General features: G+C 37.5%; 55 protein-coding genes and 1 long non-coding RNA gene across 97 annotated transcripts; 27 read left to right on the forward strand and 29 right to left on the reverse strand.

Annotated features, from left to right (window-relative positions):
* The first annotated feature begins 437 nt into the window (after positions 1-437).
* Positions 438-2,963, forward strand: LOC124640910 (aurora kinase B). Its single transcript, XM_047178869.1, has 6 exons — positions 438-621; positions 709-900; positions 1,007-1,163; positions 1,591-1,727; positions 2,141-2,372; positions 2,783-2,963. Exons 1-6 carry the CDS (start codon positions 554-556, stop codon positions 2,870-2,872), a joined length of 876 nt encoding a protein of 291 aa, XP_047034825.1. The 5' UTR covers positions 438-553; the 3' UTR covers positions 2,873-2,963.
* Positions 2,952-4,760, reverse strand: LOC124640911 (putative hydroxypyruvate isomerase). The gene is made up of 4 exons (XM_047178870.1): positions 4,489-4,760; positions 4,111-4,395; positions 3,755-3,885; positions 2,952-3,343 (listed from the first exon to the last, which is right to left on the reverse strand). The coding sequence occupies exons 1-4, from the start codon at positions 4,676-4,678 to the stop codon at positions 3,167-3,169; spliced, it is 783 nt and encodes a 260-aa protein (XP_047034826.1). The 5' UTR covers positions 4,679-4,760; the 3' UTR covers positions 2,952-3,166.
* A 3,248-nt stretch (positions 4,761-8,008) lies between these two features.
* On the reverse strand, positions 8,009-30,833 carry LOC124640792 (ecdysone 20-monooxygenase). 2 transcript variants are annotated; one of them, XM_047178717.1, is made up of 9 exons: positions 30,778-30,833; positions 15,785-15,998; positions 14,717-14,915; positions 12,761-12,951; positions 11,239-11,434; positions 10,011-10,173; positions 9,394-9,627; positions 8,639-8,836; positions 8,009-8,263 (listed from the first exon to the last, which is right to left on the reverse strand). In XM_047178717.1, the coding sequence occupies exons 2-9, from the start codon at positions 15,810-15,812 to the stop codon at positions 8,159-8,161; spliced, it is 1,314 nt and encodes a 437-aa protein (XP_047034673.1). In that variant the 5' UTR covers positions 15,813-15,998; positions 30,778-30,833; the 3' UTR covers positions 8,009-8,158. The 2 variants fall into 2 exon arrangements, with proteins under 2 accessions (XP_047034673.1, XP_047034672.1); XM_047178716.1 differs by lacking the exon at positions 30,778-30,833 and adding an exon at positions 29,735-29,972.
* A 1,273-nt stretch (positions 30,834-32,106) lies between these two features.
* On the forward strand, positions 32,107-33,817 carry LOC124640718 (pseudouridine-5'-phosphatase-like). Its single transcript, XM_047178620.1, has 4 exons — positions 32,107-32,296; positions 32,369-32,587; positions 32,943-33,175; positions 33,333-33,817. The coding sequence occupies exons 1-4, from the start codon at positions 32,242-32,244 to the stop codon at positions 33,510-33,512; spliced, it is 687 nt and encodes a 228-aa protein (XP_047034576.1). The 5' UTR covers positions 32,107-32,241; the 3' UTR covers positions 33,513-33,817.
* On the reverse strand, positions 33,806-42,365 carry LOC124640717 (pseudouridine-5'-phosphatase-like). 4 transcript variants are annotated; one of them, XM_047178617.1, is made up of 5 exons: positions 42,202-42,365; positions 39,832-40,050; positions 39,454-39,686; positions 38,894-39,195; positions 33,806-33,974 (listed from the first exon to the last, which is right to left on the reverse strand). In XM_047178617.1, the coding sequence occupies exons 1-4, from the start codon at positions 42,254-42,256 to the stop codon at positions 39,016-39,018; spliced, it is 687 nt and encodes a 228-aa protein (XP_047034573.1). In that variant the 5' UTR covers positions 42,257-42,365; the 3' UTR covers positions 33,806-33,974; positions 38,894-39,015. The 4 variants fall into 4 exon arrangements, with proteins under 4 accessions (XP_047034573.1, XP_047034574.1, XP_047034575.1 ...); XM_047178618.1 differs by lacking the exon at positions 42,202-42,365 and adding an exon at positions 40,133-40,999; XM_047178619.1 differs by lacking the exon at positions 42,202-42,365 and adding an exon at positions 40,133-40,999 and having other exon boundaries at positions 33,806-36,217; positions 37,776-39,195.
* Positions 42,366-43,005: 640 nt separating this feature from the next.
* Positions 43,006-53,327, forward strand: LOC124640708 (myosin-6). Its single transcript, XM_047178598.1, has 19 exons — positions 43,006-43,348; positions 43,461-43,569; positions 43,743-43,979; positions 44,122-44,195; positions 44,688-44,832; positions 45,096-45,253; positions 45,524-45,573; positions 45,708-45,774; positions 45,850-46,068; positions 46,342-46,477; positions 46,630-46,735; positions 47,034-47,256; positions 47,696-47,875; positions 48,317-48,581; positions 48,819-48,929; positions 49,040-49,245; positions 50,559-51,134; positions 51,389-51,562; positions 52,441-53,327. The coding sequence occupies exons 1-19, from the start codon at positions 43,229-43,231 to the stop codon at positions 52,522-52,524; spliced, it is 3,240 nt and encodes a 1,079-aa protein (XP_047034554.1). The 5' UTR covers positions 43,006-43,228; the 3' UTR covers positions 52,525-53,327.
* Positions 53,316-55,014, reverse strand: LOC124640709 (aminomethyltransferase, mitochondrial). The gene has a single exon (XM_047178600.1). The coding sequence runs from the start codon at positions 54,574-54,576 to the stop codon at positions 53,338-53,340; it is 1,239 nt and encodes a 412-aa protein (XP_047034556.1). The 5' UTR covers positions 54,577-55,014; the 3' UTR covers positions 53,316-53,337.
* Positions 55,015-55,157: 143 nt separating this feature from the next.
* LOC124640710 (protein Abitram) lies at positions 55,158-56,667 on the reverse strand. 3 transcript variants are annotated; one of them, XM_047178603.1, is made up of 2 exons: positions 56,494-56,667; positions 55,158-55,942 (listed from the first exon to the last, which is right to left on the reverse strand). In XM_047178603.1, the coding sequence occupies exon 2, from the start codon at positions 55,725-55,727 to the stop codon at positions 55,173-55,175; it is 555 nt and encodes a 184-aa protein (XP_047034559.1). In that variant the 5' UTR covers positions 55,728-55,942; positions 56,494-56,667; the 3' UTR covers positions 55,158-55,172. The 3 variants fall into 3 exon arrangements, with proteins under 3 accessions (XP_047034559.1, XP_047034557.1, XP_047034558.1); XM_047178601.1 differs by lacking the exon at positions 56,494-56,667 and adding an exon at positions 56,200-56,457; XM_047178602.1 differs by lacking the exon at positions 56,494-56,667 and adding an exon at positions 56,196-56,436.
* A 532-nt stretch (positions 56,668-57,199) lies between these two features.
* On the reverse strand, positions 57,200-66,441 carry LOC124640741 (sarcalumenin). 7 transcript variants are annotated; one of them, XM_047178644.1, is made up of 11 exons: positions 66,286-66,441; positions 65,853-66,007; positions 63,061-63,147; positions 61,224-61,511; positions 60,243-60,943; positions 59,715-60,036; positions 59,469-59,641; positions 59,165-59,356; positions 58,396-58,659; positions 58,042-58,205; positions 57,200-57,936 (listed from the first exon to the last, which is right to left on the reverse strand). In XM_047178644.1, exons 2-11 carry the CDS (start codon positions 65,932-65,934, stop codon positions 57,726-57,728), a joined length of 2,484 nt encoding a protein of 827 aa, XP_047034600.1. In that variant the 5' UTR covers positions 65,935-66,007; positions 66,286-66,441; the 3' UTR covers positions 57,200-57,725. The 7 variants fall into 7 exon arrangements, with proteins under 7 accessions (XP_047034600.1, XP_047034602.1, XP_047034606.1 ...); XM_047178646.1 differs by having other exon boundaries at positions 65,853-66,031; positions 66,286-66,410; XM_047178650.1 differs by having other exon boundaries at positions 65,853-66,026; positions 66,286-66,405.
* Positions 66,442-70,924: 4,483 nt separating this feature from the next.
* LOC124640589 (DNA-directed RNA polymerases I, II, and III subunit RPABC2) lies at positions 70,925-71,975 on the reverse strand. Its single transcript, XM_047178416.1, has 2 exons — positions 71,589-71,975; positions 70,925-71,424 (listed from the first exon to the last, which is right to left on the reverse strand). The coding sequence occupies exons 1-2, from the start codon at positions 71,794-71,796 to the stop codon at positions 71,237-71,239; spliced, it is 396 nt and encodes a 131-aa protein (XP_047034372.1). The 5' UTR covers positions 71,797-71,975; the 3' UTR covers positions 70,925-71,236.
* Positions 71,976-72,257: 282 nt separating this feature from the next.
* On the forward strand, positions 72,258-74,312 carry LOC124640590 (40S ribosomal protein S27). The gene is made up of 3 exons (XM_047178418.1): positions 72,258-72,417; positions 72,761-72,980; positions 74,110-74,312. Exons 1-3 carry the CDS (start codon positions 72,412-72,414, stop codon positions 74,136-74,138), a joined length of 255 nt encoding a protein of 84 aa, XP_047034374.1. The 5' UTR covers positions 72,258-72,411; the 3' UTR covers positions 74,139-74,312.
* LOC124640588 (riboflavin kinase) lies at positions 74,304-82,311 on the reverse strand. The gene is made up of 3 exons (XM_047178415.1): positions 81,909-82,311; positions 81,249-81,400; positions 74,304-74,975 (listed from the first exon to the last, which is right to left on the reverse strand). Exons 1-3 carry the CDS (start codon positions 82,045-82,047, stop codon positions 74,763-74,765), a joined length of 504 nt encoding a protein of 167 aa, XP_047034371.1. The 5' UTR covers positions 82,048-82,311; the 3' UTR covers positions 74,304-74,762.
* Positions 82,312-94,623: 12,312 nt separating this feature from the next.
* On the forward strand, positions 94,624-108,706 carry LOC124640585. Of its 7 annotated transcripts, none has more exons than XM_047178408.1 (13): positions 94,624-95,317; positions 96,575-98,031; positions 98,100-98,225; positions 99,492-99,673; positions 100,474-100,619; positions 101,605-101,696; positions 104,522-104,614; positions 105,426-105,487; positions 105,752-105,814; positions 106,022-106,115; positions 107,052-107,263; positions 107,604-107,735; positions 108,301-108,706. In XM_047178408.1, exons 1-12 carry the CDS (start codon positions 95,191-95,193, stop codon positions 107,725-107,727), a joined length of 2,778 nt encoding a protein of 925 aa, XP_047034364.1. In that variant the 5' UTR covers positions 94,624-95,190; the 3' UTR covers positions 107,728-107,735; positions 108,301-108,706. The 7 variants fall into 7 exon arrangements, with proteins under 7 accessions (XP_047034364.1, XP_047034363.1, XP_047034365.1 ...); XM_047178407.1 differs by having other exon boundaries at positions 94,625-95,317; positions 99,489-99,673; XM_047178409.1 differs by having other exon boundaries at positions 94,626-95,317; positions 99,489-99,673; positions 107,067-107,263.
* LOC124640587 lies at positions 107,879-109,977 on the reverse strand. The gene is made up of 4 exons (XM_047178414.1): positions 109,548-109,977; positions 109,253-109,401; positions 108,727-108,838; positions 107,879-108,391 (listed from the first exon to the last, which is right to left on the reverse strand). The coding sequence occupies exons 1-4, from the start codon at positions 109,817-109,819 to the stop codon at positions 108,244-108,246; spliced, it is 681 nt and encodes a 226-aa protein (XP_047034370.1). The 5' UTR covers positions 109,820-109,977; the 3' UTR covers positions 107,879-108,243.
* Positions 109,978-113,385: 3,408 nt separating this feature from the next.
* On the reverse strand, positions 113,386-116,450 carry LOC124640552. The gene is made up of 8 exons (XM_047178346.1): positions 116,152-116,450; positions 115,949-116,021; positions 115,622-115,857; positions 115,098-115,336; positions 114,888-115,011; positions 114,592-114,733; positions 114,206-114,343; positions 113,386-113,589 (listed from the first exon to the last, which is right to left on the reverse strand). Exons 1-8 carry the CDS (start codon positions 116,331-116,333, stop codon positions 113,434-113,436), a joined length of 1,290 nt encoding a protein of 429 aa, XP_047034302.1. The 5' UTR covers positions 116,334-116,450; the 3' UTR covers positions 113,386-113,433.
* Positions 116,451-116,929: 479 nt separating this feature from the next.
* LOC124640551 (actin-binding protein) lies at positions 116,930-127,550 on the forward strand. 2 transcript variants are annotated; one of them, XM_047178343.1, is made up of 4 exons: positions 116,930-117,224; positions 118,128-119,020; positions 121,143-121,385; positions 126,243-127,550. In XM_047178343.1, the coding sequence occupies exons 1-4, from the start codon at positions 117,209-117,211 to the stop codon at positions 126,558-126,560; spliced, it is 1,470 nt and encodes a 489-aa protein (XP_047034299.1). In that variant the 5' UTR covers positions 116,930-117,208; the 3' UTR covers positions 126,561-127,550. The 2 variants fall into 2 exon arrangements, with proteins under 2 accessions (XP_047034299.1, XP_047034300.1); XM_047178344.1 differs by lacking the exon at positions 116,930-117,224 and adding an exon at positions 117,379-117,678.
* A 222-nt stretch (positions 127,551-127,772) lies between these two features.
* Positions 127,773-136,009, reverse strand: LOC124640553 (cysteine-rich hydrophobic domain-containing protein 2). Its single transcript, XM_047178347.1, has 3 exons — positions 135,761-136,009; positions 132,481-132,691; positions 127,773-129,579 (listed from the first exon to the last, which is right to left on the reverse strand). The coding sequence occupies exons 1-3, from the start codon at positions 135,877-135,879 to the stop codon at positions 129,412-129,414; spliced, it is 498 nt and encodes a 165-aa protein (XP_047034303.1). The 5' UTR covers positions 135,880-136,009; the 3' UTR covers positions 127,773-129,411.
* A 2,420-nt stretch (positions 136,010-138,429) lies between these two features.
* LOC124640766 (larval cuticle protein A2B-like) lies at positions 138,430-140,066 on the forward strand. Its single transcript, XM_047178688.1, has 3 exons — positions 138,430-138,526; positions 138,918-139,167; positions 139,389-140,066. The coding sequence occupies exons 1-3, from the start codon at positions 138,521-138,523 to the stop codon at positions 139,586-139,588; spliced, it is 456 nt and encodes a 151-aa protein (XP_047034644.1). The 5' UTR covers positions 138,430-138,520; the 3' UTR covers positions 139,589-140,066.
* A 7,520-nt stretch (positions 140,067-147,586) lies between these two features.
* Positions 147,587-149,725, forward strand: LOC124640790 (larval cuticle protein A2B-like). The gene is made up of 2 exons (XM_047178715.1): positions 147,587-147,752; positions 147,952-149,725. Exons 1-2 carry the CDS (start codon positions 147,744-147,746, stop codon positions 148,456-148,458), a joined length of 516 nt encoding a protein of 171 aa, XP_047034671.1. The 5' UTR covers positions 147,587-147,743; the 3' UTR covers positions 148,459-149,725.
* Positions 149,726-154,547: 4,822 nt separating this feature from the next.
* Positions 154,548-155,629, reverse strand: LOC124640995 (cytochrome c oxidase subunit 5B, mitochondrial-like). The gene is made up of 2 exons (XM_047178999.1): positions 155,467-155,629; positions 154,548-154,723 (listed from the first exon to the last, which is right to left on the reverse strand). The coding sequence occupies exons 1-2, from the start codon at positions 155,627-155,629 to the stop codon at positions 154,548-154,550; spliced, it is 339 nt and encodes a 112-aa protein (XP_047034955.1).
* Positions 155,630-156,961: 1,332 nt separating this feature from the next.
* On the forward strand, positions 156,962-157,810 carry LOC124640646 (larval cuticle protein A2B-like). The gene is made up of 2 exons (XM_047178507.1): positions 156,962-157,008; positions 157,202-157,810. Exons 1-2 carry the CDS (start codon positions 156,997-156,999, stop codon positions 157,751-157,753), a joined length of 564 nt encoding a protein of 187 aa, XP_047034463.1. The 5' UTR covers positions 156,962-156,996; the 3' UTR covers positions 157,754-157,810.
* A 10,653-nt stretch (positions 157,811-168,463) lies between these two features.
* On the reverse strand, positions 168,464-169,263 carry LOC124640642 (larval cuticle protein A3A-like). Its single transcript, XM_047178503.1, has 2 exons — positions 169,231-169,263; positions 168,464-169,092 (listed from the first exon to the last, which is right to left on the reverse strand). The coding sequence occupies exons 1-2, from the start codon at positions 169,240-169,242 to the stop codon at positions 168,481-168,483; spliced, it is 624 nt and encodes a 207-aa protein (XP_047034459.1). The 5' UTR covers positions 169,243-169,263; the 3' UTR covers positions 168,464-168,480.
* A 1,462-nt stretch (positions 169,264-170,725) lies between these two features.
* LOC124640645 (larval cuticle protein A2B-like) lies at positions 170,726-171,645 on the forward strand. Its single transcript, XM_047178506.1, has 2 exons — positions 170,726-170,760; positions 171,076-171,645. Exons 1-2 carry the CDS (start codon positions 170,749-170,751, stop codon positions 171,637-171,639), a joined length of 576 nt encoding a protein of 191 aa, XP_047034462.1. The 5' UTR covers positions 170,726-170,748; the 3' UTR covers positions 171,640-171,645.
* A 703-nt stretch (positions 171,646-172,348) lies between these two features.
* Positions 172,349-173,675, forward strand: LOC124640644 (larval cuticle protein A2B-like). The gene is made up of 2 exons (XM_047178505.1): positions 172,349-172,396; positions 173,037-173,675. Exons 1-2 carry the CDS (start codon positions 172,385-172,387, stop codon positions 173,613-173,615), a joined length of 591 nt encoding a protein of 196 aa, XP_047034461.1. The 5' UTR covers positions 172,349-172,384; the 3' UTR covers positions 173,616-173,675.
* Positions 173,676-174,035: 360 nt separating this feature from the next.
* Positions 174,036-175,920, forward strand: LOC124640638 (outer dynein arm-docking complex subunit 4-like). The gene has a single exon (XM_047178499.1). It carries the CDS (start codon positions 174,036-174,038, stop codon positions 175,818-175,820), a length of 1,785 nt encoding a protein of 594 aa, XP_047034455.1. The 3' UTR covers positions 175,821-175,920.
* A 241-nt stretch (positions 175,921-176,161) lies between these two features.
* LOC124641043 (cuticle protein 19.8-like) lies at positions 176,162-180,269 on the reverse strand. Its single transcript, XM_047179051.1, has 4 exons — positions 180,228-180,269; positions 178,087-178,502; positions 176,827-176,878; positions 176,162-176,737 (listed from the first exon to the last, which is right to left on the reverse strand). The coding sequence occupies exons 1-4, from the start codon at positions 180,237-180,239 to the stop codon at positions 176,162-176,164; spliced, it is 1,056 nt and encodes a 351-aa protein (XP_047035007.1). The 5' UTR covers positions 180,240-180,269.
* A 2,458-nt stretch (positions 180,270-182,727) lies between these two features.
* LOC124640640 (cuticle protein 19.8-like) lies at positions 182,728-183,876 on the reverse strand. Its single transcript, XM_047178501.1, has 2 exons — positions 183,824-183,876; positions 182,728-183,598 (listed from the first exon to the last, which is right to left on the reverse strand). Exons 1-2 carry the CDS (start codon positions 183,833-183,835, stop codon positions 182,822-182,824), a joined length of 789 nt encoding a protein of 262 aa, XP_047034457.1. The 5' UTR covers positions 183,836-183,876; the 3' UTR covers positions 182,728-182,821.
* Positions 183,877-186,412: 2,536 nt separating this feature from the next.
* Positions 186,413-187,745, reverse strand: LOC124640639 (cuticle protein 18.6-like). The gene is made up of 2 exons (XM_047178500.1): positions 187,691-187,745; positions 186,413-187,498 (listed from the first exon to the last, which is right to left on the reverse strand). Exons 1-2 carry the CDS (start codon positions 187,700-187,702, stop codon positions 186,530-186,532), a joined length of 981 nt encoding a protein of 326 aa, XP_047034456.1. The 5' UTR covers positions 187,703-187,745; the 3' UTR covers positions 186,413-186,529.
* Positions 187,746-203,748: 16,003 nt separating this feature from the next.
* Positions 203,749-204,602, forward strand: LOC124640641 (larval cuticle protein A3A-like). The gene is made up of 2 exons (XM_047178502.1): positions 203,749-203,779; positions 203,912-204,602. The coding sequence occupies exons 1-2, from the start codon at positions 203,768-203,770 to the stop codon at positions 204,530-204,532; spliced, it is 633 nt and encodes a 210-aa protein (XP_047034458.1). The 5' UTR covers positions 203,749-203,767; the 3' UTR covers positions 204,533-204,602.
* A 1,784-nt stretch (positions 204,603-206,386) lies between these two features.
* Positions 206,387-216,129, forward strand: LOC124640793 (protein male-specific lethal-3). 2 transcript variants are annotated; one of them, XM_047178718.1, is made up of 13 exons: positions 206,387-206,778; positions 207,547-207,725; positions 207,857-207,981; positions 209,833-209,980; positions 210,642-210,830; positions 211,187-211,312; positions 211,656-211,825; positions 212,327-212,480; positions 212,804-212,905; positions 213,348-213,453; positions 213,753-213,840; positions 213,920-214,004; positions 214,244-216,129. In XM_047178718.1, exons 1-13 carry the CDS (start codon positions 206,677-206,679, stop codon positions 214,314-214,316), a joined length of 1,647 nt encoding a protein of 548 aa, XP_047034674.1. In that variant the 5' UTR covers positions 206,387-206,676; the 3' UTR covers positions 214,317-216,129. The 2 variants fall into 2 exon arrangements, with proteins under 2 accessions (XP_047034674.1, XP_047034675.1); XM_047178719.1 differs by having other exon boundaries at positions 209,848-209,980.
* On the reverse strand, positions 216,122-222,533 carry LOC124640796 (histone acetyltransferase type B catalytic subunit). 2 transcript variants are annotated; one of them, XM_047178724.1, is made up of 9 exons: positions 222,185-222,533; positions 221,798-221,967; positions 221,320-221,491; positions 220,573-220,732; positions 218,977-219,142; positions 218,220-218,368; positions 217,740-217,908; positions 217,156-217,372; positions 216,122-216,730 (listed from the first exon to the last, which is right to left on the reverse strand). In XM_047178724.1, exons 1-8 carry the CDS (start codon positions 222,243-222,245, stop codon positions 217,205-217,207), a joined length of 1,215 nt encoding a protein of 404 aa, XP_047034680.1. In that variant the 5' UTR covers positions 222,246-222,533; the 3' UTR covers positions 216,122-216,730; positions 217,156-217,204. The 2 variants fall into 2 exon arrangements, with proteins under 2 accessions (XP_047034680.1, XP_047034678.1); XM_047178722.1 differs by having other exon boundaries at positions 216,122-217,372.
* A 406-nt stretch (positions 222,534-222,939) lies between these two features.
* Positions 222,940-231,064, forward strand: LOC124640797 (E3 ubiquitin-protein ligase Kcmf1). Of its 3 annotated transcripts, none has more exons than XM_047178725.1 (9): positions 222,940-223,190; positions 223,376-223,543; positions 224,931-225,067; positions 225,666-225,785; positions 226,611-226,726; positions 227,369-227,543; positions 228,501-228,672; positions 229,119-229,324; positions 229,921-231,064. In XM_047178725.1, exons 1-9 carry the CDS (start codon positions 223,175-223,177, stop codon positions 229,972-229,974), a joined length of 1,164 nt encoding a protein of 387 aa, XP_047034681.1. In that variant the 5' UTR covers positions 222,940-223,174; the 3' UTR covers positions 229,975-231,064. The 3 variants fall into 3 exon arrangements, with proteins under 3 accessions (XP_047034681.1, XP_047034682.1, XP_047034683.1); XM_047178726.1 differs by having other exon boundaries at positions 222,960-223,190; positions 226,632-226,726; positions 228,486-228,672; XM_047178727.1 differs by having other exon boundaries at positions 222,960-223,190; positions 226,632-226,726.
* Positions 231,065-231,077: 13 nt separating this feature from the next.
* LOC124640798 (S-adenosylmethionine sensor upstream of mTORC1) lies at positions 231,078-232,602 on the forward strand. Its single transcript, XM_047178728.1, has one exon. The coding sequence runs from the start codon at positions 231,557-231,559 to the stop codon at positions 232,574-232,576; it is 1,020 nt and encodes a 339-aa protein (XP_047034684.1). The 5' UTR covers positions 231,078-231,556; the 3' UTR covers positions 232,577-232,602.
* LOC124640800 (SAP domain-containing ribonucleoprotein) lies at positions 232,601-233,844 on the reverse strand. Its single transcript, XM_047178730.1, has one exon. The coding sequence runs from the start codon at positions 233,719-233,721 to the stop codon at positions 232,909-232,911; it is 813 nt and encodes a 270-aa protein (XP_047034686.1). The 5' UTR covers positions 233,722-233,844; the 3' UTR covers positions 232,601-232,908.
* A 145-nt stretch (positions 233,845-233,989) lies between these two features.
* LOC124640795 lies at positions 233,990-239,075 on the forward strand. Of its 2 annotated transcripts, XM_047178720.1 has the most exons (5): positions 233,990-234,224; positions 234,300-234,485; positions 234,615-235,391; positions 238,493-238,724; positions 238,802-239,075. In XM_047178720.1, exons 1-5 carry the CDS (start codon positions 234,105-234,107, stop codon positions 238,900-238,902), a joined length of 1,416 nt encoding a protein of 471 aa, XP_047034676.1. In that variant the 5' UTR covers positions 233,990-234,104; the 3' UTR covers positions 238,903-239,075. The 2 variants fall into 2 exon arrangements, with proteins under 2 accessions (XP_047034676.1, XP_047034677.1); XM_047178721.1 differs by lacking the exon at positions 234,300-234,485 and having other exon boundaries at positions 238,802-239,041.
* On the reverse strand, positions 239,030-240,904 carry LOC124640799 (abasic site processing protein HMCES). Its single transcript, XM_047178729.1, has 5 exons — positions 240,648-240,904; positions 240,331-240,568; positions 239,855-240,058; positions 239,402-239,614; positions 239,030-239,325 (listed from the first exon to the last, which is right to left on the reverse strand). The coding sequence occupies exons 1-5, from the start codon at positions 240,665-240,667 to the stop codon at positions 239,062-239,064; spliced, it is 939 nt and encodes a 312-aa protein (XP_047034685.1). The 5' UTR covers positions 240,668-240,904; the 3' UTR covers positions 239,030-239,061.
* Positions 240,905-242,872: 1,968 nt separating this feature from the next.
* Positions 242,873-252,833, forward strand: LOC124640570. Its single transcript, XM_047178385.1, has 10 exons — positions 242,873-243,017; positions 244,443-244,712; positions 244,947-245,204; positions 246,657-246,831; positions 247,175-247,329; positions 247,690-247,821; positions 248,239-248,412; positions 248,745-248,855; positions 249,074-249,274; positions 251,942-252,833. Exons 1-10 carry the CDS (start codon positions 242,957-242,959, stop codon positions 252,154-252,156), a joined length of 1,752 nt encoding a protein of 583 aa, XP_047034341.1. The 5' UTR covers positions 242,873-242,956; the 3' UTR covers positions 252,157-252,833.
* Positions 252,834-261,592: 8,759 nt separating this feature from the next.
* LOC124640676 (trypsin, alkaline B-like) lies at positions 261,593-275,100 on the forward strand. Of its 2 annotated transcripts, XM_047178558.1 has the most exons (7): positions 262,108-262,206; positions 267,537-267,794; positions 268,143-268,271; positions 272,135-272,306; positions 272,991-273,249; positions 273,895-274,053; positions 274,918-275,100. In XM_047178558.1, exons 1-7 carry the CDS (start codon positions 262,128-262,130, stop codon positions 275,065-275,067), a joined length of 1,206 nt encoding a protein of 401 aa, XP_047034514.1. In that variant the 5' UTR covers positions 262,108-262,127; the 3' UTR covers positions 275,068-275,100. The 2 variants fall into 2 exon arrangements, with proteins under 2 accessions (XP_047034513.1, XP_047034514.1); XM_047178557.1 differs by lacking the exons at positions 267,537-267,794; positions 268,143-268,271 and adding an exon at positions 261,593-261,773 and having other exon boundaries at positions 262,075-262,206.
* Positions 275,101-275,677: 577 nt separating this feature from the next.
* Positions 275,678-277,438, forward strand: LOC124641011. Its single transcript, XM_047179018.1, has 2 exons — positions 275,678-276,456; positions 276,568-277,438. Exons 1-2 carry the CDS (start codon positions 276,106-276,108, stop codon positions 277,342-277,344), a joined length of 1,128 nt encoding a protein of 375 aa, XP_047034974.1. The 5' UTR covers positions 275,678-276,105; the 3' UTR covers positions 277,345-277,438.
* Positions 277,439-279,100: 1,662 nt separating this feature from the next.
* LOC124640758 lies at positions 279,101-281,798 on the forward strand. The gene is made up of 3 exons (XM_047178674.1): positions 279,101-279,254; positions 280,627-281,064; positions 281,440-281,798. The coding sequence occupies exons 1-3, from the start codon at positions 279,101-279,103 to the stop codon at positions 281,739-281,741; spliced, it is 894 nt and encodes a 297-aa protein (XP_047034630.1). The 3' UTR covers positions 281,742-281,798.
* Positions 281,799-282,814: 1,016 nt separating this feature from the next.
* LOC124640612 (another transcription unit protein) lies at positions 282,815-290,313 on the reverse strand. The gene is made up of 13 exons (XM_047178461.1): positions 290,226-290,313; positions 288,916-289,000; positions 288,594-288,633; positions 288,273-288,366; positions 287,554-288,162; positions 287,365-287,468; positions 286,969-287,154; positions 286,537-286,706; positions 285,843-286,060; positions 285,327-285,489; positions 284,700-284,915; positions 284,072-284,240; positions 282,815-283,569 (listed from the first exon to the last, which is right to left on the reverse strand). Exons 3-13 carry the CDS (start codon positions 288,622-288,624, stop codon positions 283,376-283,378), a joined length of 2,154 nt encoding a protein of 717 aa, XP_047034417.1. The 5' UTR covers positions 288,625-288,633; positions 288,916-289,000; positions 290,226-290,313; the 3' UTR covers positions 282,815-283,375.
* Positions 290,314-290,494: 181 nt separating this feature from the next.
* Positions 290,495-414,799, forward strand: LOC124640611 (tight junction protein ZO-1). Of its 9 annotated transcripts, none has more exons than XM_047178452.1 (28): positions 290,495-290,812; positions 325,336-325,387; positions 350,684-350,831; positions 391,641-391,816; positions 392,112-392,299; positions 392,496-392,765; positions 393,519-393,689; positions 393,971-394,037; positions 394,234-394,384; positions 394,830-394,980; positions 395,374-395,517; positions 395,859-396,031; positions 396,382-396,553; positions 396,899-397,115; positions 397,364-397,544; positions 399,384-399,608; positions 399,941-400,112; positions 400,536-400,642; positions 401,051-401,206; positions 402,444-402,568; positions 402,850-402,981; positions 404,042-404,170; positions 407,310-407,445; positions 407,731-407,874; positions 408,234-408,336; positions 408,719-408,794; positions 409,624-412,322; positions 413,409-414,799. In XM_047178452.1, the coding sequence occupies exons 1-28, from the start codon at positions 290,521-290,523 to the stop codon at positions 413,630-413,632; spliced, it is 6,981 nt and encodes a 2,326-aa protein (XP_047034408.1). In that variant the 5' UTR covers positions 290,495-290,520; the 3' UTR covers positions 413,633-414,799. The 9 variants fall into 9 exon arrangements, with proteins under 9 accessions (XP_047034408.1, XP_047034409.1, XP_047034410.1 ...); XM_047178453.1 differs by having other exon boundaries at positions 402,447-402,568; XM_047178454.1 differs by having other exon boundaries at positions 400,542-400,642.
* On the reverse strand, positions 302,478-307,210 carry LOC124640614. Its single transcript, XM_047178462.1, has 3 exons — positions 307,022-307,210; positions 305,148-306,189; positions 302,478-302,559 (listed from the first exon to the last, which is right to left on the reverse strand). The coding sequence occupies exons 1-2, from the start codon at positions 307,155-307,157 to the stop codon at positions 305,156-305,158; spliced, it is 1,170 nt and encodes a 389-aa protein (XP_047034418.1). The 5' UTR covers positions 307,158-307,210; the 3' UTR covers positions 302,478-302,559; positions 305,148-305,155.
* Positions 351,058-357,826, reverse strand: LOC124640617 (thioredoxin domain-containing protein 12-like). 5 transcript variants are annotated; one of them, XR_006985569.1, is made up of 4 exons: positions 357,541-357,824; positions 355,624-355,718; positions 353,344-353,639; positions 351,293-351,418 (listed from the first exon to the last, which is right to left on the reverse strand). XR_006985569.1 is itself a non-coding variant. In XM_047178466.1 (2 exons), the coding sequence occupies exons 1-2, from the start codon at positions 352,322-352,324 to the stop codon at positions 351,262-351,264; spliced, it is 489 nt and encodes a 162-aa protein (XP_047034422.1). In that variant the 5' UTR covers positions 352,325-352,409; the 3' UTR covers positions 351,058-351,261. The 5 variants fall into 5 exon arrangements, 1 of the variants encoding a protein (XP_047034422.1); XR_006985571.1 differs by lacking the exon at positions 355,624-355,718 and having other exon boundaries at positions 357,541-357,826; XR_006985568.1 differs by lacking the exon at positions 357,541-357,824 and having other exon boundaries at positions 355,624-355,941.
* On the reverse strand, positions 365,505-367,496 carry LOC124640618. Its single transcript, XR_006985572.1, has 3 exons — positions 367,273-367,496; positions 365,993-366,059; positions 365,505-365,608 (listed from the first exon to the last, which is right to left on the reverse strand). It is a non-coding gene; the product is annotated as an uncharacterized LOC124640618 (long non-coding RNA).
* LOC124640616 (protein angel homolog 2-like) lies at positions 373,789-377,084 on the reverse strand. Its single transcript, XM_047178464.1, has one exon. The coding sequence runs from the start codon at positions 376,574-376,576 to the stop codon at positions 375,482-375,484; it is 1,095 nt and encodes a 364-aa protein (XP_047034420.1). The 5' UTR covers positions 376,577-377,084; the 3' UTR covers positions 373,789-375,481.
* Positions 378,211-379,610, forward strand: LOC124640615 (PIN2/TERF1-interacting telomerase inhibitor 1-like). Its single transcript, XM_047178463.1, has 2 exons — positions 378,211-378,573; positions 378,794-379,610. Exons 1-2 carry the CDS (start codon positions 378,294-378,296, stop codon positions 379,606-379,608), a joined length of 1,095 nt encoding a protein of 364 aa, XP_047034419.1. The 5' UTR covers positions 378,211-378,293; the 3' UTR covers positions 379,609-379,610.
* A 2,652-nt stretch (positions 414,800-417,451) lies between the features above and the next one.
* LOC124640987 (spidroin-2-like) lies at positions 417,452-436,472 on the forward strand. 2 transcript variants are annotated; one of them, XM_047178990.1, is made up of 3 exons: positions 417,452-417,472; positions 428,342-428,402; positions 434,669-436,472. In XM_047178990.1, the coding sequence occupies exons 2-3, from the start codon at positions 428,378-428,380 to the stop codon at positions 435,988-435,990; spliced, it is 1,347 nt and encodes a 448-aa protein (XP_047034946.1). In that variant the 5' UTR covers positions 417,452-417,472; positions 428,342-428,377; the 3' UTR covers positions 435,991-436,472. The 2 variants fall into 2 exon arrangements, with proteins under 2 accessions (XP_047034946.1, XP_047034945.1); XM_047178989.1 differs by lacking the exon at positions 417,452-417,472 and adding an exon at positions 423,447-423,498.
* Positions 436,473-438,603: 2,131 nt separating this feature from the next.
* LOC124641067 lies at positions 438,604-440,306 on the reverse strand. The gene is made up of 2 exons (XM_047179073.1): positions 439,977-440,306; positions 438,604-439,847 (listed from the first exon to the last, which is right to left on the reverse strand). Exons 1-2 carry the CDS (start codon positions 440,149-440,151, stop codon positions 438,604-438,606), a joined length of 1,419 nt encoding a protein of 472 aa, XP_047035029.1. The 5' UTR covers positions 440,152-440,306.
* Positions 440,307-441,599: 1,293 nt separating this feature from the next.
* Positions 441,600-444,184, reverse strand: LOC124640854. The gene is made up of 2 exons (XM_047178788.1): positions 443,940-444,184; positions 441,600-443,306 (listed from the first exon to the last, which is right to left on the reverse strand). Exons 1-2 carry the CDS (start codon positions 444,151-444,153, stop codon positions 442,024-442,026), a joined length of 1,497 nt encoding a protein of 498 aa, XP_047034744.1. The 5' UTR covers positions 444,154-444,184; the 3' UTR covers positions 441,600-442,023.
* A 261-nt stretch (positions 444,185-444,445) lies between these two features.
* On the forward strand, positions 444,446-466,045 carry LOC124641008 (FHIP family protein GJ17503). 3 transcript variants are annotated; one of them, XM_047179013.1, is made up of 17 exons: positions 444,446-444,713; positions 450,371-450,544; positions 450,969-451,153; positions 454,711-454,780; positions 455,375-455,459; positions 456,561-456,669; positions 456,977-457,137; positions 457,599-457,735; positions 458,329-458,415; positions 460,202-460,390; positions 460,831-461,040; positions 461,406-461,546; positions 461,823-462,330; positions 463,046-463,224; positions 463,855-463,996; positions 464,242-464,358; positions 464,832-466,045. In XM_047179013.1, the coding sequence occupies exons 2-17, from the start codon at positions 450,398-450,400 to the stop codon at positions 465,074-465,076; spliced, it is 2,712 nt and encodes a 903-aa protein (XP_047034969.1). In that variant the 5' UTR covers positions 444,446-444,713; positions 450,371-450,397; the 3' UTR covers positions 465,077-466,045. The 3 variants fall into 3 exon arrangements, with proteins under 3 accessions (XP_047034969.1, XP_047034970.1, XP_047034971.1); XM_047179014.1 differs by having other exon boundaries at positions 460,223-460,390; XM_047179015.1 differs by lacking the exons at positions 450,371-450,544; positions 450,969-451,153.
* A 2,325-nt stretch (positions 466,046-468,370) lies between these two features.
* Positions 468,371-478,941, forward strand: LOC124641010 (septin-interacting protein 1). 2 transcript variants are annotated; one of them, XM_047179016.1, is made up of 12 exons: positions 468,371-468,650; positions 468,951-469,094; positions 469,407-469,606; positions 469,995-470,114; positions 470,395-470,564; positions 470,974-471,157; positions 471,582-471,785; positions 472,150-472,367; positions 475,310-475,803; positions 476,270-476,488; positions 477,940-478,103; positions 478,512-478,941. In XM_047179016.1, the coding sequence occupies exons 1-12, from the start codon at positions 468,545-468,547 to the stop codon at positions 478,908-478,910; spliced, it is 2,622 nt and encodes an 873-aa protein (XP_047034972.1). In that variant the 5' UTR covers positions 468,371-468,544; the 3' UTR covers positions 478,911-478,941. The 2 variants fall into 2 exon arrangements, with proteins under 2 accessions (XP_047034972.1, XP_047034973.1); XM_047179017.1 differs by having other exon boundaries at positions 475,310-475,506.
* An 11,946-nt stretch (positions 478,942-490,887) lies between these two features.
* Positions 490,888-493,307, reverse strand: LOC124640753 (mitochondrial pyruvate carrier 2-like). The gene is made up of 3 exons (XM_047178666.1): positions 492,080-493,307; positions 491,964-492,004; positions 490,888-491,777 (listed from the first exon to the last, which is right to left on the reverse strand). Exons 1-3 carry the CDS (start codon positions 492,165-492,167, stop codon positions 491,526-491,528), a joined length of 381 nt encoding a protein of 126 aa, XP_047034622.1. The 5' UTR covers positions 492,168-493,307; the 3' UTR covers positions 490,888-491,525.
* Positions 493,308-493,442: 135 nt separating this feature from the next.
* LOC124640754 (mitochondrial pyruvate carrier 2-like) lies at positions 493,443-496,559 on the reverse strand. Its single transcript, XM_047178667.1, has 3 exons — positions 496,302-496,559; positions 496,186-496,226; positions 493,443-495,231 (listed from the first exon to the last, which is right to left on the reverse strand). Exons 1-3 carry the CDS (start codon positions 496,384-496,386, stop codon positions 494,989-494,991), a joined length of 369 nt encoding a protein of 122 aa, XP_047034623.1. The 5' UTR covers positions 496,387-496,559; the 3' UTR covers positions 493,443-494,988.
* Positions 496,560-496,911: 352 nt separating this feature from the next.
* On the forward strand, positions 496,912-499,869 carry LOC124640824. The gene has a single exon (XM_047178761.1). It carries the CDS (start codon positions 497,073-497,075, stop codon positions 498,753-498,755), a length of 1,683 nt encoding a protein of 560 aa, XP_047034717.1. The 5' UTR covers positions 496,912-497,072; the 3' UTR covers positions 498,756-499,869.
* A 101-nt stretch (positions 499,870-499,970) lies between these two features.
* Positions 499,971-502,250, reverse strand: LOC124640825. Its single transcript, XM_047178762.1, has 5 exons — positions 502,079-502,250; positions 501,484-501,552; positions 501,054-501,152; positions 500,555-500,653; positions 499,971-500,185 (listed from the first exon to the last, which is right to left on the reverse strand). Exons 1-5 carry the CDS (start codon positions 502,158-502,160, stop codon positions 500,088-500,090), a joined length of 447 nt encoding a protein of 148 aa, XP_047034718.1. The 5' UTR covers positions 502,161-502,250; the 3' UTR covers positions 499,971-500,087.
* Between the last annotated feature and the right edge of the window lie 2,667 nt (positions 502,251-504,917).

The raw sequence follows: 504,917 nt of genomic DNA on the forward strand, positions 1-504,917 counted from the left end.
ATTGTTATAGTTTATTCTATTGTTTTTTTCTTAAAAATAAAGGAGAAGCGCCCTTCAAGAATTATTTTTAAGTTTTATAAAATAAGAATAGAAAAAAATAATATTGTGCGACAATGCTCCACAAACAGAAACACTTGATGCGGCATACGTCGCCGTCGGGAAAGAAGACTTATTTGAATTTCCCGCAAAATATATCGTAAACCTATGTCGTCGCAAACGTAAAGCAAAAAGATACCGAAAAAAACTTGAAGAATTTACCGATGCAAGTTTTTTATGGGTAAAATTTTAATTCTTTTTTTTTCTTTGCAGAATCCATACTCGGCTAATAACATTTCACCGAACCGAGCCGAGCAAACAAAAATATTTTTTACGTTTTGTAACCTGAAGTTCGAAAGCTAGCAACATTTTGTTACACTGACTGTCTATCTCGTCACTCGTCTGTCAAAAATTTTAAAATCTAACGGCTGGCGAAAGGACGTTGTGTGTGGTGTTGTTTATATTGCTCTTTGCTTGTTTAATTAATTGAGAGCTGCAGATAACTTGAAAGTTTATTATGACAATGAAGAGCGATGTGCTAGATCTCGAAACCAAAATCATAAACCACGATGCATATGGAACTTCGTAAGTAAATCTTGCCGAACAAAAAGTTCAAGATGTTTGAATTTTGAAAGCCATATAAATGCTATGCTATTTTTGAACATATTTCAGGTATAAATGGTCTCCTAGAGACTTCGAACTCGGTTCACCGCTTGGTCAAGGCAAATTCGGGAATGTTAACGTAGCCAGAGAGAAGAAAACTGGTTACTTAGTTGCCATCAAAACATTATTTAAATCTCAAATAGTGAGGTCGAAATGTGAGCGTCAAGTGCTGCGAGAGATTGAAATTCAATCGCATTTGAAGTAAGTAACGAACTTTTTTTACTTTATGGCTGTTAAAAGTTACAATTTGTATGTAGAAGTTACATTAGTTCCTGTATACTTATACTTCCCTATTTGTTGTTGACAGACATCGAAACATACTGCGTCTATTGACGTGGTTCCACGACGAGCGTCGTATTTACTTGGTGATAGAGTTCGCAGCGGGTGGAGAGTTGTATAAGCATCTCACTAACTCGCCCAAAGGCCGCTTTCCTGAAGCCAGAGCTGCTCGATACATTTACCAGGTAATTAATGTGTAGTGTTCTGTGATTCGATGGGATTTAATCGTAATATTCAAAGTAGATTTATTTATTTAGTGCAATGTGGAAGACTCACAACTATATAAAAAGAAAGAATTCATGGACTACAGAGAGCCAAAAAGAAGTTCGGTCTGTGGGTTGTCTTAGGGTTCTCACAATACGATACAATAAGATTTAATGGATCTCTAACTGTTCCTGTGGTTTCACCTTCATCCCTGGGTCACGCATCACTTCTTCCCAAACCCTGATAAAATATAGCTGAGCCTGATATATATGTTACTCGGGTATCGTCATCGGAGACTTTTCAGTACAAATAAAATAACAAAAAAAAATTGCTTCTTTATACATGGTTAAGATAAACATACAGAATAGATTATGTGTTATGAATGTATCTGTAAACTGTTTATTCCAGGTAGCCGATGCTGTAGAGTACTGTCATCAACACCATGTGATCCACAGGGATATCAAACCAGAGAACATTCTGGTAGCATTTAGTGGAGACCTCAAACTTGCTGACTTTGGCTGGTCTGTGCATGCACCATCAGAAAGGTAAGACTGCCTTTGTCACTTCCAATTATTCTTAGTATTTTTCTGTGTGCAGTAAGTAGCAAATGTACTGGATGATGCCCCAAATAACCCATTTAGTTTCTTTGTGGTTAGCCTATGCATTTACTGTAACCTTTTAAGCTGTTCAGAATGATAACTTTTATCTAAGTTTTGGTTAAAACGTTTCTTGAACTCAACGGTTTGACCTTGCAAAGTGGGTTCACTTGTGTTCCATGACAACAACTGTCTGTACCCTGATAAAATATAACTTATGTTAGTTGGGAATAATGTAAGAAATGATTTTTCAAATCAGCTCAGTAGTTTTGGAGCCTTCCGGGTACAAACAAACAGCAAAATGACTGAATTAAGTATAGATAACTGTGTCCTAAGTTTAATCTTGGTTTTATTCTTTCCAGGCGTAAGACAATGTGCGGTACATTAGACTACTTGCCTCCTGAAATGATCAAGCGCGAGGTCTACGATGTGTCTGTTGACCACTGGTGTATAGGAGTGCTATTGTACGAGTTCCTAGTGGGCAAGCCACCGTTCGAGAGTGAGGGACAGGATAAAACTTATGCCAGAATCCTTGCTTTGGACATGGTGTATCCTAGCTACGTACCTGAAGGAGCTAAAGACCTTATTTCAAGTGTAAGTATATTAATTTGCTTTGAACTTTTATTGTAGAACACATTGGTTTCTGAAGATGAATGTTTTCAGTCTTCTGAATAAATGAATGTGTTCTGTATAATGGATTTATATGTAGCTTGATGGGCAAATCGTTTTTTGAGTTTTTAATTCAATCTGATTACGGGACATTCTTACCAGAAAATCTGCTGAAAACATGGATTTTCTACCAGCACTATGTTAGCCAATTGCCTCCAACTAATTTTAAAATCAAAATCAAAAGTCATTAATTCAAAGTAGGCCGAAAAACAGCACTTTTTGAACGTCAAATTTACAAAAGACAGCTCCCAAAACGCCCGCCCTTCACCACTGAACACAATATCTAAATGAATGATAATGAATTCTGGGTATACATTTGTTCATATTTGTTGCAGCTTTTACGGCAGTCAAGCAAAGAGAGGCTATCACTTGATGGTGTGAAAAAGCATTACTGGGTACAACAGTTCCAGACAAACGGTGCATAGCATTCACATAGACGTTGTTAAGTTAGTATTAATTATAATTATTATTAATTCATTATTATCTTAATCGTAGCAATAAATGTTTTTATGCCAACAACTTTTTATTATTATAAACATACATAATTTAATTTTTTTTAATCAGTTCTAAGTATAAATAGCTTTTACTATCACAAATTCGTTTAGTATATTTATTACATATCTCTTTATTATAAATCTTCATCTTCTGAGCCTTTTCCCAACTATGTTGGGGTTGGCTTTATTATAAATATTATCTTTTAAACTTTTAATATATGTATTTTAAAGACTGTATCCATAATTCTTGATCCACACGAGTCCGTCCTTGGAACTCTTCAACGGTTTGTACTCAAGGCCAATCCAATCATTGTAGCCGTTGTCATTCAACTGGTTAAGCACATACTCATAGTTTATCTCTCCTGGAGTGTCCGGTTCATTGCGGTTTGGTACTTGAGCGATCTGTGAACAAAATACAGTATTCATATTTGTACACAGTACACATTGATATTATAAAGCAAATATTATTTATAATATACCACTTAGAAAAGAGGCTAAAACTAGTTTTAACTAAATATCTGTAGATACTGTAATATCTTTTTCATAATTAACTACTAGGTTCTTTCAGATTTATTCAAATTACACTATAAAACATGGCCATGGAAATGCAGTATTTTAAAACATCTTTGTTTCTAATCACTGCATTATTGGCTCAATAACCTTCACAATGTTTTATGCCCAGTCTTCACGATGAAATTATCAAATTTAAGAGCTTCATGAATATAAAGAATACCTATTACATCATTTTAGAGTCTAAAGGCTTATATTGTTTGCTAAGATTTTCCTCATATAATTGCTGAAGTAAAACTTTACCTGTACATGACCAACATAAGGCATGAAGTTGGTAATGCTATGGGATATATCACCACATATTTGTTGTAGATGGAATATGTCCAACATCAACTTCAGGTTAGGGCTGTTGATGCGTTTGATTATGTCTAACGCTGGAACATAAACACATTGCATTGAATACAAAATTTTAACAGATCAAACATATTCTTCGCATACAAGTTATGCAATAATGGCAAGGAATAAATTCTTACAAAGAAAGAATTTAGAAAAAACAATCCTAGGATTAATTTTGCTGTTTTTTGGCCCACATCGGAAACTCCAGTTGTGAAGGGTATAACGGACATTATCTTCTAATATCATCTATTCTAATAAAATACCTTTTTTGAAGTCACTCAAGAAGTAGTTAGGAACAGAATATTGATTAATAGGTTCAATAACACCAAGAAGGTTTTCATTCTTCAGAACGTTGGCTGCATATTTCAAATTGTTCTCATAAGTTTCCCAGTTTTGTGATGTGGCGTTTTGGAGCTTTCCAGCCATGATGTGGATTTTCTTAGCATTCAAGGCTTTTGCATAATTTACTGTGGTGTTGAAATTGTCTTTGAATTCATTTTCTTTTCCTGGCACTGCTGTTACCCCTAATTCTCCCTTAGTTACATCTCCTGTAAACCCAAAAATAATCCTTTGAACATTGACTTATCAACAAAGAATTAAATTGTATTTAACTTTGTAAAATAGAAACATTATTTACATACCTGTCTTCAAATTTATCAGCACTTGTTTAACGCCGGCTTTTTCCTTAGCGTCTTTCACTTGTTCTACCGTAAAACCGAAAGGGAATCCGGATTCAACCGCTTTAAATCCTGCCTCCTTTGCTAAAGTATATCTTTCAAGGATCGAAGACGCTTCAGTAAACATAAACGATAAGTTAGCACAGAACTTCATGTTTGAAAACAAATGAACTTAGAGGTTAGATGTTGCCTGTCAGAATGCTATCGTTGTTGTGTGCGTTCCGTTTTTGTTTTGTTTAAGTGGCTGCGAATTCATTATCAATGTTTGATAACCTATCTCACCACATGTTGGTGCGAAACCTCAGTTTTGTTATCTCTTGGTTACGTAATAGATTGTGTCTTAACAAAATGGTTAACTTCAGTATATTTTTCGGAAACCACAAAACTAAGATAGGTAGGGTCATTTTTTTTTTGTGGCCGTGTATCTATGGGTACATAATGTCCAAAATGGTATAAACTTTGTTTAAATCTGAAATAATTTTAGGTTTAAACCCTGTTCTACGTTATTCGTTATTTTGAATGGTCCAAAACACTATACGGGAATTTAATTTGGCGACAGCCCATTATAAGGCAATAGAATAAAATTAAGTGCTCTTCAAAGCTCCCTTATGACGGTCACAAAAGTTGCATTACTGTTAAAACATGCTGAAAAGGTGGAAATTAGGTATTGTTCATACAAAATACATATATCTACTGTGTCTATATAATCGCCTATTCAAAAATAAACCAGGATGGTCTCACGAAGCGCTCGGAAAGTCGTGTTATTATAAGGCAAAAGCAGGCACACAAATAAAACACATACATTTTAGTTTCTGTTCTATTTATTGGAATATTAGGTTCAGTTTATTATTTCAAAATAATTTAATTGATAACAATATCCTCGTCTATGTATGTTTACTATATATTGATAAACAAATAATCCATTTAAAAGCTAACAAGGATACAACGATCGATGTCTTAGCTATACAACTATAGTTCTTTCGAAATATCATGACCTCCCTGACAAGACTATTTTATCCCTCCAACGCATGCAAACTTACAAACTCTCAATATTGTTTTAAGAAATTCATTTTTAGTTTTATTTCTATTTATTTTCGTTAAAAGCAGTACACCTAGCATGCAAACAGTGTAACTGTCGGGCAGATCATCACATTGCGAAGGAACTGTAACGTCAACATAATAATTTTACATTATAAAATAATCATAGGAAATGGCCACTTCTAATTTATTTATTTTTCATCATAAATGTCGAAGCTGGTATTACCAAAAACTTATTTTAAAATGGAATGATTGTAACGCTAAACTTAAATGTTTACTCTTACCTAGAATTAAAAAAATTGCATTAAAATCCTGACAAATGCATGTGCTGGCAATACACAGTCTTATAACAAGAGGTATTTGCGGTTATAACATTTTATATAAATATGTTTTTGATATTAACACAGCCATATTTTTATAATATTGTGTAGCTATAAACTAGATCAGTATTCTATGTATATTACGTTCCTATATAATAATTTGTGAACAGTTCTTTCAACAATTAGAAAGAAGTGTGCAGTTTGAGCAGATATTGCCAATACCCTGTAACGCACTCCCACTGAGCTGTCATGGCAACCGAGTCGTTTGGAAGGAAATGGAAGGTAATCTGGACCAGCCCAATACACTTAAATAACATTTACACGTACGGTACATTGCCCCATTTATCTATTACGATAAACGAACCATTTTCAGTTGACAAATCGCCGATTTGACCAATTACACGACTGCTTGTGGTTTGGTTATCATCATAGTTAAATGGTGCAACGGACCCTTAAAACAAGCATATAATAAGTTTTCAATAATGTTAACTGAGCAAGTGGAAGACATTGCGAACACTCGCTTAAAATTAAGGCATCGTTCACACCAAACGTATTGTCCGCCGCTGACTGTGAGCGCGCGTTACGCAGTTTATTGCTTTTCCATATATATTGAAATTGTCGTTCACACCGAACCGACTATACGCTGTTACGTCGTCTGTTGTAGCTGACTCTCAGTAGCCGATTATTTTACTACGCGACTATGCACGGCGGACGCGGATTGGCTACGCGGACGCAGTTGCCGAATAGCGCCGCTCCGCCGCGTACGCACCGCCGCTCCGCCGCGTCTGCACCGCCGCGCAGTGATGTCAGATTGGGGGGATTCCCACTAGTTTTATCGTATGGGAACCACGAGTGATCTCAGAGATCGTTTATAAAATACTACGAGCAACTTCAAATACTGAGCTCTTTTATGTGTAGAATAGTCGGCCGCTCAGCGTACGCATCTAGTGTGAACCTACACGAGCGTATTCTTTTGTTCACACATGTAGCGCATCGTACGCTATAGCCTATTGTCGGCTTGGTGAGTACGCGTACTGCAGATTGAATCGACGTTCACACTGAGGCCGACTGTGAGTATACTCACAGTCAGCGGCGGACAATACGTTTGGTGTGAACAATCCCTAAATAGCAAGATATAAGACGGACTTTATTACAGTCATTTAAAAATAAACAGCTAATATTAAAGTAAATGACGCTCTCTTTAGTCATAATAAAGCTTTAATTATACACTCGTTGTGTCGTAATATACTCCCTTGTACGGAGAATAAACCATTACTAATATTATAAATGCGAAAGTATCGAACAAAAAGTAAAAGTAAGTATATTATTATGTTTTGTACAAAAATATTCAGAATCATTAAAAATCCCAAAATATCAGATCAGCTGATCATGATCTTTTTAAAAGCATTTTCCCAGGCAAGGGACTTTAAAGCGTTTTATACCACCTGATGGTTAGACGTTAACTAACATGCCCATGTATATATGTCTTAAATACATATATTTATTCTCCATCAAAGGGCGTATATTACAAATATACTTGTATAATCGAATTAAAACAACTTTGTAAGAAGCAGAAGTACAATAAACACGTAACGTATAACGCGGAGTCCTGCGTGAGCGACGATGCGACGCGACGTTCAAACGCAATGAACGCAATCAACAACAAAAGTTAGGTACATAACTTTCATCTATACACCGTGACTTTTTAGTCGTCTTACAAAGGTGGTCCACTCAATCTATCCGACATAAAATACCACTAGACACGATTATTAATTTTATAGCCTTACTAATTAAGATAATGGGTGCAAAGAAAAATACTGACAAAAAAATGTTTACGTATTAAACGGTAGAAAGTAGGTACCTTCCCAACGCACCGCGCTCCATTGATACAAGATTCGGGCAGCGCTCACAACAGGGAGTTCTTATAATCTACGTCATGCATCATAATAATTAATTAATTTTTATTTTTAAATTATTCAAATCTCATAAATATTTTTTTTATATATGAACGTTTACTAGTCATTGGATACATGAAGTGGGCTACCGTTGTAAGACGACTAAAAAGTCACGGTGTATATAAACGAAAAAATTGCCAAATCTGAGAAAACCGTTTAAGGAAGACAATCAACTCAACGCCCTGATACCGGCAAATTAAAGTCTGCAGAGAAACACGACATTAACGCATATATGTTTTGAAGGGACTTTTGGACAAAATTGTACAGTTCTAGAAGTAATATAAAGATCACTTGGGATATTTGTCGCGTGTAGCATCGCGACTACCATTCGACTAGTCGCAGAGACACAGGTGACTTTGGTGCCAGCAGGAAGTCGAACTGAATGTCCAACTCACCGTCAAACTCCACGCGCCATTTTTGCATTATCTGTAAATGTGGAAAGATATGATGATTTGGATGTTGACAAAATCATAGAATAATTATGGGAAGATGAAGGAGAATGTTTGGTTTTTGGTTAATCCATATTTAAACAGCAAAAACCAAACATTTAAGTATGGTTAATCCATATTTAAACAGCTTATGATACGTATACTGGATAGAAGGAAAACTAAAACTTGGTTGAACATAATCGCAAAAGCGGGACTTTCAAGTCAAACAACACAATGGCATCAAAAAAAGAAGATGTATTTTGTATTTGCAAGTGCCACTTAAGCGTTAACTTGAGTGAACCACTGAAGTGTATTGGCGTAGTGGCGTGAGATGTTGGGTTTCGCAGTGAGACAATAAAGAAGGTTGACTTACCTTGGCAAGAAGCAAATGCAGTTCAAGATCAACGAATCGTTTCCCGGGACACATGCGGCGGCCTCTGCCGAAGGGAGCCACAAGAGCAGGCGCGTGAGGAGCCGCGTGCGAGAGCCAGCGCTCGGGGACGAACTCCCGCGCGCGGTAGAAGTTCTCCTCGCGACGGCAGGCCGCCCCTGTGTGGGCTAGCACGAACGTCTGGAAACAATATAATATGCTCTGTCATGAATGGGTGCTTATGTATCGCATTGGCAATTTTAAAGGATTAAATAAATAATGCTTTATTGATGCAAATCCTTACAAAATGCGTAATATCTAGCAGGTATACAATTTAATGAAGGCACACAAATGTTGAGACCCTGGCCCCTAAACTAGGAATGCCTGTGACTTCGGAACCAAAATTGATTCAACTATGTACTTTTCTTCTTCCTGGGCGAGGAATGGTGTCTAAAAAAGCTAGACATCACGATTAGGTTAGGTTAGCTCTGATCAGATAATAGCTCAAAGATAGGTGTCAAAATCTTTGTGGAAAGGCTAAAAATTAGCCTTTCCTGTTCAGCTTTTATTTGATTACCGTTTTCTGACCTCTGTAACCTATATAAAATGTCAAGCTTTTCCAGAATTACAGATTTACGTCAAAATCACAACAGCAGCTGTTGCAGTTTAACTTGATTTTCAAGAAGACCTATTTTTTGATATGACAATGCAATTTCCTCTTTTATTAATCATCGGATAACATAGAGAATTCGACTTACGCCAGCCGGCAATTTATGTCCCCCAACAGTCATCGGGGTATCCAGGACCCTGGCCAAGAAAGGTGCTGTTGGCAGCAGCCGGAAGGCCTCGTATATCGCGGCGCGGACTGAGGGGGCGGCTGCAAGGTCCTCGGCAGTCAGGGTGCTGCAGGACGGCAGCTCCGAGCGGATGACCCGCTGCCAGTCCGGACGACCGCTCAACAAGTATAGCAGGAAAACTAGGCTGTTCGCTAGCTGTTGACAAGTTGAGTTGGAACTGTATATTGGGAAGAATAAGATTATGATGATTTTGAAGAGATGAAGTATTTCGTTTCCAAAAAGAGACTGTTTCTACTGAGAAAAGCTTGAACTTGATATTAATATTGTCGGTATGTCATCTTAACCATAACATAATGGAACTGATTGATTCTAGCCTCAATATACTGTGTAGTATACAAGAGTGTTTGAGCGGTGGTTTCTCAAGTACCTATGTATACTCTGCATTTAGGTATAGCAAGAGGATAACTGCAATAACTACCTGTAGTTCTACTGTTCAAGCCATTCGATAAAACATACAAAAACGTTTAACTAATTCATCAGTAGGTTTGCTAGCTTTAGCACAAAAAAAGTATAGGTACCGTCTCAATGCCAGCTGTGATGAAGTCAATGACTGCAGCCTTCTTGTCCCTCATGTCAACGGCAGGGTTTTCCAATATCCTGAGAAAGATCTCTCTCATGGCGTCATCATTGGCAGTGCCCTGTTTCTTTGTCTTGGCTTCCTCCATCAGCTCCGATACTATCCTGCCAACAATTTGGTTTTATTATTGCTTGACCGCATGTAACGTGGTTAAGTCAAAGCCGCGGGGATCGATCGATCATAAAGTTAAGCATCGCTAGGCGCGGTCAGACCGTGGATGGATCTTGTCATTATAAGTTCTTCCGTGTTTCGGAAGGCATGTTAAATTGGCCCCGACTGTTATATGAACATTTTTGGCCGTCGTTACGAGTAGTCAGAAGCCAGAAAGTCCGAAAACCAGACTATGTCCGGATTGCCCGGATTAAGGAGGTTGAGGACGTCAGACATACGCTCTAACTCACGGATACTCAGCTGCATCCGGTTAGATGATGAAGTAGAAGTTTCTCGATGTATTTGGGACAATATATTCATAACACCGCCTCATAATGATTCAAAATTGATTTCTACTTGTAACGGCCTTGTCTTGTCAGGATATATCAAAGTGCAACCTGCACCTATTAAATGAATGGAACTAGTAAAATGCTCCGAACCAGTTTTGGAAGTAACAAATGGATTGATTAGATGAAGTTCTAACAAAAAATTGCAAGTGTCAAGGTTGGTCTTATTTAAACGTGTACCCTTTGTAAAAACCATAAAAAGTTAGGTACCTAACCTTCATCTATATATTGACGAAAAAATTGGCCAATTCTAAGAAAATCGCTTAAGGAAGACTAGCTTTTTTCTTCAATGTTTGATTATCTCGTTATAGAGCGGTCGAGTTCAAGACCTGCCACTCATTATCCGAACTTATGCGTCATCTACAGCTTATTCAAAGGGATGATTGATCTTCGGAACAGTTTGAGAGCCTATTTGTGTATCCATAATGATGTTCATAAAACATATCCACTAAGGATAGCTATTCAATTTGAACTTGAACGATCGGTAAACAATAAGCTCTTTATATTGTACCTACACAGCGTTCAATGTCACAATGTAGTCTTACTGTATCATATAAAAAACCCTGTCTACATGTTGTGATTGATAGCCTATCAATCACTGAGTCAATAACGTAAGTCGTAACTCCTATATTTACGCATTGCTTCATTATTAAGATAGGGGAACTAACTCACGTATGAATGGTTTCCTCGCTCTTCACGAATGTCCTGTAGAGAGTGGTGGGGGCGAACTTCCATAGGGGAGCTCCGTAGTAGGAGTCCCTCTGGGCCCTGAAGTGGGCCTTCACGGCGGCCGCGAGGGTTGCCGCACGACCCGACATCCATCGCTCTAAGAAGCCCAGTCTTGAACCAAGCATCAACCCGCAGACAGCTGAAATAAAGAAATAAAGTCTTTTTATATAATGACATCAGCACTCCAGAATAAGAGGATTACCAGGTCCAACAATTTTCCTGTTTAAATTCTTTGGTATAGGTATCATTTGTCACCGAATTAGTTTTGAAAGCGAATGCATTTTCCTGTGTTTTGGTCACAATATTAAAATGTTGCATCATTGGTGATGCAACTTGTTTTGTGGGAAAACAACAACAAACTTTTTTCAATCTACCAAGAGTACACCTACCTACTCGCATAATTAATGATTATGTCATTGCAACAAATATAAACTTGACATAATTTGTCTGCACCATATCCTCACTAAACCCTGGAAACGCCATATCAAGCAAGAATGTAAGCACAAAGAACATTTGGAGATTGACGACATAGCTTCCGGCCATTAGCTGATAACATTGAACGCGGCGCAGAATACTTCTATGTAATCTGGTGTGGTGTACAATTTCATAATGCATTTCTGATGTTGATTGTTGCATTCCTTGAGCGACGCTCGCACGCGAGTACGTTGCCCGTCTAACGCTATTTCTTCCACATATGACCCACATTCTTATCTCGAGGAACGTCATTTTCTCGTCACTATTATCGCAGCTCTCTGAATCTATTTAAGACCCACTGACTTTAGCATTTGAACTCCACACGACAGCTCACTGCACAATGTAATTATGTTAGGAGCATACATTTGATAAGCGCTATGCAGAGTACAAGGCTAGTCAGAATAGATATTATTTACGTCGGAGATATTAGTGAAACGGTTTTTTATTTGTATGCTATTATCATCTTCAACGCATTAAAACGGCTATAAAGAAAAGGTCAATAATGTCAATCTGTTCAGCGTTTAAAACCTAGCATACACTTCGACACGTTTTGCCGTATTATCTAAATGCATCTCATTTTCCTCAAAACTTACGTGTCTTGACCTAGTGCTAGTTAACATTACTTCTTTATCTCTCTACTTGCGCAACTTTTATCTTAAATTCCTATCCTAACGCACTTGTGACTCATGCTTGCGCCATGTCTACTGGTCTACACATTAGACGAAAATGGTCTAATTATCTAGTATCAGTAGCAATTGGGAATGAATCATTTCTCAAATCGCCTTTAAATTGCATCATTTATCAAACAATCGATCGTCGACAGCACCAAATCATCTATAACCTATTGAAAGTGATTTTTATCGTCTACGTTATCGATATCATTTGACTTCAGTCAGCTGATTCGAGACATCTAAAAAAACTGCAATCTTAGGAGTGCAGATTTGTTATTGACGACTCTGGTGCCTTTAGTAAAAACCGCAACTTTACTTACATTCCAAGCCCATCCTGTTAGTAAGTTGATCAAAGCCGGCAACAGTGCCATCGCTACGGCGACAAGATTCCAGAAGTTCGAGGAAGTCGTCACAAATATTGTTCAGCTCCGGTAGGAAGCCTTGCATCGTGTTGGGACTTGTCAGCTCCGCGGTCAGGTGACGACGAAGATGGTGCCATTTTTCGCCTTGTCTGAAAAAATATCAGGACAAAACTACATTTTTGCATCCCCAATTTTTAAACTGCGGGATTCATTTAATTTTTTCAAGTAATTAAATCTCAGTAGAGCACCTAGATGATATTATTAAGAAGAGATCATTTCTTTAGAGAGAGATTATTTAGAGTAGGAATCACTATCTATTCCTACAATATCGTGCTTCAAAGACAAAAGCTCTAATGCTTTAAGAACGAAGCTCTTTGAAAAATTGACCTACCATCAAAATTCTGAGTCATACCTTCCGTCCGCACATCGATATCAATCTCACACGCCTATTACAAACCTCACGAAAACTCGTAAAGTTGCAACCTTGACCGTGCAACGCCTTTTGACTATCATTACCATTTTAGTTACGTTTAACCTAGCCAGATCTTTAACAGTAGGTTTTATATCGTAATACTTCCAGCCTTGAAAAGTCTACCTGCCGAATAAACGTGATCGTTTTATATAGTCGCTATTTAGGCAGTAATAGTTAGGCACACTTGCTTGGTTATTTCCTTTTCATCAAAACAGTAACCTTTAGACGTTACCTCTAACGGCCAGTTTCTTCATCAAAAGTTAAAGTTAAAGTAATGTCTAAAGTAAAAGTAACGGTCAAATACGTTTTTTCAAGGCTAAAGTGACAGCAAAACTAATAGAAAAATTGAATTTGACCGTTACTTTTACTTTAGACATTACTTTGACTTTTACTTTGGCTTTAACTTTTGATGAAGAAACTGGCTGTAAATAAGAGTACCTATACCATGACATTGATTCGATCAAAGGCATTAACTTTGATGCTGATGGTTGATAGGAACATCTTATAATATTTCAACTGAATAGTTATTATATTATTATGCACCATTAACGTTCTAGCATCTGTGTCATAAGATGTAGATCCAATCATTGAAATCTATAAGTTCCTTCGATTGAAAAGGAACATCAAATTAGATTGTAATCGAACTGATGAGGCATGGTTGAACACCATGATGAAACTGTCGGCATTATCGACAAATGTTTTCAAACTTACAGGAAATGACAACATTGCAATGTCATTAAAAAATAGTGCCAATGTAACTGCGCATTTATATTTGAAGTCTACGTGACTTGAAGTATAAAGTCTTGCCAAATCACGAGCACTGAACACAATGGACCTGTTAAGTCCCAATACTCGAGGTCAAACCACCCGCTGCTCGCAAAAACCCAATGAATACTTACTTAAAGATAACCTAGTCTATCTGGGTATCTATGTCAATTACTCTAGTCTTGAAATATGAGATGATTGGCGTTATCTATAGTCAGGCTGTCTACTTATAAGTTCTCAGCTATCTAAATAAGGTAATGGATAACCTTGTAAGTGAGGTAGGCGCAGTAGGTACAGACAAGCCCAACATAGAACACGTGGTCGTCAAAGTAATTATTTAATAACTTGCCGAAAACTAATACAATTAACTCATAGTCACGTTCATGCTCTATAATCACATTAATATTAATGGTTCGCTTTTGTATAGACATCAGTGTTTCCCAGGTGAGGGTGACGTAAGGCTGTCGATCTGTATCATAACAAATGAACACATGTTTTGTATTAAGCCGAATGCCAAGGCTATGTATACTAATTCGGACTGCAAGGACTTTATGCGCTTCATCCCTTTGACATAGAAAAGCTACACATTGAAAGACTGACGTAAAAAAGTTCTATGGCACTTCCAAAAAAGGAGAAGTCCATTGAATTTTTTTACACAAGCATGTATTCTTACTTACTCATTTACAAGTCCAGTAGAGGCGTATCTGTCGGGCCTGCTCCTACGGTACACTTGCACGATCTCGGTGGGCGGACGGTAGGGCCTCTTGGCCGGGGCCCGCAACACCGCCTCCAGGGCTGCTCTCTCCGCGATGGACACCACAGAAGCACCTCCCGGAGTGGTCTCCACGAAAACCGGCCCGTAACGCCTGAACATGTCTGTGTGCAAATCTCTCATTGTGACCGTACACTAGCTTTTACAACTATAGTTAACATAACTATAATGAGTTGGGGTTCCTGTATCAATATACAGGTCCTGGACCCATCTTCAAAATTAGGATATTTATTATGAACGTGTGTTTGATTGCCAAAGGATAGTCTGACACGAGCCTTGATAATTTGCTTGTGGCAGATTACCCTTTAGCCCTTGTAAGGTATGAATTCAGTAATGTCCTATCAACCCGTTGTAGTGGGCACGATATAGTTTGAAAATTACCTCATACTGATAAATTGTTTTAGGTTTATGTGTAACCCACTTCTTATTTGTGTCAAATAACATGTTATCAAAATAGCACAAACTGCAAACTATATTGAAGACTTCAGAAACTAGATCGAGTTATTTATAGCTGACATCTGAATTAATTATATATCTCGAAACCTACATGATTGTTCGATGATGTTGATTAAACTTCGTCTAGACAATTCTGTGTCCCACAACAATGATACACAATGACAGTCGCTATGCACCCAGTTAATACAATACTTTGTTGTCGTCTGATCGAACCCAGATTTGTAAGTATGTATTCCGTAGGAGATATGATAGACTTGAAAGAAACATCCTTGATATTTAGGAGCTTGGAAATTTCGAGTCTGTTATTACTTCGAATCGATACAGATCTTCTAAAATTGAAAGAAATAATTGAAAACTCTTTAAAGAACGGGGATTCAAAATCGAATAATTGCAAAGTTTTGCTGTTTGCAGATAATGGTGGTAGTGCGCAAAGGCTACACGCGCGTACCTTTATTTTAACAACTCTACACAGTTGTCGCCGATGAACACTAACCAAACATGATTCAGAAAAACTCACCTTCATAAGCTTCATGCAGCTTATTCATCTTGTATCGACCCCAGAAGAGCCAACGGGTGCCCAAAAACGGTAGTGCCTGCGGGCCGGGCAGGCGTGTAGCCTGTTTGCCATCAGCCGCGCGCGCAGCTAACGCCGTCGCCGCCACCACCACCAGGATCACAGCCAGCACCAACGTCGGCACGTACGACCAGTCCACCAGGGGCGGCGGCGTGCTCTACAAGGGAAATATCAATATTTGAATTATGTAAGGTTCAAAATGATTCTTGGCCTACGAACGTAAAGGGTTGGAAATATCCTATAACTGTCAAGTAATCTGTGTCATAGCGGTAATCCTGAAATTGCTGTTACGCATAATTTGAGATGCTAACATCAAATTACCTATCCCTATCTAATTACTCTAACGGTGAGATAAGGCCAAGATTATTCTGTGTTCATGACACACGAAACGTTATGAAACAATAACAAAATCAAGTTTATTGACCGAATAAGTGTGTATGTCGATTCCTTTAAATGTTATTGCAAATATCAGATCCTCAAATCTTTGTTCAAGTTTTGGCTTTAACACTTTCGATGCCCAGCACCCGGGATTCGAGTCGAACCATAGTTCATTCCTTATGCCCGCAACCCGAATACCGAGTCGTCGCTATGTGTAGCTATAGATGCATGTGCTCATGCCCAGGACCCGAATAGCGAGTCCATAGCTAAGTAAGCTGTAAGGGTTGTCAAAAGTAAATAAATGAAATCAATTGAAAAAACATCGCTTTAGTTTATAACGGATTAGAAAACGTAAATTGGTATTATTCCATCCAGTTATTGCTTCATTCCAGTATTGTATTAATTTGGTACATGCGTACTTAGGTTAGATCTTGTTTGATGTTAGTAATAATGCGCTCACGCGCGCCATCTATTGATGTATGTCCAAATCAAGAGACGTTAAATTCGCAAAGATAATCCTTGCCTAATATAAATGGGAAATAAATTTATTATTAGGTCAAAGTAATATAAAAATACTAGTGTTTACAGCTAAATCACATATCATTTACAAAATATGAGAAGAATTACGGATTTCAAAGGTTTTTGAAAGTATCTCATTTGGGGATCTCTTTGAAAATATTAATAACATAAACGGAAGTAATACGATAAACGGAAGTAATAAATAAACTTCGTATATGTTTGTATAATTATAATTGATTAACTGAATACACGAACGGTAGGTATATGTTTATTTGTACCGGGATTAAATTATTCAGTAGACTACAAGTTGGAAATTAAGCTACGGAATAAACAGGAGATCAACTGAAGGTACTTTTTCTGACTAGTGTTAAGTTCTCGATAACTCTGATTGGTCAACAAGATCGGGCCTGGCAATCTTCGACTCGAAGATTGTCAAAATATTGTCATTAGAATAGATTAAAAGTTAAAACAAAAGTGCATCTATCGCCTTTTGTGCAATAACGAGATTTATGGTTCTTTATCTCTGGCCCGTAAAATGACAAACAAAGCGCGTCGGCATGTTTTTTGAGATTACGAGTATTTAAACTAAAAACTAGATACTTATTTTCTTTGTTATCCTATGCAGGTGTTAAAACAAAGCACGTCGGCGTTGTATTGATTAAAAAAAAAGCTTACAGAAACATGTAGATAAATCATATTAAGTAAATCTGTTCTAACATAATGTACGTTAAAATTAAAAAAATAGTCTCTTTAACAACATAATAAATTAAATAACAAGACGGGATTTATTTTCTTTATTCTGATCAAAAATGCACAATAATTATATTCTAGTAAATTATTTTGGGTAGCCCTACGCTCGGTGGGCGGGGCTTAAGTGAACCCGGACGCCGGGTTTTCGGGCATAAGGGTCCCGTTCCGATACAATTGCGCTGTTGGACTCGAATACCGGGTTGTTATGTAATTATGCAAAATATTTTTGGGCATGTGGATAGGAATTGCATAGGTGAGCTGGGCAGTGAAAGTGTTAAGATTTGTTTGGTTTGGTCAATGACCCCGCGTGAGGCTCGGCTGCGCGGCGCGTGCGTCGGGTGTGCGGTATCGACGCCGTCGATGGCACAACGTTGACGCGGCGCTCTTGACATTGGCTTTGCGTAACTGTCTCTCGTTACGTAACATAACGCTGCGCTGGACACGGACGCGGCGTCAACGGCCGACCAACTACTACCTAACTGCACTCAGTGACAGCTTAATATGTGAGAAATTATCTCCAGGTATCGAGCGGTGGTACAAGTTTTTATTGCCATTTTAACGGATCCCGCATTTCACAAGAATACTTCGCAGTAGGTACTGGAATTTAACGGGATTACAACTTTCGCAAACGTGTTGCCAACCGTCAGTTACATACAACTGTACCTAATGTTGCATACCAATGCAACAGATTACATCCGTTAATTTGTTTGCCTAATGGTATCGAAATCGAATTCAATATGAAGGTGTTCAGTGTTGTCCTTAACGTGGAGGCCGCAGTGCGTCAAGTAGCGGACGTGCATCAAATCCACCGGCAGCGAAAATGCAGGCTATAGAGTTGTTAATTATAGATTTACACTCATCCATATTTTTGCCCTCATAAAAATTCTATGTCAAACAAAACCTAATAAACAACTCTTTTAATATTTTTCCTTTCACTACAAAGTAATATTTATTACAGTTCTTTCTTACATATGAAGTGCATGCTTGGCTGCTGCATGTTACTGCATAACTACTGAGCCCGCTATAGCACACACACAAACATCTATAGCATAACTCGTCCAGTTTATGCTCTTGTTGAAAATCGCTCTTATCCTTTGTAGGTATTAACTGCAGTAATAGGGTTGTTTCCAATTTTCGGAAATCTATTTAGATAGCTTCTAAATAATTTTAAGATCACCCTCTCTTTCATTTTTCGTCTCAAATCTTTTTATTTTTTATGTATTACATGTTTTTCTATTTGTCTTAAAATATTGCTCAGAAAACGCTAGATCACGTGACTGTGACGTCAACGTTCTCTGTTCATTCCTTTACATTTTAAAGCACATCTAACGAGAAAAAACTAACATACCAACTAATGGATTTCTTTATTTTAATAATGTATTTTTATAAAATAGCTACAAAAAGTATAATATTTTATACATATAGATTATTTTTATACATTTGCACAAAAATAAAATACCTCAAATGTTTTGTGTTGTGTACGCGGAAAAATGAAATGGTGCAAAGAAACGTAAAGTTTGTGTTTATTTATATTGAGGTTATGTTTGTGTCCGCGTTCGAAAAGATTTGATGCTTTTTCAAAAAACTTAAACTAAATGAATGTCTACAAGGTTTGTGTTGTGCGAGACTGTGGAAATACGACCATTAGTGCTCTAAATAAACTGTTCATCCACGTACCGCTGAATAAAAATCTTGGTTATTGGCAAAGAATTGAGCGACCATAAAAGAGTCTACTCTTGGCAGATTGTAACTATCAGCTTTCATAAATCCTTTCTCCATAATTCTTTAGCAGTTGTATCACTTAAATGCAATTAACACACAGAACTTCACAGAAGCAAATAATCAAAACATTAATTCTGAGGTTATTTCGATATATCTGTCACTGTTTTATTCGGGTTATTTCGATATTTCATTTCATTTCATTTCATTTCATTTCATTTCATTTCATTTCTGTCAAATACTTGTCATTGTCAAATATAGAAAGGATGACGTCATCGGTCTCTTCTCGTCGTTTTTAATGGCGTGACGTCACAGGCTCAAAATTAAAATTTCATAAATTAATTAAAAAATATATGGTCATTTATAAATAATATAATATAGCTTATCGTGTTTCTAGTTTTGTGAACTTTCGGTGCATTTATTTAATTTTAACTAAATGAATACTAGGAAACAACCCTATTAATGAAGGTTTGTAAGTTCATGGTTGACTAAGATAAATCGAGATACATATTTACTAATTTGTGAGGGACGAGACTCAATTAACGAGATAACTAGGATGTTGTTGACAGTTTCTCAACGAAAGCTTGATACTTGAACTTGATTTAACCTATGTAGGTATCTTATAGGTTGATTAAGTATACACAATTACTGCAGCACCCTCGTTAATATTTGGCTTATAGGCCAAATAGAAAATATCTGCACCTTATATCGGTCCCTAAAATTCAAATGGGAACAATTGGCCTTTTAATGAATAACGATTAGCCACCTTTCTATTGAAAAAATGAGTGTTATAAATAGAATCTATACATAATCATGTAGATTCTTAATCGATACCAGAAAAAAATCACAAGCCTTGATAATATGAAATCGTAATTGAATGTCGGCTTCGTCGATGTAGGGATGTTTTTCATAGCGAGAGCCGCTGGTTAATTATATCCTGCGTTGTACATATAACGTTAAGCCTGCGTGGCCCACTTACAAGAAAATTTCATACCAGCAAGTTTGTATCACTTCGCCAGTTTTTCGTACGAGCTTCAGACTCTTGTAAACAGAGTTTGCAAGTTTATCCCACCTGATCAATGAGCTTTGAGGACCTCTTAATTCGATCTACATCGTAGAAACTAATCCAAACTATTTTAATGGTTAGGTTAGCTGAATATTTATACATTAATTTAATAGACTAGAGATTAATTTAGTAAAGGACTTTTACCCAAAAACTTTATGTCTAGACCTGGACTTCCAGACAAGTTTCACACAAAGGGTAACAAATTCTTTGTGCCCCTACTAACTCACAATCCCAGACATCACTTAAATGTCCCGTGTTACTTTGAAATTGAGTGGTCAACTTATTGGAAGACCACTTTCATAGTTATGAGCAAAACCTACTCAGCTTTACGTCACTTTCTCTAAAAATGCACTCTCTTAAATGCAATACGAGTCATTAAAATAATGAGCAACAAACAGACAACCCCAGACGGTACTGTTCTTAATCACATCACCTAGTGATTTTTAATCGATTTACTGGAGCATACACTAAATAGCATTTGAATTACAAATAAGTTGTTGATGTGAATAATACGTATCAGTTCGCTCAGGTGCGAAGTGTTGTGGAATGAACTTAATGCAAGTTGAAGGACAGTTCAGTTTCAACAAAGAATCCCCAGAGCACCTATTGGTTACGCGCGCGAGGACAACAAGATAAGATAAAGCGGTTAGTAATCAAACAAATAAACAGTCTAACCCCTGTATCTTTATCTCTGTATCATCTCTGAGTGCTCCACATTTAAAGTGATCTCTCAAGGGCGTCTGGCCAGTCTGAACCGGTGACAATCAATCCGTAGAGAATTTAATGTGCAATAAACTAATATAAAAAGTCATAATTATAGGGTACGATTGTACCGGTGGTAATGTAAATGTGTTCGCACGGTGATTGTCTGTATCAGGTATTGACTAAACAATTACCTACATGTTCATTGAATGCACTGGTACAAAGTCATCATTGAGTTTCAACACCGTCATACTTTCAATGCAATTTGATGTGATTACCTGCAAACTTGACTTGGCTTATGTGTGATTTCGTTACTCCTATGCATAAGTTCAGTTACACAAAGATATACAAACTTAAAGGAATCAAAGTTGAGTGGTGTAAAGATTTGAGACTTCATAAAAATGTATTAAGGAGCATAAAATAATTGCCAATGCAACATACGATTTCTCGTAAATTCTATCCTGAACTACATCTGATATGATAACAAAACGCCGATCAAAATGATGATATTTTGAAAAGTTGTTTTACGTCGTATAATTATCAAACTTTTGTCTCAACTAAGCTCTACGTAGAGTAAGGAAGAATAGGCTTAAATGGCTTTAGAGGAGGATTGAAATTGGAGCAAAAAACATACTGCGCCGACCCCAAATAACTTGGAAACAGGGCAGGAAGAAGGAGTGTCTTAGAGGAGGATTAGGCTGTGAGATAGTACTTCATGAATATCATACCGTACCATAGAGATTATCTCTGTTAACAAAATCGACAAATACCTAAATGAGTAAACATTAAAAAAAAAATTTGCCAAAATTCGTAATAATTTTTGCCCAACCCATTTTGCAAATGATAAGCACACGCCCTAAGATTTCGAATAGGTAAACTGCCTATGGCTGGAAAACCATTTGCCTATAAATTGCTACTTAAGTTAATGGAGTGAAAAGAATATACTCGGAACATTTGAGTACGATTAGCAATAGCTAGTTAAAAATATAAAAAAAAACGGGCGAATTTATATGGAGATTTAAAAATAATGGTATTTCTCGTTTCAACAAAGTTTACCAATCCAATTACAAACTTAAAAAAAATTTGTGCATGTTTTTTTTCTAACTACGTCAACATCCAAAATTATTTTTTAGCAGAGGTTATCTAAAAAAGACCGAATTGATAAAGTATCTAAATAGTCATGTTATCTTTACTATACTTAGTAACGACTCTGTTTTCAACGGAGATGTTACCTGGGTCAAAAACCTCGTAAAATTCATCGCACTCGATTTTCTCTGACTTCAATGTCATTTGTGCTATATCGTGAATGTATTTACCAAATAAAGTTCGGGGAAGTCAAATAATTATGTATTGCTCAAAAAACAGCTTATTTGGAAATGTCTGGAATTTTTATATTATCAATATGTTTCATGTCCCTGAAGTTAAATAATAAAAAGTAACGCTCATATCTATAGACTCCATGAGCATAGATACACAAGTCTTTCGACTATACTAGCTTACTAAAGTAAGTTTTAAAAACCAGATAGTAAAATCTTCCTGCTTTTAGTAATATCGTAATCAATGATTCCAATAAAAATACAATAACTTGATCATCAATGTATCGAAGTGTAATGCTTACCTGTCATATTTTTATCACGGCTTGCATTTTTTCAATATCTATTGAAACGTAGACAAATATGCTCGTACGCGCAAACACTTGACATTGGATAAGACACTATTTCTAGATATCCTCGCTATTTACGTACTTAGTGACGAAATCGATATAAAGTAGGTACTTAAATATAACACTATTAACAAATAGAATCACCTATGTATGCCGAACTTCACATAATTCTATGATAAGTCTATCTAATTAAAAACCTCATTGTAAATATTTAGACAAACCAAGTGGAAGTCAAAAGGTTATCTTGTATTGTTTTTAAGAAAGACAAAAGATGAATGGTTTCTGCGTCTTAATTTGGAGGAGCACGTTATTTACAAAATCATAATAATCGTATGACTTTGAACCTCTAATATAAGTATGAATGAATGACATAAGAAATTCCTAGAATACATTAAGAAGAGGTACATGATGATTAAAACTGGATTATCTAAAACAATACCTGACCATAACTAACGAAGTACCTAATGTGTGTCTAAAGCTCCCGACAATATTGGAAAATGTGATGTAAGCACGCACAAGAAGAAAGTGTTTTCAGGATATAAGCGTTTGTGAATTCTGATGACGCACTTCGAGAGATGAACGTATGTTTCTAGAAACCCCCATGATCGATGTGACATAAACAAACAAACTCTTATCTCTAAGTTTTTTCAAAATAAACTGTAATACTTAGGCAGCTTATCTACCCTAAATAAGTATTAATATTATCAGGCCACGTCCTTTACTTGAGATACCAAAATGCATTCACTGTTTGTAAGCAGCAGGAAGTTAGGGACTCGGTGCTGGCACAAATATGGGAAATTAAAAAAAAAAACAAACAAACATTCGAATTGAGAACCTCCTCCTGGGAAGTCGGTAAAAAAACAAAAACAAATATGAAAAAGATCTGAAATCGTCATAATCGCAATTTTTTAACACCCGACAATACCTACCACTGGACATGCCTTAAATATAGTAACGGAAATCATAAAGAAAAAAAACAATAATTAATCATCATCTCCATGATTAATATTAATAATCATATAAATAAAATTCACGCACACATTTAAATTAGACTTCATTGAGAAGTAACCGCCGTAAGGTCAATGAATTAAGGATAGATACACTTGCTCGCTAACGATAATATTGTGAGAGTAAATAAAAAAAAATCTTATGTAAACAGAGTAGGCATAACACGAGTAAATAATGTAGATTTGCTTATACATATTATAAAACATCTGAAACCAACTCATGTGCTAAATTATTTTACTTATTTTAGTTTTGGTGCCAGTGCGAATGCGTTTAGTAAACTTACGGAATCAAATCAAATTACGCGTGCGAACTGCGAAAACTCAAAACAATTTTCAGTTGCTCATTTGTTTCAGCGTAGCATTTCCTCAACTGTTCATCCATTGTTCATTCTTTGTAATATTTGAGTATTGACGTCACCGTATCTGCGTATACTTGAGAGTTGCACATAATTTACATAACTCTATGACGGCGCGTCTCGTCACTCTGTCAGCTGCATGATGCATCGTCGTCTTCCGCGTATATTGAGGCCGGTTCATGAGGTTCATCGTCGCTTTAATTGATTGCACTCCATCGCTCCTCACTGCTTGTTATTGCGACCCTAAGTTGCATCTGCATCTTTAAATGTTTCTCACTTATCGACAAGAGTACTTTGGACCTAACTGACGGTTAGTGTGAAGCGCCGATTGAAATAAAACTCCGTATGACAGTTAAGTTTTCAGACTGTTAGTGTTATCTCAGCCATTTTTCTAGAAGATCGAGAGTAAGAGTGATAAGTTACTGATATGCTAAGTAGTTACGTAGTGTGTTGAAACTGACATCTGCGGCGAATCAAATACCTACAACATTAAATAAAAATCAATCCATACTTAGCTAGGTTTATCATAGCTTTATTCATAAGCATACTCAATTTGCCAAAACCAGATCTGTTTATTCATAGATCGTCTGTCTGGCGAAGCTTGTCGTATTTTCTCCTCATTATACATGGACGAGTTACTTAAAATCGTCTTATTTTTAATTTTAAAGATCAAAGTGTCAATTAGCCAGTTTGAAATTGATAAGCAAATATGTAATGATTTTGTTTTCGTGATGAAAAGAAGAGAGAACTCCGCTCAGAATAAAGAAGATGGATCAAAATTGCCCCACATCCTATAACAATGTGACGTATCTCAAAAAAAAGATAAAAATGTTAAAAAAATTATGGCATACTCTCTAATTTATTTTTTTCACACCTTCATACGAAAAAACTGCTTTAAAAATTGTTCAGGCGCTGTTATGAAAACGTCGTTCGTAGGACTATTAATGGACCATTTTATTAAATATGTTTTTTGTTTGATAGGGTATACCACACAGGTGGTCCCATAATCATCAGGTCAGGATCTGATGATGGAAACCCTGAGAAACCCAGGGCAACTTTTAAAAGTTGTAGGCATGCACAGGATAAAAACTTGACTATGAGGTGTATGTCTGGTAAAACTATGCAACAATGAAGGTTTGGAGCTGACCTAATGATGGAGACGAAAAAAGGTCGAGGGAACTCAACAACTGAATATGTAAACTACCTTGTGTTAGGGCTTATATTATTTGTATTGAATAGACCTTTGCAACAGTGAAGGTTTGGAGCTGACCTAATGATGGAGACCAGAGAAGGTCGAGGGAACTCGACAACTGAATATGTAAACTACTTCGTATTTGGTCTTTTATTATTCGTATTGATGAGAACTTTCTACAAATCCGGATAGTGACAACTATGCTTGTCACAGAAAAGCCAAAAAAAAAACTTTTTACAATAAATAAAACCGACTCCCAAAAACACTTAAAATCAAGATAAAACTATTCTTAGGTGCATCGGCCTAGAAGTCGCTGGGGACTTAGACACTGACTTCTAGGCCGATGCACCTAAGAATAGTATTTTTTTCGTTTTAGTAGAAGGTTCTCATCAATTCGAATAATATAAGCCCAAACACGAGGTAGTTTACCTACATATTCAGTTGTTGAGTTCCCTCGATCTTTTTTCGTCTCCATCATCAGGTCAGTTCCAAACCTTCATTGTTGCATAGTGTTACCAGACATACACCTCATAGTCAAGTTTTTATCCTGCGCATGCCTACAACTTTTAAAAGTTGCCCTGGGTTTCTCAGGGTTTCCATCATCAGATCCTGACCTGATGATTATGGGACCACCTGTGTGGTATACCCTATCAAACAAAAAAAATATTTAATAAGATGGTCCATAAATAGTCCTACGAACGATGTTTTCATAACAGCGCCTGAACAATTTTTAAAGCAGTATTTTCGTATGAAGGTGTGAAAAAAATAAATTAGAGAGTATGCCATATTTTTTTTTACATTTTTATCTTTTTTTTGAGATATGTCACATTGTTATAGGACGTGGGGCAATTTTGTATGGATTGTGATCCGTCTTCTTTATAAATGATTATGTTATTATCGCATGTATGGTGAATCTGGGAGCACTGAAAACTGCAGACTTTCGCAGACTGCCATTTATATGGAAACTTGTATACGGCTAGTTAGGTGTCGAGACAACTTTGTAGAGCTCAAAGCTTTCTTCTCCTACAGACGACATCTATTCTTCGCGGGTCGATACACAGCGGTTACGATATGACCTTTCACCAGATACGACTCTTCTTGCATGTTTATTTGATACATAGGTACCTACTTATTACTTCGTTGTTATTTTATTCCACCTTCTTTTAATCATGACCAAACATTTAGAACCCTCTGATACTGTCGTCAAAGTCACTGCCATTAATTAACATTTTAAGAGTCGATTCAAGGACCCAACGAGAGTCATCGAACGCTTTGAGTATTATTGGGTATTTGCATTCATAGAACAAAAATACATCTTGCCTGAGGCGTCTGCAGGTCAATTCTTTTGCCGATAATACATTTGTCATTGAAATGTGGATATAGAGCAGTTGATATGACATTCATTGATCTGTTTAATGAGATATCAAGACGGCTGTGCGGTTGAAAAGTTTTCAGATCAAAATATAATTGGAGATTGTAGGTAGACTGGTATAGACAGTGCTTCCCTGCAGATTGGCGCGGGCGTCCGAGGGCGGCGCGCGATTCGTTTTGCTCCCCGAAGGCCGACCAGTCCCGGCCGTCTCGCCGCATCGGATATGTGTCACTATAACACTATACATACGTCTGCTTCCCTTCGGGTGACTTCCACACTCGCACTTCATATTAAAACAGACTCCTGTGACCTTAAGCTCACCTATCATATTTCGGGAATATGGTGCAAAAGTCTTGAGATAGATCCGCATTGCCGTCAATGCACGTTATAAGTGTAAACTCATGCTACGATGGCTAATTTGGTGATATGCTCTGCTGGTTGCTCTATCCAGCAAAATGCATGAAGCAAAAAATGCTTTGCATTAGTTACGCAGTTATAACAATAGTAGTATTACGTAATCTTATTATTGTACACGTTGCTACTATTAAAAGCTGTATCTTCTATAAGGTCAAAAGAACAACGAAACTATTTTGGTGTATGTACTAAATACGTAATTAACGGTCAAAAATAAAGACGTTTCATATAAGGTAAAGAGATAAATAGGTGTAGGTTCAATGAGAACTGGATACAATTTTCTAATATCCATGGTTGGTACCTACAATCACTTGATTTTAAACCAACAAGAGTTCAACACAAACAGGAACTCTATAAGTTTCTCAGAACTCAATCAAAGCTGACGAACTAGCTTTTTGTTATTTCTATAGAACGAGAATATCAATGGATGGAGAATATTTTATTACCATTCCATCATACGACTATGAGACAGTTCAGTTTTTTTGGGATCCCAATAACACATAGGTTTTGTAAAGAAGCTTTAACATGACGTTAAAACACATTCGCTTATTTTTTGTATCAAGAATTTACAAAAAAAGGTTCTACTCTAATCAACAAGAAAAACAATAACATTAAAACATCGACATTAAATTGAATAATAAAAACCGTGTCCTTGTATGAGGTTCAAGGCGAACAGTGGGCCGGTGGTGAGCGTCATCGGCGATACAAAATTTTGTACAGGCGTCCGATGGTTTACGACCCGACTCGGCAATCCATTATCATACTAATAGGGTAGTTTTAGCCAACTAACCAGTTGTGGAAGGCCATCGATACCGCAAAAGTGAAGTAATAAAAAAAACAAAATCTCAAAGTGCGATCATATGTAGGTGGTTTTATCGGTGATCGAAAAGAAGCTATGGATTTATTACGGCCATGTTAATTAGCAAGCTTGTTTAATTACTTGAATTGATCTTTGTTTTAGTGGTCTTCTTTTTAATTTGGGTTCGTAAAAGCAGTCCTTTCCAAACGCAAAAAAAAGGAAATAAAAGAAAGTAAAGATTTTGCAGCATCCCCACTAACGACGTGAAATTTTTCGTTTAGAATTCGCAATCATAGAATAATTTTCAGGCAACGCAAATGACTTACGTGTCTAATATAATAAATTGATGATGTCTATCATCGACTCTCGTAATTTATGGCGGGGTAATAACGATGATGAACATCCGGCTCCCGGCTCTAGCTTAACATGTGTCTAAGCGAGCTGTCACACGTGATATGGACCACCAAACTATCACCCCGCCTTCGTAAAACAAAACTTCTTTCACTAAACTCCATGTTCAAATCGAAGAAACAAATGAAGAATAAATTTATCAACAAATACAATAAGGTAAGTACACACAATCGCTGTTTTCTAAACCAATCTTGTGCGACGAACTTATATCGTTCGAAACATCGTTTGCAATTATTCTTAATTAGTACCGGGTAAAAAATTAACCTTGAATCAGAGGCAGAGGAGTAAGCGACCGATTGAATATTAATTTTACAGCGATGAGTGAACAAATGCTGAATATTCAACGTTTCGGTCAGGCAGTCTCACGCACTGCTGCTGCAGCTGGCGAGAACGCTTGTTTGGCAATAGGAAGCGACAGCCGCACTACAATCATATTTCTATGCCCCTGGACCAAAACCAGGTATAGGGACTTTACTGGCCTTTCAAAAAGTCCAAATTACTTGAATGGTAATGAAAAGTAAAGTGAAATAAAACTACGACGGCCAAAAAACTCAAATTCAATTGGTGCATCGTAAAATCTCAGTTCATTAAGAAATATCTCCCGCATGTAGTTGCTTCTTATTAATGAAGTAAAATGTGGGCTAACTCTAAATATAGGTCGCTATTTGCATTTTAATGATAGTTTCTGTAAAGGTCAGAATCAGAACCTATCATCCAATTAAGTTCCAGCACACGAAGGAAGTAGTGAACTTTAAGAAAGTATTTCAACCGTAACTATAGTTATGGATGAATTACCCAGTTTGCTTAATTGTTCGCAGTAGGTCCTATAAACTATGTGAATCAAGCATTGTTACTTATTATCTAGGTAGGTATAACTCAGGCTACATTTAAAATGCTTACCCAAGCAAAGATTCTATAAATTAATTGCGCCTCATAAACCAAACAGCACCCGTTTAGCGAGCACTTTGGTTCACTTATTCTTTTCACAATGTATAGGGCAAATTTTACATGCAACAATTTAAACATTTTTTCGCGTCATTCGTCTGAAGAAAAAACATCTATTAAAAATTAACTTCCAACATAACTTCTCCAAAACACGCAAGCTAGGCGTAGCGCTTCATAATTCGCAAGAAAAATGTCTGAATAATGTATATTTTCTACTTGCAGCCGTAACTTCTTACACTTTATGCCTCGGCTGGATCTTTGTGTCCGGGATAACGCAGACAAAACTAGACACATAAATAAAATAAATAACATTATTTATAACTTAAATAAGAACTCGTCCATATTATGATAGTGTTATGATAGGGTAAGCATAATACAATCGAGTCTGGATTATGCACTCGTGTTACCTATTTCAGACGCAGTCTATGAATTAAGTGCAAAAAAATAATTACCTACGTGCTTGCTCGCTTGGTTCGTACGCTTTATTAAAAATTAAAAAAGATTAAACCATAACGACCATAAATAAAATAGGGATACCGTGAGTAAAGATAATTTAAATTTTTATAAAATTATATTTTCAATGAGAGGTAATAAACTTACCCAAAAGCTTTCTACGTAGTGAGAAAAAAGGAAAACTCCCGGAAGAGACATCGTAGCCAGCTTAACTTCACAAGTAGACTGACAGAGGGAACACGCCGCGCTTTTTATTTATACACTTTTTGTTTACTAACATCACATAGGAATTCCTTTATCTGTGTCGATAGGTAGCTCATACACGAGGTCGCTCACGGGAGTCGCCCGGGCAGCCCGCGAGCCTCGTCACTAACGACTGAGAATCCGCCAACACGTTGCGCCCCTATATACCTACTTACTTCTTGTTTTGCCTGAATGCTTTATTTCACGCTCTATATCCACGAATTAATAATTATGGATTGTGGATATCGAACAGCAAGCGTTCATTGCATACGAATAGTGCACACGTGACTAACAATCATCTCGTTCGACTTTCTTACCGGGCGGTCATACATACTTTAATTGTATTGACCTAATAAACTTATCTATAGGGAAGGGCACGGTTGTGAAAAAGCAAGGAAATTAGTTCAAGGCCTAGTGTATTACTTCACGAGGAGAGACCATAACCGCGCATAACGTTTATCACCATTCTTCACGCGAAGATCAGGCAAAACTATTACGCTAATGTCATGTGCTATTGTATGCATATATATGAGTTCTACTATCTTCGTTAACAGTCCATTAAATAGTACTTATGTGATTACTGATTAATTACCTGTACTAATATTTACTAAAATAATTTCACATTCTTGATAAAATTAAGGGTTAACGCACCAAAGTTTCTGTACAAGGTCGTTAGTAATTTCTAGATGAAAATATCAACTCAGTCTAAAACGGATATTATGAACATAATTTTTGTTATTCATTATGATAAAAGCAGTTTGTTTTGTAGATAAAAATCGTAAAGATTTGAATAGGTAAATAATGCAGGTGTTTCGGGTTTGATACAATAATATTTTAAGGAATGAAATAAACTTAGGTTAAGGCCAAACAAAAAAAACGCGGTCAGAATTGGTCCTTGGCAAATGGTCTAAGGTCACCTTCGTCCCAGCTCCCGACAAAATGCGTACCTAAGTTAAAGCGTCCGTCGCCGCCCGAGTAAAGTCGTACCTGCGAGCTACATCCAACCCGAATTAACCCTTCTTCTTTTTTATGTGGACTGTCACTTAATAAGCTTTCGACTTTAATACTTTTCACGTTTCTTATGTAGATTACAATTTTAAATGTTTTAAAATGCAGAGACGTTTTTTCATCCAAGCTTCTGTAGCCCATATCAAATTGCGATTAGCGAGTATTTAATTATAAGATTTACATGGTCCATATTCATAAATTTTCTTAGTACTAAGTAGGTAAAGTTAGGATTTCCTGTAGATAAGAGACGTGTAACGCAATAATAAAACCAAAATAGTAAGTATTCATATGCTAAGCTAATCATGCTCTGCCTGAATTTCCATTTGAATTGCCCAGGGCAAAATTGTAGTTTAACGCATTGTAGTAATATTTACTACTTGACCCCTAGTACCCATAGGCAAGGACGAGTGCCACATTGTTGTAATTCGCTTAGTTTTCTCGATGCTTGTCTCGATTTTCGGATAGGTAGGAATAAGTAGAAACTCATCATCTAGGTACCTAGCTTTTTTACAACTATATTGGGGGTCAGCTTTCAGTTTACCGGCAGCATCTGAGTACCAGAGTTTTACATGGAGCGACTGCCTACCTAACTCCTCAACACAGTTACCCGGTGAACAGGAACTACTTGATTTGGTTTTTATTTATGAAATTAAATAAATAATCTGAGACTTATGTCTTTAAATTATTACGCAAATAGAGGTTTTCGTATCTTAGGCTAACCCAACGTGGATTAACTGATAGATACACTACATATATGTTTATGTGTAAAACTATAAAAAGTTGTTTTTACATACCTACTAAGAGTTAGATCGCCGCGGCATTTCGACTTTCCAGATTTCAGGATTTCAAGATCTCTGGGGGATGCCTCAGATCAGAAAATGCGCTTGGTATGGCGTATTGGTCCAGTGATTAGGGGAAAATATGAAATTTTATATAAAACTTATATGTTTTCATTATTGCTCAATCTTTGCATTTCGTCAGCTAAATATCTAATGAATAACTTAAGTTTGTAAGTTTTGTAACTTCAATCAAACCAAAAACTACGATATTCTTAATTCAAAAATTGCGCCTCTTACAGTACGTTTCGTTACGCAAAGTTTTGTCAACAGCACTTAGTAAATACGATAAGATATGTAATGTATAAATAAATGCAATATAATCTTAATCAAGCCTAATGCGTAGGATAGCTGTACATATTTAACTAAAAATATTTCTAATAACCACTACTGCGGTGAACTGAAATATCAACTGAAACTAAATTTATGTCAAAGTCAATAAGTCAATGTCAAAATTCATAAAACTACTGTAGCGAGTAGCGATCGACGAATGCTGAAAATTAAAAATAAGTGGAAAGGATAAGACTAAATTTTTCTTATACACATATTTTTGAGAAATATTTTATAATGCAATTCAAAAATGTTACTCACGTATTGTTCGATTTGGACGGATTACTGCTCGGTTAGTGCAAGTTTTTTTTATTTAATTCACGAGATTTAAAATGAAATAATTTCTGTTATGTATTTATTCCAGATTCAGAAATCTTATATACAAAGGCCTTTACTGCTGTATGCGCTAAATATGGCAAGAACTTCACCTGGGAAATCAAAGCCAGCCTCCTGGGATTCCAAGGTCACGAATGTGCTGAAAAAATTATAAAGTCATTGGATTTACCTATCACCAAGGAGGAATTTATGAAGGAGAGTTTCGAATATTATGAGGTACTGTTCCCTAAAGTGCAGCTTATGCCAGGTAAAATTAAATTTGGTTTAATCAAAATGTTAATGAACTGCATGATAAGTGTGTTTTCAATATTTCGTAATTAATTACTCATATTGGGAATTTTCATGATCATTCTGAAAGCGTTACAAATGTAAATTCTTCAAACAACCCAAGCACCTGCTAAGTAGTGTAGGTAATAAATCTAACAACACTATTTCAAATTCACAGAAGGTAGAAAATGCTGAAACACAACTAACATTCACTGCTTGCTACAAAATTACCAAATTCTCTCATATTATCCCTAAACTGGTATTTCATAATAATATTGATGTTCTATAAAACAATCACCACTTCAAAAATTACAATTATGAAATTAACATTTCAGGCGCACAAAAGTTAGTTGAGCACTTGCACAAGAAAGGAGTACCCATTGCTCTAGCTACCAGCTCCAGTAAGGACAGTGTGGACATGAAGATGCAGAACCACAAAGAATTCTTAGAACTATTCCACCACCTCACCATGGGATCAACTGACCCAGAAGTCACTAAGGGAAAGCCTGATCCTGCCATATTCCTTGTCTGTGCTTCTCGCTTTCCTGACAAGCCAAAACCAGAAGATGTAAGTAGATAAGTACCTTTAATTTGTGAAGTATATTGAATTTAAGTATATTTATGGCCATTAATTTAGGGCACTCCTCTAAGGCAAAAAAACAATAATTTAGTTAAAAATCTGTAAACATGTGAACCATGGATGCTTACTGTCACTTTATTTCCAGTGCCTTGTCTTCGAAGATGCAGTGAATGGAATTAAAGCAGCAAATGCAGCCAACATGCAAGTTGTGGCCGTGCCTGATCCTCGCATAGATGCTGATCAACTGCAAACCGCTACATTAGTCCTTAAATCCCTTGAGGATTTTAAACCTGAGTTGTTTGGTCTTCCAGCTTATGATAATTAGAAAATCATTGTTATTAAGTATTTGTTGGTGCTTGTATTTATAAAACTGTCAATTGTCTATCATCACATGATCTGTACTTATGTTAAATCCACTACTTAAGTAGTACCTATATTATATTATTTTTTTGGTGTTAAACAAATGTAGTTTGAGAAACATTTAATGTTTTTCAAGTAATTATGTAATATAAGATTAACAATGTAAATATAAAGGCAGTATTACACCATATTACAGTACCTGAGTGTGTTAACCATTGACCTCTTATATCTAGTCATATTTAAATAAAAATACAAAACTTCACAGCACCATTATGACGTTTTATTCCAATATAGTTTTACAATATCCACATTATATACATAATTAACTAAATATACACAATATCATTTTCACAGCAAGGCATAACAGCAATTTTCCACAATATTTTTGAGAACCTATTTGAAGTATCAACACAGTTGCACAATATATCGCACCCTTAGAATGAAAGTGACCGAATCCAAAAAATGCAATTTGTGGGAAATGAGCAAAATCGTCATCAAAAAATTATATTACTTAATACATCTTAATATATCTCTTCCGTTTTTAATGGCTTACTATTGATTTTTACCAGATTTGTGGATTAGCCTTTTGAGATCACAATGACAATGCAAATTTATGTTTATAGTATTTTTTTATATATATTTTAACATAAAATATAAAGTAGTTTCAAATTAAGTCACTTTATTTCAAAATTATGTTTTCCATTCTATGTTTTTTTAAGAATTAAGTCTGTTTATGACACATATTGGTAATAATTCCGTAGACACAATAAATAATAAGACACTGTCATACTGAAAGTTATTTGGACATAGGGTATTAAATTAAAATGCAATATTATAAAAATCTGAGTGTATTTATTTATTTCAGTCTTAATATCATTTATTCAAGTAACTGATTCGTTATCAGTAATTGAGTGAATATAATATGTGAATAAAATAACAGAATGTATCCAAATGAGCAGGCAATGTCTATTAACCTCCTGCTTCTATTGTGGAGCCTTGTGTTGGCTATAAGTAGAACAGAGGATCAAATTCCTACTTAAGTCTGCACAAAATAACAAATCACTTCTGCAATGAAACCTTTAGTGGCAGAAAAGTGATAAATATATCTTTTAAACAGTTCCGTTAAAAAGTCTACAATTAGCGTCTTTATGCAGTTCTAACGCGTACATCAGCGGCAATAGAAACTTTTTATTAGCTTTAACCTTTAACATAATTGTTTGAACTCTCTTTTAAAGATGTAGGCTGCAAATGGGTTGTAGAATGATCTCTTGTAAAACCCAGAGTGACATTTGGTTCAGTTTCTGCTGCCTTTAGTGATATTTACAGCTATGAGCAGCTACGGAAGCAATAATAGAACTTAAAGATACTTTCGGAACCCCTAAAGCACTACTGTACAGCTAACAGTTGCCAAATAGGCTGCTATTTCCACTAGTGTGCTAGTTGAGATGGTTCTACTAGTTGGTTAGACCACTGCGTAGTGACAGACGCGGCGTGGAACACTGTTAGAGACGCTAGTGTGCTCTATGACGTGTCTTGGTCGGACCATGTACCTCTAATTATAAAGTGTGATCTTAAGTTATTAAGGCCAAAAGTTGCACTTCCTAAATGTAACAAAGTAACTTGGGGTGACAGAGCTTTGCAGCAGACTGAGTTATATAGCAATTATTGTAATGATCTCTTGAAAAATGTAAACTTTCCCTTAGAATTTACTGAATGTAGTAAAACTAGATGTAGAATTAAGGAACATTTTCCATAGTTTTGACTGCAGTAATGGTATAAATAAGTATAACTCTGTAACTTATTGTAAATGGTGTGCATACCTGTAAGTGACATATTCACACAGTAAATACTTACGTAAGAAATTTTGTAACTATACTTGTTTTTGTGTATATGTTGTTGGTTTGCCTTAATAAATAAAATAAAAATAAATAAAACATGAAACTATTTTAGACAATATTTATGCGGAAATTGTGCGTATACTCTATGAAGGTGCAATCGCAAGTAACTGTAAGAACGGATTACAGCGCAAAGAGAGTTACATAACGGGCTGGAATAAGCATGTGAAGGACGCACACAGACAGGCTCGGATTTTCAAACCTGGACGTTGTTTGGTAGACCGAAAAATAGTGATTTATATGAAAAAATGCTGGAAAGTAGAAAGGTTTTTAAAAGTAAATTGAAATGGTGCCAAAATAATAAGGACCAAATAAAAATGGACATCATTGCAAGTCATCATGACGCAAAGAATTTTGGTAGTTTTTGGAAAGCCACGAACAGGTTGAATCAAAGGTCGGGTCTGCCTGTGAGTATTGATGGCCTTAGTGATCCTGGTGATATCGCCAACCTATTTAGTAGAACCTTTAGGGTTGGGTCTCCCCTGGGTACGTCGTCTGGTGGGCTTGAGGTGGTGGGGGGGTCTGAAGACATGCCTATTAGGTTTACGGCCAGGGAGGTAGCTACTGTCATACGCAACTTAAAGAGAGGTAAGTCGCTGGGTCATGACAGCCTAAGTATAGAGCATTTGCTGCATGCTGGTAAGCACTTACCGCGAGTGCTAGCAATGTTTTTTAGCTTGTGCCTGAGTCACTCGTATCTTCCAGCGGATTTACTTAAAACTATTGTTGTGCCTATTGTTAAGAATAAAACTGGAGATGCGAGTGAAAAGAGCAACTAGGGGAGATGTTCCCAAAACGGGTAAGCTAACGAAAGATGTTAAATAAAATAACCAAGAACATTACATGCGACTTGTATTTGTACTCATAAGGTTGTTTATATAATAAACTTTGGAAAACATAAGACAGTCTTAGTAATCTTCTTCAATATTCTGAAAAAAATCAAAAAAACTAAACCCCTTCGAAATACCCGCTTTGCCCTAGTGGGGGTCCTAAAACGGGTAACGCCTTTGGGCAAAGCAGGTAATGAATGAATATATGTGATAAATGAATTTAAAAACATTTAAAAAAATATCTTAGCCTCCTATTATCCAGGAAATCTTTATTGTTATAGTTCGGCCATTCAGAGAATGCGTTCCTGACACGTCGCGATTGAACTGACGACGTAATAACATTCATTGATTATTGATATAATAATGTTGTTTTAATGCTCCTCAATTGTTAAAACGGTAAACAACCAGCAAAAATATTTTTATCGTAACTGCAACGCCATTGCAAAGTTACGTCGTCAGTTCAATCGCGACGTGTCAGGAACGCATTCTCTGAATGGCCGAACTATAATTAGTCTCCTTAAATATGTTAAACAGTTCTCTTATTTTGATCAGTCTAGATTACTCTTTTACGTCATTAAATGTTACATTTGAAATTATAATGCTACCAACAGATAATTTTGTTAAAAATCAAAGAAAAAATATTTAAATTTCTTTATCACGCTGTTCCTGTTCTTCTTCAGCTCTCTGTGGCTTTCTTTGTCTTCGATTAACTTTCTGTGGGATCAATTGAGGAAGTGCCCCTTATTTTATTGGTGTTACATGATGATCCTCAGGTTGAAGAAGGATTGTAGTTTGTGATGGAGTCTTGCATGGTGTTATAAAATCCTTAAGAATTTGTGTTTCTGCCGTTATAGTCTTGCATGGTTTTGGAAGTTCTTCAATATACTGGCCTACTGGTGTTGGAGTATGAGGTGGACTTATAGCTTCGTCAAGAGGTTGCGGTCCAGTTTCATAACTTCCACATCCCACGAAGCATTTAAAGTTTTTCTTTTATATTTATTCACCCAATTAAAAAAACAAATTAGGTATTTTTTACATTTGAGTCAGATAAATAATGTTACTGGTCAGCTTAATACATATCATAAATTATTCCAGGGCAAATCGGAGAGTCACCCGTTATGCCCCTACCCGTTTTGCCCAAAAGCACGTTTTAAATTTCAACTACCTTAACCATAAAATAGTAAACAAGGAGACCACTAATTATTCACAATTAATAAGCATATAACATGCAAAATGATAATACAAAACTACGAAAACCATATCTTACACCATATTTGAGTAGTTAGCACTAGCATAATTCGATTTTTTTTAATAAGTTCAGCAGAAAACTTTTTTTACGTCTTACCTCGAACACGCTCGCTCCAGGTGCGCGAGCCGACTGACCGTGATCGGCAGGGGGGTAGTGTGCCACTCTACACTCACAGGTTCACACTAAGATCTATAATATTCGAATGGCAAGGCCTACCCGTTTTAGGAGGGGTACCCGTTTTAGGAACATCTCCCCTACAGGCCTATATCCCTGGCTACCATCATTGCAAAGGTGTTGGACAGTCTGATTGACCAGCAGCTGGATAAGTACTTTAATACTTAACGATGCCCAGTTTGGTTTTAAGCCAATCTTATCCACGGAAACAGCTTATACTATGCCTCAAACAGACTGTTCAATACTATACAAGTAGGAAAACACCTGTATATGCATGTTTTCTGGACCTCTCCAAGGCTTTCGACCTCGTATCTTACGACTGCCTATGGAGAAAATTGTGGTGAAAATGGAGAAAATATCAAGAACTTCCCAAGCGATATCATTAGGATGCTAAAGTATTGGTATAAAAACCAATACAATTATGTTAAGTGGGCGGGTGTCCTGTCGGATGCATACGGGTTGGAATGCGGTAAAACGGTGTAGGAAAAAAGCCACATCAGGTTAATAAAATCTTATCATAACGTGTTGGAAAAGTTTAAGGTGAGCATCGATCAATAAATTGTAGAAATTCACAGATCTGAATACACTGATGTGTGGCTCTGTGTACCTAAATATCTTAACATACCACACAACTTTAATATTGTAGGGGCATATTCCAAAAAAGTTACAACTTAAACTTTTTAATTTTAGTAATAAACAGGTTCAATATTAAGAATAACAAAAATAATGAATATGCCTTTAGTCATAGACAGACCTATTATTATAAGTGTCGTTTGTCTTTTATAATTATTTTTTACTAAATAGACCTAATCCTTAAAAGGTCACTGAATACTACCTACATATTTTGTTTTATAAAGACGTATTAATCAAAATGTCACTTTATGGCAAAAAATATTGTGTAACTTACCGTGGCAGTATTCGCAATAAACGGACACTTTTTGAGATTCGCCGATGTTTTACATGTTCACTCGCAAGCGCATCTGACGTAATACTAGTTCTGGCTCTTTCACACAATATGCGTAAACGAATAGCGGAACCAGTGAAAGAGACCGAAATAAGCGTAGTCTCTGTTATAGTTAGAAATAGGTCTCTTTTTATTCACAGGGTTATAGATTATGCTTTTTAAGGTCAGTTTATTGTAAAAACGAGTATTACAGGAATTTTGAATTAAGTCACTTTCATTCTAAGGGTGCGATATGTACTATTCGCGCTATCCACAAAAACAATGCATGGCAGTTTATTTTAAAAACTCTTAATAAATTATTCAAAATAAATAAAAACACAAAATTTAGATAATCAATTTACCTACAAATATTAACTCTAATTCTTATAAGGTGGTAATCCAAAGAGCTCTGGTTTGAAGTCGGCAACCGAGTCGAGAATGAGCGTGGCTTCCGTCGCTCGCGCACGGTCGAGCCGCGGATCTGGTACCATCACCACTTGCATACCCGCCGCGCGCGCAGCCTTCACGCCGTTGATGGAATCCTCGAATACTAGGCACTGAAAATTGTAGTAGATAATTTGTTTTTTTTTTTTTTGCAGAACTTATTCGAAAGGTGCAGACAATTTTCATCCTTATGACAATAGTGTACATATTGAAATGCTTTACCAATTGTGTTCTATTAAAATAAATAGATCGAAATAATAATAAATACAGGTAGGTACTAATATTTTACTATTAGGCACTTTCTCGAATGATAGCTCTGTATCTACAGGTACTAATAAACGCATAATTTGGATAAATAAACGCATCCATACCTTCTCAGGCGCAGGTTTATCAGGAAACTTGTTGGCTGCTACGAAAAATATATCAGGGTAAGGTTTGCCTTTCTTCACATCAGGGTCAGAAGTCCCCCAAGTCTTGCAAGGAAAGAGATCGAATAACTTCTGATGGTTGACAGTCTTCAAATCATAGGACTCCTTACTGCTGCTTGTCGCCAGTCCTATGCCGACGTTGTGATCGTGAAGATGGCGTATTAGTTTTTCCACTCCTGTAAAATATAGTTCTCTATTAGTATTTGGTACCCCATATATGTCTGGGTAGAGACAAGAAGCTAAAATCAATGGTGATTTTCGTAAATTTGTAAGTAACGTCTTTTCAATTTTGTCATGGTAAGGGTAGAAGTTGAAACTTACCAGGCATAATCTGGCACTGAGGAAATAATTCATCGAAAATCGCTCTCGTCTCCGACAAAAACTCATCAACAGTGAGTGGTAAGCCAAGGTCATTGATGATAGTCCCCGCAAACTCTTTGCTCTGCTGACCCATTATTTTACTTTTTAATTCAAATGTAAACTCCTTGCCGAAACGTGAAGCCACTTTTTGGAATCCCACTGTATACAGGTCTTCTGTATCTGAAAGATATTATGAAATTAAAACAATATCATTATTAAATATTAAGAATATGAAGTTGTTAAATAATATTGGAAAACTTACTTAATAACAACCCATCCATATCAAATAAAACATGTGTCACTGGTTTAAACATTTTTATTTCTGTTCAATAACTGCTTTATTTAGAAGAAATTAATATCTACACTTCATAGCTTCCTAGCATGTGCCGCCTGGGAGATGTTGTTATTTCAATTTATATCTTATCTTTGCCTGTTCAGGCCTTTATATAACTAATGCGTAAGTAGGTACATAATTAAAACAGTCACTGTTCTGTATAACTTCCGATATTCTCTGATAATGCCCAGTTATAAACTGTGTATTAAGAAGATAGTCTTGGGTATGTAGGTAGGTATGTTTTTTAATTTCATTTCCAATTTACAGGCTATAATTGTTTAGACTTTGGATTGCAGCGTGCAAATTTTCCACTTTACAGGTGATATTGATGCTCAAATGGTATGACGCGAAATGTGTATGTTGGCTGTAGTTCAATTTCATGTGATCGGATTTTGCACACCTAGGTACATCGTAAGAGTTGCATTACTAATTACTAAGAAGGTCGCGAGACGACGCCCGGCTACTATAAAACATCGATTGTAATTAACATGACTGATGTTCTGTGAAATATATGAATTAATACATATACTGCAAAAAATACACTAACCAGAAAATAAGGTCAGATCAGGCAAAGCCACACCAATAATAAAAGCTATGATAAAATTAAAGTATTTAATATCCTTCTGATTCTTAAAGTATTACAATTTTTATTTTGTACTTGAATGTCATAACTTGCTTCTTTTCTCATTTCATTTTAAGATACTTTGTACCTTGTAATTTGATAATTACATAATAAATGCACCGTTGTTGAGGATTCCCATTTATGAGGTAGACAAATCAAAGAACTGAATAAAGCTTCCTAATCATCAAATGGTGGTAGCCCAAACAGCTCTGGTTTGAAGTCAAGTAAAGAGTTGATCACAAGAGTAGCATCAGTTGTCAAATGCTTTGGTACTCTGGGATCTGGTACCATTACAACCTGCATGCCAGCAGCCCTGGCTGCCTTCACTCCATTCACTGCATCTTCTAAGACTAAACACTAAAAACAATACAGACTTTATCAGTGAAAATTATAGGCCTAAGACAACCCACTGACCATAGGCTTTTTTCTTTTTATACAGATTAACTAGCTTCTACCTTATTTAATGAAACATTTCATACTATAAATTTGATTTAAAGATCTTTTACCTGTTCTGGCTTTGGTTTGTCTGGGAATCTGTTTGCAGACACCAAAAATATATCTGGGTGAGGCTTCCCATTCTTTACTTCAGGATCGGATGAGCCAAATGTCTTGTATGGGAACAGAGAGAATAACTCAGTGTGATGCTTGTTCACTTTCAAATCATAACTATCTTTACTTGAACTGGTTGCTAGTCCAATCGGAACATTATTTTTGCTCAAATGTTCTATCAGACGCTTTGCACCTACAAAAAGATTTTATGGTAAGATGTTACTGTTCAGAAATATATGTAAATACTTCGAAATTAATAATAACTTTACCTGGCATAAGTTGTGTGTCAGGAAATAGTATTTCGAATTGCTTTTTACTTTCCTCTATGAATGTTTCAGTGCTCATTGGTAACTCAAGTTCAGATATTACCATTTTGGCAGTTTCATGTGTTTGAAGCCCCATCAGTTTAAGTTTCAAATCGTAAGTGTAATTTTTGCCAAACTGTGACACAATATTTTGAAATGCCACCGTGTACAAATCTTCTGTATCTAAAAGTAAAGAAAAAAATATTGGTCTACCTCACAAACAACTACTGAGACCACTAAACAGTATTTTAATTACTAGAATATGTATAATGTAAGTACAGGAAAACTACATATAAATACGCGCGTCCATTGCTGTAATTTGTATCATCATAGTATTTAAGTATTAAAAACTACAACTTAATGTTATGTTTAGAAGTCGTGTTTTATTTTACGTTATTTACAATCAGCCTTTAGACTGGTTAAATGAAATTAACCAACAGGGTTTAAAGACCAACCGGTCAAGCCGAAGATATGGCGATAATAAAACAATTATAACTGCAAAAAATTGCATAAAAACTTACTCAATATTAAACCATCCATATCGAAAAGCACGTGGGTTACAGGAAGAAATGCCATTTTAGATAGAAATTTTATAGATTGTATGCACTCAAAATATTTTGTCACAATATTGTTACTTTTTTATTATTTTATAACCTTAAAAATGAAGTCCAAATAAATATCGAGTGACAGTTAGTTGACTGACACTGACAGTGACAATAGGATTCACATGACGTGACAGAGAGCGGCCTCAAACAGCCGGGATGGCTTGCTGCCGCTTGCTGCATATATTGATACCATTCAAGTTCGATTTCTGAAATAGTTCACAGGTCAGTTTCAGAACCTACATATTTTTTAACAGTGAAATTTTTTCAAGGCATAAAACTTGTCAATCATAAGATAAAATACATGATACTTTTAGCATGAAAAAAACAACAAAGATTGCATGTCTCTGACTGGCTACTGGCAACATTTTATAGAACTGTCAAGTGAAGATGTTGCCAAGTAATCATTGACCATCAAAATTGGTAGAAAAGCATTGTAATGTTGAGTTTGCTCCTCACATTGTTATTCATAGACTCCGTGTTTTGAAGGCCTTACACTTGACATATTACAAATTGTATGACTCTAGTCAACCTGTTTTAAGTAATCAAAATATATTACCAACTGGCCTACTGAATTATTACAGAGATCTTTTTGGATAATATAATCTCTGTAAGGCAATAAACTACTTTTTATTTCATTTTAGTTTGAAAAAATAGGTTTAAATAAGAAATTAATAGTAACATGATAAATAAAGCTAATGAAAGTGGTAAGATAGTAGAAATATTTTTTAGATTTCTACCGTACGCATTGTTAGTTGGTCACATTGATGAACGATTTTCAAAAACTTGTTTTGGTTATTATAATTTACAAAAAATCTACGTAATGTACATGTTATAGAGGGATTATACTGTTACGATTGTTTGTTATTAAGCAATAAGCTGTAGTCTTATGTATTTTTGTGGAAATTTCGCACTGACCCCTACAGAGGGACAATAACTATCCGATATGGATGGTCCCGGAATGAGTTTGTTTCAAGGCGCCGCGAGTATCCACATAAACAACAGTGCTCAAGATAGACTTGAAGAACAGGAAGAACTCGAAGACCAGAAACGTAGAAATGAGGAGGTAAATAAAGCTAAACGATATCAGCTTTTGTTTATACATTCTTATACAATGAAAGTTTCTTTGACAAAAACATTACATTCACCTTTTTACATAAACATGTTTATGTTTTTAGCTGAAGCACAAATTAGCGAATGCGTTTGACGATTTGTTGGATGACGATGAAGCCAGCTCTGTAAATAGCAGTGGCAACTATACTTTAGATCCAGCTCAGAGCAATGGAGGTATGTACCATATTTATTAAATTACTTTTACCAACTTTACTGTCCTATACTGAAACAGGTCTTAATTTTACTTATACTGATTTGCTTTGTAACTTTTAATTCATCATGTAAATATATTTTTTACCATAACTGACCATCAAACGTTATTGTAAACAAAAAAACTTACTCCACAGTACAGCAACCAAGGACAGGTTTGCCCCCAACATATGTGGAGTCTCTCAACCACTTGAAGGAGAACCAACATGGCTCGGAAACCCCTAAGATGTACTGTGAAACCCCTAAGATGTACTGTGAAACCCCTAAGAACCACATGGGACACATGAGATTGCAGGAAGAGGCCTTGAAAGCACAATTTAGTCCTTATGGCGCTGGTGATGGGCAGAATCATTATTTCCAACAAGAATTCAGAGGTATAACAATATTATTAGAACAATAGTTTAACTTATTTTAAATATACAACAACATAATTGCAAAAATAATGCATAAATATTTAAAGTAATTATGTAGATTATGGCTGTTTCTCATATTTATAAATGAACATTGTTTTTCCAGGTCACATGAATGGCATCAACAATGTTGATAGACAAGAGTTTAAGAACAGTGAGCAACTCAAAGTAATGTATGATGTAAGTAACAGTTTATTAAGATTACAATGTCAGAAAGTTTTCCCTTCATAACATTTGTATAGATAGCATCAATTTGTCAAACATATTCATGATAAGTCCTTAATCTATTATTGAAATTGGACGTCCACCGGCAAGGTGGACAGACAACCTTATAAAGGTTGCCAGAAGACGCTGGCTGCAGGTCGCCTCCAACAGGTATCTGTGGAGATCTGAGGGGGAGGCCTATGTTCACCACACATCCTATGGATGAGATGATGAATTGGTGTTCAACCATTTTAATCTATAAGTACTTGAGTACTAATATAATGCCCATTACTTTGTTGAGCTCCAAAACTTCTGAACCAATTATAAAAATTCTTTCATTAGCACTGTTGGAAAATTAGACTACACTCAACTAACATAGATTATATTTTTTCCCAGTACTTTAAGCAGCCAGTATGTGGGGAAATTGCGATTTATGTTCTAAAAAAAAACATTATATTTTGCTTTCAGCTCCGTGTGAAAGAATGTCAGCAGCTGGCTGGTCAGATGCAGGAGTTGGATACAGAAATAGATAGCTTGAGAGCTCGACTTGCTGCCGCTATCAATGACAGGGACAAAGTGGAACTGTCATTGCAGGAGGCTCATCACTTGCTTGGTAACACAACATTTTAAAATGCCTCTATAATATTTTAGTTAAAATTTGCCCAAATATTTTGATTTATCAATGAAATCTCACTAAAATCAACCCTACTAAACTTAAATGAATTTATATTTATTGATATTTTGCATGTGTCAATCTTACATCTCCGCAGCACCACTCATAGGTAGAGAATACTCAAGGCCTAACCATTATACATTCTGTGCAAGAAAGATTATTTAATCTTTTTACTTATAAAATGTTTAAATTATTATTAACAGCATCTAGCAAGCACAAGCTGATTGAGTTAGAGCAGCAAGTGAAAACTCTGACAGAGAAGCTCATAGAAAGTGACCAGGAGAAAGAGCAGCTGAAATTAGAACTACGCTCGGCTAATATCAGTCTGCAAGATGTACAACAACGCTTACATACTCTACAGGTAAATTATAGTAGTCAAATAGCTTTGCTTGCATGAAGTTGGCTACTAGTGAGTGCAAACTGACAAAATGTATGAATAAACCGTTGTTTCATGTACCAGAGGCAACAAAAGGCTGATATAAGAACTGCAATGCTTTTTGACTAGAGTTGTACTTTTTTTTCATACATTTTAAGTGTCTTGTGGTCACTAGTAGCTAACTTCGAGTAGCAGTTATTTGATGAGAATTGTATTAATTTAATGGTTATTTATAAATACGTTTATTGCTTGCAGGTTGCGCACACACATGACACTGATGCCTTATTTAGAGAACAACAAGACAGGTATGTGTAGATCAACTTTATCTCAATAGATTATCTAAATAATATATCAAAACTAGGATTAGAAATCTACAAGAAATAAGCACGAGCAATAAGTACTCTATTGTATTTAAATGAATCATTTTTTATTCTTTCAGACACAGAGAAGAAATGGAACGCCTACAAAATGATTTGACCAAAGCCAAAAGTAGACTAGACGAAAAAGTAAGTCATTCTCTATTCAAACTTCTCATTCATATTTTTTTTAATGCCACTATATTCCATTTTCAAAATCTCCAGGACAATGAAGTAAAGACTTTAGAACGAAAATGCATGGAAAAGGACAGAGAAAAAGAGGATATATTGATAGAAAAAGGCGCGACTATCAACAGACTGGCCAGTGAGTTGGAGGCGGCACAAAGCAGGCTCGTTAATGGCGAGACTACCCGACTGAAGGAAAAGGTATCACAATTGACGACAGAAAGGAATGCAGCTAGAGAACAAGTGAAGGAAATGGGGGTGAGTTGTTGTTGTGGAATATTCAACTTTATTTTATGCGTGTTTAGGTTTATTTTCGTAGTTAAGGAGGTCGTGATTATTTTCTGTTTTAGGTGTAAACAGTTGAGTTTTATTTCAATTGTAAAATTGGCCATGTTTTTTATACCAGATTTTAACCAGCTTGAAAAAAAGGATATTGTATTTTTTTATTTTTCTTTTATTTATTTTAGCAATATTTATACTATTTTGTCCTAATAAATGGTATACCTATATAACTCTTCTTTCTTATTACAGTCTAAGCTGGAATTGACTGCCCATGAGCTAGTCCTGTACAGGAACAAGTTAGCCGGCACTCAGAAAGAGTATGAACATTGGAGAACTACACTGCATCAGATCCTCATGGAGTCTTTACCTGAAAATACATATATTGGTAAGTTCTACAGTCTTCACATAGCGGCCGTAACTAAATTCGCACCACGTTACTTATTAAGTTTCGCGGGACCTATGCTGTATTAATATTCTAACTTTATGTTAAAGTCACTTTTTAAGAATAAATTTCTTTGTATTCTAAAATTTTTGCAGGTGAACCACCTTCTCCAGGAAAATTGTCAACACTAAAAGAAGTCTTGAGTCGATATAAAATACAGATGCAGAAACTGTCTACATTACAGGAAGAGATTAGTAAAAGGTAACAAAGATCTTTGAAATGTGATAGATTCTATAATTGTAAAAATCTAAATCACTTCACACATAAAGTTATTGTCTTCCAAGAATATACAAACGGATTTTAATGTGATTTTGCTGAGTATCAGACTCACTAAAACCCACCATGTTCCTTCATAAGCCCTTTATATACCGGAGCCGCGTAAACTTTCAAACAATCCCGCAGCCCCGGCGGGATTGGGTGTATTTGTAGAAGATAGATAAGCCACTTAACCACAATCATGGTGTGTATTTCTTGTAAACAATAGTTTTATAATTTTCAGGGACAAGAAAATCGAACAACACCGCAAACAAGAGCTAGATCTTCGAGCTAAGCTTGAAGAGCAGAAAGGTCTAGAAATGCAGCTAAACTCTCGGATGGCAGTGTTGCAGAATAAACTGGAACTGTTAGGCAGTAACTCCGATAGTGAACTGTTGGACAGCTATAAGCAGCAGAATGAAAATCTGCAAGCCGAGATTGAGGAAGTTAGGAGCGAATTGAAGAGTGTGAGTAGTGGAATTGTTAATCAATTCAATCGGGCACCTTCAGCCTAAATGAGTGCGTCAATGTATGGCTAATCTGTTGGCATTATTGTTATGAAACAAAAGGTTGATTATTCAACCGACGTTTCGGTTTTGTTTTCGGTCGGACTCTATTATGAATATGAATAATTAATGTTTTGTGAAAACATACTCGTAAACAACCGGCGTTGTTAGTGCGTAGGTATATGCTTTAATGTTTGCTGCCGTTTTAACCGTCTTAACAAAAGATGCGTTTTTCAACCTTTTTTATTTGTCGAATTCTATTTTTTATTGTTACTATTTTATAATAATAACAGTATAGTTTGTTTTTTTATTGAGCTGCCAAGAAAGGCTAAATGTAATTTTATTTTACTGTATCGAAACAAGCCATTAAATTGACATAATTAATTTTACTATCCCACAGTTGGACCTCAAACACACGCAACTAGAGCTAGATTACGATAAACTAAAGTCCGAGAAAGGTAGCCGCGCGTCCATAGTGCAGGAGGCCAACGCCGACCTGCTGCGGGAACTCGAGCGGTACAGCGGACAGCTCAAGGATACGCTCAAGGAGAACGGGGAGTTGAAGACTTTGTATTTGCAGGTATGTGGGACGTTTTATAGTTATTATATTAAGCTGAATTACTTTATCATATATTACATCATATTATGTTGAATACTGTCTCAATGGTCATAATTTGGTTTCGAAACTCATATATGTAGAAACAACAAAACTCATGGCGGACCTATTTTTGTATGATTTGATTAGTTTTCAACTATAATTGATTCAAATAATCTTATAATTAATTCAAAGATCTTAATATTATAAACGTCATATTATGTCGTGCTTTAACGCCAAAACAAACTACAGAGAACATATTTATAGTCTTGAGCCTGAGATAGGACATAGGCTGCTTTCACCCGAGTGCGGGAAGTAATTCCGTCAGCATGCGGGTGAAACCGTAGGAAACAGCAAGTTTCAAATACATAATACTTATGGAAATGTTAAGAACTGTTATTTTATCCTCATGCATTATAATTTCAGGCATGCAGCTCTCGCGACACAGTTTCAAGAGAACTAAAAGACATGCAATCCAAAATACAAAAAGAAAAAGAACTATACAAATCTCAAGAAAAGGACTATGTAGAGAGAATGGAGAAACAAAAACAGCAGATAGAGAAATTAACGTTAGACCTTAGCAATACTAAAGAGGAGTTGGAAAGAGCTAATAAGAGAATATCGGAGTTGCAGCGAGAGTTCACTGATAAACAGAGGGAGTTTACTGAGAAACTCGATAAGTACTTACAAGGTAAGACTTTGATTACATATTTATAATCATTTTAATTTATCTGTACCATGATAACTTGAAACACAGTTTTAAATAAACCTAGTGCAGGTGTTCCATACATTACATTTAGCAAAAGAACTTTCTCAAATAATTATGTACATACTTGATTTTGACTTAACATTTTTTATATTATATATTAACCGATCCAACTGTAAAAACTATCTTTTTGACTTATTAAAGATCCTGTTTTTTTGCCAGATGAAAAGACTGCCATGCGCAAAGAGAGGGAGCCGTGTCTACAATGTGAGAAGCATGTTAAACATATCAAGTACTTAGATGATCAACTTAGCAAATGTACCATTAGATTAGGTGAGTTCAATTTACGTTTATGAGTTTTGTGACAAACGTAAGCGTTTTTATTGCTATAAAAATGAAGTCGGATTATTATGTCTAATATCATCAACTGCTCACATTTGCAGCTTCACAAGAAAGCAACGAGACTCTAATGAAGGAACTGAAAGGCAAGGCGGAGTTCTTCCAGCAGTACATCATAGACCGGTTCAACAAGCTGCAGGAACAGCGCAGCGTCGCCACCAACACCGAGGAGTTCCCTCCGACCTCCCCCGACCAGCACTCCAGCATAGAGCAGCTGGTGCAGGACTGTGACGATGCTGTGGCTGCCAAGGTTTGTTACACTTGCGTCTCTGCAGTCAGCCAACACCGAGGAGTTCCCTCCGACCTCCCCCGACCAGCACTCCAGCATAGAGCAGCTGGTGCAGGACTGTGACGATGCTGTGGCTGCCAAGGTTTGTTACACTTGCGTCTCTGCAGTCAGCCAACACCGAGGAGTTCCCTCCGACCTCCCCCGACCAGCACTCCAGCATAGAGCAGCTGGTGCAGGACTGTGACGATGCTGTGGCTGCCAAGGTTTGTTACACTTGCGTCTCTGCAGTCAGCCAACACCGAGGAGTTCCCTCCGACCTCCCCCGACCAGCACTCCAGCATAGAGCAGCTGGTGCAGGACTGTGACGATGCTGTGGCTGCCAAGGTTTGTTACACTTGCGTCTCTGCAGTCAGCCAACACCGAGGAGTTCCCTCCGACCTCCCCCGACCAGCACTCCAGCATAGAGCAGCTGGTGCAGGACTGTGACGATGCTGTGGCTGCCAAGGTTTGTTACACTTGCGTCTCTGCAGTCAGCCAACACCGAGGAGTTCCCTCCGACCTCCCCCGACCAGCACTCCAGCATAGAGCAGCTGGTGCAGGACTGTGACGATGCTGTGGCTGCCAAGGTTTGTTACACTTGCGTCTCTGCAGTCAGCCAACACCGAGGAGTTCCCTCCGACCTCCCCCGACCAGCACTCCATTATTGTAAGAGTAGATCATTATGGGTAATTTAAAAGTGTATAGAATTTTATATTAGCTATCGAGGTGTAGTAGACATTTGGTACAATTATATGGTGTGCTATTTTGAGCTTCTATGTCATTATAAACATAGAAGCTCAAAATAGCACACCATATAATTGTACCAAATGTCTACTGTTATGTAAAAAAAGTCGTGGTGGCCTAGTGGGTAAAGGACCAACCTCTCAAGTATGAGGGCGCGGGTTCGATCCCAGGTCAGGCAAGTACCAATGCAACTTTTCTAAGTTTGTATGTACTTTCTAAGTATTCTTAGACACCGTTGGCTGTGTTTCGGATGGCACGTTAAACTGTAGGTCCCGGCTGTCATTGAACATCCTTGACAGTCGTTACGGGTAGTCAGAAGCCAGTAAGTCTGACACCAGTCTAACCAAGGGGTATCGGGTTGCCCGGGTAACTGGGTTGAGGAGGTCAGATAGGCAGTCGCTTCTTGTAAAGCACTGGTACTCAGCTGAATCCGGTTAGATTGGAAGCCGACCCCAACATGATTGGGAAAAGGCTCGGAGGATGGGTGTTTATAATGACATATAAAAAACTTCCAAACGTGAATTGGCTTGAATATACATTAATGTTTACAGACGGCTCTCATGATGAAAGAAAAAGCGATTCGAGACCAAATCGCCGAAAAATTCACTTTGGAAATGAAAACAGTTGAAATGAACTGCGCGAGACGCATCAAGGAGATTGAGAACGAACACATAGAAACTGTCACTAAGATCAAAGAACTTCTGGAAAGGAAAGCTAAAGAAGTTAACGCTTTAAAAGAGTTTATATTAGCTGAGAGGGCAAAAGTCACGCAGATACTCGAATCTAAGGAGAATGAAATATCAGAGTTAATTAAGGAACATAATGAGTTGCAAGTTGAATGTCAGAAGGCAAAAGATAGTATTATTGACTGGAAACAGAAGGCCGAAAGGTATAAAGAAAGGGCTTCAAGACTTGGGTCTTTGGAAGACGTTTTGAAGCACGAAAGGGAAGATTGGAAGCAAAGAAGTAGTTCGTCGACTAAAGAATGTATGGCAATGAAAGCGAAGGCGTCAGAATTACAAGCGAAACTAGCTCAGTTAGAACAAAAGTATGAGAAGTTGCAAGCTGAACAGAAGATCATTCAAGACAAGTATAAGAATGCTAAGAAAACTATATTTACTTATAAGGTGAGTTTTTGAGAACTTAAAATGTTAGCTTAAAACAAAAAATTAAGTAAAAGTGTCAGTGTTTCCGACGAAAAATGGACAATACATTTAACTAGCGTGTCATCAGAGTTTCGTAAAAAAAATCAAAATCACACTTTATCGAGCATACCTATACATATCTTAAACTTTGGTTTTAATTTTTTTTTAATAAAAATAAGTAGGTAAAATTAATTTCTTTTATATCACCATTCCTTTAAATCCATTATATGTCACAGGATTACGTAACGAAAAAAGACGCTCACGTGAACAACGAAATGAACCGCATACAGGACGAGTACCGCAAGATATTCCTGAAGCTGCAGAACCAGCTGAACTACCACATCAACTGCCGCCTGCAGGAGGAGAGGAAGGGCAAGCAAGCGCAGGCGCATGGCTCGCAACAAACTGACGTAAGTACTTCTCGATGGTTCTTACGTCATTTTACAAACGCTTGATTAGAATATTATAAAAATACATAACTTTTGGATCTTTAGTTCCTGAATAAACGCACGTTCAAGCAAACAAACTCTTTTTAATGTAAAATCTTTTTCACGCGCGTCCCGGGGGAACTTTTTCCCGTACCAAGACGAAATATAGCCTATAATTTATATAATTTTTCGAATCAATTCAGCAGTTTCGGAGCCTTCAAAGTACAAAAAAAAACACAAAAAACATTTACTCTTTGTTATATTACGATAGATTTTTGTAACATTAACAGCTTAAAAAAAATATATGTTTAAAAAATCGTGTTTGCTCAATTTACTGGATTTAAGGCGACGAATTGGTAAACAATAATTCCATAACCGGCACGCGCATCTAAGGGGCCAAGAGGGGTCGGAGCGTCTGAGCGGGGCGAGGATTACAATAATACGCGCGCTAGCTTTTAACTAAAAGTCGTAAGCGACAAAATGATTTTGTAATTTTATTATTTTGAAATGATAATTTGATAAAAATTCCTTCCACAATTTTAAAGAGTGTGTATATACTCAACTACTAAAAAAGTTATGAGGCTTAAATCGGTCCCGTTTGCTCATAATATGTGAATCTCTTTTTAAAAAGAGGTATGTTTGATATATTATTCTCTGTTATAAAAGTTACCTAATCATGTTTTGAAGTCTAACAAAATAAGGTTTATATCATGAACTTTCAGGTAACCAAGTTGATCCGTTTTGTATTTACTGAGAAAAATTGAGATCCTTGGCGCCAAAGTTTCCAATTCGTCCTCTTAAAAGCTATATCATTTCTCCATCAAAAAAAAAATAAATAAGTTATTGTTTACTATTTTCAGTATACAGACAGAATAAACAAGCTGAACGATGATTTCACGCGGCTCACGCAGTCGAACTTCATGGACGGCCCCGACTTCAAGTGACATCCAGTGAAACGCACATTACAAGTTGTTGTCACTAAACACCAGCGTTTAGTCTTCAAGTAGAACATTTGCCCCAGTTTGTACTTAAAGTAGTATTTATGTAAACAAAAGTATTATATTATTGTTAACGAGTAACGGCTGTTCTCTATATTCAATCTTTTGTTCCTACTAGGAATAGGAATTTGACATCTTGTATGTGGCTAATGTCTACGTCCTTTCTCTTGTAAGTAACTAACAGAAGATAGAATATTGGCAATGGCTGTTAATAGAAGGGTAATGCAAGGCATATCTCTCGAGGAAAACTGATGTAACGTCAAGACTGCGTTTTACTATGACAATCGCTCAAGCCCCAACTAGAATAATTTCATAGAATATTATTTTTTCAATGTGAATTTAATTAGATAACTATCATTCCATTAACCATTTAGTGAATTGTTCCTGTGATAGTTAAGTACATTGTAGTTTAATGTAATGTAAAACAGTATTATATAATTACACAATAAAGTGCAAAATATATCTCACATTCCTCATGACGTGTCCAGTTTGACTATACTGATTATGTGAACACTACAGGTAAGTAGGTGTACATACATCTTAATGGCCTTTATCATAAAAAGACTTGTTATAATGAATTTAATGTTAATTTTCAATTATTATTGTGTTAAATAGTATTACGAATCTGAATTGTTTTCGTTATAGCTCTTGGAAGTAGTTGGAGTAACGGAATTTTATTTTTAATGCTATGGAAGATTATATCTGTTATGTAAAAAGTTTTGTAAATAAAAGTATCATTTCGTAAATTAGAATTTTTTATTATTTTTTAATGTAGTATTTTGAGGGAACGAAGGGCATTTTAGCGACCACGCAGGGTACGTCTTTGCCTCTGATGTTTACTAACAGTTCGGTGCCGGCTTTTTTGAGCGCTTCGCTGATGTACCCCATGGCTACATTGCCGCCGAGTGAAGGCGCCGGGCAGCCACTGGTCACGGAGCCCACGGTCTCTGACGTCTTGGCGTCCTTCAGGACTGCCCCCTTCCTCGCCGGCGGACCGCTGTCCATTCGAATACCCACTCTCCTCTTAGACACGCCTTCCTTAATGTGCCGCAGTATTATCGATGATCCCGGGAAGTTGCTATCGGTGCGTCTGCGCTTGGCTATCAACCACGTAAGATTGGCTTCAACGGGAGTCACACTTTCGTCGATATCATTGCCGTAGAGGCACAGTCCGGCTTCTAGTCGAAGAGAATCTCTCGCACCTAGACCCGCGAGCTTGGTATCACTGGATTGTAGCAGGGCCTCTGTCACGTGCTCTGCTTTATCCGCGGGTATAGAAATCTCGACACCATCTTCCCCCGTGTACCCGCATCTTGTCACGCGACAGTCTACACCGGCCACTTTGCCCAGTCTGGAGGTCATGAAAACTAAATCCTTTAGAGGTATATCGGTTAAGTCCTGCAAGACCGACGCTGCTTTAGGCCCTTGCAACGCAATCAGAGCTCTCTCGCTGGTGTCCCAGAATTCAACATTCACATCGTTACCTTGCTTTTTAAATATCTCGGATGTTTCTTTCATATGCTGCTTATCCACTTCCAATCGTCCGGCATTCGAGACTATGTACAGAGTCTCTGCATTTACTTTGGTAACGATCAAATCGTCTATAATTCCACCTTTGTCGTTCAAAAACACGGTGAGGGAACTAGAGCCATCCTGCATTCCTTTCAAGTCGACTGGACATATCGACTCGAACCAAGACAGACAGTCTTTACCTCGCACGTTCGTTTGCAACATGTGGGAGACATCGAATATCGAAGCACTTCTTCTTGTAAACAAGTGTGATTCAGACAGACTCAAGTCTGAATATTGTACTGGGAGGAGAAATCCGGCGAAGTCGACCACTTTACCTCCATATTTTGTGTGTAAGTCGTATAATGGCGTTTTCCTTGCTTTGGACTCGTCACTATACAAACGCGCGGACTCCGCTCCGTGGAGTATTGGTTTAGGAACTATAACTCTAGGAACGAGGAGAACACGGCTTAGTGCTTTTGAACACATTTTCACAGGTCAAACTCTTACTAATATATGATTACAACATCTGAGTGAACAATATCTGTAGTGGTTGGCATACCAAGAGGTCATTGGTCAATCGGTAACTGCTGATAAGTAATTACGTTATATTCTATCGGTAGAGGGGGTATTGTTTACTGATGTGTTTAATGCTCTCGAAAAATAAATAGTTATTACTGATAATAGATTTTGTTATTTGTTTCAATATACTTTTGCCATTACGACATTTTTCTTTCTTGTCTGATCAGCCTCCTATTATTCATAAAAATGAAACTGATAGATAAAAATTGCTTGATATTAAAGGGAAATTCAAATATAAAGTGTTTTTTTTGCTATTTTACCAAAGTAAATATTACCTCAAAGTAATTTTTGATGTCTTTGATAACCCTGAAAGTTCTTACAAATGTAACCTGATAAACTTTTTATATCAAAATATATAAGATTTCACTAAACAATATGTATGCCTAGCATGTTGACTTAAGGCAAATCCTCTGGGGGAGGCACTTGTCCAACAGTGGACGTTTTGTAGGCTGAGACAACATGGATTTCATAAAATAAAACAATATCAGTACATTAAAAAGGTTCTATTCTAAATCTTTCGTTTCACAACGATTCAATACTTCTAAATACTCATCATGAGTCAATAGTTCACTTTTAGTGGCTTCAGATATAGCTATACTTGACAGAATAATAGCAATGTAACCATCAGCATCCGGATACTGCTTCAGAAGCTCCGGTTGATTCACCAGCTCTTCATTTACTTCAATTAGTGTACCCTTCATGCCACAGGGCACGTCAAAACTTGTGCCATCTTTATACTCTATCTTGCAAACTACAGACTTGGGGTTCAGAAGCTGACCTCCTTTCTTGCTCTTGCCTTTGACAGCGTTTCTCAGCCTGTCCACCTTTCCTACAGTAAAATTAAGTTTGTACTCTTGATCCTTACTGAAAAAGAAATGACTTGGAGCCAGGCTCAATAGAGCAATCCTGTTTGAATGGAACATTATCATAATATCATTGTTCTTTATCCCATCAATATCTGTAATATATCTTTTACTAAAATATCTATCAGTGAATGACTTCAAGTTGTTTAAATCTGGTATTGAATCTAATATTTTAAACTCAGTTGGTGTCTCCATTGTATTGTATTGTTAATAAATGCTCTTAGATGCAATTTCTCTATATTTTAATGGGCAGCTTTTTCTTGAGCTAATATTCTGGCTCGAATCTCAGCGTGACGTCTGCGAGAATCATCCAAGTTAGCTTTTTGTCTTGCAAGGCGCTCAGCTTTCAAACATTTCCTCATATCCCGATCATAGTCATTGCAATATCCCATGAACTTTCTAAATGGATGCTGGAACAAAATGCATACGTACAAACATGTTAGACGTGTATAAAACTATACATTGTCTGGTGACAGCGTGTTTACATGGTAATTAAAAAAGTTTTAACATTCCTAACCTTCAAATTAGGTTATTATCTTGATAAGATATAAATATCCGAAACTTATATAACAATGTACATATAACAAGACATTTTTTAGGATATATTTGTTGTTTAAACTTTAACTAGTTGATTTGTTATGCAATTAATTTTTAACTTCTTACCTACCTCGGTGTGACAGTCCATCAACTTTCGTATGAAAACATTACATTCGGCAGTGTGTAAATGGGGTGCTAAGTCTGTGTGCATAACTATGTATTTATTAAGTTATGGTGTTTTTAAATATTTATATTAGTCCAACCGTAGTTGGTATGTATTAATAAAGGAATTAAAACAGCTCAACGAAAATCTGCAGCAGATTTGTTCGCGCTTTGACGTCTATTTCAGTGTCAGTCAGTGAAGTCGTTGTCAATGTCATGTCACTAGCTGTTTACAAAGTACAAAGGGTAGGAAGATATTTACCAAGAAAAAATTGCGCCGATCCCCTTAGTGGCTTGGTTCAAGAAAGTCAAACTGGACTAATTGTTTTTAAAATCTCTCGGGACATTTGGATAATAATCTGACTGACTTCTTTTCTCCTTTTATTCCATTTTTATTGTTTATTTTTTTTATGATTTTTTTATTGTTGATGACAAGTACGTTTCGTTATACGATCTCAAAATTATATGACGTTCATAAGATTTGACGCTCCGTTCCTTCCAGTAACGTACTTACCAAGAACAGCGCCATGAAGGCATCGGCTAGGAAAATAATGAAAAGAAAATCCCTTATTCTCGGCAATAATGTGGAGCCGCCATATCAGTAGAAACTTGAGTATCGAGAGGACTTTTGGATTTTGTAGATTTGTATAAAAAGTATACACAAGTACCCCGTCAGCCAGCAATGGATAGTGTCCGAAGACGACCCACAGACCCACTGACCAAAGTGTCGACTTTTAAAAAATTTAAAAGGAATTGTTAAACTGGTTCTTTTTTTTTTATTAGATACATAAACAACGAACCATTTGTTTCCGTTTTCAATTTATCTATAAAGACGATCAGGTATTCTGTATAAAAAAATATTCTCAAGAGAAAAACCAAACAGCCAATTAATAGTCGCAGTACTTAACATGTTTTCAGGAATTTCAGGTAGATGATGAATTCTGAACAGGATTCAAATAAAACACTGATGATTTTTATTTAGTTTTTACTTAAATACATAGTCACATTGTGTCTCATTAATAACTAACAAAGAAATAATAACGGCAAACACCGCTCAAGTACGGGATTTAATTAGAACTAGTAGTAGGAATACCTACATTGACATACCTTAGAATAGATACAAGAGTAACTAACAACTTCAATAATGACTAGTAATATATTGCATTTTTGAGACATGTATAAAAAACACCTTGATAATTAGGATTGGAAGTTGTCTTGCGTTGTCTATCATCACCACTAATAAACGCACGAAGAAAATCACAATAAATCATACGATACGACATCATTCATCTCAAAAACAGGAACAAGCGAGTATAAAGCAAAATAAATTACAGATAAATAAAGAAATGCGATGTAACGAAAAATAACTAGTGATTTGATGCCCGATTAGATGAAGAAATGCAAAATGTGCCCAAAATAAATGTCCAATCCAATTGGCTAAAATTAAAAAGCGGGTGTGTAGTGTGGTGCGGGGTTCGTTCGTTCGCGGAGGCATCAACTCTTGGGCATGCCCTGCGGCGTAGCGGTCTCCACCATCTTCTTGTACTTGCCGACAAGCTCGGGCAGGTCGTAAGCGATGGCCACGTCCAGCCGCGTGATGGGGCAGCCTCGGAAGTACGTGCACGTCGCCGATAGCTGCTGGAACTCGAACAGGGGATTCAACCGGAAGAAATCCCGGTACGTCTCGGGGTCGGGCAGGTCGTACCTGTGTACAGGAAAATATTTTATGAAGATTTTTCAAAATTAACTTCTTGTTGCTAAATAAATGATAGCGTATGCATTGCCTCGGATAAATAAACTAATATGTTACCTGGAAATATTGGTGAGTGTGCTAAGACCCTCATAGATGTGGTAGTTCTGAGGGTTTTCAATGATGGCATCGGCAATGATCTTCCTGTTGCCGAATATTGTCTTGTGGTTGTAATACGTGGTCAGGTAGCAGTCAACCATCTTAGCGTGGTTCCTCACGCGAACCTGTTGCAAATAAAAACATTATTAAATGGAATATTTCTAGTACATGATGATGTGCCACAAAATTCAATTTATGGAAACATTTAATTTATCTCCTATTACTATAAACTTTGCCGATATTTATTGCGTGAAATCTATTTCTTTCTTTTGTTAACAGCCACATGCATCAAATAACAAAAGACAGTTTACTCACAGCGAATCTCCTAGCGCTTGCGATCTTATTCTCAATGCGCTTATCGATGGCTTGCCGCAAGTCCCTCAGGAGTTCTCTCTCCTGGGCTTGCAGTAGACGCACTGGCGCTCCGGCCTCATACGGCATGGACCACAGTGACACCGTGTACATGACGGGTGGCTGCGCGGAGCTCATCAGCGGCGAGATGTTCCAGATCAGCGCGCTTTGCACGCGCATCAGTTCCTCCGGCTTCACTGTGTCGGCCTTGTTCAGCACGATGCGTGTCTAAACGGACAATGGGTAAGTTACAATCAAGGAATTTCTAGGATTGTTTCCACGTTATTTAAATCGGGACTTGGGGAACAATCAAAATCTTTCGTGGCTCCTACTTTATGAAGGGAAGAATGTCAGACTGAAAGTCCACATTAGTGGGTAACTAAGTTTTTGTTACTATGTGTTCTTAATAATTATTCCACCATCCCTATTTAGACTTGTATAATTAGATCTTACCAAATGAATGCTCCTATTTATAAATCCTACGTGGTCGCATATCGATAATTCGTTGCATTGTCGATTAAAATATACCTGGCAGTGAATTCTACTCGATCATGAGTTGATGACAGATATACTATTCACGCATACTTAATACTATGGGACGAATGCTGGCATGCAAACGTATTTCCTCTTAATTATAACGGGTCTGCAATATTCATCTTTCATACTTTAAAAAATATATCGTGTTCTTCGTTTTAATGTGAATTTGAGAAGGGCTTTACATAACGGAACTTACCTGAGACTCCCTGCCTTTGAGTTGGTCGAGTATAGCTTCAGTCTCGGGACCCACGTCCAGTTTGGAAGGATCATAGACCAGGAAGATGATGTCGGCGCGGTCGATGAACCACTGGCAGGCGTCGTTGAAGGGGAATACACGGGACACTTGCTTCCTTACTTCCAGTATTCCAGGAATCTCCACGATATTAACCTGGGAACAGACATTGATATTTCATACTAAGAAAATTGGAACAATCTGCTTCCTATATAATTCGTCGTGTTTGATTTATTGCAGTCTCCATCATCAATATTATAAAACAAACCTTTTCTAATATTTTGCTGGGATATCTCAAGCCCCTCAGACGCTCTTCCAGACCTTGACCGAATTTCTGAAGACCGGAGAAAGTCCAATCAGCTGCCAGCTGAGTGCCGTCCAGCACTTGTGGTTCTTTGCCGTGCATTAGAATGTTGAAATATGCAGGTGATGGTTCCGCCCCTAAAGATAACAATATGACGTTATAGAATTAGCCCTCTTTATACATAAACTGGTAATATTAAAGGTGTCTTACCAGTTCTAAGAGACCATTCAGTAAACTCCAGCCCCGTTAAGTAGTTCAGGATGCTAGATTTTCCACCGCTCCACGGACCCATGAAGAGTACCAAAGGCTTCGAGAATATCTCAGGATCGCCAAAATGCCTGTTACTCAGATCCCTGTACTTGTAAAGACCTTCTAATGGTTTAATGGAGTTCTCGTATAACCTCTTCAAATCTCTGAGCACGATGTCGGCAGATTTTTCAACAGTTAACTCATCTTCGCTCGCTTCTTCATCTAGCCTTAAAATTTTGGTAATATGGTCACGAGATCTCAAGTTTTCAGGAATATCAATAGTCTGTAATGAAAATTGTAAGCATTAGTTTTATCTAATTTCTTATTAGATTATACAATGACTATTTAAAATTACAAGTTTTACTCAGGCGACTATAGTAGGAACATGAAAGTTACATAATTATGTATTGCCATATCTAGGGATAGAAGTTAAGCATTTCTAACATGTCTATGGGTATAATTCTAAAATCTACAGTACGTTATACTTACAATTAATAAATCTTCTTCAGGCGCTCCTTCCTCCTCCGAACCTTCATCTCCAGCAGCTTCAGCCTCTTCCCCGGCTTCAGAGGCCTCCTCGGACTTGTCTCCATCTTCCTCCTCCTTGCTATCTGCTGCAGACTCCTCCTCTTCTTGCGACTTGTCTTCTACCCCTCCTTCAGCTTCTGCAGACTCGTCTTTCTCTTGCGACTCATCTTTCTCTTCTACTGACTCCTTATCATCGGCTGCTTCCTCAGTATCCTCTCCAGAATCGGCTTTCTCTTCACCAGACTCGTCTTTAGCTTCTCCTGAATCATCTTTGTCTTCAGTAGTTGTGTCTTGGTCTTCGTTCGATTCATCTTTGTCTTCTGCTAAAGCATCTTGCTCGCCAGATTCGTCGGCAGCTTTCTCTTCGCCAGATTCGTCATCTTTAGCTTCTTTCGAGTCTTGCTCATCGTCTGCGTCTTCTTGAGATTCGTCAGCCTTTTCTTGAGATCCATCGTCTTCTTCTTGTGTCTTACCGTCATCGTCTTTATTTTCGTCAGATGCGTCTGCAGCTTCAGCAGACTTGTCGTCGTCATCTGCTTCTTGACTAGTTGCTTCGGTTTCTTTGCTATCCTCTTCCTTCACTTCCTGGCTGTCTTCTTCGGATCCTTCTTGGGATTTTTCGTTACTGTCACCCTTGGTCTCGTCTTCAGCTTCTTCACTTTCTAAAATTATGAAGACGTATAATTAATATTAAGAGATTTTATACAAACTTGGACACAAACTGGAAAATTGTACCAAAACAATATTGTAACACTAAGTTTGTGGATGCGTTTTAATAATTATTATTAAAGTCACAAAGTACTTCTTTGTTAAATATTCGTATAATATGACAACAATGTGGAAGAGGTTAAAACAGCATTCATAAACAAGCAGCTAGCTAATACATCTTTATTTAGGAATCGCATTCCAGAGCAGATTTATGCTAAATATAGTGATGCCCACCTTGGTTCGTTGTTTCTTCTTCAGCAGATGCTTCGCCACTGTCTGCATCACCAGCCTGTTGTTCCTTGCTGTCCCCATCGTCTGCAGCCTCTCCCGAGTCAGTGTCATCAGCTTGTAACTCCTCGACGGACGCTTGTGACACGTAAGGCTCGTCAGCTATTTCTACTGACGGCGCATCGTCTTCCGCGCTATCTGCCGCTTCTCCGCCATTTTCTGCTGAATTGTCTTCTTTAGTGTCATCTCCGTCGGCGACACTTACTTCATCACTGTCGTTTTTTTCGGCAGAGTCTGTAATTATAGTTTGTTTTGTTATAAATTAATCCTGATGTGCTTTCTATTTGTGTTTTATTTGTGCATTTTTATGCATATGTTCGACCTAGGTAAAACAGGTGGAGTCCACCTGGTGGACTATGTACCGATCAGTGTATAAAAAACAATTCAGAAAATTTATGATATTTTTTCTACGCTCATTGTTATCGTTCTTTCAATAATGGGATGTTCTTCACTATTGAAAGTTTCTTAAAATATAATTTTGCTGAACGTTAAATGTTGACTTGCCAAAGTCCATTTAAAAGTCTATTTATGATACATCCTGCTCAGTAGATTTCATCGTGGATATTTCATTTACTTGTTACTCACGTTGTTTGAGTTGTGGGTGATCGCAAGAGTACCAAGCGGATATAATATCGACTATCCAACTACACTAACCCAGTTTCAAAATATATTGCTTACATTTATCAGTTATTGTGTTCTTGGAATTTATTGATATATTCCACAGAAACTTTGTTACTAAGGCTTACGTAATGATTCATCAGTTTGGTTCGTCCTTGACTGTCTGTCCAGTCGTTTCAAAGTCGCGATTTCAGTTCGTCCCATCCCTGGTTTGACGCTCTCAAGTGAAATTCTACGTTGCGTGGTTTATAAATAATTGTTTAATTTTAGATGGCCCAGCCTCAATACGTTTTAGAGGACAATGACTATAAAACAGCATGTTAATAATTCTTACACATGCCCCGAATATAATAATTTTGTAACATATCCTAGACGTGTTGCGCAAAGCTTCGTGTAGCTTTATTGCCTACAACAATGATGTGGATGGTTTGGCTGCTTTCCTCTTTTCAAAAGGGCAGCAACAACATATTATATTTTGCGTGCCATGTGTGTGGTGATTGTAGTGTTCTATGGTTTAATATAATGATCCATGGCGAGAGATCTAATCATCTTCGGATCTTAAAAAATCAGTCTTGGAATTATTCTTTTGATATATCTAACTATGTGTTCCTCTATTGCATAACTTTTCTTTCTGCAAGCCGTCATTCACACATTCACACTAGTCTTTAAGCACAGATGAATGAAAATAATTAGGTACAATGGAAAAAATATATACGGTGACCTAGAGTCGGTAATATCGATGACGCGCGAACGTTACTGCAATTAAAATAGATCCGACATCTCAACACCAGCAAACTCGTGTCAATCCGACAGTATTCCTGGTTCCGTTGAGGTCACGTTAAATAAAGTTTACTACACGTTCATCACGCAAATAGTAGCTGAAAAAATGCGAATAAGCAAATTTGGACGCGATATGCTTGATTTTCAGAAGATCATCGAACAAGAGGATTTGATTATCAGAAAAAATGTTGGGCATGGTCAAATATTTTTACTTACAAAGGAGTACTAAATTAGGTACTTAGATTTTTTTTGAAATCCTTCATTTTATTAAATATCGGTAGGTTTTAGCGCCAAACATTCCTGTATATTTTACCTACATAGTCCACTCATTAGTTGGTTGAATAAGTGTTTGTTAATAAACGACAAGCAGTTTAAATGCTTTTACCTGGTTCCACATCTCCTGACTCCAGCTCCTTGAGAGCTTTTTCGATGTATGGCCGGCATTGTGACTCAGATGGTACTTCGTCGTCGGCTGGAAAAATAAGCATTAAATTACATACATAAAATCCACCGGTAACAGCATCTACTATCAACTACTTATGTAGGGTATGATGACAGTTGGAAGAACAAAAAGAGCTCTATCGAAATTTTACAAGAAATATAATAATGTGTTTGAAACTCTTCTCTGAAACGGGATGTGTCTATTTTATTGTTTCGAGTACAAATAAACCTTTAATAAAAATTCTAACAGCGGTCTAAATTCGAATTAAAATAAATAACGTGCCTCACAAAATTCGTTTGTGACTTCAGTCTTCAGTCAATTTTTATGTTACCTACTTTTTCAGAGATTGTTGGCTGAATATTAATTTCCCTAGCCAATCGTACGGAGATAAATTGATTCACCAACAAAATAAAGACTATATTAGAAAAGGATCGAATGAGTCAGCCTTGCGTTTATCCACGTTGCGTCTGGAATGCATGGCAGCATTATTAAAGCGTGTTTTGTTAAACTCAATCTTTACCTCTACAAATTTCGGAAGACAGAAAATGAGTCAGTCATACCTACCTGTCATTTTCAACCATGATTGCTACATACAATAGGCTAGTTTCCTAAAAAATAATAATTAGTCCGTCTTGTAGATTGTCCAAAATTAAGCGATACGTATTTTTTCTTTTTTAAATTGGATCAGAACTTGTTAAGATATAGCGTGATAAAGTTGAGTGTGACGTCACAAGTTGCTACAATTTTCAGGACACTGTGACGTAAAAGGCCCCCACTCCTAATTTTTGAAGTGTATTATCTTTGTCATTTTATGTTTAATTAAAAAAAGAAAAAATACGTATCCAATATTTTTTGATTATCTAAAAAGCGGACTAAATATTATTTCATTATTTCGACCCTGGACACTACCCTATTGGAGACCATAGTTGCATTTCATATCGAGAGACATAGCCCAGTAGATGAGCTCGTTGAAATGGCAATAAGCCGGCCATGTCTCACCAAGGATGGCTGATAGAAGCTCCATCGCAGAATAGGACGGTTACCAACGAAGTGGTCAGATAAAGATTCAGCGTTGGAGGTCTTTTAGCCAAGAATTATAATGATGATGAGACCAGACTCATACCTCAGACAAAAGGGAATCTTAGTCATTTATAACATATTTATTTTAGTATAAAAACTGGAAGTCTGCAAACTAAACAAACCGTGGAGTATCGTGTTTCCAATTAGGTTTGAAGCCAATGAAAAATAAATCTCTCTATGTAAATACTTTTACGTTTACTATAACTAACGCCTAATTTAAACATAGTTGAGAAAGGGCATGGCATGAGGTAAAGTATACCTAATTAACATCATATTGTTATTATCATCTTTGAGATTTTGCTCATGAGGTGCTCCATTTTAAACAGTTTATGAACTTCATAGGTTTTTCATCAAAAGAACCATCATTAAATCAAAATTTATTGTGCTCGCTTGCGTCATCACCAGCTGTAGATACGTCAAATATGAATCATCTTCATTTCTCATCTTTGCTATACTTCTGTCTATCAAGGGTATTACCTACAGTTCATTAATAATTATTCAATCCATTAGCCACCTTCTTATCGTTTCATTATAATTTCTGCTTGTTTATTTTGTGCAGGCCACGTTATTGCAATAAGTCAATGTTACATGGTTTTAGTACCTACAGTCTCTTTAACATTGGAGTGGTTTGAAAGCGACACAAAAATAATAACAGCACTTATCTTTTTCTCATTCATTAAAATGTAATTTCAAGCGGAAAGTAAAATTATAGTTGAAAGATATGTTTGAGTCTTCTTGAATTTTCACATTAGTATTTTCACCGAGCGGTTTATTGCCGGCCTTGGTGTGTCGCTCTTCAAAGTAGAGCTGTTTGTGTTTTATGTTGCCTGCTATGCTAGCTGACATTGACTTACATGTGGCTGCCTGCAGCGAGTGAACATACAAGCCTACTGAAAAATGTATAGCAAATACTTTCTACTGTATCCGCAAAGGTGTTTTTGGGAGGGACGTTTGAGATCTGATAGGTTTAATTGCAACAGTTTGGGGACGTGAAAGGCAGATTTTTGATTTTTTCCTCAGTTCACTGGTACCTGGGTACTAAATAATCATGTGAACAGTATTTCAGAAAAATGTGCCCGATACAAATTGAAGAACAGGTTAATTTAAATTTGACGGTCACCTAAAGAGTTACGCTACTCTAGGCGGTCTAGTTGGACGTAAACCAAATACTGATTTACTGTCTTATCTGCATTAAGAAACATTTAGTTCTTAACTTTGGGTATTATGTACGGTTACGAGAATCGAGAGGGTACCATGCAATTATGACGTGACCTAGATCCATGTCATACTTTTATAATGTCGTCACGATCCTATCGTTTTTCACAAGATGGCGACGCACAACGACAAATCCCTGTATTTCTATTTACGTATCTAGCTTTGCGATGTAACGAAGCGGCTGGCGGCGCTCTACCTTCACTCAAATCAGCCCGATAAACACAGCAGAGAATAGACAAATCCTGTTTATAACTCGGTCACTAGATCATTTTGTCATACAAAACTTCACCTAAGGTTATCGCCAAAAATAGAGCACATACGTGAGCTTTTTACATAATTTCAGCGCAAGTTACGCCGAAAATAGCAACGATGTAGTGACGCAGAGTTCGAGCGAAGATGTGCCGGCTCCCACTCTGCGAGCGGCGGCGGCCTGGACTCACCTCGCACCACCGCGGCACAAGCCGACACTGCCAACAACATGCACAGCATTATCCTCCATAGCGTGAATCCTTTGCTCCACATGTTGTTCAAGTTAAGCCCGCTGTGCTGGGCTATCAGTCATTTGCACACACACTCGCGCACCTGGTCGGCCAATCTAAGGACGTTGTACACATCTACACTGAATGAGCGAATCCACTTAATTCGTCGGCTAACACGACTCGCATTCCCACAGGAATGCAACTCGGGTTGAGACCGTTACCATTAAACCGCGGTTAATAATGACCGAATCGAAAGACGAGTAGCCAAATAAATAAAGTAGAAAGACATAAATTGTTAAACGACAACTCTATTATTAACCGCGTTTCAATGGCTAAAATATTGGCTGCAGCGGCAAGCGGTACGCGACACTGCACGTAAAGACGACGGACGTACTCTATTTCCGGAGACAGCACAGCATCGCTGGTCGGAGGGGTACTGGCGAGAGCGCGAGGCTCTCCCCGCGCCGGAGCTTTCAGCGACATTCAGCGCGGTGCGCGTGCCAAGCGCAGCCCACGACACGCGGCGGCGCCCGCGCTTCCAGCCTCAACTACCTGGACGCCTCAATAAAGCTTATTTTGTTTATAATCCACGTGTTCCAACTGTATATTATTGTAACCTGCAGCTGGTCTAATACTCAACATCTTGTCCATCATAACGACATTAAGAGAAACAAACGATTAAAAATAAGACTCATCACGTTATAAGAGACTATGCAAATAATTTCGAAAACCATTTTTGAATGGGAGAAATAGCTAATAGTCATCATCAACCCAACACAGTTCCAAAGTCCAATCTGAATATTTGGGAACTAACCAAACGCTTTTCCACAAGATTTTCAAGAGATACGTTATTCAATTATTTCAGGAGGCAATAGTTTTCCGCATCACTGCGCCGATGACGTCTGCCGACGTTAATTGTCATTTAATTTTGTCTTAGATTAGATAATATACAAAAGGAACGGGCCAAATGGCTTTGAATAACGTAATAAGACAAGCGAGATGTTGGTTGCGTTCACATAGCATTAATACTTGTCGACGTACAAAATCTGTTGGCTCGTGGTGAAGCCCTGCTCGTGGTGAGATCCACCGTTATAATATATCAGCATGTCGCTTGCGAAATTACTGCACTTGGTGCAGTGACATCCTCAAAGCCATTGCCTACGCAAATATAGTTTTCATTCGCGGCTATTTGTAGATAGTCCTTGTGCCGCAGGTGTCATAACAACACTTACCTACTGGTATATATTTTCGAGGAAAGACTCATATTTTACCTGGAAGGCAAACTGTTAACTCATAAATTATGAAAATCATTTCATTATTATACCTATACTATTCTGTAAATTCTAGACATAACGTCGGAAACTCGGAAACGTCTGACAAACCATCTCTAGGGGTATTATGGACACTTTAACTAAGTAAAACTAAACATACCTATCTCAAACTAAATCATATATTATGAACCCTTGTGATTTATTTTATGGTTTACCGATTTAATTACCTTTCAGTTATATAGTATTTAATGGCATTATCAAGAGCCAAACGCCGCCAAACTATTATCGGTATAATTACACAAGTTGACAGGTTTTCTTTGAACATGTACCCAAGAATATAAATGCCAACCACCTCATAAAATCGAAACAATATTCAACAATCGTGCGGCTGTTACTATAACCACGAGCTCCTCTTTTTCTTCTTTTTGCCCGGTTCCCAAGTTTATTTTGGGTCCGCAAAGAAAGTCTTCCGCTTCCATTCCTTCCTGTCACTTGTCATACTCACACTTACTCCCTTCTTATTGCTGTCATCTTTCAGGCAGCCCATCCATCATCTCTTAAGTCTTCCTATAATCTATATTCATACTCAGAGCTCATGCTACATACCTGCTTCCTTAGATCCATTCATATAATTATCATAACTAAGGTTCCCAATAGTACCTCAAGGAGTACCTCAAGGAACAGTCCTAGGTACCATTTTTTTATTTTTATATAGACTGAACGTTTCAAAACCCCCAAATCTGAATAGGTATTGGCAGCCCCGGATCTAGGGGGGGCCAAGCCGGGGCCCATGCCCCGGGCGGCAAATACAGGGGGCGGCAAAATCAGATGGCTGCCTGATTTTAAATCCTACATCACAGAATACCATAAAGTTACCTACCTACAGGGCCGTCTTAACCTATGGTGCAGGGTGTGTTGTATGTCTCAGGGGCGCCCCACCACCAGGAAATTTCGAAAAAATTACACCCGTTTGATAAGGAAGTTCCATTGTATCATGATACTGATAAGCAAAGTTTCTAAAAAAGTCACCTTCGCTTTATTTAATTGATCATTTTGATTATTTTTCACTTTTAACATCCTCCAAATAAGTGAAAAAATTCTCGCTCGCTAAATGACAATGTATGTGCTATTTTTCTGATTGTTTTATTATTTTTATTGACACACCGAATCAACGAACACAAATGGCACTCGCTCTTATCACGGTTTCTTTTTATTTGAAAATAATTCCCAGTTAAATTTGTGAGTCTTTAAACAAATAATTTAAAAAAGTTCGTGGCTTTACAGTGTACTTAGTCAAAAATATTATTTATGGCGTCCTCAAAAACAAAAAAGTTTGCGCTTCTGACTGCTTGTTACTTTACAGCGCTTTTTAAAATATATTAACTCTTTGTGTCCCAAAATTAAAAAAAATTGCGCGCTTCTTTCGCTCGCGCAAAGGAGATGGCCAAATTTTCATAGAAAAAAAACCCAGAATCGACAGCAATGAAATGGTTACCAATAGGTTCTTTATGATAGACCTTTGATGGTGCCAAAAAATCCAGACTGAAATCCATGGGGTATAGGAGCTATTTCATATTATCGCAAAAATAGGTTATGTTGAATATATGTTGATTTTAAAGATTATTAACATCAAGGGACATAAAAAAGCAAAGTAAACTAACATTATACAAGCCACTAGTAACAACCCCATAGTTTCAGAGTTGGCCTGGTGATTAAAAGGTCTTGTATTTAACCACTCCAGATACGATTAAGCACCGACCTTACCTACTTGGAGAGGTTTCGCAGTTACATGCAACCTTCACAACTGGCTATGAAATGTTTTTGGAGAAATTGTCTTTGAAAATCGCGCCATGTGACATTGTCAAATATAACAAATGACTTAGCAATGTAAAACGGTCCAATCACGAGTCTGCATTCAACTTCTAACGAACATCAAACAGTAAAAGTAAACTTTTTTGTGAACTAAAATCTTGATCGAAAAAACGTTATAAAAAGAGAACCCCATGGTTTTTAGATGTTTTGAAATACTTTTTAAAATCCACAAATTATACTGAATCCAATCATACATATGAAGTTCCTGTCGACTCTGGGTTTTTTTTTGGCCATCTCCTTTTTACAATAATTGCATTATTCTGTCTCGACTTTCATAACTTAAACCTGGCCAACAGTTTGATCCTACAATGATTTGGACACTTTTTTTAAAGTCATTTACCTACCAAAAAAGTGACTTTCGTTGGTGAAAATAAACATAAGTAGGTAGGTAGGCGGGGCGGAATTTTTCAGTTTTTGCCCCGCTTAAAAAAAATTGAAGATCCGGGGCTGGGTATTGGTATTGCTAGAGCCCTATCTTGGAGAGCAGGTTAAACCTGTCGGCCCTGCAATTTCTCTTACTACATTTTATGTAGTCTGTGACCAGATTGCGAATTAATTTCTATTCAATTTTGACATTATTAAATTAGTAAGGCGGCCAACTTTATAGTAAGTCATTGCGGGACACCCACCCCTATCCGCAATAAGAATTAGGATTTGTTGGAATTGTTAATGGTGTACTTAAATTAGAAACAAACAACACCACTACCGAATTAACATTTATTTTTAAAATCATATTTTTCACATGAGTGACATTTTTTTAATAGGTCTGGGTTTTGGTTCAGAATGTCCAAAAAGTTTTCACAGCTGCCCATATTGAATTTTATAATTAGCATTGCACGTAATGTTTCTACTTTTAGTGAAGACTTTTCGGATGTCCATAAGCTGTTCATTAAGGAAAATTCACGCACACATGCATACAATTTTTGCCTCATTGTCTATGTTGTGATTGTAGGGCGACACTCCATCTAGACATTTATATAATCAAAGACTATTGCATACACTAGCGCTCTTTGAACTTGAGCCTTTTTTGTCTCTGTCTCTCTTGCACTTGGCGCGCGAAACAAAACAATGAAAACTCCGGGAAACTCACGTAAACGCATGCGGCATGAACACACGGACGCACGCGCGCAGCCGTACACACACACACACACACATGCTTGATGATACACTGCCTGCGGTAGCAACGGCGCCGCACCGCATCTCGTCATTCGTATTTTGATGTGGAACACCTTTATGCGAGCAAAGCGATGGGAAACGAGGAATGCGGGACATGCGGGACGCCTTAGACGATTTGCGGGACTATTTTATTAAATATTGCAATGCGGGATTGCAACTGTCATTACGGGACGGTCCCGCAGAATGCGGGACGGTTGGCCGCCTTATTAAATTATATAGGGATAATTATAGAATCCTCCAAATTTTACTTTTAATGTATTTATCTATGGGCCATTCGTAATAAAGTTTAAATAAATAAATATTCCTTCATTCTCATAGCCCGGTGGGACAGCAATCTGACACGACCGGAGTGATGGTGCAGGCATAACGTGCTCTCCGATGCACGGGTGTATCAATCGCCAACTTCCAAGCTCCTGGTTGCTTTGTGAAAAATTCTATCCACAAAGCGATTTCGGCCCGACCCGGAATTCGAACCTGCGAACTCGTGCACAGTAGCCGCGCTATGCGGCAGCTAGCCCAACGAGGCAGTCAATATGTACAGATGTAAGTAGGTACAGTTTTCATGGAACATACACAAACTTTGGCCTCATGGAATTCTTTGCAGAGACCCTTTTTAGGTTTCAGAGGGTGACAGAATGAGGGTTTTATAGGCCACATGTACACTAAGTCTCGAGAATTCAGTTGTGGAATATAATTAATAAAAAAAGACCACAATACAAAATTTAAAATCTTAATTTATTACTTACAACTATTATATTACCTAAGAATTAAAAGAATCAGGGAAATACATTTATTTCTTTTACGAACATGGGGCAGGGTTTACTGGAGTGTATGTATTGATATGTTGTCTTATGAAACTAGGTATTGATTGTCTATAATAAAGGACAATTTTGTAATTAACACAGATATAAAAATGTTTTACAGAAATCAAGGTGTTTAACATGAATACAAAACAGCATGTTCCTTAGTATTGGCTTTGAATTTCCAACATTTTAAGAAATTTACAAGAGCTATGTCCTACTGGTCTTAATGATCTATTATGATAAGTTCGTCTATACTCCAGTCTTCATAGGAATGATCCGGAAGGTACCGTCTTATGATGATTGGAATCTTGCCATGCTTCAGTTCTTTCATTGCTATTTGTAGAGGATCTGTCTCGCCTTCCAGCTCCACCATTACTGGGGCACACATCGCGATTTGTAATGCTCTTGTACCTGGAAAAATAACATTCAAGTCATGTAAACAATAAATAATATAGTGAACTCAGTATATTATCATTTCAGTATCTATAATTTGAAATACTTATATTCTTCTTTAATTTGGTGGTAATAAGCGAAATACAGTATTCGAATTTCAAATCATCAAACCATAACCTTACCTAAAACTCTAGCTCGTTCATATTTAGTCATGTACCGCGTAGTGATGCGTTTAGATTTCTCGACGCCCCCTCCAGCTTGACCTGGCGCCAGGCATTGGACGTAACCTTCTTCCTCCTGCTCCTCAGTTTCCTCAATGTTGTCATCTTCCTCAGCGATGTCGTCGTAGTCTGCTCCCGCGTCCTCTGCCTCATATTCCTCGTCAGCCATAGTATTTAGATCTTATTAACAGTCGAAGTAAGATTAAAATAGCAGTTTCTTGAATTAAAAGGTGTTTGTTTTCTGTATTTTAGAAAACAAACTAAATTTTTTGAGGTTAGCTTTATAACCACAGAGCACTTGTCGAATTAAGAACATGACATTGACAATAAATAAGGATTGACGTAGTTTCGTCAAGTTTCGTGCAGTCTGCGCGTTTCGCAGCAGTTCTATTTTTGTTAGTTATGTTTAGTAATTAATGTAAAATGATAGTTAATATGGTTTTTATATTATATTGGTAAAATAATTAAAGATTATTATAATTAGTGTTATGTTATAGATAGACCATTTGATATACTTCACTGTTAAAAGCTACAGGTACTCGGGTGACAGGCTATATTTATGTAAACCGCGAGAAACAAGCAGTGTCAACTAAATTAGGCAGTTTTTATTCAACATGTTCTATTTTAATAATATTCTTTTGGATAACGGTTGGTAAACCGTAATTGGTTCTAGATTTTTATGAACGCACCCATATTCTTTTGTCCATTGCTCTATGGTTAGTTCTCCTTGTCGTTGGGTTATTGGCAGCCTTTCCTTTTCCGGTTCTGCATCAAAGCTGTAACCATGCCGGTGTGTATTTTTATTTATCTGACTAAAATATCCAACTGTGTTCAATAAAATCACAAGTTTTCTGTGTTCGTTATTGTTTGGCGATAATTCTGATAGTTTGTAACAGTGCCTCCTAACATCGCAATGGAAACTCGTTATCGTCGAAACAAGCGGATACACATGGCAGTGCCTGACATGTCAGATGAATAACTAACAAAAAACTTACGGATTTATCTTACTGTTTTAAAGTCTCGTGTGGATTGTATAAATCTCTTTATCCCAAGTGTTTTAAGCTCCCAATTTTCCAAAATAAAAGTACTGCGAAGTGATAAAATAACCTAAATGTGCGTTTTCGGTTTTTCAGCTCGCAATTGATTTATTGCATCCTTCTCCCGCGTCGGAGAAAAGGAAACACAAGTTGAAGAGGCTGGTGCCACATCCGAACTCATACTTCATGGATGTCAAGTGCCCTGGCTGCTACAAAATCACAACTGTTTTCAGTCACGCGCAAAGGGTGGTCGTATGCGCAGGTTGCTCAACGATCCTTTGCCAGCCCACCGGTGGTCGCGCTAGATTAACGGAGGGTGAGTTTTTAACCTACAAGTCTATATCTAAACTAGCCAAAAACAAATGCTTCATCAGACCTGACATACAGGTTAATGATAGCACAGCAGAGATTGCAATTTGTGGAACTTTCTATTATAATTTCACCACATTAATACATACACTCATAAGTCATCATAAACTCATGATAAACAAACTAATGTTATTGATATGACCGAAAACCTTTATTGCTATATTGCAATCATACTAAGATTACTTCAATAAGGGATAATCATCATTGCATACTGTCGAGGAATCAATATTAATAACTATTTCAGGAATAGAAACTAGTTTTGTGTACAGTTATCCACATGGAATCAGTGATTCATATCAAAACATAGTGTAACACTTCACTGAAAATGTGAAATTACTATCTAATATACTTGAAACCAAATACATCTTAAGCCAGGTTGACGGTTCATGAATAAAATTGTTATCATTAACTGAATATGCATCTCTAACAACATCTAGAGTTATTCGGGTTACTCTAACAACATTATTTCAAAATCTATGTGTACATTGTGCAAGACTGCAACTTGTATTTGAATTGCATTTATTGTGCAATCATAATAATTTACCCTTTGTGTGCAATTAGATTATTGCCCTTCATAATTATATACCACTGATATTCCAATTCTATTGTTGTTCCGATAAGTGTTATTGAACTGTCGATATTTTTATCTTCACAAACAATGTAAGCAGATCATGTTTCTTATTGTAAACACATGTTTTATTCAATGTATTCATATTGTATTATTTTCAGTCGCTTCTTGTAAAGCACTGGTACTCAGCTGAATCCGGTTAGACTGGAAGCCGACCCCAACATGATTGGGAAAAAGGCTCGGAGGATGATGATGATGTTTTATTCAATAGATTTCAGATTAGATAAATATTATAGTGAAACTGAAATCTTGGAGTAACAACACTGCATTTTGTATATTTGATGCCGAAAATTGCATTAATTCAATTTAGCGAGCAGATTGCAAATTTGGTTTGCAGAATATTAAGATTTACCAGTAATGGAATATTTGCAGATCAATAAACAAATATTCTAGCTATAACTGGTGAAAATAAGTTTTATTGATGCTAACATGTTTTTGTTTGTTACAGGATGTTCGTTTAGGAGAAAACAACATTAACTATTCCTGGAGAGAAGCCCTATTAATTTAAGATTCTTTTATTTCCATTGTGAGACGGAGAGATATTTTACAAAATTTGTTAAAATGGATCCAGATAAGCTCTACCAATAAAAGGCTTTTTCAAAGGGAATGTTGTGGTTTGATTCTTTTAAATAAATTTAACAATACTGTAAATAATGTTTATTTTCTTAGAACTAACTGCATTGCACACTCCTTCCAAAAATATCACATAGTTAAGGAATATCCCCCATATATTACTTGAATATTTTAATGATTATTATCAATTGGTAAAATTCTGTAAATGTATAATTTTAGCTGGTGTAAGCTAGCATACAATATAATTATAAGCTAGCTCTAAATATGTTAAACTTTACATCTATTCTACCAAAAAAATATATCAAACTATTTGAGCTACATACTTCTAACTAAATCAACAAGGGATTTTTCTAAATTAAATACATAATTGTATAACTGACCATAAGGAAAATTCACTAAGGCAAGATTTTTCTGTAAAAATAACAATCTTATTATTCACAAAAAATAAATAACATGTCAATACTATAATAAATTCATAACAGTGTAGAATATAAAAAATGGTCTATAAAATGGCTAAAAAGCTGTAAATCATACACTTTTTGTAAAATATTGATGTGCCTTCACCAATTGTGCTTCAGGCAGCTCCAAATGTTCATCAGCATTTTTAATATCTTGCTTGATTGCTTCTATAAGCTCGTCTAAAGAGTTGAAATTCTTTTCTCCTCTCAAATATCCGACTAAGCTCACTTTCAAATGTGATCCATAGAAGTCTTCATCAAACTTGTGCATGACGTGGGTTTCCTGTAACAAATAGAAGTCACTTATAAAATTTTCAAAACCAATAGACCAATTATAGGTACATTCAGTACAGTACAGTATTCATAGGAGATACATTAATATTAAAATAGGTAAAAGAAACGGAAACTCATATCCCCGTGACGCATATCAAAAGGGCATGAAACCCAAATCTTTAATGAGGTGTTCAGTCTCAAACGATAGTGTAACCTCGTGGTACTTCCTGGCCGCGCCACGGTCGCGGTTAGTAAACGACGGAGATATGAGGGAACAAACATCCGAATTTAGAACCTCCTCCTTTTTGGAAAGTGGGCTAAAAATGGTGCAAAAGTCATTCATTACCTACGTGACGACCAAACAAAACAGGTACCAATTTTCTGAAATTGTTGTAGGTACTATTAAAACATGTAAGTCAAACTGAAGCATGGTCCTTTCCTTTATCATGTGGAGGGGATTCATGACCCCCAAGGGGCCTTTGAATCCGCCTTTGGTGTACCACCTTTTTTTCAATTAAGTATTCATATCCTAATTTAACCTGGTACTTATCTATATCTACCTACATGTAGGTAGGTACACATACGTATTTATTTCAACAAAATTGCTACACAATCTAACATAGGTAATTGGCACATGTTAGGTAGGTACCTACCAAGTCAATATTTACATACAGTTTTGATAACGATTAATGTAGAAGTAGATAGACAATGGCATGCACTGAGTGACCTAGCTAGTAACTACTGCTGATTATTTGTGGAGATCCACTTAAATATTATGTGCTTATTCCTACAATAATATGTGTTAAGTTAGTGCAAGAAGAATCATTAAATAATTAGCTTATCACTATCAATACATATTTGAACAAAATATAATCGATAAATCAATGAGAATATCTGAAAACTCGATTTGTTGTACAGTCAGCATCAAAACTAGCTGAACAAACCAAGATTTTCAAAGGTGTCTAACTAAAACTTAACTTAAGTTTGTCCAGCTACTTTTGATGCTGACTGTACCATAATTACTAAATACTTAGGCAAAATAAAATTTAAAGATATCATCCTAGCACTGCATCCTATCCTATATAGGACCTCTAAATTCTACTAAGATTAAACATGTCCATCAGGATTGAGGAGCCACTTTTTGTATCTTAATGAAATTTTGTACTTATTTAGTAGTAAGTTAAAAAGTATTGTAGGCTCAATCTTGGAATTTGTAGTATAATAGTTCAAAAGTTATATGAACACAAAGGTGGCTCCTCAATCTAAATATTTGAACTGAGGAGCCACGTTGGAACACAGAAAGTATACGATGTACATTCTTGAAAATTTTGTATGATTTAGTAGTAATTGAGCGCAATGAGTACTAAAAATTTAATTCCAGTACCTTTAATATTTAAGAAGATACAATACTTTTAATGTGGCACCTTAACCCATACAATGAAAGTGTGAATTCCCATGAATCGTAAGTGGCAAATTCAAATTACACCCCATAAACATTTAGTAGTAAGTGTGTCTGAATTTGTAATACATAAACAAAGTAGTAAAACTGAGTGAATTTTGTTAAAGAACGTATTTTAAGTGGCTCCTCAATCCTGACGTTTCTGAAATGAGAAAATGCTTGAGTTACCTGAAATCGGAATGAAATAAAAAAAATTAAGACACTAACATTTAGTATAAATTTCTACTAAATATACATGCACAAATGAAAATTGTATGTATTCAATATCTGATAAAAAATCATCTTTTCCATATTCCTTAGGACGTCGCCATCAAGGGTGACCATGTAATATGAATAACATCAGGATAAATAGTTCTCAGCTTTGCCGCCGTGCTCTCGCTGTGGCCGCATATTGGGCTGACATATGTAGTGTAGTCTCAATATATGACATGTCATCGACACGAAAGAAGAAGAATCTTTGCCGCAAATTTTTTTATTATATTCTTTATTATTTTTTATCTCTAATAATTTGTCGTTCTGAGTTCCTCTGTATGATCTTATTTTCATTTAGTACAGCTGACAATTTTACTAAATGTGCATGATTTTTCTAAAATGTTTTGATGTAGCAAAAATGTTCATCAATCAGTTATTAAAACTGCAGTATCAGTTTCCTGAACATCACTTGGAAAACTTGCTATTCAAAACACTGACAAAGTTTCTACTAGGAATTAGTCCAGAACAAGGTTTTAACGACTTACTTAGCAATTCTCCAAAATTAAAATTAAGAATGGATACGCATGCTTGGCAAAGCCTTTTGATGCTAGTAATATATTCCAGTCATCAAAACCTTTTCAAACACATAAAGTCCTTAAAACCAAGATTTAACATAGGTGCCCGCTTTTTTGCAAAAGAGTGTATTTTAAGTACCCTCAGTGGCAGTTGTGGAAACTCTTTACCAATATAAATAAAATACGGCCTAACACCGTTAAATATGGCTGCTATAAACCGTTAAGGAGTTCCCTAAACGCACTTTGTCTTTATTGTCAGGTCTGATATGGTACTCATAACATATTTCGGTGTAAAGATCTCGTCAATACGAAGCCAATGAGCCCAAACACTTGGCAGTTGCTAAATACCGATACGGAGTTCCGTTGATTTTCTGTCGCCTCCGTCATCAGGTAAGATCCAAACCTTCATAATCATATCACGAATAACCTGTTAGCTATGGGACAAAACTGCGAGTAGAAAGAAAAAAAAATCATATCAGTCCAGGCGTCTTCGAGGTAGCGAGTAACAAAGAAAATAACAAGTGGCTTGAGAACCCGCTCCTTTTTTTAAAGTCGGTTACAACAACGCAGCAAATATCTGTTTCATATGTAATGCTGTCATTATTTTAAAAAATGGCAGTATGGTCGTAACACTTTAGCCTGCTACACCGCTCCAGCAATGTTGAATGACAAAGCAAGTTTATTAAATACTTTATTAAGTAAGGTTATTAAATACTTTTGTATTTAATAATATTTTGTCATTCAAGAGGCGGAATAGCCATAAATGTGTATGCCAACAGAGGTTTAATAAAAAAATAGCGGCAAAGCTGAGAACTACCTATTTATCCTGATTTTTATTCATATTACATGGTCACCCTTGATGGCGACGTCCTAAGGAATATGGAAAAGATGATTTTTTATCAGATATTGAATACATACAATTTTCATTTGTGCATGTATATTTAGTAGAAATTTATACTAAATGTTAGTGTCTTTATTTTTTTTATTTCATTCCGATTTCAGGTAACTCAAGCATTTTCTCATTTCAGAAACGTCAGGATTGAGGAGCCACTTAAAATACGTTTTTTTACAAAATTCACTCAGTTTTACTACTTTGTTTATGTATTACAAATTCAGACACACTTACTACTAAATGTTTATGGGGTGTAATTTGAATTTGCCACTTACGATTCATGGGAATTCACACTTTCATTGTATGGGTTAAGGTGCCACATTAAAAGTATTGTATCTTCTTAAATATTAAAGGTACTGGAATTAAATTTTTAGTACTCATTGCGCTCAATTACTACTAAATCATACAAAATTTTCAAGAATGTACATCGTATACTTTCTGTGTTCCAACGTGGCTCCTCAGTTCAAATATTTAGATTGAGGAGCCACCTTTGTGTTCATATAACTTTTGAACTATTATACTACAAATTCCAAGATTGAGCCTACAATACTTTTTAACTTACTACTAAATAAGTACAAAATTTCATTAAGATACAAAAAGTGGCTCCTCAATCCTGATGGACATGATTAAACAGCGTTCAAATAAACTCATTCTACAGCCAAAGGCACATTTTATAGCTTGATTTCCGTTATTTAGCTATCTAATTGTGTCAAGATGAGCATGTTAAGCACCTACCTACAATAACTACCGTTTGATTTCATGTGTGAGTTAAAGCAACCAGTTGTAGGTATCTGTGTGTGTGTGAAATAGCAATAAAATTATACGTTTATGATTATTATCTTATGAAATTATACCTACTTTTACATCTGATCACTGATTTTGTGTTCCAAATGACCTGATAAAAAATACGCGACTTTCAAGACATTCTTTGATCAGTGTTATCTGTGTACATTTAAGACATAATTAGTAACTTTGAAATACGTAATCAGTGATTTTTATAACGCGCTGACATGAAAACATCGCTTCTTTTGTTTTACCTAGGTCAAGGTAACGATTAGGCATATCAAAACTGGAAAGGAGAATCACTCGCGGCGTTCCACAGGTAGGGACACGAAAAAAGTATCGATGCCTTGTGGTATCGAGTACATTCCAGTTCGATACCGATACTTTTGTACTCGATACTTTGCATTCGATACTTTTACTCAATAAGTACTTTTTCCCAGGTATCGTATCGAATGAAGAATTTAATTTAACAGCGCTTTCTAGCTCACTACTACTTATCGGTACAGGTTTCACCACTTTCAGTAGATCCCTTAAAACAATAGGAAGATATGAAAGTAGTATTCCCAAAATTATGTATATAAATTGACACGAGAATATATATCAATCCCTGCGACGTCAGTACCTTCAGAACGATTATTTTCTAAAGCAGGAAGTACCATCACAAAAAATCGAAACCGCTTATCTCCAAAAAGGCTCAACAAACTTCTATTTTTAAGTGACTTTACGGAGGAGGAATGGGATCTTTAATCTACTACGCGGGTGAAACTGTGGGACACTGCTAGTTTTTAGTATACCTCAAATAACTTAATATTGTTTCCTTTTGCTACATTTTCGATTTGTTTCATTCATTCCATTTTTCTATTATTCTATTAAATATGTGTGCCAATACCATTTGTTTTTTATGTCCTGCTGAACTGAAGTAAAACTGACATTATTTACTAACTGATATTGACCTAGAAAATGTTGATCTAAAAAAGTACTCGATACCTTGAAGTATCGATACTTTTGTTTCGATACTTTAATGAGTACGATACTTTGTTATCGATTCTACTCATGAGTACGATATCGATACTTTTGTTTCGATACCGTGTCCCTATCCACAGGAGTTCTGGACCAGTTACCTACCTACTACTGATTTTACTAGCAAATTGAAATTCTGGTTATCGCCATATTAGGGAATCTCTCAAGATCCTCTCTCAACAAGAGTCTTGCGGTGTTCCACAGGGCTGTACTCTGGGTCCAGTTCTTTATAATATACGAGTTATTTATTACTCTTGAGTTGCTTTAGATTTTTGTAGCCATACATGGCCGGAAAATTGCTTTCGGCGAATGATCTGCTGGCGTGCCTGCAGCAGAAGCTGACGTGATAGACGAGGTATCAGCTGTCCAGATCTGAGCTGGCAACTTAAGCACGGACAACGTTGCTGCTTCCAAGCTGCTCCTGTACCGGTTTCTAAACAACAGCGTAGTGTACATGATTAGACAAACTAGCTAGACAAATACAAGTTTACGAGGCATCATGACGCTGCAAAATTAGACCTATCCTGATGACATGGCCAAATTTGTGGCGACTCAAGGAATGACGTCATCTGGTGATGGTAACTGGGTCATCAACGTAAACACGAAGTGCCTTAATGGATCGAGTACATGTTTCACATCAGCGGTTTTGCCTACACTAGAACACAAAGGAGGAAGTGATTGTGGATTATGTGCTTCAAAAGGTTAAATTTATTAAGAGAGTGTAATTCCTGAAGCCTCTCCATAACATTAAAAATAAATGAAGATAAAGAAGCAAGCACTACTATGCAAAAATTATGAACCTGATCTTTAAACAGCTTTTATGAATTTAATCATCAGACATCTACATCTTATCTATAAAAGCATAATGTGATAAAATATAATGTTTGTCTCAGACAACAGCTTAATTTATTATGCACATATGTAATTAATTCTATAAAAAAATTAAAGCTGAATAAATAATGCATGATGATCAGTTAAATATGTTATATTGAAGAGATAAGAAAAAGAGCAGTATTGATTGGTTCCCATTGTGACTATCAATGATAAATACCATTTATATCAAGGACCCAATCTGCGTGAGATGCATAATTAAAATAAAATTATTGTTACTGAAACCTGTAACTGATGTCCTGAACCTTGATGTTTTTTACTGGTTTCACCTGCATCCTGTGGGAACTTCTTGGATATAATATAGCCTATGTTACACTGGAAGAGTGAAACTTCCCAACAGTGAAAGAAGTTTTCAAATCCATTCAGAAGTTTTTGAGTTTATCCATTACAAACAAACAAAACTATTTTTTCCCCTCTTTATAAAATTAGTACACATATACATACATAGGTAGATGAAACTTGAATGCTTACCACAGACATCTGCTTGTTTTGGTAGAATGGGCACCAGCCAATGTTTGCCACCATCTTGTATATTTGGCTCTGGTTTATCTGTGCCCATCCGTAGTACACTCCAGGTACAAGATCTTTGGGTAAAGACTGCACTACCTCTAGTGGGTAGTTTGCTGTGGAATAGTTCATATTGTTAGTCTTATATCTATAAAAATTAAACAGATGTTTGTCATGTGTTTTAGGAAATGCTGTATAGAGAACAACATTAAAACTTTTTGGATTAAGACTACATTAAAGTGTTTAAGCATTTTTTTATGGGGACAGTTTGTTAGCCTCAGTGTTCTTAGAATTTATGTGAAATAACTTGATGTGTAAATGTAATGTCCAACTTGCAAAATGAACAATTTAATTTAGGTGTAGTAGGAAATGGTTTAACTTAACACTATTTTCCAAAACAATCCAATAATATTTTAAGTCCTAATTATTCTTCATTTAACTTTAGAATAAAATGAAAAAAACATTGTTTGCAGTATAATTGAAGACTTAAATAAGTATTTTAATTACACTAGTAAATGTTTTACATTATTATCAAAATTATCTAAGCCCACTACAACTACTATCTACTTCAAGGCAACACTTGAGTTGTGAAACTATGAAACCTTGGAACCTATTTAAAATTACCTGTAGGGCATCCCAGGTCCTTAGAGCCTCTGCCAAAACCTTTTACAACCTCTCCTTCAAGGAATAATGGTAAGTGCTTCTGTGCCATAGCTTTTTGCGTTATACTTCTAAATATTCTTCTTTCAATAAAGTTTACCATGCAGTAATACAAGTTAAAAACCTTGGGATTAAATAAATAATGATAAAACTGTTCCAAAGTATTTGCAAAGGTAGTCAAGTAACTTCTATCAGACACTGAACAAATGAAGCACTTTAGACCGACTGTTAAGTAAGTTATCTAGTTAAAATCTTGAGTTTTATCTACTTCAAAGTCTGATCAAGATTGAAACGATGTCGATAAATTAATTTGATTTTATTGACAAATTTTGACAATGATGGATATCTTTCATAAACTGACGTGTTTGTCTAGTCTAGAGTTGTCACAATTTAGTCATTTTCCCCAGTGTCAAGAACATAGTCGATTTTGGTGACATTGCTCTTTTTTTGTTTGCTTATTATTTGTACCCTATATTTCAGGCAGATGAGACTCGATTTATTGTCATCATCGGCATTTTATTCATAAATAGTTTTTGGAAGACATTTATTAAACTAAGCATATTGGATTTTTATATTTATTTTCCATTAATGCTATGTTTTTAAGAAACGTATACGAGTACAGCTTAGATAGAGTATGGACACTGATACTATACATCTATAGAACACAGCATTTATAAATATACATGGCATAATATCGACTAAAAAAATTAAAATTTAGTCGATTCAAAAAAAGGAAAAAGTTCAGAATATTTGTCAAAAACTCGTAGTTGTCACTGGTAAAATAATCGTCTCTATCTGTCTCTATTGATACCAGGGGCTGGTCACTGCCGTACTTGACTAGATTTCGGTAAAAAATTTAGAAAAGCGCCATCTGCAATCCTCTTCCTAAAGTATTTAATATCTTCAAGTGATAATAGATGGCTCTTTAATCAAAAATTAACTTCCATAAAATATCACTAAAATTATTGAAATCTAAAAATTATTTTATATATTAGTATTACGTAGGAAATCTATCAATTATTTTTATTAAATCTGTACACTATTTTATATACATAAATTATTTTTCTATAATTATTTTTTTGGTTGGCAATAAACCGTGCCAACTGCCAATGCTGAAGTTAGAATTTGAATTTTAATGGCGAGTACAGTACATACAATTTGTGTGTTAAGTTTTCGTCCATTTAAGTGTTTTCTGCTGTTGACTTGCGTTGATTTGAGTTTTACTCATCCGCTGTGTTTTCGGTGAATTAGTGAGTGAGTTGAGCTGTGCTCCTCTGTTTCATTGTTTCACATAACTTGCGAAAAGACGCCATTAGTGTTTAGTATTATTTGCGATAAAGACGCCTTTTTTGTGATATTTGTGAAATAGACACTGTTATTGTGTTATTAGCGATTAGAGACGCTTGTTTGAGTGCATATAATCATGCCGAGGCGGTGCGAATTGGGATGTTCACACAACCCGGGTAAGTGCTTTCTTTATCAAGTTCATAGTACCTAGGGCCCGATTCTGTTAATAGTATCATTAAGTTATTAATATCAAAATTGAATAGAAATTAAATCGCAATATCAGTTTTAACCATTTCGGGCATTCTGCTACTAATATTTATAAGACCAATCGTATTCCAACGACATTCGATTGGTTGCTATTGGTCTGCCGTTTTGGTTTATAGGTACATATTACCATATTATTCTTAGTCTATATTGCCATATTGCCTCAAAGTCGTGGTGGCCTAGTGGGTAAAGAGCCAACCTCACAAGTATGAGGGCGTGGGTTCGATTCCAGGTCAGGCAAGTACCCATGCAACTTTTCTAAGTTTGTATGTACTTTCTAAGTATATCTTAGAAACCAATGACTGTGTTTCGGATGGCACGTTAAACTGTAGGTCCCGGCTATCATTTAACATCCTTGGCAGTCGTTACGGGTAGTCAGAAGCCAGTAAGTCTGACACCAGTCTAACCAAGGGGTATCGGGTTGCCCGGGTAGCTGGGTTGAGGAGGTCAGATAGGCAGTCGCTCCTTGTACAGCACTGGTACTCAGCTGAATCCGGGAATTATTCCCAATAGTCCCCTCTAGCGCTGTCCTCCGGGGTGACAGCCGGGAATTGTCTTCCCAGTTATCACCGGGGTGACAATTTGTGCCGACTGTTCCCTTTGAAAACTGACTAGAGGGGACAAATGGGAAGTCTATTTCTCAGTTGTCACCGGGGGGGTGACATTTGCTACGGTTCCTTCTTCCTTCCTAAGAAAAAAAAATGTAATTACCATAGATTTCAGGTTTTTTATTTATTATGTTACATAGAATCACATAAAAAAATATATATATTATTATTTTAACTAACACAATGTCAACAGGCTTACAAAAATCGATTTTTTTATAGTAGTTAATACTACTATAAAAAACAAAAACAACATTATGTTTCCTATAATAGGCACAATCACAGATAACTTTAATTAATACTAATCACAGATAATCACTAATGGTTAAGTTAAAAGTGCTTATTAGTCGCATGCTTATTTGTAACACAGTTTGTAATCTTGTTAAATTAAATAAAATTAAGAAAACGATTGGTGTTAATAGAAATTAATAATATGTGATGTACCTATTAAAGGAAACACAATGTTGTTTGTTATAAGAAATAAAAACCTGAAATCTATGATAATTACATTTTTTTTTCTTTGGAAGATTCTATGTAGCATAATAAATAAAAAACCTGAAATCTATGGTAATTACATTTTTTTTTCTTTGGAAGGAAGAAGGAACCGTAGCAAATGTCACCCCCCCGGTGACAACTGAGAAATAGACTTCCCATTTGTCCCCTCTAGTCAGTTTTCAAAGGGAACAGTCGGCACAAATTGTCACCCCGGTGATAACTGGGAAGACAATTCCCGGCTATCACCCCGGAGGACAGCGCTAGAGGGGACTATTACTACATAGTATAAAACAAAGTCGCTTTTTCTGTCATGTGTCATGTTGTATGTCCCTATGAACGCTCAAATCTTTAAAACTACGCAACGGATTTTGATGCGGTTTTTTTTAATAGATAGAGTAACTCATGAGAAGGTTTTTATGTATAATAACATCTATTAAATAATGGAGAAATACTGTTACCCGTGCGAAGCCGGGGCGGGTCGCTAGTTGGGAATAATTCGAATCCGGTTAGACTGGAAGCCGACCCCAACATAGTTGGGAAAAGGCTCGGAGGATGATGATATTGCCATATTGCAATCGTAAATCGTTTGCAGACAATATGATTCATTATTGAATCACAGAAAAGGATAAACACGTTTATTTAAAAGAAAAAATAGTGGAATGCCACATACGCTTCAATCGTAATTGAGTCGTGATTGGATCTCAGTCGGATGTGAATCGCATGTCGCTAAAGTAAAATTAGCAGGGGCAGGATTCTGCGCAATTTTTTCTTTGAAATAAACGTTTTTATCCTTTTCTGTCATTCAATAATGAATCATTTTGTCTGCAAATGATTTACGATTGCAATATGGCAATATAGACTAAGAATATTATGGTAATATAGACCAAAATGGCAGACCAATCGCAAACCAATCGAATGTCGTTGGAATACGATTGGTCTTATATTAGTAACAGAATGCCCGATATGGTTAAAAAAGCTGTTGCGATGCAATTTCTATTCAATTTTGACATTATTAACTTAACAGAATCGGGCCCCAGAATCGTGCTCCTGAAAGCTCCTAGTCATCCGGATAAACTTGTCATCACGGGAGATACCAACTCAGTCAATTATAAGGTTGGGCGTTTAGAGAAACACAGTTCCTTACGAGTAACCATTTATTACTGAATCCCATATGAAATGATACATGATTTAATAAGATAGACATACATAGATAGACACGCGCACACATACATAGGTAATAGGTATTCATTCATACATACACTATACAATATCAGCATACAAACTTCATATTTTTGTAATTTATTTTTCAGGTGTGACACAACATCAATTTCCACACCCAGAAAAGAATCCTGAGTTATTCAAAGCCTGGGTTAATATAGTTGGTGGAAAACTGGAGACTGCAGATGATATCAAATTTTACAGAAAGCGAGTCATCTGTGACATACATTTTGCAGACAAGTTTAAGAATCGCAACAACCGTTTAAATAACATAGCTGTTCCTACTCTCCATCTTCAGGGTAAGATTTAGATCTTTATTCTTGAACTAGATCGCAATGCCACCTACTGAGTTAAAATTGCCATTAAGAAAACAAAATTCTTAATTATTCACAATTAAACTGAACTGAAATCTTTTAGGCCACCTGTTTGCAGTATATTAATATTTAATTGGATATAAAATGCAGTTCATTCACCCCTTAACCAACTCGGTGAAGGTTGTTGTTTAGTGGGATCTTAGACTTGTTTTTACTATTTCCAGGTGCTCCATCACAAGATGCTCATATGCCTCCTGCAACTCCACATATACCAACTGAACTTCCTATGCCTGAACATAATATATGGAATCTGCCTTCTACATCAAAGCAAATAGTCACTGGTACGTAAATGCTTGGCTACCTACATTCTCAAATTATGTTTAACTAGCTGCCATAATTAAATACTGCATTTTTTTTATAATAATAATCCCCCCCCCCATGGGGCCACCTTGACGTGATGGGGGAAGGCATGAACGCTTAAAGAAGTCAGTAAGAACTAGACGACCCTGTGCCAATTGGTAAACATGAGGTACCATCAGAAAATATAGTCATAACACCTCGGCTAACCCTTTCCAACTAACGGTCCCAACTTCCCAACTAACCTTCCCTTTCCCTTTACCTTCTCTTCAGTGTCTGATAAAATATATATCTTATTACTTTAAAATATGTACTCTGCAGTCACCTTCTCTCTTTCACCTCTTAACTTTTCTTTTTCTTAAGTTTTAAAACATTGCTCCTAATATAATTTAATGCGACTACGAAATAGAGTAATAATACCCCAGGCGGGTACCGGAGCTAATCGCGATGGAGAATCCCGCCCCCTTTGTATTCTGGGTGGGGGCGACGCTTTTTAAATTTCATTTTTTTCATAGATACCTTTAAGGCCACCTGTTTGCAGTATAGTAATATTTAATTGGATATAAAATACTGTTCATTCACCCCTTAACCAACTCGGTGAAGGTTGTTGTTTAGTGGGATCTTAGACTTGTTTTTACTATTTCCAGGTGCTCCATCACAAGATGCTCATATGCCTCCTGCAACTCCACATATACCAACTGAACTTCCTATGCCTGAACATAATATATGGGATCTGCCTTCTACATCAAAGCAAATAATCACTGGTATGTAAACGCTTGGCTACCTACATTCTCAAATTATGTTTAACTAGCTACCATAATTAATTACTGCATTAAGTAATATGTAACTGTTGTGTAGTCATTACAAACACACTTCAACTTGATTTATTGTAATGACAATTTAGGTTAATAATCCTCATGTAACTCACACTAGTAATTTTGATGTTTACAATGACAATGGTGAATTATTATTATTTTATTTTCAGCTGCACCTCCCAATGCGTGTGTTATAGCAGCAGAACATAATTATTGCAGTAAACATGGTATACAACAAAGACGGAAACTTAAAGGAGACAAAAGTAAGTGCCAATGTAGTTTATACCATAAGATATCCAAAAAAAATGTTTATACATAGGCTACTTTTTATCTGGGTGTGGAAAGTAGTAAAGTAAAAGTTTTTTTTTTTTTGCAGAAAAACTGAAATCAACTTCATCGCTGGAGAATGAATTAAAGATTTCAAGATTCCAAATGAAGAATTTAAAAACCGAAATTATTCGGTTACGTAAACGGAGTAGTAGTTTGAAAGAAAGATTAGCCAGCGTTGATAAAATTAGCAATACAAATTGTTTAAAAAAAATAACGAGAAATATGACAACTGCAGCAAAAATATTCACAAACATGCAGTACACCCAAACTCACAAGAGAGCTCGTGGGCGGAGGTTTACTTTAAAGGAAAAAGTTTTGTCTCTCTCCATGTACAAAAAGAGTCCCAAGAGTTATACTCTTTTATATAAATACTTTACATTGCCCTCTATAAAATCATTAAAAAGGCTTCTTGCGAAAATTGAAATAGAGTCGGGGCTAAATAAGTTTTTATTCATAAAAATGAGAAAGACTGTGAAGGAATTAAGTCCAGAAGATCGCCTCTGCTGTCTTATTTTTGACGAGATGTCAATATCGCCGCAGATCCATTACGACGGATCTAAGGATAAATTAAAGGGATTCGCTTGGCGTAGTAAAAAAATTGCTGACCATGTTTTAGTTTACATGGTCAAAGGATTAAAGAAAAAATTTAAACAGCCTGTTGCATACTTTTTTACAAATTCTGTTAACAAAGCAGAATTAAAAGCCTTGACTATAAAAGTCATTAAATATGTTCAGGGTACAGGGCTTAATATTTTGTGCACAGTGTGCGACCAAAGCACAGTAAATGTCAGTGTAGTGAATGAAATTATTGAAGATAGTAGAATAAAATTCATAAAAGAAAATAAGGAATGGAGACATGATGTAATGGAAGTAGGGAAATCTAAAATTATCCCATTATTTGATGTCCCTCATTTATTGAAAGGGGTAAGAAACAATTTACTTACGAAGGACTTAAAATATTTCGACTTCGAAGAAAAGGTTGAAAAGACGATAAAATGGGAATATTACCAGAAAATTTATGAAGCGGACAAATTACATGGTGAATTAAAAATATGTCAGAAACTAACTGATGAACATATTTATGTGGAGAAAATAAAAAAAATGAAGGTCAAACACGCAACCCAAATTTTTAGCCGCAGTGTTGCTACAGCTGCAGAACATTTATCTGCTAGGGGCGATTTATCTAATGAGTGCCGCCAAGTAATTACATTTACCAAAATGATGGACAATTTATTTGATTCCTTAAATTCAAGCTCATTTAATATGATACATGGAAAAATGTATAAATGTGGTGTTAGAAACAATTCTCCTCATCATGAATTATGGGAAAATGCCAAAAAGGTATTAAAATCAATAAAATTTATTAAAGTTAAAAAAGAAAAGGAAAATAAAATAAGATTAATTGAAACGAGTTCGGTACCTTCAATAAAAAATTTTATACGTACTATTGAGGGCATGCAACAGTTGTGGAAAATATTATCCCAAAAATATTTATTTGATACAATGATGACCAGAAACTTTAACCAGGACCCACTGGAAAATTTTTTTGGGAACATTAGAAGTTTTGGGGTGAGGAATACGGCACCCAACACAATTAGCTTTGAAGGTGCCTATAAATCACTTCTTTTAAATAATTATAACTCACCCCATTCACTTAACGCTAACTGTGAAAATGATGACAATGATTGTCTTCAGACATTGAGTTTCTTTTTGGAAGACAAACTTTTAGAAAACACTTCTAATGTTCCCAGTAATGAGGTTCTACCATTTCAGCAAGAAGAAAATGACGAAATTGAGGTGCCTTTTATAAATTTAAATTCTGAGCCTGCTGATGCTGGTCAGGCCAATTATGTATGTGGGTGGGTGCTGGCTAAATGTTTTAAAAAAGTTGCTAAATCATGCAGGCACTGCAAAACTGAACTAACTGGCGACAGTCAATTAAAATCAAATAGTTATATAAGGGCAAAAGAATATACAAAAGGAAAACATTGTCTGTTGTATCCCAATATAGTGGCGGAAAAAGTTTTTAAAGACATACAAAATATTGTAGTAGAAAGGAGATTGCCACGGGGCAGGTCCCTTTTGTGGTATCGTGTGCCTGAATGGAATAATAACCTAAAAATATTGTTTATTTTTTTGTTTCCAAATTATTTTTTATACAATTTCTTTCACCCTGGGAATAAAGTTAAAATTAATTAATAGTTAAACATTACGTCGACATCCGTTTGATTGGTAAACAAAAAAAAGTTGCCAGATATCAAATAACTATTGAAAATTACGTATTTTAATCAATAGAGTAATCGATATCAAAACAAAACAGTTATTAAAAATAAAAAAATACAATTATTTTTAATTATTATTCTAACTATATTCATGATAAGTCTATATTGTTGAACAGATAAGATAAGATAGATAAGATAAGAGCGATTTTAAATTAAAATAAAAGCCTTACGTAATTTAAAAACTTAAATCGATTTATTAATGATTAAATATAATTGCTCTGGCAACATTTACTTGCGCATGTCACATCACTTTGACGTTCGTTCGTTGTGTGTTCGTGATTGCTTTGTATAATACGTTGAGTTTTGAATTCCGTATTTACTTAGTTATTATTTACGATACGTGCCTTTCTGCTACCACCGAGTTGAGCTAATAAGTTCCTCGCGTACTTACTTTATGTTTTGTGAGATAATTGACTCCTCTTTGTGAGATATTGACTCTAAGTGCTTGACTCTTGTTTGTGCTGTTCTTTGTGAGATAAAGTGCTATTCTTGGAGAACAATTTGACTCTTAGTGAAATCCTTGTGTGATATTGAACTCCCGAACTGTTTTTGTCAGAACTATGTCTACCCCAGCCAGAAGTCGGGCACACCGCCTGTCTTACCGACGCTGTATTAACTGTTCCCTTTTACTAGCGTCTAATTTACGCCGGTATACAGTTGAGGAGTTGAACGAGCAAATGACAGTTCTTCTACGAACTTGGACAACGCCTACACCTGTAAGTTATCGTGTGCATAAACAATAATAATTATTGTGGACAATATAAATATAGTGGTTAAATGCATTATGCAAACTCAAAATAACATTTGATTAGAGTAAACTTAGCACTGTAAACTTAGTTCTTTATGAGAGTTTATGTATTTACAAGTTTAAGCAGTTATAAATATAGAATAGTATAGAATATAATCTTTTCCAGGTAACGTCAGATGATATCCTATGTATTGAATGTTATTTGCTGTTGCAAGAAAGGATATTGTCAAATATAACTGGATCCCACGAGGATATATCACCTGCATATGGTCACTTAAATGTTTGTTATGGATGTGGTATCTCTGTTGCAAGTCGGAGAACCCACAGAGTTGAGTTAGACTGTCCACAACGTAGCATGATTTTAAGATGGACTTTAGCACATCTGGTGAGTATTATTTAATAACATTCTGTATCATCACGCCTATAATCCCCAATCACAAGCGTGACGACGATTAGGCAGAGGTGTACCTAACAGTACACAATACATTTTGTCAGTTATGTTCTAAGTAATAACGGTGAGACCATGCAATCAACCAGGCACAAACCCAGTATTCCAGGCTCTTCTGGTTACTACTCATGAAATCTTAATGGAAATACCCAGAAACCCAATCCTGGAACTGAACCTGAGATCTCATACCCTGCAATTGTGTTTAACATTTTCTAAATAATGTTTCAGAAAAAATGCTGCATAGTTTATTTCTAATTGATGCTATTTTTATTCATATGCTTGCACAATAACAATATAGGGTTTGGTACCTATTCTGATATTCACTAATACCAACTATTTCATTTTAGGTTCCACATTTACAAAAAGTGTGCATTCCTTGCTGGTTAGCAGCAACTCGGGAGACGAGACGTTTGGAGGTTCAAGATTCAAACAGACCTGCAAGGGTCATGGATGCAGCTCTATCTTCATTAGAAGACCCCGAGATACCTGAACCACCTCCAATGCCAGCTCCAACATCTCAACCACAACAAGCATTACGAGTTCAATCTAAGATTAACTCACAAAAGTATAAACGAGTTGCTGCAGCTTCTCGTCACTGTATGTTTGTAGGCTGTGATAATGATGAACGTCTTTTAGTACCTATGACTATAAAGGAACTGTTGTTATTGCAGTACAATATATATATACCTTTAAATGCTAGAATCTGTCATCACCATTTATATAGCAATCAGTGGGATGAACTGACTACCAACCTAAATGACTTTACTAGCTTTCAAGTTGATGATATATTTTCCATACTGGAAAGAGCTTCTCAAAGAAGTTTAGATTTTAATAATATTGCAGCAATGGATGCACATTTACGCCATTATTGGCTGGGACTTACAGAGATGCAGTTTAATGAAATATTAAATAGCCTTCCTACTTTACATAATAAGGTTAGAAATCCTAGCCTTGCATTAAGCACATTTCTTGTTAAACTTAGGACAGGGGACAGCAACCAAAGACTGGCAACTCTTTTTCAATTGCCACGATCTACATTAGAAAAAAAAATGAACATTGTTAGGGAATGTTTAAAAGAACATTTTGTACCAATGCATTTGGGAGTTAATCACACTAATATACAAAATGTGGCCTCACGTAACAGGACTATTCCTGAAGGTCTATTCGGAGACAGTAGCATGGCTCCAGATTCTAAACCTGCTATTGTCATATGTGATGGTACATATGTTTATGTACAGAGTAGTAGTAACTACAAATATCAGAAACAGACATATAGTCTACACAAATATAATAATTTGGTTAAACCCTTTTTAATCACATGTTGTGATGGATATATTTTAGAGTGCATTGGACCATATGAAGCAACAAAAAATGACTCGACAATCATGAGTGATCTATTTCGTAATGAAAGTGGTCCAATGCGCTCATTTTTTAGACAGGGGGATGTCTTTATATTGGATAGGGGATTTAGAGACGTGATCCCTGAACTCCAAAGCTATAATTATAAAACATACATGCCTGAGTCATTATTGGAAGGTGAATTTCAATTGACCACTGACCAAGCAAACAAGTCTAGGTGTGTGACTATGTGTAGATGGGTAGTTGAAATTGTAAATGGTCGCATCAAAAGAGACTACAAACTGTTTCGACAAGAATATTTTAACAGAGCATCAACACACCTTATGGATGATTTTAAAATTGTTTGTGCCCTTTTGAATAAATTCCACCCAACAATTGAAGATAGACCTGACGCTGCAGAGTATGTGCAAATTGCTCAGGCGAGATTAAACAGTAGTAATTATTTGGGGGAATTTATTCGAAGGGATAACATCAATAGGAGACGTACGGTTTTCCAAAACATAGACAGCAATGCTCCCCATTTAGATCATTTTCCAAGATTAACTTTAGATGATTTAAGAAGATTTGCATTGGGATCTTACCAATTAAAACAGGCTAGATCCTATTATGGGGAGCACATAAGAAGTAATGGTACTTATAATGTTGAAGTAAGCAATGATGTCTTGGAAGAGGATTTGCCCTTAATATTGGGTCAAAATAATTATTTAATTAGGACTAGAATTAAGTCCCGCCATGTGAGCCATAAAACATATTACTCTTATTTGTTGATAAGTAGAGATGAAGATCGGGCAAATTCTTTAGAAAGTATCATTGCTTACTATTGTAACTGTCTAGTGGGTAACCGTACGGTAGGGTGTTGTGCTCATACTATGACAGTATTGTGGTATTTAAGCTGGGGCCGCTTCAACAATGTGAGTGCTCCAGCTCAATCTTTGGACGAAATATTTTATGAAGAATAAATAGTTTATTCATGTTTTGTTTTTTTTTTTATTTCCCTTGCTATTACTAAAATAATAATAACTATCAATAACGGTAATTATGAGTCTATACTAATATTATAAAGAGGAAAGATTTGATTAGGTAGGCTATAATTTATCCGGGTATGGAAAGGTGTTCCCGGGGACGCGGGTGTAACCGCGGGAAACACATAATAACAATTCCATTACTTTATGCATAAATAGAGACATAATTCCATGGTACTGCTATTTACAGTACATATTTCTATGCTCATAGTGATCTATAGTCCATGTCAATTTCTAATTATAACCTATATTCTTAAAACAGAAAAATAATGATATCTCTTGAACCAGGGTGAATAAATGAAAAAAGGTTTCTGATTATGAAAATGCAATGTTTTTCCTATTAGTTAAAATAAAAATCTTCAGGGCACAAACATTTTTCACTGGGACCCAACTTCCCTTACAAAACGGGCAATCTCCTTTTGAAAAAGAATGTGCCAAAAACTAAATTAAAAGAAAAGATAAAAATGTTTTTAGACATATTTGTGGATTATCCTTTCACCTGCGATATCCACAAGATAGAATTAAGAAATGTTTTTGAAAACATTACAATAAATATTTTGGTATATAGTTGGTGCCGCTCAATTAATCGAATTTTATCAGGTAAAATCCAATATCGTGATGAGGATGATGAAACTAAACTTTCAGCACAAATTTATTACAATAAACATAAACATAAGTAAATATGATTTTTATTTAATTCCAGGTCGCCTACTAAGTACTTTCTAAATGTTCCTACATAACGTTGTTCTGTTGAGTTGTAGTAATCTGTGTTGTATTTCCATATTTCAATAAATAACTATTTTCTACATTCTGTGGCTATATTTTGTAAGTACGTACGTATGAACAAATTCCCCTAGAATATCTATAGACGGTTATTCGTCATCTCGACACACTAAACTCACCACGAATGTGTCGAGTTGGTGAAACTCAAAATTTGTACATTTATCATGTCGTCAACTCGCCACGTCAAGATTTTAATTCGTGTCCAGTTAGTGAAACTTAGATTTTATCACTTTTATGTTTTCGCCAAGTTTGGGAATCAACTTTTCGCGTTTCAAACGTTTGCAAAATGGACGTTCAGTGGCCGATGATGTTTGTGACACAATGTATCCAGTTGGCGAAAACATAAAAGTGATAAAATCTAAGTTTCACTAACTGGACACGAATGAAAATCTTGAGTGGCGAGTTGACGACATGATAAATGTACAAATTTCGAGTTTCACCAACTCGACACTTTAATGGTGAGTTTAGTCTGTCGAGATGACGAATAACCTGTAGACAATACTGATGTATACATGTGTGTGAAATGGGATGTACGCACACATAAACAATTTGTTTCGGCAGACGATACCAGATGGCGCTTCAAAAATCGTTTGAAGGTTGCAGAAAAAAATCGAAGTGGGTTCTCTATTCCCAATCTATTTACTATACTCTATGATTGATACCTATACAGACAATATTCAAGACAAGTTTTATTTCTGTTTTTATACTAGATTTTATTCGCAGCATTCATGTAGCTGAAACGCTTATATTCTTGTGCTTATTATACATAATTTAAAAAATACATCAACATGGTTAAAATAAAGTGAACATGACTTCCTTCATGTCGGATGTTGAGTGTTGACAATAGCCAGAGTTACGAAGTTACCTTGTACGTTTAATCTCAGTTTGAACATTATGGCACAGTGTTGTTGATAATAAAATGACCGAGAAGGGTTTCGAAGGCGATCAAGTGTCGCCGTCTTGGGATATCGCTGGTCCATCATCTCTGGCAGCCATCCTGGATACTGTGTTTACATCTGCAACTTCTGACAACCATCAGAGAAATGGTAAATACTTATGTATAGCAGTCTGCTTGAGCTCCACGTAGTTTATCTCCCTGCTAGTCCTGTTTAAATAAGGAATAATATCAGTAATGGGTATTTCCTTGAGTCATGCAGTACTGTAATATATAAATAAATACAGTATGTTCTTTTGTGCAATATTGATATGAAAATGTGAAACGTAGGATTACTTTTGATTATGGATACAAGTTTATTCCTAACTTTAATTTAAATAAAATGCATATATGTTGATGAAATGCATACATTCTAAAAATAGAACAAACTCATACTTATAATTTATTAGTAATCAAGAACTGAATTGTTCACTTATTTTATGGAACAAATCCGTCAGAATTTTGATATTCTTTCTTTCTACAGAATATGCATAAAATACTTTTTTCCCAAAAAAAATAAATAATATTTAGTTACAAAGAGACTCACAAACATTTTGGAAATGGTCCTTGCTAAGTTTGTAAGCCATATCAAGTAGTTAGTTATTTTGCCTGTTATTTATACTGCTCATAGAGGCAAAACTAGCTGTTTTAAAGTTTCACCCATGTCCTAAGGAAACTACCTTACTGGAATAAAATATAGTCTACATATGTTACTCGCAAATACCCTAGTTTCCCGACAGAGAAATAATTTTTCAAATAGGTCCACTCATTTCAGAGCCACAGAGGGTACAAAACAAACAAAAGAATGTTTCCTCTCTACTATATTAGTTTAAAGCATATATCACTGTTGGTTAGAGATTAAACTGGCTAAGTCCGGTTATATTTAATTTTTCCATAGAAGATAATAATCCAAACATAATATTCATGTTACAAAAAACTGCTTTTATCGTTCCCCTTCCTTATCCCTATTTTTATTAAGGGTCATCACAGCTTGCTTTCTTCTTCAATGCCTTCCTGACAAATTCAAGTCAACAAAATTTCTGTTCTACTTACACACTCTTTTTTATTAAAGCCTCTACACAAGTGTGTATCAACTCGAGTTGATATTTTTAGCTAAATGGGAACCTAACTATGCAATTAATTGACAATAATGCCTGGTGGCATTAATTCCACCAATGTAACCATTTTTATAAATACTAAACTAGAATGAGGATTTTTTTACACACAGCGCATACCCACAAGACCCAAACTTATTTATTCTTTATTGCACACTTAACAATAAATATATAAAGAATAAAGACAGTTTATGTACAACGGTGAGCATAACCCAGAATTGACTTAAGACAGTTTATATTGTTATCTATTTCAGAACAAATGGAGTGTGATGCTCTGTTTGCAGAAAGCGATGATGAAGTAGAAGTGCTACCCACAACAACTGAACCAGCTGCCGTTGTCCCCACGGCAACCGAAACAACTACCACTGAACAAACACCAAAACCTGTGTCATCAAATTATGTTAACTCAACAACACCCAACCAACCGTATGAAGTGAACCTGTCATCTTCACACCCATCTGACTCACACACTCCAGTCCCTGAAGAGTATCAACCCTTACCAGACAGCTCTAGTTCACTGGATTACTCTTTTGCCACCAACAACCCTGACAGTACTGACGGCAATGGCCAGAGGAGACTCCCAGACATAAACATCCGTTATCAGCCTAAACCACAATCACTAAACCAACACGGATATTTCTATCCAAACTATGCACATTATCCTAGCTTACAGCCACCCAGAGAATATGGGCCGCCTTTTAATAATGTTATTGTTCTTAATGACAACAGAAACTTCCCGATACCTCATCCATTGCCCTATGCAATGTCTAACGGCATGCAAATGTCTGACAATCATCCAGAATATGAATATTTACACCCCCGGTCAAATGTTTACAACCAAGGCCCCACTGCAGCAGATAATGCTAATCAGCGAGACCTAGAACGGCCCAGTCGCAAACTCAACATTTCTCCTCGTAGGCGACATTCAAAAGAGAATGAGGTTCCAAACCTAATAGAGGTCAGTTCAGAAGAAGAAGATAATGTTGCCTCGCCCAGAAAAAAGCAATGTGACAGTGGTGCCGGGTATCAGCCTACAAATGGGAATGGGAGCGGTACAAGTAATGGAACAAGTGGGCCGCCTGCGGTTGAAGTCAAAGAAGAGCCAGGCAGTCAACCTTCTAGACCTGGTGTATCATATGTTAATAATCTACATTTGCCAACTGTAGACAACCGTACAACAACAGTGCAAGTTAATACCGCGACTGTAAAAAAGCAAATAAAAAAAGAAAAGCGTGAAAATGAAGTTGAGTGTGAATGCGGTCCGAGCTTGGAAGAGTCAACGGAGCCCTGCCCTGCTGAAACGACAGCAGAGGGCTACAGACCATGTCAGAGCCAACAAACCCGATGTCACGGGAACAGGACCATTGACCAGTCTACTAGTAACTCAGGCACTTGTGGCGAGCCTCCAAGTTGTAGGGTAAATGTGAAACGAGAGCCTTGCTATATAAAACAAGAATATTCCCCTAATCAGGACGAAAATTTGTCATTGGTAAGCACTATTAAAACAGAAACAGTAGAACCTTGTCAAGTAAAAATAGAGCCTGGTACAACTGCAAGTGTTAATGAAAATGTTGAAGTAAAAACTGAGCCTGACAATGCAAGAAGATGTTGTAAAGTAGATGGTGCTGGCGATCGCAGACCTAAGGAGAGTTCTCCTCAGCCGGGGACTAGTTCGGGGAGGCAGGCAACTGATAACAGAACCAATACTCAGGTTTGTGATTCTGAAGATCTATTTTTCTTGCTGGAACGTGATTGTTATATGTGTGCTCTGTGATACAGGACTCGCGAGGGAATGACTCAGTGCCGCCTGGTAACGTGTTGGCGGCACCGGACTTGCAACTGGACTGGGTGTCCGACACCAGCTCAGATGATGGCGTGATGCTCGTAGGAGACGACAACAACTCAGTAAGTATTGCGGAAATGACGACATTTTCAGAAAATAAACTGGGACACTTGAAGACTTGGGACTTGACACAGTGATATTTTTCCACGATGTCCTTAATTTAGCCCTGAACTTAGTAGTACATTAAAAAGAATTAGCTGGAAATTCCATAAGTGTTCCAAAGATAGTGTGAATGCAGTGCCGGAAGCAAGTCCATAGCGGATTTTCGTTTCTTTCTAAGCACAGATTGGTTGGTTGTGGACGCAGTTTCGACCACGTCCCGTGGGAATTCTTCCCTCTTTATACGTATGCTAGTTGCCCACCCTTGCTGCGTTTCGGTAATAGAGTTATATTATAGCTTATTTTCTTGTATGTCTCTACCAGACCTCGGGACTATAAAGTCCCGGATTTTTGGGAGGCGAACGTGGGGCCGAAGCCAACACGCTGAAGCCCTTTTGAGACAACTTTAATGAAATGGTGACACAAAACCGACGATTATCCCTGTATACACTATAGAAATGTACCCAAGGACAATCCCCGGTTCTGTGCTAAACTATTGCTAACTATGGGTGAAAACTACTTGGGCTATTGTGATGGGATGCTAGTGGACTAGGAATGGGGAAACTACGGGAACTATGGCACCTGCCGGTAACAATGTAATAAATACACGTAAAAATGGCAGGTGGAGACTCGCCACCTCACTTACTGGGCCCCCGGGAATCAGTCGCTAAATCGCAACAAGGGGGCAACAGGTACATGAGCGGCTGAAGGGTGAGGATACCTCGGCGGACTTTAAACGCAGATCACGCGCTCCCTGTGGGTCCAGCATCACCGGCCCACTCGCCACTTACCACGAGGCACCTACCCTCCGAGCGGGCTGCTAACCCTACTCTAGCGACTCCACTCTGACCGGCCGGTGAAGGCAAGCCAAGAGGCGGGAGACCTATCCCCCGTCATGCTTCACTCCGGCAAGCCGGAGATGGGGGACAGTATACTCTCCCTGGAGCACTCGGATATATAGCCCCGCGGGGTCGCTACTCCCCGTCATCCGCCTCAGATGCCCTGCGGGGCTTATAGCTTATATTATTAGTGTTTCACTACTATATTATGCATGTATTGTACACATAAAACTTCCTCTTCAAACACTCTATCTGATAAAAAACATGAAAATCGGTTGCGTAGTTTTGAAAATTTCAGCTTATAAAGGGACGGAGGGACAAGGATATAGGGACAGAGAAAGCTTTTTTGTTGTATACTATGTAGTGATGTATTGTAATAATTGTCAGCAGCAGGAGGTGATTGACCTGACGGGGTCTCCGGGGCGGGTGCCGGGATGCCCGCAGCCGGGCGACCCCCAGGGCAACGTGTGGACCGGGTCAAGGACCATGCTGGGCATGCCGCGCAGATGCAGCTACCCGCCACATCTCGCCCACAGCGACATACCGCCGCACGCGCATATTATGCGAACCAGGTTATTGACCTTTCGATCATTTTAACTTAGGAATACACACACATTCGTCTCATCTCCCGAGCCTTTTTCCCAACTATGTTGAGGTTGGTCCGAATGCGGCTCAGTACCAGTGTTTAACAAGGACCGACTGCCAATCTTACCTCTTCAACCCAGTTACCCAGGCAACCCAGTTACCCGGGCAACCCAATACCCCTTGGTTAGATTGGTGGCAGACTTACTGACTTCTGACTACCCCCCAAGATAATACTTAGAAAGTACATACTAACTTAGATAAGTTGTATTGGTACTTGTCTAATGCTTGAGATATTGGTTTTTTCCCCACTAATGTCTGTTTTTTTAATCTCGTAGACTAAATTGACACTTTCAAATGTGAAATTTACAAATAATGTTGCCAGCTTTTTTGTATAGTGCTGTACTTACGATACCGGTTTGTTGAATCGTAACTTTCTATATATAATAGACGAATTTAATTTTCATTCAAAGTTTTAAATTTAAAATTCACGTAGGGCACACGGCTGCACGACGTGCTACAAACTGCCAGGGACATCTGACCACGCAATACCATGCGTAATCATCAAGGATAAGCACATTATTTTAGGACAAGTTATTGTAAAAAAACGATACTTTATTTTATTACCGCTAAGTTTCGGTTGTGCCACATCACTATTTTTTAAGAATTGCAAATAACGGACAACACTCGTAATGTCAGTTTAGTCTACGAGATTATAAAACAGACTATAGGCCACCACGACTTTTATATACACACATTGTGACATAATATGTTATTGTGCATCGTGTAGAGTCCGCGTGGGCCCGTGCACGGGCTGCCGGCGCTGCTGCTGCGGGCACGCGGGCTGCGCGTGCTGCGGCGTGGCGCCCCAGCAGCCGCACCCGCCGCCGCATGCGCACCCGCCGCACCACCACCACCACGCGCCGCCCGCGCACAGTCTGTATCTTCTTTCTCTTAGATTCACTTGTAACTATGTATGTTTGACTGCCTCGTTGGTCTAGTGGTCGCAAGCGCGGCTGCTGTGCTCGACGTCTCGGGTTCGATTCCCGGGTCGGGCCGAAATCGCTTTGTGGGTTTTCTTAAACTTTCCCATCGAGTTATGAGAGTGAAGGAATAGGAAGCTGTGTCTGCGCAAATGCTCGTGCACTATAATATGTCCTGCGCAGCTGGCGGATCTCCTTATATGAGAACAGCCGCCGTGGCCGAATCGGCCGTGGACGCCATTATACAACAAACCCAAGATACACGTCAACGTCTCAAAAACGTCCCCACCAAATGAGCGCAACATTCAGAATTGTGCGCTCAGTTGCTTTGTCCTAGCCGACCACTTCGGTCGTAAAAGTTTATTGCTTTATCTACAGTGTTTTATTACAAAATAACAAGTTCACGTAAAGTTGAACTTGAAATAACGTATGCTTGTACCTTATAGAAAGAGACAGAATTAGTGTTCGGGGACACATTCGAGCGTTACTTTTATTCGAGACTGTGCATCTTGGGTTTTTGTATGTCAATGATTTACACGCTTATATTAACTTCACTTGTAACTATGTAAGAAAATCTTGGAATCTTAATTTGACCCACTTCCCGGTCTCCCGATTAGGTTGAAATTTTGCACACGCTCTGTGTTCTGATGACAATACATGACTAGCTAAGAAACGTCATTACAAATCCAATATGGCGGCCTCCCCAAAATGGCGAACTAGCTGTTTGATATCCACCCCCGTGATATGGGGGGGTACCTACTCTGATTTAAATAGTATTTATTTTAAAGTTTTATTACATATTTTTTTATATTTCCTTTATTTTTTTAAGTTTCATTTGCAAAAAATGTACCTACAGTGATTTATGTAATTGACTTTTGAAGTCGTGTAAATCAAACAAACAAATATAAAATAAAAGTATGAAATCGTGCATTTCTCAGTGGGTGAACGTCAGCGGCGAGACGTCATGTCGGCGGTAGCTCCGCCCTATCTAGTGCACGAGCGACTCTGGCAACGGCAACACCACATGATGGTAAGTGCACAATTGTAAATATGGCAACATATTCATTTGCTATGAACCGTTTTCCCGCGATGTCACTTATACACTCACACTTCGCGCCCGTACCGGGATAAAATGTACGAAGTTACTCCGGAAGCGTGTAGTTTTGCAACAGTGAAAGAATTTTTCCAAACAAAAGAAATGTTTCCTCTTTATTTTACTACCTAGTATAGATAGCTTGTCAATTTAGTTAGTGACACTCCCATGAATCACGCGGGATGGCGGGTACATTACGACTCTTGAATTCAAACAATGATATCGAGGCGCATGGTAATAACGCACCACTACCAGTCCTGTCCTACCTACGTTCACCGCTATCCATGTATCATGAGAGTGTCCCTTACGAATTAGAGAAACTACACTTGAGAGCAATAAAATCGCACACCCTAGATTTTGACCAAAAACAGTGGATATTCTTAAAACTCTTTGGTTTAAGTAAATGAAAGGTATTTTTAATAAAAATACACACTTTGTTTAAAATGTCATGTAAAAAGAAATTCATTTTCCTGGAAGTTACGCGCAAAAACATCAAAACAACAAAATTCCTCGAATTAACTCGTTTCAGGTAGGCACTACTTGCGCCCCTTCTCGCAGGTATAAAAGTGTCAGTTAAAGGTTTTTTTAAATCATTTGTGCACTGAGTTCTAACGTGATAACCCCTCTTGTGAATACATACGGAAAACTTTGAAAAACATGGACACGACACCTGCAGAGGCTGCTCAAGTTATAGCCTTGTTGGAAACTGGGCAAAATCAAAGTCAAGTCGCTCGACAGTTGAATTTAAGTCGATATTCAGTTCGACGTGTATACCAGAGGTTTCGAGAAACTGGAGGCTATATTCGGCGACCAGGATCAGGCCGCCATCGTACTACATCAGACCGTGATGACCGCTTTCTAGTGACAAGATCTTTGCGAAATCGACAGCTGAACGCGGTTGAGCTAGGACAGCAGCTTCGAGAAGTACGCAATGTCAGCATAAGTCGGTGGACAGTCAGAAGACGATTGTCTGAAGCGGGGTTGACTGCACATCGACCCGCAAATGGTCCGAAATTGACCACAGCCCACCGACAAGCCCGGCTTCAATTTGCCCGAGAACATTTAAATTGGACGTTCGATCAGTGGAGGGCAGTTATGTTTTCCGATGAGTGTAGAATGACTTTACACGGCCACGATGGACGCTCAAGAGTCTATAGAAGGTCATCAGAGCGATTTTCACAATGCTGCATTAGCGAACGTGTCGCTTATGGCGGTGGATCGTGTATGTTTTGGGGTGGCATAATGCTCGATTCCAAAACCGACATTGTCTTCATTACTGGGGCCAATACTGGCCCTAGATCGAGAGGATTAACAGCCCAGCGATACGTGGAAGAAGTCCTCGAACATCATGTTAGGCCGATTTCGTGGCTTATGGGGGAAGAATTCCTACTTATGCATGATAATGCCAGGCCACATGTTGCTAGGACAGTTCGCGATTACTTGGAAGACGTCAGTATTAACGTGATGGAGTGGCCAGCTCGTAGTCCTGATCTCAATCCTATCGAGCATGTATGGGATAAGCTGAAAAGGCGTGTTCGAGCAAGAAGTCCAGCTCCCACACATCTCCAAGCGCTGCAATCAGCCATTGAAGAAGAGTGGAACGGTATACCACAAGAGTTCATAATTAAGTTAATACGGTCGATGAAAAACCGTCTAAGAGCCGTAATTAGAGCTAGAGGGGGTAACACTCCATATTAATAAAGATTTTATTGAAAATGTATTGATTTGTTTCAATTCAATGTCTTGTCCGCTAAATGCAATAATCACAACTTTACATGCAAGTTTCATTTTATCTCCTGAAAGATCCTTCTGAGCATCTTACATGCACTTCAGTGGTATCGTTGGAAAGGTAATGAAATAATCTTTAAGTGTCCATTGCAATTTAATAATTTTTTAGCAATTATAATAAGAAAATCCAGCTTTTTTTGTTAAAATCCGGAGTGTGCGATTTTATTGCTCCCGAGTGTATATTGTTACTAACATTATGGATCTTTTAGTTGTCCGATTAAATAAAAAATAAATAGCCTGTACTATTTTCTTGGTATGAATTTTTAGCCTTGGAATATGCCGTGGATAGTAAAGTTATACCTATAGGCAGATGAAGCATAGCTTAGTTTTTTTTCTTTTCGAAATAGTAGTAGTACTTGAATCTTTTTGCCTGGCTTTAGTGTTTTAAAATTTTTGTTGCTATTTGTAGTTTGTTTTTTCTTTATAAGAACACTACTTACATACAATAGACACGTGGTGGCGGGATCTTATATCGGCTTAGAAGAAAGAAAATAAAATAAAAGGGCAGACCACAAAACCATGGCTAACATACACAACTCATGGTTTGTCATGTATATCTCAAACTACTACTACACTTAAAACTTACAACAATATCTTCGTCATATTTAATAACGTCGGATAAAACAGCAATAAAGGCAAATGAAACTCAAAAAAAAATAACCATGTCACTTAACTAATAGTCTATCTACCACTTGCAGTGGTAATTGGGTTATTTTTTTTAACTTTTGCGTTCGGTCTTGACTATCGTCACGGGTAGCCAGAAGCCAGTAAGTCTGACATTAGTCTTGGTAGTCCAAGGATTATTGGGTTGCCCAGGTAACTGGGATGAGGAGGTCATATATTTTTTCCACAAAATATTTCCAGCCAGTTATCATACCTGTCCCTTAAAAACTATCACGTTAAACCTCAACATGAATGAAGATATTCGTATGAAGGAATAAGGCAGTACAATGGGTATGGTGTTGTATTTGCAGGAGCTGCAACGGCGCACCATGATGGGCGAAAGCTTTCCGCCCAGCTTCGTGCAGTACCCGCCCGCGCCGCCCCCGCCCACCACTGTGCTCGCTGTATACACTATACTTATTATACCGACACTTGCTAACACTATTATTATACCAACACTCACTAACACTATATTAAGTAGAGTCATTTAGTATACTAACCTCCCCACTCAGAGACATTTAATGGTTACTTAAGCTATTCCTTAGTGAAGGATTTGTATGACATTCCGTCACTAAGGAGTGACTTAAGTAATCATTAAATGTCTCTGAGTGGGCAGGTAACACTTTATGTAGAAGCATTTTAGTATAACAACTTTTGCTAACACTTTATTTAGATTCATTTAATGTACCAACCAACACTTGCTGACACTTGTAGAATACTTTATTATACTAAAACTTAATGTAGAATCATTTATTATGGTAACACTTTATGTAGTAACATTTAGTATACCAACACTTGGTAACACTAAGTAGAATACATACTTCATTATACGAACACTTGCTAACACTTTATTTATAATTTATTATATTTTATTATATCCTAATACTTGTAAAATATTACTGTATTAACACTTGGTCACACTATGGAGATTACTTTTTTATACCATCACTTACTAACACTTTATTTAGGAACTTTAAGTTTTGTTGCATTTTTTTTTATTATTGCATTTGCATGTGAATTGTGGGTTCGACTCCCAACAAATTCTTGGTAGATGTTATTTATTTGGTTCGTTCCGACAGCCAAGAGAGAGGTCCAGTTATATGACTATTTCTTTAACACACTGATATCTTAGAAACCAATTTATCATGTTTATCTAAAATCGCTCAATTTTTAACTAACATAACGAAAGATGATAATTTGTCATTGGTATTTCAGTTCCCTGATGAATTGGAACAACGTGACATCGCAGCACCACCCCCGCCGCCGCCTATGATGCTGTGAGTAATTCTGTCCACGAATAATATTAATTGTTACACTTGCATTTTATATCAACATCTAATATATTTACCATTTATGTATTTATCATACTTTACTGGCCTAATTGATATTTTGGTGGCGAGCATTTCATTACAATCCACGGTCTATATTGACTAACAACAAACATTAGTAACTTCGGTTTTGTGGCAAAATATCGATAGACTCGTACTGTCTAATTTGCTTTGAGGAATACGCGAAGCGAGAACACATGTATTCGCTTCTAGGCGGCGTCGAGCGGCGGGCCGGGTGATGGCGGCCCTTCGCGGCCCGAGTTCCGTCGCAACGAGGTATCAGCATTTATTCTACAAGCGATGCGTATTTACAAGTTCATTCAGCGCAATCTTACGTTCTACTTTATTCAACTATCTTCTCTGCGATTCTACAAGCATTTTTTTATATAACATTTCGTCAATATCTGCAACTTAAAAAAATAAAAATTCTTCGTTTTCAAGCCCTGTATGGTTGTCTCACAAAATGTAATGTTTTTTTTCCAGTGACAGGCAACATATACACCACCATATGCATCACTACATGCAGATGCACCCGTCGCCGCCGCATCTCCACATATCTATACAGCCGTCCTTCATGGTAAAATATTTTTATTTTATTTCACTTCATTTTATGCCGCATTAATTTTTCTCACATGGGCATGAATTGCAAGCACCTTTTTCCTTGAATTGCAAGGTCTTTTATGTACCAAGGGCCGCGGTAACACTTTCGAACAATCCCATAGCGCAATTCTGACAGGAGCGTTTCATGTGGTATATTCCCAAGCGCCTTGATTTTGTTGTTTGTCAATGTGTCAAACTCGAAGATTAACCTATTGTATGTCGGAGCGCAGATATACGCGAGACACAATTGATTTTCTATTGTTCTATTAGCGACATACAAGTAGATAATTCCCATAATGGTAGGAATTTTATATTGATGATATGCTGTTATCCCTCATCAGGGACATAGGTCTCGCAGAGGGTTTTGCCGCTCCTTTCGATAATGATCAGCAAGTTCGATGTGCTTCAAGCCCAGACCAGTAGAGCCAGCCTACTTCTGAACTCCGCGATTTTATAATAAAAGTAAATGAATTTTTGTTCATTGCCCATTGGTAGTAGGATAAAGAAAAATGTGTGGAGCAATTTGAGCCAATTCGCAATGTATGTATCTTTGCCGTGTATCACATTGGGAACAACTTTTTGAGGACTTTTTACGTTGCAGCCCTAATGGAGCGATTAACTTGTCTTGCCTAACAACGACAGTGACCTTTAGGCTGGTTTTCCACCAGAGATGTGCGAGGTAAATGTGACATGTGTCGTAAGAGGATTTGACCGGAGTGCACATTTCTCGTTTATTTTGTACGTAAAAAACTCGCTCCGCTAAGCCAGAGCTATGCCGAGCGAGGCTAGTTAAACGAAGTGATTCTATTGGCTCTTGAAAAACACATACCTCGCAACGCATTCTCGCACATCACTGGTGGAAAACCAGCCTTACTCGGTGGTTTTATGAAGTGTTTCGATGTTTGGTATGAAGCAATATGCGTTGAAGCAGGGCACGGGCGCCATGGCGGCGGCCATGGTGTACGCGGCGGAGACGGAGGCGGGGCGCGGCTGGCGGGGGCGGGGGGCGTCCCGCGCCGTCATCGAGAGCAACACCTACCGCCACGCCTACCGCCCCGCGCCGCTGCACCAGGACGAGAAGTGCACTATATGCCTCTCGCTATTCGAGGTCGATTCTGACTGCAGGTATGTTACATCCCCGATTTACACCTGATGGATTCTACAACAGGAGCGGTAACTGAGGTATTATCCATCATTTCGGACCTTGAACGAAATAGTCCTTATCCCACAGATTTTTTGTAGTAGAAAATAGGACACACTGATAGCAATAGTGCAACGCACTAGTTCCACAATAAGCCTGTCAGAAAATTCTAGTCACATATATAGACACAATATCGCTCCGAAATCTATCCTACAAAAATTGGCGGGAAGTCCGAAAACGGGCAGAAAGATATCTCAATAGAAAGATATCTCAATACTGGATGTATAAAGGTTCGTTTTTAATCGTAGCTTTCGGATATTTCAGGCGGTTACCATGCATGCATCTATTCCACATGGAGTGTGTCGACCAGTGGCTGAGCACCAACAAGCACTGTCCCATCTGTCGTGTCGACATCGAAACGCATCTCAACAAGGATGCTACTTTTTAAACATTCAAGTAAGTGACTTAATATTACCCCAACAGCCTTGGACACGAATGGGGATTAATTTATACTCTCTTATGAATCCTTTGATGAAAGATTCAGTTTAGCAACAAACTGATGCGGGTTTTATAATAGTGACAGTAAAGAAAACAATTAATATTGTTTAAAAGTTTCTTATTGTCTAGGGCACTAACTAGATTATATATACAGGTAATTTTGATAGCAGATTCACTATGATGTGTTTCCCTCTTTAACAAATTTTTAATGAAGTTCCTATGGAATTTGAAAAGCAAATCATACTCGTAAAAATTTCGTATATAACATTTATCCAATTAGCAAGTTTGCATGAACACAAACAAGAAAGTAATCACTAGCTTGAATAAAAATTAATGTAAATCATAATAAATGGAATATTTATATACAAGCCACTAAGTACTACTTGATCTATGCTAGAATTAGTTACATCTATGAAAGTCTATAGGTTTGTGAGCTTAAGTGAGTTGTAACGAGTGACAAACAATGTCAGGTCTGCAATGTCTTCTTCTCGTTCTTGATTTCATGTTTGAGTTTGTCCTGCAGCTCCTGGGGCGCGCTGAGGATGGCCTGCTGCTGCAGCTCGAGGCTCTCTTGCTGCAACTCATGTGTCAGCTGCTTCTGTGCGTTGCACGTCCTGCAACACACACACACTACTGCCACTATATGTATATACACACAATATCAATTAACTATAAGAATATTTTTGTTTATAAAATTTTGTTACTTTATATCATTATTACAATGTTAGAAGTCAAAGAAGTGACTATTGTTGTTTTACATATTAATGCGCATATTTAATATTGAATGTGTATTAAATTTAATTTAAACAAAGCAATCTGTTAATTTTGAGCACTCCTAACTAAAAAAATATTATGTAAAAAATGAAAACATTGTAAAATATTTCTCATAAAAACATAACATGCTTTAATAAACTCATTTTTTTGTATAATTTTTTGTTTATTTATTTACCTGCATGCATGATCAATTCTCTCACATATTGCATCTGATGCGGCTATGTTTCCTGATAAGTATGAAATTTCTGCTGCAACTGTTGCTAACTTTTCTGCATAATCCATATAACCTAAAAAGCAATTGATTAGTATATTGGTAGATTAATCAACACCTTGACAAGCAGGAAGGGAAGCTTCACAAGACAAAACTACTGTCAAACTTACAAGATTGATGATAATATCTAAGCTTTACTAAAAGAGTATATCATGGCAGCTAATACTGGTATTTCTTAATTTTATGAACAGCATTTTAAATAAGTTGTAAAATCTATTGTCAAGCTTTAAGCATTCAGAATAAAGAAATAAATATGCGTTCAGTGATAAAATGTTTTGCTGTACTGTTGTGAGTTGTCATTGAGGCCCTTTCTGGAAAAAACCAGTGGGTATCAGATAGCCCTAGCCACATAAAATTCAGGTGCATCTAATAAGACTAGCCTACCCCAACATAGTTGGGAAGTCTAGGCAAATGGCCAATGGTTACTTACTAAACAAAGTGTGAAGGTTGTGTCGTAAGTCACACAGTGATCCCCTCACAGCAACCAGCTGGTCCCAGTGATGTGGAGGAGTGCCATCCTCGCCCCACTCCAGGGCTTGTTTCACCAGGCAGATCTCCCTAGTCAGTGCATCTCGTAGCCTATAATTAGTTACATTAACTTTCTAAGTGGTGAATGAAGCACGGAAATTCTCTATCTTGTTGTTAAAGGAGGGTGAAGAGAAGAAAATTTTAATTTCTAGGTTTCTTTGAGTGAGTCTGTTCAAATAACGCGTAAGCTTGCTTACCTTTCACTGGTATCTTGGATAGCAACTAACGTAACAGTCAAAAGTTGAGTTGCTGCGTTTACATTAATGGTAGTAGCTTGTCGAATTAAAAAGTCATGTTCCAGACTACCTGCATCCCACAGTACATCAAACTCTTTCTGTTTTTCGTCACAATAAGCCGTGGTTAACAGCCCCATAGTAACTGGAGCATAATTTCGAATTTTTGTGACAATGGTCTTACGCTGAGTTCGGAAGGCAGTCCTGAGAAAGGTCGAAAGCCCGTATCTAAACATTATGTTAGTGGGATGATCAAAGATAGTCTGGTACGAATTTTATAATATATTTTTACACCATTGTTCTTTTTTATAGGAGAAAAATTTGACAGCCGCCGAAAGAAATATTTGAGGTTATGTTTGTTCTGTTTTGATTTCTTTCACACTTCATTTTTTTGTTTTTGAATTTTGTCATCCTGTCAATGTCATGCCTAAACATAGATATAGAAAAGTAGATAGATTGGTTATCGAATGAATAGAGGCCACTGCAACCCATCGGGCTTCTGCAACCACCTTGATTTTGATCATAAAATCATTTTTCCGAATGTGAAAAGGCTCTAAAGCGCCGTACTCACTGGCTAGTAAAATCTTTCTGTAATTTCTCAAATTAAAGAAAACACCGATCATTTGCCCTGTGAGTAATTCTCATATAACTTCGTAATAGGCCAAATAATATATCATCATAGTCATCATCTTCTTGCCCTGTTCCCAAGTCTTTTTCTTCCATTCCTCTCTGTCAGACGTCATACTTAAATCCACTCCCTTCTGCTTCATGTCCTCTTTCAGGCAATCAATCCATCTTTTCCTCGGTCTACCTCTGCCTCTCCATCCTTCCACATTCACACTTAGCACACTCTTTGTAGCATGATTATAAAGCTGAAGAGTTTGTTTGTTTGTTTGAACGCACTAATCTCAGGAATCCGATTTGAACAATTATTTCAGTGTTAGATAGCCCATTTATCTAGAAAATCGAGTACTGCGCGCACGATGTGCACAGCCTAGGAGCACTGTTCGGAAGTTACAATATCCTCGTGTGACATCGGCTTTATTTTACCCAGGTACGGGAAGTCATTCCCTCGGAAAGCGAGTAAAACCAGGTTAAACGGGTAAAAGCGAAATACTACGCACTGATAAATTACGAAATCTCAGAAACTATAAACTCATACAAACTTGAAGGGAGGTAGGTTCTTTATAGAGGGAAGACATGCATTAAGGAAGGATTTTACCAAAATCTATTATTTATGGGGTTGAACGGGGGTTGATAGAAGTCCTGGGGCCCGATTCTCCTAAGTTAATAATGTCAAAATCGAATAGAAATCGAATCGCAATATGATCGTAATAGCAGTTTTAACCATATCGGGCATTCTGCTACTAATAAAAGACCAATCGTCTTCGATTGACATTTGATTGGTGTGCGATTGGTCTGCTATTTTGGTGATTTTGGTCTATACGGTAGTTTGCTGTACAATCATTTTGCAATCGTAAATCATTTGCAGACAAAATTATTCATTATTGAACGACAGAAAAGGATAAAAACGTTTATTTCAAAGAAAAAATAGCGGAATGCCACATACGCTTCAATTGTAATCGAGTCGGGATTGGATATCAGTCGAATCGAGTCGAACGTGAATCGTATGACGCTTAAGTAAAATTAGGAGAATCGGGTCCCTGTTTTAGAATTAAAATTTTAGAATATACATACATAGGGTAGTTTTGGACGTTGTAACGACGTTAATTCAAAACTACCGTTTGAACTTAAAATTAATAAGTCAAGTTAAGGACGAACATCTAAATAAGCAAAAGCGGCAAAAGGGTAATGTTTGGACCACTGGTATCTGTCTACAGCCTGGCCAGCGGGTGACACCCTCATGGTCCACGTGGGTAGCGGGGGCACGGAGGAGAAAAGACTAGCGGAGATGCCCTAACGAAAAATCTCCTAACAAAGCAGCGCGCCAAAATTCGGGTGAGCGGGGGACGAGGAACGTTACTAGCTCCACCCGTGCTCCACCCTTATACGCCTTTTATGGGAAGCCACCCATTTTTTGTAAATCCATCTAGCGTGGAATAGGATGATTAAAATCTAACCCTAAACTAACATCGACCACTAGTGACATACTCAAAAGTAAAGTAAATACTCAAAATTAATCATCATCATCATCATCATTCATTAAAATCTAACCCTAAACTAACATCGACCACTAGTGCCATACTCAAAAGTAAAGTAAATACTCAAAATTAATAATTCTTTTAAAATAGTAATTCAATTAGAAAGTTTAAAGAAGTATTCATTTGAAATGAACGAAGAAAAAGAGAGAGATAAAAAAGTTAGAAAATTAATTGTTATATAAGTATTATTTTGTGCAGAGAACTTGCCCCACAACAATTTATTTACTCCTCCAGAAATGAAATAGGTATCTAGGAACCATTAAACGGAGACTCGATGAAAAATCATTTTTATTCACCACGGGTCTAAAATACCCCCATGGTGTAATTTAAGTATCAACTTATGGCATTGTGTTAGTTCGTCTACTAGCCACTATGGCATCACAAGCACGAAAATTCGTTCTATTTGTTCTAGAACCGTGCTGCGATGACTGTTGTTATTTTCGATGTTGCCACATTACGAAATTCACCAAGAAAAATGGGAATTAAAATTATAGGGACAGTGTTTATCAAATTAGAGTTTTCACAACTGTATCATAACGGCGCATCCACTAAATAAGTAGCAGACTTTATGTGAGTCGGATGTTGCTCTGAGTAAAGGTACATTCAAAAAGTATGTACGGCAAGAGAGATATACCTATGTAAAACATTGCTGATCTATTCTAATATTATAAAGAGGAAAACTTTGTTTGTTTGTTTGGTTGTAATGGATAAACTCAAAAACTACGGGACCGATTTTATATATTCTTTCACCATTAGAAAGCTATATTATCTGCAAGTAACATAGGCTATATTTTATCCCGGTGCGGGCAGTAGCTCCCACGGTACGCGGGTGAAACCGCGGGAAAACGGCTAGTGATGAATATAAATAAATATACACAGTTAGAGTTATGATTAATTTTAAGATAATTGCAGCTTTTTTAAATAAGACCTTTTTTAAGAATGGGTGATTGCATTTTCGATGTCTGGTAGCACTTAATTTTGTAACGGGTCTCTCTGTCTTGATGAACACAATTTTACTTCAAATATACGTAAGTCGACTACTTACCGAAAGATGGTGTTTTTATAATATTCAATTTTCATGATAATATATCATATGTTTTGGTTTGTAAATAATCTATAAAAAAACTTGTAGGATGCAAGGAAAAATGAAGCTGCTTTTTAAGGCAAAAATTGGTACCAATAATATACATTGATACAAGATTGATACGAAAAACAAATTCACTTAGAGGTTCTAGAAATGCAGCTATTCGACGACAGATGTCTCTAGCAAAAAATATGTTTTAAAGCTAAAATATTACTTACACGTGAAATGTTATCCTATGGTATGTTTGAGTTTGGATCCTGAGCAATTTCTACAATTAATGATAGCGCATTTCATCGTTTTAATCGAGTAACAAATAAAATCTGTTGAAATTGTGGTAAAAATACAACCATGACAAGATGTCAGTTTGATGTAAAGGACGGTATATGGGCGGTGTCCAGCCACGCCTGCCGTGACGTAGTCGTGACGTATTTGACCTACCTGAAGGCGCGTGACCTACCTGCGTTAGGGCATCTCCGCTAGTCTTTTCTCCTTCGTGAGCGGGGGTAATTACAGATGGACTGGCATTTTATATGTAAGTATAATAAAAGATTTACAATTACAGTATAATAATAATATATTAATTTAATTATGTATGTACTGCTTATCAGGAAAATACATGAGAGTAATCTTTTTGTCTTTCTGTGGGAATAATAAGATTGAAGTTCAATGTACCGACTCCCCTATCGACTGCTGTCACCAATTGGTGCGCGTCAAATTCTAAACTATATACAGGTGATGTTCTTCTTTGCGTAAAATACATCTGGAAAGAATAACAAATAATATAATTGATTAATACCTCAGAATTGGTCAGTAGCCAGCAAGTCTGACACCAGTCTAACCAAGGGGTATTGGGTTGCCCGGGCAACTGAGTTGAGGAGGTCAGATAGGCAGTCGCTTCTTGTAAAGCACTGGTACTCAGCTGAATCCGGTTAGACTGGAAGCCGACCCCAACATGATTGGGAAAAGGCTCGGAGGATGATGATGATGATAATTGATTAATACCTAAACCCACGGAGTAAGGAAGGAAAAGCGGAGATGCCATAATGCAAGTAGGTCAGGCTCGTTTTCTAGGTCAAATACGTACGTCGGGCATAACCAAACGATCAGTTACGAGTGAACGAACGAAGCGGTTGGATTCCTCGAGACATCTGTCAACGATTTTTGGTATTATAAAAAATGCGAGTTCCACAGAGGCGTACAAGAGCGGAGACAGTAACGTTCCTCGTCCCCCGCACACCCGCATTTTGGCGCGCTACTTTTTAGTAGATTTTCCGTTTGGCATCTCCACTAGTCATTTTGTTCTCCATGTCTAAACTAATTTTATTATTCAGCTTAGTATATCATACATGCTATTTTAAGGTGGGTAAATGACCAACCTGAACATGATTATTTTGATTGCGTGAATCAAATAACACGCAACGTGAATATTCCGCCGATCCCACTACAATAGCATTATGACCATCAGATTTCACACAATAAAGTGTTGATTGAAAAGGATCTCTTGTACTGTAGATCTGAAAATAAAATATTGTGTATTAGTGGAGTGCATCTCTTTTTACACCCACTATCTATAAACATATAGAAACTTAACACAATAAATATGAGAAAGTGCCCTCTGCCCAGTCTTATTAGAATCTAATAACACTATCTAATAAATAGGTAAGTAGTGCAAACCTGTGTTAAGAGCTCTAGATTTTTCTAGTTTTTTAATATTAATAATTAAAAGAAGTTTTTAATAAAATACATATAAAATAGACTATACCATTTCTTTCGTCCTTATATCAATCATTTCCAGCAAGCCTGAGTGAGTGACATATACTATAGTGTTTTCATCATGCCACTGTATGTCACGCACTGCTTGTTTGAGGTTATTTGTAGCATCTGCCGTTACCAGGAATCTGGGGCTGGAATAATACATACTTTTATTTTAAAACTAATAACTAAACTTCTATAATGTTAATATAATCTTCTATAATAAACTATAAATAAACTTTTTTTACACTACAAATGTGATTTTGTATCAAATTTTAAAAATATGTCAACAAAATGTATCCTTACCTACTGACATCAAGTACTAGGGGCTTACTATTTCCATTGAGACCTATCGCTAGTTTATCTGCCCCATTATTTAGAGCCATGCATTTTGTGCCAGCATTTTTATACACAGATATATTTAGTACATCTGAAATTAAATAATTCTGATTTAATTAACATGTGAATTAGCCAGGCTTTGAAATAAGGTGGTATATGTAAAATAGAAAGACATACTCAAATCACTGCCTTTATGAATGAATGTTTTGTTTTCACTATTGTCTTTTCTTAAACTGCAGAATTGTATACTAGCACACTGAGTGGATCCTGTTATAAGCATCAATTGATTTCTCCCGTCTATTAGCTCAACTGCAGAGACTTCCACATTGCCATTATCGTGACAGTCTTGTATGTGGTACTGTAGCCATGGCCTCCTTCTTATATTGTTTACTTTGTATATTGCTGTACAGCCATCTCTGAAATATGAGATGTATTTTTCATTAAGCTCATAAAATAGTAATGAAATAGTAATAAAATAGTAAAGTAATGGTATCTCATTACTAATTTAATTGAATGTATGCTGATATTATACAAAAGGGCCAACCTATGTATTTGAAAGGAATTAATGTAGGCAAATATTTATAATGGAATGACTTTTTGTCTGTATCCTAAAGGCTCTGATAAGACATAATTAATTTTAAAAATAAATTAAACAATATGGGGATGTAAGTGGAATTGTGGGTATATGGTGTTATACAAACCTGTTACCGCAAACCATAAAATTATTCCGCAATACAAATCGAGAAATGTCATTGGTTCTCACATCACTCCTCTTTATCTTGGGCACCTCTAATTTCCATAGATCCTCTTTATAATTCAGTGTTCCGTATTTATTTGTTGCGTATGAATAAAGTTCCGACCCCATTGATACCACTAAAACTTCTGAGTTGGGAAATATTAACCATGGCATGTAGTTGGTGTAGTGGTGAACTATCATCTGTGGAAAGAAATATTTAATTGTATAGTAAGATTTGTATACAACATTGAACTTATTTACATCAGTCTAGGATAAACATATTTGTCTTTACCTTAGTTTTGTAAAAGCCTTTGCACCAGTTATGGGAAGTTCTGCATCGATTATACCATAATTCTTGTGCTGAACTGAAATATATTAAATACTTAAATATATTAAATATTTATTTATTTACATGTATGTGTCTAACATAGTAGTATCTACTGTTGGCATTATTATCAAGAATGTACTTATAAGAGTTATGAATCCCTAGATTACCTGCGGTTTAAGATCATCAATTTGTTTCGGAAATGGGGTCTCCAAATTGTATTATCATGTTTGATCAGATTATGGAACGTCTTACAAGTCAACAATACATTGCGAAGATCTGATAATGTTAACTTCTTAAATATATTAACTAAAACATCGATGGGCAACAACAATATATTATCAGTCGACATTGTACTTGTATCTGTTTACAGACTGTTATTGTTTATTTATTTATAGAGTCATTTTTCCAGATCAGCTGGGACACCAGACCTCAAAACAGACCCCAATTGCAGCATACATGACCACTACATGACATTGACATTGACACAAGTGACTACTGACTAAAATGTCAAAAACTATACACGAAACACAAACAGACAAAAAATAGTGCCACTTGTTTTTTTTCGAAATTCTACTGCTTACAAAATACATTAAGACTACTAATACAATCAGAATGTACATAATCGAAGCAGAGAATATATTATCGTGGTAGTGAGGTCTAAGGTAGTGTGAGTACTGAGGAGGAAACGGGATCTATATTTAATCAGTCAGGCCAGAAGACGGAGGCTGGAAATCGCTTGCGCTATCTTCAATCAGTTTTGGCTTTCTAAGTTTAATGGTGGTTAATTTAGTGCTTAGTGGTGCAAGAAGGTCCATTGTGCAATTTCCATCTTCTACACCTATTTTAAAAATCCCCGTCTATGCCTGAAAGTGACAGCAGGATAGAAATATATCTTAATTTCGAGTGTGAAAGAGATGGAACATGCTAACATGAATGGCAGAATGAATAGGCAAAGGCAATAGAGTAACGTTAAATTAACAACAATTTCCTTTCGAAGGGTCAAGAAAATAATTAAAACCAAACGTAGCAAAATTAAATGTGATATTGTAATTTGTTTACAGTTTGTGTTTATTTTTGATTAGTTCGTTAAGGGAAAATTGATTACGTTAACGCGCAATCTGATGGATTCGTGGCTTTCAAATTGATTTGTTATTGTCTCAACTAAAACGATGTCAAACTAAACCATTGTTCTATGCCTGCACTGCAGAAGTGGCCGTGGCCGTTATGGATTTATTTAAGGGTACGTATTAGCCGTTATTTGAGCACTAGTAGCTTTATGAGTAGAGTACCTAAGTAGTTGAGCACAGGAGTGACTTGTCTGTAACAATCCTTTGACGCGATTACGTCGAACTCTATCAAGGCCGTCCTGCGCCGTACCTGGCACGCGATACTGAGTTCAGAGTTAGAATCACTGCGGAGTGGTGTGCATTAGTGTTCAGTCAGTGGGTGGATCCCAATATCATAATATTTTTATCGCGAGTTGACTAGTGGCTGATTGCGAGGCACTTTATCAAACAATTGCTTACAGACCGCCACAGACAGTTGTAGCCAGTTTGTTTCGATCTTTGTCATCACTAGCCGCATTTATGTTCGAAATTGCGATTTACGGATTAAGCTAATGTAGCAACCAAAGCCTTGGTGAATACTATGGTGTTATTATTTGTGTTATAAGTGTTTCTAATAAGAATTTAAAAGTAAGTTTTGTGGGTGATTTTTTGCATAACTTATTTACCATTTTATGTGTTAGTGAATTGTTAAGCTCTATGAGTCATTTCTTGCTAGAATCTGCAAACAAGTTATATGGGGTTTTTTGCCTTAATGTGTTTTAATAACTGGTGTTTCAGTGCAATTTAAGATTTCTCAACTTGTTTAGAAACATCACCAGTAGGATTAAAATCTGTTGAAATAGAGTTTATACTGAGGGGGAGTTGATATAAACAGGTCTCAATAATTTTAATAAATTACAATTTTAATAATGTTAAAATAATAAAGCACCATTGCTAGTCAAGGCTAAATAATTATGAATTATTCACAGATTAGTTATAATATTATTTAAGTCTCTTGTGACTCCAACAAATTGTGTTCCATGTATTTTCATCAGAGAATTAGTCTGGGTGTCTATAACATTATTGTTTGTTGACAGACATGAAAGGCCCAACTCGGCCAGCTCCAGGCGTCCCTGGCATGGCAAACAGATACTCCCCTGTTACAAACTGGGACAACGACCCCTTTGGTGCAGATGTTTTTGAGCCATCACCACATTTCACACAGAAAAAGAAACCGCCACCTCGTCCACCACCACCAAAGGTTGCCAAACAACCGGATGTTCCTGCTAAACCTTCACATTTTATAAGGAAGCCAACAGTTCTCTCTTCCCTATTATCTCGTAAATCTAAAGTAGTAGTGAATCAAAATATTTATACTGCCCAACCAAGTGCAACAGATACAAACAGTGAAGTGGACACTCATAAAATGTTCCCAAAATGTGAGCCAAAGAATGTGCAAACGGGTGCTTTGATAGATCTGTCGTCACCTCCCAGTTCACCCACGTTCACCACCAGGTCCAGCAGTGATGGTCTCAGTGTGGACAGCTTTGGTTCTGATGCCACTACGTCTACCAACCACCATAACGCTCATAATGGAGGCAATGCCTCTCAAGCTGAGAGTGGTTTTGAGGATGATTTTGATCTATTTCTGAACACGAGGAAACCGGTGCATAAAGAGGATACAATGGATGATTTTACTGCTGTGGATCCATTTTCTCCGCAGCCAGCAGTCACCAAACCTCCTCTGAAGAAGAAGCCTACATTGGTAAAGGATAATATTTATGAGGTTGCAAGTAACTTTACGAGTCACGTATCGGCTCCGATCCTGAAGGGGCCAACCATAATAAGGGCGAAGCCAGCCAGGCCGAAGCCGCCGGATAACTCGGCCTTGCTGAAGACTACGTTTGGAAACAGTTTCCCAGTGACCACGATGACTGTGAATACCACCACGCCTATACAGAAAGTCTCTAATGGATTTGGCGACAGTTTCGTAAGTACCTTACGTCTCCTTGATTTCTCTTTTCCGTAAATAGTAATGAATTCGGTAAATTTTTTGTATTGTTATTTAACGCTATTGGGATTGGAGATTTAGCATAGTCTTAGTATATTGTTACGCCAGTATTATTATTAAATCAAAGTATAATTTTGAAGGTTGTCTGCCTATGAATCGCTGGTCCAATCACAAATTCAAAATGGATGGATTCCTTACTAATATTTGCAGCTAAAAGCTACAGGACAAGGTTTTATGTAATTATGCAAAATGAATGAGCACACTTCTGCTCTAACTCCTGACGAATCATTTACTGATATGATACTGCACAATCATAATCTACTGTTAGTCATTGTTAATCACTTAAATACCGGAAGAATTTGATATAAATTTAAGCATGAATGCTTAGCTTTTGGTAGTTCAAAGTCTAAAATTCCCAAAAATACGTTAGAACAAAGAAATATTAGGCAGGTATCAGGTCGCGGCACTCAAGATCTCAATGAGCGCTAAGCATGCATGCTATTTGTGATCATGACCGTACCATTAATTAAGGTGCTTTAAAATTTGTGCACGATAATTATCAAAACGTCCGTGAGCCGTTGTTTTAATTGTGAGTTTTCATTAAAACGATATAAAAACAAATTATGTTGTAATTTACGTATCTAATCATATCTATTGGTATCGGTGGTGTACATGGCATTCATAATGTCATTAACTTCTTTCCGGTGACTAATGTGTATCACCTTAGAATGCCCGCCCACGTCCGATAAATCTATGACCGATTTATTGTAGGAGAAAAATAGAGCACTGATAGCAATAGTGGTAGTCAGAACGTCCTCCAAAAATCGGTCCGATTATTATCTGTCCTACAAAAACGAATCCGAATGTATAGGTTGGGCTGTAAGAATAAACAATTGGAATTTGTACCAGCAAATAATATTTATCTGGTTTATAGAATCTGTATGCGATTCTTTACAATATCTACAATACCTACATGCTCCTTAGATAACCAAAACATACATGTTTTATCAATAGATGTATTTATTAAACGACATCCTGATTCTATAAGGTATGCTCTTTGATGATTCACACTTTCGATGACTGTGGAAATTTCGTCGCTTTTGAATGCCTTATTTTCGCATTAAAATAATCAATAAAAAACATGGCACTTAAACATCTCACGTTCTGTTATCACCTATAGATTTGACTAAGGAAAAAGATAATGTCTATTATAGAAAATAGAATTTGTGAATTCTATTTTGGTATCGTTGTGTGAAACAAGATTTAACGCTATCTTAATTTGTAGTACTAGTTTCCGCCTATGGTTTCTACCGCTTTCCGTTAGAATTATGTATTTCCCATTCTAGAATAAAATACAATCTTTGTCATTCACAGATGACGTTGCTTTCTATTGGTAAAATAATTTTCAGACTCAGTTTCCAGATCCAGAGATTATCCCCTAAAAAGTCACGAACTCGCAAAAATTGCCTCTTATAATATTTCTTTAAGATGTTATATGTAGACGAAGAATTATTATATTATTCTTAAACAACTTATAGAAACTGTTGATATCATACATCTTTTACCATTTATCTTGATAGAAGTAGCATGAGATAATGTTTTATCTAGAATATTGCAGCACATACACTATTACGCAATGATGATTATATGAAACGCGTCAGAAGTTGTTATTATGATTACTAAACAAACGTTTTACTTAAGATCTATAAAAACATTTAGTAAATCACCTATTAGCAGGTTTAAAAACAAGCGCATTGAATACACGAGGCGTTCTATCTCGCTAATATTTGTGAATCACGCGGGTTTTAACCAAGACTAAACATTTTGGTTGCTTAGGTACAGTTTTCCGGCAGATTTTTTGTCTACCTCAGTATTTAATTAACTTATTACTCTGAAGAACATACATTGCCTTCTTAAAATATTACTGAGTTATATTTGCCAGTTTATAATGGCGATAACCTTCAACAACTTTAAATATTGCTCCATATACAGAAGCGTTAAAATTCATGTTAAAATCACATCCGAGGCAAATATGCTACATATAATTTTGACACACAACGCTTTTATGACTTGACCGAGCTATTTTTGCGATTTGGTGCAGGAAACGAAGTCGCTCGGGTGGGACGATGAAGAATGTTCTCCAGAGAGAGAACCCTCGCCGCCTATGCCGACCATCCCCCCGCCTCCGCCCCCAGCTGACGCTGACGAAGACCTGACTTCGTGGCCAGCTGACATTCCTGACTTCGCGCCTGATCAACTTGCCAACAGTGATGAAGATGAGGAGCCTTACGCCATTGCTCTTTTCGACTACTTCACTGATCATCCAGACGATTTATGCTTTTCGGTAAGTCTGTTCAAGATGATTTACATAAATATTTATTACGTCGGATTTACTGAGTTGTTAGTTCTTACATTATTATCATAGGATTGTATGCAAACGGCTTTAGATATCGCTGACTTAGATATCTAGAAGACTCGCGAAAGCAATTTGCTAAATATTAGGTGATTTTACTTTGTTTACATCCCGTGGCATGACGCCAAAACACCTGAGTATTTTTAGAAATTGTTTTGTTGCTGTAAGTATCGCGTCGTTTGGTTTAAAATTCTGTATTTACGAAACAAGTTTAAGGTCGATCTATCAATATTTGTGTTTATACGGGAAATTGTTAACAATTAGTAATGTCCAGGCGACTCAAGAATGTTTTACCGGTGAAAAATAACTGTTGCAAGTAAATACGTCATTTGTTTTAACTATGTTCTCTGTAAAACTACTTATCATTCACGTCAGATCTGCAAGCTAAACTCAAACAATGTTTGCCGATATGGACAGCTGATAGAACTTATTGCAACCAATAACCATTACACATATAAATATTTAGAAATAATTCCTAAATATTTTCTAGTTTTCTGGATGGATTCTTTGAAACACGGCATTCTGTTTTAGAAAACTATTAAAATAATTTTATTATACCTAATTACTTGTTAACAAACAGCTAATAATTTAGCTATCCTTTTGTCCACTTGTTTACCCAATTAGAAGAGATAAATCAATAAGTTACCGATTTGCATTACAATTACAACGACAGCTAAAATGACAAACATTCTAGAAAAAGATGCTCTCTACTAATTTAATGATCACGTACACGTGTGCAATCGTTGCGAAAACGTGAAATTTACACAATTTCATACTGTTTCTTTTTTTAATATTAAATCTAAACAAACTGGAACGATATGTGCGCAGTACGAAGTATCAAACGAAACGTTAACACTGCTATTTTGCTGAGCTGGGGATCAGAGTTCCGGTACTAATTTAAGATAAAACTGTACAGTCCCACTATAAGATCATATCAAACGTATGTCCAGTTTGTAAGGAAATCGCAACCAATGTACCTTTGTGCCTGATATGGAAAAACTACGTGACATTAATCTCCATTTGTATGTCTTTGTTCCTCGACTAGATTATAAACTCTTTGACTAGATAACGACGATAAAGTAGTCTGTTGCGTAGATCTTAAGGGTTACTTATAAATGTAGAAGACAAGTAATTAAAGTGATATCTTGGCGAGACACGTTAAGGTGGGATTTCACCGGCAAGCTGAACTATGCGGCACCGTGACGTATCACAGTTGAGAAGCCCAGTACGAGATCAGCATAAGATTTTTGCAAACTAATGTGCTCCACGTCTTTTTGTTGGAATCCCACCTTAAAGTTCGCTGTGCACTACTTTCGAATTCATACAAGTTGCGTATACATAGTATGAACTGTAGGAGTGGTTTACTGCTAGAAAAATCGTTAGGCAACCGTGGAGGGCGTCAATGTGGCCTTTATTATATTTTCCAGAAATGAAAGAATAGTTATTCCGTTAAAGTTACGTTAGTATAGGTAATTGTGTAAGTGATATAGCAATAGCTATGGTTTTATCATGCAGTTGCTTCACGTATTTGAATGTGGAATGGGTTAATGTCCATGTAAACATAGTTCTGTGCCGTTTATTTCTGTTTGGGCGTTGTAATGTTGCAAACATGATGCTCTAGCTATCTTTTGAGCTATTCGAAAATTTGTTATTCTATTTCCATAACCCAGAAACTGATTTTGATTCCATCACGATGAGTTGACGTGACGTAGTTTATTGCGTCGAAGAATCAATGAATGAAGGTTTGCTATGTGAATAATAAATAGTTGAACACAAAAGCCTGTGTAACAGATATGTGTCGCTTAAGATAACCATTTGCTTTGTAGCCGATGTTTAGAATTCAAAGGCGGGAGTCTATAGATGTTACGAGTGCGCACAATGCTAGCCAATTGTTCAAATTTGCGGCGATAATATTTATTGGTTGTTTTTCCGCATTAGCATGTGCATTGCCTTTCCACATTGGAACACATGTACCTAGTGACGTCAGCCGACGCACAATGAACCGCGGTATCCGTTACGTGAAAAACGTGGTTGGTCGCCGGACCGCGTAACTCGCTTTCCGGGAATTCGTTGTTTGGGGCGTATAGCGTGTCTGTTTTAAACAATTATTGTTTATTATTATATTTTGAAATCACATGCGTGTTGGCAATTTTATTGATAAAATGTTTTGCATTGAGCGCCGCATTATCACTTTGACAGGAACTCGTTATCATCGCAACTTCCCTGTAATATCGAGATCGTGTCATAATTACGGTTTTATTAACATCATTATTTTAATGGAATCTCGACACAACACATATTTTAACATCACTCGATTCGGTTGTACAAAGAATGTTTACTATTGTTAACAGATTTGTCATCACGTGTATTCAATAAATTCGCCAGACGATTCAGCAGATAGACTACCTACGTCAGTACCGCGCGAAGCCACATGCCGTATGGAAAAATCCAATTAAACCAATTTAGTATATTAAACTGTACCGTAACCGACAAACGTGTATTTAGCAAAACATCCACTCGGCAACAACGTGGACGTAGAATTAAGCAATGTAGGTTAATGTCAGTCTCATAGAAATCGAGATATACGATTTTAGGCTGTTATTTAACGGCTGAACAAGATGACATCCTAGTGATATATGCTAATGTTTATAACATTATTTACTAACGAAACCGCCTGTTTTGCCTGTCTTTCATATTAAGTATTGCTATCGTCTTGAAACATGGAGCACCCAATATAGTTCGGTAGAGAGAACGGTCATGGTGTAATCTTACCATAATTGCCACGCAGTCAACGGATGGGTGGTTGCAATGTATTGTTAGAAGCGACTCTCAAAGGGTACAGAAGTTTCTTTTTTATTTATCCAGAAAAGTAAACAACAAGACTCGTTACAAATATTTATTTGATTTAGCCTTATTGAAACATATCACAAAATTAAAGTCTGGGGTTTTTTTAGGAAAGACCGTATGATAAGTGCTTGCGGTAGTGGTATTATGGGATGACTTATGAAGGCTCAAAGGTCAACCGACATTACTACTATTAATATACTTAGTTACTGATGTATTATATCAATATATTGTGAACGCTACCATTATTCTCAGCTCCTCTCCTTTTAACCTTTATTGAAAGATCCGGTTCGATGAACATCTATAAAAAGTAACTTAACTGAATAAGTATTGGATTTCCAGATAGGTATTTTAAAATTTCGCATGTTTACAAATAAAATCGACGGCAATAAAAAAACTTCGCATTTCCGAGACATTAATAAGATAACACGAGGACACAAATTATCTCTTTTTGTTATGATTATACTTCGGAACGTCGCAAAAACTGTAACGGTCGTGGGATTAAAGACTTAACAAGCTTTGTTTGTGTACCTAATATTCTGTGATAAGATATAAATTAGATAATTAATGTGTATCCTCTTACATACTATATAGGTGTGACTAACACACTTCAAACATTTAGGAACTATGTAGCAAAACTCGAGATAAGATACTTTAGATAACGGTTCCATTAATAACTCGTTTGTTTATTAAAACAAGAATAAGATTGGTTCGAAGACATTCTGCGCGCAAAAAACAACAAAAAATATTTGTTGTTTTTTAGTATTTGACGTAAATAATGCATATGGGTTTAAGTAAATCCCTAGATTCCTTATTGTTTTCAATCCTAACTTATCGTTCGGCCATCGTCACGAAGCGTCGCTCAGGGGCCCGATTCTCCTAATTTTACTTAAGCAACATACGATTCACGTTCGACTCGATTCGACTGATATCCAATCCCGACTCGATTACGATTGAAACGTATGTGGCATTCCGCTATTTTTTCTTTGAAATAAACGTTTTTATCCTTTTCTGTCATTCAATAATGAATCATTTTGTCTGCAAATGATTTACGATTGCAAAATGATTGTACAGCAAACTACCGTATTGACCAAAATCACCAAAATAGCAGACCAATCGCACACCAATCAAATGTCAATCGAATACGATTGGTCTTAGCAGAATGCCTGATATGGTTAAAACTGCTATTGCGATCGTATTGCGATTCGATTTCTATTCGATTTTGACATTATTAACTTAGGAGAATCGGGCCCCTGATTATACAGGGAAAGTTAATTAAATCAATACCTACCGATGTCTTTAACCTGCACAATGCAGTTCTCAAGTGATTGTACCAATGACAAACACGCAACGTTTCGTAATTATGATGATTAGCGAATCAGAACGGGTCACGAGTTCAGTTATTATAAATCTTGAAACAATCCGCACGAAGCTAGAACTAAATAATTAATGAGGAATAATGATGACAGAGGTTACTACGCTCCGCTACTCTAGAAGGTCGGATCCTTAATGTACTATCGCGTGTCTACCATCTTATTGGGTCACTAATTGCGCCAGTACGCACGATCAATTGGATTTCATCCTTTGATACCGATTGAGCATACCTTGGACAAGACAGTCGTTAATTATGTAAAATATATAACTGCGTTGCCACCAATATCAGCGTCCACTTAAGTGCGCTCAGTTCACATAGTTTTTATTATTTTCTGTTGTTTGTTTGCTTCTTGTGAACAACTTGTTGACGTCATAGGTTGTGACGCGTGTTGGCAATGTCTGTTTTCCAACGCACGCACTTGGAGGTCTTTAAAGTCAAAGCAAGAAGAATAAAGGACAATTATTTCAATATCGTGTGAAAAATCGACGCTATAATGTCTATTCAGAAATGAGGCTACAATAGATAACTGCGCAGTTCAATGTCTCAATGACTGTAATTGTTATTTCCAGGCCAACTCGAAGATAAAGCTGATTCGGCGAGTGGACCAAGAATGGCTGTGTGGCAGTTTGAGGAATGGCGCCCAGGGTCTGTTTCCTTCCAACTACGTGGAGATCAAGATACCGCTGCCGAACGAGAGCGCGCCGCCGCCGCCGCTGATCGCCGTCGCCACGGCGCTGTACGACTTCGAAGCCGTGCAGCCCGGAGACCTGAGCTTCCTCACCGGCGACACCATACAGGTCAGGTACAAGATCAACGACGAGTGGTACTTCGGCGAATGCAACGGCCTCAAAGGACAATTCCCCATTAACTATGTTCAAATGAGTTAAACAAGGAGTTCAATTGCGGCCCGTGTCGCTCCTCGTGCGGCTGAGATAAATTGCGAGTAACATGTGATACTGATACATCAAGACTGACGTCTACCATATTGTCGTGATGTCACTATTTTATACACGGTATTTACATATATGGCAAGACTACAGTCGATTTTTGATGGATTTGTTTTCCCTTGGTGCAATACTATTATTATGTAAAGGGTAACAACATCCGTCAGAGTTGTCGCCAATGAAATTAAAATAAACTTCCAAATACATCCGAGAATGAAGTGTGAGCCATGGATTTGTACAATTATAATGATTTATTTGCGTTTTCGCACTAATGTTGCCATAATAACGTAAGTGCCCGCTTTTGCTGTATTACCATTTCGGGCTTTTATGAAATTAATATATTGAGTAGTAACGTTCCCACGACTGAATGTAAATAATAAGAGCTTGTAAAATAACGTCCCTAAATTAGACAATGTAGATATTATTTGTAATGGTTGTGTAGTCTCTTTTCGATCTGATTATTTGTTTTAATTGATTTGATTATGATTCGTTGTTTTATTGTAAATCAAGATATCAGCAATGGTACCCGCAGTGCGAGCTAAAGTGCAATCAACTTATATTGCCAGAGATTGAACTAACACTAGTCGTGTAAACTTGATATTGCAATTCATCGTTGTTCTTGATATTATGCTGATGCAACGTAAAACAAACCCGTTTTGTTTATGAATGTATCTATTAGTTTATATTTAAAATTAAAAACATCGTAAAACCTAGTATTAAAAACTTATGTAGCCCACGGGCGTGAAATTACAGTATATACTTGTCTAGGAGATTCTTTTAGGTGTCAGTTTTGTACATTTTTTATTGTTTCTGTTTGTGTCATAATTTTAAGTGTATTATTTGAAGGGACCATAATGTTAAGTGCCTTGAGTATTTACTTATGTGTATATGATGAAGTAATTTATAACAAAATAAATCTAATAATTCCAATTATGTTTTTCGTTTCATTAAAAACTTACCTTGCTACCGTTAAATAGTCTGTGGATAGGATTAATTCTTTTCATATCGCGGGACCTCTTTTTCAAAGACAATATTGACTGACTGGCTGAGCCGAATAGTAGCGAAAGGCAAGTTTCCGAGATATGCCACATTTTGTAAGGCTTCAACTCTCTATAAAATCAGAAAATAGTATTGGGCTGTAAAAAAAGACGTATGTATTCATCACATTTAGTGAAGTTTATTATTATTTGAACAAAAATAATCTATAAGTTCTTAAAATATTTACAATTCCTTAAATTACAACTTACTGTCAACATACCCTGTTCGCTTTTCAACCGTTGCGTTCAACCACTATTAAATAACTAAAACGTGTGGTGGCAAGAGAACATTCCCAGCGATCTACGTTTCAATTTAAATCTTATAATTAGGGATAAGTGTAGCGATGATAAGTCATGTCGGCCCTGCGCGATACTCTCATTCACAACATGTTGAAAAGAGAAAAGAGGGCGGAATTCTCCTAACGTTACATAACTTTATATAAGCTAATCTTCTAATAACACAGTCCCAAACATTACCCTAGCATATAGTTTAGACTCGGCTCCACGATATTAACTGTCGCTACTGCTTCGTTCTATCTCCTACTGAACTAATGTGGACATTCAGGTACATAACACACATAAAGCAATATAAAGATACGCTTTAAAAAAATGATATAAACGAATATAATGAACGGAATACGAATGAACAATTGCGATGATTAGAATGAATTGAGGGAATAATGGCCACTGACCTATATCAATAAAGTTTGTTCAATAAATGTGAATAAAAATAGCGCTGACAAGAGCGCCACTTGGTATTGTTAAATGAATGTAACTATTCTCTTAAATTTACTCTGAATATATAGCTGTTATTCATGTGTCATGTATTATATAGTACACAAAGTGACACAGTAAAGTAAGTAGATATTAACATGTAGTCCTTTGGATGTGGGATGAATTTTGTGTATGCAGACACAATTTGAAATGTTTTTAGATTTAGTTTACTGAAATAGGTCAGCGTAAAAAAGAAACTAAAAAAACGTAATAAAATACACATGTTTTTGAGCATAAACCAATTTCCAATGACAGACTCCAGAGCGACAAATGCCAGCAAGAAACACTACACCAACTGATACTAAACAGTAATCTACGTTTATTTAGATAATTGTAAGTATAAAAGTGCTTCATAACATAAACATTCAGATATAAAGTATCTGAAGTAATGTCCTAGACGAAGTTTGTAGTAAGTTCATATAAAGATACAATTGTGTAAATTCGAGTATTGATGCAGTACAATTGCACATTGAACTAAACAGTTTCCATACATATCGCTAGCACTAGCACTTAGCCAATCATCTAAAATACTAGTTACAGTACTTATTATATCAGAAGTTCGATAACAATATTTTGCAGCTTTCAAAAGCTTCAAAAAATATATACACATTGCGATAACATTTGCAGTCTAAGCTTGCGATATAATGCAACACCTATACACATAAAGCATTTAATATTAGCACTTATTTGTCCGTGTTTATGTACCGTTTGCTTATATTTACAATAAACAGCACTATGTGAGGAACGACACCGCTATATGCCTCCCGCTGTTAAACTAACAAGTCGTGCGTACGCGACAGTAACAATGCCGCCATCTTGTGATTTCCGCGAAATTTTGACAATTTCTATTTGTTTTTTTACTGTTATGGATTGATTGGCTTGGCCTTGCAAATTGCTTGTTATTTGTAAATGACGTTGTTATTTATGATTTGTTTGTGTTATATTTACAGTTAAGTTAGTCTATGGCGCTCAAGTTGGAGAGCTTAGTCGGGCCTGTATATGGGTATTTTGGGGATGAATTCTATGAGAAGTACGTATTCCATCATGGAGGAGGAGTCGCAGTGCTGCTTCGTGAGTCGCCAGCGAAGCCCCAGCTTGTTGTACAGTCGACTGTTTTCCCATTCCAGCAATTTGTTCAGAGAGTGCTGCGTCTGAAATTAGAGAACATACAAAATTAAGATCTATGATGAATATTATGATACTGAAAAGTTTGCTTGAAAACTCAGGGATTACTGGACCGACTTAAAAATTATTTGACTGTAGATAGCCCAATTTATCGAGGAAGGATACAGGGTACATATGTATTTTACTCGCGAGACGCGGGTATCTAGTAATCTAGATATGTATAATTTAGCTTAGTGTTGACAAATTGTTAGAATCAACACTCCATCAAATTGATATAAAAGGTAGACTGGGAAAAAACGCCTAAGGCGTTAAGTCCGCCATTGTACAGAATTGAGCATAAAGTATTAAATAAATAAATAAATATAAAGCGTGGCTGATCGACAACATTATAGGCGTGAAAAACAACCTTATATAATACGCTACATTCTATAAGTTAATAAATAATATTATTCGAATATCGTGAAGGATTGAGCAGTCTCGTATATTATGTATGCTTTGACCAAGATGATATCAGTTCAAACATACATTATTTACTTACTTCGGAAATATGGCAAGAAAACTCACTTTGTACTAAATGTTCCCTCGTGGTTTCAATGTCACAGGAGAACTACTTACCCTACCCAGATAAAAAGTAGCCTAATGTCTCTCAGGCTCTAGACTATCAGTGTACTTAATCTCATTTAAAGCGGTTCAGTAGTTTTGGTGTGCAAGCTGGACAGGCAGTTACTTTCGCATATTTAATGTTATTAAAGATTTTCACAAGAAGAGAAGTAACTCTATTTGCAAAGCAGTATTCTTTTGTATGACATGAGTAAATGTGATCGTACAGAATACATACAATTAAAGATTTGTTTAATAGGTACAAAATACCTACGTATTTAATATAATTATCCTGTTTACGAGCAGGTATATATTTAATATAGGTGTAGGTACACGGAGATAATCTAATTATAAGTATGATCAGTAAACAATTGCAAATAATTAATATAAACAATTATAGATAGTTCAACTCAGATTTGCGCGCGGCCCTATGTGTGCGTCGGCTTGTAAATATACAACTTTCGTTCGTGTGACAGTGACGTGTTCTTATCGCTTTTTCTTATGGGTACAGTCGTTTACAAAAATGTCTAGTTCTTCACGGAGAAAATGTTTAAGGAGTCAGGTAGCGTTTCAAAAAATGAAACAACATTCAAAGCTTTTTATTATTACATTTTACAGTTTTTCATTATTTTCTCATACGTTTTTTCAAATTGACATTGACAGTACCTAAGAAATAAATGAGGTGAAATATCTAACATGAATTAAATACTTCTTACATATTTTCTAGCTCTGGGTACGAGGACAATAAATAAAAGTGTGGACTAAAAATGCAAAATTCATCATTTGATTTTTCAAGGAGCGATTCAGAATCATTATAAATAAATAAACATTAAATTACGTAATAACTGTTTTCTTTAAACAGCCGTAACCCCTAAATAACTGTATTTGTACCCGACTGTACCTCTTGTCACGCACACAAAGTCACTGTATATGTACAAGGGTTACCCACACATAAGGCCGCGCGCAAGACTGAGTTGAACTTACTATATTATATTATAGAATCGATACAAATTATTATAGGAAACAATGTTATATTATACCATTTAAAAAACCTTGTTCCCTTTTGTCTGTGTTAAAAAGAATAAAATATAAGTTGAATAACAAATATTATGTGTGCATATCTTGGATAGATAGGTCTATGTGCCCAAGTTTTAGTCTAGACTGTGTAAAGCGGTACTATAGAACCAAGTTCAACCAAGGTAGAAATCAAAATCTAGGCTCCGTCTAAAATCGTACATCTCGCATTTTTGGTTGAAATGGCAGTTCAATCCAAAAATGAGTTAGCCTTTTGACTGAATTGATTGATTGAATGGCCATTTTAGCCAGTTGGCTAAGATATAGACGAGCCATACAATAACTATTAGCCATAAAAAGGGTCTGGTTAAGTGTCAGGAGGCGGAGTGTTGTTAAATTTTAGTAAATGATTTTGGTATTTGGTCTGACAACCAATCTTACTAAGGGAATTTCCCCGGTATTGGGTTGTGGAGGTCAGATAGGCAGTCGCTCCGTAAAGCACTAGTTCTTAGCTGCATCCGATTAGACTGGAAGTGGACTTCACCACAGTTGGGAAAAGGCTAGGCAGATGATGTTTATAATTATAGTATTAATTTTACAGACGATTTCTACTATATCAAGATTGTAAGTGGTCAGTAAAATGTGTTCATAAATCAATAAGCCGCAGCTTGGATATGACACTGCGATAGTTAATTGTACGTTCGAAGTTGAAGGTTAAGGCGACACGACGTGAGGCTGTGTGCGTGCATGTTTATTTATCGGTGTGTATGTGTGTGTTTGTACGAATCATTAGAAATAGTTTACAGTTCTATTCTATGGCTATGTCATAGACGCTCAGATTAGGTCATAGTGTGAGAAAATTTTGAGGACAGAGGCATTATAATTTGGCTCGTATTTTTTAAACAATGGACGCTAGATAGCATTTGGATTATAGAACCACCGAGCCAGCTATGCCGTTGCCTAAAATAAGAGCTGGAATCTGGCAGCCATTTGGAGCAATCAATACCTAATCAGATTTGTGAAATTGAAACCTTGCGAAGTTATAAAGCAACGCGAAAGCAACTAATTCTGTCTGGCTTTCACGCCAGTTTTGTTTGTTCATAAATATGAACAAAATCTTAGTCTCAAAACTATTTAGTTGTAAAGAAAGGACATAGGCCAGTTTTTATTCGACTGCTAGAAATAGTCTCTTCGGGCCGCGAGAACAACCGCATGGCAACAGCTAATTAGCCATAGTTCACAAAAAGAATTCTTTTCACCTCTGCTTCAAGGAGTTTATGTCTTTGTTTAAGCTACCAAAACGTCCAACATACCCGTTTACTTAGACATATAACTGGCCAGAGAGAGCATCCTAAAGTGCAGCAGCAGCACACGCAGCCGCAGAACAGCCACTTGACGTTCACTGGCAAGGTCTTCTTCAGCACGCTGTTGATGCGAGCCACGGTTGCTTGGTACTCTTCAGGGGCCACCCGGGATTGCAGGCCTGATGGGAACTCCCCGTTGAAACGGTTGCTCAAACCGAAACTGAAATGAATTGATGAGTAGTTAAGTTAATTATCTTCTCTTATAAATAAAAATAAATTGCTGTTTGTTAGTCTGGCTAAAACTAGAGAATGGCTGGACCGATTTAGTTAATTTTGGTTTTAAAATGTTTGTACAGGTCCGGAAGGTTTAAACGATACGAAGTTCGCGGGATCAGCTAGTAAATTATAGATTTTGACCGGTTGCGGGAAATTATTCTCTTGGGATGTGGATGTAACTGTGTGGTGCACCTAGCATATATAGGAATTAAGATTTGTAATCTAGAATGGCAAGGTTTTTTAGATTTGAATTTTAAAGCTGCACGAAAATTTAAATTACTAACAAAGGTAGGTAATTTTCCCTATCATATTTTAACTGTTGTTCAGGATTCCCGGTAAATGTTGTCTCGTTTGTAACTAGATGGCGTTGCCACGTTCGAACTGTAATTTTATTATTGATAGAAAGCAGTTTATACTACTTTGACTTTAGTACCTCAAGATAACATAATTAATTAAATGGCTGTTAAAAAATGTAATGAAATAATGGATTGTGCACAATCACTCACAATCTTAATTGCTTATTGTTTTAATTAACAACCAAATAGTTTTAGTGTCAACAATAGTATCTATTGTAAAATTCACAAAATAATAAAAACAAACTATTATTTGTTCGATTGAATCTTACTCAGTGAGTCATGAAATATCTTTATGATATGTGTTGATACTGGCCATATTAGATTAAATGCACTGATAATTCAGCTGCAATAAATGAGTGACCAGCACTGACAATGTACCTATCAATTTTATAAATTAGTATCTTTAAATTGGAGCCTTCTAATATACTTTAATATTCTGTGAATATTTCAAATGTGTACCTTTATCAATATTAATAATGTCATGTTTGTTGTATGGGAGCCCCCATACAACAAACATAACATTACAGTACATTATTTTTGAAAATTTCAACATTTTTACTATCATGGTTCATGAGGTACAGCTTGATGACACACAGACCACAAAGGCTTAGTAATAGAGTCCCATTTTACTTACCGGGTATGGAACCCTAAAGAGAGTTTTGACAAGTTAAAGTAGCATGTTGCCTTGTATGATAATGATAGTTTTACCATTATTAACAAATAAGGGTATTTATACATTTGTGTATGTGAACACAACTTTACAAACAGATAAGTGACAATAACAAATAGTATTAATTGCAAAGACGTAAAACATTTATACACAAGTCATAATAATTATTAATTAATATAAATACAATACCTACTATATTGTGTGCTGTATATACTAGGTATGATTATACATAGTTGTCTTATAAAAAACGATTGCTAAACCACAAGCCACAAAGTAATGTTTCTTTTAGTTTTTAATTCATATTTAGTTTGTAGGTTTTTTATTGTCTTTTAACAAGGCTGTTATGTACTCAATCTTTATTATCTTTTGGCATTTTCTCACTTGGTAGTAATTAAATGATAATTTAAATAACTTATCTTTCATTGATTGTTGTGGTGGCCTAGTGGGTAAAGGACCAACCTCTCAAGTATGAGGGCGCGGGTTCGATCCCAGGTCAGGCAAGTACCAATGCAACTTTTCTAAGTTTGTATGTACTTTCTATGTATATCTTAGATACCATTGGCTGTGTTTCGGATGGCACGTTAAACTGTAGGTCCCGGCTGTCATTGAACATCCTTGGCAGTCATTACGGGTAGTCAGAAGCCAGTAAGTCTGACACCAGTCTAACCAAGGGGTATCGGGTTGCCCGGGTAACTGGGTTGAGGAGGTCAGATAGGCAGTCGCTTCTTGTAAAGCACTGGTTAATTCCGGTTAGACTGGAAGCCGACCCCAACATGATTGGGAAAAAGCTCAGAGGATGATGATGATCTTTCATTGAAAGATATTTTGACCATTATGATTCTACACTAGATAGTCCATATCCATATCTGACTCTTAGGGTCCATTTGACTCAATTGGACCCTAGGAGGTCATATAAACAGGTAAAATTAGTATGTATTAAAAACAATTCCTAAAAACAAAGTTTTATTTTTAACTCGTATTTGAAATAAAATGTCTTTAAAGCGACGCAGATGAGGAAAATTGTGTAACAACCTACATGAATAAATTTATACAGTGTTATGATAAGGTATTCTGAATGCATATTAAGCAAACACATAAATAATGGATGTTTCATCTCATATACATTTAAAATTAACACAAGGAACAGTACTCCTTTGTTATCTTTGTAAGTCTACAGTGTGAACATGCCTTTAGGCTAACAAAAACAATCACAAACAATGTTGACTGAGAACTTCTTGTACTGGTTTTCTTTATCTGTGTACATAAAGCTCTTTGTCCTGGCTGAGTAACTGACTCATCTGTGCCCATGTCTTGTGCTCAAAGAATATGAAACATAATTTGAATTATTTCTTACATAATATCCACTCTTCCAAGTTAAGCTGTTTATTTCTAAGTTTAAAGCCTTGTTTTATCAACTATTGTATATCCCGTTAAATGTGTATTACAATGTTGAATTTCAATGTATCAGGATGATTGGCAATAAAGAGAAATTACACCACTAGACAAGACATTTTTTACTGCAAAAAACTGGGTCATGGTTTTTTTCCAGTCTTATAATTTGTGTTTAATTACCTTGTTTGTACTTCATATAACTACTGTAGTTATTTATGAGTTTTCCCTTCACAAATACTATCATATAATGTAAGACATTCGAAATGCAAATGTTTCAAAAAGCTCAATCAAAACAAAATATGTTTTCTTACAAAAAAATACATTACAATGGAATTGAATCAGTAACACAATAGTAAACAAGATTATAAATAATGTAACAAGTAAATTAAACGTATAACACCATGAAATTTGGCGCTTGGTCAATATTATGCATAAAGAAATAGTCCTTCAATGCCACAGGTCGAGTGACAAAGAGTCGAGAATAACTTTCCAGCCCGCGGCCCACAGACCTGGCAGCCCCTAGATATTGAGTCACGGAGGAAGCACGGAGCCAACAGCTGATGTTATTAAACAGATATCTCAAGTAAAAGCTTACACTGTCATGTTCCCAGCCCCTCGAACCACGATCGGATCAGGCACAAGCGTCACATGTGTCTCCTCTATATTCTCCTCGAGTTCCGTCTCGTCAGGGTATATTGCATCAAAATCTGCCATTGTACTTAACACTAACTAAAAAATCAAGTCCGTATATTATAAACACATAACAAAGCACAGTGTTTGATGGATTTTACACATTCATGAAAAAAGGAATACAGAAAGTCAAAAGTGACGTTTCCTTTCATAAACAGAAATGCCAAATGTTGCCATAAATATTTTACTTGAAAGTATACCTGCGCTCGCTGCTGTTCATACAAAAATCTTGTGCTTGTTATTGTATCCGTATTATCTTTTAAACACATAACAAATTATGGCTTTTGTCACCTATTTTTATGATTGTTTTGGGAGATGTAAAATATATCTTCTACTACTAAGTGCGTAGTTATAGTACAATGGGGCTAGATGGCGCTGAGTACTTGTTTGTTGGAGCGCGATCGTGGTAATGGAGTTTATTCATGAAGACCAAAACTCTCCGTTCTGTGGTTTGGAATAAGAAAGGAACCCTTTGGTAGGAAGAGGTTCCAGAGGCGGATCTTCTGTGGGCATGCCAGCAATCCTAATTTACTTGTGACGTTCTTCTTTCTAGGTACTCCACTAAGTACACCCTCTTACGAGCTCTCCCTATACACTCCTTAGGAGAATATAGGAGAGTAAATAGGGAGAGTACCTCCATATATAGAGGCAGTAAATAGATAAGCACTGTTTATAAATTCCCTTATTTAATTCTCCTGTAGGTAGGTATACCACTCCCTTAAGTTCTCCCTTCCTTATGTACTTACTATGTGGTCCCTTCTACTTGGAACCACCTAGAACTTCCTTATTTATTTTTTTCTGCACTCTCTCGTCTAAAGTAACGTAAAGAACCTTTTTACCACCTACAACCTTTTTACCACATTTTTATAAGCTGCCTTTCAGCTAGCTCGATTATAGTCTTTTATGATTAAGTTAACCCTAAGATTTTTAATATTAAGTCCTTTTTAAATATCATTAACTGAGCCAGTTGTACCTATTAATTTGTGATCATGTTGTTATATAAATTTTATTTTTTATTTCATCGGATGCTGGAAGTACCTAATTCTCTCGACACGCAGGTGAAACCGCTGAAAACAGCAACCTATAACAATACTTTTCAATTTGCTAAAACTTATCTAATTCTGTTACATTTTGAAAAGTTGCTTAGTTAAGTTGGGTATTTTTCTACCTATTCCTATTTTTTCGATCACCTAAAGTTTGGTATCCATGCTATCCTTAAATACCAATTTTATGAATATCAAAATTATTTCATAAAAGGTGAAGGTGTAGGCAGTAGACAATAAACTAGAATATTTTAGTCCAACATATTGCAATCAGAACGAGTTCATAATGAAGGTTTTAGTTTAGGCACACATCGATTGTCCGTACAAGGCACGACCATTATGAATTATCTCACGACTCGGTTGTGTGACCACTATCACACATGTATGCACTTTGATAACGTGCAGCTGTGACCCAAAAACTGACATCTCGTTGCACCGCCTCCTTACACTCCGAACTTACGAAACCACGACAAAAGGAGAAGGCATCTCTCGTTAATCAAATCCAATTATTACGATTTGTAAGTGAAGGACTCCGAATATTTTGGGGTGTAATTAAAATGGATAGGCATTTTAACAAGTATTCCAATTATACCTTTTCGTGGTTTTGATCAAGAGGAATCTGAAGCCCACCCAACTCGACATACCCTTTATTAATTGCATTGAATTTATTTCTGAGATAACGTCGGCCTTCAGGATTCTTATTTGTAAATGCCCAAACATTTAGTACTTAACATGTGCATCGAAGAATATCCAGCGTGCATGTTCTGCCAGTTCTTTAGGTACCGCAACTGGCCTCATGGGCCTAAACCGAATGTATTGCTTCTACAAGCAATTTTTCACCTCAGTAGCCAGTACATTTAGAAAACACCGTGGATTCCATTATTGTTAACTATACAACATGTAGCTTAATTAACGCACATCCTGAAATTGGTTTGTTCAGAATCGTTTACTGAATCGATTTATATCATTTATAATATAGGTAATTTTTTATCCCAAAAATAATTAAAACTACGGACATTATTGTCATATTAACCCTGTACAGTCAAAACAAATTCAAATAGACCGTAACTCAAAGTAATAAGACTTCGTGTATTGTCGACTTTTTCCGTAGTTTCGTTATGTTGTGTCGAGTCGAGCGGCGCGCGGCGCGATATTTGCGTGCGTAGTAGTATGACCAAAAAGTTCGCCAAGAATTGTTTTTCTTGACTGCCTTAACCTGTAGTCTGTCACTGTACTTATTAAATAAATAAATAAATTGGTATAACTAATTTAGTAAATAACAATGCATATACATGTTAAATTAAAAATTCAGTGTATGTATTATGATTAGGGTGTTTGAGGGTGTGCGTTAATTACGTTAGGTACATGTTGTATGTATTGAAAATAGATATAAAATTGGATCTTCTAAATAGTTTCAGGCATCCGAGACACTTTATTAGTTTCAAATAATAGATATTAATTCAACCGGTATGGTAAAGGGTATAGGGCCGGCCGTGACAGATCAAACGTTTTTCTGGGCGGGTGCATGAAGCAGTGCAACTGCACATGCGTATAAAAGCGACGCGTGCGCACCCCTCAGCGTCACAGCGAGTCAGAGCGCCCACCGAAGGTACTCACGCAACATGAAGGTATGGTATACCCATTCTGTGTTTCTATTTAACAAAGAAAATAACAAATTTCTTTCAAAATTATTTCTTTTCTAAAGAAAGGAATTACGCCGACCCTACATAATGGAAAAAGGCTAGGCAAATGATCATTAAGTCACAAGAATTGTCAATGTGGAAGAGCTCTTATACAGGTATAGAAAGTCATAGAAAGTTAACTAATAACAATCCTGAAAATACATACCTGAAAATTCCTGTACGAAGTCGAAATCGCACAAAAATAACCACTATTCGTTTTGTAAAATAATGAAAGTTGAAAGTCCAAAGAGACACGAGAATTAGTAGGACTGGCCAATAATAATATAACTATTTGTCAACCCCAACAAAAAAATAAAAAGATGTGTATTTTGTCCAGGTCATAATCGTAGCAGCTATCCTGGCGGTGTGCAGAGGAGCGGCTGGAGGGTTGCTGCCGGTGGCAGCGCCCTACGGTTACGGCCGGCCCCTAGGCCTCCCCGCGCCGCTCGCAGTCGCTCGCCCTGCGTACGCGAGTCCCTATGCCGCGCCACTTGTAGGCCATGCCGTGGCTAAAGTGGCCCCTGTGGAAGATTACGATCCCAACCCACAATACTCCTACGCTTATGACATTCAGGATGCTCTTACCGGTGAGTAGGATAGGAAAATATGGCTTTTTGAGTTTTTTCACCTTCAAGTTTTAAACGTTTTTTATGTTTTTTGGCCATGCATAAATGTTTTCCCAAATCTAAGCATTCTAACATTAGCTATCATCAGTAAAAGTGTCACAGTCAGTTACGCCATTTTAATGTTCACCCGTAACAACAAGCATGATTATATTCAGAAAAATGACTGTATGTTCTTGTTTCAGGTGACTCAAAGAACCAGCAGGAATCCCGTTCAGGCGACGTAGTCCAGGGCTCATACTCTCTAGTGGAGCCTGACGGCACCCGACGTACCGTGGAGTACACTGCTGACCCCCACAACGGGTTCAACGCTGTAGTGCACAAGGAGCCCCTCGGAGCCCCCGTTGTGAAGGCGGTGGCAGCCCCCCACGCATACTACCACTAGTCCCAGATAAAATATTTCTTGGTTAGACGGATCCAGGTTTAGTTAAGAGAAACATCAGATACCAGTTAGGTATGAAAGTACAATATCTCCGACTATTTCAAGGATGATTTTATAAGACCCCTATTAAGGGTAATACCAAAATTTGAGGTAAATCAGTTTTTCAGCCGTTTCAAAGGCTTCTCACTGCTGCATTGGAGTTATCCTGCAATTAACACCTGCTACGAGTATTGGAGAGTTTATAATAAAATGTTTTGTTCATTGTGACATACCTGGCCATGTATCAGTTGATAAACATCTGAATCAATCACGTATGGCAGCAGGATCTATTGCAAGTATTACGACTAACCTAGATCCGTCTAAACGAGCTCGAGACCGTCCAAGTGACCTGAACCGTATTACGTTAATGTTGTAATTAAGCTTATTGTAAAGTATTGTTAATTGAAGTGTTAAAGCTGAGGTAATAAATAAGAGGAATCAATCACTTGTTTTACTCTATGGTCTGATGAGGATGAAATAAGGCTTTATGCGACAAATGTGGCCACATTATGATTCTTTATGGCCAGTGCTTATTGTAAGTGAACCAGTTATGTGCGTAAAATAATGGCATACGTGAATGTGTGTCAGCCGCGCCCGGCTATTATGTGCGCGGGCGCAGCTCTGTAGTACAGTGCGACGACATGCGACACTTAGCTGTTTCCCAATCTAGACCGGGGCCTAGCAAAAATTAGTTGTGACCTGCTCTATTTAGACTGGTTCTAATAAATGTCAAACTTAAAACAGGTTCCCGCCTTAGTATCAATTATCAAGGTTCGCACTTACTTGCGACCTTTCTTTTATTACGATTCGCAAGTATTATAAATATAATTGCACATATAAAAAGGAACCTCTCGTATTTATAAAGTAGGTGTGCTCAAGAAATCTAGCGCAATGTCAGATCCAGTTAAGTAATTTGGTTCATTACGGATGCCTGCACTTAGATATACAAGCATAGATAAATTAATTGGTTATATGTAACATACAATTAAGTTAATTAAGAAGACTAATTTAATTTAATTTTTGTGATGTTTGTGGCACCGGATGATGGTGTGCATCATGACCGTTTCTGAATTATCTGAGGTTAAATTTATTTTATAGGGAGGACCTTTACTTTGAGACCGAAAGACATTATTTACTCCCTTTGTGGTTTATTTATAAATAGGTAATCATTTTCAAAAACAACTCGTATACAAAACACAAATTTTGTGATAGCAATTTGTTGAAGTGTTTACATCATTACATTTAATATATAGAAACTAATTATAATCTATAAATAAATAAATAAAAAATCATAATAATTAAAAGGCAACAAAACTTCGCGGGCGGGTGGATCAAAAGGATTCGGGCAGGTGACTTTCCAAGCCTTTGTAGCCTCAGTCAGGCATGGTACTTCGCAATTGGTTACAAAATTAACTTAAAAATGCTATAAAAATATAATAAAAAATTATAAGTATTATTAAAAAAAAGAATATTCGTGGTCTTTTCATAACCTGCGGCCGCCGCCGCCTCCAACGCTGCCGCCGCTGTCAACGCCGTCGCCACTGCTGTTGTCGCGGCGCCCGTGTCTGCGTCTCAAGAGGAGGAAGACGTGATGGAGTGCTAGTCTGGCTCCATTGCGCTTCCTCCAGGCGAACATCAACCACTGCGCCCGTGCCCAGGATCTGCTGCTCCAAAGCATGGCGCAGTGGTCGATCAACATCGCCGTGGTCGCTGAGCCGTACTTTGTCCTTCCCAGGGATGACTGGGTTAAGGACCTTAGCGGCTCAGTGACCATCATATCGTCGGCCGCCGCTGGTACTCCTTCCCTCGAAGGGGTGAAGAGTGGAAGGGGTTGCGTCGCAGCACGGTTCGGGGAGATAGTCGTCGTGGGGGTGTACTTCTCCCCGAGCCGAACTCTCGCCGAGTTCCACAACTCCCTCCTGGAGTTGTCCGTCGTCGTCGGAAGTTATTCCCTCCCTGTGCTAGTGTTAGGGGACTTCAACGCCAAGAATTTGGCCTGGGGTTCCCGACGCACAGATGCACGGGGTAGGATGGTGGAGGACTGGGCGCTGGAGGCAGGCCTGGTCGTCCTCAATCGGGGTTCTGTCCCCACGTGTGTACGGATGCGGGGCGAGTCAGTGGTGGATATCTCGTTCGCCAGCCCCGCTCTGCTACCGCGTGTCTTTGACTGGCGCGTGGAGGAGGGGGTGGAGACCTACTCCGATCACCGGTACATCCGGTTTGACGTCTCCGCCCAGAACCCTAGCGCGCCGGTCCTGCAGACCCCGAGTGGTCCACGTTGGGCGCTGAGGCACCTTGACCGGGAGCTTCTCCTGGAAGCCTCAGTCGTGCAGGCCTGGGTGTCATCACCGGACAGGCCCGCCGACATCAACGACGAGGCGGAGTGGTTCCGGGAGACCATGTCCGAGATTTGTGACGTGGCCATGCCCCGAGTCCCGCCAGGACGCGCCCGACGCCAGGTGTACTGGTGGTCTCGCGAGATCGCCGCCCTTCGAGAGGCGTGCGTCGCTGCGAGGCACCTGTACACCAGACACCGCAGGCTGCGCATCCGCCCTCCGGATGCAGAAGCCAGGGAAGCAGAGCTGTACGAGGGTTACAGAGCTGCGAAGACCGCCCTCCAATTGGCCATCGTCCAGGCCAAGGAGGTGGCCAATGCGGAGCTGCTGGGGTCTCTGGACAGGGACCCGTGGGGGCGCCCGTACAAAATGGTGCGGGGCAAGCTCCGCCCATGGGCCCCCCCGCTGACCCAGAGTCTTCGGCCTCAGCTGGTGGAGGAGGTGGTGAGCGCTCTGTTCCCTTCGCGCGGGGAACACTCTCCCCCGCCCATGTCTCTGCAACCCGCGGTGTCAAGTACGGACCACACTTCCGACGACGACGATGTCCCCGAGGTGACTGGGGTGGACCTGAGAGTGGCGGTGGCTAGGCTGAAAGCCAAAAACACCGCCCCAGGGCCTGATGGCCTGCCTGGCAAGGCCTGGGTCCTGGCCCTTGAGGCTCTCGGGCCTCGACTTAGGGGGCTTCTCAGCGCATGTTTGGAGAGGGGCCAGTTCCCACTTCGTTGGAAGACAGGGAAACTGGTCCTCATACGGAAGCCGGGGCGCCCTGCGGACTCTCCGTCCGCATACCGGCCTATCGTGTTGCTCGACGAGGTGGGCAAGCTCTTTGAGCGAGTTGTCGCACACCGCCTCGTCGCGCACCTTGGGGGGATAGGGCCGGACCTTGCGGACCACCAGTTCGGTTTCCGCAAGGGGCGCTCAACGGTGGACGCCATCATGCGCGTGAGAGCTCTCACGACGGGGGATGCTGTGTCCCGGGGGGGGGTCGTCTTGGCGGTGTCTCTTGACATCGCCAACGCCTTCAACACCCTTCCCTGGAGTTGCATCAGGGAGGCACTCCGGTATCACCGGGTGCCGACCTACCTTCGTCGCGTGGTCGAGGCCTATCTGTCGGATAGGTCCATCATTTACCCTGGTCACAACGGGGAATGGAACCGGCGAGAGATGTCATGCGGTGTTCCGCAGGGGTCGGTACTGGGGCCGCTCTTGTGGAACATCGGCTACGACTGGGTGCTGCGCGCCGACCTCCCTAGCGGCGTCAGCGTGGTCTGCTACGCTGACGACACGCTGGTTCTGGCACAAGGGAGGTCGCACCAGGAGGCGGCCGACATAATGACGCGCGGGGTTGCGATAGTCATCGAGAGGATCCAGCTGCTGGGACTGGAGGTGGCCTTGCACAAATCCGAGGCCATGTGCTTTCATGGGCTTCGGAACGCGCCACCTTCAGGCTCCCAAGTCACGGTGGGGGGGGCTACCATCGGCGTCGAGAGGGCGATGAAGTACCTGGGACTCGTCCTCGACGGCCGGTGGAGCTTCGTCGAGCACTTCCGACGTTTGGGCCCCAAACTGGAGAAGGCAGGTGCTGCATTCAAGCGGCTCCTGCCCAACCTGGGAGGCCCAAACGCCCCCTGCCGTAAACTCTACGCGGGGGTCATGCGGTCCATGGCCCTTTACGGGGCCCCGGTATGGGCACGTTCGGCACGGCCGCGGGCTGTGCACTACCTGAACGTGCCCCAAAGGGTGATAGCCATTAGGCTAATCCGGGGGTACCGCACGATCTCCCGCGAAGCAGCTGGCCTACTCGCTGGACTGCCACCGTGGGATCTGGAGGCGAGGGTCTTCTTGCGCCTGTACGACTGGCGCGAGGAGGCTCAGCGCCGGGGAGAAACCCCGTTGCCGCGGCAAGTTGTCGCGCAGCGGGCGGAGTTCCGGCGCGATCTCATGGTGGCCTGGAGGGAGCGACTATCGCAACCCAGTGCAGGGCACGCCACCATCGTGGCGGTAAGTCCCCTCTTTGAGGAGTGGCTCGGGAGGAGTCACGGCGCCCTCACGTACCGCATGACGCAGGTCCTCACCGGACACGGTTGTTTCGGGAGGTACCTGCACCGCATCGGTCGTGAGGAGGCGCCCGGGTGTCACCATTGTGCGGACAGCCCCGAGGACACGGTGGACCACACAGTCCAGGTGTGCCCCGCATGGGAGGGGCACCGCCGGGTCCTCGTCGAGGCTTTGGGCGGCGGCGACCTCTCGCGTCCGGCCCTGGTTCAGGCCATGGTCCGGGGCGAGAGGGAATGGGATGCCGTCGCCTCCTTCTGCGAAGCGGTCATGCTCGAGAAGGAGGAGGCGGAACGCCAGAGAGTGCGCACCTCTCATCCCGGCCGCCGCGCTGGACCAGGTAGACACCATGGGCGCCGGGTGTCGCGAGATGACTCCCGGCCACCGTAGGCGTGGGTCTGTGGGCGGTGAGTTCGGGTGGCTCATCGTCCCTCTGTCTTCCTAGACGACAGACCCGTGTCGACGGCGCGCGTTGTTCCACGCGCTCCTCAAAGAGACGTCAGCAACCCCAGCGGGGCCCAGCAGGGCCAAGGCCTGCCGGGGCTGCGGGTTGTTCGAAAGAGATACCGCGGCCCTGGTACATAAAAGGCCTATGACGGAACACGACGATTTTAGTCAGTAAAAGTCTGACACTCCCTCACCGCTGCTAACCCACAGCGGGAGGGGTCATTTGATGATTTTACGTCGATAAAAAAAAAAAAAAAAAAAAATGGTCTTTTCATAAAGTAACTTCCACGTGAATGCCCTTGTTTCAATGCGTTACCGCGTTGTGCAATTTCCTCGCTCGCAGACACCACGTGCAACACAGTATATAGTTTTAATATTAATATTGTAAAAAATAAGTAATACTTTATATTAATAGTTAACATCATCTAAGCATACTTGCTTAAATGCAAGTTTAGATAAAACCCGCGCAGTTTATAAGTCCCCCTCCAACGATTGTTACTAATATTTACCTACCCGTCTGTATTACTGTGATGATAAAATAATATTAGTACAAAACGATAGTATAAAACCGAACTATTAGTGCAAACCGATTTTAATTACTTCAGACTCGGTATCTCGGGATCTAAGTTATGATTGCAATCAGTTTATTTTATAAACTATTTAGGTCCAGCCCTAGGTAACTAGGCAGGTATCCAGCCGGATAGATGATCATAGCGTAGCTACGATACCACTACATATTACCTAAATCATGAGAGCCAAGGGATAGAATCAGACCACAGACATACGCTGATGTACGGTTTAAACGCGTACCTGGTTTTAACCAAAGTCGACTAACCGTTTGACCATGATTACAGATAAAAATTAAATTAAAATGACAATATAAACTCATGCCCGGAACTGCAGTTTCAATGCCTTAGTCCTGTCGTGAATAAGTATGCACGAAGTAGAATATCTATCTATATTATAACTACTAATAATATTTTACGTTAGTCTTTATTTTTGTTACGCCTTGTCTTTAGTTTGGTATAGCTCCTGAACTGCTACATCAATTTAGATAAAACTTGGTATGCTTGGGACTTGGGACTGCTGGCTCATTAGGGGCATTTACCTCTGCAAATGCGGACCACATTACTTCAGTAATTTTCAGCAGTGCGAGCGGAATCGGAGAAAAAAGCTTTGTAATAAAGTTAAATTTAATAACGTATTAACTGAATTGCGTCATATTACCCTTGCCTTGTGAGGAATACGAATAAAACCTAAAAAAATTGTACGGTTTAATGTTTGAGTTAGCACATTAAATCTAGCATGACATGAAATCAAATAGGTAAGTTGGTTGCGAAAACAAATGAAGTATGTATTGTTTGTGGTATAAGACTGGCCGTGTCTAGTCTACCACTTCCCGCTGGTTACAAACTATATTATAATAAATACTATAGATCAGATCTATCAATATTATATTTATATAAACAGTTGACAAAGCTAAACCTAGTGAAAGTAAGGTCTCACGGTGAGTTGGTATTCGTAGATATTTAGATAGCTACCAACAGGTTACCTAGGACCGTGAGAGTATTTGTTTAAGTTAGCGTAAATCCGTAACATATGCATTATAAACTAATAACACTGAAGTAGATAATGTGCCTATTAGGCTGTGTTCAAACCAAACTGACTGTCAGCCGCCCAATGTTATATTATTATCGAACGTTATAATTATCGGCACGGATAATGAGCTCTCGGCGGAAGAGTGGGGATCGCTTTGCGCACTGTACACTTATGGCAATAAACCAATAAGTCACATCTGCGCAGGTGAAGGTTAGGGCTCAATATCCTTGCCGATGATTATACACAGTTTATTGAAATTCCATACTTATTCAATTTTTCGTTCACATCTAAACGACGATGCGTAATGTGCATAGACGCTGATATTCGGCGGCTGACAGTCAGGTTGAACGCAGTCTTAACATGTTATAATCATGCATCATTATGAATTATCCCTTACATCATAAAGTAGGGTGGAGCGTTTTTAGCGGCCACACACCGATATGAGTTGAAAATTAAATCGCGGACGCTTTGATAAATACCTTTATTTTTAGTTTAGAATAGATAAATTGATAACTTTTTAAAGATCATTTATTAAATTTTAATAAGGCACGATTGTAGATAAATAAACTAACCATTCCTGCCTACATAGGTATGTGGGCTCCGTTCGGTGATACCTAGGTATATGCAAAGGTTGTTGAAAAAGTTTACGTTCCGGCTTAATCCTCTATTATTTCACAATAACAAAGTAATTGATACTGCGATTCAAAATCACGTCAAAGTTCAAATACATTTATTTCAATGATTCAATAACTATTTATTATGTTTCTCCGCTATAGCAGTAAGTACCATTATTGCTGTCTATCAAATATAGTGATTATTATAATGATAAATGAATTGAGAACTAAAATCAATTCCACTGTTCTATTCAAAGCATTTGTAATAGACTTGCATCTGTCCGTGACCTCAAACGAACCGATATATTTTATCTATGTTAATATGTATCATTATGATATTGCATATAGTATGGCATATTGGCATAATGGTACCATTGCGAGAGAAATTGGATATTAATTCAATCGTTCGTGTTATCAAGATCATGGCCAAACGTATGTATATGCAAAAAGTTCGTAAAAGCAAAAAGTTAGTCCATTTTAATTTATGTGGATAGTGTTGCTTAATAAACCAATAATGCCCAGCTGACAGCGATGCGGATGAATATTTTGATACTTAGTTTCCCTATAATAAGATCATTTTATAAACCAATTAAGTGAGACTTAGTAGAGATTAGATTTAAATGCAGTATTTTACGCTGCGTTCTTATAACCGTATTCAAAGAAATAATATCATGTTTTAACGCACAATCGAAGTTATTTATTAAGCATTAAGTTTCGTATTACAAGCCTGCTACATTAATTAGAGTGGGTTTACATAAACAAGTCAAATACTGCATAAGGCATGGTTGGTTTCATTAGACTGCGGGATAGAATTATGATATCAGTAGGGAATCAATGAGCAGTGAAACTTTCATCGGGCTACTGTGGACTTAATGATCGGAGTACACAACGTAACAATTAGTTAATAAAGCTCTAATTACAAGTGGATGTTAGTGGAGAGCGAGTGGCGGCCCGACTCGCGCCCTGCTGCATAAGGAACATTCGAGTGAATGCACGCCGCTCTATAAATACGAGCTGCACTCGCGCGCCTCTACTATTTACTCTAAACCCATTGTTGAAGTCTGCACTATGCTAAGGGTAATTTCTTTTATTGATTTCAATTAAATCTGTGCTCAATTTGTGATCTTCACTTAAAGTTGTACAGACTTAGGTGTGATCTCGTTTAGTTGCAACTTGTTTATTTGTAACGAGAATTAGACCTTGTGGGCTTTCAGGACTTTCGAAAGATATTTCGAAATTGTAGTGGATTACTGTAACGTCTGTTCTCATTTTCCAGGTAGCGTTGGTTCTGTGTGTCTTCCCGGCTGTGTTCGGTATCATAGTGAGGGATCCCCCGCCGTCGCCGAACGACTACAAGTATTCCTACAATGTTCAGGACCCGACTACTGGGGACAGTAAGAGCCAGCACGAGGTGAGGCAAGGCGATGTCGTCACTGGAGCTTACACGGTGCTGGGGCCCGACGGGACCAAGAGGACGGTGGAGTACACAGCCGACGCGAAGCACGGGTACAAGGCAGTGCTGCGGGAGGACCGACCCGCGCCCATAGTGCCGCAGCCGCCTATTCCGTACCACCACTACTACCCTGTAAACCCTGTTCAGCATCATACACCTAGTCCCCGAACATACACAGTTCGCGCGCAAGTGTTACACAGTGCTCCTCCGAACGACTACGCAGAGGAACAAGAACAGCCAACGTTATACTTCACCCGCTCCAACGAGGTTGAGCCCAGACTGGACTTTGATGGTCACTACTTTCTACCGGCTACAACAAGCAAGTATTAGACTAGACTGATAAATTATGTGATTCTTATCCTGAACTTGTGATATTAGGTAAGATAATTGTTTAAAATGGGGTCTGTAAAATATGCTGTGAATAAGGTACCTAATTAGAGATATTAAGATTGATGTACATTAAGTGTAAACTCGTACCAAGTGATTGTTTTGTGCAACTGTTCGGTCCGAAAGGTAAATAAAAAACATGAGCGGCCGCTTGAGATTAATAGAAATAAAAGGTAAAGCAAGGCTGAATGCGTACTTAGACCGATATTTTTTTTCTTAAACCGGCGGCGGTGTAGCGTAAACAGTGCGTTTTATTTAACCTTAATCCTTCCTTCCAAACGTATGGGAATTCAATGACTCATTAAACACTGTTACATATTATAAGTGGACTATTAAACAGTATAGTTCCGGGGTAAATCAGTTCACCGGATCAGCTGGTTCAAGGCCAGGCGAGGGAAGTGGGTCGGCCGGCGAGAGGCGCGGCCTTACACGCTCGGGCCTTAAAACCAGCGATTATTTGAGCGAAGCGTAGCGACAGCGCGATTTTAACGCAACCGTATCTAATGAGACGCGTGCCTGATGTGTTCCGAACACTTTAACATAATGGCCGTTAAAGACAGACTTGTTCTTTTATTTTGCTATCCCCCACTAACATTTGGAGGTTGTGCAATCTGATGTGTTGACCGTGGCAATTTGACAAAGGCTGGCCATGTGAACATGACTTATTGTTTTTCATCATTGATGTGATGTGATTACTATCAACATATTAAAGAAATCATAACAAAATTGATAGTGCCAATGAGCTAGTTAATTTTATTAATTTGCCACGATAAGTCCTATGCATGTTTATTGTGACGTTTTTTTCCGAGATGTAATGTATCAAATGGATGAATAAAGAGGGTGAGACAGACTAAAGAAAAACTGAATAGACCATCTGAAAGAGGAATCATGAATTCTGTAAAGGGTGTTTATATGTGTATGAGGACTGACATAGAGGGATGGAAGTAGAAAACTTATTGCGCCGAACCTCAAATAAATTCAAGAAAATCATAATTGACAACAAGCTAATCATTGACTAATGCATAAATCCTCGTCACACATTTGCTATTGTCACAGACTATTGTAAATTCAAAAGAAAACTTCTGATTCTATCTATAGGTAATTAGGTACTAATATTATAAGACAGGTAAATCAGTCTACGTGAGTGTATGACGTTGTACCTAAGTGGTAATTTCTAGAATCTAGAAATAAAGAAAATAGATCTGCTGAACTTATGGTCTTTCTATTTTATTGTCCGATTTTATCGTATACCCTTAATTTTTACTAGCTTTTGCCAGCGGTTTCACTCGCATCCCGTGGGAACTACTTCCCGTACCGGGATAAAAAGTATAGTAGTAAAAGTATGTAGAGTAAGCCTATAGCCTTCCTCGATAAACGGGCTATCTAACACTGAAAGAAATTTCCAAATCGGACCAGTAGTTCCTGATATTAGCGCGTTCAAACAAACAAACAAACAAACTCTTCAGCTTTATAATATTAGTATAGATGAATACACGTGCCCTAGAGATTTATGCACTTAAAAATATAAAAGTACTAGCGACCCGCTCCGGCTTCGCACGAGATAACAGTATTTATTTATTTTACAACCTTAAAAGAAATTGGCAGTCTGACCATGTACCCTAACGTCGAGTCCTAACATCGTCGATCCCACAGTGCTTAAAGACAAAAGTCTTCAATCAGTGCGTCCTACCTGTCATGACTTACGGAGCCGAAACGTGGACACTGACGGTACGGCTGGTCCACAAGTTCAAAGTCGCTCAGCGGGCTATGGAAAGAGCTATGCTCGGCGTTTCTCTGAGGGATCGCATCAGAAATGAGGTAATCCGTCAGAGAACCAAGGTCGTCGACATAGCCTACCGAATCAGCAAGCTGAAGTGGCAGTGGGCTGGCCATATTAGCCGAAGAACCGATAACCGTTGGGGTAAACGAGTTCTAGAGTGGAGACCACGCCTCGGCAAACGTAGTGTAGGACGTCCTCAGGCACGGTGGAGTGATGACTTGCGCAAGACGGCTGGCAGGAGCTGGATGCGAGAAGCCGAAAAAAGATCTCAGTGGCGTGTACTTGGAGAGGCCTATGTCCAGCAGTGGACTGCGATAGGCTGATGATGACCATGTACCCATGTGCGTAAGCGCGGGAACTAATTTGTATTGTTCAAAAACTAGTTCTATTAGAGAAATTAAATAATCATTACGCTTATACTTTGTTGACGATAAAGGACAATGCTATTCTTTGTATGGAAGTTGGGCTCAAGAGTTGCCCACAGTAACTGCATAGTGTATTATGTTCCATAGGCTTATAATAGGTCCCAGACCGAAATATTTCGAAATCTATCCCAGGAGTGCTGAGAAAAACTGGTTTGACTCTTATTCAATACTACGAAAAATATGCTTACGAACTCTTAACTATTCCACTTTTATTACCTTAATTGAAATGCATTATAATATTAATCGACAAATACGAGGTATTGAACGAGATTTTTTTTTACCGACTTCAAAGAGTTTCTCAGTTCGTTTGTATTCTTTTTACGTAAGTACGTGCATAACTCCGTCGTTTACCAACCGATTTAAACAATCATTTTATTGTTTAAAAGGATTTACTTTCCAAAATAGTTCCAGGGTCCAGGGTCTGGTGATAGAAACCTTAAAACATTATGGAACTCTCGGAAATTGTAAGCACATATCGAATAAAAACTTGTCAATCGGGTATATGTCTCCGACACCACAAAACTGTGGAGGTTAAGACCTGACCTGACGATGGAGACGACAGTGAGACGAGGGAACTCCTCAACGGTATCTATTTACTACCTCGTGTTTGAGCTTATTTTATTCGTCTTGATAAGATTTTTCCATTGCCATTAAGGATATTAATTGCATGACGCTACTCGAACTTAGGACTGATTGTGGTAGATAGAGACTGAAAAGCAAGAGAAACAACAATTACCTTTAAACGTCTATTTCTGTTTTTTTTTTTTTTTTTTTTTATCCTGTTAACAGTGAAACCACTATCTATCTGATATATATATCTCTATCTATCAAGAAAAGAGGTTGTTAGGTTTGTGGCTGCTTAAAATGGCTTGCTAACAATGGCTGGCTAACATTAGAACTGGTTTTTCTCGGGACCTCTGGGACCGATTTCAAAAATATTTGGATTCCGTCTTAAGAGTGAAGTAAAAAACCTATTTTAATCATTCCCACTACTGGGCAAATGGCTTGGGCTTCATAAACTGACTGTTCAAGTTGGACATTAGAACCGGGTTTTCTCGGGACCTCTGGGACCGATTTCAAAAATATTTGGATTCCGTCTTAAGAGTGAAGTAAAGAACCTATTCTAACCATTCCCACTACTGGGCAAATGGCTTGGGCTTTATAAAGTGACTGTTCAAGTTTAACATTTGAACCAGTTTTTCTCGGGACTTCTGGGACCGATTTCCAAAATATTTGGATTTCGTGATAACAGTGAAGTAAAGAACCTATTCTAACCATTCCCACTACTGGGCAAATGGCTTGGGCTTTATAAAGTGACTGTTCAAGTTTAACATTTGAACCGGTTTTTCTCGGGACCTCTGGGACCGATTTCAAAAATATTTGGATTCCGTCTTAAGAGTGAAGTAAAGAACCTATTCTAACCATTCCCACTACTGGGCAAATGGCTTGGACTTTATAAAGTGACTGATCAAGTTTAACATTTGAACCGGTTTTTCTCGGGACCTCTGGGACCGATTTCCAAAATATTTGGATTTCGTGACAACAGTGAAGTAAAGAACCTATTCTAACCATTCCCACTACTGGGCAAATGGCTTGGGCTTTATAAAGTGACTGTTCAAGTTTAACATTTGAACCGGTTTTTCTCGGGACCTCTGGGACCGATTTCAAAAATATTTGGATTCCGTCTTAAGAGTGAAGTAAAGAACCTATTCTAACCATTCCCACTACTGGGCAAATGGCTTGAACTTTATAAAGTGACTGATCAAGTTTAACATTTGAACCGGTTTTTCTCGGGACTTCTGGGACCGATTTCCAAAATATTTGGATTTCGTGACAACAGTGAAGTAAAGAACCTATTCTAACCATTCCCACTACTGGGCAAATGGCTTGGGCTTTATAAAGTGACTGTTCAAGTTTAACATTTGAACCGGTTTTTCTCGGGACCTCTGGGACCGATTTCCAAAATATTTGGATTTCGTGTTAACAGTGCAGCAAAGAACCTATTTCGACCACTTTCACTACTGGGCAAATGGCTCAGGCTTTGTTAAGTGACTATCTATGGAGAATATTTGAACCGGTTTTTCTCGGGACCTCTGGGACCGACTTCAAAAATATTTGGATTTCGTGTTCAGAGTGCACTATGGAACCTATTTTAACAATTTCCACTACTGGGCAAATGGCTTGGGCTTCATAAACTGACTGTTCAAGTTGGACATTAGAACCGGGTTTTCTCGGGACCTCTGGGACCGATTTCAAAAATATTTGGATTCCGTCTTAAGAGTGAAGTAAAGAACCTATTCTAACCATTCCCACTACTGGGCAAATGGCTTGGGCGTTATAAAGTGACTGTTCAAGTTTAACATTTGAACCGGTTTTTCTCGGGACCTCTGGGACCGATTTCAAAAATATTTGGATTCCGTCTTAAGAGTGAAGTAAAGAACCTATTCTAACCATTCCCACTACTGGGCAAATGGCTTGGACTTTATAAAGTGACTGATCAAGTTTAACATTTGAACCGGTTTTTCTCGGGACCTCTGGGACCGATTTCAAAAATATTTGGATTTCGTGTTAACAGTGCAGTAAAGAACGAATTTCCACCACTTTCACTACTGGGCAAATGGCTCAGGCTTTGTTAAGTGACTATCTATGGAGACCATTTGAACCGGTTTTTCTCGGGACCTCTGGGACCGATTTCAAAAATATTTGGATTTTGTGTTCAGAGTGCACTATGGAACCAGCTGAAACTACTCCCACTGCTGGGCAAACTTTGAGCCCACACCCTGGCATTGTCCTTTAAATTAAGTTGTATAAAAGTAGGTAGAGACTATAACATTTTATGGAGCATTTCTGTGTAATGTAACGTTTACGAAAGGTACAATACAGACAAAAGCTCAGTTTCCAAAGCATGTGTAGTTCGTAAAGGGAAGATACACTAGAACATATCATAGAGCGGCTCGTTGTTCTGTTACAAGTAAATGTTGTAGTCCATACTCACCTTTATAGTGCTTATTATTAACTTGCTATGTGTAGGAGGTCTTATTGCAAATGCGAGTTTCAAGGTCTTTAACAAAGACAAGACAAACAATGTTATCGTCACATCTGTAAAACCTACGTCGTGTGCCATGTGTTTCTTTGCGGACAGACTTTCGTTAACTGTTTGAAGATCATGGGCATATGAAAACTTTGTATGTGTGTAGGTTCTAGATTACAAGAAAATAAATTTGGCACTACGAATAAAAAACTTTTACTCACAAAGATAAATTTTTATGTTTCCATATAACAAAAGTACACTCTGATGTTAAAGAGCACGGTTCGAGCCCAGGTGCAGTCATATGCTGCATGCTATCAGTACCGGAAATGTGTTTAAAGAAAGTGCTGGTTGCACAGATTTTAGAACAGAAAGCTCTTTTTATGGTCATGATCCAGAAAATCCTACGATACAGCAACAATACAGATACTTCAACACGAATACTAGTACTATTCCATCATGTCACCATGATGAACAAAAACAAATTTTAACACTAAATAAAAAAGATCTAAAGTGGCGCAACAGGGCATAGCTCGAACCAGTACCCGCAGCCGCATCGCTTGGGACAGCCGAGGTGCAACCACATGTACTCCACGTGGTTGTCGTGAGGACTACAACTGCATCCCATGAACGGTATCAGTCCTTCAAATGAGTTTAGCGAAATAATGACTACACATATCTTAAAAAGAAACACAAAAGAAAGCTTTTCAAATGGTCATGATCCAGAAAACCCTACAATACTACAGTTACTCGGACTAAGGAATATCAGAAACAAACTTTAATTCTACAAGAATAAGGTCTAAAGTGGCGCGACAGGGCATAGCTCGAACCAGTACCCGCAGCCGCATCGCTTGGGACAGCCGAGATGTAACCACATGTACTCCACGTGGTTGTCGTGAGGGCTGCAGCTGCATCCCATGAGGCGGCGGTTGTACGCGCTGGGGATTAGGTTCGGACGCTCCCTTGTGCCTGGACCTAGATGAATAGACAAAGATTTGACTCATGAAGAACGTCTCAAACACTCGATATTAATGAGAGATGTTTGTAATTGAGTAAATTTTATGCACAGTGCTGGGCATCGGATTTTAATGAGGACTGAAGACTCTACTGTGTCAAAAAAACTCTACTGTGTAAAAAAAAAAAAAAAATTACCAAAACTTCGTGGAAGAAGCTATGTTACTGTCGCGAAACTAGGCAAACATTGTTATCAGTTATAGGGTATAACATATTCAGTGATTAGGTATAAGTTATACCTAATCACAGTTTCGCATTTGGTATGAGAACCTCCTCCTTTTTTTTGAAGTCGGTTGTAAATGGATCACTAAATGATCGTCTGTAACCTCAACTCAACAAAAACTTATCCCGAAATGATGAAATCCCGTCATTCAAACTTTGTCAGCATTAAAGTCGTGGTGGCCTAGTGGGTAAAGAACCCACCTCTCGAGTATAAGGGTGTGGGTTCGATTCCAGTTCAGGCAAGTATCAATGCAACTTTTCTAAGTTTGTATGTACTTTCTAAGTATATCTTGGACACCAATGGCTGATAAAAAGGTGAAGGAGAATATTTTGAGGAAACCTGGACAACATAGTCTGAAATCACCAACCCGCATTAAGAAAGCGTGGTGATTAATGCGCAATCCTTCTCCGTGTGGGAGGAGGCCTGTGCCCAGCAGTGGGACGATAAAAAGGCTGTAACAGTAACAGCATTAAAATGTCACCTTTCTTAATAGCCATGATGCGGAAAGGATCGCAGTCTCCCGCCAGATGTGCGAGCAGTTCTCTCTTCTCCAGGCCGGTGACGTGGTCCAGTGGATCATGCATGCCCGCGTACATACGCGACCCGGCTGAACGAAGGTGTTTCATCCATCTCGACCACCACATTGCGACTCTGTAGAATTGGACTGTATTATAAAGTCACGTTTAAAAGCTATATTATCACTACATAGTATAAAAAAGTCACTTTTTCTGTCTCTAAATCCCTATGTCCCCTTGTACGCTTAAATCTTCAATACTACGCAACCAATTTTCATGCAGTTTTTTATCAGGTAGAGTGTTTCAAGAGGAAGGTTTATGTGTATAATGACATCCATTAAATAGTGGGGAAATACTGTTAAGTATCCCGTGCGAAACTGGGTCGCTAGTTATGATTATAAAGTTGGAGTTCGTTTTTGTTTGAATACAATAAGCTCAGGAACTGCTGGTCTGATTTGAAATATATTGTTAGATAGCATATGGGACGGGGAAGGCTATGAGTTACTTCTCATCTAGGCACGCGAAGTATTTCTAGCTCATTAGTTCATTAATAAGAAAACACAGTGGAAGAGCGACTTTTCGGAAAATTTATAATTACTCACAATGAAAATAGCTTGAGGCTTGAGAAAACCTTTTATTGTCTCTCAGAGGTACGGATTCACGAAATGATTAGAATGACTGGTGATATGGACATTGGACAAGCAAGACAATAAAATATAAATATCATGACAGTAAACTAAGAGCAATTAGTACCGTGAATTGTAAGACGACGGATGTGAATCTTACCAGTTAGATTTAATAGTTTTGCGTGAAGCTCTTATAAATAAAAACACGGACAAACACAGTATTCCTTCGATGCCAAAATCAGCCCCGTTTCCTGAGTGTCAATAATATGACAACGTCACAATTTCTAATTGAATGAGATTTGAAATAAGAACTCATTTAGGTATATGGGTTAAACTTTTAAATTCAAACCTTCATGTTAAGTTCCCATTGTATTTTCCAGTATTTTCCCTGATTGCATTTTATCTTCTAATTCATGAATAAAATGTAGCTTCAATTTAAGATTTATTTAATTGTAAACCATGCGTACACATACAGAACTTTTGACATATGAAGACACGAACACTAAAATTGCAGTCACATGACCCAGTTCGCTAAAACCAAAATAAGTTACATCAACAAATACGCGTTGTAACAAGGACGCGCCCAAAAAGTCGACCAGCATTACAATGCAAGTGATCTTTGTGCCACAGATCAATCATAGCCCACTTGCTCTTATTAACATATTATACGACTCAATTCGGTAGACATTTGCTTCGTAAGATTATAATTGAATTATGAAACCTCTGACAGCGACCGGTTTATATCTTACCAAGCCAGTGTCGCATGTAATGCAATGCTGAGACAGCTCTGATATAAAAACTCGAAGAGATACAATTACAGCACATTCAACTTGAGTTCTCCTCATAGTGAAGTCACTCACATCTCTTAAAATGGCTTTCAAGGTAGGAAGGGAGTCATGCTATATTAGTTAAATTAAAAGTGACATGAATTTAAAATCATTACGGGTTGAGTTTGAGAGGTTTGCAGAAAATTTGCGAAGTAAAATTAGTGGGAGTCTAAATTGGTGCAATCGTTTTAGCTACCGAGTCATTTTCTAGTCAGTTAGCTAATAATAATCTTTTATTTTCTTTCCAGCTGGTAGTCCTGGTCTGCGCTTTCGCCGCCGCTAACGCGGGCATCATTGCCCCTGCGGCCTACACGGCTCACCCCGCTCCCGTCGCCTACGCTGCTGCCCCCGCGGCGCACGTAGTGCACGCTGCCCCCGTGGCATACGCCGCCCCCGTCGCCAAGGTGGTGGAGGAGTACAACGCGCACCCCCAGTACAGCTTCGCGTACGACGTGCAGGACGGTCTCACCGGCGACTCCAAGAGCCAGCACGAGAGCCGCGACGGTGACGTCGTGCAGGGCTCCTACTCCGTGGTCGACCCCGACGGCACCAAGCGCACCGTGGACTACACCGCTGACCCGCACAACGGTTTCAACGCCGTCGTGCGCAAGGAGGCTATCGGACACGTCGCTAAGGTCGTCGCCCCTGTTGCCAAGGTGGCCGCCCCCGTTGCGTACCACGCCGCCCCCGTAGTGCACGCTGCCCCCGTCGCATACCACGCTGCCCCGGTGGTGCACGCTGCCGCCCCCGTCTACCACCCTGCCCCCGTTGCCTACTCCGCCCCTGTCTACCACCACTGAAAGTGAAACCTAGTCATCATAGTCATGCCTTAAACTGAAGATTATTTATTTATTACATAAGACTTGTGTTCATGAACAAATAAAAGTAATGTGAATATTAAGTACTTAAGTTTTACTTATTACCTATTTAATTCATGATTAAGTTGTGTTTGATGGTACATCAGTAAAAGTAAATCATTATAATTGGCTCATTAGTAGCCAAGGAACATTTCAGTTTGTAAAGTGTGTCACAAAAGTAACACTTTGCCTGTAAGTGTTGGAAAGGTTTTAATTTATTTAACTATTTAACAAAAACAAGTACGACAGCTTTGATTTAGGAGCATAGTTCAGTTTTTTTTTAATACAATGTTTAGTTACAAAATCTGTGGGCCTACACAATACACATACACAAGTATTAAAGTTAGCTTAGCTTGTATAAACGTTAACCACGCAACAATAGTCACTATTTAACCGAAACGGATTTAAGCTGATTTGACATAATACAAGTAGGAAGGATACATAACACTAAACACCAGCAGTTATTATCAGTTTTATAAAACACTGTCTATGTTTACTATGTGTTTCTGATTATCTACAATTCTCCGGACACATTGTATTAATCAAAAGATTGATTCAATAAGATTGTACATCAGTCTGCACCTCGACAAAAGTCTACTGAGCCTTCACCACGAGTTGACTCACTGGCACGCTAAATTTTTTTTGTTGTTTTTAACCAACTTCCCAAAAAGGATCTGTATTTTTTTTAATTTTTGTTTTCGCATGTCTCCTCTGTTTATTAACAGGTTTGTACAACTCTTTTATTTGAGAGGGTCTTCCCAAGTGTTCCCATTGTCATCAGGTCCAAGATTGGATGGATGGGAACCCTGAGAAATTAAAGACAACTCTTGAACATTGTACGCATAAGGTTAAAACTTGATACTCAGATGTATGTCTGATAACACTATAAAACTGAAGGTTTAGAGCTAACTTATAATGGAAAGTTGAGGGAATTCCGCAACAGGGTGTTTTACCAACCTCGTTTTCGAGCTTATACATACATATATAATTCGTATCGACGAGAATTTTCCAGTAATGCTGATCGTGAAAACTATGTATTGTCACTGAACTTAAAAAAAAACTTTTTACAAGAAAGTTCGTTTTCTTTTTTTGTAAAAAGTTATCGATGAAAAAGTTTTTTGGAAGAAAAATAGACAATAGTTGGAGCACTTTGCAATGAAAAATAAATTTTTTTCGTCATCGTCATATGTTCTATCTTATCATGTGATTTTTTATGATATCAATAGATACAATCTACCTTCAAAAGTAGACAGAATTACTAATGACGACGACGGTAGAATTAAGTGACTTATTCAAGGAAATGTATAAAATAAGAATAAAAGGTTTCATAACCTTTCCGATTTTTATTATTATTTATACTATACTCATTTTACAAAATCTATAAATTTCTCATTACCTATACAAAATCCAATACATCCACTTGAGTTTTTACCGAGTTAGCATCATGACTCATTGTTACAAACTTTTATATTCAAAATTAATCAAAATCCTGCCAGATTAAGATTAAGTCATCATCATCATCAGCCTATAGCAGTCCACTGCTGGACATAGGCCTCTCCAAGTGCACGCCACTGAGATCGATTTTCGGCTGCTCGCATCCAGCTCCTGCCAGCCGTCTTGCGCAAATCATCACTCCACCGTGCCTGAGGACGTCCTACACTACGTTTGCCGAGGCGTGGTCTCCACTCTAGAACTCGTTTACCCCAACGGTTATCGGTTCTTCGGCTAATATGGCCAGCCCACTGCCACTTCAGCTTGCTGATTCGGTGGGCTATGTCGATGACTTTGGTTCTCTGACGGATTACCTCATTTCTGATGCGATCCCTCAGAGAAATGCCAAGCATAGCTCTTTCCATAGCCCGCTGAGCGACTTTAAACTTGTGGACCAGCCGTACCGTCAGTGTCCACGTTTCGGCTCCGTAAGTCATGACAGGTAGGACGCACTGATTGAAGACTTTTGTCTTTAGGCCAAGGGCGGATCCAGCTTCGGCGCCAGGGGGGGGTCACACAGTCGTGGTCAAGTCACAAAAAGTATTATATTGTAGCGTATGTTTCTTTTAATATTAAAAGTAGTAGTATAAACACAATAAGCGCGATCGTAGCGAGTTCGAAATTTTTACGAATGTTAAGAAAAGTGTTTTCATGTAGAAAATGGCCTGAGCAGAGTGAGCGCAATTTCTCGTATTAATACCACACAGCCGTGCCAAAAAAAAAAGCGCGCGCGACGCGACCGCGAAAATTTTTGTTCAGGTCGAGGACTAAGGTTAAAAAAGTGTTTTTATGTAGAAAATGGTCCGAGCTAAGCGAACGCGATTTCTTGGACATAATCACAGATGGGAAATTGAAAAAAGCGCGAGCGAAGCGAGCGCGAAAATTTTTATTCAGTTCGAGGACTAAAAGTAGATAAAAACACTTTCTTGCTGTATAACAAATATACAGCACAAATACAAGAAAGCGCGATCATAGCAAGCGCGAGAATTTTTTCAGGTTGAAGACTAAACGTTTGAAAAGTATTGTGTAGGTACGCAGAAAATGTGCGTACGTTTTTTATTGCAGCAACAGTAAAACATTTTCTGTGAAAACTTCAATTGTCTTACTTACTGGTAAGGATTCATGAGATCAGGGCCGTCTCTAGCTCATGTAGCGCCTGGGTGCAATCATCACCCAAGCGCCACCTATGTATCTATTGAAACACGTTGAGTAGTACATACTGATCGAAGTACTTTACAAGGAATATAAATAAGAACTAAAAACAGGACAACGTTATTGTAAAAATTAGCGCGCAAATTTTTAAATTTTGGGACACAAAAAGTTCATAAGTTTTAAAAAGCGCTGTAAAGTAACAAGCAGTCGGAAGCGCAAACTGTTTTGTTTTTGAGGACTCCATTAATATATTTTTTTGCTATATTTGACTTATGAAGTTATCAAGGCAAGGTATATACAAGCTGTTGATTTGCATCCGTGCCATATTCAAGGATGTAATTATGCTAAGGATTCTCAACCCAAATAAAAAAAAAAATTGGTACGTTTTTTTTTATTTTTTTTTTCGGAATTCCGTCAATGTCATCTAGCCGTATTTAAACTTGGCGCGTGTGTTACTGGCCTTAAAACCGTGCTGCGCCCTCACACAAAGCATACGCAGCGATTATTCATAAAATTGGATTACTTCTGAAATATTACGACATTACAATGACAAAAAAAGCAGTGCATATTAGATATTTCCCGCCTACTGCAATTCCAATCGATTATATACGTATTTTATGTCCTCCTCCTGACGTATGGCACAAATGCAAATCAACACCTTGTATAATATTGCGCGAGCGAAGCGAGCGCGAAATTTTTTGAGCCTACGACACAAAAGCACGTGATCAAGTACATTGTAAAGCAACAAGTAGCCGCGAGCGCAGCGAGCGCGAACTTTTTAAAATTATTTGTTTGAAGACTCACAAATCAGACTGGGAATTACGTAAAAATAAAAAGGAACCATGATTACAGCGAGTGCCAATTGCGTTCGTTGATTCAGTGCGTCAATAAAAATAATAAACAATCCGAAATACAGCACAGACATAGTCATTTACTCGCGAGCGTAGCGATATAGAATTTTTTCACTTAGTTTGAGGATGTTAAAGTTAAAAATAATCAATCCAACAAAGCGAAGGCGACTTTTTTGTCAGTATCATGATACAATGTGGAACTTCCTTATCGAACGGGTGTAATTTCTTCATAATTTCCAGATATCGAGGCGCCCAGGTTATTCGCACACCCTGCACCATAGGTTAAGACGGCCCTGCATGAGATACAGCATGTAATGTAGACGACCCGGACAGCGCATTCTTAGTAACAGGGTCCCGTTTCCTCCTTTTGGGTACGGATAAATAGTAAATAAAGAATAGAGAGCGAGCTTTGCGAGCACGAATTCTTCAGCAAAACTAGTCAACCTGTAACTATGTAGGTATCTACCTATTCACTCGGAATAAAAATTATCTTATAAGTACTTATAACAAAAATATAAAACATCGTGTTTAACCATTTCAATTATTGGTCCTCTTAGGTCTTGAACCTGGCCCAGGGGGGGGTCATGACCTTGTGACCTACCCCCTGGATCCGCCGTTGCTTTAGGCACTGTGGGATCGACGATGTTAGGACTCGACGTAGCTTCCCAAATGCAGCCCAACCCAACTGAATTCTCCTATTCACCTCGTCCTCAAAGTTGTTTGTACTGTGACGTAGTAGTCAATCATTAGTTCATTAGAATATAAACTGTATCTCTGGAGAGGAGGAGGTATTAATAAACGGTACGTGTAACCATTAACATCTTGTTTGATTTGTCTAAGTCCCGTCCTTACATGGCGACCCTGCCATTTAAGGTTCGGTGTCGAATTCCGGACTCAGTAGATCGCGTAGTGAAACAATGGGACAAATAATTAGATTGCGTTACTGTACGGACAAAGTGAATTTGGTGCATAAAACTAACAATGGGAAAATCGCAGAGTAAAGAAGAAATTGTAATCGCGCAAAACGCAGCTGGAGGCGTAAATGCAGCTGATGTGGCCCAACTGCATCAAAATCAATCGATAACTAACTTAATACTGGGGGTGATATTGATTATCCTCATTTTTGGAGTTCTATACGGAGGATACAAACTATATAAACGATGCCACGTACGCTGGATGCGAGCGGAAATAGCCAGGAATGCCTTTAGGCGTTCTGGCCCAAGGCGGGAGTCAAGGAACTCAAGGAGCAAGGAGTCCGGTGCCCAAAACGTCTAGTCGTAAGGGGAAGCACGGCTGGACAAAGGCAGACATCGAGTAGAGAATCTTCATGTGTGAAAAAAAATATATAGTGAAAATGTGTATGTGAATGTGAAAAGTGTTACAAATTGGTTACGGCGTTTACATGGACAGAGGTATTTTAGCTAAGATGTTCTTTTATTATGTTATCTTGCTAATATAATTATTGTACTTAATATAGGAGGGTTAAATGTCTGATTTAATAGAAATACATAAAACAATCAAAAATATTAAGAGTAACTTGGTAAAATTAAGTAAAACAAAAAGAACAAATGAATTGTTAGAGCGAAAACATTTAGAGGCGAATGAGTTATATGATAAATATATTATATGTCGCGGAGAATTAGATATAAATGTGTCTAAAGGCTATGTTAAACAGGAAGAGTTAAAGTACATTTTGGTTATTTGTGATGAAATAGAGTCATACTATCAAAAAATTCTGAGTTTTTGTTCAGAGAATAAACAGAGTTTAAGTACCATAGAAACAATGACTGAGTTTGACATGAAAACTGCAACTTCTCTTCTACCTGTAATGACAGGAGAGGAAGAATGTACCAAAAAATTAATAGATGCTATTGAATTTTATAGCCAAAACATTAAAAAGGAGCATGAAGCATTACTAATATCTTTCGTGCTTAAAACTCGCATATCTCGACATGCCAAATTACGTTTGGCATCTAACTATAATTCTTCCGCAGATCTTATAAAGGATATGAAAAATAATAAATAATCTACTGACCAAGCAGTCTGCCACGGCGCTTCAGTTGGAGCTATTGCAGTCTAGACAAGGATCCCAGAGCATTGAAGAATTTGGTAAGAAACTAGAAGATCTATTTGTTGAATTGACTATATCTCAAGCTGATGGAAACGAAAACGCATATAAAATGTTTAGACCTGTAAATGAAAAACTAGCTATTCAGCGGTTTACGGACGGCTTGAGAAATGGTCGATTAAGTACAATTTTAGCGGCTAGAGATTACACAGAACTTAAAGATGTCATACGCGCGGCTAAGGATGAAGAACGGGCACATCAAGGTCCCAGTACGTCGTCGGAGACAGTCTTTACCACTCAACATCGAGGTAAGCATAATCAATATTATCGAGGACAAGGCCGAGGTCGTACTTTTATTCCAAATCGTACTTTTAGATCCAACCTCGGAGGTGGCCCAAGGAATCAAGTACCATTGAGGACTTTCTATCGAGGTCGCGGAAGAGGTTTCGGTAACAATTCGCGAGGACGTGGACGTACTCACGGCCAGACGACGAATCCGGGAGACAATAATCGCAATAACAGGCATAATACTTATTTACTAGATCAATCTAGAAACGATGTTCAAGACGCAATCAAAATTTAGATTTAGAGTTTTTTCGATCCTAACTTTATTTTAACATGTAACTACAATAACTTCGTAGAATTGACAATATTCGATACCAAATATAGAATGCTAGTTGACACGGGGGCCTCTTTGTCAGTGGTGAAATATGAGGCAATAGGAGACTGGAACATTCCAATACACCCGGAGTGCATAACCATTAATGGTATAGGTGGTAAATCGATAACAGATGGTTATGTTTACTTACCATTTTCTATATGTGGAAAAGAATTTAAACATAAGTTTTATGTTCTGAAGAATCTGCCTTGTGTGCAGGATGGCATAATTGGTCAGGAATTTTTACAGAAGTATAACTGTGTTCTAAATTATGAACATAATACGTTGACAATAAATGAGTGTAATAGTTCAGTTACAATCGGTTTAGAATTAGGGAGATTAGGTAAAAACTCATTTATTACAGTACCACCAAGGTGTGAGCAATTTTTCCAGATTTATTGTTTTGAGAATGAGGCTTGCGTTGTATTTCCGAGAGAATTATGCGAGGGCGTATTTATCGCTGGAAGTATCTGTCAACCTAAAGAGGGAAAGATATTAGTACAAATATTAAATACACGTGAAACAGAAGTTCAACTTAATTATTTTAAGCCTGACTTTGATTATCTATCTAATTATAATATTTGCTCATTCGAAAAGCAAGATTTAAGTGGAGAAAGGGTTAGGAAATTATTATCGTTGATAAAATTACAGCACTTAAACAAAGAAGAATCCATAAGTATACAAAATATTTGTGCAAAATTTGCTGACGTATTCTACTTACCGGGAGATAAATTAGGCACTTGTAATCTTTACGAACAGAAAATTCAGTTAAAACCCAATTCGGATCCAGTTTACACTAAACAATACCGGTTACCATTTTCGCAACGGAATTAAATTGAAAATCAGATCCAAAAAATGCTTTCTAATAATATTATAGAGCCTGCGAGTAGTGAGTGGTCTAGTCCAATACTACTTGTACCTAAAAAATTAGAGGATAACAAGAAAAGTTGGCGTTTAGTTGTTGATTTCCGGAAATTAAATGATCGTATACTTGATGACAAGTTTCCCCTCCCTAACATCACTGATATATTAGATTCACTTTCTGGTGCAATATATTTTTCACAGTTAGATCTAACACAAGCATATTATCAAGCAAAATTAAATTCGGACAGTAGAAAGTATACGGCATTCACTACACCCCCGGCCAGTATCAGATGACCCGTATGCCGATGGGGTTAAAGACAAGTCCCAGCTCTTTCTCACGTTTAATGACGGTAGCAATGTCAGGATTAAATTATGACAAGTGTTTTATTTATTTAGATAATCTAATTTGTTTTGGGAGAAATTTAGATATGCATAATAAAAACCTATTAGACATTTTGGCTAGACTAAGGAAAGTAAATTTAAAATTAAATCCGGACAAATGCGATTTTCTTAGAAAAGAAATATTATATTTAGGTCACGTCGTATCAGCGGATGGTATTAAACCAGATCCGGAAAAGATTAAAGTTTTAAATAATTATCCAGTTCCTAAGAATGCTGATGAACTAAAACGGTTCGTGGCATTTTCTAATTACTATAGGAAATTTATTCCAAATTTTGCCGAAATTTGCATACCATTGAATAACCTGTGTCGTAAAAACGTAGCTTATAATTGGGATGAAAACTGCCAAAAATCATTTTTAAGTTTAAAAAATTGTCTAGTAAAACCTCCGGTGTTGCAATATCCCTTATTTGATGACAGTAATACTTTTATTCTACAAACCGATGCGTCAGGATACGCTATAGGTTCGGTTTTGTGTAATGCTGATCGTAGGCCAATTGCTTACGCCAGCAGAAGCTTAAATAAAGCTGAACGCAGGTATCCTACAATTGAAAAAGAATTGTTAGCGATAGTTTGGTCCGTAAAATACTTTAGACCCTATCTCTATGGGAGACGATTTATTATAGAAACGGATCATAGGCCCTTGGTATTTTTATATAATTTGACAGATCCTTCCAGTCGATTATTAAAGTTTCGGTTGTTACTGGAAGAGTACGACTATAAAGTAGTTTACGTCAAAGGGCGTGATAATGTAGCTGCAGATGCATTGTCACGCATAGAATTGACTTCTGAGGAATTACGATCTATGAATGAACACATTATAGCTGTACTTACAAGAGCAAAGAGACGGGAGCTTGAGAAAAATTCTTGTAATCATACTTCGGTAGCTAACATTCCTAAAAACGATTGGACTGATCACCCAAGAGTTGTAGAAATGTTAAAACTACCTAAGGATTACACGGAATTAATATTTGTGAATGAGAAAGAATGGATGGAAGTTAAAAAATATGTGACTTTAGAAAAAAGTGATTATGCATATTCGTCGTCAGATCGCACTGTATACGTAAAACTATTTACTCAATCACAGCGTACACGAGCGGTCTCTGTGAGAGAAATGGAATTATTTTGTGCAGATCTAAAAATAGACACTTTATATATAATTAAAAATGAACATAACATAAGAATTATTAAAGAGCTAGCTCAATATATAAATAAATTGCCTAAGTGGTCCGGACCCCGCTTATGCGTAGTAAAAGGAGTTCAAAAGGTAATTGACGACGACACAAAGAAAGTAATACTAAACGATTATCATATTCTTCCCACTAGTGGACACGCAGGGATAAGACGCATGTTAAACAATATTCGGAAAAAATACTTTTGGAACGGATTAGAGCGTGATGTTACTAATTTTGTAATGAAATGTAATAAATGCCAACGGTATAAATATTTAAATACAATAAAAGAGCCTATGGTTATAACGGATTGTGGAAATTCAGCTTTCGATAAAATATATATAGATCTAGTAGGTCCCTTACCCCGAGACAACAACTACAATTACATTTTCACGCTTCAGTGTGACTTAACCAAATATGTCGAGGCGTATCCGATAGAAAGCAAGGATGCGCGCACGGTGGCCACAACGCTGGTAAATAATTTTATACTCAGGTATGGCATTCCCCGAGAGATAGTAAGCGACAGAGGAACCGAGTTTGTTAACACCATAATGAAAGAGGTATGTACAATTTTACATATAAGTCATTTACAATCCACAGCCTATCATCATCAAACTTTAGGTTCCCTAGAAAACAGCCATAAACATTTAACTTCTTATTTGAGAATGCAAGTTAACAGTCAAACACAGACATGGAGTTCATGGATACCCTACTGGTGTTTCTCATATAACACTACGGTACATTCGAGTACAAAATTTACGCCATATGAACTTGTGTTTGGAAAGCAATGTAATATACCTTCCAACCTTACTACCTCACTGGACCCAATTTATAATTTTGATAATTATGCTGTTGAATTAAAATATCGTTTACAAAAGTCACAAATGGATGCTAAAAACAATCTTATCAGTTCTAAAATTGTCAGGAAAAGTAAATACGATAGCGGTATGAATCCTATAACATATAAAACTGGGGACCAAATATTAGTTAAAAATGAGAGTTTTAATAAGCTGGACCCATTGTATTTAGGTCCATTTCAAGTAGTCAAGGAAATCTCTCCAAATGTTGTTGTGTTAGTTAAAGGGAAAGAAAAAATTATTCATAAAAATAGAACTAGGCTTTATCATGAATGAAATTATATTTTATTGTAACACTTTTGTTTATGATTGTATGGTATCAAATGAAGTTTATCTTATGATGAAATTGTTTATTGTTTAGTTTTAGAGTGTATTGAATATGATATTAGATACTAGTTATATTATAATCATATGATAAGAACTTATTAATTGTAAACCACAAAAAAAAAAAAAAAAAAAAATGTATCCTTGTTTAATCTCTATACTTATTACTATTATACTTATTATACTTAATCATTTTTGTGCTAATTACTTAAGTTTAAAAAAAAAAAAAAAAAAAAGTTTTCATATTTTTCTTTTTTTTTCTTTTTGATAGGGCGTGTGACGTAGTAGTCAATCATTAGTTCATTAGAATATAAACTGTATCTCTGGAGAGGAGGAGGTATTAATAAACGGTACGTGTAACCATTAACATCTTGTTTGATTTGTCTAAGTCCCGTCCTTACAGTACCTAACTGCAATGTCTGCCCGAGGTATACATATTTCCGAACAACTTCGAGAACGGCGCCGTGTATCGCAATCGGTTCCGTAAGATTAAGTAGATGTACAAAAAAACTAAAGGCTTGATATGTAAGCTGGGTGCTCAGCTAAGTTTGCTTCGCTGCGACAATAGGTTCTGGAAATGATTTTTCTGTTATTTCCGTCCTATTGTTTTCATAAATCGTTTGGGCGGTACCAATAGTTTCCATTCGACGACCACCCGACTTATTAAATATCATCGGCCATTCAGTAATTTTACTAAACCGATATACCATTTAATTAAAAAGGATTATCAACCAACAATCCAAAAAATTATAATGTAAACACAGAAATTGTATCAATAAATAGTATTTTATTTGACTCGTACTAAATTACATTATGTACATATTTCCAACCAATTAATGGTGGTAGATGGGAGCAGAGTAGGCGAGGGGAGAGCTGTGCACCACGGGGGCGGCGATCTTGGCGATGGGGGCGGCGTATGCGACGGGGGCAGAGTGGTAAGTTACGGGGGCAGCGATCTTAGCGACGGGGGCAGCGTACGCTACAGGGGCGACGACCTTGGCAACAGGGGCGACGACCTTGGCAACAGGGGCGACAACCTTAGCGACGTGTCCGAGAGCCTCCTTGCGCACGACGGCGTTGAAACCGTTGTGCGGGTCAGCGGTGTAGTCCACGGTGCGCTTGGTGCCGTCGGGGTCGACCACGGAGTAGGAGCCCTGCACGACGTCACCGTCGCGGCTCTCGTGCTGGCTCTTGGAGTCGCCAGTGAGACCGTCCTGCACGTCGTACGCGAAGCTGTACTGGGGGTGCGCGTCGTACTCTTCGACGGCGAGCTTGGCGACGGGGGTGACCACCTTGGCGGCGTATGCGAGGGGGGCGGAGTGCACCACTGGGGCGGGAGCGTACGCCTGGTGGGCGACGTAGCTGGGGGCGGCGGCGTACGCCACGGGCGCGGCCGGGTACACTCCTGCGCTGGCGGCAGCCACCAGGCATGCGAATACTACAAACTGTGGGGAGATAAAATCATATTATTTACACTGCAGGATAAAACATTTTTTTTTTCTAAATGGAATGAGCTATGTTTTTTTTTTCGTAAACTCGAACTGTACTGTTGAATGATTTTAACTGATTTAGTCTTATCCTACCTTGAATGCCATTGTAGGAGAAGTGTATCAATGTAGTCCTATTGAACGAATGATATCGAATCGGAAGCATACGCGTGTTATATACAAGCGAGGCAGCCCCGCGGCGAAAGTAGCTGAGAATACAACTAGTAGTACAAGTAGTAGTCTTGAACTACAAGGCCTACAAGTCAAATATTTGCATAGAGAAAATAAACAGGGACGTTATCGATGCCTTACTAACACGATAGCACAATAGACTTTTAATCATAATAGGCCATTACGAAAGTGATACAATAATAAATTGTACGGTGTCAAATATTTACGATTATTCTATAAAAAATGCTTCAACTTAGTAGAAATTGGCTATTATGATAGTAATGCGATGATAGATTAAATACCGTATCAATGAATTTCTATAAAAATGCTTCTAAAATAAATTATTAAATATCAGGCGTTACTTTGCAGAAATCCATCGTATTAAATGTTAGAACATGCTTTATTTGATTTAGTAAAAATCTGATGCAATGATAAAATGGCACCGTAAAATGCTTATTACCGTCGTAGCACTATCGTAATATTAACGTAGCGGTGACTCGTAGCGCTCGCGTAGCAGTGCTACGGATGAGGAAGTTTCTTGGGAATAAAGTAAATTCAAAGCTTACCAATCACTAAATGTCCTTCATACTTGGTTATTGAAAGTTAATTAAGCTAATTATCATGTAGTACATTGTACCTTGTGTTTGTATCGACATAAAACTAGTCTGTTCCCTAAATCAGGCTAATAGCACTACAATATTGGTTACAAAGCCCATAATAAAAAAACTTCACCACCATGCACATAATATACTACAATATGAATAAAAGCAGTTATTTATTTATCGCGGATTCACATTGAAGAAGCAACAGTGCTTACATAACTGTCAGCCGGCCGTCCGCGTGGAACTAAATGCTGTCCTTGAACTTGCGATGATGAGCTATTCATAAAGCAGGCGTTTGTTTGTAAGCTTTATCTCTTTAGGCGATCTCTTTATGTGAAGACATCTTATTATACGAGTATTTGGGATGAGCATAGAGGTAAGCAGATTTGTGGGCGAAATAAAATGTTAATAAGTAACACAGCAATTATATATATTTTTTTATCGATAAAAATGTTACGGTAGTCGACAATATAAAAAGTGTATAGTTAGTTCATTATTTTCAATTTCTCTAGTTTTAATAATTGAATATGAAATAATAGCGTCAAACGAATATAAGAACATATGTTTATCTAAGCGCTGGTCATGTCCTAATTTCAATTTAATAAATTATAACAATAGATCAACCAACACGCAAGTTTGCAATGTAAACAACTTTATTAAATGTCAGAGACAAAAACAAGGTATAATGCGTTAATTGATCGAAGCAAAGTCATCGACCGGTACAATGAGTGCCAATGCTGTGATAATGCCGCGGGCGATATTATAATCATATAAAACAGCAGTGCATAATCCTAATTCATATCATACGTTCTTTAGAACTCGATTGATACACTTCACTAAAATGGCATTCAAGGTAAATTGAACCGACAATTGGGGTGTTATACATTTCATTGAGAATAGTAAATTTAGAAGAAATTCTAACTTGCTCCCGCAAAAGTTTTTGCTTGTTTTTGGGTCATTACCCCGCAGCAATAAATCTATTCGTGAAAGGGTTGTAGCAATGTTTCAGATGTTTACAACCCCTTCAATTAAAATTAAGATGTTTTTTGGCTTTACGTTTATTATCATATGACTTGCCGAACTAATGAAGAAATAGGTTAATTACCACAATACTTCCGAAAGGGGGTTATTTTAAATAAGTATTTTAATCGTAATTTTGTATTTCCAGTTTGTTCTGTTCGCGTGTTTGGTGGCGGCAGCGAGCGCTGGTTTGCTCCCAGCAGCGCACGTGACGTACTCAGCGCCCGCGCACGTAGTGCACGCTGCCCCCGTGGCATACGCCGCCCCCGTCGCCAAGGTGGTGGAGGAGTACAACGCGCACCCCCAGTACAGCTTCGCGTACGACGTGCAGGACGGTCTCACCGGCGACTCCAAGAGCCAGCACGAGAGCCGCGACGGTGACGTCGTGCAGGGCTCCTACTCCGTGGTCGACCCCGACGGCACCAAGCGCACCGTGGACTACACCGCTGACCCGCACAACGGTTTCAACGCCGTCGTGCGCAAGGAGGCTCTCGGACACGTCGCTAAGGTCGTCGCCCCTGTTGCCAAGGTCGTCGCCCCTGTAGCATACGCCGCCCCTGTCGCCAAGATTGCCGCCCCTGTCGCCTACCACTCTGCCCCCGTCGCATACGCCGCCCCCATCGCCAAGATCGCTGCCCCCGTGACCTACCACTCCGCCCCCGTCGTGCACAGCGCTCCCCTCGCCTACTCCGCTCCCATCTACCACCATTAATTGATTTATTAGTAGTATCCTATGATGACTGAAAATAAACAACTAAATTATTGAACTTATCAAATTCTTTCTTTTTACCTTTGATCACATCCTTAACCCTTTCCCAACTGTTTTCAATTCAGCCTCCAATTGATAACCCTGGACTTCTTGCGAAATAGTTATTTACAGTGATTGTCTATTTGCCCACTACAACCCATTACAAGTACTGGGTAAATTATAATGGTAAGTCAACCAGTTGTCAAAACTTTTAGTTTCTAATCTCTTATGATAATTAGGTAACTATCAAAGATGTACAAATAAAAATGACTCGTGGCATAACGAGCTTTCCGAGCAATAAAGGAACTAGATATAATGCAGATTTTCACCCATCCATGCCTGGACTACTTTATCATTGATCGGCTAATACTTCTTAGGGTCTTTTACTTTCCCAGGAACTTCCGTATATGTTCTGTTGTTCTTTTATGCTCTTCTATCCTAATAAGCACACAAAAAACATAAGTATGTAATCATATTTTTTAATTTCATAATAGTTGGACAAAAGTCAAGAACGCGTTCAAATTTTCCGCCATTGACAAATTGTAGCTCATTTCCAATTGCGCGCACATCCCTATTGAAGCGCACACACAATACTAAACGCGAACTTGAGACTGTGTCACAACCCGCGCCCGCTATATATACCTCGCCAGAGACAACGGGAGCATAGTCGAACATCACTTCGATCTACAACTCCTTCTCATCCACTAAAATGGCCTTTAAGGTAATGTCTTTTCAAAGTATCTAAACTAAACTTTCGTATACGTATCAATAAAAAGTTATTATAAATTTGATTCATAAGTTTTTTAATAGCGATAACTTCTAATTATTCTTCAATTTAAGTTAAATTCATAAATGAAATCTCTCATAATATTTGCCCTAAATATGTGCCCTAAAGTTTATATTATTTAACTATTTATGACAACTATATTTTAAGCTGCAAATGACTCCTGAGTGTATAACAATACATCTGAATTAAACTATTTACTGTCATTATTTTTATTTTCTGATAGTCTTTCGTGAATACCATGTTGATACTTGCATACATTAAAATTACCATCTAATTTTCCTACCATCTGAGTCATCTAATTCTTCCTAGTAACTAATTAATTGATTTTAAATACAAACTACAAATTCTTGTGTAGTGTCTCACTGTTCGAAGCTCATTGACATGCGGGAGGCGACACCTCGCGTGTCCTTGACGAGCAAGTATCCTCAGCTTGTTAGTAATTTCTCCGCGTGTGCGTTTGCGCAACTGCACTAGTCTCGCCCTCGTAAAACCGTGTCACTGTTTCAAGTACAACTAAGTAATGTACGGCGCTAAATGAGACCGGTGACTTAAGAAAATAACCGATTTGTTCCAGTTTGTCATCCTCGCCTGCTTCGTGGCTGTGGCGCGAGCTGGACTGGCTCCAGCAGCTGTCGCCGCCCCTGTGGTAGCGGCCGCACCCGTAGCCGCCAGGCTGGAGGAGTTCGACCCTGTCCCACAGTACAACTTCGGATACAATGTAGCCGACTCCCTCACTGGTGACTACAAGAGTCAGACGGAACAGCGTAACGGCGACCTCGTTCAAGGACAGTACTCCCTGGTGGACTCCGATGGCACGCGGCGTGTGGTGGACTACACTGCCGACTCAGTGAACGGCTTCAACGCTGTGGTGCGCAAGGAGCCGCTGGTGGCCGCCGCGCCCGCCGTTGTCGCCGAGCCCGCCGTGGTGCCCGCCCGTCTTGCCGCCGCTCCCGTGGCCGCTGCCCCAATCGCCGCCGCGCCGGTCGTGGCTGCCAGATACGCAGCTGCCCCTGTAGCCTACACTGCTGCGTACGCCCCCGCGGCTAGGCTGGCATACCCCGCGCCGGTGGCCGCCGCCTACACGTCATCTTTCGCGCGGTACGCAGCGGCTCCCTTCGCCTACCCTGCTGCTGCACCCATCGTAGCCGTTTAAACATCTGCTACCCGTTTCCTAATGACTGACAACTATGGCTAATACAATTTTTAAATGATATATACAGTCTTGTTAATTTCACCACGACCTATTAGAAAAGTTACTCGCATATTTATAACAAGGGGTTATCCTAGACATTTCTGATGCAAGATTGGTTTGGTTACAAAAATATTCATGTACCTGTTTTTTGGACTCCTGTCGCATTCGCATTAGTTTGATTTGGTTTATTTATTTAAAACACAGTTACTGAATGAATATAATAATCTCGTAGTTTAGAACCTGCTTTGTGCAAAAAGCATGCGCAGAAAGTATAGAGATTTTATTTACTGTCAAAACTGGACAACCGTCTGATTCATAAAACTTTAGATTTAAAGATTTTTTTTTTATTTGTAAAGGTTTATTTATTTATATTGCACTAAAATGGAGGAGAAACAACTTTATGGCGCGCTCACGGTGTACCGTGAAAGGGGAGCGTACTTACGGCGACTGGAACAGTTCGAGAAGGCGAAAGCGTCGTATGATGAAGCGTTCAAGAGTAACGCGGAGGATGTGCGCACGCTAACGGGGCGCAGCCAGGTGTGCGCGGACGCCGTGCGGCCCGTGCAGGCGTACGCCGACGCCGAGCTGGCGCTCAAGCTGTCGCCCGGCAACATGAACGCGCGCAACATGCAGGCGCGCGCTATGTACACCATGTCCGACTTCGAGCGCTCCGTCGTCATGAACTTCCGCGGCCTGCGTCTGCGCCGACAACCACCCTACTTCATGGAAGGTATCAACCAAGGACTCGAAACTATCCAGGATTGTGTCGGTGTCAATGCTGGCAATGTAATGTTGGACTTCCTACCGCTCATTAAGCAGCTCGAAACGGGCCCACCTGATGAGGATGAGCCTCAAAAGGTGTTACATGTAAACCGAATTCCCAAGCAAGAACGTAAGCGCAAAATGACACAAATGGAGGCCAGAAAGCATTGCACTTTAGCTCGTGTACTTGCAATGAAGTACCTGGGACCTATGGCGTACGATAAATTTTTCCTTCAAGAACTCATGGAAGATCCTAGAATTATGTCTGCAAATTCAAGTGGTAGCATAGAACTGAAAGAAATTGTGAAAGAGGCTTTACGATCTCTCAGTGAAAGACAAGAGATGTTACGTGCTCAAAGGCCATACTACACTATTAAATTAGCTGAAAAGGCAGAATCTAAACACCAGACTAAATATAGGGAGGCTGTTCTGATTCAAGAACGAGAAACTGGGGCAAAGACCGCAGAGCGCTTATTGAAACAGATTGAGAAGAGCATGCGCGAGCATCGTATAATGGATTTGATATCTCAGGCCGAGCGCATGCAGATGTTCCTCGATGTGAAAACTCCCAGAACATTGCCAGACAAAGAGATTTATACCGATCGCTTGTACAGAGCGGTTGGAGAAGGATATCTGTCGCAGCATAGACTATCCTATACACTCAGTGAACGTGGTAACCGCCGCAGAATAGCATTCCTTATGGGCTTGTCAGTCGGCCGTCCCACGTCGTTTGATTCTGTCATGGCAAATTATCCATACAAATTCATTGACATTAAGCATGCCACAGAGAAAGTAATGCTGACTCTTGATATGTGTGAAAATGCTACAATGAAATGTTGGTTAATGTACGAATTAGCTCGGTTGCTTTCCACGCAGAAAAACTTCGCACTAGCTAAGTTTTATGCGAAGAGATGTCAGAGAGAGGCTCAAGAGTTGGGAAATATCACGTGGTGGCTAAACGGATGTTTTGTTCTAATGAGCGGTGACATGCAACAAGGCAACGCAAACGAAGTGCGTATAGAAGTGGAAGAAGCTTACGAATGGTCGAAGAAATTACAGGATCCAGAAAGAGTGCAGGCCTTCCTAGCTAAGTGCGCAGAAATGGCGACTGAGGCGGTTACTGGTGACGATCGTAAGGCGATAACGGTGCGCGAGCGGCAGATCATGTCAGTGATGGATCCTGAGACTCGCGTGGAGACGCAGGTGCTGTTCAAGCGCATCTCGACGGTGCCGGTCGGGCGGCAGTTCTCCGTGCTGCCGCGCAAGTCCGACGCCGTGGGCGACACGCGCTCCGAGCGGAAGAAGCGGCGCCAGCGCGGCCTGTCCGTCATCCCGGGGCCTGAGCAAGTGTTACCAGCCGCGCCCAAGTCTGATGTCCTCGGATACCAAGTATTTGATATTTAATGTTTATATTTTGAACAATCTATTCATTGGAGGCATTTTTTCATTTATATTCAAATTATCTTATTTTTTTTAATAATAATTACCAGTGTACATACCTTTGTACAATCGTTTTATTTCAAAGTACCTATTTAGAGTGATTCTTCACTATCCTCCTTATTACAATTTTATTTGGAATCGGTGCACTTCTATCTGCAGTCATCTCTCCCACTTAGAATGAGTAGTAACAATAAATCTGGACGAAATATTATTGCCTAACAAAAGGTAGAAAGAAGAAACAGAAAGTTTTATAATAAATATTAAATTTATTTACAAATAAGATTATCCTTAAATAATCAGTTTAATTAATGGTGGTAAATGGGGGAGGAGTAGGCCACTGGGGCGGCGTGCACCACGGGAGCGGAATGGTATGTCACGGGGGCGGCGATCTTGGCGACGGGGGCGGCGTATGCCACGGGAGCGGAGTGGTATGCTACGGGGGCGACCACTTTAGCGACGGGGGCGACGACCTTAGCGACGTGACCGAGGGGCTCCTTGTGCACTACAGCGTTGAATCCATTGTGGGGGTCAGCAGTGTACTCGACAGTGCGCTTGGTGCCGTCAGGGTCGACCACGGAGTAGGAGCCGTGTACGACATCACCATCACGGGTTTCGTGCTGGCTCTTGGAGTCTCCGGTGTGTCCGTCCTGCACGTCGTAGGAGAAGCTGTACTGGGGGTTGGTGTCGTAGGCCTCAACTTTAGCGACGGGGGCGGCGTAGGCTACGGGGGCGGCGATCTTGGCGACGGGGGCAGCGGCGTAGTACGCAGGAGCCGCTTGGACGGCGTGGCTGGTGTACGCCAGAGGCGCGGAGTAGGAGACTTGAGCGGCCGGCAGGAGTCCAGCGCTCGCCATAGCCAGCAGGCAAGATAGAGCGACAAACTGTAACACAAATTAAAATATAAGATTAATATTATTTAAAACAAAAGTTAAATCATTTTTTGCAAAATTTAAATGAGTCACTAAAGTACCTTGAATGCCATTTTGGTAGTAGTAATGTTCGACGGAAGGATAGAACTGCCGCTTACAGTGCACGCTCTCGTTTTATATTCAGCGTGCGTCCACTCGTGCTCGATTTATGTGACGTCACGAACCCGATCCGGTAACCGAACTTCGTACATGTATGACAGTTTATTGAAACTTTCGCTTTTAATTGAGGTGCTTAACCAAGGCAAGGACGCGATCTTCAACGGAATGTGAGCGCCCGCGTCCTGCGCCCGCGCACTGAACCGATGCATGTAGGTACAGATATAACTATAGGTACTGTTCAATATCGTGTAGTATAAAGGCCGGTCAGATTCCAGGTAGTCGAGTATTCGTGAATTTTGGGCAGAAATCGACACTGATCTTTCACATGATTTAGCTGCTGTAAATTGGCGTGGTAGTTGAAGGTTCAACACATTATTTACTAGCTTCTGCCCGCGGCTTCGCCCACATGGTGTGTTGATAAAAATTGCCTATGTGTTATCCAGGGTTTTCAATTTCAGCCATATCGGTCTAGCCGTTTTTGCGTGAAAGAATAATAAACATACATCCATACATTCAAATCAACTTTTACATTTATAGTACACTATATACGTTATAGTTCACTATATAGTAGGATATTAGTAAGGTACTTAGTCTAGTTCCCTTCAACTTACACAACAAATACTTACTCGTAGCTTAGTTTCCTTCAAATTAAGTAGGCATGTATTTTGAATTCGAGATATTCAATTCTAGCCTTAGGCCGTTTTCGAGGTGGTTTTTGAAAGTGTATCTAATTGTAGCACTTGTTAGAGTCCAGTTATATTGCACTAGTTTCGAGATTACATAAGACACATGAAGTTCAATCCTTTTGATTAACGTTATACATATTTACACAATAGCTTTGTTGATAGACTCTCTATTTCCATAACCTCTATTTTTCACAAGCTCTCTCTACAAGTCATGTTAAATTCCTATCTCCTGTAAGCTTGAATCTTCAAAACTTTAAAGGTAATCAACAAAAAAAATAAAAGCTGCCTTTAGCATTTAAAGAAATTAATATAATTTGTTCCTCATCGTATATTCCAAGTTCATTGTCCATTATATATAGGAATGGTATTTATATACCTAATCGTGATGAATTATTTGGTTTACTTAATAAAGAAACAACAAATAAAATTATAAAAAGCGTTTATTTACATAAATAACAATAGTATAAAAAGATCCTAATAGTAAACATATCAACAACAAAATTGTAATAATTCATCTAGAAGTAGTAGGGGTTTGGTAGCCTGGGGGCGAAGATGGGGGCCGGGGCGGGGGCGAAGACCGGAGCCGGGGCTCTCGCTAGGATGGGAGCTGGTGCTACGACGGGGGCCGGAGCTACAACTCTCGCGGGGGCTGCGACTACGAGCGGCTCGCGGCGTACAACCGCGTTAAAGCCGTTTAGGGGGTCAGCTGTGTAGTCGACGATTCTCCTGGTGCCGTCGGGGTCAACGACTGAGTAGGAGCCGGTGACGAGGTCCCCGTTCCTGTGCTCCTGGTGGCCCTTGTAGTCTCCGGTGAGGGAGTCCTGGACGTCGTACCCGTAGGAGTATTGGGGGAGGGGGTCTACGCGTGCCACGGCGACGGGAGCCACGACGCTCGCGCAAGCCACGCCTACCATGCAGATGAATACTACAATCTGGAATAGATGAAGTAGGGTTAAAGTTGAAGTCAAAGTCACTTATTATTTGCAAATATGGATTCAAAGACAGGTATAAACTAGATTATTAAAGTTTAACATTGTTAAACTTTGGTTAAGTTAACCGTTTTAAAATCGTTCTAACATTTATTGAGTTGTTTGTTACAATATCCTGTTCTTACATCTACAAAAACTGTTTCTATAACCATACTACATACCACTACCAAATCAATTTCACCTAGACGACGTCCACAGAATAAAATATGACGTATTAATATCGCAATAAGTGTTACACAATAATTTAATAAGATTGAGTAACGATAGTTGTCGCATTGTTTACAAGTGCGGCGTCCACTAGCCTTGCAACATGCTTTAAACCCTTTCTTCGTAACTAGACGCGATGGGAATCACAAAACGATAAATGTATGCACCGCAAACTTCGCTTGAATTTTAACGAAATGTTAATTGACTGGCTGGCTGCGATTTTACGATTTTGCGCAGCCGTTTTGTGCAGTAAATTACATTGTTTGCTCTATATTCTTTATATTTATATATTTGACCTATTTACGAGACCTATTTAATAAATAGACTTGGATCTTTAAGCTCGGTTTTACGTTTTTGATGTCATATATTATGATATCGCTACGAATTGCTACGCCAATAAAATGCGCCCTTTGCGCGCGTTGAAGTCTTTTCAATTACGATATAATATTAACAATAGTTTCCTACTACATGAACTCTAAAATTACTGAGAAAAAATTACCGGTGCCTCTTTCGTGTATATGATTGATTAAACTCTTCTCTCTTTGTTAGAACTATAGTAAATCCAATAAGCGGGTTTCACGAGGTCCCAAGGGATAACTGCTTATTGTTAACATCATTTGTGCATTTCACAATCAATAACGATGTCTATCAAATCACAAGCTTTCATGCTTCAAATTAACATACAATGAACTATTGAGTTGGAACTTAAGGTCGCACTACGAACGTATATATTAGTCATCAATTATTATAAAACTTCAATGAAAATGCTCAATAAAAGGTTCTTGAAACAACGATATTTTTATATTTATCCTTGACCATGAAATAATTGGACACGAAGTTGAACCTTTTTATTGGTTAAATAAATATGTATTAAGTAGTGAACTAATTCATTGTTAAGTACATACATTTTAAACCACCCGATTCTGTCAAATTTTACCAATCGAACATTAACCTTCCACTATTGTGATAAGGTTGAAAATCTATTGAAGAAATTTGACAGGTTGAGGTAGGTTGTCTATGCAGGGACGAATCGAAAGCGCCAGAAAGAAGGTAGTGTCGCAAAGTGTCCCGATATGGATCGCGTTGGTCAATATGCGTGTGCGCACCGAAACTGCACGACTCATTGGTATAGACGCTTGTCTGATTATCTTAGAATTAGATGAGAACTTTGAATGACCGACGCTGTTTATTTTATTACTTCGAGTGCTATGTTTAATTATAGTTTTGAGGCTAGTGGCAGTTGTGTTTCGAAGTTAAATAAGAACATATCAGTATCTAGCAAAGAATAATGACATTAATTTGAACCTGATTGTAAATCACAGTAAATTAAAAGGGCGGGCACCGTTTAAAATGATTCGATAGTAAACCAATTAGAACACTCAACTAAAACTGGATCAAAAGTAAAATTAAGCATTTTTTTTTTTCAAAATCGATTAATTACTAAAATTTTCAAAAACTCACCTTGGAGTCCATGTCTGTTTGCTTAGGATGGGATGGTCACAGTCCTCGAGGTGGAATGTGCCATCCACAGCCGCCCCCGCGTTATATATCGAGCACTTCGCAACTCGGGACGTGAGGTCCATACAAGCCGCTACGTTGAAGAAAGTTATCGAACGCAATGACTCTTGCGATACATGTTACGTTTCACGAACTTGCTTTCGTTGTTTTCGGTGTTGGTTTTCCGGGTTTGATTGGTTGGAAATTTTTGATGGAAATTGGAAGGATTTGTGGTCACCCTAATGCTCCTTGGAACGCTACGTTTACACAATACATCAGTTCTAAGCTGGATCGGATATTAACTTGCAGGATGCTGATGCTTGCGGATCAATGGACGTCTATACTCATACACATAAATGACATTGTGACTAAACAGTATCCTTAAAAAACGTATCCGACTTCCAAATTGATGTCTCCGAATGAACATATTACACGACACAGGTAAATTGCCACCCTGTTTGTAGAATGCCATACACTTTTGTCGCATACTTTTATAATTTTTGTCAAATTGGTTTTGCGATGTAACAATGACTTTTACCAACACAATGATAATTAAGGAGAAATTATGTACTATCTACTTATCCCATATGTTGATTGTATCATCTTGAACAATCCTTATTAGTATAATTATAACGACAGTAACTCTGTTTGTCTAGAGATAGTCTAGAGATTGTAGGGGCCCGATTCTCCTAAGTCAATAATGTCAAAATTGAATAGAAATTGAATCGCAATAGCAGTTTTAACCATAACGGGCATTCTGCTACTAATATAAGACCAATCGTATTCCAAGACATTCGATTGGTTTGCGATTGGTCTGCTATTTTGGTGATTTTGTTCTATACGGTAGTTTGCTCTACAATCATATTGCAATCGTAAATCATTTGCAGACAAAATGATTCATTATTGAATGACAGAAAAGGATAAAAACGTTTATTTCAAAGAAAAAATTGCGGAATGCCACATAGTCTTCAATCGTAATCGAGACGGAGTTGAATCTTAGTCGGATGTGAATCGCATGTCGCGTAAGTTAAATAGCGGAATCGTTCCTCAGGTCTATTGATTCCAGCAGGATGTATTCAATCTTCTTATTTAGAAGGTCCTCTGCATTTTTATGTGTAATTTTTATTTTACTTATTATGAGACCCAGGTACAAGACAGACTAAAAGTTTTATTGGATCCACAACGGGCAAACTCTCAGCCTGCAGTGTTTTTTTTTTCTAAATAGGCTGAAGTATTGTGAGTTGTAAGTTTTTTATAGGTAGTTGAATAAGTTACTGTTTACAGCAGTTAACATATAAGCCTCTCTTTACACACAAAGACGTGTAAATGTTATATATCACATAGTACATACAGATAGCGTATCACACAGTATATAAATCACAGCAAATAGCAAACACTGTTTAGCTGCTATTTATATTAGGCGCACACCATCGTATGCCATCGTCGATACCAAACTATTGACGTTATTGATAACGTTTGTCAAAACTTTACTGATTACAACAAAGGGAAAACCGAATGTGATACGGCGTCCTCAGCATAACATTATGAATTTGAATGTTATGCTTTTACATTATAGTCATAACTATTGTAACTTGCTAGCTCCTGCCAGTGGTTCCACTCGCTTCCTGAGGGAACTACTTCCCGCATATGGATTAAAAGTAGCCTTTAACCTTCCTGGATAAATGGACAAAACTTGGAAAGATTTCTAACTGGTTCAATGGTTCTCAATATTATTGCGTTAAAGCTAATAAATAAACATAGATATGGCTATTATAATAATGCACATATACTAACATTTTTCATACATTTAATTTTAAAATGCTACAAGGCTTTTCGACAAGAGTATGCCAAAGTAATACTCAAAGGTATGTATATTTTAGGTTTTCAGGGGTGTAACTACACTGGAAACCTTGACCTATTTAAAATATTTTTTGTTCTAATATTAAGAAATCGTTAGCTTATAAAAAATACTGTCTCATCATAGCGTAATATTAAATATCCCGTAGAAAGAACGCCCCTTGTAGCGGAAACAGTCGACAAACTGCATTATGTGTGTAAATACACACAAATGCAACGCAAATATAACTTCGTTGCAAATTACCAAATCTAAACCCCATCCTGCATATAGGTTTTTTACGTTAGCCAGGTCCGTTACATAGACCAGTCGCATAAGCAGTAATTAAGTAGATCAATGAGTTAAATATATTTCTCTGTCTACGCTTTACCTTAAATTCTATTCCTATAAAGAAAATGCTTCCCGCTTAATTTTACACAGAGTTCTTCTTTGTAAATTTTATTTCTCGCGTATCACCTAGTATATGCACGTGGAATAACTGGATAACTGCATTGCCTATGTTGCCTCAGCTTAATATTGTAATAATATATTTTTTTTGTATTACACAAGTAGGTACATAATTTAAATAAAGTTTTAAAATCTCAAACATTTATTTCCATTTTGTAAAAAGTAAACAAAAATAGCTAAATCTAGTAGTATGTACAAGTCAAGTCTTTGTGGTTTGCTAGTGTCATTATTTTACAATAGGGCAGGGAGTGGCGATCTACCAGGCGGCGGTGTACGCGGCTGCGGGGTACGCAGAGTACGCGGCCCTGTACGCAGCCGCGACGGGGGCAGCTGCCACTGGGGCGGCGGCGTAGCGAGCTGCTACGACTGGGGCGGCTACGGGAGCGGTCGCGTACCGAGCGTATACTGGCGCAGGAGCGGCCACTGCGGCGGCCACAGGTGCGGCGGCGTAGCGGGCGTATACTGGGGCGGGAGCGGCGACTGCGGCGGCGACGGGAGCTGCCGCGTAGCGAGCGTAGACTGGTGCAGGAGCGGCGACTGCGGCAGCTACTGGAGCGGCGGCGTAGCGGGCGTATACCGGAGCAGGCGCGGCGACAGCAGCGGCGACAGGGGCAGCCGCGTATCTGGCAGCCACGACCGGAGCGGCGGCGACTGGGGCGGCCAGGCGCGCGGGCACCACGGCTGGTTCGGCGACGACGGCGGGCGCGGCGGCCACCAGCGGCTCCTTGCGCACCACCGCGTTGAAACCGTTCACTGAGTCAGCAGTGTAGTCCACCACACGCCGCGTGCCGTCGGAGTCCACCAGGGAGTACTGTCCTTGAACGAGGTCGCCGTTGCGCTGCTCCGTCTGACTCTTGTAGTCGCCGGTGAGGGAGTCGGCTACATTGTATCCGAAGTTGTACTGTGGGACAGGGTCGAACTCCTCCAGCCTGGCGGCGACGGGGGCTGTGGCGTACGCTACGGGAGCAGCCGCGATAGCCGCGGGGGCTACGCTGCCGTGAGCGAGAGCCAGGAGGCAGGAAAGGACTACCAACTGAAACAAAAGATAGCTTAATGTTAAATTGTTGGACATACAATAGGTGTCCCAGTAGACGGGTTATAGATTTCGGTTAGTTAACTGTTTTTCACGAAGACACTCATTAAATTGCACATTCCCACAAAATATATAAAACTGCATTTTATCACTTTTCAGGGAATAATCGCACTATTTCACAATCACTGTTATATTGCACTTCACAGATCCAACTGCGGTCCGTACCTTGAATGCCATGTCTGCTGTTTGTAGTTGAGATGTGTTCAGGGATGCTTAGAGCTGTGAACTGTACCCTTAGTTTGACACTAACGGCATTTATAGTAGTTGGTGGAGCGCTTGCCTCATCCTGGTGGCATCTCCAAATTTAAATATGTTCAAGTACGCACGTACGAGCCGGCCGCGAGCCGTGTGCGCAGCGACAGCGACGACGGTGGAACAATGCCATCCTAGTGTCGTAGAAAATTGCAAAACCAAATTACTTTTCTATGTGATTTTTCATGTTCCACGTGTAACATTTTTAGTCAACATCACGAATTAACTTATACTGAAAACAATATTATGATTTTAGCAACAACTTATTAATTCATTCCAGTTATTATTAGTATATAGGTATTATAGCACGAGACACAGTTAATTAAAAACTAAGAAATAAGTGGCTTGCTCTTGCTCGTTCTAAGGTTAAGATTAATTATTTTTGCTTATTGCGTCTTTCCCCATCCCTATAGGCACATAATCTAATGCTAAAGACTGAAAACTCCTAAAATGACAATCAGATCTCCGGAAACGAAGATAAAAAAATATGAAGTGAAAAAAATATTTCTTTGGCTCTACTAGAAGACATGATTTATTTCTGAACTACAATTCGAAAAAAAAAACGATTATTGCAAGCCACAGTTATGTATATGTATGTACATACATGTAATAAAAATATTGTCATCATCATCATCCTCCGAGCCTTTTCCCAATCATGTTGGGGTCGGCTTCCAGTCTAACCGGATTCAGCTGAGTACCAGTGCTTTACAAGAAGCGACTGCCTATCTGACCTCCTCAACCCGTTACCCGGGCAACCCGATGCCCCTTGGTTAGATTGGTGTCAGACTTACTGGCTTCTGACTACCCGTAACGACTGCCAAAGATGTTCAATGACAGCCGGGACCTACAGTTTAACGTGCCATCCGAAACACAGTCAATAGTGTCTAAGATATACTTAGAAAGTACATACATACAAACTTAGAAAAGTTGCATTGGTACTTGCCTGCCTGGGATCGAACCCGCGCCCTCATACTTGAGTGGTTGGTCCTTTACCCACTAGGCCACCCCGACTTTTTAATAATGTAATAAAAATATTGTATTCCCACAATATTTTATTTCTACTTTTGTTACTAATTCGCTTTACTCATAAATTACATAGTGCTCACAGCCCTAATTTACTTGTGACTTTTACAAGGCAGCTCGGAGCCCGGAATGGGGAATCGGGCTAAGAATGATTAATGCCCATTTTCACCAACAAATCCCTAAATTTAGGGATTCCATAAGAGCATTTACGGAACACTTAATAAGAATTTCGTTTTCACCAAAGTTTAGGTGTCCCTTATACATAGTTATTTATGTCAAAATTGGGAGAGCCCTTATTCTAAGTGGCACTTAGATTAAGAGATTGTTCTTCTTTTCGACCTAGCGTCTGATCAATTTTTCTCAACGGTCCTTGCAGTTGACAGAAATTGGTGTGACCATGGGGTAGCGGGCAAACTGATCTTTCTATTTATCTACATGGAAAGACATAAAAATGAAATAATTTCAGAAAAACTTTATTCAGGTTTTTAATCATTACCTTCCTTCCTTATCCTAATTAATATTTTGGTCTTCGTCCTCTGTACTTCTCTGTATCCCTTCCTCTTCATCCATGCTCGAAATCTTCCTCACAATATTGTTCTCATTTCTATGCGTCATAACAAGGCCATATAATAATTCAATAGAAAATTATATTGAAATTACAATTGAAATGTCTAATGCCCGTTTTCACCAACAATCTCTTAACGTTTCCCTAACTAAGTGTCACTTAGAATAAGGGCTCCCCCAATAATAAAGGTTATAAGGGACACTTAAACTTTGGTGAAAACGAAATTCGTACTAAGTGTTCCCTAAATGCTCTTAGGGGGTTTTGAGAAGTTCAATGCAAAAGTGGAGAACATAGAAAAGCTTCTGACATTAAACTACACAAAAACTGTAAGAATTTTCACTGCACATGAAATATTTTTATTGAGCCTAAGTTACTATGGACGTCTGACATTGTTCTTTAGTTATTTGTTGGTGAAAATGGGCATAAGTCAAAATAATTTCGAATTGATTATTATGTGTGAAAAGGCTGTAAAATTATTACTTGTACAAAACGAAACTTAAAAAAATCGTTGGTACCACACAAACTTTTTTCTTTTCAGACACCGTTATCACGGCAGTGTCGTAGATTGAAAAGAAGTTGCTATGTTTATAGATATTGTCCCTCTGTCCAAGTGATTGGGTGTTCTGGTTGGCGGTGACAAAGACCTTTGAGAGGTTGAAGTATTTTTATTTATTTGACCCACGGTGACCTGATAGACCTACGGCAACACTGTAAGTAGATGGTACATTGAAAGTTTTCATCGTTCGTGGGATCAAAGTTAGGGTCCATAATTAAATATATCGGGACAATAAATAACTGTTGTATAACTACATTGTGGAATGGAATAAAGTATTGACTATATGGTATGGTTCATCAAACTCACATTCGCATTTTAATATTGGAATCAATTAGGATAAGGATTAAAAATAGATTCATAAAATGTTACTCGTTTATTTCAATTCGTATAAAAAACAAAAATATTTAAACCTATAGTATTATACACAAATCAAGTCTTCAGAGGTATGCAGGCATATTTTGTCAGATTATGGCATTCAAGGGTATCGGTAACCGGCGGGGGTGGCTTCTACGATTTTGGCGGGAGCGGCGCGTGCGGTGGTCACAGCCGCCGGAGCCACTGCGGTGGGCGCGGCTCTGTACGCAGCCGCTACGGGAGCCGTGTACGCGGCAGCCACGGGAGCCGTGTACGCAGCAGCTACTGGGGCGGTGTATGCGGCGGCCACTGGCGCGGTGTACGCGGCAGCGACTTGTGGGGCGAAAGGCGCGGTGTAGGCAGCTGTGTACGCGGCGTAAGGGGCTGTGTACGCGGCAACAGGAGATGTGAACGCAGCTCTGTAAGCAGCCGCTACGGGAGCGGCGTAGCGGGGTGCTACGACGGGAGCGGCCGCGTAGCGGGCGAAAACGGGGGCTGGAGCCGCAGCCACGGGGGCGGCAGTAACGGGGGCCGCAGCCACTGGAGCGGCAGCGTAGCGAGCGTAGACTGGTGCGGGAGCAGCGACTGCGGCGGCGACGGGAGCGGCGGCGTAGCGGGCGTACACCGGGGCAGGCGCGGCGACGGCAGCGGCGACAGGGGCAGCCGCATACCTTGCAGCGGCGACAACTGGGGCGGGTTGAGCGACTACACGGGCAGCCACGGGCGCGGCGGCCAGGCGAGCGGGCACCACGGCGGGCTCGGCGACGACGGCGGGCGCAGCGGCCACCAGCGGCTCCTTGCGCACCACCGCGTTGAAGCCGTTCACTGAGTCGGCAGTGTAGTCCACCACACGCCGCGTGCCGTCGGAGTCCACCAGGGAGTACTGTCCTTGCACCAGATCACCGCTGCGCTGCTCCGTCTGACTCTTGTAGTCGCCGGTGAGGGAGTCAGCGACATCGTATCCGAAGCGATATTGTGGGAATGGGTCGAACTCCTCGAGCCTGGCTGCGACAGGTGCAGCCGCTGCGTATGCAACAGCGGGCACTGCGCTGCCGTGGGCAATGGCCAGGAGACAGGAGAGAACCACCAGCTGTAACAAAAATTCGTATTTACTAAAGATTCTCCGGAACCTTCATAACTCACTGTCGGCACTTGTCTAATACTTTAATTATTCATATTTCTATTGTTCAATATTTCTCATTTTTATCACTTTCAATGCGTTTTTTCACTATTTCACAATCACTGTTATATTGCACTTCACAGATCCAACTGCGGTCCGTACCTTGAATGCCATGTCTGCTGTTTGTAGTTGAGATGTGTTCAGGGATGCTTAGAGCTGTGAACTGTACCCTTAGTTTGACACTAACGGCATTTATAGTAGTTGGTGGAGCGCTTGCCTCATCCTGGTGGCATCTCCAAATTTAAATATATTCAAGTACGCACGTACGAGCGAGCCGATGGGACGACTGGACAATGCCACGTAAACAATGCGCTTCTTGTGCAATACACTTGGCCTATGAAACATCGCGCGGCGGTCACACCAATTCTTCGGGCAATTCAAGAAAAAGCATGTTTTCAGGATTTGTGTTTGCCGATCTTCACGGTTAAGTTGCTACGAAAAGAAATCATATACATAGGTGACATGAAGACATGAATGGCATAATAATGGGCGATTGAAATGTCTTCGCTTAATGAAGTGATCCTCGGAGGCTCAAGGCGAGAAGGCGATGTGTATTTAACATGTATTGACATTCACTCATTGTAGGACCATTAGTCACAGTGTGCCCATTGGTAAACAATTATATTAACGTCATTTAGTGACCTCTAGGTTCTATCAAATTTTCAGTCTTGCAGACTATCTGAAATGCAAGTTGCATATAGACCCAACTAGCTTTTATGAAAACATCCCCTATAATCGTTTTTCAGTCGCATTTTAAAGTTGTTTAGTAACCAATAGCTTAGCTAAACAAATTGTCATGTACTGTGGGTACTGAAAAATAACTTAGGCAATCCATATAAGTGAATTTTCATCTTATCGCATCACATTCCTCTGAACTTATTTCAGGTTAGGTCTCCGATCTCTGTTTGATCTCGTACGTCTAGTCTAGTCAACTTAGTAGGTATCGTAAATAAAATCTATCGAGCATTAGCAATCACATTATTTATACGAAATCAAATTTCTGTTATATCTGTCGAGCTTTCCAAAACTACTGAACCAATTTAAAGGTTTGAATGCAAAAGAAAGGCAAAATTGAAAAATACCTTTTTAAGTAGCTCTTTGCCAAAAAGCTAGCATACCTAAGATTTACGATTTACGATTCCACATAAAAATAAACAAACTCATTGTTATTGCATCACATACAAATCACGTTTAACATCAAGTGGTCCAGTTTAGTTCGGCACATTCGTTGATAGGCGGCGACATTTCAAACAGGCTCCGAACATAAAACTACAAAACTTACGAAATACAACACTTGCATCCTTTGCAATGCAAACTAGAATTACAAGTTTGTTCTAATGTCTCCATTTCTGTGAAACAGATTTATTTTCGAGGTTACGTTTCATCTGTGATGCGTGCAGGAATTGGTTTGCCAACAAAAATGTCTCTGAAAATAGTTGTCAGTATGTTCTATGCATACAAAAACACAGACATTTCTCCAAATATGGATGCAGTTCTTTGTTACATAGATTCAGAAAAGTCAGCCATATTTTAGGAATTAGCATGTTAAATCATACATAAACGAACATTAAAAAAAACATTTACATTTCATTAGATATTTTATGAGTTTTCTCTCTGCAACCATAAAAATTTAAAATAGGTAATTAAAATGATCTAAATAAATAGGTAAACTGTTGTCAGTGTAGTTTGAAAACGAATAGAATTCAAAATATGATTTATCTTTTTACCAGTTTTTTTCCTACCAAGAGTTGCTAAGAAATTCCTCATTATCATTAGTCTCATTAGCATGACAACGATCAGTTTTCTCGGGTGAATGTATTAGCGAGGCCGTAGTTCGTGCACTATTTTGACTGACGCCTAATGGCGGGTCGTTAGCTCGCGACCACGTTTGGCACACCATATTAATCTTTCCTTTGTGTACTGGAGCAAGATTGTACCAACGAAATGTATTTTGTGGCTTAGCTTGGCTATATGTTTCAGGTATGATAGTCGGCAATAGGATCATATTTTGTAGGCTTTAATTAGGTATACGAAATGCCTTCCGATTATCTGGGTAGACCCGCTGCAGAACGCAATAATTTCAGATATTTGCGTCATTTATTTTTGATCAATATTTAATGCATCGACAAATTATCAGTTAAATTAATTATTGCTGCCCTGCAAAACGGTCAATATTTAATACTCTGTTCCACTGCATTATGCAATACCTACGCATTATTTCACAGATGCACTACAGTTCGAAGGCAACCTCATTACTCCACCCTTGAACTACCCTCGCCTCGGCCCGCTAGCGGCTCATGAAAATGCGCGCGAGTCGATGGCGTCCATTTTCCCGCCGTCGCACGCGCGTCCTTCACAAGGTTGCCAATTGTTGCGCAATGGAGCGCGTGCGCCGTGTCGCTGCCAGCCTGCGGTACTCATAACTTTGTGGAAAGATATGACCGGTAGCTTTTAGTGACCATGCTTGAAAGCACTTCTCATTATTTTATCAACACAAAAATTGTGGGTGAAGGAAAAGTGATTGAGACTAAGATTTTCAGTAGATGCTGGTTTAATTAAGATTTTAAGTACTGAGGTATACCTATTGATTATTAGATATTTATTGTGAGGCCCATTTCTGAACTGTATTTTTTTTTCAATAAAAACCTGAAATTCTGTAAACTGTTCTGTTTTATTTTTATTTTCAAATAGAGTAACAAAATTATTGTTATATTCAGAGCAAAACGATTTTTTTTACATATTTATTCGATATCCCAATTGTAAGAATCGATTTTGTATGACAACAGAATAAATAACGAATACAAAACAAGACGTCTTGTATATGTTACCGTAAGATTACAAACATCGTTAGATTACAATCTATCTCGAGAGATTGTAAACTGTCGAATTATTGTGAACCGTAACATCTGATTGCAATTTAACGCATTATTTTTCGCAATATTATAATCTATCGATGAGAAATTGTCAAATTGTCAACTGTCCGAAAGCTCTCTCTGATTGGTCAGTCTTTTTGTAAGATCGACCAATCACGACCAGCCGTTCTGTTCCCATGGAGTTCCCGTAGAGTTAGGAATGAAATAGAGGTGTCAGTTAAATAAAATAAATGCTCTTCAAAAATTCTTCAAGTATTAAATTTATATAAAAATAACTCTTATAAAAATACAGTTAGGTATTTTGTCTTCAAATACAAACTAATATTTAAAAATAAAATAAAAGGGGTGCTAATTAAACAGGCTTCTTTTTAATATCATTATTCGCCCCCAAAAATGTATGTTGCCTTCTAAATTACTAAGTCAGCCACAATTAATAAAGCGTCGAGCATCTAAATAATACTATCTTAGCCACGAGTTATCTTCCACTCTAAATACAACTCAGCATGATGGTTATTTTTTTGCATCTAAATTTGTAGCATGCATTCTAACAGTAAACTTCTTAAATACTATTAAATGACATCATAAAAATATTTATTTACCTTCTAATTTTTTAACTCGTACCTACTGAGTTTTTTGTTTAAAATATAACACATCCCATATTAATTGACCCAGCATGGAAGTAAGCATGCAACATGCAGCAAGCATAACTTCTGTCACGGCTCCGGCGCTGCGGGGCTCCGGCGGTCCCATGCGAGCTTATCGTCGCAGATGGTTTTCACGCTCACCACCGCAGCTTCGGCTTGCTGGCCGGCAGAGCCGGCCAGCCTCAGCCGCGGCGGCGAGCGCTGAAACTACCTGCGCCTCAGCTCGCAGGCCGCCTCGCCCCTCCGCGCCTACGCGGTTTTGAATTGCACTCTAGGGGTAGGGCAGACAAGACTACGTGGAGTCGGTTTTGCAGCGATTCGTTTTCGTCACTAACTTCAATTTTTAATACAATTTTTAATTGTGTGTAATTTGAGTCTTAAAAATTAAGTACAATTTTTGATTTTATAAAAAATTAAACCGTCACTTATTTTTGCACGTCAAAGAGCTGTGACACCGGGAGTTGCAAAGAACATTGTCTTTTTTGACGTTCTACCAATCAGCGCGCAAGATGCATTCCGTTCTACGCCAGTTGACAATTTGACCGCTCTACATCGCTCTCGATCTTACAAAAAGACTGACCAATCAGGGAGAGCTTTCGGACAGTTGACAATTTGACAATTTCTCATCGATAGATAATAATATAGCGAAAAATAATGCGTTAAATTGCAATCAGGTGTTACGGTTTACAATAATTCGACAGTTTACAATCTCTCGAGATAGATTGTAATCTAACGATGTTTGTAATCTTACGGTGACATATATACTAAACACGTTTCATTTCAAGATCACAGTTGAAGTGATGTAGATCTATACCCTATGTCCAGCTATTGCGAAGTTTGGGCAATCCCCATGACCGCCAGTCATCGACGAAGTATAGTAAATTTTAATGGTGTTGTATCATTGTTCTGTGCAAAGAAAATGCAGAATGCTTGAAAACTCTACCTTTACCTAACATCCTTTTACATTATGGCAAACAGTGTTTACTTATTGGTAAACTCTGAATTAATACAATTCCATGAAACTAAGTTAAGTTCTAAAATTACTTATCCCATTGAAAACAGTAATTTGTCTGTAACAAGTTACGCCTGTAACCTTTAAGTGTAGCCGTTACACTTTACGCCTCCAACTCAGATATTACAGTTATTATGTAAATTATAAATTAACTGCATCTTAAACCAGTCCAATGGAACATAAAGTTTGACACTGCGTCTGTTTATTATAATTAACTTTTCGGTTTTGCCAGCATCCAACTACTCCCGTACATGGATGAAAAGTACCTAGTGAAAGAGGAATAGGTAAACATCCATAATATGCTGTCGCGTTTAGGTATTAATGTTATCATAACATAAAAGGAGTCTATTTGTTATTCTTATTACAAGCAATATAACTGCTATCATCAAAATCCATCCAGTAGTTTTATCGTGAAAGAGGCAAAAACATAAAAATTTCACGATCTTACAATATTAATAGGATCCGATTTGTTCTCGATGGTATGTCGTATGACCTTTTCAGCGCATGCGTGGATCATACGTGACCTATACTACTATACCGTCACACACACACGTACCAACAAACATGTTGTGCAATGTATGACAGTTGTTGATCTATTGATGGTGACTCACTCTCTTTCATGGTGGTTCATAGTTTGGGAATTAATCAGTGTATAAGTAGTATAAAATAAAGTTCAGCCTGTCTTTCTTCGTGGTCAGATTTGATGCGAGGTATTGTAATAAATAGAGTGATTAAAGAGGAAGGAGAGGAAGGTATATAATTTATAGTCGCTTCTTATAAATTATAGCAGCGATCTATATATCCTTAGTTGGCATAGCAAAAATCATAAAGCTAACAAAAAGGTAAGTAACAAAAATAAGATTGTAAACGTGTTATGCTCTTTTGTAAAAAATGCTGGATCTATGAAGATGAAATAATAGGAGAGTAGGATGGCACCCTGGGGACTTCAATAGGATTTATAAGTTTAACCCAATTATTTCTGACCGTGGGAAACCTCTATCAATAAAAGTTACTGCCATTGACCGATTTCCAAAAAAGAGGAAGTAGCATAAATTTTACTTTTAACTTCCCTCGTGCTAAATAAATTGTTTATTTTGGTCGCAAATCGACCTCACTAACGATCATGCCTACCTCAAGAAAACCGGTAACAATCAAGTATATTAATTAATTTAGCGTTTAATGAGTGTGTCACAAATTGTTATTGCCTTTATCTTATATCTATATAATCGGATTTTATGGGTGTTTCAGTAAAATCCACAATACATCCAAACATTACATCCGATCAAAATCTTATTTTTGAGTCCGCCAGCGGTTACACCTTTTCTGCTTATTGCAGCCTTACAAAATATTCTGATTTAAGCTACCTATATTCGCTTCATAACAGCCATAAGTTTCATCAAAATCCTACAGCCACGTGCGCGTGAAGTAGTTATAAACATACTCATACACATACACAGTCATGCACCCTCATAAACTTTCACCTTTATTTTATGAGTGTTATACAGATTGATTAAAAAAAAATATTTCGTCTGCACAAAAACTCGATTTTACTTATAAAAAGTTCCGCAAAAAGTTGAAATAAAACAAACCAAAGGTCAATGTTACTCGATCCTTTTGTCGGCAGGAAACGACCGCTCTCGTATAAGAATCATGTAGGTAACTTAATTTTATCAAATTTTAACCGGTTGAGGCTGAGCACATTTGAAATTGCTCTCATTAAATACCTAAGTAGTTGCAATTTATTAGTGCTTAAAATTACTCGGAATTAGCTGAATTAGGTAATAGATACTTATCCCAATTTTTTTATGTCATTGCTTTTTTGCTTCAATGTATATTAGTTATATATTAGTATGTATATTAGTTGTATATTAGTTATATATTATATATTAGTAGATCCAAACAAATTAGCCAAACATAAAAACTTAACAAACAACACGACATAATACAGTCTCTATTTTGGCAGTGTCAACATACTAAATAAGTAGGTATTATAGATAAATAAGCACTGCTTCCATTCCTCACACAAATGTATCACAATGCACCAATGTAAGTTGCAGCAATTAAAAAAAATAAAATATTCATAACATCACTCTTTACTTAACATTTCACATTTCACGTTCCAAATCTGAAATTCAAATGGTGCACAAAATACTCTCGGACCTAAAAAGTAGTGCACATACATACCTTGACTCAAATTATTGACCTCATTGCTGTCAGGAATGCGTCACAGAGGCACTTGCGTCAGGCGAAGTCGCGGCACTGCTTTATATTCCGTCGCCAAACTCGACACGAACCTAAACGCTTTCCTTGACAATAATTCTGAGAATATTTGTAAGAGCTGTGTATTGTTCTAGTAGTCAAAATTCAATAGAAGTTTGAGCAAATTGCATGGGATAAGGATAATTTCGCAAAGTAACGACATTTTAATGGATGCATAGGAATGTTCTAAACTTATTTTTCATCGAGAAATGATTTCGTTCTGATTTCGTTATTGTTTGAGATTCTACATTAATATTTATTCTCCCTAAGAAATTATTTGAATTTCCAGTTTTAACTTCCACTATGACCTATCATTAATTATGAGTTGTATGTAGATAGCTGTATAATTAAAATATAAGATAAGTAGATACAGGCAAATAGCCACATTCATATGTGTCCTTACCAAGAAATACTAAACTAAAACCGGCATCCATTACTTAACTCACTCCTAAGTTCACTTCTAAAATACGATCTCAATAATAATTTTAATTCAATTTGCAATCTAAGATCTCTTAATAAAGTCCAGACTTTATAGGATTCATGATCTAACTTATACTGGTTTAAATACATAACGGATCTTTACTTTATAACTTTATTACCTAGTTGCTTTGGTATTCAAAATAACGAAAATCTGAAATGAAAATTCTTAATTAATTCTAGTTTAGATATCTTTAACCTAACACTCATTAGTATAATCTATGACTAGTTATTATGACCATCGACAACAGTCATGCATACTCCCTGTTTTAAATTCTGCATAAGGAGGTTAGTCTCGCTTGTAAACATAGCACCACTGCATTGTATGTGTGAGCTCACCGCATCGCAGAATGATACCAATTACAAATAGAGCAAACAATGCACATGCATGACCAGACATGCGACAAACGACTTACCTTTACGTATGTAAGCGATGTAGACAAAATTGCACCATTTAACGCGTGGACACAATACTTAAAGATATTCCGGGCTTTGTCGACAGAACTGCGCAGTTGTGTCACTTAGACACTCAGACGATGCTATCAATTACCAGATGAACGAATACTGACTGCATTTAAAAAGGTTGCATTTAAAAAATCTGTAGTTAGTTAGGTACTTGTGACTCTAATCACCAATCATGAAGTTAGAAATAAACTGGTGAAACCTTTTCATAGAAATGAATTCGCAAGTATCTTGATTTTATCTTTTAAACGACAAATGATCGCAATACAATTAGGTAAGTAAGTACCTATTGTTGCTATAGTGCCAATTGTTATTGCAAAACATGCAAATATGGCTCCATTTTCAATATATTTTACCTCATAACATTATTCTTTTTGACTTAACGTCTAAACTTCTGTAAATAGGTATATAAACTTAATCTACCAGGTAATCAGGAGTTGCGAGTGTTAACCGACATTAAGTGCAGCTTAGAATAGTGAATGAGCTTTCTCTGCTTACGCACCGCTAGTCTATGAATGCAAGTCTTGGCTGTTACAGTTACGTGTCTATACATAACCAAGTCACCTTGCATATTTCCTGCCAGCTATACACCTGGTCGGAAAAACCTGTGACTCTAGTCGCAATTAGAAATTAAAAACATATGTCTAATAGATAGATAGTTTAAAGCTTTTGGGAACCCTTACTGTGGGCTGCGGGTTGTTCGAAAGAGATACCGCGGCCCTGGTACATAAAAGGCCTATGACGGAACACGACGATTTTAGTCAGTAAGAGTCTGACACTCCCTCACCGCTGCTAACCCACAGCGGGAGGGGTCATTTGATAATTTTACGTCGATAAAAAAAAAAAAAAAAAAAAAAAAAAAAAAAAAAAAAAAAAAAAAAAAAAAAAAAACCCTTACTGTCACATGCAAAAAGAATTAAATCTTAACACTTCTCTACTCTCACTCACTTTACATAGTTAATTATAATGAATGAGTATCTAATCTCTCTAGTTATACATAAAATGTAAACTTTATCCTATTTATAGGCTGAAATCTCTTACCTAAACGCTGACCACAATTTTCATCCATCCACATCAAATCTCACGCTTGTCAACGCAGCGTTTATTCTGCCCGATTAAAAGGCCTGAAAACTTAATTATAATGAACTTAGGCGTCTAAATATTAATAGGAGCATAAAGATATCACTATATACAGCAGTATATTCGTAGGTCGTGCTTCGGACATTGCTTCACGCTCGTGACATGGCCGACAAAGCAAGAGGAATGACATAAGTGAACTCCGGCGCAACCATGCAGCAATGTGGATCACGAGCTTCATATGAAGCCGACGTTAGGTATTAGTGTACTAAATATGCATATCTAACGAATACTCTATCGGATTGCAGCTTGTATATTTTCGTAAATTGCTGATATTTGAACTTATTTGGTGAGTAATTAGGAAAACCTCTTCCAATAAGTAGTAATATCTACTTAGGTCTATTAGGAATTACGATGATTGCACACGTTAAAACTATTTTAAACTAGATTATTCAACGACCATATTTTGGTTAATTGCTCTGAAGGTTCAGACACAAACACAATGAACTGATTGCATTTTCGACCTCATACCTAGCTAGCAGGGGCAGAGAGGTTAAAAGTTTTCCCAATTACCAACAATTCTCCTGATATACCGTCCTATAATTAATCAATCTACGTTTACTCGCCAATCATCTACCATAAGCATCTATACTAATATTATAAAGCTGAAGAGTTTGTTTGTTTTTTTGAACGCGCTAATCTCAGGAACTACTGGTCCGATTTGAAAATTTCTTTCAGTGTTAGATAGCCCATTTATCGAGGAAGGCTATAGGCTACTTTTTATCCCGGTACGGGAAGTAGTTCCCACGGGATGCGGGTGAAACCGCTGGCAGAAGCTAGTCCTTAATAACCGTCTACAGATTACTTTGGTTAGCTAACCCCGTAAGATAACATCGTCTATCATTACCAAAGCTAAAGTTCGGACAGCATTCGGTGGCGGATAACCATCGGTTAACACGTATACTTCGGTATAATGTCAAGGTGAAACCAATACTATTGTCTCAAACGACCATAGATACGGGCCGCGAATCGTAAGCGACCACGGAGTAAGGAAAGAGCGGAGATGCCATAATGCAGGTAGGCCAGGCATCTTCTTCTAGGTCAAGTTCGTACGGTGGGCATTACTAAAGGGCTCATATCGAGTGAACTATATAATGAGGTGTTTGTTCTTTGTGACATCTGTCAACGATTTTTGATATTACAAAAAATGCGAAAACAGTAACGTTCGACGTCGCTTGCTCATCCGCATTTTGGCGCGCTACTTTCTTAGGCGATTTTCAGTTATTGCACCTCCGTTAGGTAGTCATTTTGTTCTCCATGTAAGCAACAGTAATTTATACCCATTCATCGCGCTGTCGATACCAGTGAAAGATTACAGCGTTGGGCGTGACCGTTTCAATTTTAATTTATGTGCATTTTTATAAATCGCCATTGTATGCTTGTGGTTAAATGGATAATGGATAAACAAATCGTTACATTTGTTCAAAAGTAAATAGCAACGCCTACACATTATGCTTGTTTTTATTTTTGAAGGTTTCAATGCATGTTATGTTGTTGAGATGTGATTAATGCAAAAGCTTCGGATTGATTTTAATATCAAAATCGTTTGCTCTGATAAGAATTAATATACACGTAATGATGATGATGAATGATGTCCTCCTAGCCGATTATCGGCTACGGCGGCTGTTCTCATGTAAGGAGATTAGCCAACTGCGCAGGACATATTATAGTGCACAAGAAATTGCGCAGACACAGGTGCACTCCCTATTCCTTCACTCTCATAGCCCGATGGGACGGCAATCCGACACGACCGGAAAGAGATCAGGCGCAGGACCGACATTTACGTGCTCTCCGATGCACGGGTGAATCAATCACCAACTTCCAGGCTTCGGGCTGCTTTGTGAAAGTCTTCTAAAACCCACAAAGCGATTTCGGCCCGACTCGGGAATCGAACCCGAGACCTCGTGCTCAGCAGCCACACTTGCGACAACTAGACCAACGAGGCAGTTACAACGTACAGCAACGTACAGCAGCAGTGACAACAGATACACGTAATAATGTAAGTATGTAAATGTATTCATTAATCATGTCATAATTACCATTTCATCGTTTATAAAAATCATATGCTGAATAATTAAGCCATGCGAATCAAACCACACCAACTCGATCCGAGCTTATCGCTGCATAAAATATCGATGAACGAGTATTGACCAAAACTCATTTTCTTTATTACCGTTTAACGACACTCACTATACTCCTCAACGTCATTTATTGAGTGATAACTTAAGCTAAAAGCCGTCAACACGACGACACACCACCACTTGTTACGTGGCACCGTAAAACTGTCAAAGTAATCGAATAATTTTAACCTTGGACCAAATATGAAGAAAACAAGTTGGCACTTAGTGTTACGTAGTGCAAAATACTGGTAATTACGAACTGCGAGCAATGTAGGAATGGTCCGAATGCTAACAGATGTTCGTAAATTGCTCCGATGAACTTTAAGCCCGTTATCTTCAAGTCACCGGCCACTAAATGAAAATATCACCGGCTTATAATTCAGAACGAGGACACAATGCAAGCCTATAAAGCACAAATGCATGTGTTTTAGTAGATTCGAGTCGTATGCTTGTAACACGATGTGTGTCGTGCATATCAATTTAGTTGTAAAGTTAACTGATTACTTCAATCTCGTGCAATGTTATGCAGTAAATACCAAGTCACAATCAAAATGAGTTAACATTAGCAGTTTATGTCTTTCATTTGGCATTATTTCAAGTGCTATCGCGAATTCCTCCCAGATCTCATTGCCTAATATTCTTTCCCTATTGGGAAGCTATACTATCCGCGGATGACATTTTATGGGTACGGGAAGAAGTTCTCCCGAGACGCGAGTAAAACCGCGAAAATAGCTGCCAGTGCTTAATAGACAGTCATTGTTTGGCATAGACTACAACCTTCTACACTGACAGTGTGACAAGAAACATGAGTGATGAATACACACTGATATATTATCTATAGCAGCCACACCCGTGTGGCCACTTTTGTTTTCAACGCGGAGGCCACGGAGCGCAGACCATGGCCATCTCACCTCCACGGATTAATTTTGAAATTAGAATCCATGATTATCTTTAATCTGAGATTTGCTTTGTTAGGTGTGAAAACTGAGCTACGTTGTTAGGCGTACCTAATTAAATATATATATATATAATGTGTTAATTATCCATATATTTAGATGAATGACCTAATAATTTATTAAAATCTTAAATCTTCATTTTGATGTAGGAACTCGTACATTAAAGATCAGTCTGAATAGGACTCCAAACAATTGGTATAGGTATATGCTCACACTTTCTACTGAAAACTGATGAGTCATTATTTTCATGCAACTTACACACAATTACAAGTTTATAAAACACATAATTAGCCTTGTCAGCCACTAAACGAGATGATTAAAATGTAACAACATACAGTGGGCGAGCCATCCTTGAGCGGGCGTAGTCGCTTGCGCAACATATTACAAACTGTAACGGTACGTCCTATGTGAGCGATCTGGATATGAACGCGATGCGACGCGAAAGAAACAAACAGTCGCTTTCTTTTGAAAGCTTCGTGACGTTGCGCGGGACGGTGTGGCTACGGAGGAAGGAAAGATAGCGGAAATACTATATGAAGGTAGGTCAGGAACCTTCTTGTAGGTCATGATAACGTACGGTAGGCGTGATGATCAAAACGATCAGTTATTAATAAGTAACGAGGCGTTCGGGTACCTATACACATCTGGCAACATATCGGATCATTGGACATCTTGATTCAGATCATTGGACATCGAGTTCCAAAGAAGGCTTGTGAGGGTGGAGCCAGTAACGTTTCTCGTACCCCCAACACCCATATTTTCGCGAGCTACTTTCTTAGGAGATTTTGCGTTATGACATCTCCACTTATAATTTTGTTCATCAAGGGCGAGGTGCACCATACATTTTTAAATTTATTCGCTTCGGATCGCTTCGCATAGCGTTCGCCTTTATTCGCCCACGCAGGACGCACCCTAACAAGAACACACGTAGAGGTTGTAAATGTCGCTCCTGCTTTACGACTGTCTACTACATTTCTTCGTTTCGTACTAAGTGACTGCACTGATATACTTAGAACTGATACGCATCAGCACGAGATCTATTAAGCACGCCAGGATCATACAAATTAAAGCTTTTAAGAAGTCGGCATATGCTCTACTATTATGGTCTTATAAACATTACCAGAGAGAGAAAGGTTATGAAATGTTCTTTTTTAACAATAATCAGAAGCAAACACTGTAAACTGTACCTATTTAATTACTGTCTAGCAAATAAATAATAAATTTTCTATAACCCAATATCATTTCAGTCTAAATAGACGTAGGTAGGTACTCATTACAAAGTTAAATAATTAAGTGCCCATCTTTATTTATTTATTTATTTATTTAATACTTCTGCACATTTTGTACAAGGGCGGACTTAACGCCTTAGGCGTTTTCTACCAGTCTACCTTTGGGTGGTGGAGAAATAGCAGTGGTAGGTGCAAAGGTTATATATTATGATATTTAGTGTAAAAAAATAAATAATAGATATATATTATACACACTATATGAATCTATTTTTCTCTGGAATGAGTTACCTCTTCAGATCAGGATGGTAAACAGTAGTTATACATTCAAAAAGAAATTACGCGACCACATCCACAGGAAATTGGCAGAGTCGCTACCGTAGATTGTTTTTTAAATTTATTTTGTCTCTCCTGGCAATTGTAATATGTATGTATTAAGTATGCTTACATATATGTATAGATTTCACAAAGAAGGAAGAGTGAACAATATCTGAACGGTGAGCAGGGCAATGAAGAGGGCTTTAACGTTAGCTACTCAAACAAATGAATAGATTTACAAATTAGAACCTACTTATTATTGTGTAACGGCTGTAATGGAGATAATATACAATGAATCACAAGTAGTGACACCACATAAAGTAGGGACTTCAGACAACTCACCGATACTCGCACTTTTACAGTGGAAAAAGAACATTTCGTTTTGTTAAGCTCAATCTTATTTAATATTCACCCGCATCCCTTGGGAACTACTTCCCGTACCGGGATAAAAAGTCCTCGATAAATGGGCTATCTAACACCGAAAGAATTGTTCAAATCGGATCAGTAGTTCCTGAGATTAGCGCGTTCAAACAAACACACAAACAAACAAACAAACAATCAAACAAACAAACTCTTCAGCTTTATAGTATTAGTATAGATTGATATTAATAAGCTTATTTAATATTGGAGTAATTTATATTTTGAGCTATGCTAATATCATAAACGCGCTAATCTCAGGAACAAACGGTTAGATTTGGAAAAAAATATCCGTGTAAGATACCCTATCCAGGAAGCTTTAGGCTACTTTTTATCTGCTTTTAAAACATTTATCCTTACTTCCAGAAAAAATAACTTTCACTGAAGTATAAACTCCAGCTCATCAAGTTACTACAAGCTGTCAAATGTGGCATTTTACAGATTTCAGTAGCTTATATTTACAGCTGCACGCAACTAAATTCTTTCCTAAGAAAGCGCTAACATTGTCCCAAGTCGCAAGTATACCCACTCGTCACATAAACTGGAAAGCAGAGCAAGTGTAGCGACAGCCGCGGGCGTCGGCAGACTGCCCCGGTTACTGCGACCTTGAGCCGAGGCTCAAGTTACAGGAAATTATAATGCATCTGTGGGAAATTCTACACCATAGGAGTAAGGTTGACATTGAAAATTGAACTAAAAATTGGGTTTTATAAGGTTTCTGCTGTAGGTAAGTTTTTTTATGGGACTGCGCCTCGAAAAGAAGGGTGGAATACGAGTATTCCAGCAGCCTATATCTATGCGTGTAAAAATTCGGCAGTACAAAAAATCCTCTTTTATGAATGAAACTTGGGACTTGGTACAATGTTATCGCATTGTACCGCGGGCGTCGGGAGTCTATCCCGGTTACTTCGACCTTGAGCAGAGGCTTGACTTACAGGAAATTATGCATCTGTGGGAAATTCTACACCACAGGAGTAAGGTTGACATTGAAAATCGCACAAAATTTGGGTTTATAAGGTTTCGGCTGTAGGTATGTATTTTTTAAGCGACTGCGTTTCGAAAAGACGGGAGCAATACAAGTATGTTTATCCACCTATATCATCTACGTATGTTTTTTTTTAATTAGGGATGATGAATGCCATAGCGTCTGTAGCTATTACATAAGAGGAATTTATGAAAATCGTGTCGTTTAAGTTAAACGGCATGCATACACCCTATGCATAGCGTTTAAGCATCTTGACATAGGTAGGTAAGTGTAGCGAAGATTTAGAAGAAAAAAAAATCTCTAATACGGATGTGCCTATGAAACTTAGCAAGTTATACTTGACTAGAGCTGCCATCCGTCCGGGTTTCCCCGGATTTGTCCTCGTTTGGAGGCCGTCCGGGGGCCGTCCGGGCGGGGTTTCTAGAAGTGTCCGGGGAAAACCCGGACACTTTTCATGTAAGGAAGCACCTCATTGAATTTAAGTGTATGGTAATAGTAAATGGGTTACAAATTAGGTATTATTTTGTTTAAAAAAAACCGTACTCGTTCGGGGAAAAAATGCGATTTAAGCCAAATGTCCGGGTTTTTTTTTATGTTTGTCCGGGTTTGGCGAAATTCGAGATGGCAGCCCTATACTTGACGTAACTTAAGTTGCCAATTGACTTTTTTCTAGTCATATACATATGGAGAGTGGGGTAACTACTGCCCGTACCGGGATAAAATATAGCCTATGTTACTCGTGGATAATGTAGCTTTCGAATGGTGAAAGAATATTTAATAAAGGTCCAGTAGTTTTTGAGCCTATTCATTACAACCAAACAAACAAAGTTTTCCTCTTTATAATATTAGTATAGATGAAAGAAATCCCTGTCGTGTTTTTGAGACGAATAAATTACTTATACGACGAAGAGATGAATAGATTATGTAACTGACTCCTTCAACTTTACTACACATAATTTAGGTCAAAAATCCAAAAGCACTGACAGCTTATGCCATGCTTAATTTATAAGTAGGTATCTCATTAAGATAAGAAGTAAACTATGAAAGTTATTCACTTACCTCCCATCGCAGGTACCTACAATGTCAATGTCTTTAGTACATACAACCATTTAATTAATCAGGTTCCGAAAATATTAGGGATCATTATTAGCGCCCCGGGGCTCTAAACCACGGTCATGCGCCTTCCGCACGACATGCGGAGTGAAAGGGTGCGCCCCCGCTTCTCATATAAAAGCTTCAAGCGCTCCTCGACACACATCATCCAGCATCCTCGATCAATTCACACACCACACAATGGCATTCAAGGTACTACGGAGTTCTCACAAGAACCAGCAACACCAGTTTCTAAAGCAGACTCATTAAACAAATGTTGACTGTGATTTGAAAAGTGAAAACAAGTGAATTTTGTTTCTAACTAAACGTTTTTGTTGTTCCCAGTTTGTAGTGTTCGCATGCCTGGTGGCTGCCGCCAGCGCGGGAGTGTACCCGGCCGCGCCCGTGGCGTACGCCGCCGCCCCCAGCTACGTCGCCCACCAGGCGTACGCTCCCGCCCCAGTGGTGCACTCCGCGCCCCTCGCATACGCCGCCAAGGTGGTCGCCCCCGTCGCCAAGCTCGCCGTCGAGGAGTACGACGCGCACCCCCAGTACAGCTTCGCGTACGACGTGCAGGACGGTCTGACCGGCGACTCCAAGAGCCAGCACGAGAGCCGCGACGGTGACGTCGTGCAGGGCTCCTACTCCGTGGTCGACCCCGACGGCACCAAGCGCACCGTGGACTACACCGCTGACCCGCACAACGGTTTCAACGCCGTCGTGCGCAAGGAGGCTCTCGCTCACGTCGCTAAGGTCGTCGCCCCTGTTGCCAAGGTGGCTGCTCCTGTCGCCTACCACGCCGCTCCTGTCGTGCAGGCAGCTGCTCCCGTGTACCACTCCGCCCCAGTGTACCACTCTGGCCCCGTGGCTAAGCTGGCGTACGCCGCTACCCCAGTAGTCCACGCCGCCCCTGTTGCCAAGTTCGCCGCTCCCATCGCCTACTCCGCTCCCCTGTACCACCATTAAATTGATGCCAAAACCTAGGAATCCAATTGTATAATACTTTTAGCGTATTATTTTCAATACGTTTTCAGTATTATGTCTTAAGTCCATTAGGAATTATTTAATTAAATTAATATTTTGTACTGAATTTTTACTTCTATTATTTTTCCTATACATACCTACCTACATATCATTAGATGAACATAGCGAATTCGCATAGTCACATAGCATATAGGCACCATGTGGGTTATAAAGTTCACGCCTGCGACTAAAATTATCCCACTGACATTTGAGTTAAGTTCTAATACTCGTACATAGTATGTTTCTTGTAGAATGTTAAGTAGAGGCATGACGCCATATAAAGAGATATATGTATCTACGTTTAGATCAGATGATTCTACCAGAAAGTTTTCACACTTTCGGCCTATCTCAAAATCTTAGGTCCAATCTGTGGATACTTTCTTGCAGTGACTAGAACGTAGGTAATCATGGAAACAGGAGCCTCATACTATAAAGAGCACAAAAGTCGTCCATAACAGACATTTAAATAACAAATAATCCTGAAAACAAATAGGGATCGTATGAACTTCCCTTTTGAGTTGATTTATTTTCATTTTTAAATATCCATCAATAGGAAAACGACCTCTAAGAGCATTTTTATTGTTCTGTGTTATCTTCACGGCTATAGACGCCTAGGGCTAGATTCACCATAATACGCCCCAACCACATGCCACCCGGCCGCGCCACCCCGCCTGCCGCGCCTACTATTGTGATGAATCTGTCTCGTGGCTTTTCAATGGGACACCCTACAATTCCGTTATTGATTAGATTCTAGTCATTAAAGTTATTTTAAGAATCGTTAAAATTCGGAAGGTTTTTTGATTTGTCCGCAAAAATAGATTCCCGACAAAAGTCCATTATCTTCAATCAACTCCCGTTTGCACGAAATAAAAAAGCTAGTAGGTATGTTAAATATAGCTATAGGACGATCATCTCAAAATTTTGGTAAACATTATTTGCACCTTATATAAAGTCCAAGCAGCCAAGGGAGTAGAGGTACTCAATCGGTCATCAAATATCGGTCCGATTATCTATCCTACAAAAAGTCTGTAAGTATAGTATAGTTTTAGAGCTTCTTCGGGATGGGCGGATATGTGCTGTAAATGCACACAGGATCAAAAAAAAAGGGGGCACCCCCTAATCAGAGACCGGTTATTTGGAATGGATTCTAAAAGAATAGTAAAAACTTCACTGAACTATTACAAAACAAGATGTAGGAGCTACTGAATAATAAATCATGCACACTGACTAAGTATACACAAGCACATGTTAGTACTAACACAAGTACTAGGCTCGGCTTTGTTCCCTTCCTTGCCAACGCCCTTGAATAAACTGTCCCCCCTTTCACGACACGGCTACACCCTGCCTACGCCCAAAACAAAACTCTTCACTGCGTATAGTATACGTCTAGGAATACGTCAACGCCCTTGCCAGAATAAAACTGCAAGAATATTATGATGTAACTCGTCCGAATTAATTCAGTTATAAAATAACTTAATAATTATAAATTTTTGGGATTCTGAAAGAGATGAAATAGTGAAACTATTAGAACCAGTTGGAACATTCTTTTTTGATCCCAAGATAAGTATTTTATGAAATTAACAGTTTTAAGCAAGTAGAAAGTTTGATTTTACTTGAGTTTACTCTAAGGTGATCATGGTATTTTGAAATTAACCACTTCAATACTCATAGAAGGTTTAAAATAAAGATATTTCTTTAAAATAACACAAACAAATGACAACCTACTACTAGCGCCATTGCGTTGTCAGTGTTGCCATAACAAAAATAACAGTACTATTGTATATTCCTATGTTTGACAGCTGAAATCAAAATAAACATCGGCCGACGCCCAAACAAAACATTATTTTTGAGAAATAGGCGTGCCGCACACGCCCGGCTGCAGTGTTCTCTGACTCTAAATAACTTGCACCTTATTAAATATATCTGCCGGTCTTTTTAAAAAATAAGGAACTAACGTTCAAAATAATTGTTGGTAATACAGTGTTTTCTTCAAATTAATCATATTTTATATAATATTTATCGAATTACATAACAATAATTACTTTGGACTTTGATTATATCGTGTAACTGGGGCTGCGGAACCGGCAATGGTGTCTACAAGGGGGGTTCGGTATAAATTTAGCGAAGGCGAGCGCGTTTTGTGTTATGAACCAGATCCAACTAAAGCTAAAGTGCTGTACGACTCCAAGGTAAGTTCCGCAGGCCTAGGCCTAACCACGCCCTACACTATTATATTTTCCATCATCATGTTTTACTTATAATATACTTCAAGTATAGCTTCATCATCTGCAACAAAACTAACATCTAGGTTATAAAATTGTGAAGAACTTTTTGACCAACTTTCTTGTTAAAAGATTACACAAATGTGAACTCAACTTTTACTTCCTATGCCTTGAAAGATTTATTCTTTGTGAAATTTGGGAATCCTCCTGGCTTGCTAGCTTACTTCAAATATATTGAAATAAAATTGTTTGAAAATATTTCATTTTTTTTTTCTTTTATTATGCAAGAACTTTATATAATTACTCTGTTGCTGTAAGGATGTAAAAAATAGACAATTTAATATGTGTTCTATTGAAATTCATGTTTTGTGTGTATTCCACTATTTATTGCTTTGGGTGGGGTTGGGGTGGGGCAAGTCCTCATGTGGTGACAAAAGGATTAACTTCTTTAATTCATTTCAATATCTACAAATCTTTTTATAATAACCCATGTACTGTTCCTGATGCTGAAAGTACTACATAGTGGATTTGGAGATCATAAATATACTATACATTTTACAAAACCCATATAAAGTTGTAAGGGTAGAAGTCAATGTAATTCAAACATATTATAGAACATTATTTAGACTTTCGACTCCTCGTCACTAGGTAATTAATATTATATTAAATTAAATTACACATAAATGTGAGATATGAAGACAGCCGGTCTTACTTAACTCTATCAATTGCGAACAGGTATTGGAAGTCATCGAGAGTAAGGATAAACGTGGCCGCCGCACCGTAGAGTATTTGATACACTTCCAAGGATGGAACTCTTCGTGGGATCGCTGCGTCAGTGAAGATTTTGTGTTGAAAGATACCGAGGAAAACAGACAACTACAAAGAGACCTCGCTGAGAAATCACAACTTCAACTGTAAGACAACATTTAACTTCTAAACTGTCAATTTATTTTGAAAACTTATTCTCAGTACCTAATCATAAATTGGTAATTTTTTTTCCGTCTCATATTCCATTGTCAGTGTTGAATAAATTTTTCATTGATAGGGGTGCGTATTTGTATCGGCGAGAACGCAAAAAGGGAGGAAGCTCAAACACCGGGGCGGGTCCCCCGAAGCGCGCCCGGCATGGCTTCTCTGACGACGGGTCTTCTAGCAGCACACAGCCTGATGGTAAGTTTTAGATTTAACATTACATGAGCGCCTACTGCGATGCAGCATTTTCTTCATTTAAATATTTAAGCAATTGTCTCCCATTTAGGTTTTAATTCAAATTTTAATTTACAGCATTGCAACAGTTGTCATTGCGATTTCATACAACAAACAAATCTATATTTTGTTTGTAAATAATTTGATACTGATCAAATCAAAGCTAAGTGATGCATCGTATTGTAACGTACATACAAACAACTTATGCACGTGCGTATAGTTTCGAAAAGCCCGCCACGACACACCCAAACGCGGCAAACATGGCGGTTTGCGCGGTAACGCCCCAGACATGCGCACTGAACTTCATCGCATTGGCGGTTTCCTTTGTTATCTTGCGTCTGCAAAAATTGAGGAAAGTTTTCAACTTCTGAAATAATACAATGAAAGCATGACGAAACTAAAGTTTCAAGTAGGGTTGACTTAAAATAGAAGTTACGACTGTCTAACCACCCCCTATATAATTTGGCTGCAATGCGCTAGCATAATAATAATTTATTCTGAAAATAGCTTCAGACTGAATTTGTACTTAGATACAGGAAATAGGTAGGTATTTATAAAACAGACAAAGTCCAGTCTGCATTTCAGTAATGCGACGGGCGTGCCCACACGTGGAATGACGTTTTACATACATACCTATATTTACCCCCCAATGCAAAGGGTTATTCCCGCTCGGTAACACATGGGTAACACCCTTTCGTCAACACTGTTGACGATCGGGAAAAAAAATTTCGTTCGTTCACAGTGTCCATGAATGCTGGTTTTTATTTTTTAAATATGGAAATAAAATGTCATGGATTTTTTAAATGTTTTAATGGATTATGTTAGATCTTTTAAAACACAATTAACTAGAAAATAAAAGTGGCCTTATCATGTGCATAATAACCATTTTACACTAAAATAATAAGTAGCGTTCGTCAACACTGTGAACGAACGAAACTTTCCCGATCGTCAACCGTGTTGATGAAAGGGTGTTACCGAGCGGAAATAACCCAATGCAAAAAGGGTGGTGTTTATATTAGACCACTATGTATATGTCTGTCTGTGGCATGGTTAAACGGCCAAACCGCTTTGGTTTCAAAACCTTTCAATAACAAACGTAAAAGTTTGTGTGAATGGATTGCTGAATGTTTGTTACTCTTTCATGTAATTGCCTGAATATGTATGTATATATGAGCCACAAATGGGCCACGCTTTGAAGTAGCAGCTATTTTATAAAATGGCACTTATGTAGGTACTCTACTACACCGGAGACGAGGGATTGCCACGCCCTAAAACCACGTTGCAATTCTCTTATCGGCAACTTCAATGCTCCCTACCACGAACTATATGATAACTATGCCAGAGTAGGTTTTTAAATTAAAGTAGTCTACATTGACATTTATTGTTATGTAACTACCAGCGCAAAAAGGGGTTTTATTTAACGAATAGGTACCATCCATACTGTAGCATGAAGCGTCAATGCAGTTTTTAATGGGTGTGGTCCTCACGCGCTTTTAAAATCCACTTGTTCAAATGAAAAACGTCACTTTTTTTAAACGCTGTTATTGGGTCGGCTTGTACTGGAATCTAAGATGATTATTTTAACCATCTGCAAAGGACAATACAATATGGTACTGTTGAACTGGTTTGATGATGGGGTCGATGGGGAAGATATGAACTGGAAATTCATGATGGGACATCATATCAGAGCTGTATTTGGACTTGTTAGAAAGGTCTTGTAATGATTTGTTCGTGCCTTTATAAAGCGCGTTTTCTTGTATTTTTTTTTTTATTTTCTTTTTTTTTTAAGCCTTCTCATATCAGGTATTTTGAAAGTTTCTCCTCAATCAGATAACATTGAGGAGGGCGTGGAGACGGCCGACACGGACTCGTCGTCCGCCTCGGGGTCCAGCTCGCAGCCACGCTCGCCGCCGCCCAACGTGCATGTAGGACGCGCGCATATCGCGTTACCCTCGGCTTTACGGTAAGTTTGCGACAAGATTCTTGGATTATGTGCACTTATTTATTCAAACTTTAATGAGTAATTACTTAAATCTTCAATATGATGCGAAAAAAATATGTCCCTGTCTATAGGTGTTCTTCTATCTATGAGTATTCTTTTTTATATTAATTTAATTAAGATTAATTCTTGCAATGTATTAATTATATAATTTCTGCCTCATTGGTCTGGCAAGCTAAACGCTCCAGATAAAAAGTTTTACCATAAAGAATTTCTCGGTAACGACGTGAATCTAGATTGGAGACCGGGCCATGACATTGATAGCAAATAATCAAACTGCCTTTCTTTATTATTACTGGTTTAGACTGGATGATATGTGGGATACGTAAGGGTGAGGCTAGAATGAACGACAGTGCGCAACACCCATTCGATTGTTGTGGGACTTCGATTTTGCGATAACAGCGTCACAAGACCGATTTCGGCCACGGCGTCTGTTCTCATATAAGGAGATCAGCCAGCTGCGCAGGACATATTATAGTGCACGAGCATTTGCGCAGTGCACTCACTATTCCTTCACTCTCTGCGCCGATGGGACGGCAATCCGACACGACCGGAGAGAGATCAAGCGCTAGACCGACATTCACGTGCTCTCCGATGCACATTTAAACTATGGCGTATATTCCAGCGACCGCCTAACATTCGACTACCACTTGGTGGTGAAGCGTGGTCGCCTGTCCCGGCTGCCGGCGACGCCGTGCGCGGCTCAGATACTCGAGTCCTTCGTCAAATGGTTCGCGCGAGCCGGCGCCTGGCACCCCACGCGGGCCAGGCATGACCCGCCCCAGAAGCCGGATATGCTTGATGTTTCTTGCAGGTATGTTTCGAATCCTGGTTGTCTAGGTACGTTTACATTTAAGCCCTCTATGTGTTAAATAGTCAATCCTCCATTTTGGGAGATTATTCTAAAGAGTTATGGATCGCGGAAAGAAGGGTGAAACAGAGGGTCCTAAACCTGAAACTATGTTGAGTGGGCATTGGCGCGGGTCAAAAATAAGTGGTCCAGTTTTGTATGAAACCGCGTCTATCGCTGTTTCAGGCCTAACACGGAACTTTGGTGGGTTTTAATAAGCCTGACACTCCTTTCCTCACCACCCAAAACGGGATAGGTTCTGAAAACAATCTAACATCACTCACTATACGAAAAGATATGCAACAATTTTAAATTCCTAGACTGAACCTAGTCCGCGAGGTGGCGGACGGTTTGCGCGTGTACTTCGACTTCATCCTGCGCGGACACCTGCTGTACAAGCAGGAGCTGCACCAGTACCACGAGATCTGCGGACAGTTTATTGACGAGTGAGTACAGGAACTAACATTGTATTTATTTATTTAAACGTTATGCCACATGGAAAGAAGCGAACTTTGATGTTATGAGGTTTACTGCAACCTCAACGCAGAGATAACATGGTAGGCTAATTGTTTTTTTATAAAATTTTGTATTGAGGTATCATATAGTTTGATTGAAGCTTTGGAGGATATAAGGTATATTTTCCAGAATCGTTGTTTTCTTGAATTAAAATTTAGAATATTTTTCATCGGGAAAATCCGAAAATTTCAGGATTGTATAATACAAGAACTTCGTAGGTGTAGAATAACTTAAAGTTACCTACAAATGCAATAATAGAATTTAATATTCCAGACAAGAAGCGCACAAGAAACTGGAGTTGGAAGGCGAGGAGGAATATGACGATGATCAGATGGCTACCGAGGAAGATGTGCTGACTGCCGCCGAGGAAGATCTCAAGAGCCCTAAGATACCCGAGTACTCGCATCTGCCGCCAGATCCCATGGACGCTGACAAGAGCGAAGGTAAGAGATATTATGTATAAGTTTGTATGTATTGTTATGTATGATATATATGAATTTGTATTTCTTTGGGCCCTAGTTGCCTGAAATAAATAAATAAATAAACAATAATCACCATCCTCCTATCCTTATACCTACCCGTTTTATTTGGAGTCCAACAACTAAAGGAAAAAACATACAAACCTCCAAATTGAGAACCTCCTGCTTTTTTGTATCTGATATCCTTTATGTAATAAAAGTCATTTTTGCCCCCCATCTTGGGAGCTTGTGAAATGTCCTTGATATTGGAAATTTGTAACATTCTACTTAAATGTATAATTAGATATTTAATTAATATAAAGGTAATTTCATATTAATTAAATATCTAATTAATATGAAAGAATTTCTGCAATTGTTCTATAAAAGTTGCTCAAGAAATTATCTATACCCACTCAACAAAAATCACATGCAACGACCTAACTCCCTCCATAATCACTCAAATAACAATTTCATGACTCAAAACAGGTGAATCAAACAACCACGACGACATTCACGCGTCTAAGTGCGAGTTCAACGACAAGCTCGCGATGAGCGAGTCGACGGCCGAGGACAACCACGTCGCCAGCTCCAAGACTCGCGACGGACGACCTGCCACCCGCAGCGGGAATGTTGCAAGGAGGTTCGTAGCACTAGGTCTTATACCAAGGAGTTTAGTTGGGTAGGACTGGCGACCTGCGTAGAGAAAAATATTTAAAAAAAGAATGAGAGGTTTTGTCTATGAGAATTAAAAAAAAGTTCTAAAGAAAGTAACAGATGGCGTTGTAAGTTACTGGGCCTTTGTCGAAATGCCAAGGTTAAAAAAAAAAACATTGCTCCGAGCCCTTTATGTGGCTTGGTTCAAGAAAGTCTCAGATTTCTGAACAAATTATGTTCTCAACTTATATATTTTTTTAAATATACCTAAAATAGATATTTGGCTAACATAATAGTTACGGTTTTCAGACTTCGTTCTCACAAGTCGGTGGTGTCTCAATCAGAAAATGAGGAACCCGCCCCCTCCACTTCAACTGGCGAGCCGAGGGCTTTCGAAACTATGTCTTCAAGGTACCTTAATAATTTTCACAAGTATTAACATTATGTACGTTAAAATATGGGTTAATTTGGATTTCAATCGAATCCTCAAGTATTTTATGTCGGACTAAAACGATTTAACCTGCCATTGCGTGATAAAACTATCATTCAAGAAAGGAACAGAATACGAACCCCTTCTTGCTTCTTTCTCGAAGTTTGGAAGTCTGCTGTACTCACTGGAGTAACTGGTTGAATAAAACCGAACTACAGAACCGCGTCTCCCCAACTCAATTCTTTTAGATAAAGAATAAGAAATGTTATTTCCAAAATATTACATCATCTGTAATCATTACCCCTAAACTAGGCAAAGCCTGTATCTTGGGTGTTATTTTACTTTTATTACTCTCAGAATCGGCCTGGAAGTGTGGGTCTGAATAGATTTCGCATTAATTTTGATGATAATGTTCTGTTGCAGCGTGGGCAGCAGCGGGTCGTCGCTGAGCGAGTGCTGGGCGCGGCCGGCGGCGGCCGCGCCGGCGCCCTCCTCCACGCGCACGCCGCTCTCGCTGCTGCTCGATAAGGTAACATATTATTTATTTTATTCTAAGTTTAAGTCATCATCATCTCCCGAACCTTTACCTGCAGCTGAATACCAATGTTTTAAAGCGCAAAGAGCGGCGATATATCGGACCTTCTCAACCCCCTTTACCCTGGCGACCCAATATCCCTTGGTAAGACTGGTTGTTAGACTTACTGGCTTCTGAATATGCTCAGTGACAGCCGGGACTTACAGTTTAATGTGCCCTCCGAAAAAACACTGTCATTGATTTCCTAGATATACTTAGAAAGTACATACAAATTATTTTTTCCATGTTTGCAGGTGGCAAAATGGCAGATTATTCCGCGCGATGGAACAGAGCACTTGCCTTGCCGTGTCTATGGTGCCATCCATCTTGCCAGACTCTTTGGTAATACCTGAATCAAAATTAGATTACGGTTCAGTGTTGCCATTCCAAAATAAAAACTCATTAAGGTTTTTCTTTTCAGTGAAATTGCCAGACTTCTTGAACGCGACTCAAATGCCTGATTTCAAATTGAAACTGATACTCAAGCACATCGATATGTTCGTTCAGTAAGTATGCCTTTTTTTTATTAACTGTCGTATCAACAATAATATATGCTTTCCAGTTGGGTGGAAAGCATATATTATTTAGATAATAACTAAAAAATGTGTCTATCACCAAAACAAACCTAAAATATCGTCTTATGTTAGAAATTCGGATTTCATATTTTGTTTTTAGGACCATTAAAACCCTTAGGGTGGCCTTGTTCTTACTAGAAATATTAAATTAAATCATTTATTTTTCTCAGGTACTTGGACGAGCACAGCGAATGGTTCGGCGAGGTGTATTACGTGGCAGACAGCATGTCCCGCTCACACTAAACGATACTCAACTAACAACACTTGCTCTCTATCGAGACAATTACATTCCAAATGATTCAAACTTAACTGATTCGAGTCGAAATTTATTCCAAAGAAAAACATCAATATTCGCCACCGTCCAAATTTTTTCTAACCTTCACAAAAATGTCTGCGGTTATTTAGAATAGGCTAAAATCTTATCAAGGAAACAAACACGCTTTCTTCTAGAATCTCTTTACATTTTTCTTGATAATATCTTAGCTAATAATATCGGCTAGTAATTGAGATTACTAGAAAAAAAAAAAACAATATCGTAAACGAGTGACTTATTGTAAAGCCTTCATTAGGAAAACGTAACGTTGAAATAATTTCAAAGTTCTCATGTTAATGCGCCTTAACTTTGACACCACTTTCATACAAAATGTAGGGTTATTTTTGTTACCCTGAGGTACAATAGCTTAACAAGTTTTAATTTACAATAATTGAATGTTTTAGGAAGAAGTTCTTATGCCCAGAATTTACAAAAAGGAGCGAAGCAGAGAAGTTTTAAACAACCATAGAATTTCCTAATTCAAATATCTCGTCTTTGGTGGGTCTTTCGAAATTGTATTGGTTGTTTTAAAAACTTCTCCACTCCGCTTTGGTGGAGTTTGGGTTTATTTTGCTTACGTAGTTTGTTTTAAAAGGCTTATGCCATCCGTAAGCAAAACGCTTTTCTATACGAATGTCATAGAAAGTGGTGTCAGCGTGGAGAATAACTAGGGTACTATTTTCTTGTAGGAAACGTTTGTCAGTATTACGTAGTGGTTGTAATCGGGACCTTGTTGGTTATTAGCACTGGCCTATCAATGCACAATAGGGAACCTGGTATGATTATTATTATGAGTATATAGCAGTTATGCTAGCCTAAATTCGTCTTTTTAATATATAATACTGTATCTATTTAGCGAGAGACTGGTCTGTCTACATTTATGTAGCTATATATTTATTTATCCATATCTTTCGCAATGTGTGATATCAATGAACAACTGCGTGAAATATTTAGTATCAAGTTATCATAGTTTCAGTATTGTAGTGTTTCAGCTATTTACAAATAGTTCAGTTGATTACAATTTTATTCACATTTTACAGAATGCTTATTGCTTGAAGTATAAAAATAAAAATCTATCGCAACTTGCACATCATTTAAAACTATTCTATCAATATAATACTGTAGTGATTTACGACACTATATCATAGCCGTCTCTGGTACTGATCAATAATTCACATTATATGTAGATTATTCATTATATGATTATTATTATAATAAGTACAGTGTAGTTTGAAAATTTTAAAAATGCCGACGCTGATTCACATAATTACATTATACAGGATCTGGTTTTCTTCTTTCGTTTTAGATAACGACGAGATGGAATAATATGCACCAAATAAACGTAAGCCTGTATTGTTGACGTCAAATAACTTTGTCCCTCAATAATATGCTACAGAACTACCGAGCTTTTGATACACTTACTGTTCTTGGTCTTCAAAGGGCTACAAAAATTCAAATTAAGCTGCACTGATATTAACGGAAGGCTCGATGGGTATATACCTACAAGTGACTGCACAACTAAACAATTACGAATAAAACATTTATAAGCGCATGTGCGAGGCATCAAATGACAAATTTTAGCGGGGCAAAGTTATTTGACGTGAATTGTATGTTACACCAAAAAAAAATGTAGATGTCTGGCCGACCTTTAAATTAATCCTATCTATAGTGAGAAAACTGCAATAGTAATAGCATTTTATTTTAGTGGACAACTTACAAAATAAATAAAATATGATTTCAAAACGAGTGTTTTATTATGAAAAATTACATTCCAATTCCAAACAAAAACGATTTTGCAATATTTAAGTCTACAATTAGACATAGCTTGTATTTAAAACTTAAAGTAATAATACATTATTCACCAAAATTAAATTTAAGGCGAGCTGTGTTCTTAAGGCACACAATAAATCATTAGATTGTTTCCCAAAGTTTCAAACTGAACAAAACACCTCATTTTCAATTGGTTTTTAACCAGGTGTTCGAACTAACCAACATATTTTTGTGAATGTTTGCTTAAAAAACTAACGCATACATCAATTTTATGACTAAATAGCAATAAAATGATCTCGCTGATGTTTACTATAAGAAACTTGAGATCAGTGTTAATTTACAATGAAACATTAAATTCGACAAGGTAGATCGTAACTTTACAGATCAACTTTATTATTTATGAGCATTTTTCGTGTGTGTGATATAATAAAAACACAGTTTTCGGTAACAAAACTTGCAATTACAGATTAGATTTATTATTGATACGTAAAATACAGTTGTACAAGATTGCTGTAGAAAAAAGGATGTTTCTTGAACCCCATTTCAACCAATCTGATATCTCTGCTTAGGAGACCTACAAGAAGTTGATAAGTTTTTATAAAAAAGATCAGTTCACCATAGACTAAAATAAAAATACACCTTCATATCGGGTTGTGAGTTGTCTAACAGAAGGAAATTAAAATTATTTACTATTTATTTATATTCCGTAACATGGCAATTGATGTCAGAAGGATTGGGACAATTTTCAATTGATTTAGTGAGAATTCAAAGTAACAATAAATACATAAAATAATAATTGAAAAGAACCAAAGACTTAAATTTAAATAACGAAAAAAAACATAAACACAAGCCTTCAAACATGTTTACTGCCAAAAAAACAATTTATCTTCATTTATTTTGTACAAAAATTAAGAAAATGTGACCATAGTTCAACGGAATCATTTGTTGCCAGCTGTTTATTTTTAAAAGTTTTTTTTTGTAAAATTCAATGTAAGATACCTTATTGGTGTTGTTAAAAAAATTATATATCTGACTGGTTGGTTATTGGTTAATCTTGTTCCATTCTATGTATGACCCGGCGGTACTCGTGCTCGAGGGCGAGGTACTGGTTGGCGAGGCGGCCGTGTGTCTCGCTCAGTCCCGTGGCACTAACTGTCGCCGCATACTCTTCAGGCTTCAAAACTTTTTGCAGTTTCTTCATTTCTAATTTCTTTTTCTGTAACAAATACAACCTTTATGTAAAACTAAATTGCTGGTATGCTGAGTATACATGCTAATTTGTTTCTGAACAAATTGTTACGTTTTTACGCTAACATAGCTGACTAGTCGGAGATAAAATTTGAAATGGAGATAGCTGATGGAGAGGGTGATAAGCTGACATTCAGATTACCGGATTAACCTCGAAATACTCAAACGATACTCTTAACTTTAAATACTACTTAAAAGTATATCCGTCACAGAAATTTACGTAAATATGAGAGAGATAGAATTATGTTCGAACAGTCCTTAAAATTGAGTAGTGTTCCAGTATTCGGTCGTAAGTTACAGGTAAAACGAGTACCTACGTAATGTGTATATCATACCTGAAAAGGTGCATTTAATCTATTTTTGACATCAAGCCGGTAATTCAAGTAGGCAGTCTTATCTGAGGTGTTTGTGCTCTTCAAACGGAGAATTTCATACACGCGCCGAGCTTGTTTTTTGTTGATTTTAAATTTGTTACTGGCTTGATTCGCCATTTCTTCTGAGAACCTGAAATTATAAACCAGAATTCGTGGGCGGAATGGCTATAAACTGATGTTTGAATCACTCGGATCTTTAAAAAAGTACTTTCTAAAAGTATGGATAACAAGTATTACAATCGAATTATGTCAAATTATGAGTGGTTTCAGGAGGTTGCACTATTAAACTATAACAATAACTAGCCATGCCGTCAAATCCACAAACCAACCAAATGACATCAATTTTACAGCCGGTCATGGTTTGCTAATCGTTATGGTTAAATGGTGCAATCCTTATGACTAATATTTATGAAAAGCAGTCACAAAATCAATAAAACTTACCCTTGCAGAAGTTTAGCAGGTTGAAATGCTGGTAAACCACTGCAGTTCTTAGCATCAACATAATCTCTAATCCTTTGGAAGTCTTGTGATGGGTCCTCTACAGTTATGTCTACTACCTCTGGTTGTATTATAAAGTGGGAGTACACTGCCTGAAATTATAAATTAATATTCTTAACTAACGAAATAATTATAATATCAAGCTGGTAAGTTATTTATTACCAACCCCCTTACTTATAAAATCTCTAATCACCTTCTAAGCAACATTTTAACTAATCACTACTTAAAGTCTTAAGTAGTGATTAAATGTTAGTTAAGATATGCTTAAGCAACGTTTATAAGTAAGAATTTTCTTAAACAGCCCTTAAGTATTACTTATATTTAATTCACGTTTATAAGTAAGGGGGCAAGTGTTTAAAAATGTATAGATCTTTTGAAAATATAAGAGAAAGTACTAGAGAGTTTTATCTATAGCACGTTTGTTTTAGCGAGAGTATATTTTATTAGTTTTTTAGATAAATGCATACTTACTAAATTACTCCCTTGCAACCAATTATTAGTATTAGGTATAAAATCCTACAGTTTTCACCAAACTTTATGGTGGTTCGCAATTAATTTCAGAGCAGTAGTACCACAGATTACCTTAATAGTTACTTCGTAATACACACATGTGGTCCATGCCCCCGCACACCTTTGCATCGAACCTTGAGCACGATGTTCCAGACTCCCGAAAAAAATGTCGAGAATAACAAAACCTTACCTGCAGCAACTGAGCGCAAATCCCGAGTTTCCGGAAGGGCGGGAGGGTGAGCACCTGCGAGATGCGCGGGCGCGAGTGTCGCGGGTAGGCGTAGTAGCGGTACACCGTCGCGTACGCCGCCGTCGCGTAGCGGACGCCGCCCTCGCTGGACTGGAACTTCTCGAAACTGGAATAGTTAACAAGAGAGGGTATTGTAGTGTGGGGCTTGTAAGGATAGGATGATAGATCTTTGATAAAAAATAATCTAACTCTTAGTGTGTTCATTGTGACATCTTCGGGAGCGTTCAAGTAATACGTAACGCAATTTGGGGGGAGGGAGGGGTCTTGTAAAACGTTACAATGCGTTACAGGGGCGGAGGGGGGCTTTCTTACAACACGTTACGTAACATTGTTTTTTTTTTTTTAATAAAAACTTAGGGAATTCAAACTCCAAAATTGGCAACCCTTTTCATTTACGTTTTACGGGGAATCCCTTGATTGTATTAGTCTGGTCGTCATTTTTGATTTGTTCTCGCAAGTTGGCAAAAATTTTTGTTTATATTTCACGGGGAATCCCTAGACTGTATTGCGTAATTTATTGTTGTTCTCGTTGTCAGTATTCGTTAGCGTTTTTATGCAGAAGCACATTGCTATAGTCGGTATTATTAAAGTGAGTTCATAGTGTTCATACTGTAATGTCCTCAAAAGAGGGCGATTTGTATCATCAGCTGTTCCTGGCCTATAAAGGCTCTCATGCTGACTTGCCAGCGCAACTGTGTCAAAAAAATGCCTTACTTAAAAATACTTACTTGGTTAATAGTTGATTATTATTTAATTTTGTTAAAATACGATTTTATTTCGAGTAAAATGTTTAATTTCAGTTGGGTTTCCATTTATAATTGCATTGTCAAAGATTAAAATAAAAATGTTATTTTTTTTAAGAGTTTATTAGTAAAAAAAGCTAAAATAGGAGAATGAAGAATAAAAAAATGTATAAAAAATAAACAAAATACGCATGTGATGCGGATTAAAAATCTCTTGTTTTATTTAGTATGTATTACCGTAAAGGCAATTAAAACTATACCAAGGATAAAATCTGTAACATACTTTTTTGCGAATTTAGGGTAAAAATGGTCAATTGAGTGTTACGTAACGTTTAAAGAGGGGGGGGGGGGGCAGAAAAACGTTACGGTGCGTTACAAGGAGAGGAGGGGGGGTCAAAAATCTTCAAAAATTGCGTTAGGTAATACTTGAACGCTCCCTTCTCACACAGGGAAGGAATGAGTGTTAATAGTCTTGCTTGTTCAGATGGGCCGTTAGACATAGTTATACTACTTCCTTGTTAGAAGGAAAGATACAATACTGGTTAATATTACAAATACGAGTTTAGATGAACATAAAGTATCATGAAACTTCACAGTAATATACATAAGAATCACTTAAAGATTCTTTATCTGGGTACAAAAAATAAGTAGAAGCCTCAAGATGAGGGTGAAACTGTAGAGCAGTACTACATATCATATGCAACAGCCAGTATAGTAGGTATTTCTTGTATGTAATGTGAAAACATTAACATTATTTATATAGTAAAGCTAAGATTCATTAAACAATACTTACACAGTGAAAAATGTCCATTGATCATCATCCACGTCAATAAATGATGCTGCATCCACATACCACAGCAGGAATGTCTGCAGCCTTTCATGGAAGTTCAGGAAACCTGGTGTTGATGTTTCACAATAGTACACTTCAAAGGATCGCTTCTCACCACCATCAACTGGAAAAATTATACTATGCGTGAATAATTACTAACATATTTAACTCCATGTATGCCAGTGCACAGATCTACACGAGGCACAATGGATTTTCTATTGTTCTCTGATCAGCGGCATGCAAGAGGTTAATGAACAATTCCAGTGGCTCTAGTCATCAATATACTCAATTCCCGATTTCTTTATTAGCATTCCATATGTTACACAGAAGGTAAATTTTATAATATTGATACAATATGGACTCTTTTAGTACATGGCATACCACAGAGAAATTGATCTTTAGCCACCAGGCCAGCCATAACATTGACCAGTTGCAACAAGTAGTTATTATTACCACATTTAACACTACATATTAAGTATACAAACATGATTTATCTCTTAACAGTCAGAACCTGTTTGTATAAAACATATATGTACCTATTGTGTCATGCAAAAGTTCATTGAACTTATACACCTATCAAACATGACATTTTGTAAATGTTATTAGTCAACAAACCAAGTGTAAGTACTACTATGAACATTTAACAAGGTTTATTTATAGCAAGATTTCAACCATAATACAGTAAAAAAAATTAGTCTTGTCTATACTTACATGGGTCCACAGAGAATGCATGTAACAACTGTCCGTGAGGTGTAAATGACTCATCTTTCTTCAGTATAGAGACAAAGTGGTCCAAGTTGGTAACATACCCTGGAGCCAACACTTTTGTCAAGGCACCTTCTACATCATCTGCCTTCATACCCTCGGATTTATTTGGTTCAATCTGTAATTACAAACAAATAACCTCAATAGTTACAAAACAGGTTTTATTTTGAAATTGAATCCTTAAAACATTCTCATACTGTATGAGTTCAGTGTTTATTCATTGAATATTGGTTATTTAGGTACTGATCTGTATGACTAATAAACTATCAAAACATTGAGAAACATATCGCATATGGATCCAACCTCAACCATGAGCCCTAATAATTCGCATTAATGACCTGAATTGGACATCAAAATAAAGACTAGATTTTGTTAAGTCAAGTGAACATAGAACTTAGCAATGAGAATGTGTAAATATAGTTACCTTTTCCGTGTATTCAATACCAAGATATGTCTGAAGACTTCCAGCGCTGTAATAAAGTCTTATGTGCAAGTCTGTGTAGCCAAATATGTTTTCATTCTCCCCAAATACCTGGTGACACATCTCAGGGCCGAAACTTGTGTCGTCATTCTCAAGATCTTCTACAGACCTTACTGAAATTGTAAACAGGATTTAACACTCGCACCAGTTACACCAAAATACTCACAAAGATTGACAACCTTAAGACATCTCTCATACAATATATCCAGCTTTCCTTCACAAGACAATGACTCAAAAACTGGCATAATGTTATTTTGTACGCCGGATGGTATAACAGACAAGATGTTTTGATGGATTGTAATCTACTAAGACAGAGTTCAGCAATCTTACCCAGCTTAAATTCCAAAACTTCGTTACCATCTACAACTAAATGGCACAGCGCGTCCGTCATTTTCTTAATCTTTAATAATAAAAATGTTATTTCATTACACCTGCAGACCACCCGATTCCCGCGCAAAAAGATGGGGAATAAAAATATGGAAGACAACACATATAATATTAAACTGTATTGATATAGAAAACCTTTGAATAATTTAAAATACACCAACGGTTTGGCAAATTCAAATATGAATCACTGTATTAAAAACAATAATTTTACAGACAGGACTCAACAAAAATGCAAAAATTAGAGAAACGAAAGCCAGGCTACTTTTTTAAAATAGCTGTCAGTCAACGTCAAAAATAAATGTCAAAAAAGAAGACTTCTTCCTTCGCATTTTAATCTGCGGCACCGGTAGAGTACGACCAAATTGCTATCTATACTTAGAGGTCAGGAAATAGGTCTCAAGCTATTTTCCTCTTAATATTTGGAATGAATATTAATTGAAACCTTCCCAGAATTCATTACATTTAACCGAAAGAAAAAATGCAAATAAAAAAGCGAATGCCATAACTTTAAGATACAATCACATCTATATAGTGTTCGTCATGTTCTGATATTTAAAACTCGTACTTGTGAATTTTAAAAGAAATCCCGAAGATATGCCGAAATCATGAATAAGTTACGAAGATCGATGGTAAAAGCGTATTGAATTTTAAAGATATGCTGATATGCATTAAACCGTGACAGTATTAGCAGAATAAGCGGTGCTGTTGCCTACTTTTGAAAAGAAAAAAGCTATATCGATGGTTCATTCATTTATGTGACGTCATTATGGCCTGGTTGGGTTAGGTTTGCTTGGAAATTTTTGTTAACAATCTTGTATTTTAATATATTATATGTTGTGCTACTTATTTTAGATTAGTAATATAAATACCTCATATAGTACCGGTAATCCTGGTGCCAAGAAGTGTCTGTTTCGACGACATTTTCTGGCGAAAATGAATCGCCATGAAGGTGGGTAATGATAATCAAAATTTGTTCGATGCTATTGTCACTGCAAATTTCATTGCAAAAAAATATGAAAATATTGTCATCATAACGTAATTATAAGTTTTATGCATTCAATTTTGGTTAGATTGTCTTCAATAAATAGGAAATGGAGAATTGTTGTTGTATTGCGTGTATTGACATATTTTCAGGAGTCAGCTGTGATTCTTGTTTGAAAAATAACTTCAGAGGACGACGATACAAATGTTTGATTTGCATCGACTATGACTTGTGCGCAGCCTGCTATGAGTCCGGCGCTACCACAAACCAACACACTACAGAGCATCCTATGCAATGCATTCTATCTAGAAGTGACTTTGGTGAGACCTATTTACAGTGCTATATATATTAGACTACATGTTATATGCCAAATGCCTAAGCATAATGCTCCTGCAAGGTTAAAAACAGAGATAATGTGCTTATAAACTGTTAACAACACAAAAGTAACACAAATATTCACATCTTTTTGTTTGACCAACATCTATTTTTAGAAAGCCCAAGAAAATTCGATGTTTGTTAATTATTTTTTTAACAAGTGTTCCATTGTTGCGTGCAGCCTAAAGTAAGGAGACCAAAATATATTTACTTGGTTGCCCAAACTCAACTTAAGAGTTATGTTTTAAGTAGCACAAACAAAGGCATTTGTTTGATTCAGTGAATTGAGGACATACATAAACATACCATTTGTTCTCATTTAACACCCATAAAGCAGCTTATGATGCTACTAATAATATTCTTATAAGAACCCTATGTGTAACCAATACATTAAAAATCATGCAGCCATTATTTATGAAATGACATATTACTAACCATTTCTGGGTTCATTCATTAATAAATAAATAGTATTAAGCTTATATTGCTTAATTTAGGTGTATACATTTATTCATTCACAAATGTGTGTAGGTATTTATCTAAGCTTATTAGAAAGAGAAGAATAAAAAATATCAGGTTTAGAAATAAATAAGCAATTTAATATTAATTTATGTATGCATGTTTTTGCTTTCAAATGCTCATGAAACAATCAAAGTCCCTGAGATTGTAAACAAACAATGGAGCAAGCTATCATTCATAATAAACATAAAGTTTTTACAGCATATCAACTGTTTCATGGCTTTATTAGCACTTAGTTAACCATTAATGTCTTCATATATCATAAAGAAATATGTTTGGAAACTTAGAAATACAATTAACATTTGTGTTAAATACAATAACTAAATAAAAGTAATTATTGCTAATATTCTGCAAATCTACTCTTCACAGTAATTATTGTCGAGAAAATTTCACAGTTTTTTGTAAAATACAGCATTCAGGTCAAAATTTATCAATGCATGGAGGTCAAATTAAGAATAATCCTTACTACTTAATTATAAATGTGAAAGTAACTCTGTCCTTCTGTTTTCAAGCCAAAACTACTGAAATATGTTCTGAAATTTGGTACAATTTCCCCCATATAATTAATAAACACACAGTAAAGTTTATCCCAGTTATAATCTATGATAATGTATGTTATTCCTCTCTTAACTTAGATCCATGTTTATTCATAAGTGGGATAGTTGAACCTGAAAAAGAACCTGCGTTCTTTTCGGCCCTTGTCCAAAAATTTGTTCCCCCGGGACACGGGTGGTACCGTAGACAACAGTTATAATATTTGGAAAATGTTGGAATATATTTTTTTTCATTCCACATCACCATGTTTTCATTCTTCAGATCTGTACTATGGTGGAGAGGCATTAACATTGGAACAGCCTCAGGCATACACATGTCCATTCTGCAATAGAATGGGCTTCACTGACACAGCACTCATGGAGCATGTTACGGCAGAGCATGCAGACACTACATTGGCTGTGAGTATCATTTTTTATGGCTATTCTTTATTATTCATGGGAAATCATTAATCATATTTTTATTTCTGTTACTTTATTTACAAAAACTCTTTAACAAGTCAGTATTTTAAACTGGATGAGGCTGCATTTCCTGCATTTCCTATCTGACTACCTTGACAAGAAACACCAAAATTAACTCAGGGGTAAAGATAAATTTCATTCATTTCATTTCATCCCATCTGTTTGAAGTCATAATATATGTTGGTGATTTTCATTGGTATTCATCGCATCGGTATTCACTCATGAGGCCCAATTCATGTTTGTAGAAAGTAAAAAGGTTGCATGCCATAATAGAATATAAAATAAAAGAAAATCAATACATAGTATCTTGCTTGGATCCACATTTCCGCATAAAACAGATAGTTACTGACTATATAACAGCCTTTTCACAATGGCGGATTTTACGAGCGACATCGCCTAGTCGTACGACCGGCTGGAAACAATTACCGATACAAGAATACTTTTAAAAACCGCTCGGAGAATCCGCTAGTGTGCAAAGTAAATAGGTTTTTTTTATAAATTTTCTAAGTTTAAATAATAATAATACTGTTTCGTGCAGGTGGTATGCCCAGTGTGCGCTTCGATGCCCGGTGGGGAGCCAAACTTTGTTACTGATGATTTTGCTGGACATCTCACGTTGGAACACAGGACTGGTCCCAGAGATCTCATTTCATTTCTTATATCCTTTTCAATATAATTATGTATTTTGTTAATGTTGACTACTGCAAATACGCTTACTTTGTTTAGCGGTAGCAATTGAAATCTTACGCCTTACTTTGCATAAAGAAAAATGATTCATTCGCACATTAGGTGTCGCATATAAAAGCGTGCTATATAAAAAAAATACGTGTGGCACTCGGGGACTGCCGCGGTAAAGCTATTGCATAGCATTCTGTATTGTATTCGTCCGATTTCGGAGCAGCTCGTCTCGATTCGGGCGAGTTCCGTAAAGTCGTACAATACGTCTAATCGCACGACACACAGCGCCGTGTCGAAGACTGCCGAACTGACACGACGTTAGACGATGCACGGCCTTCAAGCCACACCTCCGTGCCCGTCGGAGTGGGGAGCGTGAGGTTTTTTCGTTACGGAATTTCTGGATTTGGTCCCCGCGCTCAAGGCCTGCGATAGAAGCTATGCAATAGCTTAAAAACTGCGGGTATTAAATAATGTGCCATAACAAAGAACGCATTGATATGGTTTCATAATCCCAGATTTTTGATCTGAAAGTACCACAGATCTTAATGTCAAACAAACTTGACTCTTTCGAGTTGTGTTGCTCTATTATCAACAACTAAATGGTTACACCCCGAAAGGTAGCCTTCCGACACAGATTTTCCATAATGCGACAATTGAGCCGCTCACGTTGGGCGCGCGACTGACGGCTGTGTCGAAAGAGTACCTTTAGGACAGTTGATTGAAATTTTGAAAAAGAAAAGTAGTCACTAATTTTTTTCAGTATTATTTTCAAAGTTTTTATTTTAGTTTCTTAACTAATAAATACGATTCCTTAACGTCCATGCACGATGAACCAAGCGGCATCAGGCATGGCGGAGTTCGACGAATGCAGCACACGGGCCGCGGCGTCACTCGCGCGCGGCGTACCAATATGCAGTTCAGGTATAGAACAAATACTATTTATACATGAAATCTAGACTGAGTCAATATCATGAGAGATGGATTGAAACTGGGAACATGAATAATTATATACAACATCTTCAAAACTGGCCATCAGCGATTGCAAACTCTCGGCTCTGACTCTCATGCAACAAATGGTTCGGTTTGAAAGATGTCTGGTCTGGTCCATTTCGGGAGACGTGTGTGGGGTGTGATGTGAAACGATTCCCATTAAGCAAGGATCTGTGGACGTCACACGAGCTACCCGTTACTCATGATAATGGGTAGCACACCATGCAAGCACCTCTCTGATAGAATCTCATATTCCGCATTTTTCTCAAAATTTAAGCTATACTGCCTAGCCTTTTCCCAAATGTGTTGGGACTGGCTTCCAATGGAATCAAAAGCAGTCTTTTACATTATTTAATGCTTATCTTAACTCTTCTACTCAGATATATTAACACGATACCCCTTGGTAACACTAGTGTCAATATTTTGTTTGAATTATATTTGCCCTACCCCATCAAATCACTCTTTCACTCTAAGGTTGGTTGTAAGAGAACACAACATAGGGTTAAGCTCGCTCGTTTTCAATGTGTCAAAATGTATTAATGTGTGCAGTAAAGAATAATAATATTTTTTTAGCACGGGCGGCGGCATCTCATCACTGTCGCCGTCGTCTCGCGACGCCGTGGTGGACCCGATCGCGGAGCTTCTCTCGCAGCTGTCGGGCGTGAGGCGCGGCGCCGGCCAGCCCGGCACGCCCAGTCAGCTGCAGCAGTTGCAGATGCAGTTGCAGCTAGAGAGGCAGCAGGCTACGGTGAGTTATGGTTCATGTTGATAGGAACCTCGATTGTTCGAACGCTCTATTGTCTGAAAGATTTAGATTTTGAGTTTCCGCGCGTAACGGTTTTTTTTTTAACGACGTCAAAAATCATCAAATGACCCCTCCCGCTGTGGGTTAGCAGCGATGAGGGAGTGTCAGACTCTCACTGACTAAAAACCGTCGTGTTCCGTCATAGGCCTTTTATGTACCAGGGCCGCGGTATCTCTTTCGAACAACCCGCAGCAATGGGTTTATAACAGGATTTATTTTTGAAAATTAAAAAAATAAATGGTTCCCAACAAAGTAATAGATGGCGTTGTACCGTCTAAGTTAGTGAGCCTTTTCCAAGTAAAAAAAAAACATTGCACCTAGCGCTTTGAGCCGAGACCCACTTAATTCAGATTTCTGGACAATTTGTTTTCAGAATCTCTTGGGACATTCGGATAATAACCTGACTGACTTCTTTTCTCCTTTTATTCTATTTTTATTCCCTATTTTCTATTTTTAAATGGTTGATGACAAATATGTTTCGTTATACGATCTGAATGGCGTATGCCGTTCCGTTCCTTGCAATCATGTTCCAAGATCAGCATCATCTAGCCATCAGCTAGAAAAACAATGAAAAAGAAAATTCCTTATTCTAATGGTTTTTGGTACACACAACTACACATCAAGCTGTATAAGCCAGTTTGTCTTTTACTCTGTGAATTGAAGTGTCAGTTTAGTTTTGTATAGCTTGATGTGTTAGCCGTTTGTAAGTTTACCAGTAGTATTTTGTATGTAACGAGATGTTTTGTTCCAAAATAATCAATCAATCTCGGTCCTAAATAATTCGAATAATCGAGGTTCTACCCTTACATATACCTATATTTGATTTCCATCATTTTTAATGAAAATCAGATGATTAATGTGTGCATGAAATTTGCTAAATTATAGTTTACTCACCGACAGGCGGCCCGGCAGCAGCTGGAGCGGCTGCCGCGGCGCGCGGGCGGGGCGGGGGGCGGCGCGGGGGGGGGGGCGGGGGGCAGTGCGCCGCCCCCCGCGCCGCAGCCCGCCGCCCCGCAGCCGCAGCCGCACACAGAACCCACGGACTCACAGTTTCTCCTCTCCGGCTTTCTCGGTAAGCTATCATTATGTACTACATTCATGTCGTTGCATGTCTACTGCTTTGAATCTGTCAGCTATGTTGGGGTCGACTTCGTTTGCATATCAATCTACCTTAGTATGTCATTTTCAACCTTATCACAATACAACTTGTGAAAGTACGAGTGATGTACTTTGTAAGACTAGTTGTGAAAGTTTCTGGATTGATTCCACCTACAACAACTGAAAATGAAGTTAAAATAACGGCCACTATATGAGAGGACCTGGGATACACGAAAGCACCTGTTATACACATATGGTCTTCTCTTTAGTGAAAATTTATTCCTTCTTACGGGCATGAAGGACATTTTGGAGGCCTAATTTATTTTTATGTTTTTACATAGTACCTAACAGACTGTCTTAACGAGTTGGGGGTCTCTGGGAGTTGTCCCAGCTTCGAATATAATGTGAATGTTGTTTTAGGCGGCAGCGACAGCCAGGCGGGCGCGGAGGCGGAGAGCCGCGCGGCGCTGCTGCGCGGGCTGGTGCTGGCGTCGCTGGGCCGCGCCGCGCCCGCCACCGCGCCGCCGCCGCCCGCCGCGCCGCCCCTGCCCGCCGCGCCCCGCGCCGCGCCCGCGCCCGCGCCGCCCGCCGCCACGCTGCGCGTCAAGCCGCAGCCGCGCACCAAGGTGAGTGTCCCCCCCGCCCCGCCGCCCGCCGCGCCGCCCCTGCCCGCCGCGCCCCGCGCCGCGCCCGCGCCCGCGCCGTAAGTAAAATCTGACACTCCCTCACCGCTGCCAACCCACAGCGGGAGAGGGGTCATTTGATGATTTTTGCCATCATTAAAAAAAGGGTCCGTATTACTGCCGCGCCACCCGACATTGGACATTTCGGAACGAATCGCCAGCACGGCGCACCGTCGACCCGCCTGCATCAGCCCCGGGTACCGAGCATCAGGGGATGACAACGGAATGACAAATCGTCTTTTGATGTATGATTAGCTCCCAGACTAACAAAAAAATCGCGCTCGCTTTTTTTTGTCTATGTCTTTACAAAAACATTCGCGCTCGCTCGCTCGCGTCCATTAGTTACTGCCTGCTCTTTTTCTGTTTAGTACTAAAGCCCTCTTGCACGAGTTCGACTCGCACTTGGCCGGTTTTTAATCACCTAAAATTTTTTTTGTGGCCCGCGGATCCAGACCGAATCGTCTTTATGGCCCCAATAAAAAAGGTTGAGTATGACTGGCTTGAGTGACAATCCAAAGTAATGTCGTGTGTATCCGCAGGAGGCGGCGGCCCGCGCGCACGCGGCGGCGCGCCAGCTGCCGGAGGGCAGGTAGGAGCGGCGCGCGGCCCGGCCCCCGCCGCGCCCGCGGCCCGCGGCGCCGCCCCGGCCCCTGCCCGGCAGCTAGGGCCCGGCCCTGCGCCCGCCGCCGGTGGAACTGTTGGATGTTAGATGTTACGGTAGTCCACGACCTCGGTCGCGCTCGCACTTAAGGGGTAAAGTCTGTGGCCGTCGATGTTGTTAGTGTTTATCCGTTGTACATATGGAGTCGCGGGCGGCGCCGGCGTCTCCGACCGGCCTCGCACCCTTACCTGGACTCGTTTCTTTGTTTTACGCTAACACTTATTAGTGGACGCTTTTGTTTGTTTTGTTGGCTTTCGAAATATCCGTGTGATTTCTTTTCTAGTAGAGAATTAATAGTGATGGAATGTTTTAATCGATTAAATTACGATTAAATTAAAAAGAATAATGATATGCATAGGGCGTCGTTATTAAATTATTATCGTACGAGAGGAGTCCTATCGAATTGCATTTGCATTAAGATTAGATAAGTTTTAATAATTCGCAAATTCGCAGATTACTCAAAATTAATTATAAACAAAGACAACGGTCGTTCATGAGTTTGACGTCGTTTCTTTAGGATCGTTATTAAAATAATTATTGTATTTATCTTATATAAAGTGTAGGTATTGTTTTAATTTATTCAGCAAGTCTTTAACATATTTCACGGTAAACACTGACTCCTCTCTAAAGTTATTTTTATAAAACAGTTGAAAACATACTTACCCACAAATTTTCACTAGCTACTCAAACAAAGTGCTTATTAGTTTGATTATTATACTCCAACATTACAAAATGTTTGTATGTACCCTAATTAAATTCTATAATATTACAAGTGTATTTCATTATTTAGATTTACTGAAACCTTTTTATTTCCATCATGTTGCAGAAAAGCTGAGATTAAAACGGCAAACGATATATTATTTAAACCTGCCCGAAAAGCAGTTATTATACATATTGTATTGTGTTATGGTGTTATAGGATTATAATAATTATTTATAGACTGAATAAAAGTGAAACAACTGGAAAAGTAATCTAAACTCTTATAAGATTCCTTACTTTAGTTGTTATATTCTTTATCTCTATAATTGCGTTTTATTTAAATGTAATTATGCATAGCGAAAACACGATGCCACAAATCTTTTTCAATCACACCCAGTTCCCACTTTGACAAAAATGACAATATACGTCGAAATCGGTCCAGATGTCTAAACGCAAAAGACAGTTCTTTGCATGAAATAGACTCCGAAAGTACTGAACTGATTTAAAAATACACTGTTGGGAAGCCTTACAACGACGTGCTTTGTGAACTTAGATTGAGCTTTTACCGTCTTAATAGCATTCTCCAGTTTTATCCATAAGTTTCTTGGCAACAAAAATATTTTTGACTCGTGACAGTGACATAAATGAGCATGACAGACAGTCATTGTGTCACACACGTCAAAAGCTCTAAAAATTACATGCTGCATGCGTGTGTTATTGTTCTAATTGTTCAGCAAATTGTTGTTACAAAGTGTACTGTAAATGCCCAGTTAGGTACTTTTACAACTCATAATAGCATTAAATACATAACTTGAATGCTAAAGATAATACTGATAGTACATTACTTTCCTTCTGGGCCTAGCCATATAGTTCTAAAAATGGCAAGTGAAGAACATAAATTGCTTTCCCAGTACATAAAAGATGTTCATTTATCACTGCGCAAATCAACTTTGAAACTAGGAGCTGATGCTGCATGGCAGAAACATTGCAGCAACGAAGAAGAGTTAACAAAATACGCACAATGTATGAAAAAACTTGCGACTACACACTGGGAAAGTAATTGTAACAGTGATGCAAGTGAGGCCACTTCACGAATAACATGGGTGGTTGAATTCTGTACCGATTATTTCAATAACAGTACTCACATCAAATATAGAGAAAAAGAGTTAAATATATCAGAGAAGATGGGTTTACAACTGGATATTGAAGAATCATTTTCTAATCCTTTAAAGTTGCTAGATATTGGCAGCTGTTATAATCCATTCAGAATATATGACGATTTTGATGTATTAGCTATTGATCTATGCCCTGCTAACACTTCAGTAATGCAATGTGACTTTCTCAATGTGAACATAGGTCCTTGCAATATGACAGATGGGTCAATGGTAACTGAACTGCAGGAAAACTCATTTGATGTTGTTACATTTTGCTTTGTCTTAGAATACATACCTTCATCTGAATTAAGAATATTAGCATGTCAGAATGCTTATAAATTGTTAAAACCTGGTGGACTTTTAATAATTAACACGCCTGATTCCAAACACGTTGGGGCAAACAGCAAGATCATTAAATGCTGGAGGTATACTCTAGCTCATATTGGATTTAATAGAATAAAGTATGAAAAAGCAAAGTACATGCACTGCATGGCATTTAGAAAGTCTTTGCATAGAGAAATAGCTATGCGCTGGGCATTATTGTACAAAGAACCTTATATGAAATATGCTATGCACATACCACAAGATTTCACAGTTTCAGATGATTTGTTAACTGAACCTATAGACAAAGAAACTTTGGTAGACGACTTTCAGGAACTACCATTTAGTGATCTTTCATGAAAATAAATAAATAAAGCATAAAAGTATTGGTCAAATTTTATTTAATGTCCTTAACATACACAATTATCACTAAAAGTTAATCTTAAAAGTATCTTAAATACTAATTGCAATGTCACAACAGATTTAATTTAAGATTCTTATTGGTTGTTGTTGAATTACTTCTAAGAGTCACTCTTGACTCACACCCGAGATTGATCAGCAAGTCTGACCAAAATGTTATGGTCCTCATTCATTTTAGTTACCATGTATTATTGACTATAAGAATCATTTGTTTACAATAAAACAGTGAATTATTTACAGAACTGTATGAACCTCTGTATGAACCTTGCCTGTTATGCGACTCCCCCAAACTTTGCTTTGCGCTTCTCCAACTTTTCTTTCTTTTCAATATCAGTCATTATTTTGGAGACAGACTGACCAAATCTTTCAGCCCTTTTCTTTAGTTTCTCCATGTTCTCTGATAGGGAACCAGTATCAGAGAGTATAGGACTCTTGGATGGAGCATTTTGACCAAATCTTTGTTTCCTAGCTTCCTTCCTCTCGTCTTCACTCATTTTGACCGGCAAACCAAACCTCTTTGCTCTTAGCTCCAGCCTAGTTTTAGCATCTATGTCTGCTGTAATTTTGATCTTATTACTTGAAGGGGGGTTAGCTTCTGGCGGAACTATCTCTTCTTTATCTTCAGTTGTCTTAGGAGGAGAAGTGATAGACACAGCTCTGTTCAACACAATTTTCTTAGCAGCAGACTCTCTATTATCTGAGGACTTTGTGTCTTCGGATTTATCTTTAGGCGCTTCTGTCGATGTTATTCTCCTTTTGAGAGTTCGTGGCGGCTTCACTTCAGCTGTGGGTTTGGTCGGCGATTGCTGTTCAGAAAGCGCCAACTCTTCATTCAATGTGTCAACTGCGGAGTCATCAAGTATATCACCTTGGCTTTTATCATCTTCATCTTCCAGAACGCCATCAGAATCAATTTCATCGGAGTCCAAGTTGATGTCACCATGTTCGTCTTGAGACATTGCCGCCTGAAGTCGCGCCACTAATTCAGCTTTATCTCCTGAATACGGCAATCCACGTGCCTTTAGGTCTTTACGTAGATCAACTACTTTCATTTTAGTCACGTCTATCACGGTAGAATCTGCCATTTCGGAGATATAAATTAGAAATAATAGGTAACCCTCAAAGATGCAATTTTTATTTTTGTGTGTGTGACTGCGACTTGCATACAGAATACAGATACACAGGCGCGACCGGCAAACCACAAACAAAAAAAAACTTCACACTCACAGGTTATCTCTAAAACAGATAATGTAATGCGTGCAAAGACATATAGGGGTATAGGGGTGAATGCGTGTGTGTGAGATCTGTGGTTTAAATCCTAGAATCCTAGTTCTGCTGACACTGACATTATTTTTAATGTCATATGTTGACAATGACAAGTTTATGGTGTTTAACATATTGTTTGTTTTTAAGTCACCGGTAATTATTTATCGTGTTGTGAGAGATTAATTAAGTTAATCGATCCAGCATGGCAATGGCTGGTCAACCATCAGATGTTGATCAGTTAGATCTATTGCTCATGGAGGATGACGGATTCTCGATGCCATTACCTGATTTTGAATCAGAACCTCAGCTACTTATTTCAAAGGTTGTATATAATTACAATTATCTTTGATAGAAATCAACTTTTGCTTACTTCAATTAATGAATTCTTGTTTACCAGGTTCGAAAACATTACATGGAATATGTAATCAAACTCCTGTCAAATAATTATGAAACCCACCAAAAACTTGTCAATAAAAATATATATCTTCCCAGTGCCATTTGGAGATGTGCTAAAAATATAGAATTGTCTGCAGCCAAAGCTTGCATGGTAGTGCAGCTCTACAGGAAACATATTGTTGTTGCGGTGATACATTTTTTTACCTCACTAAACTAGTTTCTTCATAGAAATAGAAATTCTGCATTTATAATTATAGTTTTCATATGATCTTTATCACAAAATGTGTGTTTGTAATGGTAGAGTATATTATTTCAGGTGAATGAGTTAAAAAGGGACACAGCAAAAGGTAAGCTGAACAAGAAATTGTACAGCTATTTACACAAGCCACCAGAAAATGATAAAAAAACCCAAACATCAAATACAATGAAAAATGTTAATTGTCAATGTTCCCATGTGAAACGCAAGAGACATAGAGAGTCTACATCACCAAAGCAAGATGACAAACAACTGTCTAGTTTAGTCAGTAATGATAAATCTAATACATCAGTTGCAGCTAACTCACACTGTCAGACTGCTTACCCACCCTTAGCTAGTAATAACTTACCCCCAATGCAGACACAGACAGAAGTTCCAACAGTGGAGCCAGTCCAACACATGGCCCCACTACAAAACAAAAGAATGTCGGTAGAATCTCAAGACTCAGATGAACTAATGATGCAGCTAGAAAAACTATTTCAAGGAGATGCCAATGACGATGACCTGTTTGAAGGAGCCCTCTATGACAAATTAGATACAACCCAAGAAGATCAAACTAAGAAAAATACTACTTTATTAGATAATACTGTAAATAACTCTAGGCAGGATGCAGTTATTGAAAATCATGCGGCTCAAATAAGATCACTAGATGAGAGGCTAGCCAACTTGGCGGGAATGTTAGTGAGTAATGATAATAATGTGCCACAGAAGACTGATGTACAGAAACAAAGAAGAAGTGGCTCAAGCAAGTGGTTGTGTGAGGAATACTTCTTGAAGCAAAAGCTACATGAACTACTGGACCAAATTGGGGACACTGATAGGAAGGCACTGGATAAGGTTTGTGGATTTTCAAATCAATTTTGTTCTAATAAAGATTATTTTAACATCCAGTCAGATAGTAAACAATGATATCAGATAAAGATGGTTTTGTCTGCCAATCAAAAATGTCCATCAGGATTGAGGAGCCACTTTTTGTATCTTAATGAAATTTTGTACTTATTTAGTAGTAAGTTAAAAAGTATTGTAGGCTCAATCTTGGAATTTGTAGTATAATAGTTCAAAAGTTATATGAACACAAAGGTGGCTCCTCAATCTAAATATTTGAACTGAGGAGCCACGTTGGAACACAGAAAGTATACGATGTACATTCTTGAAAATTTTGTATGATTTAGTAGTAATTGAGCGCAATGAGTACTAAAAATTTAATTCTAGTACCTTTAATATTTAAGAAGATACAATACTTTTAATGTGGCACCTTAACCCATACAATGAAAGTGTGAATTCCCATGAATCGTAAGTGGCAAATTCAAATTACACCCCATAAACATTTAGTAGTAAGTGTGTCTGAATTTGTAGTACATAAACAAAGTAGTAAAACTGAGTGAATTTTGTAAAAAAAGGTATTTTAAGTGGCTCCTCAATCCTGACGTTTCTGAAATGAGAAAATGCTTGAGTTACCTGAAATCGGAACGGAATAAAAAAAATAAAGACACTAACATTTAGTATAAATTTCTACTAAATATACATGCACAAATGAAAATTGTATGTATTCAATATCTGATAAAAAATCATCTGTTCCATATTCCTTAGGACGTCGCCATTAAGGGTGACCATGTTATATGAATAACATCAGGATAAATAGTTCTCAGCTTTGCCGCCGTGCTCTCGCTGTGGCGGCATATTGGGCTAACATAGTGTAGTCTCAATATATGACATGTCATCGACATGAAAGAAGAAGACGCTTTGCCGCCAATTTTTTTTATATTCTTTATTATTTTTTATCTCTAATAATTTGTCGTCAATCGTCGTGCTGAGTTCCTCTGTATGATCTATATCATTCAGTACAGCTGTCAATTTTACTAAATGTGCATGTTTTTTCTAAAATGTTTTGATGTAGCAAAAATGTTCATCAATCAGTTATTAAAACTGCAGTATCAGTTTCCTGAACATCACTTGGAAAACTTGCTATTCAAAACACCGACAAAGTTTCTACTAGGAATTAGTCCAGAACAAGGTTTTAACAACTTACTTAGCAATACTCCAAAATTAAAATTAAGAATAGATACGCATGCTTGGCAAAACCTTTTGATGCTAGTAATATATTGCAGTCATTAACACTTTTTGAAACACACATAAAGATTAAAACCAAGATTTAACAATTTTTTTGCAAAAGAGTGTATTTTAAGTAGCCTCAGTGGCAGTTGTGGAAACTCTTTACCAATATAAATAAAATATGGCCTAACACAAGGTAGCTGCCATCAACCGTTAAGGAGTTCCCTAACCGCACTTTGTCTTCATTGTCAGGTCTGATATGGTAGGTACTCATAACATATTTCGGTGTAAAGATCTCGTCAATACGAAGCCAATGAACCCAAACACTTGGCAGTTGCTATATAGCGATACGGACTTCCCTTGATTTTCTGTCGCCTCCATCATCAGGTAAGATCCAAACCTTCATAGTCATATCACGAATAACTGTTAGCTACGGGACAAAACTGCGAGTAGAAAGAAAAAAAGATTATATCGGTCCAGGCGTCTTCGAGATACCGAGTAACAAAGAAAATAACAAGTGACTTGAAAATGCGAAGTATCGAATTTACGGACAATGAAAATCAAATCCATTGCCACTACGAAATACTAGGCAGTATGGTCGTAACACTTTAGCCTGCCCTAAGGGCAAAAAAAAACCAGGCGCGTTTTTTGAATTTGGAACATTACACCGCTCCAGCAATGTTGAATGACAAAGCAAGTTTATCAAATACTTTATTATAGTTCGGCCATTCAGAGAATGCGTTCCTGACACGTCGCGATTGAACTGACGACGTAACTACATTCATTGATTATTGATATAATAATGTTGTTTTAATGCTCCTCAATTGTTAAAACGGTAAACAACCAGCAAAAATATTTTTATCGTAACTGCAACGCCATTGCAAAGTTACGTCGTCAGTTCAATCGCGACGTGTCAGGAACGCATTCTCTGAATGGCCGAACTTTAAGTGAGGTTATTAAATACTTTTGTATTTAATAATATTTTCTCATTCAAGAGGCGGAATAGCCATAAATGTGTTTGCCTACAGAGGTTTAATAAAAAATTGGCGGCAAAGCTGAGAACTACCTATTTATCCTGATTTTTATTCATATAACATGGTCACCCTTAATGGCGACGTCCTAAGGAATATGGAAAAGATGATTTTTTATCAGATATTGAATACATACAATTTTCATTTGTGCATGTATATTTAGTAGAAATTTATACTAAATGTTAGTGTCTTAATTTTTTTTATTCCGTTCCGATTTCAGGTAACTCAAGCATTTTCTCATTTCAGAAACGTCAGGATTGAGGAGCCACTTAAAATACCTTTTTTTACAAAATTCACTCAGTTTTACTACTTTGTTTATGTACTACAAATTCAGACACACTTACTACTAAATGTTTATGGGGTGTAATTTGAATTTGCCACTTACGATTCATGGGAATTCACACTTTCATTGTATGGGTTAAGGTGCCACATTAAAAGTATTGTATCTTCTTAAATATTAAAGGTACTAGAATTAATTTTTTAGTACTCATTGCGCTCAATTACTACTAAATCATACAAAATTTTCAAGAATGTACATCGTATACTTTCTGTGTTCCAACGTGGCTCCTCAGTTCAAATATTTAGATTGAGGAGCCACCTTTGTGTTCATATAACTTTTGAACTATTATACTACAAATTCCAAGATTGAGCCTACAATACTTTTTAACTTACTACTAAATAAGTACAAAATTTCATTAAGATACAAAAAGTGGCTCCTCAATCCTGATGGACATAATCAAAATCAGTATTTCTAATTGAAATTATCTCACATGAATTGTTACTAATTATAAAGTTTTTTTTTTACATGCATTTGTAGAGAAATATTAGTTCTTACATTATTTGCTTGTTCCACAGATCAAAGAAAAATTTGCATATCTATTTGGTTATGATAGTGATGATGAAGAAATCTTGTCCCCATTGGATGAAACTCCAGAATTTGTAGTCAGCTGTAAGGAGCGCATTGCACCCTGGGTTGTAAAGCTACTAACTCCTTATTATATAAAGGGCCATATCAAGGGCAAAGGGATATTTAAAGCTTTAGCTAAGCATTTAATCAGACTCATTTATCAGTGCAGTCGATATCCAGGTAAGCATACAACATAATTATGTAGTACAGAAAAGAAAATGAACAACGAGATAATTAACATTTTCTTTTTCTTGCAGAGGAATATGAAGTCACCAGTTTTGTGTCAGATTTCTTGAAGAATCACAAAACAATCAGGTGTGAGGCAGATTTCAAAGAATTCAGAATTGAAAATATATAAGTTCTATTTTTGACAGCAATGTTCATGTGGCCTAGACAAGAAACAGTGTGAAACATTGTATGCATGTCAGCATTATAGTGCTTTATGAATTATAAATGCTCTCAAGGAGTTAAAAAATATAACAAAATTAATTATTCAACAAATATTTTATTAAACTGCCTAATTATTACTAGTTTTTTGCCTTTTGTTATCAGAATCACTTTGATCAGTTAGCTTATGTTTCTCAACTTTAGAAAAAAAAGAGTTTAATGTTTTTTGAGTTTTCTTGTTTTTCTCTTCCTTGATGAATCTCTTATTGCAATCAGCGCTTTTGTTTCTGGAATTGTTAACTCCACTTGAAACTGGATGCCAGGCTAGTAGTTTTACTGGCTTGAGATAACTGAGGGCCATATCAGGCTTCACACTGTCTATGTCAAGCCATGCCTGAAAATAAAAAAAAAGTTTATATGCTTGTTCTATTATATGATATTTAGGTTCTATAGGTTTTTTTTCTGATCACCTCAATCTGTTCTTCACTATTTAGAATAGCAGGCATTCTGTGATGCAGCCAATCCAAGGTGTCATTGGACTCCATTGTTATGACAGAATATGAGTAAATAATTGTGTCCTCATGTTGCCAGACTTGATACAAGCCAGCCATATGAAGTAGGTGTATTCCTGTCCAGCCGGTTTCTTCACTAAAACTGTTGTTCCATGTTTCTGGTTCATCAATCTGAAATTATTAAATTGTTGATTGACTTAACTTTAGTTTTTTGGTTTCACACAAGAGTTTAAGCCTGGTAGTGTTTTGAAACTATCAACTTTACTATCCATGGTCATTCAGACAGTTCATAGATTTCAAATGAATATTAATCAAAGTTAATTATTTATAGATTTTTAACAACATCAATCAACACTTATTGTTTTGTGATTTCATGAACCTTAGGAATTCTAATTATATTCTTATAAGAACCTTTATGCCATCATCCTGTGGAGCATAGACATAATATGGCTGTTTGGTCTTAGACAACTTGTTAGTTGTCTGCCATTCGTAGAAACCCTCAGCTACAATTATGCATCTACCTCCATTATTTAATATAGGGCTATATAGTTTGGATCTCTTTATATTCTCTAGACGGCAGTTATTTGTACTCAGGTTATGTGTCTTGTAATCTCCCTGCAACAGAAATTATATTAAACGAATTATTACCTACTATCCTATTATATAATAATATGAAACACAAAAAGCAAGTAAGTGTAGATGTTTGTTCCTCTTGCACACTAAAACTACTACATTAATTCTGATGAAACTTGCCAATAACATAGCTTGCATATCAGAAAAACACAGACTAGTTTATATCCATGTGCGGGAAGTGTTCCCTCGGGACACGGGTGAAACCGCGGGAAACGGCTAGTATTCTCAATATAATCGTATAGTATCGCGGGTACCTTATGCCATGGCGGGATAATACCCCACATCATAGGTTTAAGAACTCGTTCATTTTCTACGTTTGGGAATTTGTTAGAAGATACAAGCACTGGAGTAACGTCCGTTGGAGCAATGTTGTACGAGGGAGTATACTCTTTGCCCGCGTTATATTCTGGCAGCCAAGAAGGTTTGGTATATAAATTAGACTTTTTTGATTTGTATCCACAAGCACATTGAACCTTTTCTTTATTTAGCGACCTGGAAACGCAATATTTGTTAGACGGAATAAGTAGGTATTATAGAAACAAAACAACTTGATTAAAGTTTGTTTACTTACAGTCCGGTTCGACCACACATTTCTGGTGGGTTTAAGTACTTGTATCAAACAATTACTTGCAAAAAATCTGAGTTTAAATATATATTATTTTCAGGTAAAAAAGTTACTCATTATCGACGCAAGCGGACAAGGTTTCCGAATTCCGATTCCGAAATCAATCGAGGTTCCCAATTCAAATTCTCAAGGTCAAACAAAAGCTCATTTCATTGAAGGTCAGCCGGAAACGTCAAATTTTTACTGTTATCACTGTCAATGTCAGCCATAGACATAATATAGTAAACAGGACTGCGCACCTTTATCCAAAAAACGAGCCGAGTGAAACAGTTAGTACGGAGGCCGTCTGTCCCTATCTAATAGGATGACCATAAGGTTAAGCTATGTGAGACAAATCCGAATTTGCTAAGATTATTAAACACAGATTGGTATTGAAATTGTAACTTACGCAGTTTGTGACCTTAAAATACTAATATAGGCTTTTAATAATTAGCGGGAATTAGCAGTATAAAAGCAGGAAGATTTGAAGTGAAGACTGTTTTTTTTTGTATTTTTGCTTCACATATAGACTGTTGAGCCGTTTATGTCGCCTTTCTTCATTTTTTGGGAAGCTATTACAATAGTACAACAGTTTTAAAATCCATCACCCATATTTTGACTCATTACAAGAATTCATGGGCACCCTAGTTATTTGATTTACGAAAATGTTATTATTAGCTAACCTGTGGAACGATATATTGCAACCACCATAGGATTCACTTTTACAAGTATAAACGTAACACTTTTTCACCATTTTAATAGTTTAAATTGATTAAACAATCATTCATTAACAAAAAATATAAACAAAATTTTAAATGCTGATTACGCGCCAAGAATGTTCAGGTTTACCGCTAGAAAATAAAAAAAGCAAAATAAAAATTTATGTTGTTTATAAATGTTTTATGAATAAATACGAATAAATTAATGCGATTGTTATTAATTTGTTGACTTACAATTGTTAAAATAAGATAAAAATATAAGTGATGCAATTGTTTTTTGGGAAGACAAAACTGTCGATCACAACATTTTTTTATGCTGGCAAGGTGTTAGAAAGAGACAAACAGCCTCCGTTCTAACTATCCCTCTCGGCTCGGATTTGCCTCTGTGTATTATGCAACCAATTTAGTACCTTATTGCGTTGGAATAGAGTTCATTTTCGTAAATATATATTTTGAGCGTGCGCAATCTTGTTTAGTATATTACATCTATGATGTCAGCAAAATCGGCATATAGCATTGACATATAACTATAGCATATAGCGATTCATTTTACGCATCATACATGACAGCTTCACAGATAAAACTTGAAATATCGACGACATCGTTTCCATGTACCTGGCCATCATCGGAAAATCAATTTGGCAAATACTCGTCTTGTAGAGAACAATCAGCGTATAGTTACCGGCACGAATCTTGAGCTCTGACCTTCAGCTGTGCAGAAGTAATTTATTGGGTCCCTTTTGTGGTATGAAGTGAGGCGCGGGGGCGGGCTAAAGCGATGATTGGCCCGCAGTGTATCGCATCATAGCCGTCCCTCGGGATTGGTTCTTTGCTAATAAATCACTTCTGCGCAGATGTAGGTCAGAGCTTAAGATTCGTGCCGATAACTATACCTATAACTGATTATATAGAGCTATTAGAAAAGCCCCGCTAATCTTCTACGGTATTTCCCCACTGTAATCAACATAAATGAAATTCAAAAACACTTAACTTTATTGTTTTCAAGAATAGACTACTTTTAAACGGTAATAATGCTAGCTTATTATCGTTGCAACTTAGAAGTTCCCACACGGACGAAGTCGCGAGGAGTAAGTTTTAAATAATATGTCTAATTAGAACTTTTAATTAATTCTAGTTGTAGTTCTTAAGTCATATCGATTTTACCTACCTACAATTATTCATAGCAATGATTTTTATCCGGCCCAAAACGAGATAAGAAATGTGGTAGGAAATAAATTATATGATGAAGGCGCGAGCCAAAAGGTTTGACGAAGACGAAGTTGGAGTACCTAAAGCGGAGAAGAGATTAGGAATGCTAACCACCATTTGGGATCAGCAGGAAACTAGACAGTTTATCAAAAGCGTGATATCGAAAAATTGCTCTGTAGACAATACCTACATAAAAGGAAAACTTTATCATTCCATTCATTTTTGCATTTACCTACGTTATCATATTATGGTGATAATGCTGATAATTTTCGGTTATCACTTGTTTTTATATACAAATCTGATGTTCCACAGTCAGGTTTGTAAAGTGGACACTAGTGCAAACACATAATGTTGAGGTTTTCAGTTTTTTTGTTAGTTTATTGCTTAGCCAATGTGACTGGTGAATTAGGTAAGTACAGGAAAATTTTAATAAAGCCTTCCCGCGATATCATCATACAGGATACTCACATGTACTATTAACTTCGTCATTATGGAAGTACCTACCTATCAACTTTTTTATGTCTTTGTTTAACTTCGAAAGTTCTTTCAAATGTTTCTCGATAAACTTTTAATGCAAATATATTCCGAGTAATACAATACAATACAAGTAACAATTGAATTTAAAGAACTTTCGAAGTTAACAAAGACATGAAAAATTACTTTGAGGTGTTTATTATCACGTCTTTTATCTGATGTTAACTAAGATACCTATCTAAAATCTGCTGTAGGTAGTTCGAACTTTAACTTTAAATAACAGTTACTACCTACATATACCTACCTACCTGACTAGGTACCTACTATCAATTTCAATCACAAATCGAAGTGGTTATAAGTAGCTGTAAACTTCGACTCATATTTATTAATTAGGTAGGTACCTACTCAAAGTTTATTGATTACCTACTTAGCTTCGCAATTTTGATAAATTATAACACATTTCGAATATCTAATCTTTCGCATGGAAAATTGTAAACTTACAAGTGAAAAAATAAATTTTGCGAACAATAAACATGCACGTGAGCCATTTCCTTGAAACTAATAAAGCCCCAGATTTTTACGACTTGGCATCTTTCCTCGCATTTTGAGATTAAAAAAAAAATGACCATCTTAAGTAGCTAATTTCAATACCTACACACTGAAAAAATGCGATGATTTACAACTGAATCTTATCTTCACCTCTATCTTTGTAAGGACTTCATTATTCAAACAAACAAATTATGTCGCAAAAGTGAGTCGTCATCAATCAATAGGTAAAATTCCTTTATCTGTCAGTTTTAATAATCATTTTCCTGCTAGGAAAAAAGGCAAGTTATTATTATTGCGGTAACCCTAGAAACTAGAAACACATTAAGTACATTGAGTACAACAAAGTACAATAGTAGGTACCAATAATTTGAAACTTTGCATATTATGATTTATGATACAAACCTTCAGTTGCACAAAACTTCATTAAAGTTAAAACTTCATTAAATCTATTGCTGACACTTTTTACCTTGTTGACAAAGAAAGAGTCAGCAATAGATTTAAAGAAGCTTTAACTTTAATGGAGCTTCGTGCAACTGAGGGTTACACATTTCGGTTACGCTATTTGTAGCTGTATTGTTTCATATCAATTGCGCTACAAAACACAAAATTGAGCTTTGAATGTTATTGACTCATGTTTTATAGTTTAGAAGCTAATGGAGTCAAAGCTTCAAATTAGGCGTGCCAAAGGGCTCAATACTAGGGCCATTCTTGTTCTTGGAGAACATTTTATACTTGGAATTTCTTGTGCGAAGCATGAACAGCTCGCTATAGTATACAGTTCCATAAAATTCTAATCCTAGTTTTCTTTCAGAAACACAGTCTCTTCTTGGAAATAAAGTAGACATTGTCAGAGGAAATGATCTCTATCTGAGTTTACCAAATGCAACACCATTGAACAAGACATGCAGGCTGTATGGGCCTGATGACAAGCTAGTCACCGTACCAGTAGTCGATAGATTCAATAATGAATCCTGCGGTTATATCATCAGAAGAGTAAATGAAACTCACCGTGGAATTTGGACTATCGTATATGGACAAGATACTACAAACTGGCAGTTTGATACTAATGTCAATATTATAGGTAATGCTATAGAAATGTTGTTCAATATGTTTTAGTTTTTGTTGTTACTTGGTACGAAAACATTGTGTTTCTTGGCCTCTCATATATAACTTGTGAGCAGCATTTTTGGCACAAGAGCACCCAACACGAGCACTTGTTCCTGCAAATTCTATTTCTATTCTATGAGTTCACCAATTTCCAGAATTAGGTACGATCCTATTTTTAGAATGACAAAACAGTTTCTTTCTCTTTTAGAACTCTATAACACGACCCTGCCAGATTTAACATGGGAAGCTGGAAGTTCCGTCGATATAATCGTTGGTCCTGAAGATGCAGTGTACTGCAGGATTACGGACAATAGATATCGTATCTTTTTGGAACAATTTGGTCCGTGTAGAATCGTCGTGGATAGAGTAACCATGGATCACAGAGGAATGTGGAGTGTTAATATTGGCATTTCTGGCGCGGTTACCACATATTACAGCAGTTTTCGAGTCAACATAGGACGAGAAGGTATATTGTACACAAGACATCACTTAATAAACACTTTGTCTAGATAATAAAACGATAAGCAGGATATACTTACCTAAGTACGCATAAAAAAAATTACATCCTTATATGAATCATGCATTACATGCAAAATAGTAGGTAGTAGCTTCACAAAAATCTTCTAATCTGCGGTTTTTATCTTAATCTACTACTTGTACTATTTATACCAATATTATTTATCGTCATAATTATCACTTGGTTTTTGTACTAGATCACATTTACTGATAACGTCAAGATACAGGTCTGCTTTTGCATTGATAAATAAATATTATGGTGAAATACAATTGCAAACTACATATGTTATCCGTAAAGTCTATGTAAAGATCGTCATGTAACTGAAAATGTGTTTTTCTCATAAGTTCATATAATCTTAAGGCTTAGGTATGTTTAACTGATCACCAGATATAGTAACAAATAGCAGACAAAAATAGTAAATGATCACCAAAATGAAACTCGCATTTTAATGTAAAACTATAACCAAAGTTTTAACACTTTGCTATCCTATTTAAGTGAAATTACTCCAAAATAAATCATGCGTAAGCCAAAAATAGTAAATGATCACCAAAATTAGACCACCATTTTAAAGTAAGATTATAACCAAAGTTTTTAAATTCTGCTATCCTATTTAAGCAAAATGAGTCCAAATAAATCATTGTTATCCCAAAAGTAGTAAATGATCACCAAAAGTAGTAAATGATCATCAAAATTATACCAGCGTTTTAATATAAAATGATAATCAAACTTTTTACATCTTGCTATCCTGTTTAAGTAAACTGACTCCAAAAAAATAAGTTCGGCCTGATACAATAAATTTTATAACATTATGGGGACCCTTTTCCTGCACTAGGGTGGAAAATTGTCTATTGCATGCCTCTAAACAGTGCGATAAGAGTGTGTTTTCGAGGGAGAGTATTCAGAAACACATTCTTCTTCTTCTTTCTCCTGCCCTGTTCCCAATTTTACTTGGGGTCGGCGCAATATGTCATTTTCTTCCATTTTCCCCTGTCACTCGTCATACTGACACTCACGCATGCATTGCAAGCCGGACACATAACTTAATATGGCATCATAATACTTTATTTGGTAATAAGCCTACATTTTATGGCAATCACAGTGACTTATTTAGGCAAAAATAATACATTAATTTGGTCGTCAAGAGTTGGTGATCATTTACTAAATTTGGTGGTCGAATACAATTTAAAGTGAAGTCGTGACTAAAATAGCTGGTACTATTACATTTTTAGACTTTATTTTTCTGGTGTTCAGTAGATATTTCTGGTTACAAAACTAAGGGTATCAAAGCATTTTATGGTGGTCATTATATTTGTTCCCTAATCTTAATAAGGAACAGTACCGTACCTGACAAGACTTCCATACCGCACCTGTCTACAAAAGAGATGTCTTTATTTCTTCCAGACACAGGAACACAGGTTATGACAAGCATAGCAAGGGAAGGTCAGTCGGTCACCCTGAGGTGTTCCGTACCACGAGAGTACGAGGTCAGCACCTGCAGCTTCCGCACCCCTTCGCACAATAGTATGATAGCAAGCCCCGGGGTCGGCCAGAATGGATTCGCTGGAGGCGTCATGAGGTATTAGGTCTACATCGAATGACAAAATAACTGTGTTATTTCGAGCTTCAATGTCTGAAATAATTGTTGTACCTAGTTGTTTTCCTATCTTCTTTTGTTTTTGCCCAGGCTGATGGCGGGCCACGCTCCTCATCTCATCTCAGCCATTTTCTCAGTTTTATCCTCTGACTTGAAATTCTAATGATGACTGATAATTCTATCAATGTTAATTGTCATCAATCGACAAGTCCAGATTATGTTAGATCAACTATCTCGATAATGATCACTCGCTGCTCCATCTACCACAGCGTAAGTTTTTTTTTTGTTTTTGGTTCAACGGTAAACGTCTGTTTTTATTTTGCAGTCAGGAGTCGGCTACTGGGAACCACGTCTGCACACTTCGTATCGTAGCCTTTGACCGATGGCAACACGGAACTTGGCGCTGTGCCTTGAACACTACACAAGGAGTGTTGCACGGGTTCATCTATGTTGATTCGGTTTCTGACTTCTACCGACCTGGTTCGTACGATGAATATTAGCACTGCCTATGTTATTTCTCACGTTCCAAGGAAACTGCACTCATATACATCCAAAATAGCATTAATCTGGTATAAAAGCTACCTATATTATCAACGAATCCATCTAGTAGTTCAAACGTGAAAGAATAATACATATTATTAGTCAGTAAGAAGTATAGAATAAGTCGCAGCCTAGAGCGAAAGAATCATCCTATAATGGAAGTTAAGTTACTGTCTAAACGCCTTTTACGCTACTGAAGACCTTACTTTGGCACAAATTAATGGCCCCCTCTTGATCTTCATTTTTTACTTTATCCCATAAACTTCTTGGTGCTAACATCATGCCTGTATGTATTTCCAGAGCCACAGCTGCGCGGTAATGACGAGTTCGCGTATGAATTGGAGCCGGTCGTGATGTCTTGCTCCGTAGAAGCCGCCATTCGTTACTGCTACTTCAGGTCGCCTAATGGCACCGTCTTCAATGTTGGCCCATGTGAGTTTCGATTACAGTCTCGATAGGTACGATGGCACATCTTATGGTCGAGAATCCAATATGCTAAAACCAATCGCGGTACAAATGTTGCAGTTTCGAGGAAAATATATGTTTGCAAGCAATGTGTTAGTTTTGGCTAGAGCGAGTAGACCAAGAGAAAAATTGGTGTTTGTTGCGTTTATTTAAGACCTCACAATGTCATATTTGACATGAGATATTTAAACTCTAGTAAAGATGTATGTATATAGGGCAACCTTCGAAGAATGGACCTAATCAAATAGAACTCAACTATATGTACCTATAGTATTAAGTAATCTGTGCCTATAGAGGCATTTGCCAAATCTTTGACCACAGAATATCCGCGTAATTTTAAACAAGTTCTACAAATAATATAGATCATTTCTTTCAATTTGTCAGCTATGTCATCACCGGACTACGAGTACGTGGGCACCGGATTCAGTGGCGGCGAGTGTGGCATTAGATTCCACAGCATTCAGCCGTCTCAGGCGGGCAGGTGGTCCTGCAATGTTGGCTTGGCAAACAACATTTATACAGAAGAAATGTCCCGCGAAATATTCTTGTCACTAAGTGGTAAATACTTCTTCTAATGTTAAGGATTAAAAGAATACGAACTACTTTAGTTCTGTAACTGTTGTAACTGTTACAGCCTATTTATAGTCCCACTCCTGGGCACAGGCCTCTTCTCACACGGAGATGGATTGAGCATTAATCACCACGCTTGTTCAATGCGTGTTGGTGATTTCAGACTATATAGTCCAAGTATCCTCAATTTGTCTACTGACTTTAGTTCACATGTGATTTTTCGACGGCAGCCTTCTCATGGGCTATCTGGAAAATATAGCAGTTTTTTTTTAAACAAGTATGTACCTAGTTAGTTATGTAAGTATTTTGATATATTACAGAGCGGATTTGGACGCAACAGTATTCGAGACACAACACTATGACAGTGGAGATGTACGTAGGCGATGAAGGTGAACTGGAATACTGCAGATTTGTGCGCAGCGACGGAATGGGTGAGCTGATCAAATACTTCGTAATGTATAAACAGGAGAGATCAAATGCGGGTGGTTTAACTTTCTCGTCGCTCGCTCTTTTCACAGACTTACTTTTTACTTCCCATATTTTTGACGACATACTTTTCTTCTTCCCTGCAAGTGTTTTGAAAAATATTTCAATGCCCAAGTGATGGAAGACAAACGCTTTTATTTACTGCTTCTAAAATTTTTTCCAGGTTTCACATCGGACTACGTTCCTACGGATTACAGTGTGGACGGCCACCTCATGTGGAGTGGGCAGTGCGTGATGCACGCGCTGCGGCCGACAGCGGCCGACTGGCGAGCGTGGACCGTGGCCGCCAAGCTGACCGGCCACAGCGGCGAGCTCACAGGCATCACCAACCCCCAGCGTCTCGCGCCATCTAGCGGCGCACACTGTAAGACTTATATCCGCTATACTAATACCTGTTGCCTAACAGAAACAATATTGATTTCTGACACTTACGCGAATATTAGACATTTAAATAAAACTACTTTTACGGATTTTTTCGCGTTATATTAATATTATTTAATCCCGACGTTTCGGATCCTTTACAGCATCCATGGTCACGGGCAGACTAAGGTGTTGGTCGTCTTGATATATTAGTTACAAACAGCTACCCTACATTTTGTTGATTATTATTGACAATCCGATTCACGCAAAACGAGCTCACTGTATCCATAGGTCGAGCAGTTGTAGGCTTGGATTTTGATTTAATAGTTTCTATGATGGGATTCCAAGCAGGTGGTATGCACCAGCCATCTTCTCTATTGAAATTAGGATGTTTTTTAATTTCAATAGCCTCGCGAATCATCCTAGGTAGGAATCGGTTTTCTCTTGCAAGGACTTGTGGTTTATCAAATCTGATGTAATGCCAGGGGCGTAGCTACCGCCGTATCTGCCGTATCAATTATACGGGGCCCCCGGGCCACGGGGGCCCCAAAAGTGTGTAAGGACAAAAAATAAAAACTTCCTAATTTATTTTATTTTACAAATATCAAAATTCTGAAAAGCAATTCTTTTTTTTTCCCGCCTTAAGCGTGCGTTCAAAAGTTAACAACACTACATCGTTATGGCGGGCTGCGGGACTTCCCCGTTTTACTTACTTCATCTTCAACTCAGCGGGGAATCCTTCATCGATATCGCGATTTACGTGTACGTTGTTGTAATTTACATTGGATATTAAACCACGGAGTTAGTAGCAGCATAAGGGGGGGGAGAGGGCGGTCCGCCACTGGTACCACATCTCGGGGGGTGCCATCTCGGTCGACACATATCTGCACGACCAGGATGGCACGGGCAGAAGGGACAAGTCACTGAGGGTGCCATTCTAATCTGCAAAGCCTAGGTTCACTACCAGTCACTGCATGCTATTCAAAGAAGACGGATCGCAATCCATACAAAATTGCCCCACGTCCTACAACAATGTGACGAATCTCAAAAAAAAAGATCAAAATGTTAAAAATAATATGGCATACTCTCTAATTTCTTTTTTTCACACCTTCATATGAAAAAAATGCTTTAAAGATTGTTTAGGCGCTGTTACGAAAACATCGTTCATGGGACTATTTATGGAATATTTTATTAAATTATTTTTTTCTCAAAACTTAAAAATTTCACACTGATTTTTAGGGTATAGTTAGAGAGCTGATATTTTCACAGATGATGTATTTCTGTTGCCGCTATAACAACAAATACTGAAAACTAGAATTAAATAAATATTTTGGGGGGCTCCCATACAACAAGCATGATTTTTTTGTCCGTTTTATAAATAATGGTACCTACGGAACCCTTCATGCGCGAGTCCGACTCGCACTTGGCCGGTTTTTATAAAACATGTTTGGGTTTTTTATATCCCAAATTTCAAAAATAGCTCTTTATAAGTTTGCAATGACCCGTTTCCGGTTTCTTTACGTTAAATTAAACCTAGCAAAAACCACCACGAATGATTTCTACACGATTTTTAAGTACTTTTATTTACAATTTTAATCCATGATTATTGGGTGCTCAATAGTTAGTCCGCCGCGGGTGCCACCCGATGCTACGCCGCCACCGCACGGAGTGCAGTGCACTGTTTATTTACGCGCTTTATATAAATGTGCATTAAATGAGTGAAAGGAAAATAGATTATCCCAGCGGCGCTGAGAAAAGAAAAAGTTAACAGAAAAGGGAAGAGGTTATAAAAAAAGTGCCATATAAGGGCCTCCAAACAATTTTTTATACGGGGCCCCGACAAGGCAAGCTACGCCACTGTGTAATGCTGGGCCTTGTCTAGTCCCTATGCTTCTTTTACATAGGCCAAACTAAAAGAAGCATAGGGACCCGCGTAAAAGAACACATCGCCGATGTCAAACACCGCCGTTCCAGACAGTCAGCAGTTTGTGAACACACACTAGACAAGGCCCAGCATTACATCAGATTTGATAAACCACAAGTCCTTGCAAGAGAAAACCAATTCCTACCTAGGATGATTCGCGAGGCTATTGAAATTAAAAAACATCCTAATTTCAATAGAGAAGATGGCTGGTGCATACCACCTGCTTGGAATCCCATCATAGAAACTATTAAATCAAAATCCAAGCCTACAACTGCTCGACCTATGGATACAGTGAGCTCGTTTTGCGTGAATCGGATTGTCAATAATAATCAACAAAATGTAGGGTAGCTGTTTGTAACTAATATATCAAGACGACCAACACCTTAGTCTGCCCGTGACCATGGATGCTGTAAAGGATCCGAAACGTCGGGATTAAATAATATTAATATAACGCGAAAAAATCCGTAAAAGAAACAATATTATTAGGGCGTAGTAGTAATAGCTAATGAGAGCGGCTTTACACGAGCGAATTATTCGCTGTTGTTGCTTCAAACGAGTCTCCTGAGAACTACCAAACCGACTATTACACTTGGTTCATACTGAGTTACTTTAGTGTAAGCAAACTCTACAGCTCATTCAGTAACCAAAATGGCTTATCTTTGTTTGTCTTTGTATGAGGATTGTGCCCGTGACTCGAAAATTTAATCTCCAAGTTACTTAAAGTCTAAAATCTCTATTCTCTTTCAGCGGTGGCTGCGTTCTTCCTGTGGCTGTTCTTCGCAATCTTCTTCTTTATGATGCTCTTCGCTGCCCTCTCCCTCGCCTCCAAGCGTAACCGCGAGTGGACTTACGCGAGAGCAGCTCATATTAGGAACAGCTTCAGGAGACAACCACCACCTCCCCAGCAGACTCAACCAGTCCAGCCTACGCATATCATTACTGAATTGCCACCTAAAGTTTAAAGTAACTTTTTAAAAATATATTTTTGGTATGATCAGTTAAGAGTTTATTTACTTACACTTCTAAATTATTTATTATATATTTATATTATGAATATCAATTAGGGTGCATCTACACGGTGCAAGTTTGCGCATGTTGAGGCACATGCGCAGGTTGCATGTATTTTAAAAATGTGCGGATCCAGCGACTTGCTCATGTACCCGCGTGCTCTTGACACTTGCGCATGTTAATTTGCTCCAGCTACGTGCATGCACCTTGTAGACGCACCCTTAAAGAATTCAAAAGTAACTCAAACGTACTGTATGACAAACAGTACTGTTATGAAGTTACAAATGCGATTAACTTACGAAAAAATTGTTTGTTTCATTTTTGTTAACGAATAAAATTTTTGATTTTTACATTGTTGTGTTAGACTAATATTATCCTGTGTTGTTCTGTATGTTATATTCTCTTTTCATACATTAAGGAACTATACTATATTTACCGAAGTATACTAAATCATTTTAGTTTTATACGGACAACACTACCTCTACTGTGAGGACAACACTAAAAAGAGATTTTGACAGTTAGAGCGCGCGCTTCCCATGCGCTTCCTTCGTGGACTGATAAACTATATTTTCTTACGATTGATATTAAATTGTGTTTTAAAAGTGAATACAAGAAGTTATTGTGATACGAATTGACGTTTTATTTCTGATTAAGGCTAGGAGATCATACCCTAGCTTATATCAGAAGCGGGAAGAACAGAAAACGCCTAATTACCAATGGGGCGCGAATGCTCCGAATACAATAAAATTAATGATCACGCCACACTATGCGAAACACTTAAACGAAGACGAGATGACCACAGCACTGATTGCTCAACCGCAATAATGTATCAAGGACTTATCTACTCAAGGAAAACAAAGCGACATGGTCAACAACTTGTGGAGCCTATAATGACGACGACCAGACAAGATTCTTGTGTGTAGATTACTGCTTGACACACACTACGCCTGATGGCGATTAGACACCTTCTCCGCCGCGATGCAACAGGTACCCGAGACATTGGACAATCAGGTATAAGCATTAATATTTTTTTTTCTCATTCCAATTAATCCATGGAATAGAAAACAATCATTTAATTGCCCAAACATGTGTATACATGCATACACACGCAGGTGCATGCATGTAGGATAATACAATTATTAAAGGTATGTGCTTAAAACATGTTTGCCACTTGTCAATACAAATATAAAACCAGAAACATTTAGCTCTATATACTAAAAACTATTTGAGCTGACATTTCAGAGCTTCGGTACTGAGTTTTCTCTAGGTTATAGATATTTTGTTGTACATAATGGGTGCCATTCAAAATATAATTTAGCACATAAGTGTAGTTTTACATGGATGTGAACAGAGTTTGCTATTGATCCATTTGATGCATGCATTTTTAAGGTGAGTAAATGTACAACAATATATTTCATTAGACATCCATAAACCAGCTGGGAACATGACAGATACTCTGAGGTAAACATTTATATCCTGAGTAATTATGTATGGTGTTATTTTTGCTACACATTGAATACATAAAATATTCATGAGAAAAGAGTAAATAAAGCAAGTAAAGCTAATTGCATAGTTCATGGGGATGATGGCCAAACGATTTGGTGTTAATGCATTATTTACATACATTACTGAAATAGACAAAGGAAGTACCTATAAAAATAAGTAAATAGGATATAACAATAGGATATTCATGATATAAAGCCAATATTACAATAATTAAAATTGAAATAATCATAATCACTTACAAATAGAGGTAGAAAATAAAGTGGTTAATTGACAACCAACAAAAACCGTGCGACACAGCTCTTGACTATTCTATGTACATCCAAAGCGGTGATAACAGGTATTAATAATGGATAATCAAATACTTTAAAGTACTATAAACACTAAACTGGTTTTTATTAATAAAGTAACTATGAAACTAAATGCTTCAAGCCAGTATGTTTCAGACAGTAAGTATGTTTTACCAATATCTTGGTACTGCCAATAGCATACATCATTGTTAAGTAAAACTTCATTCCAAGCAAATATCATTGCTTGTTATTATTTTAAAGAGTATCTAAAGTGAAAATTATAAAAATGGTAATCTTTTTAAATGATCTTTTCCATATTATTAACTGTAAATTGCCTCACCTAGAAAAAGTTAAACTGCTTATTCTATCTGAATGTTGGATGATATTACAGCTAACAGGTACATTATAGGACTGTAACACATTAAGGATAGTTTAATCACAGTAAAGATGCAGCAACTGTAGTAAATATTATTTACTTAAAGGATTTTACAGACTGAAGCATAATAAATAAATATAAATCAGTAGTGTCAATTAATCAGAAGAAAATATAACTCAGTAGTGTCAGTAATCTGAGTAGCCAGATCAGATATGTTCTTTTTGAAAGATTTCATTTTAATTTGGAATCCACCACTTGATGCTGAGACCAGTTTTCTCAACCATTAAAAATAACCCGAAGTGCTTAAAGATATGTATACTAGAATCAAATAAATACAAAATAAAGAAATTTCGGCTTTGAAATCTGAATCGAAAGCAGTCTATATATTATTAACTTAATAAATGAATATGGCAATTGGGTCAATAAGAGATAGGTTTGAGTTGGAACAAAACAACATTAGTTATACATAAAATTGTCTGATACTACACAGGAGCTATACCATCAGAATACATTATACCATACTGAAAAAGAAGTATGTGAGACAGTTAAAGAATAAAAGACTAGGCAATTAATAAGTAATTTGTCCTAGCCCATCAAAAAGTTGAATGCATACCAGGGCACTCAGTAAAACATATAGATTATTATAAATAAACTGAACCTGAACTTTTATGGATGGTAACGATACGAGTTAACATTTCTCTCTATACTCTCTTTATGACAGGAAATCTTGTAATTTCCTGGGAGGTAAGACATTTTATTCTGAGACTAAATTTCAGCACATATTGTATGTTAGACCTTCTCTCACAGAAAATTACATGTACAGTTTATGATGATTTTCTTGATTGATGTTGTGAGTCTATTCTGACCACTTATAAAATAGGAACCAAGATTGTGGAGGATCAGAGGAGTGAATTCAGTGGGGTGTCAACAACATCTTTAACAAGTCAGTAAGTACAACCACAAGTGTTTTACAGTCAACAACTAAGAAAGAGCATTGCTTAGTATCTATTAGTTTTGAACCATTAATTAAAAAAAAACTGACTGATAAAGAACAATTTATATGGTGATTGGAACTTATATTTAAAGATGATGACATCTGGTTATGTTTATATTCATATATATTTATTTGCATTCCATAATGTTACAATAGATGTTGAAGAGGCTTAAAACTAAGTAGGTACCATTATAGGCCCTGTTAGGGCACAGCTAAAGAAGGCAATACTTTAAGGCACCATAAATAAAGAACCATGAGTTAAACTAGGCTCAGGGGTACTTTGTTGTCACTTTGTTTGTATTAAAATTGTTTCTACGGCACCACCTTCAATTCTGCTTTCGTATCCCTCATCAGGGATATAGTTCCGAAGGAGCAGAAAGCTTTTCCACTCACGCTTTACAACTTGTAGAGTTATAATTTGATTAAATGGTATTAACTAAAAAGAAAAGCTTAAATTGAGAAGTGTATTGATTTTAATGAATTGTTAATTAATAAAACAATACCAGACGAAGAAAATTGAATGAATAAATTAAAGATTTGTACAATTTTTACCTTGATTAACTGTTATTAATTCTTACGAGCCTCTGTATTGAGATGTGAAATGAATTGAAAGATTCATACTAATTCAGTTTGGTTGTATTGTTGAATTATTGAAATAAGACTACATAAATAAACTTTTGATAAGTTCATAGGTTGGAAGGTATGCACTATGTACTGTTTTAGCTGGTTCTTTTGTTTTTTGCTTAAAACAAACGACTCGAGGAAGAAAATGGATATTATGTATTTATATATTTTAACCACTACAATAAGGGATTAACAGAAACAATTGTAATGTTGTAACAATTGTATGGTCTGATTGAGTTTGATTGTGTTGTTAAATAATAATAATAGAAGACATGTATTGATTTAGTTCAACCATAGGCATTGCTCTAATACAAATAAGAGATGGACAGAGAAAAATGTAATTACTTGTACATTTCTCATTTTATTATGTTGTTAATTATTAAAAACTAGCGACTGGAATGCTAATAAAGAATTGAGTATTGAATAGACAAGATATATTGTACTAGTTTTGAGATAACGAATATAAATAAGAGATGGGCAGAGAAACTGACTAAAGAATTTGTATTAGCTACTTTGATCATATTGATGATTAATGGATACTAAACGAGATAAAATATGTATACATATATATTGTAGTCAGAGATAGAAGATGTAATAAATTGAGAGATTTGTATATTGTCCAGTTTGAGGATATTGACAATTACGAGTCATTTATGATTCTGAATTTAATACACGAAGGAATTGTGTAAGGACGGTTTTGTGTAAGGAGCCGCTTGTGATAATATTATTAATCAATATTTATAGAGATCTTCATTGACACATACCTACTTAAAAAGCTGTGTATATTTATCATAGCTCTCAATTCTTCGAAACTAAGTCCTTAAAAAAATAAATTGTATATATTGTGCCAATAAAGTGTAATTGTGAAGTATATAAAATAAGACAGGATATTAAGCAATTGTATATTGTATTGAAGATCAATACAAGTGTAGTGACGCAGTTTATGAATCTAAGGCTGGATATTAAGAAATTGTATATTGTATTGTTAATGTACAGTAGTCCAGGTACTGGATAGAAAGAAGTTGTTTACTGTAATGAGAATTATATAAGCAGAAGCAATGTGTAAATACTGATTTGCACTTTGAATTATGATAGTGATAAATTTTAATGTGTTAATAAGGAACATAAGTTCAGAGACTTTGTATAATAGAAGTTTTCTATTGAAATGAGAAATGATATAAGTATTTTGATGCCAATATGGTGATGTTGACTTGTACTGCTTGAATTTGAATGAGGTACACAAATCCAGAGACTGGATACATAGGATTCTTTATTTAATGATTGATGATATAAGTATGTTGTCGTCGATATGTTCATATTGACTTGTAATATTGAAATTTGAATGTATTGATAAAGTATGTGTAAAATAAGAACCGAGACTGGATATAAGGAATTGTTTATTTGATGGGGAACTATATAAATGAATTCATGTCAATATGTTGATTTTGACTTGTATTGCTTGAATTTGAATGTATTGGTAAGGTACCTACACAAGTCCGGAGACTGGATATAGAGAATTGTTTATTTAATGGGGAATGATAAAAGTATATTGATGTCAAAATGTTGATGTTGACTTGTAATCGTTGAATTTGAATGTATTTATAAAGAAATAAATCCAGAGACTGGATATAAAACATGTCGATTATTGAAATAGGAAATGACATAAGTATATAGATGCCAATATGTTGATGTTGACTTGAAATGGTTGAATTTGAATGTATTTATAAAGAATATAGATCCAGAGACTGGATATAAATAAAGTTGATTATTGAAATAGGATATGATATAAGTATATAGATGCCAATATGTTGATGTTTACTTGTAATGGTTGAATTTGAATGTATTTATAAAGAAATAAATCCAAAGACTGGATATAAAACAAGTCGATTATTGAAATAGGAAATTATATAAGTATATAGATATCAATATGTTGATGTTGGCTTGAAATGGTTGAATTGGAATGTATTTATAAAGAATATAAATCCAGAGACTGGATATAAAACAAGTCGATTATTTAAATAGGAAAATATATAAGTATATAGATGCCAATATGTTGATGTTGACTTGTCATGGTTAAATTTGAATGTATTGATAAGGTACATAAGTCGAGAGACTTGATAGAAGGATCTTGATGTCAATTTGTTAACATGACTAGAAGGCGTAGATAGCTCCAAATAGGAGTGAATTCCTCGTTGCAGTCACAGTGATAGTAAGATTAACTTACTCTGTTAAACTTGAATGTTTTGATAAAGTATACAAGTCCAAATACTAGACGTGAAGTTGTTTACCGTAGTAAGAATTTGTACAAGTATATGGTTGCCAATTTGTTAAAATGGCAATGTACACAAGTCACAGTTTGGATTCAAAATGAAATGAAATGAAAATATTTGCAGAAATTGTTTATCGTAGTGAGAGTTTATGCAATTATATTGTTGACGATTTGTTAGCATGGCTGGAAGGCGTGGATGGCTCCAGTTGGAGTGAAGGCCACGATGCAGTCATAGTTAGAGATGGCTGGAAGGCGTGGATGGCTCCAGTTGGAGTGAAGGCCACGATGCAGTCCTAGTTAAAGATACGACTCTGGAAGGTTGGCACGATCGTGAAGCCTTGTTGGTGGACATCCTCTTGGCTTTGCGGTGAGGGGTCAAATGCAGATGTCGTGAGTTGAGATTGGCTGGAAGGCGTGGATGGCTCCAGTTGGAGTGAAGGCCACGATGCAGTCCGTCCTAGTTAAAGATACGACTCTGGAAGGTTGGCACGATCGTGAAGCCTTGTTGGTGGACATCCTCTTGGCTTTGCGGTGAGGGGTCAAATGCAGATGTCGTGAGTTGAGATTGGCTGGAAGGCGTGGATGGCTCCAGTTGGAGTGAAGGCCACGATGCAGTCCGTCCTAGTTAAAGATACGACTCTGGAAGGTTGGCACGATCGTGAAGCCTTGTTGGTGGACATCCTCTTGGCTTTGCGGTGAGGGGTCAAATGCAGATGTCGTGAGTTGAGATTGGCTGGAAGGCGTGGATGGCTCCAGTTGGAGTGAAGGCCACGATGCAGTCCGTCCTAGTTAAAGATACGACTCTGGAAGGTTGGCACGATCGTGAAGCCTTGTTGGTGGACATCCTCTTGGCTTTGCGGTGAGGGGTCAAATGCAGATGTCGTGAGTTGAGATTGGCTGGAAGGCGTGGATGGCTCCAGTTGGAGTGAAGGCCACGATGCAGTCCGTCCTAGTTAAAGATACGACTCTGGAAGGTTGGCACGATCGTGAAGCCTTGTTGGTGGACATCCTCTTGGCTTTGCGGTGAGGGGTCAAATGCAGATGTCGTGAGTTGAGATTGGCTGGAAGGCGTGGATGGCTCCAGTTGGAGTGAAGGCCACGATGCAGTCCGTCCTAGTTAAAGATACGACTCTGGAAGGTTGGCACGATCGTGAAGCCTTGTTGGTGGACATCCTCTTGGCTTTGCGGTGAGGGGTCAAATGCAGATGTCGTGAGTTGAGATTGGCTGGAAGGCGTGGATGGCTCCAGTTGGAGTGAAGGCCACGATGCAGTCCGTCCTAGTTAAAGATACGACTCTGGAAGGTTGGCACGATCGTGAAGCCTTGTTGGTGGACATCCTCTTGGCTTTGCGGTGAGGGGTCAAATGCAGATGTCGTGAGTTGAGATTGGCTGGAAGGCGTGGATGGCTCCAGTTGGAGTGAAGGCCACGATGCAGTCCGTCCTAGTTAAAGATACGACTCTGGAAGGTTGGCACGATCGTGAAGCCTTGTTGGTGGACATCCTCTTGGCTTTGCGGTGAGGGGTCAAATGCAGATGTCGTGAGTTGAGATTGGCTGGAAGGCGTGGATGGCTCCAGTTGGAGTGAAGGCCACGATGCAGTCCGTCCTAGTTAAAGATACGACTCTGGAAGGTTGGCACGATCGTGAAGCCTTGTTGGTGGACATCCTCTTGGCTTTGCGGTGAGGGGTCAAATGCAGATGTGAGTTTAGATTGGCTGGAAGGCGTGGATGGCTCCAGTAAGAGTGAAGGCCTCGAGGCAGTCCTAGGAACGCAGCTCTGTAAAGGTGGCACAGTCATGACTTCTTGCTGGCGAATAACCTCTTGACTTTGACCTTTAACTTTGTACCAAAATATAAACCAATTTGTAAATGTGAACACCATGTAGCATTTTAATTGTCACTTTACTCTCATTTGTCTTTGCGATTCTACATGATCTTCGCATGCTTTTACTGTATGTATCAATACATACAAATTGTAATACTATATTATTTTTAAAAAGAGTAACCATGGAGTTTCTTGCCCGTTCTTCTCCATAGGAAGCTACTTTTGGAATGGGCAACTAGAATCAAACTTAGTTATAATTTTGACGTCCATAAGTGCTTGTAAAGGCCTAAATGAAATAAATGATTTGACTTTGACTTTGAGAAGTTTGAGGACAAACTTAGTGGTCAGAATGGCCGAATGTTAGACTAATATTATCCTGTGTTGTTCTGTATGTTATATTCTCTTTTCATACATTAAGGAACTATACTATATTTACCGAAGTATACTAAATCATTTTAGTTTTATACGGACAACACTACCTCTACTGTGAGGACAACACTAAAAAGAGATTTTGACAGTTAGAGCGCGCGCTTCCCATGCGCTTCCTTCGTGGACTGATAAACTATATTTTCTTACGATTGATATTAAATTGTGTTTTAAAAGTGAATACAAGAAGTTATTGTGATACGAATTGACGTTTTATTTCTGATTAAGGCTAGGAGATCATACCCTAGCTTATAGTTGTTTTATTGCTTTCGGATCTCATGCATTTCTGTTCATAAAATATGATCAATACAGGAGATAGGCTCCACTCTATGAGAAGAGTTCCTTAAAATTGAACGAGGTCTTAGCTTAGGTAGCCTCAGACGACTGTACCTAAGCGTATTTGAAAAACTAAAGTGAGATACATAATGACGCAAACACTCATTCCTTCAATTAAAAGCCCGATATCTTCAGCCGGGGTTTATTTTGGGAGTAGGAGTAGAAAGCAGAATTGAGCGTCTAAAACTTACTAACACATTCATGACCCTTCGCGATACGCGGTCCTTGAAAAGCTTGCCAGTTCTCTCACATTGTCAGAGCTTTTATCTCAGGGGGAAAATTAAAATACGGCATTCTGGAATATGGAAGTGCCGTAGTAGATGCTTGTCATCACTGGACTATGGACTTCGAGCCATTACTCATAATACCTCTAGTTCATAATTTCGTAGGCAGGTAACTTCAATAAGGAAAACGTGCCCCATTCATTTTCGTACGTTATCATATTATGGTGATAATGCTGATAACTGTGGACTCATTTTTCTATTAAAAGCTTTGTCGATCAGAAGGTGGTCTAGTCTATTTTATTCAGAAGAGCATAGCTCAACAAAATGTGGAAGTTCTCTGCGTTTTTGTTTGCTTATTTCTTTGTTGGTGTTACAGGTGAGTATTTTCCTACTTTTTCAATACAAACAGCAAAAGCCATAAACTGATTAATTTCGTATTATTTTTCTGTAGAATCCACTAATATACCGCTGGACGATTTGATATGGGACGTCGGGAGTTCCGTCGATATGATCATCGGTCCTGAAAAAGCAGGCTACTGCAGCGTGAGAGACAAAAGACAACTACACAGACAGGACTCGGTCCGTGCAGAATTGTCGTGGACAGAGTGACAATCTTTCACGAAGGACAATGGAGTGTGTCTATCGGGGTGGCTGATTTAAATGTAATTCATAATAGCAGTTTTTATGTACAGGTCAAAGGGGCAGGTATGTTGCAGTTTTAATAATTGTGCTTGACTCTTCTATTCACCTTGATAAACAGATTCAACTCTTTTGTTTAAGACATTCTAAACTTTACTCAAAAACAAAGTTCGTTTCGGGCTGATGTTTTCCGCTTTTCTTTCTTATAAATACCATTAACTTCAAGTTCTATAGCTATAGATTTTTTTATTACTTACCGTTGAATGTGAAGTTTTATCAATATTCCAATATTATGCACATCTGAAGGTTGCATAAGAACCTCTTCTAGCAGTTAGAGCAATAAAAACTAAATTAGCTCTTTTCACAGAACGTGTGGCGAGGAGTGTCGAAGTGTTCGCGTTCGAAGGCGACGATGTGACAATGTCTTGCTCCCTGGACGTCCCCATCCAGTACTGCTATATCCTTGCTAATAACGGCACCGTCTACAATGCTGGTCCTTGTGAGTATCATCATCAGCCTAGCCTTTTCCAAACTTTCTTGGCTTCTGACTTATAGTATAACCAGATGATTATCAGTATTTTACATGGAGCGCCTGTGTGTCCTTCTCAATTATAATACTCTCTTCTAGATAACGAACTGCCAAAGATGTTCAAATAAGAGCCGGGACCCGAAACACGGAACAATTCGTTTTGTAAAGCGCTCCCTAGTCGGTCAATTAAATTGCGCAATATTTTTTGCATGTTGTGCAAATTCTTTTTATCGTTGAAGTTTGCGCAATGATTTTCAGCGTAAAATTTTAAGTGCACAATAATTCATTTAAATCTTAATTGTAATATGACAAAAAAAATATTATGAAAATTTTGTCAAATTTCGAACGTCGGTTCTGTCCAAGATCCAGTGGCGTAGCTTGCCTTGTCGGGGCCCCGTATAAAAATTGTTTGGAGGCCCTTATATGGCACTTTTTTTATAACCTCTTCCCTTTTCTGTTAACTTTTTCTTTTCTCAGCGCCGCTGGGATAATCTATTTTCCTTTCACTCATTTAATGCACATTTATATAAAGCGCGTAAATAAACAGTGCACTGCACTCCGTGCGGTGGCGGCGTAGCTTCGGGTGGCACCCGCGGCGGACTAACTATTGAGCACCCAATAATCATGGATTAAAATTGTAAATAAAAGTACTTAAAAATCGTGTAGAAATCATTCGTGGTGGTTTTTGCTAGGTTTAATTTAACGTAAAGAAACCGGAAACGGGTCATTGCAAACTTATAAAGAGCTATTTTTGAAATTTGGGATATAAAAAACCCAAACATGTTTTATAAAAACCGGCCAAGTGCGAGTCGGTCTCGCGCATGAAGGGTTCCGTAGGTACCATTATTTATAAAACGGACAAAAAATCATGCTTGTTGTATGGGAGCCCCCCAAAATATTCATTTAATTCTAGTTTTCAGTATTTGTTGTTATAGCGGCAACAGAAATACATCATCTGTGAAAATATCAGCTCTCTAACTATACCCTAAAAATCAGTGTGAAATTTTTAAGTTTTGAGAAAAAAATAATTTAGTAAAATATTCCATAAATAGTCCCATGAACGATGTTTTCGTAACAGCGCCTAAACAATCTTTAAAGCATTTTTTTCATATGAAGGTGTGAAAAAAAGAAATTAGAGAGTATGCCATATTATTTTTAACATTTTTATCTTTTTTTTGAGATTCGTCACATTGTTATAGGACGTGGGGCAATTTTGTATGGATTGCGATCCGTCTTCTTTGAATAGCATGCAGTGACTGGTAGTGAACCTAGGCTTTGCAGATTAGAATGGCACCCTCAGTGACTTGTCCCTTCTGCCCGCGCCATCCTGGTCGTGCAGATATGTGTCGACCGAGATGGCACCCCCCGAGACGTGGTACCAGTGGCGGACCGCCCTCTCCCCCCCCTTATGCTGCTACTAACTCCGTGGTTTAATATCCAATGTAAAGTACAACAACGTACACGTAAATCGCGATATCGATGAAGGATTCCCCGCTGAGTTGAAGATGAAGTAAGTAAAACGGGGAAGTCCCGCAGCCCGCCATAACGATGTAGAGTGTTGTTAACTTTTGAACGCACGCTTAAGGCGGGAAAAAAAAAGAATTGCTTTTCAGAATTTTGATATTTGTAAAATAAAATAAATTAGGAAGTTTTTATTTTTTGTCCTTACACACTTTTGGGGCCCCCGTGGCCCGGGGGCCCCGTATAATTGATACGGCAGATACGGCGGTAGCTACGCCCCTGCCAAGATCATGGCTGTATTTTGACTCGTTTCTATTCTATACAGAACGAGAGATTACTCGTTACAAATGGTGCATCGCGATCCCGTGCGCTCTGCTGATCCTGGTTATCATGTGCCTCGCCTTCAACCGTCACTGGACAAGCAGGAGTGCCGCGCAATTCAGGGACAGCTTCAGAAGACGACCAGCTTCTCAGCAGAAAGAAATTACCTACACCCGCCTAGTCATATCATCACTCACTTGGCACATAAAGCTTAAAGATATACCAATTAAAAATCAACAAGAACTAAACAGAAATTTTTGAAGTCGGTGACACAATGGGCGGTCTTATCGCTAAAAGCGATCTCTACAGACAACCTTTGGAACTTTGGGAAGTATATAAACGCAGAACGCGAACGCAGAAGATGAATAAAACATAAAGGGCCTTACTACAAAAACTTTAAACACTGTTTTACACTTGTCTAAAAAAAATGTGGCTCCAAAATGAACCATATGTCAACGTCATAATTTGACATTTTTTTAGACAAGGCATAAACTGACGTTTAAAAGTTTTTGTGGTAAGACGGAAAGGGATTACATAGGTGAAACATACGTATCATAACTACAACTAATATTTTAAAGACGATGCTATTTTATGTAAGTGTTGCCAAAGAAAAATAGATAGATAGATAGATAGAATAGATAGAATATTCTTTATTATAATAACAAACAAACAGAAGGACATAACAAACAAGTAGTAAACGAGTACAATAGGCGGTCTTATCACTAAATGTGATCTCTTCCAGACAACCTTTGGATGGAGTCGATCTGTAAAGAAATACATTACGGGTAATATTTATTGATTTCGTTGTTTTATTTTATCTACTTCCTAACACTCCTTGGAAAGTATAGCTCCGCAGAAGCGATACGGACTTAAATAATCTTAACTGATTTTTACGAAATAAAATATATCCGGATTATTAAAAAAAAACTTTTTTTACAAAAAAATTAAACCAACTTCCCAAAACACTAAAAAGCCAAAAAAAACTAATTTTAGGTGCATCGGCCTAGAAGTCGGTGGCAAAATTATCTGAGGAACATCCATAAGACACCAATCGGTTTAATTTTTTTGTAAAAAAAGTTTTTTATTTATAGCTTTTCAGTGATACGAATAGCTGTCACTATCCGTATAAGTGGAAAGTTTTCATCAATACAAATAATTTAAGCTCAAATACGAGGTAGTTTACATATTCAGTTGTCGAGTTCCCTCGACCCTCTCTGGTCCGTTGAGGCTCAGAATGTCAACTTCATAAAATGTCCCTTGGTACCAAAATGTCAACTTCCCATAATGTCCCTTTCCCAAAATGTCCATTTCCCAAAATGTCCCTTTCCCAAAATGCCCATTTCCCATAATGTCCCTTTCCCAAAATGCCGCTTTCCCAAAATGTCCCCCATTCTTAGAATTAAGCGTTATAACCCAACTAAAACATAAAAATCAATATAATAATCAATTTTTTTATTTTAAATATTTGTGGTATCAATTCTTTCGTCAATTTTTTATAAGAAAAGGAATTTGAAATGAAATATAGTTATCTATTATCAAAATATTAAAAAAAAAACAATAAAAAAATAACTTTAATTAGAACTAATACGTTCAAGTACACAGTAATTCAATAGGGTTTCAATAGTCAGATACAGACTGACACAATTAAGCGTTAAATTATTATCAAATTTACAAAGAAATTCAATTAGATAAAGTAAGTCTCAAAAATATCAATTTCTTTAAAAATTGTTGAATTGTGAGATGATTCCCTTGTAATTGTTTTAAATATCTTGCATATTTTCTATCGAACTCAATATCTCTGAGCCTTCTTCTGCGGTTGGTCTGCTTAAATAGTGAATCCTGTATACGGCTATCCCAGTATTTGCTTTCTTTTTTTATCTTATATAAAAAATAATAGAAATTTGGATTCTTTGGTTTGACGACCTCGACGGCGCAATGGTCATCATGCCGGACTGCCGAACCTGAGGTCCCGGGTTCGATTCCCGGTTCGGTCGACATTTGTGTGATGAGCATGCTTGTTGGCCGTGGTCTGGGTGTTATAATTTGTATTCATAAATAAGTATATATGTAGCTATATGTAGTTTATCAGTTGTGTTAGCACCCATAACACAAGTTAATTAATAACTTACCATGGGGCTAGCCGACCGTGTGTGAAAAGTGTCCCGACATTATTTATTATTTGTCCCGACATTATATTTGGTATAAGGCTATTTACACGTCGGTGCCATCCTTCTAGAGTATTGGTCGTTCTATGGCGTTGGCCAGCGCAGCTTAATATTAACGGTGATTTTTTGGGATACCAGGTAGACTCAAACACGAATAAGATCGTCTAAATGTGACCATAATAATTCATTCTAACAGTTATGATGTTGGTAGTTACATTTCTTTACTTCCAATCACAAGTGAGGACGATTATTTGTATTTTATTTTTTAGTTGGGTTATAACACTTAATTCTAAGAATGGGGGACATTTTGGGAAAGCGGCATTTTGGGAAAGGGACATTATGGGAAATGGGCATTTTGGGAAAGGGACATTTTGGGAAATGGACATTTTGGGAAAGGGACATTATGGGAAGTTGACATTTTGGTACCAGGGGACATTTTAGGAAGTTGACATTCTGAGCCTCAACGCTCTGGTCTTCATCATCAGGTCAGCTCCAAACCTTCACTATTGAATAGTGATTAGAAGCATACACCTGAGTGTCAAGTTTTTACCCTGATGCCTACAACTTTCGAAGGTTGCCCTCGATTTTTCAGGGTTTCCATCATCAGATCCTGACCTGATGACTATGGGACCAACTGGCAGATATTCCGCGTCGAACAAAAAAAGAATCACGTAAATCGGTCTATAAACCTCGGCGTAATCGATGTACATACCTACATAGAAAAAAAAACATACCGGCCGAATTGAGAACCTCCTCCTTTTTGGGAAGTCGGTAAAATAGGATGAAGATGATCACTACATTTTCTCAGTACCTTCGTGTCGAAGATTCTGACGTAGATAGGACACCTTCAATGAATAATTCTTCATATCATTGAAGTTGTGTCTAGTAGACAATTTCACAAAAGAAAACTTCATTGTTCCATTTATTTCTGAACGTTATCATGTTATAACGATATAATGCTGATAAACGATTATCATTTATTATTGTATTCAAATATTTGCGAGTGAGTAGTGAAGCCTAATCCACATGTTGCGAAACACAAAAATATGGAAAATACAAAATGTTGATGTTATCAGTTTTATTGCTAGTTTATTACTTTGTCGATGGAACAGGTACGGAAATTCATGTATTTTTTTTTAAATCAAGTTTATAAAGATGCGTGTTGAAGGTCTGTAAGCCATCTAATTAAGTTTCGAGGGTGGAATAGCCCAAAATAAAATTTTCCGTCACCTGCAGTGGAACAAAAGTAATTTTGCAGTTTACATCAGTTCTTCGTAAAAAACTCTTTAGTGCTAATCTTAACTTAATCTTTATGAAATATGAATTTTATCTTTTTAATTTTCTCTACTTCAGCATCCACCAACACAACGTTCGAAAATTTAGTATGGAACGTTGGAAGTTCCGTCAATGTGACCATTGGTCCAAAAGATACGGTCTACTGCAGTATTAGAGACGACAGATACCAAACGGTTTCCGAAGGACCCGGTCCATGCAGAATCGTCGTGGACAGAGTAACTATATATCACAAAGGACTATGGACTGTCTTTTATGGCGAGGCGGGCACAGATGTATATCGAAATAGCACTTTCGAAGTGCAGGTGACAGGAGACAGTATGTTGTGCTGATGAATTTCAGTTATCATTTTTACCAGATTTTTACCATTTGAGTCTTCTATTTGATTCATACTTAAATTAAAATAAAACACACCCAACATAATCCAATTAAAATACAAAGTTAAGAGCCTTCTGCTTTTTGGGAAGTCGGTCGAAAGTTGATTGCTATTATTACGCAGTTTCGATAATGTTTGATAGTAAAAATGTTGAATATTACGACAAGACTAATTGTTTTAAGGAAATGTATTTCAAAAATCGAAAATCCAATGAGCATCTGTCCTTTGCTATTTATGTAGGTACCTTATAATATTATGAATTATGTAAAACAATCTTATAATGTCGATAGTATACGCGGGGGCTATCCCGGTGTTGGCGTATGAGGGCGAGGAGTTAATTATGTCTTGTCCCGCGGGTACGGCCATACGCTACTGCTACATCATTGCACCCAATGGTACAGTCTACAATATTGATCCTTGTGAGTATCATCCTTTCTATAGACCTATTTCATTTGTGGCATTCAGACCGTTTGTCAGTGACGACGGCTGTTCTCTCTAAGGACATCAGCCAGCTACAAACATTTGCGCAGACACAGGTGCACACTCTATTCTCTAACTATCATAGTCCGATGGCAATCGGACATGACTGGAAAGAGGTCGGGTGCAGGTCCGATATTTACGTGCTCTCCCAACTTGCAGACCACGGGCTGCTTTACAAACAATACATAGAGTTAAGAAAAGGTTTGACCACTAATTGCAAAAATAGAAAAGTTGTATTTTTAACAGAGATTATCCAGCTGCCTCATTTTCAGCTACCTCAACATCACTCTACGAGTACGAAGGCAGTGATTTTGATTCAGGAGACTGTGGCCTCAGGTTCTATAACTTTCGTAGATCAGACAATGGTGGCTGGACGTGCCATGTTGGATTACAAGATGCCATTGATGCAAACGAGTATTGGACTTTCTGTGCTGTTTATGTCTCTGGTGAGAATTCTGATAAGATTTCTGAAATGGTGTATCGGTTTGTTTTAAGTGTTCGTTAAGGAAAAAAATATCAATAATTCCGTGACTTATAGTAAAATTTATATGTCTAGTAGTACGCTCATGTATTAAAGCACCTGCCTATTTTCATTGAGCAAGCGTAGTGATTAACGTTCATTTCTTCTCTGTGTGTGATTGCTCTGAAACGGACAATAAAACGGCTGACTTTGTTTTTTATTTATAGATCCTGTTGAAAATCACCGTACATGGTTGTACTTCGCCATTCCTTGCTTGGTGATGATCTTCATTTCATTCATCCTTGTCATCAAGAAGAACCGCAAGTGGACTTACGTGAGAACCGCTACAGAAGAAGTCCTGGCACCCAGCAGAATTATATAAACCAGCCTAGTCTTATCATCAATCAATGATCTTCCTTTCTGATGTGGGTTAACCGAAAGTACGTAGGCAGTATTATGACATTAGGAAGGATAGTTCCTGTCCCTTGCTGACTAGTTCCCAGTTGGTGCCCTTTGTGTTTCAGGGCTGATATAGTTAACCATTCGAATAACCTCGGTTCCGATTTATGCCTAAAGATTGAAATTATTTTCACGAACTAGGTAGATAAGTATTTTGTACAACCTATCATTTAAGTGCTAAATGTAATTTAGGTTTAGAAGATAAAGTGACCTACAACAAAATAATATAATTATGATTAGATACTCGAATGGTCGGCTTGAATGACAACAAAGACTTAATGGAAGAGGAAAAATATTTCAGGGCGGACCCTTAATAAAGTGACAAATAGAAGAGTATTATGTAAGTAAGATACTAAGTATATAGAATAACTTAACGATGTATGAATGAAAGCAACATAAAAATAAATATGTATTATTTAATTTACGTTTGGTTTACTCTAACGCCCCTTAATTTATCAGCGAATCGTCTTCATGTGTTGGAATCGAATGAGAAAAAGACATTGAATATTGAACATACGCGACATAAGCAGCCCATTTATACTTCGGTCAGGCCATCATAGGCTGCTATGTGGAGAAATGCTGAAATTATTCCCAATCAAGATAAACACTGAAAACGACTGGTTTACCAGTATTTACCCACACGGTTTACCCAAGCCCCTCTTCTCCACTGGGCACTACGGGCAAGTGCCCAGGGCCCCGCGATCGAATGGGGCCCCCTAGTTCCTGCCAGATTAGATAGAGAGTCCTTAAAATATCAATGAAAAATCACTTTACAGTGAATATTTCTAAGCTATTTAGGCGCTATTTGTAAGCGGAGGTGGAGGACTTTTGCGTCCCAAATGTCAAAAAATGTTGAGCTCGCTACGCTCGCAGCTGCTTCACTTTCTGGTCGCTTTTTTTAAACTTGTTTGAGTACTTTTGTGTTCCAAAACTCAAAATTTCGCGCTCGCTGCGCTCGCGCCTTCTTCACTTTACAGTGCTTTTTTCAAATTTGTTTGGGTACCTACTTTTGTGTTAAAAATGTCAAAAATTTCGCGCTCGCTGCGCTCGCGCTTTACACTTTACCAGTAGTTTTCTTTGAATTCTTTACATCTCTATTGCGTCCGAAAAATCAAAATTTTTAAAAAATTATCTTCGCTTTACAGCGCTTTTTTTCAAACTTATTTGGGTACTTTTGTGTTAATTCTGTATGATTTTACTACGTGATTATATTTTGTCGTTTTTTTTTTTGGAAGGGTTTGCTCAATAAGTAGCCCGCCCCGGGTGCTACCCGATGCTACGCCGCCACTGGCGGAGAACGCTCCTTCTCCAAATTGAAACGAATAAAAAATGAATTAAGAAGTACAATGCTTCAAGAGAGATTAACTAGTTTGTCGCTGATGTCCATAGAATGTGATATTCTCAATACCTACCATAGATTTTGAAGAAGTGATTAACAATTTTGCTCGTCTTAAATCTAGAAGGGTGGTACCTTTGCAATCAACATAGAGTTAATCTAAGGATTTTATGCTAAGCGAGTTACTTTTGTAGATTATTTTTTATATATCCTATTTTTTTAAAGTTAGTAACTGAATAAAAATAAATTTAGAACCTTGTTTGTCTATTTTCTTTATATATTATCACTAGTGTTTTCTCAAGGTCATAGGGGCCCCATGATCCTAATGTGCCCCAGGGCCTCAAATAGTTTAAAGACGGCCCTGGGTTTACCTACTAGTCTACGATGGCCAATCTAGATAATTTCGAAATAATAGTACATGCGATATTCGTCATTTTGTTTATTCGACGTCAAAATTCATCAAATGATCCCGCACTCTTACTCACTAAAAACCGTCTTGTTCGGTCGTAGGCCTTTTATGTACCAGGGCCGTGGTAACTCTTTCGAACAATCCCGTAGCCCCGGCAGATATTCGACATCCTGCCTACTTTGATTATGTACCTGCATACTTTTAAGAAAAGGTTCATTGCTCCATTTATATACGGACTTACCTATCTAGCTTATCATTCGAAGGACACATTTTAATTCGAGTATATGATAAATTATTGTGATAATATTGATAATTGTAGATAATCACACATTTTTTATTTAAATGTATCTAGTAGTTAATTGACTCTAAATTGCTGAATACAAAATGTTGAAGTTAACTGCTCTTTTAATAGTTTATTTATTCTCTGATGCCGCGACAGGTGAGTTATAAATTACTTTAAGTGTCAATAGTTTACCTATATTTCTTTTTTCTACATTCAAGTATCAAAATCTTGAGGTTCCTTTGGCAATCCAAATCTGTCTTTCAAATGACCTGTCTGCATAGTATAAACTATCTGACTCTGAAACAGTTACTATATAAATTTGGATATTTGAAAAGCTCACCTTTTGGTGGAGCTATATTATATATTCAGTATTCCTGAATATGGAAAAGCTCTTTGCCTACTTTCTTATAAAAAGTGTCTTAAAAACAATCTACCTCTGTAAAATATTATACAAAACACCTAACGCATTTATAAATATCTGAATAACTCACGATAACTGAAAATATATGAAAATCGTTTAACAACATGTCGTGTCTAAGCGCAATATAGCTGTAGGAAACAGGAAACCATTACATTACTGAATTATACTCATCACAATAATATTGTACACTTCAATGTCCTTCGTTTAATTTAACTTCAGCGTTTCTAATCACCCCTAGTTACTTATAAGGTAAAAAATCGCAATGTTTGTTTCCCACAACGTCTTTCACAGATTACCTACTAAAGCGGTACCAAGCTCTTTTTTTCATAATTGAATGACAATAGGGTCTTAATAAGAAGAAAGCAAAGGCAATACTGCAATCCTTTCCTTACTGCTTAAGTTTTTTTTTAATCCTCATTTTTGTACAATTTCAGGCTCTGTTTCAAGAATAGCTGGTGGAGGCGTCGCTACCATCAATGAGTATCCCTTCTCTGCAGCCCTACTGACCAATAGAGGCTCGGGGGCTTACGTCCAGACTTGTGGAGGGTCCATCATCACAGCCAACGCTATTTTATCCGCCGCATCATGCTTTCACGTGAATGGAGTGTAAGTACGAATAAATGTTCGCTTTTTGTTTAAGTTTGGAATCGAAAACCGATTCATCATCTCCCGAGCCTTTTCCCAACTAAGTTGGGGTCGGCTTCCTGTCTAACCGGATGTATCAGTGCTGAGTACCAGTGTTTTACAAGGGGCGACTGCCCTGTCTGACCTCAAGTCAGTTACCCGGGCAACCCAATATCCCTTGGTTAGACTGGTATCAGACTACTGTACTGGCTTATGACTACCTACTCGTAACGACTGCCAAGGATTGGACTGCGAAACAAAAACTGATTGTCTTTCTTTTTTCATTTATTTGTTAGAAACTGAAAACCTGACTATATAATTTAGTTACTACTACAAGTTCATAGCTATTTTTAAACCAAGTTGCAAAATCCACGTAGTTCATTGTTCTCATAAGATTTTGCCGGATTTAGTTGAACTATATCAGAACATTTGTTTAATATTATTGTATCATTACATAAAAACTATCATTTATTATAAGTAAGTGTCATAGTCATGGTAGGCATCGTGTCATCCACTTGGTAAAGTAGTCCAAGAGAGCCGTTCGTGACTATTCCAACAATGAGTAGCAGTCGACTTTGTTCTACATTGTATTAACAGTAACTAAACGTGATATATTGTTGTCCACACAAGTAAAAACAAAAATAATATTAAGAATTCCTCTTTCAGTTTAAATCCTGCCACCTGGTGGCGAGCTAGGGTTGGTTCCACCAACGCGAACTCGGGAGGTACGATCTACATCATCAATCGCATCACAGCTCACGAGAACTTCTCGCCCACAACCTATGTCAACGATATCGCAGTGTTGAGAACCCACCTTAACATTGGTCTTACGCCGAATTTGACTGCGGTTGCTAACATCGCTGGCGGTGGCTACACATACGCTGTTAATCAAGAAGTCTTTGCTATCGGGTGGGGAGTTACTTCTGTAAGTATGCACTTTAAAACGTATTATTTTTCTGAACTAGTTGAGGAAGGTGTTTCCTATCTGACTGCCTTGAGAAGAAGCACTGAAACATTCGAACAGGTCATTCATATAGGTTTATAGTATACCTATCCGTTTGCTATCCACAATGTTTAGACCTTGTTTACATTATCTTACACTGTGCGGAAACATGCACATTTGTGTACCTATACTTAATGTGTATCTTCATAAAATAAAATATACTATTTTCAGAATTATTTTACACGATGTTGTCAGTCAGACACGAAGGACACTTGATGTCAGTCACACTCAGGTTGCTATACTTAGATATATTTTGCAGGGACTTTGTTGATCTTGAATTTAAAGCAGCGCCTTTTCATGAATTTTACATCTCATTTTTAACCTTTTTTCTTTGTTCCGTATTGTTCTCGTATTTACCGTTTTGGAGTACCTAAGTACCATATATCCATTCCGATTATAAACAGATTACAGTTTTCTGACAACATCCGAACAAACGCATGTACTCGTACATACAGAGACATAGTAATAGCTACCTAAACCTTAGAATCACTACATCGCTCCGGTCTTCGCGTAATCTTCGCACAGAATTTTCCAGATTCATCACATAATCTTTTATCTCATCATCAGAACAGCAACCCAATGCCGTCTGAGCAGCTGCAGGTAGCCCAGGTGTGGCTGATCAACCAGCAGACCTGTCAGAACAGGCATTCTGACACAGGGTTCACGGTGAACGACAACATGATCTGCGCAGGATGGCTCGATGTCGGCGTGAGAGGACAATGCGCGGTAAGTGTGTTTGTAAGACCTTATTATGAGAAAAAATATACTAGCTTCCACCCGCACGGTGGGAAGGAAATTACTTCATGCAGTTAGATAAGATGCAGTTTATAGCCTTCTTCTATAAATGGGTTATCTCCCATTGTTTTTTTTTTTCAAATTTGACCGGTAGTGCCCTTATATTACCGCATTGAAGCAAACGAACTCTACAGTTTTAAACTATTATAGAGGTAGATAGTAAATATGAGAATAGGCTACCAGGGTAAACAAAATATACCTAATCACAATTTAGAAATGGCACATGTCTAGTGCAACACTTCAAGAACCATTGAACCGCCACTCTTTAGTGCATTCCCGTTTTGTAGACAACGATAGCATTATCTTGTCCTCAATAACGACTATATACTCGATTTGACGACCTCTATGGCGCAATGGTCACCAAGCCGGACTGCCGAATCTAAGGTCCCGGGTTCGATTCCCGGTTCGGTCGACATTCGTGTGATGAGCATGCTTGTTGGCCGTGGTCTGGGGGTTACAATGTATTTATAAGTATGTATATGTGTAGCTATATGTATTTTATCAGTTGTGTTAGCACCCATAACACAAGTTGACAAGTTAATTAATAACTTACCATGGGGCTAACCAACCGTGTGTGAAAAAGGTGTCCCGACATTATTATGTCCCGACATTATTAATAACACATTATATCGTTTATTTATATCCATAGTCCTTACCTACTCCTAAAATTCTAAACGCTTCAGGGAAATGCGACTGGAAATCACCAATTCTCATAGACTGTCGTAATAAGCGAAGGTTCATCAATAAGTTTGTTTTTTCTTCAGATTAAAAAAAATAACTATGTTTGACTTTCAGGGTGACGTAGGCAGCCCACTCCTGGACAGTAATGGAGCCGTCATCGGCGTGTTCTCTCGAGCTCAGGGCTGCGCCGACCTGTTTTACCCTGATATCAACACCCGCGTCTCTGCGTACACTAGGTGGATCATTGCAGCAGCCCTTGTATAATTAAATTGTTAATAAACTTTATTATATTCTTAACCTGTTGTTTTTAAACGTATTTCGAAATAAAACTTAAGTACGTAGTTATCCCGCAGTGGGGCCCAACAGGGCCAAGGCCCGCCGGGGTTGCGTGTTTGTTCGAAAGAGTTACCGCGGCCCTGGTACATAAAAGGCCTACGACGGAACATGATGGATTTTAGTCAGTAAAAGTCTGACATTTCCTCACCGCTGCTAACCCACAGCTGGAGGAGTCATTTGATGAAAAAAAAAAGTACGTAGTTATAAAAGCTAAAAGGTGATAAATTCATTTTTCATCCCACCATCTCGGAAAGAGTAGTTTTACCTTTTGATATCTGAGCGCAAAAGCTGTTTTTATCCTCTAGAGCGGCAAAGTGATTTGAATTTAGAACATCGTGTGCAATACTCCATTTGTGACAATCTTGATAAAACTTTTCAAACACATACATATTAAACAAATAAAATACTGCTTAAAATAATTATTCAATTAATTAAGTAATTTTTATTATTGTTTTTACATAGATTTTTAAGCTCGTTTCATTTTTAAACTGAGTTTTCAAATAAATGAACTTTTCATCCCACCATCTCGGAAAGGGTATTTTTACTCTTTGATATCTGAGCGCAAAAGCCCATTTTATCCTCTAGAGCGGCAAAGTGATTTGAATTTAGAACGTCATGTGGACTGAGTTTGTGAATTCGGCTGTGTTCCGAAATTAAACTCAGTATACTGCCTAGTGTTAATGACCTCACGAATCAATGCCTTATTGTACGGAGTGCTACGGTGATACAAGTTGACGTAATGTCCTGAGCACTAGCTTCGGAACACAGCCCGTCATCAACATTTTTGAATTCAGAAAACCTTGGTACTTTTTTTCTTAATTTGCGTTGCGCGCGCTAATTTCTTTTTACGTCATATTGTTTAAAAGTGAAAACATATTCAAATATTAAAATGAGTGATTTTATAGTGACGACGACGACATATATTTGACGCCGACAGAATTGATCGAAACTGTAAATAATGTACAGATGACCTTTCTCCCTCAACAATCACGCGAGAAGTATTTGAAACAATATGAAATGTTCAATACATGGCGAATAGCTAAAGGTGCCAAAACATTTTCAGAAAACGTTTTGCTTGCATATTTTGTTGAATTATATAAGACGAGGAAATCTAGCACACTATGGAGTACTTACTCAATGCTAAAAGCAACGATTAAGATGAAAAAAGATATTAATATCGAAACATATACTAAGTTACTGGCATTTTTAAAAAGAGCCTCATCTGGTCATCAACCAAAAAAATCGAAAGTTTTCACAGCATCCGAAATAGAAAAGTTTGTTAACAATGCACCAGATTCCATGTATTTGGCGGCAAAAGTAAGTGTACATTCAGTAGGTATTATTATTAATGTAGTTGGCATAAGCATGCATGCATATTAATGTAATTAATTTTCATTATCTACTACTTAAATACTCTATTCTTTACAGGTTGTTCTTATTATTGGCATAAACGGAGCATGTAGAACAAATGAACTAACACTGCTTAATGTCACAAATATTGAGAAACATTCGGATGAATTGTTATTGATACACTTAACGAATACAAAGACCAAAAGAGACCGCAACTTCGTCATTCGCAAGGAGTGCGCAGCGATTGTAGAGAAATACAAAGCTTTACGCCCTCTTAACACTCCAACCAATCGATTTTTTCTACAATATCGCAACGGAAAGTGTGTTCGACAGCCTATGGGTTCTAATAAAATTGGCAGTATCCCACGAGAAATAGCGACATTTCTCGAACTCCCAGAACCTCAACTGTACACGGGTCATTGTTTCCGACGAACTTCAGCCACACTTTTGGCCGATTCAGGAGCTGATCTTCTGTCTCTTAAGCGTCATGGAGGCTGGAAGTCTAATGCGGTAGTAGAAGGATATATAGAGGATTCTATCGAAAATAAGTCTAAAATATGTAAAGGCATCATGGGAGCCATTACACTGAACAAGCCTTTGTCAGATCCTTGGACTGGCCCTTCCACATCAACAATGAGCCGGTACGAAACATCTAGCCTTCGCCCTCTCTCGCCAACATTTACGCCAAAGGAATCTAATGAATCTGTAGAAATATTAAGTGATACAGATAACTTACCAAAAAACAATAATAATAATACACAAGTCTCTACCACCAACATTACAGTACCGAACAAAAACAAAAATATTACACTCCACATAACTAACTGTAACAACGTTACATTCAATTTTTCTTAATTTCTAATCATCATTTGTTAAGATTAATAAATTAGCCTGTAGTATAATGTAGTAGTTAATACCCAAACTAAAATTAAATTATATTGATTGCAAACGTATTTTTATTCCTTCTTCTTCTCGAAGTTTTCACTGCTGGAGGTGAGCCGTCTACTCATTATATATTTTTTTGCATTTAGTCATTTCCTCGATGAGGTGGGATGAAAAGTTACGTGTTGCACTCGAGTGCAAAGATTTTTCACCTTGTGCTCATTTGATTCCCTCGCTATCGCTCAGGATTCTAATTTTTGAAACACTCGCTACGCTCGTGTTTCAAATTTAGAATCCTTCGCTTGCTCGGTCATCAAAATTGAGCCCGCGGTTAAAAAGCAACTTTGCACTCTTGTATAACAAATAACTATTAATAGGTACTTCTTTTTAATTTGATACTCACATGTGCGCGCCATTTTATTTTTTTTTGCATTTAGTAATTTCCTCGATGAAGTGGGATGAAATTATTATTTTTTATTGTTTTGAGGTTGATTTTAAACTTCATTGCATTTTTAAGCTGAGTTTTTGCATAAATAAATTTTAATACATCTTTTTAATTTGCCATGTGTGACGTGCGTGCCATTTTCTTTTTTTGACTTTAAAAATTTCCTCGATGAGGTGGGATGAAAAGTTACGTGTTGCACTCGAGTGCAAAGATTTTTCACCTTGTGCTCTTTTGATTCCCTCGCTATCGCTCAGGATTCTAATTATTGAAACACTCGCTACGCTCGTGTCTCAATTTTAGAATCCTTCGCTTGCTCGGTCATCAAAATTGAGCCCGCGGTTAAAAAGCAACTTTGCACTCTTGTATAACAAATAACTATTATTGCAACAATCCATATACAGACCGGGAACAGAACGATTAAAATGCAAAACAAGGTAAAAGTTAGTCAAAAATTGATAAAACATATTCTATTTTGGTTGGTGCATAATAAGGAAACATTAACAAATGTTTTTGCTGATCATCCACTTCTAACAGTTTGATCCAGAGTTCGATATTCTGCACAAAAATGATATAGGCAAGTTAACATTGGTGCAGTGCTGATGCTACTCCATTCAATATAAATTAGCCTTTCCCATCTATCGCATTCTGTCCGGGGCGGTATCGCTTAACGATAAGACCCCATAGCAAGTGCATTTTATCTGCATAGTTTAGCTTTGTGTCAAAATTGCCCACCCCTCTCACAAGCTGGGTATAATGGGAAATTACTGCTACTTCTGTGGAAAGAGCTGAAACTGTGTGAATAGAAGAAACTGGTATCTAATCGGTAGGTATTCCTTCAGTCACTATTTACGTTCAATGTCCGCGCTAACTCTTCTGATTAATCTTGCATCACTAGCAGAAATAAAATGCGACCAACTGCAACTGGTTTGGTAATGCATTCAATTACGCTATGACTAATGCTAGAAGCTACATTACTGTCCACCCTCTCTAGGTAATTGTCCCTACTATTTTTGACGCAGCGCTGTTAACACTGGCCTAGTTATTTTGCCGGCCACTGCCAACTATATCAATTAACGTTTAAGATGTAAATTTTTAACTAATTTACATGCATACATTTCAGAAATTAATGACAAACTTGAGATAAAATATAACAACGGGTCTCAAAAATTGCTAAAATATTTTTAAGCGAAAAAAGTTTACTAGGTAAGTCAACAAAAATAAGTACACGCTGACTTGTTATACATGTGTATGTTGTGTACGTAAAATATCGTATCAGGCGTAGTAATGTGTCGGCTATCAGTGACTGCGCGCCGGTCTGTGATGCGCGCGCTCTCTCCCGCGCGAAGGGTAACCGACGTAACAGTGTTGTTGACATTTACCCTCCCGTTGTTTACCCAGTGCGTTACCATCAACAAACACACACAACCAGAAGTCATCGGTACGTATCCACAATCGATTCTAATCGATACGCTCGAATGAGAGTTAATTAATCGAGAAAATTAATTCAATAACTTTGGCGTGATAGAAACTGAGATTAAATTTTGAATTTTCATGCTTTTATTTAGCTTTGAATTTAAAATGCGTTGTTTTGTTTATCAATAGTATCTTGTATTCCTATGATCGTAAATATAGGTCAAATCAATGTTGATGTAGCTCAATCGATCTAGTTAGGTATTGTTCTGAAATGCAGTAGGTAGATACTGAAATGAAATTGTTCACGCTTTCAGTAGAACGTGATGCGAAGCGAATGTGTGACAGGTGATTAAGGTTTAACAGGGCTATTTAGAGCACTTCAAGTTGTTTTAACTGACTGTAAACGGTTAGTTACACACGACTCTTTAAAATAAACTTACTTACTTACTTTTCACTATTGAAGATAAGCTTCAAAAATATTTCTAGTGAGTTAAATAACTACCTACTGAAAAAATATAGTTCCCTGTATTTCAACAATACCTACAAATTTTGTCGTCACAGTAAAACATAGACATTTGTATCTGAGCAAGTTTTATCTCAAGATAAAAAAATCCTTGGTTAACAAGAGTAAATAGAACATTTTAAATGAAATCACTGAATAAACTATCAGTGCTATACAGTAGGTATACCTACAGATACATTATCTTATTTATACGCTTAGGTACCTACGTAAAGTAAGCCCAATAGTTGAGTAGTTAAATGACCGTAAGGTTGAAGGGTCGAGTCCCATTTCGGCGAATGTAATTGTTACTTACAGCTTGGCAAAAAAGAGTGTGGAGTAAATGAGGTCAGCACTATCGCACCTGTGGCAACCCGGAATACTACGACTCACAGATTTTGATATTTGTTATTTTTGGAGATATTCAATCCTAAGTAGGCGATGTCCCTTGGACACTTCAATGTCCAGTATTAACGATGTTAACAATTTTTATTTGATTTTGATTTTTAGTTCCAACTGTCACCGCGTCAGACTCTTTTTTGCCAAGCTGTACGATAAGCAATTATTTATAGGTACTTAACTGGTTTCCGCCGCGGCTTCGCTCGCATCGAGTTCGGTTATATCGCGTTGCCAAAAGAACTCTTCAAAAGTCCGGGATAAAAACTATCCTATGTACTTTCTTAAAGTCAACTCTATCCCTGTCACAAATTTTATTAAAATCAGTTCACTGGTTTAGACGTGAAAGCGTAACAGACGGACAGAGTAAAGTTACTTTCGCATTTATAATATTAGTAGGGATAATAGTAGGGATGTTACAACATTTACAATGTATGTAATAATAACATGAATAAACATCAAACAAAGTGATCTAGCTAGTGTTATCAATTCTTTCTTCCAGCGAAATCAAGAGTAGAACTAAGACCACTATCAATATCGGCGTTCCTAAACGACGTTATCCGCCTATCAGCACCGGTGATCAACGAGGAAGCCATTTACTACATACACAAACCAAACGGTGACGTCATGAAATTAGACCTCTTTTCCCCAACCTTTGGAAAGGACGCAAATGATGAAGACCAACCTTTAGTAGCGAAATTCGTAGATAACGTCAAACCGATACTTACTCAGAGTAATAACTATGATGTATTCAGTATACGTAGGCCAGCGCCATGGAAAGATGATTTTGATAAAAAGGTGGGTGAAATGGAACCGAATGAGTTCATGATCGGACCTCTGATGGTTGAAGATCATGGGAATTGGGTGCTTAGCGTTTATACGAGGAATATTGACGGCGAGTGGATTGAAATGTTTCAAGTTATCAGTGTTACGATAACAGGTGGGTTTGTGTACTTTTTTATATTTTTAAATCTTAGTTTTAATGTATCTTTACTGGGACAGTTTATCGTCTCCTTCAAAACCGTAGAGAGCTTGAACAGCAATTGCTTTTCCGAAAGTGTCGACACCAGCGCCACCTATTCGGTGACAAACTAACAACAAATCATCATATAATCGGTCAGATTCTCTTTAAAGAAGATGATAAACAAACAGATGAACTCCAAAATTCTCTACTAATAGATTTTGATTGGAATCAATTATAAGAACAAAAATGATTGCTGACCAATCTGAACCGCTACTAAAGAGTAAACTAACAATTTGTCTCAATGGGATTATAGATCCCACAATATTAATGACTGTCTTATTTCATTTCCAGAATACGTACCACTGACACCATTTAAACCTACCCTTAACATAGGGGACACCTTTAACTTAAGCATCGCATTCCCCATTCCTGACTTGGAGAGCTGTGAGCTCGTGGCACCTATGTCTACCTTCGATAGGTTCTACGATAGACGAGAGATAAGTCTGAATACCTGTGCGTTCAGTATACCGAACGTCACTATACTGGACTCTGGCGTTTGGAGAGTGTTAGCAGTCGGCAAAATGGTGCATGAAGGAGAAGCACTGTTGAGTGTAATTGTAGATACTGTGGTAGATAATAATACTGTTGTATAGTATTAGTAATTTTAAAACTAAGATAAGAATTGACGAATGAAAAAACTAAAACTTTAATGTTTTTTTTGTTTACCACTAACAATTTTAAAACATAATTATTGTATTTATTTATTGTTTGTGGGTAGGTATATAATCATATTAGAGGAGCTTGTGGCCATAAAACAGCCGTTTAAGAGGACGAATTGGAATTTTTGGCGCCAAGGATCTCAATTTTTCTCAGTAAATACGAAACGGATTAAAATACAACTTGGTTACCAGAAAGTTCATGATATAAACCTTATTTTGTTAGACGTAGAAACATGATTAGGTAACTTTTATAACAGAGAAAAATATATCAAACATACCTCTTTTTAAAAAGAGATTCACATATTATGGGCAAACGGGACCGATTTAAGCCTCTTAACTTTTTTAGTAGTTGAGTATATACATACTCTTTAAAATTGTAGAAGGAATTTTTATCAAATTATCATTTCTAAATAATAAAATTACAAAACCATTTTGTCGCTTACGACTTTTAGTTATAAGCTAGCGCGTGTATTGTTATCCTCGCCCCGCTCAGACGCTCCGACCCCTTTTGGCGCCTTAGATGCGCGTGCCGGTTATGGAATTATTGTTGACCAATTCGTCGCCTTAATGTTACTTTGTGCAAAGCGCGGTCAGTTTTGGATTGGTGGCTATCTACGTAATGTTTATCATAAACAGTTCATATTTGCTGATACGGCAAATTTATAATTTTACTTTGCAATAACTCTTTTTTTTAACATGACAATCGGTTTAAAAATTCGATAAGGGCCTTAAAATCGTTTTGCAATATTTATTTGTTATAAAACAATCGCTGCTGAGTATACATATTGACAAATACAACTGCTGAGAGACGTTCGAGACCATTGTATTGTCCTTGTTCCATACTTGGTACTTAGATACTTACTTTATGTAATATCATTTATTTAACAGTTTATTCTCAGAATCCTCAATACAGTGTCCTAAAAAAGTACAGCGAGGACTGACTCAAAAACAAATTTCGATCTGGCCTCATACCAAAGTTAGGATCAATTAAATAAAACGAAACATAGTAATGTCAATTAAATAACTATATTTACAACTTATACAGAATACATGGTCCTTAATTATAAAAGTAACACAAAATATGTTTTGTTGCCATTTAACTTAATATCTTTTTCACATACCTATGTGAATTGAGTCATGCACTCCTTTCAATGTAAAACAAAGAAGTTTTGTCTGTGTATATTATCATAAAGTTCTTAGTAGTTTTTGATACAAGTGTGCACATTACATAGTTTTTAATTCGAAAACATTCTTAATAACATATTACCAAGGCTATTTTCGGAAGGAATAATAAATTGTTCAGCACAGTCTATCTCACGAAAATGGGGGTAAAAATTATACATAAGTTTCAGGACTCTTTTAACTTGGACCTCGGCCATCCGACAAGAAATTTCCGATTTGAAAGTACCCTCCCTTGCCGAATTAAAAAAAACTTTTCTTTTTCATTTAAGTCACATTCCAACAACAGACATACTCCATAAATCTTGCAACACAAAACCTCACCTCACTGGGCCATCATGGTCGAAATACACTAAACTTTACACTGGACCATCATTGTCACGCACTTATCACTCACTGCCACTACCACTAGCCGACCCACTGGCACTAGAAGTACGTCTCGGAGTGTTCTGATCTGCCTCATGGTCAGAACCTTCGTCGTCAGAATCCTTGAGCGCCTTAGCGCGGTCGAGCCGGCGAGCCCGACGTGTCTCAACGTCAGAACCGTCTGATTCTGACGAGTAGATTGCTGCGCCCGCTGATGCTGTAGTAGAAAAATATTAAGTAAAGGTTTGTATCGCACAAGATTAATGAAACACTGTTAATTTTAAACAGAAATTATTTTTTTAATGGGAATGAAATTCATTCATTTAATTTCATGTCAGTGTTATGTGCGTGTAAAACAAACAATTTAATTGGCTGTAAGCCATTTCATAAAAAATAAGAAAGCCCAAAACTTCTTATCTGTATAAAAAAATAGAGCGTATCCATTGGTCGAAATTTAAGTATATTTTAAATCACCCTTTTTATTTGTGTTGAAGGCGTCGTAGTTTAATATATTTTTTTTTTCTTTAAATATGAATCATATGTACGTGTTCCATATAAATATAATTGGGACAAGTAACTTTTTAATAAAGCATCCAAAGTCTTGCGTACTATAATTTTCCGAGCCTTTACCCTGCTAAGTTGGGGTCGGCTTTCAGTCTTAAAGTCTTACATACTAGTAAATATTAATTTTGATTTCCTAAGTAAAGTTGTGCACATACCTTTCTGCCCCTGCTTGTACTTGTTCTTGATGGCGGCGAGCGAGACGCCGCCCTCGTCCTCGGAGTCGTCGCGCGCGGCCGCCGCGCCCGCGCGGGCGCCGGCGCCGCGCCGCTTGGGCCGCGTGGACGCGCGGGACCGCATGGCCGCGCGCAGCTCCATCTCCTCTTTCTGTTAAAAATGTAGGTATATTGGTCATTTACACAATGACAACATTGTTGTGATAAGACTTATAGGTAAATATATAGAGATTAAAAAGTTCAAAATGCTGCAAAAAATAAACAAGATTAAAGTGATAAAAACCACTGCGAAACTTTTGCAACCTTTACCAAGGCTCTGTCTTCATTACGACCACATTCATGACCAGTTTCATAAGGTTAGTGATTAAGTCTCTGGTAGAATATCAGAAACTTTTCTAACAGACAAAAATGATAGACAGCCTTCATATTTAGCAGATAGCATTAGCTATCAGATGACTAACAGACACTACATTGGTGGTTAACCAGTGAAAACTGTTCTTAATCTTTAAATCCACGTTCCGTTGCAATAGTCATTTGCTGGTCTCCAGCCCATATCTAGGTGCCCAACCCACTGAATACTACATCCATCTTAAAAAATAAACAAACAAACCTTAAGCTGATACTTCCTATCAGCATCAGGATCAGCGCCAACTTGGGACAGTATCTTGATAGCCGAAGTCTTAGTGGAGCGGTCAGCTAACGAGAGCGTCATCTTCCTGTGAGTGAACGACTCCGTGGAGTGAGGCCTGAAGGACAGCTTCGTGCGGAAGACGGCCTGGCCTTGAAGACCTGTGCCTTGACGGACGAACAGGTGGTTGTGGTCGCCCTGGGGAGAGAAATAAGGTTTATTAGTATGTTAGATTAATTAAGCGGTGTTGCATATCTTTCCTAAAGTGATACAGTGAAGGTAGGAGACTTTTTTATGTGCCTGAAAGTACAGTCTATATTGGGCTGGCGTGTTCAAAAGTAATGTGATGTAATGGACGACTTATTTAAAAGGAATGTCGACAAAATCGTAAAAGCTAAAGATGGAAACTTAAAATATAGCAGAAAAAAAAGTTACCAGAGATTATTCACTAGGAAATTCATTCAAGCTTTTGAAAACATAGGGTCAAAAAATCCAGGAACTATTTTCTATTGTTAAATATTTTTTGTCAAAAACTTGCTAGGTTTGCCTTTATAATAATCGTTCGAAATTAGGGACATGGAGAAAAAAATGTTTTATAATAAAACTCACATGTAACGGCTGCTTATAAACATCGAATATCTCCGAGCCGAGATGCAGCGACATGCTCCCGTCGGACCACTTGACCATGCGGGCGTTAGACTCCTTCACCGCGTTACCTTCCTTGTCGAACACCGTGCGCCAGCGCATTGTGTTCTCTACCTTCAGTTTTAGCCTGGAATGTAGGTATTTTGGTGTTCAAATTAGTTTGAATGAATATATATTTTTTTACATGGTATTTGAGATAATAAAAACATACGAAATTCATGTCTAATAGTTCGTATAATTTTTTTTAGTTTTTTTTTTTTGCAATGTATGTTTTAATGTATGGATGTAAAGATTAAAAAAAAAATAAGTTTGGAGCTTGTATTAGTTACTAAACTGTCAACAATTAAATTTTTAAATTAAAATCTACAGCACCACCAATTTCATTTCCAAATAAATGTGTTAGAAGATTTATGTAAATAATCCATTTCACATTTTTCCCAAAATTCAGAAAGAAAAAACAATTTGAACACCATCACTCACCTAGCCCGACCTTCCTCATCAAGAGTTTCCTCTTCATCAATTTCGTCCTCATAAGTGTTAGGATCATAAGGCCTAGTCTCCACTGACAAGAAGTTGGGCAGCTTCACAAAGTGCAGCTCCTTGCCCAACTCCGTCCAGATCTTGGGCATGTCTACATCAATGCGGGTCTCTGGGATCTCCACCTCTTCTTCTTCCTCTGGTTTCTCACGAGGCTCTTGCTGGAATTGCAACAAGAATTTAATGAAATGGGTAATTTTTTAGAATTTTTGGGCTTAGTTAGACTGTCAGAACTTTGGTAAATAAATAGTTTATGAGTCTGACAACCAGTCTTACCAAAGGATATCAGGTTACCTAGGTAACTGAGTTGTGGAGTGCCTATGTGGCAGTCACTCTATATCAAACTCTGGTACTCCGCTGCATCCGGTTTGACTAGAAGCCGACCCCAACATAGTTATAAAAACGCTAGGCTGTCAGAATACGTATTTTTTTTTTGCCAAAGGGGCCACCGACCACAAGAGCATAGGCAAGTGGTATTTGTTGGCTGTCATTTGTTTGGTAGCCGTCAGTCAGTTAGGGAACCCGCCGTCATCTGTTCCGTAACCCTGGCAGTACCGACCCACTGCGCGACCGAGAGCGGGAGGACCGCTTGTCGGCGCCGCCCTCGTGTGTCCCGCAGCCCTGGCAGTACCCTCACCTCGTCTCCACTAGCGCGGCCCTCGTCCCCGGAGCGGCGCGCGTCCTGCGGGCTGCGGCTGCGCGACCGCGACCCACTGCGCGACCGAGAGCGGGAGGACCGCTTGTCGGCGCCGCCCTCGTCTTCCGTGCTGATGTCTGATGCGTCTCCGAATAGGGCATCCGCGGTAACTGTGGAGAAAATAAAATATATTTTTTTCCCCATACACTCAATTTATAGATGGGTCTCTTTTTTCGGCAGAAGATAAATAAATTAAATTTCTAAATTAACTAGATTAATAAATTAAATCAAATCTCTCTATCGCTTTAGTGTTGGCTGTACGACAACCCAACTTTGGGTTAAGCTCGCTGTTGTACATAAACTGACTGTATTCATTGCGTATTTCATATTATGTGTGAAATAAAGATTTAAAATAAAAATTAAATTACATACCACCATCACCCTCTTCTTTCTTCCCCTCTTCATCATCATCAGAATCCACAAGTTTCTTCGACTTCTTCTTAGGCTTATCACTAGTTTCTGAACCACTGTCAGAGCCCGCCTTCTTGCGTTTTGGCGTAGCTTTGGTACCGCCATCGCTCTCCGAGTCTGATAGCACTGCGCGCTTCTTTTTGTCCCCTGGAATTAAATAGGTATGTAAAAGACCAATAAAAACACATAGCCATGAATTGGTGCACACCACATATGCTCATATACTTATTGCATAAGCAGAGTACATATTTCATTATACGAATGCAAAAAGCTAGATAAAAAACCTATCTATAATTTTGTCTTCTACATGTGGTGCACAGAAAAAAGTTGAAATGGTACCGTACATTCACAACTTACCAACATCAGCTTCTGAAGCATTGGAGCTCTTTGAACGGGACCTCGAGCGACTCTTTGACTTGGACTTACTGCGAGACTTTGATCTTGAATGTCTTGAACCAGATCTAAAAAAAATTACATCAACATATAAAACCCTCATTTGTCAGCTGATCATGACAATAAGATAATAAATATTATAGCAATATTTACCTTGAGCGACTTTTTGATTTGTCCTTAGCCTGTGCATCATCAATCATAAGTCCTGGAGAATTTGACCTACTGTCTTGACCACCAGGTCTAGCCACTGGACTCTTAGAGCTGGAGGATGCACTACCAGACCTGGATCTAGACTTCCTACTCTTTGGGCTTGCACTCGCCGACTTTGACCTTGATCTACTTTTAGCATGGGACTTTGGACTCTGTGATCTCGATTTTGGGCTGCGAGATCGAGATTTTGGACTTTGCGATCTGGATTTCGGACTCTGTGACCTAGATTTGGGACTGTGGGGTCCAGATTTTGGGCTGGCTGAGCGGCTTTTAGGAGAACCTGAGCGAGATCTGGCACTAGCTGAACCTGAACGGGACCTCCTCGAACCACTTCTGGATCTAGAAGCCCTTTGTTTAGGGCTTCCTGATGCATTGGATTTGGGGCTTGAAGAACCAGACTTGTTGCTTTGAGCAGATCCTGAGCGTGATCTGTTGGAGCGAGCAGGTGAGTTGGACTTGCTTCTGGAAGCATTGGAAGATCTCCTGGAGTGAGCGGATCGGTTTGATTTAGGAGATTCACTTCCTGATTTAGCTGGGCTCCGAGACACTGATCTGAAATAAAATGAATTTAATATTAACTGCCAGTTAACTACTAAGTTACTACTCATGATAGGTTTTGAAAGTCTGACAGTCTAATAAACAAATTGAGTATTGTGCAATACCTTGAATGGCTTCCTTCTTTTCCCGGAGCGGGGCTGGGACTCTTGCTGCGGCTTGCACTGGACCCGCTATCCGAATCCGACCCGGAATCCGTGTCTGCAACCAGGTTACAAACGTTACTTTAATCACTATATAAATCAGCACATCAAAATAATTAGCCTAAGCTATTTCTTCAATTAGTAAATGTACATATGGAACAAGTTATTGCAACGTTTTGGGGGCTATGTTCCTCCGGGAAATGGTAATAAAACCTAAAACTCTTCAGAAAACGAATTGTGATTTGCAATCTATGTTCACTTACGTTTAGAGCACTTTTGACTTACCGTCTAGTGTTTTCTTAGCGATTGGCGCCATTTTCGGCACCTGTTTTAGTAACACAAAATCACTAATAAACTAAACGAATATTATTATTAATAAACAATATTTTACGTCTTGAACCGAAAATGAGATTTCACAGAAAACATAAATTGAGGTTAGAATGCCAACGACAGAAACGTCAAACAAACAATACAGAGTATAAAAGAAAAACATTTCATCCACAGTTAAATATAATACTAAAAAAATATTAAATTTAATTTTATTCTTTGATTCCTGCGCTGGAATAATCACCAAAATCCTCATGCGTAAAAATCATCACCTGCATACCTTTTGTTTCTTTCAGGCCGAATCGTAAAGTTGCCGGTACCCTCCGCTAGGGGGAGTCGGGAGCACTGCAGCGTTCTGCCTGTGGCTGAAAAATGAAGAATAAACGTAATTTATTTCAGCTCTTATACTCTACTCTAATCTTAGTGCAAGAAGTAGTTACCTCGACACTCGGCTGAAACCACGTTATGGTGATTCGTATAGTTACCGGCACGGATATTGAGCTCTCGGCGGAGGAGTGGGGATCGCTTTGCGCACAATATCCGTGCCGATAACTATACCCAGTCAAGATCAGTGGCGTGTGACGGGTGAGGCCTATTTCAAGCACTGCTCAGAGCTGGAAATTTATACTATTCTATTTTTTGTACTTGGGTACTTCCTTATTTTTCTTCTTCCAGTAACCAATTTTATAATCAGACCTTTTAATGTCTTTATATTCTACTTAACTTAATAGGAAGAAGTCAATGCACTACAATAATATCGCAGGTACGGTAGTTTATAACGTGAATCTCCCAGATTTCATCTAACCCGAAACGACTCTCAAAGGAGCAATATACAGATGTGCTATTTATATTTCGAATTACATGGCTATTCCGAGTCCTAATGATATTATTTCGTTTCATAAAATACTTAGATAGGTATATATCCTCTTTGCTTCATGTTTTCGTGGTTAGAATTTACTTGTCTGTACAGTATACGTTATTTACTTGTATGTACGTTATCTACTTAAGTTTAGTTTTCAGTAATATTATGATGGATAATTCGGATAGTCGTTATGGTAAACTGCATTCGGGAATCGAATACGAAACTACGTGCTCCGCAGTGTCGATTATAGATACCAATGGACCAAGAAGATTAACAGTCGAACATTGGTTTATCATAGGCTCTATCTATTCTTCATTACGTTTTTTCAATTTCTTTATCGCTGTAAAAATCGTGAAGTGACTTAATTTTACTTTTACTGAAACTTCCACAGAAACATAGCATATAAGTGTACGCCAGATACATGCATAAACTTACATGAAAACTAGATAGATAGGTATTTCTTAAAGTTTTTAAAGCCTTTCAATGCCAATTTCATTGAACACGAACACGTTTCACTTTTATTCGATCATTTTATTTGACCGTGATTTATTTATTATGAAACATTCACTATGCTCTCACGCATGAATACATAATATTGTATAAGAAACGTGTGTTTGTTCCAATTTCATGAGTTATTAACAATCATTCTAATGGACTAAACATTAATTTAGTTACACTTACAAACTTAACGTACGTACCTACGGTATTTACTACTGTTCTTTACTTACCTACTTAATAATATTTGATAAACATAAACGTTCCACGGTCATAATGATCTTGGTTTAAAGTTACTACGTCCCACTTCCCAGTCTCACGATCTACGGACTCGTAAACTTCTCTTATCAAACCAAAAGATGTTATCTCGCCTAATTCAAGGAGTTAGAAAAGGATAGAAGTACCCAAAATCGCCTTTTTCAAGGGTAAGGTACCCAAGTGGAGCATGCTTGCTTACATGATCGCATCTGTTCCAAGTTTGAATGAGGGGGACTCAATGAAGTTTTTTCATCGCGCGTTAGTTGAACGATGGCTGCGGTAGGTGACGTTTGTGCCGGTCTGCTACGCCACAAACACATTTTATTACGAGAACTATGCGATACAAATATTCTAGACGTGTTAGTTAAGAAAGGTATTCTTAATTTAAACGAGTTCGAAATAATAACGGGCGCGAATGACAGTGATAAGTGTAATTATTTTATTGAGATTGTTAGTAAACAAAGCGGTGCCAAGTTAAATGATCTGTGTGTTGTTCTGAGTAAGGAATGCCCGAAACTGTCCAAGGAGCTGCTGAACGATAGGCACAGGTTTATTGTCAATGGTAAGTACTTAAAGATCCTATTATTTTACAATTAAATAGAAGAGTTTTAAGGATGTGGGTACTTACTTACCTTTTACTTGCCTACTCATTTTTTGTTTAGCTACTGGTGTTTAGTACTGTGTAGCTCTAGTAGTAGGTATAGGCACTTTCGTATCTACCATGCTAATAAATCAATGTTACTTACTTAATTAATTACCTAGGCGAACGTTGTAGATTATAATATACGTAGTCTAGGTAAGTAGGTAGGTAGGTATCATAATAATAAGTGATGGGGTGAGAAGAGCTTAATCGGCACGTCTAGCTTATTACCTAGTAAGTGCCTGCCTCCTACCTAAACACGTAATGTTATACTAAGAACGTAAGGTAAGTTAGGCAGGTACTTATTTACTTACCTAAGTACCTATAGGACACAGTCATACATTGTATTTCTAACATTAATTGTAGGTAGGTACTTTCATCATCCTCCGAGCCTTTTCCCACACTATGTTGGGGTCGGCTTCCAGTCTAACCGGATTCAGCTGAGTACCAGTGCTTTACAAGAAGCGACTGCCTATCTGACCTCCTCAACCCAGTTACCCGGGCAACCCGATACCCCTTGGTTAGACTGGTAGGTAGGTACTTTAATTCGTAGTAATGAATGATGAGTCGGTGGGTTCCTTTTTTTGTGTAAGTTTATTTAGGTACCTCCTTACTAAGACTTTAGTTAGGTATGTAGGTACCTACTGTATAAGTATAGGTACTCGTACCTACCTAGGTACCTACTTGGTTTAAAAAGTCTTTCTTGATTGATTTTTTTTTAATGTTGCCTATGTTACACCTACTCAAGCAATCTAATATGACCTACCTTAATACATAGGTATGTGAAAGAACAAATGTATTCCTCATCGTACACATTCAACTGGGCTTGCAGTATTGGCACATGTGTGGTATTGGTAATTGGTATGAATTAGATCCTCTAATTATTAGAGGGTAGCTGGATAAGACATGACAATTGATAAAAATGAACAAACCGAAGAAGACCAATGAACAGAAAGCTATAACGAAGATCACGCACACACAAAACAACGTCAAAATTTCACGGCTCGTTCAACAACATTCATGAAAGGAACAAATTGGACCGAGCGCGGACAAAGACTTGTCACATAACAGAAAAACTTATCGAGGCTACGCTAAACACCTAAATACATGCCTAGAGCATTACCAAACGGTAAAAAGTGCCGAATTATTACAAAGAAATTGCTACCTCGCACGAACGTACCAATTCGACTTAGATTGAAAAATTGCATGACCGATCAAAAAGGGGAGAAGAGAATTGTTAGAGACAATAATTCAAACTTTACAAAGACGGACCCGTATTTAAATTTGGCATTGAATCTTTTGTTACACGACGTAAGGTTGAAAATCCTCTGAATTAGTTGATGGGACAAGGCTGAGTTTATGCGGGTGTGTTCGGAAATTGACCCCGCCTGTACTATGGGAATCAATCCTCTATTGAGCTTCTGGTCATTCATGTAATTCAAATGTAACCGCAATTACTGGCTTGACCGTAAACGTTAATGTTTATGTCCTCTGTTGTGCCTTTGTAGTTTCCATGTTAGGTTACGTTTGTGTTCAATTAGAATGTTTTATTCCAAACCAAGTACCTGTAAAGGTTTATAGATAAAGTCCTGCTGGAAAGATGATTGAATTTTGAAACAGCAATACTCTAGCTAGGACACTAAAGTAAGACGTTAGAATCTAGAATTCAGCCCTTCCAAAAACGTCAAATTCCAAAGGTAGCAGTAATAGTAGTTGCGATTATGATGATTCAGAGAATTATGGCACCAGCCACATCCTAGCACCACGAATAAGATGACCAATTAAATAGATTGAAGGTCAAGAATTTTATGAATTATGAGTAATCAACCTCCAAGCAGTGATTACGATTAGATTTAACATAATGATAATAATGGAGATGTCTCTTGAGCAAGTTGCCTTCAAAACACAATGTCATGTACATCTGATTACTTCATAAAACTTACAATATTACAGAATTTAAATATTATGAGAACGCTTGAATTACGTACAACTTGAGTAGAGGAAGGTTAGCGCCTTGCTTGTAGAGAATAAGATATTCAAGGAATTTACGATCAGCCGATAACAAAAGGACGTAGTAATTAAATCCATGACTGTTTATTATTTTCCTTGATAAGGCTTCGAAGACGTATCCCATTGTAGTACTTCGTAAGAGATTTTGTTTGTTCATTCGTCCTATCCAGCAAAGTACACAAAAATCCTGTTAGCCCTATGACTGCCCTAGTATGATGATTATGTATCTCTTATTTTTCCAAACACTAAGTTGCATTGATTAAAATTCTGTCAAAAATACACTTCACTATCTGAAAGACAATCTTCAAAACCGATAGTCTCGATATAGCAACGCTTCGTGCAGTTTTACCTATGTCTTTTCAGTGTTTTAGAAATCGATCGGAAGTACATATTATATCGAAACTTCCTTAACTGAAATATCTTCTAACATCGTAACATCCTTAACTTCTTGATACGAATCCGTCTAAGTAAGCAAGTTCTTCCAAGAACATCGTGTAAGGCAGTATTCTCTCGTTTCTCAGAAGTCGTTAGCGGGTGTGAGCGGGTGTGAGTTAACACAAAAACAGACGATTGTCTCTGGTTTATCGAACGTTAGTACGGTTCTTGTTGGTGTCTAATAGTTGACTGTGCAGTTAAAACTTGACAATGAAAGACATACCAGAGCTCACCAATGAGTTTTAAAGATCTTTTGAAGGTAAACCTTCGTGAAGGAATTCTGGAGAAACTGGGAAATATTTTGGGAACGTTGGGGATTTTCGTCGATTTTCAGTCAGAGAAGAGGCTGCTGTTGTATTCTGTAATATTATGCATGTAAACTAAACATAAAAAAAAACTTATGTATAATTCCTTAAGGCTAATGTAATAATTGAATTTAAATAGAAATCATTTCACCAAGTGGTCAGGCCATAGCGCGTGCTGAGGATGACTCATAAAAAAAAGTCAAAACAAATTAGTAATTTTAATCAGACTTAAAAAAAATCAAGCAAAAACGAATACACTTTTAATATTTAAAGAGTAAAGTTCAGCAGTTTTTGCCCTGTTGAACTAGAAATATATTGAAGATCAGGTGTAAACAACTTGATGCAACCTGTTATGCACACGATATTCATTATAACCGGTTCATATAAGCACTTTATTAATATTCTCATTGATGACCACCTGAATTTTCAACAACATATCGATGCACTTGTTAAAAGAATCCGCAAGTTAATTTTCATTTTCAAAACCATACGCCATATCTCAGATACTACAGTTATCAAGTCAGTATATTATGCACTTTGTCAATCGCTACTTATCTATTGCATTACTTCTTGGGGTGGTACAAGTAAGTCTACACTCATAAACTTGGAACGTGCACAAAGAGCTGTATTAAAAGTCAGTTGTTTTCTACCCAGACTACACCCTCCCTTTGAACTGTATCAACATTGCAAAGTTTTGACTGTTAGACAGCTCTTCATTCTAATGACAGTTCTCAAAAAACATTCTTTGACACACAACTCAATTAGTACTTCCCAGAATAAAAGGATCCCCACTGTATGCACAATAAACAGGTACAACACCAGTTTCTCACATAATTTTTTTGGTTTTCTTGGGACATTCCTTTACAATAAAATAAACCAAAAATTACATATCGTTACCAATACTAAATTACAATGTAAGAAGAAACTGACTACATGGCTTCAAAACTTAGATTATGACTCAACAGAAAAATTATTAAAACCTATAAACTAAGCTAAATTAGTAATTATTTATAGTAAAAAAAAAAAAAAAAAAAAACCTTCATTGTAGGACTACACGTCAAACACTATTGATACCTATGCTATTTATACATATTGATAACTAAATGCAAAACATAAATTAGATATAAAATAAAAAAATAAATAAAATAAAATAAAATTGATGATATTACCTAAAATATGAAACAAAAATAACTAATAATATGAAACTAAAATATGAAACAAAAATTAGAATTATTAAATACACCACTACTAACTACCTACTAAATTAAATTTAGAAAAAATAAAAGTACTTTGTTAACTAAAAAACTTTCTAGGATTAATTCATCTGCCCTACCACAAATTTTATATCCTAAATAAATTATATTTTAAGTCTTGATTAGTAATTAAACTACATTTGATCTCAAAATGACTACACTTTTAAGTTACTATTAATTAGAAGTTCGCCATCGTATGTACTATGTGCATAATTGTGAATGTAATTGTACCTACCCACGGAAAAGTGGCTCTTAATATTAAGTTAATTTTGTGTTATTATTATTTATTATTGATAACGCGTATTCATAAGTGGAAAAAGCTATAATTATATGTTATGTGTTATATATTTAAATGTTTATTTGCAATAAATAAGTGCAGTGACTTATGTTTGTTAACGTATTCCTATTTTCTGTTATTTTAATTTATCTATGGTATAAGCATTACGATAATAAGCATAGATGTATTTTAGATTTCTCTTTGCCTCTCTCCTTACAAAATGTACTGTAGAAAATTCAATAGGATTAATGGTGATCTGTAACACAGGGGTAACCTTAAGCAGACACCATTCTCTTAGAAATGCAACTTGTATTGTAATGTACTTTTAACACTGTAATTGAAGAGAAAAATAAAGATTTTTTATTATTATCTTGTATGTCTCTACCAGACCTCGGGACTATAGAGTCCCGGATTTTTGGGAGGCGAACGTGGGGCCGAAGCCAACACGCTGAAGCCCTTTTGAGACAACTTTAATGAAATGGTGACACAAAACCGACAATTATCCCTGTATACACTATAGAAATGTACCCAAGGACAATCCCCGGTTCTGTGCTAAACTATTGCTAACTATGGATGAAAACTACTTGGGCTATTGAGATGGGATGCTAGTGGACTAGGAATGGGGAAACTACGGGAACTATGGCACCTGCCGATAACAATGTAATAAATACACGTAAAAATGGCAGGTGGAGACTCGCCAACTCACTTACTGGGCCCCCGGGAATCAGTCGCTAAATCGCAACAAGGGGGCAACAGGTACATGAGCGGCTGAAGGGTGAGGATACCTCGGCGGACTTTAAACGCAGATCACGCGCTCCCTGTGGGTCCAGCATCACCGGCCCACTCGCCACTTACCACGAGGCACCTACCCTCCGAGCGGGCTGCTAACCCTACTCTAGCGACTCCACTCTGACCGGCCGGTGAAGGCAAGCCAAGAGGCGGGAGACCTATCCCCCGTCATGCTTCACTCCGGCAGGCCGGAGATGGGGGACAGTATACTCTCCCTGGAGCACTCGGATATATAGCCCCGCGGGGTCGCTACTCCCCGTCATCCGCCTCAGATGCCCTGCGGGGCTTATTATTATTATTATTATTCATCAGAATTAGTTTCTGCTATTTATTTTAATTTATTTTTACATTTCAACATACGTGCACTGAGCACAAACCACTTTTTTCCGAAATTATAGGAAGGAATTACTTATTAGAAGTCTACATGACATCTAATTTGTTCGAGTTCCTTATAATGAGGTGACCCTTTTTCCGTCAACTGGGCACATATGTATTATGATCGGTCTTCATGAGAAATGTCATAAGGCAATCCCCAAAGATAAAACCACAGAGTACATAGTACCATGTGAAGCAACCGTAAAGAGCCGTATAAAGTTTATTCAATTAGAGAATTAAATTGAAGATTCTATCTTTAGATAATCCAAACGATTTGAGGGAGAACCTAGTTCTTACTATCTACAAAATGTTGTGAGCTTTTTTTTTTTTTTCCGACGTCAAAAATCATCAAATGACCCCTCCCGCTGTGGGTTAGCAGCGGTGAGCGAGTGTCAGACTCTTACTGACTAAAAACCGTCGTGTTCCTTCATAGGCCTTTTATGTACCAGGGCCGCGGTATCTCTTTCGAACAACCCGCAGCCCCGGCAGGCCTTGGCCCTGCTGGGCCCCGCTGGGGTTGCTGACATCTCTTTGAGGAGCGCGTGGAACAACGCGCGCCGTCGACACGGGTCTGTCGTCTAAGCAGACAGAGGGACGATGAGCCACCCGAACTCACCGCCCACAGACCCACGCCTACGGTGGCCGGGAGTCATCTCGTGACACCCGGCGCCCATGGTGTCTACCTGGTCCAGCGCGGCGGCCGGGATGAGAGGTGCGAACTCTCTGGCGTTCCGCCTCCTCCTTCTCGAGCATGACCGCTTCGCAGAAGGAGGCGACGGCATCCCACTCCCTCTCGCCCCGGACCATGGCCTGAACCAGGGCCGGACGCGAGAGGTCGCCGCCGCCCAAAGCCTCGACGAGGACCCGGCGGTGCCCCTCCCATGCGGGGCACACCTGGACTGTGTGGTCCACCGTGTCCTCGGGGCTGTCCGCACAATGGTGACACCCGGGCGCCTCCTCACGACCGATGCGGTGCAGGTACCTCCCGAAACAACCGTGTCCAGTGAGGACCTGCGTCATGCGGTACGTCAGGGCGCCGTGACTCCTCCCGAGCCACTCCTCAAAGAGGGGACTTACCGCCACGATGGTGGCGTGCCCTAAATGTTGTGAGCTGTAATTAACAAAATCACAGCTATTTCCTTAATTTTCATGTTGGATAGGATGCATATTTGATTATCTGATACGAAACCACTGACCTGTTCATTCACACTCTAGTATAGGTTAATAGGTACGTGGCACAAATAATAACTTATTCAATGTTATATTGTTGGCGTCATTGCTTGAGACTTATGTACCTGCGAGTATTAACCATGTATGTACTATGTGTAGGCACGTTTCAAAGTCAAGGTTACCCACTAGATATTAACCATATTATTAACGTGATTGCTGCCCGCAGTAAGTAAAGATATTTTTAAGAAGTTTATGAAGTAAGATGAAAAATTAATTGGTCGACGCGTGCTGTCTGCACCTGCCGATGGTTAAAGGATGCAAATGTTGATATTTTGCACGAGCAGATGTTTTGGCACCAAGTGTCGATGCAATATTGCGCGGTAACATCTGTCAAATTGGTGGGCGCCATCTTGCTTTTTGTCTTATTTTTAGGGGTGCTTCTGCTCTCGTACACTATCTTGGTTTGTTTTATTGCCGAGTATGACCGCATGCATGAAAGAGATCCAACTGAAAAAAATACAGCATCTAATAATATCCAGGATCAAGATTCATATTTCATTCCCTTTATTGTTAACTTGCTCATCATCTGCACATTATAACAATGTCTCAAACGATTTAAATCTCTGGTCTCTAATAAGATAGAAAGTAATGGCACATGTGGTAATGGTCTCACAAGATATCGCTTCACCTTACCCTTTTTTTCATAACATCCCAAAGAACTTCTTTAAATTTAGGTCAAAGACAACATTGTCATTGTCATATTCACGGTACTACTAGAGCTCCCATAGTAACGTCTGGGGTCAAAGGCCGGCCAACCCCGTGGGCCATTCGAGTAGGTAGTTCGTTATAGCATTGCTCACGGGGTGTGACGGCTCGTGTGAACAAACCATGGGAAGCGTCTTCTAACTACTTATTATCTAGTTTTTGTTATATAAATTAAAGATTACTACTACTACTAGACTATAATATTAAAGAGTTTCTCGATGAAAAAATATTAGATTTTTAAGTAGAAAATGTTTATAGTATTAGTGTTATGATTTTTAGTTTATAATTAATTTTGCAAATATTTGCATGCCATGGCAAATGGCAAACATGTTTTTAAGCACATATTTAATTGTACCATATTACATACATGCACCTGCGTGTGTATGTATGTATACACATGTTTATGGCAAATAAATTATTCTTAAGAATCAAACGAACTTACCTTGTGAAGTTTGATTCCAATTATACGAAGGTTCCACCGAAGACAACTACAAATTTACATGCAGCAGCTCATGAGATGGTGCCATCCTTATCACACTTTGAAAGCCTATATAAAACTAATAAAGAATATTTATATTATAATTAAACCTCTGCATAAGAAAAATGCAAAAACAGATAAAAATAACTACCGACCTATCGCCCTAATCCCTATTTTGTCAAAAATTTTCGAAAAAATCGTTTATAAGAGGCTAATTAATTTTCTAAATAAGACCGATGTACTTGCCAAAGAACAATTTGGGTTCAGAAAAGGTAAATCTACCCAGTTGGCAACATTTAATCTGATAAATTCAATAATAAACAGCATAAATCATAAAATTTCTCCTAGCGTTCTCTTTCTAGACTTAAGTAAGGCATTTGATGTTGTTGATCATACTAGACTCATAAGCAAGTTAGAAAAATATGGTGTGAGAGGTATAGCGTTAGATTGGTTTAAATCGTACCTAACAGGCAGAACACAAATAACTCGTGTAACTAAATTTAATAGCAAAACCAATACTCTCGAAAATTTCGATTCCAATCCCAGATTTAACCATTTTGGAGTACCACAAGGAAGCATTTTAGGTCCTTTATTATTCCTCATCTACGTTAATGATTTTCCCCAGGTGGTCTACAACCACGAATGTGTTTTATTTGCGGATGATACCTCAGTAATTATACGGTGTGATAATGAAAAAAACTATAAAGAGGAAATACATAAACTACTAAAAGAGATTACTGAATGGCTCGATATAAATGCATTAAAAATAAACTTAGATAAAACGAAAATAATTAATTTTAGGTCACATAAAAGCAAATCGAAACAATTAGACATCACTTGTAATAATACACCCATCGAACAGGTCAAAAACATTAAGTTTCTTGGGATTACAGTAAACGAACACCTTATATGGAAAGATCATATCGATAACATCTGTAAAAAAATTAATAAATCTGTTTTTGCTATAAAAAGAATCAAAGATTCTTCTTCGAAACACACATCTTTAATGGTGTACCATGCCTACGTGTGCTCCATTATACGATATGGCATAGTGATATGGGGGTATACAGCAGATCTTATGCGTGTTTTTATTGCACAGAAGAAATGTATTCGCGCTATCTTTAATGCTAAATGGTCAGACTCTTGCAGGCCCATTTTCAAACAAGAAAAAATATTAACTGTCCCTAGCATGTACATTTATGAAGTGGCCAAATTCGTTAAATCCAATATTGAATTGTTTGAACGTAAAAATAATACAAACAAGCGCAAAGTCACTCATTCTTATTTAAAAATGCCAAATCCACGGCTGGAAATGTGCAGACGAAGTTGCGTGTACATGGCGCCGCTTATCTTTAACTCTCTGCCTCAGAAGATAATCGAATTGCCATATGAGAAATTCTGTAGGTCTCTACGAACGTGGCTAATAGAAGAGAGCTTCTATTCTGTAGAGGAGTTTATAAGAAAATTTTCGACTCAATCCTATCATTTTAGAAATGCATTGTAACTACTCTTAGTAACTACTCTTATTTTAAGTATTGTGTTTCTTTTGTGTGAGTGTTACAACTGATAGATTTAGTCTGTGTTTTCTTTTTTTCTCTCTCAATATTTGCATGCTGTTTTATAACTGCGGAATGTGTCTAGCACTTTAATTAAATTTTGTACCAACTCTTGTAACACATTTTATGCTAATAAATGAAATTATTATTATTATTATCTTGTATGTCTCTACCAGACCTCGGGACTATAGAGTCCCGGATTTTTGGGAGGCGAACGTGGGGCCGAAGCCAACACGCTGAAGCCCTTTTGAGACAACTTTAATGAAATGGTGACACAAAACCGACGATTATCCCTGTATACACTATAGAAATGTACCCAAGGACAATCCCCGGTTCTGTGCTAAACTATTGCTAACTATGGATGAAAACTACTTGGGCTATTGTGATGGGATGCTAGTGGACTAGGAATGGGGAAACTACGGGAACTATGGCACCTGCCGATAACAATGTAATAAATACACGTAAAAATGGCAGGTGGAGACTCGCCAACTCACTTACTGGGCCCCCGGGAATCAGTCGCTAAATCGCAACAAGGGGGCAACAGGTACATGAGCGGCTGAAGGGTGAGGATACCTCGGCGGACTTTAAACGCAGATCACGCGCTCCCTGTGGGTCCAGCATCACCGGCCCACTCGCCACTTACCACGAGGCACCTACCCTCCGAGTGGGCTGTTAACCCTGCTCTAGCGACTCCACTCTGACCGGCCGATGAAGGCAAGCCAAGAGGCGGGAGACCTATCCCCCGTCATGCTTCACTCCGGCAGGCCGGAGATGGGGGACAGTATACTCTCCCTGGAGCACTCGGATATATAGCCCCGCGGGGTCGCTACTCCCCGTCATCCGCCTCAGATGCCCTGCGGGGCTTATTATTATTATTATTATCGTCTGTCTCGCTCGCACCTCCTCCCGGGCGCGCGCGCCACCATGTTGGTCATTATTTTAGAGTCTTTTGGGTATTTGGGGCAGGGTGGGTTTGTAGTTGTCTTCGGTGGAACCTTCGTATAATTGGAATCAAACTTCACAAGGTAAGTTCGTTTGATTCTTAATTATTACTTCAGGTACCACCGAAGACAACTACAAATTTACATGCAGATGTTTAGAGTGAAATGACAACATATTTTTAGAACAAAAAATTATCTTTTATATTTTTTCAAGCTTATAAATCACAAATTTTTAGATCAAGGTACATTTATTACTTCTTAATTTATGAAACAATTAATACAATAAATGTATCTGATTCTATGATTGACGAAATATCGCATTAACAAATGAATTATTTGTATCTTTTATCACATGTTTATTATAGTATTTAAGGAAAACGTTTGATGTATTGCTCCATCCTGCAGCCTGTCGAACGGTTTCTAAGTTAACTCCCGAATTGTGCGCGGCTGACGTGGAGGCATGGCGAGTACTATGCGCTCCAAATATTGAGATATCTATACCGCTCTTTTTTAGCACATCCTTAACCCAGTGGGCCAAGGTCTGTGACCCAACTTTTTTATGTGGCTTACGGATACTAATGAATAAATTGTCTTCAGACGTATTATTTCTCAAACCCGAAGTTTTCTCAATATAATTTTGAATAGCCAATGCGGGGCAAATTGAAGGGTTTTCATGAACAAAAGGCAAACGAATTAATGGTTGACAGGCTCCAGGTCTGGAGGTTTTTATAAAATCTGGAACTCTAATCATGATCTCATCATTTTGAGTAGAAATATTTTGCAGTTTAATAAGACTTAATGTCTGCATTCTTTGTGCAGATGCAATCGATAATAAGGTGACTGTTTTGAGAGTTAAATCTTTCAAAGATAAATCAAGATGAGGAAAAAATTGAGCCAAGTAATTAAGTACAATATTGGTATCCCACGTTACATCGTATTTGGGGACACATGGCCTCAATTTATAGGCTCCCTTAAGAAATCTGTTAATATGGCTGTCACCCACAGTTTGTTTATTCAATATTATGGCTAGAGATGATCTTATTGAATTTAATGTACTATAACCACAACCATCTTCAAATTTCGAGGTTAAAAATTCAATCACTTGAACCACATTGGCCCTGTAAATGTCATAATTGTGATTATTACAAAATGACCACCATGATCTCAAATACGAATCATACTGTTTAAGAGTATTTTGAGCGAATGACGCCATAAAAATATTTAGGGAAGAGGAAGGCATACCGCTGTTGGCTAGCGCCTTCCTGATAATTTCGCTGCCACCAGGATAAGGTCTGCGTGCAGAGGGTGGCACTGTCTGAAAGGTGAATACAGTAAATGTTTATTAGGTCCGAAGTATAGCTTTTGTGACACTACCAAACTCAACCAAAGTGGGTACCATGGCTGTGATGGCCAGTTAGGAACTATTAATATGCCTTCTGCTTTATCGGTCTTAATTTTTCGCAAAACTTTTGTAATAATGCTAAATGGGGGAAAGGCATAAAAGTAAATATTTTTCCATTCGAAAGTAAAAGCATCTACAACTTCTGAAAGCGGGTCAAGTTTCCATGAGGCGAATCTATGACATTTGAAATTTTGTGAGCTTGCGAATAGGTCAAATTCAGGCAGACCAAATGTATTAATAATTTTCGAAAATATGTTATTAGACAATTCCCATTCCGTATCAATTTTTAATTTCCTTGATTCCCTATCCGCCACTATATTATCTTCTGATTTTATGTAGGATGCAAATATATAAATATTTCTTTCTTCACACCACTGCCATATCTCACGTGCCAATTGGTTCAAGTGTGGGTGTTGCACACCACCCATTCGGTTAATGTAACATATGGCAGTAGTGTTGTCGATTCTAAGTAAGATATCACAGTTACTTAAATTGGATGTAAATATTCGTAAGCCGTAAAAGGCAGCTTTCAACTCTAACGCATTTATATGACATGACATATCAGATAGTGTCCAATTACCATGAGAACTTTGATTTGCGCATGCTACTCCCCAGCCTGTTTCAGAAGCGTCACTGAATATTTCTATGTGAAAATTGTTAGTAGTAATTGGTGAACAAGATGACATTATGTTTCTTTGCCACCAATTGAAGTCACTGTGAATGCTGGAAGGTAGTAATATCTTTTTATTATAATTATCTGTGTTATCTAATGCCAAAAGTTTCTCTCGTTCAAATAGCTTTGTATAAAGCCAGCCATAACGAACTGCGGGGCATGCGGAAGTCAAAAGTCCAATAAATTCAGCGAAATAACGTATAGTACATTTTTTTACTCTTAAACACGCGTTGATTCGGTCTAGTATACGTTGTCTCTTTTCATTTGGCAATGAAATTGTCATATCTATTGAGTTAAACACAAAACCCAAATATTGGCAAATATTACCAGGTACTAAGTTGCTTTTGGTTGTATTAATCACAAAACCTAATGATTCTAAAAGATTTTTTGTGGTATTAATATTCAATAGGCATTCTTCGTATGATTTCCCAATGCACAAGATATCATCGAGATATGCAACCGAAAGAAAACCAGAACTACGTAAGTACTGAAGAATAGGTTTCAGAAGTTTCGTAAACACAAATGGGGCTGTACTGAGGCCAAAAGGTAAAACATTAAATTCATAGAGAATATTTTTCCACTGGAAACGTAATTTTTTCCTACTTTCCTTGTCGACGGAAATAAGAAAATAAGCGTCTTTCAAATCTAAGCTTGCCATATAATAATCTTTATCTAATAATTTTAATACAGTTCTATAGTCCTCCATTTTTAACCGACTTCAAAAAAGGAGGTTCTCAATTCGACCGTATTTTTTTTTTTTTTTTTTTTTTTTTGTATGTTTGTTACGCGATTACTCCGCCAGTTATTAATCGATTTTGATGATTCTTTTTTTGTTTGATAGGATATACTCCCGAGGTGGTCCCATAGTCATCAGGTCAGGATCTGATGATGGAAACCCTGAGAAATCGAGGGCAACCTTCGAAAGTTGTAGGCATACATAGGGTAAAAACTTGACACTCAGGTGTACGCCTAAAAGCACTATTCAACTGTGAAGATTTGGAGCTGACCTGATGATGGAGACCAGAGAGGGTCGAGGGAACTCGACAACTGAATATGTAAACTACCTCGTGTTTGGGCTTAAATTATTTGTATTGACAAGACCTTTGCAACAGTGAAGGTTTGGAGCTGACCTGATGATGGAGACCAGAGAAAGTAAGTCGAGGGAACTCGACAACTGAATATGTAAAATACCTCGTATTTGGACTTATATTCTTTGTATTGATGAGAACTTCTCACTTGTATGGATAGTGACAACTATTCGTATCACTGAAAAGCTTTAAATAAAAAACTTTTTTACAAAAAAATTAAACCGACTTCCCAAAACACTAAAAAGCAAAAAAAAACTATTTTTAGGTGCATCGGCCTAGAAGTCGGTGGCAAAATTAACTTAGTAACATCCATTAGACACCGACTTCTAGGCCGATGCACCTAAAAATAGTTTTTTTTTGCTTTTTAGTGTTTTGGGAAGTCGGTTTAATTTTTTTGTAAAAAAGTTTTTTATGAAATGGTCTAATTGAATGAATTTGTTCAAATGTTTTAGATTAAGAATAAATCTGTGTTTATTATTAGGTTTAGGTACTGTAAATATTGGTGAAATGATTTGTTCTTTACATGGATTACACGGCGATATGAAGTTAGATTTTTGAAGTTCATTAACACATTGAGTCAATATTGTATCTGATTGTAGATTTATGTTTTGAGTCGGCCCTTGAAATGGTTCGCTTTTAAAAGGTATTATGTAACCTCTAACCCATGATAGAATCACGGGGTCATCAGTTATATTAGACCATTCATCGATAAAGTATTGTAGTCTCCCTGCTATAGGTACCTGGTTATTTAGTGGCGCCTCCGCGTCGTCGTCCGTGCGCGTGAGCTGTAGTTCCGCGGCGTCGTTCCGGAGTTGGATGTGTTCTGCGTGTACTGCCGATCTCGCGTGGGCGCCGGCGCCGGCCTCCGGGGTGTGGGATTTCGACGCGTCCCGCCGGCAGTTGCCCGCGTCGTCCCCCTCGCGTTTAAAGCTCCTCGTTGTGTTTGGGTTGTCGGAGTTTGTCTAAATGCCACGCGTGCGGTGCTCACTGCTTTCATCTCCAACCCCGACTTGGCAATAGCTTTGTGAGACTTCAACTGATCGGCTAGATCTGATCCAAACAAGTATTCATCAATTTTACTGTTTTTTACCATATCTTTGGTTTCTTTGTTTAATATCTTAGTGATATCGAATCTTCTTGACACAGATTCTTTGTAATGACAGTCGCAGATTAAACGAGCGGCATCACTAAGAGGTTGTATTAATTGTTGTAATTGCTGGTTTGATGAATCTTTTGATGAAAGTATCATATTCAAGGCTGATCCTATGGCGGTAAGTGCACTTGACAACTGATTTTGCTTCATCTGATTGTAGGAATCCTTCTTTATGTTAAAGTCATTTAGTGCAGCTTTGACTTCCAGGTTAAGTTTAGGTGCTTTTAGGTTTTTACAATTTTCCGGTGTAAGGTACTTTTTTAAAAGTTCCTGTTTGATTTCTTTGTTTAGTCCATTCGTTACTATATGAGACCATCTTGATGCTAAGTCTTTATGAAGATGTTCGCCATACTCCTTGAGATTAGAAGGATCCTCACCTAAAATCTGCAGGATTTCAGGATCCAAACTAGAGGGTTCGTCCACCGGCTGACCTTCATTAATAAGTTCTTCATTGTTGATAGTAAGGGTATCTTTTGTTGTAGTGGTCGCTTGCGACATTGACGGAGGCAATGGTGGGGCGCTCAATCTAGATGGGCCAGGCAGAGGTTCCTCATCATCCAGTGTGAAAACGTCATCTGGATTTGTGAAATTATCTGTGTTTTCGAATTCAGCCGCTGACCATTCTCTTTCTGCAAGAGTACATAAGTACTTGTTCAATACAAATTTACACTCTGTACGATAAACGTGGAGGTAAAAAATGTCTCGACACAATAAACGTGGAGATAATAACGTCTCGACACGATAAACGTGGAGGTAATAACGTCTCGACACGATAAACGTGGAGGTAATAACGTCTCGACACGATAAACGTGGAGGTAATAACGTCTCGATACGATAAACGTGGAGGTAATAACGTCTCGACGCGACAAACGTGGAGATAATAACGTCTCGACACGATAAACGTGGAGGTAATAACGTCTCGACGCGATAAACGTGGAGGTAATAACGTCTCGACACGATAAACGTGGAGGTAATAACGTCTCGACACGATAAACGTGGAGGTAATAACGTCTCGACACGATAAACGTGGAGGTAATAATGTCTTAATACGGTAGACGTGAAAATATAAACATCTCAAAACTATGGACGTGGAGATAATAAATATCTTGGCACGATAGACGTGTTGATACGATATGCGTGAGCATAAATTGCTTTTACAGTAAACGAAAGTGGATCCAAACGGTATCTAATTTACCTAATATTAGTCTTATAAATACTCTTTAACATGATAGGCAACACAAATATTGCATGTACGAAATACGTTATTACCATATTTCTATAATAATATTAACATATTATTTATTTTAGGCATGAGGGTAGTTAACAAAAAGAAATTGTTAAAGAAAGATCTAAATTCTAGTTAATACTGTTTGTTACATTATTAAGCACCAATGGTTTCGACTTACAAGTATCTAAGAACGTTTAAAATGATTATAGGTACTCATATGAATGAATTGTTACCTGGATTATCCGATGTTTCCGACGATGATGACCTTGGTGCACATTTTTTATATTTCTCCAGTTTTCGTTCCAATTTTTTCACTTTCCTACGTATATCACTTCTAGATCGCGATCTCGAACGTTTCCTTTTACCCATAGTTTCCACGAAAAGGAAAGATAAATAATTTAAATAATAACGGTGTGACTCGGACAACACAAAATCACGTAATGACCAACATGGTGGCGCGCGCGCCCGGGAGGAGGTGCGAGCGAGACAGACGATAAATTTTCTTTATTAGTTTTATATAGGCTTTCAAAGTGTGATAAGGATGGCACCATCTCATGAGCTGCTGCATGTAAATTTGTAGTTGTCTTCGGTGGTACCTGAAGTAATAATTCTTCTTCTTCTTCTTCTTAAACTGGAATTTGTAGGATTTTATGGCGAGCTCTTTTCTATTCGTGAGTATTTGGGATAAATTCCTTTATGTTATAATCTGGGGGAGAAATTGATAAATGGTGTAAATAAATATGTATGTATTTAAAGGTATATTTTTCTCCTAAGTTTAAAATGTTTACGGACCTTGCCTCTCAAAGTACATTACCGTCTAAGCCTTTCTTTGTAGAAATCCGCTTGACGAAACTTAAGCATTTTGTGGTTAGGTAATAACTTAGGAAATCTTAACCACAGTTTACTTATTTATTTTTACTAGGTAAGATCAATTTTCAAGTACTTAAATCGATCTAGAAAATAAGACAATTTTGCTTTAAACAGTTTTTACACCTCCTGATTTATAATGAACTCACAAATCATAGAAGAAATATAAATAAGATATAAGAAAATGTATTTGCTAGAAACATGGTAATACAATTTAAGTTGTTACAGTAGGTAGGTAAAAGTGTTTCACATGTCTCGCTGTTTAACCGTATAGTATTTTCTGTCTGTATGTTTTGGATTAATGATCTGCATAAATATTTTTTTGATTTTCTTTTAAACAGGATGCCAAAAGAATAAAAAGCTTTTGTCACATGATAATCGATTAGCAATGGGAACAAAAAGCGATCGATTCCCTTGATACCTTCGCCGAAATTCGTATACCATAAAACGCCATTGGCCAAGCTATTGATCTTTATACGTGCATAGAAAAGTTCAGCTACTCTTCGAAGTTCGATGCCCGCGTTCCAAATTAAAAATAATGTCCAATTACTGAAACGATATTGACTTGTAACGCTTCGCCGTGCATATCGAACTAGAGATGCGGGTGCGTGATTTATTGTAAAATCGACTAATCGACTAATTTTTTTATTATTTTTATTGGTTATTGATTTAATTATCTTATTTTGTATCGTGCATCAAGTAATAGCAAATTAATTTCGGTTGAGTAAAGGAGTTAATTTTCGTTAGGCAATTTTCAGTTTCAGTGTTTTTTCTTAATCACTGTTTAATTGGGTAGGAGGTAATTAACTTTTTTACTTTTAGGTATCGTTTCAAACACGCGAGAAAAGTCTAATATTTACCTACTACGATGAAAGAATGAAAGTTAAACAATCTTCTACTCTACAATATAAAATAACTATATCGAACAGAAACTATAAAAAATGAATTATGTACTACAAATTAAAAAAATATATCGAATAACAAGATCGTATTAAGTTGCTACGTATCCCATCACTATTAGGCGCAGCCATAAAAAACGATATTTCAGATTAAAATCAACAATTTATGGTGTATTCAGAAGCATGACTGTAACAAACTAATAGATATTGTTTTCAATTAACCCAAACTGTTAATTATTGATTAACGAGACCGTGGAACTTATCCGCATCGGTAGTTTAATTTGTGTCGTGTAAACAAGTTTTATTTTATTTTTTAAAGCGCTAAATAAGTTGTAGCCTAATTTATTTGCTGTTTTGTGTTCGTTGAGTACTTAACTGAGTTGTTAATGTTGAGAAATAATTTTATATTTAACATTCCTATTTAGAAATCTTTAAAAATTAATCTATTTAAAACTTTAATCACTGGTTTTCTTAAGATTTATTATCCCTAGTATTTATACCCTCCAAACTCACAAACAAACTATGCATTAAAAACAAATGAATCGCTTTGGTAAAGGAGCTATCGCTTATTAGCATCATCGTTGACAAAACTACAGACACTAGGCGCTGACAACTAATTACTGAACTGAGCAAAATTTATTTTCAGAACATTTCAAATGTAAATGAAATTCAGGATTTATTCCTAAGCTTTCACCTTAATTTACAAGGCCTGTTAATTGTAAACGTTTTTCTGTCGTTACGAGTAGGTAATCAGGAGACGGAAAGTTTGTAAATCTGTCTCACCATCCCTTGTGAAACTGTTCGAAAATATTCATCGCCAACTCAGGGATTCAGATAGCATATAAAATGAGTAGAATAAGTTCCTTTTGCTAGGTGCCGCAACTAAAATGAGCAACCCCATTATCGCCAGAGACCATTAGAAGTACAAAATGTTTATTTATCGTTCCAAGTTAGGAACATTGGCAAGCAGCGAAGAAGATAACGATTCCTATTGACTCACAATTCCTGATAATGGCACAAGTTTTGTCTAATTTGTTCTACGAACGAGATAAAAGGTCAGGAATAATAAAAACAGTAAAGGCCAAAGTACTTTGTTGGTTAATTATGTTTTTACTATTAGGCACGTATATCTATGAAAAGTAAATTGCAGCCTGAACAACCAGTTTTTTTTCAAAATTAATGTATTTTTTGACACTGGTACTTTTTCCTCAAATCATAGATCGATCTCAAAGAATCGTAATATCAACTGTTGCAGATTAATTCAAGTATAATGCAGGATATAATCTTGAGTAAACAGCAGCTTCATTGAACATAGAAAGTGATTCAAATCATTAAAAAGTTATTAGCAGAGACTCGATAGTCACTTTCCTTGGAGGCAAAGCACATTTCTACTAGTCAGGTAACAAACACAAATAGCACGTGCAATAGTAATGTGCTAGGAAGTTATATTTTTCCTGAAGATTTATTCTAAAACTATTTATCCTAAGATTGATTATTTCATTTTCCTAAAGTACACAGATAAGTATATAAGAATAGTATTAATTGTCAAACTTCATACTCGCCAGATTATTTTGGACGTACATAAGTATTTTCGATTAGATGGACTAGCGAAAAAGGCCATAAATGGTACACAACAGCTTGTCTGCGGTGCAATATCTGACTTGACAGTTTCAATTCCTCTTTTATGTGTTTGTTGCTTAACATGCATTCAAGTTTTAATGAAGCTGTCGCTAGGGAAGTCAATCTCGTGTGTTGCACGCAGTTTTCAATGCATATTAAACTGCAAGCATCTGATGTTAGACATGAGAGTGTATTTTGATATTTGAAGAAGTTTTCGTTTTAAATAGTATTTTTTTACTGCTATTTTGTTTGGCTTCAGAAAAAAACAGCCCATTCTCTGATAACATTCTGTAAGATTTAATTTGAAAGGAGTTTTCCAACCTGAAACCAGCATCAAAACATCAGTACAGGAAGTATTTCCATATTAAACACCAAAACAGTTGTTGCAGCATTACATACTAGCAACATTTAAATAAAATTTCGTGGGATTCGCCTCACAATGGCTTATTGTCGTTCGGCACAATGACCTGTTGTATACAAACGTTATCAAGAACACATTGTTCTCATAACGATATTAAGAATGCACCAAACACTGTTATTGCAACAAGATCAGCAGGAATGACGTGTGACGTGTCAGGAAGATCGCGGCATTCTTCTCATTGGCGTCTGTTTCCTTTGATTATGACAAAGTTTAAGCCAATCCATAACACAAGATTCTTATCTCGTGCAAGACCATACTTACCTACACTATGCTTTTTAGCTATAGTTGTAAACTGTTGACGAGATATCGAAAATCCATCCTATGATGTAACGGGCTGCAATTCTGCGACCATTCCAATCCCTACTAATATTACCAATGCGAAAGTAACCTGTCTGTCTGTCTGTTACGCTTTCACGTCGAAACCACCGGACTAATTTTAATATTTGGTACAGAGATAGAGTTGACCTTGAGAAAGAACATAGGATAGTTTATTATGCGTTTCCAAGAGAATTCTTCAAAAGCCCGGACTTTTCCGGACTCTTGGAAACGCGATATAATCGAACATTACGCGGGCGAAGCCGCTGGCGGAAGCTAAGTAGTTGTAACATAATCGTGTTTCTCTCTTTGGCTATACAAGGCATCTTCATCAGAGAATTGTGACCCAATCCCGCGCAACAAATATAAAAATCAGTACCGGTCAACGGCCATCGCTTAACATACCGAACACGTCACTAATTAGTCCAATGAGCTGAAATTGTCGGAGATTAGGTCACGAGCACTGCTATGATTGTTTTAATTGAATTAGCGAATTCTGTTCCGTAGTGTTTCTGCTACTTCTAATTGTTTCCAACATTTGTGCTAAGGAGGTCGGATATTTTTTGTCCTTGTTGCTCTGTGTTTGGCGTACCATTTATTTCTGGATTTTGAGGTCCTGCACTTTCTTTAGGATTCATTTTTATTAGGTCCCTAGGTCCTTTCTTTTCTTATTTAACAACACATATTTTATAAACGAATGAGACACAAATACATATTTAAAATTTAACAAACATTAAACATTTTATGGAGAACACTTGGTCGTCTTCAAATTAGTCGAATTGCAAAATCGACATCTTGCCAAATGACAAACGCAGCGAAATCAACCCCGATTGAAAAGTTAAAAACAAAAGAAATTAGCGGCACTGCAATAAAATTGGAAACCAAGGAAGAACCGCCATTTTGTGATCTTCGGCCATTGAACCGAATTAATTGCAGCTCTACTCAATTGCAATTTAGCAATTGGACATTCTCATTTCCCGGATTTGTTGGAGTACTTTGGTAGCAATAGAACTAATGTTTCTTACTTTGCTGTAGTAGATGAGTCTAATGCCTGTACTGGAGCACTTACCGAAATTAAAAACAAAAGGTGAGCGGTAATTTACGATGCTATGCCCACGTTTGAATTGGTATAAGCAATTTGGTGTAATGAAGGTGCTGGGAATTTAGGGTTATTCTTCGATGGTCGTACAATACTTCTTAACGTTGAATGTGTAAATAGCTATCTTGGGTACCTATTAACTATCGGGTAAAGAACATTTTTATGTCTAGTGGCTGGTCTTTGAGCACCCCTGCCGGTTTCTCTATTATTTTTTAAGAGAACATGAATAGAGAAACTATTGATATGCATGTCTTCATTTTTCTTACGTTTACCTATCAGTCGCAACGACATTATGCATATTTTTGTCTTTATCATTTTGACTCAACTTTGTCAGTAAATCACGGGACTTCTTCCCAAAACCATTAACATTAACAATTCCAGCCAGACCGTTAATTTCATAGAAGTTTCCGTTTAAGCATCATAATGACTATTCTACACTCCTTTGTTTCCCAGGGAATCGATCCCACGTACCCGTGAACTTTGAAAAACTAATCAGAAACTGAAATGGGACCAAGATCAAAGAATTGTATGTTAATGATGATAATTGCATCGTGTATGTAAGCGATGATGATGGGAATAAGCTTCGTGGAATTATTAAAAAATTAGAGCGTAATTGACGGTAGTGCTCTCAATTGTAATACAAAATAATAGACTTTAAAAGCTTCTATATATTGATCTTCATGAGAGCGAAGTTGGAGAAAATAAGCAAAGTTAAATATTATGGAAAATATGAATAAATCTAACAAAATCCATTTCAAACTTGATGGAATTTCTGACAGAAAGTGATACATCACCATTTCAGCTCTTTTACGACTCCAGATTATTTTGGGAGTCATCCAATGATATTACTTTTAATAAAATCTCTTGATATCTAAGTTGGATAAAAACTTTGAAGAGTTACTGAGAAAAATGGCTATTAGGATCTACTTTAGATAATCCCGAAGGCACATAGTACTATCTGTTATTTCATTAATCCATTTAAATATTCACACCAATTAGAGTGAAGCCAGACGACCTAATCATTTATTAAAGGTATGAAACGAGCTTAATGAATAAATTCGTCTATGTTTGAGTCTGTATTTAGCATTTTCGGCTCAATTCCCGAATGGCCAGATACTGAATGAAACCTTTTTTTATTTGCTCTAAGGCTGGGTACGAATGCTGCGACTTTTATCCGACCATCTACATTCATCGCATTTGGGACTTATTCATGCGACTTTTGTCGTAGGAGGTAACGTATGGCGCATACGGATTGACCGTTTGTCCAGAATCGGTTCCTTTTGTTTGCCAAGTTTCCGTGATAAAGTTTATTGGGGAAAGAAAATGCAGTTGGAGCTTAGGACGCTCTGTTTGGGACGGCACTTTGCTCTCTATTTGAAAAAGTCTAGAAATTTGATAATTTTTACGAAGTTTAGTCAAGATTAAATCATACATCGAACTTTGAAGGACGTTCTAGAATGATTATTTAGCACTTTGTCTTCCACACTAACGGCCAACCCATACCTATATATTGATTACAAAAATGGAAGGTGATAATTTACAACAACGTTGAGTAATGAATTAAAACTACAAAAGGGACAGACAGGCCCACTGCAATAGCAGCAGCACGCGATAATAAAACGGTCCATTTTATAGCCGTCCACGTTACAAGTCACACAATGTCGAGCCGTGAATGGAATGCGTTATTTTTTAACGATTCAAATGTTGTAGAAAAATGTAATCGTACTGTGTAACTGGCCAGTTTGTTCCGTGTGATGGCTGAATTTGCGATTGTATAACAGAGAATAGCACATTTTGTAGTACAAATGGATCTAACAATGACCACAGCACGGCACGTTCAGCAGTTTAGTCAAAACTAGAATGACTAGGTTTATTCCAAATACTTAATTTTGCAGCGTAAATCCATTTTAAGAAATTCTCCAATGGTATCCGTATTGTAAGTCAAAATATTAAGGAAACCACAAGCCTTTATAATCTAACAGAAATAAATTGCTTTTGTACCTTGGTTGCAATCTTTACCTCAATTTGTTTTCTAGAAGACCTTACAGTTAATATAGGCGGAGAAACTGTCAAAGCTAACATACGAAGCATTGTTTACTATGTTAAGTAAAAGCATTACCGATGTGTGTACATTGTGTGCATACATTTGTAATTTAAGCCGACACGTTGTAACATCCATATAGGGGCGATGACTCCCCCACGGTTATTGAAGAATATTTTTTTTATTTGACTATTAGTGGCCGCGTGTGAATAACAGTAGTTTGACAGGAGTGGGTCCCAGAAGTGGGAATAAAAGACGATCACTTTACTAGCGTCTGTTTTTATATATGGTCGAATTAAGGCCAACCTTAAAAGCTACCAAAGCATGTACTACTCATTGATTATATAGTCTTCTTCAGTACTTAATGTGAAATTAATTCAGTACATTTTACTGAGACACGTTAGAAGTGAAGACTGATAAGATATCAGTGGCGAGGCGTCCTTATAAGCCGATTCCCATCGGCTTCCCTTTCGAATTTCAAGAAAGAAGCATAGGTATAAGTTATAATATAGGTATAGGTATAATTAATATAATCATTTAAACCACACAATTTAAATATGTAGGTATAACAAAACGCCTACCACCGTAAAAAAAATTGTCTATAAATTACTTGAAACATTTTGCTCCTACTAAATAAGCCGCGGCTTCCTCCTCCATACAAAAATACGCTTGCGTGACGTCATCCACGCCGCGCCGCGCGATGTTCGCAAAATAAGGGCGAGCGGTAAGCCGGCTCACGGAGCGGCTTCCACCAATCAAAACTCGCGAGTGAACGAGAAAGAACGCGTCAAGAGTAGAGTAGCTATATCTGTCTACGCGCGAGTGACAGCGCTTTCTCAAATATGTAAACAAACAAATCAGACAAATTCACTCTCATTGTTCTTATTTTGTTTTAGATAATACCATTAACAATTTGTTCTTTGTATTACTTAATTGAATTTATTAGTGTGTGTATCATTTGGAAATAACATAGTTCGTGTGTGGGTGTTTTTCAGAAAACTTGACCCTAGCAAAATGGGCCTGTCCCACACATTCAAACATTTTTATTTTGATTTTTTTATATGGCACGTGTGAAAGTGAGTTTTTGATTAATTTAGGTATATATTTTAATGTACAATTAAATCGATATGTAGCATAAAAAGTGGATAGTTATTTTTATATTTAAAATAAACCTGAAGAGGACGTATAAATATCGTGTGTCCCATGGCGCTCTTGGAGATTTCAAATACATCTAACTTCTAAAATATTCGTTTTTAGGTATGTTTAAGTTTTTGAACTTAGTCTCTGTATTTCTAAAAACGTATTTTTAATTTTTATGCCATAAATTTATTGTTATTTTAAGAAATATCATTATTTTAATGTTGTCCTACGAAAATCATTGGTCCGGAAAATCCGGTTTCGTCACGGTGAATTTGATATCGTACTGAAGACAAAATCTACTAATTTGTGTTTTTTCTACCTTCTTGGCAACTTTATGATCGTATTAGGATTCCGCCATTGCCGTTTTAAAGTCAGTTAAGGCTAAAACTGTGACGACAATGTTGGTGTCATCGGCGCGCAAAATTTTTGGTCCGGATAGTGGCAGTATTTAAAAGGTTAATAAATTGTTTTTTTAACTCTATAACACTGTATATAACATAAACAACTCATCATTATTAGATTAGTAAGGCTAAAAACAAGGTAGTTTAAATAAATATTAGTTATTTTCAATTTTAAAAGTCTCGTGAGATGAAAACGTCACCTCCTGTGCGTCACGTTACATACTACCGGAACAAAATCGTAACGATCTTGAATTGTAAAGCTTAGTGTACAATTAAATAATTTATGGGAGCGTCCTGTCCGCGCGTGTGGTAGGTATCAAACGAAAAGGCTTACATTTAATCGGTTTTGTTTATATATGTGTGTGTAAAGGTTAATATCTAAAAAAATTATGAGTTAATACTTTATTCTTTGTAATTGTGTTTTGAAAACGGCAGTGTGGACATTGCTCAAATTATTCTTATCCATCACGAAATTTTCATAATAGTCACTGTCCCATATTCTGGATGTTACAAAAATGGTTTTAAAATATATATTTTTCATTTTATAGCGTTTATTTTGGCATCATAGTATTTTGTTAGTATCTAAAATTTCTCACTAGGCTTGATTTTGGAAATTGTAGCGGATATCATTAGTAATAACAACTTTTCTAGTGAGATGTGTCCAAGAAGTGACGAAAGTGAAATTATTTAGCTGATTATTTAATAATCTTATAAAATTATGCTATCGTTTTGTTTGTTTTTAAAAGATTTTAAGTATATCTTTATGCTACCATAAGTTGATTTCGTTTTAATACTTGTTTGTTTTATTTTTAATTAATTATATTTTGTGACGTTCAGGAATACTATGCATCATACGCTGACAGAAAAACTTTAATATTTCTTAAAATCATCTTTTAATTTTAATTTAAAATGCAGATTTAGCTAGTTAACAATATATTCTTTAATATTAGAGTAAATATAATAGAATTCACGAAATAAAAAAAAAATATTTCCTGTGCGTCACAGGGTATTCTTTTCTGAAAAACACCCGTGTGTGTTTTAGTTACATTATGTCAACATAGATGGCGTTGTGCATTTTTATGCAAATCCTGAATCGCGGTGTTAAGATTCTCCGCGATTTAATGACCCTAGTTGGGAATTTATTTAATTTTATGAATTCACCAAGTATATGATTTTGATTAAATAGTTGGCAGTATCATTACTCCCTACTAATTCCCGCGATCGCACTGTGTGACCTGGTACTCAGTACAAGTACAAGTACAGTACTACAGTGTGTGTACCTAGTGAAAATAGAGATATCTACGTTGAAATGATGTATTTTGATACGTAGACAGTTGGCATCAGTAGGCCAAGCACGAATATCTAACGTATTCGAATCGACAACGTATCGAGGCCTCGATTCGAAAACGTAGTCTGTCGATAGTAGGCAGCACGAAGCACATTCGAAGCACTATCGAACACTCGATTCGAATTCTAATGTGACGTCATGCAAATGTAAATAGGGACGCGCCATAGTGAGCAAAATGAACGATTGTTGAATGAATGGTGCGTTCGAAAACTAACTCTAGTTGTTAATATTTTTTTTACCTTTGATTAAAGGTTTTATTATTATTAAATTATAATAAAAACTGAATGTAATATAAAAAAGAGACCCAAAGTTAATTATTAGACATTATAAAATGGCATTATCTTTAGCAATATAACATAGTTTCGGAGATTTTATTTTTAAAAAATGACGGGTACCGAACGCACCCACTTGACATCCGACGCGCGTAAGGGCGCCAAATTTGTTTATGTTTTGCTACACGTCCACAACAAAAGTATTTCTGTTTTTTTTTTGCTACAAATGATTAAGTGCTTTCAATATAATAAATAATTATGAGAACCAGTCAGACGCACGCAATATGAAATGATGGTTGAATTCATGGAAGCGTGAGTAAACAGTTTTAATAAGTTCGAGTGGCATAAACTTTAGTGTGAAGTATTTTAAGTGCAATGCTATTTCTATATTCTATATTTTTAAATTCGGTTTCATTTGTGTCCAGTGGGTTAATTCTATTCCTAAGTTTTGCTCTACAATGATTAAAAATAAACATTTAAATAACAATTTTTTTTCAAACACTAATTCTATAGGTACGCAAATAAATAAAATATGATTTATTATCTACCTTGTTTCTCGTGATTGATATCTATAATATTCTAGTAAATTTGCCGCTAAAAGATAATATGACATAATATGGCAAAGACTATGAACTACGTTCATACAGTGGCGGTCTTTGCATTTTAAATTACTTATATTGAAGCTATTACTAATTGTTCCAATAACTTAACAATAATTTTAAAACACTTTTATTCACAAAACTAACTCTAAACAAAACATAAACACGGTTAAAACTTTATTTTTACACTTCTCGAAACCTTTCTCACCGACTTTTTTCAAGTGAATAATGTTTCGACATACTCGATAGCCAGCCTTCGAGAGTTTACGTTACCGTACGTCAAAACAATGTTCGTGCTGCCATGTTTTGTTTCCTTTTACGCCCGATAGGGGCGCTGTACAATTCTCATACAAATGTTACTCGATTTCGATACGAATAACTTTTCGCAAATATTCGTGCTTGGGCTACAGGTTTCTTTTTAATGTACCTATAGCATTTATCGCATTAGACTGTTTTCCGATCCGACAGATTGTTTACTTTAGGAAGGAACTTATTTTTCAAGGTTAAGTTTTGAGTATAAAAACGTGTTATAAAACTCGGGCACGCCGCTCGGATGAATTACCTACCAATATTACGTCTATATTAAAATTACTAACGTCCTGACGGATAAATACCTACGATAAATATCAATGGCTAACAGGCCGTTGTAAATTAAATACTTAAAATGTATTGTTTCTAGTGCCAAGTTTTCTCAGATTCTAGTACCTAGTTAATATACCTAACTAAAGATAATAAAGTTTTATAGATATTAATAATCTGCCGAATTCCTCGAGAAAACATGTTCAAACTATCAGTCTCTCAGTCAGTGCTAAAAGGTGGACTGAGAAATTACCTCCATTACCTCTCCCCCCCCATCCCTGAGTACTCCCCTATTTCATTAAACCACCCTTCGCCACTGTAAGATATGGTCAGATTCTCAAACCTGCCTTCGAATTTATATTGCTCTTCGCTTCGGGCAAAATGCTTCTACACGGCAATAAGGCTTTGCTGCCGAAATCTATGTTGGCAACAGTCAACCGTTTGCTTTACAGATAAAAATAGAGGCGACCTTTCGGCATTTCACTGACATTTTGCTGAAATTAATTCGGTTAAGAATATTTTAAGCCTAAGTTTGGAAAACCAGTGTCATGTTTATGTATTATTATTTATTTTTGGCCCTGCAAAAGCTCCTCCTCTCCATGCCTCGTTCAGAATATATTTGGTTCACTAAGGGCCACTACACTCTCATTATTCAAAACAGTCAATAAAATGTTGATGCATACATCTCTTCCTTTACTACCTTTACTCATAGTCATTCACCTCCAACAGTCTCCTCATAACCAAAAAAACTATGTCTCAAATGTAATTCTCCGTGTCTACGCATAATTAAAACTACCAGGTACTTTACATAAATCAAGTAGCTAGGTACCTACTCAGTGGATACTTGAGAGCGATGACCAGTAAACGGTTGATTGGGCACCACTCCAGCACATTACACATGGTAAATAATTCCTCACTCATCGAAGACAAAAGACTCTTCAATGACAACCCTTCACGGAGGAAGCTGCGGTCACAGTACGATTTTAGATAGTACCATGATAAAACATCACGAAATAATCGTTTGGAACACTGAAAGGAGAAAGAATTTGAGTTTAAATAGTAGTTTGGGTCCTCTTCCAAATAAAACTCGCCAAAACGTTGAGTACATTATTATTATCATCTGCCTTTTTATCGTCCCACTGCTGGTCCTCCTCTCACACAGAGCAGGATTGAGCATTCATTAGTAAAGATTCAGATTCTAACAATATAAAACTAAACAGTAACTGCATAAAAAACGGTTAACCTGACCTAACCGTAACCTCCTAACCGTATTCTATATGCAAGAAAGCGATCATGACATTCATTGATCGAAGAACAAAATCGTGTGAGTCAATAAACGTTTCAAAGATCGCATTCAACATTGACTTGCAAAAAGTAGCTTCGAGATTCTAAATCGAGTTTGAAGTGAGTTCTGTCACAATGGTTGCCACAATCTCGGGTTACAGGAACTCGATACGGGAAGAACGATGAAATTTCCTGACCTGGTGCCATTAGATCATCAAAGTGAGTACTTATTTAGATCAGCAGAATTTAATAGTGCACTTTAAACTATTACAGTAATAGGCGAGGAATTTAAGCTTCATTGTGTAATTAATTACATTAAGAAGGAATAATATTTTTAATTAATGTACGTACGTAGCACGGAAATATCCCTTAGTTTTTTTTTGTATTGCGGTTAGCCGAATTAATCCAAACGAAAAATTAAGTTTTCCTGACTTACACGGAATGAAAAATTGTGTTTATAAGTTATTTAAGTACAGAAACATCTCAACCATCCACAGTGTCAAGCGTAAGACTAATTACAGACATTATAATAAGTTTGTCAAGAGCTGAAAGACTTAAGTTTCTGGCGCCATTTTGTTTTGTTTCTGGAGCCGTATTTAGTTGTCTCTGGCAAGACGGATGACTTGACACGTGTTTTGTTCACAGATTCTTGTAAAGGCTAAAAATAATAAGCATTCATTTGACGACAGAGATTAATTGTATTAGAATTCGCTTTGAAGAATAAGGATTTTGTATTTAGGTACTATAGATTTCGCCGTAACAACAAAATGAGTTTCAGAATATGTATTTCGTCTGCCAAACTAGATCGAAATGTCGGCAAATGGATTTTCGGAGTTTCATGAAACTAAATAACAGCTACTCATTTATAAGATATATATTTATAAGATACTAGCTTCTGCCAGCGGTTTCACCCGTATCCCGTGGGAACCTCTGCACGAACCCGGATAAAAAGTAGCCTATAGCCTTCCTCGATAAATGGGCTATCTAACAACGAAATAATTGTTCAAATCGGACCAGTAGTTCCCGAGATTTAGCGCATTAAAACAAACAAACTCTTCAGCTTTATAATATTAGTATAGATAACGGACAGTTTAGTTAACGGCGCTTTTTCTGCAATAAAACTACGTAGAGAAGGAATTAAGAAGAGGGGATAGACGCCAAAACACAAGTTTTTTCCTGAAATAAACAACCACTTTCAGCATGAATTTTCCCTGCTTTATTTGTTTCAAAGTGTTTGCGTTTTACATGAAAATTAGACACTAACGACCTCAAAACTTAAAGTTACTTCGTACTAAAATAACTAGTCAAAGAAACTCTTTGAACAAAGCTGATTGCGACCACAGACCAAGGGCAGCCATGTTTGTTTCTGTTTACATAACGCTTGTTAGAAGGTCATTGACCTTTCAGGTGCAATGCTAAACATGAGCTGTTGAACTTTTTATTAGCCCTGTAATTACTATCATTAGGAAACACGCTCGAGTTATGCATTCATTATTCTGTTATTTGAATAGTTTTTCTAAAGAGGTATTACGTAATTTTGAATTTTGACGATAAAAAATTGCGTTTCGTTTCAGAATGTTTTGAAAAAATTTATTACCGCAGCTGTTCGAAGTCAAATAAAAGATGCATGTACAAAAATTAACCTTAATACAATATAAGGATATTATAAAGAGGAAATTAACTTACTTTAGTTATATGTTATTGTCACACGTCAATCCATAGAACTATGTTGACCAAAACTTATAATATATCTACAGAAACGAGACTTATCCATCTACCTACTTATCCATACCACCTAAACTACTCTATTCACAGCTTAACCATCCATTATAAAACTAAACCCTTCCTGTTTCATCTACAAACAGTTTAATGGCCATCTGAATATTACGATACAGTAAGATCAACAACGCGATTGATCGCTGCAGTTAGTACAGTCAACTTCAGGTCAGTGGTAACAGTTTGACAGGAAAATCGTACCTACTTATTGCTATTGAGTCAAGGTGCATCATGACAGTTACCACTGATGTGCAGTCTACAGTACATACTTCGTGAATGAAACTTCTTTGTGGTTCGATAATAAACAGCTTGTGTGAAGTTACTTCCTGGAGTATGCTGATATAATGTTTGCTAGTTCTTTTTATTAGTTTCTGTAACAGTCTTGTGTGTTATAGCTGTTTCTGACTTTTCTTAAATGTTGTTGACGATCTCTGTCGTAAGTACAGGATTTTACCGACACTTTCTTGGGAGCTGTTACCCTCGAGGGCTGTTACACAAGATACAAGAATAAAAATTATGTCTATGTTATCTATAGAGATATCTCTATAACAAAGTTATTTATATCGGTAAAGCTATTCAAGTGTATAAGTTACAAACAAACTATGCTGTGTTAAAGGCTGACTCAAGACACAAGCATTACTTAAAATTAGATTCAACCAATCAAATAGCTGCGAATAAGGATAAGATCTTTGCTTCAGTTGCAGTATCTCTATGACCTAAGAGAGGTCACTTTCGCTGGTCTATTAGCCAAATATTGTACAGTAATGATGACCAATGAAGTCCGTATTTTATTTATTGACATAACAATGTATCGGACAATACCAGTAAACAATAAACACGATATTTAGGGCTATTCTCACGAATAATCAATAGAGCGGAACCTACGTCCGTCCCTATTTGTTTCGGAAACGGTGCATCAACAACGATTTGTTACAAATCGCTTCACGGAAGACCCAATATAAGTTTTATTATCTATGGCTTTGATCTACCGCGCTGTCAAATATACGATATGTTATCTGTGTACGGGTATCGGTGGCATAGATTCAGTAGAAATTTAAATCAATATGTGGCCTACTTGGTTTAATAGCGGCACACTCTTGGGATAACTTCTGTTCTAGATTGGATAAGTTGTAATAGGATTTCTATACACGTTCTCATACATTTATGTTTTCTTTGCCTTTAAGTAGAAACACGTGTATCGATTATGTAATATAATTGCAGGTAAAATAAGAACAAAGAAATGCACCTTAGCCCCACTTGGCACTGGTGCAAATCTTATAGAAAACCCCGAATTCCGTTTATTCTGGGAGATTTTCCAAAATCTGGGCTTACAAATAAAATAAATGATAGTTGAGACGTTCGTAGTAGAAATACTAAGATTTCACCTTTCTTCTTCATCATCTCACGCTCTAACCTTAAGGTCTCGTTCTCGAAAGGCATTTTTACAATCAAATCGGCCTTCACACAACAGACGGCGTTCTCATCAAATCAAGTGTAATTACAAGAATTCTGTGCGCAGCTCAGCAGTACTGTCATCGGATCATGACTAGACTCATTCATGAGCTCTGTGAGAAAATGTGCATCTTTCTGTACTTGACATAGAATGTGGCGGTTATAAAGATAAGTGAAGAGTGACGTCATGTATGAGCTATTCGATGTTTGAACTTGAATGGTGTAGGTAGGGCTAGATAGGGATACAAAGTTAACAATGAACCGTTGTTGTGGTATTTTTTGTTACGATTTTTTTACGACATAGGTAAAGGAGGACCTATATGTATCTACACATAGTTTTTTTGCACGTAAACTTGTTGGTATACGTGGACATCTATAAAAGTCGTACCTATGACCCCATATACCAAGCTTTATTTTTCTGCAATTGATAAATAGGTTTATTTCTACCAGACAGTAACGAATCAAACCTGAACTTCAGAACACCCAAATCATATTGTAATTTCTTACATAAATGAAACCAAATTACCGAATCCATTTTATTAAACTTTTTACGGTATCCGTTGCAGCGGAACTAAATAGTTTAGACAGGTCCACTATTGTATAGGAACGAGGAATTTCCTTCGACTGACTTCAAATAAGAATGAATAATGTAAAACTGTAAAGTGACCGTTAAATAAATTAAAGTTGGTTCAATTACTTCCCGGATATTCCTTTATTTGTATGCATTTGTACCTATTTAATAAAGCTACCATGTCGTCTATGTTGGGTTCCGAAAATGTTTATTCATAGTTATGTTAAATAACTACATAAACATGCATAGATGATTGGAAAAGTACATGATGACGATAGAAAAGATGTTAAGTATTAAAAAAAATAACTTTTAAAACGTATCCAATGTGGCGACAAGAAATTCAGCAACAAAAGTAGAAGAACGGAACTGAAAGAATCTTTTTAATACAAAGTTACAGAATTCCACAAGAACAGTAACAATAAACATTTTAAAATTCTCTCTACATACAAAACGTTATTAATGAACTCTGAAAAGTATTCGGGAAGCATTACAAGTTCATAATAACAATCCAAACATGTTTATAATTAGTTAAAAGCTCTCAAGGTGTTAACATTAATGTCTGAAACAGATTGAAATCTAAACATTTGTCTATTAGTGAATATTCTCATTTATTAGTTGACACCGGTATGTTTTGTTTGTATCTCTAATGGAAGAAAATCTACTTCAGAAGTTTTCAGTGGCACTTTAAACGAGCCATAAATATAAAAGTTATTTGAAGAGGTGACATCTAAAGTTTCCTCCATTTGAAGGGAAAATAGTTCCTAAAATAGGAGAAATTATGTCTCTGACTATATAACAACTTCCCTGTTCCATGAGCCAATGAGAAATAAATATGTGTTGCACACCGATTGTTGAAATATGGTCTCTGCTTCATGGACAGTGAACTTGCCAAGTTCCTACCTTTCCTTTATAAGTCGCAATACCAGTACATAAAATAGAGGATGTTTGATACAAGTTTTGTACCAAAAATCAATGATAACTTTCGAAGAATACGCAAAAACGAGCAAAAAAGATGTCGCCACCTAAAGCTAAGTGCACTCTCATTACGGGTGACAACTTGTGGTTACAAAAACGTTTCAACGACGTCCGACAACCGCATATTAGCGAGATGGACATCCTGTAATCATTACACTATTCCTACGTCATTGCACACAAAACCACTTCAAAGATCTTGATTTTATTTCAAAATCCTGTTGATTTTTTTTCGTAAGCACTCCAAAAAGACAAGATCGTATTTTGACCCTTCCTAGTACAAAACTTCTCGAAGAGACATAGGCTATTTTAATTTGCGTAATTTCATTATGCTCGACAAGTGAAGCAGTAGGTTACAAATTTTCTATAACGACAAGAAAGTCTTAAAGTCTTTAAGCAAGTTTCTTGTTGTCTAAATTACATATTTAGGCCAAGGAAGTCTTGTTGGGTGTAACGTAAAGGCTTCTCGACTTTCAGTAGCAATAGCCTCAAAGTCTACTAATTAATTATACACTTGAAAGTCTCCCGAGATCGTTCATTAAGTATTTGTAAGCTCAGGAATTAGTTCCATTACTACTCCTTTAGGAAGCGAAGGAAACATTGTGAGGGAACCGGAACGTCTTAGGACTAACCGTTTTAAAAATGGGACAGAAGCCAAAACAGACCAGGGTTTGGTTCATTAAGGCTGCGTTTTAAAAAATCGGTTCGCCATCTCGCAAAGAATAATAACACTTGATACATGCGATGTAGAAGTTGGCCGATAATGCAGTTTGTAAGAGTGTGTGAAAGTCATAAAATAGGAGTAGGTACAATACACAGATTAAAATAAATATCGTGATAATGATTGTCAATTGCCAGGATATTAATGTTACTTATTTGTTTTTGTTGCAGGATACGGTGATCACACTAAAGAAAATATGGTGATGAACCATAATCTACACAGGTTTGTATTTTGTTTACGCCATATTTAATAAAGACTACGTAAAGGTGAATCTATGCATGTAATTCTTATTCCATATTTTTATGTTCATTGATTACGCTCATGTTGGTAAGACTCCTAAAAGCTAGACTTTCCTCTTGCTAATTATTACTTTACTAGTGGTGTTGCTTAACATGATTGGTAGTCAATACCACCATTTTAATTCAGACTACAATACGGAGGTTGCTGTAATTTCCAGTACAAACTAATTATGTAACGTACCGTATCAGATTTTAAATAAATAACAGAAGGCCGTACAATTAATAATGTCAGGGACATCGGATGTGCATTGTGTCGCCAGGAATTGCATATTAGGTGTGTACTACATAAATAAACAATGTAGCATTGAATATAAAGCTAATCACCGGTTTGTGGTCAAACCTTTGGTTATTACGGAGGTTAGTGGCTGAATGGTGGCTGTTCCACTTTGGGGTGTTACTGTCCAACCAGCTACTTAAATGGATAGACAATTTAGAAGAAATGCATGCAATCTAACGTCCTAGTTTAGGTTATGGTGTAGGTACGGTACGGTAACTGTCATGCACCTTAACTCAATAGTAATAAGTACGATTTTCCTATAAAACTGTTACGTTTGAAAGAGGTCCGTTTGTCAGCTAATATTAACGAGCTGATAAAACTTAATCGTTGGAGTTCCGCCAAGTTACCCTTTGAGATAATGTTTAGTGAGATCTTTTATTTGTTTTGTTGAAAACAACTGATAATTATATTATAATAGCCAGAATAGTAATTTGCATAATATTGACAACATAAATGTCATGTTTTCGATACTAAAAAGTGTAAGCTTGGCACTAAAATCGTCAAATAAGTGATATGTCACACCTCTGTATGCATACCTATATAGTTTGAGGCAAAACAAGAATTATAATATGTTATTAGTATTGAGTTACCACTATTTCGTAGAGTTTCGAAATTGATTGAAATGTGCTGTCAATAAGTAAGTAGTATTTCCTCGTCATTTAGACTCCGTTACTGTGCTGCAACTGTGAAGGTATCGTAAAACCATACAGCTTCATAAAAGTCAAATCATAAGAAAGGAAGAGAACTGTACACGAGGCTTCAACAATGTTCAATAAACCGCACAATATCAAAATAATCTCAAAAGAAAGAACGACAAAAGACGCGGAAGAAATAAAAAAAGCTGCAATAATAAACCATGAAATTGTAAGCCATTATTTTCTAATCGTACCAGGAACACATAATGTGGAGGCGCTTAACGGTTTCTTTATGAAGAAAATGTAAAGGTGCAGCATACGCCTGTCGATAAACCAGCTGATTGCTACCCGAGCCCAGCGCACGTGTTTCGATGTTGTTCAAACAACGAGCATTGTGTTACTTAATGTTCTCTCTGATGTTTTAGTTTCAAGTACTCCTGCTCAAGTACGTTCTATAACTTCATCGTTATTTCAACTACGAGTTTGTAGAAGTCACAAACAAGAGTGATTACCGGGGGTTATGTGTTATCTATACTTATGCCTTCCATATTATGTACCGCAGAAACGACTTCGTCTGCTCAACACAATATTTTATTCCTAATTACAGTCTTTTTAGCTATCATAATGTGCTAAAGTGCTGACCGTAAATCGCCTTTCACTTCTTGTATTTTGCAATTTTTCTTTCAATTATGAAAGTTTGACATGTTTAGTCACTAACATTACATGAAAGTACTTTGTAGGCAATACAAGACTTGTCTAGCTACCGGCTTATGGTTCTAAGTGAATATTATTTTACGTCAAAGGATGTTAATTAGTTTTTGTCGTCTCCATATATTCTCTAGGATAGTGTTGTTTTGTTTACTAGCGTGGGCAAGTTTCAAGGCTTACATCCTGTCATTATCGTCATCTTATGAAACTTCGTGAGAGCGAACCTCATAATTTTTTGTACGGATTTATCCTCCTGATCGTTAAAGAAAATAAAATATGTCGTGTAGTAACTAAAATGTATCATTATCTGACTCTTTGACTCAGCAATTCCGAATTACTATTGTACAGTTGGCACTAACACCAATTTTCAGCCATTATTTCTATGTCGGTTAACATTTAGGTCGTTCTTACTGCAAGCTGGGTCGAGCAATATCTGTCCTAAATTCGCCTATATTTCCCACCCACGATGACTGAAACTAACTTTTATAACAACATTAAAAAGCCTTATTTCTTCAGCAACAAGGTTGATTATTGCTTGTAGTTTGGATCAGTTTTTATCGGTCTTGTTAGTTGCAGTTCGCGGACCGCTTGCATTCAGAACTTTTATTTTAGATAGTTTTATGAAGTTTATATAAATACGCGTGTTTCCGGCTTGTTATGAGCTTAAATTTATCTTTATTGGCCTGACTTTGGGAGTGCCTCACGTTTAGTGTAATGAACCGCAAATGGTGATGTCGAGGTAATTGCACACTGACATGAAAGAGTTTTGCGTAATTTTGTCAATTTCGTGAATTTGTATGCAGGGAATGGATGAATGTTAAGATTTGAAATTCCTTTGTGTTTATAATTGAGCGTGCTTTTGAAAGTTGTGCAAGTATTTTCCAACAACGTCAAACATGCGATCAATTTTCTTGAGATCAGTGACCTTGTCTGCATTGTGGAATTTCAGTACTTCGCACACTTACTCCACCCGTCTCCTCTCGAATCTACAATTTAAATTGAATTAAAAAAATAAATACGCCGCGACAGTCAGAAGGTAAATAACCATATCCACATAAATATATTTTCAGGCATGGATTCTTTGGCAAGCGGCCGAAAGCTGCCAGTCGACGCGAGCGTCGCGACGCGCTCGCCTCGCTGACTGACGCATTCGAAACAAAATTTTCGAAATTCAAAGTTTTTGAATAAAAACTTAATCGCGGTAGCTTAGTAGTGCGTGTGCTTAATAGAGAGGTAATAACAAATCGATTTACGAACACGAATAATCGAACGAGTGTTAAAAGTGAGAGTGGTATTGTGATGAAAGTGTTTTAATATTATTTAATCCAGTTTTTAAAGTGCACGTTTTTATCGAGAGTTATTTCGTGGCAGGTGCCAATATTATTTAAAACGGTTGAATAATTGGAAAAGAAGGCCAAGTGACTGCAGTTGCATTTTATTGGACTGACATTTAAAAAAATATAATTGATTGACCTAATTATAAATTGCTTCGGTCCAATTTTGATATAACAGGCGCTCTAATTAGTCAAAACAATTTATTTATAAATATAAACACAATGCAATGACCTGAGCGAAACAGCGTCGGATGTGAAAATATTTGCTGCCGGAATTTGCTAATGACGGATAAATGAGGACAATATTTATGCCATTTCTTCTTGGATATAGTTCTTTTGAATAAACGAATTATGCGCCGAATAAAGCTGGATAATGAGAGTAGGTCAACATTATCTGTCAGGACAAATTATGAACATCATTAATTTCGTTAGTAGTAATTAAACTTTTTTTTAATATATAACAACAAAGTCCTGCCTAGTTTGTTTATCAGCTGTCAAGCCTGACACAACGAAATTGGTCATGTCCCAAGTCACATGCTACCCACAGCTCGTTAGATTCAATGTAATAAGCAATGAAGAGGCGTACGTTTGTACCGCACGTCAATTTAATGAATGAACGACACCGCGCTGTCTTTTGAACTCGATGATGTCATTCGTAAAAATCATAATCGACTAAATATCGATAGACATTGCATCGAATTATTAACGTAAAGAGGTCATCACTGCTTTGATGTTTGATGCTCCTAATGGAGCATATTTTTGAAATTGGAATGCGCGATTGAAGAGATTGATATTAAAACCCCCGACCCAAACTACTACTTACTACTACGTTCTACTACTACGTACTTTTTTTGGGTCGGGGTTTTTTTTAAATTTATAATTTAATTTTATTTCATGCTTTTTGAAGGAGCTCCTTAATTTTTCCTTCCTTCATTTAATTTCTTTTATTTTAAGATGGGGTCGCTATATGCGATCACGGCCAAAGGAAGCTGTTTAACAATCCTCATGACAAACTGGCTCTGGGAGAATTGCACAGATTAAGAATCAATAAAGATTAACTTTTGGTCATTCTAGATTTTCAGCATAAATATAAATCGGTTTATCCGTTTCATTCCGGCATTCCACGGTTTCATCCGTCACATCCTATTTCCAGCATCAGGTTCTCGTCAATTAGAATCATGAAGAGAACAAACTCGATGCGTTTACTAAAAGGCAGTTCAGGGTTACGTCTCCTATCTTCGTGCCCTAATAGCAGACCAGCTCAGCGGTTCCAGAAGACATTAGTGTTTCAAATTTCAGATCCCACATATGCTTGCAAGTAAACTGAGCGTGTAACATTCCTATCACACCTATCAAACGAGCTGATGACCTTGAAGAACTGACCCGATTTCCACCATACATAGCTAAGAACACTCCCGAATGACATTCCTTTCAAACAAAAAAAACCGCATTACAATCGGATCATCCGTTTGGGAGCTACGATGCCACATACACACACACACACACACACACACACACACACAGACACGTCAAACTTATAACACCCCGTCGTTTTTGCGTCGGGGGTTAAAAATGTTTGTTTGAATAACAAATATATAGGAGGTACACACGAGTAATCTCATGAGTGGCATACGAATAACATATATAAACAAAGTATATTAGATATCTGCAAATTATTGCTTGGAATATTATGTTAGTCGAACACTCAGTTGATCAGATTCCTCCTTTGCAAACCACATAACACCTAGACTTGGCTAAACCTATATACAAGAGGGTTTATTAATTTGTTAAAGCAAGTCTTGCGGTGTTAGACTCAATAACAATAAATCTAACATTGTGGGTGTTTGTTTCTGTCCGACTCCGTAGAACAGGGTTTATGTTTGAAATTCAATGTTATTCTACATTTGAATTGACATGTGTCTTGTTTCTATTGTTTGTAATTTTATAAAAAAAAAAAAAAACAAAACATTACAGTGCTAGACTCTGTAGGTAGTTAGTGGTATCAAAATATCGGGTTATCTAATTAAGGATAATGAGTGCTTATAACGATTTCAAACTACATGTACCTATTGAAAATAATTAAATAATATGCAGAGCAAAAAAAAACATTCTCATTTAACAATATGTTATGTTATTCTTCTTTTACTACAAAATGAAAGCAAAAATTTTCTTTACATGTTTAATCCGTAAATTAATTCCGCCATGACATTTAACACCAATCCACCTGCTTCTTATAACTCAACTAAGAAGGAATCTATTAATACGAGAGTGAGGACATCCCATCCCGCTCATATTTCCATGTATTTCCCCATAGAGGTGGTGTATCCATACGAAATATGTCAACGACTAGACACGACAACCAACGGATATAGATCTGCAAAACATGGCGTCAGGGCTGTCAACTTGACAGTTCTTTTATTTATTTTATCTTGGAATTTCCATTGCTGTTACGTTTGTCCCATTATCAAATATGAATCCTAGTTTTTCTACTTATATGATGCAGGCAACGTATTTAAAAATTATATACCTAAGTAATGAGTTATAGTCTGTTTTTTAATCTCGTAGACTAAATTGACACTTGCAAAATGTCAAACTTCCAAATAATTTTGCTAGCTCTGTGGTGCAGTGTTGTACTTACGATACCGGTACGTTGAATCGTAACTTTTTACAATAAGTCATCCTGAAATAATGGGCTTATCCTTGATGATTACGCATGGCTTTGCGTGGTCAGATATCCCTGGCAGTTTGTAGCACGTCGTACAGCCATGTGTACGTACGTGAATTTTAAATATAAAACTTTGAATGAATATTAAATTCGTCTATTATAGATAAAAAGTTACGATTCACCGAACCGGTATCGTAAGTACAACACTGCACCACAGAGCTAGCAAAATTATTAGAAAGTTTGACATTTTGCAAGTGTCAATTTAGTCTACGAGATTAAAAAACAGACTATAGTGACATCCAACCATGGATAGATTCTAGATGAAAAAGGTTAGAGTTAGGTTGTCTGGGTAAGAAAAAAAAAATATTTATAAAATTACATTAATAAACAAATCTGGGTCCCTTGTACAAATATGAGCAAATTGCACATCTTCAGCCTCTCTATGACACATTAAATCACATAATCAAAGATCATCAATCATCATGTATGACCAACCCTACATCCAGATCGGACACCAACTGTGTAGGCGTCGGGGATCACATCGTCCCTAAAAATTGGTCTGTCTTGTGACGTCACAAACCACGTCTACTACAACAACAGAGCTAAAATACGCCATTTTTTCATTGGACATACAACTGTCACGGCTAGATAGAGTGCTGTCCACTGTCTTAATTTCGAAGCCGGCTCGAGACTTGGGATTTACTTTGTGTTACTATTTTTGGCTTGACGAATGGTCTGTTGTGTGGGATTTTGGAGATTGTATAGGTAATAGTATTTTCTTTAACTTCTATGTTTGTATATCAGATAATGAATATAATATGCACACGTTACAGCAATTAAGTGTAACTGAGATGTAGAACATAAATCCTGCCTCTGTTACTATTGGGGAAATGTCTGATAGAAAAACCTATAAGGTAGCTAAAATACAGCTTGCAAACATTGCATAATATTAAAGCGGATTACTGTTATCGAATTTCGCTGACGTTCTCAGCTTATTAAAATAAGTACTATCAAATGTGCTACTTAAAATTGAAACCTGATTATTTTCACGTTGACTCTTTATTCGTAACCAAATCTTCCACGTGTTTGTAAGCAGATATACTCGTATTTGTTTTTTTACAGCCAGACAGCGTGTTCACGCTTGGCACACGTAGTGGCCGGTTTGAATCGCTGATTCATACAACCTACATGGTTGACAGACTAGTACTATGTTGTTATGTGTGCGTAGATATCGTATGTACAACGTCTAATCTTCTAACTAAAGCGTTGATTGAAGGATTGTCTGCGTTTCATTGATGCTGCAAACGTTATTGCAGATCGTACAATTGTTTTATAGTCGCTAAGCTTCGACTTTATGAAGTTATTGAATTCCTGCAGCCTTTATCGTGCAAACAAAGAACGAAGTAGGTCAGCAACCTGGTATACGACAAGTTTCAATTATCTCGACACTCAAAGCAAAAAGGACGCATACGAGAATTGTATGAACAGAACATATCAAGAACTATCTTCACATGACAATACTGCCACAACTTGTACGAAGGACTACTTATTAAACTTAGGCCTAAGTAAGAAAGTCCCAACATTCTCGTAATGAAGTTATTGTCAAGTTCCACAGGAGTACTTTCCATTAACCAGATTACTCGGTAGCGGTAGCTTATTCAAATGTTCGTTCATTCCGTTCAGAGTGAACTGATTAAGCGAGTGAAGCGACGAGATCGGATTTACATGTGCAATATCAGATCGAAATTCAATCCGCATCGATTACTTTTAAAGTGCAATCGTTCAGGTGTGCTTGATAGATGAATTATGACTAAGTGAATTTGAGAGCTTGCTCTTATTACCTACCAATTTGAAAGAACTCGGTGGATTTATTTATCAAGAATGATTTGAGGATATAATTTTTACGATGACTAGACTGAAAGATGGGTGGTTAGTGGTTCAAATTTAAAGCCTGAGTGCAATTTACTGTCTGTGGAAACGATTTAGATAATAATATTTCTCCTTGAAAAAAACCTATAGTAATTGAACAAATAAACGTTACCTGCGCTCAAGTGCGAAGTCTAACAGATTTCCTATTACGGCTAAAATCTTTATTAATGGTAGCCATGGGGCCACAGAGGGCCTTGAACGCTATAGATTCATTGCTCCCCCGAAAATAAACCCAAAATAGATCTTTATTAGTAACGGGATAAGGTGTAGATTCGAACAAATTTCATCCCTGATTGATGGTTGACATTGATAACAAGACAATAAAGTTTTATTGCGATCGAGATAAACGGACGGACAGGCATCAATACAGACTAACATTTTGTTCTTATCAATTGTGAAGATTTATATTACGCTGCTTATGCGGGTGCATACAGTGACACGACTGGCAGTTATAATAATGACAATTCAAATTTGAAAAGCGAATGAGGAATGAATAGACAAATTAATAGTATTCGATAAACCATAAAGATACAGTTGTAATCGATATTTTACAAAAATCGACTAATTAAACTAAAGTCGAACATCACTAACTTAACGAAGATGGTAGATAAACTCAATAGGTTCAATCTATTTGTTTGTTTGCGGTAAACTTAATGAAGTCTGAGAACAATAGCTTATGATAAAACTTGGCACAGGTAGCGAGGAAGCTTACGTCACTGAATGTCTTGTAGGTTGGAGGCTAGCATCATACTAACTACATAGATAAATCCTCTTTGCAATTCAAACTCGTCTTCTGGGATCAATAGTTAGTTATTTTAGCACTGGGAATTCGGGATCGAGCTAAGCTAAGTAAACTCAAGAAATATTTAATGCAATTGAAACTGGGGCACTGGATAATTCAGTTTTAGACGGTATGCTTCTGTGAACCCCGGGTTAAAAGAAAAAGTTTGACATTGACATCTGTCACTACGCTTAACTGACATTAGTGATGGGAATGATTACTATACGGTTAATTCGCAATTCTATGGGCGTTCTCCATGATTTTGGACTATGTAATGTTGATAAAATTGTGGTACTAAATTCTGCAATCAAGTCTACTTATCTTATAATAAACTAGCTTCTGACAGCGGTTTCACCCGCATCCCGTGGCAACTACTTCCCGTACCGGGATAAAAAGTAGCAAAGTAGTAGTATCTCAGGACCTGTAGTTCCTGAGATTAGCGCGTTCAAACAAACAAACAAACAAACAAACTCTTCAGCTTTATAATATTAGTATAGATAATGAAGGTAGACACGTTCCTAATAAGTCATCGTGTAGGTAGGTAGATATTCTTGGTCTGGAAATATTCTTAAATTAAAACGTAGGCTTAGATAATACCTGGCTAGGTTAAGTAAACTCAGGTGAATGTGTTCAATAACGTTTTCTTTTTTAATTAAAACTCTTTTGTTACATTTAACAAGCAATAAATTCTGTTTTAATCTTACTTCTTTTACGCAACGAAAGCGAACGAGGAACGCGTTAATTAAAAAGAAACTTCATAAATCTATTAAAGCCATAGACATAACAAGACTTCAAATGTTTTTTAAAGAGATATTTAAATAGAATTTGAAAGTAAACTTTGTCTTGCCTCTAATAATACAATCGTGTTTATTTATGTTGAACTAAAATAACCTTCAAACTTTTACTGTAGTCGCTACCAGGTACCTAACCTTTGCGTATCCAATGATCTTTGTATTAAGTTAATGTTGTAGGAGTAGTATTAATTTATTAACTCCTACAGTATATTGTCATAATATGATTTGCACATGTAAATTATATGCAAGGAGCTAATTACCCCATTATCTTAAGGTCTTGCTTTATTCAAAACATAATAAATAATGACGTCATTGTTGCTCGTTATGAAAATGAGAAGGTCTTCGTTTTTTACGGTAGAAGTGAATAACGTATAATAAGACAAAAAAACTATTTTTGGACACCTCACATGAGTGCATACTTACTAATACTAGACAAACAGTGGCATAATAATCTAAGAAGGTGAGAAAGTTCTATATCCTCTTAAAAAATAAAAATTGTTCAACTTTCAAAATAGTTCTTCAGAATAAACTCTTCGAGTAAGGCATCCGGAATTTAGGCGAGACAGCTCTGTAATTGAATCCATCCTATTCGACTAAACACAGAAAATCGACTAAGCTATACCCTGATATGACAGACGAACTAAAAATACACAACTGTCCCCCTTAACCGATGCTCTAGTAATGTGAAATCGTGTCGCAGCTCCTTAATATAAATCCGAAAACATAAATGACTCAGCACAGTATCTATGTTAGTCAATTTCCGTTTCCCAAAATAAGCAATTATTCGAAAAATCCCTTAAACTTGTCAGATAGTAGATAAATTATTAAAAGCACAGAATAATTTTCAGGAAATAATAAATAAAGTGAAAAACAGATTTTACGGTACTTAAATATGATGAAATCATAAACATCGTCACCCTATGTCGCAATCCGTGAAATATATTCAGACGTGAAGAAATAACTCGTCTTAATAGTTTTTTGGCAGCTAACAGATACTTAGAAAAACAATGATCTAACAAAATGTTCGACTGTATTTACAGTTCAATACACTTTAGAATGGCAAACAAAACAATAATAGAACTATTTAAAACTTTTGCATTTCATTTTAGTACGGCGTATTTTCGTAGAATAAACCGAAACTCATTACCGTTTTTTTTTAGAAACAGTCATAAGCAATGACTAAATCTCTTTAGGTATAAGTACATAGGTAGTCAAAACGTGAATGAATTCAATGTTAGTGCAAATCTATCTCACGAACAAAATCTGTGGTGTTAAGGCAAAAGGGGATGAGTCAAAAAACACAACTTTTCACCAGGGGCTAATCAAAAAAACGCGTGTTTGTTTTGTAATAAAAATGCAGTTTAAGGCGACGAATTGGTCAACAATAATTCCATAACCGGCACGCGCATCTAAGGCGCCAAAAGGGGTCGGAGCGTCTGAGCGGGGCGAGGATAACAATACGCGCGCTAGCTTATAACTAAAAGTCGTAAGCGACAACATGGTTTTGTAATTTTATTATTTAGAAATGATAATTTGATAAAAATTCCTTCTACAATTTTAAAGAGTATGTATATACTCAACTACTAAAAAAGTTAAGAGGCTTAAATCGGTCCCGTTTGCCCATAATATGTGAATCTCTTTTTAAAAAGAGGTATGTTTGATATATTTTTCTCTGTTATAAAAGTTACCTAATCATGTTTCTACGTCTAACAAAATAAGGTTTATATCATGAACTTTCAGGTAACCAAGTTGTATTTTAATCCGTTTTGTATTTACTGAGAAAAATTGAGATCCTTGGCGCCAAAAATTCCAATTCGTCCTCTTAATCAAAAGTGTATAGAAATAATTAACACAACTCTGTTTTAATATTCATTTATTAATTTAGTCGTCTTTTATATGTACCCAAAAAGTATTTTTATTTCTTAATTATTAAAATAACTGACATATCTCCTTTTTCCATAACACGGTACAAATTAAAAAAAAATCCTAGAACGACTCGTCTCTTTATTTGCTATTATTATTTACGTATATACCTTTTTTTTGGCAGGGGGGAAATCCTCATGGACTTCCCTCCCCCTGGGGTGGGTGGAGGGGGTGTGCCGAACTCTTACCGGCTAAAAACCCACCCAGTATTGCCTTCAATTACCTATTGTCGAGGGCACGGGTATCGCCAAAGCATTCTTCCGCACCCCCGACAGGTATTGGCCCCCCAGATGTTCAAAGGCGGGCCTCGTCATCCGCTGTGGCCGTCACCCAGCGGCCACAGCAAGCTCCACTAAAAGAGGCGCTCGCAACACAACGCCACCGTTTCGAGGCCTGTTTCTGATCGGACGACAGACGCCCCTAGTCTGTCGACCGCAGGCCGCGCCCTATGGTGGCCGGAGATCAGTCAGCCTGCGACGTCCTCCACGTCTGCTGCGGGCGGGGAGAGAGGAAGCAGCTTCTCTCTCCCTTTCCGCCGCCTCCTTTAAAACCATCACATCCTCACAAAAGGAGGCGACGGCGTTCCATCCATCTTCGCTGCCGACCATGCAGGACACGACAGCCGGCAGCGAAAGACTTCCCGCAGCGTCTACTGCTGCCGCTAGGTCACGGCGCTGCGTTGCCCCAGATGCCACAGTGGTGGCATTCGGGCGTGGGCTCCCGACCGATGCGACACAGGAACTTTCCGAAACACCCATGTCCGGTAAGGACCTGTGTCAGCCGGAAGCTGAAGGCGCCGTGGCGTCCCTCCAGCCACTCCTTCAGTATGGGCCTTACCGCCGCGAGAGCGGCGTGCCCTGCCGTGGGTCGCGCAAGTCGCTGCTCCCATTCCGCAATGAGGTCTTGGCCGAGCTCTGCCCTGCGCACCTCAACTTGCTGAGGCACGAGGCGCTCGGCCCGCCCCACCGCTTCCTCGCGCCATGTATAGAGTGACGCGAGGGCTGTCGGTCTCGAAGTCCCGGGATCCGGCTAGGAGGCATGCAGCTTCGAAGGAGATCGTGCGGTATCCTCTTATAACCCTGATGGCCATCGCTCGCTGTGGTCTTCGCAGCACTGCAAGGTTGCGGGCCGTCAGGGTGTTCGCCCATACTGGCGCGGCGTAAAGCGCCATCGCCCGCACGACCCCCATTTAGAGCCTCCTTCAGGAGGTATTGGGTCACCTGAGGTTGGGCAATAAGCGTGAGAGCGCTGTAGCTGCGACCATCAACCGAGGAGCGAGCCGCTGGAAGTGTGGCCCGAAGTCCCAACGACTTTCGAGAACGAGTCCCAGGTATTTCATTGTCGGCTCCACAGCGATGGTAACCCCTCCCACCACGATTCTGAACCCCGGAGGTGGCTTCTTCCTTGGCCCATGGAAGCAAAGGGCCTCGGATTTGTGCAAGGCCACTTCGAGGCCAAGACCTACCCATGACCTGCGCGACACTGGCTGTGGCCCAAATGGCCGCCTGCCGGTACGCCTACCCATGTGCTGTGACTAGCGTGTCGTCAGCGTAGCATATCACGCTGACGCCGTGGAGAAGCGCACCGCGCAGGACCCAATCGTAGCCAAGGTTCCACAGGAGAGGGCCGAGAACCGACCCCTGAGAAAGAGATGTTCTGACGACTCCATCCTTCTCGACCCGGGTACACGATAGCTCTTTCGGATAAATAGGCCCCGATTATGCGACGGAGGTACCCTGGCACTCCATGATAACGGAGCGCCTCCTTTATGATATTCCAGGGCAGGGTGTTGAACGCGTTAGCGATGTCATGCGACACCGCCAAAACCACCTCGCCCAGGTCAACTGCTTCCTCCGCCAGGACCGCCAGGACCCTCACGCGCATGCGTGGAGGAAGCAGTATAGCGTCAACTGTTGAACGCCCTTTACGGAAACCATACTGGTTGTCCTCCAGATCCGAATCAGCTCATAATTTTAAGGTTTTAAATCCATCATACTTACGTTAAATCGAACTTGTTAATCCTATTCATTTCTGTAGGTTTCAACACTCAAATTACCCACGTAAACCATAATTTTAGGATTTTTTGCACCGTTGCACTAGTAAAAAGACGTCAACTTCGCGCGCGAAATGCAACTAACGCGGAACGACGAATATGAATTTATGCACAAGTCGACTTATCTCATTATACCTAATTTTATAAGTAAAGGATCACGTATGCAATAAGAAGATAACTAGACAAAACTCTTTTTTACTTTTTAGGTTTTGCTATTTATGACTAGACTCGTATTTTTTATTTGAGATTCACGAAATAAAATACATTATATTGACTTATAAAGTCGACTTATTAAGTTGAAGTCGTGGTGGCCTAGTGGGCAAAGAACCAACCTCTCGAGTATGAGGGCGCGGGTTCGATTCCAGGTCAGGCAAGTACCAATGCAACTTTTCTAAGTTTGTATGTACTTTCTAAGTATATCTTAGACACCAATGACTGTGTTTCGGATGGCACGTTAAACTGTAGGTCCCGGCTGTCATTGAACATCCTTGGCAGTCGTTACGGGTAGTCAGAAGCCAGTAAGTCTGACACCAGTCTAACCAAGGGGTATCGGGTTGCCCGGGTAACTGGGTTGAGGAGGTCAGATAGGCAGTCGCTTCTTGTAAAGCACTGGTACTCAGCTGAATCCGGTTAGACTGGAAGCCGACCCCAACATAGTTTGGGAAAAGGCTCGGAGGATGATGGATGATTGACTTATCTCCTTTTTACCATGATAGTTCGTAAAATTTTGTACCCAACTGTGTAATTAACTCATTTTTCACAATTTCTGACTTATCCCCTTTTGCCTTAACACCACAGAAATATTTTAGACCAGGGTACAACACATCCCCTTTCTTAAACGATATTGTTAGTTAAAGGGTTAGCGAATATAAGTAATGCTTCTCAAGTTGTCAGTTTTGTAAACAATAACCTTAATACAATGACCCGGGGCTCACTTTGAGACAAGCCACAGTGTACTTCTTTAGATAGCACATGCGATAAAAGCCGAAAGGATTACTTTTGAGATCATGAAGATTAAAATTTATGAAAATTGTGATAAATGGATCCTTAACGCAGCACTAACTTTCTAACATCACAATTCAAATATTAAAAACGTGTACGAATGTCCACTTTACTTAGTCTGAAAAGGGCGTTCTTATTTTAAACTTTCTCACAAATTCCAAAAACTTAGAATTCAAAGGGGATATCGGACAAAAACCTTTTTAGTAATGACCCACACGTCTCGCTCGAAATTCGTCTAAAAAAGCTGAGCCGCCTTAGCTATGGCTCGAAAAAAGACGTAACGAGCGAATAGTTGGTCACGTACCAAGCCATATTGTACTTATGTTCCTGTTGTTTCCAATTACAAGATTCGAGAAATATTTTGTGTATTCTTTTGTGGGTAGTTTAATCATAGCCCGTGAGTGCTATTTGCATTTTATTGTAACATACATTTTTATCTCAATTAGTTAGCACAATTATGTAACTTTGCATTCACAGTTTACATACTTACAGCCTTACCTATAAACGTGAATTAAATAATAAGTAATACTTTAAGTGCTGTTTAAGAAAATTCTTACTTATAAACGTTGCTTAAGCATGCCTTAACTAATGATACCCAAATATTTAATCACTACTTAAGGCGTAATTAATTGAAATGATGCTTAGAAGATGATTAGAGATTTTTATAAGTAAGGCTGCTAGTCCTTAATTTTCTGGACGATATGAAAAGATTCCTTGTTTTTCGCCAGCTTCCAACGGTTTCAGTAAGCAAAACAATATTTTCGCTCACAAACGTATGCTAAGAGTTTACTTGCATAAAACGCAACAAACAAAACTTATCTTTAGCATACACTCGCTTGCCAAAATTCAGTCTCATTTTTCTTTCATTCTTACAAAATGTGCAATCGTACACATGCAAAACATCCAAGTTGACGAAAAATTGTTATAACACGTTGCCAAATAATACAGCTTTTTTTACTTATCGATACGGTTAAAAAATGAGTCAAAAAAACTGCACCTACTTTTAGAGGTGGCTGACGACACATCTTTTTTTATCTCTCAGAATAATTCGGTGAGTAATCGAACGCTTGATAGCAGATCAAGGCACTTGTGGGATGAAAAATACATGTACTTACGATGTAAAATTACCGTCGGATTTTATCGCCAGTATCTTACATCGATGCAATTAAGTGCTTATACGCCTACTGGAGATTCCAAACAGCCGCCCTTTTTTCGAACAAATACCTAAGTTAACGAAAAATCGTTGGTTCGGATTTAGAAGAAGCGTTTCTTCGAATCCTAAAAATAGTAACGCTAGCTATAAATCAATGGTGTCGTCAATTTAGTTTTATTTCCTGGAAGCAGCTTATTTAAAAATAGAAGAGCATATTAAAACAGAAGCACACTAGATCTCTCAACTTTTACATAGTTGTGAAGCATCGTCGCACTTTAGAATCCGAAAGATTTCCTACTTCTATGCAAGACGTCGATCATACAAAAGCTTATTATGCCAGCTAATTTGCGTTGAACACATTTGCTCACGATCAGCTTTCTCAACATGTCCCTGAAAGCTTAAGTCCTATACAAAATGCATGTACATTCATTAGAGAGGGCAGTCGGACTGCAACTGTCCTACAATAGCAATTGCCAAAGAGTCGCCGTGGTACAAGACAATGTTCGATGAATCATCTACTCACCAGAAACCCCTACAGCTAAAACTGGATAATTCCAATCTTATGTTCCTCGTAATAAGGGTTTATTTAAACGCAGAAGAAGTTTGTCAATCTGTTAACTGTAAAGTGAGGGTTATTGAGTTTAAGAATCGGAAACAAAGTTCAACGTGTAGGCCTATGTGTGGCGGAATTGAAGCGAGAAACGTTCGGGAACGAATTTATAGACTTATAAATGAAACTATGTTGGTTTAAGTTCTTTGTTCGTTCAGAATGAGGTACCTAAATGTCTATAGATTTAGTCAACTGACAAATTGTAACTATGTAAGTTAATAGATTATGCACTTTTTTATGTAGCCATGTAATTTATGAGCAGAATAGATCCTAATATTTCGTGAGATGACACCCAAACTTGGTATCCAACTATTCACGATGTCCGACATTAACATTATAATCTAAACAAACGTGTCGTGTAGTTCGTGTCTACAATTATTATTTACATAATTTGTGCGATCTCCATCAAGTTGTAGACGAAGCAATTACATCGGACATTTTAATTTTGTGTCCGTTTACAAACCCACGCTATTGTTTTTTCTTGATGTTGTTTTCATGTTAGTTTGATAATTGCGTTGATTGTTTTGTAATCAAGGATTTGTCTGTCTTATTAGCATGAGTAAAAATAATATCTATCTATACTATAGGAAACTTTCTCTCGGAAAAAGTTCTACGGATAGAGAAGTAATTATGGAAGAACTACTGCTTAAGTTAGTATCAATTTAGTAATGTCAGATGCTGTGCCCAGTCCAAATAAGGCCACTGCAGTGAATCTTTCGGAGTATTGAAAAAATATGCAACGACCACACAAGATACAGAAATCACAGATTCAATTGACATCATCAAAATAAGATGTAAAAAACTTAACTCGTGTATTGTAACATTCAAGTACCACTAATTTAGTATTCCAAAAATAACCCAAAAAGTGAAGCACGTAGTAATAATTGAATACAGCGGCAATTTTGGCAGATGTTAAAACATAAGATAATATCTAGACGACTACTGAATGCTAAGCATCTTGTTAGATATAACTTGCCAAATAAGAATTCAGACAAAACCATATAAGTTAATATGTATTTTACTATCTTGCTTAATACTTTATATTAACTCACAAAATGATTGATAGAATCATTTAGAACTTTTTCAGCTGCTGGTAAGAGGCAGCAGGTTGCAAAAATAATAAAAAACGTCTTTAGTTTCCTAACATTTATAGCTTTTTTTTTTCTTTTAGGTCTTTATGTTATCTTTTATTATACTTATAAACTATTTCCAAATAATGTTTCGATATCATGTGACTAATCGAAATGTGATTGGATACGAATTGTTTAAGGTTCAACGGATAACCCAACATTTTGTTACGGGTAATGAAATTAAATACCATAGCAATGGGATCCCGAGAAATACTCCAATGACGTAAAATTACAGTGAAAAAGGTTACCAAATCAGTGAAAGGTTTTTAAGTCTAATTTTATGTTTTGCGAAGGTAATTGTGAAAGGAGACCTGAGAAAGGATTTAATTTAAGTTTAATTATTACTTTCTTTCCTCCACAGTCCTGCAAAATAAGTCCTTTGCTGTACCTATCTGCCTGTATGTTCGTGATATAGTTAAGAATAGGTAACTGAACAGGCATGCATGCCGTACATTTCTGCTAGTAGATAGGGGGATTTGCGGAGACACGTACGACGTTATGTCAGGAGACGCTTTTTTTTTAAACAAATCCATCGATCTTCCAACCACCTTCTCAATCTAGCTTAACTATAAATCAAACAGCATAGCGAAACCCTTTAAGGAAACTCGAACACGTTAATGTGACTATACAAAAAGCCACAAGGATGGCTCAGAGCAAAACATGAGATTCTAAGCATCGCCCACGCTTTTACGATGACTGATGTTTATTTTTTTGGACCTCACACAGACTCGTCTCTCGCTTGACGCTTCATTTTGAGAACTCTGAGGTCCTATTGTTTAAGTGTACATATGGTTTAAGAGTAGCGTGCGAGATAGCTATGAATGGGGTGCGAAACTTTTGAATGAAATTAATGCAGTTTTTATTGACACTACACTCCTTGCTTAGGATTTCTCTTCTATAGCCCCTATTATTTTTATTCTGTCTCGCATTAACATTAATTTAAGGCAATACGAAATCGACATGCCTACATTGAACTCCATATCTATGACGTTAAGCTATACTAACTTACATATGCTAGATGCTCTGATCACTCTTTCACCATCACAGTCTTAAAGTTCGCGATGAAGTAAGAAACATAAAGTACCCAAGTATTGTTTACAACTAGTTTGGTTACTTTATTTAAACTAGGTCATTCAGCACTGGCACTATAACAGCAAATTAAATACAATGGTTCACAGTTGTTGATTTTAATAATAGAGGTCCTCAGCTCAGTATTAAGTCCCAAAAATGTTGCACCTGCATGTAGTTTAATATCACAAGTAGGAAGACCAGTTTTTGTAAGGAAACTTCTGAAAAGTCTTTGTGCATTTTTAGAATGCCAGAAACCATCGGCTTAAAGTACATATGTAGTAACTCGTAAAGTTATTACTTTTATTTCATATTGTTATTAGGGACTCAACAATTACGACCCTTTACATCGTCAAAAGTGAGATACAGTCATAAAGAATTATTTGAATTTCTTTACTCCTTGCAACGTTCGCGGCATTCCGAAACTCATTCATATAGATAGGGTGTTGTAATTTGGTAGGCGCCACCAAATCGTATTCACCAAATGCATGCATTCGAAAACTCCTAACCATATTACATATTGACAAAAACTTTCTTCACTCCAAAGGAAGCGTGACGAGTCCAAGTTTAAAATGCTTTCAATGTGTCTGCTATTCTAAGTGGTTGGCTCACAGGAACTACGGGCACCGCATACAAATGTCTAGACGTTGCGACAAATAGTATTGAGGATTAGGCTAGAAGAGATGTGAACGAATGTATTGATAGATTTGTATGTGGTTATTGCAGTTTCTCACGGGTTTCTTATGATGTGGTTACATTTTTAAGGTAAAATGTAGACTCCAATATAGACTGTGGTCTGTTTTTGGGCTTAATTTAGGGAAAATCTGTTGGGTAGTTTTTGAAAGAGTAAAACAAGTTTTATAGGTACGCTCATAATTCTAAGCTGTAAAAAATATTTAAGCTGTGAGAGCCTATGAAAAAATTAAAATATAGAGCAACAGTTTAACGTTTAAGAATTATGAGAAAATCTTAGGTATCTTTATTAAACTTTTTACGATTACTCTACTTTATATTTCCCTTGTATATATGTATAGTGTGTAGATTGTATAAAATATAATTAAGTTACCTATTAAATACCTATTCCTTGTAATAATTCAACTTTTCTCTTTTGCCCTTAACAATAGGTAATATCAGAGAAGACAGCTGACCTATGGACAATTAAACGTCCACAATACCCTACCACTTAATTCTAATTACATTCCTTCGACTTTTGACTAAGTACACGTAGTAACAACGGTCAGAATGAATATTCCACATTACCAATTCATTCGTGACTCACAAAATCACCTGTGCTACACACCAACGTACTCATAATTAATTCTATCACTTATGTGTGCGACTGTACTTGCTCGTGTTAAACTAAAAGCTTCGACGATGATTTACTATGAATTGTATGAGTGCACGTATGTCCAAAGACATACTAATGAATGGAGACATGTCTGTCTGTTTGTTCGCGGTCAAAGACGTTTCTATTTGGAAGTTGAAGTTGGACCATTAGTTTTGTGTGATAAATGGTCGATTCCGGGCTGAAAGGAAGTGTTTAGAGTTGTTGAAAGATGAAAATGGACTGCACTTTGTAATAGCCCATATAGGTCTTGCCTGCTAGAATTCTATGAACGATCTAAGGCTAGGTCTCTAGTCTAGAATTACTATACGGATATTGTGCCTAAGAACGAGAGTCCACATTAATGACCTCACAATATTATTAAATCTCTTTCAGGAAGGTTAATACTCTTATAAGGCTAGGGTGGAATGAATAATCCCTCGATATAAAGTGGAAACAACAACTTAAATTCCGGTCATTGCATGTAGAGGCTTAAAAGTCGGTGGGCCAAGGAGATGCAGATGTTATGGCCTGCATTACGTGTGTCTCCTTTAAACCAGCCTTTATATTAAAATGTTTACAGCTAGCATAGCGGCAATTATTGCCTTTAGGCAAAGTAAAAATTCTCGAGTAAGTCCGCTCTATTTTGGATACAATTAAGGACATTAGCCATTCCATTCACTTATGTCTATTCTACGACGTCTATTCTACCGCAACATTCAACATATCTCTGTCCAAAAAAAGATTTTAATGTCCAATCATAATTACATTACATCGGTCCCTTTGTGAGTCACGATCCCAAAAAAGTACTAGAAAAAAACCTATCGTTTGCCGAGGAATGCGCGTGCCCTCACGTTTTGATGCCCGGTGGGTTTTGACGAAACCCGAGCCGGCTACAGCTTTATTTGTTTAAAAACAAAGGTTGGCAGCTGCTGGGCTAAAGAAATGGCCATAGAATAATAGATTATAGACAAAACATAGGAGAGGGAGAAATAATGGGCGATTTCGGAAGCATTCTCATGGTTTTGGTCACAATACAATACAAGGTCTTTGTAATCTTAGAGAAACGGTGTGATGCATAATTTGGACACATGTTTAGCTAATTATGCTGTATTTGACCAAGTTTCTATTGCTAAAGCTTTCCTGAATTAGAAAAACTTTGCCTCTTGAAAATCCTTTCAAGACAAATGCGCTCGAGGTATTTAAATGTTATTTATGAATTACTTGTTTTTTCGTCCACTCCAAAAGCTGTTACATAATCTGGCATCGTAACTATATGGCAGATTTATTTAATGCAAGCATAACATTTTAGTAATACAATTAGCGAGAACACTTGACACTAGCAAACTATACATTTCAGTAGAAATTCCTGAGTCCGCCAACATACTTAAGTTACACGTTTACATAAGCAGCTCTTCCAAAAATATTCATGGGCGCACTGTGCAGCAGTATATGCAGTATATAGCAGTTAAGTGGTAGGTGAAGAAAAGTAAATAAAGCGTTTCGGTATATCTCGATGATGCATTTAACAAATATTTGTTCCTCTTCAGAAGTTGGAATGTTTCGCATCACAGGTGCATTCTTGAAACACGTCTCTGCATTGAGAACTCTCGTATAATTTCTCATATACATACATATGTTGAATGATATGTATGTATATTCACAAACTTCTAGTATTGACAAACTTGGTCGGTTGAACGGTACTAAAGTAGTTGAAGCCGTTTGATCTGTATAATTTAATCCTAAAGTTGAGATTCATGCCTGAGTATCGATTCTAATGTTTACGACGATTATAACGTTGAATTGCACCATTTAATTATAACGATAACCGAACCATTTTCAGTTGTCAAATCGCCGATTTGAAAAATGGGCGGCCATTTCACGGCTGGTTATGATTTGGTTATAGTGAAATGGTGCAACTCAGCGTAAGAGTTATAACAAATGGTTTTTATGGAGCCCTCAACCTGTGAAATGAAGAGGTCAATAGACGATAAAACAAAAAATCTTGCATTAGGTATAAGTAATCTATTATTCAAACTAAGCAGATTTTTTTTATTGTCCAATGTGCTACTAGTCCTTTATCAATATGGTACAGGTTTGTGATTATAGAAAGTTGTAATTGATAAAATAATCTAGCCCTAATAATATTTTTTTGGGCTACCGTCGATAACTTTGGGCTTGGCGCTCCAATTTCAGCGGATACGTGCTAACCCAAAAACACTTTATTATTACAACAAATTATCTAATCTTGTCATATCATTTACTATTTAATTTAGATCTAATTGTGAGCGAAGCCACGTCACACCCTTATCTATAATCATTTTGTTTGTACACTAACTTGTCGACCGACACTGAAACTCTGACTTCAGGACGTGTAAGACGTGTTTCCCGTAATACTGAAGTTCTTAACACGTGGTTCATAGTGTCGGATAGTGCAGGCCTGTGAGTGCTTCATAATTTAATGTTGATAAGACTACTTCTTTAAAAAAATAAGATAAGAGAACTTTCTAAAACAGTGCTAGACTTGCTATCGTGTTTAATTGTGTGACATAGAAGATTTTGTTATCAGCATTAGATTCTAAGTAGACATCTAAATCTTTTTACTGTACAGAAGAATTAAAGGCAAATTGACTTCGTGTAGATAAAATTACGGTGTTTTGTCAGTCAACAAAGTAGGTACACTTTTGTGTACCCATGTAATACTTATAACTCTTTAAAGATTTCATACGTGAGACTATATCGTCATATCTTCTAGCCCATCATCTCAAAGTTATAATATTTTTAGTAGTCCAGTGGGACAACTCTAGCCAAAATCTAGTAAAAAGCGCGCCTGTTTTTATTGAGAATGCAAAATGTTTAGTTACTAACTAAACCTTAACCTTAAAGGACGTTCAATAAACTGCAGAACTGCAAATAGCCAAAGCCTTCATTCCTAAAGTAACTAAAATTTAAACATTCAAAAAACTCAATAGGAAAGCAACCAAACAAAGCTGTAAGCAACTCCTAAAACTTCAAAAGGAAGGAAATAAACTAGCGTAACCTAAAAGTGAAGTTAGTTCCACCATGCCGTCGGCACTGGACATGGGGCTATTCAGCCAGCCGGAGTGGAGTGACTCCAGCGACTCCACGGAGCCGGGGCCTTTGCCCCAGCTGGGGTACTTCGTGCCGGTCAGGTGCAGGTGTGAACGGACCTCGCACCACGTGTGTCGGAGAAGCAGAAGGTAACTAAAGGATTTTAAGGATTTTGGAAGTAAAAAGCTGCCTATAGGAGTTGATACAAGCTATTCGATTTCAGTTTGTTTAGGTGCCTACTTATATTATGAAATCAATTTCCCTGAACTTGTAAGTCCGTATTCTTCAAATTATAACTTTGGTAGGGGGATATTCTTGAGAAGTATTGAGTATTTGTCTGGACAACAACGCTATCAACCATAAGAAGAGTATTCATTCCTTAAGTTAAAATTTAGGTAATTTTAAAACTTGTCTCGCCAATATCCCCACCGAGATTAAAAGCTGAAAGTTTACACTTACCACCTCTAGACACCACTGACGCCGTAGTATTCTAAGTTCCGTATGTAAGTTGGTAATAGCTCCCAATTCGTCACGTTAACTGCCAATCTCCGTGCCAAAACCCGGTTTAAGGACCCATTAACTGCTCTGCACTAACTCTATTTGTGCAAACTTTTCAAACTGACAAGGGTTTAGTGCTAGATTTACAAAAGCATTCATCTGTGAATACTTTAAAATATGTTAAACTGGTGCCCGCGACTTCGTCTGCGCAGGTTTAGTATTTCGAACAATATGTTTACAAATTGTAGCCTATGTGTTATTCTGATGTATAAGCTATATTATTGTAAAGTTTCATTAAAATCCATTCAGTAGTTTTTGCGTGAAAGAGTAACAAACATCCATACATCCATACATACAAACTTTCGCGTTTATAATATTAGTAGGATTATATTGGACGTACTATCACCCGTTTACGCTCGTGTGCACATACTGAAGCCACTGCCCTTATGCAAAGAAGAAAAGTTTTCTGTTTGTAAAAGAATTTCTGGAATCTGTCTGTGACTGTACTTCTGGAGATTACCTACAATGTTAGTAAAACTTCATGAAAATCTGTTAAGTTTCAAGCCTTGCAAAATGTTGAGTATACATAAAACTAGCATTACTAAGTCTTTCCGGTCTTTCTATTAAGTTAAATACTTCGGTAATACCTGTAATACCTGCAGTATAAAAAGGCTATATTTTTTTCAATTTCTCTGAACAGCGTTGAACCAAACAAACGGACCAAACTCTTCAGGTTAATAACGATTGGAATATTGTTAGTTTTCTTATAAGTTATTGTATGTATCTAGGTAACAACAATAAATGCGCATCAGTTGTTCCACATGACCCAATTCCCAGGCAGTCGGTGACCGCATTGGCTTATTAAAATTTTAAGTAATTAATATTCGGTTGTTGAGAACGAATGGAAATAGCTTGGTGTTTCCGAATGTATTATTGAATTATTTCATTGGGAATACATTATCATGTTAAAAGATATGATATGTATATGGAAATAAAAGAAGTAGGCAGTACACTTATTATATTCCTACATCAACATCATCATCAGCCTGGTGGTGGTCCCACTGCTGACTACAGGCCTCCTCTCACAAAGAGATGGATTGAGGGTTAATCACCTAATAACATTCCCACATTCCTAGGTAAAATGTAGAATTTCCATAGCCAACAAATGGAAGCTAAATTTTGCACAATTACAGACAAAGTTTTTAGTATTTCTCTTTTAGTAACACAAACGAAATACTTCAGTATTTTCCTATCTTTGCCTGTAATGAGAACTGAAAGAACTGGTGCTAGTAATTTACAGTTGAGCATTTATGTTTCAGTAAAAGGTATTCCTAGGAGTCTAGCCCGTTCCGTTTTGCTAATTGAAGGCAATGTTTATTTGAGTACGGTAAAAAGGAAAACTTTCCTCATAAATACGAATGTATGTAGTATGCGTATGTATTTTTTAATCATCAAGGAAATTATTGCAAGTTTGGTTTGCTAAATTTTGCACGTAAAGGTGAGACCCTAGAGTTGATCGGAGTGGATGAAACCGCGGAAAACAAATAAGCTATATGTAGATTAAACCGATTCATTGAAGCTTGGAATGTAGTGTACCGTGATGTGTACTTGAGTGATTGATTATGCACATAACAAACAGTCCTATTGCATAAACATGCTAGGAAGTAAATAAGTGATGCACAAAACTATCATTGATTGAAGCTGCAATGTGGAAGTGATATAATCTGATATCTACTGGTTATTTTCCCTTACTATTAAAAAGTTACAGAAAGAAAATATAACTCAATCTGAATCTGTTATGAAGTGTCTTTAAAAGTAGCTGGTATTGAGAGGCTTTATATCCGACACACATATACCAATCTCCACTAATTCCCCTTTGATTATTCCAATCTGTCAGGATCAGCATAGCTAACTAGGGGACGGAGTATAATCGGATGCAACTAACAACACGAGTTCATTATGACACGTCTGTTAATCTGAACTCTTCAATCCAACCCACCCGATAATATTAGCTAAATACGAAGTAACTATTAACGGCCAGTTTCTTCATCAAAAGTTAAAGTTAAAGTTATGGCTAAAGTAATGTCTAAAGTAAAAGTAACGGTTAAATTCAATTTTTCTATTAGTTTTGCTGTCACTTTAGCCTTGAAAAAACGAATTTGACCGTTACTTTTACTTTAGCCATAACTTTAACTTTTGATGAAGAAACTGGCCGTAAGTGTTCTGTGACTGAACCTCATGAAGCTATATCGCTTGTCCACAGAGAATCTCCCCGTTCCCGTCGGTCCGTGTCACAATGTTCCTGCAACAGCATATCACGAAGATCATCAGCTGCGGCGTCTCCAATGCCGATGCCGCTGCCCCCCCTCAACAACACCGTAGAAATGTACGTCGAGCCCGTCGTCGAAGATGTAAGTATTGTAGAAATTATAAGTACGTGACAGAAGGAAAAGCCAAGCTTCGTGGTGATGGTACAGGCGGCCAAGACCCGCAACGGGAGTAAGAAATAGGATAGGAGGAAAATTTGACGTTATGACTTTGCCAAACATAAATAATATGAATGTCCTTTGTAAGATCTTGTTATCTGTGAGATGCTAGGTCATTGATGATTAGACACGAAATAATATAAAACAAATATGCGGTTTCAGTGTTTTAATTGCTACAGAGTACTCGTCTATCACAGTTTGCCAAAGTGTCATTTTAGTGTCCTGGAACGAAAGTGTGTGTCAATGCTTACAAAGAACCAAAATAGAGATGTTACTCTTTGTAAAATGATTGTATGTTTCCTTGTTTCATTTTAAGATCGCTATTTCCATCTCTAAGTCAAGATCTTAAAGTTCTTCATACGTCAAATTGTTCCTGCATGTATTTATCGAGCACTTTTCTCATTGACTTGGCAATTTGTTCTGGTTTGCTGTAGAAATACTTGTGTTGACTACTGCCTTCTTCGTTTACAATGTCCGGGTCCACCAAACCTTTTGGCGAGATGAAGAGGATTCTGTGGAACAAAATTGCTTGGGTTATTTAAAGATAAGAATAGCAGAAAAGTTGTACATTGTAGCGGCATAGTATTGACGAGAGAAAATAGATTAGATAGGTTAGTTTTCATTTTAAAAGTTAAGAGATAGGTATTTAGGTACCTAAAAGATGAGCAGATAAGCTTCGTGTCACATTTTAAACAGAAACTCATATCTCATTTCATTTCCTAAACAAACGCTTATGACATAACGTATAAACACTTATGAAAACACAGACTAAATTCAGAAAACGCGTTTTCTGCAAAAACCTTGTTCCACTTTCACAGATTTTTCAAGCCACCAAATACCACAATGTCCACTAGATATAATTGGATTATACTTGATCCTATTTCCTCACTAAGTAAATCTGAAGACGCATGAGCGACACTAAAAATATCCTAACATATCCAAAATCAATTATAAAACATCTGGAATTACACTGGGCGCACAAAATAAACAGCAATATGGATAAAATCAACAGCTGTAACGACTAAACGTCAAGACAACTTGAGATTAGCCAAAGGTTCGCAAATTTCAGACCGATAAAGCAAGTACCTCGGTATATAAGTCCCATCTGGTGCAAAAACGTTGTTCTTGGGCTCATCCTCATCGATCAAATTGACCATTACAAAGTGTTTGCTTAACGTTTGTATCTCTGTTGAGTTGGCGAATTTCGGCTTCAAGTTCCTACAGGCGGTGCACCACGACTTATGGATTATTACCATCAGAGGCTTCCTATGATGCGTGGCTATCTGTAGCCCTGATTCCAAAGAGCCAGCCCAAACGTAGTTGTTGCCAAATCCATTGTCCTTGCCTGTGATGCCGGCACAATGTACAGAGTCGTAAATAAGACTTAAAAACGCCTTAGCAGCCTTCCCAGCAGCCATGTTGATGTAATTTGGTAATTATTCTTCGACCGGGGTCGTGATAGTACAATCTAAATACATTTTAATAATTTTATTTGTATGTTACTTTCTGTTGGTCCGCCATTTTTGGCAAAATGTTTTCGAATTTGAAGTTACGCGGTCTATCAAGTAGGTTGTAACCTGACAAGCAGCGCCCTCTAGCCAACACGGATGGAAGTAGGCACATCGGTGGCTTGTGATTCGTCGCGAGAGGAACGTTGTCTCGTTGACGTTGTTGTCTATGATGTTGAATTTTGTTCCGCTTTAATCCACTAGGTGGCGGTATTGGTTAAAAACTTTTTGTTGCTATATTTTTAATTCTAAAGAAAAAAGATTACTATGTCTCGATCTCGGAACTATAAGATCCTACATTCATGTACATGTGTGCTACAATGAAACGCTATTCAGTTTTACTAATTAGCTCTTACATGTCTGCAATGCCCAATGCATTTTTAAAAGGAAAGAAGTTATTATTCGTACTAATATGAGGAATACGTAAGATACATTTACAACAGTTATTTAATTTGATGAATGAGAGCATAAAATATTCATGTTCATTCGAACGCCGCAATTATCTGAATATTAATTTATTGTCATCCAAATAAAATATAATCATGACAGACTTTTTAAACCTATCGATGTGGATCGGCGCGCGAATCTGCGTGAGCGCATTTTTTTAATCATTTTCAAACATCACTATGTCGATACTTCGCGCTCCACGTAGCCTATTGGAAAAAGCAGATAAACTATGATAATTAGATGTAATGTGTTCATGATGGAACTCTGCATTCTACAACCAAACACGCATTTGTTACCGTGACAATATCACCGGTCGCTCGCGTTCACTCAACACATTTAATCGTCAATAAACGGGGTACTAAAGATCCTAATATTTCGTAAAATATTTATCTATTAGACAACCTCGTTACAAACCTTTTTAATAAAAAAAAAACAATACTCCGGTAGCTTATTTTTTATTAATAAAAATAAGTTGTACTTACATTAACTGCGCTTGTCACCAAATGTGGTCTTCACGATTATCTGTTTAATTTTCGGGCGTTTTTATGAACTTCATCTTGAACGTGAACGTGCAAAGGTACAAAACTGTCGAGCCAGTGTGAATTCGGTGTGATGATGAACATGTACGGGAAACAGGGACGTAACAGGAACTTATACGGTACAGTGCGCTCTATGGTTCCATCGAGAGGAACGCCCATAGCCGGGATTGATGACATGCTCTACACGCCTCCGTATTTCTACCACATTCCACCACCTCCGCAGCCTTTGAACACATATCCTGGGAGGAAAAGACGGAAAAAGGTATGTTTAGTCAAATTATCGTGTAAAAAACCGTACATCCTACATTGATGTTGTGATACTCATGAATAAATGCAGTCCGTCTTTCTGCGCATACCACGCATGCACACCTGACACAGAGAAACAGCCGTCTTGACTGACTGATCAATTCTATGCGCGTTTTTTAACATGTCGAGGTCTATGCAACACGTAACCATCGCTGGTCTGCAGAAAACTGAGTTATTTACTTTTGGGTAAAGGGGGCAATGGATTAACGAAACAAAATTCATAATTAATCCAAAAACCGTTCTGGATTTCATCTGAAATCTTGCACCGAGGACTATCTATGTAAATAATGAATTGAAGCAACTACTGAATAAAAAAATATTGACCACCGACCACAAGGTATTTTTTTAAATAATTTTATTTCTTTGTGCGACGAAACGGGTGTAAAGTTGGTGGATTTAGGGTGCGAGGAGCGAAAATGAAGTCTGAGTATGAGAGATGTGCGACAGTAATAACTCTTTAGTATGGTCCTGTTAAAACTTTACCTTTAATATTATTGATGGGATAGAATTGCACGTTTTCGTGTTAAATCTACTCCTTAAACTGTTGTTCATTTTGCAACGGTTGTAATTTGTCAGATCGATGGTTTGCGATAATTGCCTTCATAACCGAATATGAAACATAGAAGGACAAGGAAAACCAAAATACATCATAAATTAGTGGCTTAAATCTTGACATAACTGTAAATTTAATTTTTAATTTAATGTTTTTATTTTTACAATTATTCTAAATGTATATTTGACAGATGACAACTAAGAAGAATAACAAATATTCGAATTTATGGTCATTTGGCTTAAAGAGTTTGTTTTTGAATTGTACCTAAATAAATTAGGTAGGTGCCTGGTTTATATTCCGGAGTATTTGCATTAATTCAATTGCGTTAATTTGTATACGGAGCACGATATAAAAAATAAGTTACTGTTTAATTTCACGCTTTTTCAGGTACAAGCCCCCTGTAGGCTTTCTGAAAATAACTACAAACAGAACAGTTTTATAATTACCATGTAATTATCACTAAGTATCGTTTTTTTGTCCGATACATGTAATCTATATCTACAGACATAATTTAATGAAGATTTTTAAAGTGACTGAACCGATTTGGAAAGTTTAGAAGCTACACTATCAACGACTAATTCTATTTGCTATAGAACATTACTTAATTATTTAATAGAGGAATAAAAAGCGGTTTCTAAAACAGCATAAAATATAAATTGCGATTTTCCATAAAAAGCTTCCTCGTCAACTAAGAACCATGCTCTCTGAGGAGTGCGTAGAACGAATCGCGTCAACACGAGTGACAACGCGATGATGCTGAGTCACCCATAACTCACAGCTCACAAAAGCAAATCTTGACTTTTTGCAAAGAATTTATAATTAATTATAATAATTATAATTATTGCAAAGAAAACTATGAAAAGCAGGCGCTAATAGTGACCTATTCATGTCTTAGGCAACCTGTATCCATTTTTGTCATTGTCTTGCATCTCATCATCATCATTACTCTTCTCTTGTCCCAGTTTATTACAAAGGGTCGGTGTAGCACTTTTTCCCTCACCTTAATGATTTGCATCCACATTGTCTTTCATACAAACCATCCATCGTTTCTTTGGTCGTCCGTTTCCTCTATACGCATGCGATCATCTAGCTAGCAAAATGTGACTTAACATTTTGTACCATACCATCTATTAAGATACTTTTGATATTCCTGCACCTTCTTGTTCTACATATATTGCCTTGTTTCTAAGAAGAAATACTCTCTAAAACATCGAGGATCGAAGAAGATCATTTCATGACACGGAGTTATTTCTGCATCTCTATTCAAAGCTACATATATCTATGAACTATAGGAATATTGTCGGTGCATGATATGATAATGTGTAATTAAGAAACATATCTTCATCAATATTTTAGGTACTCACAGTTAGTCATCATCGGGATTTAACTTTTTTTTCTTGTCAGGCGTCGCCTCCACAAACTGATGAGGGGAATGGGACCCATACCTTTCTATAACTCTCTGGAAGAATTTGTAAGAGAACCAGAATGAAAAACCAAAGAAAATCCAATCATGGAAAAGGTCCCGTGCCATGGCTGTTGATTTAGTATTGCTTGTTACATGTATTTTTTATAACTATTTAGTTTTGTGAACCGCATTTTTATAAGTGAACGCGTAATCTTTGAAAGATCAACTATCACTGTCACTATGATAATGTCAGTGTACAGCTCATAGAAACTCTTTTGGGTTTTATACTTGAAAGACCATAGACAGAATAGAAGAGACATGCTCTGTAGCCTTATTCGCTAACTCCACTGACAGCTCGCAGATATCATCAATTGGTAAAGTGTACATCAGTAAATTGTCAAACAGCTATTTTCTTATTCGCTAACGCCAGTTACCAAATGAGATGACGTCATCAGCATCGACACAGGCTGATATCCACCATGACTCATTTTGACAGCGGTTTCTGTATCGATAAACGTTATATTGCGATTCCGTAAGCCCAGTGGACATCAAATTGATAGCCAATGTCATTTTTTGAAATACACTACAAATAGCAGTGTTTTATGCCTCATCACTGGGATGTCTATACTATATTGTTGCATCAGACATATTAGATTTCTCTAATTTTGCGATTCCAATAGAAATACAAACCCTGAGTCGTTTCCTTTATTTTTTGATAGTGTTATTTTTATTTGTATTATTTTAATTTGTTTTATCTTTCTTTGTGTGGAATAAAAATTTCGCGTGTATTTTTGCTGGCATTTGTGGAATAAGAGACAAAACGAAGTTTATCCAGAATCCAGAAACGTCGTATGCGAGATTTCAATAATTCTCTGGATTTACGGGAGAAGGAATTAATGGCAAATTTCCGTATCAACAAATCAAGGTTTCAGCGAGTTTCGGCAGAGTTACGTCCGTTTCTGCAACGTCCTCAACAAAACACTGCTGTTGCAATTGAGCTAAAAGTAAGAATTTATAACGTAAAAAGTTAAATAAATACCAATATTACATAATTTGATGTTACTAATTTGCAGCATGTCTCAACCTTCATTTAGTAAGTGAGGTAACCGATGCTCTCAATGTATGGGACGACCTACTCAAGTACGTAAAGTTACCTTCCTGTAGTGTACCAATTTTTGTTTTGCATGCAAAACATAAACATCTACGTATCAAAATATTGTTTACGTTGTAAAATTTATAACAACTACAATACTCACAATATTCTCAGTTAAAATATTGTTCAACCACACGGAATTTTAGACACCAAGTTCACACACAATAGAAAGCAAATACTGAATTTTACCGCCACAGATTGTTTATAAACATATAACACGCTGAAAATAAAGCGTTCTCTCAAACGTAGTAATGTAATGCTAATAGGGTATTTCCTACTTAGCAGTATAATAGTCGATAAAAAATAGAGTTGTCAAGTTGTCATCGTAGTTTTGGCGTCAGCAACCGTGTAACGATATCCACCGATATCCACTTCATGCGATACAGAATACCAATGTTTTGAACTTATAGGTTGACATCAAAGTTCCGATGACAACTGAGGCCAGTTGACATCTGAGAATTCGAAAGTTAGCGAATAAGCCAGCAGATCATCGGGGTTAAGGATTCCTACGTTGATCAAAGCTAAGGATCTCTTAGGATTATTTTAGTTTTAGGAATTTTACTCGCTCTCTAAAAACATCGAGGATCGAAGCAGATCACTCCATGATACGTAGTTATTTCTGCATCTCTATTCAAAGCTATCTATGAAAAATATAATGTCGGTGCATGATATGATATGTGTAATTAAGAAACTTATAACTTTATCGATATTTTAGGTACTCACAGTTAGTCATCATCGGGATTTAACTTTTTTTTCTTGTCAGGCGTCGCCTCCACAAACTGATGAGGGGAATGGGACCCATACCTTTCTATAACTCTCTGGAAGAATTTGTAAGAGAACCAGAATGAAAAACCAAAGAACATCCAATCATGGAAAACGTCCCTTGCCATGACTGTCGATTTAGTATTGCTTGTTACATGTATTTTTTTTATAACTATTTAGTTTTGGGTACATTTTGTGAACCGCATTTTTATAAGTGAACGCGTTATCTTTGAAAGATCAACTATCACTGTCACTATGGTAATGTCAGTGTACAGCTCATAGAAACTCTTTTGGGTTTTATACTTGAAAGACCATAGACAGAATAGAAGAGACATGCTCTGATCATCGGGGTTAAGGATTCCTATGTTGACCAAAGCTAAGGATCTCTTAGGATTACTTAATTTACCGTGGTGGTGGGCTTCTTTAATAAAAACTCTAAATGCCTTTTTACTCCATACCAACCATGCTCACAAACCTAAAGAAATCTCATTGTTGAATAATATACGTTCAGGTAGAACTGTGGTGGTCTCTGCCCCATCATGAAATATACAACTACTTATATACTTATATAAGTCAAGTCAGTTTTACCTTTAGCCGGGTCCATTCCAGTCGCAAGGTTGTATTTTTTTCAAGCTCGTTTAAAGCTGTTAGGTAATGCATATTAGATCAGCTTTTCTGTTAAACAGAACTGTTAAAGAAGTAATTTTTTTCAGTTATGAAAATACATTTTGTGGATAATTTGTTTGGTTACAATTAAAAATTGAAAATTAATTTGTACGTAACTATGTTATAGAATCTAGGGACCAACCGCCCTCCAAGGATGGTAGCGTCGAGGAATTTGGCAGTTATTTTTGTTATTGGATTATTGTTTATTTGTTATATATTATGGTTTATTAAAACTGTCCTCATGCTGAAGCCGGAAGATAGCATGGCTATTTATCGTATCACAGCAGTGTTTGGACTTGTTAGAAGGATCTTACAGTGGACTTTGAGCGTGCACAAGCGTTATACAAGCGTTTTTTTTTGTGTTTTTAAACTATTGATGTATTTATGGATTTGTTTACCTTTTTACACTTAATCCTCGTCGGGAAACGGGCTTGTTCGTCTAATAGGCGTTCCGTCAACTCTGTGTGTTCCGTATCTCTCTATTACACCAGCCATGAAATTATATGCTATGTAAAAGGACACTGAAAACCATATCATATCCCATTGCCATCCTCTGATTGCCATTATTTTTTTATTTAGATTTATATTTGTTAATGCTTTGTCATTTTGTTGGTTACTCTGTGATTTTACTGAAGCTTATGACAAATCAATCTGACTGTTGGACTGTTCACGACTTGACGGTTGAAATTCAGTTACCAGTTGAAATATTTATATTTAAAAAGGAGATAGGTATGCGATACCCTCGTCCACAGTTTATTGCGTCCAGCATTGTTTTATAAAGATGGATGGATAGAAATTGGACCCAGCTAGCATCTTAATTCAATTTATTTGTTTGAAGGGCCAGTTCAATGCTCTCTGTAAGACTTGTTGAGATTGCAAGTGAATAAGTAGCCTCTGACAAGTGCCCAACGTTTCTAAGCTGTTAAAAAAATAAGGCTGGGCTCTTCGCTAATTTTAGACGCACCAAAAATATAATTATTATTCATATGAACTTCGATATCAGAGCCTATTTTATTTTTCTAAGCCTATATGACCTTGCTGGGCACTGACCTCCCCGTTGTCGTCCATATTTGAAGCTTAAGCTTACTGTTGCCAGCAAGCGAAGAAAATGTCTCGACAACAGTACATACCTACCTGCTGGCTTATTCGCTAACTTTCGAATTCTCAGATGTCAACTGGCCTCAGTTGTCATCGGAACTTTGATGTCAACCTATAAGTTCAAAACATTGGTATTCTGTATCGCATGAAGTGGATATCGGTGGATATCGTTACACGGTTGCTGACGCCAAAACTACGATGACAACTTGACAACTCTATTTTTTTATCGACTATTATACTGCTAAGTAGGAAATACCCTATTAGCATTACATTACTACGTTTGAGAGAACGCTTTATTTTCAGCGTGTTATATATTTAAAAACAATCTGTGGCGGTAAAATTCAGTATTTGCTTTCTATTGTGTGTGAACTTGGTGTCTAAAGTTCCGTGTGGTTGAACAATATTTTAATTGAGAATATTGTGAGTATTGTATGTAGTTATTATAAATTTAACAACGTAAACAATATTTTGATACGTAGATTCTTATGTTTTGCATGCAAAAAAAAAATTGGTACACTACAGGAAGGTAACTTTACGTACTTGAGTAGGTCGTCCCATACATTGAGAGCATCGGTTACCTCACTTACTAAATGAAGGTTGAGACATGCTGCAAATTAGTAACATCAAATTATGTAATATTGGTATTTATTTAACTTTTTACGTTATAAATTCTTACTTTTAGCTCAATTGCAACAGCAGTGTTTTTTTGAGCACGTTGCAGAAACGGACGTAACTCTGCCGAAACTCGCTGAAACCTTGATTTGTTGATACGGAAATTTGCCATGAATTCCTTCTCCCGTAAATCCAGAGAATTATTGCAATCTCGCATACGACGTTTCTGGATTCTGGATAAACTTCGTTTTGTCTCTTATTCCACAAATGCCAGCAAAAATACACGCGAAATTTATATTCCACACAAAGAAATATAAAACAAATAAAAATAATACAATTAAAAATAACACTATCAAAAAATAAAGGAAATGACTCAGGGTTTGTATTTCTATTGGAATCGCAAAATTAGAGAAATCTAATATGTCTGATGCAACAATATAGTATAGACATCCCAGTGATGAGGCATAAAACACTGCTATTTGTAGTGTATTTCAAAAAATGACATTGGCTATCAATTTGATGTCCACTGGGCTTACGGAATCGCAATATAACGTTTATCGATACAGAAACCGCTGTCAAAATGAGTCATGGTGGATATCAGCCTGTGTCGATGCTGATGACGTCATCTCATTTGGTAACTGGCTTTAGCGAATAAGAAAATAGCTGTTTGACAATATACTGATGTACACTTTACCAATTGATGATATCTGCGAGCTGTCAGTGGAGTTAGCGAATAAGGCTACTGTAGCCTTTTCTCCACAATTAGACTAAGAATAGCTCGTTCGAAGCATTGTCACGAGGTTCTGTACTTCATACACTTTCGTTAGCTTGCCTACTATCTGACAATAAAAAGGCTGAAAGGCTATTCTCATACAAGTATGAGCGTTGATCACTTCGCTTGCTCAATGCTGATTCGCGACTTCAGACTTCAAGGTTCCAGGTTTCCTCAAGATATTATTCTTTAACTTTACTAAGTCATTGGGGTCCAAGATACACCTCCTATGGAATCGAATCCCCACAATAATTGTACAAAAGAGGCATATGCTTTAACCATAAGGCCACCAGTACTCAACAAGTTACCATTTGAAATGTTTGCTGTCCTCAATCGATCAAGTGATTCGTATATTATAATAGTTCCAATGTAAGCATGCAATGGCATTGTTAAACATTACTGTAGGCTATTTTCGTGACATTTTATCAGTGCAGTCACCACCTGCGGTCTCGTTTTTCTGTGGGCGTTACCGATTTGTGTCACCGACGTGAGTCACAAATCAAATCACTATGTAGATTATAAAGTCCCGGATATCTGGCCCATGAGTCTATTTAGTTTTATTCCCTCTTTTTACCATGTTGTTACAAACCATATTTTTTACAGCACGGTGTAGAAGTAAATTTAAAATGAGACATACGTAACCACCTACTTATATTAAAAAAATTACCCCCTAGCAAAGATATTTTTTTTTTATCTGGGTTGTTAAATATTCTGTTTAGTAATTTTAAGTGTTTCTATGTAAACAACAGAATCCAAAAACTTTTCAAAATGTAATTTTTACAAAGTGAAAATCCTATTATATATAGCCGGCTCTTCTCCATGAGACCAACTTTTTGGAACAGTGCAACTAATGTGACGTTTCATAGGTGCCTGCAAAGGCCTATGTGAAATAGAAAGATTTTGATTTTTTATTTTTTATGAAATCGTTTCAGGTCTATCTAGACACCAAGAGCCCTTTCTAATACAAAGAAAACTCTAAAAAGACTATAAAAATAATGCAAACCAAACAAGTTATAAATAACACGTTTTAATTGCCATCTATTTTACATCTAAAGTGTTAACAAATAGAAATAGGCAATCATTTAAAATCTAAGTCAGAAACACAAGCAAATGAAGTTAACGACGAGTAAGAAGACTTCCCACTTATCAGATGGTTTTCTGCTTAACATTTCTGTCTCCAGAAGCCTTAATATTAAGAACTTTCACTACTGGTACTAGCACTATGAAGGACCTCCAACTTGGCTGCAGGCCGGCTCGCAGGAAGCTTTTTTTCATCTGTTCTGTTTTCTTTTGTCACCTGTTTTACAACACTGTTCGTGTTTGTACTCCGGTTTCTGGCAGTCGGCACTGTAATTAACCCGAAGGAATAACCCACTCCGGCAGCCATCGACATAAGTAAACAAACGAATTTCAGCTGCTCGAACCTGTCCATATTAGTTTTCTGGATCTCGTAAATTTAAATCCATAACAATATTCTCATTTCTTATAATAAACGCTTCCTTCGGTATCTTTTTCTTGCTGTCAAACATTGCCATAGAAAATTTGACGTGACATGTCACTGGCACTTTTTTCTCTTTTTTGGCCGAATAAGTTTTAACCTGTAATAATATAGCGATTTTAAAGGTTTTACGATAATTTAATAAATAAACGCTTGTAGATAAATAAAAAACGCGATTATATTTTCACGTAAAAAGCTCAGAGCTAAATTTATTAAAAAGTTTATTTACCCTCCTTTATAACTGGCAGTAAAAAATATGAAAAAAGAAAGTTCTAGAATATGCATATGCTACCTTATCAAAAATTTAAAGAAGGATTTTATCTCAGTTGATGTCCGAATATCTCCCCGATTCGTGTTGCTTTCAGTTTCCTAACTTTTGGGCCGTTAATTTACCCTGCACCATTATTTTCTTTGTGTACAAAAAACATTAAAAAAATTAAACCGATTTTGGGCAGATCAACCTATGTATTGTCTATTTTGTGGGGAAAAATATTGTATAACACATCTCTTACATTTTTAACGTGCATATAATATTAAGAAACCTACACACACAAAGACCTCAAAAATGCTACCGCCGGGTAGTTAGGACTCCAGATACAGAGCCAGATTACCAGCTTTCACAAGCGGTTTCACTCGCTTTCAGAGAAAACTTCTTCCAGCACCCGGATAAAAGTATCCTATATTTTAGAACCCGTGTAGCCGTTTGCGCAACAACAAGAAGTGACTAATATAGGTTCACTAAGAAAATTTTCGCCTTTACTATACTAAAATTAATAAACGAAGCAGAATAATGCACTATTTGTAAGTAATCCAAAAAAAATGCCATTCATACCAGGACAATGGGCAAAATTAATAAAGTATTGTACTTTGAATCATTGGATAGATATTTTTTGAGACAAACAAATAGGTACCTACTTATGTGGCGACGAATCTGCAATTCGTGGCAGAATAATAGTACCAAGCGTTTAAATTGATAGTTATCTATACTAAGGGTGCTTACATAAAGAAACAGGTTACCGGTACAGACAGACCTGTACGGGTAGGTACCGGTCAGTGCAGGTATAATATTTCAATATAATCCTATTGAAACAGAAACAGGTTTACCTGTTTCTTTATAAGTGAGTGAATAGGATTGTATTGAAATATTATACCTGCACTGATCGGTACCTACCCGTACAGGTTTGTACCGGTAACCTGTTATAAAGAGGAAAACTTTGTTTTTTTGTTTGTTTGGTTGTAATGGATAAACTCAAAAACTACTGGACCGATTTTAAATATTCCTTCACCATTAGAAAGCTATATTATCTGCGAGTAACATAGGCTATATTTTATCCCGGTGCGGGCAGTAGCTCCCGCGGGACGCAGGTGAAACCGCGGGAAAACGGCTAGTATTATATATCGTGTATATCACAGTGAAAAGAATTAAAGTAATCTAAATTCTTAAATTCAAAGTAAAAAGACAAAAAGGTGTTTTAAAAACTGCTTCTAAAGGGCTTTCAAAAAACAGAGGAGCTCAACAGAGGTGTTCAACTCCTCCAATTGCGAAAATAGATGTTGTATCTTAAAGGAAAGCAAGCTAAATTGGTTCAAACCATTTTATACTTACCTAATCGTACCTATTACACACAAGCATTTGCAAAGAATTAAGTAAGAACAGCAATAAGATTTTGGCCGAGTAGTAAAGGGCTTAAGTAGTAAAGATGATTATCAAAAGTATTTTTTTAATTAGGTACTTGAATTAACAGAATATGTATGCATTTATGTAATTAGGCGGGAAAGCACAACATTCGACTATAGGTACGCATTTTTATATAGCTGCAAGGGTTGGGCCAATTTTAATACAGATCTGCACATTGTGCTCTCATCTCGGGTTCAGCAGTTTTTCGCATTTATATATAATATCATAAAAAAGGATTAGGAATTCCCACCAACCTTGTTTTTGGCGCCATCGCGTTGGGATTGATTTATTCTTTGAAGGTGAGGTAGTAATGGTAGCCAGCAGCCATGGAGATTGAGAGAACAGCAACTTTCAGTACCTGGCCCATCTTGACTAAATTCTAAACTGTGAAATGAATTATTATTAATTTCAAATTACTTAGCAAGCAGATTTAAATAAATATATGAAAGATTTTTTTTTATTATAAATAAATACAAGAATTTGTCAGCACTAAAAATTTTGAAAGTTGGTTTGTTCGGGGTTGATCGTCAGAAGTCAGAATTATCAAAAGCTCTTCAGTAACTTCAAAAGAGTTTGTGAAAAACATATTTATGGTACTTATCTATTAAAAAGTTTGTTGTGCGATAACTGATTCCCAGTGTGCACATAATCAGTATAACACTACTAATAACTAGCTGTTTTCTAGCGATTTCTCCCGTGTCCCGTGGGAACTACAGCCCGTAACAGCATAAAGTATAGCCTATGTTACTCGAGGATAATTTAGCTGCCCAAAAGATTTTTCAAATCGTTTCAGTAGTTTCAGAGTCTTTAAGACACAGAAAAACAAACAAAAACGTTACGTCTTTGTTATATTAGTATAATAAAATCTACTAAAGATAAATAAGTATAAGGTATGAATCTAGGGAAAGCGGGATCCTAAGTCTATGAGGGCAACGGAATGATTTTCTGGTACGAGCCAAACGGTACACACAACTCTTGGAATATCAAGATCCGCATGCCCAAGCCCACGAATATGAAGCAGCTACATTCCGTAGCCAGCAGCTTTATAAATGCAAATTATGTTGCATATGAGGAGGAAAAAGGACTTCCGAGGAAAGACTACTTATCATACGATCCATCAGGTACAATAAAACTTAGTATTATGTTTTTTAATTTTATTTATTTTTTAGTTTTTCTGGTTAACATGTCATGGGCGTATAGTTATTGATGTAATCATACTTATTGCTTCCTTTCTTAATCTTTCACTGGTTTAGGGCACGGTTTTGGTTTCTGGTATCCTTTAGGGGCGGGACAGGGATCAACTTTGCAAGTGAAACCTTCTTCTTCGCCGGTAACCACTTCTTTTTTCTTAATGGAACAATCTTTTTTAGTGAACAATCCGAACGCATAGCCAACTCCCATACCACTGCCAAAAATTATACTGGCAAGCATAATCAAGTCATTCCTTTTTCTCTGATTGTAGACTCTGTCGTAACTGGCTGTGAGGCGAGAGCGCAACATGTTTCTCATGTGTCTCATCCCTGTCAAGTGCCAGAGCCGAGTCGGTTTGATTCCGTGCCACATTGTGAATGCTTTTTTCGGGACTTTAATTTTGAATTTTGGGATGAGACAAAATGTTAGTAGTGTCTGGTTGTGGAGTTACTGATGCAGTTGGCTTGCATTACGGTTGTTGGCCATTGTTTGTCCGACTTGTAAACGTTGAAGTCTGAAATTAGAAAGCTCATTTGAAAACCCATTCATCTGTATTAAGACACGCAGATCCCAGTTCGAGCAAAGATTTTGTTAATTCGTTATTGACATAACGTTGTGATTAATTGAGTGACCTTTGCTAGTTCATTTTAACTACATAAGGTACAAGTCGCTGATAGCATAATAGTCAAGACCATCCCACCCCTGTGTTGATTCTAATGCTTTCGTCAGACAGTAACATTATCATCATCTACTCAATTAGTACAGCTAAGTTTGATGCAACTTCTGCCGGAGCTTTTCACGGATATACACCTGTCAGTGCTGTTCATCAAAATGGTAGTGGTATCCAAAGTATCGGATCATAATTAAATTTTAGGGTAACTAAAATAAAGGATATTACCATTATGGCCGTCTGCCACCCCTAGAATTGTCTATAATTGTTGCAAAGCATGATGCAACTGCTGAAACTGTAATTATAAAAATTAGATCTTGTTTACCCATGACATTATTATTTTGACTTGTTCTTTTGAAATTAATGTGGCCGTTTGACTGTTGTCGGTTGTTACTTTTCTTTTTCTTTTGGATCTAAAAAGTATTTATGCCATGCATAATGTCAATATTAAATTCTTATGAAAAATCTTTTGAATATGTCGATTTGATAATAAATACGAGTAGGTAGTCGTAATACTGACGCAGTTTACGAGCGAACCGATTATGAGAGATATTTTACTAAAAGAAAAACAGGTTGAGCGGACTTCAAATTTTAGACATCAGCTGAGTCTGAGAATTAATTACATAAGTCGTATTTTCGAAGTAAAACTGGATTTATAAGACGACTAGTTTATTTCATTGATGCTAATTCATGTAATAAAAGTAGAAATACTGTATACTACAAACGGCTACGGTCTACATTATGTTAGCTCTTTGAAGTCGAATAATACAATAAATACTGCGTGTTTCATGTCGGTCACTTGCGGATTTCCTATTTCTATTTTCCGCACTACATAATACATCGTCTGGCCAATGTCTTGCTACATTAGTACTATTGTATGGTTGACTGTTAACTGCAAAAACAAAAATGTTACACATATTAGGTGCCACTAGATAGTTGGCACGAAATTGTAGAATCCTCCAATGATGATATTCGGCATTGCATAGATAAAAAAAAAAAAAACAAACAAATTGTTAGCAAACAATTCTCAATATTACTGCACCAGTATTGAAGAGAAATATGCACACCTGCCCATCTAAGTAGACAACAATGTATTTATAGAAATATCACCTCAAAAAACTGCCAATTGCAGAGGAACGTAACGACCAGGTAAGAATTATCCCTATTCTATAACGCGAACTTCTCACTGACAGCTCTTTTGAATGTGGTTACTTGTATTCATGAGGAGCTTTCGTAGTGTGCGTGGGTCCCTGCGCAGGAGTGTCCTGTGTAGAGGTTAGCTCTAGCGGCCTTCACCAGAGATGCATTGAGACCGGTTCCATTCGATTTATCAAATGTATCGATCGTTTCTTTGATTTAATTTCCTTCCTCGCTTTAACGGTCGATTAATAAACGAATGTTATTATTATTTTAACCGCCATATCAAATGTAAATGAAAGTTTAATATGTAAAAGGAAAAGTAACACGTGTTGAATTTCCAAACAAATCAACCCAGAAATCATACAAACCGGTACTATTTGAGGGTTATGGCCATACGTGTCCAAAATACTCGATGTGCGTGGTGTTAAGTGGCAATTTGAAGACTGTGTTATGCTTGTTAAGTTTTTCAACTAAACTTTCAAGCTCGAGGCTCTCCGAGTCCGCTCCGTGCCTCCTTGTAGTGGGAGAGCAAAACCTGTAGATACTGTTCGCCCACTTCGAGACGGAGTACCTGCGGACACTTTGTCCCTTTCACTCTCGCAGCGTTACGCACCGAAACGAGAATGTCCGTTTCACCTAACCACTCTGGTATGCAAAGATTGATAGCTTATATGACCATTTGCTTTTGAGAGTCCCCCAGAAATCACGCACGGGTAACTTTTCGCCGCCTGGCGTCCTTACGATCGGCCAGACGTTGTGCTCAACAAAACTTGTACACACTCTTTCATTTCCGAGAAAACTTTTGTAGTTCACATCGTAATGTTATTACGGAGGTTTATTGATTTAAGTCGGTGGAGTAACTCGTTTGTTTAAAGTAAGCCAGTGAAGCCTTACCCCGGAGGGTCAGGCGCCTGTGTGTTCACTATCTCTGAGCCTAGATGCGTTTTTCTTTAGTGACTAAGACTAGTGTCGGTGATATTCGGCCGCGGCTTGAAGTTTGAACGTGTATACTGCAATGTGTGGTTGAAACTTAAAGTTATACGGATAATGAATGTACAGAAATGGATCCAATAGCAACAGACAACGGATTAGTGGTGAATAATTTGAACCACGTCCGGAGTGACTCTCAGGTAAGCCGACCGCTTCTCGGAGTAGGTATCGATGAAGCAAAACACGTTTGCCGTTGCATGCCTGCCTATGAATAAGTGCAATGACTTCTCAATTATTTGATACATTTTGGTTTTACGAGCATTATTTGTGGCGCGCGACCAACCTGTGATATTGTTAAAGCTAAAATTGCGTTGACCACTAATTTGCGGTTAGCGGTGTCTAACAATATGCGAGTAATATTTACGTTGCCTGGTGAAATCTTCCCATCAGCCAAAAAGATACTGCAACTAACTATGAAACAAAAGAGATTCTTATAAAAATCCGCATTAAACAATGGCTCCATTAACATAGTAATGTGACTGTGTCATTGTGCAACTTTACAAAAATATTCATAGTCGAACAAACGAGTTTTCCAGCTCTAGTGAGTTAGTTATGCAGTGGTTGCATGCGCATTTCGTATCAAATTATATAAGACTGCAGAATCAAATAGATGTGTGCGTGTGATTTATACTTCAACGCTTGGAAAGTAACTTGGTCGAGTGAAGACAGTTCATTAGATGGACCAGTTAATTGGAAAATATCGCGAAACAATATTTTATTAATTGCGTGAAGTCGGTAATTGTAACTTACTCGAATTAGCTTAGTTATTAAGCTAGACAAAGATATTTGAACTATGATGCCTTACTCTCAACTATGATCTATGATCTCACTTATGAAAAATATAATTTGATTACGTAACTAAAGACAAAAATAAACCAACCTACCAAACTTATACTAGGAACTAAGTATATTGCAATTACTATGAAACTCAAGTTTGAAAAACATACCACAGAACCACTTACCAAGGCAAGACAAAGAAGGCTTAAAAGCTAGATCTAGTTCGTTTCATAGTTTTGCATTAAAAAGTATAGGATTATGGCTCTGTCTGTGTGATGTGCAGTTACGCAGTTACAATAATATCACCTGCTTTCAAAACAGACAATGCACCAACATAATAATAAGCAGTCGTAAAATAGAATGGACCTCCGAGATGAAAGACTCTTTGTTTTTTGCACGAATCCAAAACTGGTGGAAGGCACATGTCAGGTGACGTCACTGATCCCGCCAAAAACCTGTTTCGCGCCAATTCGCAGCTGTCGACGGCAAAGTGGTTGGGTCTCCAATAATTTACTTTTTTTAGTTTATTTTTCTTGGCCTCGAACCCAGTCGTTCAGCCTCCGTGGTACACCGTTAACTCCGCAAATTATTTGCTTCTGTTGCACCTTATAATAGAGGAGTAGAATTAATCGTGGATAAACGTTTTGTTGTTTTTTATTCTTTTTAAATGCATTTTAGCAAAATTGGTCTCGTCTCGCATAGCTTCGAGTGAGTCACACGACAAGATTCCCACGTCGAGGGCCATGGGAGCTTTATTTACAATATCCGTTTATTGAACGAAGCAAATATTTACCGGAGTTTTTAAGAGCTGTCTGTTAATCTGACCTTTAATTATTAGCACTAGCCACTGGTATGAAAGGTTCTAAGTATGCTATTATAGGGCATTAATATTTAACGAATACCTGTACATTAATGAACTGAACAAACATTTGATAATGTTTGGCATTTAGGTAAATGCTCAGTATTAAAACTTCTGAGTTACAGTCTTCATAAAATCTACGGAACCATCTGAGTTAACGTCAAAAGCTTGGTTATCATAAAGCAAACGTAACTGAACGATAAATGGGACAGCGAAGTGCAACAAACTTAGCTGTTTGTTATGAATTATTGTAGGATGCCGGTAATTTCGTGACTCGCCATGTGGCTAATAGTAAATAAGATTTAGGGCTCGTTTCAACACTTGCGGATAGGAATTTATGTTTAGTAGATTAATTAATATTCCGAACACCATTTTAGTACCCATTAAGTGGCAGAAAAGTTCCTCGGAAATATGTACTTACCAAACCAATGTCCATAAAAATAATCTGCATAATGCTCATGTACATATCTCAATTCTACAGGGTCGTTCCTTTTCTTGCCAATGCATCCAACTCCTATACATGTCATCTCAATTAATTCCATACAAGAAAGTTTGAAAGCTCGAAAAGACGATGACAAACTCCATTCATGCAAAATATAGAACTTTATTAAAGTACTGCAACCTATGTAGGCATATAGGTCGTCTGCTATACTTCCCGTCTAAATCTCAAAATAACTGGGATGCAAAATAACCGCGTTCACTATGCAATATGGACATTCACCTAAACATAGCACTAAGATTAACATTTACATTGCGTGGAATAGTGTCATATTTCCTGAAATACGTTGTAAGAAGTACCACGCTTAGACGTTGTTCAAGAATTATGATATTCTATAACTTTTTTGTTCTATAAAAACTATGAACAAAAACAGTATCTGTCAATTAAAATCTTCTAAAATTACAAGGTTGATGACTTATCTATTATTTAATATAGCAACAACAACTCCACGCCAGTCAATTCACACATGTAATGTAAAATGACACTTTTCATACCTAAGTTCAAAATTGCCGCCGTAACACCACTTAAAAATACTGACGAAATCGAAATAGCAATGTTAATCACAATTCTAATTACTATAAAATACAGGAAACCTAGTCGTGTAAAATCAATAAATTATAATCAACACGAAATAAGTCGCGAAACGTTTTCCGCTTTTATGGATAGTGTCACGCAAGCGCGGCTTTTCGCGCGTTTTCACTGACCATAAACAACGTACAACCAGCCAGTGGCCTAACAACTCTCTCTATTTAGTCGATTCTTGTTTTCATTAGCATTTATATAAATAATGTAAATCGATTAACAGATCATCTCGTCGTGATGCTGTTCTTTCATATAGGACTGACTTAATGAGTGCGTTGTAATAAGTTCAACGACGTCCATTACAAACGTCGTTTCTAACTACTCGTGCATTATTTATTGACTGCAACTTTGGACGCCAAGTGCATAATAAGTCTTTGTCGTCAGTTTTACATTTTGTAATCTTTTTATCGTATTTGACGAACACTTTATTATAGCCTCGCCTCGGTTTCATTCTCACGATGTGAAAAAGAACAATTCTTTTAAGCCATTACACAATTTAACGGATTTTCATAATAAGTTATTTATCTAACGTCAAAGCACATTGGCTGTGAGTTGATTACTTACCAACGCTGACAAAATTACTGCATCTTGTCCTTATTGAGGACTCAGACGGATAATTATATCGAGGATGTGGTCCCGTTCTAATAGATATCTAGAAGGTAGCACACCTAGGTACTTCTACAACATACTGAGACTCGTTTTCGTAGGAATGCTTCTCACTAGCAGCTTTCTTCAAGCCGCTCTGGTCAAGCAAGACCGCAGTGTTGGTGGAAAACATCGCGCCTACGGCTACGTTTCGCTATTAGAATATTTTATTAATGGCCAAACAAAAAACAGTGTGCTTACCTCATGGAAATGAAAGTCGCGTATGCAAATACGTAAAGATTTATGTGTCTTCGCTAAGTATTGTCTCTGTATAAATAAACAAGTTCGTATTAGATACTTGGGTACTTTTATTGCAAGTTGCATTATAGGCACAAAAACAAATGCCATTTTTTTATATTTTCCTAAATTGATTAATTTTGTGGTTCTCCCGTAAGACTCGCAAGTAACAAGTAGGTAACCTGAAAACAAAAAGTGTCCTCCTCGCTTGAGCAAAGATCACTATACACTAGTTCAGCGGTTCCCGAATTCTTTTGGCTTCGGAACCCTTTTCGTTTCACGATTTTTCGGCGGAACCTTAGCTTAAGTAAGAAGTAAACTAAAGACGTAAATACACTTAGGTTCGGCTCGTGGCGTGTGTTGGCGCACCAAATGGTTATATGGTTAGAGACATATTCATTATACTCAGGCGTAGCATGGCTATCTGCCACACGGGCCAGAAAACAACTTAGCCGCCCTTGACTTTGTGTATTATGTGAATAGTTTTCAGTTTGACTACTGACAAAGTGACAAAGTAAACGCAAAAAGAAATAGATTGGGTTTGTACAGGTGAGGGGCGAGCGAACGCGATTTTTTTGAACTAAAAGAAGAAGTTCCAAGCACCCGCTAGCATTGAAAGACATTCAGCGGTAGCCGGTATCGCGAGCGAAGCAAGCGCGATTTTTTTTTAGTTTAAGTACCTACACAAAATAAACAAAACCACTGTAAATTAATAAGGTCTCAAAAAGTACAATATCCACTCAAAAAAGCAAATGCAAATGAATACCTAAGCAGCTAGCGAAAAAAGCGCTATTGCTTTTTCTGAACCAGAGGAATAAAGAATAAACATCAAAGGAAACCTCGACGGAAGAGCGCGAAATGTTTTCGGTGTTGGATACTTGAGCAATTAAACGAACATAAAAGCATCACACGTAACATCGTCGCGAGCGAAGCGAGCGCGAAATTTTCGGATTCGCGGAGGTGCAAAAATTGAAAATAATGTCACACTTTGATTCATGGTAAATATAGCCACTGGAAATACTCGTATGCCGTGTCATTTCACGTTCTGTCAAATGAATGAAAACGTATAATCCTGGCGATGAAATAAGCCCAAAAAATGCGGTGATTTTTGGCCGACTCGCTACCTGCTTTTGCCGATCGCCGAAGACCTGGAGGTATTAAGTTAATCCACAATTTGTAAAAAACGGGATTAAATTATCTGCTACCGTGGCCTTACCTCGCCACTTGTCGCGAAAGTACGAGACTTACACTCCCGAGTGGTACCCACCTACATGGTGCCTAAATGGAATTTTGGAATGCAATATTTAAAACAATTTAATTGAAAATGAATAATAATTTAATATTGTCAAAAGTGAAACGATTTACCATATGGAAATCTTGAATTTTCCACGGAACCCCTTAGAGCCTGTCACGGAACCTCAGGGTTCCGCGGAACCCCATTTGGGAACGGCTGCACTAGTTAGAGCTTTGATAATCGCTTTCAATCAGGCGAACCTGTTTTGTGTTATTTTTTCGGCTCTCCCCAATCAAATATAATAAAAGCTTGTTAAAAAAGGGGTGTGATCAAAAGAAAAATTATCTTCATATTTACAGAACAGAATGCCGGATTGACAAGAGTGAAACGGTTTTTTTTAATCTTTAATTAAGAGTAGAGTACTCTCAGTAATGGCATTAAATTAATCTAATCTCGTATGTATATCGCAAGTTTTGCAATTTGTGCTACAGAAATGTTTAGATGGCATTAATCCACTGGTAACAGGCGCAATGACCATAACAACTCGTATCCTTAACTTAATAACCATTTTCCTGACGGCTTTTCCTGCTTCTAAATGGTATTTAGTTTATTACTCACATTTTTCGATAATCGATGAATCGATAAACTCACTTGAAATGAATGTTTCGATATTCAATTAGTAACTTTTTCCCCTCACTATGTTTATTGGTTTTAAAAGTCGAACAGAATTTACTGCATCGGCCATTTGTAGGGTTGCAATCGCATTAAATTATTTATACTGGCTACAACTGGCACAGTTAAGTACATCCCTATGTGGGTATGTAGAGTACCTATTTGTTAATATGTAGGTCCCTAAATATTATAATTCAGATTGCCTTCGTTTTGAGGTCTGACTGACATAAAATTTAGTTTCCTACCGACCTACAGGAGCTGATTTATTTCGTAAATGAATATGAAAAGTTGAAAATATTACTTACCTGCATACTTACCTACATTTATATATTTTCAAGTTTCAGTTTAGATAATCCTGAAAAGGATGAATAAACAAATAAAACACAAAATTATACACACAACCATTTATTAATCACACTTATAAAGTACATCGATACACAGTTTATTCCATTCTAAATGGACTGTTTACATTAAAAGATAGACATAGAATTATGAATTACAACTAGCACAACACCGCAATCGGTAAATTACCGCGTAGACAGTCCGTAAAACGCGTCTTTTCAACACGCTTTCGTAATACTTACACATTATCATTAGTTATGTCTGTCTATGTAATAATTAAAAAATAATAAACAAACAATAACTAACTAACTAGCCTCCTTACTAAGGCGCATCATGTGGCCCATGGTAAAAACGCGGTAAGACTGGAAGCTGGCCCCAACATAGTAGGGAAAAGGCTATCTTCTCGCAGACGCAGATAATACAATAACTAGCCTCTCAAAGTCGGCTTTCTACAAACTGGTAATTAAAAAGATAGGAACATGACTGACAGTAGGCTTATATGTCCAAAGTCTGAAAATCAGTGGGATAACATATTTTGCTCTGCGTATGCTTTCGTACTAATGACAATGTGTAATAAGTACCTAATACCCTTCCTAGCCATACTAGCACCCGAAAATACCAAGTTAAAGCTTTCAGCCACAGTCGGTATATTGGTCGGTTCATAGGTTCATTCACACATAAATGCAAATAGGTTATTCAGGTGGATACAAAATCCAAGCCTACAATAATATGACAATGGGTACATTTCATACTTTCTTTATAAATAATTTCATTCAGAAAGCTCGGTATGTAGGTTTTCGTTGTAAAGGGACTGAGGTACAACCATAGTAGGTATACAATAATAAAATACATTAAATTGTCTGTAGATTAAAATATCTCCTTTACATGTCAGCAACTTTTTTAAATATACGCTAAGTCTTTTTCTCCTACTAAAAAAATTGTGCTTCATTTCTTTAACGAGTGAATTCCACATGCAACACTCCGATCATTCAAAATAATTGACGAAAATACCTGTAGGTACCTAATTCTTAAAATTAATACAACACTTAGGCCAGAATAATATGTTAACAAACACAACACAAACAATTTAATAACTAATGTATAGACTATCGGTAAATTAACAATTAGATAATAGATATAATCTCAATAAAATGTATTCTAAAATATAATGCGTAATGGACATGTAAATATTTATTAATTCGACGGACTACTACAGTCAAATTCATCAACATTTAGATCAAAAAGTTACAAACATTAAACTACAACTTTTAATGAACCGCAATTTTAACATCCAGTAAGTAATATTATGTGGCGTCGCAGAAAAAATCCAAATGTTACCTCCTGCGGACGATTATTTTCATTGAGCTATATTGTTTCGTCGAATTCCCATCACGACAGTCATTTTACAAAAAAAAGCCATTGTTCTGACATCAAATCACGCGCGCTCAAAATCGTGACGTAATAACCGTATCGCTTGCAATGTCGCGCTCAAACATAAAAACAAAATCATTTTGCTTTAAAAATCAATCATTTCACTCATGAAATTATCCGAGGCATGCATTTAATAGGATATTAAAATTGAGCTCTAAAAGTTTTACGAATAACATCAACTTTTAAAACGTTTATGAAGTAGGTAACACCTAATAATTGCACTGTTAGTACAAATGGAGTCAATTTTGTAAATTGTATAAAATAGTTGAGTAGGTACTTACGAACACAAAAGTATCCAACCGACAGCAACTAGTATGGCCTTTTAGAGCTTAGCTCGAAGACCGCCACGAGCGAGATATGGTCGGACCCAAACACATTATTCGGCAGTTTGCCAAATTCCTTGATTTCTTGATCAGTATATTGATGAAGGCGTTCCAAGGGCCGCAAGCCGCTACACGCATTATAATAAATGTAATCCACTACTATATAATCTTTGCCATTGGACGCTTCAGTGTAGAAATTATTTTTTCTTCTCCTTGTATCGTATACGGATCGGAAGTGAAATGGTTGTGAGAGAATCCCGCTGGTGAACATTTCGCTGAACCACGTGTGACGAAATTGCTTTGTTGGGGCTTGTGGCTCGTACATGCGCGACTGGTTGCTGTACACAGAGTTATATATCTGAACCTCACTGAAACTTGTATGTCGTCCCTCCTTCCTGTTTAAATACACCGACAAATGCTGACAGTTATCCGTGATGCCAATATCAGTCCACTCATTGTTATTAAAGTCTAGACGTGTATTAACTTGGCCTTCGTTAAGTAACTGCACGACGAGACTGTCGGGGTAAGAATTAAAGTCTCCTAATAATATGATAGGGAGGTACCCTGAATCCCGTCCGTTAAATACATAAGAGACTCGATCGATCTCAGCAAGGAATATCCTCAACTGTGCTAGTCGCACGAGTGCTTTCTTGGGGTTGTGTAGAAGATGCGTGTTCGCCACCACGAAAGGCTTCTCGGGCATGCTGAAAGACGACAGCTTAGCGATGATACCGACGTGGTGACGGTTCAATATCGATACCTTCGGCTGATAGAACTCTACGTCAACAACATCTTCCAATTTAAAATAATCTTTTTTAAAATAAATCCCACAGCCATCGATGCCTCTGCTAGTTTTTTTCTTGTATAGACCGTAATATCCGATTTCTTCAAATCTTGAAAAAAAACTATTCAGATATGTCGATTCTAATTCTTGGATACACAATATATCTGGCGACTGGTCTATAATTTCTTCGTAGAGCAGTTCGGACCTGTTCTCCCACAGCAGATATTCGAGCTCACAACGTTCAAGTAGATACGAGTGATTTTCTAACAGGCCTTGCGCTAAGACGTTGTACGACATAACTTTTATTTGTATGTATTTGCCGTCAGACGCTCCTCTGGCCACCCCCACAGTTTCCCACACCCTTGACCTGAGTGTTGAGGGGGTTTCAGTGCGCCAAGTGGAGGCTATTTGTTCGGGCCGCCGTTGTGTTTGATGCGATAAGCGAAGGCCTCTGGGGCCGTGAATTCTTGTATCTTCATCGTAATAGCTTGTAATATTTGCGTCGGGTGTTCAACAAGTGCCCGAAGTGGCTGTACTACGGTGTAGTACAGATAGCGCTATAGTATCTGCGATCGCGATGGTGTAACTTGCGTTTATTGATCGGTTAGTGCTGCACCTGTCATCGGTCACGCTAATTAGTCGCGTTTTGATTTATGGGCCTGCATGTAACCTTTACATTGTCGATACAAATTTTCAAGAATCGATTCATATTAGATCTAGGTATCAGTATGTTTGAAAAAGTGTAACTAAATTAGCATATTTCGGTACTCTAACTTTTATTTAAATAATATTGTGTTAAGCAATATTTACATTGCCACACCTGCACTTTGTTTAAAGCAAAGAGTGAAGAAATATTGTTTTATGAAGTAGTATATTTAGGACTATAGAATATTTAGAATTATTCTGGACTATAATCATATTTAATAAAAATTGGCTTAACGAATTGACTTTTAACATTGCAAAAAGATGCATCATATGCAAGTCCTACATTTTTTTTCTAAAAAATATTCGCCAATTCGTAGGCAAATCATAATAAGTTATACTAAGCTCGCTTACAAACTATAAACAATAGGTACTTTTCATTTCAATACCGTAAAATATTGACCTACACAGTCTACGCCCATCAAGAAAGTCTCTCTTCTCCTTCATACTGTTTCACAAGCATTCGAGTATTGTCAGCACTTCCCACTTTGCCTGAGGGAATAACGCCGATACTGATGTGATCTTAATGTATCGCGCCCTACTACTATACATAGCTCATCTAATTATTGATATAAGTAGGTATACACAGTAGGTAATTAATTCAAAGATCCACCACCTGACTCACCCCATAACAATATTGAGGTTGCGGTCGGACAGAATGCGACAGATAAGTGTGGGGGTATAATGGGACAAAACTACGATAGTATCGTGAGTCTTGATGAAACGTGAATTTCAATGCCTTGAATTGAAAATCTCGTAATTAAATTTCAGGTGGAATAAATACGTTGTTCTAAGCGACATTTTCGTCCTAGAAATGCAAAAACCAAACAGAAAAAAATGCATTTCCGAGGTTTTCACTCGACTATTTGTGCATCTGCACAACATTGAGTATCTAAAGAAATGTTCAATAAAAATGAATTACTTGAAAAATTTATGTTAAAATCCTGAGTTTTTTAAGAATGTGATTATTTTTCTTTAATAAATTTAATATAAATGTCGCCCTAACTCACAAACTATACGAAGATTTCATGCTTCATATAGAAAAAAGTTGCATGCTTAAAATCGAACTCCACTGTAGCTGGACCGCGCTCTAGTCAGTGCTACCAACATGGCGCAACTGCGACCAATCACAACACTGTTTACTCTATAAAGTGAACGAACTTCGCTTCACTGTCGACCAATTGCGTATTGTGTTTGCCCGCGCCGCGTACCGAACTTAGCTACAAAGTTGTTCTGTCAGTCAATTCTGTCATCCATTTTGTTTCTGTGATAACACGTTTCACGTGTGCGATGTTAATAAAAATTTAATAACATGGCTATGTTAGCGGGTCCCCGGCGTAAACAAAAAGTGATTAATCTTCGAGCTAAAAATAACGCTTGGAGCAATGATTCGACGAAATTCGGCCAGCGCATGTTGGAAAAAATGGGATGGAGTGAAGGCAAAGGGTTAGGTGCTAAAGAAAATGGAATTGTGGAACATGTTGTGGCTCGGTACAAGAATGATGAACGAGGACTGGGCTTTGACGACAAGAACGACCAGTGGACAAAGCACGAAGACGACTTCAATTCGTTATTAGCTAATTTATCCAATGGTAAGTACCACTCAGTATTTATACAACACAACGCAATTTCAACAATAGGTAATTGTTTGTTAAGAATGTTGGGCTTATATGGCTACATTGTACTTAAGTAAACTAACTTGTACCATATTTGTGTAATCCCATCAAGCTCTGGACAATTAAATTTAATTTTCATATTGTTTATCTCCAATTACCTATTTAAATAATTTACAATATCCCAATTTTCTTTCAGGTGATAACAACGACGAAAAGTTACACAGTGGAGTATCTCTAGAAGTTAAATCCAAGAAAAGCAAAGCTAGAGTGCACTATCATAAGTTTACCCGCGGGAAAGACCTGACTCGCTACAGTGAAAAGGACTTGGCTAACATTTTTGGTAAAAAGACATTGAAAAAGGAAGAAAATCCAAAAACTGAAGAGGAGGTACAAGATAATTCTGAAACTACTGAAATAAAAACGACTGAGAAAGTTTTTACCGAAAAGGGCAGTATGGAGGATTATTTCAAAAGCAAAATGGCCGCTATAAAATCAAAAGGCGTTCTAAACCTATCCAGTAATAAGGCAGACTATGAAGATAGAGCTGACTATTCATTCAAAGGTTTTGCAGGAGCTACTAATGATGAGAACAATGAAGAAGAAAACCAACAAGATTACAATTTTCAGTCATTCTCTTTCTACAATTCTGATAAAAATGAAACAGTTGATGATGAAAATAATGTCCCAGAATCCCAAGAGGTTGCTGACACTAAAAAGAAAAGTAAGAAAAAGAAGAAAAAACATCAAGAAGAAGAAAGTGTACAAGAAACTGTAGAAAATTTAGAAAACGATATAAATGCTGAAATCATAGAAGATGTATTAGAGAAACCTAAAAAATCTAAAAAGAAAAAGCAGAAAAGTGGTTTTGAGGAATCCGTTCAGGAGGACCACCCTGTGGAAAGTAAAAAATCTAAAAAGAAAAAAGATGTGGAAAAAGTGGAAGAATGTGTTGAAGAAGATTATGTGCCTAAAAAGAAGAAAAAGAGGAAAAATAAAGATATTGATGAATAAGATATGTGCAGTTTCTTATTTATTAAATTTTGGAATACCAAATACTTTAAACCCTATGTCAGCTAAAATATTAGTTTTAATCAATTTTACTTTTTAAATTCAGTAAATGCACGTTTCACTTAGTTTTTAGAATTATAAACCAAAGGAATAAGTTATGTGCATTATTAAAACTTTTACTCGTGATATGTAGGAAGTTGAAACAGAAATATTTTTTGCAAATAAAAGATTTCTGTTGTATTTTTTTGCGCAATATGAGTAAAAAGTATATTTAACAATGCATATAATTTTTTTTATTCCTCAAATGCGAAAAAATAGATATCAGACTTATCGATATAAATAAAAGTATTACACGAAGCAGAGTTTAGTCGACTAAAGTATCGATAGCGCACGAACTCTTTCGCCGCCATGTTGTTAACTCCGCGCCGTTCACTTCACTACAGACTGCTGTCAAGTGTCAATGTCAAACTGTTGGGCGTATGTTTGTAGGTCAGCACGTGTTTTTATTAAATTCAATTCGAAATAAAGCTTTTATAAGCTGAATAATATTATTTTGCGTAGTTTAGATTAATGATATAAAGTAATTTGAATGATGGTCGTCCATGATGACAACGAGACGCCCGTGGAAGTTGCTGTTATTCGAAAACCACTGTTGGAACAAAAGTCGTATGTTATTGTGAAAAATCATGTCCGAGAACTTGTAAATATGGATGAAAGGACATCTTCTGATGATAAAAACAAAGAAAAATCACCAACCCCGTCGGCGAACCGAAAAAAGAAGCGTAAGTCTGATCACAACTCTCAAAAATCTGAGCAAATGCCAGTAGCTTCGGCAGAATACATAGACGACACAAAAACTTCGCAAGAAATTGATAAAAATGACTTGGAAGAGCTAAGATCTGTGTATACAAAGTGTAAAGAGGTTATGAACAAAATTGAGGTGAAATATGGACATTTATTGGACTTAGATGGTGAAGCAGGGCCCAGTCATCGAAAAAAGCGAAAGTTCAACACCGAATACTCAACAGATAATGAATGTGACTGTAAATTAAACAAGAAGATTATATTCGACGACAACGGGAAGCAGTCTACAGTTGAAACAGTTCCGGAGAAACATATTTGTGTGAAAAATATAAACAAACAAATAAATAAAGGGTACAGCGAGATGAAGACAAGAAGTAAAACAATAGAAATTGAGTATACTGAAAATGAAGTTAACTTGCCTGACAGGATAACAGAACTGGCCAGTATGTTGCAGAATCCAGATTTGGAAAAACCTCTTCGGAACAAGATCATAGATAAAATGAGAATGTTGAAGCAAGACTATGCTAATGATATTAGATTTAATAAACATGCCATCATAGAAAAATTAAAATCAAACCCAGATGAAGTATTAGATTTTAAAGGAACTAACTTATCCAGTATCAAAGGATATTTATAGTATTTTAATAGTAATAAGTTGTCTATGTATGTTAAATACATAGTAAGGATACACAATAATTTTGTTAATAACATGGTGTTATTGAATAAATATTCTGAATTTCTCAAAAGTTGTTTAATATGCTTTTAATCTTACTTATCTATTACATTTATTCACTACACATAATAATTGACATTGTGTTCACTGATCAGCACTCAGCTTCATGCTTTTATATTACAAACCAACCCAAACATATTTGGGTGAATGATATGATCAGTTCAGTAAGAATTACTATGACAACAATCTAAAGATATCTAAAACTGCTTACTGACATTTTTGAGTTAAATATTTCTAACAATAATAATACAAACCTTCACTTTCTTGCTAAACATGTATCTTCTTAGTCCATTCTCCATTAACTTTACCCATATAAAGAATGACCAAATAACATACTTCTTTTTACGGACAGAATACCAACACCCATATTTGGATACTTATCAGCTTTTATAGCAAATGTCTATACTTGATATTCAATAACACATTGCCGATAGGTGCTGCGACGCATCATAATGGGGGTATTAATATCAATTCTAGGATACTGCAAGCATTATCAAGCAAAACTGAACTTTAAATCCCTGTTTTAAAAGCTAAACGTTGTGAAAAGACCCAGATAATGTTACCGCTTCGGTGTGGATAGAATGTCCATTGTTTCTGCGTTAAAACAAAACTAAAACAGCTGTTGTGACAACTGCCAGTCGTGCGATTTTCAACCTTATGTTGTTTACATAAAGGTGGTGCATCTCATCGGTGATGCGTGTGACGTTCTGTGGTTTTTGTAGCTTTGGTATACGAATCGCTGGGTGAATAATGATGTGGCCGCATACCTACACTTTACTGTGAACTCGACAGCTTTGTGAAATACAAAATGTAACTGGAATTCAATTTGAGACCTGTCGTGTGGTGTGGGACCGCGGCACTTCGAGAAGGCAGACTGGAAGTATGACTAAGTACTTACGCACTAGAATAGTGGCATTTTGTGTAATAGGGGGCACATAGGTCTATATCTAGTAGTTTAAATTTTAATGTGCTTCAGTACCTAATGTAAAACTTGAGGAGAAAAGGTATAAGAATTGGCCAGGTCCCTTTCCAACTATTCGGTAGCTTGATACTCTCCAAGTAATTAGGGGAAATAAAATAATTTTACAAGTTCTTGAATAGGTAGTAATTATCTCAAATTCGATACCCACGGCAATAAATCAAAAGCTCGATAATAATAAATTAAACTTTCTTCAACTAAGAGCAAAAGTATGAGAGATGCGTACAAATGCTTTAATTAAAAGTACCGATATGTGACTTACTATGCGTTGGATTGTGCCTCAGTAGTAGTACCTACGGAGCGCAGGCTTTCCCCGGACTTGTCCCCGATTGTCTATGTCAGCCGTTCAAGTCAGCTGTACTGCACAAATATTTAGCAAATTCAATATTTACTTAGACAGCGGGGGCTGCACCCATAGATATAGGATGTACTAATACTAATGTACTAAGCGCAAGGCGCGAACCTATTTTAAATCTATGGCTGCACCTAATATGGTTCCGCTCCTAAGTATCTGTTTTATAAAGGGATTTTTATAAGGCAGTAACATACAAGTTCTTTTTTGTTACATACCATTCTGCTGCCGGTTATGACCGTTGCTTACAAGTTTACGGGTCACGGCATTACACTTCACGCATTTTGGCTCGTAAAGGTTTGCAGGAAAGATCCATAGTGCACATTAAGTAGGTACCTCATGTAACCCAAAACTTTCCTTCAATTTCCTATGGCAAACATCGTTTAACCATTAAGTTTATTAGGCAGGTAGGCAGGCATAGGCAATTAAAGTAGATTTAAGATAAATTATAATGAGTAAATATGTTAATAAGTATAACATGTGTAAATTGGATACTCAGACGTTTTATACTCTTTATGCACCTCATAAAAGTGCACACTGTACCTAATTTCAGTGAAATCTCCGTATTGTCTTCCTAAGTAGGCTTATCGACGTAAATGACTGTCAGCCTCCTCTCTCTACATGTTAAAGAGTGTATTGTTACGTTTGGTCAATACTTTCTTTCCCGTACTATGTTGGGACACGCCACCGGTCTTACTAACTGAACTAACATAGAAGTAAACAAAACCTCAATTGGCGTAGCAGTACGTTCAACTGTTGTTTAACAAGCCGCGTTAGGAAAAACGAGTGCTAGTTACAGAAATTAAGTCTCGGAGAGTTCATTTTAATACTTGGTTGTAATTTAGTGCCTTCGGAGTTTGGTAAGGCTGTTCGTCGTAATCTCATATGGCGTGAGTCGGCCGTCACCGGTGCACGCCTACGGCAACTACAACCTTCGGCGTAACATTTAAATTCTAAATTCAAAAAGCTCTGCATCAGATTTAAAAATTAAAAGTAATTTTTTGTGTCTTTGATCTGTGTTAATTTTTTTTCAACTAAAATAGTGTTGTGTGTTTTAATTACTGTGGTAATGAAATTGAGGCTATTACAAAGTTTAGTGATATATGAGTGAGTTAGGCGACATCAATCTAAATTACTTCAACATGAAATTGGATAACTTTGGATTTGAAAAGTTACAGGTATTAGAGTTTACTTAATTAATGTTATGCTTCAGTTATTATAGTTAATTAAGTGTCAAGCCTATTCATCATTAGAATGATATTATGTAGGTACTTAGTGAAGTGTTTGAATTAAGCTGCTAACATTTTAGTTAGGTTTTCCTACAAAATATATAAAATAGTTGATGAACTAGATAAATACTATATTTTTGAGGATCTTGTAAACAGAGGCTCTGTTTCCGTTAGCAGCATGCAATTTGTGGCAATGAAACCTTATCGCTAAGGCAGAACACTGTTGCTTGTGCTAAAATGCATGTAAAAGTAGTTACTTTTACATGCATTATGCTTTTCATGTTTTTATGCTTTTGATTATGTGTCCCTAATCAGTTGTTTACACAATTTTTAATTTGGATGTGTAGAGAATTAAATTGAAAACCCTACAACGCACAAATAATAGGTATGTAGTAACTAACCGTAGATTATACCGCTAGACAGAAATACAGTCATCCTCACAACAACCACGGAGGAAAAAGAACTAGTTATTTTGCCCCCCCCGTGGTCATCAGTGCTATTTTCCGAGAAACTTAATTTTTATACAATTCTGTACATTGTATTAAAATTCATATTATTTATTCCACAATGTATAGAGTAGGTGTTACAATATTCCCTTAACAAGTACAATATGTATCTAGAAATAAAGTCAAATTAAATTTCAAACGCTGGAAATCAATCATAACGTCATCATTTGATTAAAAATCAATAATGCTTTGTTTCTTTAGATTCGGCATTTATTTTATTTACATCTGCCAAATTATTGTTTACTCTTACTTATCATTCATTACCTATTTGAATAATGCGTAATTATTCAAAACAAATGTGTTAATTCATTCGTGATTGTTTGTATAATGACTGACAACTGCATGCTAATCGTCATTACGTTGTGAATGAATAATTTAACGTATTACAAATCTTGTAAATGATGCGAGCGAAAGTTGTCATGACATGAGACTGAGATGGAGCATAAAATATTTATAGCGCCACTAGTAACAATATCTTCAAACTCAAAAGACTCATTCTTTTTAATCATGCCTGTAAACTACTGTAAAGGTTCTCTCGAAACGTCAAGTTAGTTGCACGGTTCCGAGGAGTAGGTAGGTCTCACTGAAAACTGTAACTATTATATAATCTGTGATGAAACTCCTTAGACGTTTTTTTCTTTGACAAAGTTAATCTTTATGTATGTAACTAAAAAATAAACCTATAGAAGCCATTAACAGTTTGTCGATTTATGTTTTGGCGTATTCTAAAAATTGCTGATTAGCATCCAACTTCTGGGATCTCATAGAAATAAGTAGTTCTCTTGTTTTCTTACGGTAAGTTTAAGGGTCACACATCATTAGTAGAAATCAAGTCGTACACAAATAAATACTCTATTGCAATTACTATGTTACGTTCTAAGGTTAAAGAGGGCGCGAAACGACGCAGGTTGTAATAACAGCCAAGTTCTTAGCTAATAAACCCAACACTTTAACAGTTCCGGCTAGAATGACTCACGAGTCATTGCCCATCGGGATATTTCCTCTGTAAGCGTTTATTTTTGTGTTTAGACAGTATGGCCAAGCTTTGTTGATGTCATAAAGTAAGCCAAAGGTGATGGATGACTAATCTGGCAGATATGCCGCCAAAACTGCAAACATGTGAATTTGTTTTGATATTGTAATAGCTTGGAGCATCGCATGGTATATGAAGTACCTACCTAGTTTTCTACGGCTACATAATGCGTGTCAAATGTGGGCTTTTAGAATCAAGAGTCTTCCTACAAATTCGACACAAATTCCGCATGTTTCTCGGCCAAAGAGTTCTCCTCCCACGGTTAACATATCGTCGACGTAATAAGTCGTTATAACATTTTATAGTTTTACACAATTCGTATTCTTCTGAATGAACCGTATCTTCTAAACGTGTATTTGATTCTTCCTTCATATATCAACCAAATGACCCTTTGTCTGTCCACAATAATATCTCAGTCTCGATAGCTCGGAATTCGTGGAACGCCCTTTCTCAAATTGCAGTTGAAACTCAATCTCAGCAATATTACGCACCGTATAAAATATATTAGACGTTAATGTATTATTAGTACCCATGGCTTGACTTTATGTGATTCCTATTGCTTAATATCTACCTGTTTGGTTTTGCGTAGGAGCCGTATAGCAATAACAAGGCAACAACTTTGACCTAATGTTGCTCAATGTGGCTCATTGTATAAGTTTTCGTAAATGGGCAAAAAGTTTGGGACTCGTCTTGTGTCAGCTTTGTTAACAACACTCTTTCGATAGGTTTTAAAAATATTGGGCAATTATTAATATATATTTTCATCCATTGCAATGTTTTGTCAGTCTTCGTTTTTAAATTCCGTTTAATTGGCCTCATCATGGTCAGTTAAAACAGTTGCTACTGTTTATTCAGATGTCTAATAATTTGCGTAAGTTACCTAAGAAAACATTACGATACGAGCCAGATATATATATTTATTGCGTAAAGCTTCGTCTTTATAATTCTAATTCTTCTGGAACTTAGTTAACAAATTAAGAGGCCCATTAGTTAAACCTGTCGGTATCTACAGTTTTAGGTATTAAAGCTTCAGATATCATAATAACCAATTGGCCACAACTACCTTGGCTCTCAAACTTAAATCTGCAATACCATAAATATTTTATATCTGTGTCGTTTAGATTTTATTACGATTTTTTTTATATGCAGGCGGTAAATGATAAAATACTCTTTGGAACTGTTATCTAATAACTGACACTTAATAATGATACTTATTTTATTAAGCATTTAATTCCAAGCGTTGACATGAAGTTATGTTAAGATAATATTTGTGCATCAGTAAGGTAATATTATTTCTATAGCATCGTTTAATGTTACTAGCTGCCTTGTATCTTTATATTACATGTTTATGATGATCTCATAATTTGACCACATAGCCTCTCATAACTTTTAATTTGCTTGGTCTTATTGCGCTTTATTTACATTCTTGTCAACACATTTTGCATTCTTGAAGACAACATACACTTCCATGCTTACCAATAGTGGCTTTTCTGGTTCTTATTTGACTTCATATATTTTAGTTGTATTTCATGCCTCTTGGGCCTTGGGATTATATCCCACGGTCCTTAAATTAATATAATACCTCGTTTTTATTTTAAATTTCTACACGTATTTAGACTAATTACGTTATTTATGAAATTCTATATTAATTTATGACCGGTTCTGTTGCTAAATGTCAGGAGTCTATGGGCCTGTTATTTAATTAGGTCTGGATCTGAGTTCTCGGCTGATTCACATCGAGTTTGAACTTGTTGCAACTTGTTGAAGGTGCGCTAACCCTTGGCTGTTTTTACGAGTCTTTGTTATTTTCTTATTTTCCCATATTGAGGAATCGTTACCAGGGCTTTTGGAATGCATTTTTTTTTCAAATGTTGTCTCCTTTGTACTAAAAGCTTTCGATACTTGAAAGATTTATTGACTAGCGTAGGTTTGTCAGCATAGTTAGCTACGGTTACAGGCCCATTGTATAGGAATTGGGCAACGCCTTTTCAAGTGTATCTAAATAGGCCAACAGAAGGCATAACATTAGCCACAATGTGGTCTTTTTGTCTCAAACACGCGTACATAACTAAGACAGACTTGCGTAGGAAGCAAGGTTAGTTCGTTACCAATTGAATAATTAACTTATTTCATTGTAAATTGAATATTAATGATATTCATGTACGTTTTATTATGTGTGGTAATAACAAAGAAGTATATGACTTAACAGAAACTATACCAGAAAAAGGCTTCGATGTAGATGCATTTTGCTGTCTTTAAGAAGCAAATTACGATTTTCCGTGTGCCAGTTACAATATAGCTCAGCGTTGCAAGTATACAGTACATAATTATGATATTATAGATGAGTATCTCTCGCATGGTTCATGATTCGATGATGAAAATTTTGGTACATAACCAGCCTTAATTTAAGGGAATTTTCCCATAAAATGTTAAATAAGAAGTTTTCTATAGAAAAATGCCCTAAAATTAGTAGACCGTAGCAGTAAATTTTGGTCTGCATTCAGTGCGTCATCTTTGAATGTGTCAATGTATTTATTGGCGATCATCTATGTATGTTACTTCTGCTATCAAATGACTAAGATACGCATAAAAGAGCACTGATTTAGAACTCGTTGTAGATCTATTTAGTGTTGAGTCAGATTTTGTAATACGAGCCTAAGAAGGAACTAAGCGTGAGTGAAGTCCAACGCAATTCACGCAGTTAATCAAGGAGTGCCTCTCCCGACGCCGTGGGAATCGTCGGATGTTTATGTTCATTCGGCTGGCTTGCTGTAGGCTGCCGCATGGCGCTTACTGCCTAATGACTGTGAAATTTATCTAGATACTTAAGACAACTAACAGTTCTATCATTAATTTTGTCTGTTAATTCTGTTAGAACGAGCTTCCTTCTTGTGTCGGACTTGTATCTATTTAGTAGTGGTTGTCAATGTTGTGGTCTTTCAAGGGTCTTTGTTCAATCTCAGTGATCTATACCAGTTGTTTTGTTTTCAGCAAAGAAGCTAATACTTGTTTTAGACTTAGAAAGGAAATACTTACAGACTTGAGTGATCAAAGTCATTGACTGTTTTATTCCTTAGCTTCGTCAGTGACCGGGGCTGACGAATGAATCACTGACTGGGTATTTGCATACAAATTACCTCCTTCAACCTAATTCCATTTTATTTCTGAGACACTTTATAATCGACTCTATTAAAACTTATATAGCCATACAATCCAGTAGTTACGCCATATTTGTTGGCTCTAAATAATCCTTTTACAAAATGTTTATTGATACATCGTCGCTGACACTGTTTGCCAAGTAAGAGCGGAACCCGTTGCCCCTTGCATATTGATGTCAACAGTTGCATTTGTGTTGGCAAAACGGCAGATTGATAACTCAACAATGAACATTGTTGTCAAAACGTTGATACTGAGAACAAAAGCTCTTACAGTGTAGCGGTTTATGTTCGTAATCGAAGGGAAATTGTGTACTTTGTTTGTTGTGGCGAATACGTTTTCAATAGTTTTGTATGGATGTCCGCGTCCGCTGAAAAGAGGAAAAGATTGAATATATGTAGATGATTTAGACAGATGTCCCTCGATAATGTTTGAACTAGTTTTTCTTTTGGATTTGTAATTCATATGAAGAAATTCGTAGTATTTTGAATCGGGATTAGTGAGTGGTCAATAGTAAAACGATTGCCGTTGTTTGGCTTCATGGGCTAACCTCTGCCACTTAATTAATGAGAACAGGTGTAAGGTATTATCGTGTTTCCTTTTATAACCTGTATTCAATCGAAGAATTAAACTGATTGGATATGCAAGCCAGTAGTTTCGTGATAAGCTTGGACACTTCAAGGCTCCTCTGTCCATAAAGTTATGTATGAGGCACATAATACGGTACAAGTGTATGCACAAAGTTTATATATGAATGGTAATCAACGACCAGGCTGTATGAACAGCGGCGGCCCTAGCCATTGCGAGGCTACGTGCGGCAGGTCTATGCGAGGCCCTTTGTCCTACGTGAAAAGTATGTGTTGCGAAAGTAAGCTGGTGTTTTGATTTAGCTAAACGTCATGTTTGAGGAAAAATGCTCAAGTTAAACAAATTAATAAAATTTAATTTTACTACAGTTTATATTTAAAGAATCACAAAATTATCAAATATTAAAATGATCTGATGCTTGCGACTTCTCTTAAGACTAAAATCTTTAATTAAAGCAGAATAATGGAATGTATGTGCAACGTCATTTTCGATCGAAAGAATAGCAAGGGCTGAAAGTCGATCTTGTGTCATCGAATTCCTTAAACATGTTTTAATAATTTTAAGCCTCGAAAAACTGCTTTTTCGATATGAATATTTTATTATTCGAATTCTCAAGACTATTTCGGTAGTGGGATAAATTTCAGTTAAATTATTTTCTAATATATATTTCAGCACCGAGATAATATTCAGCTCTTCGTATAACTGATTCAGAGCCGTCTCTAGCTCATGTAGCGTTCGGGTGCAATCATGACAAAAGCGCCCCCTATGTATTGAAAGATTGTGACTTGAGTAGTTCGAACGTCGTAAATAAGAAGGTTCATACGGAAACTAGGAGTTGTTTTCTTGTTAATAAAAGGACTTAAAAGCGGCGCTACCGTCTAGGTTCAGTTAAAAAAGGATCGATGAAAAAATAAATCAAGTAAAATTTAGAACTTTGGGTCACTAAAGCACCTAAACTTGTATAATAAACAACAGTGCAAGGTGAAGTCGCGAGCGTAGCGAGCGCGAAAATTTTGAGGTTTGGGTCACTGAAACACCTAAACTTGTATAACAAACAGCAGCGGAAGGTGAAGCCGCGAGCGTAGCGAGCGCGAAAATTTTGATGTTTGGGTCACTGAAACACCTAAACTTGTATAACAAACAGCAGCGGAAGGTGAAGCCGCGAGGGTAGCGAGCGCGAAAATTTTGATGTTTGGGTCACTGAAACACCTAAACTTGTATAAGAAACAACAGTGGAAGGTGAAGTCGCGTGCGTAGCGAGCGCGAAAATCGTAGTTTTGGGACATAAAACTACTCTAATCAAGTTAGAAGGAAAGGTACTGCGAAGTGAACAGTCGCGAGCGTAGCGAGCGCGAATTTTTTAAATTGTTTGTTTAAGGACTCTCAAATTAAACTCGGAATTAAGCACAAATAAAAAGAATTCGTGACTGGATCGAGAGCCAGTGGTTTTTGTTACTTTGGTGCCAACTTTTTGTTAAATTGAGGACTCAAAAAGTAAACGCAGAATGAATTAGAAGTAAAGAAAAAATGCACATTTTTTTTCTTGGACCAGATTTATATTTTTTTATAATATTTTTTTTTATATTAGTGTGGGTTGTAGCGCGAGGCCCCCCCAAGCGCGAGGCCCTGTGCGATGGCACAGTTCGCACACCCCTAGGGCCGCCACTGTGTATGAATATTATCTTTTATATAATATCTTAAGATATTCGAATTCTTTGCGGGGCCAGATACATATAATAAATCTGTAGAAAAGTAATTTTTGTACATTGAAGAAATTGACAAAAAAAATAGCCAGCATGTTAAAGGATAACTAACAGAACCCATTTCCATCATTTTTGTCATGGGCCGATAAGTCTAGGCGGATCTGGGTATTCAAATAACATCTTTATTTAACCAGCAATTAGCATACCGTTTAGGAATTATATTACCTCTCGCATGCTTATCCATATTGAACAGCTTTGACTCCATTATATTTGACATTAACAAAATCATCGAAGTACCTTATTTGGCCAACAGTTTAAAATCACTGCTCGAACAGACCTTTGTTATTACCCTCTATCAAAACAAATACTCTCAAGTCTAATTTACCTAAATTAGCAGCTACGTTTACAACCAAATTAATTACCTAGTAAACCATATTTACCTCAGTAACTGTTCTAAGAACGGTAGGCAATTCATCTTGGTGTACCAGGTTAAGGATAACGGCAATCATAAATCTTGCTAGTCATAAACCTAGGCTTGCCTTGTAATCTAGTACATCGTTGTTCTAATGTATTACAACCTTTTCTCTCAAGGTGTGAGAGTGTTTAAATTGCATAAATTATATTAGGGCTATTTGTTTTGGACGGTTCTGGTTTGTTAACTCGCTCTCTAAACTGCAAGAAAATCGCCAGAATTACTCAAGAATATTTCATCTTCTCAGCTTCTTTGGTAGATAATTAATAAACACTGTTTAGTTACGGGTGAAAAATTACTTCACTGCCTTACAAAATGGTCTCGCAATTTCCTGCCGAGACTTTACAGACATTGAAGTGGCAACTATGAATTTTTAAAATTAAATCGCCAATTTAAGGTACCACTTCTCTCAAAAACCATCGACAATAAGTTATGTCTATGTGTTTGATCCTTTAGCTAACCTCAAACTTTACCTTACAGACGGCCGAACGCAGTGCTGGTTGGGAGACGCATCGAGTCCGTCTCAACCGGGTGCCAGGCTACGGGTTCGGCATCGCCGTCTCCGGCGGCAGGGACAACCCTCACTTCGCCAGTGGAGATCCCTCCATTGCAGTATCGGACGTGTTACGAGGAGGACCAGCTGAAGATAAACTGCAGTGAGTACTATTTGATAGCATTTGATCACCTGTCCCTTTTTGTTTCTCCGTAAATGCATATTGACACATTAAAATTCGTGTCTTTATTCTAGCTAGATAAATGTATTCCTGTAATGTATTGTTTTTATTCACTGGATACTAAATTAAAATTTGCATCTATTGGAATTTAGGCTTTGTCACCTACTCAGGCTTGTTCAGAATGAGCCAAAGCGTACTTAGTCTCAATTTAAAACAGTGTGTCATAATCATCTTTGTCATATAACTACTAATCATCATATCTTTGTACCCTTTCCAGAGTCAACGACAGAATAGTATCAGTAAACGGCGTTCCGCTAGAAAATGTGGAGTACGCGCGTGCGGTGCAAGTGTTGCGTGATAGTGGCGCCACCGTGTCGCTGGTGGTGCGGCGACGTGCGCCCGCGCCGCCCCCCACCGCGCCCACCACTATCAAACTCTCACTTAGTAGGAATGGAAAGAAAGAAGGTTCGTTGACTATTCTTCTTTAAACAATCATACTGTGGGTTACTGAAGTGGTATAGGTACTCAGGACTTATTCCCCAAACTAAAATATGATACTACAAATTCGTACTTAATCAGTAAAGGATTGAAGTTCATTCAAACCAAAATTGATTCTTATTCATTGACTAAACCTAATGACCACGTATGTGTCCTCTTACAGATTTTGGAATAGTATTAGGATGCAAACTATACGTCAAAGAGCTGACGTTACGAGCCAGGGAACAGTTAAACCAAGGTGGCCAGGGTCTTTGCGAAGGAGATATGGTGACGAGGATCAACAACACACCAGTGACTGATGCCATGACGCTCAAGGAAGCAAGGAAGCTCATAGAATCTTGTAAAGACCGCTTGAACTTAGTCGTGACAAGAGAACTGATTAGGGAAGAAACAGTCACGAATGGAAATTACCAGAATAATTATAATAGTCTTGGTAAGTGCTTTTCAGTTTTTTGGGTCAATTTTTTTCGCGCTCTTTTTGTTAGATTTGGCATAAATCGTGAACATGAATAAGCAAATGCGATATTTATATGCATCTGATCGAATTCTTTTGAAAGTGAGTTTAAAAGCTTTAATTAAAAACGTAAATAAACTTTTGGCTTTGAATAGATAAAAACATCAAATTTACTTAAATATGCGATAGATTACATGTTTTTGACGCCTTATTGATAACAACTAATTGAGTGTTGCTTTTGGAAATATCACTAGATCTTTATACGAGGCTTTTATATCAATTTCTGTACAAGATTTTTAAGACAAGAAGAACGTTAATCTTTTAAACGTATGCCTATATGCAAATTATGCAATAACCGTAAATAATTGTAGAAATATATGCAAATATGTGTCCTTCGCGAAGATTTGTAAGATTAGGAAATTCTTTCCACCACAGTAGGCATAGAAATAAGTATACCTATAGTTAAACCACTTGATAGACTAGCCCAGCCATTCACAGAAGAAATAATACTTAATTGAATTTTTACGAATACAAACGACACGGGTTATGAATTATGACATGGGTTACATATTATGACATGGGTTACATATTATGACGCGGGTTACATATTATGACCAGGGTTACATATTGTTATGAAATGGGTTACACATAAGATGGGTTCCTAAATCAGTTAAACTTACATTGGTTACATATAAGACAAAGACTAAGTCATTCTAACTTTATTCCTAACAGAAGCCAGTCCACACAACGTATACGGTCCTGCAGAAGCTTCCCCTGCGTACTCGAGTAGTGGTCAGAACTTGTACGTGGCGGCACCGGTCCGCGGCGGAGATGCACGAAGAGGCCCGATGTCGCACGAACAGCTCGACCAGCCGCCTAGACCGCCGCCGCCGAGGAATGAAGGTATGTTCAAATCTTGTAAAAGAAGTTACTAAAATATGCTAGTTACCTAAAAATGTAGGTAAAATGAATTGTTAATATGACTTCTCAGCTGTTTATTGGAAATTGTTAAGGTTCCAGGTGGATTTATCACAAAACTATATAGATTTATTACAGTTTATGGAATAATATTATTTAATAGTTTCTACTATCAATTACACCCGTATTCAGTGGGAACTGTTAGTTTCTTGTGAGATTGACACATTAAAACAAGCAACAACATAGAAATTATGATTGCATTACAGATTACTACAGTAGTAGAAGACAGCTTTATGAAGAAGAAGCAATGAATAATCAAAGAAATAAACCAACGTAAGTAACAAACATCAATTTTACTTCTGCGCAAATGTAAATAACATTTGCATAAATCCGTCCATGAGCCTAAGAGTCAAATTTTATTTTAAACCCATATTGGCAATATCTGATGATTTCACAGATATAAAGTTACAAAGATCCACAATCTTAAGGTCAAGGCCAGATGATACATTACCGTGTGTTTACATTAAAGGAGTGAGCCAAGGCTGATCAGTTTCCAAAAAGAGGGGTCTGTGGGACTCCGTTTGTGCGGAGGCAACCGGTCTGGAGTCTTCGTGTCGGGGGTGCAACCTACGAGTCCGGCAGCGTTGCAGGGCTTGCAACCTGCTGATAAAATACTTAAGGTATGTGTTTATTTAAGTTCTTCCACTAACTGATAATTTGTTGACTTTGTCGTAGGCGGTTTGTTTAATTGCAAAGTTACGATTTCCAAAGCATCTATTGGGTTTCTACAGACAGGTTTATCAGCGCTAAATCAATAAGCTTCATAAAGGTACTTACTTCAAATATAGTGAGGATGTTAAGATGCGAAATAATGAGTTCCCATTTCTAGTATTGACCTGAGGTATAGCTTCTAGCAAATTCACATATGTGATAGGTGTATACTCGATACTTCAAAAGCTAACTTTACCGAGATGCTATTTCTCAACAACCATGACGAAGAGACCACATAACAGTTACCCTAAGATTCTATAACATTGAAAGTCTGATAGTCTTCATAAATATTTCCTAAGAATGCCTAAGCATAAGTAACTCGTGTATATGGACGACATGAACATTGAGTGTCAGTTTTGTGCGGTGGAACAGGTGAACGACATGGAGATGAAGGGCGTGACGCGGGAGGAGGCGGTGCTGTTCCTGCTGAGCCTGCAGGAGAGGATCGACCTTATTGTCCAGCACTCGCCCGATGAGTATAATGCTGTTGCTAGTGGACAGATGCGTGAGTACACTTCTATAAGATACTTATGTAGGTTCAGTGCAATGGTGGCCTAGTAGTAAAAAGAACCAGCCTTTCAGTAGCTTAGATTCCAGATTATCAGTGTAACTTTTAGAAGTTATTTATATTTTCTGAAACCATTTTTAATGTAAAACCTCAATGTACTATATGCTAAGAAATATACGCTATTCTATTCTATTCTAAATATATCTTTGACACCAATGATTGAGTAAGGGTGAACGAAAACATCTTGAGGAAACCTTTTCTGCATACTAAGAATTTTGTTCCTTTTAGACAAAGGACAGACGAAGATGAGTAACTGGTTGTAAAAATCGTGACGTGATTTTATCCAGAACTTTATCTTCCTGATATTAATGATAACCTTCTATTTTCCAGCGGGCGACTCTTTCCACATAAAGACACATTTCCACTACACGGAGCCGACGGACGGCGAGATGTCGTTCCGATGTGGCGATGTGTTCCACGTTGTTGATACACTACACAACGGCACTGTGGGGGCTTGGCAGGTTTATAGGATAGGTAAGTCGTATTATTGATACACAACATTTAGGTTTAGTTGTTACCTATGGTTCAAACCGCGTTCGGAGGGAACTACTTCCCGCTACTTTCCGTTCTTGGATAAAAAGCCGATATCCTTTCTCAGCATCGAGACTATCTGTGTATTTATTATCAAACATTTAAATCGGTTCACTAATTTTGATGTGAAAGCGCGACAGAAGACAGACTTTCTCATTTATAGTATTGGTAAGAATTAAACCTGAAAGTTAGTAATAGCAATTTTATAAAAATATTGGTATCTATCTATACTATTATGTTTATTTCTAACTAAAAAGCTAATTGAACCTACATCTTGTCTGTAGGTCGTAATAACCAAGAGGTCCAAAAAGGCACAATCCCCAACAAGGCCCGAGCTGAAGAGCTGGCAACAGCGCAGTTCAACGCTACCAAGAAGGAGATGAGCGGCAACGACGGCAAACACAACTTCTTCAGAAGACGTCGGTCTACGCATCGGCGGAGCAAGAGTTTGGGCAAGGTAGGACATCAAATAAATTGATGGCTAATTTTATTTTGTGTTAGCTGTTTCTTGCAGTTTCACCCGCGTCTTGAGGGAACTTCTTCTCTTATCAGGATAACATAGTCAAAGTCAACCGGGGACAGTGTAGCTTGCATTCCGTTTGCAATCTTCTTAATAGAAGATTTTTTAGATTCAGGTTAGGAGTTCAATGCAAACTATAAAATCTTTCCATATTAAAATAGAGAGAATTTACTAATTTTACCTGCAACTTCAGCAACAATATCATCTCCCAAGCCTTTTCCCAACTATGTTGGAGTCGGCTTCAACAACGATATATCTAATAATTAAAAATATTATTTGTGACACAGGAACATTGGGACGAGGTAGTACTATCAGACAGCATCAGCAAGTTCCCGGCATACGAGCGAGTAGTACTGAAGCAGCCTGGCTTTGTTCGACCAGTCATAGTGTTAGGCGCCGTCGCGGATATAGCTAGAGAACGATTGCTGACCGAGAGCCCTGATAAATTCTCCTCACCAAGTAAGTTTATGTTATAATTTAAGTACCTCATACCTTTTCACCGTTTTTAGGTAAACAAATGTTTTGACGATTTGCTTAATTGAAATTATTATGTCATCTATGTAAACAAAAAATTTAATATTGTTTTCTTTGAATGTAGTTTTAGTGTTAACACTAAAATTAAATTTAAATTTAGCAATTAATTCCCTTTTCATAAGTTCTATATTACTTACTTGTATTGTAACTAAAATAATGCAATTTTTTTCACTTAAAACAATCATTTAACTGTTCAAACATGATTTGATAAAAACTATAACCAATGTCTACAAATAAATTCGTTTTGACATGATTTTAACTTTTGTTTAGAAATGGACAGTACTCTAGAAGATACCAAAACGAAGTCCGCCGGTATCATCCGCCTATCAAGCATCAGAACTATCATGGAGAGAGGCAAGCATGCCTTACTGGACATCACACCTAACGCCGTGGACAGACTCAACTACGCCCAGTTCTACCCTATTGTGATATTCCTTAAAGCTGATAACAAACATATCATTAAGCAGCTGAGGGCTGGGTTGCCAAAGTAAGTAGACTACTTTTTAACCAACTTCCCAAAGAAAGAAAGTTCTCAATTCAACCGCATACATATTTTCTTTTCATAGTATTAACCTACTTCAAAAAAGAGAATTATATAAGATATATTTGTCGACTCCACTTAATTTTTCAAAGTTAGATGCTTGTTTGTCGTTTGATAAAGACTATCGATTTGATACTTTGGTTATTGTATCTATATTATTCACAAGAAATAATGATTAATCGACCCTTCTCCAGGTCTGCTCACAAATCGTCAAAGAAGCTTCTAGAACAGTGCCAACACATGGAAAGAGTTTGGGGCCACGTGTTCACTCACACTATCACTCTGAGCGAAGCGAACCAAAACACTTGGTTCAGTAAGCTCATAGACTTGATACAAAGGACACAGCAGCAGCAACTATGGGTGTCTGAGACCAAGGTCAGTATTCTCATTATAACTTTAATGAAAATTATATTGGTATAAGATGTTGATTATTACTTATAATTACATTATTTTCGTATTATCTATATGTAACTTTCCATTTTCTATGGGTTTCATTTCTCAATGTTAACGTTTTCGTCTATTACAACAGTAAACGCATCATGCTTCAAGATGGTTGCTTGGTAAAGGCAATTTGGTGCATTTGGTAAATTATATGTGCTCTCAATGTCTCCTAGTATCTTTATACTTTGTTTAATCAATGTCTAAAATGTAGATACAACTCACACTCGACTAGTGTCTTCATTTAGTTGTATCAACATTTCTATGATCATAAACATTATATATTAACCAATTCGTTTCTGTTCTGTCTTGCGGCGGTGTAGCACGTTGAAATGGTGTCGGACATTTACTTCCCAATTCCTCCTTCGCCGTACCCAGCCTTTTACCCCATCTCCTATCCCTTGAACATGTATCCCCAATCCCCCCAACGTCCCGTCAGTTCACCCCAAAACCTCCCCCCTCTGAACCTTAACCCCAGCACTAAACATCACGACCATCTGTATGACGCTAACAGAAATCATGTAGTACCATACTACTACTCTGAAACTCTAACCCCTTGCATGCCTAACAATGCTTACAGTGTGCCAAATACTTACCCTACTAAAAACAGACATACCTTAGCTAGTTACCCTTACGATGACAGGCAGAATTATTACCAAAGGAAGATTAATCCTAAATTGAAACCTCCTTTGAATGGTAGTCCAGAACTGTCACAGATATTTAACAAAAGCAATGTTTATCCAAGTCAGAGTTTTCGACCTTACAGCGTCTTAGAAACAACTACTAAGTCTCCTCTACAAAATGTTCAAAGACCTTCTTCTGTGGTGCCAATGTCAGATCAATATAGACCCGCTTCGTTTTTCCAAACCGATAATGAAATAAAAAAGACAAACGAAGTACCTGAATGGAAGGCACGGCTTCAAAAAGAGAATCCGAAGCCGTTATTGAAAACATTAGACAGACCGTTGAGGCAAACGTGTAGGATCCCGAATTGTAAATGTAGCGAAAAGCCCACTGGTGATCCGGGGAGGTTTAGCGAAGCGCGAACGTTGCCTAGCCCTGCATTAAGAACTTTGAATAAGTACAGAAACCTGTCTCTTCCAACTTTAAAATTAGAAGAGATAGATAAAATTGAGAATGAAAGTAAATCTGAAGCCGAAAGAGACGTAATTCCTGTCATCAGTAAACCGATATCTGAACAGCATTTAGGGTATGTTTAGACTTAGAGTTAGTACTAACAAAGTAAACCAAAGTTACCATTCTAGTTTTAGCACAAGTATTCATCACTATTTTCTTAGCTTATTATCTGTATATTGGCTGCTTTATCGCTTTATATTAATTTGCTTATATCATTTTTATAATATGTATGTATTTTATTTATTTTAATGATTAGTTTTAGTCCAAGATTTACTGCCAGTGTGTTTTTTTGTAAATTTTGTCACAAGTTTATCAGTGTTAATACCACACGTGTTTTAATAAATCGATATTCAAAATTTTGCTCCCATATATAATCGATTTGGCCCTACGTGAGACACGTTTTAATTTTATTTTTTTAAGTTTCAACAAGAGATTTTGAATATCGATTACCAAGTGTGTAAAACCCCAAAAATACCATTAATCATTCACAGACGCTAAACCCCGTTTTTAGTTTCTGTAATGTGTTATATGCAATCATTCATTTGTCTTGTCTTGTCACCCCATTCCACAACCCACCCTGCCGGACGCTGCGAACCGAAATGGCCGAAAATACGCGAAAATTGGGAATTGACGAAACAGAGGCCAGAGCCATTGTCCGACGACTTTTTGTTCTCAATGTCTTCGAGTACTGAGAATAGACTGTCTTACGCGTCGAGTCCTGAAAGTGACTTGGAAGTGAGTCCGCCGCCTGCGCCGAGACTCGTCAAGTCCTCGTCTGACCCCTCGATAGCTACGACACAAGACAACATGGATCGGGACGACGATATCAACCATATGGCCGATGCTGTGCCACCTCCTTATACGGTTTGTAGATGTTTGTCTTGTCTATTTCTGTGTTATTTATCTTCATCATAGAATACTTCGAACATAAAATCAAAACGGAAAGATGAGAATTTTTTTAGTACCTACTTCAGAATCAAGAAGTCATAATAGTCTTTAAATAAAAACTAACTAAATCCATTTGAAATTAAGAAAGCTTTTTTATATACGTATTTCAACACATCTTCATTAAATAAACAGTCACTCCTAATGCGAAGATAGTACCATGTACTTCTTTAAGTTAGGTACATAATTAGCATGATTTGATCCTATACATATTAATTGTAGTAACTTAAAACACCCAATTGGGCCAACAGCAAGGCGGTTACGGAGACAGCAAGTATGGTTTCTCGGCCACCACGAATGGGGCTCCCACGAACGGCGTGAACCACAACCAGGGCCACAGCATGAGCAACAACGAGGCACCGCCCTACCAGCAGTGCAATCCTATGACGCATTCACCTCCACACTCCCCGCTGTATGGAACCGGTGAGTTCGACAATATTGATGATTTCTGTACATTGATTAGAACAATGGTTTTCAAAATCATGCAGGTGTACACCAGTAAACCACGGTTGACTTACCGGGGGTCCACGAACCACTCCCACTTCAAAACTCTTGGTATCCTGACCACCAACTTTGACTTGTCATGTAGATGTTGACCTATGGCAACTAAGTCTCCCGTGGTGTGGACCACTCAATGCTTAAGCGGTGGTCCACGGAACTTCAGTTTTGCCAAGCCACTGTTGCTGTATAATATTGCAAATTATCAATTTAGTCTAATCAAGCTATCAAGATTTACTTTTAAACTTTGTTGACTTACTCAATCATTCATTAGCTACCCTCGAGGGTCTTACTAGATTAATTTCGCTATACCGATTAATATTATAATGAGGCGTGGTGTCCCGGCAGTACCAGAGCTGCCCCCGCGCAGCACGGCGAGCCGGCCGGCGGGCGGCGTGCTGCTGCCCGCGCCGCCGCCCGCCCGACCGCCGCACAACATGCGACATAACACTCCTGTAAGTATACCATATTATAGTCCCAATAATTCTAATAAGTATTCTTCTGTGGAAAAATTCGAGCCTCTTTTGAAAATTAATATGGCATTATTGCAACACTGGCGCTCACTGGGGAAAGCCTAGGTTCAGCAAAGGACGGCAATATGCCGATATGATGATGATGAATTGGCAAGACTTGAAGAGACCAATATCAAATGAATTTACGCTCCTTTGGAGATTACTGGTTTAAAGTATAATTATGTACAAATACAGCACGAAAGAAAAGCAATCTATTAGCATCTTGCAGCAGCTAACTTTCATTTATTTATGTATATTGACATTATCTATATCGATGACTTTACCCCCAGTATTAACTATTTCTGCAAAAATCGATTAGCGAGTTTTATATATAACTATTTGTTTTCTTAGGGGAACCGTCCAAGTGCTCAAGAGCGTCTGTTTGGTCCTCCTAAGGACGGGGGCAGTGATGAGGCAGCTACGTACACCGCGAGACCGACCAGCATGATCATACAGCCTAGTCAGGGGCAAGGGTCCTTGGATAGGCATCGACATCCTTCTAATCCGGTAAGTGGAACTTGAAATTATGTATAACTGATTCAGATGAAAAAACTGCTGGTTGTGTTTGTGAAAATAACACAATAAAAGATGAAAAGGTCTTTTAACTAAAAAAAATGAAGTAAGAAACAGTCGAGGTTAGCAAAGCGTTCCTAAATTGCCAAAATAGACTTCAACTTCATCGCGAAAATATTACGTCTGCCTAAACCAAAAAAAAGGTTACAGGTACATGTAGCCAAAACAATTAGTATTTAATTTAATTCTAATTAAGAATAGGCATGATGACAAATTTTTAAATTCCTTTGTATGATGTAGGTATACGTCTATTTATTTATATTTAAGTTTTTTTTATCAAATAATTGCATTTTTCTCTGTCCACTTTGAATCCGGCGCGAAAACGCTTGTCAGTGTCATGTCGTCACTTGTGACGTCACGACTGAAATTACAAGACGCAAGTAAACAACGCTCGTGCAATAATTCAGTTTTTTGTGTTATTAAATATGAATTCGAAAGTGCATAGGTGTTGTGGGGTCCCCCAGTGTAAGAACACATCCAAAACAACTCCTGATAAGTTATTTGTGTACGTTCCTCACAATAAAAAATACGAAACAAGTGGCTTAAACTTGCAAGGCGAGATTCAAAAGCAATATTGCCCAGGGTACAACTTTTTTTTTTGTGAAGATCACTTTGATGTAAGTTATTACATAGTTCTCTAGATTCTAGCATAGTTTATAATGTAAATAACTATTTCGAGGTTAGGTTTCATCTCTCATTGTTTTTTAATTAAACTAGTATACTTACATGGAAGTTTTAACATTTCTAAATTCAGCTGAACAAAAATCTTTATTTGATGCCAAAATCTTTCCCAGCATTATGATATCAATTCTAGGCAAATTAGCGCTGTTTGCCTTGATAAATCCGGGCTCCATAACTCGTGTTATAAACAATTAATTAATTAAAAACAAAGATCGCAGTGGAAGTTCACAATAACGAAATGTGACGTTCGCGCGCTTTCGCGCGAGTTGTTTTGAGAAATGACGTCACGAGCTCTGATTGGTGTTCAAGATATCATGGCGGATTGCCTTATTTCGTAATTTTATTTTATAAAAATACATATTAATCACATTATTAACAAAGAAAACAATGCGCGTTTTATATTCCAAGCTTCAAGTTTAATTTAATAAATATATTATTTTAATGATTTTTGATTACTGTCATCATTCCTATTCTTTCTTCGTATCTATAGCAGAGCTCATATGACGGCACTTCATCGTACGACTACAGCGGCGCGTCAAACAACGGCTCGGCAGTAGGCTCGTGTCGACTGCCGCCCAACGCACCTGATGACCTGAAAGTTGCACCTCCTTCCATGTAAGTCGACATAAAATCTGTATTTTTTTACAGTCCCTTTGCAGGATACAGAACTCTTTTGTCTTGCTTTCATACAAAGACGGGATGAGCGTCGATCGTTGGTCGAGGCGGATTTCAGACTAAGCCCAGGTTTCCTCAAAATTATTTCCTTTACATGCACTCAGACATCACAAATTATATAACATAGAATAGTTACATTAGTAGTTAATCAAAGACTCACTGGGCTATCTATCACATTGATTTAACTAAAATTTTTGGTAATACTTGTATAATTGTTGCAGTAAAATGGAACCACCCCCACCTCCGAACCCGACGGCCATGTCCCAGAGCAACATGACGCAGAGTCCACAGAGAAACTCCAACTCGCATGAACACAACTCACTGGATTACAGAAGTCCAGATAATGGATACAGGTCAGTTTCATTTATTATTATTATACCTGCTAAACATACCTAGCTATATAAACTGTAATGCCTCTTTAACCAACTTCAAAACAGGAGGTGCCCACAGTCTGTATGTTTCTATGTGGTCTTTAGCATAGTATTTGGCAGACTTAGGAGAAGGTTTTAGGTACATATATGCATTATTGAAGACGGGTTCTTAAAGGTGTAGATTAAATAATTAAAATTGAAAGAAAATTATAAACCTCAAAATAAGTTACACAATATAGATACACAATGTGCACCAAAAGTTACCTATAGATACTCAATGTGCAAAATCTACAACTACATCTTCTAACAAACTCCGATTCAAAAGTACCATGCTGTGCAAAAGAAAAAAGACAGCACAAAAGCTTTGCCTTAATCCCAAAAAAGGTTGCAGTCAACTGACCGCACCATTGACAAAAGATTTTGGACAATAGAACTAACTTGTGCCTACCTTCGCACTGGTCGATATGTCTTTACAATAACTATTATATTACTAACTTCAGTTTACTTGGTACAATGCGCCTACGCAGCCAGTATTATTCAGTTTGAAAAGGCAGATGTTTTGGTGATGATATTACTAATGTAGTTTTTAGTTAATTTTAAAATATGGTGATACGTTGTGTTGGTAGTTGATGATAAAGAAAGTGGTGCTGTTGAAGTGTGTTTCAAAATGATCAAGTTTAATAAAAAGTGGGTACATCATTTTATCGCCATTTACACTAAGATGTGGTCGCAAAAGCTTTAATGTAACTTTGCTATCACTTAGTGAACCGATTTTTTTTATGAATTTTTAATTATTATCTTTGGAAGTTAGTTTCGGGATTTTACAGGTTTCTTTCAGGGTATAATATCCCCTTATTCATATCTGATATCTATAACCAAATAAATCTTGTCCATTTAACACCATTCTATTCTAAATCAACAAAGATTTTTTGAAAAACGAACTTTAAACAATTGTTCAGCGTCAAAATGCTTGTTTAACTTTGTTTAGATACAAAGTAGATATTTAAGTAGCCACATCAAATTTAATTTTCTGATCCCCCAGGCCGCCAGAATACCGCAGCCCTCAGTCCTCCCGTCCGCCCCCGATGAACGGCAACAGTCCGCACACACCGATGCACGCGCGCGGACCCTCACTGCCCAACGTGCCTACTAATGATCATGCTAAGTACAGGTCTGCTTGTTATATAGAAATTGCAGGTAATTTTTAATATTTGCATGCTAAATAAGGCAGAATATAGCCCAGTGTGCACCACTGTTAAAACTAAACTTTTTCAAAGCAGTGAGGACAAAGGTCTCAGGTAAGAGCGAAACGCTAGTCACCAAAAACTGGTTCTTTGGAAATCAGTGAAGGAGGCCTAGGTTTAGTAGAGGACGTTTAATGTTTGAGATGATGATGATGAGGGTCTGTCTGACCCTCTGACCGACATTCAAGTATCAAGTCATCTTCTGATTGACTTTTAGTAGGTACATATTTGACTGTCCTCGTCCATTATAGGTACCTACCACACTTCGCAAGAAGGGACAAAAACTGCCACACACCACAGACTTCCTAATTTTATAGAGGCGGCAGTATTTTAGAACACAATGGTATAGACCAGCTATACTCAACCTTTTTCTACCCTGGGCCACATAATTGCTACTGTTTAACCTTGCGGGCCGCAGTAATTTACCTACATACCTATGTCACCTACGTCATCAGCGAATAGTCTATCTATGTACCAAATTTCATCAGAATCGATTCAGTGGTTTATTCACGAAAGCGTAACAGACAGACTGGGTTTCTTTCGCATTTGTTACTAGTGATGAAGCAAAGATTATGCGACAGTTAAATAAAACTATATAATAAAAAAATTAGCATTTATTTCTGTCATAACAATTAATGTGATTTTTGACATTGTAACAAATTTTTGACAATTTTTGATAAATCAGGCACATAGTTACTGCATGCTACTCTCAAGACGTCGTCTAGGTGCGAATCGGTAAGCCGAGATCTGTAGACATTTTTTGCATATTTCATTTTTGAATATGAGGATTCACATAGGTAAGTTGATGCAAACAATGTCAAGAGTAAATTTGCGCAATTTTTTAACGTTTCATAGCTATCCGGTACTAATTTCCAAAATTCTTCATATTGATGTGTCTCTCTTTTCTCTTTAAAAATCGCCTCCAGATTCGTATCATTTTTTAAATCAATCAGCTCATCAGATAATTTTACATTATCAAAACCCAATAATGCAAGCTCTGTGGTAGTGGCTACTTCTAAATGCCAAGGATTTTCAATTAAAAGAAGACATTTCTTTATTTTACGTAAATCCTGAAATCTCTTCTGAAATTCGTTGCTTAATGAAAATAAGTAATTAGAAATATAAACCAGATTTTCTGGGGAAACCTTAATTCCATCCTGTTGAGCTTTTATCAATGTTGGAAAATTATTAAGATTTTCATGTTTTATTTCTTCGATATACATATGAAGTTTGTCTTCGAAAGCAAACACTTTACTTGCCATTTGAGAAATAAGTTTATGCTCACCTTGTAATCGACGATTAAGTTCACCAAGTTTTTCTGTTATATCGCAAAGAAACGCTAAAAGACACCACCAACTGTCTTGCTCAAGTTCTTTATAAACTTTATTATTTTGTTGTAGAAATAATATTATTTCGTGCCTTAAAGCGTAAAACCGTTCTACAACTTTTGTCCTACTCAGCCATCGCACTCCGGTATGTAGAAGAACATCGCCATACTCACTATTTAATTCTTGTAACATGCTCTTGAATTTTCTATGGTTCAGTTCTCGTGCTCTAATAAAATTGACGATATTTACAACGGTTTTCATTACGGCGTCAATTTCTGGCACAGTAGTACGTGCTGCGAGGTTTTCTTGATGTATGATACAGTGAAATGATAGAAGATTTTTAAGGTCATATTTTTTTTTCAATAGTGAAATAAACCCAACGTCGCTTCCAGTCATAGATGGGCATCCATCGGTGCAAACACTTACCATTTTTTTGATATCAATGTTATTTTTATCCATAAAAGTACAAATAGTATCAATATAATCAATTCCTCTGGTTTGACCTTTCATGGGCAGAAACTTCAGAAAATCTTCTCGAACGATACTCTGTTCCGTACAGTACCGTACAAAAACTGAGCATTGTGACGTCGAGGAGACATCGGTGCTCGAATCAAATGCCAAGCTGAAATATTTACAATTCTTCAAGTCATCTATGATACGGTCAGAAATATGCTTCGAAATATCTTCAATTCGCCTGACGCAGGTAGAATCTGAGAGCTGTAGTTGCCTGATTTGCGATATTATCTGCGTTTTATTACTAAATTTGTCAAATAATATATTTGAAGCGTTTATAAAACACTCTTTCACTATCTCAGCGTCAGTAAATGGTTTCATATGTTTTCCTAGTAAGTAACAAATTTCGTAGGACGCTCTTGTCACCGCTGTATCTTGTGACATTGAGACTGCCATAATATTCTGCTGTTGCTGCAATGACCTTTTGAAGGAGTGCAACTTTTCTTTTCGCAATGCAGACCCAACTGGAAAACTATTGCTGAACATCTTATGTTTTGTAGTGTAGTGTCGCATAATATTATATTTTTTTAATATCACACTTTCGCGGCATATTAAACATGTTGCCGAACCGTTTTTGTTCAAAACAACAAAATATTCCTCTTCCCAATTGTCTTGAAATAATCTATTTTCGTCAGAAATTTTACGTTTGCTCTTTGAAGATACACCAGCCATTTTGATTAAATGTTCGTCACAAATAACGTAAAAACTAATTATCAGCCGTAACGTAAGGTAACCGTGACTTTTACTACGTTCGAAAAACTATTGTTTCAAGCGCAGCGCATATCTGACCGATGATGAGTGACAGACGACGCGCGGGATCGGGCGCGCGTGCGGCAGGGGCGGGGGCAGGGCGATGTCGCTTGGCTCAGCGGTCTCACTGTCGCACTCATCGGTTCCCGCACGCACGCCACAGAAAATACATTTTTAACTCCGAGCGCACTCAAGTGTGATCTGTGTGTACGCATTAAGGGAGAAAACATGAGTAAATGCGTGAATTAATAAATACGTTAATTTTACGTAATTTTGGGCCCTTAACGTGGCTTGGGCCGCAAAAAAAAGCGCAGCGGGCCGCAGGCGGCCCGCGGGCCGCTGGTTGAGTATGGCTGGTATAGACTGTTTTTTTTTTTTTTGTAAATTTATATGTTTCTCGACCAATTACAGTGATCGATTTCTCATCAGAACTTAAAACGTTTTATTTGGATATGTTTTTTTTTTGCATGTACAGTGGGCGCACAAACTCGGCATCTCAAGCGGACTACAGCGGTCGCGGCGGAGCGCCCGTCCCGCCGTACAAGCCGGTGCCGCCGCCCAAGCCCAAGCACTACCGCCCGCCAGACAACTCGCACCATCCTAGGAATGGGGTAAGATAATACGTGCTGTTTTTTTTGTAGTTCGAAATTTTGGTGTGACATTATTTGTTAATATTATTTTGTAGTTTGAAATTTTATTGTGTATTTTATATGTCGTGACACCAGAAAGACATGGTAGAAAATCTTGAGTGGAAAAATAATAGATACTTATTATAGTTACGCATGTTTTTTTTTTTATCACCAATCAAAACTTCAATACTGTCCTACTGTCAAAACCTTTCACAACGAAAATCCCCACATACACGCACACTTCACTAACACCCCCGTCCCCCACAGAGCATGGAGCCGCCCCCACCGTCAGGCCCCCCGGGCCCCCGACCCGCAGCCCCAGGCGGGTACCCGGGTGCTCCTCACTACTCGCACCAGCACTCGCACTCGCAGCCCGCGCACAGGCCGCACAACCATAATAATTATCAACAGGTAATGTACACCACTACAGCACAATTAACTTGCTAATAATAATTAATTAAGTACCTAATTCAAAAACTTTTCTTGAAAAATAAATTAAATAGGTTTGCACTTTCTATAAAAAAGCCCAACTAAAATGTCACTTGGCATGTCTATTGCTTCGTAACTCTGGAATTTGGCATGTCCCTATTTAAAACTTTTTTTGATGTTTTCACGCCGTATGGTAAAACTTGGCTGAGCTTTTTATTCTAAAACATGTTGTATACAAAATAAAATTCCGTCTAGTCTGTTAGAAAGAAAAAACAATGACTTGTAAGTTCTTTAGTAGTCAATAGAAGTACTTTGGTCCTAATCGGTTAATATAATTACAGCAAAACATGTACGGAGGTCAGATGCCGCCGCAGTCACCGCCCTACTCGGGGCCTCCGTCACACCACAGAGCTATCAACCTACCACACAACCCACATCTCATAGGTAAGTCCACACTTGAAAACATACATAGATCACTATAAGTACTCATGTACATTTATTATAATGAGAAAGAGACACACGATGGTTGATCTAGGACATATTACAAGTTATCTAATTTATCAAAAGCATTAAGGCGAGCTTTCGCTGACCACTACTCAAGTTACTCACTTGTTAGACTAAATTCTAGGCTCTCTAGTCAATGTTGTACTTTTTTTCTAAGTTTAAAGTGTCCCAAAATTGGTCACCAATCAATTTCGTTACTATGGTAATAACGGATATATTTCCAAGGACATTCTTTGTTATTATTTACAATCCAACCTGTCTTTCCGGACATCGGAAATATATTTTATCTGCAATTTGTTTCAATTGTCTACAACTGTTCCAGATTTAGCAGGTAGTAGAGAGCAACGTGGATCAGCGTTCGAGCTTTACAGGAAACCTCAACATATGCACAATTTAAGGTAAGCCACAACATCATCTGCGTGAATTACACTATCAATCCCAAAAATACATTATTACAATCTCACAAAACATGTCCAGACAGTCAAGAATTTCTTTAAAAAAATGCATGTTTTTATTTTCAAGTCTTATGAACTTCATTTCTTAAGAATCGTCAGCCCCTGTACAATTTGCTCTAACATGCAAACACCAATCGCTTCACAGTCGACTAACATTGTCTTGTCGGGCCACAGTATTAGCTATGGTATTGTATGTGGTATATAAACAGTTATACATATATTTTGTAACATATATCTCTATATCGGGGCGTTAGTCTGTAAATTGTAATAACATTGTAATCTATTAGATATTTAGCTGTTTGTTTCGGAACAAACTATTGGCAGTGCGTGTCTGCATTTTAGTGCAACTTGATTGTGTTATAAAAGCATATTGAATTAAGTTCTTTTTCTCTTTCACTACTTTTATATAATTCAATATGTATTCCTCAACTCTTTTTATTTAGATCTTCTAATTTCATGTACTTTCCAATTTCATGATCATTTACATTCATCAAAGGATTATCTTCTGTAACATGCCATATATCTATGAAATATTTGTATTAATGTTTCTTTGAAATTTCCAGATCATTATTTCAATATGCTTTTTTTAGAATCACAAAATTCATATTTTGAAAATTGTCATGCTCATTGGGACATTTCAGAGATTTCAATATTGTTCCGTTATTAGTTTCATTTTCGATACTCTTGTGCTCACTTCATGTTGAATAATCTGATATGTCCTATTATCTATCATTAAGTAACTAAGAGGGTGTTTGGTTGTGGGTGTCCGCAGTTCATCAGATGCCATGAACTCGAGTGTGGAGCGCGACGAGACGTTCTCACCAAAAACTAAAAAGAAATTATCTAAAAAACCATCGTTCATTAAAAACGCCGTCCTCGATCTATTCCGTTCGAAAACGAAAAATTCACAAAAGGTGTCTCGACAGAAGTCACTGTGCGAAAGTGACTTGCAACAGAGACAGAACATGCCTCAGATGCCGATGTTAAGACGAGAGAGGTCTGACCTCAGCGATATGAGCATACACATGAGAAACCAACAAATTAGAAATCAGATGTTGCAACGTAGCAACTCATCTTCTTGTGAAAAGCCAGTATTGAAGCCAATTCTGAAACGGCAGAGTTCGTTTTGTGATGAAAGAAACGGATCTATCTGTACCGTCAGAGATTATGATGCTAAACCGGTCATGAAAAGCCTGCGAAGGCAAAATTCCATGTGTGACATAGAAACAGAACCGAAAGTTACCCCGCTGTTGCGTAGACAGAATTCTCTCATAGAGTATAATAGGAGAGGCATCTACGGACAGACGTCCAGCTTTAATATGATAACCAAAATAGACCCCATCTACCAAAGACAACAACAAGTTAAACACGAACCATTTCACCCCACACAACCGTTACCTCCAGAACCGTTATACCAAAGCAAGGATCATATTGTTTATGATCCTATTCCTAAACCTCGAAGGACCTATACTTCAGTGTATGACACTTCTACAGAAACCCCTTATGCCAGTCGATCTGAAATGTCTAACCAGAGTTTTGAGAATCCTTACGGAAACAGGCATACTATGCAAATGCCAATTATGGATTCGCCTTATGCTACCAGGGCTGAATGTATAAGAGAAAGTCCGTATGCAACTACAGCAGAGTGTGTTAGAGAAAATCCGTATGCAACTAGAGCAGAATGTGTTCGAGAAAGTCCGTATGCAACTAAAGCAGAATGTGTTCGAGAAAGTCCTTATGCTACAAGAGCTGAGTGCATTCGAGAGAGTCCGTACGCTACCAGGGCAGATTGCGTTAGAGAGAGCCCTTATGCTACAAGAGAAGAATGTATCAGAGAAAGCCCATATGCAACTAGAAGTGAAATAATGGGAGAAAGTATGTACACAAACAAACAAGACATATCAAAGCAATCCGATTCTTTTTACAGTGAATCTCCGTATTCTAGTAAAGAGCAAATGTTACGAACGAGGCTAACACCAGACAGTCCATACGCGACTAAAGAAGAAATGTTACGACAGAGATTTTCCGAATCTCCTTACAGCACAAAAGAAGAAATGCTGAAACAGAGAATGGAAAGTTCTAAGGAACCCATTTACGGAAAGAGGACATACGAGCCACCACCTGTCACGTCTTGGAATGAGAATCATTATGGTGTAAGGCCAGACAGAAGATTACAAACACCCGTGAATTTTCCCGGGAGAGTGTCACCTATGAGCAAATGTATGAGTGAGCCTCCATATGCCACACGAACAGAAATGATGGCCCGACTTGGTCAAACCGAGTCACCATATGCTACAAGAGCTGAAGTTAAATCTAGTTGCTCTGACACACAATACAGCACTCGCCACGAAATGATGGATATGAGACCTGACGTAAGACCTGCCTCCGCAGAGTGTACTTACGTATCAAAACAAGAAATTTTATCCCAGAAAGCAGCGCTACTCGCTAAAAAAGAATCAAGTTATGGCATACGACTAGAAGAAAAACTTGAAATAATAAAACAAAGGAATCAGGCAAAGAAAGAAATGATTTATCAAACTAGAAAGGAAGCTAACGAAAGTGATTCGGTAAAGATAAGAGAACCTCTCTATGTGTCGAAAAGAGATTTGAAAGAGAGTGTCATATACGAGTCTCATCAGGAAACAAAGGAAGTGACACAAACTGAAGAACAAGATAGTGCTAGCAGCAGTAGTGCTAGAAGTAGCCCTTACGAGCTTGGTCATGCTAATCACTTATCTCGTAGAGAGCCTGTATATCAGACCAAGGCGGAGGCAGAGGGAGGCAAAGAAAGTGAAACATTCCAAGAAATAGACTTTTCGAAACTCCGTCTAACGGAATCAAAAACAGATGCGGAGAAACAAAAATCTAAAAATATCGAAACCAGCATTTTGAAAGGTGAACCGATGTATGCCCCTAGGTTGCATGGAAAGGCTGATCACATTTCTAACGCTCTCAAGGTGACCACTGTTCCTGTACCTTATGAATCGACTACATCTATGGAAACGCATTATGCATCAGAGTGTAGTATGAACTTTGAGAACAAACCTCAAAGCACTCCCTACACGTCACAAGATTTACAAGATCGAACAAATAAGCCTAGCAGAAGTGTGACATTCTGCGAACAGATATTGGAAAAGAGTGCAGAGACCAGTGCAGAAAATTCACAAAATATGTCTTCCAGTCAGAATGAAACTACTGTGATTCAGCAGAACACTACAGTAATACCTTCAACATCTGATGCTAATGACTCTGGTACTAGCAAACCGGCAGAAGTGGAGCCAGACGGACCACATACAACTTGGGGAATATTTGATAGCGAAGGAGGGGTGCTAGAAGATAGACAATGGGGTGTATCATTAATAATACCGCCAAAAGCAATAGCTCCGGGAATCAAGCAAAAGATCTATTTTACGGTGTCAGACCCGCGACTCAGCCAGCGAGTGGGGGGACCTCCCATCGATATGGACAATGGTAAAAGCTTTTGTAACGAAGCACGCGTTAAAACCTTGTAGTGTCGTAGTCTGCACATACTAATTGGCATTTAATATTTGCGAATGGATTGGAATCTGGAAATATTGCACAAAGACTGGGAATTGTATTTGCTGTTCGAAATTTTTGTCTCGAATGTTAGATTCGATGTTTTGGATTTTATACACGATTAATGTTTTCTTATGTATATTTAAATATTTATTGCACGATATTGCATGAAGGGCATTCGTGTGTATCAAGCCTGTACTAAACTTAGTATCTTCTTAATATTTGTCGGTTAGTGGTTTAGCTAGAATAGTATTAACCTTTGTACCAAACCCTTATAATTTTCATAGAAATGTATATATATAATGTATTCATGCACACTAGTTTTTAGCTTCAATACCACATCACATTCATCAAATATTTTATATGAACTAACTTATAAGACTAATATTGGTTGTATGAATCATATTGCATTTGTATTTGCGCAGTTTCTGCAACACAATACACTCGTACTTAGAAATCGAAGAGCGAAGACGTCGACTGTGCTACTTACATCCATCGTCATAGTATGTTTGAACTCAACTTTGATGATATTTGTGCACTGTACAATATGTTCAATGACGTCTACTTTGTTTGTTTCAAAATTTTCGCTGTATTCGTCTTCATCTCTTATAATTCGACCTACTTAAGGTTTATTAAATCTTCAGAAAATATATTTATGATTTCTAACTCCATTACTATCGTGTCTTGCTTTTCGCCTTTTTGTCATGCCTCGCTTGCTTACTAACTGCATTAATGTGTTGCGATTTGTGTTTGTGTGTTCAACTCGATGTCGTGATTATTTCTACTACCCAACACAGCCTAAGCGGCCAATTTATAAACCCTTGCACAAATTTCAAAACCAAATCTAAAATAAACAAAAAAAAATAACTGTTTCTTAACTAGCTTCAGAAATAAATAATAAAAAAAACTTAAATCTGTAAATTGCAATCCTTACACTTAGCACATTTAAATCTCTAATTTCACTAAAGCACCCATTTGTCTTAATTCTTTGCGATATATTAAACTGTGTTCCAATAACAGGTGAAGCGATGCTGTCCCCACTAGTGATGTGCGGGCCTCAAGGCCTCGTGTTTCTGAGGCCTGTGACGCTCCGGCTGCCTCATTGTGCGAACGCTGTGCCCTCACTAGGCCTCACGATCAAGGCCACTGACACTGAAGCCCATCTCAGCACAGATTGGGACCAAATACACCTCCCTGCGACAACCACTTTGAATACTGTTGCTGTGAAAGTTGATCACTTTTAGACGTTTGAAATTTTGAGTCTTACATCATCCGTATTGCATTTGAAATGTTGCATTTTCGTGTCGATGCTTCCATTTAAAGTATATTTTGTTATATTAGTCTGAAAACTTACTAAAAGTGAACTGTTTTCAGTACAAAGTGGTTGTTGATTTATAGTATTAAAATTTGCTTTTTATTATGTTTGGCATACCCACCTATATCTATCAGCCTTATTTTAGTAGTGGTGCTAAAGTATCGTAATGTTATCATTTACTTTTTGAGGTCTATCGCCAATGTTGAAATGTAACTTCTATAGATAATATCATAAGTCGTATATCGTCTAGTTCAACGTAGATATAGACTTTTATTCATAGAATTTTAAAAATACATTTAGATCACGTTATACATTAATGCTTGAATACTTTTCATTACAATTTTAAGCTGTCCTCAACCGTGTCTCGTAGCAAACAAAAGACCGCTTAAAGTTAATCAAGTATTCGGTTCTATTTACATAAGTTGTGATTTCTCAGTGGCGCTAGGCCTCGTCAAAATAGACTATATTACTGAATCTCTTAATGTAGAGCTTGATTCGTAAGAGTGATATTGTGTGAAAGACTTATATTATGGAACGATGAATTTAGAAAGGACGTATGTACAGAGTTAGGTGACTTTCAATAATGTGCTCTAGCTTAGCGACATAAGGAGCATTGTGGCGAATCACCGTCAACATACAACTTTATGATTTTGATTTTAAGAGGCCTTACCATACCGTAAGTCTATTTAGTAGGTTTAAAATGTTTATACATATATTGTACCTAATATTATTATTTAATAATCAGTTATTAATAAAGCAATTAATTTTGTATCGGATTGTTAGAATTTAAAATTTATTTTTTTTGTATTTTGGCTTCCGTTGTTTGTAATGATTTTAAAGCTATTGGTTCATTTAAAGTCTTGTATCCCTCGCCATTTAAAATTTCGACGAAGTTGCTTAGTTTAGGCAGCTGAATGGAAAAGTAGCTTTAATTTTAAAATTTGCTAAAGTACTTTAAACCTTATGCTCATGCGAATAAGAGTCAACTATGATTGTATTGGTCTTCTTTCCAACACACTGTATATTTCTTGTTATTAGTGATAACGATGAGTTTACCTTTGACATGATAATTAAATTTTATATGTAATGAAAAATATATACTGTTTCATTTCACAACATTTAAACCTACCTACCGATATCTCAGAATATTTTAAAAAAATATAAAATTACCACTTTCCTTATTAATGAAAAGATTGGTAGAAACATTTACTATGCAGCCAGTCGCTGCTTCGATTCCTACTCATTATTCACATCAATTATCATACGAACAGAATTTCTCACACTTAAGCCTAAATCTTTAACAAACTATCCTAAATCTTCAAACATAACAAAAGAAAATAACCCATAATGTAACATCCGTATCACAAAAAACACAGTTCCCATTACATTACAATTTCGTGATTGACAAACAAATGGACTGAATTAACTACTTATGAATACGAGAATCACATTAGTATGAAATAATGATTTTCTCACACATTCTATCGTGTCCGCACTTCGAGTATTGAACTTTGTGCTACCGTGCTACTATGGTTCTAGAAATCGATGAAGTGATTTCAACTTTGCAACGAGTGTGTAAAAAGTAAGTGGGTTCTACATTGTGGAATTCGGAAGTTAATGTTGTACACTGCACAACATTAACCGAACATTGTAGTCCCCAGGCCGGCGAACAAAATTTTAATTGATACATACAAATTTAAGACTTTGTGAGTGCCTTCCTTACGATGAGTCCGTCGTCCGACAAACTATTCTAATACGCAAAGTTTGATGCTGCTGCGTTTTTGAATGCTTAACTCCTGGAATTGTCGATATAACGTCACTATGGCTCTTCGAAAAGCCATAAATGAAAGTCGAAATTCGATCTCAGTGGCGTGCACTTGGAGAGGCCTATGTCCAGCTGATGATGATGATGATGATGATAATGGCTCTTCGTACATACAAGTTTCATTTTTTGAAATATGTTTCATAAAGCTACTTTCAATATTGTGGTGAGCTTGTCCGACAAAGACCATGCTGCGTATGGAGTGTCCACCATCCGGAAAATGCCAAGGCCCTTTTAAAGAACGCAGTGAGGAGTGATGGTTTCCGAAAGGCAAATGTTTCAGCGGCAAGAGAAATTTCTACGAGTACCTACACAATGTTAGAATCAAAACGCCTTGTTATTATTTTGCACTGTCATACCTAACTCAATAAAAAAAACATTTGCCATTTCTCACCAACATGGATTGACAGGCATCAATCTACAATGTTTCCAATTCATTAAGAGCGTGTTTCGCTAAATGTTATTTTTATCTGAGGTCACTGATCGATCATAGTGATCAACGCTCCTTTTCAGTGAATATGGTTTTAGAAGGAAGGATTTAACATTGGCTATACGTTTGTTTTAAAAAAATATGTAATACCACAACGTAGTTGCCCTGTGTAGTAGTTGTAGTAGTACGTAGTACTTACCGACAGTGATATAGTTATTCATCTTTTCTAATGAAATAATTTGTTAATTCAAAACCTTTTGATCTTGAGTGACGTTGAAACAATGACGTACGGTATCGGTTGAGTAATTTTCACCCACACATCCAACTACCTACATAGGTAGGTAATTAAATCATGGCTCTGTTTAACCACTTTCCCTGTCACAATAGTTTTAATATTATGTCAAGTTAAACACGTACGAATGACTATGTGAATTAGAGACATGATTTAAGCAGTGATGTCGTTGTAATCCAATGGCGGATTCATTACTTTTTTTTACTTGACACCGGGGTCAGCCCTACGTGGGTAAAGGTCGTAGCACATTATATGACGCTAATGGTAGCTAAAGCGCAGAATATCGCAGAAAGAGATCAACAAAGGAAACTTTGACATCATACTTTAAAATTTTAATTTCGTGGTTTTTCCATCTTATCAGTAAATGTCTCATCATCTTGTATAAGTTAGTGCAAAGAAATAAAGGTCAACCCTTAGGTTGACCTTTATTTATTTGGGACAAAAAACAGTTACCTACATGCTTAGCTTAAATACAATACAGATTCTTTTAACATATTTTTTTTTTCTTTATAAAAACGCATAATTAGATTTCCATTTCAGGGCAGATAATACCCACCTAAAACCTAAACTTCAGACAGGTATCGCACATAATGATACCCAACTATTTACCCATACACTACTCAGGAATGACCATAGGCGATATTAAGGATATAAGAGCGGGGGCACACGATGCGTTGCGGCGGCGGTGCGGCGCCGGAGCGGTGTCGCTGCGTCGTCTTACATAGAAATATCTACGGCATGTCACACGATGCGCTCCGGCGCCGCACCGGACTTGCAACCACCAAGACGAGGCGGGGAGGGGTGAATGCATTGCGACGTCGGAGCGGCACCGCTCAGTTGTTTTGCGTCACGAGGAAGGACAACAGACTGTCCAACGCTACGGCGCCGCTGCGACATAACAACGTTACGGCGCCGCACCGCTCGTGTGGCCCACTGACACGGTGAAACCTTTGCGGTGCGGCACCGCAACGCATCGTGTGCCCCCGCTCTAACATTTGTTTGTGCATCTTATTAAGGCCCTTACATTAAGCCTATCCCTAATGATACATCTCGCAACAGTTAGGCATATAAAACTGCAATCTAGAAAGATTGCACAGAAAACTATTCGGAGACGAAATATCAAAGTTTTTTTTACAAACGTCACTCATAATTTTGATAAATTACATAAGGTCGCGAACGCTACTATGTATAATGTGTGGAATTTCCTACGCATATCGTGTCATAGGTGAGTTTTATACTTGTTTGTGAATGTAATGAGTTTACGTAACTTTTATGCACCTATTATATATATTTTTTTGATAATATATATACCTATGTTGTCCGTGGTCAATTGATACCAATCAATTGTGTTTTCTTGTAAATTTTTAGGATTATTAGCGAGGACACAATGTGTCATTAATGCTATGACACTAAATACATTTTCACATGTCCAATGGACCAAAACCGAATTTTCCCTCGTCCCACAATATCAGAGAACGATAAGATTGTTTATTTGTCTCCAGATTCCCAGATAATCTATACAAATATTATTATCTAAGTTCATTGCTTGTCATAAAACACTTTAACGACGGCATTGACTATTGAATCGATTGTAAACTCACACTCGATAATCGGATAAAAAATCGATACCTTGCCTGATACGGATCCATTGTTCAATTGTTAAAACTATAAAGAACTGTAGTTAATAATTAGACATGACATTTATGTTGAAACAGTATTTGGGATTAAGGGTAACCGAAGTTAGAAAAAGTTGGACAATGTTAAATCTGCAAATGCTTTTTGTAGGATTCTGAGTGAAGATGCGCGATCAGGCGTTCTGTCTGTTTGTAGGCCTTCTAATAACCTAAAGCCTTATTAAATACTCATTAGAAATTGTAAAATGAATTATGGTCTTGTTATTTAACAATAAGTATGTACATAACAGATAACAGGCTAGTGAGCACGCCTGAAGACATTTCTCGTCATTCTCTCTTCATCATGTCGTTAGCATACAGATAACTATGAGAATTGAAGCTTGAATTTTTCGTGGCTGTTCACCACCTTAAGGTGGGCAAGTATCGGAATGCACCTGTTTATTGTACCTACCTACGAAATAACTAGTGTATCTAACAGATAATCTTTCTAACAGAAAACGTTTAAAAAATACCCTTAGGATAGTTAAAATTAAATCAAAGATTTCACTTGACACGTTTCGTACTCTGTGCGTACACTTTGGTAGGTACTTTAATTGAATGTTGTGATGAGCAAACCGCTTTACAAATACATATAATTATGACCCAGTAGGTCACAGCCTGAGGCCTAAAGGGCACAGTTAAAGGCGTCAGAAAACAATTAAACATGATCTAATTTTGACCTATGAGTAAAAACTGAACTCGTACATGACGTGATTGATCGATACCTTCGATATTTTACGACTGGTATTAATTTGATTGTTTAAAGTTTGTGGGCCAGTGGTAACTTATATTTGAATTGATCCTCTTGCTGATCCCTGGTGAAATGGTGTTTAGAAGAAAAAGGAACTATACATATGTAAAGGTACCTACTTAGGTAGATAACGTAATTTTTAAGTTTCGCCTACAGGGCATTTCCTTAGCTTTTTAATTGATAATTAAGAGTACCTAACTTTGGCTAACTTACTTTCTACACACACACATTCTCTACGATACAAATAATCACGTGGCATCAAAAAAGCCAGTATTCTAAAATAATGATTTTGTCCAAGGACAGTGATAGTTATAATACTAAACATAATATCAGTTGTAACACTGATGTAACACCGAGCGGAGTCAGCGTATAATCGGAACAATTCTCATGAGATGATATCGGAGGAGCGACGATCGTAATGACGTTACACGCAACACGATCCGGTTCCTATCACTAACGGAGGTGTGATTAGCTTGTTTTACCATTTAATATTATAGGTATACCTACTTAAAGAAGATGCCTAAAGGTTCTAATTTGTTTTAGTTACTTTTTGCTGTGGTGTGCTTATTGCAGTTAAAGGGTAGGTAACACACACTCAAGTTGATTGCAAAAGCAGAACACCGATGTGTGTGTTTTGGGAAGTAAGTAAAACAGAAATAAAGTCAGCGATCTCAACTTAGAATTAGTGATCTGTGACCTAAAATTCACTTTCTGGAGGTGTTTAGAGAAAAAAATATATAGGATGACATTCAGCACGATGTTAAATTATTTTCCTAACATTGCCATTTGCTTTGAAATCTAACTTTCTGTAAGTTTCAACAAACCTGATTAATAATCCATGTCCTTAAGCGATTGCATCTTCAGCCGCTTAGCCAAATGCACGTTTGTATGTCAAATGCTTTATTTATCTGAATATGAAGCATGACGTGCATCGTTGTGGATGACAAAATACATTTCGAATATTGTCTACAAGTTTGTGGTTTATTTTTGATAAAACAAAAGATGTATTTACCTTATGATGCTTCCACGACAAACACATGGAATCCATCATTTGGTAAAAATACACTTTTTACAAAAATTAAGCGTCGTCGACGAGGAGAAGTTTAGAACCGAATACAAGGAATCAAACCTCAAAATAACTTAAAACTTGACATTCTGCCATTAAAATTGAAGAGATCATTACGCAATTTGAAGAACCTCAAACAAAAACTAATAATTCATTGCCCTAAAAACAATTGCCTTCATACCGGAAGGCCTCAAAACGATTAGCTTAATAACAACATTCAATAAAAATGTTAAGTCTTGCACGTAATGTTTTGGCACTAATTGTGACCCCGTCTAACCTAGCAGGGACCGAAAACTTTGTCTTTTACATACAATATGCGGTAAGTTGGTGCAACTTTCCGTAACCGGTCAAAGATTTAGAGGCCTTTTATTTGTTTATTTGCCATCCCAAAATTAGATGGTGGGATATAGGTATATAAGGATATACGTGGGATATAGGTTTCCAAGAGCAATGCCATAGATAGAGCGAAATTGAGAAGGAAGTCAAAGTCAAATCATTTATTTCATTTAGGCCTTTACAAGCTACACTTATGAACATTAAAAATTATAAATAGTTTTGATTCCAGTTGAAAATTTAGGAAAGCTGACCCCACCACCACGTGGGATATGTACATAGCAGGAAAAAGACAGTTACGGTAAGCTGGTGAAACGTTTACTGAACATTTTTATGTCAAACTTTTGTAAAAGATTTTCATTAGAAGCAAATAGTCACGATCGAGATGAACCCTAGGTCAGTAGATAACACGCAACGGTTCGGCCATTGTAGTGCTTGTAAGTGCCATCAATCTGTCTATGGTATTGACTACTTTTGGAGTTCTAAATCAAATTCAGATGATTATTCGAAATGAGATCTTTTTTAAAAACGACATAAGTAAGGGCATCGAGTGTATACTTTGTAAAAAGTAAACTAAAATTGCAGTTGCCGTACTACTATCGATATTAGCGACTTTATGTTTTGAAAATGTGAATTATTTAATAAGTTAATCTAAGCGATAAAACAAAAAATACGATTGTCATCGGGACTTTTACTCATTCCATTCAATACTTGAAAAATAATGCACAGTTAAACTACAGTTGTGCAAACATGCATAACTCCACAAAAAGCTTTCTAGGTTTTAATGACCCACCTAATCTATTCAACGAAGTGGGTGGCTTAAATAATAGAATATCCGTATTAAATCTACAGAACATTACAATCTTAAAGGTCAAAGGTATTACAATTTACTATAATCTGTCATTATAGTAGTTACGCATTGCGTTGGCTGAACTTGACCGTATTATGGCCTATTTGATGGATCTTCTCATACTTACTTTTTTAAGTGGCCAGTAACGACCAAAGATACGTGTTCGAAATTTGAAATGAGACAACTTTCGTATTGAGGATTCCATACCTGGATAAGAAGTGCAACGGACGAGGGGTAACTCGTGTAACATTGATAACCGTCTGACCTGCAGGTCTGAAGGATATCGCTTTTTACTAAATTGTCGTTAATTTGTATAATATAGCGATGGTAACCAAAAGAAAAAGTTGGATTGTTCGAACATATAAAAACTCTCGAATTTCCTAATCTAAAGTCGGTGAAAATAGGTCACATTTTTTTCTAGATGACTATCAGGGAAAGCTTCAAATCGAACTCCATTTTTACAGTCCTACCCAATGCAGGGCACAAGCATCTTCTTATCATGAATTAGCGTTAATCACCCCCAATTTTTTGTTTAGGTAAAATAGGTACAAATAATTTATCTGATTACCTAAGTCCATGAAATGCATGGTTGGTACTTCTACATACTCTTGCAATAGGTAGGTAAGACAATAAATATGACTAACAAAATGCATTCGAGTTTAAAAGCTGAATTACTATAAGTATTTAATTAATTTTATAAAGCATGCTTCTCAAATTGGAGCGACTGGGGTCAAAGTTGAGAGTATTTGCGCAATACTCATCCCGATTTGCGTTCGTTTGAGTAATAAATAAGACGTGCATGAACAAATGTTGCCCAATTGTGACGGACGTGAAACGATTTGTGCTAAAAGCTGACTGGAATAGATGTACTAGGATTATCTTTAGTGCTTTAGTTAGATAGTTTAGCATGGTAATTTTCTCTACAAAAAGTCTTTCTATATACCTATAACATTATCATCAGCAATACCTTTTCCCAAACTTTGTATGTCAGAGTCATAAACGCACGTAAATGTCGGTCCTGCGCCTGATCTCTTTTCGGTCGTGTCGGATTGCCGTCCCATCGGGCTATGAGAGTGAAGGAATAGGGAGTGCACCTGTGTCTGCGCAAATGCTTGTGCACTATAATATGTCCTGCGCAGTTGGCTAATCTCCTTACATGAGAACAGCCGTCGTAGCCGATAATCGGCTAGGAGGACATCATCATCATCATGTCAGAGTCGGCTAACAGTCTAACTAATTGGATGCAGCTGGTGGGTACCAGTGTTTTACATGGAACGACTGCATATCTGACCTCCTCAACCCAGTCCGAACAACACTATAAAAATAATTGACAATTATTTTTTAATACTTGATTTTCATAATACGCCAACATGAAATAGAAAGGTATTCAGTCCTTCAGCATAACGCCTGAAATCTTCACACATTAGCCAACAAACATCATCAGTGTACGTTTGCGTGCACGTTGCATACGATTGCAGGATTTCCATTCAGACTGCACTGAATGGACCCTCCTTTGTCGAGATGTATGCAAGAGTAATGCGCTTAGTACACATTTAATGGCGTAATTATTTGTGTTTACAACATTAAACTAAGGTATGCTATTTATATTTCAATAACTCATTTTGTTCTTGGAGGTTTCCTATTTTGTTATAGTTTTAGTCCTAGGGCAAGCTAAAGAAGGGAATGATGTCTAAGGTCAGTAGAGTGACAGTAAACTAACCAAGAACAAGACATAAGTATGGTGAAAAATAGCAGAAATCCCTTATAGAAATGATTCTATACAAAGTACACCGGCTCCGAAAAATGTAGGTACCTTAGAACTTTTGAAAAACGAAAAATTTCAAAAAAAACTAAGTCTTTGACCCAATTACAGCCTAAGCACTCAGTGCTCTTAATTCTCGTTGTAGATCTCATCATATCTCATGAAATCGAGAACTTAATCGATACATTCGATTCGATTGTAGTCCGAATGATCGTTCGAATAGCTGCCAATCTGTAGAAAGTACCGGGTATCATTTCTAATTGCTAATCTTAGAATCTTATCTAGGATTCAGATTGCGACAACTTCGACAAAGTAAGACAATGAGAAGAAAAAAGATGTGTCTATTATACAATAAGAGGCAAAGTTTTGAAACTGCTATCATGATGAACTTTAGAGGTGATCGGTTCGGTTAATAAACTTTCAGGCTGAGTAAGTCGAAAACGCGAGAGAGACATTTTTTTCCTCATCTACTTATTTAGAAGGAAAATTGTTAAGAGTCATAAAAGGGACAAAGAAACTAAGGCAGGTGCGCTATTATTTTAGTTCAGAAACTGGGCTAGAACAAAATTGTTCAAAACAAACACCTGAAATTAACTTAACCCACAAACAATGAAAAGCTTGACCAGCAAATTGAAAGCCGGTAAACCACAGACCCTACCCATCACAGAACTGACCTAGTTTACAAAACTTTACGTTTGCAAATCGTACGCATCCCTTGGTAAGCGGTGGTGGTTGCTATGGCAACGGTGATAAAAGCCTGCGCAGGCGCACCTCGTCACAGTCCGCGCTCACGCGCTAGCGCTACGTACGCACTCGGTGAGTTTGTATTTTTTTTTTCGAAAATAGTTTGTCTATGCAGTGTTCTGATTTTAGAAGATATTTTTGTGACTTTTGGGGATTTTTTAGTAGTATTTTTTTTTGTGGGAATTGAGTGGTGAAGTTTTTAAAGTTCAGTGTTTTTTGAGTTATTTTTAAAATTTTAATGCTAGGTATACAGTATTGTAATGTTATGCACACCTTTATGATGAAAAGTTTGAATAAATTAGGCAATACACAAATAAATACTTAAAAACTTATCGCCCAATTTTCCGCCCGCCCAACTTTCACAGTTTTCGAATTACACGTATACAGATCATATTCGAAAAACAAAATTCCAGTACTTTAACTAATTTTGTAAAATATTATTTAGAATTAACCTAATACGTACGGCCCTTTAGCCAAAATTAATAGATACAACTTTAACCTTTTGGCAAAGGCATAACCTTTATAGAGGTAATTTTAAAGGGTCCTGGCTGTTAATGAGTTTATTTTTGACTAAGTATATAAAGTTTTCTTATTTATTCTAAAAGGACGATGACAACGGTAATCCATCATAATGATATGCCATAGTCAAAAACAAGATTCCGTTTATATGGGAGTGCCAACCTATAATTAAATTATCTTGAGAAAACCAGCAAAGTAAATACACTGTTATAAGACCTTAGGAGGACCTTTGCAAGACTAACTAACCACAATTTTGGGGGAACTTACCCCAAAAATATAGGAACATAATTGTCTATCCAAATAAAAAAAAAGTTAAAGCTGAGCGTGCATCTCATAGCCATACAATTAAATTGCAAAAAAGCAGAATTGCAGAAGCGCAAACCTAGACTTTAACTTAAAAAATATCATTAAGGCTATTCTAAAGAAAATCCGTGTGATATAAATAAAACAACCATTACGAAAACACAGAACTTATGTAACAACCCTAAGTAGGTATTTCATACAAAGTTCCCATGTCCACTACATAACGCACAGAAATCGCCTACAAATCTCATTCGGAATAAGCGATAAATTCCAAACAAAACGCCTTCCACTATTACAATCACAATAATTATATCGTTCGTAAAAACTCTATCTCATACCGAGACAATGTGGGCAACATTCTTTTCTCATTGATCGTTTTTACCGAAGTGTGGCTGCGGTGACAATGATAGCTTTTTGCTTTTAATAATATGTATGAACAATCGACGCATTGCACTGCGCTGGAGTTGAATAGGTGGCAGGTTTAGGGATCAGCATTGTTTTAATTTTGTAATGGTATGTTTGGTTGGTTATTTGTTTATAGGATTTATTAGTCAATTACATTTATTAGTGAGCATTAAGTCTTAGCATCCAATTTATGTTATTCATTAAAGGATTTAACGGCTCTTAGTACGTAAGTCTGTTTATATCTTGATGATTTATAAAAATGCATAACAAAAATTATAGTCATTGTAAATTAATTTGTAAGTTTATGACATTACTGCTTTCTGTATTTTATGACATTATGTGCAACTTAAAATGCCACAAATATTCCCAAAAACCAATTTGAAATATATCCAAATCATATAATACCAAAATAACTGAAGTTCTTACTGACTGAAGCTTACAGTCTCGAGGCTTTTGAGTCAAGTAAACAATAAAAAGTTCATGATTCTAATTCTATAGTAAGCAGAACCCTTTACTTCAAGCAGCTCGATCGATCTTCACAGAAATCTTATGAATTAACGTAGGTATCGTAATCACTGTTAGTTTCGCACACTTTATTTCCGCAGCCACCAATTTAAGCTCATCTCTGTTCAGTCGACCATTTCCTCACAATTGATGCATCATTATAATGGTTCCGATTTCACAAGAATGTGTCAATTTTGTCTCAAAATATTATGCTTCCTGATTTCTTACAACTATTTGTAAAGTAATTGGAATGTCCCAATTTGAGTACATTTGATGTGCAGAGATGCTGTAAGTTCGGCTAGCCATATAATTCAATATTAGTCCAATGTAATTAACTGACTTAATAAGAGTCCTATGTCCCGATTGGGGCATTGAGTGGGTATCCACAAAACTCCCCCATCGCGTTCGGTTTTGGGATAGAATTGCAGCACATAATTACTTAAATCTTTCGGTGACACTAAGTCTAAACAATCCTCGCACAACTTGACCTAATTTCGTTAGAAAACCACGGTTTTAAAAAGGTCACCATGTCACCAAGACATTGTAGCATACTTATCTAGAGTTCTAACATTTGCTACATCTCTAACAGTCTTAGTTCCGTCTTACAAAAGACCAATTTTTATTTTTACAAAACAATTTAAAACAAATCAGGAACATGGCATTTTAACAATACAACTCTCTAATTAATAAATTAAGCTCGTGAACTATTCATGCATCGCGTGCGGTTATTTAACCAAAAAAATAATTTCTTTATTTACAATACTAAGCGGATTCTCCACAGATCATTAAACACTTAGGCAGATAGAATTAGAATTAGATAGGAATATAGAAATTAGCATGCTAGATAATTGTTTTTTCTGGCGATAAATATAGTTAGACATGCAATACAAAATCAGAAATTATTTGCAAAGTTCAAGACATGCATGAAAGTACAAGACTTACCTATTACGTAAAAAAAACTTAATTAATTTATTAAAACAGCTGAAAACTTTAGAAGCTTAACTTAATAAACTATCCATACTTTTGTAAACGCTTTGAATTGTAGTTACAATACTTAATATACTAAAATGGTTGCCCAAAAATATTGAATTTCATAGTTTGGTAGCAATGAAAGTATAATTCATAAAATTCACACGAATCAAATAAATATTCACAAAACAAAACATCCCATACAGAGCGCCAATTAACTTATTTGGAAATTATAGTTTATATAACCAAAATTCAATTTGTGGTACTTAATTTTGATTTACAACTTAAGTATGGGATACAATGGTGGCTTTTGTTTTTTTTTTCGAATAGGGCTTTACATCATTTTTTATTATCAGGTGATGATTGAAGAACTTCGCGTGCCGGATAATTAAGTGAAATAGATGAAAGAGAAACGCGAAATCCACTACCACCTCTTACTATTGCAACAACAAACAAAAGTGACATCTTTTGTTCGAGGACAATCATGCAGTAATACCCCTCTTTCTATTCCTCTCTCTCTCTCTCTCTCTCTTTCCAGCTATTTATCCCACATGGTGGTGGGGTCTGCTTTCCTAATTTGTCTTCTCCACTTCACTCTATCTACGACATCATTCTCGGACACCTGGCACTCCTTCATGTCTTTCGAAACCATTTTTTTTCTAGAGGATTCTCTACTTAGCACCTAAATGAAAAAGCACCTACATTCCATAGAAAGGTCCTACCATCAGCAATTGAGTGCTAGTGGGAACAGCATTGCGTGGACGCCCCGCAGTGATGCGTCAGTCACGTTCCGTCACCCCGACAGTTTCAGAACAAACCATTAGATTCATGACCCGGGGCCATAGTACTACTGAGTTGCTAAGTACTGGTACTGCATTCACTAATACGATGGCCCTTAGATAAATATTTGTTGCAAACCCGTGAGAAAGAGATTAATTGATGGTTTAAACTAATCGTATTGAAAAAAAGGGTCAACAATTTAAGACTTACTTGAAATCCCAGTCATCTATCCATTTGCCTAGTCTTCCCCTTACTATATTGAGGTCAAATTCTAGTCTAACCGGATCCAGTTGAGCACCAGTGTTTTTCATAAAGTGACTGTCTATCTTATTTCCTTAATCCAGTTACCCGCAACCCGATAGTCTTAAAATATTGAAATGTAGGTACAGTGAGACGTAAATAAAAAATGTTTTGAACAAAGAACACTAATCAATAGAACTAGTCCTTCATATGATGAAAATAATATTATAATTAATACGGCCTGTGGCAAAGAGTGCCTTCCTGAGCCAGCTCTTTGAAATGGTTTAGTGTCTACAGGTAATTTAGTAAAGGGCGTGAGTAATAGCCTAACAACTACGGATGTTGTTTGTCATGACTCGAGTGCAATGTTGTGTCGTGATGATACGTTTCTGTTTTCTAATATTATGCTCGTTGGCACAAGAAGACCCGGATGAAGTCAAGAGGGATTATGCACTTTCAAATGAAATGTTCTACACTAACACAAATACTTTATTAAAATTAGCATCGAATATGTGAAAATGAAAATGAATCGAATATGTGAAAATGAAAAAAGCGAATTGGCAATATTTTCCTTGTATCTAAATGCACTTGGTTGCTGGGTGGTTCGCTGCATTACCTCTTCCTCGCAGCAAAAATAAGGCAGTGATGAAGGGTGGACGTTTTGGTGGACGTGAAAATTGTATCTATTCTATAGTTTTTTCCCCTCTGAGAATTCAGTGACCTTTAAAAGAAAAAAAAAACTTAGTTAACTAGCATTGCAAGCTCATCAGTCATCGCTGATGTAGGTCATAATAATGATATACTTATTACACGGCTAGTAACAAGACAAGTAACATCCCGCGCTTACTTACACATTATAGTAACTTTAAACATTCGTGCGTTTTTATTATATTTGATTGTATTATTATAGACGTTGGTAGCGATGGATGTAAGACTACTAATCATTGTTTATTCTGATACATGATTCATTCTGAAGATTGGATTAACTAATAAATACTTATTGGCATTAACTTTATGAATAATCTTGACTCCTATGCATTTGCTAATACCGTGACTACTTCCATTATGGTTATTACAATTTACAAAAATCGTAATTATAGCTTCTGTTAGCAAATGGTTCTCCGAGCCAGTCATGGTCAGGATCGAAGGACCAGATTACAGAAAGTTAATTAATGCATAATAATATTTGTTTCAGATTTAGTTTAAGCCCAGAAGGTGCAGCACCAACACCATGCTGCGTTTGTCAATTTTTTGCAGTAAGTAAATCCTTCTTAAGAACAAATAATAAAATTCCTAAGTCCTAAGCAATGGACGACAAAACCTAGGTCCTTTAGTTTCCTTTCAAAAACACTTGTAAAATCTAACATTGATCACTATACCAACTGATAGAACCAGGAATTCCGAATTCAAGCGGTAGGTAAATACAGTGGCGGATTTACAAACTTGCCGCTAGTAGGCCATTCAATTTTTGCCGCCTCTAATGATTGTGAACTTAATGATATTTCTGTCAGTTACTAGATTATTTTTGCAAGCCTCTATGTACCGAGGAGTTTAATATTAACAAGTTTATATGACAGCGACTTTCAGCGGCGGCCCTAGCCATTGCGAGGCTACGTGCGGCAGGTCTATGCGAGGCCCTTTGTCCTACGTGAAAAGTATGTGTTGCGAAAGTAAGCTGGTGTTTTGATTTAGCTAAACGTCATGTTTGAGGAGAAATGCTCAAGTTAAACAAATTAATAAAATTTAATTTTACTACAGTTTATATTTAAAGAATCACAAAATTAACAAATATTAAAATGATCTGATGCTTGCGACTTCTCTTAAGACTAAAATCTTTAATTAAAGCAGAATAATGGAATGTATGTGCAACGTCATTTTCGATCGAAAGAATAGCAAGGGCTGAAAGGCGATCTTGTGTCATCGAATTCCTTAAACATGTTTTAATAATTTTAAGCCTCGAAAAACTGCTTTTTCGATATGAATATTTTATTATTCGAATTCTCAAGACTATTTCGGTAGTGGGATAAATTTCAGTTAAATTATTTTCTAATATATATTTCAGCACCGAGATAATATTCAACTCTTCGTATAACTGATTCAGGGCCGTCTCTAGCTCATGTAGCGTTCGGGTGCAATCATGACAAAAGCGCCCCCTATGTATTGAAAGATTGTGACTTGAGTAGTTCGAACGTCGTAAATAAGAAGGTTCATACGGAAACTAGGAGTTGTTTTCTTGTTAATAAAAGGACTTAAAAGCGGCGCTACCGTCTAGGTTCAGTTAAAAAAGGATCGATGAAAAAATAAATCAAGTAAAATTTTGGACTTTGGGTCACTAAAGCACCTAAACTTGTATAACAAACAACAGTGCAAGGTGAAGTCGCGAGCGTAGCGAGCGCGAAAATTTTGAGGTTTGGGTCACTGAAACACCTAAACTTGTACAACAAACAGCAGTGGAAGGTGAAGCCGCGAGCGTAGCGAGCGCGAAAATTTTGAGGTTTGGGTCACTGAAACACCTAAACTTGTATAAGAAACAACAGTGGAAGGTGAAGTCGCGAGCGTAGCGAGCGCGAAAATCGTAGTTTTGGGACATAAAACTACTCTAATCAAGTTAGAAGGAAAGGTACTGCGAAGTGAACAGTCGCGAGCGTAGCGAGCGCGAATTTTTTTAATTGTTTGTTTAAGGACTCTCAAATTAAACTCGGAATTAAGCACAAATAAAAAGAATTCGTGACTGGATCGAGAGCCATTGGTTTTTGTTACTTTGGTGCCAACTTTTTGTTAAATTGAGGACTCAAAAAGTAAACGCAGAATGAATTAGAAGTAAAGAAAAAATGCACAATTTTTTTCTTGGACCAGATTGGACTTTTATAATATTTTTTTTTTATATTAGTGTGGGTTGTAGCGCGAGGCCCCCCCAAGCGCGAGGCCCTGTGCGATGGCACAGTTCGCACACCCCTAGGGCCGCCACTGGCGACTTTGAAGCGTAAAACCTCTGTAACTATTAAACGGCTCAATCGATTTTCATCAAACATGTCTAAGAACACTCGCTCGTAAAACACCTGTAGTACAAAAAAAAAACTAAATTGAAATCGGTTCATTAGTTCGGGTGCTATGATTCAGTGGCGGCGTAGCATCGGGTGGTACCCGGGGCGGACTACCTATTGAGCACCCCCCCCAAAAAAAACGACAAATGTAAAAACTTTTCTGTTCCAAAACTCAATAATTTTGTACCAAAACGAGTAAAAAAAAAACCGCCGTAAAGTGAAAAAGTTTTTAGTTTTGGGACACAAAAATACCTACCCAAACAAGAGTGGAAAAAAAGCACTGCAAAGAGAAGAAGCCGCGAGCGTAGCGAGCGCGAAATTTTTGATGTTTGGAACGCAATAACACCTAAAGAAATCAGAAAATAGTCATTGTCAAGTGAGAGGCGCGAGCGTAGCGAGCGCGAAATTTTTTGAGTCTTGGAACACAAAAATACTCAAACAAGTTTGAAATAAAAAACCAGAACAAAAACAAGCTAAACTAAACAGCTTAGAAATCGTCAGTTGTTTTTGCTACTTCGGTGCTTTAACTTTTTGTTAGATTGAGGACTCAAAGAGCGCAGAACAAACCAGGAATGATGAAAAAACCGCGAGCGAAGCGAGCGGATTTTTTATTTTATTTTTATTGAAACGCTATTAGAATATTTTAAAATTCATGATCACGTAAGTACCTAAGTATATATTACAGTTTATTCATTTTGCGTTTATTAATAGTTTATTTATATATGGATTGTGTTCTCATATACTCAATTATAAAAAAAAACCTGTAAAAAAAATTGCTAAATTTGCCGCCCCTCTAAATCTGCCGCCCTAGGCACTGGCCTACTTGGCCTATTGGTAAATTCGCCACTGGGTAAATACTATACGACTCATTTTTGACAAAATGTCCATAGCGTTAACACAAATGACTGTTACCGATAATATGACATTCAATGAGGGAAATATATCAAAGAATAATAATAATTCCATCATCTCTAAAGATTCACGAATATAGGAACACGTACGCACACAACCTTTCACCCTAGGATAATCACGAAAATGACAACATGGATCAGCCACGTAATTTTTCCTAGCTCTTGCATAATATGAATTAGCTTTGAGGATTTATGGCTACAAATGCCTGTAATTAAGATCTAACTAGTACACTAGAATTGTCTAAGTAAAGCTGAGAATCCCTTGAATTCAAATAACTAATGGTAAAACCAGCAGCGGAGGGAGTATCAGACTCTTACTGATTAAAAACCGTCGTGTTCCGTCGTAGGCCTTTTATGTACCCGGGCCGCGGTAACTCTTTCTAACAATCCCGCAGCCCCGACAGGACCATAAATCGATACTCCAGATATTGAATACTACCTATCATTTGTCCGCGATATATGTTTAAGCTTCTCTGTCAGCACACTTCCTTTTAAACTAAAACATTAACTTACATCTTCTCTTCTTCATCAGTATCAATCCAATCATCTTCTCTGCTTTAATCAATATAATTTGTTTCATCTTTTGGTGCTTCTGGTTCTAAAAATTTACCAACAAATCGAAAAACTGCAATAACATCAAAATTATATTTCCCATATTCTGCATCTAAAACTTCTAAGCATGATGAAGTATGACTTGTTCTAAATATTTGCTTGACAAACTTGACCCGTGCGTGAGATTATTTACCATATCATTACGGATGGACATCAACTGTTTTAATGCATCTTGTGTAACTGCGATGCACTCTATTCAGTTTCCGAGGTTATGAATTAATGTTGTTTTGAGGACAAATGGTGCCGACATTTGTAGATCAACTTGGGAAAAATATATTTTTTCCGCTATTCGCTATAACATATTCATAAGACCTCTATATCCATATACACCTATATATAAGATTTGCCTGCGCGTCTTTACAAAGAAATACAAGAGGAATACCTACTCTAAAACGCTTTTTTAGCTTGAGAACTATCAAATTAACTTACCTGCATTACCTTATTGTCACGCATTTTCCATAATTGCCATTTAGTATGTAAACGATTTCTTGAAGCAGGGACAAATGAATCATTTAATTATTCTAACATCCCGCCAAAAAACTATTACGCTAGCATTTTATCTTAAGTAACATCGACAATAGCCTTTCCTATTTGCAAATATCTTATACAACTAATGAAGAAACGGCGACACAAACTGTAACACTGAATTAAATAGCATCTTCGCACGTTATCAGACCAACATACGAAATGCTGTTCTGAAACTATCCTTTTCTTCTAATTTAAGCTTTATATCCTTGTTATTAGGTCTCATTTTAATTGCACGTTTCCACAGTTTGTTTGTACAGTTAAGTTGGTATAATTTGAATCTTCCTTGTTCCATTGTTGTATAGCGATCGTGACGGAAAGCACGATAGATGCTCCATCTAGTGGTGAGACTGCGGCAACGAACTATTTTGAATATGGAACACTTCCCGGTTTGAAATTGGAGCTTAGAACTGGAGCGAGTATTTCTGTTTATACAGAATAGTTTGTGGTTAACGCTTTTTCCTAATTCGGAGTAAATTGTGTTTTAACACCTAAGATGGGAATGGTACATGCTTTAAATCACGATGTAAAGGCAGTGAAAGCGGCAACAAAAGCTCTAAACCTCAATAATAAGAGAAAATTAATCGAAAAATTATGAAGAATGGGATGGTCATTTCTTCATGACTCGCTAAATGATTTAAAAAAAATCTCAAAGAGAATTTATGGCTTTCCAAAAAAATGTATGACATAACGCTGGAAGTAAGCTTACAAAATAAAAGATTACTGCAAATGACAAAGACTTAGATTTCAGTCAAAATCTAGATAACGATCAACCTAATGACCTAGCGATCTAAAAACGAACGCATCTTGACCATTAAACGTAAGAGCCATTACCATTGTGAAACAACTCTTATGTCAATTGTTCGCTTGCAATGAGAACAATTTAAAAAATATGCAAAACAATATTTTTTTTGAGCCACATTGTTAATGCCACATCCATCCGCATCCACTATAGTAATGTACTTTTTTGTTTTTTTTGGGGGCAATTTTTTTTCAATAATTTCACTAGAGCTTGAAAATCAGAGCTTGAAAACCAAAGAGGTAGCAGCAGAGATGTTTAAAAAAGACAATAAAGGAACACTGGGTTTTATTTAGTCTGTGAACTTCCTTGTGCAATATCGAAGCTTTCTTTTACGAGTCCCTGAGTCTCAAATAAGTATTTAGTTATTTAAAAGAAACGGGATATTAGAGGAAAAAATAACTTTGGAATCATACGTTAGCGTAGACGTACTTCTTTTATTTATTCGCTGACTAAAATATCTTCACAACTTAATAGTTATATCAACAGACAAACAACGTACTCAGGTACTATACCTTAACAACAAATTAAATTACTTAACATCGAATTAATGTAACTCAACAACTAATTCTAAGAACCTATTTGTATAAAATTAACAAATTAAAGTTGGAATCTTCCGACAAAATTGCTCTATTCTTAGAAGCCGTTTACTCAAGTACGTTTATAGCAAGTTCGAAATTGTAGTGGTAATTCACTTAACATGTAAAGCCAATTTGCTACTACATAGATCGGATATGAGATAATTTGAGTACTAACTTTAACTCTGAAATAAAAGTTGCTATTTAGTTGATGATCGTAAATTGTAGGTATAGGATAGGCAACAATATTTACCACAATATTTATTCCTAACATTTCATACCTACCGCGGTCAGACGGAAAGGTATGAATTTTATTTTATAGTAATTTATAACTTAATATTCCATTCCCAAAACCATAGCACGGCCTTCCCACAGGTCTTAGATTTGGCAATCGGTTTTGTTTTGCCCATGTCTGCCATAAAACAATAGCGTCTTCTAAGGCATCTTCAATAAATCTTGTGGCCTTGCATAAAAACCAAGATTGAAAAAAAAAACAATTAAAAACATTCTAATTCCTAAATCGTAACGTTTATTTCCCGCCAAATGGCGGCCATATTGCAAAACCTCGTCGATACCAGGGTATCCCACGCGATCTCATCTCGGCATTGTGCCTCGGGGTGTACTCTCAATTGGATCAGATGTTACGTGCCAATGAGTGTACATTAGACAATTAGTTGCGTACAGTCTCTTTGGCACATTGTTTGAGAACCATTTGCACCCAATAGAGAAATGGAAATAGTGACTTTTGTCCCTTAAGAAGTCCCTGTTTTGTCCCTGTCTGTAAAGAAAAAACAAGTAAACAAAATGAAAAGTATATTTATTTAATTATAAAAGTATTAAAAACAAAGCAAAAGTAATATAATAATAAATTATCAATACGAAAAATAAATGGAATATACGTATCTAAAATAATCCACGCTATCGTATATAGTCGAGAAAAAATAAAGTATTTATTAAAAATAACTCGTAAAAAATACGAAACATACCAATATCACGCAATGAGATCTCTCTCATAAACACATTTATAAATCATAATGATCTTTTATGTTTCAGTGCTACTAGCACTCGTCGCCGCTCAAAATGGGTACGACTATAATAAGCCCAGCAGACCATTTGGGTCAGGAACATCCAGTCGACCCGGGACTTCACCAGGCTCCGGAGGGACAACCATTCGCCCACAAAGCGACGACTACAACGGTGGGGGCTCTACTACAGGATACTCAACAGGATCGCAAAACTACCCCGGATCTGGTAGCCAAAGACCAGGTTACCCCGGCTCTTCGTACCCAGGACAAGGACCAAGTGGACCATCTGGAGGCTACCCTGGACAATCTGACTCGTCATACCCTCAAGGGTCAAGAGGTCCTTCAGGTTCTGGTTACCCTGGTCCAGGATCACGATACCCCGGACAAGGACAGAATTATCCTGGCTCGGGAAATAATTATGGGACTACAAGTTTCTCTGACAGTGACACTGGTAGCTACGAAGGTGGGGATTACTCGGCTATCCCTGGAGAACCTGATATAGATTACCCCATATTATCTTATATCCCCCAAACCTCGTTCAGCTGTAAGGCTCAATCTTTACCTGGGTACTACGCTGACGTTGAGACTCGTTGCCAAGTTTTTCACGTGTGTTCCAATAACATAACGTATGACTTCCTCTGTCCCAACGGAACCATATTCTCTCAAGAAGATTTCGTTTGCGTTTGGTGGAATCAGTTCAGCTGTGACGCAGCTCCTGGCTTGTACGAATTAAATGCTAAGCTCTATGATTACTCCATTAGAGGTTCTGACTACAATGACTATAATACAGGCTCATCGTATCCTGGTGGTAGAGGGCCACAGGGACCTTCATCTTACCCAGGCTCTGGAACTTCCCGGCCTTCCAGCTACCCTGGTGCAGGACCATCAACACCATACCCAGGCATACAGTCAACGAGTGGATATCCAGGACCACAAGGCCCGTTAGGAGGCTATCCCGGCTCACAGGGACCATCTGGAGGTTATCCAGGTTCACAAGGTCCGTCCGGAAGCTATCCAGGCTCACAGGGTCCGTCAGGAGGATACCCGGGTTCACAAGGACCTTCCGGTGGTTATCCAGGTTCGCAGGGCCCATCAGGTGGCTACCCAGGATCGCAAGGCCCATCTGGTAGTTATCCTGGATATCCAGGATCTGGTCCACAAGGACCTTCTGGTAGTCCAGGAAGCCCTGGGTCTAATTACCCGAGTTCCAGCACACCTTATCCAGGATCAGGTCCAGGTAGCCAAGGCTACCCATCAGGCAGACCCAGCGGGCCTGGCTTCAACCCCAACGGCAGTAGGGGAAGACCAGCTCAGAAACCTAACAGAGAATATCTCCCACCTAGAAATTAATAATGCCAGATATTTCACGACTGTAGCGACTATTTAACGATAAGTTTGTAAGCATATCTGCCTATTTAGTGCCTCTTCTGATAAGAGGTAAAATATTAGATCGTAAGGAAATACCCTGTTTAGGTGCTATTGCTATCCTAAAAATATGGGGGCCAGTATTAAGCACAATTTTGACAAACGAAAGTTGGTGCTGACTTTTTATGTTAAGTATTATATCATAGTAAATCTATTTATTAGTTTTAGTTACCATAGATGCGTAAAAAATATTATATTCTAATGTTTTTACGTCTTTACATGATTTGTTGACGTGATATAATGAAAAACGAAAGTTACCAAACTAGTGAAGGCTTTGTTGCAATTCCTAAAGAGTTCAAATAAATTTTAAGCTAAATCTTTATAATACTTAGCTATCTATAAAACACAATTTGTAAATACACGTAACAATTATTGTATAATCAAATAAATAATTAACTCCGCATGAATCTTATTTTCTCCTTGCAACCCTAAGTTTTACCTGCAGAGAACTTTGAAATATGAAGTAGATTCCCCAGCAAGCGAAGTGTGGAAACGAGACATAAAGGCGGGTGGGTGTTTTTCAGAAAACTTGACCCTAGCAAAATGGGCCTGTCCCATACATTCAAACATTTTTATTTTGATTTTTTTATATGGCACGTGTGAAAGTGAGTTTTTGATTAATTTAGGTATATATTTTAATGTACAATTAAATCGATATGTAGCATAAAAAGTGGATAGTTATTTTTATATTTAAAATAAGCCTGAAGAGGACGTATAAATATCGTGTGTCCCATGGCGCTCTTGGAGATTTCAAATACATCTAACTTCTAAAATATTAGTTTTTAGGTATGTTTAGGTTTTTGAACTTAGTCTCTGTATTTCTAAAAACGTATTTTTAATTTTTATGCCATAAATTTATTGTTATTTTAAGAAATATCATTATTTTAATGTTGTCCTACGAAAATCATTGTTCCGGAAAATCCGGTTTCGTCACGGTGAATTTGATATCGTACTGAAGATAAAATCTACTAATTTGTGTTTTTTCTACCTTCTTGGCAACTTTATGATCGTATTAGGATTCCGCCATTGCCGTTTTAAAGTCAGTTAAGGCGAAAACTGTGACGACAATGTTGGTGTCATCGGCGCGCAAAATTTTTGGTCCGGATAGTGGCAGTATTTAAAAGGTTAATAAATTGTTTTTTTAACTGTATAACACTGTATATAACATAAACAACTCATCATTATTAGATTAGTAAGGCTAAAAACAAGGTAGTTTAAATAAATATTAGTTATTTTCAATTTTAAATGTCTCGTGAGATGAAAACGTCACCTCCTGTGCGTCACGTTACATACTACCGGAACAAAATCGTAACGATCTTGAATTGTAAAGCTTAGTGTACAATTAAATAATTTATGGGAGCGTCCTGTCCGCGCGTGTGGTAGGTATCAAACGAAAAGGCTTACATTTAATCGGTTTTGTTTATATATGTGTGTGTAAAGGTTTATATCTAAAAAAATTGTGAGTTAATACTTTATTCTTTGTAATTGTGTTTTGAAAACGGCAGTGTGGACATTGCTCAAATTATTCTTATCCATCACGAAATTTTCATAATAGTCACTGTCCCATATTCTGGATGTTACAAAAATGGTTTTAAAATATATATTTTTCATTTTATAGCGTTTATTTTGGCATCATAGTATTTTGTTAGTATCTAAAATTTCTCACTAGGCTTGATTTTGGAAATTGTAGCGGGTATCATTAGTAATAACAACTTTTCTAGTGAGATGTGTCCAAGAAGTGACGAAAGTGAAATTATTTAGCTGATTATTTAATAATCTTATAGAATTATGCTATCGTTTTGTTTGTTTTTAAAAGATTTTAAGTATATCTTTATGCTACCATAAGTTGATTTCGTTTTAAGACTTGTTTGTTTTATTTTTAATTAATTATATTTTGTGACGTTCAGGAATACTATGCATCATACGCTGACAGAAAAACTTTAATATTTCTTAAAATCATCTTATAATTTTAATTTAAAATGCAGATTTAGCTAGTTAACAATATATTCTTTAATATTAGAGTAAATATAATAGAATTCACGAAATAAAAAAAAAATATTTCCTGTGCGTCACAGGGTATTCTTTTCTGAAAAACACCCGTCTACGCTTGACGAACCGAGCACGAGCGAAGCACAAGCGGAGCCGTCGTTCGCGGCGTCAAGTGTGGACGTACAACGAACCTACAACGATCACTGTTCTCGAACGTAGTTCTCTGCAGTGAGTTCGCGGCTCTTGGCGAATATGGACGATATTAATAATGTTGCAGTAGCCGCTGCTGTTGCAGCCAACCAAGCCCTTTTTATAAAGGGCGTCGTAATTTTTACAAGGGCAAAACCGACAACAGGCGGAACGCAGCTGAGCACGAACGAAATGCTCGCAGCGCGCTCGTCAGAGGCTTGTAAGTTGGTCCACACTAGGCGAATTGTGTTCGGCTCGTGCTCCGCTCGTGCTCGGCTCTTCTAGCGTAGACGCAGCTTAACACGTTACCTACAAAATCTGTCAGTAGAAAAACCATCCTAAATGATCTTCAAAAGACGTCTATCTGCTACTAGGTACACTTTTATCCTCGGGGAGTTTCCTTCTATTCACTGAGCGCATCATTTCCTTGTGTATCAACGCATATTCTATACAGTCCTCAGGCACATGGTTGCCTTCGATTAAAACACTCACTAGGCCACATTGATTCTCGGTCCGGTATATCTTCTGGTGTTTGACGACCGTCAACAAAGCGTCAACACTTTTATATGTCAAATTGTTATACCGCAAGTTCAAATAGCAAAGCGTGAAATTACCAATGCAATACAGATCACCATCTTTTACTACTGCCATAGCAGGACTGAAAGGGTGTTGAAAAGGCCCTAGTATTTCTAGAACCATAGATCGCGCCTTAACGCTCAGGATGGAAGAAGTACTATGACGGCTGTCCCTTCGTATACTAACTTTATCTTTCTTCGGGCTTAATCTAGGTCTCCCTGTCAGACTTCTCTTAGCAGCAAGTCTTTTTGAATTTTCTTCTTCGAATTTGCTTAGGTACAGTTCGTAAAGCTCTGTCTTTTTTTTCAAATACTGTACATAGCATTTACGTCTGTCAAAGATTTCTTCCCGAGTCAAAAGAAATTCTTGTAACACGTCAAATACGTACTGTGCACCAACATCACTTATTTGATTGTCGGAAACATTCAAATACCGTAAATGTCTATTATCCCTGAGAGCTTCTCCTAAATGTTTCATACCCTCATCAGTGATTTGGTTGGACGATAGATTAAGAGTCAGCAAACTAGCTTCCGCCGGTTCTGACCTACGTAAGCATGCAGCAATTCGTTCGCAGACCTGATCATTTATATAGCACCTGGAAAGCGATAGATTTCGCAGAGATGATTTTTGACTAAGCAGTACATCATAAATACCTTCCTTCACGTAAGAGTGATCCAAACATATATCAGTAATATTGGATAACACGAGTATCTTATTTAATTCGTAGATGGTATACAAGTCGATACGACATTGTCGTATGGTGAACTTTGTCAGATGTCGTGTGTGAGGAACTTTGAGTGCTATCAATTGCATCAGCACGCGAGGTATGACTTGATCGTTATACTTGGACAGCAGGATCTCGATCAGGTGGTTAAGGGTGTCGTATATGGCCATGACAAGGAGATATTTTTCGTCGAAGGGGTTGAGGTAAGACAAATTTTGAGTTGAAGGTGTTGGCAAGACGTCCATTGCCGCCCCACGTTTGCTCCTAGATTCTTGTCTTTGCTTCGAACTTTTAGGTGGCGGCTCTAGAAAAGAAAAAACGAAGAAGTGTTGCGTTTTCATAATGTGCCTGTAAAACTAATTTCTATCTGAAAAAGCATTACCGAGATTTTGAAATGGCGGTAGTATAAATCAGCTTTTCATAAATTTCTTACCTCGTACGGTTTCCCTGCCGACTACTATCGCAGTGGGACATTGAAATTTCTTGCAGGTGGCCTGTAAAAACTCATCAAAATCAGCATTTTCTAATATATCATCACTGGAACTTTTCGATGTTATATTCTCTGATCTGGTGTCCGACTTAAATGATCTCATAGATACCGCTCTCATCGTAATAACGATTTGTTTCAAGAAAAATAAATAACAATAAAAATAAAACGAAAAAATATCAAATAATTAAATTAATAATGCGTCAAAAGACGTTTCAACATGAAACGAACAAATTGAAGTGTCATGCATGACAGATCAACTGCCATTTGGAGTCAAAAGGAGATTTGATGATAACGATTTGTATTTCAGTAGTTAATAGAGGAATCGAACATAATCCTTAGAGCAGTGGTTCCCAAACCTATTTTGTCTACTGCCCACTTTGAGAATAAATATTTTTTTAACGCCCCCCTTTTTTGGGGTTCCGTACGCAAAGGGTAAAACGGGACCCTATTGTTTTCGCTCATGAACGGTTCATGTTAGTTAGAGAGTTAAAATTTTCACAGATTCGATTTTTTGATATTTCTGTTGCCGCTATAACAATATTAACAACAAATACTGAAAACTAGAATAAAATAAATATTTTGGGGGGGCTCCCATACAACAAACATGTTTTTTTTTGCTCATTTTTGCTCTGGTACGGAACCCTTCGTGTGCGAGTTCGACTCGCACTAGGTCGGTTTTTCACCTATTTAAAAACCACTATAACTTCTTCGAAAATGTGTCTGTTGCCTTTTTGTTTGTTTGTGTCGACTTTAATTACGAAACGAAGCGACAGACATTGATATGATTTTATTTTTTTCTATATTCAATAAAAAAGGACAGATATATGAACTACGCGGAGAGAAATATAGAACCGAGTTTGAGCAATCTTTTAATTCATATTACTTAGTTGATGTTCACAATTTGTTGTTGAGAGCCGAAAGCTCATGCAGTCGTTGTCTAAGAGGCCTCCTAGCTAAATAAAATTACAAATCACCCCCCAGGCCTCTACACAACGCCCCCATTTTCTTTCTGGGTCTCTTACCGCCCCCCTTGAGACCTGCAGCGCCCACAAGGGGGCGTTATCGCCCACTTTGGGAAACACTGCCTTAGAGCAATATTTTAACTAAACGCTTAGGTACCGTTAAGTTTGGGATACCGTGGAAGCGCCACCCCGTGTCTAATGAATGTCATGAAATCTTATGAAACCCGATAAAACTTGCTAGTAGCTTGTGGGTATGTATATTAGAAAATATAGGCAATTTTTTCCAGGTGCGGGAAAAAGTTCCCTCGGGAAGCGGCTGAAGCTGCTGGCAGAAGCTTTAGTTAGATACGTTTTTACTCATTTCTGCTCTATGAACAAACATCCATACTTTGGCATTTATAATTTTAGGTAGTAGAATCCTTAACTCTACTAAAAAAAAACAAGTTATAAAAAAATAATATTATTATTGTTATTCATAAAACTCAATTAATTTACTTCTATGTGGTATAGGTAGGACCTATAAGCTTAAAATAATCTTATACTCGACATTTCTATAACATATAATAAGGAAGCAACAAAAACGCTAATAAACTCCTATAGCAATTCTTAATTAATAAATAAAAGCTCTCTCTCAAAGAACCAGCCTACACTTAATAAACGTAAAACTTGTTATGCATAATTAGTAAATAATAAATAATTTTCTTAAGAACGAAATAAACTTAAAATCTTCCCAGGCTTAAATTAAGTAGATATCTCCTATTAAAATAAACTAAAACGAGTTTGGCTTAAAGTCAACATACTCGTAGATAAGCATATTGCTCGTAGAATAATGACAGGCTAAGTTAGCCCACATCAGATAACCAGTGACAGATTTTTTGTAGGAGAATAAACACTGATATCAATAGTGCAACGTGCACGTACTACAAGAAGTCGGTCGCACAATCCTAGTCAGATAAGTATTCCTACAAAAATCAGCCTGATTATTTGTCCTACTGAAAATCAGACACGGGCGCCTTACATTACGATATCTAAGAAGCAGTAGAAACAGAGGGAGTACCTGGCTTGGAATATGATTTTTTGCTAAATATGGTCGAAGTCCTGTTCTTTTTGCTCACAGTTCTTAGATAAAGAATCTTTTTAAAATACATATCAATTTCACAAAGTTCCCAACAATCATTTGGAATAGGATTTCCGTCTAATGTTATTCTTACTAGGCCCGAATCATCAGACTTAATAATTGAATCCTGATAACTCAAGACTTGGGCGAGTCTTTGAACCGACGGATATCCTATTTGGTTATAGGCAATATTTATATAACACATAACTAAATTTCCTTTTGAGTATAAACCACCATTTTTGTACTCCACGTTGTCATCGGAGAAAGGATCATGAAATACTCCGACTATCCCTTTAGCCATCATTTCAGCAATGTCTTGCACACTCTGTTCCGCTATTATTTTCCTGGACTTCCTGCGCAAACGTCTCATCAGTAACTTCCTGCCGGAAGAGGCCGCGCTGTCTAAATCGTCACTTTTCCCATACTTCAACTCCGTCAAACATCTTGAATACACTTCCATCTTATTATTCAAAAAATATAGTTTCCTGCGCTTCAGTTCCATATTTTCTTCGCGCGTCAATTTAAATTCCATTAAACTGTCCAAGATCGGTATGAAACCAATGTCAGTGATTTTGTTTCCTGACAAGTTCAGGTGAAGTAGGTATCGATTAACCCTGAGCACAGATGCGATGTACTTGGCGCCAACATCTGTTATTTCATTACTGCCCAATTCTAAGCATTGTAGTCCCTGTGATGCCTGAGTACCTATACCTAGATTACTGAATATTTTCTTGCATATTTCATCGTTGATCCTGCATCTATTCAATGACAAATACCTCACTTGCGAGCTGTTTTCCAGTAGAATATAATAATTGCCTTCCTTCACGTACGTATCGTCGAAACAAACTTCAGTTATGCTAGAAATTGGAAGTAATCTATTTATCTCGTATATAATTAGATAAGTGGTCAGACTTCTACGGAATGTAAATCGAGTCAACATAGAGTGATATGGAATTGACAGACTTAATGCATGAAAAATTTTTCTTGAGACTTCAGTTGTGCTTCCAATTATAGCTAGTTCTACGAGTCGGTGTTTGACGTCGTAGTATGCAATTATAGGCACGGTCTTACCCCCAAGTACCGACATTTTATTTTCTAATTTAATTGAGCTGTGGGGCGTTAATTCTTCTAGGGTTTTTGTCTTTTTTACTTTGGATTTACTGGTTCTTTTAGACCCGTATTTGACATATTGATCTGAAACAAGAACAAAAAGTTTCGATAAAAACTGACATAGTTCAGTTTTAGGTGTTTTTATGTAAGTATAGTAATTAAAATATCTAGGTACACAATTACTAGCTGTTCCCCACGATTGCACCCGGAACCAGAGAGAACTGCATCCCGCACTGGGAAAGATCACCTGGGGCACGATTCTGTTAATTTCACTTAAGCGACATACTATTCACATCCGACTGAGATCCAATCACGACTCAATTACGATTGAAGCGTATGTGGCATTCCGCATTTTTTTCTTTTAAATAAACGTTTTTATCAATTTCTGTGAGTCAATAATGAATCATATTGTTAATTTGTATTTCTGAGAGTATCTTAGAGCACCTGTCTGCCCAAGTCATGTGCATTATGGACTCTTCCTTACTTCGATAACTATCTGCATACTCTATACCTTCTAATATACGTAATAAAGAGGAAACATTTGTTTGTTTGTTTGCTTGTAAAGACTCCAAAACTACTGAGGCAATTTGAAAGATTCTTTTACTTTTGGAAAGTTAGACTATTCCCGAAGAAGACAGATATTCCGCCGGAACAAGGATGAAACAGCGGGAAAACAGCTAGTTAGTAAATAAACGCATAGACAAACCATTCACTTACCTTGGGTCTTTGAAATGATCAGTACTGATGTAGATGTACACCATTGTTTACACACCCAGGGAATAAATGCATCAAAATCAAATGGAGAGGTATAATCAGGAGCTGCACCCGTGCCCGAAAATAACGTGACACTCCTAAACCTTCGAAACGGCTCATCATCAGCACCAGCTGCAGCCGCTGCTCCAATCGTTGCATAACTTTTGGTCCTCTGCATTTTGTGAGAATTTAGACTAAGTACCTAATTAATTATTTATATAATCCACCAAAAAATATAAATAGTTTAAGGGAATATTTGACATTTAATTTTGCGGAATTTTCAACGGAATGTCAATTTATAAATTTTTATTTTTATTTTAAAATAATTTAATGGTATATTGCTAAATCTATGGTATTAATAAAAATTATAAGATTGTATTTTTACCGTACCTAAGCAATGACAGAATCGACTAAATGGCACATCTCTATAACACAGCTAGTATGATTTGTGAATTCACATCACTATTTGTCATTCATGCATGGTTGTCTTTACGGATTGCATTCTTTTTTCTGCGATTTTTAGTTTTTTGCTACAATTTTGCAGCTATTGAGTTAAACAAGATAGTAAATGGCAATGACAGTAATAGAAATACCATATTAATATTGTAAAAGTGTTGTGTGGAAGCCACTTCAGTGTCTATCGTCTTCAATCTATATCGTAAACTGCGTATCATGTAACTTTTGTGGTTTATTTTGCGGGATAAAGCATCATTATTCATCTCGAGAATCTTCCTGGCCGTGAGTACATTTGAATTGATTTCCTTATGAATAGTAATATGTGTTAGCAAAACTGTTTGGGCAAAATTAGTAGTAGTAATTGTAGTGTAAAAGAAACAAGTCCAATGTCAAGGTTCTTTCTAACACCTTGGTAGATTGAGGTACAAAATATAACATATAGTCTCAAACGCTTAGCCTGTTTTGCTGTCTGTTGCCTACACACACCACTTCCTACATATGTAGTGTGTAGATGTCATAACTTTTGCTAAAAGTTCAAAATTGATAATGTGGGGATGTTTTTCCTCGAAGAGTGTCAATAAAGTTACGTTTCTACCAGGTTAAGTTCTTATTTGAATACAAGACGATAAAATTCTTGCAAAAATGTGAAGTGTTTACTCATAATATCATTGACAATAATAGTTTTTCAATGTTTTTGAATGACTTAATGCTAGACTTTGCAATCAATATACAATTATTATTAGTCATGGTCAAACGCATACTATGAATGTGTGTATGTTGTAAAATTTATTTAAATACTTGTTAAGAGTCAATAATTTAAAACAGTAATAAATGTGTTATTAATTGTGCGTTTAATTTAGTTACTGTTCATAATGTCTTTAGAAATATGCCAATCATCATTATTTTAATTGTAACACTCACTGTCCAATGTGTTAGACTTGAAATAGTTTATCTGTACAAAGTCGAAACAAAATCTATTTTGTAAATATAGATACTGTGTCCTACCAATTAAATAACCAGTACTTACATTCCAAACAGAATGTTTCTAAACGTGAACCTACAAACATCTACTTATTTTATCATAGTTTATTTACATAAACATAATTATTTATTTAAAGAAACCTGTGACAGAATTCTACAAAATCTGAATGACTACAGTTACAAATTAATCCAGTTTACACACCATATACATACAAACTTAAACTACTTATCTTTAAAAAATAAAATCCAGTTTGATATTCAAGTTCGTCCATAAGTCTGGCAGCCGACCAGTCTCACTATTGCATCATATCAGTATTTCATCTGCGTTTTAATTACAAGCATTCAACAAATGGTAATTAGGCTTGGTTTCACTGACAACCAACATTGTTCATGGATTCACACAGGTAGGTACTTTATGTTCACACCATTAGATTACTCGGGCTGGTTTCCGCAACTCCACGACAAAGCGCGTATTTTGCGTGTGAGGGTGATAATGGGTGTTTATTCACTCGATCCACCCCAACTCCTCGAGAAAAGCCAGCAGAGGTTTAATTCTGCTGACTATCTCTTGGATAGTACCTGGGTTACCGAAGTACTTAGCCCTGTATATGGCGGTTTCGGGGCAGTCTAGTAGCACGTGTGCCGCTGTTTCTTCTTCCCCCATGCAGGCTCTGCATAAGGGACTGTCTGTAACTCCTATAACATAGAGGTGTTTATTGAAGGAGCCGTGTCCAGTTAGAACTGCCGTAAACTTACGTAAATTCTGCTTTGATAGGCCCATCAGCTGTTTAGTGAGGCGATCGTTGATGGTCGGGAGGGCCATCTTCGCCTGCCTGCACGCGCTGTGGTTAGTCCAGAGGTGGTTGTGTTTGTGCCTAGTACGCTGTCTTACCAGTGTTCGTAGGTGGCCGAAGGGGAGTGGCAGTATGGGTTCTGGTCCTACTGCTGTTTGGTCTGATCCCCTTCTCGCCAGCTCATCCGCTGCATCGTTGCCTCGGGAGCCACTGTGTCCTTTTATCCATTGAATGGTTATGTTATTTAAACTGCCTACCTTGTTTAACCGTTGGTGGCACTCGTGTATAAGGCCGGAGTTTGCGCAGTGTTTGCTTAGGGCCTGTATTACTGCCATGCTATCTGAGAGTATTCGGATAGAGTGACCGGTTACTTCCCGCTTTATGACTGCTTCGGCCGCTAGGGAGATGCCTATACATTCAGCTTGGAATACTGTATTATGTACTCCTAGGGGTGTGAATATGTGTATGTTTAGGTCTTCTGAGAAGATGCCTGAACCTGTGCCGGTGCTTGTTTTGGATCCGTCGGTGAAAATTCTTAGTTCTTTGGGATTATGTCCCTCGTAACGATGATCCTCAAAAAGTTGGATCCTGTATTTCTTATCGAATATAAAGACTTTGGGTATGCGGTCGTTTATAGCCTGCATAATGGGAAAGTCTGCATAAAGATTGTTTAGTATAGTTGTGTGTTTTGTAGGCAACTTGCTCCAGAGATTAAGGGTTTTGAGTCTTAGAGCCGTCATTGCTGCTTCTTGCTGTGCAAAGAGGTTCAGCGGCGGCAGACCTAGCATGGCTTCCAACGCTGCCGTTGGTGTTGTCCTCATGCCACCTGTGGCTGCCATGCAGGCTTGTCTTTGGACTCGCGCCAGTTTATTTGCGACTGTAGTTTGGTCAGTTTTGGGCCACCAGACTAAGGCGCCGTAAGTGATCATGGGGCGGATCACTGTTTTGTATAGCCATAGTATTATCTTAGGGGATAAGCCCCATTTCTTCCCTATCATTTTCTTACATTGCCAAAAGGTAATGCTGGCTCTGTTTACTTTATTGTCTATATGATTACTCCATTTCAGCTTACTGTCCAGAGTGACGCCAAGGTATTTGACTTCGTTGGATAGTTTGAGTTCTGTATTGAAGAGTTTAGGTAGTTTGTACGGTCCCAACGTTCGTTTGTTTGTGAACATGACTAACTCAGTCTTGGTGGGGTTTACTGAAAGGTCAAATTCCCTGCACCACTGTTCTACGATTCGTAGGGCCTGTTGAGTAAGGTTGCAGATAGTGTCAGTTACCTTGCCTGAGATGAGGATGGCAAGGTCATCCGCATAACCTATTGTGTAGTCGTGGTTTGCGTTTAGTTTTGTGATGAGATCATTAATCACTAGATTCCACAGGAGCGGGGACAGTACCCCTCCCTGTGGACATCCTCTGGCTATTAGTGCTGATTTGTCATCATCTTCAAAGCGTACCACGCGTTTGCTGAGCAAAAAACCATATAAAAATATATATATAAAAATATATAAAAATGTTCACACCATACAGACCATGGTGTGGTATGGTGTGAAAGTTGAGGTAAAAGTACTGTCTATCTTGTATGTGTAGTGTTAACTAATAATGTTATATAATTCTATTGCATTATCCTGGTATTGAGGGAAATATAAATTGTATTTTTGAGAATATTTCAATGATGCAGGTAATTCAGAAAGTCTGACAACTAATCTGACCGGGGCTTGTCGAGTTGCCGGGGTAACTGGGTTGAGGACGTCAGAAAGGTAGTCGCATTAGATCAGAAGCTAAACCCAACGTATTTGTGAAAAGGCTATGCAGCCGATTTCAATGTTCATATTATATTGGTGTCTCATCAATCACTTCATTGTATTATATCCCCCACAACCCATCAAACTAATCAGAACATTACGAATAGTATATTTCCCATTATTATGAAATATGTAAAATACCTGTCATTCCAAACCCAACTATAAGCAACAACAAAGGACTATCTTGCAGACAAAACTGATAATAATCAGTATAAGCTTACAAAAACAACCACAATTAAAGATATGCTAATCACATTTATTGATACCTAAAGGAACATATGCTTAGTATGTATACATGTTAATTCACTGCTATTCGGCATTGAAAGACAAATAGGGATGTGTAATGTCACCTAGTTGCATCCTTTACAGGTACTATAATCTGTATGTACTACTGCTGACCTTTCTGCCTGACCACTGGTGAATTTTTGCATTTGAAATCCTATAGCACAATTAAAAAAAATCCTTTATAGATTTAACGTTCTAGGATAGCATAATATCGTTTATTTAAGGTCATTGGGGCAAAACAAGAAAGTCTTTTCTTTTTTTGTTATAGATCATAAAATCATAAAATGACCCGCTGTGGGTTAGCAGCGAGCATGAGGAAGTGTCAGACTCTTCATTATCATCCTCCGAGCCTTTTCCCAACTATGTTGGGGTCGGCTTCCAGTCTAACCGGATTCAGCTGAGTACCAGTGCTTTACAAGAAGCGACTGCCTATCTGACCTCCTCAACCCAGTTACCCGGGCAACCCGATACCCCTTGGTTAGACTGGTGTCAGACTTACTGGCTTCTGACTACCCGTAACAACTGTCAAGGATGTTCAATGACAGCCGGGACCTACAGGTTAACGTGCCATCCGAAACACAGTCATTGGTGTCTAAGATATACTTAGAAAGTACATACAAACTTAGAAAAGTTGCATTGGTACTAGCCTGACCTGGAATCGAACTCTCGCTCTCATACTTGAGAGGTTGGTTCTTTACCCACTAGGCCACCACGACTTCAGACCAGACTCTTACTGACTAAAAACCGTCGTATTCCGTCGTAGGCCTTTTATGTACCAGGGCCGCGGTAACTCTTTCGAACTATCCGGCAGCCCCGGCAGGTCTAATGAATAAGCTAAAACGCATAGTGGTAGTCAAGCGGGAGTGTCCCCGATGGTACGTTGTATGTACATGCATCTTATACGCTACTATTACTACGGCGCGTGCCTCGAGTACAATAATAGATGAACAATGCATGAGCACGCTTCACTACTGTAAATATAAATGATCTGAATACAGCATGTTTACAGTTACGTTATATAAGAATCTAGATGTTAGATACGAAATTACGTCTGTTCATTACGGGTAATCAGAAGCCAAAAAGTTTAACAACCAGACTTCCCAAAGGGTATCGGGTTACCCAGGTAACATGGTTGAGGAGGTCAAGCAGTCGCTCCATATAAAACTAGTACTCAAATGTATCAGGTTAGACTGGAAGCCGACCCTAATATACATATTATATAGGTAGTTGGTAAAAGGCACGACAGATGATATGTTAAGATGTACTATATTGTACACTTAATATTATTATAGTACTAGCTATAAATCCCACATCCAGTTCCCTGAAATGATACAGGAAAACCGATAATGCTGTCATTACATTTCTAGGAATTTTCAAAGAACACTAAACGAGTTTAGTGTCAAGTGTGTGTATTACCGACTAATTCCGATATGAGTAGATGTTTTAACACTTTTTTTTGTATTTGTATTCATGTCAAGTTAAAAGAATACTATCGTAGTTTGTTGTGGGCCTTTCAAATACGGTTCAGTTAACCTTTAGAACGCCAATAGAATTAATTGAATGTTATTTCGATATGTTGGACATATGTTGAATGCCATATAGACTAGTATTTCCCCAGATAGTTTTATGAATAGTGCACGAAAAACTAATGTAACATTTGTTTTTATTTTGAAGTTAATGATTAAATGTCTAGGAAATAAGTCACTTCGCAATATTATGTACCTAAGTACTAGTGTATATACAAGTACAACATTGTGAAACTTATCATCAAACAGTCATGATTTTCTTTGTTATAATTAAACACAAATAAGTCATATGTAGAAAGTTAATCTTTGAATCATTGATGACAAATACAAAAGTAATTCTAAATATTAATACTAATGAATATTATAAATGTCGCGCTTTCCCGCCAAAACTAGGTACTGAACTGATTTAAATGAAAAGTACATAAATAGTCCAGGCCTGAGAAGGACATGACGGGTTGCTGCTAATCCAACTGTGGGAGATGTTTTCCTCGAAACGCTAAGAACGGCTACTAGTTCTGTAAAATAACGCCAATCATTTATTCCAGATGCTGTTCCTCATATAATCTGCAACCATGAGTTGGCTTCGCACCACGGGCCTCTCGTTCGCGCGCCAGCTATCCAGGTCTCTCGACCCGAGGCACGACTATGAGCCACAAGCCTGCTATAACTCGTTCTGCAAGCATTGGCAGCAAGCGCATGATATTATACTCAAGTCGCAGGTAAATAAGGTTCCATATGCTATACGTATTTGCCAAACATAAAAAAATATACTTATTTACCTACTAAGAAAATATTAAAGACCAAGCGAAGTAATGCATTTAGTGACTGAAAGGTTTTATTTTGCTAGTAATTGGCAGATAGAATTGAATTGCCTGAATTCTGAAAATTATTTCAAACACAAGTATGAACACATACTACAAGCCGTCTATCATTGAAAGGTCAAAAACTAACCAACGTTACAAAAACCATGCTAATTAAAATAATGTGGTTTATGTCCTGTGTCTCTTTGCCTCAAGGACTCCACTATCTTACTCATAGTTGTACAAACATTCTTCTTTTATGAAAGAAATGCTGCTATACATATATTTATTGAGAAGAAATGTATATAGGAAGGGTTGCCTAACAATAACACTTTATTTCCAGCCAAACCATCTTCACGACGATGTATTAGGCGTAGTAAATCACCTAGAACAGCTAGCTACACTTCTTGTCCTAGAAGCGAGAGCAAGGGAGATCAACACAGCTACCAGCCCAGCCGCCTGCTTGGAGTACTTGCTCAGTGAAAACTTGTTGGATAAGCTGTACGAGTGGGCTGTTTGTACTGGCAAGTGAGTCGCTTTATTCAATTGTTACGATCGCCATTTATTTTTAAAATATGAGCAGTATCATCATCATCTCCCAAGCCTTTTCCCAACTATTTTGGAGTCGGCTTCCAGTCTAACCGATTGCAGCTGAGTAACAGTGTTTTACAAGGAGCTACTGCCTGTCTGACCTCCTCAACCCAGTTACCCCTTGGTTAGATTGGTGTCAGACTTACTGGCTTCTGACTACCCGTAACGACTGCCAAATATGAGCAAAATATACCAAATAGTATGGTTATGAAAGAAAGTAGCACAGGCAGTTTTTTTTTTCCTTGTAGCCATCTATACAGATGTTAAAGAAAAGGGGACCTATACCATTGATCAGAATCTATAACTATTATGGATGGATCAAACGAAAAACTTGGTTCTTAAAGTTAATTTCTATTTTCGTGATGCAAAATATTATTAGTGTGGATCTCATAATTCTAACACAGATATAAATCAATTTAAAATGAATGCTTGCTCTGAAGGTCGCCCGTCAATTTCGTAAGGCTTCAACTGAGCGCTCCTTTACTGTCTTGTCTTAAATACCTATTGCGAAAAAAATGATATTGTACAAACTTGATATAATGATATTCGACAAACTTGTCAGGAATTTGGAGTCAAAAGTCATAGCCAATAAATTTAGGAAAAGATAAAAAGTAGACACTTTTTGTATTTAAAGTAGGCTGAAGATCCGCGCTATTTGATCATTCATTTTACGAAAACTCAAAAGCCCGGTCTTTACCACTTTTTGTTTTTCCTGGTAAGAAGAAATCGTGGAAAAGATGAAAAGTAGACACTTTTTGTATTTAAAGTAGGCTGAAGATCCGCGCTATTTGATCATTCATTTTACGAAAACTCAAAAGCCCGGTCTTTACCACTTTTTGTTTTTCCTGGTAAGAAGAAATCGTGGAAAAGATAAAAAGTAGACACTTTTTGTATTTAAAGTAGGCTGAAGATCAGTACTATTTGAACATCAATTTTACGAATGACAGCCCCCAAAACGCCCGCCCTTCACCTCTTCCTATGTGTTTTTGCTGGAAAGAAGAGATGGAACAAACTCCCCAGCAACACATCTGTCTGTATGGTTTAACGTCAAAGCATACTTAGAAATAACATTATATGTCTAGTAATTCAATTCACAAGTGTTTATTGTCTGGGTGCTTACTCGTATTACGCGCAACAAAAGCCGATTAGATTTCACACCCGCTAAGTATTTACTACTGTACTGCAATGACGACGTAGACGTATTACAGAGAAACGATTAAAACAGTCTGCTCATGCGATAAGGCTTTCAGGTTTAGAAAGCTCTGGAATATTCTTTTGCCTCTTAGAAATAACTTAAGTCAACTCAAAATTAATTATTCAAGTTTGGCTAAACAGTAGCTTTCCAACTTCAAGTCAAGAGACATCAAAAGACCTAACCATTTTCTATGTGTCCCTGACGGGAAGAAAAAGGGGCAACATATGTGTGGCAAGACACATAAACTATTGTTCAGGCGATGAATGCACAGAGGCGCCAACGAGATATGAAAACTAGTTTATCTCCAATTATAATTATTGCGACGAAATTAAACTGCTTACCCAATTATGATTTAACCCAGCTAGGTCATGCCATTTAATGTCAACATTATAATTTCCTGTGTGATTCACGCGATTCCAAAACATAGCGATATGAACTCAGAATTATATCTAACGAAAATAATATTATTACTATTATCAATTCAAATTCAATGGTGTATTGAAAGGGCAAGGTTTCTTTCGACTTTTGTTTCAGATCAAATGCGTAATTTACCAGTAACCAGTCTATTTGATTGTTTCTATTGCTTACGCGACAAACTGCTGAAGCTATTATGCATATTATCATCAGTCTTTTTATCATCCCACAGCTGGGCACAGGCCTCTCACTAAGAAGGATTGAGCGTTAATTACCACCATATATCGTTACGCATATACCTACTTTGATTGAATGGGAATGGATAGCCTACCTATCTGCAGGTTTTTTTTAACCTAGTGCCCTTGTAACAGTCCTAGACAGAAAATTCAATAAATGCGTCATCGTAATACCTTTAGACAACCTACCATGAACCCCATGGTTTAAACCTTCGAACAAAATAATATACTAGTTCTAGCGGCCATAATCGCGTGTTCAATGCAATTTCAACACAACGCAACTTTCCTACAAACACTAACGACAGTAGAAAGTTTATATTTGTTTAGACCCTTTGTAGTAACTTTCTCGATAACATTATGAATAATATCGAATACAAACTACAAGTCAGTGAATCGATAATCGTGACATTTTATCTCGTGTTAATCGATTTGAATCGTTCGGTTACCGTGAAGAATTTTAACATAAATTAGTTCTAGTGTTTTAATATTTTTATTATGTAACGAATTAGATAAGATTTTGTTTTATTTATTTATTTGGTTTTATTGAGTTATAGGATATTCATTCAAGTTAATGCTAATAAGCTTGTTGTTTTATTGCTTGTAGACTATAAATAAACAATATTTATTAGTAGCCGTCCTTTTTAGTATTATGCTGTCAATTGTTTTATACAGTAGTAAGAATTACATAAACAGTAGTTATATCATTTTGAATCTAAGCACGCATTGTACTTATCCAATGAAAATCTACAATACCTACCGTTATCAGTTACCTTTATTGACCAAAGATAAATCCGTTTATTATTAACCCATATTATTATGAAACTGAAACTTATTGATAAAATCCTTTATTAACTAAATCGCTCAGTTATTGTTGATGCTTATCTTCAGTAATCAGTCAATTCAGTAGAGTTAGTTATTTTGTTATCATTTTATCAATTATTCAAGTGTTTGTAGTATCGATAGAATTGCGAGTAATGAAGATTTCATATTTTCTACTGTATGTTAGCTTTTCGCCCTAGAACAAAATATTTTGGAGGGTGTTAAAAGTTCACTTTGAAAAGGTTGGTGTCGAAAATATTCTCAGAAAAAATATGTTTAAGTCAGTAAGGCTGACACCAGTCTTACCAAGGCTTTTTGGGTTGAGGAGGTCAGACAGGCAGTCGCTCCTTGCAAAACACTGGTACTCAGCTGCATCCGGTTAGACAGGAAGCCGACTACAACTTAGTTGGAAAAAGACTCGGGAGATGATAATAAATATTAGTTATACCTAAGAAAATAAATAATTAGTTTGTTTTGTAAAATACTGAAGTTGTACTCATTATGTGAACAGAATAGCTCTTCTATCGCAATGTTTTAATTGATCAATACAGTACTAAGTAAACCGACAATACCGCTAAATTATCCCAGTTTAGTTTCCCTAACAGTTAAATATAACTCAACAGCCTAACAGCGAAAACACATAGGAAGTGGCTAAGGTTTGCGTTTTGGGGACTTCCTTCTGTCGTGAAAAGGGCTGACTTAACAGCCTAATCTTCCCGCGAAAAACATACGAAGTGGTGAAATGTTTGCGTTTTGGAGACTGCCTTTTTTCGTGAAAGGGCTGATTCGATAGAAGTTTTCAAGTTTGAACCTCTGTTATTTTATTACAGATACGAAAATGCCGTGCGTTTGGAACAACTCAAGCTATTCGGGAATCTTATCAGCCATTACAGTGCACAGGTAATAATCAGTGTTTCTATGTAATTTATCTACATTATCACTCTCTGATTATGTTCGCATCATCACTAAATGTACATATTTGCTTCGAATTTACATTAAGGGCATGCCAAACTCATTATCTGAAATATTATAGCAGATAGCTGTAGATAGGAAAATTTAAAATGATGGAAGGAAATTCCTTTGTCCTGAAAAAAGACGTTATAATCCTTCAAATAGTAAGTAGATGTCTCATGAAGCTGTGTAGCAAAATACCTTTTATGAATACAATGCAAAATTATATAGAGCTGCAATAGCTACAGTCCTATGATTCCTTCTTCAGTTTTCTTTTCTGTAAGAAATTCCTTATAACCTTATTGTAAATGCTGGCTCGATTTCCTTTGTGTGGGACTTACAACTGCGCTAATGATCTTCCATCACGCTTTATGATCCACATTTTCCTTCTTTTCAATCCCACAATGGATGTTAGAATATTAGGAAGTTTCTATGTCCAAACAATCGCCATTCACTGTTATCGTGTCACCACATAAATGACCGAAATGAATCCAATTTTGGCAAATTTCGATTTATTATTTACTCCGTTATTTGTTTGTACAGGTGATAGCAGCGGAGCCATTCTTAAGACCTCTATTGAAGTTGCTGAGTGGTTTCCGAAATGAATTGCCACCGCCCAACCTTGAAAGTAAGTAAAGCAAAGTGCTTTTACAAACCATTTTCTGCTAGATAATTTTACAAACATTCATGTACATATGTAAAAATGAATTCCTAACCGAAGGCGGTCACACCATCACGGCTAGAGCGATTAAGCTGAAAATTAGAGAAGAGGTAGCTTAGACCCGGGAGAAGGATATAGGGTAGTTTTAAGTCACCATCCGGCTACGGGAAGAAGATATCTCGGGACGCAGGTGAAACCGCGAGCGGAAGCTAGTCTTTAGAATATAACTTTCATAGTAGAATGATAATAAGTATTATAACATTTTTGGGTAAGTATCTCAATAAAAATTCAGTTGCTCATCAGACGTTTAGTCTGATGAATCATTTTATCTTAGGAATGTGTGTATCTTTCGCGCGTTGATAAATATACACTCAAATGTGCATCGTCGAAGAGATAAGGACCACTCCTGTGAACGTATTAATTGCAATACAGGAATACGTTGCTATAAATAGCTTATAATAGGTACCCACATAGATAGCGTCGAAAATGTGCTGTAGACAGATGTATCCATCCGGTCTTTGATAAGATGATGTTGCTAAATTATAATATTCGAATATTTTATTGTACTCGATCTCTTTGCATAGTAACAGCCGCATAGGTCAAGCGATCATATGGTTAAGCAACACTTGGCGCGGTCGGCCTGTGGATGGGTCACCATCTTTTCATGATGAGTTCCTCCGTGTCTTGGATAGCTCATCAAACTTGTATATATCGGCCTCCATTTCAACATCTTTGTTATTTTGAGTAGCCAGAAGCCTGACATTCTAACAACCAGTCTTACCCAGTAGTTATTAGGTTGCCCTTGGCACAGGGTTGAGAAGACCAGATAGGAAAGCGCGACATGTCAAATACTTAGGTACACAGTAGCATGCGGTTAGACAAGAAGCCGAACCTAACACAGCTCCAAAAGGCTAGGCAGATGATAATTGAAATATTTTATTGTGTTAACTTATCTATTTGAAAACTCCAGTAGCCCCAGTACAGAATGTCTTTCATACAAATTTTGTAGAAACCATACATTTTTTCGTCGAAATACATAACTTTATAACTGTGTATTAACATTTTCAGGTCAGCTGGTATCGGTTCTGAACCAACTGTGCGTGGCGTTGATGCAGAATATGAAATTCCTAGACTTGTTCTTCCTCACGACGCACACACATAAAGGATCTCAAGCTGAGTAAGTTTCACTACATAGCTACTTTAAATCCTGTAGGTCTTCCGTCATCAAGAGCAACATGTCAATAGAAAGATTGCGAATAGCCAAGGATGTTTTGAGCCTCCATTATCAAAACATTTCCAATAAACCAAAAATAACCTATTATATAGAATATTAAACTTCTTTTTACTACCCTAATCCCAAATTTATTTGAGCTCGGTACAACATGTTTTCGGCTTCCATTCCTCTCTGTCAGTCGTCATATCAACATTCACTCCTTTCGTATTCATATTTCAATTCTAGAATGTTCTTTTATATTTCGTTCCAGGTTCATAATAGTCCGTCTCTTACTAGCATCAGTGCATCGAGAAGGCAGCACAGGTTCGGCCGCACGAGATGCTCTGTTACTGTGTGCCAAGATGTCTGCCAGATGTCCACAGCTGGCGGACTTCATGCTGTCTGGCAACACTTGTCCTGTGCTCGCTACTGGTAACACTGAAAATTATAGGCTTATCTGTACTTAAAGTAGAACAAAAAGTTTTGTTATTTGGACCTAAAGGATTCGAAACCTACTGAATCGATAAAAAAAAAATATTCACTATTGGAAAGCTGGAATGCCTCCGATTAGCGTAGTAGTAAATTATGAATGCGGTGGTTAAATTTTAAGTAACATGGGTTGAGGCGCAGTTGGTTTGTGGACGGGTGGCCATCTTGCCATGACCAGTTTCTTCGTGTTAATTGGTGGGTCTCAACTGTCGTTTAAAGATCTTTGGCAGTCTTAGCGGGGCAAAAGTCAGCAAGTCAAACAACCAGCTTAGGTTGAAGAAGTCAGATAGGATCCATGGTAAATACTGGTACACCCCAAATTACCATAGTCGGTAAAAGGATAGGTGATCAAAACGAAATACCAGCTTTACACTCATACTCATAAAGTTAATTTTCCCTTGCAGGTCTAAGTGGTCTCTACTCCCTTCTGCCGCGTACCCTCAACGACAAGATCTACCGGCTGACGCCTGACGATGTCAACCATGTACACAAGCTGACGCTCTTCATAGATTCTTTAGAGTTCTGCAACGCTGTGGCACAGGTAGGTTTTATTATGGACCTTGTGTACATGGAATAAGGAAGATTTTATCTCGCTAACTCTCGATTTATTGTAGAAGATTTTATGCTTTGAGTTTTGAGTAAAAACTTATCTGTGTTGAAAATATGAATGTATTCACGAGGTTTCTGTAGAATGTAGTCAAACGAAAATGTTAATCTGGTTGAGACGAATTTTTGAAAATACATACAAAAAATGTTGATTTATTTATTTAATAGTTTATGTAGGTACACAGTTAAATACAGACAAGAAAAAAAATAGAACAAACAGTACCAGGGCTCAGCTTATTTCACGAGAAATCTCTTCCAGTAGGCCTGTTATGAGTGTTATAATAAAAAGAGAAGAAATGATAATTGAAGAATTGAATGATAATTATGAATGAAGAGATAAAAATGAGAGAAGTAATGTCATCAAATCGTAAAATCCTTCTTTTTGGAAGTCTTCTAAAAGCGATATCTCATTTTAGCAGAACCAAATCTCGCAAAATTCAATCCGCAACTAAGTTCCTCACACTGTTTCCTGTGATAACAAAAAGTTTGGCGAGAACTACACTAACGTATAATATATTTTCGTAACAGGTAGCCCACCCATCAATAAAGAAGCACCTACTAGACCTGCTGTACCAAGGGTTCCTGGTACCTGTGATGGGACCTGCACTGTTACAGGTATTTGTCACAACGTCGGTTGTGGGATGAGAGCGCTATTGTATACGTCTTGATTTGTTTCAAGGAGTTTGATTTGGATGAATTGTATCTTTTTTTTTAATAATATTATTAAAGCTGCAGAGTTTGTGTGAATGAACAAAAAAAAATGTGTTAAATAGCCCATTAATTGAGGGAGGTTTTTGATCGGCTGCGTGAAGTACTTACCACGGAACGCGAATGAAACCCCCGACGAATGCTAGTTTTTTTAATGATGCAAAAAACAATGATTCGATAGTCTCATCAATGAAGATTCTTTGGCGCTCATCTGCATGTGTGGTTGTATTAGTATAATAGGCGTCCAAATCAAATACCTAAAGACAAATTAAAATAATTGTTTATCAAATAATGACATTATTTATTTAATTTATATTATTTTATCTATTATGTTTATTTTTAAGCAAGTATTTTTAACTTCAATGTTAACATGCAATTATCGAATAAGTGTCTAATGAGTGTTAAAAATTAGTATTTCTTTCAGTAAAACCAGGTGAGATTAACACTGCTGTGTTCTATAAAAAAATAGATATGTTTTGTAAAACGTATATTCTTAGCTTGTATTCTAAAATTATTGTATGAATATAAAGTATATTTATTATATTATATTGATTGGCATCTTGCTATAACCATGTTTGTAACATTCAAAACTCATCATAGATTGGTTTGTTATGTTCACCAATTTAAAAAAATATTGTGTCTTATTAAGAAGTGATTTCACTTTAACAATTTCTTTTTTATAAATGTATTATGACTTCAATTTCAATTTCCCTTTTTAGTGCTAATTGAGAGCGATATGCCTACCTATTACACAAAATCTGAAGTCATATTACATTTTAATTTATATTCAAAAAGCACATTCCAAAATTTACAGACCGCCTATAAAAAAGAATTTTCAAAAAATATATTGAAAGCGGTGAGTTGCACCATTGGGCAAATCGGCGATTTGACAACCGAAATTGGTACGATATTATCGTTACTGTTCAATGGTGCAATTCGCCCTTAGAAAAATTGCTTAAAAATTCTTTAAAAACTTTTTTTTTGGCATATTACAATTTTTTTTAATCCGTTATATTTTGGAATGTGCTATACCCATGTATACGTGGGATTGTCATTGCACTTGGGACGCACCGGTGTGGTCGACAGCGGTTTAGTGACGGTAACCATCCATTTGATCGATTCATCGCGAGCTTTATTACCCGACTGCTAAAAGGGTTATGTTTTTTTCATGTTATGTGTTTGTGCCGCTTTTTTATCGCCTCAAACTATGGTATGTTCTGTTGTTCATGGGAACTTTTGGTGGGTATTTTTATATAATTGTTTGCAGCTATGAATCGATTAAAATCCTCCATTTTGGTGATAGTAGTCTAACCCCAAAATTTTTGTTTCTTGAAATTGGCTCTTTCATACCCTTAATATTTTATTAAAATCTATCCTATATCTAATTATTTTCCTGCACTATTTTGTTTAACAAAAAAGTATAAATTGAAAAAAAATATTGACTAAATCTTTTGATGAATACTATTCTAACTCTGTTTTAACTACCAAAAATTATTTAATCCTTGACTAACTTTAACATCTTATTTATCCCTTCTCCCCCAAACGCAATCGCAACATATTTTTTTACACCTCCCCCCCCCCCCTACTCTCCCAACTGTAATAAAATCAAAAATCAGCCATCTCCCCGGTCCTTAAAACTGAATATTCCACCACTGTCACTGAACCGCTATTGTGGACTCCCGGCGGCGCATAGACGAAGGCCCCGCGGTTGCAGAGCGGCGCCGCCGAGCAGGCCGCCGCCATGGCCTACCTCGAGCTGCTGCTGCGCTGCGTCACCAGGGCCGGCCTGCTGCGGGCCGTGCTGCACTTCCTCGTGGTCTACGAGTATGATGGAGTCAGGGTGGTGGATGTGCTGCTGAGAAGGTTGGAGGGGAATTCTCAGGTTAGTCACGTAAGGAAAGGGAACTTTTTGAATATGTTGACTTGGTGAAAGGGTGACTTGATCGGAGTCAACAGTTGTGTAAATAATGCTATCGGTTTTTTCGTATCAATTTACCGAAGCATAAAAAACAAGTGCTTATGTAAATTAATTTTCTTTGTTTGCACATCATAAAAATATATGCTCTTTATTTTCACATTAGATATTTTAACAAGAGTTTTAATGTATATCAGTATAATGGCTGAAAATGATTTTGGTTATTTCGTTCGAATTTTTAATAACTAAACGTAAAACCGACACCTCTAAGATTTGGAAAATATGGTTTCTGTCTAGAAACAATGGCTACAAAAAAAATTACGATCCCAAATTAAGACTGCAAGAAGATGCTCAAAGATTTTAAAATATCATTTTTTTATAATAACTCGTATCCAACATCCTTCCAGCTATCACTAGTCTCCCTAGCACTAATGGAGACGCTTATCGACCTGAACTGCGAAGACGTGATGCTGGACCTGGTCTTCCGCCACCTCCTCAACGGTCACCACCTGATGGTGGCCTACAGACACAAGATAGCAGACCCGGAGCCCTACAGGGACGCCGCCGTCGCCTTCTTAGGCCTCTCGCCGCGATGCTGTGCAAGGCCTATGGAGATGGTACATACATATTTGTGGTTGTTATAATAGGTTTTACCGTGTGCTCAGAAATACGCAGTATCTTTCAGTAAGCAAAATTAATATTATATCGATTAGGTCAAGTATTAGCAGGCAATTTTGTTTTTTTGTTTCTGATAATTAAGGAGCAAGGTGTGTATAAATAGCCTCGCAACTAATTGAAGTTACTATCTATGTTTCAATTATTATGCTGACTATTGACTATCCAGTAAACTTTTAACAACTACCTCTAATTTGACTTTCCCTGTACGATCCAACAAAATCTATTGTACATCAATAAAAATTCAACTAACTCTCTAAATTGCTGCCCAACTTAGCCTGATGCTAATTTCATTTGTTATTGACAGACAAAGCAGTGGATAGAGGAGCTAGCCCTGACGGGGCGGCGAGTGCTGGACTTGCGCAGCGACGCCGAGCGACGCGGCAACGGCCTACACGACGATATCGCCATGTCGCACTTTGTGCACGAGCTTAAAGTTAACTATGGGGTAAGAATATTTTTGAAAAAATTATTTTTTATAACATTTTTACCATATATAGTCTGCTTGGTCTTGAAATGTAGTTAAAAAACATTTAATTATCCAAGCATGTAGTAAGTTATTATTGTTTTTAAGTGGACATTACCTAAAGTTATTTTCTTCTTTATTGATGAACGTTAAATATTGTGGAGACATTATATGGAATATAAGGTCGTATAAATTTTGATATCACTATAATAATCTTGTACTTATATTATTAAAAAAACAAATCATTTTTCTTTCCAGAATCCCAACGACACACTATACGGCAACTTCCACGCTTACATTTGCGATTCACGATTCGAAATAGTTTCCCGCGTCCTCTCCTGCACCAACTGGACTTCCCGGTACGACAGCGTAACACCCCCAAAACGGGAAACCAACAACAATACAAAAGACACTAAAGAAATCGATACAATACCTACAACGAAAGAACAAGACAGCCTTATATCTTGTACTAGTGGGTACGAAACTAAGACCAGTGACAGTTCGGAAAAGGAACAACATAGTTTGACGTCATTGAATGAGCAAGAGAGTGAAGTAAAGACCGAACAGCCGAGTGAAGGGAAAGAACATGATAGTTTGACGTCTATAGGGGAGAGTAGTGGGTATGAGAGCTTTAAGTACAAAGATGTCGATGAAGGATTTGCGGAAGAGCTGTTTATTAAGAGTTTCGTGAAAAGAGATGCGAGGGAGTATGAAGGAGAAGTGCCTTTGATTAGGAGCTGGAGGGCCAGTGCTGAATCTATTATTGGTGAGTATCGACCTTGTTTGTACTAATATCGACTCTGTTCTGTTGTATTACATAAAGAACAATGTCAGGTTTCGGCCCACCCAATCAACTTTTAAAACTAAATTCTCACGGACACAAAGTTCTTTACTACAACAATTTAAATATAAAATACTAACTTCTTATCAAATATTTAATTGTTATCTAGAACTTTTCAAAAAAAAAATATATAATTTTAATAAGTAATTATTTTGTTTATCAAGTTCAGGTTTTCGTTTCAATAATTTGGAATATATGGTTTTGAGAAGTTCAATGCAAAAGTGGAAAACGTAGAAAAGCTTCTGACATTAAACTACACAAAAAACTGTAAGAATTTTCACTGTACATGAAATATTTTTATTGAGCCTAAGTTACTATGGACATCTGACATTGTTCTTTATTACAGTTGGTGAATTTGGAAAAGGAAACACGTTTACAAATCACTCGACACGAGGTTATTTTTTTAATCGATTTGTACCTATAGATCGAACGATATTGATATTTGATATATGTTTAAGTAGAGATGGATATTTTATATGTAAAATATTATTGCAATATACATAACATTTCTACCATGTTCAATTGCCATTCAAAAACTTCAGAACTCATTAAATTGTTTTGAAGGAAAAAATCTATCGATACTAGATACTTCCATGTTATACCGATTAATCTAATGGGATATCACTACTATTTTTTCCAGGCCCACTTCTAGCCAGTCTCCTAAAGAAAACGGCGGCCCTGCTAGAATCAGACGTGATAGTGAACTGTAGAGTTACCAGCGTGGTTTCCAAATTGGCGTCGTTGCCTACTCCCCTGCTGACCTCGCTGCTGCTGTGTCCAGGGTTCGTGCTGCAGCCTAACGTGCCTTCGTTGTTTCAAGTGAGTGGGGTTTTGTGAAATTGTCGATAAGTTTTAACAGTTACTTGGTTAGCGAATGGTGCAACGTTATAATGTATGATATGCATTGGTACAAAGATGTAAGTAGGTTTAATTTAAGCAATTAATGCCCATTTTCACCAGCAAATACTCAAATTAAGGGATCCCCTAAGAGCATTTACGGAACACTTAATAAGAATTTCGTTTTCACCAAAGTTTAGGTATGCCTTATCCATAGTTATTTATGTCAAAATTGGGAGAGCCCTTATTCTAAGTTGCACTTAAATTAAGAGATTGTTGGTGAAAATGGGCATAATTCTCGTAAAAGGTTTAATTCGACACGTAGTTTTTAATCGAGAGCCTATGTAATAATACATACATACTTTATTTCATATTACGTGTCTCTTTTTTTAGTAACTGTATTCTTGCAGACTAGTGTCAGTAATGCTTAGAAATACCCATAACAAAACATAAAAATAAATTAAAACAAAAACTCATAAATTATATTGCTGCCCCATTATATGACAGGCGTGTAGAATTCATGCATTTAATTGTAGGTATGGTTTAAGTTCAGGAAACAAAATAGTAACGATTGCAAGAATAATTTTAAATAATGTTGAAACTATTTTCCAGATTCTAAGTAAACTAAAAGAGGAAGTGGACGAATTAACAGAAGGCATAGAGAACAGTGGAGAGCTTGTGGACAAGGCGCGAGTTTTCCTCATACAGCGAGAGATGGCGCTAGTCAAGACGCGGGGCCAGACTAACGATGAAAGTAAGTCTAAGAAAATCGACTAAATAATCAATTGAATAAATACTTCATATAACTATTCATAAATTGTAATATGTTGTTTATCGCCGTGTACATTGTTTTTGTTGAATGAGTCCGTTGTAGTGATATTCCTAATTCATTTAGTGGCTTATGAATCAGCTCTTAGTCGATTATAGAAATTGTACGTTTAAGTGAAGAAACAACAAAAATCAGTCTAATGAAGTCTTTTAAAAATATTTGTTTTTCAGGTCACGGCCACGATACTACTGTTGCTAAAATAGATGACTCGCCATTCCGGCGCATGGAGTCTAAACGAAGAAGTTTGTCCAACAGTCTCTCCCATATGTTCGGGAGGAGATTGTCTTGTAAGTATTCCTATCGGTTTGATGATGATGATGATGTCCTCCTAGCCGATTATCGGCTACGGCGGCTGTTCTCATGTAAGGAGATTAGCCAACTACGCAGGACATATTATAGTGCACGAGCATTTGCGCAGACACAGGTGCACTCACTATTCCTTAACTCTCATAGCCCGATGGGACGGCAATCCGACACGACCGGAGACCGAGAGATCAGGCGCAGGACCGACATTTACGTGCTCTCCGATGCACGGGTGTATCAATCACCAGCTTCCAGGCTCCGGGCTGCTTTGTGAAAGTCTTCTAAAACCCACAAAGCGATTTCGGCCCGACTCGGGAATCGAACCCGAGACCTCGTGCTCAGCAGCCACACTTGCGACAGCTAGACCAACGAGGCAGTTATCCTATCGGTTTAAGCTGTATATGATCACTATTACGACGTAATTTAATGTTATTTTCAATGAGTTTATTATTTTCAGCCTCGTCCCCCTCGCAAAACAACGCACACAGTCCACAAAGCAATTCCCACGCCAGTCCACAAAAACGACCGATCTTCACACAAGACGCATACTGGAACCAATCCATCACCCTCCGCTCTGTTCTAAACGCAGTCATACTCGACGAGTGGCTCAAAGAATTAGCGGCGTTATGCGAAGAACATGCCTTAAGGCTTTCAGCAGGGAACTACGAAGACGACAGTTACATACACGCAGTAGCTTTATGACTGAGAGCCAACACCGCTGCAGGTATGTACGTAAAAAGAAACGCCACCAGCGGAAAAACAAAAGACACATTCGTTTAAAACCCACGTCGAAATTCGAACGTGAATCGCCATAATAAAGTTACTCGAGTAACTAACGATTTTTTAGTCGATTTTTATGTAATGTTCGGCATGATTGATTCAGTGAAGTTTGTAATCGACTAAATATTTTTAGGTAATTGTGTAGTGAAGTACACACGAATGTCGTTGTGGGAGTGTTCTCACTAAATAGTCCAAGAAGTGTTTTTGAAACATGTGATGATCCACCGTAGGTGTTGAGAGTTGCCTTCTAAGTATAGAACGTATACAACGTTATGTAAATATTTAAAACTAAGATTGGACCGTTTTTATGATGTGTGAGGATACCAGAACATTAGCGGTTTTTTACTCGTTTTTGTAAGACACATTTCATTGTGGCCTGAATTATAAAGTAGTTTAGATGTCAATTATTAACAGTATTTAATGCCAATCTTGGCTTATTCATAGTAGTGAATTCATTCAAGAATCAGTAGAGATTTTTTAAAAGCATTTAAAAAGCACGATGACAGTATCAAAGATGGATGATTAAAAAAAACAAAATCGTTAATGTTCAAAAAATAGTTTGAATGTCTTAGACGTGATGTTGAACAAAAATTTGCATAATAATTGATTATTTTAGATGGTACCGCGTGTACTCGTTTTTTAGTTTTTGTAGTAAGCATCACATACTTAATCTAAGTACCTAACTTTACTAGAATAATATTAGTTGCAATTATATTTAACGTTTTAACTGGATTGCCATCAACGTAATTTTGAACTGTGATTATTGTAATGTTCAAAAAATTTGGTAAATATTTATTGTGAAAATGAAACAAATTACGGTTTGGTCTGTGCGTTTTTCTATTAATTCTATTTTAATATAATTTATGTTTTTAACTATTTATGTTATGTAGACATTGTTTATATTCAGAAAAATGTTTTATAAATAGTGTCTACAAACTAACAAGAAAACTAACTATCTGATGTAGTATTTTATGATTTGGACATTACTATTTTATATTGTTTTACTAACTTTTGACTTTGAATATTTCGATTGAAATAATTTGCAATATTGTGTGTAATAATTATTTAGTTATTTTCGTGAAACGATTATTTTGTGTTTTAAGGAGATGGCCAAAAAAACACCCAGAGTCGACAGAAACTTCATATGTACGATTGGATTCAGTATAATGTAAGGATTAAAAAAAGTATTTCATATCATCTAAAAACCATGGGGTTCTCTTTTTATAAAGTTTTTTTGATCATGATTTTAGTTCACAGAAAAGTTTACTTTTACTGTTTCATGTTTATTAGAAGTTGAATGCAGACTCATGATTGGACCGTTTTGAATCGCTAAGTCATTTGTTACATTTGACAATGTCACATGGCGCGATTTTCAAAGACAATTTTTAAAAAGACGTTTCAAAGCCAGTTGTGAAGGTTGCATATAACTGCGAAACCTCTCCAAGTAAGTAAGGTCGGTGCTTTCGTGTATGGAGTGGTTAAATATAAGACCTTTTAATCACCAGGCAATCTCAGTAACTATGGGGATATTACTGTTGGCTAGTATAATCTTAGTGTACATAGATTTTTTTTTTATGTTCCTTGATGTAAATGATCTTTAAAATCAATATAAATTCAACGACCTATTTTTGTGAAAATATGATATAGCTCCTATACCCCATGGATTTCAGGCTGGAGTTTTTGGCACCATCAAAGGTCTATCATAACGAACCTATTGGTAAGCATTTCTTTGCTGTCGATTCTGGGTTTTTTTACTATGAAAATTTGGCCATCTCCTTTGTATTTTATATTGTTTTTGAAAGAATACTGTTTTAGTGATGATGAGTATCTATCTAAAAAGAAAGTTTATATCAATTGATAGAATTTATTTGATTTTTGTAGAACCTATTTCGCTCAAAATACTAGGCTAGTGCTGCACTTGATGAGATAGCTGTTTCTTGTTCCAAAAAAGAGATATAAAAAAATCCGTGTGACTTGTTGGCGACAATCAAGTGTAGCCCTGCCCTAAAATTACGTCCTAAGTATAAAAACGTTTAAAAGTCGTCCGTCTCCGTCCTAAGGATGCAAATATTTTATTTATATTTTATGAATATGTATATTCAATATCAAGCATGTTATTCGCGCAAAATTTTACAAAACATGTTTATAAATGTTTACAGTAAAGACAAAATTTACTATAGAAACATTTCCTGTGATCATATTGTAAGACTAAATGCATGAATTCGATAATTTCGAAATACATCGAGCCTTTTACGGCGGTTTGTTTGTAACTACAACATCTTGTATTGGTGTTTAACATATCTTTTATAATACTATATTTGTTGTGAAATAAGTTTTTGAAATAATCAAATAAAATACGTAACATTTATAATTAAACCGAATTGGGACAATACCATTTTTGACAAAACTTGCCACTTCCTTATATCTGATCATGACTTGCCACTTGGAATTAAAACTTCAACCATTTTCCAAGCCTCGGACTAGATGCACAATACATAGTATGGATTGTAATGTTACGTGAGTTTTATATACTTAAAATAAAAAAAATGTTGATGAATTTTAATAAAAAATGTGATTAACAAATTGTTTTTTTGCTTTTTACCTTCTGATCTATAAATCGAACCTATAGAACGACCCCACATCGAGTTTTGGGCTAAAACTACAGAAGGTCTATGATTACTCGGGTTTCATTTAAAGAATTAAGAAAAATAACTGAGTGAGATTACAATGATGGGCCTTTACAGCGACTTTAAAAATGAGCCTGACTGATTGTCCAGATTGTTAAAATAATTAAGGTACGTAAAATGTTCATAATAACTAGCGTCTGCCAGCGGTTTCACCCGCATCCCGTTTGAATCTGCACGCACTTAGATAAAAAGCCTATAGCTTTCCTCGATAAATGGGCTATCTTACACTAAAATAATTTTTCAAATCGGACCAGTACTTCGTGAGGTTAGCGCGTTCCAGCAAACAGTCTTAGCTTCGTAATATTATCATCTTGTTGTAGTAAGTTTTATATAAAACCAGATGTTGGTGAGTGTTAGTTGCAGCAAAAGTTGATTTTTGTCCGAAATAATAACCTTCGAAATAGCGTAACGTGAACAAATTACATTAATCGCCTAAAAATTTGGGTTGAATAGTCGATTACGTGGGTACGTGGGTTACGTGGATTAAGGGTTACCTCCCTACAATTCTGTGTCTATGACAAAAGCTTCTGTCACTGTCAAAAATGTTATAATGTCTATGGCAACTATTGGAGCGTGTTTTCTTTTCGAGTTTTGGTGATTTAAGTGATATTAAATGGATTGCAAGCGAATTACCGAATTAATAGTATAAAAACAACAGTAAAAAACATAATCAGTATCTAAGTGGGCTACATATAGTGCAAAAATGTCGGACGACGAAGTAATGCGTTTCGAGATTACCGATTATGATTTAGATAATGAATTTAATCCGAATAGAAACAGGAGGGCCAAAAAGGAACATCAGATATACGGTAACGTACATTGCTTTACATTTAAAACATGTTCTTCATAAATAAGTCCTTGGAGAAGTTTAATTAAAGCATGGAGATACAAAGGGAGATACAAACATGTTTTGCCTTTCACGATCTGTTATTTCAACAACTCCTATTGGTATTTATTCATTATTTTGGTGGTAAATAGCATAATGTTATACTACTAAGTCATCAAATGATCAAACTTATTACTACGTATCAAAAATTGATTGTTCCATTAATATACATCAGCAGATACATGATGCAGCATTGATAACTAAATTTACCTATTATATTCAGGTGTATGGGCCAAAGACAGTGATGAGGATGATAATGAAGACAATATTAGGCAAAGATCTCGCAAGCCTAAAGACTTCTCAGCACCCATTGGCTTTGTGGCCGGAGGAGTACAACAGGCTGGAAAGAAAAAGGAAGAAAGTAAAGGTAAACAACCTATTTTATTTTTATACATAACTGGCCAGTGTTTTACCAGTATCAAAGGGAATTACTTTCTGCACCAAGATCTAGAGTATTTAATTAAGTCTCCAGGGTTCCACCCTTATTTACAAACCCAATCATATCTCAATTTGGTACAGCTTAGATGTTAAGCACTGCCTGGATTGCAGGTCAGGCTAGTATTAATCTTCATTCTTATCAAAGCAAAACTTTCTTGAGTAAGCAAGCGTGATAACTGACACTTATTGTTGACCAGTATGACCAGTGTGAAGAATATAAAATACCACCAATCATTCACAGAAATAGAATCATCAGAAGCTGGGACATCGCGCCCCAAGTTTGCAGACAGCTCTGATGAAGAGGAACAGAATGCCCCGGATGCCAGTGAGACGGCTGGCATCAGGAGACAGGGGCAAGGCATGCGGCCGGTCAACCTCGGTGGCAATGTGGGCACTTGGGAGAAACACACCAAGGGTATTGGTGCCAAGCTGTTGTTGAAGGTTTGTTCTGAGTAATTTATATTCAGTAGGTACTGTGTCTTAACAATTAGATGTATGGACTAGATAATGCTGTTATAATGTTTCATATGTAACCATTTTTGTGGCAAATGGAGACAATCTTCTAAGCTTAGAGAAGTAAATAATGTTGTCCTCTTGTGTTAAATATTTTGTATATGCAAATAAGGCCCAACGCCTTCCAAGCTCATTAAGTATCAATGACATTGATTGGCTTCTGTTCTCCTATTGTGGAGACAGTAACTAATAATTTAATCAGTACAACACAATTACAATTCTGTTGTACTGCTTAAATTATTTATGATGTTCTCACCAAAGTCCTCTAACATTAAAGAATGGAATGTTAAATTACCTACTTGTTTTATATCTACAGATGGGTTACCAACCGGGCATGGGTTTGGGTAAAGATCTGCAGGGTATCTCAGCACCAGTCGAGGCTACTGTCAGAAGAGGAAGGGGTGCTATCGGGGCTTATGGACCTGAGAAAGCAGCAGTAAGTATTATACCTTAATGAAATAATTTTAAATTAAGAGAAACCTTATTGTAATATGTTAACAATATATTGCTATTTGATTTGTGCTATTTTACTGAGAAATGAAATGAAATAATTAATAATTTTATTTATTAATTATTTGGAAAAAACACAATAACATTCATATTATTATGTCTATTGTATAATTATTTTTTCACGCAGAAGGAAAGCTGTCCCTGAATTAGTTAACAAAATAAATTCCAATATTGATCTTCTATAAATATAACCTGCAAACTTACAGCAAAAAGCCAAAAAAGAAGAAGAGCTGCGCAAACTGAAAGAGAAAGAAGAAGAGAAAGGCACTAAAGAGAAGACTTATAACTGGAAGAAGTCGCACAAGGGGCGCTACTTCTACCGCGACGCCGCCGACGTCATACAAGAGGGTAAACCCACGATGCATACTATTACCAGGTACACAGGATTTACTATATTAGGGGATAGATAGGGGTGTTTTTACTTTTTCAGTGTTATAATCTTGTCTTTTTTTAATCTGTCTTCGTCCTTATATTTAAAAATACTTTTTGAGATGGGAACTTTTTCAGTAATAATTTGGGTTTCGATTTCACTGTTTTAATTGTAATAGACACTTGTGTTGCTGGGTGTGTTCGTCATCGTTTTTCTTTCTGTCCATAATACTAGGAAGTGGTAAAATGGGGCTTTTTTGCTAATTACAGCACAAGTATTAAAAAATCAACAGTTTTTGTAAAACTCAGTGTTGCTCCGAAACTATTTACTTTGAGCATGAGTCCGTGCATGTGATCATATTAATTGATTTTAAATGTCCAATTAATTAATTTTAAGTGTCCAATTGACCTTCCAGCAACGAGCTGTCCCGGGTACCCGTGATCGACATGACGGGCAAGGAGAAGCGCGTGCTGAGCGGCTACCACGCGCTGCGGGCGGCGGCGCCGCGCTTCGAGCACGAGCCGCGACGCAAGTGCCACTACTTCGCCGCGCCACAGCTCGCGCATAATCTGCAGCTCATGGTGGAGTGTTGTGAGCAGGTAGTGAAAAACAAAAATTATGGACTTTTGAAAAAAAATCTTGCTTCAGGAAAGAGGCACAATTTCTTGTCATAATGCAAAGAAAACTGCATAAGGACTCAAACTTACTATTTCTGTCAATTTATTGTAAATAGAAATTGCAACCCGGTAATGTCTCAAATCGGCAGCATTCATTACCAACGGGGCCCGGTCACCGGGTCTGGTATGAATGGTCGGGCCTGGCTGAGGTCTAAATGGGTACCGCGCCAGGTCGTGCCCGGTTTGCAATCTCTGATTGTAAATTTATGACCTTAAGAGCGAATATTACGATGCATTGCACGCAAAAAATGCAACAACTCCAAAAATATAAAATCCTATCAAGATTTATCACCGTTTGTTGAGTGCCTACTCAAATGCCTATAGATCCAACTTTCCTTGTTCACAGGACATAATCCAAAACGCCCGTGAGCTTCAAACAGCGGAAGACGAGATAGTAGTCATAGAGCGAGACTTAGAAGACTGCAACATTAAGCTGCAGGAACAAGATAAAGTTATCAATAAGGTTGAGGACATTCTGCAGCGAGTCGAGATGTTGAACAAACCTGATGTGTCGTTAGAGACTGCGCATGATGTGCTTGCTGAGTTGAAGGTGGGTAATTGCCAAAATAAATGTTTAATCACAACGTTAGGTATATGAGAAGTCAGGATAGTTAGTTCTGTATAATAATATATCCATCTTAAACTACAGTAGTATAAATCTCAAGCTCGCTAGAATGTGGTTAGCCTCTGAAAAATCAAGTTGGATTTAAAAATTGCATAAAATCGAATGTTTTTTTTTTTTTTCTTTAAATAACTAGAACCTTGGAGGTCACTGTAGCATACGATTTTGACTTTTACGATTTAGCTATGAACGTTAGCTTCATACTCGTTCATTAGGTATCAAAATTATTAAAATATAGTTCACGAATAATATAGTTAACATGACGTCAGGTTAATTACTACTTTCTTCACAGGAATCCTACCCCCTAGAATACGAGATGTTCGGCCTAGGCACAATTGCTGGCAACATCGTGAGTCCCTTACTCAGTTCGATGATAGCAGCCTGGGATCCGTTGCAAGTACCTGATGAACCCATACCCACCTTCCTGAAGTGGAGGAAACTGCTGACTGAAGAGGCGTATAATAGTTTGTTGTGGCAACATTATATACCGCAGTTGACGGCTGCTGCTGAGTAAGTGAATTTTTATTTCTATATTTCTTTTCTCATGTTATGTTTCTCTAACGTATTATATGTGATATGTATACCTATGGTGAAGGGGCGGAGTTTCGGATGCTGTGAAAACTTTAGATTTTTTTGGTTGATGATCAGATGAGGCTCTGTTTAAAATGCCAGTAACTTAGTATAGGTTTCGATATGAATAGCTTTTTTCATCTTAATCGTTGCTTTTAGCATTGAGTAAGTACTACATAGTGTGCTTGATTTCTTGGTCTCATATAATTCAATAAAATATGCAAGAAAAACGTTTTATGAAAATGTTTTGGCACCTTTAGCTAGTCGCCATGTATTAAACACTTCGTATTGTTTTAAATACTTCTCGCGTGATTGTTGAGGGAGAAAGGTAATTTGCGCATAATTGACAGTTTCAACCAATTCTGTCGGCGTCAAATATATGTCGTCGTCGTCACTAAAGTCACTCATTTTAGTAGAATAGAATATGTTTTTCACTTTTTAAACAATATGACGTAAAAGGAAAATAGCGCGCGCAACGCGAATTAAGAAAAAAAGTACCAAAAAGGTTTTCCAAATTCAAAAATGTTGATGACAGGCTGTGTTCCGAAGCTAGTGCTCAGTACAATACGTCAACTTGTATCACCGTGGCACTCCCATTGACTCCCATTGACTCCCATTGATAATATAGGGACAGGAAATACCTACGAAAAAAACGTGCATACCTACAACCTGCAGTAGCAACTAAAATGGCTGCCATTGCTAGGGTTGTACCGCTACAAGATTCAACAAGTATCGATATCGTATTCTAGTTACGAGTACGTACGAGTCTTACTGGGTGCAGAAATATAACAGAGTATAATTAATTCGTTCGTCACAGAACTATCACATTAGCTTAACTGATAACAATAATACTCAATCGTATCGTACTCAATAACTTTACTGCATACCATAATGTGTACAAGCTGGTGGGTAAAAAAATCGGTAAAAAAACTTTTAAGTTAAACAGTTTTATATTTTCATGGGATAATGGCAATGGGAACACATCAATTGATGTGGCAGTATCATTATGGTTTCTGATGTTAGTAATTTCATGTAAAACCAACGACTCCTGGGGGCCTTCTTTGAGTGTCTGAAAAAAAGAATATTCCTTTAATAACGATTGAACGGAGAGATATACTGTACTAATAATGTAATTACATAGGATTTGTCTAACAAAAAAAAAAACCTTATCTTAAGACTTACCAAAAATAATGTGGGAACAGAGTTGTCACGTAATCTTAACACATCCAGTGTTCTATTAAAACAACTATCTTCAAAGTGAAGCGAACAGACATACCAATATATTGATTTCTGACACTTACGCGAATATTAGACATTTAAATAAAACTACTTTTACAGCATCTGACTGATCAGACTGCCCGTCTGCCCGTGACCATGGATGCTGTAAAGGATCCGAAACGTCGGGATTAAATAATATTAATATAACGCGATAAAATCCGTAAAAGTAGTTTTATTTAAACATACCAATATTTATGTCTGGGATTAATATTTTCCTCACCGATAGCTTCTAACCATTTTGTCCTTAAATCATTTCGTATAGGAAACCTGCAAAAAATGTTTTTTAATTGAAGAACATCAAAACTTGAACTTATCTATACTTTGATTATTTGTTTGGATTGAATAGGCTCCGAAACAAGTTGACCGATTTGAAAAATTCTTTCACTGTTGGGAAGCTACACTTTACCCGGTGGGCATAGGCTATTACTGTTCGGGTACGGGAATTAGATCCGTCGGAACGCGATTAAAACCGCGATGAAAAGATAGTACCTAAGTAAATAACAAAATAGAGATGTTCTATTCAACATAATACACAACTTTGAGGGCTCAGTGTATTGGGAACAGTAACTTCTGTTGTTAAAATTAGTAAAAGCTGAATTATAAAAGTGGATATTATATCGATACAGTTATGACAACTGTACAGCACTATGCCAATATGACATGTTATTGTAAACAACATTTATTTCTAAATATAGCTTTTTATACAGAAATAAACTTAAATATAAGTACTTTCACCATCAATTCATGTTTCCGTAACATATTTTTTATCCAATGTGAATTAGTTTATGTAGAATCTAGCAAAAACTGGTTACTAGCCTGTGTAAAGACAATCCAGCTTGATTTTTGTGCTTACTTGCACCACACTTCACGATACAACACGTAGGCATACTCGTTGATAAATTCACTATTGAAATAGTAAAGTCTTAAAAGTAAACACGAGTGATTTTCTATAAAATAGCAAAAATAAGTCCCGAAGAGCACCTATTTGACAGCACAACTACCATGACATGTAGTTAATTAAATGGCGGATATGGCCAGATATGGCACGCACCTACAGACAGGAGGATATCAAAAGTAAATGTCACCATTTTACGCAACCACAAAAATATTGTTGTCCCTGTTTTCAAATACACTTATCTGCTTAGAAAGAGTGAGACAAAACTATGTTGTATTGTTTGTTTCATATTTCGCCCATATTTATATACCTATAGATACGTCAATAACAACACGGTGTCTCCTTAGGCACTCCGTACAAAGGCGTTGATTTGTGAGCTTACGAACTCTGGCCAGTATACTGAGTTTAATTTCGGAACATAGCCGAATTCACAAACTCAGTCCACATGACGTTCTAAATTCAATTTACTTTGCCGCTCTAGAGGATAATGGGCTTTTGCACTCAGATATCAAAGACTAAAAATACCCTTTCCGATCGATCTCGGAAAGGGTATGGACCACCACCACCAGGGACCATCACCAGGGAGTCCAGATGGACTCCCTATGCTAGTAAAGTTCCCCTGGTAAAATTGCGGGTAATGCTAGTATTTATTGGAAATTATTTTTCTACCAAACCAAAAGCGATCTTAAATTTGTATTTCTTTCCTCAGATCATGGAACCCCCGCTCCCCAACCAAGATGCTTCAGGCAGTGACTCTGTGGCAGCCGGCCTGCCCGGGCTGGGTGTCGGGCGCCGGCGTGGCCCGCGCCGTGCTGCCGCGCCTGCTGGCCGCCGTCCGCGCCTGGGACCCCACCCACGACACCCTGCCGCTGCACACCTGGGTGCTGCCCTGGCATGACATCGCAGGTATAACTGTTGAACTCTCTGCCGCCGTCCGCGCCTGGGACCCCACCCACGACACCCTGCCGCTGCACACCTGGGTGCTGCCCTGGCATGACATCGCAGGTATAACTGTTGAACTCTCTGCCGCCGTCCGCGCCTGGGACCCCACCCACGACACCCTGCCGCTGCACACCTGGGTGCTGCCCTGGCATGACATCGCAGGTATAACTGTTGAACTCTCTGCCGCCGTCCGCGCCTGGGACCCCACCCACGACACCCTGCCGCTGCACACCTGGGTGCTGCCCTGGCATGACATCGCAGGTCCGATAATACTGAAAAATCAGTATCTTCATTCCAAGTAAACTTTACCAATCATTGATATACAGTACATATATAGGCAGGCGAGTAATTTTTAGTGAAGCCAAATTGAAGTACCAACTATGTTGGGGTCGGCTTCCAGCCTTACCACATTCGGCTGAGTACCAGTGTTTTACGAGGAGCGACTGCCTATTTTACCTTCTCAACCCAGTTACCCGGGCAACCCAATACCCCTTGGTTAGACTGGTACGTGACTTGTGGTGGGTAAATACGTGCTAGATATGTGATGAAAAATATGTGCTGCTTTCCTCAAATTCGGTATCGGTATTTGTTGTAGGTATTTCCTGATTTTGATCACAAAACATTTAAAAAAATCTATAATCGTTTTGTTGTTGACATTTGCACTTTATACATGATACGATCATCATTTATGGACTTAATTTATAAAAATATTGTATGTATGTCACAGGTGAAGCACTAGCCAGTTCAGTGTACCCCCTCATCCGGTCCCGCCTCGCCGCGGCACTGTCAGCGTGGCACCCCGCGGACTCGTCAGCGCGCGGGGTGCTGGGCGCGTGGGCCGCCGCGTGGGGCCCGGCGCTGGGGGCCCTGCTGCACCAGCACATCGTGCCCAAGCTAGACCACTGTTTGCAGCACGCGCCGCTCGAGCTCGTCGGCAGAGAGAACAGTAAGTACCGTTACACAGCAGTTACAATAGCTGGGCTATTAAACTTATGACCAGATGCCGTTTCATCTGTTTTCGAAAACTTAGCTAGTCTTCTGCTTCAAGAATTGTTAAATTTGTTCAAAAGAATCAAACCACAACGTTCCCTTTGAAAAAGCCTTTAATGGGTAGAGCTTATCTGGATCCATTTTAACAAATTTTATGAATGGCACTATGTTTACCTACAGATTGCATAGTTTTTATTTTCGTTGTACATGTCTATCAATCAATGGTGATATTACTGATATATAACATTATTATTTGAATAGCGTGGCTATGCTTAAAGTAGCTGGAACTTCTCAGACCTCCCACCTCGTAAGCCGACCCTTGCAATAACACTTAACATCAATCGATTGGAAATATAGCATTAAATAAGCAGCGATATACAAAAATGTGGGATTCTGACGAGTCTATCATAATTTTGCAGCTTATATTACCATGTTTTTTTGTGTTTTTCTGTTTCTATGTACATATATTTGCTTCTATTTTTAACCGACTTCAAAAAAGGAGGTTCTCAATTCGACCGTATTTTTTTTTTTTTTTTTTTTTTTTTTTTTGTATGTTTGTTACGCGATTACTCCGCCAGTTATTAATCGATTTTGATGATTCTTTTTTTGTTTGATAGGATATACTCCCGAGGTGGTCCCATAGTCATCAGGTCAGGATCTGATGATGGAAACCCTGAGAAATCGAGGGCAACCTTCGAAAGTTGTAGGCATACATAGGGTAAAAACTTGACACTCAGGTGTACGCCTAAAAGCACTATTCAACTGTGAAGATTTGGAGCTGATCTGATGATGGAAACCAGAGAGGGTCGAGGGAACTCGACAACTGAATATGTGAACTACCTCGTGTTTGGGCTTAAATTATTTGTATTGACAAGACCTTTGCAACAGTGAAGGTTTGGAGCTGACCTGATGATGGAGACCAGAGAAAGTAAGTCGAGGGAACTCGACAACTGAATATGTAAAATACCTCGTATTTGGACTTATATTCTTTGTATTGATGAGAACTTCTCACTTGTATGGATAGTGACAACTATTCGTATCACTGAAAAGCTTTAAATAAAAAACTTTTTTACAAAAAAATTAAACCGACTTCCCAAAACACTAAAAAGCAAAAAAAAATCTATTTTTAGGTGCATCGGCCTAGAAGTCGGTGGCAAAATTAACTTAGTAACATCCATTAGACACCGACTTCTAGGCCGATGCACCTAAAAATAGATTTTTTTTTGCTTTTTAGTGTTTTGGGAAGTCGGTTTAATTTTTTTGTAAAAAAGTTTTTTGTATCCTATATTCGTCATGAACGCGAATAAACGCTTTGACTTTAGTTCATAAAGATTGTGATTGCAGTCTCCCGTTAAGCATAGACTAGACCTGTATTGGGAGAACATCATCTTCATTTGCTTGTTCCAGCGGCGTGGCTGTGGTGCGTGGAGTGGCTGGAGCTGCTGGGCGCGAGCACGGTGGCGGCGCTGGCGGCGCGGGCGCTGCTGCCGCGCTGGCTGGCGGCGCTGGCGGCCTGGCTCAACACCAACCCGCCACACGCTACCGTGCTCAACTCTTATACTGATTTTAAGGTAGATATGACAATGATATGGTGGGAAAAGTTGTCCAAAGGAAATTAAAAAAATACTTTTTTGCATTAACTGAGTGCATATAGGCGGCAGTAGGTCAACCTTCCCGAATCTATGAAATTAATTTTACCAGTTGACTATTGACCTTCCACTTCTGTGACAAGGTTGAAAATCTATTGAAGTTTGTCAGATTGTAGGTAGGTGCTGTTCTATACTTACATATTGTGTGATGTAAGGCATGTCGGGTAGAATAGCTCGTGATGCAACATAAAAGAATGACTTAAAAAAAATAAACTTCAATGAAAGCGACTTTTTTCTCTCTCTGTGTGATTAATTCAGCCCTGTTATTTTAAATAATAAGATAAAATAAAACAAGATAAGTTTTTTTAACTTTATATATTTCTTCACCAGAAAATGTTTCCCGAAGAAGTGCTAAAAGAACCAGCGGTGCGTGACGCCTTCCGCAAAGCATTGGACATGATGAACCGAAGCGCTGACTTAGAGTCCGTCGAACCACCTCCTCCGCCCCGCTTCACTATGCCCGAGCCTAAGGAAACTTCTAGAATCGCTGACGTCATTGCCTCAGCAACCCAAGCGAAATCCTTCTCAGAACTACTCGAAACGAGGTGCATCGAAAAAGGCATTACCTTCGTACCTATTGCCGGTAAAACCAGGGAAGGAAGACCGTTGTACAAGATAGGAGAATTGCAGTGTTATGTAATAAGAAATGTGATCATGTATTCTAATGATAGTGGCAGGACTTTCAGCCCCATTAGCATGGATAAACTTCTAAGTATGGTCGAAGATTAAGTATTTGAGAAATAAAAATTATTTAGGTTTATTTTTGGGTTTTATTTCCTTCGTCATCCTCCTGCCCTGCCCTCATCGCAATTTGATTTGAAGTCGGCACAACATCTTTACTTCTTCTATACTCTTCTATCTGCCGTCATCTCACAGGTAACATTCTCATTTCTAACCATGTCGACTTTCACACAATCCATCCATCGTTTCTTCAGTCAGCCCCTTCTATATTTGAGTTTTATTTCCTCAAACAAATGAAATCAAGGTCTCGCCCGAGTTGGCACGATTTTGACACCTATTGCAAAGGTCATTGAATTGATCTTCCGCTGCGTTTATTGGCATTGTATCGTTGGCTTGCTGACAAGTTCCGCTTTCTAGTTTGTTTATACGACACTGGGTGTCGGTTTTTGTTACTAACGCTGATACAATGATCCATGGTGTAAGTTAACGTGTGGATTGAATGGAAAACTCGCTGTTGGAATTCCGATTCCTATGATGATTACCTACTGATACATATTAACATTTTGGTAGTCATTTGCCAGTAACATGGCTCGTAGGTAGGCCGGAATTATAAGGAGTCAATATAATAAAATTGTGAATATTAGGTCCTACGAATAAAAATAAAAAAGTTAATTTTTCGACAAGATTTAATAACAACAACAACGTGCAAACAACACAAGTACATGCGTGCATGCTTTCTACTCTACAAACTACTTTCTACACAAATACATGGACCTTTCATAAAATTATTACTTCACTCATAAGTATACATATCGTTTAAATTTCTCCAAAATTTTAACGCAATGGGGGCTACCGCGTATGAAATCGCCGCTAGAGGCGCTTGTGTAGCGAGAGGTCTTCGAAACGTCAAATATCACTGTTTATTCACGCACGCGGGTTTATATTTCTAATTAAATTAATATTGCGAATATATAACAATACTTTAGTTTAATTATGGCAAATACAGATTAGGGATCTATAAATGTCACTGCTTTGACACACTTTTATCTTTCGGAAACTTATGTCCGCCTTTCTTTTTCGAGCAAAACGGCACTGCTCAACACTGTGGTCTCGCCAATACGTTCACACTATAGTTCTATTGTAATAAATAAATATGATTTAATATAATCATCTAATGTTGATATAAGTTTTGGCGCTCATAATACCAACTTAGATTGCCGTAGTTTAGGACCTCACGTTACAGTTGCGCCATCTGGTGAAGCAAAAAACGGTAGCCCCCATAACGATGAAAAAATAAAACTGTATTTATAAACATCAGTCCATGGATCTGTAAAACTACAAACTACTGTTACTACATCTAGATTCTATGATATTCGATAAAATTTTGAAAAATATTAACAAAAATAACAACTACATAAAATCTACATTTAAGCTAATAAGGTTATTTTGTTCTGGCAATCAATGGCATTAAGTTACGGTTAAAATATTAGTTCAGTTAAGTATATTTAATACATAAGTAGTATAGTAAAAATACTGGGAAAAGCGGCTATATTCTCGAAATGTTAAATGTTTTTAGGTTCCTTCTGACACACGATGAAGTGTGGAAATATTAGTATTCATTAATTGTAAGATATTGGCGTTTAGGTAATCTATATTATCTGAGACCAACCAATTGTTATGAAAAATACCTTGGTAGGTACTGGTAGGTACTGCTGGATACCAGCACTACAAAAATGAGTGTCAATAGGAAACCTAGACAATACAATTTCCTTACTTTTGTTATTAGAAACAGTTATTATTGAGGTAGTTAGTAACAATATTAGTGGTAAGTACAATGCAATACAAAGTTTGACGCAGTAGCGTCGTGGCTTGTAAATAGATAATATCTTATGTAAATTGGCCTTAAACGCGGTTATATGAAGAAGTAAGCAGATGTCAAGTAAGACTGGGTGCTCAAGGCTAGTGACAAGTAAATAAAGGATGTATTTCAATCAACAAAGAGTAGAATTTCTTTAAAATATTATTAGTTACTGCCCTGTTTCCAGTTTTAAGGCGACATTAATTGACAGAGTAGATTGCGCACGCTCAAAATATATATTTACGATAATGAACTCTATTCCAACGCAATAAGGTACTAAATTGGTTGCATAATACACAGAGGCAAATCCGAGCCGAGAGGGATAGTTCGAACGGAGGCTGTTTGTCTCTTTCTAACACCTTGCCAGCATAAAAAAATGTTGTGATCAAAAGTTTTGTCTTCCCAAAAACAATTGAATCACTTATATTTTTATCTGATTTTAACAATTGTAAGTCAACAAATTAATAACAATCGCATTAATTTATTCGTATTTATTATTAAAACATAAACAACATAAATTTTTATTTTGCTTTTTTTTATTTTCTAGCGGTAACCCTGAACATTCTTGGCGCGTAATCAGCATTTAAAATTTTGTTTATTTTTTTTTGTATTAAATCAATTTAAACTATTAAAATGGTGAAAAAGTGTTGCGTTTCTACTTGCAAAAGTGAATCCTATGGTGGTTGCAATATATCATTCCACAGGTTAGCTAATAATAACATTTTCGTAAACCAAACAACTAGGGTGCCCATGAATTCTTGTAACGAGTCAAAATATGGGTGATGGATTTTAAAACTGTTGTACTATTGTTATAGCTTCCCAAAAAATGAAGAAAGGCGACATAAATGGCTCAGCAGTCTATATATGAAGTAGAAATACAAAAAAAACAGTCTTCACTTCGAATCTTCCTGCTTTTATACTGCTAATTTCCGCTAATTATTAAAAGCCTTTATTAGTATCTTAAGGTCACAAACTGCGTAAGTTAAAACTTCAATACTAATCTGTGTTTAATAATCTTAGCAAATTCGGATTTGTCTCACATAGCTTAATCTCATAGTCACCCTATTAGAAAGGGACAGACAGCCTCCGTACTAACTGTTTCACTCGGCTCGTTTTTTGGGTTTATATGCGCAGTCCTGTTTAATAATATTATGTCTATGGTAATAAGTAAGCAATTTAAAAAGTCAACAGATTTGAGTGTAATATAAAAATCTTAGAAGCAGCCTAGACGAGCGACTAACATTTTATTGTATTTGTCGGCTCTTCGTTACCAACATCAGAAATCTCCATCGTTTACTCTAGCCGCAGACGCTTAGTTTATAATGAATAATAATGCCAGCACTGTCTTGAGTACACTTTATAGTAAGAAATAACAATTATGGTGATAAACAAACAATAAACTAAATTACGACGTCGAATTGAGACGATTCGCCTGGTGAGGGCGCGCGGGCCTTTTTCTTTATGTCAAAGTTCCCGCGCTGCTCCCAACTTGACGCTCCGTCAGAGTGACACTTCCTCAGCTGTCACTCTAATCCGACGTATTCTCATATTCTCTACGGCGGCGCCGACACGGCCAGACTGACAATCGTCCGTCCTCGGACGTAGTAGTTTAATGGCGTCCTGGAAAGATCAAAACAGTACACGGCTAATGATCCGCTCGTCCACCCTGACGAACATAATGCCATAATGTCTACCATAATACAGAAGCAACATTTTGCCCACACAACAACTTTACACACGGCGACTTTACATACTACAACTTTACACACCATAACTTCATACACCATAACATTACACACCACAACGTGGACCGGACGAGTGCGTCCCTTCGACCAGCCACCAAAGCGACATGGACCGGACAACACTGTCCCTTCGACCAGTTGTATAACACAAAACCACAAACATGGACCGGACGAGTGCGTCCCTTCGACCAACCGCCAAAGCGACATGGACCGGACGACACTGCCCCTTCGACCAGTTTGTCACAAGCATGGACCGGACGAGTGCGTCCCTTCGACCAGCCGCCAAAGCGACATGGACCGGACGACACTGCCCCTTCGACCAGCCTGTATAACACAACCACAAACATGGACCGGACGAGTGCGTCCCTTCGACCAGCCGCCAAAGCGACATGGACCGGACGACACTGCCCCTTCGACCAGTTTGTCACAAGCATGGACCGGACGAGTGCGTCCCTTCGACCAGCCGCCAAAGCGACATGGACCGGACGACACTGCCCCTTCGACCAGCCTGTATAACACAACCACAAACATGGACCGGACGAGTGCGTCCCTTCGACCAGCCGCCAAAGCGACATGGACCGGACGACACTGCCCCTTCGACCAGTTTGTCACAAGCATGGACCGGACGAGTGCGTCCCTTCGACCAGCCGCCAAAGCGACATGGACCGGACGACACTGTCCCTTCGACCAGCTTGTGTAACACAACATCCCAAACATAGACCGGACTGCACTGTCTCTCAACCTTGATCTATCACACATACTCATTCATAATACATAACACAGTAACTAACCTTTCTGTTATGGACGATCCTGCTCAGTATGAACTTCGACTTCATATTGTACATCTAAGGTGTCAGAATCATAGAGGCTAAGCGTATCTGACCACGCAGTGAGCGTTTCAGAATCAGCTGAAGCAGTGACCGAGTCTGCACGCAACATATCCCCGAAATTTGGAGTATCACCGAAATCATTACAGTTTTGTGTCAATTCATCCGACGCCGACACGGTCTCCTCTTCATTCAATAGGCTGTCAGTGATTTCAAGTAAACCGGTATGTCCCTTAGGTACTGGACGCAAGTTCTCATGAGCATATTTGTAAACGCGATTTGAACCGTTAATATTTTTCAGTTCGTAGCGATCATTTTCTAATACCGATGTTATTATGAATGGCCCTTTAAACTTCTTGTCTAATTTAGTTTGGTTTCGTTCACCGGTTTTGAGAAAAACAAAGTCACCCTTGGTGAATGGTTTGATATTAGCGCGACCACGATTAAACCGACGAGTGTCTGCTAATGCAGCCTTTTCGATATTATTTGACGCATTCTCTCTAACGGATTCTAAATCTAACCTTTTAATCTCCTCGTCCGATTGTGCGATAGAAATTTTAGACATACCCAATGATTGTGCGCGAATCCCGAACATTAATTCTGTTGGTGAGTATTTAGTCACTGTGGATTTCGTACTATTTAGCGCTAACTGAATATTGCCTAGTTCGTCACGCCATGTTTTGTTCTGTTCATTTTCTACTATCGTAAGCAAGCTTTTCAACGTTCTCATGACTCTCTCTACTTGACCATTCGCTCTACTAGAACCTGTTGCAATGAAATGAAGACTGATTTTATGCTCAGTACAAAATTTCTTGAATTCGGCACTAATATAGCATCGAGCCTGATCTGCAATAACACGTTTAGGGGCCCCAAAGAGATGGACAGCTTTTTCTAGAGCACGCACCGCACTAGTGGCGTCGAGTGACGCCGTATGCTCGAGAAGAACGTATTTACTAAACGCATCTATGATAACCGAGCAATATTCTTTGCGATCGCTTTTACCACTCAATTTCCCAGTGAAATCTATATGGATCGTATGCCATGGCACGGGTACTTTAGGGATAGAGTGCAAGCGAACTGATTGAGCTCCCGAAGGCCCTTTAGACGCTTTACAAACTATGCACGAATCAACAAATTGTCGCACACTTTTAGACATTTGGGGAAACCAATATTGTTCATAAAGTTTGTCTAACGTTTTGTCACTACCGAGATGTTGTATTTCGTTATGAACATGGTTAATTAGAGTCCAAATAAGGGATCGGGGAACAACAGGTAACCACACAGTAGCTTTATTTCGTTCGACTTTCCTATATAAAATACCATCTCTAACGTCATACGTGCGAGCTACCGAATCAGGCATATCATTGTTGTTGTGCTTGTTTATTAGGTCTTGGATTTCGCTATCTCGTTTCTGTTCCACGGAAAGCCAACCTTGATGTAGTTCTACAAATTTAACTTCTTTCCTAATAGGAGATATGTTAGAAGAGGCACCTTCTTCGGGTTGTAGATTACGGGAGAGATAATCAGCATGTTCCATTCCGCGACCTTCGCGATAGACAATGTCAAAATCATACGCTTGCAAAATTGCCCACCAGCGATGTACACGTGGAGTGAGGTCAACTTTTGACTTTGATGCCTTTAGCGAATTACAATCTGTATAAACAGTGAATCGCCTGCCATACAAGTAATGCCTAAAATGTTCTACCGCTCGTACGACGGCTAAAGTCTCTAATTCATACGAGTGATAGCGAGATTCTACTTCAGATGTACGTTTGCTATAATATTCTATTACGTGAGGCAAGAGGTTTTTCCTTTGAATGAGAATTGCTCCGTAGCCATCAGCGCTGGCGTCTGTATGTAATTCAACAGGCAATTCTGGGTCGAAAATTGTTAAAACTGGTTCGGAAGTCAGAATCTCAACTATCTTGCTACGGATATCTTCATGTTTGTCAGTCCATTTAATCGGTCCCTTCAATTTAGTTAAAGGATAAAGAGGTCCAATGACATTTGTAAAACTGGGAATAAATTTTCTGAAGTAAGACGCGAGTCCAATAAACTGACGAACGTGTGTGCCTGTTTTTGGAGGAGGTGCATCTGCCAAAGCTTGAATCTTAAGTGAGTTTGGTCTAATTTCGCCAGCTTGTATTGAATAACCCAGATAATTGATTTTAACTTTCATGAATTTACATTTTTTGGGGTTTAGGGAAAAACCAGCATCTGTCAAGGCATACAAGGTATCATCTAAGCGTTGCAGGCCTTGAGAAATATCAGGGGAATAGCAGAGAACGTCATCCATATAAATTAGAGGCTTGTCGTTGAGATTTTGCAAGGCTTTATTGATGCATCTTTGATAAACGGATGGAGCGTTACGTAAACCAAAGGGCATAGTGAGGTATTCATATTGCCCTTCAGGAGTTACAAAGGCTGTCATTTCAATTGAATCCGGATGAATAGGGATCTGGTGGAAGCCGCTAGCCATATCAAGTGATGAGAAAAAGTTAGCGCAAGTCAGTTGATCTATCTGTTCCTCTATGCGAGGCAATGGATAATGTTCTGGATGAGTGTTTGAGTTAAGCTCCCTGTAGTCGACGCACATTCTATCCGTATTGTCTTTCTTTTTTACAAGAAGTATAGGACTTGAAAAGGGGGAGGAGCTCTCACGAATAATTCCTGCATCAAGAAGATCTTGTATTTTTTCACGAACTATCTGTTTTTCTACCGGTGCTAAACGATAAGGTGACCTATGAACTACTTTATGGGGGTCTATCAACTTAATCTCTAACTGCCCTGTTTTAACGCGCCTTGTTGGTACACCATCAACAAAATAATCAGAATATTTGTTCAGTATTCTTAAAAGTGCTTCTTTATCTTCATTTACTAAGTCCGTGTCAACCTCAGAAACAAAGTACGCATTAAATTTGCTTATGCAAAAGTTAGCCTCCTGTTTCATATTAAGCACAACTTTGTTATTATCAATTGTTGCATAAAAACCCTTGTCCAAAATATCTCTACCTATAATAATCGGCACAGAAATATCGGAATCAGGCACGATGTGAAATGTAATGTCAACCGGAACATCACCAATCGTAACTGTGCTTAACATTTGACTAGAGCATTTGACGTCGTTACCGCCAAGACCAGTAAGGTAAACTAAATCGTTGCGTACAGTACCCGGAAACCGCTTAGAGAGACTTTCAGTTATGAGTGAACAAGATGATCCACTATCGAATAGAAAAGGAAACCGCTCACCGGAAGATGTCTCCAGCGAGGATCTGGAGGGGTCATGGCCGCAGAGGTTGACTTCTTTGTTCGCTAACCCACCGGGCCTCTTCTTGTCGGGACAAGTTGGTGATGTGTGTCCAGTCTTTCCGCACGAAAAGCAGGTAATGGTTTTGTCTTGCTTGTTGGTGGAAGTTGAATAATCTGAAGGCTTCGATACTTGATCTTCCTTACGCGATTTGCATTCAAACTGTTTGTGACCCCTTACGCCACAACGATGACATTTGCCAAGAAACCTCGTATCTGTCACCCGCGGTCGCTTCACATCAGGGTCTTGACACCCGTCCGTATTATCCGTCCGGCGTTTCAGCGAGATGCCATTAAGAATTCGAAATAGCTGAGCGCGAGTAGTAACGACATGGGATGTTAGCTCTCTACGTATCAAGTTATCCTTCTGGCATAAAACAGATATGACAAACCCAGTAATAACCTCTTCGGATAATTCTGCTTTTGGAATTTGCTCGATCATGCTCCATAAGCGCAACGCAGACTCAGATGCAGTTTCTTTAGCCTCGATTTGAAATCGCAATATCTCATCAAAATGATCTTGAATCAGTTTCGGTTTGGCAAATCTAGCCAATAACAATTGTTTAATACTACACCAGGATATGTTCTTCAAGTTTAATTTGGTTAAACAGGTAGCGGCACGACCTTTGAGTGCTCTAGTGAGTGCCATTAGTAAGTCGACACCATCGAGATTTTTGTTCTCTACTATGACTTCGGTTAGTGCACACCAATCTTCAATATCTGCGGCCTTATCGTCAGGATCGTATGGGATGAGTTTTGGTGTCACATTAGAACTTACTGCTGCCTGGGGCGGTGGGATTGAGACCAACCGGGATAAGAGCGACTCCATGCTTGACAATAGTTGCGTTGCAGGGTCGCTTTTTGATGGCTGCGTATCCACGGCATGACCTCTCTTCGATCCCACTTCTGATGTCGGCTCTTCGTTACCAACATCAGAAATCTCCATCGTTTACTCTAGCCGCAGACGCTTAGTTTATAATGAATAATAATGCCAGCACTGTCTTGAGTACACTTTATAGTAAGAAATAACAATTATGGTGATAAACAAACAATAAACTAAATTACGACGTCGAATTGAGACGATTCGCCTGGTGAGGGCGCGCGGGCCTTTTTCTTTATGTCAAAGTTCCCGCGCTGCTCCCAACTTGACGCTCCGTCAGAGTGACACTTCCTCAGCTGTCACTCTAATCCGACGTATTCTCATATTCTCTACGGCGGCGCCGACATATTTAATATTGCGCAATTTAATCGATCGTCTAGGTGACGCCGTATAGGTAAGTAGATATATATTAGGCAGGCCTCACTACCTGGTGGGACATTTTTTGGCAAGTTCTTTTTTTTTAATTTGTGACTAGTTTATTAGACTGTATTTTGTATAACTAAATTAATAAATTCGAATAAAATTACCTATTTCTTTAGGTAAGTACTTAATTAAATATGTATAAAAATTCAGCGTTAGTTCTCTTGACTTGAATAGTTATGGCACTTAATTTTTAAGCATCTAAATTAGTATTTTAATGGGTTGAGGCAAGTATTTGGCTTTTTGTACAACTTTTGTGGTTTCATTTTTCATTCTTAACTAATCTAATCTAACTTTTCAATAATAAGGATGCACCTAGACGTTTATTTTCCTCTAGCATCCCAACAAACGCGTTAAAAAACAAAAAACGTTAAGATATGGTGTAAAAAATAATGATATAGTCCGTCTTTTAGATTAGCAATAAATATTGGACACCTATTTTTATTACAACAAAACATTTAAAAAAATCTTAGATATAGTTAGGTACTTAGGTACCTATCGGCGTGAAAGTTACGTTGTACAAAATTCAAACGTGCATGTTGTATCTTCGTTAATTTCACCTGTGTGAAAAAAAAATACATGTCCATTATTTTCGGGCTATCTAACAGACGGACTTCTTTCATCCACCATGACCATTAAGCAATAGCCTTTTGACGTTGGTACATATAAGCGCGAACAGTCTGCACGCCATTCGCGACTCCTAGCGCAAAGTTACAAATGGCCAGAGAGTAGTTGACGGGAGTTATGACCAAGCAGTATCGTGTCCAGATTAGACCAGTGGCCGAGAGCGTCGCCGACTGAGTGGTGGACACTTTATCCAGGGGTCGCGTGTAGGCGTCCAGCGAAGCCAACACGAGAGCCTGAAACATCGCAATTACATCAATAAAATGTATAAAGGCATAGGAACGGCATGATACGGCGAAGCTCCAACCTAGAGATTGTCTCTTGTTATTTGAATTTGATCCCCTAAGTAATCTGTTAGAAAGCCAATGCCGGCGGGATGACAGCGAGCTTGCATTTACCTAATAGTAGAAACGCCGTGTTGTGCCGTTCATGTGTGCCATTAAGACCTTTGCATAGGTAATATAAAAATGCAGCTATCGTCAAATACAGTGTTAATAGTGGATGATCTCTATAAATCTATTCTACGGAGTACGCTACAGTTAGGATAGTAATAGAGAGATATCCGACACTCGAATGCTCGAGCAGTAAGCCAGTGATCAACATACACAGACCGATCTTGCATCGTATTCATCAGCCACTCACTGCTAGACCACATAAACGCTGAAACGCTGTGTTGCCAACAAGCAAAGGCAGCTCATGTATAACGTGCAATTCGTGCAAAACATGCTCCTCAAACAAGAACCTTTTGATTACATACCAGTTTCCCTGCCCCTTAGACGTAAAGCATGGTAGGTAGGTGCCTATATACAAAATCGTCTTGGCTGAGGCCCTGAATCCACCAAAGAGGAGACGAGAAGAACGAAGTGGAGATTTGATGAGGATAGCATTGTAGTGATAGAATAGGGAAATTATTTTCGTGGGAAGGTAATTTAACTCTCTCCGCTCAGTATTTATCGTCATCGCTCCGTTGGAACTCAGGGCCCTCACCCCAAGACGATTTTCAACCATGTTTTGGAGAGAAAGATATTTCAGGAACAAAGGTACCTATTTATTTTATTTACTGCGGAGCTTTATGTAGGTACCCAGATGCTGAGGAGCTATCTTTAACATCTTCAAACGACTGTATCACGGAATCTCGAAGTTCAAAATGCCGAAGTACTGAAGCCATAAAGTACACAAGATCGATGCACGTGACTTAGAATGTACGCTACATCGAAGTACTGAATTGCGAATGTTCATGATACCGATGTACGGAATATCGAAAGTTTGTTATAGCGAAGTACGTGATTGCGATTGTTCTGAATCCCGATGTACGGAATATCGAAAGTTTGTGACACCGAAGTACCTAATATCGAAGGGTTTAAAATCACGGTATCTGCGGTAATTGGTAATATCAACCGGAAATGCTTTAAATATCGTATTTTGATCAATTTCCAGTAAAAAATGCATTGCTTTAATGTACTTGTGTTAAATCTACGAGATCTTATGTTGTTATTCCACGACTTTGTTTTCGATTTCTGTCGTGGTTCACATTTATTCATCATTATTTGCCGAGCCTTTCCCAACAACCACCCACCCACCTAACATTGTATTGAGGTCTGCATTATATTGAGCCTAGCCTTTCCCCAACAACAATGTTGGGGTCGGTCTACGAGATCTTATGTTGTCGCTCCTTGTAAAACATTGATGCTCCCCTGGCCCCAATACAATGCTGAAAACAAAAAGTGTATATAATATATAATGCAGACCTCAATACAATGTTAGGTGGGTGGGTGGTTGTTGGGAAAGGCTCGGCAAATAATGATGAATAAATGTGAACCACGACAGAAATCGAAAACAAAGTCGTGGAATAACAACATAAGATCTCGTAGATTTAACACAAGTACATTAAAGCAATGCATTTTTTACTGGAAATTGATCAAAATACGATATTTATTTAAAGCATTTCCGGTTGATATTACCAATTACCGCAGATACCGTGATTTTAAACCCTTCGATATTAGGTACTTCGGTGTCACAAACTTTCGATATTCCGTACATCGGGATTCAGAACAATCGCAATCACGTACTTCGCTATAACAAACTTTCGATATTCCGTACATCGGTATCATGAACATTCGCAATTCAGTACTTCGATGTAGCGTACATTCTAAGTCACGTGCATCGATCTTGTGTACTTTATGGCTTCAGTACTTCGGCATTTTGAACTTCGAGATTCCGTGATACAGTCTCTTCAAACTGCCCCAGATACGTAGGTACCTAGTAGTGTAGTTTGCTATCGGCATCGTTTTGTGGTCAAATGCTAAGGTAAAATGAATTCCAAGTTTTTATTCCCGTCAGAAGAATAAGTGAAATAAAAAACAAGAAATGCGAAAAAAAAGTTTAATATCAATGCCATGTACTGTACAAAACATGATCACGTTTCAATGAAGAACTACAATTTAATAAAGAATCACTTGATAGCGCGCGGAAATAGTCTCCAAACCTCCGCTACATTCTCATGAACCATTGTACCTAATTCAGCCAAATATTCATCTCACCGCCTATAACACAGGTTTTTACAAATTTAAATACGAATCCGATTATTCAACCACGTTAACTCCATTCTAGTTATTCTCATCAATAACTAACATGGACATATATTTTTTTAACAAGTAGGTATTTAAATTCTACTGGGACATTTTTCTCCAAAATTGTTTTACTCCGACGTATCTTCTGTTTTCGGAGAACATTTTAGAATCCCTTAGAACATTTTACTTTTAGACTTTCGTCATGTTTCTTACTGTTTTACTTTGGCCTGCATAAGAACAGCAGAAAGACATTTGCAACATGAAGGCCTCGGGCCATGATGAGGGAGATTTGATTCGAAAGCTTATCGGTAGCGTAAGAAGCTAATTCATTTGGAAGACAATCATCTATAGAGTGCCAATGCTACAATTTACAATAATAACGATTACAAATGGGGGGCAAGAATTTTTCATAGAATCGAACTGATGTTTATGATGATTACTTTTTCTCTTTTTCTTTCAATTTCTTTTCTTCTTCGAGCCGCCTTTCGTACAAGTATATCCTCGAAAGTTGGTAAAAGCCTGTTACAGCAACGAAACAATTAGCAAAGAAGAGGCTGTAATTTTTTGGGATGATAATGAGCGACCATCGCGCCCATAGAGTGCCGGTGAGAGCCAGGGACCCGCATTGCCGCACAGACAATTTCTCCACAGGACGGTTTATGTCTCCGAAGCCAGCAATCACCAAACCCTGAAAGGAATAATGCATGAAATATCGCCATTAGGCTTTCCAGCTGTTACCCGGTTTCTTTTTAATCGATTCTTGGTAACGATTTCGTTTGTAAAAGGAACTACAAATGTCTCGATAAAACGTGACTGTGTGTAGACAAACCGATCGTTTCTTGTTTATGGGATTTGCGATCTTGATTGAACTTACCCATTTTCCGAAGGGCGCCCAGAAGAAAATTGTTTTAGGACCTGAAATGAAGACACTAAGCCTTGTAAATCGTTCTTAATTCACAAGCGGGATATTCCAAAAGCATAGATACTTACCAGCTGGATGTTCCCACAAGGGCCGGAGGGCGTTAGGAACAAACTTTTCTGCGAACGTTATAATAGCTTTGTATAGTTTAGAAGACATTTTTGTGGAATTTTATATTTTTTTTATAATAAATTATACAAAAATTTCATTCGTTACATGGCATTGAAACTACAGAAGACAGTCAGCTGTCATCTGCTTCAAACTCTAAAATCAGAAAGTCAGACGTGGTCTGTCATAGTGTACTAAGAAGTTGTTATTACTCACCAAGAAGTTCTTCATAATAATTTCCTTGGTCATTTGTTACTGGCCGTCGATATAGATATTAGGGTGAAACCGGTTACACCGTTAGAGGTAGATATTTATTGAACATTTCCAGTAACCGTTATTTTTCGAATTTCGTTGGCTTTAGGTACTATGTCTTCACACGTGCTTAGGCCACTTTAACACGACATTATAATTGCTTCCTGAATCTTTTTCATATGACGTGATAGCGTCTACACACTCGCGGTGCTGTTGGCGTTCAAAACAAACCAACTCTTTTCAAACAGTCTGAACTAAACAGTAGGCAGGTAGAAGGAACTTTTGCAACTGTACTTCCATGCAATATTTTATCGGACAGACGTGCGATTTCTATGCTAAGCTTTCTTTTACAAACCATGCGTCTAAAGTTCGGGCCAAAGTTAATGGTGACCCCTATGCCTATGGTGGCCCTTAAAATAAAAAGGTCGTGCATTCATCCGATCCGAAAATTAGGTTTCTGGTTTTCCATGCGACTAAATAAGGCTACCGATTTTGATATAGGTAGACTTTTGTGCGCTCGGTGAGTCTGGTCTTGTGCTTGCGATGAGAGGCGCTCAAGCCTTATAGCCGCCTGATTTACAGTTCCCATTATTTCCAGGGTGCCCCCTGCATAAGTACAGCGGAATACATTTTTTGGGCGTGTCGTTTTCATCGTGCGCGAATCCGACTAGCACTTGTCCGGTTTTGTCTTACTTACTGTAAGAACTTGATATCGGTACTTAGATGAAATAATGTTCAAGGCAAATGACGGTTTTCTTATCATTTGCCCCCTTACTTATAAAATCTCTAATCACCTTCTAGGAAACGTTTTACTTAAAGTCTTAAGCATTGATTAAATGTTGGTTAAGACATGCTTAAGCAACGTTTATAAGTAAGAATTTTCTTAAGCAGCCCTTAAGTATTACTTATATTTAATTCACGTTTATAAGTAAGGCTGTTGTACTTTTAAGGTGTTAATGAAAATTTTACAGTCAGGCACATGCAACGCTGACAGAAGGCCAAAAGAAATTAATTAAAAGAAACGAACATCGTTAGTAACAAATGAGAAGAGAAAGTAAATAGAAACAAGAAAAGTTCGAAATATAAAAACATATATTTCCACAAATCCAAAAAGGTTTTACAAAAATAGACAAAGTGTTCTTTTACAAAACTATGATTTAATTTTAATAACGCCATGTTACATGAACGGTGTGCTATGACAAAGATAACAATAGGTACTAAACATTCGTTTGGTCTACAACCACATTTACGTTAAGAATATCACAGTTATGAGACAAAATGTTTACCTAATCAGAATTTTTATGCACCTATTCTCAATTTAGATAAGCTATGATAACAGATACTATCAACATTGTCACAGATTCTTGTCTTTCTGAATTAATCGTTTCGAGATCACGTTAATTAAACAACGGACCATTCCGACTTGAGGTCATTTGATAAAAAATATAATTACTTACGCTGTAACAGAAATGAAATATTACAGCGTTTTTATCGCAAACAAATGTGACGAATACAGATTTATTTGGGAACGTACCGAATCGATTTAAGACTTTAATTGCAAAAATACCTTTATAGTTCTAAATGTCAAGAATCATTTACAAATCGTAAATGTTGACGAACTATAAAAGTATAAATAATAAAAAAAACATTCAAATAAGCTAAAGTGGCATTCGCGAGCGTAACAAGTCCGTTCTTATTTCACACTAAGTCTGAAATATTTAAAATACAGCCTTAGGCCATATAGCATGCATATCATACATGGAATGCATAACAATCAACAGGCATCCATGCTGCATTTCCAAAAACTCCCCAACCTGTATCCGCCAGCGTTTGTAGTGTCTATTGCCATTAAATGGCGCTTTAACATTTGAATGGACCTTCTTAAGACCTCATTTGTAAGTCATAGTTAACGAATTGGTAGTCACAATGCAGTCACAAAATAGAACAATGGCATTAGGTAGCAATACACAGATAGGTGTCATGTGATAATGTATTATAAATATAGAGGGTAGGGTCTATGATTTAGGAGAGTAAGTATAAATAAACCAGTGCAGGTTTTCAGGAAATACTGAAAATTTTCTCTGAATCTTCTAAATTCTGAAGAATCTGCGTGTGTGATTCTATTTTCTGACTCCATTGAACTTAATGTTTCATTTAGTTTCCATTATACATTACTTATGACAACATCAACAGAATAATTTTGATCCAAAATTGTACAAGGCCTTGTACTTATATCACAAACTAACATTAAAAAAATATATTCCTATCCTTCCCAAAATATACTAATTATACATAATATTTAATGTCTACAATTGAAATTAACTAAATAAATAATAAACAAAATCAGCTAATAATAAATTAATACCCTTTGCTAGCATAAAAATAACAATTAAATATATATTTGTCAATGTTGAAGTAGAATCTAGCTATCTGGGTGAGACAACGAACTCACATCTAAATTGAAAAAAATGAACTACTAAGGCCCGGCTACTAGAGTGGCACCATGTAACATCCCGTAACTATCGCCCTAACCAAAGACAAAACTTGTTGGCCAGTGACATTTGGCGCTGCATACATTTGTACCACAGCAAAATCACTTGGCCAAAAGAGGTTTTACTACTTACTGCGCGGGGGCCTGTTTTAATTTTTCCTGATCCCTATGATACATATAAGCTCTCGACAATTGGTATACACTAGTACAAGCTACAAATACATTGACAGCAAAGAGGCTGTAGTTTTTAGGTATAATAACTAGGGAGTATCGGGACCAGATAATGCCGGTGGCCGCTAGTGATGCGGACTGGCGGATAGACAAGGACTCGACAGGTCGATTCAAGTCACCCAACCCAGCTATCACCAAACCCTGAAAGTGATAATGATGAAGTGAGACAAGGCCATAGTACTCGTTTATGAATAAAACTGACTTCTGTGTTATTGTTAACAAGCAATGAAATAAAATTATATTGCCTTATTTATGAGCTATTGTAGATTACGTAGATATGTTTAATGAATTCTTGTTAACATAAAGATTATACCCTTATTCAAGTATTGATTTATTTGTTATTAAAATTATATGAACTTGCTAATATTATTAATTGAATAAATTCTACCCATTAATATGTATAATGGTTGAATTGTTAATATTTCTGCTCATGCACATATTTTATAAATATCAGAAGTCAGTTTTATTCAGACAACCCAATAACCCAGATGAGATATTAGAATGAGTACATTCTCAGAAACACAAAATGATTTTTTTAAACCATGATAGATGGTTCATGTTATTTATACATTTAAATATTTAATATTGTGACTGGTAACACAGTTTTTTTAAATGATAGGTACATGCACCGTAGAAGTGATCCCACAATCTTATGTACTATATGCTATCAGTTTATCAGAGTGTGCGTAAATGTCACATTAAACAGTGCTCAATAAAATCATGTCATAAAAACTGATTCTTCAGTACTTAAACCATAATCTCACTCATAAAGAGCTATGTATGCTGGTTAACCAAGATAAGAAGTCAAAATTGACAAATTACACAGCATAAATATTGATATCCAATATTAGGCATTTGCGACTTTGCGTATGCAGTATGCCTTTCTTAAGTGTTTGTATTTTATAATAAATTGAATTTGGAACGCAGCGATTGAGTAGGATTTTTTTTGTTATAGATTTATGTTTTTATTAGAACCTACTTTTCCAGTAAAGAGATATTATTCTAGTTATTAATTTATGCGCGGCGCAATTGCCCTTACGCAAGGTCTTTTTAATATAAATAGTGTGACCTTGAATTCACGTCCGCATTACTTACCCATTTGAAGGCAGGCGCCCAGAAGAATATTGTTTTAGGTCCTAAAACAGAAAAAGGAATGTAAATTATACATTCTTTTTTAAAACTTATATTCCAGAGATGTAAGTTATAGTTACCAGCAGGATGTTCCCACATAGGACGCATGGAACCTGGGACAAACCTGTCCGCAATAGTTATAATTGATTTGTACACTCTCGACATTTTGCAGGGTTTGTCTGAGTTGAGGTAGAGGTCTTTCTATGTGGGGTACAAAGGTACGGGAAGGAAGATAGTTACGGAGTTACTTTTTAGTGTTTTCTAAAACATGGCACTGATAGCAGCCGAGGCAATACTTGAAAGCCCGAGTTGTGATAAATGATAAAAGATAGTAAGATAGCGTTGTCAATGTCAAATTGTAAAATTTGACAATTGATCGTATAGACAAAATAAAGTCAATCTGCCGTTATCTAGTGTCTATGCGTAAGGAAAAACCGGTTTTTCCGGTTCTCACATTCACAACACTATAGACAGATAAAAAAACGCGTTCAATTTATTTGGTCATTTATAAAATCATCGATTTCAATAAAATTTTTACCTAAGTAAAATTTTGTAAAAATATAATGCTTTAAAAATCCCAGAAATTGGTCCAAGTATTGTATAAAGATATTTCAGAATATTTCATAACCATTATAAAGTACTCGTGAATACATACGAAAATCATTAAACTGGAACGTAACTTTTTTTTTCTACAAACAAACATGGGTGCGGATGTGCGTGTGATAAATGTGTCAACGCTCAAGAATTTATAATTTTCTTTGTTTATTTTACTTATCCATTGACTATTTACATTTATTTCTGTGGACGTTCCGTTGACTTACGTTCTATGTGTGTTAAGATACGTTATTAATATGGGTACGAGCACAATGGGAAGCGATTTGCATTCTGATAAACAGGACAAGTTGCTCAAGCTTCAAGCTCGAAAAAAGGAATTGGAGCAGATACTTGCGGCCAAAAACGAGGAACTTTATAAATTATGTGTTCAAGAAGTGCAATTAACCGGCATTATGCCACCAGAAGCGCCCTTAAGCCCCGAAGTGCCTCAAAGAGAAAGATTAGGAAGTATAAAGAGTGTCGATAGGTCAACAGACGGCAATGACGTTCAAGATGGATCGGATAACTCGTCCAGGCGCCTCAGAGCCGCCACAGGTGACCGCACGATGGAAGCAGAAGCTAACTTACGTAAAAATCTTTCACATAGACTATCCACGCCGTCAATATCCGGTGTTTCAACAAAAAGTGCACATTCAAGACATGTCCGACGTCCAGAAACTAGCTGTTCTAACTTCTTCCCTTCTCCTCCACAAGAGCGCAACACTGATACATTCTCCATTCATACATCCCATACGTACCCTGCACTAGCAGGAAGACATGAGCCTATGAATGACAACCTTCAGAATGACATGCAGCAAGGTACCATTTACAGGCACCACACCATGACAAATGATTACATGAATAAAATCTATTGCAACAATACTCCTGAAGCTCATAATGTATCTAGATTACGAGAGACTCATTTTAGCTCGAGCCATCCTGACATAACTACACACTACACTCATGGCAGTATGGCTCCACATCCAGCACAAAATGGAATGCGTAATACACCTTTGTTATACCAATACGCATCACATTTGAAGGCACAGAGTCAGCACCTCACTGGATTGGCTCATCAGCATCAAATGCAACAATCTAAGAGGCGAGCGGAAGGTGTTCGACGCAACACATTGCAGAGGACTCAGACTTACCATTTAACATCCCACAGTGATTATAATCAGTTACATTTAGAGAACATGAAACATGAACCACCAATGGTGATGTATCAGCATAGGTCACAACCTGATATTCAAGAGCAGCCTCATATGCCTATAGAAAGGACTGCTGTTGTTCCAAATACATTACCTTTACGGGAGCATAATACCATCAAACATCCTATGCACATGCAGCTACAAGTGTCTACTGATGACTATATCAGAGATGATAGAAGACACTACGCTGATCAATTAACTCCAATTAGTACAAAATCTTACAATTTTGACCCTGTTGGTATGAACAAGTTCTCACCACTCTCTCAAGCAGATATGAAAGTGAAAGAGAAGCAATGGTACGAAACTTCATTAGATTCGCCAACAAAATCTGAAGCGTCTCTTCTTAAAAAGAGTTCAAGCTTGAAGAGGACTTCCAGTGTAGGAAATTCGCAAGCGTATGAGATCATGATCTCTACTGGCCGACACTCGGCCATGCAGAGCCCTAACCAGATGCCACAAAGTCCTCCAGTGCTATCCCCTGGTGCAGTTTCCTTGGAGTCACCTAAAAACCTAACAGTGATTGAACAAGGAAAATGTATACCATACAGAGAAGAGACTAAGCCTTTTGAAATGTCTGATTTTTACAAATATTCTACTAAATTTAGGCAAGCTATTGTTCAAAAAAGTGTCCCAAGTAATCCTGGTCCAAGCTTAAACTCAGGGTATAATAAATTGCCTATGGAATTGCCACAGTATGCTCAAGAACATTGGCACGGCCAAACTAATTGAAGGATTCTACAAGACTTTGAATATTGTAAAATTTGTTTTTACTATGTAATAATTTATTTGACTAGAATTGGTGTGAGAATTTATAGTAATATTAAACATTTTAGCTCATAGTGTGTACTTATATTAAATTGTTATCTTCATATTTAAAGTGGCAAAATAATGAAAAGAGAATGTCTGCCAATGTCTGATCTAGATGAAATGTGTGTGACACTAAACTTGCAAAATATATTGAAATGATATTTCTATTTTACTGGATTATTGTGATAAAATGACAATTGAATGAATGATGGCAACCATAATGTTTGAATATTGATAAGATTAGCGCTGTGATAACAATGTGCAAGTTGTTCAATATTATTGTGACAATAAAGAGTTAGACTGCATAAGATTGTAATCATTATATACTAAATCAAAATTCTATGTTTGTAAACAGCTGACAATTGTTAATTCTATTATTTTGATCTCGTTGAATTGCCGTTTAATTAGTTACAAGTACAAGCCGATAGTATTACCACTTGTTACAATTTGCCCTAATTTTAAGTAATTTCGATGCTTTGCCCACCGCTTTTAGTAATACAACAATAACAACATTTAAATGTCATTATTTAACATCGCCGCTTTTGTGATAATATTTCTCATAATTAAGTAATATTTTGTTTGAGATCAGTTATTTTAGGTACCTTTAAGTTCGAGTCTAGTTAGTCAATGTGAAATGATTAGATAGCTACTTTTCACATAGCTGTAAAATTTATTCAGAAACTAGTGAAATTTTACAGTAGATATACCTAGTTGGTTATTTTTACTATATTAATTCAATGCATTATATTAAAATAACTAATGTTGTTGACGTAAGCTGTTACTGTTTTCTATACTCAAAGACTTATCTTACTTGCCAAGCAAATTTTAGACTAACTGCCAATGCCTTCGTCCAGTAACAAAATATTCGGTAGCTAAAAATATTTCACTTGTATATAGATTTTAGTATGTAATAGGTAATTAGGTTTAGAAATAGTGAGAACACTGGAACATGTTTTAAAATATTTTTATAAAGAGTCTATGTAAGCATTGTGCTCATAGCTCAGTTTATGTGGGACTAATAAAGTTTTATAGTATACAGGCTATTTCTTTTTCCTGGTTCCTTGATTTACCTTTTTGTTGCGCTGTAAAGCTGCTCGAATGACGAATTTAATTTCGATTATAAAACAACAAGAAGCATATGTTTTAAATTATTTATTCAGGCAAATGACGAGACTATATAGTTTAATGAAATAAAAATAAACAAAAGAAAGCCTTGTAAGTTTGGGCGTGGTGCAACAATCTCAGATGGGTTTATTATTCATGGTGTTCATAATTATGCAGCTTTTGCAGAAGGCTGTGGAGGGACCTCTTGCCAGGGTTGAAGCCGCCGTTCAAATAGTCATCGTCGTTTCCTGGAAGAAAAACTCACGTTACTTGTCAGTTCAGTATTTACATGTTATTTTATGTCTTGGAGGCTTGAGTAAAGATACTTTAGAAGTAGATATTAAGGAAAAGATATTTGTCCTCATAAGAATTTTGTTTCTAGAGAGAGATTTCTAAAAGTTAATTTGAATTAATTAATTCACCAGTCACTCCGGTTCAATTCTTACGGAAATAAGCGCAAAAGTAGTCTATTGACCTCTCTATGTGGTCAAAAACTGATTTAAAATTTATGAATTTTCGTTGAATGAACAGCCCTTTCACACTAGCGAAAACGGGGCGGAAAATCAGCTAGGTAGTGTGAAAGTGCCTTGAAATTGGAGTATTCTTAGCCATCTTACCGGCACCGTTGAGTTGTCCATTGACGCATCCTTCATCCCACATGTTGACACATCGCTTGCCAGGGTTGAAGCCTCCGTTCAGATAGTTATCGTCGTTGCCTAGATAATAACAAAACAATTAAAATCCAGAACGGGAAGTAGGCACTTAACGTACCACAAGTGTTTCTGAGGTAAGCGTTTGCAAGGAAACAAACAAACATCAGCTTTATTATGATTATCAATAGGTAGGCAGTAGTCCATGCTCAGGAGTTTTCTATGCCTATTGTTAGTACGTGGTGTCAATAAACTGGCGTTTCATGTCTAGGTACCTACTTACAGAAAAACGTTTATGATATATGAATCCTCATTAGAAGTGTAAACAACTAAGGCTATTTTTACGGGCACCTAGGTACTTAGGTACACCAAGAAAGGTCGAACAAAGGTCGAAAAATCTTTCGAACAATCCCCGCAGCCCCACGGCCTTAAGGCTTTAAGGTTTAAGTAGGTGGTTGTTTCTTACCGGCCCCGTTGAGTTGTCCATTGACGCACCCTTCATCCCACATGTTGACACATCGCTTGCCAGGGTTGAAGCCGCCGTTCAGATAGTCATCATCGTTGCCTAAGAAATTAAATATTTTTTGGCATTAACGCAACTATTTGGTAGCTCTTGAACTATCATCTCAACTAAAAAACCTATCGAACCAATATGATAAAAAAACTAAGTTATCATTTTGAAGTGTTTTGGTGAAGTCAGTAGAAGCCATCTTTGGACAAACAAAGCTTTTCGACAAGATCTGTACGACCAAATGTTCAAGGAGTCCAATGGCTAAATTCAAAATTATTTGGCGCGAAATGTAGGTAGGTAAAATGATGTAAATTTTCCAGTCGCAAAGTGATATTTTAACTGGGTCTCTATCAAAGCTTGATGTTCCGAGAAATTGTTGTCTTACCAGCTCCGGGAAGCTGGCCGTTGATACATCCTTCGTCCCACATGTTGACACATCTTTGATTGCCTGAAACTGAATACAAACTAAACTTTAGTACTAAACAAATAATACGCCTTGGTAGTCAGATACACAATATGTATAGATCTATTACTACAGGAACATTCTATATAGAATACAAATAGATAGATATACATACGTATACATGGTCTAGCAGGATCTTATATTATGTTTTGACTTTACATTTTATGACTAGTGAAACAAATGACAATTTAATTATGAGTACCTATTGATGATAAATTACAACAAACAAGTGATAATTTAATTATAGGTAAAGTGGTCTAGTTATTTAGAAGGATATCGTCGGAGGTGGCAACAGGTCTGCGTAGTTTAAAAGAACCTAGTGCTTGTCACGATTTCAAGAGTTGTATGAGGACACATTGAAATCTGGTTAAGGAAGCACACAAAATACCTGATTTCTACCTGACTGATTATGAATCTACAGAAAATAGACGAAAATCACAAGATTTTTGTATCAAATTAATTTCAGTTTACAGAGAAGGCCAAGTATCAAACAGAAAGAAAGCTACAGTTCACTTACATTTGTGTTGCCTCGAATGCGGTCCCAAAGTTTTGCAATAAACTATGGAAATTACACTGCAGAGCACAATAAATGCCTTCATTTTGGTAGTCAAGCTGTTATATATCGTCGAATTTATTCCTGCTAATGGTTTCCCGAATGACAAATGTAGTAATATTGAACATTTTCGGTGCTTTTATAAACGGGCCGCACTCGAAAAATTAATTAGCCGATGGTGGTATCGCCCACTTATGATATAGAAATTAATATTGCAGGCTTTATTTGATGACGTGCCTACTGTGTATATGATTGCTGATTTAATTAGATGAGTATGTAGGTAAGTAGATATTGGTGAGACTTGTATGGTCCAAGATAAAATGTATGATCCCTCAGAAAATTGAATTCATGTAAAATTTTCTAGACTAGATCAACCGGTTTAATTATAGGTTTTCTGTAAATTTCAGACTGTACCTATTGATGTTCCTGAAACTATTAAATCATTAATAGCAACAAGCCCTTCATATTCGAACCGATTACCTAAGTCGCAACTTACAACTGTCGAAAATACTTATTGTATCTACCAATGCTATTTTTGCCTATATGTGCCTAGGTCCTTAATTGAGAAAAGGACGTGTAATGTCATCATCTTTAATAGAAGCTGAATCTGTGTGTTTGGATGCAGATGGAATGCAAAACGCGTAGATAATTGAATTCCGCACACAAAGGCGCCCTCAACTGCACGTTGATTATAGTAGCAACGATAATGGGCACCTATCATGGTTGTTCTACGACTAAAATAAACATCTCTCACTTACCATAATAAGGATATTTAGAGGTATAAGTTGTTTATTGAATGGTGTGAAGTAAAATTAAGTGGATGTTTTTGGCTGTATTTTTTTTGCTGCGCTTTATCATCGAGCATCGAGCGAGGCAGTCACTTCTTGTAAAGCACTGGTACTCAGCTGAATCCGGTTAGACTGGAAGCCGACCCCAACATAGTTGGGAAAAAGGCTCGGAGGATGATGAGGATGATATTTACCATCGAGCATACAACACATTCCGGGCGGTGCGGTTTCGTTCGGAAAAATTGTGCGGAAAATCCACCAGTTTGCAACAACAGCCTTTTCACACTGGCGGATTTTCTGATTGATCAACTTCGGAGACGCAAAGTTACCTATTTGGCGGGTAATATATTTATCTCTATTACATGTATAGATGATGCTTGTAGAGAGAAAATTGCGTTAAGAGTTACATCATAATCTTATCAAGGTGAGTAATACAGGTATTATCGGCAAAATCTAATTTTAGTGTACAACAAAAAACCCAAAATCTTGAATTCAAATATCTTAACTTATCAAAATAATAAAAGATAAATTGAAAACCACTTTACATGTGTGATGCAAATTCATTGTGTGATTTCCTCAATCAATAGTATGGTGTTGGTTGGTAATTATGTCCTAATCATAAACAGATCTACAAGATAATTTATTTAAGAAAAAAAATTGTATTACTATAAATTCAGTTGTCATGAACGGAATAGTGGATTAGGTTAGGTACAGTAATCGACATGGATATTGAGCCCTGACTTTCACCTGCGCAGAAGTGATTTATTGGGTCCCTTTGGTGGTATGAAGTGAGCGTCATAGCCGTCACTCGGGATTGGTTCTTTGCTAATAAATCACTTCTGCGCAGATGTAGGTCAGAGCTCAAGATTTGTGCCGATAACTATAATTAAATTAACTTTTAGGTAAATTAAAACTATTCCATGATCAAGACGAATATATTGAAGAGTAGGTTTGAAGATTGGATTGGAAGAGCTGAAGGCAGAATCGGACTTTTATTGAAAAAAACCCATCATTGTTCCTACTGGAGCCCTTAATGTTCCAGGACCGGGAGTGACTTAGTCGAAAAATCTTGCATCCCCAGCATCTTTTTACCCCAAGGAACATCTGCTGTTACGCTCTCAGCGAGGGCTCCTTATTTAAGTCTTCAAAAGTTCTTATAACGTATAGAGACGAGGAAAGAATCTATTTGTTCAGATGTGAGGGGCCCGACTTAGTGCATGGGGCCTGTAGCAGTAATTTGTACTCCCGATAAAATGTTAATCCGGTACTAGAAACAAGTTATTAAAATCTGTCATATCATCATTTGTCCTATTTAAATACTAAACATTAGCTCATCAGGTGTTTATAACTTTGTTTATCTAAGTTCCTGGTCAGTGTTTGATTGATTAATAATTAACATCGTAAGCTCCGCTTGTCTTACATATATCCTTGTTTTTGAAGAGTCATGCTCACTATCAAAATGTAGTTTCTAACTGAAAACGTTGTCGTCTAGCATTACCAATGCCTATAAATATCTGTGATAAATATAAATGAAGATGTAGCATGACAAGACAAAAGATTACCTCCTGTACAAAGAAACGGCGAAGCGGCTTGCTGAAACTTCAAGTGACCCAAGGATTGGTTCATATTTTTGTCAAAAGTTAAGCTTTGCCATCCAACGTGGCCAAGTGCATAAGAGAGTATATAATAAAGTACATAAGAGACTATATAACAAAGCACATAAGAGAGTATGTAATAAAGTACATAAGAGAGTATATAATAAAGTACATAAGAGAGTATACAACAAAGTATATAAGAGAGTATATAACAAAGTATATAAGAGAGTATATAACAAAGTATATAAGAGAGTATATAATAACGTACATAAGAGAGTATTTAATAAAGTTTATAAAAGAGCATTTAATAAAGTTTATAAGAGAGTATATAACAAAGTACATAAGAGAGTATATAATAAAGTACATAAGTGAGTATATAATAAAGTACATAAGTGAGTACATAAGAGAGTATGTAATAAA

This window comes from Helicoverpa zea, chromosome 21 (genome assembly GCF_022581195.2).
Source record: "Helicoverpa zea isolate HzStark_Cry1AcR chromosome 21, ilHelZeax1.1, whole genome shotgun sequence".
NCBI lineage: Eukaryota > Metazoa > Arthropoda > Insecta > Lepidoptera > Noctuidae > Helicoverpa > Helicoverpa zea.

Bases quoted from the DNA above. Each gene is read 5' to 3' on its own strand.
- LOC124640910 (XM_047178869.1), top strand. From the start codon at position 554: ATGACAATGAAGAGCGATGTGCTAGATCTCGAAACCAAAATCATAAAC. The intron at 1,728-2,140 runs GTAAGACTGCCT...TATTCTTTCCAG, and splicing joins GTGCATGCACCATCAGAAAG to GCGTAAGACAATGTGCGGTA. The intron at 2,373-2,782 runs GTAAGTATATTA...TATTTGTTGCAG, and splicing joins CTAAAGACCTTATTTCAAGT to CTTTTACGGCAGTCAAGCAA.
- LOC124640911 (XM_047178870.1), bottom strand. From the start codon at position 4,678: ATGAAGTTCTGTGCTAACTTATCGTTTATGTTTACTGAAGCGTCTTCG. The intron at 4,396-4,488 runs GTATGTAAATAA...TTGGGTTTACAG, and splicing joins GCTGATAAATTTGAAGACAG to GAGATGTAACTAAGGGAGAA. The intron at 3,344-3,754 runs GTAAAGTTTTAC...TTTTGTTCACAG, and splicing joins CTTATGTTGGTCATGTACAG to ATCGCTCAAGTACCAAACCG.
- LOC124640792 (XM_047178716.1), bottom strand. From the start codon at position 29,785: ATGTCTCTTCCGGGAGTTTTCCTTTTTTCTCACTACGTAGAAAGCTTT. The intron at 12,952-14,716 runs GTAAGTAAGAAT...ATATTTTTTCAG, and splicing joins TCTACTGGACTTGTAAATGA to ACAAGGCGAAAAATGGCACC. The intron at 9,628-10,010 runs GTACCTATACTT...ACTTGTCAACAG, and splicing joins TCACAGCTGGCATTGAGACG to CTAGCGAACAGCCTAGTTTT.
- LOC124640718 (XM_047178620.1), top strand. From the start codon at position 32,242: ATGCAATTCAAAAATGTTACTCACGTATTGTTCGATTTGGACGGATTA. The intron at 32,297-32,368 runs GTTAGTGCAAGT...TATTTATTCCAG, and splicing joins TTTGGACGGATTACTGCTCG to ATTCAGAAATCTTATATACA. The intron at 32,588-32,942 runs GTAAAATTAAAT...TTAACATTTCAG, and splicing joins TAAAGTGCAGCTTATGCCAG to GCGCACAAAAGTTAGTTGAG.
- LOC124640717 (XM_047178615.1), bottom strand. From the start codon at position 42,256: ATGGCATTTCTTCCTGTAACCCACGTGCTTTTCGATATGGATGGTTTA. The intron at 41,864-42,201 runs GTAAGTTTTTAT...CTTTACTTTTAG, and splicing joins TATGGATGGTTTAATATTGA to ATACAGAAGATTTGTACACG. The intron at 41,184-41,332 runs GTAAAAGATCTT...TATTGTTTTTAG, and splicing joins ACAAACCAAAGCCAGAACAG to TGTTTAGTCTTAGAAGATGC.
- LOC124640708 (XM_047178598.1), top strand. From the start codon at position 43,229: ATGGATGGTCCCGGAATGAGTTTGTTTCAAGGCGCCGCGAGTATCCAC. The intron at 45,574-45,707 runs GTATGTGTAGAT...TTATTCTTTCAG, and splicing joins TTTAGAGAACAACAAGACAG to ACACAGAGAAGAAATGGAAC. The intron at 51,563-52,440 runs GTAAGTACTTCT...TACTATTTTCAG, and splicing joins ATGGCTCGCAACAAACTGAC to TATACAGACAGAATAAACAA.
- LOC124640709 (XM_047178600.1), bottom strand. From the start codon at position 54,576: ATGTGTTCAAAAGCACTAAGCCGTGTTCTCCTCGTTCCTAGAGTTATA.
- LOC124640710 (XM_047178603.1), bottom strand. From the start codon at position 55,727: ATGGAGACACCAACTGAGTTTAAAATATTAGATTCAATACCAGATTTA.
- LOC124640741 (XM_047178644.1), bottom strand. From the start codon at position 65,934: ATGTGGAGCAAAGGATTCACGCTATGGAGGATAATGCTGTGCATGTTG. The intron at 61,512-63,060 runs GTAAAAGCATTT...CTATAATTACAG, and splicing joins GTCAGGAGATGTGGAACCAG to ACTCTGCCGAAAAAAACGAC. The intron at 59,642-59,714 runs GTAAGACACCTT...TGTTATCTTTAG, and splicing joins TGAATGGTCTCTTAGAACTG to GGGCGGAACCATCACCTGCA.
- LOC124640589 (XM_047178416.1), bottom strand. From the start codon at position 71,796: ATGGCTGACGAGGAATATGAGGCAGAGGACGCGGGAGCAGACTACGAC. The intron at 71,425-71,588 runs GTAAGGTTATGG...TTATTTTTCCAG, and splicing joins TGAACGAGCTAGAGTTTTAG to GTACAAGAGCATTACAAATC.
- LOC124640590 (XM_047178418.1), top strand. The intron at 72,981-74,109 runs GTGAGTTTTTAA...TGTTTGTTACAG, and splicing joins TCGCGCTAGATTAACGGAGG to GATGTTCGTTTAGGAGAAAA.
- LOC124640588 (XM_047178415.1), bottom strand. From the start codon at position 82,047: ATGGTAAACTTTATTGAAAGAAGAATATTTAGAAGTATAACGCAAAAA. The intron at 81,401-81,908 runs GTAATTTTAAAT...ACTATTCCACAG, and splicing joins GGACCTGGGATGCCCTACAG to CAAACTACCCACTAGAGGTA. The intron at 74,976-81,248 runs GTAAGCATTCAA...TATTTGTTACAG, and splicing joins AAAACAAGCAGATGTCTGTG to GAAACCCACGTCATGCACAA.
- LOC124640585 (XM_047178407.1), top strand. From the start codon at position 95,191: ATGACCGAGAAGGGTTTCGAAGGCGATCAAGTGTCGCCGTCTTGGGAT. The intron at 98,226-99,488 runs GTAAGTATTGCG...AATAATTGTCAG, and splicing joins TAGGAGACGACAACAACTCA to CAGCAGGAGGTGATTGACCT. The intron at 104,615-105,425 runs GTATACACTATA...TTGGTATTTCAG, and splicing joins CGCCCACCACTGTGCTCGCT to TTCCCTGATGAATTGGAACA.
- LOC124640587 (XM_047178414.1), bottom strand. From the start codon at position 109,819: ATGTTTAGATACGGGCTTTCGACCTTTCTCAGGACTGCCTTCCGAACT. The intron at 108,839-109,252 runs GTAAGTAACCAT...ATTGCTTTTTAG, and splicing joins CAACCTTCACACTTTGTTTA to GTTATATGGATTATGCAGAA. The intron at 108,392-108,726 runs GTAAATAAATAA...TGTGTGTTGCAG, and splicing joins AGAATTGATCATGCATGCAG to GACGTGCAACGCACAGAAGC.
- LOC124640552 (XM_047178346.1), bottom strand. From the start codon at position 116,333: ATGTCGACTGATAATATATTGTTGTTGCCCATCGATGTTTTAGTTAAT. The intron at 116,022-116,151 runs GTAATCTAGGGA...AATATATTTCAG, and splicing joins TTGATGATCTTAAACCGCAG to TTCAGCACAAGAATTATGGT. The intron at 115,858-115,948 runs GTAAAGACAAAT...TTCTTTCCACAG, and splicing joins AAGGCTTTTACAAAACTAAG to ATGATAGTTCACCACTACAC.
- LOC124640551 (XM_047178343.1), top strand. The intron at 119,021-121,142 runs GTAAGTACCTTA...GATTTGGTGCAG, and splicing joins ATGGATTTGGCGACAGTTTC to GAAACGAAGTCGCTCGGGTG. The intron at 121,386-126,242 runs GTAAGTCTGTTC...TGTTATTTCCAG, and splicing joins CAGACGATTTATGCTTTTCG to GCCAACTCGAAGATAAAGCT.
- LOC124640553 (XM_047178347.1), bottom strand. From the start codon at position 135,879: ATGGCAGATTTTGATGCAATATACCCTGACGAGACGGAACTCGAGGAG. The intron at 132,692-135,760 runs GTAAGCTTTTAC...AATTCATTTCAG, and splicing joins GGGGCTGGGAACATGACAGT to TTTCGGTTTGAGCAACCGTT. The intron at 129,580-132,480 runs GTATGTTGGACG...CTCTAATTTCAG, and splicing joins TTATATGTCTAAGTAAACGG to ACGCAGCACTCTCTGAACAA.
- LOC124640766 (XM_047178688.1), top strand. The intron at 139,168-139,388 runs GTGAGTAGGATA...TTCTTGTTTCAG, and splicing joins CATTCAGGATGCTCTTACCG to GTGACTCAAAGAACCAGCAG.
- LOC124640995 (XM_047178999.1), bottom strand. From the start codon at position 155,629: ATGTGGTGGTCGAGATGGATGAAACACCTTCGTTCAGCCGGGTCGCGT. The intron at 154,724-155,466 runs GTGACATTTTAA...CTATTCATCTAG, and splicing joins CATCATGGCTATTAAGAAAG to GTCCAGGCACAAGGGAGCGT.
- LOC124640638 (XM_047178499.1), top strand. From the start codon at position 174,036: ATGGAGGAGAAACAACTTTATGGCGCGCTCACGGTGTACCGTGAAAGG.
- LOC124641043 (XM_047179051.1), bottom strand. The intron at 176,879-178,086 runs GATGAATTATTA...GTGCACTGTAAG, and splicing joins CCAAACCCCTACTACTTCTA to CGGCAGTTCTATCCTTCCGT. The intron at 176,738-176,826 runs GTACTTTAGTGA...TTTGTGTTACAG, and splicing joins CTACCAAAATGGCATTCAAG to TTTGTCGCTCTATCTTGCCT.
- LOC124640793 (XM_047178718.1), top strand. From the start codon at position 206,677: ATGGTGTCTACAAGGGGGGTTCGGTATAAATTTAGCGAAGGCGAGCGC. The intron at 207,982-209,832 runs GTAAGTTTTAGA...GTATTTTGAAAG, and splicing joins TAGCAGCACACAGCCTGATG to TTTCTCCTCAATCAGATAAC. The intron at 211,313-211,655 runs GTGAGTACAGGA...TTAATATTCCAG, and splicing joins TGCGGACAGTTTATTGACGA to ACAAGAAGCGCACAAGAAAC.
- LOC124640796 (XM_047178724.1), bottom strand. From the start codon at position 222,245: ATGACGGACGCGCTGTGCCATTTAGTTGTAGATGGTAACGAAGTTTTG. The intron at 219,143-220,572 runs GTAAGTATTGTT...TAACTATTCCAG, and splicing joins CAATGGACATTTTTCACTGT to TTTCGAGAAGTTCCAGTCCA. The intron at 218,369-218,976 runs GTAAGGTTTTGT...TTATAATTTCAG, and splicing joins TTTGCGCTCAGTTGCTGCAG to GCAGTGTACTCCCACTTTAT.
- LOC124640797 (XM_047178725.1), top strand. The intron at 225,786-226,610 runs ATATCCTTTTCA...ACTAATAAATAC, and splicing joins GAGATCTCATTTCATTTCTT to GATTCCTTAACGTCCATGCA. The intron at 228,673-229,118 runs GTAAGCTATCAT...ATGTTGTTTTAG, and splicing joins TCTCCTCTCCGGCTTTCTCG to GCGGCAGCGACAGCCAGGCG.
- LOC124640798 (XM_047178728.1), top strand. From the start codon at position 231,557: ATGCTAAAGATAATACTGATAGTACATTACTTTCCTTCTGGGCCTAGC.
- LOC124640800 (XM_047178730.1), bottom strand. From the start codon at position 233,721: ATGGCAGATTCTACCGTGATAGACGTGACTAAAATGAAAGTAGTTGAT.
- LOC124640795 (XM_047178720.1), top strand. From the start codon at position 234,105: ATGGCAATGGCTGGTCAACCATCAGATGTTGATCAGTTAGATCTATTG. The intron at 234,225-234,299 runs GTTGTATATAAT...CTTGTTTACCAG, and splicing joins CTCAGCTACTTATTTCAAAG to GTTCGAAAACATTACATGGA. The intron at 235,392-238,492 runs GTTTGTGGATTT...CTTGTTCCACAG, and splicing joins ATAGGAAGGCACTGGATAAG to ATCAAAGAAAAATTTGCATA.
- LOC124640799 (XM_047178729.1), bottom strand. From the start codon at position 240,667: ATGTGTGGTCGAACCGGACT. The intron at 240,569-240,647 runs GTAAGTAAACAA...TTGCGTTTCCAG, and splicing joins ATGTGTGGTCGAACCGGACT to GTCGCTAAATAAAGAAAAGG. The intron at 239,615-239,854 runs GTTCTTATAAGA...TAATAATTTCAG, and splicing joins CACAGGATGATGGCATAAAG to ATTGATGAACCAGAAACATG.
- LOC124640570 (XM_047178385.1), top strand. From the start codon at position 242,957: ATGTTGAGGTTTTCAGTTTTTTTGTTAGTTTATTGCTTAGCCAATGTG. The intron at 243,018-244,442 runs GTAAGTACAGGA...GTTTTCTTTCAG, and splicing joins CAATGTGACTGGTGAATTAG to AAACACAGTCTCTTCTTGGA. The intron at 244,713-244,946 runs GTAATGCTATAG...TTTCTCTTTTAG, and splicing joins TACTAATGTCAATATTATAG to AACTCTATAACACGACCCTG.
- LOC124640676 (XM_047178558.1), top strand. From the start codon at position 262,128: ATGTCTTGCTCCCTGGACGTCCCCATCCAGTACTGCTATATCCTTGCT. The intron at 262,207-267,536 runs GTGAGTATCATC...TCTCTACTTCAG, and splicing joins CGTCTACAATGCTGGTCCTT to CATCCACCAACACAACGTTC. The intron at 273,250-273,894 runs GTAAGTATGCAC...TCTCATCATCAG, and splicing joins TCGGGTGGGGAGTTACTTCT to AACAGCAACCCAATGCCGTC.
- LOC124641011 (XM_047179018.1), top strand. From the start codon at position 276,106: ATGACCTTTCTCCCTCAACAATCACGCGAGAAGTATTTGAAACAATAT. The intron at 276,457-276,567 runs GTAAGTGTACAT...TATTCTTTACAG, and splicing joins CCATGTATTTGGCGGCAAAA to GTTGTTCTTATTATTGGCAT.
- LOC124640758 (XM_047178674.1), top strand. From the start codon at position 279,101: ATGTGTCGGCTATCAGTGACTGCGCGCCGGTCTGTGATGCGCGCGCTC. The intron at 279,255-280,626 runs GTACGTATCCAC...TCTTTCTTCCAG, and splicing joins CACACAACCAGAAGTCATCG to CGAAATCAAGAGTAGAACTA. The intron at 281,065-281,439 runs GTGGGTTTGTGT...TTTCATTTCCAG, and splicing joins TATCAGTGTTACGATAACAG to AATACGTACCACTGACACCA.
- LOC124640612 (XM_047178461.1), bottom strand. From the start codon at position 288,624: ATGGCGCCAATCGCTAAGAAAACACTAGACG. The intron at 287,155-287,364 runs GTAAGTTGTGAA...ATTTAATTCCAG, and splicing joins TGCTTCAGAAGCTGATGTTG to GGGACAAAAAGAAGCGCGCA. The intron at 285,490-285,842 runs GTGAGTGATGGT...CCTACATTCCAG, and splicing joins GATGAGGAAGGTCGGGCTAG to GCTAAAACTGAAGGTAGAGA.
- LOC124640611 (XM_047178452.1), top strand. From the start codon at position 290,521: ATGGCTGCGGTAGGTGACGTTTGTGCCGGTCTGCTACGCCACAAACAC. The intron at 350,832-391,640 runs GTAAGTATTGTA...TTTACCTTACAG, and splicing joins TCGAGCCCGTCGTCGAAGAT to ACGGCCGAACGCAGTGCTGG. The intron at 391,817-392,111 runs GTGAGTACTATT...TACCCTTTCCAG, and splicing joins CCAGCTGAAGATAAACTGCA to AGTCAACGACAGAATAGTAT.
- LOC124640614 (XM_047178462.1), bottom strand. From the start codon at position 307,157: ATGGGTAAAAGGAAACGTTCGAGATCGCGATCTAGAAGTGATATACGT. The intron at 306,190-307,021 runs GTAACAATTCAT...GTACTCTTGCAG, and splicing joins GGAAACATCGGATAATCCAG to AAAGAGAATGGTCAGCGGCT.
- LOC124640617 (XM_047178466.1), bottom strand. From the start codon at position 352,324: ATGGCTGCTGGGAAGGCTGCTAAGGCGTTTTTAAGTCTTATTTACGAC. The intron at 351,419-351,992 runs GTACTTGCTTTA...TTTGTTCCACAG, and splicing joins GATGGGACTTATATACCGAG to AATCCTCTTCATCTCGCCAA.
- LOC124640616 (XM_047178464.1), bottom strand. From the start codon at position 376,576: ATGTCGTACAACGTCTTAGCGCAAGGCCTGTTAGAAAATCACTCGTAT.
- LOC124640615 (XM_047178463.1), top strand. From the start codon at position 378,294: ATGGCTATGTTAGCGGGTCCCCGGCGTAAACAAAAAGTGATTAATCTT. The intron at 378,574-378,793 runs GTAAGTACCACT...ATTTTCTTTCAG, and splicing joins ATTAGCTAATTTATCCAATG to GTGATAACAACGACGAAAAG.
- LOC124640987 (XM_047178990.1), top strand. From the start codon at position 428,378: ATGCTGCGTTTGTCAATTTTTTGCA. The intron at 428,403-434,668 runs GTAAGTAAATCC...TTTATGTTTCAG, and splicing joins GCGTTTGTCAATTTTTTGCA to TGCTACTAGCACTCGTCGCC.
- LOC124641067 (XM_047179073.1), bottom strand. From the start codon at position 440,151: ATGAGAGCGGTATCTATGAGATCATTTAAGTCGGACACCAGATCAGAG. The intron at 439,848-439,976 runs GTAAGAAATTTA...TTTCTTTTCTAG, and splicing joins CGGCAGGGAAACCGTACGAG to AGCCGCCACCTAAAAGTTCG.
- LOC124640854 (XM_047178788.1), bottom strand. From the start codon at position 444,153: ATGCAGAGGACCAAAAGTTATGCAACGATTGGAGCAGCGGCTGCAGCT. The intron at 443,307-443,939 runs GTAAGTGAATGG...TTCTTGTTTCAG, and splicing joins GATCATTTCAAAGACCCAAG to ATCAATATGTCAAATACGGG.
- LOC124641008 (XM_047179013.1), top strand. From the start codon at position 450,398: ATGAGTTGGCTTCGCACCACGGGCCTCTCGTTCGCGCGCCAGCTATCC. The intron at 451,154-454,710 runs GTGAGTCGCTTT...ATTTTATTACAG, and splicing joins TGGGCTGTTTGTACTGGCAA to ATACGAAAATGCCGTGCGTT. The intron at 461,547-461,822 runs GTAAGAATATTT...TTTTCTTTCCAG, and splicing joins AGCTTAAAGTTAACTATGGG to AATCCCAACGACACACTATA.
- LOC124641010 (XM_047179016.1), top strand. From the start codon at position 468,545: ATGTCGGACGACGAAGTAATGCGTTTCGAGATTACCGATTATGATTTA. The intron at 468,651-468,950 runs GTAACGTACATT...TATTATATTCAG, and splicing joins AAAGGAACATCAGATATACG to GTGTATGGGCCAAAGACAGT. The intron at 470,565-470,973 runs GTACACAGGATT...TTGACCTTCCAG, and splicing joins ACGATGCATACTATTACCAG to CAACGAGCTGTCCCGGGTAC.
- LOC124640753 (XM_047178666.1), bottom strand. From the start codon at position 492,167: ATGTCTTCTAAACTATACAAAGCTATTATAACGTTCGCAGAAAAGTTT. The intron at 492,005-492,079 runs GTAAGTATCTAT...TCTTCATTTCAG, and splicing joins CTTGTGGGAACATCCAGCTG to GTCCTAAAACAATTTTCTTC. The intron at 491,778-491,963 runs GTAAGTTCAATC...TATTCCTTTCAG, and splicing joins GGGCGCCCTTCGGAAAATGG to GGTTTGGTGATTGCTGGCTT.
- LOC124640754 (XM_047178667.1), bottom strand. From the start codon at position 496,386: ATGTCGAGAGTGTACAAATCAATTATAACTATTGCGGACAGGTTTGTC. The intron at 496,227-496,301 runs GTAACTATAACT...TTTCTGTTTTAG, and splicing joins TATGTGGGAACATCCTGCTG to GACCTAAAACAATATTCTTC. The intron at 495,232-496,185 runs GTAAGTAATGCG...TATCACTTTCAG, and splicing joins GGGCGCCTGCCTTCAAATGG to GGTTTGGTGATAGCTGGGTT.
- LOC124640824 (XM_047178761.1), top strand. From the start codon at position 497,073: ATGGGTACGAGCACAATGGGAAGCGATTTGCATTCTGATAAACAGGAC.
- LOC124640825 (XM_047178762.1), bottom strand. From the start codon at position 502,160: ATGAAGGCATTTATTGTGCTCTGCAGTGTAATTTCCATAGTTTATTGC. The intron at 501,153-501,483 runs GTAAGACAACAA...TTAATTTCTTAG, and splicing joins CGGCCAGCTTCCCGGAGCTG to GCAACGATGATGACTATCTG. The intron at 500,186-500,554 runs GTAAGATGGCTA...TTTTTCTTCCAG, and splicing joins TGGACAACTCAACGGTGCCG to GAAACGACGATGACTATTTG.